Source organism: Cnephaeus nilssonii (assembly GCF_951640355.1).
Source record: "Cnephaeus nilssonii genome assembly, chromosome: 12".
Classification (NCBI taxonomy): domain Eukaryota; kingdom Metazoa; phylum Chordata; class Mammalia; order Chiroptera; family Vespertilionidae; genus Cnephaeus; species Cnephaeus nilssonii.
In genome coordinates this window covers 40,096,943-40,601,913 of record NC_137083.1, presented here as the reverse complement: position 1 = coordinate 40,601,913, position 504,971 = coordinate 40,096,943, and the positions used below count along the sequence as shown (strand labels likewise).

Here is a 504,971-nt window from a genome sequence, read left to right as displayed (position 1 = left end):
CCCCTTCTCTCTCCTAAGCTCCAAGGGCCCTCTCCTTTGCCTCGGTAACTTGTTCCCTGAGTCCATTTCTTCTAAGACTCACTTCCATCTCTGTGACTTTCTAAATAAATTTTCTCCTATAGTTTGAGTCTGGGCTCTGCATTATTTCTTAGTCAGAACTCAAGCACTGAGGTGGCTGAACCCAGGTCCAGTTTGACTCTACTCATCTAACACCTGGTCCAGTCATTGCTGCCAACATTACCATTTGGGGAAGCTGGGTAAAGAGCTCACAACATCTCTCTGTTTTATTTCTTAAAACTGAATGTAGAGGTGCTTTAGGAGCCTGGAGTAGCGGAAGCCTGCCAGCGGCCTCTTGCCTCAGGAGCCACCCAGGCCAGAGGAGCAAGCTTGCCTGGTATCCTCGGCTCTTGTGAAGATGGTGGAGTAGGTGGAAGCTACACTCACCTCCTCCCAGGATAAAACTGGAAGTACAACTAAAATATAGAGCAATCAACCCGAGTAACCAACTGAAGACTAGCTGAAGAGAAGTTTTATAACCAAGGATTTACAAAAGAAGCCACATCAAGACTGGTAAGAAGGGTGGAGACGTGAAAAGGGCTGGCCCCACTCCCACATGGCAGCTGAGGTTCTGGATGGATATCTGAGCTGCGGGGAAGTTCCCCCTGATAAGTGTGGGGTCTCAAGCCCAAGCTAGGTTCTCCAGCCCAGAGTATCAGAGCCTGGAAGAGGTGCCCACATAACGTCTGGCTATGAAAAGCAGTGGGCAGGAAAGACAGTAGTCCGCTAAAAACTCAGGCACCTTCTTAAAGGGCCAACACGCAAAATTTCATTTGCAGTCACTTACCCTGGGCTCCAGTGGAGGGAGGGCAGGCTAGAGTTGTAGGTTTTTTGTAGAGTCTTTAGGGTTTTTTCTATGTACAATATCTCATCACCAGCAAATAATGACAGTTTTACTTCCTCCTTTCCAATTAGGATGCCTTTGTTTTTCTTGTTGTCTGATCGCTGTGGCGAGGACTTCTAGTACCATGTTGAATAAGAGTGGTGAAAGCAAACATCCTATCTTTTTCCTGCTCATAAGGGAAACACTTTTAGTTTTTGCCCATGGAGTATGATGTTGTGTCATATTAGGCCTTTATTATGTTGAGGTGTGTTTCTTCTATTCCCACTTTGCCGAGAGTTTTTATTATAAATGGGTGCTGGATTTTGTCCAATGCTTTTTCTGTATCTATTGATATGATAATGTGATTTTTATCCTTCATTTTGTTTATGTGATGTATCACATTTATTGATGTGTGAATATTGTACCAGCCTTGCATCTCTGGAATAAATCCCACTTGGTCGTGGTGTGTATGATCTTTTTACTGTATTGCTGGATCCGACTTGCCAATATTTTGTTGAGGATTTTAGTATTTATGTTCATCATAGATATTGGCCAGTAATTTTTTTCTTTGTTATGTCTTTATCTGGTTTTGGAATTAGGATAATGCTGGTCTCGTAAAAACAGCTTGGAAGTCTTCCCTCCTCTTTTTTTTTTTCTTCCCTCCTCTTGAAAATTTTGGAATAGTTCAAAAAGGATAGGTGCTAGTTTTTCTTTGAATCTTTGGTAAAACTCGCCTATGAAGCCATCTGGTCCAGAACTTTTGTTTGCTGGGAGGTTTTTTGTTTGTTTGTTTGTTTATTGCTGCTTCAAGTTCATCAGTCATTATCGGCCTATTCAGGTTTTCTGATTCTTCCTGACTGAAGTTTGGAAGAGTGTACGTTTCCAGGAATTTGTCCATTTCACCCAGGTTGTCCAGTTTGTTGGCACATAGTTGTTCATTCATGTTGTCTTCTTTAAGTAATATGAATAATATTGGTCTTCAGGCAGCTTCTCAATTTATAACTCAATGCAGAACATGGTCCTGTTATATAGCCATTATAATTTTTAAATGTTCACAACCTTTATCCCAAACTGCCTGCTTGTTGATGTAAGAATATCCAAACCTGTAGAGAATTTTTATAAGAATTTATTTGAGCAAAACTGGCGCATCGCCAAGAAGTAATATCTTAAATGCTTCAGAGAATTACAGTTTTGCAGCTTTTTAATTTTAAAATACTGTAATTCACATATTTATTTATTTTATTTTTTAAAATATATTTTTGCCCTGCTGGTGTGGCTCAGTGGTTGAGTGTCAACCCAGGAATCAAGAGGTTGCTGGTTCGATTCCCGGCCAGGGCACATGCCTGGGTTGCAGGCTCGATTCCCAGTGGGGAGCATGCAGGAGGCAGCCAATCGATGCCATTCCTCTCTCATCGATGTTTCTATCTCTCTCTCTCCCTCTCTAAAAATCAATACAACATATTTAAATATATATTTTTTTGTTTATTTCAGACAGGAAGGGAGAGGGAGAGAGAGATAGAAACATCCTGCACATCTCCCACTGGGAATCGAGCCTGCAACCCAGGCATGTGCCCTGATTGTGATCTCCTGATTCATAGGTCCATGCTCAACCACTGAGCTATGACAGCTGACTTAATTGACTTTTTTAGAGAGAGAGAGGAAGGGAGAGGGAGAGAGAGATAGAAACATCATCTCTGGTTAAAATGTTTTAGGCCTCTAAGAATTATCTAAGTATGTATGCATTATTTATTTATGCCACAAAGAAGGTACATTTATGGAGTATATTACTAGTAGGGATAGTTTAATTATGAAAATTCCATATAAATGTAAGAATTCAGGGAAATTAACTAATAAGAAATCCCAAACTTTAAACCTGTAAATGTGGCCAACTTTTTGGTATAAAGTCATGGCAAATGTTTCATGTAAAGTCTTTGCTGCCCACTGATAGGATAAATATCCCTAACTAGCCAAATGAGTCATTGCTCTCAACTTGTATGGCACTTTAGGAATTCACATCTTGTCTTTAAGCTTTACTTCTAGTTGAATTATTACTGCTATTAATAACTTCCTATTATTATTATTATTATTTTTTTTAAATATATTTTATTGATTTTTTTACAGAGAGGAAGGGAGAGGGATAGAGAGCTAGAGACATCGATGAGAGAGAATCTTCGACCAGCTGCCTCCTGCACACCCCCTACCAGGGATGTGCCCGCAGCCAATGTACATGCCCTTGACCGGAATCGAACCTGGGACCTTTCAGTCCACAGACCGACGCTCTATCCATTGAGCCAAACCGGTTTTGGCGATAACTTCCTATTATTGACACTTACTATGTGTTAAACACTGTGCTCATCCCTGTCACATATTATCTTTATTCTTTACAAAACCACCAAAGCCCCATGAGGCAAGTATTATCAGTCTCATGTGACCACGGAGGAGATTAAGACCTAGAAAGATTCAGTTACTTGTCCACAGTCACTACTAGGGAGTAGCAGAGCTGGGATGGGAAATCAGTTGGCCTTCTACAAAGACCAGGTTTCTGACACAGTGTTGAATTCAATACAATTGTTTAAATGACACTTTCCTCCTAATTTTAATTTTACCTATCATTTTATTATGAATATATTTGTGCTATGGACTTATTAAATAAGTAGTTAATGCAGGATAGACTTAAAAATGAACAGAGCAACAACTACTTACAGGAACTCATCTGAATTTATTTACCCTTTTTAAAAAATATTTTTATTGATTTTTAGAGAGAGAGGAACGGACAGGGAGAGAGAGAGAGAGAGACCACCACTGGAGATGGAGCCTGAAACCCAGGCAAGTGCCCAGACCAGAATGGAACCGGCCAACCTTTTAGTGCACAGGACGACACCCACCCAACCAACTGAGCCACACTGGGCAGGGCTTATTTACCCTCTTTGACAAAAAATTTGAGCTTAACTGCTAAATAAAAATGTTATCAGAGATTTGGTTTTTAAAAACCTTTTTAAAAACTGAGTCCACGACCCTGGGTCTGGGAGAGGCCACGGGCCCCTGGGTCCGGGTGAGGCCATGCGCCCCTGGGTCCGGGGGAAGCTGGATCCCGGGTCCAGGTGAGGCCGAGTGTCCCTGGATCCGGGTGAGGCTGGGTCCCAGGTCCGGGTGAAGCCACGCGCCCCTGGGTCCGGGTGAGGCCGCGCAACCCTGGGTCCGAGTGAGGCCACATGCCCCTGGGTCTGGGAGAGGCCACGCGCCCCTAGGTCCGGGTGATGCTAGATCCCGGGTCCGGGTGAGGCCGTGTGCCCCTGGATCCGGGTGAGGCTGGGTCCGGGGTCCGGGTGAGGCCACGCGACCCTGGGTCTGGGAGAGGCCACGCGCCCCTGGGTCTGGGTGAGGCCACGCGCCCCTGGGTCCGGGTGAAGCTGGATCCCGGGTCCGGGTGAGGCCGTGTGCCCCTGGATCCGGGTGAGGCTGGGTCCCGGGTCCGGGTGAAGCCACGCGCCCCTGGGTCCAGGTGAGGCCGCGCACCCCCTGGGTCCGGGTGAGGCCACATGCCCCTGGGTCTGGGTGAAGCCGTGCCCCTGGGTCCGGCCGAGACCAAACCTGAGGGAGTCGGACCTGCATTACCACCATTTGTCCACCATCCAGAGCTGAGGGGTCAGTGCCGACATGTACACATAAGGAACTGGTGGACATTGATATTGGGTCTCAAAAGAACTGTTGGTCCAGAAAGAAACTCACTACAGACTGATTCATTTACCTGTCAGCATAACTATTATTGCTCGTCTCACATTCAGTTCTTATAAGTATATCTCTAGTGACACATGATTACGCTCATCTAGGGGAAATGATGAACAACATAGACTGATGAACAAGAACAGAACCAGAAACAAGGAGGCATCGATCGGACTATTGGGCCTCAGAGGGAGGATAGGGGAGGGTGGGGGGAGGGGGGAGAGATCAACCAAAGGTCTTGTGTGCATGCATATGAGCCTAACCAATGGTTAAGTTCAACAGGGGGTTGGGGCATCCGTGGGGAGGGGTGTGGGATGGGAATGGGGGGATGAGGACAAATATGTGACACCTTAATCAATAAAGAAATTAAAAAAAAAAAAAAAACTGAGTCCAGCTGGTGTGGCTCAGTTGGTTGAGCATTGGCCCCAGGAAGTTGCTGGTTTGATTCCTGATCAGGGCACAATTCTGGGGTTTCAGGCTCCATCCCCAGTGTGTAGGGGGGGCATGCAGGAGGCGGCCGAACCATGTTTCTCTCTCATCAATGTTTCTATCTCTTCTCCTTTCCTCTCTCTCTCAAATCAGTAAAGACATTTAAGCCACTTTGAAATGCCCTAAGGTAAAAAAATAATAGGTAAACATTTTTATCAGTTGAAAGTGTTTGTATTCAATTTTATTGATTAAAAAACCTTAAGTTAAGTCAATAAAAGCCAAGTGGATTCTTTTTTTTTTTTAATATATTTTATTCATTTTTTACAGAGAGGAAGGGAGAGGGATAGAGAGCTAGAAACATCGATGAGAGAGAAACATCTACCAGCTGCCTCCTGCACACCCCCCACCGGGGATGTGCCCGCAACCAATGCACATGCCCTTAACCAGAATCGAACCTGGGACCTTTCAGTCCGCAGACCGACGCTCTATCCACTGAGCCAAACCGGTCCTGGCCAAGTGGATTCTTTTTTTTTTTTTTTTATAGAGAGAGTTAGAATCTTCGATGAGAGAGAAACATCGATCAGCTGCCTCCTGCATGCCCCCCACTGGGGATGTGCCTGCAACCATGGTATGTGCCCTTGACCGGAATCGAACCTGGGACCTTTCAGTCCGCAGGCTGACGCTCTATCCACTGTGCCAAACCGGTTTCGGCCAAGTGGATTCTTTAAGCTGCAGAAATATAAGGCTCTCTGTGATATGGATCCTTTAGAAGACTTTTCTTATCTCTTACATTAATTTCTTATCTCTGTTACATTAAACAAATATTTACTGGGGCCCCACAGTTGCAGAGTCACAACCAATATGTTTGAAATACATAATAAAGAATAGATTTTTGTTTAGGAGCTGACAAATAGAAGCAGGATAAAGTGAATAATTAGTAGATAAATTATTAGTAGTGTCAAAAAAATAAAAGCTCTTTAAAATGGAGTTGGAGCTGCCATCCTAGTGAAACTGCCTTGCATGTCTTATGCCTCAACTCTTTGGAATGTTAAGACACCTTCGGACTGGGCCAACATTGTATCCCAAAGAATTGTTTACAAAGATTATGAGAAAGCAGATATGACTACTAGATTGATAACAACCAGACTGAATAAAAACATTTTTTGGAATAAACATCACTATGTCATCTGCACCAATAAAAATACCTTCCTTCTATTGTTGTAATCGCTCCCCTTCCCTTTCTCATAAATATTCTTTGCCTTCATCTCCTAATTGGAACACTATTTGGGCTTCTGCCTGAATCAGTGCTTCCACAGTATCTCTCTCTCTCTCTCTCTCTCTCTCTCTCTCTCTCTCTCAAATAAATGCTAGTTACCTCTCACACTTTTTTGCCCTCACTTTGAAAGGCCTTGTATTTTTAGGTTAACAGTAGGATAAAGAACATAGAAAAATAGATTATTAATATTAATTGCTCAGAATGTGATATAGAATTAGGAGTTGTGCTAGTAATAAATGTTGAAAAGCCAAACCAGAGAACAGAGCCTGAAATTTGTTCCCCCCTCCCCCTCCCTCAATTCAGAATTTGTTCTCAAAGACCCAAAAGACCTCTTTAACCAGGGCTCTTTAACCAGGGGCCCTTTATTTGTTTCCTAGGGCTGCTGTAACAAACCGGGTGGCTTAAAACAACAGAAATGTATTCCCTCCTAGGTCTAGGGGCTACAAGTCCAAAGTCAAAGCGTCAGCAGGTCCATGTAGCCTGTGAGGGCTCTAGTGAAGGGTCCTTCCTTGCCTCTTTCTAGTTTCTGGATGCTGCCCCACAACCCTTGGCATTGATTGGCTTGTTATGCTCTAGTTCAATCTCTGCCTTCGTTGTCACATGGCCTTTTCTCCAATAAAATATTGATCCCGCCGAAACCGGTTTGGCTCAGTGGATAGAGCATCGGCCCGCGGACTGAGGGGTCCCGGGTTCGATTCTGTTCAAGGGCATGTACCTTGGTTGCGGGCACATCCCTAGTGGGGGGTGTGCAGGAGGCAGCTGATCGATGTTTCTCTCTCATCGATGTTTCTAACTCTCTATCCCTCTCCCTTCCTCTCTGTAAAAAATCAATAAAATATATTTAAAAAGATATTGATCCCATAATTTATGTAATAGTTGTATAAAAATAAGTAAAGGTCACATTGAGAGTAATCTGTTCAAATGTTGTTTATTGATGGGATGCAATCTCAAAAAATGTTCGACTATCAGGTTGGGTGTTAAAATACACATCCCCTAAATAGAACTTACTGAACAAGGTTGGGTTGGGACCTGATATATTGCATTTGAAGCTAAACAATATGTGCTTCTAATTAAAGTGTGGGAGTCTGAGCCAGGGATGGTAAACTCAAATTGCTTACAGGAGCCAGGAAAATGATGCTGATGGTGATAATGATGATTACAAGCATATACAAATATATAGCCCTTACTGTGTGCTCAGCACTCTTCTAAGCACTTGAAATATTTTTGACTCATTTAATCCTCTCAATGACTCATTGCTCATTGACATAGATACTGTTATAATCCCCATTTTATAGATGAGGAAATTGTGGCACAGAGATAATGAATTACTTGTTCAAGGGCGCAAAGTAGTCTATATAGGATTCAAACCAGAGCAACCTGGCTCTCCTATCTATTCTTACCGAATGTCACTGTCTGAAGCAAGCCTTGTGAGGTTCTGGCAAACCAGAGAATGTGTGTGTTGCTTGTGGGAATGAGGTTCCAATGTGGTCAGATCTTATGCCCTTAACAGAAGGTGAATATCTGAATTCATTTACATAAAAACTTTGCATGTAGATAAAATAACTTTATGGATATTAGTCCGCTCAGTATACATTTTACTTATCTTCTATTTAGAAAGCGAAAACCGTATTTTCCAGTTCCCTTGGCAGCTAGAATTCTGGCTGTGAATCAGGTTCTGCCAACTAGATGCAGCAGAGAGAGGGAAAAGGTGGAAGAAAGATGGAAACCATTTTCTCATCACTGCGAAGGCTGCAGTGGTGAGTGCTTACAGTGGAGGCTCAAGTCTCATCGTCAGTGTTGTGAGAGGCGGTTGTGGCAGCTTCCTAATCTTTGAATTGCAGCTACAGGGATGTGCCATTGAACCAAGTCCAGTGGCAGCCACTGACATCTGCTCTCCAGCCCTTTCAATGACTTTCCAAGCATCTCATATTCTGTGTTAAATCCCTTTATGTTTGCTATACTTAGAGGGGTTTCTATTTTTTTTTTTTATCCTCACAAGAGGATATGTGTTTTTTTCTACCAATTGATTTTTTTTTTTTTTGAGAGAGAGAGAGAGAGATTGAGAGAGAGAAACATCAGTGTGAGAAACATCAATCGGTTGCCTCCTGTATGCACCCCCAACTGGGATCCATCGGGAATCAAACTGGCAACCTACTGGTGCATGGGTTAGCGCTCAGCCACTGAGCCACACCACACGCTCTCTTTTTTAAGGGCAAAGAAATCTTCCCCCAAAGCCCTCTAGAGGCGGACCCTTCATGTCTCAGTAAGAACTGGGTCACATGCTTTCCCTGAGGGACCACCATGATTGGGGGGCTCTAGAGGCCAGTTTACTAGGTAGTCTCGTCAATTTTCGTATTTTCCTTTTCATTCTCATTCTCTCAGGAGTGGACCGTGGAGTCTTCCAGAGGCCACATGATATGGCATAGCAATGGATTGACTGTAGATGTAGATATGAGAGGCTGTCTTCTATTAAGTCTGAGATTAGAGAGTTGGAGAGTTGCAAAAAAAATGTAAAACAGTACCACTTTTCTAATATTTTATTTTGGAAAACATATTTTTTTATTACAATATGTTATTTCAAGTAACATATAGTGGGTATACTGTTATTTTTAAATACATAAATATTTTCTGGTTTTAATTTCTAATATGAGTAGTGATAGATAACACAAATGGTTGAAGTTCTCAACCATTTTTAAGAGTATCAAGAGACCCTGGAACTTTGGAAACTACTGGCTTAGAGTAGAGCAGTCAAAATGTCCTCAAATCGTGGAGGGACGGTGGACACAGAAACAAAGAATAGAGCCCTGCCGGCCTGGAGGCAAGGAAAATGGTTTCCGGGTAGGTGTCCAGTGATGTCTGCAGCTGGAGGGAGTTGTTGGGATCTGGTACGGGACAAAGGAGAGGAATTGTAAGGGTGGCTCAAGGGAAATAGGGCCAAGGAAAGCACGTTTTTTCTTCCTTTAGGGCCAAGGAAAGCACGTTTCTAGAAGGCTGTGATTCGCAGCGAGAAGTCTGAAGCAGGGGATGGGAAAGTCTGGCTCTAGTGTTAGGCGCTTGGGATAATGGTAGTGAGGAAGGCTGGGTATTAGGAGACTAGCTACCCACTGAGAAACATTATCATCTTGCAACGTAAGTGTGAAACTGTTTTTACCTGTTTTCCCTGGCTTATACATTGACATTTTTAAAAGCCTTAAGTTTATATAATTGAACAAAACAATCGAGGGGGAAAACTGCTTAGAGGACAGTTTTACTTTGGGTTTAAGATGAAGAAGTGAAGGAGCATGTTCTTAGACCCTGTAGGGTCTAAGAGAATCCTAAGCAAGTCTCCGGAAAGCTGCTGAGGCTAACAGGAAAACAAAACAAAAAGTAGAAGTCCTAACTTCTGTCCAGGGTGCTGCTAGTGAGGGAGGCTCCGCACCTCATTGGAAGTGAAGGTGCAGGGTGATGCTCTGTGACTGCAGCTTGTCAGCACAGAGCTACCTTGTTCATACTTGGTGAAAACACTGATCTGTTCTTCAGACCTTATCCCACTAAAAATACTCGTAGTCAGCATTTTTTGTTTTGTACATCTCAGCATAACTAATTTTCTGGACACCTCCAGCATCATTTTCTCCGCTAAATTGATGTTAATGCTTGCCAGGAACTATTAGCAGATAAGTTTGATCTCAGGATATTCAGTTTATTTGTTTTTAGGAAACTTAGATACCTCATTTCCAGCAGTATTATATGTGTATATATAGAAATGCATGTGCCGAAACCGGTTTGGCTCGGTGGATAGAGCGTCGGCCTGAGGACTCAAGGGTCCCAGGTTCAATTCCGGTCAAGGGCATGTACCTTGGTTGCGGGCACATCCCCAATAGGGGGTGTGCAAGAGGCAGCTGATCGATGTTTCTCTCTCATCGATGTTTCTAACTCTCTATCCCTCTCTCTTCCTCTCTGTAAAAAATCAATAAAAAATATATTTAAAAAAAAGAAAAAAGAAAAAAGAAATGCATGAGTGTCAACTCAGTTTTCTCCTTGGAACTTGGGGTTGGGTTATCAGAGCTTTGATTCCCTCCAGAAATTGTTGCTGCAGCTGGAGAGTCTGCCTACTGATGTGGCTATTACCAGCACTCCCAGCTTCAGATACCAGTTGCAAGTGCTGGAGAGACCACTCATGCTTTTGGCTGTCTATAAAATAGGGGTTCCCAAACCCCCTCTCAGATTTGATAATTTGCTAAGACAGCTCACAGAACTCAGGAAGGCATCTTATTAGTTACTATAAAGGATACAGTTCAGTAACAGCCAAATAGAAGAGATGCATAGGGCGAAGTATTGGGTGGTGAGGCCCTCAAAGCTCCCATGCCCTGTCTGGCACCCCAACCCCCCAGCACCTTGATGCTTCACCGGTCTGGATGTTCCAGCCTGTTCAAGGGCTTTTATAGGGCTCAACCTCCAGCAGGTCAGGGGTAAGGCTTCAAGTTCCCACCTTCTCATTACTTGGTCTTTCTGGTCACCAGCCTCATATTGACGATATACAGGGGCCCTACCCTAAATGGGTCAGCTATGATCTAAAGGGGCTTATTTTGAATAACAAAACACACTCTATTACTCAGGTAATTCCAAAGGTTTTAGAAGCTCTGGGCCAAGAACTGGGAAATATAGGCCAAATATACCTCTTGTTATACCTCAGGGACATATACCCTAACCCAGTGGTTGGCAAACTCATTAGTCAACAGAGCCAAATATCAACAGTACAACGATTGGAATTTCTTTTGAGAGCCAAATTTTTTAAACTTAAACTTCTTCTAACGCCACTTCTTCAAAATAGACTCGCCCAGGCCGTGGTATTTTGTGGAAGAGCCACACTCAAGGGGCCAAAGAGCCGCATGTGGCTCGTGAGCCGCAGTTTGCCGACCAGGGCCCTAACCTATTTCACAGGGTGGTTTAATCCTCACTGGAGGATACGTTTTTATTGATTTGAGAGAGAGAGAGAAAGGGATAGACAGATAGATAAATAGATAGAGGGAGACATTGATCAATTGCCTCCTGGTGCTTCAAATGGGATCAAACCTGCAACCTGACTGGGAATTGAACCTGGTGCTTCAAATGGGATCAAACCAATTCCCTGACTGGGAATTGAACCCACAACTTTTCGGTATATGGGATGATGCTCCAAACAACTGAGCCACACTGGACAGGGCTCTCAGGGTGTTTTTTTGTTTCGTTTGTTTTTAATATTGATTTGGACTCCGGCCAGGTGGCTTAGAGTATCGTCCTGTATACCACAAAGGCTGAAGGTTCAATTCCAGGTCAGGGTACATACCTATGTTTTGGGTTTGATTTTCAGTCATATCTAGGTTGTGGGTTCAATCCCAGTTGAGATACCAGGAGGCAACCGATTGATGTTTCTCTCTCACATGGATGTATCTCTCTCCTCTGTCTCCCTCTCCCTTCTTCTCTCTAAAATCGGCTAACATATCCTCAGGTGGGAATTTAAAAAAATAGATTTGTGCCCTGACAGGTGTGGTTCAGTGGTTGGAGTGTCAGCCCCAGCCCCGAAGGGTCGTGGGTTCGATACCCGGTCAAGGGCACATATCTGGGTTGCAGGTTCGGCCCCTGGCTCCAGTCAGATCCGGTGCACATGCCGGAGACAGCCAATTGATGTGTCTCTCTCACATCAATGTTTCTATCCCCTACCCCACTCTCTCTGAAGATCAATGGAAAAATATACGCAGGTGAGGATTAACAACAACAAAACATAGATTTGGGCCCTGGCTCGGTAGGTTAGTTGGTTAGAGCATCATCCCCATACGCCACATTTTTGGGTTCAATCTATGGTTGATGTGCCAGACACAAGGCTGCCCTAGTCCATAAGCAAACCCTCTGCCACTATCGTGTTGGATCTATTCCTGTATCGATTCATTTAAGTGGACTATGAGGAGAGAAATCAGTCTTGCAGGGTAATAGGAGCAACCTATGGACACTAAGGCCTGTTTATTCACAGCTGCCCCGTGGAATGTATGCTGGGTTACTGAGTATCTCCCAGGTAGGACTGACCCAACTTACATTACCATTTCACATTAGTTCAAAAGAAGAGATTTAAACATTTTATTCTTATTATTTATTCAACATCACCTACTATGTGCCAGGTACTGATAGAGGATCTAAGGACACAAAGTATGTCCTCAAGCAACAGAGTCTAGTTTTCTTTAACATTGCAACATAAACACTTAAAAGTAGAGGTAACATTACAGTAGTGTAATGTAATAGTGACTTTACCCTACATTTTAAAAGTTCTGAGAATCAGGTGTGAGATCCTGGGAATACCTTAAAATCAATGTAATTATTGTTACAGCCACTCTGGGAAGCTTTTTGGCAGTATCTGCTAAAAGTGAACACACACATACCCTATAACTTAGCCATTGCTTTATTAGGTATATAATATTCACCAAAAGGCCTGAACAAGAACATTCATAGCAGCACTAGTCATAATAGCCCAAACTGAAGACAACCCAATCACCCACTACTGGTAGAATCATGTATCTATTACAGTCTAGAGCAGTGGTTCTCAACCTTTCTAATGCCGTGACCCTTTAATACAGTTCCTCATGTTGTGGTGACCCCCAACCATAACATTATTTTCGTTGCTACTTCATAACTGTAATTTTTGTTACTGTAGAGCCTAAGCTAGCGGTTCTCAACCTGTGAGAACCGCTGCTGTAGAGCCCAAGACCATCGGAAAACACAGATATTTACATTACGATTCATAACAGTAGCAATGTTACAGTTATGAAGTAGCAACAAAAATAATTTTATATTTGGGGGTCACCACAACATGAGGAACTGTATTAAAGGGTCACGGCATTAGAAAGGTTGAGAACCACTGGTCTAGAGAGAAACATAATTTTTTGCTTTTTTAGTGCTGTTAGATCGGTTACTAAGCAAGCACATATACAGAGCCTCGTTTGGTTGAATAGGTATTAGAGAACTAAAAAAGGGTCAAGGAGACACTGAGGTAACAGTGATAATAGGAATCAGCGCCCATCTCTAGGCCTGGGGAATGAAGTAAAGAAGTGGGTTTATGAGACCTCAGAAGTGTAGAGGAGGGAGGTAGGTCCCATATGTCTGAGGAGTGGTACTGCCTGGCATTGCTTATCCTTTTAAGGGGACACCTGAGGCTGGTTTGAGCAGCACTGTAAAACCTGAGACTGGAACAAACTGCTGCTGTAAAGGGCCTATGCTGAAGTGATGGTTCCCTGCCAGCAGGAACAAGTCCCTTCTCACTTCCCCAGCCTTCAGGTCTCTGTCTAGTGCCCCCAACTGGCAGAAGGAATTGGAGAAATGTTAGCTGGGTCACACAGCTCCCTCATTATAAAGCTGAGAATAAAAGTGTAAATTTGGGGTTAAGAGACAATAGTTTAATAAATGGAACCAGTGGGTTAAAATAAAGTGGTATTTTAATACAATGGGATACTATTCAACAAGTAAAAACATTACTACATTCAGCACCTCGCTCAGTCTCACTAATGTTGAGCAAAAGTAGCCAGATGCAAGAGTCCCTAGTGTATGATTCCATTCCCATAGAACTCAAAGCCATGAAGCACTAATCAGCTGAGTTAGAATAGGAGTTACTTTGTGGGAGTAGTGACTGAGGATGGACCAGGTGGGGCTTTTGAGATACTGATAAGATATAATATTTTATTTATCTATTTACTTATTTATTTATTTTTAAAATATATTTTTATTGCCGAAACTGGTTTGGCTCAGTGGATAGAGCGTCAGCCTGTGGACTGAAGGGTCCCAGGTTCGATTCCGGTCAAGGGCATGTACCTTGGTTGCGGGCACATCCCCAGTAGGAGGTGTGCAGGGGGCAGCTGATTGATGTTTCTCTCTCATCGATGTTTCTAACTCTCTATCCCTCTCCCTTCCTCTCTGTAAAAAAATCAATAAAATATATTAAAAAAATAAAATAAAAAATATTTTTATTGATTTCAGAGAGGAAGGGAGAGGGAGAGAGAGAGAGAATCATCAGTGATGAGAGAGAATCATTGATTGGCTGCCTCTTGAACAACCCCTACTGGGGATCAAGCCTGCAACCCAGGCATATGCCCTGACCGTGACCTTCTGGTTCATAGGTCAATGCTCAACCACTGAGCTATGCTGGCCGGGCAAGGTTTAATATTTTAAAACACAGCTGTCTTTCCTTTATTATTGTATCCTGATGACTTATGCATGTTTCTATATAAATATTATGTAACAATAAAAAAGTTAAAAAATAAATACAATTAAACTCTTTAATAAAGATTATAAGGCTGATTTTAAATGGTAAAGTATATTTTAAGGCCTATACCTACCTGGAAGTTACAAATATACATTTTTGAAGAGCTGATCTGAGTTATGCTAGAACAGAATACATGTGGAACTGTGAGCAAAATTGTATTCAGTGGCATTTAGTACATTTATAGTGTCACCACCATGACCTCTATCTAGCTCCAAAACATTTTCCTAACTACAAAATAAAACTCTATGCCCATTAAGCAGTTGCTCCTCACTTCTTTCCCCTGACATTGCCCACCAGCAATTTGCTTTCTATGGATTTGCTTATTCTGGATGTTTCATATAAGTAGACTCCTACAATATGTGGCCTGGCTTCTTTCACGTGGCACAATGTTTATTTTTAAGTATTGATTTTTTAGAGAGAGAGAGAGAGAAGTGCCGTTGCGAAGACCCCCGCCTCACTTTTGCTGCGTCGGGATGAGCTCCCGGAAAGGTGGGTGGCTCGTGGCGAGAGAGAGAGAGAGAAAGAGAGAGAGAGAGAGAGAGAGAGAGAGAGAGAGAGAGAGAAAGAGAAAGAGAGAGAGAGATCCATTATTCCACCTATCTATGTGTTCACTGATTGACTCTTGTATGTGCCCTGACTGTGATGAATCAAACCTGCAACCTTGCACATTAAGATGACACCCCAACCAACGGATCTACCTGGCCAGGGTCATCACTTGGCATATTTTTGAGGTTCATCTACATTGTAGCTTGTATCAGTACATCATTCCTTTTTATGGCTGAAAAATATTTCATTGTATGTCTCTATCATTCATGCATTCATGGATATTTGGGTTGCTTCTAACCTTTTGATTACTGTAATTCATGATACTCCAGAAATTTGTGTACAATGACTTGTCTGAGTACCTGTTTTCAATTCTTTTGGATATATACCTGGGAGTGGAATTGCTGATAATTCTATTTAGCTTCCTGAGGAATCTGAAACTATTTTTCCACAGTGATTTTCCAAAGTGATTGCACCATTTTACATTCCCGCAATATATGAGGATCCCAATATCTCTACATCCTTGCCATCACTTATTTTCCATTAAAAACATTATAGTCATCCTAGAAGATGTGAAGTGGTATTTCATGTGGTTGTACTTTGCATTTCTCTAACGATGTTGAGCATATTGTCATGCCCTTGTTGGCCATTTATATATTTTCTTTGGAGAAATGTCTATTTCTTGAGTCTCTTGTCCATTTTTTTTTAACACAGGCTACTTTTTAAATACAAAGGAAAAAAGGTACCTTCACCATGAAATGATTAAATGTAACATCACCGATAATGAACAAACTGACATGATTTCCGTCCTGACATCCTGACACAATGTAGCAAGAAAAACACAGTATCACCTACATGTGTAGTGTACCTGATACAATTATTTAACTTGAATCTAATGGGGAACAAACTGAGGAACATTCTGCAAAACAGTAGAATTGGATTTTTCAAAATAGTTGATGTTATAATAGAAAAAAACAAAACTAATAATTATTCTAGACTAAAGGAGTTTTAAAATACATGACAACTAAATGCAATGCATGATCCTTGATTGTATCCTGACTTGGAAAAAAAAGTCAGCTAAAAGGAACATTTTGAAAATTTGAATATGGCCTCAGTATATTATAGATAATAGTATTGTATTAATATTAAATTTTCTTGGAGTGATAATGGAATGCTGATTATGTAGGAGAACCTTTGTTCTTAGTAGATACTTATTGAAATACAATATTTAGGGATAAAAGGTAATAATGTCTGCAAAAAACTAAAATGATTTAGTAAAAACAACCTCTCATCCCTACATTTACACAGGGAAAGCAAATGTGATGAAATGTTAACATTTTGTGAATAGGGGGTTAACATATTTTTCTTGTAATTTTTCTGTATTTTTGAAAATAAAATGTTGAGAAAGTAAAAATCTCTTCAAGTCTAATTAGTGCTTTCTGACATGTTGGACTTAGCACCTTTAGAATAAAGACTAGCTACTTTGATCAGTTAATACAGTTGTGTAACCAAAGTGAGAGTAAATGGTCAGGATGACTATCTTTCAAAAATATTATAGTTATTTAAAGAAACAAGGGAACACTGCAGTTAACATTTAGTCCTACTATCAACTTGATTCATATTTTTATTAGGAAGTGTGATATGTGAAAAGAGTTTGGGGTCAGGTAGGCCTAAATTTGAATCATAGCCGGGTAAACTGTTTAACCTCTTTAGGACTCAGTTTCTTTCCTTCTTCTTCTTCTTCTTCTTCTTCTTTTTTTTAAATATACTTTTTATTGATTTCAGAGAGGAAGGGAGAGGGAGAGAGAGAGAGAGAAACATGATGAGAGAGAATCACTGGTCACCAGGAATCGAACCATGATCTCCTGGTTCACAGGTCCACGCTCAACCATGGAGCCAAGACAGCCAGGCAGGACTCAGTTTCTTCACTGTCAGATGGAGAAAATAACTACTTGTTGGTATTGATAGTTGTTCACAGGTAGTCAATTCATTGAATTCGGGTGCAAAAAGCTTCATTCTACTTTCCAGGCTATTTGCAACTTTTCCTTTCTTTAAATTCAAGCCATCTTGTGGGATATAGGTAATGGTGAGATTCTGAGAGGACTTCTCCAAGGTCACACAGCTGGTGAAGGACCCAGGTCTCCTGGCTCCTGGACCGGTGACCTTTCCACACCCGCCGGAGAGGAAGGAGCGGCGCTCATGGGGATGCAAGGATGTAGAGGAGCCAAGGGGGAGAAGAGGCCGCGCGAGGAGCCGTGGTGTGAGACCCGCGGAGGCGCGGGCCAAGGCCAGGCGCATGGAGAGGCGGGCGGCGCCCCCGGCCGGGGTGCGTAGGGGTGAGGCAGTGGCTGGAGGGAGGGTCGCGCGGGCCGGGTCCCCGGGAGCGGCTGGAAGCTGCGGGGGCGCAGGCGGCGGAGGCCCGGCCGCGGGCTGGGGCGGGGAGGCCGAGGCCAGAGCGGCGGGGGTCGGGGTCGGGGCCGGGAGGGAGGGGGGGAGCCGTCGCTTCTGCACAGGTGGGGCGGGCAGGTGGGTGCGCGGCGTGCGGGAGTCGACCGCTGCCGGGGTCTGGACCCCACCGGGCCGGTGGGGGCGGGGCCGGCCGGGGGCGGGTCTTGCTGGGACCCCGCGGGAGCGGCGGCGGCGCAGGCGCGGTTCCCGCCTCCTCCCGGCCGGCGGAGCGAGTGGAGGCTGCAGCCCGGCTTTGCTCCGGCGTCGCCACCGTCGCCGCCGTCGCGAAGACCCCGCCGCCCCGCGTCCGCTGCGTCGGGATGAGCTCCCGGAAAGGTGGGTGGCCCGCGGCGAGCCCTCCTCCCGGCCACGCGGCCCCGCAGGCCGGCCGGCCCGACCGTTAATGTGTGTCTCCTCTTTCCCCAGTGCTGGCCATTCAGGCCCGAAAGCGGAGGCCGAAAAGAGAGAAACATCCGAAAAAGTGAGTCCACCCTGGGTCCCCGCCCTGGCCCGGCCCGGGGCCGCTCGGGACCCCGCCGGGGAAGTTGCCCGAATTCCCGGGCCGGCGGGCGGGCTGGTCCCCAGGGACCCGGCGCTCGCCGCCTGCGCGCCGGGCGGGCGGGCGGCCGGGGGGAGGGGCGGCTTTCGGGGGAGGGGCGCGCGCGAGCCCGCGGCCAGCCGGCCAGCTCTCCCCGGCCCCCCGGCCCCCCGAGCTCCCGGGCCCCCCGTCGCCGTGGCGGTCGGGGCGGCGGCGAGGAGGCGCGGGGCGTGCGCGCCGCCCCTGCGCGCTGGGCTGGCCCTGGGGTCGCGGGCCCTTTCTGGGAGGGGCGCCGGCTCCGGGCTCCCGCACGCCTGGTGCGGGGTGAGGCTGCCTCGCCGCTCTCACCTGGACGCGCGGGGGTCCGAGAGGAAGAGGGGGCCCCCGAGCGTGCGGGAGACGGGAGGGAGTGTGTGTGCGTGTGTCCGCGTCGCCGCCCCGTGCTCCCCGGCTCCTGCCTCCCGGCTTTTCTGCGGAAAACCGGAGCCGGTGGGCTAGAGACTCGCCTCGGGCGTGGACCTGGCGCCAGTTCAGCGCCGAGACCCGTGCGTTCGGGCTCTCGGGTTCGTATTGGAAACTTTGTGTTCGGGCCGAGCGTGCCTGCCGCGCGGGACCGGTGGGCGTGTGCGCTGGCGGCCCCGGCGCGGCTCCCGGCCTCCCGGTGCCCGGAGCCGATGCGCAGGGGAGTGACATTGATAAAACGTGCCAGCGGCCGGCCACCCCCTTCCAGCCTGGCCGCGAAGCCTTTCCTGGAGAGCTGCTCCGAGACCGCAGAGCGCCACCACCTTTCTCTTTTTTATTTTTTCTTAATTAAAAAAAAAAAAAAATCTGCCAGCGTTCTGCACACCTCCTCCTAGATTTGGGACTTTGCTTGTTCCCTTGGTACTGTGGGGAGTGATAGTCCACGATCCCCTTTAAATAAAATCACAAAGGATCTGTCGGTTGTTTCCTTTCGGGGGCTACCCCCGCCCCCCATTTCTAATTTCTAGGCTTTCTTCTGTCCTGTTCACCTTGGTCTCTGCCTAGGGAATTTCATACTCACTGGTGGCATCTATGAAAACTGCCTCAGACATAGTATATCATGACAAGGTTTTTACTCGTTCAAAATGGAATACAATTTGTAATTAAGTTCATGATTTCACAAAATGTGATATCGACATAATGCTTTCCTTAAAAAACGGGGGGGGGGGGAAGGGAATGGAATATTTGGTAGTTTTAGATTTTTTTTTTAAAAAAAATTAATGCTAGCTTTCAAGTCAATCAGAACCTCAAATTTGGTATTTCCTTTGGTGAACAATGTGAAAGTTTAAACAGTAAGGAGAACGGTAATGTTTAGGATCCTGAGTATTGGGTTTTAATCACAGCTTTTATTTCCCCAAAGTCCATTATGTTCAGAAATGTGAAAAGGAATTGAAAAAAGCATGCCCTGGGGTTGGGGGGTGGCTCTGAATGTGTGTGTTTCAGTAGATACATATATTTATGTATTTACATGTATATATGCAAATATAAGTGTTATATGTGTATTTTATATATATATATATGCATACATGTGAAAAAGCAGTTTGCTAAGTAAGGAAGTGTATGTTTCATATTTTCATACTAAAGAGTATGACTTTCCTAATGGCCAGGAGCCTTTTTTGGTGTACTTCAGTTTGGATTTATGTGATACGTTTATAAAGAATTAGCATACATCCACAATATTCAACTTTTACTCCCACAGGTTAATCAGTCAGTTTCTTCCACTGTCTATTGTATTTATGAGTTAAGATTTGAGGACAAAACCCCCCAGCCAGCTCTAACTGGTTTGGCTCAGTGGATAGAGCATTGGCCTGCGGACTGAATGGTCCCAGGTTGGATCCTGGTCAAGGGCATGTACCTTGGTTGCAGGTACAATCCTGGTGGGGGGTGTGCAGGAGGCAGCTGATCAATGTTTCCAACTCTATCCCTCTCCCTTCCTCTTTGTAAAAAATCAATAGAATATATTAAAAGATATATATATACACACACACACACACACACACACACACACACACACACATATATATATATATAAATAAAAGACAAAATAACTCCAAAATGTTTAAAAACAAACAAAAAAACCCCAGCCAATGCCTAAAAGAACTGGTTGATCTGCAGGTAATTAGCAAGAGTAGATCAGCCCAGTTACATAAAGCAATGTCATTTTTTTTTTAAAAAATATATCTTTATTGATTTCAGAGAGGAAGGAGAGGGAGAGAGAGATAGAAACATCAATGATGAGAGAATCATTGATTAGCTGCCTCCTGCATGTCCCCCACTGGGGATCGAACTCGCAACCCGGGCATGTGCCCTTGGTCAGAATCGAACCTGGGACCCCTCAGTCCGCAGGCCCAGTCATTTTTAACTTAATTCTTTGGTTCAAGACATTATTTTAAAGGAATGCTTCATATAATTTATTTCTGCATGTATTCAACAGTATTTACATGCCTTTCCTAGGAGGTGGTGATAGAGCTTTGAGTAAGATGAACAAAGCTCCACTTCTGTGGAGGTTTGGGGAGACCCCCAAAGAAGATGCCAAATAAAAATGCCAATTTCAGATAGTGCTAAGGCATAGGGAGAAGATGAAGATGGGGTGCCTTAAGTAATAGTGATGACATTTGAACACTACAGTCACTGTGCTGATGACTTTACCTGTATTTATTCCTTGTGATAACCCTATCAGGTAGACATTGTTATCGCCATTTACAGACAAGGAAATGGGGACACTGCATGAGTAAGTAACATGCTCAGCTGCTAAGTTGAATCAAGGCAACCTGGGACTAGAGTCCACACACAGCTGTTTGAGGAGGTGACATTTGAACCAAAGCTAGACTTAGGAGGAGAAGGTGGGAGTGTGGCAGAGGCCCTAGGGAGGACTGGGCTAGGAATGTTGGAGGGACCCAAAGGTCAGGTGGCTGGGGTGCTATTGAAGAAGATGGTGAGGGGGGGGGGCTGGCCTTTTAAAAATGTTTACAAAAGATTTTCATTGATTGGCTGCCTCCAGCACTCCCCCTGCCCAGGTTTGAGCCTGCAACATGGGCATGTGCCCTGACTGGGAATTAAACTGACCATCTTTCAGTGGCCAGGGCTCGAGAATATGTTTTTATTGATTTTAGAGGGAGAGGGAGAGGATTGTGGGGGAGGGGTGGAGAGAGAGAGAGAGAGAGAGAGAGAGAGAGAGAGAGAGAAGTGAGAGACATGTGAGAGAGATATGTGAGAGAGAAACATTGATTGGTTGCCTCCTGTTGCTCCCTGGCTGAGGATTGAACCCACAACCCAGGTAATGTGCTCTGACTGGGAATTACACTCGAAACTTTTTGGTGTATAGGACAACACTCGAACCAACTCAGCCACTTGGTCAGGGTGGGTCGGGCCTTATGGCCACTGGGAGAATGGATTGTGTAGGGGCAGGCAGGGGAAAAGTAGAAAAGAGGAGCTGGCCAATTAGTTTGTGGGGAGACCATGGTGACTTGGATCAGGGTGCATTGAGTGGCCCTGGAGGGAAGAGGTGGTGGAAGGGGCTTCAGGTGCCACTGGGACAGTGAATCACAGATGCAACAATTTAGGAATGCTGTGGTACAAGCTGATAGTTTATTAAGTAAGCCTCAACTGTTCTATAGTATCAACTCAAGATCACAAGCCAGTGAGTTTGAAATACCTCCCTCGGAAGGTAATCACTTATTTTTGACTTATTGTTTTGTAAACACATTTGTTTATTCAACAAACATTTGTGCTATCAGCAATGCAGTTCAGTACAACAAACACATATGAAGCAGATAAGCTATTGCACATACCTAGTGCTAGGCAGTGTGTTGGATGCTAGGAAGATTAAGATAAGCAAAACTGTACTAACTGGCAAGTAGGAGAGATTGCCTGGTCGACAAACTTGCAGGTCAGTGTGATGAGTACTGTAAGACTTAGGTACAGTGATGCTTTTTTTAAAAAAAATATATATCTTATTGATTTTTTACAGAGAGGAAGGGAGAGGGATAGAGAGCTAGAAACATCAATGAGAGAGAAACATTGATCAGCTGCTTCCTGCACCCCCCCCACTGGGGATGCACCTGCAACCAAGGTACGCGCCCTTGACTGGAATCGAACCTGGGACCCTTCAGTCCGCAGGCCGACGCTCTATCCACTGAGCCAAACCGGTTTCAGCAGTGATGCTTTGATTGGAAAGGGAAGGCTTTAGAAAGAGACCTTGTTTGATTTTAGCATTAGTCTTATTTTAATAAAATAGCTTTATTATTTTATTTTTTTCTCTTTTGTTGAAATACAAAATGGTTTTAAAAATCATGTTGAACTGGCACATTTCCTTTAGGAAGTATATATACAAGGGCTGGAGACTCCTTGAGATTTCTAATTTGAATTGCCTGGAAAGAGGTAAAAATATCTGGACAGATACATATATACCAGAGGTCCGGTGCACGAGAATTCATTCACAGGTGGGGTCCCTCGGCCTGGGCGGGGATCGGGGCCGATCGAGGCTGGCTGTCCAGGGGGAGGGATGGTGGGAGGTTGGCTGGCCACGGGAGGTTGGCTGTGGGAGTGCACTGACCACAACGGGGGCAGCTCCTGTGTTTGAGTGTCTGCCCCCTGGTGGTCATTGCGTGTCATAGCTACCATCTGGTGGTCCGGTAATCTGATTGTAACGGGTGCTTAGGCTTTTATATATATAGATGTATTTTTGTAAGAGAACGTTTACTGGGTAAATTACAGAGTTAGAGAACGTAATTCCTAGAAGAAAAGGCCTTAGCAAACTAGAGGTTAAGGAAGGAAAGGCCCTTGGAGCTTGGGAGTGAGGAAGCTAACGGTAACGTGCCTGGGCCAGGAGAAGAGGGGGGAGGGGGGAAGAGAAAGGGAAAGGCAGGGGCGTGCTCTCTGCACTGGGTCCTCAATCCTAAGGGTTTTAAGGGTGGAGATTTTGGGGAAGGTCTCAGGGAAGATGTTAAAAGAATATTCAGTAGTTTTCCAGCTGTGTCCATTCAGGGTTGTGGTCTCCACTGATTGGCCAGCACCAGGGCTGGGATCATTATTCCATGCAGCTAAGGCTGGTCCTGAGGCTGGTTTTGTTGCTTATCTGGGCCTGGAGCTGAAATACAACTGAGGCCTAGATGTTATCTCTAGGGAGGAAAGATCAGAGGGGCCAAACCTCATGACCTGTGATATGCTAGGGGAGGAAAAGTCACCCTGGGGGCAAGGTCCCACCCTACAGTTGATTGACCATTGCTAGGCACCTGGGGCTTTCTCTCCTTGTGACCTTCTGTACCTGGCCCATCCTCCATCCTCTGCTCTTGTCTAACTGCCTGAGGATATTTTTATTGATTTTTAGAGAGAGAGGAAGGAAGAGAGAGAGAAAAAAAAAACATCGATGTTTGGGCCAAACATTGAATATGGATCAGCTGCCTCCTGCAACCCCTCACTGGGGATTGAGCCTGTAATCTGGGCATATGCCCTGACCTGGAATCAGCTTGCAATCTTTTGGTGCACAGTACAACGCCTAACCAACTGAGCTATACCTGCCAGGCCAGACAAAGAATATCCTATATTATAATAGGCTAATATGCAAATCGACCAAACAGTGGAACAACTGGTCGCTATGACATGCACTGACCACCAGGGGGCAGACGCTCAACACAGGAACTGCCCCCTGGTGCTCAGTGTGCTCCCACAGGGAGAGCGCTGCTCAGCCAGAAGCCGGGCTCATGTCTGGCGAGCGCAGTAGGGCTAAGGATGTCCAACTGCCAGCTTAGGCCCAGGAACAGGCCTAAACCATCAGTCGGACATCCCCTGAGGGCTCCCGGATTGCGAGAGGGCGCAGGCCAGGCTGAGGGACACCCCCCTCCGAGGGCACGAATTTTGTGCACCGGGCCTCTAGTTTAAACATAATGTATGAGTTGTGTGATGAAGAGAGAACCACTTGGACTTCTCTTAAGAAACATTTTATGGGGTTGAGAAGCAGAAAGCAACAAAGTCTTTCTTATGGACTCCATTCCTCCTTTAGGTCCTCTGGAGATTGCAGAGCTGTCTTGAGGCCCCTGGAAAGTCACCCACAGCTTTCCACTGTTATTGCACCTCTATAGGCCTGGTTGATAATGACCTTAGGTTTATCCTTAAGGTGGCAGCAGTTTTTATTGTTGAAAATGTAGAATGTGGTGTCATAAGACACATGTGATTTTTCTTTTTTTAAAAATTTTTTATTGATTTTTTTTACAGAGAGCAAGGGAGAGGGATAGAGAGTTAGAAACATCGATGAGAAACATTGATCTGCTGCCTCCTGCACATCCCCTACTGGGGATGTGCCCACAACCAAGGTACATGCCCTTGACCGGAATCGAACCTGGGACCCTTGAGTCCGAAGGCCGACGCTCTATCCACTGAGCCAAACCGGTTAGGGCAGACACATCTGATTTTTCATCATTAGGCTGAGTCCCACAGATTTTATCCCAGATGCCATGAGACACGAACACCAAGAATGTGCTATCTGAGCACTTGTGCTCTGAGCTGGTAGCACTAACTTCAGTCTTGATGTGGCTTCATCTGTAAATCCTTGGTTATAAGACCTCTGTTTAGCTAGTTTTCATTTGGTTATTCAGGTTGATTGTTCTATAATTTAGTTGTAATTCCAGATTGATCCTGGGAGGAGGTGTGTGTAAGCTCTATCTACTCCTCTGCTTTCTTGGATCTCCCTCTTTTTAAATTTAATTTTATTTATTGATTTGAGAGAGAGAGAGAGAGAGAGAGAGAAAAAAACAATTGATTTGTTGTTCCACTTACTCATGCATTCATTGGTTGATTCTTGTATATGCCCTGACCAGGGATCCAACTTGAAACCTTGGCGTATCAGGACAATGCTCTAACCAACTGAGTAACCTGGTCAGGGCTCCTTCTTTTTTAATTAGCATGTATGACAGTTTCAGTTGCTCCACATCTGTCACACTTGAGACCCTCTAGTGTGTAGGCCGATGCTCTAACTACTGAGCTATGTGGGCCAGAGCCCATTTTCATCTGTTTATTGGTCATTTGAATTTACTATTTGTGAAGTGCCCATTTAAAAAACATACTGGGTTGTAAGTCTTTTCTTATAGTTATGATAATTTTATTGACATATAGTTTACAGACCATACAATTCATCCACGTAAATTGTACAATTCAATAGTTTTTAGTAGCTTCACAGAGTTCTGTTAAACTACATCTTGGAGAGCCAGTAAGGATTTGCCAAATAAATAGAGAGGGCAGGGTGAGGGCCTTCCAGGCAGAAGCAGCACTGCAGTGGAGGTGTAAAATGGCAGGCTTTTTATTCCTGGAGGTCAAGTAGGCAGGTAAGGTTAGGATGCCTGGTGTGGTGAGCAGTGAATGGGACAGTGAGGAAGTCTTCAGGGCCTGGGAACTGTTAAGAGGCAGATTGAGGCTTTTAGAAAAGGTTACTAGCTACTGTGTGGAGAGCTTAGAAGCCAGATCATTAGGAGGCTTCATGAGAATGATGGTTACTAAGGGAGTAGAAATCACAGGATTTAGTTTCCAATTTCATGGGGGAGTAGAGTGGAAAGGGTGTATGATGGATCCCAGATTTCTGATTTAGCTAGACTTGTGGAGTGTGTTGCCATCATTCCTGAAGATAGGGAATGCAGAGCAGGATTGGGAAAAGCTAATGATCTTTGGTCAGGCCATTGGAGGTGTTTTGTGGCTGCCAGTTAGTGATATCAGTCAGTGTTTGTAGCTGAAGCATCTGCTCTGACCTGGAATCGAACCAGCAACCTTTTGGTGCCCGGGACGATGTCCAACCAACTGAGTTACACTGGCCAGGGCATGTTATACACTTTATACAATTTTATTTGTCACATACCCCAATAAAATGGAAAAAAAGTTAATCAAAATCTTGAAATTGCAGTATCTGAGTAATTGGGGATTCACTACTGTCTTCTCTGCTTTGTCTGTTTATAAAAATAAAGTTTTAAAACATGTTAATAATGCTTTTTGAATCAGTTAATAGTTTTCCAGAGCACATGATATGTTTTTTAAAAGCTATTTCCCCCCAGTTTTATTTTATTTTATTTTTTAAATAAATCTTTATTGTTCAGATTATTACAGTTGTTCCTCTTTTTTCCCCCATAGCTCCCCTTCACCCGGTTCCCACCTGACCCTCTGCCCTTAACACCCCCTCTCCCCGTCATCATCCATAGGTGTATGATTTTTGTCCAGTCTCTTCCCGCACCCCCACATCCTCCCCCCCGCCCCGAGAATTGTCAGTCCACTCCCTTTCTATGCCCCTGATTCTATTATATTCACCAGTTTATTCTGTTCATCAGATTTTTTATTCACTTGATTTTTAGATTCACTTGTTGATAGATATGTATTTGTTGTTCATAATTTTTATCTTTACCATTTTCTTCTTCTTAAAGAATACCTTTCAGCATACTATCTAATAAAAGAGTAATATGCAAATTGACAATCACTCCAACACACAAGATGGCTGCCCCCATGTGGACACAAGATGGCCAGCATGGGAGGGCAGTTGGGAGGGACCAGGCCTGCAAGGGAGGGCAGTTGGGGGCGATCAAGCCTGCAGGGCAGGGCAGTTAGGGGTGACCAGGGCGGCAGAGGAGGGCAGTTGGGGGCGATCGGGCTTACAGGGAAGGGCAGTTGTGGGGGGGACCCAGCCCTGCAGGGGAGAGCAGTTAGGGGGGGTGACCAGGCCTGCATGGGAGGGCAGTTGGGGGGGGGAACCAGTCCTGCAGGGGAGGGCAGTTGGGGGTGACCAGGCCTGCAGGGGAGGGCAGTTGGGGGTGACTAGGCTGCAGAGGAGGGCAATTAAAGGCAATCAGGCTGGCAGGGGAGCAGTTGGGCATCAATCAGTCTGGCAGGGGCGTGGTTAGGGGGTGATGAGGCTGGCAGGCAGAAGCGGTTAGGGGCAATCAGGAAGGCAGGCAGGCGAGCAGTTGGGAGCCAGCAGTCCTGGATTGTGAGATGGCAGTCGGACATTCCTGGAGGGGTCCCAGATTGGAGAGAGTGCAGGCTGGGCTGAGGGACATCCCCCACCCCGCCGTGCACGAATTTCTTGCACCGGGCCTCTAGTTTCATATAATACTGGTTTGGTGGTGATGAACTCCTTTAGCTTTTTCTTATCTGTGAAGCTCTTTATCTGATCTTCAATTCTGAATGATAGCTTTGCTGTGTAGAGTAAACTTGGTTGTAGGTTCTTGCTATTCATCACTTTGAATATTTCTTACCACTCCCGTCTGGCCTGCATAGTTTCTGTTGAGAAATCAGCTGACAATCGTATGGGTACTCCCTTGTAGGTAATTAACTGTTTTTCTCTTGCTGCTTTTAATATTCTCTCTTTGTCTTTTGCCCTTGGCATTTTAATTATGATGTGTGTTGGTGTGGTCCTCTTTGGATTCATTTTGTTTGGGGTTCTGTGCGCTTCCTGGACTTGTACTTCTTTCACCAGGTGGGGGAAGTTTTCTGTCATTATTTCTTCAAATAGGTTTTCAGTATCTTGCTCTCTCTCTTCTTCTGGCACCCCCATAATTTGGAAGTTGGTACACTTGAAGTTGTCCTAGAGGCTCCTTACACTGTTTTCATATTTTTGGATTCTTTTTTCTTTTTTCTTTTCCGGTTGGGTGTTTTTTGCTTCTTTGTATTTCAAATCTTTGACTTGATTCTTGCGTTTTTCTAGTCTGCTGTTGGATCTCTGTATATTATTCTTTATTTCAGTCAGTGTATGCTTAATTTCTAATTGGTCCTTTTTCATATCCTTGAGGGTCTCGCTAAATTTATCGGCGGTTTCTAGAAAATTCTTGAAAAACCTTATAACCGTAGTTTTGAACTTCATATCCAGTAGTTTGCTTTCCTCCATTTCTTTCATATGTGACCTGTTTCTTTGTCTCCGCATTTTGGCTGCTTCCCTGAGTTGATAGAGTGGCTTTGTGTGCTAGGTGTCCTATAGGGCCCAGTGGCTCAGCTTCCCCAGTTACCTGAGGTGGACTCTCTTGGTGTACCCCTTTGTGGGCTATGTGCACAGTCTTGTAGTTAAGCCTTGATTGTTGTTGGTATCACTGGGAGTAATTGACCTCCAGGCCAATTGGCTGTGAGAATCAGCTGTGTCTACAATGGGAGAACTTCTGTTCTGGAGACACCCTTATGGGGCAGAACTTGCTTCAGTGGGGCTTTGGTGCTCACTGAGTCTGTCCCCTGAGTGTGTCCCTTATGGATCTGAGGAGTTGTAATCTGGATGGTCCCACTCTGACCATTGGGTACACTGGTTCTTTGGATCTCTAAGGAGATGCTAATTTAGCCTCTGCCTGAGGCTACCAAGCAGCAGCTACGGAGAGATCTGCAGATTCCTCTTCTTTGTTTGGGGTTTGGAGGTGCCCAGATGAGGCCCAGTTGTGAAGCAGTGCAAGCTGCTGTGGAGTCTTGGGCCTTCTTTTGGATGTTCTGGGTCTCTCTGACCCAGCTGCAGTTTGTTAGGTAATTTTAGATTGCAAAGGGCCAAGCCATTCATATGCAAAAGCCTCTGTACACAGCTTGGGTGGGGCGGGGTCTCAGGGCATTGATAGGGCGGAGCAAACAGCAATGGCTTCCCATCAGCCCTGCCCTAAGAGTCCCCGGGTCTCAGTGTCCCGTGGTAATTGCTGCAAGCACCTCTGAGAAGCTGCCCTCGAGTTCCACTCGATGCCAGACAGTCCAGTCCCCCCCCTTCCCCCCCCCGCCCCTGTATGAGTCTGGGTCCCCAGAGTTTCGCCTGGAACTGGAGTTCAGAGCAGTCGGGAGCTTGTGTCTCCCGATTGAGAAAGCCAGCCGCGTCCTCAGTTGCCAGCCCTTTCCGCGTGCATGCGCCTCCGTACCTCTGCACTTTACTTCCGCAGCTCCTCTGAGTCTCAGTGTGCTTTTCTCTTTTCTTCTAGTTGTAGAATTTCCACTCAGCCAGCCTTCCTGTGGTTCTGGATGATGTCCGTTATGTCTTTTAGTTGTAGTTTTGAAGTGGTTGTGCGAGGCAGCAATTTCAGGTATTTACCTATGCCGCATCTTGGTTTCTCCTTCCCCCAGTTTTATTGAGAAAAAATTGACATCACTGTATAAGTTTAAGATATACAGCATGATGGTTTGATTTACATATACTGTGAAATGATTACCACAGTAGGTTTAATTAAAATTTGTCATGCTATATAGATACTGTAAAAGAAAAAAGAAAGAAAATTTCTCCTTGTGATGAGAACTCTTAGGATCTATCTACTACTCTCTTAACAACTTTCCTATGAATCATACAGCAGTATATGTCATGTACATTACATCTCTAGCTTGTTCCTTTTGACCACGTCCTCCAATTTCCCCTCCCCCATCTCTGGTAACCACGAATCTGATCTCTTTAAGAATTTAATTAAAAAAATTTTTTTTATTGATTACGGTGTTACATATGTGTCCTTATTCCCCCATTACCCTCCCATTCCCCCCATGCCCTCACCCCCCTGTTGTCTGCGTCCATTGGTTATGCTTATATGCATGCATACAAATCTTTTGGTTGATCTCTCCCCCTTACCCCCACCCTCCCCTACCTTCCCTCTGAGGTTTGATGGTCTGATCGATGTTTCTCTGTCTCTGGATCTATTTTTGTTCATCAGTTTATGTTGTTCATTATATTTCATAAATGAGTGAGATCATGTGATATTTACCTTCCTCAGAATTTAATTTTTAAGAACAATTTTGAATTTATGGAAAAGCTGTGAAGATAGTACAGAGAGAATACATGATATTTATTTTAATCTAAACTGAGATGCTTTATTTTTGAATCTATATTTGATATTTTTTCCAAGCTATAACTAATAGTTTGCAAAAACAATAGGACATTACCCCCACTTGTTACATGGAATTACATTTATTATCACAATTTAATGATTTACTTTAAAAAAATATTTTTATTGAATTCAGAGAGTAAGGGAGAGGGAGAGAGAGAGAAACTTCAATGATAAGAATCATTGATTGGGTGCCTCTTGCACGCCCCCTGCTGGGGATTGAGCTCACAACTAGGGCATGTGCCCTTGATTGGAATTGAACCTGGGACCCTTTGGTCCGAAGGATGACTATCCACTGAGCCAAATCAGCTAGGGCTTTACTTACTTTTTAAAGTAATTTTTTAAAAAATATTTTATTGATTTATTACAGAGAGGAAGGGAGAGGGATAGAAAGCTAGAAACATCGATGAGAGAGAAACATTGACCAGCTGCCTCCTGCACACTCCCCTACCGGGGATGTGCCCGCAACCAATGTACATGCCCTTGACCGGAATCGAACCTGGGACCCTTCAGTCCGCAGGCCGACACTCTATCCACTGAGCCAAACCGGTTTCGGCTAAAGTAATTTTTAAAATATATTTTTATTGATTTCAGAGAGGAAGGGAGTGGGAGAGAGAGATAGAAACATCAGTGATGAGAGAGAATCATTGATCGGCTGCCTCCTGCATGCCCCACCCTGGGGATCAAGCGTGCAACCCGGGCATGTGCCCTGACTGGGAATCGAACCGTGACCTCCTGGTTCATAGGTCGACACTCAACCACTGAGACACGCCAGCCGGGCTAAAGCAATTAACAAAAAAGGCTCTGTGTACAGCCTTAATGAGGTCATACCTTGAGGAATAATCCCATAAATGTGTTGGATTAATTTTCCTCCTTTGAAATTGATTTAGTTGGCTTGAAGTCTAATTAGTATTGACTTCAGACAGTTCCTGCAAACAGTTCTCAGTCAATGAAGAACATTTCATCCCTTCTTCCTTCTTTTCTCAGTCTGACCAGGACTTCTCTGGGCCATGCTCCTCTAGGAATGTTCTTTTTCTTTCACATCACATAGGTCACATTTCTGACCATCTGCCATTAGAACTAGCTTTATGTGATTATTCATTTCCTCTTGTCTTAAATAATTTTTTTGCCTTATGTTAAAAATAAGATAATTGAGAGATCAGACTATCATAATAAAAACTTTGTGAGGGTTAGAATATAAGGAAATGACTCCGTTTTTGAGGGATAATTTTGGAAAAGACTATAGCTTATATTTAGGCATATATGATCTTTTATATTTTTTTCTTAGCCTTACTAGATAAATCCTGCAAAATGTACGTATATGTAATGTTTTGCCTCCGATATTTGAATTCAGTTCCACATTGAATATCTTTGCAGTCAAACTGCTTTGCTAATAAGTTTAAAATTAATAATTGGCTTATTAACTCCAGAGTACATTTATTTCAGTTATCTCTTGTATAAATTATTAATGTAAATATTTTCAGGCATTATAATTCTCAAGTCAGGGTCTTAGAATGTGGGACTTAAAAGGATAGGGATAGAAGGGAAAATTAGGATGAGGTTGTAAAATGCTTTAAACTTAGATATGTTGTAACACAAGACTTTTATTCACCTTAGCTGAGCATAGAGTGTAGATGCCTGCATCCCCAGGACTACTGAAATTTAGTACATGTGACCCTGGACAGATTGTGTGAACTCTGCAGTTTTACTAGGCAGAGTATGAGAGGGAGTAAAAAGAGACTTCATCTCGGGTACCATTATAACCTCAGTGAGCAAAAGTTTAATTGAGATATAAAAGATGGACAGTCCACTTAGAAGAGATTCCTGGCTCTCTGGTACTGTCATTGCTTTGCCAGCTAGCTACTGCAGCCACTTATCTACAGATTTTATCCTATTATTTTTATTTCTAGAATATCCCATTGGAAGTTTTTTTTTGGGGAGGCATGGTATATTTTATCATAAAATAGGGTATAACTGAATATTAATTGCAGCAGCATTAATGTAAGGTTGACTACATCTTTCACAGAGGACATGTATAGCACAAGGCTGTGGTTCTGAAAATGCAATAAAATGGCAGGGACTTGAGCGAGCACCTAGAAAGTGTTTTTCACCCTTACTTTGTAGTAGCAGAATGGTTTTAAAATAAAATTTTACATAATCTCTGTTGTATGTAAAGTGGAAAAGCGGCTCCATTCTGGGAGAATTGGCAGTTGAGGGCTTGGCCCTTCCCCTCACCCGTCCTAAGTTCTCTCAAGGCAGCTTCTTGGGATACAACTTAAAATTCTTTAGGCCTTTATTTATCCATCAGTGGAGAAATTTCAGTCAAAGAGAAATGAAGGCCTGCCCTGGATGGTGTGTCTCAGTTGGTTGAGTGTTGTCCTGTGCACCAAAAGTCGCTGGTTCGATTCCTGGTCAGGGCACATGCCCAGGTTGTGGGTTCCATCCCGTTGGGGTGTTTCGGAGGTAATCGGTAGATGTTTCTCTCTCACATTGATACTTATCTATTTCCCTTCCTTTCTCTAAAATCAATAAAAACATATTAAAAAAACAGAGAGAAATGAGGGCCTGAAGAAGTAAAGCTACTTGATTAAAGTCACTTATCTGTTTAGTGCCTGAGCCAATTTAGAGTGCTGGCTTAGAGTCCTGGATTCTGATTCAGTCTTTGAAACTACCATTTAATCTGCAGAAAGATAAGCCATTCTGGGCCTGATGCAGAAGATAAAATTTATAGCCCCCTGCCGGAAACAAATCAGTTTCACTAAAAGAGAGATGTTGACAGGAAGCCAGGAAGCCTGGTCAACAACCTTAATTGCTCTAACCACTCACCCTTTAATTGAGACATTGTTAGCTGAAGCAGCCTCCACCTTTGTTTGTTCCACGTAAGTTTCTGTTATTTCCTGCCTAAGAGCTACATGTAAATTTCTGTTATTCTTGCCTAAGATGTTTTTCCCCAAAACCTCAATAAAAGGGATGACAGGGCCAGAGCAGTGAGTAGTTCTCCCACTAGAGGTGGACTACTGCCTGGCCCCCCATTTCGCCAAATTGAATTTTGTCAAGTCTCCTTTCATTTGTGTGCGGCCCTTCTTCAGAACTCGAACCCTGAACTGGAACCCTGAACCATGCAGGACGTGAAAGGGATTTCTACAGCCCCCAAAGAACATTTTTATTTCAGAGAGGAAGGGAGGAGAGAAAGAAACATCAATGATGAGAGAGACTCATTGATCGGCTGCCTCCTGCACGTCCCCCACTGGGGATTGAGCCTGCAACCCGGGCATGTACCCCCAACGGGAATCGAACCTGGGACCCTTCAGTCTGCAGACATGCTCTAGCCACTGAGCCAAGCCCAGCCAGGGCAAGAATCTTATTTTATTTTTTAAAGAACCTTATTTTTTTAATTCTTCCCTTTACTGTCAAAAGAAAAAAGTGAAACCTTAGCCATTTTGGCTCAGTGGATAGAGCGTCGGCCTGTGGACTGAATGGTCCTAGGTTCAATTCTGGTCAAGGACACCTGCCCAGGTTATGGGCTCCATCCCCAGTAAGGGGCATGCAGGAGGCTACTGATCAATGATTCTCTCTCATCATTGATGTTTCTATCCCTTTACCTTCCTCTCTGAAATCAATAAAAATATATTAAGAAAAAAAGTGAAAATATATTATTCTGTTTCTCTGAATGGAGACTACTCTTTTTTTTAAAAAAATATTTTTATTGATTTTTTACAGAGAGGAAGGGAGAGGGATAGAGATTTAGAAACATCGATGAGAGAGACACATCAATCAGCTGCCTCCTGCACGCCCCCCACTGGGGATGTGCCTGCAACCAAGGTACATGCCCTTGACTGGAATCGAACCTGGGACCCTTGAGTCCGCAGGGCGACGCTCTATCCACTGAGCCAAAACGGTTAGGGCTGGAGACTACTCTTTTTTTTTTTTTTTTTTAATATATTTTATTGATTTTTTACAGAGAGGAAGGGAGAGGGATAGAGAGCTAGAAACATCGACCAGCTGCCTCTTGCACACCCCCCACGGGGGATGTGCCCGCAACCAATGCACATGCCCTTGACCGGAATCGAACCTGGGACCTTCCAGTCCACAGACCGACGCTCTATCCATTGAGCCAAACCGGTTTCGGCATGGAGACTACTCTTAACATGTCACATGGTCTGGACTATTTTATCATGTGCATATATGGTAAGAGTGGGATAGAAGTTGCGTTATGTAGAAAGTTTTGGCATACAGTAAGACAGTTTACAAACAAGATGTAACTGTTTTGTCTTCGCTTTATAAAAACTTACACACACACACACACACACACACATTTTTTTAGTTGCTATACGGCTAAGGCTTTCAATTTCCTTTACATAGTTACCAGCACCCTATAGGTATAACAGTAATAGCAGAACTGTTCTCCTCTTTCCCTTAGCTCCACTGACGCCTGCTGCTTGCAGTGTCTGCGATCAAATTAAGGGACATTCGAGGATTAAGTTTACCTTTTAGAGGATCTTAGGCTTTGTAACTTTACACTTTTAAAGTTTGAATTCTGTTACTTTGTGTGGGCAAAGGCTATTTTATTTTTTGAACTTACAAGAGAAGATGTAATAGTTTCCCATCTTTCTGAAGTCTGATTATCTTTGAATATTCTTTGGTAAGGCTGATTGATATTGCTCTTAGAGGCTGCTGACCAGGGTTCAAGTTTTTTATTTTTGTGTGTGTGTGTTAATCCTCACCTGAGGATACTTTTCCATTGATTTTTAGGAAGAGTAGAAGAGAGAGGGAAAGACAGAGAGAAACAGCGATGTGAGAGAAACACGTCTATTGGTTGCCTCTTGCATGAGGACCCGACCAGGGCCCAGGCCGGGGATGGAGTCTGCAACCAAGGTACGGGTTCTTGATGAGAATCGAACTCAAGACCCTTTGGTCCGCTCTGTCCACTGAGCCAAACTGGCTATGGCAGGGTTCAAGTTTTGAAGGCATCACTTTTATCAGTGGTGTTGGATAAGTTATTTAATTTTTCTCAATCTCGATTTCTTCATCTTAAAATAGAACTAATAGTATTTACCTCTCAGAAAGTGAGGATTAAATGAGGTAATACTTATCCTCTGGTGTGGCACATAACAAACACTCTTTAAGTGGCAGCTATTAGTTATTCTCTGATGTTTCAGTTGTATTTTAGGAATTTTTATAATAGGAAAACAGGAAAGCAATGGGTTTTTTTTTAAAATAAATCTTTATTGTTCAGATTATTACAATTGTTTCTCCTTTTTCCCCCCCATAGCTCCCCACCACCCGGTTCCCACCTCCCTCTGCCCTTACCTCCCCCTCCCCCGTTGTCCTTATCCATAGGTGTATGATTTTTGTCCAGTCTCTTCCCGTATCCCCCACACAGACACCCCTTTCCCCCTGAGAATTATCAATCCACTCCCATTCTATGCCTCTGATTCTATTATGTTCACCAGTTTATTCTGTTCCTCAGATTTTTAATTCACTTGATTTTTAGGATCACTTGTTGATAGATATGTATTTGTTGTTCATAATTTTTATCTTTACTTTTTTCATCTTTTTAAAGAATACCTTTCAGCATTTCATATAATACTGGTTTGGTGGTGATGAACTCCTTTAGCTTTTTCTTATCTTGTGAAGCTCTTTATCTGCCCTTCAATTCTGAATGATAACTTTGCTGGGTAGAGTAGTCTTGGTTGTAGGTTCTTGCTATTCATCACTTTGAATATTTCTTGCCATTCCCGTCTGGCCTGCATAGTTTCTGTTGAGAAATCAGCTGACAGTCGTATGGGTGCTCCCTTGTAGGTAACTAACTGTTTTTCTCTTGCTGCTTGTAAGATTCTCTCTTTGTCTTTTGCCCTTGGCATTTTAATTATGATGTGTCTTGGTGTGGTCCTCTTTGGATTCCTCTTGTTTGGGGTTCTGTGCGCTTCCTGAACTTGTAAGTCTATTTCTTTCACCAGGTGGGGGAAGTTTTCTGTCATTATTCTTCAAATAGGTTTTCAGTATCTTGCTCTCTCTTCTTCTGGCACCCCCAAAATTCGGATATTGGTACGCTTAAAGCCGTCCCAGAGGCTCCTTACGCTATCCTCACACTTTTGGATTCTTCTTTCTTTCTGCCTCTCTGTTTGGGTGTTTTTTTCTTCCTCATATTCCAGATCTTTGGTTTGACTCTTCGGGTACGGTGGTCTACAGTTGAGTGTCTGTATATTCTTTATTTCAGACATTGTATGCATAATTTCTGACTGGTCCTTTTCCATTTTTTTTGGTATTCTCATTAAGGTCCTTAAAGGTCTCTTCAAGTTTCTCAGCTGTTTTTAGAAGATTCTTGAGTAACCTTATAAATGTGGTTCTGAACACTGTGTCGTCCATTAGTTTGCTTTCCTCCATCTCTCCTACTCGTGACATACTTTGGTGTCTCCTCATTTTGGCTGCCTCCCTGTGTTAATGGAGTGGCTTTGTGTGGTCAGTGACCTATAGGGGCCGGTAGCTCAGCTTCCCCAATCACTCTAGGTGGTCGCTCTTGGTACACCCCTTTATGGGCTGAGTGGAAAGTCTTGGTGTAGTTAAAAGCCTTGATTGCTGTTGGTACGCTGGGAGGAATTGACCTCCAGGCCAATTGGCTGTGAGGACCTGCTGTGTCTATAACGGAAGAATTGCTGTGCTGGAGACACAGTAGGGCTTTGGTGCTCACTGAGTCTGCCTCTTGAATGTGTCCCTTATGCGAGTGGTTGAAATCTGGTGTCGTCCACACCGACCACTAGATACCCTAGTGTCTGGATCTCCAATAGGGTGCAGGTCTGAGGCCTCCCAGCAGGAGCTACAGCAAGAGCTACAGTTTTCTCCTCTTTGCTTGGGCGGTTTTGGAGCAGTCTGACTGGAGCTGCAGTTAATTTGGTTGAGCTGCCACAGAACAGGCCATTTATATGTAAAAGCCACTGTGTGGAGCCTGGGCGGGTTTGTAGAATGTGCGGGGTGGGGTCTCAGGGCGGGGCGGGTCTCAGGGTGTCAATAGCCTGGGGCGTGGCCAACGGCCATGGCTGCCTTCAGCTGTCTCTGCCTTTCCGGGTTTCCAAGTCCCTGTGTCCCGTGCTCCAGCGCAGCAAACCCTGATTGCTGGGCGCACCTCTGCAGAAAAGTCACTCTCACTCTCCGACTGATGGCCGAGAGTCCAGCTTCTCCCCGTAGGCTTCTGGGTCCCCCGCGTGTCCCCAGAAACTGGAGTTCAGAGTGATTGGGAGTTTGTCTCCCTTCGGTTTGAAGAAAAGCCGCGCGCCCAGTTGCCCGCCGCCAGCCCGCTTTGCACGCGCCTCCGTACCTCAGCTCTCCAGCGTTTGCGCTCCCTTCTCTTCTTAGTTGTAAATCTACCACTCAGCCAGCTTTCCTGTGGTTCTGGGTGGTAGATGTTTTGTTTTTTAGTTGTATTTTTGAAATTGTTGTGCGAGGCGGCAGTTTAGTTGTTTAACTTTGCCGCCATCTTGGTTCCTCCCCCCCAGCAATGGATTTTTGATAAGAATTTCTCAAACATCTAAACGTGCCTTTGTTTACTTTGGCCAGCATAGATCTTTTTTTTCCTCAGTAACTTCTGTAAGTTATTTATAGGAGATCTGTTTTCTAAGCATAGATCCTAAAGTGAATTAGAAATTACCTTCAGATCTAGAAATCATGCTGGAGATATTCATTGGTGATAGCAGATGATCTCTATTAGGTCTGTAATTTGGAACTAGAATAAAGGGACAGGGAGGAGACTAGGATGCAATAAAAGGAATGGGTGATCACAGCTGTAGTTTTTTAAATTTACTTTTTATTTTTCAAACATGTTTAGGCGGAGTCTAAGAGGGATATAAACATTTGATATCCCTTATTGGACAAAATAAATGTATTTAGGGCACGATTGAAAAATCACTTTTTGTAAAGGCAATTCTGGCTTCCTCTTAGCTTATATTAAGAACTCAAAAGAGATATTTTCTCATGAAAAGATTCCTTAATAGATTGAGTTGGGAACTTTGACTAATAAAGGAATAAGGTGGCTCGCAGGCCTGAGCCAGAGTGATAGGGTAGGAAATGCTTTGCAGCACTACTGGTCTCAGAGACCTCCCTTTCCCATACTTTGCCTCTCATGTTTTCTACAAGACCAAAGAAATCCCTCTTAAAGTAGGGATCCATGACTCTATACCTGAAGTTTTAAATATTTTGTAAATAAGTCTCCTTCCTTCTTTTTGATACAGATGCAGTCTTACGTCTTACTATGAAAAAGCAAGTGTGGGTTGAACATGCCTTGATTTTATGCTGTGTATATATGACATTGAGCTATATAAAACTAGAGGCCCTCGACCTGGCCTGCAGGGCTCGGGCTAAAACTGATCTCTGGGTCCAGGGTGCGGGTGAAGCAGATTCTGGCTGACAGGGCCCCAGCAGCAACCTAACACATAGCCGATTCCACAAGGAATCTGGCTCCCTCCTCTACTGGTCGGAGTGTCTGTCCCCTGGTGGTCATTGCACATCATAGCTACCGGGCTAACAGTCAGATGGTTGTTTAGGCATATATATATATATATAGATAGGCTTTTTTTTTCTCCTTTAAAAGTTAAATTCCATCAAATTTCACGTGCTTCATCTAATACAAATAAGAGCTGATATAGTAACTAATGTTCTAGATGCTTAATGTGCATTTATCATCTTTAATTCTCAAAACAACCCTTGAATTGGGCTTTTTATATTTTCAGTTGTTTGAAATCTTACTGGAAAGAGGCCTCTGTTTTTATATGGGGATTATCTCCTATCTGTTTTTGGTTCACATCATTGGGGTCCTTCCCTGTTTCCTCACCTCCAGGGGTGGAGCCTAGCCTAGTTCAGATAGTACTTTCTTGTGTGGGCTACATAGATTTCACCAGAGCTAATCCCAGGTCTTTTGCTTGAGGTTCTGGAAGAGGCTTTTGCTTCTCCTATTGGCTTGACTGTGAAGATGTGAAATGGAGTTACCAAAGCCATTTTGTCACTACACAGATCCTGAAAATGAACAGAGAACCGAGCCTAGCCAAGAAATAGAGAAAACAGTCTTGATGATGATGATGTTCAAACCTTGACTGTGCCAAAACAAGGGCTACATACATGCTGGACTTTTTTTTTTTTTTTAATATATTTTATTGATTTTTTACAGAGAGGAAGGTAGAGGGATAGAGAGTTAGAAACATCGATGAGAGAGAAACATCGATCAGCTGCCTCCTGCACACCCCCTACTGGGGATGTGCCCGCAACCAAGGTACATGCCCTTGACCGGAATTGAACCTGGGACCCTTCAGTCTGCAGGCCGACGCTCTATCCACTGAGCCAAACCGGTTTCAGCTGCTGGACTTTTGAAGTTATTTGTGTAAACCAGATTGAGTTGAATTTTCTATTACTTAAAACTGAAAGAGCAGCATTAATCATAATGGCCAAGTGGAAACAACCCAAATGCCCATCAACTCATTACGAGATAAACTGAACATAGTATATCCACATATTGGAATATTATTCAGCAACAAAAGGGATGAAGTCCTGTTACATAGTACAGCATAGGTGTACCTTGAAAACATTGTGCTAGAATAGGCAAATCCATAGGGATGGAAAGTAGAGTAGTGGCACCTAGGGCTGGGGAGAGGGGAAATGGGAGGTAATTGTTGATTAATAATGAGTTTCGTTTTGGGATGGTGCAAATATTCTAAAATTGTGGTGATGGTTGCACAACTCTGTGAATATACTAAAAGTTAATGAGTTGTATATTTAAAAAAAATATTTTTATTGATTTCAGAGAGGAAGGGAGAGGGAGAGATAGAAACATCAGTGATGAGAGAGAATCATTGATCAGCTGCCTCCTGCATGCTCCAGATTGGGGATTGAGCCCACAATCTGGGCATGTGCTCTGACCAGGAATCGAACCATGATCTCCTGGTTCATAGGTCAATGCTCAATCACTGAGCCACTCTGGCCGGGAGAGTTGTATACTTTAAATAGATGAATTATATCTGAGCCACTCTGGCTGGGCGAGCTGTATACTTTAAATAGGTGAATTATATCTGACTAAAGCTGTTATTAAAAAAAAACCAAAACGGAAAGAATTCTAACAGATAACACTTCTTATTTTACAGATGAGAAACAGGCACTGAAATTTTGTCTTATTTTTTTTATTATATTAGTGTTTTTATTGATTTGAGAGAGAGAGAGAGAGAGAGGAGAAAGGGGAAAGAGAGAGATGGACAGAGAGAGAGAGAGAAAGAGAAACATCGATTTGTTGTTCCATTTATTTATACATTCATTGGTTGATTCTTGTATGTGCCTTGACCGGGGATTGAACTGGCAACGTTGGAGTCACAGAAATTTTAAACAGTAGCCCATTGTTGAGAGCTGGTAGGTTGCAGAGCTGGGATTCATAACCAACTGTCTAACTATCAAGTCCAAGCTTTACAGCTGTGCTTTAACTGCCTTTTTCAAAGATGAATAAGACTCATTTTTATGGAACTTTGGAGTTGGGAGTTCCTTAGTGGTGATGGTTGATTAGCAATTGCTTAATCTAACCCCTTAATTTTAGTGATGAGAACATTGAACCTCAGATAATGCAATGACTTACTCAAGATTGCCAAGTTAATTAGTGGCAGCTAGGGATTTATGATTTACTCAGAGAGGCAAGTAAACAACTAACAGTGATAGAAAGTGGAAGGGGTTGAAAGCAAATAGAAGTACAGGCATTGTGCTGTGTAAAATAAGGGAAGGATCGGTTATTCTGATGACTAACCAGTGGAATTTTTGTAGAGATTGTAACATTCTGAGGGAATAACTGGGGAACAGGTGTGAGTGTTAGGGAGAGAGTGAGATGTCCCGAATGTCTCAGTGTACATGTGGATTGTAGCAGGATGCAGAAGGTGATTTGAGTGGAAAAATCATGAGATACCATCAAGGTAATGTTAGGGAATTCTAGCGTTGGGGACCATTGAAGGTGTGCTTTTTTAAAATCCTCACCCGAGCGTATGTTTTCGTTGATTTTTTTTTTAGAGAGCGAAAAGGAGAAGGGGGAGAGAGAGATAAACATCAATGTGAGAGAAACATCCATTGGTTGCCTCCCATACGTGCCCCAACTGGAGATCTAACCCACAACCTAGGTATGTGCCCTGACTGCGAATTGAACCTGAAATCTTTTGGTGTATGGGATGACATTCCAACCAACTGAGGCACCTGGTCGGGGCCCACTGAAGACTTTTGAGGAGCAGAGTAGCACGATCACCTGCTTGAGAAAGATAAGGGGCAGCTATGTGAAGGGGAGATTGAGGTGGGGACAGAGATTGAAGATTTGGAGATAAATTTTAGCATTTTGTCACAGTGATCCAGGTGTGAGAGGATGGGTGATTGTGTTAGGAATGGAAAGGAGGGGATGGATATGTGAGTCTGCACAGTTGGAATCATTAGGACTTGGCAGGTGACTAGAAGCATGTAATCCTGGCACCCGGCACAGTGCAGAATACATTTGTTGAAAGCAGAAAGGGGAGGATTTAATATGACTTTGGACAGCTTATTCTCTGACTTTGAAGGTTTTAGTCTGTTAATGACCATAGGAGAAGAAGCAGGGTTGGGTATAGGAAGAAGGGGGGGGGGGGAGTAAGAGTAAGAGGGGGAGGCAAAACATTCAGATTTTGTTGAATTTGAGATACTTAGTGAGACACTCATATGGGCTGTTGAGCTGGCAAATCAGGGTCTGTGACTCAGATGAGAGGGAGAGTCTGTTATACATTTAGGAGATCTACTAACAGGTGATTATTAAAGTTATGAGAACTAAGAGATAAGGAAGGACTAAGGAGAAAACTTTGAGGTTAACCTACATTTTGAAGGGGCAAGGGGAGTAGCAGCAGTAGCAGACCTGGAAGAGAAACATATTACTAGTTTATTCTCTGAAAGCAAAGAAGGGGGGAGGACATTTTTTTTTTTAATATATTTCATTGCTTTCTTAACAGAGAAGAAGGGAGAGGGATTGAGAGTTAGAAACATCGATGAGTGAGAAACATCGATCAGCTGCCTCTTGCACACCTCCCACTGGGATTGTGCCCGCAACCAAGGTACATGCCCTTGACCGGAATCGAACCTGTGACCTGTCAGTCTGCAGGTTGACACTCTATCCACTGAGCCAAACCGGTTAGGGCGGAGGACAGTTTTAGGTTAGTGTTCTGTGCTGCAGAGTTTGAGTAAATGAAGTAAGTGGAGAAGTTAAAAAGACTTGGACAACTTAGGTGGGTAATGGAATGCCCACTATTAAGAATTGGGAATTTTTAAAGCATGGTTATATGTCTGGGGTATGCTGCTGATGAAGAGCAGATTAAAAAAATAAGGTAACAGTGAACATTTATTGAACCTTCACTGCCTGTGAGGCATCATGCCAAGTTCTGGACACGTTCTTCCATTTAATCCCAATAGTGACTCTGAGAGGTAAGGGAAATGGAGAGAGTGTTGTAAAATGTGGAGGATACTTAAAATGGATTATCTGTCATATTATAGATGACAAAAGTGAATCTGAGAAATCGCTCCTTAGTCCAGCTTTTAAGGTGATCTGCAGAGCCTATAGTCTTTAATGTTAATTTTGATGGCATAGTGGATTAATGTCTAGGGCAGGCATCCTCAAATTACAGCCCGCGGGCCACATGCGGGTGTTTTTGCCATTTTGTTTTTTTAGTTCAAAATAAGATATGTGCAGTGTGCATAGGAATTTGTTCATAGTTTTTTTTAAAAACTATAGTCCGGCCCTCCAACAGTCTGAGGGACAGTGAACTGGCCCCCTGTTTAAAAAGTTTGAGGACCCCTGGTCTAGGGTGTGCACTTTAAATATTTTACAGTTTTATTTGTCAGTTATATCTCATCAAGCTAAAAAACCCCCATAGTGGCTTAATACAACGAACATTCTGATACATGGTTTCTGAGGTTTAGGAATGAATTGGGAAGCAGTGCACCTGGGTGGTTCTGGCTCAGGGCTCAGTCATTTGAGGCTGCAGGAGCCACTTCAAGCTGGCTGACTTACCTGGCGGTTGGCAGGAGGCCCTACTTCCTCATCCTGTGGACCTCTGCTGGAGTGTCCTCGCAACACGCAGCTGGCTTCATCCAGAGGGACGATCCCAGAGAGCAGGGTGGAAGCTGCAGTGCTTTTTATGACCTGTTCTGGGAAGCCTCACACCTGTCACTTCTGCCACATTTTATTAGTTAAAATGAGTTACTGAGGAGAGAGCTTAGGTTCTGCCCTTTGAAGAGAAACATATTAAATCATTTTGTGAACATGCATTTAAAACCACTACACAAGTCATACACAAGTCAGGAGGAAAAGCACTGGTTGAGGAAAAGACGGGGGTTCCAGACCCAGCTCTGCTGCTTGCTCTCTAAGAGACACGGAGGAGGAACTTTATCCTCCCAACCTCTGTTTTGTCTAGGAACATAGGAGTCTTGAAACTGCAGCTTACTTTAAAAAAAAAAAAATATTTTATTGATTTTTTACAGAGAGGAAGGGAGAGGGATAGAGAGTTAGAAACATCAATCAGCTGCCTCCTGCACACCTCCCACTGGGGACGTGCCCGCAACCAAGGCACATGCCCCTGACCAGAATCGAACCCGGGACCCTTCAGTCCGCAGGCTGACGCTCCATCGACTGAGCCAAACCGGCCAGGGCGAAACTGTAGCTTACTTCACAGTGAGTTATGATAACCCCACTGATGGGCTCGTAAACGTTAAAGTGGCATGAGCTTTGGTGACAGATGCAGCCTCTTGTCCCAGTCCTACTGCTTAATAGCTGTGTAATCTTGAGCATGTTTTTTTTTTAACCACATCTGTGCCTCACTTTCCTTATTTGTAATATAGGATTCAAGTGTCTCATGGGGTTATTGTGATGATTAAATAAGAATTTTTGTGATTATCCTAATATATAAAAAGCCAGGGTCTGTCACTACCTAAATGACCTGACGGACAGCTGAACACCAGGCTAGGGTCCCAGCCAGCGCAGCGGGTGTGCGTCCTGGGTCCCAGCCGGCGTGGCGGGAGTCAGTCCTGGGTCCCAGCCGGCGCGGCGGGAGTCAGTCCTGGGTCCCAGCCGGCGCGGCGGGAGTCAGTCCTGGGTCCCGGCCGCCCAAGGCGGCAGGAGGGAGCTGTGGGCCCCGGTCGCCCGTGGCGCGGCGGTGGGAGGGAGCTATGGGAACGGAGCCATGCTGCCATGGGACTGGCCTCTTGGTCCCTCCCCCTGGCCCGCAGGCCCGGGGAACCAGAGCCATGCTGCTATGGGACTGGACCCTACCCTAGGGGTCCCGGATTGTGAGAGTGTGCAGGCTGGGCTGAGAGATGACCCCCCCGCCCTGAGTGCACGAATTTTTGTGCACCAGGCCTCTAGTTTAGCATAATACTTGCACTTATTAGGCCAGGCAGTACTTAATAAATAGTAACTTTAAGCCTCTTTTTTTCCTGATAGTATTCTTTCTGTTATTTTTTTTCTTGAGCTTTGGCCAGTACTTGGCCCTAGACTTTCACATGGATATTTATGTTGGGTTCCTGATTATATAGGGAAGAGTTGATTATATTTTATTTATTTATTTATTTATTTATTTATTTATTTATTTATTTATGAGAGAGAGAAGGGGGGAGAAAGACACAGACACATTGATTTGTTCTACTTATTTATACATTCATTGGTATATATGATTCTTGTATGTGCCCTGACAGGCGATTGAACCTGCACGCTTGGCATAGTGGAATGATGCTCTAACCAACTGAACTGAGTACCAGCCAGGGCATATTTTAATGCTAATGTCATGCTCAACATGTGCTCCCCCCACCCCCCATTATTTTATATGGTTTTGGCAAGCTCAAGTATGTTTCTTTATTTTTTTTTTCTGTATTTTTAAAAATCCTCACCTGAGGATATATTTTTATTTGAGAGAGGGAGAGAGAGAAACATCGATGTGAGAGTGATACATTGATATGCTGCCTCCTGCACACCCCCTACTGGGGATCAAGCCTGCAACCTGGGCATGTGCCCTTGACTGGAATTGAACCCGGGGCCCTTCGGTCCCCAGGCCAGTGCTCTATCCACTGAGCTAAACCAGCTAGGGCAAAAACCTTTTGTTTTTAAAAATATATCACCTGATGATTGTACAGAATTAGTTTGGTTAGAAAATATTTCAAACTATTCTGTACCAAATAGTAACATTAAATTTGTCAAGCAGTTATAGTTTCATTACTATTAATACACTAGAGGCCCGATGCATGAAACTTTGTGCAAGAGTAGCCTTCCTTCTCCTGGCTGCCGGCACTGGAAGGATGTCCGTAATGACATCCGGAAGGAAGTCCGGTCTAATTAGCATATTACCCTTTTATTATTTGTATGGAATAATTTGAAAATGTTTTAGTTTTACTTTTTCTAAACTTAGTTTTCAAGGAAAATTTTCAATTGTGATGTAATTTGATAGGTGTGGAAAGAGTTTAGTTGTCCATGGCAGGCAATAATTGAATGATACTGTATCATATACAGACAGTCCTCAGGTTATGTCGGACTCGACATACATCGTTTTGTGGTTACGTCGCTATCTCCCATTTATTTATATAAAAAAAAAGTTCCATCATTTTGACGTATGTACATATGTGCTCTATGTTTTTTTTTCCTTTTTTCTTTTAATATCACTATTCGCCCTTTCTCTATAATAGAAGTGTCAGAGATGATGTGCTCTATGTTTTTTATTATTTATCTACCACAAGTAAAGATCAGGAATTGTTATCTTTTTAAATTTTTTTTTACTGTTTCACTTCATTACTGCTGTGTATGTGCTCCATGTGAGTGACGTAGGTGCTTATGTAGGTGGGTTCTGACTTTTGGCGAAATCGTGTTATGTTGTTCCGAAGGAACGGATCTCCGATGTAACTTGAGGACCTACTGTATTGTTCAACTTGTTTACTCTGAATAAGCATAAACTCAGCTTACCGCTCTTACTAATCACCCCAGTACTTTTTCTTGAGATAGCCATTGTATTTTGGTGTGCAGCTGCTGATCTTATGCTTATTTCTCATTTTGTCACAAAGAATTTTAAAGAGATGTATGTTTAAGGGTGGAGATTAGTAAAAATAATTTTTACTTCATTTAGGACATTCTTAAGTGGAAAGGGCTATTTTTAATGGTGAAGAATACCATTTTCTCCCTCTTCCTCTCTTTTACCCACCCCTTCCTCTCACAATCAAATAAACATATCCTCAGGCAAGCATTTAAAAACCCTGAAACAAACTACTCTTTAAAAAAACAAAACAAGCCCTAGCTTGTTTGACTCAGTGGATAGAGTGTCAGCCTGCGGACTAAAGGGTCCTGGGTGTGATTCAGGTCAAGGGACATGCCCAGATTGCATTCTGGATCCCCAGTTGGGGGGGCTAGGGGGAGGAGCTTGCAGGAGGCAGCCAATCAATGATTCTCTCTCATCATTGATGTTTCTATCTCTCTCTCCCTTCCTCTGAAATCAATAAAAATATATTAAAAAACAAAAAACAAAACAAAACAAAAATCAAATGTTATATATATAGAATTTTTTTGGATTCTGTTTTGTAAAAAGATGTAAATATTCTAAGTTCTGTAATCCCAATATTCTGGAAAACTGGCACATATAAATATTTGAATTGTGAAGAAAAACAGAACAGCATTCTAAAAGTATTTTATTTTATTTTTTAATTTAATAAATATTTATTCAGATTATTACAATTGTTCCTCTTTCCCCCCCCCCCCCCCCATAGCTCCCCTCCACCAGGTTCCTGCCCCACCCTCTGCCCTTACCTCCCCCCCCACTGTCCTCATCCATAGGTGTACGCTTTTGGTCCAGTCTCTTCCCGCACCCCCCACTCCCCTTTTCCCCCGAGAATTGTCAGTCCACTCCCTTTCTATGCCCCTGATTCTATTATATTCACCAGTTAATACTGTTCATCAGATTTTTTATTCCCTTGGTTTTTAGATTCACTTGTTGATAGATACGTATTTGTTGTTCATAATTTTTATCTTTTTCTTCTTCTTCTTCTTCCTCCTCTTAAAGCAATGATGGGCAACCTTTTGAGCTTGGTGTGTCAAATTTCGCCAAAAAACTGAGCATAACTCGGATAGTGTGTCACTTTGAGGAAAAAACATTATTTCGCAAATGTTTCATCTTCAGGAGCAGCAAATGTTTCATCCTCGGCATGCGGCCGCCTCAGCGGCCACGTGTCATCAAAAATGGCTACACGTGTCAGTGCTGACACGTGTGTCATAGGTTCGCCATCACTGTCTTAACCTTTTGCACTCGGATGTCGAGTGTGACTCGACACAGTTAGCATTAGAATAAAGGAATCGAGAAAAAAGCAAGCGAGTGCAAAGGGCTAAAGAATACCTTTCAGCATTTCATATAATTCTGTTTGGTGGTGATGAATTCCTTTAGCTTTTTCTTACCTGTGAAGCTCTTTATCTGCTCTTCAATTCTGAATGGTAGCTTTGCTGGGTAGAGTAATCTTGTTTGTAGTTTCTTGCTATTCATCACTTTGAATATTTCTTGCCATTCCCGTCTGGCCTGCATAGTTTCTGTTGAGAAATCAGCTGACAATCGTATGGGTGCTCCCTTGTAGGTAACTGTTTTTCTCTTGCTGCTTTTAATATTCTCTCTTTGTCTTTTTTTCTTGGCTTTTTAATTATGATATGCCTTGGTGTGGTGCTCTTTGGATTTCTTTTGTTTGGGGTTCTGTGCGCTTCCTGGACTTGTAAGTCTATTTCTTTCACCAGGTGGGTGAAGTTTTCAGTCACTATTTCTTCAAATAGGTTTTCAGTATCTTGCTCTCTCTCTTCTCTGGCACCCCCATAATTCTTTTTTTTTTTTTTTAATATTTTATTGATTTTTTTTACAGAGAGGAAGGGAGAGGGGTAGAGAGTTAGAAACATCGATGAGAGAGAAACATCAATCAGCTGCCTCCTGCACACCCCCTACTGGGGATGTGCCCGCAACCAAGGTACATGCCCTTGACTGGAATCGAACCTGGGACCCTTCAGTCCGCAGGTCAACGCTCTACCCACTGAGCCAGACCAGCTAGGGCTGGCACCCCCATAATTCTGATGTTGGTACGCTTGAAGTTGTCCCAGAGGCTCCTTACACTATCTTCATATTTTTGGATTCTTTTTTCTTTTTGCTTTTCCGGAGGAGTGTTTTTTGCTTCTTTGTATTCCAAATCTTTGACTTGATTCTTACGATCCTCTAGTCTGCTTTTAGGTCTCTGTATAATATTTTTTATTTCAGTCAGTGTATGCTTAATTTCTAGTTGATCCTTTTTCATATCCTCGAGGGTCTCATTAACTTTATCGGCCTTTTCTAGGAAGTTCTTGAAAAACCTTATAACCGAGGTTTTGAACTCTATATCCAGTCTTTTGCTTTTCTCCATTTCCTTCATTTGTGACCTGCCTCTTTGTCTCCACATTTTAGCTGCTTCCCTGAGTTGATGGAGTGGCTTTGTGTGCTAGGTGTCCTAGCAGGGCCTAGTGGCTCAGCCTCCCCAGTTACCTGAGGTGGACACACTTGGTGTGCCACTTTGTGGGCTGTGTGTGCAGTCTTGTAGTTAAGCCTAGATTGTTGTTAGTATCACTGGGGGGAGTTGACCTCCAGGCCAATTGGCTGTGAGAATCAGCTGTGTCTCTGCTGGGAGAGCTTCTGTGCTCAGCTTGGATGGGGCGGAGTCTCAGGGTGGAGCAGACAGCCTTGGTTTCCCATCAGCCCCGCCCTAAGAGGCCCCTGTGTCTCAGTGTCCCACGGCAATGGCTGCACGCACCTCTGAGAGAAGGCTGCCCTCGAGTTTCGCCCGCTGCCAGACAGTCCAGTTTCTCCCCGAATGAGTCTGGGTACACAAAGTGTTACCCGGAACTGGAGTTCAGTACAGTTGGGAGGTTTTGTTTCCCTCCTGAACGAGAAAGCTAGCCGCGCGCTTGCTGCCCGCCCTCTCTGCGTGCCGCGAGTAAGCCAGCCACGTATTCAGCCACCCGCCCGGGTCTCCGCACCTCTGTCCTCCATAGCTCCTCTGAGTCTCAGTGTCCTTTTCTCTTTCCTTCTAGTTGTAGAATTTCCACTCTGCCAGCTTTCCGTTGGTTCTGGACGATGTCCACTCTGTCTTCCAGTTGCAGTTTTGAAACTGTTGTGCAAGGCAGCAGTATAGGTGTTTACCTATGCAGCCATCTTGGTTTCTCTCTGAAAGTATTTTAATTAAATATTTGTTTCTCACTAATTACGATATTTTAGTTTTAAAGGAGTTATACTACGTGTACCTGTTAATAATGGCAGATTTTATAATCAAAGAAAACACGATAATTTTAAGAGAAACATCAAAAGTGCTTTATTCAAAGTAATGTCCATCGCTAGCTACACATTTCCCCATCTTTCAAGTAATTTGTGGATACCATCCCAATAGAACTTTTCTTGTTTTGAGGCAAACCATTCAGAGACCCAATTTTCCACTTCTTCGTATGTTTTGAAGTGCTGCTCAGAAAGTGTGTGTGCCATCGATCAGAACAAGTGGTAATCTGAAGGAGCAAGGTTTGGTGAATACAGCGGGTGGGTTAATACTTCCCAGGCAAGATCTTTTAACGTGTCTTTAACTGGTTTTGAAGTGTGTGATGGTGCGTTATCATGAAGCAAAATTACTTTGCCATGTCTTCTGGCACATTCTGGTTGTTTCACGATTAAAGCGTGGTTCAAATTGATTATTTGTTGTTGGTAGCGATCAGTATTAATGGTTTCACCTGGTTTTAGAAGCCCATAATACACCACACCTTCCCGATCCCACCAAACACAGAACATGGTCTTCTTTCCGAAGCGATTTGGCCTTGAAGTCTATGTTGATGGTTGACCTGGATCAACCCTTGATTTTATGCGTTGGGGATTCTCAAAATAAATCCACTTTTCATTGCCAGTCACAATTCGATGCAAAAAAAGACTTTCTTTCGTGCCACTGAAGCAACATTTTACTGATGACTTTTTGGTTTTCCATTTGTCTTTCGTTCAGTTGATGTGGCACCCATTTTCCATCCTTTAAAATCTTTCCCTTTGCTTGTAAACAATCGGAAATTGTTTAATCTTTCTGCAAATTGTTTTTGAATTTGACACACATCTTCATCCAATAATGTTTGTAATTGTTGGTCTTCAAACTTTTTCAGTTGACCTGGACGTTCTTTTCTTTCACATCAAAATCATCACTTTTAAAGCGTTTAAACCAGCGTTCACAAGTATCTTGAGATGGAGCATGTTCACCATAAGCTTCCCGAAGTATTCAAGAACATTTTTCTTCAAGATAAAGTAATAAATTAAAACTTCCTGCAAATGCTCTTTTTTGGCACGAAATTCGACATTTTTATTTATTTTATTTAAAAAAAAATATATTTTATTGATTTATTACAGTGAGGAAGAGAGAGGGATAGAGAGTTAGAAACATCGATGAGAGAGAAACATTGACCAGCTGCCTCTTGCACACCCCCTACTGGGGATGTGCCTGCAACCAAGGTACATGCCCTTGACCGGAATCGAACCTGGGACCCTTGAGTCCAAAGGCCGACGCTCTATCCACTGAGCCAAACCGGTCAGGGCAATTCGACATTTATAAGTGTAAAAATATCTATGATGTTAACACCTTCAGCAAATTTGACATGAAGTTTTGAAGCTTGTTGTCAATACAACAAAATAGCATACATATCAAATCGCATATATATCAACATATATGTAACTCCATCTATTGAAAAAAATTCTCTTTATTAACCGGTACACCTAGTATACTAATGAAAATTTTATGTAGGATCTTGTTAAAAGTAAAAATATCATTAATTCATGATGTAGTTTTAAAAACTTCTCCAAAGCTGCATTTATCAAAGTAGTGTAGTAAAATTTTAATGAAGGGCATTAATAAGATTTCCAACTGTTTTATGTTAACTGTAGTAAATATTAGATTTGAGATGATAATGTGCAAATATGATTTTAACCAGTAGGTGGCAACAAATCAATATCTGAATTTATTTTTAAGAACATTTCAGGAAAAATAGTATAAGTCATAAACAAGGTACATTTGATTTCTTCCAAAAATAAACATTTTGTGTTGATGTCCTTTAGATATGCTTCTTAACTTGAAAAGTTGATAGATTTTATTTTTATGATCTTTATAGTTCATTTTAAAGCTATAATTTAGTTTTGATAGTTGGATGACTAATTTGTAGTTGTAGTTAAAAACTGAGTGATTTGGTTTATTACAAATAATCATTATTTGGGGAATTATTTTTTTGCCTTGTTTTATTATAAGTTTAATAATCATCTGATTAATAAGTAGTAGTATTTAACTTAATGAAAATAAACTAATACTTAAAAAAATACCCAAACCCTGGGTGGTGTGGCTCAGTTGGTTGGTGCATCATCTGGTACACTGAAAGGTCGAGGGTTTGATACCCGGTCAGGGCACATACCCAGGCTGTACTTGTGACCCTCGTCAAGGTGAGAGCAGGAGGCAACTGATGGATGTTTCACTCTTAAATTGGTGTTTCTCTTTCTCTCTCTCTCTCTCTCTCTCTCTCTCTCTCTCTCCCTCTCCCTCTCCCTCTCCCTCTCCCTCTCCCTCTCCCTCTCCCTCTCCCTCTCTCTCTAAAGTAAAAAAAAAGCAAACGAACCAGAAACTTTGTAGCACCATATGGTAGAAAAAATTGGGAAAAGTCACCATTTGCAAATGTGCTTTATGTGGGTATGTTGTAATGTTATAAATGCATTAGAGCCCTTGGTATTTATTTATTTTTATTTAAAAAAATATTGCTTTCAGAGAGGAAGGGAGAGGGAGAGAGATAGAAACATCAATGATGAGACAGAATCATTGATTGGCTGTCTCCTGCACGCACCCTACTGGGGATCGAGCCCACAGCCTGGGCATGTGCCCTTGACTGGAATCAAACCTGGGACCCTTCAGTCCACAAGCTGACGCTCTATCCACTGAGTCAAACCGGCCAGGGCGCCATTGGTATTTATGTCAACTGGACAACTTTATCCCAGAAAGTTTGATAAATGATAAAAAAATAATACTCTTTGTAAAAGTTTTCCTGTGCCACATATTGTTGATAGACGTTTATGTCTTCCTTTCCTGCTTTCTTTCCCCCCCCTGCCTCCTCCCTCCTTCCAGGGTTTAATTTTCCCTAAGCTTCCTGGTTCAGAATCTTCTCTAAGTCTGCCTCAGTCCAGGAGGACTTCTTAAAATGCCTACTCTTCTTTTTCTTCTCTCTCTCTCTCACTATCAGAACTATTTTATTAATGCATGAGATTTTATTTTCTTTACCTTTTCAGATCTATTTGTATTTTAGAAAGAGATTTATTGTAAGGCGAGTGAATAAATTAGATGACTAGGCAGTGTGACATGATGAAATATGTAAAGAATCAGGCACTGTGGGAGAAAAAAATTTTGAAGGGGGTGGTTGAAATTGGGGAGCAGTCCATCCTGTAAATTAGTATGTAGACTCACACCTGTGCTTGGCACCCTAAGTTATTCCTGCTTTTGTTGTTAATACATTTTACTACTGGGTTGCAGATTAATTTGAAGACCCTCCTACCCCCCTCCTAATTCTCCTGTCCTGTACTTAACCATTTTGTATGATGTTGGGATTTATGAGCCAAGAGAGTCATTTGTATGACTTGGAAGTCTGATAATCTGCATTTCTGATGTCTTCTGGAAGAAACTCATAAGCTCAGCTAATCCAAATTTTGTACCTCTTACCTTTCATTTGCTCAGTAATATTGGGCACCTAGTATAACTGCCCATTGCTAGGCACTGGGATATTGTGATGAGCAAGCCAACGTGGGCCTCACCCTCCATCATCTTGTAATGTAGTTGGGGAGTCAGGTATGTAACATATAATTATACATCTACAAGTGATGGGATAAGAATTGAGAGCTACAGGCAGGGTGAAGATCAGGGTACATTTCTTGGAGGTCAAGATGTTGAGCAGAGATGCAACATCAGAAAACTATGGCAATGGTTGAAAGACTTCTGTAAAGGATCAGATAGTAAATATTAAAAAAAAAATTTATTGATTTTTTTTTACAGAGAGGAAGGGAGAAAGATAGTTAGAAACATCGTTGAGAGAGAAACATCGATCAGCTGCCTCCTGCACATCCCCTACTGGGGATGTGCCCGCAACCAAGGTACATGCCCTTGACCGGAATTGAACCTGGGACCCTTCAGTCCGCAGGCGGATGCTCTATCCACCAAGCCAAACCGGCTAGGGCCAGATAGTAAATATTTTTGACTTCTCTGGCCACGTGAACTCTTTCGCAATTATGAACTTGTAACCCTGCCATTGTAGTGCAGAAACAGCCATGGACAATAAATAAATGGATTAGTGTGACTGTTTCAACAGACTTCATTTATGTACACTGAACTTTGAATTACTTATAATTTTCAGGTGTCATGAAATATTCTTTTGATTTTTTTCTCCCATCTATTTAAAAACAAACATTTTAGCCCATATATTATTTTTTTATTTTAAAAATATTTTTATTGATTTCAGAGAGGAAGGGAGAGGAAGAGAGAGAGAGAAACATCAATGATGAGAGAGAATCATTGATCGGCTGCCTCCTGCACACCCCACACTGGGGATTGAGCCCACAACCCAGGCATGTGCCCTGACTGGGAATTGAACTGTGACCCCTGATTCATAGGCTGATGCTCAACCACTGAGCCCCACCGCCTGGGCTTAGCCCATATTTTATAACAAAAACAGATGGTTGGTTGTAGTTTGCTAAATCATGGAATTTGGGGTTAAAATTCCCATTATCAAGCGTCTTTTGCTTGAACTCTTTTTTTTTTTTAGTTTTAACTCTTTATATAAAACTAGGGGCCCAGTGCACAAATTCGTGCACCTTGAAAGGAACTGTGGTCCGTGAGGCTGCAGTGGGCACAGGGGGCGGGTCTTGGCCCATCCTCCACGCCCCTGCCTGGCCCCTCCCGCTGTGGACCCTGGTCCCTATCTGCTGGCAGCCCCGCTCCCATGCACTGACAGTGCTGGCCCCGCTTGCACCCACTGATGGTGAGGAGTGATTGCGGCCAGTGCCAGCAGTCTGTGTAAGCAGCGGCTGCTGCCCTGATCATCCCTCAGGAGCAGGGGGCGGTGGAGAAGCCCTCAGGGGCGATCGGGGCTGGCAGCCGCCACTTGCACCCACTGATGGTGCTCAATGATCAGGGCCGGCCCTGGGCCCCGGCAGCGGGTGCAAGCGGCGGCTCTGGTGCCAGCAGCTGGTGTGAGTGCCCGACAGGACCGTGGCGTGAGGGTGCAAAGAATTTTCAGTAACCACCAGAGGCTCGCCCCGATGACAGTGACCGGTGCCTCACCTTGGTCTGGTGCCCCTGCTCACCTGCTCCACCATTCCACCGCAGCCGATGCCTGCTATGTTCTGCGCTCTGCTACCTGTTGCCGACGCCTACCATATTCCACACGTGCCCCCTGGTGGTCAGTGCACATTATAGCAACCGGTTGTTTGGTTGTTCGGCCGTTCAGTCTATTTACACACACACACACACACACACACACACACACGCAGTATATATAGCTGTCATGTAATAGACCTGTAGTAGGTGCATTATGCTTTCAGTAAGATAGATAAAATTATAGTATTTCTGTACCTCTAGCTGTGCTTTTGAAGCATTCCAGTAATTCTGGAAATTGAAAGGAAAGGATGTTGGGGATTATGAGGGTGTGCATATACAGAGGGCCTTGCATGGTATAATTAATAGCACTTAGAAGGCCTGAGTTCCAGTCATGATCTTGTCAATCATTGGCTATGTGTCACATTGGGCAAATCATTGCACTGTTCTGGAGCCTTGTGTGTCTGTGAAAAAGAGAAGGTAAACCTAACATAGATACTGCTCAGAATTACTGCAAGTAATGGTATACTTTAAAGCACCATGTAAAGTGTCAATGGTAAAATCTTAAAATTACACAGCCATTTGTTTTATCTCTACATATATCATATTGGTGTAGGATGTTTTTGTGATTAATTGGTTTTGTGTCACCAAGATGAGTTCTTGAAGAATTCAGCCATCATGCAGACATTCAGTGTCTACTCTGTGCTAGGTACTATTCTAGCTTTGAGGATGCAGTCATAAACAACCAATTGTTCTGCTCTTACAGGTTTTAAATAAGTACAAATTATGATATTAGTGCCATAAAGAAGATAAAGGCAAGGGGATAGCAGGGGCAAGAGGATGTTGGGTGAGGAAGAGACTGGGGAAAAGCTTCTAAGGAAATAATGTTTGAACAGAGACCTTGTGGATTTGGGGAAGTGGGAGACTTTCAAAGAGATGGAACACAAAATGTGAAGAAGAAGACCCTGAGGTGAGGAAAAGTTTATTATGTTTGAAAACCAGAATCAAAGGCCAGCAAGTATAGATTGGATCATACTTGTCCCCTACAAGAGAGGTAGGGGGACAGATCTGTAGGACCTAGTGGACCATTGGAAAGAGTTTGGATTTTTTTTCCTGCAATCCTCACCTGAGGATATGTTTATTGATTTTAGAGAGAGAGGGGGAGAGAGAGAGACAGACAGAGAGAGAGAGAGAGAGACAGAGAGAGGGAGGGAGGTACCTCCCGTATGCTCCCCGACTGGGGATCGAACTGGAAACCTAGGTATGTGCCCTGACTGGAAATTGAACTTGCAGCCTTTTGGTGTACGGGTCTACACTCCAATCAGCTGAGCCACCCGGCTAGGGCAGAGTTTGAATTTTATGCTGAGAAAGATTAAAAAGCTATTGGAGTATTTTGAGCAAAGGAGTGAAATAATCTATGCTCATTTAAAAGTGATTACTCTTCCTTTTCCCCTCTTTGTGAACAACCTGTCCTAAAACCAGTAGGTGGAGCAGAGCAAGGTTGGCACTCACAGTGTGGGGAGAGGTTGTGGGATTGTCATTTCCAGAGTGGAATATGAGAGCTTGAGTAGGAGGGGAGGGTGGCCTGTGACAGAGTGTCTATGTTATGGGTAGGGGCACAGCAGCTGTCTTAGGAGTCAGAGCCCAAGAAGGGTGAAGACAGGCTCTTTCTGACAAGGTGACCTGGTGTGGGAAGTTAAAAGTTCATTCAGGGTGAATAGACTGTCTAGAGGGGAGAGCAGGTGCATGGGGAGTCAGAGCCCAGGCTGTCCCCACCATACAGAAGGGGTGTACAGAAGTGGGGTGTAAGGATTCAATCGTAGTAATCTATCTTTTAAAATTAGTTTTACAGAGGGAGGGCCTAGAGGGATAGAGAGGTAGAAACATCAATGATGAGAGAGAATCATTGATAGGCTGCCTCCTGCACGCCCCCACCTGGGGATCAAGCCCGCAACCTGAGCATGTGCCTGACTGGGAATCGAACCCTGACCTGGTTCATATAGGTTGATGTTCAACCACTGAGCACACTGGCTAGGCTAATCTAAATTTTTTTTATCTTGATGATCTTGTAGTTAACTAGACCATTCTTGTTTTTAGCCCTTGGAGATGATGATGCAACAGATTGGCAACTAATTCTCAGGTAATTTTTGGGGAAAAAGTTCCTTGTACTGTAATTTCTGCAATTTTTGTTGTTTCAAAACTGAAAAGAGACATTGTCACTCTGGCTACTGTATGGGGAATGCGTTGTATAGTGGCGGGAATGAAGGCGAGCAGACCAGGGAGGACGTTGCTGCAGCAGTCTAGTAGTCTCAGTGGAGTGTGAAGGTGGTTTGGATAGGTGGTTTGCCCGGAGGAGGTGAGGGTGATCAGATTGGGGACTTATTTTGAAGGTATTGTAGACTGAATTTACTGATGGGGTATGAGATAAGGAAGAACTAGGGAAAGATGATGCCATTAATAATACCGTGAATTAATAAAAAAAAATAGGGCTTGTCAAAACTCCCAGTTTCTAGTCTTAGTTCACCCCTTGAGATGGTGTGTGAACTTAACTTCTGTCTTGACATTTCTGGCTCTTGGTTGCTTCATGTGGACAGCATAGTGTAGAATCTTTACAGTGGGACCAACATGCTACTTGAGCCGTACCAGGTCTTACTTTTAGCAAGGCATGTGATAGACTCTGGAGACGCTTTGTTGAAGAGCTGGAGAAATGTTCATGTAATTGCATACTTTAGCACCTGTCTCCAAAAGTATGAGCTAATCACTAACTACCAGAGAGCTCGTTAGTGGTGAGAGAAAATACTTTGTCTTCATTGACTTGGATGAAGACATAGATCACTTGATTATCACTTTAGTATCTGTAGGGATGTTGACAGTTGCCCTTTTGGGGAAGATACAGATGGGATTTGCAAGTCTCATTTGAATGGAACCACCTTTAAGTAATTTTTACTGATGAATAGCTTCAGTTAACTTCCTAATTAATATATCTACTTCAATGTACAATCATAGTAGTGGAATTATTGGGTACTAGTTGGTAATAGATATGAAAACTACAGGCATGATGTCTGATGGATGTACCCTGTAAATGTCAGAAGCATTCTTCCCCAGTCAACGGGTACACCAGCCTTGCTTATTCATGCTGCACATTGATTAGTTTTTCAGTTAGGAATTGTTTGGTCAAAGTACTTTTAAGGAAGGACAGTATGAATCCTTCAAAAAATTTGTATCTATTGTGCATACTTTGAGTTGGCATTTCTTATCTTCAGAAAAGCTTTTTTAGATGAAGTTTTCAGCTGGTTAGCTTGGCTCCACTAAGTGAAAGGTGTGCGTGATGTGTCCTCAAATCATTAGTATAGTGTTAAAGATATAGCTATATAATATTGTACACACTATAGACATATTTCTACTTTTTGGAAATTAATGTACAATTTTCAGCTTTGTCCTTAAAATATTCACTCTAAAGGCAAGAAACACTGTTCCCCAAAATTCTGTGTTATTATATAACATATTGTACACGTTGTTGTTGAGTAAGTTACATTATAACTGAGAAGAAAGACTTCATTGTTCTTAACATTCTGAACAGTGCCAGTATTATATTTTACTAGAGGCCCAGTGCATGATTAAATCATGCACGTGTAGGGTCCCCTAGGCCTAACCTGCCATCCAGGCCATATCCACTGCCCCGCAAAGCCTAGCACGCTCCGCGGACACTGCTAGCAGCCTGCTCCCCGCTTTTGATGGCAGGGGGTCCACTGGTGCTGGAGCGGACACACAGCTCCCCGTTTTGGATCGCGGGGGAGCTGGCTGTCTGTCCGCTGGTGCCGGAGCAGACAGCCAGCTCCCCGCTTTTGATGGTCCTCAGCAGGACGTGGGCTTGCTGCCCCAGAGGCCCCTTCTGTGCCGCAGCATAACGACGCGAGCTCAGCGTTCCGCTGGCCTAATCGGCCACCCCGAGTCCCGCCCCCTGTGCCTCCCGCTGGCCCAATCGTGGGTAATTTACATATTACCCTTTTATTATGTAGGATTTGCATTAAGACTCAGTCCTTGAAAAAGTAATAGACTGTTTGCAATGTTTCAAATGTGAAATATAGTTAGGTGTTTCAGAGAAATTTCAGTGCAATTGTGCCTTGTGGTTTGAAGTTTGAAACTTACAGGAGGAAGTTGTTTCTAATGCCTGACATTTTCTAATGTTGGTGGTGGTAATGCAGACTTCAGTATTTGTCACTGTTTGTGTTCACAGAAGGCTTCACCTTCATTTGTTTTTAAAATTTTGTTAAAGGGAGTTTTAGTATATCCTTTTCTCGAGTGTATTTTTCCCACTAGCATAAAATTTCAGTCTTTATGTAAATAATATGTAAATGCACATTCTTAATGTTTCTTTTCATAGGTCATTTTTAACCCCATGTTTTTTCTCTAGCTGTATTCAGGCTAAGCCAAAGAGACCTAAGGTGTTGAGAGGGGACCACTGAGCTGGGAAGAGCATACCTGGCTGAAATGGAGATGTATAGCATAGCAAATGAGACATCTGTGCAAACTTACAAACAAAAAAAAAAAGACATTATTACAACATGAATCACTTTAAGGTGAACTGTTTATTGGCAATTAGTACATTCACAATGTTGTGCAGCCACCAGTTCTGTCTGTTTCCAAAATATTTTATCACTCCAAAAAGAAAGTCTTTATCCATTAAACAGTTGCTTCCCATTGCCCCTCCAACCCCTGGCGGTACACTACCAATCTGCATTTTGTCTCTGGATTTGCCTATTCTGGATATTTTATATAGTGGAATCGCACAATATGTAACCTTTTGTATCTGGCTGCTTTTCACTTTGCATGTTTCTGAGGTTTATCCAGTTATAGTATGAATCAGTACTTCATTCTTTTTTAAAAATAGTATTTATTTTGATCTATTTTTTAAATATATATTTTTATTGATTTCAGAGAGGAAGGAAGGAGAGAAAGATAGAAACATCAATAATGAGAGAAAATCAGTTGCCTCCTACATGCCCCCTATTGGGGATTGATCTGAAAACCTGGGCATGTGCTCCCACCTGGAATCTCAAACCATGACTTCCTGGTTCAGAGGTCGATTCTCAACCACAACCACTGAGCAGCACCGGCCAGGCCTTCGTTCTTTTTATGGCTGAATAATAAAGCACCAATTTGTTTATTCACTAATCCATTGATGGCTATTTGGATTGTTTTCACCTTTTGGCTATTGTGAATAGTGCTTATGTGAACGTGAATATGTATTTGTTCAAGTACCAGTTTTGGGCTGAGTCATACTGTAATGCTACATTTAACTTTTTGGGAACCACCAAACTGTTTTCCCCCAGGCAACATCATTTGATACTCCTTCCAGCAATGCATGAGGGTTTCTCCACATTTTTGCCAACACTTGTTTCCTTTTTCTTTTCTTTTCTTTTTTTTAATATATATTTCTTTTTTTATTAATTTCAGAGAGGAAGGGAGAAGGAGAAAGAGACAGAAACATCAGTGATGAGAGAGATTCATTGATCGGCTGCCTCCTGCACGCCCCCCACTGGAGATCGAGCCCGCAACCCAGGCATGTGCCCTTGGCCAGAATCGAACCTGGGACCCCTCAGTCTGCAGGCTCATGCTCTATCCACTGAGCCAAGCCGGCCAGGGCACTTATTTCCTTTTTCTTCTCTTTAAAATTGTAAAAATTGAAGTTCAATTGCTTTGTTTTTTCTTTTGTTGCGCAGGCTTTTCTTTGTATTATTCAAGAACCTGTTGCCAGATTTAAGGATCTTTACCCCTAGGTTTTATTCTTATAGCTTCATGGCTTTAGCTCTTATATTTAGGTTATCCATTTTGAGGTAATCTACACTAATAAAAGAGAAAGATGCAAATTGACCATACATTCACAATGCCCATCAGCCAATCAGGAGTGAGTATGCAAATTAACCCAACAAAGATGGTGGGTTAATTTGCATACACAGGCGCTGAGCGGCCAGGGGCGGTCCACACCGCCCCAGCCGCTTTGGGCCTCTGGACAGCATGGGAAGGTAGAAAGGCAGCTCCCGGCCGGAGCGAAGGCAGAAAGGCGGCTCTGGCCGGAGTGAAGGCTGTGCCGGCAGCCAGGGGAAGGAAGGCCCATTCTTGCACGAATCTTCATGCATCGGGCCTCTAGTTTTTATATAATAAATGAAGTATCATTACCAACTCTTTATTTTTTATTTTTATTTAAAAAAAATATATTTTATTGATTTTTTACAGAGAGGAAGGGAGAGGGTTAGAGAGTTAGAAACATCGATCAGCTGCATCCTGCACACTCCCTACTGGGGATGTGCCCGCAACCACAGTACATGCCCTCGACTGGAATCGAACCTGAGACCCTTGAGTCTGCAGGCCGACGCTCTATCCACTGAGCCAAACCAACTCTTTACCAACTCTTTAACTCGAGCTCAAGAAAACTTGACTCTCTAGCCTCAGTAGTCTTACAAAACCTGTAGATTTACTTATGTCCAGTCACAGAGAAACCTGTCTTTACTTATAAGAAGAATGTTGCACCCTAGCCGATTTGGCTCAGTGGCTAGAGCTTCAGCCTGCGGACTGAAGGGTCCTGGGTTCCGTTCCGGTCAAGCCTGGTTGTGAGCTTGATCCCCGTTGGGAGGTGTGCAGGAGGCAGCCAATCAATGATTCTCTCATATCATTAATGTTTCTATATCTCTCTCCCTCTCCCTTTCTCTCTGAAATAAATTAAAATACATTAAAAAAAAGAAGAAGAATGTTGCTTTTATGTCAGTTCTTACAAGTTCAAGAAAAACGTTATAAACCTATGAACAAAGGCTCATAATCTTCAAGAGAAATCCCAGCTCCCATGGTTTTTACAAGATCCTGGTCCTATTCCTAGGACCTCTCCTATCCATCCTTCTGCTATTAATCTTTGGCCCTTGCATTTTGCAATGTTTAGATAAGTTCATTTCTTCTAGATCACACTTCCAAACCAAATTAATGGTAATACAAGGATGAATACCAATCACAACAGAATTGCACATTAGGCCAACGTCCCTCCTCAGCTGGAAGTAGTTGCAGAAGAGACCTCTAGCCATTAACCCATAAAGAAATCTCTCTCTCTAAAAAGCCAGCCACCGTAATGCCATAACGACCTTAACGACCGGTCGCTGTGACGCCCACTGTGGCCAGCGAACCGGCCCGATCAGGTACATATGTCTCCTTTTTTCCCCATTGACCCAAAGCTCTCTATGTGGTTAGCTGAGGCTGATCCCTGGCCAGCATTGCAGCTTTTTATTTTTATTCCTCTGCTCAAACCTGCTCTTTTCCCATTCTTTCCAGTTACTGTTCTCAAAAATATCCTTTAATAACTACTGCCCACTACTGGACTCTCCCACCCCGATCAAGGGTGGGACCGGCTGGCCAAACACCCCCCTCCCCTCCTCCCTGACCAGCCCCGCCCCCGATGGGCCCCCACCACTCTGATCGGCCTGCAGCTCCTCCCCCTGGCTGTACACACCCCTGATCCCCCCCCCCCAAATAGGGGGCAGATCCAGCAGCCAACCTCCTGCAGCCCCTCTCCCGCCCCGGCCCCACCCCAGATCGCGCCCCCCCCCCCCCCACTTTGATCAGGGGCAGGGCCGCTGGCCAACCACCCATGGCCACTTGCCCATTCATGGGTGGGGCTGGCCAGCCCACTGCCCACAGCCCCTCTCCATGGCCTGCCCCACTCCCAATCGGCCACCCAACCCCAATCAGAGGCGGGGCCTGCCAGTCAGTCTCCCGCCATCTCCTCCTCCCAACAGGCCCAGCCCCAATCCGCCCTGATTGGGGCCAGCCTAGCTGGACTGGCCGGACCCCACCCATGCATGAATTCGTGAACTGGGCCTGTAGTATGATTATAAAATATCTAGGGGAAAATGAATCAGGTAGAATACATGTTCCCCAAAATTGCTCCGAGTCAAGCCTTACCAGAACAAATTGCTCCATTGAGTTAAGTCCTCCCAGAACTGTGGCAGTTGTCAATAGGTAGCTGTAAAACAGTTGTCCAGGAACTACCCTGATTTCTTTCAAGTTTGTTTTCAGATCTAAAGCCAAGACACCAACCACAGAGACAAACTCAAACCTGGTTGGGAAAGTACCTTCCTGCATCCCATAATGTCTTGCATAATCCCAGAATGCCTCTTTTTATTGATGCGTACTCAAACTTCAGGGGGACCCCAGTGTTCCTAAAAAGGAAAAAGCCAGCCAACCTACACTGTGATTGGTTAATCCCAGCAATTTCTATGTTCCCAAGAATTACAAACTCCTTAGCCGCCAAAACCGGTTTGGCTCAGTGGATGGAGCATCGGCCCCTGACCGAAATACTGATAAATTTGCTTTGTATTGTTTAACAAACATTTTGCATATATAATTTTTTTCGTTTACAAATTATTAAATTGGCAAAATTTTTATGTTAGAGGAATTAAGGAAATCACAATGAGAGGTTCTGAGCAAAAATGAATGTTTGCTTCCAAGGTTTGTTCTTATACCTTGTTAGGGACATATGTGGGTGTTTGTGTGATTGTGAGAGAAAGAGAGAATGTGTGTGTGTATATGTGTGTGTGTATGTATTGCTTTTACTCTTTTGAAATTAATTTGCTTTATAAATACAGCAAAACCAACCTATAGACAACACTGCAGCTCAAAAGAAAATATAACTAAAGATTTGATGGACTGGATTACTAGAAAAAGACCCCTGATTATTTGGAAAAATAACTCTAAAATTAAAAAGCAGCCTATGCTACACCCCTCCCTCCCTCCTCTCCTGGATTAAATGTAAGAGTGGGTGTTTAAAGTAAAAACTAAAGCTTGTGAATCATTCATATGTTTCTTAAATAAGTATTCCACATTCAAGAATGTAGAATAGAGGAGAGGAAGGTAATTTTAAGCCTTAGTAATTTTGCTAATGAATGTTTTAGAAAAGTTCAGAAAGCCATAAATACCTGGAGGCTGTTGTACTTAAGCCCCTATTTTCTGAGTGAATAATGTTTAATAGTAGGTAATTCTATTTTGATTGTAACTCTTTGCTTATTGAAAAGGACATTCATTTGCAGTAATTAAAAATTGTGAGTCTTAAGTTATTAGCATGTGTAGAATTTTAAAATAGTATAATATATTAGTAACATTTTCACAGAAATTAGTGATGTAAAGGGTGATATTGTGAACATTTTTTTTAACTGTGACTGCCAGTCAATTTTGAAATATTGAGTAAATTAAGCAGTTTTTTATGACAGATTTCATTTTCACTCTTTTGGATTTGTGTTTATTTTAATTTGGTTGTGACTCTGGATCCTTGGTTTACTTAAAAATATTTCCTGGGTTTTGTTTTAAAACATGAATTGTACTCATGCATACAGGTTAATGTTTTATAAGTTGGCTTATAATAATTTGATTTGTGGCTGTCTTTGGAGTACAGCACATAGTTAAAAACTAGACACACAAAGTACTGAAACTTCACTGCTCTCCAGTGCCAGGATTTGTTATTTTATTTTTATTTTTTGTTAATCCTCACCTGAGGGTATTTTTTCCATTGGTTTTTAGAGAGAGTGGAAGGTAGGGAAGAGGGGGGAGAGAAAAAAAACACACAAAACATCGACGTGAGAGACACATATCAATTGGTTGCCTCTAGCATGCATCCCCACCGGGTTGGTTATGGAACCTGGTATGTGCCCTTGTCCAGGAATCAAACCCATGACCTTTTGGTGTGTGGGCTGAGGCTCTAACCACTGAGCAACACCAGCCAGAGTTGTGGGTTCGATTCCCGGTCAAGGGCATGTACTTGGGTTGCAAGTTCAATCGATCCCCGGTCCTGGTCAGGGCACATGGGAGGCAGCCAGTCGATGTGTCTCTCTCACATTGATATTTCTCTCTCACATTGATGTTTTTCCCTTCCTCTCTCTCTCTAAAACCAACTAAAAAATATTTAAAAATTTATTGGGGTAACATTGCTTAATAAAATTATAGGTTTCAGGTGTACAGTTCTATAATACATCATCTGTACATTGCATTGAGTGTTTACTGCCCAAAGTCAAATCTCCTTTTTATCACCATACTAGAGGCCCAGCGCATGAAATTTGTGCAAGTGGGGTGGGGGGAGGTCCCTCAGCCCGGCCTGCAACAACGCCAGTGTCCCGCCTGCCCACCCTCCTTCACTCCGTGGGCCGGGGCGCACGGGACGCTGGGGCTGATCACTGGGGCGCCGCCGCCCCAGCATCCCGTGCGCCCCGGCCTGCCTCTGGCCAGAGACCCGCTCACCTGCCCTCCCTCCCTCCCTCTGCAGGTTGGGGCATGTGGGACGCTAGGGCTGGTCACTGGGGCGATGCCGCCAGCTTCCAGCGCCCCAGCCACTATGGGCGCTGGCATCTTTGTGATGGTGTGATGGTTAATTTGCATATTACCCTTTTATTAGATAGGATATTTGACTTCCCCCTCTACCTTCTACTACTTTCCCCCACCCTTCTTCCCCTGGTAACCATACTGTTGTCTGTGTCTATGAGTTTTTGTTTGTTTGTCTTGCTTGTTCATTTGTTGCTTTCAGATTTATATCCTGCATGAGTGATATCATATGGTTCTTTTTCCATCTGACTTATTTTGCTTAGCATGATATTCTCAAGATACATTCATGCTGTTGCAAATGGCAGTATTTCATCTATCAAAGGACACTTTGGTTGTTTCCATGTCTTGGCTACTGTAAATAATGCTGCAGTGAACATGGGGGTACATATATCTTTATGAATAAATGTTTTCAGTATTTTCAGGCAGATACTCAGAAGAGGAGTTTTTGGGTCATATGGTAACTCTATTCTTAATTTTTTGAGGAACCTCCATATTGTTTTCCATAGTGGCTGTACCAGTTTACATTCCCACCAGCAGTGAATGAGAGTTTCTTTTTCTCCACAACCTCTCCAACACTTGTTATTACTTGTCTTGTTGATAACAGCCATTATTACAGGCATGAGGTGGTAACTCATTGTTTTGTTTTTTTAATTTATCTTTATTGTTGAAAGTATAGCTGTCCCCTTTTTCTCCCCATTGACCCTCTCCACCTTGCACCTCTCCCTCCCCCCTAGGCCTTCCCCACACTATTGTCTGCGTTCACGGGTTATACATATATGCGTATAATTTCTTTGATTAATCTCTTCCCCCCACCCCCAGCATCTTTTTATGTATCTGTTGGCCACTTGTATATCTTCTTGGGAGAAGTGTCTGTTCAGGTCCTCTGCCCATTTTTTAACTGGGTTGTTTGTTTTGTTGTTGTTCTCAGTACTCTTTTAGACTCTTAAAAATTATTGAGAAGACCAAAGAACTTTTTTATGTGGTTTATATCTATTAATATTGTATTAGAAATTAAAATAGAGAAACTTAAAAAATGTTAATCAAGTCATTTAAGAGAACAATGGTAAATCCATTGCATGTTAACATAAGTAGCAGCTTTTTAAATAAAAAAAGTATATTTTTCAAAACAAAATTAGAGGAATGGCTTGAATTTATATTTTTTGTAAATCTTAATTAATGTCTGGCTTAATCAAGCTAAATTCTTATATATGCTCTGTCTTCAGTCTGTTGCAATATGTTATTTTGGCTGAATTATGTGAAAAACTTATTTTTTTTGTTTAACTGCAAAAAAAAAAAATCCTTAAACCCATCCTGTGTCCTTGCATCAGCTGTGTTCTTTAAAGCAACAGCTTCATTTCATTCATTTTGAGAATATGTCTGCCAGATACCAAGTTGGAATAACCATGGCTTGTCTGTCAGTCAAATAAGAAAGGTGTTCTCTGGAAAAACATAGTTCTGCTCACAGCTAAAACAACTGTACATGTGTTTTTCCTTGAGACATACAGGGGTGGGCAAAGTAGGTTCACAGTTGTGAGTACATGAAACAGTTTATCCTTGTATTATTATTTATTAATTATTGTATTATTTACCATAAGGACAACTGTAAACTTACTTTGCCCACCTCTGTATATACATTGTATGCAGCAGAAGTGCTTCTTATTTTATCAGATGGAATGTATACTCAGGGCTGATAGTTAATAAAATTATGTTTTACTGCTTTATCAAGAATACTCTTTTAAGTGAAACCGGCATTATCTTAACTGCAAGTCCTTGTCAATACTGCTAGTTTAGTTTGGGCCACTACCTTGGTTGGTGTTAAGGTATCAGCACCTTCACCCACCATTACTTCCACATTGTTAGTGCAAATGTCAACACAGTGAAAAAGGCAAATAAAGCCTTTGAAAATAGTTTTGATGTTTTGAGATTTGTGAATCATACTTTGAATTGCTGGGCGGGATGGACACTCCCACTATTTAATTGCTGCTCGAGCTCTTCTCTCCCCCGCCCCCCCAGGGGAAAATTAAATCAGAGTCTAATTTTCAGATAAAATGGAGGAGAGGGAACAAATGTTTAAGACTTTCCTATTATTCATTCTCATTTAAGCCTCATGACTGCCATGTGAACTCGTTAATTGTCGTCCTTTATTTACAAACAAGATAAATAGATCCTATGATGTTAAATAGCTTGCCTAAGGTAAGAGAACTGGTAAAGAGTGACTTCTGGGCTGGAACTAAAATCTGCATGAAGTCAAAGTCCAGATGCTCTTCCCTTAGCCACACTTGCTTCCAGATGGATGTAACATCCTGAAATGAGGAGTCTAATCCAAAGGTCAGGTTAACTTTTGCCCTGTCCTTGTATAGCCTTTGTCATTGCAGCAATTTCTTCCTTATCTTGTCACTAACCTTTTGCTATCCTATCTAATAAAGAGGGAATATGCTGATTGACCATCACTCCATCACAAAAGATGGCTGCACCCACAGCTGAGGCCAAGTTCCCATAAGGAGCCTTAATGAGCAATCAGCAGGGACCTGAGGCTATGTCCTCCCCCGCCCCCGTAGGGCTTGACAGGGGACCTCAGGCCACGTCCCCCACCCAGCGGGGCTTGACAGGGGATCTCAGGCCGTGTCTCCCACCTGGCGGGGCTTGATGGAGGACCTCAAGGCACGTCCCCCGCCCCAGTCTGGGCTGGGGGAACCTCAGGCCATGCCCCCCGTCCTGGCGCCGGGCCAGGGGACCTGAGGCTACGCCCCCTGCCCAGCAGGGCTTGACAAGCGTGGGACTGGCCAGGTCTGGATCTAGCCCAATGGGGGTGGCTGGACGGGTCTGGGTCTCACGTGGTTTTGAGATTCATGTGGGTGGGCGGGGACTTGACTCTGGGTCCCGTGGTGAGCCCCAGACTCTGACAGGAGAAAGGTTTTCAGATACATTTTACTAATTTTCTTTCATCTCTGACACTTCTATTATAGAGAAAGGGCAAATAGCAATATTAAATTATTTCCTCTAATTAATCCCCTTTTAATGTGCACGAATTTTGTGCACCAGGTCACTAGTTAAGAATAATAGGAGCCCTAGCCGGTTTGGCTCGGTGGATAGAGCGTTGGCCTGTGGACTGAAGGGTCCCAGGTTCGATTCCAGTCAAGGGCACATGCATGGGTTGTGGGCTGGATCAATCAATAAAATATATATATATAAAAGAATAATAGGAATCTTGCCCAGGCTGGTGTTTTCAGTGGTTAGAACGTTGGCCTGCCCACTAAAGGGTTTTGGGTTCGATTCCCAGTCAAGGGCACGTACCTGGGTTGTGGGTTTACTCTGCACCCCCAGTTGGGACACGTGTGGGAAGCAACCAGTTGATTCATCTCTCTCACTTCGATGTTTCTCACCCCGCCCTTGTGAAAAGCATTGGAAAAAAATCCTCAGGTGAGGATTAACAAAACAAAAAAGTAATAAACAAAAAGGAATCTTGCCCTGGCCAGTGTGGCTCACTTGGTTGGTGTGGCTCAGTTGGAGCATTATTGTCTCATGCACCAGAATTCCAGGTCAGGGCACATACCCAGGTTGTGGGTTCAATCTCTGGTTAGAGCGCATTTAAGAGGCAACCAATCAATGTTATTTCTATCACATCAGTGTCTCTCTCTTACTCTCTCTCCCTCTCCTCCCAACCCCCCTTCCCTCTTTATCTCCTTTCCTCCTTCTCTAAAAATCAATTTAAAAAAGTAAAAGAAAAATAGGTATCTTGATTAGAAAGATGGTCATGGAAACAACTGATATTTTCTTGATCTTGGATTTCATTTGTGAAATTGGAATAAGGTCAAGGACTGAAAATATTGCCAAAGCTATCAGTCAGGGACCTAGTTTATTTGGTGGGCTCTCTGGTTTTTAGGATTTTTTTACTAGTTTGCTGTTGAAATGCTTAGTTGATTTAATATAGACTCTATGTGAACTAGTTAATTGTTGTCTTTTATTATAGAGGGTAAGTAGTACACGTGAATAAATACTGTGCTTTACCTAGTCCTTAAGAGTGTCTTGATTTAGTAGTAGACTACCTAAATTAATGCTGCTTCCCAAGCCTTTTTTTGTTTGCTTAAATCCTCACCTGAGGATGTGTTTTGGAAAAAAATTGATTTGAGAGAGAGAGAAACAGAGAGAAACAGAAAGAAACATCTATCTGTTGCCTCCTGTACGAACCCAGACTGGGGATTGAATCCACAACCTAGGTATGTACTCTGACTGAGAGTCGAACTTGCACCCTTTTTGGTGTGTATTGGACCACACTCCCATCAACTGAGCCATCCAGCCAGGGCTCCCAGGCTTTTTTGAACAGTAATTTAAGAGGTAGTTTGTGCTGCTTAAAGAACTCTTTCCCTTCAAGTTAAAAGGCACTTTTTTAAAAAATGTTTTATTGATTTTTTACAGAGAGGAAGGGAGAGGGATAGAGAGTTAGAAACATCGATCAGCTGCCTCCTGCACCCCCCCCCCCCCACTGGGGACGTGCCCGCAACCAAGGCACACGCCCCTGACCGGAATCGAACCCGGGACCCTCCAGTCCAAAGGCCGACGCTCTATCCACTGAGCCAAACCGGTCAGGGCAAAAGGCACATTTTTAAGGTTACCTAAAAGATGTCTTTTTATTCAGTGCACCTTTTTGCTTTGTGTAAAAAAGGCTCAGAGTTTCAGGATATCAAATAAGTAATTTCAGAAAATGTTTAGTGACTCATAGCCATAATTTGAACATGGGTTAGAATGAAAACAGTCTCTTATGTAGTATATTAGAATCATGCCAAATACAGTTAACCTTGATAAATCATTTGTGTTCACTGAGAATATCTCTAAACTTGCCAAAGGGATGAATATTTAGAATGACATAATACTGCAAGGGACTTTAGGGAACATCTAGTCAAGTAGTTTTAGAACTTTAAAATGGCAGGACCTTTTCTTTAATTGAAAATAGTATCCAGGAGTCCAGTATTTAAAGCATAAAAGGCTAATGAATGGTTGAAATGAGAGTTGTGGATCTGGACTTCCCGATTCCTTGGTAGGTTCTGTTTGCCATTGCTATGAGCCCTGGGTTAATAGGAATAAACAGCATTAACATGTATTGCATGTTCATTCTGGGCCAAGTACTAAAACACTTTACATGCATGATTTCAGTTTGAAAAACACTCAAGTAGTTCAGCTTGTGAATTTTATCTCTGAAGAAACAGGCCCAAGAGCGCTTTAAATGAGTTGCCCAGGGTTTTGGTAGGATTAATGTTATTAAAATCCTTTTAGTCAGTTTAGTTAATGGCATGTGTGGTGTGTTATTTTTCCAGGTGCAAAAGAAATACATGTTCATTGCAAGAAAATGTGAATTTACAAAGGAGTATAAAGGGAAAAACACAACTTCACTAATTGGGGATTGATAATATTTTGGTGTTGATTTTTCTAGTTTCCTTTATACATCTTTATTAGAAAACTAGTGGCCTGTTGCAGGAAGATTCCTGCAATAGGGCTTCCTGCGCTCTACCCAGCCCCGCCTACTTCCCTTCCTTCTCGGCCACCCGCTTGCTTGCTTCTCTGCAGCTTCGCTCCCTTCTGCAGCGCTTGGCTTCTTTCCACACTGTCTTGATATGCAAATTAATGACCATCATGGTTGAGTTAATTTGCATACTCACCCTGATTGGCTGGTGGGCGTGGCTTGGGCATAGCAAAGGTGTGGTCAATTTGCATATTACTCTTTTATTAGGTAGGATTGACATATCCTATTTTGTTAGGAGTCTTTTTTTAAGGTTCCCAATATATTCAAAAGTGTATTCCATTTTTCCTCAATATTCTTTTTATTTTATTATATTGATTTTTTTACAGAGAGGAAGGAAGAGGGATAGAGAGTTTAGAAACATTGATGAGAGAGAAACATCAATCATCTGCCTCCTGCACACCCCCAACTGGGGATGTGCCTGCAACCAAGGTACATGCCCTTGATAGGAATCGAACCTGGGACCCTTGAGTCCGAAGGCTGACGCTCTATCCACTGAGCCAAATCGGTTAGGGCTTCCTCAATATTCTTTGTGAGAATGATTATTTGGTGAAATCTTACTGAATTTAAATAGTTTATTTAATGTTTCACATTGTTGGACATTTATGATTGTTTTCAGGTTTTTTTATTTAAAAAAAATAAATATTTTTATTGAATTTAGAGAGGAAGGGAGAGGGAGATAGAAACATCAATCATAAGAGAGAATCATTGATCGGCTGCCTCCTGCACACCCCCTATTGGGGATCGAGTCAGCATCCCAGGCATGTGCCCTGGACGGAGTCAAACCCGGAATCAAACCCAGGACCCTTCAGTCCATAGGCTGAGCCCTCTATCCACTGAGCCAAACCAGCTAGGGCTCAGGTTTTCTTTTTCTGTTTCATTTAATGCTGTAATAAACACTTAATGAGCATAAAATTTCTGGAACATGAACTTCTAGATTTCACATTACTGGATCAACAGTTATTAAAAATATATGTATTTAATTGATTTCAGAGAAGAAGGGAGAGGGAGAGAGAGATAGAAACATCAATCATGAGAGAATCACTGATTGGCTGCCTCCTGCATGCCCCCTACTGGGGATTAAGTCGGCAACCTGGGCATGTGCCCTTGATCAGAATCGAACCCAGGACCCTTCAGTCCGCAGGCTGACGCTCTATCGACTGAGCCAAACTGGCTAGTGCTAAAGTATATTTTGAAACATTTTTAAATTGATCTTTGGAAGGTTTTGCCAGTTTATACTTTCCCAAGTCATGTTATTAAACTCTTGGGAGTTTTGGACAGTGCAGTTAAAACAAGTAAGTCATTATTTTAATTTACTTTTGTTTGACTATAAGTAGCTCAAACTTTGCCCCTTTATATTTATTAGCTGTTTCAATTTTTTTTTCTTTTCATTTATAAATACCTAGTTTCTTTACTTTGCCTGTTTGGGTATTTGCATTATTTTTCTTTTTTTAAATTTTCTTTTTTTTTTTTTAATAACAAGAGTTCAAGAAACACATTTACATGACTCGCCACTCTGCACCTCCTCCCATACCCACAGTCCCTGTTTCACATGTCACTTTTTACTCAGGTTTTAAAAAGTTTTAAATTTTTGGCAGAAAGAAAGAATGTTTAACTTTCTTATCTTTCAGTGAGTATAATGTCTGATCATCTCTTTTGTGATGTTATCGGCCACTGATGACCATTGCCCTACAGCCGTCAATTCATTATGTGTTCCAAAATGTTGTTACTGTAATTTTATCATTTCTTCTTCTTTTTTTAATTCATTTCCTGGCATATTTTGTAGAGAAGCTTCCCCATATCAACTTTTTGGGTACTTCAGGTGCAGTTTGTGTAGGAAAGTCAGTGTACGTGCTTGATTCTTTTATTTAGTGGATTTTGTAGTTAATGTACTAACTTCTTCCATAGTGACTTAAAAGTTACTTAGGGATTTAAACATCTTTGTGCTATTGTATTTACAGATGCATTGTAGTTACAGTTTCATCTGTGGCCAGCAGTATTTCCTCCGACAACTGCTAATAATAAGTGACAGGGCTGCGTGCACTGTCGGACCTCAGCTCATGCACATGCACTCTGTGGAACTGAGCCCTGTATCCTCAGGAGCCTAGAAGAGAGGGGAGGCTCACTGAAGATTTCTGGGGAGTCTTTTTAAAAATATATATATATATTTTGTTGATTTTTTTACAGAGAGGAAGGGAGAGGGATAGAGAGTTAGAAACATCGATGAGAGATAAACATCGATCAGCTGCCCCCTGCACACCCCCCACTGGAATCGAACCCGGGACCCTTCAGTCTGTAGGCCGACGCTCTATCCACTTAGCCAAACCAGTTAGGGCTCTGGGGAGTATTGTTAATTACTTTGTTATTGGTCAGCACAACAAATATTTGATTAACTGTTTATTCAATGTGCTTAGGGATACAGTAGTTACCATGAATAAGTAATTTTAGATAAATGCTCTAGAGAAAACAAAACAGGGTGATATGGTAGGTGTGGTGAAGGTACTAACTAGGCATCAAAGAACAGAATAGTTTGTACCTGACGTCTCTGTAAGATAAAAATCTTGCCTTTGGATTATGGACCAAAAACAAACCATGGAAGCATCAAGTGGGCCTAAGTTACCTACCTGAGTTTGTGGGTAGAGAAGGAACTATCTCCTGAAAGAGGAGCTCAGATATGGGCTTAATACTTTAAGATGGAATTAAGTTTATTAAGATTTGGCAGACTGTGTACATGTGATAATAATGCTGTGTTCAAATGGCAGCCTATCCTACAGTGACAACTGCAGGAAAAGATACTTCTTGCTGTGAAGTAAAAGGTTTCAAATTTTCAATCCCAGGGTTTGTAGTCTTTGAAGAAGCAGCCCCTCCCGCTTTCTTCCTTGAGGTGAGGGCTGTAGAACTTACTGGGGGTGAGAAAGGAGCATGGTGTGGTACCTTTTTTTGGGGGAAGAAAAATACCTTTTTTATCATTTGATGGAAACGTCACTTGTCTTGCCATGTCTGTCTCTCTAACCATGGAGAGCTGAAATTCCTTCTTAGAAGTAGCGTGGACCCAGATTCATGCTATTGATTATAATATACATTTCTAAAAGCTCACCATCATCGGCATTTTGGGTAGTGCCTGAGTCAGTGGACTAGGGCTCAATACATATTTTAATAAAATTACTTTAACCCTGCCAAAGTGGATTTTGAAGTTCACAGCTTTAGCCCTCCCCTCCCCTGGCTTCCTCTCCCTTGCCCTCCCCTCCCGATGATATTTTTCTATTGATTTTTACAGAGAGTGGAAGAGAGAGGGAAAGACAGAGAGAAATATCGATGTGAGAGAAACATATCGATTGGTTGCCTCCTGCACATACCCTGACCAGGGAGGAGACTGCAACTGAGGTATGTGCCCTTGACCAGAATCGAACCCAGGACCCTTCGGTCCATAGGCTGACACACTTTCCAATGAGCAAAACCGGCTAGGGCTAGTCTTTCCCTCTTCATTGGCTTTTTCCCCTGTTCCTGTCGTCTCATTTAAAAGGAAAACTAAACCCAAGAATCTTTGTTTCCTTCCTGCCTTATACCCTGTAGTGACTGACTACTCTCACTCCCTTCCTTGTCTTGACAAAGATAATCAGATGGATACCTTTTGGGGGATGGGGTCTACTATTGTTTGCTATATAATTGTGCTATATTTTTTCCTTTTTATTGAATTTATTGGGATGACACTGGTTAGTAAGATTATACAGGTTTCAGGTGCACAATTCTACTACATACCATCTGTACACTGTATTGTGTTTACCACCCCAAGTCAGGTCTCCTCCCGTCACTATTTATTCCCCATATCTTCTCCAACCATCCCCTTCCCTGAAATCACTGCACTGATGTCCGACTCCATGAGTTTATTTTATTATTATTTTTTTTAATAAAAAATAGCTGCCAGCCTGGTCTCTATGAGTCTGTCACTATTTTGCTTGTTAGTTTATTTTGTTCATTAGATTCTACATCTGAGTGAAATCACATGGTACTAGTCTTTCTCTGACTGGCTTATTTCACATAGCTCTCCAGGTCCACCCATGCTATCACAAAGTGTAAGATTTCCTTCTTTTTTTTATGGCTGGGTAGTATTTCATTGTGTAAATGTACCACAGCTTTTTAATTCACTCACCTACAGATGGGCAGGCAATTGGGCTGTTTCCAAATCTTGGCTGTCGTATATAATAAAAGCCTAATATGCTAAGTGTCTTGTCGTCCATTCAACCAATCAAAGCATAATATGCTAATGATATGCTAAGGCTGCTCAACCGCTTGCTATGATGTGCACTGACCACCAGGGGGCAGATGCTTTGACCAGTAGGTTAGCTTGCTGCTGGGGTTTGGCCGATCAGGACTGAGCAAGATGGGCCGGACATGCTCTGGAGCCCTCCCACGGTCCCTCCCTGGCTGCCCAACCTCTCACGTCCCTCCCCGGCCCTGATCGTGCACCGGTGGGGTCCCTCGGCCAGGCCTGCACCCTCTTGTAATCCAGGACCTTTAGGGGGGGGATGTTGAAGAGCCGGTTTTAGCCCGATCCTGCAGGCCAGACCGAGGGACCCCATTGGTGCACGAATTTGTGCACCAGGCCTCTAGTTGTAAATAACAATGCAATGAACATAGGAGTGCATATATTTTTTCGAATAAGTGTTCCGGGTTTCTTTGGGTAAATTCCCAGAAGGATTTGACTACCTGTTTTTCAGTTCTTTTGGTGTATACCTAGGGGTGAAATTTTTGGGTCATGGGACAGTTCTATGTTTAACTTTCTGAGGAATTGCCAAACTGTGTTTTGCAGTTACTAAACCATTTTGCACTCCCACTAGCAATATACCAGGGTTCTAGTTTCTCCACATCTTTTATAACACTTATTTTTTTATATTTTTGATGATAGCCAGCCTAATGGGTGTGAAAGGAGTGTCTTGTGGTTTTTATTTGTATTCTCCTAATGACTAATGATGTTAAACATCATTTCATGTGCTTATTGGCTATTTTTATATCTTTGGAGAACTGTCTTTTCAAGTCCCTTACTCATCTTTTATTTAGGTTATTTGTCTTTTTGTCGAGTTGTAAGAGTTCTTTATATATTCTCGATAGTAAACCCTTATCAGATATGATTTGTGAATATTTTTTCTCATTCTATAGATTGTCTTTTTACTTTCTTGATAATGTCCTTTGATGGGTAAAATAGCTCTTTACTTTTATTAAAGCTACTAAAGTCAGCTCGAGCAGTTAAGGCGGGCCATACCCCATGCAGAGCCAAGCCCCTTCCACAGTGTGGGTTCTCTAGTGGAAAAGAGTAGAGGTGTCTCTCTTTCTGGCCTGTGCTATATGAAAAGGCTGAAGCAGTTGACTCAAATATTGTGTATTTGTGAAACGTGTGTTTGCTTCTTATTTATTTTGTTTTTAAATATATTTTATTGATTTTTACAGAGAGGGAGGGAGAGGGATAGAGAGTTAGAAATATCGATGAGAGAGAAACATTGATCAGCTGCCTCCTGCACAACCCCTACTGGGGATCGAGCCTGCAACCAAGGTACATACATGTCTTTGACTGGAATCGAACCCAGGACCCTTCAGTTCACGGGCTGACGCTCTGTCCACTAAGCCAAACTGGTTAGGGCATGTTTGGCTTTTTAAAATTGAGACACAACTTAGTTGTTTATGTTCTATTTTATTTCACATAAGGTTTGTGGAGACTTACGATAAACTAGAGGCTCGATGCACGAAATTTGTGTGTGTGTGTGTGTGTGTGTGTGTGTGTGTGTGTGTGTGTGTGAGTGTGAGAGAGAGAGAGATCCCTCAGCCTCGCCTGTGCCCTCTCGCAATCCTGGAGCCCTCTCTCCTAACCATCCACCTGCTTGCTCCTTACCACTTGGCTCACCGCTCCTTAGAGCTGCACGGAGGTGGGAGAGGCTCCTGTCACCACCACTGCACTCGCCAGCTGTGAGCCCGGCTTCTGGCTGAGGTGGTGCTCCAGCTGTGGGAGTGCACTGACCACCAGGGGGCAGCTCCTGAGTTGAGCGTCTGCCCCCTGGTGGTCAGTGCGTGTCACAATGACCAGTTGTTCTGCCTTTCGGTCAATTTGCATATTAGGGTTTTATTATATAGGACTAGAGGCCCGGTGCACGAGATTCATGCACTGGGCTGGCGAGGGGGCGGGGGGTTCCCCCAGCCCAGTCTGCACCTTCTCGTAGTCTGGGGCTCCCAGTGGGCAGTCGGACATCCTTAGCGTTGCTGCCACTGCCGCTGTGCTCTCCAGCTGTGAGCCCTTGCCAGCTGTGAGCCTGGCTTCTGGCTGAGCTGCTCCCTCTGTGGGAGTGCACTGACCACCAGGGGCAGCTCCTGTGTTGAGCGTTTTCCCCCTGGTGGTCAGTGCATGTCATAGTGTCATAGCCACTGGTACTTCTGCCATTAGGTCGATTTGAATATTAGCCTTTTATTAGATAGGATGTGCCAAGATGGAGAAATCTAAGGAGATAAAAATTCGTATCCCTTAATTCGTATCAAGGGAACGTAAGTAGAATGAAGACTGCGGAGGAGAATACCATTGGATATTCCTAGGTGGAAAGGAAGTGTATAGCAGTTATTGTAGGATTATGGGTGATAGAACATTTTCTTTCTTGTTTATGACTATTTTCATGTTTTACATTTAACATATTTCACTTTAGTAAAGAGAACACTTGACTACAATATTAGTACAATTTTGAATGCATTTGTCACACTTGCCCCTTTCTTCACACTGATGCATGACCCATTCTCTTTTTTAAAAATTATATATATATATTTAATATTTTTATTGATTTCAGAGAGGAAGGGGGGGGAGAGAGAGGAGAGAGAGAGAGAGAGAGAGAGAGAGGAGAGAAACATCAATGATGAGAGATGTACATCCCCCGTCGGGGATTGAGTCCAAAACCTGTGCATGTGCCCTGACTGGGCATCGAACCGTGACCTTCTGGTTCAGAGGTCGACGCTCAACCACTGAGCCATGCCTGGCCAGGCCATTCTCCTGGTTTTGTCTGCTATTTGCATTTGTGTTCAGTCTGTTCCTCTTCCCTGAATTTCACTTAGTTCAGCTGCTCCCATCCCCATCCTATCCTATACTTTCCAGATCTTAGACCTGGCAGGGCACCTTTCAGCCTCCTCTCCCCAGCCTTACACTTTGCATTATTTGTTCTCTCAGCTGCAGCCTGGCCTTTTGCATTTTCCTTTCTGTTTGGCTCATTCCTAATAGGACTTATCCCAGATATATCTCCAGGGGAAAGACCTTGGCATTCTTTGTGGCCTCTCCCGGCCAGTGTTCATGGCATTATGTTTGTGCTTTTCTCCTTCACTGGGTGTCTTCATGCCCAGCAGAGCATGTAATCAGATTGGCACCAATACCTGTCTGTTAAATGAATAATAAAGATCTATATTATCATGAGTTGCAAACTGGTGGGTGTGGGGTGAATTACACCTATGGATGTGTTCATGTGTCTCACCAAGCTTGGCATTTCACATAAAAAAATCCCTACTCCTATATTCTGAAAAAAGGAGACTATCTGGCCACTCTGCATCCACATTCTTTCACTGTGGCTGTTAACTGGACCTGAGCTGCGGCTGTTGCCCCTTTAGATCGTTTGTCATAGCTCCACCCCTCTCCTCTTACAGGAAACCTGTACTCATGTTACCCGCTGTCCCCTTGAGACATGTAGGATAAGATGCCCCATTTAGAGGGAGGGTGGAGTGCATACCCTACAACCAGATCTTTCTCTGGTTGGTCTTTTGGTAGGAGGTCGGCAGCCGACAGTTTGAGTTGTGTTTTCTGGCATGTTTCTGCAGTTCTGTCTTTCTGTGAGGCTGTTTGAGGTTAGAGCCTTAAACTTTCATACATATACAACGAAAACATACACAAAGTGCCAATGAGTGGAATTTCCACTTAGCAGAATGTCTTGACTGTCATAATGGTGCAGGCTCAAATAAAATGAAATGTTTAGTTACGGGAAAGCTTATCGTTCTAAAGTTCCTAAATTCATTTTTACATTTTTTGACATATAATCTGTATATTGATGTCTGTGTGTTTTTGGTGAAAATAAACTTTTTGTACCTCCAGCAAATATTTATGGACTTGCCTGTAGAAATCTAATTAGTTTATGAAATTAAAATGGAATTTTAAGGCATTTAAATACATTGTGTCTTGTTTTGACTATATGCAAAATATGTGGCCATATTTTTTGAGCCATGCCATAATTCCTATTATTTCCAAGGGGGACTGATCACAAGCCCCAAAGCAAAGCACAGTAGCTACAGGAAATGAAGGGTTTTCAGCAGGGCAATATGGGATCAGTTTTTTTTTTTTTTTAAATCTCACCTGAGGATATGTTTTCATTTTATTTTTAGAGAGAGAGGAAGGGGGGCAGATAGAGAGAGAGAGAGAGAGAGAGAGAGAGAGAGAGAGAGAGGTGAGAGAGCATCGACTGGTTGCGTCCTGTACGTGCCCCGTGCCCTGACTGGGGATCAAACCTACAGCCTAGGTATGTGCCCTGAATGGGGATCGAACCCGCACCTTTGGTGTATGGGAGGATTCTGCAACCAAGTGAACCAAGGAGGCTGGGTAGGTATAAGTTTTTTGTTTTCAAAATGACTCTGCCTCAGTGTGGATTGAGGGTTAGAGAAGTGAGAGACAATAGGAGCCAAGATGTTGAGGGCTTTCATTAGAATGAATGATTAGGGAGGGAGACATTTTCCCTGTTTGTTTTTGATGATGTTATAAGTCATCTAACTTAGGTTAATTATGAAACTACTTTTCAGATGAAAATGAGTGACTACTGGGAATACTGTGGTGGATAATAAGCTGCTGTGCAGATTGAGTAAAGGAAATGGTAAGATAGATACTGTCAAGTTTCTATGTAGAAAAATAATTTTTTGGTTGAATAAGCAGAAACTCTTGATTACTGTTTTCTCTGCTCTGATACGTTCAAGATACAGATTTCAGGTGCTTTGGGCTCCACAGAAGTGGTCCTGCTAATCTATATATATAAAAGCCTAAGTGACCCTTACGGCAGAACGACCGGAACGACTGGTTGCTATGACACGCACTGAGCAGGCAGGCAGGCAGGCAGTCAAGCGAGCAGTTAGAGGAGAGTGGTCCCATATTGTGAGAGGGATATTTGACTGCCAGATGTCCGACTGCAGGGATCGGGCCTAAACCAGCAGTTGGACATCCCCCGAAGGGTCCCGGATCACGAGAAGGCACAGGCCAGGCTGAGGGACGCCCCTCCCATGCAGGAATTTCGTGCACTGGTCCTCTAGTAGGAAATAGTTATACCAGCTATCAAACTGAGACTAGCCTGGTGGTTAAAAACAAGAGATCATTGTCTGGGTTTCAGTATGAGATTCACCACTTCCCCTTTCCATGCTTCAGTTTTGTCAGCTGTACCTGGGAATCGTAGAACCTTTAAAGGGTTGCATAGAGTAGATAAATTATTATATGTAATGTTTACAATAATGTCTGGTATTTATTTAGATTTTTAGAGAGAGAGGAAGGGAAAGGGGGAAAGAGAGAGAAAGAACCATCGATGTGAGAGAGAAACATTGAACAGTTGCCTCCTGTACTTGCCCCGATTGGGGATCAAACTCGCAACCTTTTGTAGTACAGGACAACACTCCAGCCAGTCGAGTCAGGACTAATGTCTGGTGTTTAGTAAGTACTTTGCACGCATTGCTTCTGCTATTACTACTTTAATTAATGGAGAGACTCATAAGAATTCTTAGTGAAATTTCTGTTATCTTATGTTTAATTGTTTTAAGTAGAAAACTTCAAAAACAGAAGGATACCGTTTAGCTTCACATCACAATGAGAATTTTGCATTATAGTTTTTTAGGTGATCATCCAAATGAAAATTAAATTCCAGTCTGCACAGTTACATGAAAGTTAATACATGTCTACCATTCCTTAAGCTAAGCCCCTGCCCCTGTTGGTTGTCCTAAATAGAAGTTCTCATATACAGTACTTTCCATATAAACTGTATGAACATTTTTACACATAAAGAGTCAGCCTGGGTTTTCTAGAGCTCTCCGAGAACATGAATGCTTGAGAGGTGAAATGGGAGAAGGGAGAGCAAAAGAAATGTTAAGGTGCCATCTCAGTCTGTTTCACAGTTGGTTCTTGGCAAAAGGAGGGCAGGGTTTGTTTGTAGTGTACTTTTTATTCCCTTTGGTGCAGAATTTTCTATGAAAACAGTATCATAAGCTGTTATGATCTCCAGGTAGAGCAACAAAAGCCCTAACCCCAGACTTCCAACTTTGGGACCTGTTTGACCTATTCGGGTGATAAGGCGACAACTGCAGCAGTACAGCTATTGGCTATTAGTATGGCCTTCCTTGGCCAAGCACGTTAAAGCACTTCTGCATGTATTATCAAGTGTCCTTTTGCACTGCAGTCTTAGGAGCTATTCTGTTTTGAAGGTGATGGTTGGGGGTAGTAAGTAATTTGAATTTCAGGGACTGTCATTTAGGTCTAGGCAGTTAGCCAGAACCCATACTTTTACTCATCATGGTATATCCCACGTTATTGTTAGATTATTATTTTGATTATAAACAATAGAGTATATATTCTGATTATAAAATGTATATTTATAGTCAAATGTAGGGAAATTCAGAAATTGTAGGAAGAAGAAAAAAAACTCATAGTCTTACTACTTATACCACTTTGAATATAAATTTATCTGGATTCTGTATTATATCTTATATTTAATGAAGACTTCTGGAAGGCCCTGTGCTGGGTCATTCATAGAGATATACCTTGTTACTTTTTCTCAAGGATTCTTTTTTTCCCGTGTAAAGGTAGAATATAAAAAGTCAGATTTAATTAATACCTGGGAAAAACAGGAGCGAGTAAAAAGTACGTCAGTTGCCAAGTGGATGGCACTGCCAGCGAGTGCTGTAAAGGGCAGGTAGGAGGCTCTCTCACCTGCTTTTCCTCGGTGTCTATCAGAGTCTTAGGGCTTCGATTTAGCAGACTAAGTTCTGGAGTAAACCACTTACTTATAATACATTGGTTCTATATGTCCTTTTTTGGTCTATTATTTATCTTTTTTGAAAGATCATGGAATTATTTTTTTAACAATAAGGCTTTCTTATTACATGAAGAAAAGCCTCTTTGTATCCAACATGGCAGATGGAACGACATTCTACTTCTAAAATTTTCGGTAGAAAAATAGCTCTATTAAAATAGCACTAAATGAATTAGTTTAATTGACTACACATACATACTTCCACCCTTTTTGGGGGAGATATGGTTAAGTCTCCCTCTAAGGTAGTTATCTGTTTGCCATTATACAATTTTACCCTTAAATGAAAACCTTTGAGCTGAGGCCTTTGTGTTTCTGGGCTATGTTCCGTTGCACCTGTCAGTCCCAGTCTCTTTCTTCATTGAGTAGAGTGTAAAACAAGAGGGAAATGATTGTATTTCCTTTTCAGAAGTAAGGTGATTTGAGACCGAACGTAAATGTGAGTTTGCACTTTCATAATCAAGTTATAAGTTTCTGTTCAAATGTTGCTGTTTTCAGTATTGTAATCGTATCTTCCCCTTCCTGGTATTTTCTTTTACATAAATGCTCCTGATAGTGTTTTAGTTCTGAGATATTTATGACATTTGTTCCTCGTTTTCTCCTTAAAAGTTATTCTCTACTTAAGTTAGAGATGTATACAACACTAAAATGGATTGTAGATAGCCTGGCTGGTCTGGCTCAGTGGTTGAGCATCGGCCTATTAACCAGGAGGTCAAGGAATCCACCAGGTCAGGGCACATGCACGCCCCCTACTGGGGTTTGAGCCCACAACTCCGCCTTGTGTCCTGGCCGGAATTGAACTGCAACCTCCTGGTTCATAGGTTGTCGCTCAACCACTGAGCCACACTGGCCAGGCTAGCTCTCTGCTTTCTTACTTTCTGTCTAAAAGCAGGACATAAGTTTTTTCCTTTCACATGCCTGGAAGAGGAGAATGACTCTTATCTGAATAAAAAAACCTACTAAGCAATTGCTCTTCACTATACATATCGAAGTCACCTTCTCACAAATTCTTCCCACCCACAGAAGCACTAAACCCCTTTTCCTTTGGTTAGCCGTTTGTCCATACTTTTCACCTTTTGTTAAGATGGTATGTAAGCCCAACATTGTTACTTATCCCAGTTTTCCTGTGTATATGCATGTTGTATGTGTGAGTAAACTTTTTTTTCCTTCTGTTAATCTGTCTTGATCAGTTTGATTTGCAGGCCCCAGTCACTGAACCTAAGAGGGTAAATGAGTTTTTCTTTTCTGCAGTGTAGATAATCTTTTTTGTAATTTGACACCCACTCTCCCCCAAATTACACAAAAGACAATTAAAATAACACAAGAATAAGGAAGAGGGCATAGTTTATCTGCAAGAATCTTTATTTCTCTGAATAAGCTAAGTATTAATTCTTTTTCATGATTTTATGTATACTGCTATACTGTGATAAAGTAATAGGCAGCAGGATTTTTTGTAATTTATATTCTATCCATCTACAGTTTTAGAATCCCAGGGAACATAGAAATCCAATAAAGCAGGTACTTGACCCAAAGCATTTTGAGCAATAGTTATTTATTGCCGTAGTCTAGACACTTGTAGGGTCTATACTGGAGTGATACTTTGTATTTTTCAGTTGGGTCAGGGATTTTCTTTAGGTATGTGGTGGTAGTTTGGTTTTAAAATATTATACTTTCTGATTTGTCTTTAGGAAGGCTTTTAGTTTTTCTTTTAGAAAGGAGGTGGTCTAGTCTTTGAGGATCTGTAGGCAACATATAGCAATTAGTAATAGTAAGCTGGGGCCAGGGAGGCCCCAGGTGCCCAGAGTGGATTGCTCTATATGTCATTAGTCTCAGGATTCCTATTGTAACAATACTAAAATGAAAAGTTAGATAAAATATTTTGGTTCTTTAGTTTGTCAGTTTTTCTACTATTAGTCATCTAACTAAGGGTTAGGATATTACTTAATGAGAAATGAAGGGTTAAGACAAAACTCAGGCTCAAGTTTTTGGGCAAGACATTTTTATTTACTTTATTATGCATGCATATCCTGCCTTGCTCCAAAAATAATTTAAGGTGGCACTTCTTTGCAGTTTTTGTAGTCTCAGTAAAGACTTCTTTATGAATACACTTGTCAGTCTCAAGTAGAAATGAATCTGGCATTTAAATAGTGTGTATTTACTCCAACAATGCTGCCATTGTACCTCAAGGTCTTTACACCTTTAGGGTTTGAATATGTTCACTGGTCATAAATTTTTGTCCTTTGATGTTAAAATCAATTTTTGGCATTGGCCGATAGTCATTGAGTGCCAGGTCTGGTGAATAACCTGGATAGGCAAGCTAGGTTGTTAGAGCTTTTGGTTTATTGTGTTTGACTCATGGACTATGAGCCAGAATGTTTTCACTGATGATGAAACCAGTTTCTGAGCCACAGTTAACTCCTTGTTACATCTGGCTGACTGGAACAATGGGTCCAATTGACTCTTGGTCTTTGTGGGATACTCCTACGGTAGCAGTGCCATTGAAATAAAATAAACAAGTTAACATTGTCCTCACTTGTGATTTTGATATGGATGTTTTCTTGGGTTTGTACTGCAAAGTTTTCCATTGCAAATTTCATGTTTTCAGGTCACAATGAAAACTTTCATCATTAGCTCTACTAATTTTCTCAAAAATGTTACTTTTTTAGCTATTCATGAAAGACCCAAAACAGAGAGCAGGTTCTTACTGGTCTTTATCAGTTAGTGAAAATGTTTGGAACAATCGTCACGAACTTTTCATATATTTCTTTGCCACTTCCTCTTAACCACCCACTCCCTGCCAGCTTTTCTTGTGGCCTGATTTTCCTGCATAATCATTCAATTGATGAATCAAATTATTATTTGACAGCACTTTATAGATGAGGAGACAGACTTATGGAAGATGAGACAATTAAGGAATCAGATCCGAAGGAGTCAGTTTAAATCTCAATTTTCTGGCTCTAAGTTTGAAGATTTTTTTTAGTACATAGTTCTGTAATCAGTCATACTTTATTTACAAATTTTATGTAGTAATGTGCAAACTAAGAGCTCCCCCTCTTTATTTCCATTATATTTCACTTGTGTATTTAATACCACAAAATTAAATGTTAAACTTTTCTGAATACGATCATTTAAAATTTTACATAGACATGGTGCTTAAACATGCATTCATCTCAACCGATTGTATTTTGACCTTGAAAATAGTTGTTGCTCTTGAAAGAGTTATAGCACATTCTTCCTGTGCCTGCTCCTTTGTTTTCATAAACGATGCCTGAAAACTTAGTTACATTTTATAGTCACATTTCTGTTTGTGTTGAAACATTAACTTGTCCTAGTCATGATGTAAGATGTAACTATAAAAGTCACATTTAAAAGTTTACAATTAGTTTTTATTCTAATATTTTTGTCTCTTAAATTAATTTTTACATTTAAGTTAGGTTGAAACACAGAGTTTCTCTTATTTCTTTCTTTTTAAAAATTATGTTTTTATTGATTTTTAGAGAGAGAGGAAAGAAGAGAGGCGTAGAGAGAGAGAGAGAGAGAGAGAGAGAGAGAGAAACATCAATTGGTTGCCTCCCACACATGCTTCACTAGGGATCAAGCCCAAAACCTCCTGGGTATGTGCCCTGACCTGGAATCAAACTGGTGACCTTTCGGTGCCTGGAATGACATTCAGCCAACTGAGCCACACTGACCAGGACTTTTCTTTATGATGGTACCGTCATACACCTGGTGGCTTGAAGAAGTGATGATTTTAACTTTGAAAGTATTTTAGATATGTATAAATGTTTGTGTAGTATTCTAAGATTTATTCAGATGGGAGTAGCTTAAGTTATCTGCTACTGAGTTCATTCCTTGGGGAATGTGATATAGGCTTTCCTTGGAAGTGTGAGTGTTGGAGAGGAGTGGATCCCTGCACCTCCTCCAGCTCTTCACATAGAGGATTCTCCCCAAACACTACATTATTCTACACTGTGGATACTTAAAAAAATATCCCCTTTTTGTGGGCTAGGTATTCCACTTATAACTCTAGAGCAAACAGAAATTGTACTCTGAGGAGAGTTCCAGGAATTGTTATATCTTGTGGGAAAGGGGTTGGTCCAGACCACAAGTTTCCTATGGCCCATCACTGCCTGTTGATACGCAAGCGTTTACTGAGCTCCAAGTTCTTATTAGCAAGTCTCACAATAAACTCTCTGCCACACACAAACGCTTAAAAGCTCAGTGGAAATAAATATTAATATGAAGGATTGCCTGATGAGCTTGCAACTCATTCATCCTGCCATATTCTGAAAGTTATGAATATATTAAGCTAAGCCAGTGGTCGGCAAACTCATTAGTCAACAGAGCCAAATGATCAACAGTACAACGATTGAAATTTCTTTTGAGAGCCAAATTTTTTAAACTTAAAACTTCTTCTAACGCCACTTCTTCAAAATAGACTCGCCCAGGCCGTGGCATTTTGTAGAAGAGCCTCACTCAAGGGGCCAAAGAGCTGTATGTGGCTTGCGAGCCGCAGTTTGCTGACCACGGAGCTAAGCCATTTAGGTGACTCACATTCTTGGAAAACATTATATCAAAATGGGTTATACTTCTTGTAGGATGAGGGGACCATTATATCTCTCCTGTGCCATGGTACAGTATAATAAAAGTTTAAAAAGCTCCTCTTTATGGTAATCAACATGTGCTAATTTTTCTTAACGAGAAATAAATATGTTAGCTGTAGTGTTTTTTTTTTAGGTTTCAAGTTTTGGGGTCGGCCTTAAAAATTGAGGAAATAAAGGGTAATATCAGAAAGAAACATTAAGATTTAGTTAAATAGAAAAAATATAGAATATCATGGCACCAAATCTCAAATTTTAAAGGTCAAAAACAGGCTTAACAGGTTTCAGCATCTTTCCCACAGTTTACAAAGCTAACAGGCTTGGGATTGGATCCAGGCTTTAGGACTCGCAGTCCAGTGCTGGGTGCCATATCTTTTACTCTCCTTGAAGTTTTAGGATTTCGGAGATTGTTGAGAGAAGACGTGAAAGGAGGAATGAGAGCCAGAGGAGAATGGTGTGTGTCAGACGCTACAGAATTTAGGAAGAATGATAACTGAGAATTACCCATTAATCTTTGTAGCAACCTTCATTGAGTGCCTGCTGAATGAAGGGCATTGTGTTTGAGGAGGACCTTGCCATCAAGGGCTGTGGCAGGTAGAAGGAAAGAAAAGATGGATCTTTGCAAATATAGAAGTGATGGACAGGATCAGATAACCTCTGAGGTCTCCTTCAACTCTAAAAATCTGTGATTCTTTAGCAAACTACCAGTCACCAGACTATCTCCCGGGGTAGAAACTGTGGGAATATGTTTTGGGTTGTGGGCAGAGGGATAGGTGAGGTTTTGTTCAAAGTTAGGGATATGATAGAAGAAAGTGGTAGTGTTTGAGTTAAGGAGTTGTAAATAACAAATGTGAAGCTTTGCTGTGATGAATATAGAGTTTCATCCAGACAGCAGTTGACTTAACAAGTTCATTATCCTTCATACTTAATTTCTGAAAAGTTAGCTCACCAATGTATTTTTTTTCAAAAATGTTAATAAACTGTGAAATTCTTAAAATAGAAGTTTTATCCTGAATCCTATTTGTGAGCTATATGGGAAATATTTCATTTAAAAATTATGTAGGTGGAAAAAATGTTCTTCAAACCATTGAGACAGGATGAAGCCTTTAGTTGAAATGAAGAGTTATGGGACCTTGAACTTTACTTGGGAAATATCCGGCTTTCCTACAGGAACCCTCTTATCAGTCTTAAGAATAGGAAAGGGAGACTGTGAGGACATGAGTGTAGTAGCCCCACCTCTATCCGGGCCCTGCTGAATGAAGGCCGTTAAAGGGACAAGGGCCCCTGTTCCCACGGGAGAAGTCCTGTCCTTGGGCAGCCAGTCCAATTAGGGCAAGAAGCAGCCCTGTTACAGACTGATGCTGGATGTAGGGATTTGCTGATGATTAAGTTCCAGTGGCACTGTGGTAGGGTCTCTGAGGGTCAGGGGAGGGGCTGGGGAATTAGGGCAAATGAGTGGTATTGGTGATACAGAAGGTGGGTAAGCTGTTCAAGCTGAAAGGTACTGTTGCTGGTTCTCTTGGCGAGAGATGAGTGTGATGGAGGCCAGGTGAAGGCCTCCAGGAGAAAACAGGCTATGTTGGGGATGGGCCTGTGCCTCCTCTCTCCTGCCGGGCTGGCATGGAGCGAGGTGGCCAAGGGCCGCCTCTTCTAGGCTGGGAGTTGGCAGCTTATCCCGAGCACAGTACCCTAAAGGCCGTTATATTGCAGTGTAATGGATTGAGTTTTGTTCTTACTTGTTTAGTGGGCTTTTAGCTTTTTCGTTCCCTGAAACATTCTGCCAAAAATGCTAGCGTGCAAAAGTGTCTTCCATGAATATAAAGTGGTCAAAAAGAGTCTCCCCTCCCTTATTTCCTAAACAGCCTTATGTTTTCACATCTTTGTATATTGCTGTGGTATTTCCTCTTCCTAGAATGTTATTATTCCCTGGCTGGGTAACTGTTGCTCAGAGTAACTACCACAGTAACTACCACCCCTCCTCGCTGTTAGCTGCTGAGTCCCTTCTCCTGCCATTACACTGGACTGACTGACTTCGTTTTTACACTGTTCAGCTTGTATTAGTGAGTTGAGTATGTTGCTGTTTCCTGTATTAGTCTATGTACTTTTATTTACGTTTACATCCCTAGGCCAAATATAGGGGCTCAAAGAATGCCCAGCCTTTTCTAGGAGTGCACAGCCAAGGACTGTGTTGTGTGCGTTCAGGGAACATTTTTTAACTCTGTGTGCCTCTGTTTTTCTTATCAAAGAACAAGGGGCGATAATGACAATATTGACTCCATGAGGGTTTTGGATTAAATGAGTTAATAAATGGAAAGCCTCCATAGCAGGTAGCATACAGTGAGCTCAATGTCTGTGTTAGTGGCTATTACTATTATTCTGCACCAGTGAATAGCTTCACAAGCCTTCCTTACATGTTTACATACAAGAATGACTATGATGTGCTTCTCTTTTGGCTTCCTGAGACTAGATTTTTTTTACTTCTTGTAATGGCACTGGACTTACATATTTATTTCCTCTTTCTTGTTTCCCTGTAATTCCTCTGTCTTATATTTATTGCGTGTTTGATTTTTAGTAAATATACTTGATACATGTGGAATTAGTCTTTTGAAGACTCACAAACTAATTGGAAATAATTTGTTACAACATACCCTCTTTTATGTTTAGAAGTACAAAACTGTTTCATTGACTTAAGAAATATGAGACAAAACTAAATGTGTCTCAAATTAGAAGTGGGGTGGGGTGGGGTGGTTATAAATTGAGATTTGGAATCCTTGGTAAATTTAGAGGACTGAATGCTCTAAATAAGAAAAACGGTCAACTTGTTTGCTCTCTGTGTATTATGATACTTTTGTGAAATTGTTTCTTTTATACAGGGAAGTGCTCTCAGCACAAAGCTTACTGTGCTCGATAGAATATTTTGAAGATGCTTGTTAAAAAGCACTTGTGGAATGGTTGGCAGAAATGACTGTGAGGTATTGAGTGTTCTTGTCATCTTCAGATTCATTCTTTAGTAAGAAAAAATAAGATTTGTCTTTTAAGCCTGATGTTCTTGACTTTTCTCCTTGTGTGGTTAAATTGGGTATTGTTCCTTAGAAGTGATTTACTAGCAGTGTTTACCTGTATACTAGAGGCCTGGTGCACGAATTCGGGCCTGGCCTGTGGGATCGGGCCAAAACTGGCTCTCCGATCCCCCCCCAGGGGTCCTGGGTTGCAAGAAGGCACAGGCCAGGCCGAGGGGCCCCACCCGTGCACTATTGGGGCCAGGGAGAGACGCAGGAGGTTGGCCAGTCAGGAAGGGACCATGGGAGGGCTCCAGGGCTGGTCTGGCCTGTCTTGCTCAGTCCTGATCGGCCCGATGCCAGCAGCAAGCTAACCTACCGGTCAGAGTGTCTACCCCCTGGTGGTCAGTGCACATCATAGTGACTGGCTGACCAGTTGACTCTCTGCCCCCTGATGGTCAGTGCACATCATAGGAAGTGGTTGAGTGGCCTTAGCATATCATTAGCATATTACACTTTGATTGGTTGAATGGACAACCAGACACTTAGCATATCAGGCTTTTATTATATAGGATAGTGAGAATTTGAGGTAATTTTTGCAGTCTCTCACTACTTTAGGAAGGCTCCTTCACCTTAGAACCTGAACTGTAACTCCCATTTCTTCTTCTTTTTTTAAAAAAAATAAATCTTTATTGTTCAGATTATTACAGGTGTTCCTCTTCCCCCCCCCATAGCTCCCCTCCACCTGATTCCCCACCCCACCCCATGCCCTTACCCCCCCCCCTGCCACTGTCTTCATCCATAGGTGTAAGATTTTTGTCCAATCTCTTCCTGCACCCCTCACACCCCCTTCCCCCTGAGAATTGTCAGTCCACTCCCTTTCTATGTCCCTGATTCTATTATATTCACCAGTCCATTCTGTTCTTCAATTTTTTATTCACTTGATTTTTAGATTCACTTGTTGGTAGGTATGTATTTATTGTCATTTTGTTGTTCATAATTTTTATCTTTACCTTTTTCTTCTTCCTCTTCTTAAAGAATACCCTTCAGCATTTCATATAATCCTGATTTGGTGGTGATCAACTCCTTTAGCTTTTTCTTGTCTGTGAAGCTCTTTATCTGGCCTTCAATTCTGAATGTTAGCTTTGCTGGGTAGAGTAATCTTGGTTGTAGGTTCTTGCTGTTCATCACTTTGAATATTTCTTGCCACTCCCTTCTGGCCTGCATAGTTTCTGTTGAGAAATCAGCTGACAGTCGTATGGGTACTCCCTTGAGGGTAACTGTTTTTCTCTTGCTGCTTTCAAGATTCTCTCTTTGTCTTTTGCCCTTGGCATTTTAATTATGATGTGTCTTGGTGTGGTCCTCTTTGGATTCCTCTTGTTTGGGGTTCTGTGTGCTTCCTGGACTTGTAAGTCTATTTCTTTCACCAGGTAGGGAAAGTTTTCTGTCATTATTTCTTCTTATAGGTTTTCAATATTTTACTCTGTCTCTTCTTCTGGCACCCCAATAATTCGGATGTTGGTACGCTTAAAGTTGTCCCAGAGGCTCCTTACACTATCTTCATATTTTTGGATTCTTTTTTCTTTTTGTTTTTTTCTGGTTGGGTGTTTTTTGTTTCCTCATATTTCAGATCCTTGGTTTGATTCTTGGGGTCCTTTGATCTACAGTTGAATTTCTGTATATTCTTTATTTCAGACAGTGTATGCTTAATTTCTGACTGGTCCTTTTCCATTTTTTGGCATTCTCATTAAGGTTCTTGAAGGTCTCACTAAGCTCCTTGGAGGTCTCATCAAGTTTCTCGGTGGTTTTTAGAAGATTCTTGAGTAACCTTATAAATGTGGTTTTGAACTCTATGTCCAGTAGTTTGCTTTCCTCCATTTCTTTCATTCATGACATGTTTCTTTGTCTCCGCATTTTGCTGCTTCTCTGTGTTGATGGAGTGGTTTTCTGTGGTAGGTGACCTATAGGGCCCAGTGGTTCAGCCTCCCCTATCACCTGAGGTGGACACTTTTTTTTTTTTTAAATATATTTTATTGATTTATTACAGTGAGGAAGAGAGAGGGATAGAAAGTTAGAAACATCGACCAGCTGCCTCTTGCACACCCCCCACTGGGGATGTGCCCGCAACCAAGGTACATGCCCTTGACCGGAATCGAACCTGGGACCCCTCAGTCCGCAGGCTGACGCTCTATCCACTGAGCCAAACCGGTTTCAGCATGAGGTGGACACTCTTGGTGTACCCCTTTGTGGGCTGAGTGCAAAGTCTTAGTGTAGTTAAGCCTTGATTGCTGTTGGTACACTGGGAGGAATTGACCTCCAGGCCAATTGGCTGTGAGGACCCGCTGTGTCTATAATGGAAGAACTGCTGTGCTGGAGACACTCTTATGGGGCAGGACTTGTTTCAGTGGGGCTTTGGTGCTCACTGAGTCCGCCTCTTGAATGTGTCACTTATGGATGTGAGTAGTTGAAATCTGGTGTCGTCACACACTGATCACTAGATACACTAGCTTCTGGATCTCCAATGGGGTGCAGGTCAGCTACTGTCTGAGGCCACCCAGCAGGATCTACAGCGAGAACTACAGTTTTCTCCTCTTTGCTTGGGGTTTGGAGGTTTTGGAGCTGTCTGACCAGAGCTGCAGTTTGTTAGGTTAAGCTGCGATAGGGCAGGCCATTTATATGCAAAAGCCGCTGTGTGGAGCTTGGGTGGGTTTGTAGATTGTGCGGGTCGGGTTTGTAGATTGTGCGGAGTCACTAGGCTAGGGTGTGGCAAACAGCGATGGCTGCCAGTCAGCCGTCTCTGTGTCTCCGAGTTTCCCCATCCCCGCGTCTCGCGCCCCAGCGTAGTAAACAATGATTGCTGTGCACACCTCTGCAAGAAAGCCACCCTCACTTTCCTACCCGATGGCAGACAGTCCAGTTTCTCCCCGTAGGAGTTTGGTTCCCCAGCGTCTCCCCAGAAACTGGAGTTCAGAGTAATCGGGAGCTTGTCTCCCTTCGGGTTGAAAAAAAGCAGCACATCCAGTTGCCCACCTCCAGCCCGATTTGCGCGCCTCCGTACCTCAGCTTTTCAGCACTTGTGCACGTCTCAATGCTCTTTTCTCTTTCCTTCTAGTTGTAGAACTTCCACTTAGCCAGCTTTTCCATGGTTCTGGGTGATAGACGTTTTGCCTTTTAGTTGTAGTTTTGAAATTGTTGTTCAATCCTCCCATTTCTTCTTCCCACAGCCCCTGGTAAACTCTGTTCTGTTTTCTGTCTTTATCAACTTGTTTAGATTAGGTACTTCATATAAGTGGGATTAGACAATATTTATCCTTTTGTGTCTGGCTTATTTCACATAGCATGTTTTCAAGGTTCATCCATGTTGTAGCATGTGTCAGAATTTCATTCTTTTTTACAGCTGAATAATACCTCATAAATATAATAATATAATTTAATAATATATTTAGCTCAGTATATAAAATATAGTAGCCTATAAAGATATAATCTGTATGAAAATATTAATGAAATATTTTTCATTCTAATTTTGTTCTAGCCATGTCTCTGGAGTGCCCGTTTCAAGTGCTAAGGAGCTGAATATGACTAGTGACTACTGTACTGGACAGTGTAGGTCTGGAATTAGGGAAGAATTATTTAAGATTATTATCAGCACTAAGTTTTTTAAAAAGTAATAATTTGCTGAAAGACAAAACTATAGTCATCAGCCATAGTAAGAAGGAATTTAAAAATGGACAAAGATACAAGAATAGCATTTCTCTTGTTTTAAACTTCACAAGCAATAGGAGCTTCAGAGGAAGAAAATTTCAGTATGAATATCTTTTCACCACAATCTCTGATGAGAAGACCTCAGGAACTCCCTTAAAAAAAAAAGATTTTAAAATTGATTTTTAGAGCGTGAGGAAGGAAGAGGGAGAGAGAAACATTGATTTGAAAGATGTGAGAGCATAACATTGATCGGCTGCCTCCTGCTCCCCCCATGGGGGATCGAGTCTGCAACCCCGGCATGTGCCCTGACCCGGAATTGAACTGTGACCTGGTTCATAGGTTGATGATCAACTACTGAGCAACACCAGCTGGGCAGGACTAGAACTCTATATATAAACCTTGATGTAAGACTCATAAACATTAAGTGCTATAGTTTAAGGAAAACTTTCTGTATAGTGTAGGAAACTACCTGTTTATAGTTTCCTTAGCTGGTTAGAATGAGTCAATTGGTTGTGCTCAATATAGAGACATATGGCTAAGGGACAAACAGAAAACTAATACCAAGCAAAAAACAGTCCTAATCTGGAGCCCTTTGTGCAGAAGCAGACCTTCAGCTACCGTTCAGAGGCCCTGAGAAAATCGAAGTAGCCAAGAAACTTCATATTACGCTTACATTACTTTCTATTCAAGTGTGAATGGTTGAGACCAGTCATCTTTCAACTGTCATGAACACATACATGACTGCCCAGAACCACTCATTCCTTGAAGTCCTGGTAGCTGAGGTTTACCTGTATTTCAGAGGAGGTAATGAAGAGACCATGTGGTGAGAGTATTAGAAATCATGTTAGCATAAATAGTGTTCCATTTTTGCCCTGGCATCTCTCTCAATTATTCTTCTGGTTTAAAAAATATATTTTAAAATTATGAAATATATTGTGTTCACAGTGCATGAAATATGAATGTAAGTTTAAGAATAATACAATGGAACTCTCTCACTCAATAAATAGAATATCAGTCCAATCCTCCACCATGTTCTTGTAGTCTCAGTCCAAATTTTAGGTAGTTAGTTTTAGAAAAAGAAAACGTTGGGTACTTCAGATGAGTTAAAGGCTTGTATATTTCAGTATAAATCGAGGGACCATTTTGTTACTAAAATAGGTAATAAGATATGACTGGAAGGGAGTTTTTTTTTTTTTAAGCAAGACTAGAATTTCTGAAAGCTCTGATTTCTTGAGCCATTTTATACTTACCTCTTTATTGGTGTGGTTCTTTTGTGGGAAGTGTTTCTTGCTATGTAATTGTCCTGGCATTTGATGCTAGCTTCTTTAAAAATTAAAAAAAAAAATTGATTTAAGAGAGAGGGAGGGAGAGAAACACTGATTTGTTGTTTTACTTATATATGGATTCATTGGTTGATTCTTTTTAAGTGATTTAAACACATTTTTATTTATTGACTTTTTTTTAGAGAGACAGAGAGGGGAGGGAAGAAGGGAGGGAAGGGAAGAAAGAAAGAGAGAGAGAGACAGAGAGACAGAGAGACCGCCCTGTTGTTACACGTATTTATGTATTATTCATTGGTCGCTTCTTGTATGTGCCCTGACCAGAGATCAAACCCATAACCTTGGCATATCAGGATGGCACTCTTAACAAACTGAGTTACTCGACAGGGCTGATTCTAGCTTCTTGTGTACATGTCTTTCTCCTCTGTAGAGTCTAACGAAAGAACCCTAATATTCTGATGGCACGCACTATTTACAAAATGTAGTTTTTATCTTAAACTCCATCTATGGGATTCTCTTTCTACAGCATTTGCCTATCTTTATTAAGCACACTCCATCCATTAGTTGAGACTTGATCACTTTTGGGCTGCTAAATTAATACCTATAGGTGTTTTTTTTCAAGTCCACCAATTTATTTCAACTATTTTATTTTGTTTTAAGAGCCTACCCATAATGCAATTGGAAGGGGCTGACTGAATTTAGTTTTTAAAGCTAGTTTTAAATGCCAATTTTACAACCTCCATGACATTCCCTTTCTTATGATATAACAGTGTCAGAAGAACTTAGCTATTCCTTTTTTCCCTTTTTCTGTATAACCCTCTCAAAATTCCAACAGAACATTGCATTGACCTTGATTAAACTGTGAATTTTATTTGAAAGTGAAAATTGGCATTTTTTTGAGGCTATTTATAAAATAGTGTGATGGCAGTCTTTTTGCAGAGTGTCCATTTGAAAGCTGCTTAACCACAAAAGGGATTTGTTTTAAATGGAGTGTCCTTTGTTAACACTGAACTTTATTTAAGAAAATTACGTTTAATTACACAAGTAACACTTATAAAAAATACTAGAGGCCCGGTGCACGAAATCGTGCACTGGTGGGGTTCCTCGGCATGGCCTGGGGGGATTGGGCCAAAACTGGCAGTCCAACGCCGCCTGCCACTCCTGCCTGCAGCTCCTGCTCATCCTGGCACCGCTGCGTCTGCCACGGGCTTACACCCAGTCAGTCCTGATTGGGAGAGGCAGTGCTCCGCTCGCCAGCAGTGAGCCCTGCATCTGGTGCCCTGCATCTGGTGCCCATCTGGGCCCAGCAGTGAGTCCTGCCCTGGTGCCCCGGGGGTGGGGTGGGTTGGGACACGATCGGCCCTCTGAGTGGGCGGTGGGACGCCCTTGCCGGCGTGGGATCTGGATCCGTCCTGCTGACATTTGCACCAGTTGCTGGGAGCCACCTGGCGGCTGCTTTTATATCCTTTTTTTATTGCTGAGCTTCTAGGGAGGGGAAGCGACTGCGGTGCCCGAGGCCAACTTCCAGGAGGCCAGCGGCGTTGTCGGGATCATGCTGGTGGCACTGGTCCGTCGGTGCCTGGCCCGTTCTCCAGAGATTGGACCTGCGGGACTACTGAGGGAGGGAGTGGCTGCCGCCGGGCTGGTGGGCCGCCGGGGCGGGTGGGTCAGCTGAGCAGCACTCCCGCTGTTGGAGCGCACTGACCACCAGGGGGCAGCTCCTGCATTGAGCACCTGCCCCCTGGTGGTCAGTATGCGTCATAGCGACTGGTCGACTGGTCATTCGGTCGCTTAGGTATATATATATGCATATAAAGGTAAAATCCCCCCTGACTACCATTCTTCATTCCATGCCCTATCTCCAGAAATAAGGAAGACCTCTTTCCAGTTATTTTGTTTTTTTTTTTTTCTCCCCAACTTTATTTTTTACTAATGTGTGTGTGTGTGTGTGTGTGTGTGTGTATATGTGTGTATATATATGTGTATATATATATATATATATATATATATATATACACACCTATGAAAGTGTATATAACAAAAATAGTATATTGTGTGGATAATGCAAGTTGTAGTTTTTTCTTAGTTTTGGAGATCAGTCAGAATATGTAGATAGATCTACCTCATTCTTTTCAAATGCTGTGTATTATGAATTACCATAGTGGATTTAACCATTGGGTTATCCATTATTTGCTGTTGCATACAGCATTATGATGAGCATCTTGGTGTGATTCTCTTAGGACCCATGTGAATGTTTTTCTGGCTTAGATTTGGAAGAAGAGGAATTACTGGATTGTAAGTATCTAGTATTCCCTATATTGAAATAAATAAATGGAATATTATTTGGCATGATTGTCTAATTAATTGTGCTTGTGAACTGAATTATGTGTTTGAAATATTGTCGTTTTAGTTATAGTTAAGGTGACCAGACGTCCCGCTTTTGGCGGGACAGTCCCGATTTTTAACAATTTGTCCCACGTCCCGTGGCATTTTAAAAAAGTCCCGATTTTTGGAAAGAATGCACGACAAGCTAGGGAACGGCTGGAGAACGGGAAGGGAATATACGGTTTTCGGTGGCCATGTGGCTATTTAGCCAGGATATGAGTTTTATATTATTTTTGTTAATTTTATAATGTTAAACTTTAATAATAACAAATAATTGTTGAGAACTGATTATCGAGAACTGCTTATCAAAGTTCGCATTGTTGATCAGTTGTTAGAATTCGACCACCATTGTTTGGACTTAATAATGAACAATGGCATTTTTTGGGATTGGCAACGACGAAAACATTTTGTAACTGTCTCTCAGACGATACACATCGTACTGCGTGCTAGTAAGCTAGTTAAACAAGTGATGTCATTACAAATCAGCTATTCAGATAATTTAGGTAAGTAATTTATTTATTTATTTCATAAATACATAAATTTTCTTGAATTTAGCAGACAGTACTCGTATTATTTATATTTTATAGTGGCGGCAAAAAGTCTAGCGCCAGCCTTGAAAGTGACACTTACGACTTACGTTACGGCAAATTCATGACCTTTTAAACAACGACAGCAATCTACTAAAAAAAATTCACTCAAATGAGAAATATGCCAAAGAATAAAATAATACTATACATAATTTTTTATTATATTTGTAAATTGTACTTACGTTGAAATTTAAAAAAATATATTACAATACTATTTTTGCATCCTATGAAAATTTTTGTTGGTCCATATAGATCAAATTTTTAATCAAGACCCCCCCCCTCCCCCCCCGGGTCATTGTTGTCCCGTTTTACCAATGTTAAGATCTGGTCACCTTAGTTATAGTGTCATTTTAGTTATATTGGGAGGACAGGGGCCAAGTGTAAAACCAGTGATTCTCAATACTGGCTTGTACATCAGAATGACCTCTGGGACTTTTTACGCATTATCACCTCAAGATAGTGATTTAGTATGTCTGTGAATCAGTACAAATGGCCCTTGGTAGGAAGATGAAAATTAAATACAGGAGACACATCTTGAGGTTTTCTTAGCATGCCCAAATTGCTCAGTACCAGTCTGGCACCCAACTTATTCTGTAAAATGTAGTCAGATATAGCAGAATAATTTCATTTTCTCTAGACCCTTAATGTAAGTTAATGATTTTTTTTAAAGTTAATGACTTTTGATTCCTCTCCTCCCCCAAGAACTCAGCACAGGGTATAGGTATAATAAATATTTGTTTTAAGGTTGATAGAGAGGAAGAAAGATATTTTTAGGGGGAGGGGACAGCAATATTATAAACATGAAGTCTGAATAGGACTGAATTTGTAGGATTGTATTATAATTTTTATTACTATTGATATAAATGAGTGTTTAAGTTATTTATTTGAGAAATAACTTAAACCTGGCCAGAGCTATGGGTGACTGATTTAGAATGCTCTCAAATTATTGGAAAAATTTGAGAGCATTCTAAATCAGTCACCCATAGCTCTGGCCAGGTAGCTCAGTTGTTTTAGAGCATCATCTCCAAATGCCAAGGTTGTAGGTTCATTTGATCCCTGGTCAGGGCACATACAAGAATCAACCAGTGAATGCATAAATAAGTGGAACAACAAATCAGTGTTTATCTCTATCTCCCAACCCCTCTCTTAAAAAAAAAAAAAAGAAAAGAACATTAAATCAGACATGCATAGATCATAATGGTTGAGGGCTTAGACCCTATGCATAGGCTGTCTGAGTTCAGTTTCCCCTGTTACCGTAGTGGTTCTATGAATCATGGCAAGTGGTGTAGCCTTTCTGTACCTCAGTTTTCCTGTCTGTAAAATGGTGATAATAATAGTTTTTATCTTATAGGGACATGGGAATATTAAGAGAGTTATTATTATATATAAAGCAAATAGAAGAGTGCCTGACACATTGTAATTGGTATGAAATGTTAGCTGTTATCGTTATTGTTGTTGCTATTTATTACAAATAGAATTATTATTATTCCTAATCTCTTAATCTTTAGGTATTATTTCATGCTTAAAATGTTTTCTAAGTGACCAGAAACCAGCAACTTAATGCATGTCTAAAGATGATATGGATAAAGAACTTGTGCTCTGGAGTATTGATTCAAGATCACTTTGATATAACAAAGAAAGCTAAGATCTTTTTTGTATGTCCTTGCTATGTTTAAGGCCTTGTATGTTGATTGTTGCATATTATTATTTTTTGATTGTTGCATATTAAAATGGAGAACTAGTTCACATTTCATGTTTATGTAATTGGTGGGAAAATTCACAGACAGCAAGACAAGAATAAAGTAGCTTCAGTCTGTTTTGCTAAAGTGTTTGCTGTACTTCATAACATTTTGTAAAGCAACAAAGCCTTGAAAGTAGACTACTGTTGCTTGCTGCTGTTAGAGATTTTTATAGAAATAAGGGATGACTGATGCTTGAAATGAGACTTTTAGGATTTGTAAATGAAAGAAGTGATAATTGGCAAAGTTCCTGAGAGGATAAATACTGTGTGGGTGTACAGACACAAAATGAATTGTGGAGAATTGATGAGCCTTATAAATAGCTTCATGAAGTTTAATATTTCCTTCTCAGCATGATATAACATTTAAAAAATTTGCTTTTAAATTGCATTCACCTGCTGAATCTCTTATTTCAGCTTTGGCTGTATAGTTGCTCATATTTCTACTCTGTAAACCAGGACTTGTGTGGCATGTAGATGCTCCAGGAACAGGCCCTGCCAGTATCTCTGGCTCCTTTTCTGTTGGTATCTACCTCATTCCTGCCAGTCACCAAAACAGCTTGGGTGGCCCACATGATAGGGTTCTCTATAATGTGTGCCATTTTCCTGTTTGGATTGGACATTTCTTCACTTGGCAAAGTCCTCCTAACCCTTGTAACCAAGCCCAAATGCTTTCAATAACCATTTCCTTTCCCCAGATGGACTGATTACTTCTTCCTTGCAGGCTTTGCAGCATAGCTGTGGAGGTAGGCTTTGGAAGCTAGACTGCCTGGGTTCTCGCCCTAGCTCTGGAATCTTTTTTATTTTTTAATGGAAATAAAAATCACTTAAGTCACCATTTTAACCATTTTAAAGTATACAGTTCAGTGGCTTTTAGCATATTTATAATGTTGTAAAAACATCACCATTATCAGTTCCTGAACATTTTCATTACCCTAAAAGGAAACAAATATTTTCATCACCCAAGAGCTGCCAGACTTTTTTCCAAAGCAGTGGTACCATTTGACATTTCCACCAGCAATGCATGAAGGTTCAAAATCCTCCATATCCCTGGCAGCACTTGTTAATATACTTTGGATTATAGCCATCCTGATAGGTAAAAAGTGGTATTTCATTGTTTGGATTTGCATTTCCCTAATCTATATATATAAAACCCTAATATGCAAATAGACCGAACGGTGGAACAACTGAAAAACCGGTTGCTATGCTGCGCGCAGACCACCAGGGGGTACGCACGGAACATGGCAGGTGTTGGCAGCAGGTGGCAGGGTGTGGAACATGGTGGGCGCTGGCTGTGGCAGGATGGTGGAGCAGGTGAGCGGGATGCTGTCATCAGGGCGAGCCTCTGGTGGTTACTGAAAATTTTTTGCTCCCGCATGCCGCAGTCCCTGACGCTCGCACATGCTGCCAGCACCGGCCCCGCTTGCACCCGTGGCCGGTGCCAGAGCTGCCATTTGCACCTGCTGCCAGTGCCAGAACCACTGCTCACACCCGCTGCTGGCACTCAGAGCCAGCCCTGATAGCTCGGTGCCATTAGCGGGTGCAAGTGGCAGCTTCCGGCCCCAATTGCCCCTCAGGGCTTCTCCTCCTCCCCCTGCTCCTGAGGGGTGATCGGGGCAGCAGCCGCTGCCCACACTCGCTGACGGTGCCGGCCCCCTTCACACCCGCTGCTGGTGCCGGCCCCAATCGCTCTGTGTCATCAGAGGGTGCGAGCCGGGCTGCTGGCAGACAGGGGACCGGGGGCTGTGGTGTGTGGGGCCGGGCGGGGGTGTGGAGGATGGGCTGAGACCCTCCCCTGTGCCCACCGCAGCCTCGCGGCCCACAGTTCCTTTCAAGGTGCACGAATTCGTGCACTGGGCCCCTAGTAACAAATAATATTGAGTAAAGTTTTATGTGCAGGAGTATCTTTACATGGCCATTTGTATTTCTTTGGGGAAATATCTATTTAAATCCTTTGCCCATTTTTAAATTGGGTTGTTGGATGTTTTAATTAAGTTGTAAAAGTTCTTTATATACTCTGGATGCTAGTCCTTTATCAGATGGTTTTTCAAATATTTACTCCCATCCTGTGATTTGTTTTTTTTCTTGACAGTATCTTTTAATGCGCAAAAGTTTTAAATTCTTATGATGTTCAGTTTATCTATTCTTTTGTTCCTTGTGCTTTTGGTTTTATATTTAAGAAACTCTAGTTTAATCCAAAATCATAAAGATTTACAGCCATATTTCCTTTCAAGAGTTATAATTTTAACCTTTATAGTTAGGTTTTTGATCCATTTGGGTTAATTTTTGTATATGGTGTTTGTTTGCACATGAATGTTTATGTAGTTATTTAGCACCATATTTTGAAGAGACCGGTCTTTTCTCATTGAATGGCTTTGGCACGCAGTTGAAAATCAGTTGATTGAATTGTGAGGGTTTATTTATGGACTCGAATTCTATTCTGTTGATCTGTATGTCTGTCCTTACGCCAGTTCCACACGGTTTTGGTAACTAGCTTTGTAGAAGTTTTGAAATTGAGATGTGTGAGTCCTCCAACTTTGTTCTTTTGTTTTGGCTACTCAGGGTCCCTTGCATTTCCATATGAATTTTAGGACAGTTTGCCCATTTCTACAAAAAAGGCAGTTTAATTTTGACAGGGATTGTATGAATCTGTAGATCAGTGTTTTTGTGTTTTTTTTTTTTTGGGGGGGAAGTATTGCCATACTAATTATAGTAAATCTTCCAATCCATAAGCACAGATGTCTTTCCATTTATTTAGCTCTTTAATTTCTTGCAATTGTGTAAGTCTCTCACCTTGGTTAAATTTATTCCTAACCCAATAAATTTATTCCTATTTTACTTTACTTTTAAAAAAATGTGATTGTAAATGGAATTGTTTAGCAATGGAACCTTGAGCAAATTTCTTAAACTTTCAAATCTTCAGTTTCCGCACATGTAAAATGGAAATTACATGCCCATTTTATCCAGTTGTGGAGATTAAATGAACTCATTCATTTAAAGGGCTTAAATAAGCCTTATGGTTCAAGCTAAATGTTAAATGTGAACTCTCTGAGGGAAGGAATTTTATCTTACATGTTTTTGTGACACTCTTCCCCCTGCTCAGGTACCTAGCTTAGTACCTGTTAGACTGAGGGAATGTGGAAGGGCAGAAAAATTGGACTATATCATATCAGTTTCAGTCCTTCAGTTTGAAAGTTAATGTGGAGTGGGAATTAGGGACATTAATTCCTCTTTTTTTTAAGAAATATATTTTATTGATTTTTTTCCAGAGAGGAAGGGAGAGAGATAGAGAGTTAGAAACATCGATGAGAGAGAAACATCAATCAGCTGCCTCCTGCACACTCCCTATATGTGCCTGCAACCAAGGTACATGCCCTTGACCGGAATCGAACCTGGGACCCTTGAGTCCGCAGGCCAATGTTCTATCCACTGAGCCAAACCAGTTAGGGCCATTAATTCCTCTTTATACCCACATATTTTGATATGGATTGTTATACGTGTAAATAAGCCTTGCACAATAATTTTGCCACCTTTTAACATACTGAAGTTTCTTTTAAGATGGTTGAGTGGTGGGCCTTGGTTTACTAAATGGAAAAGAGGCATTCATTCATTGCCTAGGTGAACTTAGTCTTTTATATGCCAAAATTATAAATGAAATTAAAACATCTTAATTCATGAAATTGTCAGTCACAATAGTAGAGAGCGAAGTATTTCAGTTTATATTAACATCTAGTATGAAAAATCATCTTAAGTTAGAATTGTAAAAATACTTCCCTTTGCTGAATATTCTGTGATGTGATTTCTAAAATTCATATATTGTTTCAGAAAAATATACAAGTGACATTTATTTCGTAAGTGTAAAACAGAGATAGCTTTAAAATTTGGCCTCCTGACGAGCAGAGCATTGGATCTCACCCCGAGTGTAACAGCAGCTCGGTTATCTAAGAACTTGTGTCACTTTGCTGTCCTCCCCCACAGTCTGGGTAAGAGCGCCTTTGTTCTGTTCAGTGGCTGGATTAACTATTAATGACACTCTGCTGTGGTGAGAAACCTGTACACAGTTTTCAGGGATTAGTTTCATTACATTTCATTGCTAATAGAGGGCAGTGATGTGAGGCTAATGAAATTAGGAACTTATTTAAACATTCGTATTTTCATACTTCAATGCATTTTTGTATTTAGTTGTTTCTGAACTTTTTCAACATCAAAATAAGAAAACGATGGTAATACTGTATGATGAACTGTAAAGTTTTCACATGCTCCCTATGGTGATAGGATGGGTGATCTGGAGTCTTGGGCCTAAGCAACTGTCTCTTTTTTTCTCTGCCTTCTTGCTGGCTGGCTTACAGCGGGGTGGGTGAGGACGGGAGTACCAATTTGAGGGGAATGACCCACTTTTTGCTAGAATTTGAGAATCAATAACAAACTTTTTTTTTTTTTTTTTAAAGACTAGTTTTTGTGATTTTTAGCGAGAGAGGAAAGGAGAGAAACATCGATGTGAGAGCAAAACATTAATTGGCTGCCTCCTGCATGCCCCCCACTGTGGGTGGAGCCTACAACCTGGGCCTGGGCCCTGACCTGGGAACCAAACTGGTAACCCTGTGCTGCACAGTACGACGCCCAACCAATTTAGTCAGACCGGCCGAGGCAACAAAACTTTTTTTTTAAACTAGTATTTCTTTTGGGTAATAAATTGCATTCAGAATAATGGTTTAAAAGGTGACAGAAGGTAAACATTTCCTATAGTAAATGAACTTCGTGAAAAGTGGCAGCCACAGCTACCTGGAAAGCTCTAAACCAGAAACATAAGCAGCCTGAAGTGACCTCTTCCTCCTCCAATCCCCCACCCCACCTCCGCCCCATTGTAGACTTTGGCGTGAACACATTGTAGTCGCCTGGCACTCTACCGTATTCAGGAACATAAGTAGTTCTGTTTTGGAATTACGGCAGGAGGAAATATGATACTGGGAAAAGACTACTCTTAAGCAAGGGGGAGTGAAATTGAGATTTTTATCTGGGAATATAAAATTAGATTCTGGAACTAAGCTTAAGTTGTAATTGAAAAATATGTACTGTGAGTTTTAGAATGAACAAAGAATGAATCATGTTGATTGTTTTTGACATACATTTTTTATACTAATTATATGATTGGATAATTTTTAAGTAATAATGCAATTGTAATGAAGGACATTTTTGCAGACCATTTAAGAGTATTCCCTCCCATTTTCTTTGATAATAAAATAATTATCATTTTTGAGACACTTAGCGTATTGTTCTCATTGATTATTCTCATTAGTTACTAACTTCTCTAATGCCTTCTATATCCTCATTTGTCAGTGGGTTTACTTGAGATTCAAACTTTCTTTAGTATCTTCCATCAGCTTTATCAAATGTTGCATCTTATTTTTTTTAAAATATATTTTATTGATTTTTTTACAGAGAGGAAGGGAGAGGGATAGAGAGTTAGAAACATCGATCAGCTGCCTCCTGCACACCTCCTACTGGGGATGTGCCCACAACCAAGGTACATGCCCTTAACTGGAATCGAACCTGGACCTTTCAGTCTGCAGGCCGACGCTCTATCCACTGAGCCAAACTGGTTAGGGCTGCATCTTTTTTTTAATCCTCACCCGAGGATAAACTTATTGATTTGAGAGAGAGAGAAAGAGAGAGAGAGAGAGAGAGAGAGAGAGAGAGAGAGAGAGAGAGAGAGAGAGAGAGACTACAAAGGTAGTTATCAAAACTGTGTGGAACTGGCATAAGGGCAGACATACAGATCAGAGAGAGAGATCAATTGGTTGCCTCCCATCCTTCCTCTCTCCAGAATCAATAAAACATATCCTTGAATGAGGATTAACATAGAGTATAATGAGAATAAAAAGGTGTCCTGAAGGTAGATTGGATAGAAAAGAATTACTGGGGAAATCCTAGTGAATTGATTTTTCTTTCTTGGTATATAAGGTAATGAATAAGAAGAGTTACCAGCCATTTATTTTAATTAAGAAAGCCAATTAAGACCTAACGGGTTTGGCTCAGTGGATAGAGCGTCGGCCTGCAGACTGAAGGGTCCCAGGTTCGATTCCGGTCAAGCGCATGTACCTTGGTTGTGGGCACATCCCCAGTAGGGGGTGTGCAGGAGGCAGCTGATCGATGTTTCTCTCTCATCGATGTTTTTTTTTTTTTTTAAATATATTTTATTGATTTTTTTACAAGAGGAAGGGAGAGGGATAGAGAGTTAGAAACATCAGTGAGAGAGAAACATCGATCAGCTGCCTCCTGCACGCCCCCCCACTGGGGATGTGCCCGCAACCAAGATACATACCCTTGACCGGAATCGAACCTAGGACCCCTCAGTCTGCAGGCCGACGCTCTATCCACTGAGCCAAACCGGTTAGGGCTCTCGTTAATGTTTCTAACTCTCTGTCCCTCTCCCTCTCCATTCCTCTCTGTAAAAAAATCAATCAAAATATATTTTAAAAAAGCCAATTAATAGTTATGAGTTTAATTTATTGGAGATAGGAGAAAATAGCATTTAAGAAACTGATTTAAAAGAAGGCTGAAATGTTTTGCTTGGATTGCTAGGTCCTTGGAAATTTAGGTATAGGTCTCAGAGACAGTAATCTTTTGGAGAAGGTAATGTTATTGCCACCAGTTTATTTTTCTCCTTTATATTTCTTCTTTATAAATTCATGTAGTTCATCTCGGTGATGGCGTGTATCATTTCAGCTCTGCAGTTGTTTGAATCTCTGATTAACTGTACCTGGAAATATACTATATTTAAGGACACTAACTCAGCTAGGTTGTAACTTTAACACTGGCTAGACTAGAATAGGCTAAGATGACCATAGAAGTAGCAACAAATAAGTGTGAATTGAAATGAAAATTCAGCTATCAGTCCTTAAGGAAGCTATGGTTTCAATGGGGAGTCAAATAAGTAACATATATATTTTAGTAGTTCTGTAATGTCTTGTCCATAGAGAGGCAGAGGAGGAAAACTGTTTTTGGTCTGGGAATATGTCAGGGAGGAGGTGTAACAGTTGAGGTGAGATTAGAAAATTGAGTTGGGTGTGCAAGGGAAACAAACTGGACATAGCATTCTAGGGAGAGGAAACTGAGTAAGAAAAGACTTGGTGATGTGTTTGGGGAATCACAGAGTAGAGCTCAGCATTTCCAGAGCATAAAATATAATAAAAAGGAGAATGGTGGTAAAAGTGTCCCAAGTGAGACAAGGGGATCAATCCTGGTTCCTTCAAAAATATCGGGCTTGGAGGGGCAATGCTGCTGCTGCTCACTGAGATGAGCACAAAAGGAGGCATTAGATTGAGAAGTTGGTGAAGTTAGTGTTAGACGTAGCGTTTGAGGCATGTAGGGACCATCTAGGTGAACATGTCTAGTGGGGTCGAAGGATATATAGTTCTGGGGTGCAGAGGAGACTATTGGGCTAGAAATTCAGATTTGGTCATCTCGGCCCTTATGGTTGTGAGTTTCAAGGGTATAGATAGAAGAGTCAGTGAGTCAAAAGAGGGTCATGCAAGAATCACCAACATTTTAAGGTCTGGTGAAAAGAGATAATTCAGCAAAGGACCCAGCGTTAGTAGGAGAATCATAAAAACATAAAAAAAACCACAAAACCATAAAAAAATCCTTATGTTATTTTGTACTATTATTTAGAAATTAAAGCAAAATAATGATTAAAAATCAAGTTAACCATAATTTAAAATATGCTCACTCAAATTACACTTGCTTATTTTCTTTGTGAAATAAGGAAATGTGGCCTCTTTTGGTACTCATTGGCCTGAATGTATAAATGGAGATAGTGGATGTTTGAATAAATATATATTTACAAGGTTGTAAATACTGCTGCTTTGGAAGGACTGAGGAGTGCTGGTGAAGAGTAATTGAGAATTGTGAGGGTATGGTGGGGTATAAGGTTTTAAAATGTGACCATGAAAAGCATACTGGAAGTCTTTATCAATTTATAGACAAAATAAATTCTGGAAGGTTCCAATATTTACATGTAAAATAAAATGACAAAGCATATTAGAGGACAGTATGATGACAATTCTAAAAACTTTGGTGTGGCGAAAGTCTTAACAGGAAGACATAATTCATAAAGGGGAAGATTAGTGGACTTAATTGCAGAAAAATAAAGTATAGGGTCCTGGATACTGTGAATAAAATAGAAAACAACCAGCTAACTTTGGGGAAATATTTGCAGTGTGTGTAAGAGCATACTACATGTGGTCATGATGTAGATGACTCAAGTGATCAGAGGTTCAGGAGACTACGAGGAACTGCTGAGGAGGCCATTGTCCTTAGCCAAGGATTTTTGGAAGTCACACCAACATGGACATCAAAGTCTCTGAGGGTTATGGAGGAATTGTGGTGGAGTGAAACTCAGTGGCATAGCTTTTGGAGTTCTTAAAGAGACATCTAGGAGTAATCAGACCCATGGGTGGTATTGATAAGGCATCCTATATAATAAAAGGCTAATATGCAAATCGACCCAACGGTGGAATGACTGGTCGCTATGCTGCGCACTGACCACCAGGGGGCATACCCTCAACACAGGAGGAGTGCTGCTCAGCCAGAAGCTGGGCTCATGGCTGGCAAGCATAGCAGCTGTGGTAGGAGCCTCTCCCGCCTCCGTGGCTGTGCTAAGGATGTCTGACTGCTGGCTTAGGCCCGCTCCCCATGGGGAGCGGGCCTAAGCCATCATTTGGACATCCCCCAAGGGCTCCTGGACTGCAAGAGGGCGCAGGCTGGGCTGAGGGACCCCCCCTGAGTGCAAAATTTTCGTGCACCGGGAGTCTAGTTGAGTAGATAGTAACGTAGATGGAATACATGGGCCTCAAAGGATATGATATTAACACAATATTTGTGAACATTCTTGAACCTTTCAATCCTTCTGGAGCTATAAACAAATCTGAAGGTTTGATGAAAATGTGAAAATGATTTTGGAAGCCTTTTCATGTGTTACTTGAAACCATTTGGTTTGGAGATTCCAAAGTCACCAGTCAGAAAATGGTTTAGAGCTTTAACTTTTCTTTCTAACATTACAAGATGGGTATAAACTTCATTTGAGCTGTGTAGTTTAATCTTGGGGTTTTTCAGGTTCAGTGCACAGCTTTTATATAGATACCCTGAAGTGTGAACTTTTGTCTTTTTGCAATGAAGAATTGCCACCATGAAGACATTCCAGTGTAATCTCATTTCTGAAGTGGCTACGTGATTAACTGGGAATACTTCTCTAGATAGGGAGACTGAGATATGGGTTAAAGTTAAATTTCCACATATAATAACAATCTAGTGATAAAAAGGTAGATGTTGAGGCTTGGTAGTAAGAGAGAGAGGGTGGATTAAAACTTATGGGAAGGCTATTTAAAATGGGACACACCTACTATACCTCATTAACACATCCAACAAATATTTAGGATGACTGTCCTCTGCTAGGCACTACCTGCCTAGGAATAGGCACAGAGGGCTTATGTGCCAAGCGACTTTCATGGATTATTTCATTAAATCCTCACAACAGCCCCTCACATAGGAATTATCACCCCATTTTACAGGAGAGGAGATAGAGGCTTAGAGTTTTGAGTAATTTTCCCAAGGTCATATGGCAATTAAAATGATGGAGGTACCTGCTTTTGAATCCAAGGCTACTTAGTGGCAGAGCCTGATTGAGCACTTAAACACTGGGCTCTTTTTAAACTGGAAGGCGGGACATCACTGAGCATTCACTATGGTATTAGGTGCCAGGTTTTGTAACACACATAAGAATCCTCAAGGTAAGTTTCATTATCATCATCTCGGTTTACCCCAGTACTGTGTGCTCTCCCCAGTGATTAGCCGGTCTGGCTACAGCCTGTGGTAGATTCTGTTCTTTCGTTAGACATTCATGCCAGTTTACTAGTGCTCATTGGGCGAAGTTGTAAGCTTAAGCAATTTAGAAAAATCCTTATTGTAACAATATGGAGAGGACATTCCTGTACAGGTCCATTGTATTTTATGCAACTAATTTTTATTCCTTTTTCCATTATATTTTTTCGTATTTCTTTGGTTTCTATAGTCAAGATTTGTAAAAATTAAAACTTGTTTTACACTTAAAAAATAAAAACAACAACCCCAAACTAGTGAAGTATATTTTGAAATCCTGAGACTGCCTAAAGCATTTCAGTGGCACTGAGTTTTATTTTTGATGTGTGGACTTTTAGTTAGGAATAGGAAAACCCATTTACAAAAAAGAAAAAAAACAAGTTTACATGTGAAATAGTCTGGGTAATAAGACCATGTCAGTTTTATTCATGTAAAATTATGAGCATTAGGTTAATCATTAATATTTTAGTGGAAATGTGTTAGTTTGCCTTCTCTTTTCCCTCTTTTTTCTTTTTTTTTTTAACCTCTTTTTCAATTTTAGTCTGTTATCTTTTTTACCAAATCAGTATCAGGCAGTTACTGTTTAATTGAATTGAATTGGCGCGTACATTCCTGTTTGTGATGGCATTGTCAGGCCTTTCCTAAAAGGAGAAGTAGATTATGTGCTAGGTAACTGGGTGTTGCTGTTCACTTGTGCTGTATGTTCTGCGAAGGAGGAGGGGAAAATTAAGGTGTAAAATACAAGTCTTTCTCTAAAGGAGTAGGGAGTACATACTAAATATATCTTGAATTAAGACAACCAGGAAATTATAACTGGTTAAAAAATTTCAATCTATAAATTGGGGTTCTGGTTTACTATTTAATTCTTAAGTGACAAAAATGATTCACTGAGCCATATTTTTCAGGGCTGGTGAAATAGAAGTAGCCAAGGGTTTTATATCTGTTCATTGCAGCCTGTAACTTTATTACCCAGGCTTCTCAAATGATCTAGTATGTTGGATCTAGTTGTTAGCACTTCTTGTTTGTATTTTAATTTGTTGCCTTTAAAATCTTCTTGTAGGGCCAGGCTAGTTCTACCTTAAAAAAACCCAACACACCCCTCTACTTAAAAGAAATGGTACTTCCTGCTTTCATAAACAGTCATGTGCATAGTTTAGCAAGGCCTGATGCCTCTGGAGCGTTTTCCCTTTATAGCACCATTGAATCCCAGTCCTAGCAGAAGTGCTGCGAATCTTGTGGCCTCATTTTGAACAAAAGGGATTAGAGAAGAAAAATCTCTTGATATAAGGCTTGAAAGCAAGGGCAGGCAATCTTGGTTGTGAATATTTTCTGATTTTTCCAGAAATCAAGCAGAAGATTGAGCTGCTGATGTCAGTTAACTCTGAGAAGTCGTCCTCTTCAGAAAGGTACAGCTACATCTCTTGCATGAACAATTACTGGTGTAGCATTGCTAAGAAACAAACCAGGACATTTTCTTTTCTTGTTAAGTTTGCTATATAACGTGTTGTGCTGCATGCTGGTCGTTGTGCTGTATTGAAGATGTGTATTTGGGCAGGCTGTTCTGCTTTTACAAAGGGTAATTGATTTAAAAAAAAAATAGTGAAGCCTAATCAGCTGCAGCATGCACACCATAACACAGCAGACCACGGGTTCCTGTGTGACAGCTGTTGAAGGCTTTAAAAATAATTTACTTAGCTAAAAAACAAACAAATTGTGCTTGCTTTAAGGAAATGATAGCATTAGATTTTCTTCCTATATTTTGACGTTGCTGTAACACAAAATTACCGACACTATTTATCTATAAGATCTAGGTTAAAAACATTTGACGTTGGTTGTAATAAACATTTTATTATGTGAAAAGGGAGTGCCATTTGTAAATAGCTTAGGAATTGCAAACCCCCAGATTAGTCACATTCTGAGAGAGAGATATGATGCTTCTTCAAGTCTGTGCTAGGAAATGGAACAGTCACTGCATGCAGTAATGGTTCATGCCTGCAGGTAAGGACAAAATGACTCAAGTATTTTTAAAGCAATTATTTTATATGTCAATCAGATTATTGTACCTGTAAGGCGATATTTCCTTAAAATGGCTATTTACTTAATACATAGAAGTAAAGGTATTTTTATCTCAAGTCAAAAATGAGGCTGTAGTTGCCTATTTTGCTATGTAAATATTGTGTTCACTTCTGTTTACCAAAATTTTGTATACTATATAATGTTTTAAATTGGGGTTCTTGGGTGTATACCTTGATGCTTACCTTTCTCTTGACAACCTAATAATAGTTTATACCTAATGTTGATATTTTTGGTGTGTTGGTTTTTCTTTTCTGTGGTTTTCAGGGTTATCTTTTTTGTTCATAGATGTAATATTTAGGAAAACATGATGGAGAAATAATTTGGTAGTAAGTAATGATATAGGAAAAACACTGGGAAAAAATATGTGAAGACCCTAACATGGTAAAAGGGATTTAATTAAAGTACACTAGTGTATGGAGGACATGATCCGATGACAAAATGATGACGTTAAATCGATTTATTAGTATAATTAGGTGAAAGTCTCCTGGCTATAATTCAGGGCATTGCAAATATGGAAGATGTTACTGCTTTCTTTAGAGATTGAAAATAGAAAAATTTAGGCACATTTGGTTTATTTTTATATAGCTTCTAACTTCTGGTTTGGGCTAGTCATCTGTTTTTAAGCATTCTGTTTGCTGAGATGAAAATAATCTTCAGCCTTGTGAATGTTCTGCCAGTAAAATGGTGGTGATGGGAAGGGGAGAGGGTGGTGGTGTAAATAGTGAACGGTCTGGGTGCCAACTGTAACCTTTGAGTTTTGTTACTAAGAAGAGCATTCTTAATGAGATGACAGCAATAATTATGTTGGCTTTTTGAGAAGCATGAATTCTCTATTGATAAGTTGAGGGTTGAACAGAATGGACTCAAATTGTTGAGAAATTAGGAATGGGTGAGGTTTTTAATGGTTAAAATACATTTTATAAGGGAAGATTCTAAAATATTTTGGTGATCATATTTACTTGTTTATTTTATTATTATTTTTAATTTTTTACCTAAGCACCTGTGGTTAAATTTGATGGAAAGGGAGGATGCATGTAGCCATTATCTTAAAGTTCAGAAATCAGCTGCCGTGCTTATAACAACTTTATACAGAGTTTTACCAGAGCTTGCTTGTTTTGTTTGTTATTCTTGCTTTGCTTGATATTTCAGATATTTGACACATAATATTTTTAAGATATGCTGACTTAATGGGTGATAAATGTGGTTTATGGTCAGCCAACACTTTGCAAACATAGAAATTGTTTTACTAATATAAATATATATTAAAAATAGAAGTCACTCTTTTTCTTCCCCTATTTTTAAAGTCATACAATGATGAATAGTCAAAGTCTTTTTAATTTGTTTGGAAGAACTTGAAAAACACGAATCCCATGTTAAAAAGAAAATTATGGCCTAGTAACACTATATTCTGCCCAGGAGTTTAATAGCTTGTAGTGCCATGTAGCAATACCATCACATTCTTTAATTCCTTGTTTACCAGTTACCTAAAATTTAAAAGTCTTTGACTAGTGTTTTAAAAAAGTTACTTGCTTGAGGCATGACTCGAGTCGTAAAGACATTTGGAATTTACGGATGGTCAGTATTGCCATGTATTTATTAGTGGGAAGGATGAAGAAGGAAACCCAGTCTTCTTTCTTTAAAGAGAGGAAAGCTACTTGTTTGTAAGGAACCAAGTTATCATTTGCCACAATGGATTTTGCTCACTGTGTGCAGTACAGAGTGATCTTTGATATTTCAGGGAACCAAGTGGAGAAACAATACTTCTAACAACAGTTATGTGATGTTCCTAATAATTTTTCCATGTCTTATATGTGACCCCCTTAATGGGAATGTCTAGTTTTATAACAGCTAGTATTCATTGAATTATTGTTTTTTCTAGGCAATTTTGTGAAAAGCAACACAACAAAAAAGAAATAACTTATTTTTGTAGACTCTTAAGTATCTTTCATTGAAAAATACAAATATGATCTGAAGTAATGTGATAATGGAATTTTGAAGGTTTTTATGGGGGGCCTACATTAAAAAATGTTAAAATAACACTTTTCAATGCCACCATGAAATTTAAAATTATATATTTACCTTTAACAGAATAGTGGAGGTCCCAACGAATGTCATTTTGTAGGGGAGGCATGGAGTACTAATGTTCTGTTTAGAATGGCTGACTCATAGGACAAAAGCCAATGGAAGAACAAAAGGTTACTTTTTTATGGTTTTATATTTTGGAGAGAAATGAAAATCTCAACTTAAGCATTTTTAAAATTAGGGGCAGAGAATATTATTGAATTAATTAAAACAATATGATGCCTGATTTGTATGTTATTGCCAGGTAAGAGAAAGGCATATCTGTTTCAAGAGAGTATCCTTCTTACAGATTTTAAGAGTAAATTTTACTATTAGTGTTTCGTTTTTAATTGAGTGCCTGTTGAATGAAGGACTGTATTCATCTTAAATATAGTAGGGACAGAGCCATGCACAGTTTTATTTCCTCATCTACCCCATTTAATGTAAAAAAAGTGTATGTATTTATTTGATACCAAAACTGGGTTTTCAAGTTTTGTTCTTTTCCAATCTAGAACACTCCTGGGATTTGGAAATTTATGGGGAAGAGGAATAGTAATAATAATAATAGCTAGAAAAAAGATTTTAATAACTTATTAAACATTTTTTTATTTAAAAAACTTTGCTATTTTAAAAATTTTTATTTATTGATTTGAGTGAGAGAAACATCAATTTGCTGTTTTGCTTATTTATACATTCGTTGGTTGATTTTTTTTAAGACATATTTTTATTGATTTCAGAGAGGTAGAGAGACATAGAAACATTAATGAGAGAATCATTGATTGGTTGCCTCCTGCATGCCCCCTACTGGGGATCGAGCTCGTTACCTGGGCATGTGGTTTGATCGGGAATTGGACCATGACCTCCTGGTTAATAGGTCTATGCTTAACCACTGATACACACCAGCTGGGTGGGTTGATTCTTTTATGTGCTCTGACCAGCGATCAAATTCGCAACCCTGGCAGATGGGGACAATGCTCTAACCAACTGAACTATCCAGCCAGAGCCTTATTGAACATTTTTTTTTTTTTGAGGGAGGGGGAGGGAGGGGGAGGGAGGGGGAGGGGAGGGGAGAGCAGAGCAGAGCGTGTCCTCCTTATTGAACATTTTTTGAATTCCAGTTCTATGTGAGAGCTAGCGCACACATTTTGCCCACGCCGGGTGGCTCAGCTGGTTGAAGCATTGTCCCGTACATCAAGAGGTTTCGGGTTCAATCCCCGCTCTGCGTGTGTATAGGAGGCAACTGATTGATGTCTGTCTGTCTGTCTCAAAATCAATAAACATATCCTTGGGTGAGGATTTAAAAAAAAAAAAAGGCTGTTGGAAGGATTCAGACAAATCATCTCAGAAAGATCCTGAGTGAACAGAAAGCACTTTGCTGTACTATAATTATTGTCAGACTGTATTGCTACTAGTATTTCTTCAGTTAACTCATTGAGCAAAATGGACAACTCTCTTTTTATAAAAAACATTTTTTATTGATTTCAGAGAGGAAGGGAGGGAAAGAGAGATAGAAACATCAATGATGAGAGAGAATCATTGATCGGCTGCCTCCTGCAAACCCCACAGTGGGGATCGAGCTGGTAACCCGAGCAGTTGCCCTGACCAGGAATTGAACTGTGACCTCCTGGTTCACCAGAATTGAACTGTGACTTCCTGGTTCATAGGTTGATGCTCAACCCCTGAGCCACACTGGCTGGGCCAAAATTGGATAACTTTTAATATAGAAGTGGTGAGCCCAGAGTGCACAGAACCACGATTCCCAGCCCATCTAGACTGACTGCAGAGAGGGCTGAGCAGTTTGTGAGGTGAGGGTCTTGAGAAGCTGAAAATCTACATTCACATTGAGCATTGCCTGCACCTGCTATGGTTTTATGTAAGTGTATATGGATGTTTTTGTAATTAATAAACTTCACAGTCAAAAGTTAACTAAATATTAGTGTCTACAAGGTTTGCATTTTCTCAGGGAACAGATACTAAAAGGATCACTTCTTGTTGTGTGTTAGTTTTTGACTTTTTTTTTTGTGTTAAAAAGGGTCCATATATTGGAACAAATAAGAAATGATAGCCTCGGTAATTAGCATCCCACATAGCTATCACATATTTGAATTGACAAATTGCTAGCTACCTTTTTTAGGAGACAGGAGAAAGGGAGAGAGGGAGAAAGTATAAAAATATTTATGCTGTGCCCTATATTAACAATGCTGTATAATTGGGGTTGGTGTGAAGTAATAAAGATTGTATGTTGTCCCTCCCCCAATATAAGGATATATGAAACACGTAAAGAACCCATGCTATTTTTGCATGTGTATTTTAATTCTTTTTCTTATTTTGGATCCTCTTAAGTGAAGAGAAAAAGGGCGTATGATAATAATGCGTGGTTGCAGAAAGCAAAAGCCTGGAAGAATAAGGAGAAAATAAAAATTAGGGCTGGGAGATGAAGAGAGAAGGAAATAAAGGATATTCAGTGGAAGAGGATGTAGGACTAAGGTGTCTTTTATTTGCTCTTACGTTGAATGTGCTTTCCTCCATATCTCTATGGTGAACTAAGTAGTCTTGGGAAGAGTCAGATTTTATAGAAGGGTCTCGATTGTACTCTTCCCCTCCCCATTCCAGCTTGAAGGGTAGGACAGTTACTGATAATGGTTTTTACCTTTTCCAACCCCCCACTCTGCCTCTGTTGGCTTTATTTCTTAGTTTGTAGGATAACGTATTTGAGTTGTATGTATTTTTCCTGAGTGGTGAGATGACAGTGGCTGATTATGTTGTCTTCCCTCCTTATGCTTTCTCTTTTTTAAATTTAACTTTTAGTAATCTTGTTATTGAATATACTAGAGGCCCAGTACACAAAATTCGTGCACAGGTAGGGTCCCTAGCGGCTGCCGTGGGGGCCTCCCTCCCCTGGCTGTCGGCCAGGGCCTGCCTTCCTTCTTTCATTCCAAGCTGCCCCTTGGTGGTCAATGCACATCATAGTGAGCCATCGAATTCCCGGTCTCTCGGTCGAACTCTCGAGGGGACACTTTGCATATTAGCCTTTTATATATATAGATATGGGAAAGTGCACAGATAATATAAATCATTATGAGATCCAACTTACTGATTTTTTTTTTTCTTTTTTAGCAGTTTGTATTCTATGTGTACCTAAGAAATCTTTGCCAAGCCCAAAATCACTAAGGTTTTCTGCTAGGTTTACTTATAGGAGTTTTTGGCTCTTTCTATTTAAGTATGCGATTCATTTTGGGTTTTAAAGTAAAGATTGTGATTATTTCCACAAATGACTTCTTGAGTTTTGTCTGTTTTTGAACATTATATATAAACTATTCGTGCACTTGGGGCGGAGGTCCCTCAGCCCGGCCTGTGCCCTCTCGCAGTCCGGGAGCCCTTGGGGGATGTCTGACTGACGGCTTAGGCCCGGGGAGCTGGCCTAAGCCATCAGTCGGACATCCTTAGCGCTGCTGTGGAGGCCGGAGAGGTTCCTGCCACCGCCGCTGCTCTTGCTAGCTGTGAGCCCAGCTTCTGGCTGAGGGGCACTCCCCCTGTGGGAGAGCACTGACCACAAGAGGGCAGCTCCTGCATTGAGTGTCTGCCCCCTGGTGGTCAGTGCACGTCATAGTGACTGGTCATTCTGCCGTTTGGTCGATTTGCATATTAGCCTTTTATTATATAGGATAGGATAAAAACCCTTTGTATACTCTCTTGCTCTGTCTTCTTCCTTAATTACCTATGTGGGATTCATCCATGTTTTTGTGTGTAGGTGTAGTTGATTTAGTCTCATTGCCATATTCATGATATGAATATATCTCATTTTGTTTTCCATTCTACTTTTGATAAGCATGTGGAATGTTTGCCATTTGTGGCTATTAGAAACAGTGCTGCTAGGAGCATTTATATACATGTCTTTTGGTGAATAGACTTATACGTGTATATTCTAGGAGTGCAACTGCTGAGATTTTGTGGACATTGCATTGCCACTTTTCCAACACGAACGTGCAAATCTACACTCCCACCAGCTGTACTCCGGGTCCTTGCCAATTTGCCACCCCTGTATTCTCTCTCTCTCTTCCCTTCTCCCCTCTCCGTTACCTTGTTCCCTCCTTTTTTTTCTTTCTCTCTTTTAGCATCGGCTGGATGCCAATGTGACCGAGAAGTGGAACCTTTTTGAGGAGGATTAGAAGCAGACAGGGGCCTATTTCTGGGCACTGACTTTCATGAAGGAGATCAGAATTAGAAGTTTAGACCAAACAGGAACCATAGGGTGTAGTCCTCTGGGACCCTTGATTCCGCAGGTCGACGCTTTGTCCACTGAGCCAAACCGTTAGGGCTGATGTGGTTTTTTCTTTTTAATATATTTTATTGATTTTTTACAGAGAGGAAGGGAGAGGGATAGAGAGCTAGAAACATCGATGAGAGAGAAACATCGACCAGCTGCCTCCTGCACACCCCCCACCGGGGATGTGCCCACAACCAAGGTACATGCCCTTGACCGGAATCGAACCCGGGGCCTCTCAGTCCGCAGGCCGACGCTCTATCCACTGAGCCAAACCGGTTTCGGCCTGATGTGGTTTTAATAGCAAAAATATTTCTTCAGTTAAACCTGTTAGGAGGTTATCATGTAAAACATAAAAGAAAGCTTGGGTTGGGAAGCGGTAAGTAACCAGAGCCTCAACTCTTGGTACTCAGCCATCCACCCTGGAGAGCTCCTTCAAGAGCTCAGTCCTCTTTATTCAAAAGCCCTTGAGGTAGGGAGGCCACCTGAGGTGTAAGCAAGAAATTATGACTTTTCTGACAAGTTCCAAGGATTAAGTTTTATATTGTTCATAGTCTCTAAAAATTTTTGTATTATATACCTAAATAAAAGTGTAGTGTTATCTTTTATTTTTTGCTTAAAAACCAGATAATTATTTGAGCTTCCTTCCTGTTGATCATTATTTATTTGGTATAGATTCAGGAGTTTCTCAATTATTTTATGTGTTATCTATTTAATTTTTGGTTATGTTTTCTGATTCCTCTTTGGTGGGTTGCCACATGATAGCTAGAGCAAACTTTTCAGAACACAGATCTGATCAGGAGGCTGCTCTGCTGTGAAAGCCCTTCAGCTGTCTTCCCATTATTCTTGGCATAAAGGTAAACTCCATATCTGTGACAGTGAGCACCCAAACTCCCAGCTCAGCCTCAGTCCTCTGACTTTTGGTCATGTCTCTTCTACCTTGTTGTTTTGCTGCTGACATCCTCTCATCACAAGGAAGCCTGCCTAGGTCAAATTACGCCTATTATAAGCCCTTACAAAAACCTCTCCATTGTAGCATTTGTCACAGCTGCTGTTTGACAGTGGGGAGTATCAATGACATTTGGTTCACTTACCGGTTTACTTACTATTAGCCCTAACTTAGGATTTTAAATATAGAAGTGCTTTCATCACAAAATATTTTTATTTTATTACCATTATTTGTTTTTGCTAATCTTTACCTGAGGACATTTTTTCTGTTGATTTTTAGAGAGAGTGGAAGGGGGGGAGAGAAAGGGAATAGGGGGAAGGAGGAGAGAGAGAGAGAGAGAGAGAGAGAGAGAGAGAGAGAGAGAGAGAGAGAGAAAGAGAGAAAGAGAAGAAGAGAGAGAAGAAGAGAGCGCGCGAGCGAGCTTGCCTCCTGCATACACCCCGACTGGGGCTAGAGATTGAACCTACAAACTAGATATGTGCCTTAGACTGGGAATTGATCCTGCAACTCTTTCTTTGGTGTGCGGGCCAACACTCTAACCACTGAGAAACACCAGCCAGGGCAAAATGTTTTTCTATTATCATTTGAAGCTTACAAATTATGAAATTTGTGGTAAGACTTTTTGGTAGTAGGGAATCATCTATTGTTATGATATTGGCATCGGTTAATAAATCATAGCTAAGTGTAATCATAGTCTATGTACATAAAATTGTATGTAGTCAATTATAGTCATAAGTGAATTTAACTGTTATAAGGTGTTAAGGTTACAAATCTTAGGGTTTTTTTTGTCACCATAAAAATGCACAGTTCGTTATTACATGTATTTTTTACATTAGTTTTAATGTAAGATGGAAATTAAAGTAAATTTGAACACTTTCGGTCTCTGTGCTAAACTAGTGGTGCCATTCCATAGCCATTTATTCCCCAAATGTCAGTATTTTATATATCTATCACCTTGATGCTTTTGGTTATGGTTGCATTCCATCCTCCGCTGTTATTTACTTAATATCATGCTTTTTTGTTTACTTTTAATTGTGGTAAAATATATATAACATAAACTTTAATAATGCCTTCAAAATTTTTCTCAATTGTAGTTGACATTTAATATATTAATTTCAGGTGTACAGCATAGTGGTTAGATATTTATATAATTTATGAAGTGATTCTACACCCCCAAAAAGTCAGTTCCCCTCCTCATAATGCCTTGTAAAAGTTAATTTTCCTTAAAATGAATATTTGTATCTCTACCAGAACCGAAGAATTAGTATCATTTGCCTTAAAAAACAATTACTATTAAATCCTGTCTAGATTCTGTTGCCTGATAAAAGCTTCAGCCTTGAGCCATATGCTCCTCTGTTTACAAGGGAAATTAAATTGGCAAGTTTCATAAAGGATCTTAAGAATGTGTTAGCATCAAAGTTAGACCTGTTCTTTGATGTACTCAATGGAAAGAACCTTGGGAAAGAAGTAACTTTCTCATTATGTGATTCATTGTAATTCATTTCCAAGCCCCAAGTACAACCTAAGATCATTTTGTATACCAGCAATGGCACTTTCTTTTTTTCAGTTGGGGGACCCCCCTCGCCCCTCCTCCCCCTTACCACAAATGGTAGATCAGGGAAGTTTTGAACAAATGTGAGCAGGTAGGTATAACAATGTCTACAATAAACACACACACATTCATTCTCTCTCTCTCCTTTTAACAGTTATATTGCAGATTTCCTTTGTAGCAGAGTTTTTATCTCCTAGTTGCTGGAAGGAGTTAACACTAATTTTAGTGTAGATTACATCTGTCGTCCATCCATCCTACATTTATCAGCAGTTGCTATGTGCTAGCCACTCATTGATTTGGAAATTGGGGAACAACAAAGGCAGCAAAAAAGTGTAGGATCTTTGCTGGATGGCTTACCCCTGATATTACTTGACCAGTTTCTTGGGTATGAGTGCTGAGGTGCTGTATCATTGGCACTCTACAGTGGGAGGCCCTTGGCACTCCTTGAAAGAACTACACATAATTAGTAAGTTGCATTTTGGGGAACTTTCATGGAGACTAGAGCTGTGGTGAAAGGGTTACAAGCACAGTTGCCTACCAGAGGCCACTGTAAATGAGTGGTGTGGGCCAGGCAGAGACTCTAGAAACCTGGAGTCTCTCCATCCAAAGAGGTGGCTGCTGATCAGCTCTTGCTGTTTACTGCTGTGTCAAATACAGGCCAAGTTTTGCCAGCTCTTGTGATTTCTGGAGCTAGAGAAGTTTTGTTGTTTTTATGTCAGCTCTCTCTTATTTTACTAGTAAACTAGAGGCCTGGTGCACGGATTCGTGCACCGGTGGGCTCCCTTGGCGTGGCCTGCACGGATTGGGCGAAACTGGAAGTCCAACGCCGCCTGCCTCTCTTGCTCATCCTGGCCCCACTGTGCCTCCACCGCTGCGGTCTCCAGGCTGTGGCGGCCAACCATGAGCCCTGCAGCTGGTACCCGCTGTGGGAGCGCACTGACCACCACAGGGTAGCTCCTACGTTGAGCGCCTGCCCCCTGGTGGTCAGTGTGCGTCATAGCAACTGATTTACCAGTTGTTCTGTCGTTTGGTTGCTTAGGCTTTTATATATGTAGGTGACGGTGCAAATTAAACCAAAACAAAAAGTCATATGAGCCTTAAAAAAAAAAAAAAGAGTATCTGCTATCTAAATTCAGCTCATGGTAAACATTTCCCACTATACTGTAGCACATTGACTCACAATTCATAAGACACAATCCTGTGCAGACTTATTATAAAGGAATTTTAAATCCTAAGAGTACTAAGCATTATCTCTAGATTGAAGGTATACAAATCAAAGTTTATCATGCTAAAGAGTGTGTCTCTGGGTTTTTGTGACATTTCGGATATGCAGAAACACTAGTGATGACTGCTCTAATAACCACATGCTCAGATACCAAAAGTTAGTAAGTTATCAATCGTGTGGAATAGAAAGGGCCCCCCAAAAGATACTCATTTCTCAGACTGGGAAGTTGTTATTTTTATTTATTTATTATATGAATATTTATTAAGTATCCACTGTGGTAGAACTTCAACTTTAATAAATAATCTGAAAATAACAGAGGTGGAACAGTGTTCTCTTTGCACAACTGCCACCTTGTCCTTTTTCTCCTAAACCCTTCTTTATCCACCTTTCTTCCCCTCACCCTCCTTTACATACCTCTCCATAAAAATTTATTTGAGTCTAGTTAGAATATCTACAATGCAATAGAAAAAGTGTCAGAGAAAATGCGGGCCAGGGTAGAAGGCTATGATGGAGGACAGCCACGTGCACACCCAGAGCTGCATTTGCCTTGCAGCTCCTAAGAGTGACTGACAAATTTGGCTTTTAGTTTTCTGACAGCCAAACTAAAGGGAAAAAGTAACATTGCTCTTACTATCTATAAGGAGAAAGCACACTAGTTTCTGTAGGAGACTCAAACCTTCTAAGCTCTAACTTAATTATGGTTATTTAACAACCTTTTTTCACATTTCTCAGAAGATGTGTTAATTTTAGAAAATTCAGATTAAGAGAAAATAAAAAACAGCATGCTTTTATCATGAAAGGCCAGTCATTACTATTACTTTTTTGTTTTAGTGTACGTAGATATATAAAAATGGAGCAGATTATACTGTAACATCATCACCAAAGAAAACTCAGTATCGTACTGAGAAATTATTTTAGAATTGGTTTTTTACACTTAACATTTGCAATTTTTAAATTAAATAATCTATAGCGTCATTTTAAAAATAGTATAATTTTTAAAGGCTGAATAGGAATGAGTCCATGCTATGGATAGATGTACCATAATTTTATGTAATGAATCTTGGTTTTAGACATGGAATCACTTGTAAAGACAACTTGTAAGGCTTTTGATAAGGGTGTTAAATTGCCTCCAGAATGGTACAGTTTTACACTCTCACTGGCGGTATATAAAGGACCCTTTTCCTTGCACCCTCAGTTGGGATTCTCAAAATAGTCTCTTTTTGATTGTTGTAAAGATGACACAACAATATGCTAGACAATGTTGACTTTATTAGTTCCTCTGTTCCTTAGCTTTTCCCTCTAATAAAGCCAGATGTCATTGTGGTACCTTCATTGTTTCATTGATTATGTATTAATGACAGCGAAGTCAATGCAATCAACTTTAACAAGATACAAGACACAGTAGATTCTGGTCTTCAGTCAAGCATTTATGAACTGCCTAAGGTGTACTTAGTGTTTATACTAATGAATCTTAATTTTATAAGGGATTTCAAGAAGTTATATGATCCAAACTTTTCACACCAGACAGATGACAAAACATTCAACATAGATGGCTGGTTTCCTTTTTTACTAAAGATGTGCAGGAATTAGTATTCTCCAACCTTCCTTGTTAAACCAGAGCCTTGTGGATGTTCAGTAAGTATTGACTGACTTTATTGCAAAATTTAATCATCTTTTTAGTCAAGATCCTCCTTTTGGCAAAATATATTTTTCTTGCTGGATTTTGAGTCTTTTTTAGGGCATGGTGGCAGAGGGTTGTGTGCTTTGTACATAGCAGGACTGGAATATTAAGTCCAAACCCTCAGGTTAGCATTGCAAGCTGAGGAAACAGCATGTAAGAGAGTGAAATTCCGTAAGGCTAGGAAAAGAGGTTGATGAAAGGTTGGGAAAATAGGTGAAAAAGAGATGTGCCCTGGTAAGGTTTTGAACTTTATGCTGAAAATTTCCAAGAGCCACTGAAAGGTTGTAGCAAGGGAGATGTTATGCCCATGTTTAGAACATGCACATGCTCCTGTGGGTATGAAGGAAGGTCTTTCAGGAAAGCCTTAACCAACTGCATTTTCCCCTCTAGAATGAATGGGTTGCAATACACGCTGCGGAGTTCGTGGTAGAATGTTACTCACTTGCTCTGGAAATGGGTGGAAAAATTATGGCAGTATTTCTTTACCAGTTGAATGGCAGAGGGCAGATGGATTCCTTGGTGCTGTATTAAACTTTGAAGTAGATTACCAAGATAGGCTGTGAAATGTATTTCTCTCCCAGACTTTAAAAAAGAGCGTGGTCCCTTATTTATTTGGATGGGTAGAGATGCTCCTTTCTAAAGACAGGTGGTTGGCTTATTGAGCCTTAAGTATTTTTTAAAAATATATTTTTATTTATTTCAGAAGGAAGGGAGCGGGAGAGATAGAAACATCAATGATGAGAGAGAATCATTGATTGGCTGCTTCCTGCATGCCCCCTACTGGGGATCGAGCCTGCAACCCAGGCATGTGCCCTTGACCAGAATCGAACTGGGGACCCTTCAGTCCTAGGCCGACGCTCTATCCACTGAGCTAAACCTGTTCGGGCTACCTTATGTATTTTTTTAATGTTACATATGCATAATCATGACAGGATTCCCCATTTATAGTTAATAATTTGAAATGTTTGTCTCAAAGTTTCCTATAAAATTTGTGACAAGTCTTTGCTCGAATATATAAAGTATTACTTCTATAAATTGTTTAAAATTTAGGCCAGTGCTGTACCATAGACTTTCTGCAGTGATCTGGAAGGGTCTATAATATAGACAGCCTACTGAGCATTGGAAATCTGGCTACATGACTGAAGAGCTACATTTAAACTTAAGATTTAATTGTAATTTAAAATTAAAAAACCATGGAACCTTTTTAAATAGAAGAATGCCTTTGCACAGTTATTTTAATCTTTTTTTTATTTACAAAAGAGTATGGTTTTGTTTTTTTAAAATGTTTTTATTGAGGGGGGAGAGAGAGAGAGAGATATCAATTGGTTGCTTCCCACATGCACCCCGACAGGACTGAACCCAAATCCCGGGCCATGCCCTGACTGGGAATTGAACTGGTGACCTTTTGGTGCATGGCACAATGCTCAGCCACTGAACCACACCAGCCAGGGCGAGTATTGTTTCCTTTATTGTTCTTTGTCTTTCCTGAGCTCCACCTATTTCACTTAAAAATTATTTTTCTCTTCCTGTGCTGACAATATTATACTGTATGAGTAAAACACCTTATTTCCTTTGTTTTAACTCATATTGGGAAATTTGAAGGGAATTGTATTCTGTAGTTATTTGTCCTTTGATAAAGTTGTTAGTTCTCCCCTTTAAGGGAGAGGAATACTGCCATCACATCACTTAATGAATTTTAAATCTTTTTAATGTTCTACTAATTTAACAGCATCTATTAATTGTAAAAACAATTTAGTTTTTAAATTTTTGGTTTTTTTTAGTATATGTGCTGCCGAAGCGAGCACTAAATTTTTGGTTTTAAAGGAAAAGAGAAAATGATATAGACAAATTTCTAATGTATTGTATATGATAAAAAAAATAAAGATAGTAGCTAAATTACATATAGTTTATGGTATTCAACACATGCGCGCGCGCGCGTACACACACACTCACACACACACACACACGATTATTCTCACTTTGTTCTTTTCATCTTCCTATTTTAGTCAGAGCACACAGACACACAAAATCCAAATGCTGACTTGAAACTCAGTTCTTGTCCCCTCACCCACCCTGTTTTTGTTTTTCCTGACAAAGTTTACTAATAATTATTGTTATACTCTTTGGACCCAGAATCAAAAGAACACCTTGTTCTTGGGGCTAGGATAATCCTTAGCCTGCTGAAGGAGCCTCTTCAATGTAAGGCTGAACAAGGTTCACAGTTATGTTGAATTCTGTTATATTTATTTATTGAAAGGGAAGTCTGATGGAATTAAACAGAATTGAGAAAGAAAAGTTTTGTTGTTTAACTCAATCGTTTTCATTTTCTTAAGAGATTAAAAAATGCTTCCCTTTATTTTATTCTTACTGGGTATTCAATTATAATTTGACAGTCTGTTTGAATAAATGAAAGACTTTTTTAGAAGAATCCTTGGCTGACTGTTCCTATATAATAAAAGCCTAATATGCTAAATGTCTGGTCGTCCATTTGTTCATTCAACCAATCAAAGTGTAATATGCTAATGATATGTTAAGTTTGCTCAACCACTCGCTATGATGTGCATTGACCACCAGGGGACAGACAGTCGACCCATCGACCAGTCGCTATGATGTGCATGGACCACCAGGGGGCAGATGCTCCAACCGGTAGGTTAGCTTGCTGTTGGGTTCTGGCTGATAGGGACTGAGCGAGATGGGCTGGACCTGCCTTGGAGCCCTCCCGTGGTCCCTCCCCAGCTGGCCAACCTCCTGTATCTCTCCCCGGTCCCAGTCGTGTACCGGTGGGGTCCCTCTGCCTGGCCTGTGCCCTCTTGCAATCTGGGACGCCTCAGGGGATGTCGGAAAGCTGGTTTCAGCCCAATCCTGCAGGCCAGGCTGAGGGACCTCACTTGTGCACGAATTCGTGCACTGGGCCTCTAGTGATATAATAAACACCTTGGTCTGTTGAATGTGATTTCCTCCTCAGTTTAGGACTCATTTTTTCCCTGGGCTTTTGTAGTTGGACCAAGAGAGTGTATTTATTTACTGCTGTGGTGATATCTTGGTACGCATCCATTTCAAAATAGATGCAAGAGTTTATTTCAAAGTAAACAAGTCAAGAAATTGTGTTTTGGTGTAATGAGTTGTGCATTGCCTGGTGGTTCATCCTTACTTCTAGTCCCTTCACTGCTATGTACCCATGCTTCGCTCGGAGTTGCTATAAAATATTTAACAGCTAGTGACAAAAATTGAACTGTATCATAGTAGTAAAATTTACCTGTTGTTCAACCACCCAATTGTTTAATGAAGTCAGATTTTATAGAGAACATTAAAAAGGTCTTCTGATTCTTAGGATAAGATTATTATAACGGATCTGTTTGTAGAAATACTTTTATAAAGTCTTATTTTTCTTAAATTTGACTTGAGAGAGAGGAAAAAAGGGGACAGGAAGGAGGAGAGAGAGAGAGAGAGAGAGAGATTGGCTGCTCCGACTGGGGATTGAACCCGTAATCTGGGCATGTGCTCTGACAAGGAATTGAACCCTCTACCCTTTGGTTCAACATAACTGAGCTTGTTCACACCAAAGGGACAACGCTCCAAACAACTGAGCTACACTGGCCAGGACTGTAGAAATACTTTTAGATTAATGTGAATCAAGCATTTCCCAAGAAATTTATTTAAAATTTAATGTTTTAAAAGTGTATCTTCTAAAGTTAATTTTTTCTAAAGATGAGGTTCTGTCTGGCGACCTGATTTGATTGGGTATTTTTTATAGTTTTGACCTTTAAAATTCCCACTAAGGGTTCAGTGGCACCACGCCTTGCAACTGGTATATCTCCAAATGTGACTGACATTGTATTCCCCAGCGAGGCCAGCATAGCCAGCCTCTCCCCAGTGATGCAGCACATCAGTGTTTTTCTTTTTTTTCTTTTTTCTCTTTTCTTTGATTTAAGGGCATGTGATAACAAAATAATGTCTATTTAACACTAGAAAAACATTTGCTCAACTTTATGGTGATGCCTTAAAAAAGCACATGGGCAGCAAAAGATTATATAAAGAAATAGAAGATTTACGTCTTGTTTCATACCATTTAGCTTTTAACTAGTTTTTTTGAATAGGCATATGTAGATAAAAACATCACAGCAAGACTGGAATTTGAAGGTCCAGTTTGCCCCCCACCCTTGTTTATTCATGATGAAAACTGATACCCCAAATAGTGGAGTGATTCATCTAAAGTTCCAGATAGGATTGAAATTTAGAGTGTTGGAGCATTGGTTTGACCAGCTTTCTTTCTCTTTAAGAAAACCAAGAATGGTTACTTTAAGTTATACTGGTATTGTTCTTTTGGCACTGCTCTAGCCAGAGCATAGAAGAAATGCCTTTTGTTTTACAGCATATTATCCTGTTCACTACTAGTTTAGTTTTTTAAAAACCATTGCTGGTGTATAGGATAGATGGTTCTATTCCCACTTCATGGGTAAGAAAAACAGTATGTGTATGATTTTACAGTGACACATACCTGTTACTGGTCAAGATATGCTGAAAGCCATGTTTTGCAGCTCCTACTGCCGTGCCTCAGGTTCTGGATACCAAAAGATGTCGAGTGTTTTCACGTACAAGGTGTCCTGAGTCAGGCTGCATGCATTTAGTGGGTCTGTGCTCTTCAGGTCTTCCTCCAGTAACTTCAAGGTGTAAGCGTCAAGAAGGCAAAGAGATGAGGAATGCCAGCCTTGGCCTTGAAACAGAGTAAATATAACTAGCACACAAGGACAAAATTCACATTTTTTGTTCTCTTACACCCTTTTCATTCTTAATTTTAAAAAATGTTTTTATTGATTTCAAAGAGGAAGGGAGAGGTAGAGAGAGATCAAATCATCATTTATGAGAGGTAATTACTGATTGGCTGCCCTCCTGCACCCCCCCGCCCCCCCTGGGGATCAACCAGCAATCTGAGCATGTGCCTTGATCGGGAATTGAACCGTGACCTCCTGGTTCCTCAGTGATGCTCAACCACTGAGCCACACCGGGCCGACTCTTATACCCTTTTCTTGCCCATCTTGATTTAGCATAAAGATTTTTAATCCCAAATCTCTATTTGAAGAGAACTATGCAATTTCTTTGGCAAGAGGACCAGTGTTTAAATATAAATGTGACTCTGATCCCCTGGGATCACAGTATCTACTTCCTTTAAGTAGCAGCAGCCTTTTCAGGAGATGTTAAAAAAGGTCAAAAGCACAGTCAATTCAGATACTAAGAATTAAACTTCTTCATTTTAGTTACTGTTTAATACATTTTGTTAGTTAAAAACTTTGAACAATTAAACGAGAGGCCAACAAAAAGTTTAGCTTTTTTTGTGTGTATGGCACTTAAGTGATTTTTATAGCTGTGTAGACATTAATGACACTGATATCAGTGATGTAGCTAAGAAAGATTTTCAGCCCTGACCGGTTTTTCTTCAGTGGCTAGAGCATCGGCCCGAACACCTAAGAGTCTAGGGTTCGATTCCCAGTCAAGGGCATGTACCTGGGTTGGGGGTTTGCTCTCCACTCCCAGTTGGTTGCATGCAGGAGGCTACCAGTCAATGTGTCTCTCTCACATTGATGTTTCTTTCTCCCTCCCTCCCTCCCTCCCTCTCTCCCCCTCCCTCCTTTCTCTGAATAACAATGGTGAAAATATCCTCCAATGAGGATTACCCCCCCCCCAAAAAAAAAAGGGTTTTCATCATTTACTCCATATCATTTCCTCTTCTTTCCTCATTTTTCATGAATGCCTAATGTTCACTGAGTCCAGAGCCTTTTTCAAGTATTCTTTCAGTTACTCCTCATAGCAATATCATCTTTGTTTTACAGATGGATTAGAGATAAGTTACCCAAAGTCATAGAGCTCATCAGTTTAAAAAGTGTCTCCTTTTACAACACAATGTATTCACTTCATCTGTAGAGAAAAATGGTTAATGGAAGGAAGAAAGACTTTGGTGATATAAAATAAAAGAAACATTTGTTAGCATGCCCCCTTGTGCTATGGTTATGAGCTCATGGAGACATGGTTTTGATTCCTACTTCACATGATATTGCAGGTACCTGGGCTTCTGTTTGCTCTACAAAACACACTGAATTTGAAAGCCTATAAGAGAGGCATAGTCCCACTCCAGTAGAACCAAGACACAACAATTATTGCTATGCATCTTAATGCTGCACGCTCACCTAGCTGATTATTTTTTTTTAAAAGATATTTTTTATATATATTTTATTGATTTTTTTACAGAGAGGAAGGGAGAGGGATAGAGAGCTAGAAACATCGATGAGAGAGAAACATCGACCAGCTGCCTCCTGCACACCCCCTACCGGGGATGTGCCCGCAACCAAGGTACATGCCCTTGACCGGAATCGAACCTGGGAACCCTCAGTCCGCAGACCGACGCTCCATCCACTGAGCCAAACCGGTTTCGGCACCTAGCTGATTCTTGATGGCATTTGAGCTGCAAACCATTCACATACAGGGAATAACTTCCTTTATCTGGAAATGTCCCTCATCAGCAAATGGCACTTAGGTGCAGTCAGTCTCTTTTCTCCTGATAGTCCTAGGCACATGAAATAGGACTTCACTTATTACCAATTGAAATTGGTAAAATTTATAAATTTTTACAGTATTAAGGTATCTGGCACTGAAATGCATAGGTATGGTTAATACAAAAGGTTTCTGTTTTTGTTAGGAAACAAGTTGGGATCTAAAATAAACTGAAAGTGATCCTTCAGTTTCTTTGTCTTTCTTTTATCCACATATCAGCCCCTCCTCAGGGCCTCTCTCCTAGGTCTGCTGCTCTTCTCCATGGTGTTGAATATCATTTGTGTGCTGACGACTCCCAAAATTCTATCTCCAACTCTCCATTCTGAGCTACAGATTATCCAGCTGCCTAAATGTCCATTGAGACCTTAAATTTAACCTGCCCTAAACCAAGCTCATTATCTCCTTTAGTCTTCCTGACTGTGCTAATGGAAGGGTTATATGGCCACTGTGTCCAGTGGCTAGTTATAGTAGAGGGTGGGAGAGAGAATAAGTAATTCCTTTGGTTTGTGGCTATCCTTAGGGACTCTGGGCCAAGGACAAAAATTACTCATGTATAACCTGCCTCTGTGGATCTAAATAGGCATCTTAAATATCTTCAAAAGGAAGTAGAAGGTAACAGGAAACTTTGTGAGGTCTCTATAAGGATAGAAAGAAGTTCCCTTATCTAAGTCTAGCAAATAAGTGAGGATTTTTGCTGATGTGTATTTGTAACCTTCAAGTTTTCTTTTGCTGTAGCTACTGGATCCACTGCCATCGGCCAGACTTGTTTATTTTACTTCTTCCCATGCAGGCTCTGTAACAGTGGGCCCCACCATACCTGGGAATGACCCTTCTGCCTCTAAGGGCCAATCTGCTTATTTAAATTTTACAAAGTGAATGTTTAAAACTCTATAGACCCAAAGACTCAGCATTACCTATCTCATTTTTCCTCTCAGTTCTCATCTACTTGATCCCTAGGTCCTATTGATGATGCCTTTTTAGAAGTCCTTCCCAAACCTGCCTGCTCTCATCTGAATTTGTTGTACTGCTTTTATTCTGCCATTCCTTACCTGCAGCCTCCAGTACTGCTCAGCCTCTTTCCTGACTGCCACTAACCTCTCCCCTTTGCCCTTTGTACCATCTCCAGGAACACTTTCGTAAAAGAGCCTCATTAGTGTAGCTAAGAAGGTTTTCCACAGTCTGGAGCTCCTAATCTGGAGCTCCAACTGATCCACCATTGTGGGTCCTATCAACCTTTTTTATCTTCATGACAGACTCTTCACTCTGCTTGGACCTTACTATCTCAGTAAGGGCCCAGCCTACACCCTCTCCAATCTGGGACCCCTTGAGGGATGTCCAACTGCCCGTTTAGGCCCGATCCCGGTAGGATCGGGCCTAAATGCGCAATCGGACATCCCTCTCACATTCCAGGACTGCTGGCTCCCAACTGCTCACCTGCCTGCCTTCCTGATTGCCCCTAACCGCTTCTGCCTGCCAGCCTCATCACCCCTAACCACTCCTTTGCCAGCCTGATTGATGCCTAACTGCTCCCCTGCCAGCCTGTTTGCCCCTAACTGCCCTCCCCTGCAGGCCTGGTCACCCCTAACTGCCCTCCCCTGCAGGCCTGGGTCGTCCCCCCCCCCCCCCAACTGCCCTTCCCTGCAGGCCCGATCGCCCCCAACGTCCCTCCTCTGCCAGCCTGGTCACCCCTAATTGCCCTCCCCTGCAGGCTTGATTGCCCCCAACTGCCCTCCCTTGCAGGCCTGGTCCCTCCCAACTGCCCTCCCCTGCTGGCCATCTTGTGGTGGCCATCTTGTGTCCATATGGGGGCAGCCATATTGTGTGTTGGAGTGATGGTCAATTTAGATAGGATACTGAGAAGCTGCCTGTCACCCACTAGACCATATAGTAGATACAAATGTTTATTTGAATAAAGGCTTTTTGTTCTTTCCCAATTGGTGAGGAAATTTTCTTTAAGAAAAAGTTATGTCTTGCCCAGCGGTGTGGCTCTGTGGTTGAGCATTGACCTATGAGCAGGAGGTCATGGTTCGATTCCCAGTCAAGGCACATGCCTGATTGTGGGCTCCATCCCTAGTAGGGGTGTGCAGGAGGCAGCTGATCAATGATTCTCTCTCATCATTGAAGTTTCTACCTCTCCCTTTCCCTTCCTCTCTGAAATCAACAAAAATATATTAACCTTTTGCACTCGGATGTCGAGTGTGACTCGACACGGTTAGCATTAGAATAAAGGAATTGAGAAAAAAGCAAGCGAGTGCAAAGGGTTAAAAAAAGAAAAATTACATCTATTTGAGAGAAGAGAGAAGAGTGAGAAACATAAATCGGTTGGCTCCCATACACACCCTGACCAGGGATTGAACCCACAACTTGGGTATGTGTCCTGATGGGAATTGAACCCGTCACCTTCTGGTGTATTGGATGATGCTCCAGCCATCCGAGCCACACTGGCCAGGGCTATTTGTCTTATTAGAATATATTGGGCAGCATCTTCTTTCACTCTCTTCTGAAAAGTTTTGCCAAATGATTATTTTTGTACCTGTTTTATCCAACCTGCTTGGGATAAGAAACCTTAAAGGACTCCCATTGCTTTCATTGGGGTCTCCAGCAGCTTCTTTTTTGGTAGTACTGTGTCCTTCTAGAAATACCTACCTGATGTTTGAATTGCCTGTGAGCCATGAGCCCTTGGGCCTTGGAGGCACACACAGCTAATTAATGGCAGAGTTGGGACTTTGGTTTAGGCTACCTGTTTGTCTAGTGCTCTTTCCCTTGCATCTGAGTGATGCCAGCAGCTGGAATATTAGGCAAAACTCCCTAGATTGGGTTGAGAAAATTTTGTTTATACCAGTTCTCTCATTTAATTTTAGGTAGTCTGTTGAACTGCAGGTATTTATTAATGTGCTGTAATCTAGAGATAATATATTCTTTGTAATTAAAATTGAAAACTTTGTATCTTTCATCAAATTTAGAGTGTATTAAAATTCTTAACTTCGTTCACAGCCCTAAATTCACCATTTATTACTTAAGGTTGTTTCACAAGTGGCTTTAGGACTTTAATTTTAATATTGCCATTTTTGTTCCTCTGTCAGGTTTCTAAACTGTAAAATGAGTCATCTAGACTTGGCGAATTAAGATTAGAATGTAAAGATGTCCAGGATTTTTTGAGCCTTAGCCATACTTTCTATCGGAATCAGTAAAATACTAAAGTAGAATTACATATTTGAAGTGCTACTTCCTTGGCACGCTTTAAGACTTCATAGCTTTCTGTCCTTATATTAAATTTATAGTTATAGTCAAGCCAAGGTTACTTTTAAGGATAGGAGTTCCAGTTTGCCTGAGACTTATTAGTGAGCCCAGTTGGTTGTTTAGCTGTTCACTTGGCTGCTGCAGACCAGTCTTCTTCCTCTCTTGAGTGTATTTGAGCTAAAAATAGATGATTCATTTTGGGTTGTCAAAAGTATAAGCTCTGGACTGTTTTTGTTGCTTGTTTCAGATTGACTTTGTGTGTGTGCCTGTGAGTAGATCTTTGTGTTTACAGCAGAACCTAATGGTTACTTTGCTTTGCATACTGTGGGGTTTTTATCTACCACTCCCTACCCCCTTGTCCAATAAATTTCCAGCACTTCTGCACATGCAGGCAAAGGAAGAGTGGGTGTGTGTACATCAGATAACGGAGAGCTCTAAAATGAAAGGGTCATTCAAGATCATTTTGTTCATTTTATAGATGGAATGTCAGACCTGGAAATGTTGCTTGTCATCAATCAGCTGATAATGACACAATATGGAAATGACAGTGGGAAAGATTTAATTTTTTATTTTAAAAATATACCAAACTTGATTTGGTGTTTGGGTTTGGAGTAAGATTATGCAGAGTATGACAGATTGTTGACAGTGGTCCTGATGACCATTTCCTGGGGGCAGATTTTCTTTTTTTAAAAAAATTTAATAAATCTTTATTGTTCAGATTATTACAATTGTTTCTCCTTTTCCCCCACATATCTCCCCTCCACCCAGTTCCCACTCCACCCTCTGCCCTTACCTCCCCCCCCCCCCACTGTCCTCATCCATAGGTATACGATTTTTGTCCAGTCTCTTCCCGTACCCCCCCACACCCCTTTCACCCCTGAGAATTATCAATCCCCTCCCATTCTATGTGCCTGATTCTATTATATTCACCAGTTTATTTTGTTCCTTGGATTTTTAATTCACTTGATTTTTATATTCACTTGTTGATAGATATGTAATTTTTATCTTTACTTTTTTCTTCTTCCTCTTATTAAAGAATACCTTTCAGCATTTCATATAATACTGGTTTGGTGGTGATGAACTCCTTTAGCTTTTTTTTTTTTTTATCTATGAAGCTCTTTATATGACCTTCAATTCTGAATGATAACTTTGCTGGGTAGAGTAATCTTGGTTGTAGGTTCTTGTTATTCATCACTTTGAATATTTCTTGCCACTCCCGTCTGGCCTGCATAGTTTCTGTTGAGAAATCAGCTGACAATCGTATGGGTGCTCCCTTGTAGGTAACTAACTGTTTTTCTCTTGCTGCTTTTAATATTATCTCTTTATCTTTTGCCCTTGGCATTTTAATTACCATGTGTCTTGGTGTGGTCCTCTTTGGATTCCTTTTGTTTGGGGTTCTGTGTGCTTTCTGGACTTGTAAGTCTATTTCTTTCACCAGGTGGGGGAAGTTTTCTGTCATTATTTCTTCAAATAGGTTTTCAGTATCTTGCTCTCTCTCTTCTTCTGGCACCCTCATAATTCTGATGTTGGTACGCTTCAAGTTGTCCCAGAGGCTTCTTACTATCTTCATCTTTTTGGATTTTTTTTTTCTTTTTTCTTTTCCGGTTGGGTGTTTTTTGCTTCTTTGTATTTCAAATCTTTGACTTGATTCTTGCGTTTCTCTAGTCTGCTGTTGGGTCTCTGTACAATATTTTTTATTTCAGTCAGTGTATGTTTAATTTCTAGTTGGTCCTTTTTCATATCCTCAAGGGTCTCGTTAAATTTATCGGCCTTTTCTAGGAAATTCTTGAAAAACCTTATAACCGTGGTTTTGAACTCTATATCCATTCGTTTGTTTTCCTCCATTTCTTTCGTTTGTCATCTGTTTCCTTGTCTCCTCATTTTGCTGCTTCCCTGAGTTGGTAGGGTGGCTTTGTGTGCTAGGTGTCCTATATGGTCCAATGGGTCAGCCTCTCAGTTACCTGAGGTGGACACTCTTGGTGCACCCCTTTGTGGACTGTGTGTACAGCCTTGTTGTAGTTAAGTCTTGGTTGTTGTGGTGTCACTGGGAAAAATTGACCTCCAGGCCAATAGGCTGTGAGAACCCGCTGTGTCTATAATGGAAGAATTGCTGTGCTGGAGACACGCTTATGGGGTAGGACTTGTTTCAGTGGGGCTTTGGTGCTCACTGAGTCTGCCTCTTGAATGTGTCACTTATGGATATGAGTAGTTGAAATCTGGTGTTGTCTCACACAGATACACTAGCTTCTGGATCTCCAATGGGGTGCAGGACAGCTACTGTCTGAGGCCACCCAGCAGGAGCTACAGCGAGAACTACAGTTTTCTCCTCTTTTGCTTGGGGTTTGGAGGTTTTGGAGTTGTCTGACCAGAGCTGCAGTTTGTTTGGTTAAGCTGCGATAGGGCAGGCCATTTATATGCAAAAGCCGCTGTGTGGAGCTTGGGTGGGTTTGTAGATTGTGCGGGTCGGGGTCTCAGGGAGTCACTAGGCTAGGGCGTGGCAAACAGCGATGGCTGCCAGTTAGCCTTCTCTGTGTCTCTAAGTTTCCACGTCCCCGCGTCTCACACCCCAGCGCAGTAAACAATGATTGCTGGGTGCACCTCTGCAAGAAAGTCACCCTCACTTTCTGACCTGATGGGAGATAGTCCAGCTTCTCCCCGTAGGAGTTTGGGTCCCCAGCATCTCCCCAGAAACTGGAGTTCAGAGTAATCGGGAGTTAGTCTCCCTTCGGGTTGAAAAAAAGCAGCACATCTAATCGCCCGCCACCAGCCCGATTCGCGCGCCTCCATACCTCAGCTTTTCAGCACTTGTGCACGTCTCAATGCTCTTTTCTCTTTCCTTCTAGTTGTAGAACTTCCACTCAGCCAGCTTTCCTGTGGTTCTGGGTGATAGACGTTTTGTCTTTTAGTTGTAGTTTTGAAATCGTTGTGTGAGGCAGCAGTTTAGGTGTTTACCTATGCCGCCATCTTGGTTTCTCTCCAGATTTCCTTTTAATATTTTCCAGCTTTTCCACTTAACTGTTTGAAAGGGATCATAGAAGGAGTGACTGAAAATAATGTAAATCCTTGAGAGGTTGTTTGGTTGGGAGAGCTGATGGGAGGGTGTGAAGGGTAACAAAAGATCATGTCTAACTTGATCTTCATCCTGTACTGAATCACTGTTTCCTACAAAGGAAGAGGTCATCTTGTGATGATAGATTTATCTTCTATATATATAAAAGGGTAAGCGACCGTTGCATCCGAAACAACCAAACAGACGACCGATCAGGCTGTGTGGGGTGACCAGGCTGGCAGGGGGGTTAGTGAGGGATGACCAAACGACTGAGCAGCAGGCTGTGTGGGTCAACCAGGCCGACAGGGGTGACCAGGCCAGCGGGGGGGGGGGGGGGCAGTAAGGGGCGACCAGGCTGGCGGGGAGGCAGTTAGGGGTGACCAAGCTGGCAGGGGTGGGGCAGTTGAGGGCAACCACGCCAGCGTGGGGGGCAGTTAGGGGCTATCTGGCAGGCAGGCAGGTGAACAGTTAAGAGCCAGTGGTCCCGGATTGTGGGAGGGATGTCTGACTGCCAGTTTAGGCCCAATCCCCAGGATCTGGCCCAAATCGACAGTCGGACATTCCCCAAGGGGTCCCGGGTTGGAGAGGGGGCAGGTTGGGCTGAGGGGAACATTCCCCCCGTTCACGAATTTTGTGCACTGGCCTCTAGTAGAAATATAGAATGGAAAGCAGCATGATATATTGAAAAGAATATATATATGGATTTTGGAGCCATGTACCAGAAGCTAAATTGTGACAAGCTACCTGCTTGTTTAAGTCTTAATTTTCCTAATCTTTAAAATAAAAGTGATAATGCTGACCTCACAGGGAGTGTTGAGGATTTAAGGAGATAAAGTATGTAAAATGTATGTTCAGGAGGTGGTGGGTGGTACTGTTTTGTGACAGGGAATTTGGCACAGAGAAATGATCACATGCTTTGGAATCAGACCAGATTTTTTAATGAGCTGGATCACTCAATTGCTTTGTTTACCTTGGACAAGTAGGCAGTCTTGTCTGCACCCTAGTTTCTGTATCTGTATGAAGCAAATATATAATAATGCATACAAGATGGGTAATCATGAGATTTAACTGAGGTAATGTACATAAAGTTTTTAAGACAAGATAACCATTCAATAAATGACCTAGGTAGATGCTGCAGAGAACGAATGTCTAAATGTAGCCCAACAGTCCTGTTTGTACCCCAGTTTGTCATTATCTAATTTTGGTATCAGAATTAGAGTTGTTTAGAAGCAAAATTGCAAAAAGAAGTTTGCATCCCTTCCTTACCTACCATGTCTTCTTAAAAGGTTAATTTCTTTTGTATTCTGACACCATTTTTGTATTTTCACTTAGAATTTTTACATCTCTTTGCCTTTAAACTCTTCCAGTTTGGCAAAAAGGCAAACACACAAAATGATAATAAAAATTCCAGGCTGTGAACTGAAATTGTATTGACAAAGGTTACTTTAATTAAGTATCTGAAGCACTTTGGTAAATATATATGTATGGTTAAAAATATTCAATAAATATTTTGGTAAATATCAGGTGAATATTTTTATTTGTGGCAATTAAAGGCCTACAGTAAACAAATCAAGAGCATATTTAAAAAACAACACATGGGAAAAATACATTTCCAAAAACTTTTTCAAAGTAGTATTTTTTCTCACTGCCCAGAAATCTTTCCATTTTCAGAGATAAGTGGGGTTCAAAGGTCAGCTGTTAGTTCACCCTATACTTTCTGAAACTATATCTCTGTTTTGGCTTTTAAAGTTAAAAAAGTTTTTTTTTCCCTCTCTCCCTCCCTCCCTCCCTCCCTCCCTCCCTCCCTCTCTGCCTGTTTGTAATTTCTGTCCAGGATTTATACGTAGAGAACTTTATAAACAATGATTTTTTATACCCTTCCTTTATTCATGGGACTCAGTGTAAAGAAATGTCTTAAAATACGATCATTCCATACTGTTTCCAGATACAATTATTTCACTGTCCTTTCATAAAAGGATAAAAATAAAGTTTATAGGGTATTTGCTTTTGACCTTTTTAGGTTGCGCTCAATGTATTTGATCTAGAGATTGAATTTAGTGTACTATAGCTGAAATGCCATCTGTAGAGCTGGGGAATGTGAGCAGGATTCATCTTCAAAAAAGAATACTACTATTTTTAAAAAAATTTTTTTGAGAAAGAGGTGAGGAGATAAAGAACAGTTGGTGACTAAGGCAAAAAGCAAGATCCTAGTTTAAAAGATGGAGAAAATATTAATCTCAAGGAACTCTGACTTTCTTATTCTTATCACCATGTATCATACATTTAAATCTGTACCGTAATTTTCATAATTTAAAGGTTTTTCTGATGTTGCTTTATATAGTAGAGTGCTATTCCTAAATCTGCTTCCAATTAGATTTTGTTAGATACAGTTTTAATTATTGCTCTCTTCCCATCACATGTTCTCTAATCCTAAGAGTATATTTGAAACGATATATAGGGGTGGACAAAAATAGGCTGACAGAGGTTAGTATGTGAAACGGTTTATTCTTGTATTATTTATTAATTATTGTGTTATTTCTTTATATTATAACTCTAAGACTACTTTTGTTCACCTCTGTATTTTGATATTCAGGCTATTTTTCCTCTCCAACTTGTTTAAGGGCTCTGGCTCACTTATAGGTGGAAAACCCAAAGAATATATTATTTTGGGGGGTAAAGAATGACATACTGCTTCAGTGTGCCTTGATAATTCAGGAAAAAAGTCATTTGTTCTATGCGTGTTTACCTCCTGTGCAAAGAAAAATTATATCAACATTTTTTTCTAACTTCAGAAGGAAGAAGTGATATCTACATTTTGTACTTGCTGTTGCTAATTAACCCTTTGCACTCGCTTGCTTTTTTCTCGATTCCTTTATTCTACTCGGAATTTAATTTTTTAAATACCCCAGATTTTACAAAGCGCGGCAGTAGAATAAAAAACTGGAGTTTCTTTTCATACAAACTTATTTATTTGGATTTTTTTTATATTTCAAATTATTGATACATTCAAAGAGTATAAAAAGAGCTGCTACCAATGCTAACTGTGTCGAGTCACACTCAACATCAAGTGCAAAAGGTTCAAGTGCAAATTTTTTGTTTAGAAATTTTTTATTAAAATTTTGGATTGGTTTATCTTCTTGTTCCCCCTTTTGCCAACTGATAAAAATAAATCATACTAGGTAAGAATTTAAATCCATAGGCTCTTCTGATGAACAGCAGTATTTCTAAAGTAGGGGTTCCTAACCTTTTGGCTTGTCTTTGCCTGGTATAGCCCCAATTTACATATTTTCTTGGCTTACTTATTTAAAAAAATATTTTTATTGATTTCAGAGAGGAAGAGAGAGAGAGAGAGAGAGAGAGAGAGAGAGAGAGAGAGAGAAAGAGAAAGAGAGAGAGAGAGAGAGAGAGAGGGAGGGAGGGAGGGAGAGAGAGAAACATCAATGATGAGAGAGAAGCATTGATTGGCTGCCTCCCGCATGCCCCACATGGGATCAGCCTGGAACCCAGACATGTGGCCTGACCAGGAATTGAACTGTGACCTCCTGATTCATAGGTTGACGCTCAGCCACTGAGCCATGCAGGCCACGCCTCTTGACTTACTTATTAATAGGAGAGGGAGGGAAAGAAGCCTTTTCACTCCCGGAAGTGTATTGGTGGATGACTTAGGTGGTCACTCTGGCTTAATGGCTTCATAGATATTCAGTGTGGTTATTGTGTCCATGCTTTTTTCTCTGGGGTCAAATGTTCATTTTGGCAGAATGCTTGGAAGGGTGTGCTCTAAAATGATTTTGATTGTTTCTGTCTGGGTGGTGGGATTATAAATGATGTTATTTTCTTCATTGTACTTAACCTCTGTTTTCTAACATTTTACTTAATGAAATGATTTTGTTATTAAAACTAAATCAAAACAACTAAGTTTTCAAAAATTGTTTAATTTTAACAAAAATATAGACTACAATGATGAAGCCTATCAATCAGGCTTCTGCATTCCAAGCAGTACACACTGACTGTGACTCCTTTAACTAGAAATAAACTTCATTGGAGTGACTGCAGTAGGTGGTGGGACAACAGAAAAGGTGGGGGACAGGTGGAGAGGCAGAGGCCACTGTCATGCTGCTGGAACAGTCTTGGGACATTGTGGCTTCTGGAAGCGCCCTAACACTGTAGCCAGGGCCCCCTCCCACTATGAGTTTGCTGCCTGGTACCTTGAGTGACTCCTTCAGAGTGGGAGTCATCCAAAGTGAGCCTTGGCTGTGGGCCTGGGCCTTGGTCTCCCATGAGCAGGGACAGACCACATCTCCATTTCAGGATGCTTTATGCTTTATTACCATCTGCTTACAACTAAGGGATGAGAAAAATAATGATGGTCTAGTTATTTTGATAGCCACCTATTAGGAAATTGGACAAGGCAAGCAGTGCCTTTAAAGGGAACCTGCTTTGACTTAAAAATGATGTTAATTGCCACAAGTTAGAATCCCAAAGAATATTGCTTTGCTGTTGTTTACCCAGCACAATTCAGCCATTGCTTAGAACCTCTTGTCATTTGTCTGGTTGGGGGAATAGTTACTGACAGAGGGGTTGATTTAGCTATGTGCCTTGCCTTTAACTCTGGGTTATTTTGCTCATAAGCTATGTCAAACGGAATAATACTGTAGCTTTTTTAATGCTTTAATTGTCAGAATGTGCTGCTGTTGTTATTGGCTGTTAACATTTAAATGCTTTTCCCTAAATCAGTCCAAGACTTTAAAGTTTGTAATGAATAGTATACCAAGCAGTCAAAATAGAAATATCTTGGTAGGTTGCTCTTGGTGTGCTTTCTTAGGTTCTTCAGGTGTAACTTGCAGCCTTAATACAGCATCTGCGGGTCTCACATAGACACCACCTGTGACAACTCTTTACTTCAGTCAAGGAAGTCTAGTTTTTTTTTTTTTTTATATCACTAATATATATATTAGTGATTTCTCACAGAGAGGAAGCAAGAGGGATAGAGAGTTAGAAACATCAATGAGAGAGAAACATCGATCAGTTGCCTCCTGCACACTCCCCACTGGGATGTGCCCGCAACCAAGGTACATGCCCTTGACCGGAATCGAACCTGGGACCCTTGAGTCCGCAGGCCGACACTTTAGCCACTGAGCCAAACCGGTTAGGGCAAGGAAGTCTAGTTTTTAAACATAGATGAAGGTTACAGCAAAAGTTTGTGGCCACTTTTAAGTCAGTTTGCATTTTTCTAGTCAGAAGTTGAATGAGATTTAAGGAGTATATTTAGAGTTCATTTCAGAGATGAAAACTATTTTTGGGCCCTATGATAATTCATCATTTCAGATGGTTTGCTCCTCAGAATGCTTAGTTGCTTTAGCAAGGGAGATTTGTTTGAGGAAGAATATTTGCACAGTCCTAATAGATGGATTATCAAGATTAGAACATTTAAATGATCCAAGTAAAGGTATAAGTATGCTTTCCAGGATGTGTTGAGCAGATTGCATGGGTTAGTAGATCTTTTAATAGTAGACTGGCAATAGGGAGTGGGAATATGTAGGATGTTATGACAAATAATATTTGTTAGATTTTTATTCTCCTTTACATTTTAGAATTAAAAACGATATTATCAGCCTACAGAATGGCATTTCAGAAAGTTACAAATGTGATCAAATGCATACAATAATTTGTTTTTGTTTTTTTCTGAGAGTTGCTGCTGTTGCTGAAATATCTTGGGTTTCTGGTAGTCTCTTAGAAAGCTGATGGTGCATGGCATTCTGGTGGCTGTCCCATCAGGCCCAGGACCCATCTTGGCACAAAGCTGACTTCATGGTATCACCTGCTATAATTTAAAGTGAATCTTGAAACCATTGTCTATCTCATCAGAGACATTATGTCATCTTTTGTATCTTGCAGCACTGTGTGAAACAGTGTTCCCAAACTGCTGTTTGATTCTATCTCTACATGTGTGGAGGTGGTACATTTGGTGGTTTTCATTTATTTATAGTTTCTTAATAAAAACTTAAAGCGATTCATCTTAATTGGCTTAAATTTGGTATTTTACACCTGGTACCCATAAAATCTTTTCTTGGCTCCTGTTGTTGAAGTGTTCTGGTTTGCTCTCATCTCCTTCCCTTCTCTCTGCAACCAACCTACAGATCATTATTGTAAGCAGTGTCATGTCAGGCTTATGTGTCAAAAATTTTGGATTTATAATTTTGGACCTGTTGTTTACTAGCCATGGAGGCTGGATCTCTTATACTGTCCTAAAGTCCTCATGTATAAAATGGAAGTAAAGCGTGCTTTCCCTCTTACAGTAACACTGTATAATAATGATACTGTTTTTTAGTGAATTAGCCACCTGCAAATTATAATGCACACCATTATTTTATTTACCACTAAGAAAGACAATTCACTGCCTATTAAACTATGAAACACCATTGATTGCAAGATGCATCCTGCTATTCGGAATTATACATGTGAAAAGTATACCTATTAGAATATATGAAATACGTTATATGTGAAAGCTCCATTGTCCATATTGCTGTCAGAGTGATATATTAAGAACCACAAATCTTGTAATATCATTTCCCTGCTTGAAATTTCTCAGTGACTTCCCGTAGCCTGAGAATAAAATCCAAACCCTTAACATGATGAACAAGGTCTAGAATAATCTGGACCAAAGTGAGGTCTCTGGACCAGCAACATCACCACCACCTGGAAACATTTTAAAGAATGCCAATTCTCAGACTCTACCTTATTCCATGGGATCAGAAACTTGGGGATGGATCCCAGGAGTCGGTGCTTTAACAAGCTCTTTGGGAGATTATGATACACAGCAAATTTGAGAGTCACTGATCTAGGTAAGACCTATTTTATCCCTCCCCCACCCTGTGTATATAGAAGTTAATATAGAGGTACTGTGATTACTGGAATATAAGGTGAGCACTCTCCTCCCTAAGAAATATCCACCAGAGAAAAGCATGTAAATATCTCTCATCTTAGAGGCAGCTATTTCAATGGCTTTATTTTGAATAGCCAAGAATTCTTTGTGATTACATATTGTAAATTAACATGATTTTCCATCAGTGTTTAGTTTCAGATATTTTCACAATTCACTAGTGGAAGTAATACGAAAGGCAAAGGCATTTTAACACCAATTTTGTAATTATGTTTACCAGATTGGATGTGCGCGTGAAACCAGTGCATGTAAAATCTAATGGAAAAACTAAATTATAGTAGTTCTTTTTTAACAGTTCCAGTTGCAGTATCATGTATACTTAAATAAAAAGGATAACTTAAACAGCCTAGAAATAAAGATGATATATTTTAGAAAACTGACTTTAGACTAAAGAAGTGACTTTACTGATGAGTACAGTGTAAAAAGATGCGTGTGAATCATTTGAATAAACTTTTTTCACGAGGTGGAGAAAAACAGTCTTTCTAAATAATATTCAATAGCATGGATTTAAATATGTACTTACATTGAAAATTAAATATTATAGCCCAGCCAGCATGGCTCAAAGGTTGAGCATCAACTTATGAACTAGAAGGTCACAGTTTGATTCCCAGTCAGTGCACATACCCAGATTGCGGGCTCGATCTCCAGTGTGGGATTTGCAGGAGGCAGTCAATCAATGATTCTCTCTCATCATTGATGATTCTCTCCCTCCCTCTTCCTTTATGAAATCAATAAGAACATATCTATCTATCTATCTATCTATCTATCTAAAAGCCTAAATGACCGAACGACTGGTTGCTATGATGTGCACTGACCACCAGGGGGAAGACACTCAATGCAGGAGCTGCCCCCTGGTGGTTAGTGCACTCCCACAGCCAACCTCCCATAGCCAGCCAACCTTCTGCGGTCCCTCCCCCTGGTCAGCTGGCCGGATTGGTACTGGACGAGAAGGCCCTGATTGCCGGCCAGGCCAAGGGACCCCACCTGTGCATGGATTCGTGCACCGGGCCTCTAGTAGATATATAAAAAGAAAATTAAATATTATAACTAAACGTTTGACTGTCTCATCTCTATACCTAAAAGTTCATGAATTGTTAGATAGTATTTGTAGTTTCCAAAAACTGTATTGTCATCTCTGTCTTTTTTTCTCCTTGTGAGGTTCTTGTGTTCTGTGAAACTATTATTACCATACTCTCCCCAGGTCTGCCAGGCCTGTTGTCTTTCCCACATTTTATTTCTGCCTTCTAAAGCACCTGGTGCATACTACATCAGTGCACCTCTTTTCATTGCTTTGGTGCTTATTTCTTCTAGCGTATAAGTTATTTTAAGTCTCTTTAGGATAATGCATAACTAAATGTAATGAGCATAGGCTTTGTAGACAGTCTTGGTTTAAAAGATGACTTATCTATTATTTAGTTTTCTAACCTGAGGAAAGTTACTTAATCTTAGTCTCCAGAAATTTAAGGTAATTATTAGTTTGTAGTTTATATTATGTATTGAATGAAGTGACATATAGTAAGCATCAATAAAACTTACTATTCAATCTTGTCTCAGCACATTATAGGGATCCAGATATATTTCTTAAGTGAGATAGAGGGGTTTTTCTTTAATTTGACCTCATTATCTCTAGATGGGTCAAAAAGCAATCGCAATAGCAGGTTAATAATGCGGATTTTTTTCAATAGATGTAGTTACACATATGTTGATATATGTGCGATTTGATATGTATACTGTTTTGTTGTATTGACAACAAGTTTCAAAACTTCATATGTCAAATTTTCTGAAGGTGTTAACATCATAGGTATTTTTACGCTTAAAAATGTCGAATTTCATGCCAAAGAAAGAGCACTTGTGGGAAGTTTTAATACATTACTTTATCTTGAAGAAAAGTGCTGCTGAAAGTTATCGTATACTTCAGGAAGCTTATGGTGAACATGCTCCATCTCAAGATACTTGTGAATGCTGGTTTAAACGCTTTAAAAGTGATGATTTTGATGTGAAAGACAAAGAACGTCCAGGTCAACCGAAAAAGTTTGAAGTCCAACAATTACAAGCATTATTGGATGAAGATGCGTGTCAAACTCAAAAACAAGTTGCAGAAAGATTAAACGTTGCTCAGCAAACAATTTCCGATTGTTTACAAGCAATGGGAAGGATTTTAAAGGAAGGAAAATGGATGCCGCATCAACCAAAAGAAAGACAAATGGAAAACCTAAAAGTCACCAGTAAAATGTTGCTTCAGTGGCACCAAAGGAAGTCTTTTTTGCATCGAATTGTGACTAACAATGAAAAGTGGATTTATTTTGAGAATCCCAAACGCACAAAATCAAGGGTTGATCCAGGTCAACCATCAACATTGACTGCAAGGCCAAATGGCTTTGTAAAGAAGACAATGCTCTGTGTTTGGTGGGATCAGGAAGGTGTGGTGTATTATGAGCTTCTAAAACCAGGTGAAACCATTAATACTGATCGCTACCAACAACAAATAATCAATTTGAACCACACTTTGATCGTGAAACGACCAGAATGTGCCAGAAGACACGGCAAAGTAATTTTGCTTCATGATAACGCATCACCACACATTTCAAAACCAGTTAAAGACACGTTAAAAGATCTTGCCTGGGAAGTATTAACCCACCCGCTGTATTCACCAAACCTTGCTCCTTCAGATTACCACTTGTTCTGATCGATGGCACACGCACTTTCTGAGCAGCACTTCAAAATGTACAAAGAAGTGGAAAATTGGGTTTCTGAATGGTTTGCCTCAAAACAAGAAAAGTTCTATTGGGACAGTATCCGCAAATTACCTGAAAGTTGGGGAAATGTGTAGCTAGCGATGGACATTACTTTGAATAAAGCACTGTTGATGTTTCTCTTGAAATTATCATGTTTTCTTTGATTACAAAATCCACATTATTAACCGGTACACCTGGCAGTCCTAGCCACTTTGGTTCAGTGGGTAGAACATCGGCCTGCAGACCAAAGGATCCCAGGTTCGATTCCGGTCAAGGATCTGCCTGTACCTTGGTTGCATGCCCCTCCCTCGCCCGGGCCCTGGTCGGGGCTCTTGCAGGAGACAAGCAATTGATGTATTTCACTCACGTTGATATTTCTTCTCTCTGTCTTTCCCTCTCTCTAAAAATCAATAGAAAAATACCCTTGGGTGAGGATTAAAAAGAAAAAGAAAAAAAAAGCAATAGTAATCCATAGATTAATATTAGCATATGTTTCAAAATCTTTCTTACTAATATATTTGCATTGCTTCAAATAATAATTGTTTAATTCTAACCTTCAAAAAAATCACTCATAATTGCACACGCAGTTTTGTATGTTTTGTAGTCTTTTTCTTCCCTTTTCTCTTTTTATATAACTGAGTTTATCTTATTTTTACTGGAATAGAAAAATGTTAATGTGAATCTTTTAAAATAGGGACCTAAATTTCACATCAGTACAGAAAAATGTTTAACTGGGCCATTTCTTGAAATAAAAATAATTATACATTGTTAAAATAAAATTAATTTTATCTTACCAGTATGTTGAACAAAATTTATCATTGTTGCATCTGTAATACAGTTCATAAAATGAACAAAGAATATCCCACTCCCACCTCCCAATATATTTTCCACTTCATATATTAATCATATATTAATTTTATAGGAATTAATAAGAGAGCCTTATTTTTGTAAAGGTAGTTGAGAGCTTCATCTCTTTTTCCAGTGATCTCCCTAAATCTTTAACATACAAGTTGTGTTCTTTGGAAGGTCTCTTAATGCAGTATGTTTGTTGATCTTGTCTTCTGTAGTTGTTAGTTGGTCTTCTAGTTTCTTGTCAGTAGCTTTGCCGGTTTTTAAAGTAAAAATCTATTTTATATCAACATGAAATCTCACATATGTTTAATTTTATAGAATTGTATCTGTATTCTGTTGTCAAGTGCTTAATTTTAGTGAAAGACTAATTAATTGATCTCTTCCTCTATTAAACATGTTTGTTTTTTTCCAAGTAGAGAAAGATACTTGAATAGGATTTAGTTTTATGACTGCTCAGTTCATTCATGAATATTTTTGTGTTACTTATTTCCTTTTTGCAACCTCATGATGTCAGAGACTTTTGATTACAAGTATTTGAATAATAATCTTGTATTCAGTTTTTATATTGCCATTTGCTTTAATGTTGTACTTCAAACTTTAAAATTAATTAAAAAATCTTATTTTTAAATGAATTTGAGAAAGTTGGATTCATAGGATCCTATAATACATTTTGTTATATAAAAATGATTCTTGATAGTTGTATACGTTTTTAAATTAACTTTTTAAATCCTCACTCAAAGATATGTTTATTTACTTTTATATTAAGAGAGAGAGAGAAGCATAGATGTGAAAGAGAAACATTGATTGGTTGCCTCTCTTGTGTCCCAACTGGGGACCAAACCTGAAACCTAGGTATGTGCTCTGAATGGGAATCGAACCTGCAAGGTTTCGTTGCATGGGATGTCACTCCAACCATCTGAGCCACACCAGCCAGGGCTGTTGTATATATATATTATTAACTGAAAAATGTTTGGATTGTTTTCCATGGGTAAATTCCTAAGGATGGCAAGGTAGGACCATTTTAAAGTTTATTTGTTTGTTTTTTTAAGAACCAAAATGAATTTATTTACAAAATTTCTTACTTGACCAGTGAAGAACCAAGAAAAAATATACCAAGAAACAATCACCTATGACCCCACAAATAGTTTTTAAGCCAGTTCATACAACACAACCAGAGCAGCTCCTGATAATTAGGCTTAAAAAAAGAAGTCCTTCTGCATGTCCTTCAATTGAATAAGAACATACCTCTAACCACAGGGATCTGTATAAGTAGCATCATGGTACTTGTAGACTCAGTTGAGTCACAGTTTCAGTGTTACTCCCTTCCTACCTTACATAGATTTTCACAATGTTTCTTGATTCCTTTGTTGGCTTCTTTTTCTTTCTCTCCTCCTTTTTTGGTTTTCTCTTTTCTCTCCTTTGTTGGCTCCTTTCTCTTCTTTGTCTTGAACACTGGTGTAAATTACTTTGTTATGGCCTTACTGGTTCAGAGCAATTTCAATGACAAAAAAATTGTATTCTGGGGGCTCTTTAGCTGATACTGATTTTAGTTCTTCTGGGTCCAATACATTTGTCCTGAGTTTCTCAAAATTTTTCTGAAATTCAGAATAGGTTTGGTCATCCACTTTGGTGAGTTTCAGGAATTGTGGGTCAACTGATGAAATCAGCTTGTAGTAGACTTCAGCATGCTGCATTGCTCTCACGGCCCATGCCATCTCAATATCAGGGTCATTACCATAAGACTCAGCTGGGAGAGAAAGAGCATGTGCCACTGATACCAGTTCCCCAGAAACCGGCTTTTCACTTCCACCAGTCGCCTCCATGTTGCAGCTAACAAAGTGCCCATTTTTAAGGTTTTTGATACGTATTTCCCAGTTATTTTATCAATTTACATTTATCAACAGCAGGAACATGCCCCTTTCAGTACACCTTTATGTGTGTGGTTGTTTTTAAAACTGGAAAAAATGTGAAAAGTTAAGGCATTTCCCTTTTATGGGGGAAAAATTCACTTCATGTAAACCTGTGCTCCTACAGTCATTGTGCTTGAGTGTGCCAAGTCAGTCCTTCTCAAAACACATGGTTTTGCCATTTCCTGTTCCCCATTTACTGTTACTTGGTACTCCCATGGATTTCAGGGGTAATATTTTTTTAAATGAAAGAAAAAATATTTCTTTACTTGGCCTCTTAGAACTGCTTTGTATCAGTACAGGACATTGCATTTTCTGTATAACTGCCTACAATAAAGTATACTATAGTTACTTAAATTTTACCTTCTCTCCTCCACCAAATGCACAACACGGGCGAGGGTACTATATTTTTAGTGCCTTTAATAATTTTACCCCATTGATGCAAAAAACATGGAACAATAACTACATTAAAATTTTAAAGTTTGTCCTTAACAATATGTTCTGTACTTAAAAAGAACTGTTTGGAGTTCAACTAATGGGAATAAAGATTCTAGATAAAAATTTTCCTTTAACTAGTAAAGGTTTTTTTTGCTATGTGGTATGTAGTGTTTGTTTTGGCAGCAAGTGAGGTGAGGATATAAAAATGAATTCAAAGGAAAGGTGGGTAAGGGGGGGTGGGGTAAGGAGAATTAATTGTAACTTAAGGCTTATTAACACTTTTATCAAATGTTTCTTTTATTTTCCTTGATATAATTCTGGTTCTCCCAGTTGCCAGGTATAGTTCAAATGGGCTTCAGTGTTCTTTTTCATAAAATGGAGGATAATAATAAAAATAATATCCACCATAGAGCTGTAAGGAGGATCAAATGCGTGAACGTATGTAAAGTGATCAGGACAATGCCTAGCAGTTTAATCTCTGTTATGATTACACTTAATACTTTAAAAATAAACTTAGTTTGGTGCAACCAACTTACCTGTTTTTCCTTTGATTGCTTGAGCTTTGGTTGTCAGATTCAGTGAAATCATGAAACTGCCAAGACCAATGTTATAAAGCTTTTTCCATGTTTTCTACTAGGTTTTATAGTTTCATGTCTTACATTTCAACTTTACTTCATTTTGAGTTGATTTTTTTGGTAAGAGTTGATATAAGCGTTCAATTTTATTTCTTTGCAAGTAGATAGCCAGTTTTCCCAAGACTATTTGTTGAAGAGACTGTCCTTTATTTTATAGTAACGTAACTTCTGTTTTATTATTATATTGGTGGTTTGGCCACAGGAGTTTATGTTTTTTCTAGTACCTGTCTGAAATAGAAAGTGGAAAAATAGGTGAACATGGTTATTTCCTTGCAGATGTCTATGAATTTAATCATCGATAGATAGATAGGTCAATTGTTTGAGGACTCCTGAGGGCACAGAAAAGTGAACCTGAATGGGAGATGAAGAACATCTGTGATGTGTAATGGGTGCTATTTTGAGGCACAGTTAATTTGGTTTTGGAATTTGTAGGGATAGTTGCAATGTTGAAAGAGAAAAATTTTGAACATTGTGAAGGGACCATAGGATCTTTGGGGTTGTTGAGCAATCAGAGAGGATGAGTCTTAATTGTTTAAAATTCATAATGAAGTCTTTCCATAAACCATTTATATTTTATGTATGAACTTGGAGCCCAAAGGAGGAAAAAGAGGAAAGCAAAAAGGACTGTACATCTCTAATGGCCGTTCAACCAGTAAAACTCATCAAACTCACACTGAAATTTTAAATTGTGTATCAGTGCTATAATCTGTAAACCTGGTGTCTTTGTATCTTGAAATTTCCCTGGATGAGGTTGCAAAGTTTATAGGGATGCTTTTCTTTGGGCACTCTGAGGGGAGAACTACTGAGGTATCATCCTCTAATTCAGGGACTTGGGTTTTGGGGAATATAAGCCCCTATCCCCTGATAAAGCTTTGGGATAGTGCCCAGTCAAGCTTGGGCTCTAATCCTTCTTGATTCTCATTCTCATTCTCATTCTCATTCTCATTCTCATTCTCATTCTCATTCTCATTCTCATTCTCATTCTTATTCTTATTCTCTCTCTCTCTCTCTCTCTCTCTCTCTCTCTCTCTCTCTCAGAGAGTATATACTTAGAAGTGGAATTGCAGAGTCACATGGTAATTTTATTTTTAAATAAAATTTGCATTCGGATGTCGAGTGTGACTCAACACGGTTAGCATCGGTAGCAGCTTGAGAAAAAAGCAAGCGAGTGCAAAGGGTTAAACTTTTGTAGAAACTTCAATATTGTTTTCCTAAGCGGCTGCACCCTTTTACATTCCCAACCACAATGTAAGAGATTTCCAGTTTTTCCACATCCTTGCCAACACTTTTTAATTATCTTTTGTTATTATTGTTATTACTAGAAGCCTGGTGCACAAAATTCATGCATTGGGGATGGGAAGTGGGGGGTCCCTCAGCCTGGCCTGTGCCTCTCCCAATCCGGACCTCTCACTCCTTACTGCTCGCTGCTCCTTACCACTCAAACCTGCTGCTCCCTAGTGTTGCCGTGGAGGCGGAAGAGGCTCCCACCACCACCGCTGTGCTCGCCAGCTGTGAACCCGGCTTCTACCCCTGAGTGGCGCTACCCCTGTGGGAGCGCACAGACCACCGGGGGGCAGCTTCTGCGTTGAGCGTCTGCCCCCTGGTGGTTAGTACGCATCATAGTGACCGGTGGTTCTGGTTGTTCCGCCATAATGGTTGCTTAGGCTTTTATTATATAGATGAATACCTATCCTATTAGGTGTCATACTTTAGAGTGGCGTTGAGGGGGGAGTCTGGTGGCCGCTATCTACTTGAGAGGTGGCGGCTGATTGGGAAGCCCTGCCGTGCTCCATCCAGGAGAGGACACAGATGGGACAGACTCTTGATTTCAAATATGAGTCTTAAATAGAAAGTTACTACAGCATATGATCCAGACTACTGGTTGGCAGGTCTCTGTAGCTTGGTTTTAATTAAAAAGCGTTTTTCTCTTCAAAGGTAGAACAAAGAAAGCTGCTAAAATTGTCTTAATAAAGTACAGTTGGTTGTCTGTATCCATGGGTTCCACATCTTTGGATTCAACCAACTGCTGATCAAAAATACTTGGGAAGCCCTAGCTGGTTTGGCTCAGTGCATAGAGCGTCGGCCTGCAGACTGAAGGGTCACGGGCTTGATTCCAGTCAAGGGCATGTACCTGGGTTGCAGGTTCCTCCCCAGAGCCCCTGCCCTGGTCGGAGCTCGTGCAGGAGGCAACCAGTCCATGTGTCTCTCTCACACCAATGTTTCTCTCTGTCTTTCCCTCTCTCTCTTCCACTCTTCCTAAAAATCAATGAAAAAATATCCCCCGGTGAGGATTAACAACAACAAAATAATAATAATAATAATAATAATAATAATAATAATAATAATACAAAAATACTTAATCAAGTTATATTGTTATATGACTTATGTAGTTCTGTCTACAATGATTGTGTCTGTACTGAACATATACATACTTTTTTTCTTGTCATTCCCTAAAAAATACAGTTAACAACTGTTTACATAGCATTTATATCATGAAGGTATTAGAAATAATTTGAAGTATATGAGAGGATGTGCATAGGTTATATGCAAATACTACACCACCTATAATAATAAAAGCGTAATATGCTAGTTAGACAGGACGACCTTCCAGATGAAGCCGGGGCTGCGAGGGAAGCCCAGGTCCTGGGTGCCAGAGGGAAACCAGTGCCGGCAGCTGGGGGAAAGAAGGCCTACTCTTGCACGAATTTCGTGCATCAGGCCTCTAGTTTTATATAATGGACTTGAGCATCTGGGGATTTTGGTATCTGTGGGTTCCTGGAACCCATCCCTCTCAGATACCAGATACCTAAGGACCCCGTTCCTATTCGAATAATAATGGAACTACTTGAAATGATGATGATAGAGAATTGAATTTGCCTCATAACACAATTTATAAATGTTGGCAGCACCTTTAGATGTACCATTAGGTATTGGTTGTTGTTTTTTCCTTTTATGAGTTAGCTTTCTCAAAAATTACAATAATTTTTAAAGTAATACCACCATTTCCTAGGTCTATAATTTAAACTTCTTTTTTAGTTACAGCTGGTTTCAGGAAACCAGCTTTGCGTTTATTCTTTTATTACTTTGTTGTCCTCCTTTTCACATGAAAGAAATTTGATAAAACCCAAAGTTGACAATTCCAACTGACACCATAAACATAAATCATTTTCTTTAAGAACATGCTGGACATGCAGCTGCTAGTGGAATGAAAACCTAATTTGCTTCTCTATATCCGTCTTTATATGTTGGAGCTGTTGCTTAAAAATCTTGAAAGAGGGAACATGTTAGTAGTCATTAATGCAAACAAGCATGGCTGTCCTGTGTTTCATCATTGGAGATTCTGTCCCCTTATTTCTAAATCAGTATAGTGCTCACCACAATGCATGGCACATAGTTGGTTTCCAATAAATATTTGTTGAGTGAAAGTACTTTACCAACATACTGAATATTTGAATCCTTTACAGTTTTTAGTACTTATGAATGTCAGTTACTACTTTGTGAAGATAAAACATCACTCTTAGAAGAGATTTTTGTACATTTAATTTAATTTTTATTGAATTTTGCAAAGAGAGCGAGAGAGAGAAACATCATTGTGAGAGCAAAACATCAACTGGCTTCCTCCTGCATGCCCCCTACCAGGGATCGAGCCCCAAAACCTGGGCATGTGCCCTGACCAGGAATTGGACCAACAACCTTTCAGTGCGCAGGACAACGCCCAAATAACTGACCTGCACCAGCCAGGGCTTAGAAGCATATTTTTATGTAGAATAAGAAAACAGACAATGTTTCTCTGTGTGCAGGATTAAATTAAGTGGTTTGGAATGCTCCTTAAAGCAGTTTATGTGATGGCATGAGCTTTGTTTGTGTTGAACCCTTCACTCACCAGGCATTTTTATAAAATACTGATGGGATTTCCAGAAAAAGCTTTTTACTTTTTAAAATTCACATATATGCTCTGGCCAGTGGTGATCAGTGGTTAGAGCACTGAAGGATCAAAGGTTTGATTCCTGGTCAAGGGCACATACCTGGGTTGCAGGTTTGATTCCTGCCCCAGTCCAGATGCATTCAGGTGGCAACCAATCGCTGTATCTCCCTCACATCGATGTCTCTCTCTCTCTCTTCACCCCTCCCTCCTTCCTTTTCTCCCTTCCACTTTTTCTAAATATCAATGGGGAAAAAATTTAGGTGAGGATTAACACAACAGCAACAAAAATTCAAAAAATATTTCACTTATACATTATCCAGAATTATAAGGTAAATTATTGTGTTTGACATTTAATTTATTTTTAAAAATTAAGGTTAGAAAAGGATTTAGTGACTATGCCTTTAAAATAAAAAAAGTGATTTCATATATAGGAGTGGCAAAAGTAGGGTTACAGTTATAATACAAATAATACAATAATTAGTAAATAATAATACAAGAATAAACTTGTATATACTCACAACTGTAAACCTACTTTTGCCCACCCTTGTATTTAAAGAAAATAGTTAAATGTTTGAATGTTAGCTGTCTTCTTTACGTTACAGATTAAATATCTGTTTAGCAGGAACTAAGTTTTCCAGAGTTCTTTTGTTCTTCATTTCAACTATCTAAAACATAGGCAGGAGTAAGAATACAGAGTTTTGAAATTTTGTAGTGTGCAAGGCACCGAACCAGGAATTGGGTGGTGTGGAGGAAGTGGTAAAGCCTGTAGGTGGGAGAGGAGAATGTGTATGCTGTTAATCAAAACACACAGGGACTGCAGGAAGTGCTGTAGCCACTATCTGTGGAGGACAGACACTTCAGAGGGACAAAGAGTATAACTTGGCAAGATAAAGAGTAAGGAGGCATGGCTTTTATCAGGCAGAAGAGCAAGGTTGAGCTGAGATGGGAGACAAATTCAGGCAGGGAGGTATAGCAGGGAAGCATTGAAGGACAGGCTTCAGTTCTGTATTCTGCCTGGGTTATGGAATGTGGACGGAGAGCCTGTGACCGGCCAGCACGTTAGAAGCCTCTTCAGAAGAAGCTTTTTCATTTTTGCGGATGTTACAGAAGGATCTGGAAGGCGATGGCAAAGATTAACTGTTGTAGTTTATTTATTGTTTTAAACTGAAGAGATTCACAGATTATTTATTTATGTATGTATTTATTTATTTCTTTGAATTACTGCCTTTGAGCCTATTCTGGGCAGGTGGAGGCAGGTTGTAAAGTCACCTTTTCTGGACTGAGAGGCCCTGGGCTGCCAGGTGCCCTGGGCGGTCTCTGTGTAGTCAGTGGTATGCCCACCACTTTATCCTATACCTGGGTTATTTTCCCCAAAAGATAATTGCATTAATAGTGAAAATTTCTTATATGTAATTTGTGCCTTTAAAAATTAAAGTTCTTATTTGAATAAATGTGAAAGCATTTAGATAGTCTGGCTCATAGTAAGAACTAGAGTTGAACTGGCTTTTTCCACCAGTGCAGTTATAAACTTCCCTGTTCTGATTTCAGATTCATTCCAACAAAATACTCCATGAGGTTAGGGGTTACATCAATCTTGTTCATGATGAAACAAACACAGAACTATGTAAGAGGTGGGAGCAAGGTTATAGTTGCACACAAGTGCAAATATTTTGGAAGTGTGTGTTTTTAAAAAATATATATATTTCTTTATTGATTTCAGAGAGGAAGGGAGAAGGAGAGAGAGATAGAAACATCAATGATGAGAATCATTGATGGGCCGCCTCCTGCACACCCACTACTGGGGACCGAGCCCGCAACCCAGGCAAGTGCCCCCGGCCAGAATCAAACCCGGGACCCTTCAGTCCGCAGGCCGACGCTCTATCCACTGAGCCAAGCCAGCCAGGGTTGGAAGTGTGTTTTAAAATTCAGTTATTATTGATTCAATTCAGTACTTAACACCAGCATGCTCTTTTTTAAAAATGTAACCAGTGATGGGAAACTTACAAGGGACATGTGGAATAACAGGGTTTTAAAGAGTTAGCAATACCCAGAATAGTTACTGAAGTAGGTAACTAAGAAAATAGTCATTTTTAAGCTTTTAATTTTGCTGTTAAAAAACTACTGTCTGCTGTACCCTGGCTGCGGGCACATCCCCAGTAGGGAGTGTGCAGGAGGCAGCTGATCGATGTTTCTGTTTCATGGATGTTTCTAACTCTCTATCCCTCTCCCTTCCTCTCTGTAAAAAATCAATAAAATATATTAAAAAAACTACTGTCTGCTTACTTTGTCTTCAGTTATTGTTTGATCAAATCTTTAGATTTTAAATTTCATACTTAACTCATTATAGTGAATTTATTAATTTTATAGAAAGGTATTAGTAAACTTGTGAATCACAGTAAAGAAAGGATCCTTTCTTTGTTGTTGGGATGTTCCTAGTAGAGAGCGTGCAAGAAACCATCTTAAGCAGTTAAACTACTAATAAAGGGTAACTGGCACAGATTTTTGTACAGCAAACTGGCAAGATGTTGGCTTTTAAAAACAATCTTCACCTGAGGAAATGCTTATTGACTTTTATCTTTTTAAGAAAGGGAATGGGGAAAGGGAAAAAACAAGTGGGGATTGAAACCTCAACCTTTTGCTTTTCTGGACAATGCTCCTACCAACTGAGCCACTGGCCAGGGCTTATGCTTGGTTTTTAAATGTGTATAATCTTTGACCTGCTAATTTATTCCTGAGACTGTGTTCCAAGAAAATAATTTGTAAAATACAGGCAAAGATGTGTGACTGAAGATGTTTTTCATAATATTATCTGCACTCTCCCAAGACTGAAAAAGAATGGTTAATTTTGGTAGTTCTGAATGAAGTCATCTTTGTCTATTAAAATGATACTTAGAACCTGGCCAGCATGGCTCAGTGGTTGAGTGTTGACTTTTGTACCAGAAGGTCTCGGTTCGATTCAAGGTCAGGGCACATGCCCAGGTTGTGGGCTGGATCCCCAGTAGGGGGCGTGCAGGAGGCAGCCAATTATTGATTCTCTCTCATTATTGATGTTTTTACCTCTCTCTTCCTCTCCAAAATCCATAAAATATATTTAAAAATTATAAAATGATACTTAGTTCTTTATCTCAAATTATGTAAGATATACCTGGGTAAAAATTGTGAGTAAACACATAGAGATAAAATGATATGTCTCTGGACACTAGGACTGTAAGCAATTATTATTTTTTTTTGGTACAACTTCTTTTAACTGTCCTTTATTTTTATTATATACTAGAGCCCCGGCACACGAAATTCGTATGCGGGTACGGTCCCTAGGCCTCGCCTGCAATCAGGGCCATCTTCCCCGGCTGCCCGCAGCTGGCCGTGCCCCTTACCGCCACCCACCCCTGGTTCCCCGTTCACCATCGGCAATCGGAGCCTGCCGGCCGGGGAAACAGACCAAGAGGTAGTCAATGCGCCTCATAGTGACTGGTTGAGCGGTCGTTCTGGTCATCTGCCATTAGGGTCAATTTACATATTACCCTTCTATTATGTATGAATTTATTGATTTCAGAGAGGAAGGGAGAGGGAGAGAGAGATAGAAACATCAATGATGAGAGCGAATCATTGATTGGCTGCTTTCTATACGCCCCTCCCTGGAGATCGAGCCCGCAATCTGGGCATGCGCCCTGACTGGGAATCGCACCGTAACCTCCTGGTTCATAGGTTGATGCTCAACCACTGAGCCACACGGGCTGGGCTTACTTGACTTTTAAATAAGGTATTATGTGGAATAAGAATAGTATATATTTAATAATATATACATAGTATAAGATATGTATTATGTAATAATGCATAATTCTGTGGTTTCTTAAACCTCTTTCCATGATTTGGAGTAATATGCTAATTTACTGAAAGTTTCTATGTAACCTTACTTGGCCTCACTCTTCCTCAAAACTGTTTCTCATCTCAATACCTTACTGTACCCTCTGTGTCTCATGTCTCCAAAATGTCCAGTTTTCACCTCAGGGAAGATGCACTCTGGCTGCACTGGGGGCCGGGTGTATGGAGAGGGAGCCCTGGCTCCGTCCAGATGAGCTCTGTGTGTTCAGCAGCATCCCCATCCCCACCCCTGACACCTCCCCAGCCTTTGGCTGTGCTGCTGAGGGTCTGGAGTTCCAGGGTGGACAGTTTCTGGTCAGGGTCTTATTTCTGTGATCATTGAGCTGCTTATGTTCTTCCTAGTTGTTGTCTCCTCCATTCACTTTGTTTTATAAATATTGTTGAATTTCTTGTTCCTTGATTTTAACTTTCCAATCATCTTTGAAGTAGGTGACTGGAACAGACTGTGATTAGTGTAATAACTTTTTAAAAGAAACATACATTTATTAACGTGGAGATCTTAATCCAGAAATCTTTTGGAGCATTAAAAGTTCTAATTTGTATCTGTGTTTCTTTGCCTTTGTCTGTTGTATCTGCCTTTCTTAGTTATATTTAAATCATAACCACACTTTAGCATATTTCTGGATGTCTTCTTTTAGAGCTGGTACTGACTCCCTTCTTACAGCCTTGATTCTTAACCATGTGTGTGTATCAATCTCCTAGTGCCATGTGCCCAAGCTACATTCCAGATCTACTGAGTCAGAATCTCATGTTGTTGTTTAAAAAAAAAAAGCTTCTATATGATTACAATATATAGTCCTTTTTAAGAACTGTTGTGTCATGGCTTCTAAAATTTAAATTTTCCATGGCATTTTGTATCCTGCCAGAAACAAATTCCAAATTTTTCATTCAAGGGTGTACAAATCTGGTCCCAACCTTTTTTTCCTGGTATTTCTGCCAATATTCTCCTGATCTACCTTGTATAGGTCAGCAACACTGGACAAGCCCTTTCCAGCTGCCATGCCTGTGCTCATTCATTCAGTTCCTCTTGCTTCAAAAGCCCTTTCCCAGATAGAACTTTTTCTTACTCATAGATTAACCTCAGTTGTCCCTTTCTCTAAGCAAGCATTTCTTGGAACTCAATTAGTCAGAGAGAACATTTCCGCCTTTCTGCGTGTTTTTTTCTTGTCATTGTATCCCGTTGTCTTATAACAGTGCCAGAAACTGTATACCTATAATAAATGTTGAGTTAATTAAGGAAGTAATGTTTTCAAGCTACTGTCTGCCTTGTTTTCTATCATTTGCATACCTCTCTGATCTAATCTGTTGGACCCCTGGTTCCATGAATGAAGACCCATATTTTACTCATTTTAGCAATTAAAATAGTGTTTGGTAAACACTATCTCTGTACTTGGGTTCTGAAGCAGAATTTGGAACTGTAGGGTAGAATCATAAAATTTATGACACAAAGAAAGGAGAGAATGTGAGTCTCTGAGTTCTCTTGTACAGAAATTGGTGGGATACTCAGCCTGGTAGATTACTTTGGTCCCTGGCCCTGCCAGAGAGATGGACTTGGTATTTCAGGACAGTCTTAAGTTGGCAGATAAACTTGCTCTGACAGTATTGTGTCATCTGTGAATGAAAGAGTAATTTGCAGTATTGTGTTTCATGGGTGCTAGTCTCAGCACCAACATAGGCTTTGAATTTCTCTTCCACCTTAGGTAAGGCTCTTTTTATATTCTGTTCTAAAGCTTTTGTTTTATCACCTGTTCAGTACTGCCCTTGAAAGGTAGTATGTAGTTTAAAACTAGGCCATAAAGATCAGGACTGAATTTTTCATGTGTTATATTATCAATGATTTGAGGAGGGGTTTTTAAAAAAAAATATTTTATTGATTTTTTACAGAGAGGAAGGGAGAGGGATAGAAAGCCAGAAATATCGATGAGAGAGAAACATCTATCAGCTGCCCCCTGCACACCCTCTACTGGGGACATGCCTGCAACCAAGGCACATGCCCCTGACCGGAATCGAACCTGGGACCCCTCAGTCCGCAGGCCGACACTCTATCCACTGAGCCAAACCGGTCAGGGCTGCAGGGTTTTATATTTGATAGTTAAAAGTATTGGACCTTAACCAATTGGAGTATGATGACAGCATGTATTAAGAACAGCTCACAGGGGAAAACTCACTAGTGGCTATAATGGTCTTTTTTTGAGTTAGATTTATTAACTTATAATTTACATAAATAAAAATTCACCAATTTTAAGTATACAATTCCATGAGTTGTGACTACACATACCTGGTGTAACCACAATCACAAGGTAACATTTGATCAGCACCCAAAGTTCCCTTATAGTCAGTACCCTCCGCCCACTCCTTAGCACCTGGCAACCATTGATCATTCCATCACTGTAGTTTTGCCGTTTTTTTCCTTTTAAAGTTTTCATTTATTTTAGAGAGAGAGGAAGGGAGGAGGTGGGGGGGAGAGAGAGAGAGAGAGAGAGAGAGAAAGAAACATTGATGAGAGAAATATCAATGAAAGAGAGAAATATCGATTCATTGCCTTCCATATGCACCCTGATCGGGGACCGAACCCGAAACCTGGGCATGTGCTCTCTGACTGGGAATTGAATTGGTGACCTTTCTGTGCATAGGATGATGCTCAACCCACTGGGCCACACCAGCCAGGGCAGCTTTGCCTTTTTTAAATGGACACATATACTGTGTAGACATTTGTGTTTGACTTCTTTTACTCAGCACAATGCTTTTGCCTTCATTCATATTGTATTTATTATTTGTTTTCTTGTTATTGTTGAATAGTTAATACATTGTTTAACTACAGTTTATCCTTTTTACCATAATTTTTTTGGAAAGCTTGAAACTGGCACATTGTCTAAAGATTTTTTCGACACCTAATATGTGAGCTCTACATGATCATGATTTTTCTTGTTTTAAAAGCTTGTTAAAGTCAAATAAAGATTTCATTTAAGGACTTGTATGTAATGGTTATAGTGGTTACATGTGCATGTAGAGTCATTTCTCAGTATCGGGGGATTGGTTCCAGGACCCCGTGGATACCAAAATCTGAGGATGCTCAAGTCTCTTATATGTAAAACTAGAGGCCAGGTGCACGAAATTTGTGCACGTGGGGGAGGGGCAGGGCTGTGGGCGGGGGGTCCCTCAGCCCGGCCTGAGCCCTCTCGCAGTCCGAGACCCCTTGCTCCTTACTGCCCACCTCCTTGCTGCTCCTTACCATTCGGCTCGCTGTTTCTTAGTGCTGCCGTGGAGGTGGGAATGGTTTCCGCCACAGCCACTGTGCTCACCACCTGTGAGCTCAGCTTCTGGCTGAGTGGCGCTCCCACAGGGGGAGCGCACTGACCACCAGGGGGCAGCTCCTGCGTTGAGCGTCTGCCCCCTGGTGGTCAGTGCGCATCATAGTGACTGGTCGTTCTGCCTTTTGGTTGATTTACATATTAGAGTTTTATTATGTAGGATAGGATGGTATACAACAATGCATATAATAGTAATGTTTCTTAAAGCATAGGCTTTGGACTCCTGCATGAGAATCTCCTGGGGTGCTTATCAAACATGCAGATTCTGGGCCTTCTCTCAGGCTTAGTGAATCACACTCTATGATCGGAGAAGTCTGAAGTAGATACAAGCCCCACAGAGGAGTCCTCTCATGTCAGTGGGTGTGCTTCCTAAATGTTTCTTTTTCAAACTCACCTCCATTGTCTGCCGTCTACCACCTACCCTGCTCTCCACTGAGTGCTAGTGCAGCCGGAGACTTAGTCCCATGGGAATGTTGGGTCTCAGAAGTATTTCACTGCTTCCAATTGCTGTCTAGTAGGGCAAGCTTCCTTCTGGCTCTCCACTCTGTAGGTGTGTGAGTTTGAACATGTTATTCACCCCTGTTCCTCATTATCCTCATCTGTGAAAACGGGGTCAACAATAGTACTTACCTCACAGTTGTCTGAGGAGCTGAGTTAATATGAGTAGAGTGCTCAGAATAGTACTTATATTGAAGAGTTTGCTTTTACAAATATTGTTATTTTAAATAGTGTATTTATTGCCAGCTGGAGCTACTCATGCAGTGTTTGTTCTGATTTACTTATGTTGACCAGTTTGTTATGAATCACCATTTTCTCTTATAATTTAGACCTTAATCATTTTCTGTCTTCCTGAAATATAGAAGTTTATAAAGAAACATTTATAAAAAAGTTTATAAGAAATTCAGAAGAAGTTTGTGAATGGTAAACTTAAGTTTTTGTTGGTTTTAAAGTATTTTTATTTGCTTAATGTATATGTATTTTCCTTAGCCAGATACATAGCTGAGAGTATCAGTTATAGGTCCTCAGTACTATAGTGATTTTAAACTCCAATTGTTCGACTTTCATTCTTTCTTTTGAGAGGCCCAGTGATAGTGGAATTGTCATTCTTGTATAGAAAAATCCGGTTGTTCCCCCTCCAATCCCCTGTTTTTTCTATTTACTTTGGAGTTCTTCAGTTTTACTGTACTGAGTATTTCTCTTTATCTGGCATATTTCATGATCTCAGAATTTGAGACACATGTTTTTCATCAATTCTTGGCAGTTCTTGGCTATAGTAAATCTCATTCTCTACTTCAGTTCTCAATCTTTTTCTTTTCATATTTTCACCTCTTTATCCTTCTGTGCTGCATCCTAGATGATTTCTTCAGATCAGTCTTACAGTCTCTTATTTGTTGTCTAATCAACACATTTTAAGTCTTTTTTTTCTTGCTCAGGCTTCAGTTTTCATTTCTATCAAAATTATCATATTTATTTTATAGTCTATATTTCATAATACTAGTACCTTTACTGACTGCCTACCACATACATATCACACTCTTGAGTTTTACTAGAGGCCCAAAGAAGTTGTCACTGGCTGGAGTTTTCATGGATTTTTAACCGATATTTTTGCTGCTTATTAATTTCTTGGGACTTGCTCAGAGGGTGAAGTTTCCTTGTTTATTTGGTGATATGAAAAAACATGGTTAAATCACATTTGCCTGCTCTCAACTGCTTAGATTCCCAAGGAGCTCTGATTGAGAGTGTATTTCTCCTAAGAGGGTTTGCTTTTACTTCTTCCAGGATCTGTGGGTTGGAAGTGGCCCAGAAACACTTAAATTAATTTCTTGGCTTGCCGGGGCCGGGGGGGGGGGGGGGGGGGGGAAGTTCTCATTATTATATGTAAAACCATAATAAATTCAAATGCTAACTCTGCTTGAGGGGAAGCTTGATTTAGAAAATTCTTAGGGCAGATTTCCCCTTCTTCTCCATCTGAGGTACAAGTCTGACTCCCTGGTTGGCCCTGGGTGTCTGGTGCCTTAGTGGAGCCTGTCCTTGGACACCAATTCACTTACTTGGACTCTGACCTGCTCTCATCTTACTCTTGAGCTCACCCTCATTGGGATTGGATTTGGTGCTTCCAGAATCTTTCTCATTTCCTTAGAAAATGTTTTCCTAATGTCTCTGCAGGTAGCCACCAATCTCTGAAAATAGCCATTCTTAAAAGAATAATACTAATGTGTTTCAGCTTCTTTGAAAAACTATGTACACAAGTCGTATAATAAGGTGGGCATTAGTGCTCATTGAAACAACAATCTCAAAAAAATTAAGCTGTTTAAAATTTAAGAATATGGCCCTAGCTGGTTTGGCTCAGTGGATAGAGTGTCGGCCTGCATACCAAAGGGTCCCGGGTTCGATTCTGGTCAAGGGCATGTACCTCCGTTGCAGGCTGCTCCCCGGCCCAAGCTCTGACCGGGGTTTGTGCAGGAGGCAACCAATTGATGTGTTTCTCTCACGTCAATGTTTCTCTTTGTCTTTCCTCTCTTCCACTCTCCCTAAAAACTAATGGGAAAATATCCTCAGGTAAGGATTAACAACAACAAAAATAATCAGTTAAAAAATAAAATAAAATTTAAGAATATGGATGAATGAAATTTGAAAGTTTCAAAGAGGCAGAATATGTTGCAGAGGAATAATAAATCTTCAGGTGACCAAAACTCTGTGCCAGCAATTACAAGTTTTGTTAAGATTGGAACAGTTTTGTTGTGTAACACCCTTTGTGTGAAACCCTAGTTCACAAGAAATTCTTTGAAGACTGGGCTTAACTTTGGGCTTGTCAAAAAAAGACCTCGTTAGAACAAGTCATACATTATTAGAGAAATTTTATTAAGCAATCTACTTTCTTGTTAAGTTTTTAAAAATCCATATTAGATATACTTTTCTTCAAAGATGTTTAACAGCAGTACCACCCATGTTGTCATATTGCCTTATGGGAAATAGGTGATAATGAACATAGAGATCCTTGTGAAACTTAAATTTCTTAGCTAAAATAGGTGGGTTTAGAAACAGAGGGTTGGGAGTTAGGAATGATGTTGACACTCAGAAGGCCAGAGAGAGCCAGAGGTCTATCCGTATTATGTGTGATCTATTATGGTATACTCATTAGTCATAACTGGAGCCCTGAGGAAACAGATTCATTGTAACCACACCAGGATGGAAAGATGAGGATTAACCTTTATTGACTGCCTACCACGTGCACATCATACTCTTGAGTTTTACTAGAGGCCCAAAGAAGTTGTCACTGGCTGGAGTTTTCATGGATTTTTAAGCGACGGAACTAGTATTCAAACCTAACTAATAGCCTTTCTACTAGAAATTTGCATGTTGTTTGTATTTTGACTTTTATTCTAGCTCTCTAGTCCCAAAAATAGAGTTAGGTGTGTCTTGTTATATCCTAGGCCAGCGATTTTCAACCAGTGTGTCCCAAGAATTTTAAAAAAGATTCAGTACCTGACTATTTAGTGAGGGGCACTGACCTCTTTTCTCTTAGATCAGTGGTCGGCAAACTGCAGCTTTCGAGCCACATGTGGCTCTTTGGCCCCTTGAGTGTGGCTCTTCCACAAAATACCACGTGCGGGTGCTCACATACAGTGCGATTGAAACTTAGTGGCCCATGCGCAGAAGTCGGTTTTCGGCTCTCAAAAGAAATTTCAGTCGTTGTACTGTTGATATTTGGCTCTGTTGACTAATGAGTTTGCCGACCACTGCCTTAGATTGTCATACCAAAAAATGACAACAGCCCTAGCCCGTTTGGCTCAGTGGTTGGAGTGTTGGCCCACAGACTGAAGGGTTGTGGGTTTGATTCCTGCGACCCTTCAGTCTGTGGGTTTGTGTGGGAGGCAACCAATCAATGTGTCTCTCACATTGATGTTTCTCTCTCTGTCTCTCCCCCTCCCTTCTGCTCTCTAAAAGTCAATGGGGAAAAAATATCCCTGGGTTAATATTAACAAAACAAAAGAAAATAAAACAAAAAGACAACAGAACAGTAGGTGCCCAGTGTGAATGAATCAAAAATTATATCTAATTTTTTGTCAGATCAGCAAAAATTATATTTTTTGGTCTGCTGCAGAATTTTAGTAGTTTGTTTGCCATGAGATGAAAAAAATTGAAAATTGCGGTCCTAGACAGTTTACTTTGTTGTTGTTTAGTAAATTCTCCCTAGGTGCTGTGGGAGATGGGGTTTGGGGGTTATAGATAGGAGCCACTTTCCCAGCAGGTATTTTCTCTCATTTTCCTTTTCTGTCTTTAGAAATTAAGTTATTTCAGTACTCATACACATGGTACTAAATTTAAAAAGTATGATCACCAGTCATTGAGTTTGTTTTCCTGAAGAGCGCTATTATTGTCAGTTTTCTTACTGCTCCCTAGAGATACACTATGAACATGATGCACATGTTTTGTGTGTCTGTAAAACAAATGATACGTGCCATACACAAATGCTCTGTGTCTTTGTATTCATTGGTGGTATATCCTTTATATTAATACATAGAGAACGGCCTCTTTTGTGTAACAACTTTATTGACAAAAAATCCAATTTCGTATAATTTGCCCATTTAAATGTACAATTCACAGGTTTTTTTTCAGTATACTTACATAGTTGTGCAGCCCTCACCAACTACCTAATTTTAGAATATTTTCATGACCTGCAAAAGGAATTCTGTACACCCGAATAGTCACCTCCATTTCTTCCCACCCTCTTAGCTATAAGCATCTATTAATCAGCTTTTTGCCTATTCTGGGAATTATATAGTGTAATAGAATCATATAGTATGATCTTTAGTGGCTTCTTTGATTTACCATAATATTTTCAAGGATCATCCATGTTGTAGCATCTGTCAGTACTTCATTACTTTTTATTTTTATTTTCATTGTTGAGTAATATTCCGTAATATGGATTGGCCACCTTTTTATTTATATACTAGAGGCCCGGTGCACAGCTTCGTGCACTGGTGGGGTCCTTTGGCCTGGCCTGCAGGGGTCAGGCCAAAACCAGCCCGGCGCACGGATTTGTCCAAGGCGTGTCCGGCCTGTCTCACCCAGTCCTGATGGGGGTCAGCTGGCTGGGGAGGGACCACGGGAAGTTAGCCAGCAGGGGAGGGACCGTGGAGAGCTCCAGGGCGTGTCCGGCCATCTCGCCCAGTCCCCATCAGCTGGACCCAGCAGCAAGCTAACCTACCAGTCAGAGCGTCTGCCCCCTGGTGGTCAGCGAGCATCATAGTGACTGGTTGAACGGTGGAACAAATGGTCGGACACTTAGCATATTAGGCTTTTATTATATAGGACTAGTAGCCTGGTGCATGGATTCATGCACATTGAAAGGAAATTAACTAGAAGAAATATATTAATGTCACTATTCACTCTTTCTTTATAATAGAAGTGTCAGAGATGAAAGAAAATTAGTAAAATGTATATGGAAATAATATATAAATTGATTAATAAATAATAACATGGCCCTAACTGGTTTGGCTCAGTGGATAGAGCATCGGCCTGCGGACTGAAGGGTTCCAGGTTCAATTCTGGTTAAGGGCATGTACCTTGGTTGTGGGCACATCCCCCGTGGGGGTGTGCAGGAGGCAGCTGATCGATGTTTCTCTCTCATCTCATCGATGTTCCTGGCTCTATCCCTCTCCCTTCCTCTCTGTAAAAATCAATAAAATATGTTAAAAATAAATAAATAATAACATGATATAACAACAACAAAGACATGATATAAAAACAACAAAAACACGATAGAAATACAACAAAAACATGATATAAAAACAACTGATAAAAACATGACTGATAAATTGATTAAACTTATTCTAATATCTCCCTGTATACCACACATTAAGAGAAAAACACTTTTGCCCTGGCCGGCTTGGCTCAGTGGATAGAGCGTCGGCCTGCGGACTGAAGGGTCCCAGGTTCGATTCCAGCCAGGGGCACATGCCTAGGTTGCGGGCTCGATCCCCAGTGGGGGGCATGCAGGAGGGGGCCGACCGGTGGTTCTCTCACATCACTGATGTTTCTCTCTCTCTCTCTCTCTCTCTCTCTCTCTCTCTCCTTCTCCCTTCCTCTCTGAAATCAATAAAGAAATTTAAAAAAAAAAAAAGAGTAAAAACACTTTTAGAGTGCTTGACTAATTTCCTTTGTGATGAAGTATTTACCATTTTAATGTCACATGCTCTTCGAACTTGAGAGAAAGCAACATATAACTGACCATGTCCGAAAACGGGTTCAGGTAGGAATATTCCTACTCTGTCTAAAGTTTGTCCTTGTGATTTATTAATAGTCATTGCAAATGCTGGCATCACAGGAAACTGTCTTCGAATTAATTTAAATGTGAGGCCAGTGTCAGACGGGGACAAATCAGTTCTTGGAATCAGAACAACCTCTCCCTTCCACAGATCCTGTTAATACTTCAGCTTCGATTATGTTAGGTTGCAGTCTTTTGATAATAAATCTAGTACCATTACAAAGACCCCATTTACTATTAAGATTTCTCAGTAGCATGATGATTGCACCTACTTCAATTTTAACTTATGACATGGCATTCCAGAAGGAGTAATACTATTAAGAAATTTGATGGGAGCTTTATATGTATCACGCATGTGCGAGTCAACGTTTATTTTTCAATTGCCAGTGTGCATCATATGTACTGGTCGATTGGTCGGACAGTCAGATGTACGTATGGTTGGTCTCTTAGCCTTTTATATATATGGATTCCTTAGTTAATGGGCATTTGGATTGTTTCTACTTTTGGCTATTATGGCTAAATGCTATGAACATTTATGTACAAGTTTTTATTTTGGTATATGTTTTCATTTCTCTTGGTTATAGATTTTATAGTGGAATTGTTGGTAACTGTTTAACCCTTTGAGACACTATCTCAAGTTTTCCAAAATGATTGCACAATTTTTCTTTTTCATAAGCAGTGTATAAGCATTCTAATTTTTCCATGTCCTTGCCAAAACTTACCTGTCTTTTTTATTATTGCCATCCTAGTGGGTGTGAAGTGGTATCTCATTATGGTTTTGATATTTTATTTTTCTGATGGCTAATGGTGTACATCTTTTCTGGTATATATAGTTTTAGCTTTTAACATTTAGGTCTGTGAACTATAAATTTATGTGTATGGTCTTAATTAAGAGTCCAGTTTTATTCTTCTGTATGTGGATATTAAGTTGTACCATTACCATTTGTTGAAAACACTATTCTTTTCCCACTGAATGGCCTTGGCACCATTGTAAAAAAAATCTGTTGACGGTAGTGTGTGTGAGCATTTATTTCTGGATCTTCAATTCCCATTGATCTGTATACCCATCCTTATGCAGTACCACATTGTCTTGATTACTGTAACTTTGTAGTAAGTTTTGAAGTCAGGAAGTGTGAGTTTTCCAATTTTTTTCTTTTTCAAGATTGTTTTGGCAATTCTGGGCCTTTGCATTTCCACACGAATTTTAGGAATGGCTTGTCTTTTTCTCTAAAGAAGCCACAGGTATTTTGATAGGTAGTGAATTGAATCTGTAAGTCACTTTGGGACATACTATCTTTTTTTGTTGTTGATGTTAATCCTCACCAGAGGATATTTTTCCTTTGATTTTTTGGGAGAGTGGAAGAGAGAGGGAAAGACAGAAACATTGATGTGAGAGAAACACATCATCGATTGGTTGCCTCCTGCACAAGCCCCTGTTTATAATTTTACAACTTACTTTAAAACTTGCAATAGTGAGCTGTATAGAAAAATGTTTGAAAGTCTTCAGTTAATCTTATTTATTTTTAAAAGTAATGGTATACTCGAATAGGTTAATGCTGCTAAAATATAGCCCTGAGCAGTGCTATCCAATAGAACTTTCTGTGATTATAAAAATGAACTGTGTCTGCACTGCTCATACCATAGCCACCAGCTGCCTGTGGCTGTTGAGCACTTGAAATGAGGCTACAGTGACTGAAGAACTGAATTTTAAGTTTTATTTAGTTTTAATTAATTTGGCCAGTGGTCACTGTATCATATAATTATATAATTATAGTTGCTTTTAGATTTGAAATTTGTGGAGGTTTACAGAAGCCTGGTCCAGAGGGGTACATTTTGCATTATTTCCGGAGGAGCATGAGGCAATCATTAGTGGTTATAGGAAGTTTCATCAACATAGACGTCTCAGTAATTAGTTCTTTTTTTGTGCAGTATAACCTGCACCCATCTGTCTTCTGATAGCCTACAAACAGAGCTTTTAGATAGATAGAAACACATATGGTCCTTAGTTTGCTAGATCTTTGTTTTATGGCCAAAGCATCTTTAAAAGAATTTTTATTTACTTATTGATTTCAGAGAGAAAGAGGAAGAGAGAAAGAAAAAGGGTTTTTGTGGTTCCACTTATTTATGCATTCATTGATTGATTCTTGTATGTGCCCTGACTAGGGATTGAACCTGCAACTGTGGTGTATCGGTACGATGTTCAAACCAACTGAGCTACTTGGGGTAGGCACTAGTTCTTTTTATATGTATATCTCATCCTAACGTAAAAGGTTGGCTTACATGAGGTTTTATACATGTATTTCTCTAAAACCTGTATTTGAAATTCATGAATTGATATTGGTGTTTATCATATGAATCATTGCCTGTGCAGCTTAAGCCCGCAGTCTAGATTTTGTTGGTGGCTTGAATAACCTTGTACTTTGGCTCTGAAGGAGGCTCTGCCCTTGGCCCTTTCATTCCTCATTTCTCCTGGGCACTCAAACATGATTGGAAAGGCTAACAGCTGCTTGCATATGACCGTGCTTGTATTTGCAGCCCAAACCTTTATTTTTCAGCTATGGTATTTCTACACTGCTGGGCGTGCCACATCCTCCTCAAACTCAGATCAGCTTAAAACAGAAGTTATGTTTTCTCTGAAAACCCTTCCTCCTCCTCTTGCTTTTGTTCTCTGTCCTAATTAATGATAACACTATATCACTACCACAAATCTAGAAGACAAGCACCCACCTCCAGCAAATGAACTACCAGGCTCTGAGTTCAGGCTTTTATCTCCTTCCTAGCCTCCTCACTAGCTTCCCTGCTTCTGGCTTATTTATATCCTTTCTACACGTTCTGCACAACAGTTTCATATGTTCTTTACAGAAATCAAGTCTAGTCCTAAAATGGCATTTCAGTAGCTTCTGCTTGCCTTCAGGATAGAGCCCAAACTCCTTGAAACTGTGGGTCATTCCTTTGTGAACTGACTGCTGCTGAATGTCTTACTGTCTCCAGGCATCAGGCAATTGGAGGCCTTCATGCTTCTGGTCACCTTGTTTCCTGGGCTTTGTGTTTACTGGCATTTCTGTCCTCTTTACATCTCTTGGTGCTGTGCTCTTTTGTGCCCTGGTCCACTTCCGGGTATTTAAGTAGACACTATTCTGAGTGTTTGTGAAGTCAGTGGGTGTCATTTTCATGCCTTAGAGCTCTTTAGTTTAAACTTTTCTGTCGATCTTTCTTTCTCCCTTTGAGTAGTAGTAACATTTGCTGCTGGGTCTCCATAACTATTTTATAAAGTACTAGGGGCCCAGTGCACGAATTCATGCACCTTGAAAGGGAACTGGTGGCTGCGAAGCTGTGGTGGGCACAGGGGCGGGTCTCAGCCCCTCCTGCGTGTCCCCACCTAGCCCTTCCCGCCACGGCGTCCGGTCCCCTGTCTGCCGCAGCCCTACTCCCGCTGTTGCTGCTTCCACATGCTGATGGCACTGGCTCCACTCACATCCACTGATGGCATGGAGCGATTGAGGCTGGTGCCAGCAGCAGATGAGAGCGGGGCCGGCGCCTTCAGTGTATTCGAGCAGTGGCTGCTGCCCTGATCGCCTCTCAGGAGCAGGGGGAGGTGGATAAGCCCTTAAGGGTGATCGGGTGCGAGCGGGGCCGGTGCCGGCAGCAGGTGTGAGCGCCGGGTGGGGCCACGGCATGTGGGAGCAAAGAATTTTCAGTAACTACCAGAGACTCACCCCTATGACAGCGACCGGTGCCCCGCCTTGGTCTGGTGCCCCCACTCACCTGCTCCACCATCCTGCTGCAGCCATGCCAGCAGTGTTCCGCGCATGCCCCCTGGTTGACAGTGCACGCCAATATCGACCGTTTGTTTGGTTGTTCCGCCGTTCGGTCTATTTGCATATTAGCCTCTTATTATATAGGAGGATTAACAGTACCAATGGTATAAGATATAGCCATGTCATATATGTGTTGTTAGGAGAGTAAGCTGTCAGCTCCTTTATTGTCTGAAATGTAGATCAGTTGGGAAGCATGTCTGGTTTAGTTACATCTTCACTAACTTTTAATTGGCTATGTTCCATATTCTAAAAAACAATGCAGTTTTAGAAACTAGGAAAGTCTAAAATTCCTGTCATTCTGTTGGAATTTGGGGAATACTTAAAAAAAATTTTTTTTTTACCTTCTTGTGCCCAAAAGAGATTTGTGTCTCAATCCTGATTACCTAGCTTCTTAATTCCTCTGGCCAATTCAGTTATTAAAAACCCAAACCGAGATCTCACTGCTGAGGCCAGAATCTGCTAATTTAACACAAACTACTGTTTTACTTACTTAGAACTTGATATCTGTATTTATTTTCTATTGCTGCGTAATAAATTACCACACATTTAGCAGGTTAAACCAGTACCCATTATTTCACAGTTGTGTGGGTCAGAAATTAGGGCTGCACAGCGTGGCTATTTATTAACTAGATAGAAATGAAGCTGATGCTGGATGCTACAGTTCTCATTTAGGGCTCAAAGCTGTCTTCCAAGATCACTTGTCATCGACAGATCTAATTTCTTTCATGAAAGTCCTTGCTATCCAGCCCTGGCCTGGTAGCTCAGTTGGTTAGACCATTGTCCCATACACCAAGGTTGTGGGTTCCATCTTCGGTAAGGGCACATAAAAGAAGCAACCAATGAATGCGTAAATAAGGGGAACAACAAATTTACTTTATTTCTTTTTCTCCCTCCTCTCCTTCCTTTCTCCCTTCCTCTCTCTATCAAATCAATAAATACATTAAAAAAAGAAAAAGAAAAAAGAAAGTCCTTGCTATCCTTAGCTATTGTCTGGGGCCCGTTCCCACTCCTAGAACCAACTTGCTATGTGGCCCTAATGAGCGGGCAGTTCACACATGGATGTTTGCTTTCATCCAGGCCAGCTGGAGCACATGTCTTTGACTTCTGTCACCAGTCTGAGAAAACCCTCTATTTTTAAAAGGTTCATGTGGTTAGGTCAGGCTCACCCAGTGTAGCTGCCCTTTTGCCATATAACAGTATAATTATGAGAGTGATATGACATTCACAGGGTCTGGTCTACCCACACTAAGAAGAACAGGGAGTTAATTATACAGGGCGAAGATCATTAGGGTTCATTTTAGAATTCTGCCTACTGCAAGCAGACACTTCACATTTAGGTTTGATTTACACAAAATTTGGAAATTCTCTTTTCATTAGAGAGAAATGCAATAAATCATTATGGCTTTTTCCTCCCTAGCTGCATGGCTGTACCTAGTGTTAGAGCAAGCCTTTTCAGATAAGCTATTTTGAGAGGAAATATATATTAATTAATTGATTCTATCCTTAAGTAGAAATGCCAAGATTATATATTTCTCAGGTTAACAGTTACCACCAAGAGTGGGGGAAGGAGGGAGGGAGAGAGGGAGAAAGAGAGTGAGTTCTAGATGAGGTGGTGGACATGTGGAAGAAATAAAAAGAAATTAGTTTATATGAATGTCCCTAGAATACTACCTGAAGTGATTCATTTGGAACTCCTTTTCTTTTATTTTTGGTTAAATATTAATTGAATGAATGAATTTCTTGTGTCATTGCCATTTAGGCTGTTAATAAAGGAAAGTACTTTTTCCCCTGCTAAATGTGAAGTTTACGTGTCCCTTTCTCTGCTTGAAAGAAATAGCAGTGGGAAGGGAATCAGAACTCCCATTGGACTGCCATGACAATTTAGAGCCGATGATGCATGCATTTTGTTAGGGCTGTTTAGGTTTTCCTCCCTTTTTTGATAGAGTAAATGTATACCAGAGATACAGTATGAAGTAGATAAGAATGATAAAATAATCTTAGTAATATATATTTAAAGAAAAATATTTTGTGGCCTTTTTTAAATTGCAATTTTATGCTAGCCTGATTTGGGGTATTGATTAGTTGTGTTTTATGGGGGATAAAATAAATATAGGTCTTTGTGAAAAATATAAACAACTAGTTGGAATTTCGCTTTCTAAATTTTTCATTCCAGTAGCTGAGGTGGTATATTTCTTGTTACCTGAGAATATGTTCCCAAACTTGTGCCTTGTATAAACTTTGGTCAATTAGTTTGTCAGTCTATTTTTTACAGAACTACATACTATTTTCACTGTGAATATGGTTGAGGCAGTTGTAAAGGAGACTCTGTGCATATAGATTTCTTAAATCTAAATGTAGATATTGCTATTTTTTTCTTGGAAACATACACTTTATAAAGGTATAAAGTGGACATTAAAATAACACAGTTGTATAGGCTTTTGCTTTTTAAAAACAGCCTTTTGAGGTATAATCCACCTACCATACAACTTGCATGTTTAAAGTGTACAATGCTTTTTTTAGTATGTTCATGATGTTTTGTAACCTTCACCACATTAGAACATTTTAATCTCTCTTAAAGAAACTCTGTACCTATTAATAGACACTTCCCGTTTCTCTCCTTTTTCCCCATACCCCCAGCCCTAAGCAAGCACTGAGTTATTCTGTTTCTATAAATTTGCCTATTCTGAACATCTTCTATAATAAAGAGCTATTATGCAAATAGTCATCACGCTATCATGCCGTAACTGCTCAGACACTCAACACTGGGGAGAGAGGAATGGGGACCAGCCAGGCACAAATGAGCTCGCGGGGACCAGCCAGGCTGCAGCCCGGGAGACAAGCTGCCCACCCCGCGGTCCCAGGCGCCAGCGGCTGCGCCTGCACCTGGGCCTGTGGCCTGGGAGAGGAACAAGCTGCCCACCTCGCGATCCCGGGCACCAGCGGCTGGGACTGCGGCCCAGGAGAAGGATAAGCCACCCACCCTGCGGTCCTGGGCTCTTGCGTCTGCACCTGCAGCCCGGGAGAGGGACAAGCCGCCCGCCCCACAGTCCCGTGTGCCTGCGGCTGTGGCCCAGGTGAAGTAGCCCACCCACGGTCCTCTGCGGCTGCGGCTGGCCTGGGCGAAGCCGGCCTGGGTCCTGGGTGCCTGCGGCCGGCCAGAGGGAGGGAAGCCCAGGTCCCGGATGCCTGCGGCCGGCCGGAGGAGCGAATTCTGGGTCCCAGGTGTGGGGCAAGGTAGAGGCGGTTAGGGGCGATCAGGCCAGCAGAGGAGCAATTAGGGGCGATCAGGCAGGCAGGCAGAGGGGTTAGGGGCAATCAGGCAGACAGGCAGGCAGGCGAGCGGTTAGGAGCCAGTGGTCCCGGATTACAAGAGGCAGTCGGACATCCTCTGAGGGTTCCCGGATTGGAGTGGTGCAGGCCGGGCTGAGGCCACCCCCCGCACGAATTTTGTGCACCAGACCTCTAGTCGATAATAATAAAAGCATAATAAGCTAATTAGACCGGACATACTTCCAGATGAAGCTGGGGCTGTGAGGGAAGCCCGGGTCCCGGGTGCCTACCAGCAGTCAGAGGGAAGCATGGGTCCCTGGTGCTAGAGGGAAGCTGGTGCCGGCAGCCAGGGGAAGGAAGGCCTACTCTTGCACGAATTTCAGCATTGGGCCTCTAGTTTCAATATAAAATGGAATCATATATTGTGGTCTTTTATGACTGGCATTTTCACTTAGTCTAATGTTTTCAAGGGTGATCCATGTTGTAACATGGATCAGTACTTCATTCCTTTTTATTGCCGAATAATAATGCTTTGCAAGGATATACCACTTTTATGTATCAGTTGATGCACATTTGGGTTGTTTCTGCTTTATGTCTGTTATGAATAATGTTGTTATGAATATTTTTGAACAATATTTTGTGAGGACATAAGGGGTAGCAAAGGTAGGTTTACAGTTGTTTGTACGAAAAAGAGACAACACTAAAAGATGAATGATAAGTAAGGATACAAAATAATAAGACAAATAATACAATAATATAATAATAATACAAGAATAAACTGTGTTTCGTATACTCACAACTATAAACCTACTTTTGCCCACCCTGTATGTTTTCACTTCTTTTGGGTATACTATCTAATAATAGACAAATATGCAAATGGACCATACCTCCGACACGCCCACAAGGCACGCCCACCATCCAATCAGAGGGAGTATGCAAATTAACCCAAACCAAGATGGCTACAGCCACAGAGAGCAAGGTTTCCTAGGTAACAGAGGAAGCCAAGCTTTCCGCCTGCCCTGGCGAGGCCTAAGCCTCCACTCAAGCTACAAAGTTTCAATTATAGAAGGTAAACAAATTCAAACAAATGGCGGCAGAATGGAGCTTGAGAGAGCAGGCCAGGGTTGCTCCCGGCAACAGGGGAAGCAAAGCTTTCCACACACCCTGGCTGGGCCCACCCGCTTAAGGCAACAAAGTTTCAATTATAACCCCAACACAAATGGCTACCAGCCTTGAAGGGAGCCCCAGGCTTGGCTCTGCTCCAGGCTACAAAGTTTCAATTGTAGAAGGAAAATAAATTCCAGATACCAGTGCCTCCGCTTGCATTGCCAGGGGGCGTTGCCGGCCTGCAAACCACCACAGGCCCCTCGCTCAGGCTGCCCCACACCCCAAGGGAACCCCCACCTGATCCGGGACACCCTTCAGGGCAAACCAGCTGGCCCCCACCCCTGTACCAGGCCTTTATCCTATCTAATAAAAGAGTAATATACAGATTGATCATCACTGCAACACACAATATAGCTGCCCCCATGTGGTCAAAGATCCTGCCCCCATGTGGACACAAGATGGCCACCACAAGATGGCCAGCAGGAGAGGGCAGTTGGGAGGCACCCGGCCTGCAAGGGAGGGCAGTTGAGAAGGACCAGGCCTGCAAGGGAGGGCAGTTGTAGGTGATCAACCCTGCAGGAGAGGGCAGTTAGGGGTGACCAGGCCGGCAGAGGAGGGAAGTTGGGGGCAAACAGACTGGCAGCAGAGTGGTTAGGGGGTGATCAGGCTGGCAGGCAGAAGCGGTTAGGGGCAATCAGGAAGGCAGGCAGGCAAGCAGTTGGGAGCCAGCAGTCCTGGATTGTGAGAGGGATGTCCGACTAAACGGGCAGTTGGACATCCCTCAAGGGGTCCCAGATTGGAGAGGGTACAGGCTGGACTGAGGGACAACCCCACTCCGTGCAAGAATTTCGTGCACTAGGCCTCTAGTATACCTAGAAGTGGAATTGGGTCATATGGTAACTATAAATTCAAACTTTTTAGGAACTGCAAGATATTCCAAAAGAGTAGTGTCACATTAAACCTTGCTGTGACGTATGAGGGTTCCAACTTCTTCATCCTTGACAGTGGTGTCTCATCACTGATTTCCATTTCCCAAATGACTGATGATATTGAACATCTTTTCATGTGCTTATTGGTCATTTGTATATCTTCTTTGGAGAAATGTCTATTTTAGTCCTTTTAAAAATTTTAAATGGGTTTGTTTTTTATTGTTGTAAGAGTTCTTTTTATATTCTAGATACAAGTCCCTTATAAGTTGTATGATTTGCAGATATTTTCTTCCATTCTGTGGGCTGTCTTTACTTTCTTTTTAAAAAAAATATTTTTATTGATTTCAGGGAGGAAGGGAGATTGAGAGAGAAATAGAAACATCAGTGATGAGAGAGAAGCATTGATTGGCTGCCCCCCACTTGGGATCAGACCCACAAACTGGGTATGTGCCCTGACTGGGAATTGAACCATGACCTCCTAGTTCACAGGAGGTAATGTTTTCAAGGGTGATCCACACAGGCCAGGATGTCTTTCTTGATGATGCCCTTTGAAGCACAAAAGTTCATAATTTTGATCAAATCTAGTTTTGTTTCTTTATTTTTAATTTTTATATTTTTAAATATATCTTTATTGATGTCAGAAAGGAAGTCAAAGGGAGGGAGAAATAAAAACATCAATGATGAGAGAGAGAATCATTGATCCTCTGCCGCGTGCATGCCCCCTACTGGGGATCAAGCCCACAACCCAGGCATGTTCCCTGAACAGGAATCGAACCATGACCTCCTGGTTCATGGATCAACCCTCAACCACTGAGCCAAGCTGGCTGGACTAGTTTATACCTTTTTAAATTGCTCATGCTTTTAGTGTCATAGCTACCATTGTCTAACCTGTAAAGTGATGAAAATTTACTTATGTGTTTTTTTTTCCTGCAAGGTTTATAGTTTCTGTTCCTTTATTTAGGTCTTGAACTAATTTTGAATCATTATGTGTGTGTGCTTAGTTGGTTGGAGCATGGACCTGATGAGCCAAGGTTGCAGGTGTCAACCAGTGAATGTGTGGATGGGTGGAGCAGGAGGTCAATGTTTGTTTCTCTCTCTCTCTCTCTTCCTCCCCCTCCTTCTCTCTCCCCCTCCCCCTTCTCTCTCAGGTCAATAAATATATTTAAAAAAAACCAATTCAGTGGATATAGATATAGATATAGATATATGGTAGGGTTACAACTTTAGTTTTTTGCATACTGATATGCATTTTTCCCAGTACAGTTGAAAAGATTAGTCTTTCACCATTTAATTGTGTTGGCACCTTGTAAAAAATATTTGTGGGTTCTCCTGCTATGATGTCTTAAATGCTTTTAGTAATTCTTACATAAGATAACTTCTTAAAGATTGATTAAATATATTTTATAAGTACGTACTTGGTAAGATAACCTGTCATCTCTTGGTTTTTAAACGGTTGAGATTTAATCAGGCTTTGAAGTACTATAGAAGCTCCCAGAAACCACTTTGAAGAAGCCAGCCTTAAAGATGGTGTGGCATTGTTCTCTCGCATACATCTTCCCTAATACAGATTTACTTGCGTTTCTCCTGTGCGGTAGGCAGTAACAAGGATGGATGGGATGAACAAAAATCGGTGATTGGGATTATAACATTTGACATTACATTGTATTGAATCTTACTAGGATGAATTGAGTGATTTGAGAGTTGACGATAACTGATGTGAAGCAGATTAGGAGCAGAAGCCTTGGAAAAAATCATCATCACTGGTGTGACCAGGTGTCTCCGATTTCTAAGGCCAAGCTTTTCCTTTGGTATCAGTGGATCTGAAGGGGTTAGAGTAGTGCTATCCAGAAGTATAGTGTGAGCCTCCAGAGTGTTCTAGTAGCCACATTAATAAAAGTAAAAAGAATCAGGTGAATTAAAATTTAACAAGATATTCTATTATATCTAGAACATTATTTTAACACTAGTAGCCCGTTTGCACGAAGATTCATGCAATAGACCTTCATTCACCTGGCTGCCTGCACCAGTTTTCTGCCGGCACCGGGGACCCAGGCCTTGGCTGTGGCCACCGCCTTCTGCCTTTTTCAGGGTCGGGGCTTGGCCCCGGGCGGTGGCCTTGGGCTCAGCGGCACCCAGCATCCCTGCTACCGATCGCAGGAGCCGACCCCCAGTGGTTTCCTGCGATCCGTGCAGGCTCCCCACTGGTGCCCAAGGCCGGGAAAGCCTCGGGCTCCGCCACACCCCAACGTCCCTGCAACGGTTTCCTGGTGGGCGTGGTTGGTGGGCGTGGCTTGGGCGTAGCGAAGGTGCGGTCAATTTGCTTATTTGTCTATTATAAGGTAAGATAATACATATGAAATTATTAATAATTTTGCATTTTTTCTTAGAAATTCAATACACATTTTATAGTCAGAGACTATCTCAGTTGGGACTAGCCACATTTCAATTGCTCAGTACCCACATGTGGCCAGTGGCTACTGTATTGGACAGCACAGTTCTAGATGTTTTGATATAATAACCAGTTGAAATATTGCATCAGCATTACTCACCTTCCTGTGCACTTCAAGGTACCCTGACTCATCCCTTTGACTTGATACATGAGGCTTTGGGGGGAGCTTTTTCCTGACTGTTCAATGTGGCCCTCACTGGTGGGAAAAGTGCCTGCTCGCTGAGACAAGAGGGTCTGGGAATTTTGTTAAGCAACACGGGCAACTCACTAAATGGGTAAAGAATAATATTACTTTACTAATCCTCACATGAGGATTTTTTTCCATTGCTTTTCAGAGAGAGGGGAGGGTGGGAGGGAGGGAAGGAGAGAGAGAGAGAGAGAGAGGGGGGGGGAGAGAGAGAGAGAGAGACATCGATGTGAAAGAGACATATTGACTGGTTGTCTCCAGCATGCACCCCAACCCAGGGCAAGGAGGGAATCTGAAACCCAGGTACTTGCCCTTGACCTGGAATGGAACCTGAGACCCTTTGGTGTGGAGCCGACACTAACCATTGAGCAATAACCAGCCAGGGCCTACTTTTACATCGATGTTTCCCTTTCTCTCTCCTTCTCTCTGTTTCTGTCTCCAAAAAATCAGTAAGAACATATTTTTTAAAAACCTACAAATAGAAAACACTACTAGTGTGCTGGTTCTCAAATGGGCATGATTTTGCCCGGGTGAATTGGTCAGTGCTGGGACACATTTTTGATGGTGACAACTGGGGGGTGGGGTGTGTGTGCTACTGATGTGGGATGCTGATAGCATCTTACAGTGTACGAAACAGCCCCATAATGATGAAGTATGTGGCCCACATGTCGGTAGTGTTGAGCAAATATGCCCCACACTGGTAGGTAGAGCAAGGCCCTTCAGTTCTGCTTTCATTAGTTGTTACATGGTTTCTGCAGAGAATATAACATGTTTTCTTATTTTAAATTTAGAGTCTCTTCATCTTTTCATATAAAATTTTTTAGGACGAAATAGCCAGCCTTCAGAGTATTTCTGGCAGTCCGTTTGTCAGGTAGATAGATTCTGCCCACACCCCTGAAGGCCTGAAGGATATGTCTTCCCTCCTCTTCCCTCCGGGGAAGCGGGAAAGCTGTTGCTGGTCCTCTCCTGCTTCCCCTTCTCCAGGCCTCTCTCTTGCCTGGATGTTCTACGTTCAGTTAAGGGCATGTCTGCTAAAAAGAGAACAAGGATTTGCAAGGCTGCTAGAATGATGATTGTACTTCTTCTACAAGGTCTGCTGGAATTTGTGGTTGTGTTCTGGCAGTGATTTGGGTGTTTGGCTGTGATTATTCCTTTTCATTTCTCCATCACTGGTTCAGGAGAGAAGGAGGGAGGGAAGAAGGGAGGGAGGGAGATTTTTACATTCATTAGTTGCTTCTTGTATGTGCCCTGATTGATGCTCTAATCAACTGAGTTACCTGGCCAGGCTGGCTTATAAATATTTTTTTGTTAGTATCTAGTCATACTTACCAGTATTGCCTTTAAGGTTACTAATCTTCATCCCACCCCTTCCTCATGACTGCTGGTGCCTCTGCTGCCTTCCCCCCTCCACCCCCACGTTGCCTGTGGCAGTTTGAGTTTTTGGTGGCAAGCCACATAAATGAACTGCAGCTAATTTAGGCTAAAGGCACTATAGTAAGGGCTATTTAGAGACTTTTAGATTGGCAAGAATTTAGAGGTACACCTTAGAAAGGGGCAGCGGTCAGGGCAACTCCTCTGTTCTTGCCTCTTCCTACCAGCCAGGTATAAACTTGCACCCTGTGACAGTCGACCTTCTCAAGGTTCCAGGGCTCAGGAGTGAACTTTGGTTCTGTGCCCTGGGCTGTGTACTACAGTGAGGACCTGAACCAGCCTTCCATTGTCCAGGGAGTAGCAGTGTCTCAAGATGAAAGGGAGCATGAGTATTGTCAGGCCAAAAAAATAGCAGTTGTCTACCCATCAGTGCCTAGGGCAGTGATGGCGAACCTATGACAACCGTGTCAGCACTGACACGCGTAGCCATTTTTGATGACAAGGGGCCGCTGAGGCGGCCGCGGATGAAACATTTGCTGCTCCTGAGGATGAAACATTTGCGAAATGTTTTTTCCTCAAAGTGACACACTACCCGAGTTATACTCAGTTTTTTGGTGAAATTTGACACACCAAGCTCAAAAGGTTGCCCATCACTGGCCTAGGGAGTTCCCCTTGCTCCCCATTTCACCCTACTGAAATGGCTTCTGGGAACACATCTGTCAGCCTATCCCTCTATCCCCACACAGCTGTGGCCACCTCAGGGAGAGCAGTGGTGGTCCTATTGTTAGGGCAGCTTGCAGCTTACATGACAGATGTGCTTCTGGCATCCAGGTTGAGACTTCAGGTTCACATTTTCCCATTGGTACATGGTTAGAAATAGCAGTTAAATTTTATAGTAACTGAAAGCTTGATTTCATAGAATTGCTTTATGAATGCTTTCCTTTTACCATAAATAAATGTATTTAATATGTCCTTGAGTTATCCTAGATATCTGAATGTTTACAGCTCTAACCTCTCAAGCTTTCGTGTGTGTGTGTGTGTGTGTGTGTGTATTATAGGCTTGGCTATTTTTTGTAAAACAGTATACTATACGTCATTTAGGTTTTTTTTGTGACAGAACCAGTTAGTACAGACTGTATTTGTATTTTATTGATAGTGGGCGTTTTTTTTATTTAAATAAATCTTTATTGTTCAGACTATTACAATTGTTTCTCCTTTTTTCCCCCCAGATCTCCCCATCACCCGGTTCCCTCCCCCAACCCCCGTTGTCCTTATCCATAGGTGTATGATTTTTGTCCAGTCTCTTCCCATACCCCCCACACAGACACCCCTTTCCCCCTGAGAATTATCAATCCACTCCCATTCTATGCCTCTGGTTCTATTATGTTGACCAGTTTATTCTGTTCCTCAGATTTTGAATTCACTTGATTTTTAGAATCACTTGTTGATAGATATTTGTTGTTCATAATTTTTATCTTTACTTTTTTCTTCTTTTTTCTCTTTTTAAAGAATACCTTTCAGCATTTCATATAATACTGGTTTGGTGGTGATGAACTCCTTTAGCTTTTTCTTATCTGTGAAGCTCTTTATCTGCCCTTCAATTCTGAATGATAACTTTGCTGGGTAGAGTAGTCTTGGTTGTAGGTTATTGCTATTCATCACTTTGAATATTTCTTGCCATTCCCGTCTGGCCTGCATAGTTTCTGTTGAGAAATCAGCTGACAGTCGTATGGGTGCTCCCTTGTAGGTAACTAACTGTTTTTCTCTTGCTGCTTGTAAGATTCTCTCTTTGTCTTTTGCCCTTGGCATTTTAATTATGATGTGTCTTGGTGTGGTCCTCTTTGGATTCCTCTTATTTGGGGTTCTGTGCACTTCCTGAACTTGTATGTCTATTTCTTTCACCAGGTGGGGGAAGTTTTCTGTCATTATTTCTTCAAATAGGTTTTTAGTATCTTGCTCTCTCTCTTCTGGCACCCCAAAAATTCGGATATTGGTACGCTTAAAGCCATCCTGGAGGCTCCTTATGCTATCCTCACACTTTTGGATTCTTATTCTTCTTTTTTCTTTCTTTTTTTTTTTTTTTTTGGATTCTTCTTTCTTTCCGCCTCTCTGGTTGGGTGTTTTTTTCTTCCTCATATTCCAGATCTTTGGTTTGACTCTTCGGGTGCGGTGGTCTACTCTGTATATTCTTTATTTCAGACAGTGTATGCATAATTTCTGACTGGTCCTTTTCCATTTTTTTGGTATTCTCATTAAGGTCCTTGAAGGTCTCTTCAAGTTTCTCAGCGGTTTTTAGAAGATTCTTGAGTAACCTTATAAATATGGTTCTGAACACTGTGTCGTCCATTAGTTTGCTTTCATCTATCTCTCCTACTTGTGACATACTGCCATGTCTCCACATTTTGGCTGCCTCTGTGTTGATGGAGTGGCTTTGTGTGGTCGGTGATCTATAGGGGCTGGTAGCTCAGCTTCCCCAATCACCCTAGGTGGTCGCTCTTGGTACTCCCCTTTGTGGGCTGAGTGGAAAGTCTTGATGTAGTTAAAAGCCCTGATTGCTGTTGGTACACTGGGAGGAATTGACCTCCGGTCCAATTGGTTGTGAGGGCCTGCTGTGTCTATAACAGAAGAATTGCTGTGCTGGAGACACAGTAGGGCTTTGGTGCTCACTGAGTCTGCCTCTTGAATGTGTCCCTTATGAGAGTGGTTGAGGTCTGGTGTCGTCCACACCAACAGAAAAGTCACTCTCACTCTCCGACTGATGGCTGAGAGTCCCGTAGGTGTCTGGGTCCCCGACGTGTCCCCAGAAACTGGAGTTCAGAGTGGTTGGGATTGTTGGTATCACTGGCGGGAGTTGATCTCCAAGCCAGTTGGCTGTGAGGATCAGCAGTGTCTCTGCTGGGAGAGCTTCTGTGCTCAGCTTGGATGGGGCGGAGTCTCAGAGTGGCGCAGACAAGCTTTGGTTTCCCGTCTGCTCCGCCCTTAGAGGGGCGGTTTCTCCGTGCCCGAATTAATGGCTGCGCGCCTCTGAGAGAAGGCAGCTTTCGAGCCTCTCCCGCTGCCTAACAGACCAGTTTCTCCCCAGCTGGGGCTGGATTTCGGTGCAGACCGGAGGTTTTGTTTTTCTCCCGAACCAGAAATCCAGTCACTGGGAGGGCTGTGCTTAGCTTGGATGGGGCGGAGTCTCAGGGTGGCGCAGACAAACTTGGTTTCCGTCCGCGCTGCCCTAAGAGGGCAGGTTTCTCCGTGCCCGAATTAATGGCTGCGCGCCTCTGAGAGAAGGCAGCTTTTGAGCCTCGTCCGCTGCCAAACAGACCAGTTTCTCCCCGACCGCAGCTGGATTTCAGTGCAGTCGTGAGGTTTTGTTTTTCTCCCAAACGAGAAAGCTAGCCACGCAGCATCTGCTGCCCTCCCTCTCCAAGCCAGCCGCGTATTCAGCCGCCCGCCCTTTCCGCACTCACGGATCTCCGCACCTCCACAGCTCCTGAGGCTCAGTGTCCCCCTCTCTTTTTTTCTCTAGTTGAAGGTTTTCCACTCTGCCAGCTTTCCGGTGGTTCTGGACGGTGTGCGCTCTGTTTTCCAGTTGTAGTTTCAAAATTGTTATGGTAGGCAACAGTTAGGTGTTTACCTTATGCCGCCATCTTGGTTTCTCGGGCGTTTTCTTTAATTTCCAGTTTGGGCAGTGTTCTTGATAAACAAGGTTGATAGATAACTGAATTCCTTAATGAAAATAACCATATATCAGTCTATTTTAGTCACTTAAAAAATACACTTTTATTGATTCTAGAGAGGAAGGGAGAGGAAGAGAGAGATAGAAACATCAATGATGTGAGAGAATCATTGATTGGCTGCCTCCTGAACACCCCTACTTGGGATCTAGCCCGCAACCTGGGCATGTGCCCTGACCGGAATGGAACCGTGACCTCCTGGTTCATAGGTTGATTCTCAACCACTGAGCCAAGTAGGCCAGGTTATTTTAGTCACCTTTTGTGAGTTATCCAGGATATCTAACCATACTCCTACTATTTCTGTGGGAAAAGAAACTCTGATTTTAAAATAATGGAAAATAAGCCCCTTTATAAGTTCAGGACTACTTTCACATGTCTTTTTATAATCTCTGTGGGATGTGTTTGTATATAATGGGGAGGTACTCTTTTATTTCACTCATATTTTATAATAACGTCATGAATTAAAAAATACTAAAGCTCTGGGTGAAAATGTGCCTTCAAGAATATGCCTTGGCTATTAAGGGTAGTCTTCCCTCCTGGCCTGTTGAAACATTACTTGAATTCAGTTAAAATGGATGCAGTGACATTACTCATCATTTCTTTTAAGTGTATGACAAGTTCTATTTTTTTCCATATTAAGAAACTTTCAAGAGTATCCACAATGCAAGATTTACTTCTAAGTAAGTACGGATTTTCCTTCTGCTGTTTCAGGCCGGAGCCTCAACAGAAAGCTCCCTTAGTTCCTCCACCACCACCGCCACCGCCACCGCCACCTCTGCCAGACCCCACGCCTCCAGAGCCAGAGGAGGAGATCCTGGGTTCAGACGATGAGGAGCAGGAGGACCCCGCAGACTACTGCAAAGGTGCTGTGCTTGCCTTCCCACTGAGCCATCACATAATTTGTTTTGGGGAATGGACAAGGGGGGGTTAATGATGCAGATTGCTTGATCTTTATTAAATTAGCCTCTTAGTGTCATTATTGTTTTGAATTCTTAGATCATTAAATATAGAATGATCCGAGAAAATGTAAGCAATAGCAGAAGGAAAATTGTAAGAGATAGAAAATATACATAATATGTACATACATAATCTGGGTATGTTCAGGAGGATTGGAATGTGGTCAGAGGATTAAAGATAGTATAAAGCAGGACAATTAAATATAAAAGCATAGTACTTATCCAAGAAGAACTTAGAAAGTAGAAGGTACCAGGCTCCTGAGGGGAGCCAATGTAATTGTTGTTTACTGCATTTGGCTTTAACTTTTCTGGCTGCTAAGACTAACAAGGAACTGCTCCTTTGTCTGTATAGCATTGAATTACATAGTAGTCATTTTCTGTGGAAAGAAAGCTTGCCCATTTGTTTATACAAACAGACTGTTTCCTGGCATTGTATTCAATGAAAAAGACATTCTGTAGGTTCTGCCATTGTGTGACATAGTGGGTTATGTTTTCAGCTATGTTTTCACAGAAGACATAAAAATTATTCTGTTGGAGTGCTCTTGTTGTGAGGATTCATAAAGACCAAGAGCATATAGTTAAGCTCCTACAAGGCAAGCATGTTGTGTGGCGAAAATTGAGAACAGTATGATCCAGACTAAATACTCTGTGTAGACAGGACTCTTGAGAGTCCATGAGGAAGGGAAGTTGTTGTGTCCATTCAGCTGCCTCTTTGTTATTTAACTACTCTTTATTATTTAACTAGTCCTTTGGACTTTAATTCGCTCTAGTAGAAAATTATCACTATCTGGAATTCTGAGCTTCTAAACAGTCGATGAGACATTTATTTACTACAGATTAAGGAAAATGAAGTCATATTCTGTACAGCATAAGATTAGATGGCAGAAGATGCACACATTCAAGCCATAAAGCACTAATGAATCTTTGACTTTCTAATATGTTAGTATGAATCTATTTAGTGATTCCAGGCCATTTGTGTGTTGGTTAAGGAACAATGTACTTTTTAGATACCTGTTAAGAGGGAGAGAAAGTTACTGTTCTGCTTTGAACATTTAAGAACTAATCTTCCACTCAACCTCATTGTTCCACAGGTGTGGGTTTCTACACACAGAACCATTGTTGTCCTTAGAAAAGCGATTGCAGATCGTTAGCATTTGTATAAGTAGTGATTATGACCTTAAAGGTCTATACCATCTAATATGGAAAAGAAGGCATTGAGGTGAAAAGATGTTTCCTGTTAATCTTCATTTCTTGGTTCCAAAATTAAGTTGTTTGAAGACATTTGTCTTTTTTTAAAATTTATTGATTAAGGCATCACATATTTGTCCTCATCCCCCCATTCCCATCCCACACCCCTCCCCACACATGCCCCCACCCCCCTGTTGTCCTTAACCGCTGGTTAGGCTCATATGCTTGCACACAAGTCCTTTGGTTGATCTCTCCCCTTTACCCCCACCCTCCCCTACCCTCCCTCTGAGGCCCGACAGTCTAATCCATGCCTCCTTGTTTCTGGGTCTGTTCTTGTTCATCAGTCTATGTTGTTCATTATTTCCCCTAGATGAGTGAGATCATGTGCTATTAATAAATACACTTATAAGAACCGAAAATGAGACAAGCAATAATGGTTATGGTGACAGGCAAATGAATCAGTCTGTAGTGAGTTTCTTTCTGGGCCAAGAGTTCTTTTGAGACCCAATTTCAATGTCCAACAGTTCCTTATGTGTACATGTCAGCATTGACATTTCAGTTCTGGTTGGTGGAAAAATGGTGGTAATGCAGGTCTGACTCTCTGGTTTGGTCCTGGGCAATCTGCAGTGATGCACAGCTGCTAACTGCTAGTATGGGAAGGCCACGTTAGCGTCTTCCATCTCTGGACTGCTTCTCTTCTGTCTTCATGGCTGGAGTAGTCCTGTCGATTCCTCTCTGTTGCTGGAATCCACATGGTCTCGGAGTTGTTTTCTGAAAATATACAAACATATTCTCAACCAAAAGTTAATAAAGGAATATTTTCTATAAATTTGACTTGGGATCCTATTTCATTTTTTGCCCAAATGATTTTCCTCTGGCTTGTTTTGACACCTTGTGTGTTTTTCATGGGTGTCTTGCTTTTAGCCTTATAATTAATTTTCTAAAGTATTAATTTTCTAGATGTAATTTACTTACAGGATATTTTTCCTTACATGATATTCTTCTACTATCCCGCCCTTTTTTGATTTAAATGTTAGGAGGCTTTTGAAAATTTTATAATGTAGTCTTAATGGCTTTTAAATTTTAATTTTTTGGACTATAATATTACTGTTTTAGGTTCATTACTTGGTGTGCAATTTTATCATGAGATGAAGTACCAATCAAAATTTTAGTTAACACATTAGGAACACCTTTTTGTCCTGTACAATTAATTTTTCTAGAATATTTGCTTTTTTCAACTAGCCAATTTAAATTTGCCTGAAAACTTGACTACTATTTTACTGTCAAATTTATTACTCTAACAATAATCTTATTTTACCCTGTAAATATTAGTGGAAGGGATTATTTGCCTTCTTGAGTAGGTCCTGAGCATTCTTGGTGGTAAGCTGGATTTAGATATCATAAACCCACTTCCCCACACCATGGGTACAAGACAACTCAAACAATTCTTGTTGGAGTGAGAGGGCAGCTGCTGTCGGCCAAGTCTCTGTCGGTCTCCTGAGTCCTGATCTGAGCTGGGCATGGGAAGCACGAAGCAGCCATGGGGTCAGGAGACCTCCCTCAGAAGGGGCTAGGGTTCAGGCCCCAAGACAGTTGTCTTTTGATTTTGCTGCTTATGCAAAGCATTAGGGTGGCCTGTTGTAACTGTTTGTTATCTTAAGCACAAAGGCTTCACCATGTTGGAATGAGTACTGTTTGCTTCACAACCTGGTGGGAGATGAGTCAGGAGATGTAACTAGTACTCTGATCCTTTACCACCTCTGCAAATCAGCCCTGTGGATGCTCCAGACCGAAATACAGGGCTATGAATGAAGGATTCCACAATCAGACTGATTCTAGGTAACGTTCACTGAACTGTAAACATCTTGAGAGTATTAAAGTCACCCTCAGTAAGGCATGTTAGAGATGGTAAGGTTCTCTTCTTACACCGTCTCTCACACATTCACGCTTCTCCCTAATTTTGTGACTAACTTGTTCCTCTAATCAACATTACAGGCAACAGATTCCATTCTCTGAATTTTGTGGTATCTATCCTATATAATAAAAGGGTAATATGCAAATTGACCGAACGGCCGAATGACCAGTAGCTATGATGCACCTGACCACCAGGGGGCAGGTGCTCAACACTGGAGCTGCCCCTTGGTGGTCAGTGTGCTCCCACAGGGGGAGCGCCACTCAGCCAGAAGCCCAGAAGCTGGGCTCATGGCTGGCAAGTGCAGCCCACTCCCCGGGCCTAAGCCATCAGTCGGACATCCCCCGAGGGCTCCCGGAGTGTGAGAGGGCGCAGGCTGGGCTGAGGGGACCCCTGCCACACCCCCGACCCCGAGTGCACGAATCTCGTGCAGCGGGCCTCTAGTATCCTATCTAATAAGGATGGAATATGCTAATTGACTGCCAAGCCCTCAAAGATGGCGGCGCCCACAGCCACAAGATGGGCACCCAGTTCCTTCAGCCCTGTTGGGGCAGCAGGCATGCGGCATGGCCGGGTCCGGCTGCTCTGCGCACCTGCCTCTGGAGTCCCCAGTCCCATCAGCCCCCCAGCTGCCCAGGGCCGGCCCCAGGTGCAGGCAAGCCTCGGATGGCAGCTGCCCAGCCACCCATGGCTGCCCGAGGCTCAGGTGACCAGGGCCGGCCAAGGCTTGCGCTGCCAGTAGTGGCAGAAGCAGAGGTGTGATGGGGGCATTGCCTTCCCCTGATTACCGGGTTGCCTCCCGCCCCTGAGGGCTCCTGGACTGTGAGAGGGGGCAGGCCGGGCTGAGGAACCCCCACTCCAGTGCATGAATTTTCATGCACTGGGCCTCTAGTATATATATAAAAGGCTAATGTGCTAAGTGTCCAACCATCTGACTGGTTGCTATGACACGCACTGACCACCAAGATGCTCAACACAGGAGCTGCTGAGCTGCAGTGACTTGGCAGCGGCGGTGACGCACCCTGAAACCAGAGAGGAAGGAACCCGGTTTCTCGCGGGGCTGTGCGATTCCACCTTCGGCCGTGGGTTATGCTGTTGCTGGGCTACTGTTGGTCCCGAATCTGGTTTACTGCACACTTGCGTTTGTGTTCCACAGCCTGTATGACAGCAACTTTGCAGAGTGCCCTCTCGCACTCCGGGACCACACGGGGGGATGTCAGAGAGCCGGTTTCGGCTCTGTCCCCGTTGGCCAGGCTGAGGGTCCCCACCTGCCATAAGGACCCTGCTCACTCCGCAGAGGCCCTTCAAGTGGCCAGCTGGGGAGGGACCTCGGGAGGTTGGCTCCAGGGCATGTCCAGCCTGTCTCACCCAGTCCCGCCCCACCGGCCACCTTTCCTTTCAGTGTGCACAAATCTGTGCACCAGGTCACTAGTAGACCATAATAGTTTGTCTAAGATAATGAACATAAATGCATTCAAGGAGTCCATGGAATTGGGAATGTCTGGTACGAGAACTGTGGCCATCTTCCTCCTCCCCAATAGAATAGGTAACTTTCCCCCCTGAAACCAGTTGAGTTTAAGTTACCAACATGATGCTCTGTCACTCCTGAGTACTTCAGTATATTTTGCCTACAATCAAGTACATTCTCCTTTGTAATCCCAATACAACCATCAAGATCAGGAAGTTAGCATTGATATATTTCAACCATTTAATCCTCAGACTCTATTCAGGTTTTGCCAGTTGCCCTATATTGTCCTTGATACGAAACAGAACCCTTGGAAAGTCTCTCTTTTTTGTTGTTGTTGTTTCTTTAATCAGTTCCTAAGTCTTTTCTTGACTGTCACAACTGACATTTTTGAACATTGTAGGCCAAGTTATTATTTTGTATAATGTTTCTCAGTTTGGTATATAAAAAACTCTTTTCAGGTAGTGTATGGTTTTGATTTATACTATTACAGTTAATGTCAGTCACTCGTTTTAGATGGTTTCTGCTGGATATCTCCACCCTAAAATTACTCTTTCCCCTGGTAATTAATGAGAATTTTTCCACGAGTTACTTTGAGACTGTTAATATCCTCTCATCAACAAGTTTACTTTCTTCTTTCTCTCCTTCTATCTCATTCTTCTGGTCCATCTCTCTGTCTTTCTGTCTATCTCAGATGGACTCTTTCATGGATTCCCCCTAGTCCCCCCAATGAGTTATAATCAGTTATTTTCCTTTTCCTTATTTGGCTTGATGTGTAGATTCCCCCCAATTTGGCCATTAGGAATCCCTTCAAGTTGGTTCTGTATCTTTTTGAAATGTCCATAATGTTGTTTGAACACTATTACTTTTAAATACAATCTTGAATTTTCCCAATTCCAGCCCTGGAATCAGATCTTTTCCCAAAGAACCCCTTTTAGTAGAGAATAATGTGTGTGTGTGTGTGTGTGTGTGTGTGTGTGTGTGTGTATAAAAGCCTAAGTGACCATCGCAACCAAAACAACTGAACGGATGACTGAACAGGCTGCGTGGGGCGACCAGGCCGGCAGGGGGGTTAGTGAGGGCCGACCAAATGACTGAGCAGCAGGTTGCGTGGGGGAACCAGGCCGGCAGGGGGGGCAGTGAGGGGCGACCAGGCTGGCAGAGGGGGACAGTGAGGGGCAACCAGGCTACCAGGGAGGGGACAGTGAGGGGCAACCAGGCTGCCGGGGAGGGGACAGTAAGGGGTGATCAGGCAGGCAGGCAGGTGAGCAGTTAGGAGCCAGTGGTCCTGGATTGTGAGAGGGATGTCTGTCCGAGGGGTCCCAGATTGGAGAGGGTGCAGGCTGGGCTGAGGGGACCTCCCCCCTCCCCCTCCCCCCCCTCCACACACACGAATTTCGTGCGCCGGGCTTCTAGTATTTAGTGTAATACTAAATGCAAAGCATTAGGGTGGCCTGTGGGAACTGTTTGTTGTCTTAGGCACAAATTACATGTGGTTATTACTATTGGGGTGTCATTGCTTCCAGATCTCTTAGGGTGAGGGATACACACACCATTTATGTTTATATGTATTTTTCTATATTTATTTTGTTTTTATTTATGTGTATATTAAAATCCATGAGCTTAATCTGACATCTCAAATTCTACTCTAATACCAGAGGATTCAGCCCAGTTTTCTCCCTTTCAGTATTTGTAGTTTCTTTCTTTGACAGTAAGTGACTAAGCTCTCATTTTCCTCATTATGTTTACTGATTGGATTAGTTTCTTTGTATATAATGAGCCACCTGTTGCTGCCACTGCCATGTTGGGCATCTTCCCCTTTCCACCTCACCAAGCTGTGCTCAGACATACTTTGTTGCTTGGCCCTGTTTAATGGCTGTAGACTGAATTGTTCAGGAAAGGGGAAGGGGCGGGATGGCTTTCACAGTTTAGGGGTGTGTTTTACTTGTCTCTTGAGATGTCTTACCTGTCTTGCCTGTCACTTTATCTGGTCTCCTTGACCTCATTTCTGGAGAACCTTTGCCCCACCAGCCACTTCTCAGTACTCCCAAAGTAAAAAACAACAAAACACACCATTTCTTTTTTAAAAATATATTTTTATTGATTTCAGAGAGGAAGGGAGAGGGATAGAGAGGTAGAAAGAAACATCAGTGATGAGAGAGAATGCCTCCTGCATGCCCCGCACTGGGGATTGAGCCTGCAACCCAGGCATGTGCTCTGACTGGGAATCAAACGGGTGACCTCTTGTTTCCTGGGTAAATGCTCAACCGCTGAGCCATGCCGGCCAGGCCACACCATATTTTATCTCTTTAAAAAAGAAATATTTGTTTATCATGGGAAATATAGGTATGTTGGGGGCGGAGGATGGAATCCCAGGCCCACCAGTAGCTGCAGAAAGCACTTGGGGCACTGCCACCTGAATCATCTGTGACCAACTAATTGCATTTAATTTTTTACCTCTTTATCTTTACACGTCTCTTCCCTTCAAAACTTGTGAAACCTCAGGCATTTTAACAAAAAGGCCACTGTTTAGAGTTCTAATATTGCTAAAGGTTGTTTGTTGCTTCTTTCTACTTGCCTTGGCTTACCCTTTGGCGTGGAACTCTTCCTTTCTTCATAGCCAGCTAGTTCTGCCCATCTTCTTTTTGGCTCTCCCACTGAATCCAGGAGGATTAAGGACTTTGGCGTCTAAGAGAACTGGGTTCAAAACTGGCTCCCAACTCTGTATCCTTGGACTAGTTCCTTGCCCTCTGGGCTTTAGTTGCTTCATCTATGATGTAACCTCTTTAATGTAATGTACAATAACATCCTACCACCTAAGATTTTATGAAGAATAAAATAAGACAAATATGTAAGTTTGTGGCATACTACCTGACGCATAGAAAATTTTTAAGGAATAGGAAGTTTACTTTTTTCTGTGTTGTTTTTGTTCCATTCTCCTCTCAGCTTTGTTCCCATCTGTACTTTGATGCTTGCTTTCTTCATGGTCTAACTGCCTCGCTTGTGATGGGTTTGTTTCCCGAGCCTCTGCAAGAGAAAGCGCTGTCAGCATTGCTTTTCTCCCTTCTTGTGTTATTTCCTTAGAATGGCCTTCTTTAACCCCTAATCCCACGTGAAGTGGGCTCCTCCCTTTATCACTCAAATTAGTATCTACCACAACACCCCATGTATAATTATATATTTTTGTGTTCATTAGTGATTTCTGCCCCAGTCTGAAAGATTCCCCGTGGTCACGGGCTGTGTATTTTGTTAACCCCACTGCATTTGAACTATCCACAGTGCAATAAGTGTTTTTCACGGGGTGAAAGAATTGTCTCTAGAAGTAAGCCACAAATGAGGGATGGGCAGCGCTGATCCTGCCTGTGTGTCTGGAGGGCATGTCAGGTGAGGAGGTTGATATGCCATGAAGAACACAAATCAGAATACAGATCCTTTGTTTCTGCCTTAAAATCATCCATAATGCTCCAGATTTCTAATATATTATACATGTTTAAGTGGACTATAGTTATTTCTTTCAAAATTTAGGTACATCTTCTTCAAAACATAACATAAGCAGTATAAATGTTCGCACACTGACTGTCTGAATTTTAGCAACTCAAAATGTAATGTTCTCTTTGGCCTTGTCTTTAGAATCTCTGACTTATTACTATTTTATAGCTTACTTTTTTTATTTTTAAGAAAAAGTAATACACCTTTGCAAGGTTGTCTACGCAACATTGTCATGCCCCTCACGTGTTTTATGTAGTCTTTAGTGTCAGTTCTTTTTGATCCGAAACAGATAACCTTTATTTATTCATAATTATTTCCCTTAAAACCACTGCTGATGTACACATACTTAATTTACTATGTTGCATGTATTTTTAAAATTAATTGGCTTAATTTGTCTTCCTTGAAGCCTTAAGAAGAAACTTTATGTGAACAAAGTTATAGATGCTCTTGAATTAATAAGGCCTCATTACATTTCTTTCATGGAGACTGAGGAGATTCTGACCCCTGTTGGTGGTCAGAATTGCTTTTGCCTCGGGTATTGATGGATTAGTTTTAGTTAGCATGACAGTTGAACTCTTTGAGGCTTTACTGTGTGTGAAGCCTTGGAAGTTACCAAAGGAGTTAGAAAGGTAACTGAGAAACAGTCCCTACTTTCTGGGCGCTCCTGGCCTCATGACTTTGCCACTAGCATATGAACTACTTAATGGCAGAGCCTTTCCCCCCTGGATCTAGTACCTGGATAGGACAGACAGTCTGCAGCCTCTTGAATGGTGACTGAATGAATAGACTGGATTAAGAAATTATTTAAAGATATTGCTACCACAAATGTCTGCGATTTTGCTGCCTATGGCTTCTTCTAAGACCGATACAGCTCCTAGGGCAACGGAAACTAAGGAGAAAATAAACAAATGGGACTACATCAAAATAAAAAGCTTCTGCACAGCAAAAAGAAACCATCAACAAAACAACAAGAGAGCCCTCTCAGTGGGAGGACATATTTGCCAATGCTATCTCAGATAATGGTTTAATCTCCAAAATTTATAGGGAATTCATGCAATTTAACAAAAGGAAGATAAATAATTCTACCAAAAAATGGGCAAAGGACCTAGATAGATGCTTTTCCAAGAGGACATACAAAAGGCCAAGAGACACATGAAAACATGCTCAAAGTCACTAATCATCCAAGAGATGCAAATCAGAACGACAATGAGGTACCATCTCACACCTGTCAGAATGGCTATCATCAACAAATCAACAAATGACAAGTGCTGGAGAGGATGCAGAGAAAAAGGTTCCTCTTGCACTGCTGGTGGGAATGCAGACTGGTGCAGCCACTGTGGAAAACAGTATGGCGTTTCCTCAAAAAATTAAAAATGGAACTGCCATTTGACCCAGTAATCCCACTTCTAGGAATATATACCAAGAAATCAGAAACACCAATCAGGAAGGATATATGCACACCTATGTTCATAGCAGCACAATTTACAATAGCTAAGATTTGGAAACAGCCTAGGTGCCCGTCAGCAGATGACTGGATCAGAAAACTGTGGTACATCTACACAATGGAATACTATGCTGCCATAAAAAAGAAGGAATTCTTACCATTTGCAACAGCATGCATGGAATTGGAGAGCATTATGCTAAGCGAAATAAGCTAGTCAGAGAAACATAAATATCATATGATCTCACTCACTTGTGGAATATAATGAACGTCATAAACTGATGAACAAAAATAGATACAGAGACAAAGAATCATCGATCAGACCGTCAAACTTCAGAGGGAAGGAAGGGGAGGGAGGATGGATAAGAGATCAACCAAAGGACTTGTATGCATGCATATAAGCATAACCAATGGACACAGACACGAGGGGGGATGAGAGCATGTGCTTGGGGGTGGGAGAGGCCAGGGGGAAGTCATTGGGGGGGAAAAGGAGACATGTACTACTATTTGTAATACTTTAAACATTAAAAGAAGAAATTACTTAAATATTCCCCTTTTACCTCTATTGTGTGGTTAATTAACTATAAGAGTAAAAAAGAGGAAATTTGTGAGGGCTTAAGAGGAATGAGGTTGTATTTGGTCAGAGGTAAAAGAAAAGACTTCATAGAAAATATAATGAGGGCCTTGCTAGTTAAGATTAATTGGAACTTGGCTAAATCCTGGAGACAGGGAAAGGGGTCTCTGAGCAGCTCTAAGTGCTTTTGTTTACCTAACAACTGGGCTAGCTAAAAGCTGATGATGGATCAGGTTAAAGAGTAGTTTGGGAGCATCATAAAGAAGACAGATATGAAGATAAATTAAAGCATCACTTAGTAATATACATTTTAAAAAACATGCTCGAAGGAAAACAACAGTTTAATAGACTAGATTTTCTGCACACTCATCATTTAACATTTCAGTGCAAATAGTTTTTTCTTTACATTCTGTGTGATTTCTCTTTCTTACTTCGTTGCTCTATGCACAAGGTTGAAAGAAATGATAAGGTGGACATCCTTGTCTTGTTTCTGATCGTACAGTAAATGTGTAGATTTTTAAAAGATGTCTTTACCAGGTTGTTATGGGTCACAGATTTAAATGTACAGCTAAAAGTATAAAGCTTATACAAAGAAAAACATAGGAAAATATCTTCACAACATTGGAGAAGGGGAAGATTTCTTAGAGAGTATACAAGAAGTATTAACTATAAAATGAGAAAATTAATAAATTGGACTTCATAAGAAAAACTTTGCTATTTAAAAGACTTTTTTGGCTGCATTTTTTGTTTATAAATATTGAGTCAGCTTTACCTTGACAGGAGCAATTATATACTCTTGGGGTTTATGGTATTTAAATTTTTATCAAAGCATTGCATTCATGTATCTTAGAAATTACCACTTTAACAGTGCTGGTGACAAAAAGCAGTTAAAAGACATTTTAAAAAATTAAAAGACCACTTCAGACTAGGAGACAATACTTGCGATATGTATAGCTGAAAGAACATTACTGGCAGAGAACATCAGGAAACTTTGTGAGGTTTTGGAGAAATGTTATTTTGTATTGATTAGAGCAGCGGTTGCCAACCTTTCGAACACCATGGACCACCAGTGGTCCGTGAACCACTGGTTGGTGACCGCTGGTTTAGAGTATATACATTTGTCAAATATCAGGGAATTGTGTACATAAGATACCTGATTTTCATTCTGTGTAAATTTTACTGCAGTTTAAAAAATTGTAGTGGCTACTCCTTGCCAGTGTGGCTCAGTTAGTTGAGCGAGCACTGAAAGGTTGCCAGTTTTATTCCAGGTCAGGGCACATGCCCAGGTTGTGTGCTAGATCCCCAGTAGGGGGCATGCAGGAGGCAGCTGATCGCTGTTTCTCTTTCCATTTCCCTTCCTCTCTGTCTCTAAATTCAATTAAAAAAAAAAAAAAAAATATATATATATATATATATATATATATATATATATATGCAGTAGGTAGTTATATCTAGATTATGGGATTTCTATAATGTGTGTATACTTTTATCTCTTTGTCTTGTTTTTCCTGTTTTCTCTGTTGAGCACATACTTCTTTGTAAATAATAAAAAAGAAAAAAGAAAAACTTAGCAGTGAGGAAACACTAGATTTTGAACAGGGAAGTGATTTATTTAAGAAAGATTCATTTGTGAATCTTGAATGATTGGCGTTGGAGATAATATAGATATAGATATAGATATAGATATAGATATAGATATAGATATAGATGTACATAGATAGGAGAAGAGGACAAAGTAAACAGCATCAGAGAGGTAGCATCCTTATTATTTGACAAACAATTGAATATAGAGAGCGACAATGAAAAACTTAAGTCTTGAACCCTGGGGTGCCTAGAAGAAGAGTAGTGATGTCTTCTGTGCATCTTTTTTTAAAAAATAGAGTTTGAATTTTGAAACTGATAATCATTTCTTCTTTGTTTTGGATATTGTTCGGCTACTAAATGTGCAACTCACCTCAAACAAGTGAACAATAACTTACAGCACTGCATTGTTCGTCCTAACTTCCCACAACATTGTTCCATTTTATTTTTGCTGGGCTACTTTTTCCTTTTGCCCCAATTTCCTTCTAATTTTGAATATTGTATTGTGGTTGTATAAACTGCCTCAATTCCTTATTGGAAAGAAATTGATTTGGCACTATTAACAGGAACAGTGAAATCACAGTTGGTCTGGGGAAATTTTGATGAGTTTGATTTTATTTATTAGAGTTTAAAGAAAATGGTGACAATATGAAAAAGGCAACTAGAAATATGAATCTGGGGCTCAGAAGAGAGGACAAGCAAGAATTTAACATTGCTCCAAAAGGTCTAGTCTCTGCCCAAATAACCTCCTTGGTAGTAATCTCTAAGTCTTTGAAATGTCCTGCCTTTAAGTGTCCTTTTAAAAAAAATTTTTTTTTTATTGATTTCAGAGAGGAAAGGAGAGGGAGAGAGAGATAGAAACATCAGTGATGAGAGAGAATCATTGATCGGCTGTCTCCTGCATGCCTCCCAATGGGGATCAAGCTTGCAACCCAGGCATGTACCCTGACTGGGAATCGAACCGTGACCTCCAGGTTCATAGGTCGACGCTTAACCACTGAGCCACGCTGGCCGGGCATAAGTGTCTTTTTTAACCTAAGGGGGCCATGCCAGATAGTCTAATAATGAGATTTGTGGTAGGGGCTTTTGGAGGGTGTGTGGACCGAAGTCAGCCACATTGCCAATCCACCGTGTTACATAATGGAGCCCCAATAAAATCTGGACTACAAGGCTGGGGTGAGCTTCTCTGGTTGGCAGTACTCTGTATGCACTGTCATATATCATTGCCTAGAGGAATTGACAGTCCTTACCTCACCTGGGAGAGGATAACTGTATGTTCCACATTTGGGACCCTCCTGGTTCTGCGTTGCATCTCTTCCCTTGACTAATTTTTATCTGTAATTCTCATGCTATAATAAACTGTAACCATGAGTATAACAGCCTTCAGTGAGCTCTCACAAATTATTAATGATTGAAACTGAGCATGATGTTCAGAACCCCCAAACTTGTAGTTGGTGGTCAGCAGTGAGGGTAGTTCCGGGGACTCCAACTCTTTTAAGCCACAATTATGTTGACTTTTGTTATAATAACCAGACCTGTTTACTAATGAATACCAGTATCCGTTTTTATACTTGTTGTGCAATGAGAATCTGAGACTCAAGACAAATCATTTGCCTGAAACTGCTTATGGAGCAGGCTCTTCAAGCAGCTCAAATATGATGCTTTCTCTTAGCATTCCTCTCTGATATGAAATCATACGGCTTTCTCCCCGCCAAAGGAATGCCCAAGTCTGAACCAAGTGTGCATCCTGGATCATCTGCCTGGCTGAGCAGAGGTTAACCTCCTTTTTGGAACTCCAACCTCATCAGAGGCTGAGTTAGTTTGGGATTCATATAACCTATGTGGTAGGTCAATAAATCATAAAAATACTCATCCTCACTTAGTACCAACTTGGTTACTAGCATCTTCCATTTAAAGGCTTACGTTTGAAACTTTACATATTTAATACAACATTGTTTAGCACCAAAACAGAGGACATGTTCCATGCTATTTTATTTGTTCATCTAAAATTTTTAAATATTGCAGTTCTGTCACAAGTGGGTCTTATGGACTCTTCCTGAACCATACACAAGTATTACAGATTTGATAGGAAACAAATCATAGATAAGGGGTATTAAGTGAATAAAAGAGATGCAGAGAGGCTGTTCAGTGACCAGACTTTGAGAAATTTAATGGAATACAAGAGGAGAAAGAACAAGTTGAAAGAAACAGACCCAGCAGTCAGGGACACAGTCCCTGCAGCCACCCCACAGACCTCCCTTCTCCACTTTTCCCTGCAATCTATGTTTTTTGTTTGATTGTTTACATTTTTAAGTCATTTTTATCTTTCAATTGCAGTTGACATACATTACTATGTTAGTTTCAGGTGCACACCCCAGTGACTAGACATTATATAACTTACTAAGTGATCGTCCCAATAAATCTTAAACCCATCTGACATCATATGTACTTATTAGAATATTATTGATTATATTCCCTGTGCTGTAATAAAGAAGTTTCAGATTTTATTAAGAGTCTTTTTTTTTTTTTTAAACCTGGGCTGGGATGGGGGGATGGGGTCTATTTATATTGACTAGGAAGCAGTAATTGAAAACTTGCTGTTTTCCCCCTCATACAGTTTTTTATTATTGATTATGTGAAAGTCACCCCTTGTACAGCTCACTGGTTTTTAGTATATTCACAGAACTGTGCAACTATTACCACAGAGTATTTTTATTAACTGTCTCGCCCCCCCCGAAACAACAACAACAACAATACATGTTCATTAGCAGTCAGTCCCCATTTCCCCCTCATCCCAGTCCCTGGCAAACACCAACATACTTTCTGTCTCTATGGATTTGCTTATTCTGGACATTCTATATAGCTAGAATCATATAATATGAAGTCTTTTGTGGGTGAGTTCTTAGCACATTTTCATATTGTCTTGCAGCATGTATTAGTATTGAAACCTTTTTATACTGAGTAAATTGCTATGGGTGGATATATCACATTTTATATTTTATTTATTTATCAAACGATGTACATTTGGGTTGTTTCCACTTTTGGCTATTATGAATGTGCTACTTATGAACATTTGTATATGAGTTTTTGAGTGGGCCTATGTTTTCATTTTTCTTGGGTGTTATACCTAGGAATGGAATTGTTAGGTTGTATTGTGACTCCATGTTTAACTTCCGGAGGAACTATTTTCCCAAAGCAGCCACATCATTGTATATTCCATCGTCTATATGTGAAGGTTGCCAATTTCTCAAACTTCTTACCAACACTTACTCTCTTTTATTTTAGCCATCCTAGTGATATCTCATTGTGGTTTTGACTTCCCAAATGATTATTGATGTTGAGTATCTTTTAAAATGCTTATTGGCCTTTTACATATCTTTTTTGGAGTTGCTGTTTGTGGTATACATGTATGTGCATACACACACATGCACACACACACAGACTCACATGCTCTTATTGCTGAGGCTGTGGTTCATGATAACACATGTTGTTTTACTTATGAGGTTCCATGAGAGAGAGTTTTCCTCAACTCTCAGTACCTGGAAAAGCTGGACTGCTCCTAATTTGTTATTAATCTTCTTAATACTGTGACTGCTGGGTGCCACTATTTCCTTGTTGGTATAGTTTGAGATGGGTAAACTATTGGAGGTTTCCTAATGACCCATCAGTTGGGGCCAGTCATGAGAATATCAAGGTGTACTTGAGAAAGCATAATCGATTATTTGGTAAAATTTAGCAATGAAATGAAAACTGTACCTTGAGGAGAGTCAGAGATGGATAAGGGAGAGTTGATGTTAGGACAGGATACCTGAGCTTATTTCTAGGCAGAAGGGAAGAAATCTGATGAGAGTTTGAAGGACTAGCAAGAAAGGAATTAAATGAGTGGGTTTTGGAGATATTGGGCTAGTCTTGGAAATATTGAGATCACATCTTTTTTAGAGAACGATGGAGATTTTGCAAAGATGTTGTGGTAGGTGGAATAAGGATTGTTTGGTTATTATTGTTGCATAATGAATTATCCCAAAACTTAGAAGCCTTAAGCCAACTTTTTATTTTGCCTATGATTTTGTGGATCAGGCATTTAGGAAGGGCAAAGTTTGGATGTTTTACCTATGCCTCATGATATCTATGGCCTCCACTGAGACCTCTCAAAGGCTTGAGGTGCCTCAGTGTCTGGGGACTAGCATGATCTGAAAGCTCACGCACATGTCTGGCCCTAGATTAGAAGGGCTGGAAGAGTAGGACTGCCAACTGCAGGCCCTCCTTACAGCTGTGCTGCTTTACTGCGTGGCGTCCTCAGAGTCAGAGCCCCAAAGTGGAAGCTTTGTTGCCTTTTACAACCTAGCCTCGGAAATCACAGTCGCTTCCACTACATCCTGCTGGTTCGAAGCACAGCAGAAGCCCACCACATCTACAAGGATCAGTGCAGTCCATTTTTCAGTAGTAGGAATTCAGGCTTCTAGGAAAGCAAGTGGTTTGGAAGATACAACAGTTGCGACCTTCTTTGGAGAATACAGTCTGTCAGAAGAATGTCACAAGAAATTAATAGAAAGATGTTGCAGACTCCAAGAATATTTAGGTATGTTTAATTTTTTGGTGTAATTATGTCACCGCTTTTCCTATTAAAAGTAATTACCTGTAATACTCTTTTTGGCTGGCATAGATTATGTAAGCCCTAAGCCCAAAGTCCACTAGCTATATCTAAATTGCTTTGTTGGGTGCCTAACATAGGACTATGCACAAGTCGGTACATGAGTTAGACTTTCTGATGATGATTTTACTGGAAAGCTGTAATTACTCTTGGATTGTAAAACTAGGTGGGGCTTTAGAATGAGGCTCAAAAGTCAGTTTTAATTTCCATATATATGTAGGAGACCTTTACTTACTGCATTTGTAGTCATTTATCTCTAAGACCTGTGATCTTTTTTATTTCTTTAGAATAATTGAGAATTGGATTATTGACGGTGGTAGTATTTTTCATTTTATTATGTACCATACCTGGGAACGTGCCTGTAGTTGTGTGGTTGAGTAAGACATTGCTATGTGCTGTGATACACCTTAGTACCCTCTTGATCCCATGGGAGTCTAAAATAACAATAGGTCTTGACTTCTTGAAATAAGTTGATCTTTCAGTTATATTTTTATGTCTGAGTGTGTATAATTATGACCTTTGGTTTTAAGTAGCCAGTGAACTTCTTTCAGAGTTCTTTTACTTTAGATACTAAGAGAATTTTTTTTTAGTTATAAAAGAGATCTCAATATTTTTCAAGTGTCTTCTGATTTCTGAATTTTCCATGTACCCAACTAAGACTTTTCTCATTCTAAGATCAATTGTTTCCCAAGTTTATAATTTAATATATTGTACTTTTACTTATCCAGAATATATAAGAATTAGGAAATGAGTTCCAGCCCTAGCTGGTTTGGCTCAGTGGGTAGAACATCAGCCTCCGGACTGAAGGGTCCCGGGTTCGATTCCAGTCAAGGCACATGCCCTGGTTGAGGGCTTGATCCCCAGTTGGGGGCATGCAGGAGGCAGCAGGTCAATGATTACCTCTTATAATTGATGTTTCTATCTCTCCCTCTCCCCTTCCTCTCTGAAATCAATTAAAAAAAATCTTTGAGTACAAATGAACACTGTCCAAGTTCATATACTGAAGCTCATGTTTACTATGGAGAGAACCCCTATTTAGGATCTTAGATAATGTCTATTTACTCTTTCCTTGCTCACAAAGCAAGTAGAAGGCTTAAAAAAAAAGAAAAAGAAAAAGAGCATGTTCTCCCTCTTAGAGGCCACCTGTGCCTTTCCCTTCCCTCTCTTCTTCCCCCACAGGCATCTCCTAAACTCCAAGGGTCCCCACAAGACTTGTAACCAGGGGAGCAATGGGCAGCAGCAGCTTGTCTGGGCTTACCCCCTGAACCTGTCTTCAAGGCTCCCTTTTCTCTGACTTTCCGGTGAGCTGAAGCAGCCCCACTTTGGCTCACTTCTGTCACTGTGACTGTTTGTGAGCCAAAGCAGCCCGCCTAGGCTCTCTCCTGTTGCATCTTCTGTCCTAAGCCCTTCCTTGTTTCACCGTCCCCAGCTTTAAAGCTGAGTCAAATATGTTTGTATTCATTCAAACTGACCTTCATTTCTAAAGGTCATATATATCAGCGGTCTCCAACTGGTGGTCCATGAGGTCCGAAAGGTTGGTGACTGCTGATGTTTATAACTAACTATCATACCTAATAAAATGGTAATATGCAAATTACCATCACTCTGCTACGCCCACGATTGGGCCAGCGGGAGACACAGGGGGCGGGACTCGGGGTGGCTGGGGTGGTGATTAGGCCGGCAGGACGCTGAGCTCGCGTTGCCAGCTTCTGCGCCATGGCTGTGCTGCAGCACAGACGGGCCTCTGGGGCAGCGAGCCTGCGTTTTGGAGGTTTGGAGGCGGCGCAGGTGGGCGGGCGGCGCGGCTCCCAGGGGAGGAGTCTGGTGGCAGTTGGGCCGCAGGAGCGCGCAGCAGTGTCCTGGTGTCCCAGTGTCCGCAGAGGACACGGGTTTCCACGAATGCAGAGGAGGCGGCGGCGGCGGCGGCCCCAGCATTCCTGGGTGAGAGGCGAAGGCAAGACCCCGGCCTGCGCTCCGGCCGCAGGAAGACCATGCCCCCGCCCCGCCTCGCCCTAGGGGCCCAGGGACTTCGGAGCTGCCGGCCACACCGGGTCCCGACCAGTGGACAGACAGCCTACACGTGCATGATTAAATCATGCACTGGGCCTCTAGTTATATATATGAAGCCCTGAGGGAATACTTTCTCATTAGCCCACTGAGAAACCTGTAAAAAAAAAAGTTCATACAATTAAAATCAATGCAGAGGCATAGATATAAAGACTGATTTTAGCCCTGGCTGATGTAGCTCAGTTGGTTGGAGCATCATCCTATACACAGAAGGGTCTCATTAATGTTTCTCTCTCGCAGATCAACAAAAATATATCCTTAGGTAATGATTAAAAAAAAAAAAAGACTGATTTCATTAACAGACAAAATTAAACCTCTGGAATATTTATTCTGCAGTGTACTATTAAGTAGGAATATTAATTAGACAACCAAATGGACTTTAAACAATTTCTGTTTAGTTTCAATAGACTGCATTTTTTTTTCAGTTTAAAGGTAAAATTTTTATAACAACATATTTTAATGGAGCAATGGTCTAGATTCTTCTATCAAAGATACACTGAAGGAGCAAAATGGCACTGCGTACCTAAGAAACAATGGAAAGTGTTGGTAATGGATACAAAATGGGTACATTATCTATCTTAGTTGTGAATTCTGAGATTTGTAGGGTATTAGTATGTTCAAAATAATTTCAGTGAAATTGGACTTTTAGTTGTTGGTGTGTATGTATGAGAAAACTTGTGACCCTGGTCACAGAGTCAAGTACATCGAGACTTGGTCTCCTGAAAACAGCCTCTAGCCACTTCTGATCTGATGTTAACCTCTGTGCATTTTAAGGACTTCACTGCATACCCCCACCCTCACCCCCGCCCCAGGTGCATTGAAACTGCTGTGTTCTCAAGCATTCTCACTAAATTGAGAAATTATTCAGGTCAGTGATGGCGAACCTATGACACGCGTGTCAGCACTGACACGCGTAGCCATTTCTGATGACACGCGGCCGCATGCCGAGGATGAAACATTTGCTGCTCCTGAGGATGAAACATTTGCAACTAGAGTCTTGGAGTTAGTTTTTTCCTCAAAGTGACACACTATCCGAGTTATGCTCAGTTTTTTGGTGAAGTTTGACACACCAAGCTCAAAAGGTTGCCCATCACTGTTAGAAATTAGGCTTTTAGATTCTGGCTCACCCCATAGAGTACTGTTACTTGAATTTCTACTGTGGGCTCAGTCATTCTTGAGGGAATCTTCTAGAAAAGTAGGAATGTCACCATCAGTATATTTTAGAAAAATTTTGCTGTAGCTATAAAATTATAGTACTATGATGACACAAAACCTGGATTATTGATTATAAGGCAGAAGAAGTCCTTTATTTTTATTTGATTTTTGTTTAGAATCAGATTCCATCTTTGTAAATGTATGGAGCTATCAATGTACTTTAATCTCTTAAATGTTGGTGGATCCCATGAATGCTGTGTTCAGTATTTGATAAATATTCATCTTCTTACCAGCTTGCCTTAAGTACCACACATTTTAATTTTTCAGTACAATAAAAGTATAACTGTTCTACTGTGCAATTCTCTTAGCAGTGTTTTTATATGATACTAGAGGCCTGGTGCATGAAAATTCGTGCACTTGGGGGTGGTCCCTCAGCCCAGCCTACACCCTCTCGGGGGATGTCCACCTGCCGGCTTAGGCCTGATCCCCCGAGGAGCTGCCCCCTCGTGTCAGTCAGACATTCATCTGGCAGCCGGGAGCCCTCGGGGGATGTCTGACTGCTGCTGAGGAGTTGGGAGAGGCTCCCGTCACTGCCACTGTGCTTGCAGCCGTCAACCCAGCTGGTGGCTGAGCGGAGCTCACCCTGTGGGAGCATACTGACCACCAGGGGGCAGCTCCTGTGTTGAGCGTTTGCCCCCTGGTGCTCAGTGCACGTCATAGTGACCGGTTGTTCCGATGGTTCCAACATTAGGGTCCATTTGCATATTACCCTTTTATTATGTAGGATTACTTGGGATGCATTTAGATTATTCACTTTTTCCCAATCTGGTCATGAGAAATTAAGGGAAATTGTCTTAGGGATATACTGTATTGTTAAAACTTTTTCACAATTCACAGTGATAGTCTAAACTTGAAACTCTCCAGGCTCCTCACAGTTTGATCCCAATGTGCTACTGTTCTTGTTTTCTTTCTTATCATCAAACCGAACTCTATATTTTACTGTAAACATGCCTTCTCACTATTATAATTTTCCTCATATTATATCTCTTCTTCCTTCTTCCCCCCCCCCCCCCTGTTTTTCTGTTAGAGTTAACTCAGATTAATTTTAGCCCACATTTTACACTAGTAAAGCCTTTTCCACTTCTCCCTCACATCCCACTACGGAATAGAGAACCACATACCTCACATTCATTTCTGTCTCTCGTGTCATGTTATTGTGCTTTCTCGTATATTTGTTGCGATTCAGGTCTATATGCTAGGAATACTGTCCCTCTCAAAGTGTTTATAATCTCCTGGGAAAGAGAAATGAGAATATGAATAATTAAAATACATTGTATTGTGTTGTGTAACAGAACATAAGGAGGCATTATGGAAGTGTGTAAGAGAAGCAAGGGAAAGGAGGCAGGCTCCTTCTCAGCCAAGAAAATCAGGAAATGCTTTCCAAGAGGGAGCCTTGTTTGAGCTTGTATATTGTGAGGGATTAGTACTGTTATTTGTATCCCAGCACTGTACATACTCGAGACATTTTACAAATAAATACATAGAATACAATAGACAAATGGATGAGGAAAATATATAGTAGAAATAATTAAGTAAAATCAGGTTAAGGTTAATACATACAGATTTAGTAATAAAGATATGTACAAATTGGGAGTGTTGCAAATTTGCCTCTGGGTTTCTTAGTCATCAAAGCAAGGAAGGAAATGCAGTGATTTTAAGACTTACTGTTTTTATAAGATGATAACAAACCAGCCACTCTAAACAAGACTGTATTTTCCTGATGCCAAAGATAAATTCTTCACAAACCAAGACTTTTCTGAGATTTTTAACTTTCTTGCAAGCCAATAAGTTAGTTGGCCACAGTTTCATGGATGCTTAGACGTGAGACTCCTGGGTCAAAGACGAAGGACTTGATTACTCACAGCACCACAAGCAGCCTGGGCTTCATGTTCATACTGGTTTCCCTTGCCCTCCAAGTCCAACAAGAGCCACGTGGAGGCAGGCCCAGGTGGGTGCTTTGCACACCATGGGTTTGTGTCGTAGCTAAGGAACTCTAAACATAGGAAATTCTAATCCTTTATGAACCAAACCCGCCCACTTTTGTTCACCAGGGAGATGTTTATTATACTGGACAGCAGACCAGCCTGTTCTCTTCTCTAGAGGGTGATAGTATGTCTATTTTCCAAGGCGATTCACTTTAGAAACCTTTGAAAGATCATTTGTAACAAAGGCCATCAATGTCTCTGTTCAGAAGATTTGCAGAAGTATGGTGGGTTCTGGGTCAGGTTCTCTCATGAGGTTACAGTCAAGCTGTCAGCTTGGGCTGCAGTCATCTGAAGGCCCGACTGGACCCAAAGGATCTGCCTTCCTGCTCATACAGGTGGTTGTGGGTTCCATCCCTCACTGCTGTTCACTAGACCTTTCAGCTCCTTGCCACAAGGGCCTCTCCATAGAACGGACTGCTCACAGCAAGGCAGCTGGCTTATCAGAGAGAGCACCCAAGATAGAAGCCAGTCTTTATAACCAGTCTTTGTATGACTTGGGAAGTGACATTAAATTTGAATGTTGAAAAGTCTCAATTCTCTTATTTTAATGTTTGGCTAAATCATTGATAAAGACAAGTTAATTTCTCTTCATTGACATTTGACAACTGTAAATCATTATCACATTTGTAATATCAAAAACCTTTTGTTAATTGGGCTATCCTGATGAATTAGATTACACTTTGGGACAGTTTTCCTGTTTTAAATAGGAATAGCCAGTACCCTGAACCCTGGCCTGCTGACCCTTTTTAATCACAGTAGGCTTGGTAATGACAGAAGAAGAGTAAACATGTATGTGGGCACTCAATATGTGTCCAGGTGTGGTTCTGAGTGAGGTAGGTGCAAGTACCCAGAGAGATAAAGTAATTTGCTCAATGTCTGATAGCTAGTAAATGCCAATGCTACGATTTAAATCAGCATTCCTGAATTTAAGTACAAATCTGCATAAGAAATTGGCAGTTGGCAAAAGCTTGAAATTATCTGTTGGCCTTTATTAACATTTCAAATATGTAAGGTTTCTCAATCTATGAACTTAAATCTCTGTAGCCCTCCTGCAAAAATCATTTTTGCATCCATGATATTTATCTTATGTTCAAGTGATTTTTGTTGTTTCTCCTTAGATTCTAGATAGTGGGAACCCTGTCTTCTGGAGCATTTCCCTTTGCTCTGGTTTTCCCCTTAGAGCTCTCTTACTCGTTAGTGTTACAGGAACATTGGATGTAGTAGAGATTAATTTACATGTAAGAATTTTCAATGACAATTTTTCTGACTGACTACTTTTAACCATCCTGCCTCCAAGCCTCAGTGCCCTAGAGTTTAATAGTTATGTCTGGGGATTCATTATTGCTAATTTTTTTTCAGTGGATTATAGGGCTTTTTCCCCTGCTTCCTTTTTGTATTTAGTATTGTTAATGTTTCTACTGGGGTGTATGTGATTTAAATTGCACTTCAAATTACTAATAATGAGAATAGTGTATTCTTAGATTTCAACATTTTTATTTGATATCTACAAACATTTTTCACAACTCGAGATGTGGTTGTCAAGTTTTAGGAAGTATCTAACCTAATAATAGACAAATATGCAAATTGACCGCACCTTCGCTATGCCCAAACCACGCCCACCAGCCAATCAGGACGAATATGCAAATTATCCCAACAAAGATGGCGGCTAATTTGCATATCGCGACAGCGTAGAAAGAAGCCAAGAGCTGCAGAAGGGAGCAAAGCTGCAGAGAAGCAAGCAAGCCGGGGGGGAGCAGAAGGGAGGAGCGGAGGCGGGGCCGGGGGAGAAGGAAGTTGAGCAGGCGGGGCCGGGGGAGAAGGGGCAGGGCCGGGGGAGAAGGGAGAAGGGAGGAGCGGAGGTGGGACCAGGGGAGAAGGGAGGAGCGGAGGCGGGGCCAGGGGCGAAGGAAGGAGAGCGGGCTGGCGGAGAAGTTAGAAAAGCAGGGGGGCTGGGGGAGAAGGGAGGAGCGGAGGCGGGGCCGGGGGAGAAGGGAGGAGCGGAGGCGGGGCCGGGGGAGAAGGGAAGAGCGGAGGCGGGGCCGGGGGAGAAGGGAAAAGCAGGCGGGCTGGCGGAGAAGTTAGAAAAGCAGGGGGGCTGGCGGAGATCGCGGGGCGGGGGACAAGGGAGGAGAGCAGACAGGGTGGGGTAGAGTGCAGCAGGAAACCCTATTGCAGGATTTTTCCTGCAACAGGAACGCTAGTATATGATAAAATTTTAAATCTACAACATATCCTCATATATGTTTGTAACCTAAACTATGGTTACTAAAGACTGGTTGTAAAATTTTGTTTATGAAGGCCAATTACAATAGGTTCTTGTGAATCATTGACAGTCAAACCATTTTCAACTTAGGCCAGTGATGGCGAACCTATGACACGCGTGTCAGCACTGACACGCGTAGCCATTTCTGATGACATGCGGCCGCATGCCGGGGATGAAACATTTGCTGCTCCTGAGGATGAAACATTTGCAAAATAATGTTTTTTCCTCAAAGTGACACACTACCCGAGTTATGCTCAGTTTTTTGGCGAAGTTTGACACACCAAGCTCAAAAGGTTGCCCATCACTGACTTAGGCAATACTTTAGCTATCTTCTTCTTTTTTTAAAAAAAAATCTTCACCTGAGGACATGTTCATTGATTTTTTAGAGAGAATGGAGGGGAAAGGGGAGAAAGAGAGATCAATGTGAGAAAGAAACATCCATCTGTGGCCTCTCACACATGCTCTGACCGACTAGGGCTAGATTGAGTCCGCGACCTAGGCATGTGCCCTGACAGGGAAATTAACCCAGAATCTTTCCATGTATGACATGCTGCTCCAACAAACTGAGCCACCTCTCTCCTCCCCGCCCCCTCTCTCACCTCCCCATAGGTATGCTTACTTGGTTCAGTTCTATTTGTTCAAAAGTCTCTTCCAATTTAACTGCCTTTGCACCTTTTAATGAAATCAGTGCTTTATATTTTTACCTGGCTGTCCCTGAGTTATATCCTTTTACAATAAATCGGTGCTCTACTGAGTAAGATGTTTCTCTGAGTTCTGGGAGCCACTTTATCAAACTATTGAAATCTGACGAGAGTCATGGGAACCACTGATTTAGGTCTCTGAGCTAATTGAATATGATGTGAGTTATAGAAGTATTCTCTCTTTTTCTGTCTCTTTTCTATCATTTTTTTCTCCCTCTCTTCTCCCCTCCCCCTCTCTCACCTCCCCATAGGTATGCCCACTTGGTTCAGTTCCATTTGTTCAAAAGTCTCTTCTTTTCCAATTTAACTGCCTTTGCACCTTTTAATGAAATTAGTGCTTTATATTTTTACCAGAGGCCTGGTGCACGAAATTTGTACACTTCGGGGGGGTAGGGGGCCGGTGTCCTTCAGCCCTGCCTGCATCCTCTCCAATCTGGCACATCCCTCTCACAATCTGGGACTGCTGACTCCCAACCACTCACCTCCCTGCCAGCCTGATCACCCCCTAACCACTCCCCTGCCTGCCCGATTGCCCCCAACTGCCCTCCCCTGCCGGCTCGGTCGCCCCCAACTGCCCTCCCCTGCTGGCCTAGTAACTCCCAACTGCCCTCCCCTGCCGCCCCAGTCGCCCCCACCTGCCCTCCTATGCCAGCCTGGTCGCCCCCGTCTGCCCTCCCCTGCTGGCCTGATCACCCATAACTACCCTCCCCTGCTGGCCATCTTGTGGTGGCCATCTTTGACCACATGGGGGCGGCCATCTTGTGCGAGGGCGTGGGGGTCAATTTTCATATTACCTCTTTATTATATAGGATGTGAGCATTCAAATTAGTTGTCACTTTCTACAACAAACCCTGTTGGAGTTTTGACTGAAATTATACTGAATCTAAAAGTCAGTTTGGGGAGAGTTGGCATCTGAACAATATTGAGATTTCTAACCCATGAACTCCATTTATTTAGGTTTTCTTTAATTTTCTTTAGCAGTGTTTTTGCAAGTTTTCAATGTTCAGGTTATTGTCATTTTTTGGTCAGATTTATCCCTAAGTATTTCATATTTTGTATGCTATTTTTAAGATTTCAATTTCCCACTCTTTATTGCTGGTATGTAGAACTACAATTGGTTTTTATATCTTGAGCTAATATTTTGTTACCTGTCTTTACTTATTAGTTTAAGTAGGTTTTTTCTTTTCTTTTGCAGATTGCTTCAGCTTTCCCTTGCAGACAGTCCTGTTGTCTGTGAATAACAATAGTTTTATTTCTTCCTTTCCAGTCTGGATTCTATTTATTTTTTTGCCTGATTATACTGCCCAGAACTTTTTTTTTTTCCTGATTTTTTTTTATTGAGGTATTATATGTGTACATATCTTACCATTCCCCCCCCACCCCCCACCCATACATGCCCTCACCCCCCAGAGTTTTGCGTCCATTGTTAATGCTTATATGCATGCATACAAGTCCTTCGTTTGATTTCTTATCTCCCCCACCTCTCCCTAACTTTCCCCCTGTAATTTGAAAGTCTGTTTGTTGCTTTACTGTCTCTGTATCTATCTTTTTGTTCATCAGTTTATAATGTTCTTTATTATCCATAAATGAGTGAGATCATGTGGTATTTTTCTTTCATTGACTGGCTTATTTCACTTAGTATAATATTCTCCAATTCCATCCAGGTTGCTGCAAATGATGAGAATTCCTTCTTTTTTATGGCAGCATAGTATTCCATTGTGTAGATGTACCACAGTTTTCTGATCCAGTCATCTGCTGATGGGCACCTAGGCTGTTTCCAAATCTTAGCTATTGTAAATTGTGCTGCTATGAACATAGGGGTGCATATATCCTTTCTGATTGGTGTTTCTAGTTTCTTTGGATATATTCCCAGGAGTGGGATTACTGGGTCAAATGGGAGTTCCATTTTCAGTTTTTTGAGGAAACTCCATACTGTTTTCCACAGTGGCTGCACCAGTCTGCATTCCCACCAGCAGTGCACGAGGGTTCCTTTTTCTCCAATCCTCGCCAACACTTGTCGTTTGTTGATTTGTTGATGATAGCCATTCTGACAGGTGTGAGATGGTACCTCATTGTTGTTTTGATTTGCATCTCTCGGATAATAAGTGACTTTGAGCATGTTTTCATGTGTCTCTTGGCCTTCCTTCTGTCTTCTTTTGAAAATATTCTGTTTAGGTCCGTTGCCCATTTTTTAATTGGATCATTTATCTTCCTTTTATTAAGTTGCATAAGCTGCCTGTATATGTTGGAGATTAAACCTTTATCAGTGATAGCATTTGCAAATATGTTCTCCCATGCAGTGGGCTTTCTTGTTGTTTTGTTGATGGTTTCTTTTGCTGTAAAAAAGCTTTTTATTTTGATGTAGTCCCATTTGTTAATTTTCTCTTTAGCTTCCATTGCCCTAGGGGCAGTGTCATTGAAGAAGTTCTTTTGGCATATGTCTGAGATTTTGTTGCCTGTGGATTCCTCTAGTATTTTTATGGTTTCCCGTCTTATGTTTAAGTCCTGTATCCATTTTGAGTTTATTTTTGTGTATGGTGTAAGTTGGTGATCTAGTTTCATTTTTGTGGATGTGTGTGTCCAATTTTCCCAACACCATTTATTGAAGAGACTGTCTTGACTCCATTGTATGTTCATGCCTCCTTTGTCAAATATTAATTGAGCATAGTGGTTTGGGTCGATATCTGGATTCTCTATTCTGTTCCATTGATCTATATGTCTGTTCTTGTGCCAGTACCAGCTGTTTTGAGAACAGTGGCTTTGTAATACAGCTTGAAACAGAACTTTTAAGTTCAGTGTTAAATATAAGTAGTGAGAGCAGACATCCTTATCTTGTTCCTGATCTTGTGTGTGTGTGTGTGTGGGGGGGGGGTATTCAGTCTTTTGTAAGTCTGATGTTACCTGTAGGTTTTTCATAAGTCTTTTTCCATTTCTGTTTTGTTGACAGTTTTGAACAAGAGTGTATGTAGGCTATGGACTAATGCTGTTTCTATTTATTGAGCTTATCATATGGTTTAAAATTTTTTTTATTTTCAATGACAGTTGACATTCAGTATTACACTAATTTTAGGGGTATAGCATAGTAGCTAGAAATTTTATATGGTTTTCCAGTTTTAGTGTGTTAATTATGGTGAATCAATCCATTGAGTTGTGAATATTAAGTCAAAGTTTTCATTTCTGGAATAGACCTCACTTGGTCATGAAGTTTTATTTCTTTTATATGTTGTTTAAATTAGATTTGATGAAATTTTGTCTAAGTTTTAGTATCTACATCATGTGGAAAATTGGTCTATAGCTTTCTTAAAATGTCTTTGCCAGGTTTTGGAGTAAAAAGTAATGCTGACTTCATAGCATGAGTATGGAGTATTTCCTCCTCTTTAGTTTTCAGGAAGAATGTTACTATCCCCCTCGACGCCCCCAATAAATGTTTGGGAGCCCCTGCCCAGTATTGCTTAGTTGCTTGGGTGTTGTCCCATGCACCAAAAGGTTGCCAGTTCAATTCCCAGTCAGGGCATATGCCTGAGTTATGGGCTTCATCCCCAGTAGGGGGCATGCAGGAGACAGCTGATCAATGATGAGCGATAATCTCTCTCATCATTGATGTTTTTATTTCTCTCTCCCTCTCCCTTCCTCTCTGAAATTAAAAAAAAATTTTTTTAAATAGTATAGGTAGAACTTTACAGTTTTCTTGGGTGTGCTGGAGGACTAGGAGTTGGAAAAGAAGCCAGGACAGTGAACTTAATGACTACCTAACAGTCCATTCTTGTTCTCTCTTGTTTGTAATGCAATCTAATGTTTATTTTTTAAGAATAAAAGGAAAACATAGGTAATAAAACATCAACTAAACCCCTAAGTCATCGTATTCATCCATCTCTCTCTCTCTCTCTCTCTGAAAGACATATCCCTGGGTGAAAATAAAAGAAGGAAGTAGGTATCATTATTTCCTAAGTACTTTGTGCTGTGAAATGTTACTAGTTCTTTGAAGAAATGGTTTCATTAACAGATATGTCTGGAATTGGAAGCATGCTCTCCTCTCAGAGGCTCCCACTGTGTGTTAAGTGGCTCTGAGAACCACTTTGGTCAAGAAATCTGCTTTGCTTAAGTTCTTTCTCAATCCCAAACGGAACTTCTCCTTTCTTTCTTTCCCCTCCTCTGCTTCCCCTGTGGAATACCTGCAACATATTTTAGTTCATTTCATTATTTTTTCAATCTTCACCTGAGGATATGTTTTTATTGATTTTTAGAGAGAGAAATGGAGAGAGAGGGGGAGAAAAAAACATTGATGTGAGAGAGGAAAACTATTGGTTGCCTCCCCCACAAGCCCTGCTTGGAAATTGAACCTGTAACCTTTTGGTGTATGGGATGATGCTCCAAGCAACCGAGCCCCGGCTAGGGCTATTTTAGTTTCACTGAACTTGGTTTTGAGAATAAAGTGCCTAGGAGAGTGTCCCTAATTCATACTTGAAAATGATAGTTTTGTTTTCTTCCCTCTTAGTGTTAGTTTTAATGGTTTAAAAACTGTAGTGTAAATTCAGAGCCTATTTTAATTTTAGTTTAACTTTCTAAGAAAGTAAGCCATTTTTTTCTTTCAGTTTTATTGAGATACTATTGGCCCAGTGCACGAATTCATGCACAGGTGGAGTCCCTCAGCCTGGCTGGTGATTGGGGCTGATTGGGGCTGTCTCAACCAGTCCCAATTGGGGCTGATGGGGGCCAGCCGGCCAGGGAGGGACCGAGGGAGGGCTCCAGGGTGTGTCCGGCCCTCTCGCCCAGTCCCAATCGGCTGGACCCCAGCAGCAAGCTAACCTACTGGTCGGAGCGTCTGCCCCCTGGTGGTCAGTGCACATCATAGCGAGTGGTTGAGCGGCCTTAGCATATCATTAGCATATTATGCTTTGATTGGTTGAATGGATGACCAGACACTTAGCATATTAGGCTTTTATTATATAGGACTCCTTGTTAGTGTATGCAGACTTATGCAGAATACACAGCCTTTATTTTGGTGAATTATATTGTACTGACCTAACAAGATTGGTGTTTAACTTATAAGGTTGTTTGGAAATGTCAGGAGCTAGTATGCATATTATTTATGCCTAGGCTGAAATATAAATCCTGAAGTAAGTGTTATGAAGTGCTGGGTGGTTCGTTGCCTTTCTAATTAACTTAGTAGAAAGGCAAAGAGCACTTTTCTTTTAATGAAACATTCTTGAAAAATGTTATACTATTAAACATACTTTAATCTGATTTTATTATTTACAGCTTTCTTTAATGGTATCAAGAACTGACAAAGGAAGAGATGATATTCTGTTACTATTTTTCTGAAATTATTATTATTTTTTTAAATAAAAGGTGGCTATCATCCAGTGAAAATTGGAGACCTTTTCAATGGCCGGTATCATGTTATTAGGAAGCTAGGATGGGGACACTTCTCTACTGTCTGGCTGTGCTGGGATATGCAGTAAGTATTCTTTGTCATTTGTGTTCTTGATTCCTGGCGTATTCGTCATCTTGATTTTATTACAAGCTGTGGCTGAGGGGCACAGCTGCTTCTGCTGTGCAGTGTAAAGTGCTTAGTGCAGGTCTGCCCTGCCCTAGCTAGACATTTCCCCCTCTGTTTGAAGTTCATTTTCCTGTTATCTTAAAATATTAACTTTTCTCTGCTTTTATATCTGAGGCTTATTCATTGAAATTACAGTAGGATCATCTTTCCCCAAAAAATTTATCCATACCAAGATACCCCACAGCCTATTTACATATAAATTAACATATAGACCTTCCAAATCAGTGGTTTCTGATTCCTTTTTAAAGCTATGACCTATAGCATGAAACGCCATGCAACCCAATATAAATATGCATGTGGGTGGCTTTTTTTTTTGTGTGTGTGTGTGTATGTGAAGTGAAACTAGTGTTACAAGATAATACTCTCTTTATATGACATATGATGAAATTTTCTAGTTTACCTCATTTTATGAGGGAAAAACAAACAATTATAAGGGATTATTCTGCTGCTGAAATTGTTGACCCACAATTTGAAAAACACTGTTTTAAAGGAAAGCTTATTAAAACTTTCTATTTAGCCCTAACCCATTTGGCTCAGTGGATAGAGCGTTGGCCTGCGGACTGAAAGGTCCCAGGTTTGATTCCGGTCAAGGGCATATACCTTGGTTGCGGGCACATCCCCAGTAGGAGGTGTGCAGGAGGCAGCTGATAAATGTTTCTCTCTCATCGATGTTTCTAACTCTCTATCCCTCTCCCTACCTCTCTGTAAAAAATCAATAAAAAATATTTTTAAAAAATTTCTATTTATTGGGTAAATTTCATTTTAATGATCACTTCTGCTTATAATATTTTTTAAATTTGCGTTTTCCAAAGGGGGAAAAGATTTGTTGCAATGAAAGTTGTAAAAAGTGCTCAGCATTATACGGAGACAGCCTTGGATGAAATAAAATTGCTCAAATGTGTAAGTACAGCAAAAACTTGAATAATAGAAGACAGATTAATAACTTAAAATTTTACAAAGGGATTTTTCTGGGTTTTACTAAATTAAAATTGATTTTATGTTTTATAAGTTAAAATACTGAATCTTTTGTTTTAAAAAATACATCACTTATGTTAAAACCATTTTGTTTGATATAATGGAAATTATTTTTGGTCTTAAACATTTCTGTTCTTGACTTACTTTTCTTTCCATAGGTTCGAGAAAGTGATCCCAGTGACCCAAATAAAGACATGGTAGTACAGCTAATTGATGACTTCAAGATTTCAGGCATGAATGGCATCCGTATCCTTTCTGACACTTCTGTGCTCCCTAATGGCTGAATTATACTGTAGTCTTTCTTTTTGATTTTGAAAAATTGGGATGTATAAGCCCGCATAAACTCGTGCTTGCTCTGCTTTGTGATTTTCCACATAAAGCCTTTCATATAACCCCAGAGTGTTGGAAAGTGATATGTCGAGTGCTCTGCAAGAGCTTTCGGGGGTTTTGGTGTAGTAACATCTTATAAAATTATTTTACATCACTTGACTTGATTTTTGCATGGAATTATTAATTTTTTTAAATAATTCTAGTGAAGTTTATTTTTACAGTGTTAGGTGGAAGCGTATACCAGCATTTCTTTTTGCTTGAAACTTTAAAAAATTCCATACACAAGGGCTAGGTATCCTTCAGTAGTGGCAAAGAATTCAATGAGGCAATAGAAGGAAAAATGCTCTGCTAATGTTAACATAGCAAAGTCACACCTGATCCTGCATAGTATCATCTTTCTGCCAGGTAAATATGGAAATATGTTGGTTTTGTTTAGTTTAGTTTGTCGTCTTTGGAAAAGTCTGGAGAAAGTCAAGTTGTTACCAGATAGGGGACCGGCCTGGAGCAGGTCTGCCTCGGGCCGACCTGTAGTGTGTGGGTTCTTGATTTCCTTCAGGAAAGATTTCACAACACAAGTGTGAGTGATTTTGAGAAGACAGTTATTAAAGCTGGGGACAGTGAAACAAGGAAGGGCTTAGCATAGGAGAAGCAACAGGAGAGCCTGGGCGGGGCTGCATTGGCTCCCTGGAAACATAATAGGAAAGAAATGAGCCTAGGTGGGGTGGCGTTGGCTCACTGGAAAGTCAGAGCAAACAGGGCCTAGGAAACAGGTTCAGGAGGTTAGCCCAGGACAGCTGCTGCTCCCCTGGTTGCAAGTCTCATGACCTTTAGACTTTAGAAGATGCACACTGTGGGGGAAGAAAGGCATAAGCCTGCTCCTGGGAGGTAGAGCGAGGCCTGGGTCCTTTGTCTTGAGTGTGTTAAAGGCTGGGTGTTTAGGGGAAGTCTTAGGAGGCTCTCAATACATTAGCCAGTTTTATGCTGATGCGCCAGAATTACATTTATCCCCTTCCTCTGTCCTTGAGTGTGGTTGGCAAATGGCACCATTTGGATTTCTGCTTTCAGTGCCCCTAAGTAGGGTGATTTAAGCTGTTACCCTCTCGTGGGGAGAAGTGTAAGCTGTTTACTTTTAAATGTCCTTTGTTAGGGAAATTAGGATTTGCTATTTACTAGATGGCCATGTAACTACCTGTCTCAGTTCCCCTATTCCACTTGTCCTGGTTTACTAGCCTGTCTCAGAGTGACACATTTTCTGTACTTGTTGGTAAATCTGACATAGGCCAGTCCATGATGGAAAGAGAACCTCCACTGTTTTTCTTCAAGAACATTTATAATGTAAAGTTTCCAACTTGGGTAAAATTAGAGAGTGTACTACAGTTAATTTCTATACATCTCTCACCCAAATTCAAGAATTAACTGGCTACAGTTGCTTTATTTATTTACCCTTTATCTCTTGCCGAATTATTTTAAAACAAATCCTAGAAGTCATGTTCTTTTACCTCTACAAATGTCAGTTTACATATTTGAAACATACAGACTTAAAAAGATCACAAAGCTCATCCAATAAAATAAAAATAATTTCTTGGTATCATGTCATACTTGATACACATTTTCTTTATAATGGAAAAAGGATTTGTTTGAATCACTTTTCAACAAATAAGGTTATTTTCTCCTAAATATCTTCTCTTCCTCTTAAGTCTGTATCAACTTGCTTTAATTGTTTAAAGATCAAATCATTCAACTACTTTTTAAAATTATCGTTGAAATAGTATACAGAGTATTTGCTTTCTCAAGAAGAAATTATCTTGCTGGAAATTAGTGATTTTTGAAAGATGAAAGTTTCTTAATCAGCTATAAGGTTAGTTGCTTTGGAAGCCTTTGTTTTAATTCTAGGTCCTATTGGAAAGGAAATGTGTCTAGCAAAAAGACAGAGCAAAGGCATCTTATTACTTCCCTTTCTCTTTTGAATGTATCAGTTTTGACTGGGCTACTGGTACGTTTGCATTCTTGTTAGTTTTGAGGGTTCTTGGGAGGAGGTGATTGGGGGTTGTGGAAAGGAGGATGATCCTTTCCACATTGGTAGAGGGCATTGGTACAGGGCAACCTCAGAGGATCGTTGACAGCAGAGTAATCGAAGACTTGTAGGTCAGAGCTGATAGCACAAATGCAGAGAAGAAATAATACCTTTAGTATCCAGAATGCTCTTTCCATATTTTCATATTGGATTCTCTTAGATAGCCCTTCGTTAGCCTGAGGCAGGTGATACAGCCATTACTCCCCCTCCCCCAGTATCTGAGGTTTTCTTTTTGCAGTTTTAGGTACCTGCAGTGTGAAAATATTAAATGGAAAATTGCAGAAGTAATTCATAGTTCTAAATGGTGCACCAGTCTGAATAGCATGATGAAGTTACGCCTTCCTGCTCTGTTTCACCTAGGACTTGAATCATCCCTTTGTCTAGCATATCCATTCTGTATACACTACTTGCCCCTTAGTCACTTAGTAGCTGTCTCACCTATCACATTAACTGTTTTGGTATCTCAGCACTTGTGTTCAAGTAACCCATATAGTAGCCATTCGCCTCGATTCATCACATCATGTTGGCATCGTATTGTCTCATCATCACAAGAAGAAGGTGGTTGAGTGTATCACATTAAGATATTTTGAGAGAGACCAGATTTGCATAACATTTACGACAGTATATTCTTATACTTATTCTGTTTTATCATTAGTTATTGTTTATCTCTTACTGTACCTAATTTGTAAGTTAAGCATCATGGGTATACTGTATATGTACATACTAGTGACCCGGTGCATGGATTCGTGCACATTGAAAGGTAATTAATTAGAAGGTGGCGGGTGGGGTTGGACTGGGTGATAGGGGCTGTACGTGGCCTGGAGCCAACCTCCCGAGTTCCCTTCCCAGCCGGCCACCCCTGGGGTGGCATTGTGGCTTGAAGGGCGTCTGCAGAGTGAGCGGGGTCCCTCCAGCAGGTGGAGTCCCTTGGCCTGGCCTGTGGGGATGAGGCCAAAATTGGCTCTCCTACATCCCCTGAGGGATCTTGGAGTGCGAGAGGGCACTCTGCAAAGTTGCTGTCACACAGGGTGTGGAATGCAAACGCAGGTGTGCAGTAAACCAGATTTGGGGCCAACAATGCCCCAGCAACAGCATAACCCACGGCCGAAGGTGGAATTGTGCGGCCCTGCAAGGAATCAAACTCCCTCCTCTCTGGTTTTGGGGTGCATCACCCGAGAACTGCCGTTGCCAAGTCACTGCAGCTCGGCAGCTCCTGCATTGAGCGTCTGCCCCCTGGTGATGAGTGTGCGTCATAGCTACCAGTCGATGCACACTTAGCATATTAGCCTTTTATATATATAGAATATATAGATAGGGAAAATCATAGGATATGTAGGGTTTGGTACTGTATGCGGTTTCAAGCATCCGCTAGGTGTCTTGAAACATATCTCCTCAGATAAAAGGAACTGCTGTGTCTTTATTTCTCAGGGTTCAGGAATATTTGGGCACTTGCTCAGTACCCTGTGACTGATAAGTGCCAGGGTGTGTCAAGAGCCAGGGTTCTCCTTCCCCATCTTTGGCTATTTCCTTTTTATCATCTTTGGAGCAGATCCAACATTTTGATATTTGTTCTGCTCAAGCTCCAGAAGCTTGAGGACAAAATTAAATCTCAGCTTAAATTCCAGAATGACATCCTGTTCATGCACTCACTAAGTTTTCATTTCTTAGGGAAGCACTCCCCTCATACTCTGTATTTTTGAGGGTTTTATACAGGCATACCTCAGAGATACTGCTGATTCAGTTCGAGATCACCATGTAATCTTTTTGTTGGTGGAGGAAGAGTCTTGCCTTCAATTTGTAAAAAAGTGCAACATCTGTGAAGTGCAATAATTCAGATCTGCCTGTATTTCCTCTAGAGCGGATTTGGAGGTACTAGCAAGTACCCTTGATTGCTAATGCCACCTCTCTGTTTCTCTCAGTATTGTTTCTGCTAATTACTGAGTGCATTTTCCCTCGTGATAGATAGGAAGGTAGAGCTGGTCCTGACTTGCTTCTGTTCTCCAAGTGACTGATGGCTTATGGGCGGGCAGGGCAGCCCCTCCTGCATCAGATATGCATGGCAGTTCCTGAGACAGCTGGCAGGAAGATGGTTTCTTTGGAGAAACCAGTTGATTTGTAGGTAAATGGAGTTTTTAAAAAATACTACATATACATTCTAGTGACTATTTTTACTGTTAAATGGTAAGAAATCATAGTTTAGATTTGTCAGTGATGTATAAATCATTATGTAGAGATCTGGGCTTTGGCTCTGTGTGTTCATAAGTTCAGTTTTTGATTTTTTTGTAATATGCCTGGGAAACTTGTTTTACATTATCTACACATAAATCTGTAGCTCACATGTTCTCCAACACTAGAAAATTTTTTCTTAATATTTAAAGCAGTAGTTATTGTGATGATGTGGTAGATGCAGATATTGTAAAATATATTAAATCAATAACCTATCTATAGGCCTCCAGAGATGAATAAAGTATTCGCAGATCGTTTCAGAGTCATTTTAAATCTTCCAGTAGGAATGACATAAATATATTTATATGATAGGCCATAGTTCTGGAGTGTTGATGTTTGACTAGAATTTCTGTTTTCATTATTATAGGTTGGTCTTAATGCCGTGTCTTATATTGTGATCATATATTCTTTAAAACTGCCTACAATATTAAAATTGATCTATTACACAGTGGAAGATATTGAAGGAAAAGATGAAATGTCTTCACTGAGTTCGTTTAATTTCTATTTTATAAAGTGTTTTATGTAACCCATGAAATAGAAATTTAGGCAAGCAGACAGGACAGTTAAGACAGGGGAGTTCTTTACTTTTTTTCTTGTTAATTTCTCTTAAGGTTCTAGTCTTGCTCATTTTCATTAAGGCTGATCATCAAAGAGAAGTGTGCTGAAACGAGTGAGAGCACAGGTAAGTGTGGGATTGAGTCCTGACACCGCCACCTTTGGACTGTAACGTGGGATAGTTCTTTAACTGAGGTTTGCTCTCCTCGTTTCTGTGTGGGGATACGTATATTATTTCCTAAGGTTGTTACAGGTACATATTAATAATCTGTGGCACTTAAAAAGTAGCGTATTTTCCGGCATATAAGACGACTGGGCGTATAGAAGATTTTCCTGGGTTAAAAAGTCGCTTTATACGTCGGAAAATACGGTACTTAGTAAGTGTTCCATCATTTTATTTAGGTGAGAAATAGGAAAGGTCCACTTTGGGTATTATTGATAGTACTAGAGGCCTGGTGCATAAAATTCATGCACTTAAGGTGGGGTGGTCCCTCAGCCCGGCCTGTGCCCTCTCGCAGTCCAGGGGCCCTCGGGGGATGTCTGACTGACGGCTTAGCATTGCTACGGAGGCAGGAGAGGCTCCCACCACCGCTACTGTGTTCGCCAGCTGTGAGCCTGGCTCAGGGCTTCTGGCTGAGCGGTGCTCCCCCTGTGGGAGTGCAGTGACCACCAGGGGGCAGCTCTTGCATCGAGTGTCTGCCCCCTGGTGGTCAGTGCGCGTCATAGCAAATAGTCGTTCTGCCCGTCGATGTGCATATTAGCCTTTAATTATATAGGATTGGTGCATGTTATGAAGAAAGAAACGTTTCATCATGTGCCACAATGCTGCTGCATTTAGTAATTGCATCACTTCAGGAAATGTGTCCACAAGTGATCCTTAACCATGTCCCAGATGTCTGCATGGTCTTCGAAGTGCTTGGCCACCATCTCCTCAAATGGATCATCAAGTCCAACTATCAAGGCCTTCCTTTACGTTGTGTGAAGAGTATCATTCGACAGGTGAGGCTTATGAGGGCAGCCCCCACCCCCTAATACCTAACTGGCTAGGCTTTCAACATAAATTACTATTTTGTTTTGTTCTTTAAAAACGCATAAACATATACATACAAGTTTCTTGATATATAATTTTTGTTTTTAAAGTGTATGCATATGTTACAGTGTATAACAACTTGAACATCTTAAATCAGTTTTATATTTAATGTTATGCCATTCTGTTTGTTAAGGGAGCAATATGTAAATATCAGGTATACATTTCTTTGGGCATATTTGTCTTTTTAAGGTAATGATAATGGTATAGTGAAAATTTGTTTAATATTATTATTATAAAATGTCCCACTTTGTTCCTTAGAAAATAATTCAAAAGAAATAATTTGTGTTTATTTGCTGTTTTTAGGTATTAGATGAAGGGTAAATGAACGATATAAGGAATGTTTGTTATATAGGTAGTATTGTATTAGATTTATGCTTTGTTCAGTTGCCTGGACAAAAGAAAATGGGTCTGGGTCTGGTTTGGTGATCATGTGCTAGCAATTATTTATAAAATGAAAATATACATACATGAAAGATCTCTTTCTGATTAGAAATGTTTACCAGATTTCATTTTCTGCATGGAATATATTTCTCTGTATTCTGCTTATTCCCTTACAGCCTAAATTAGGAATGTTGCAGATATGACATATTCTGGGTTACCGATTCTGGTAGAATAGATAATGACTGTGGGTACGTCTTCACTTCAGAGTAATTTATGTATCAAGGAGGTTATTTGGTTTTCCTGCGACGAAGACTGAGTGCTTGGGAGCCTGTCCCTTTCCCCCAGATCCAGATCTTGAACTAGATTTGCCTAAGGGTTCCAGACCTGAAATATAGGCTATGGTCCAGAATTCTTTTTTTTTTTTTAAATTTGATACATACATTATCCATGAGACCATCAGTACATTCAAGATAATGAACATCCTCCCCAAATTTCTTCATATCTTCATACTCCTTTGTTATCCCTCTTCGTTTTCTATACCCTGTCCTCAGGCTTTCTGTCACTATGGATTAGTTTACATTTTCTGAAATTTTATATAAATGAAATCAAATGTTATATACCATTTGTTTGTCAGGCTATTTTCTTTTTTTTAAAATTACTTTATTGATTAAGGTATCACATATTTGTCATCAACCCCCTCCCCCCGCAGAATTCTTAAATAGGAAATAATCAGGGAATTGAAGAATTGTACATCCTAGAGATTGGGGCTGAGAAAGAACCTTCCTACCAGTTTGCATACATGCAAATCAGTAGGTTCTAAACCCATTTTATAAAAAATTTGATGTTTATAATTGTTAGATTTTTCCTTTGAAATTGTTTGTAGTTAACTTAGTTTATTCAGCCTGTGTATTTATCTCTTCATTTATCTTCATCCTTTTATGGTGCAAATTGACAGCTCATCTTCTAATATTATAGACTTGCCCAGCCGCCATGGCTTAGGGGTTGAGCATTGACCTATGAACCAGGAGGTCATGGTTTGATTCCCGGTCAGGGCACATGCTCAAGTTGCGGACTTGATCCCCAGTGTGGGACGTGCAGGAGGCAGCCCATCAATGATCCTCTCTCATCATTGCTGTTTCTGTCTGTCTCTCCTTCTCCCATCCTTTCTGAAATCAATAAAAAATATTTTAAAAATATATTATAGATGTTATTTGAGGAAAGGGATTGGTAAGAGAAGGGCTTTCTGTAGTGGCTTACACAACAAGATACTATATTTTTACATAGTATCATGTTAGGTATGCATATGTACCTAGTATGGGATTCTGGCTAGCTTTTATTTAATAATATATTTGTTCTCTTTTAGGCTTTAGATAGTAGCATTTTAACTCATTATTTTAACATGGTTAATTTCTCATGTGAAAAGATAATGCTTTTCTTTAGAAGATAGACGATGAGGGGGAAAATTAATACGTTCATTGGAGTTATTTGATTCCCAAATGCTGCTTCAGTATTTATATCTTAATTATCTCTGCTAAATCCTGAAAATATAAAATGACTTACATATTATAACAAACAGTAAATAATTTCAGAAATACCATTTTGCCTGTATTTTATACAGGTTCTGTCATTCCCTTGAACCCCACACTTTCAAAGATATAGGCTGTTGCCATTGTTAACTTACCATGTCAATACTCAGGCTTGGCCATGTAAGAAAGGGCATTAGCAGATGAACAATTGACATTTATTTTGTATTCCAGAATGGGAAAACAAAACCTAGCCTTTCTTAGCAAGTAACAGAGTCTGTAAATCTAAAGATGAAATCTGGCATTTTAATTGAACTTTAATGCATACTTGATGATTGAAGAAATGATTTACTGAGTGTATTATCCTTCTGTTATTCACATACACTGTGCTTTGGAAATTAGAGAGCTCTTGTGTTTTATTGTTCTAGGAAAATTTCAATATGAAATTCTGATTTTATATGGTCTGCACTTTGTTCTTTTAGGCTTTGTGGGTAGAAGTTTTGTTTTAGTGTGAAACCCATCTTTAAGTTTATTTAAGAAAAACTAGAGGCCCGGTGCATGAAAATCATGCGGGGGTGGGGGGTGGTGTTGGTGGTGTCCCTCAACCCGGCCTGCACCCTCTCCAATCTGGGACATCCCTCTCACAATCCGGGACCGCTGGCTCCTAACTGCTCACCTGCCTGCCTAACTGCTCACCTGCTCCTAACTGCTCACCTGATTGCCCCTAACTGCTTCTGCCTGCCAGCCTGATTGCCCCCTAACTGCTCCCTTGCCAGCCTGATCACCCACAAATGCCCTCCCCTGCCAGCCTGATTGCCCACAACTGCCTTCCCTTGCCGCGACCTGCCTCCTACTCCGGGACCTGCCTCCTCCGTGTGAGGCGGCGGAGACGCCGGAACCAGCCTCCTCCGCGCCATATAGAGCCGCGGGACCCCAAGGCCTCATTGCGCAGAGTGGCCGCCGGGCCCGACCTCCACTGTGCGTGCAGCCATCTTGTGGCGATGTTGCGTGAGGGCATGACACCACCTAGGCTTTTATTATATAGGATGTTATCATGGAATCTGGATTTTTTTTCTCCCCTAAGCTTTTAACTTTTAAAAATAATAGACTATTATATATCCTAGTTAATAGCCTATGTACCTGAGTTTCCCTTCATCCCTCCTACTCAGCATATGAGTTTAGTATTTTTGACTCCTAAATAGTACTGGGAAGATCCTTTATTAACAGGCCTGCATAGTTACATCCCTCCCCGAACAAGACAAGGCAGGGCCAGCTTTCTAATATTCGTGCCATGTGTCCTCCTTCGCCTTCGTGTTCAGGCATAGCTGACCTCGTTTCAGTCATCCCTGTGGCTCTGCCACTTGCCATTCTTCACCAGTCACCTGGCCTTTGGTCTCTCCTGTGCTGTATCTTTTGCTCTTTGTGTCCTTTCCATTCCTGTGCCACCATCATCAGTTCACAGGCTTCTCTCCGCTCTCTCAGAGTCCAGACCATCTTCCCTATTCCAGTTTGTTCTCCTTTCCATTAGCAGTTACGTCTCTAAGTAAAACTTTAACAATTTATATCCTATCTAATAAAGAGGGAATATGCTAATTGACTGCCACACCCTCAAAGATGGCGGCGCCCATAGCCACAAGATGGCGGTGCCTAGTCCCCTCAGCCCCACTCGGGTGGCAGCTGCGTGGCACGGCCGGGCCCGCCCCGCCCCGCCCCCAGGCGGGTCTGGCCACTCTGTGTGCCTGCCTCTGGAGTCCCCCAGTCCCCTTAGCCCCACAGCCACACAGGGCTGGCCCGAGGCGCAAGCAAGCCTTGGATGTTGGCTGCCCAGCCACCCAGGGCGGGCCCGAGGCGCAGGCAAGCCTCAGATGGAGGCTGCCCAGCCACTCAGGGTCGCCCGAGGCTCAGGTAACCAGGGCCGGCTGAGGCTTGCGCTGCCGGCAGTGGCAGCAGCAGAGGTGTGATGGGGGCATTGCCTTCTCCTAGTCGCCGGGTCACCTCCCGCCACTGAGGGCTCCTGGACTGTGAAACGGGGCAGGCCGGGTTCAGGGACCCCCCCCCCCTCCAGTGCATGAGTTTTCATGCACCGGGCCTCTAGTTTCCATATAAACCTCTAGTGTTTTTCCATTGCTTATTGTCCAAAGCTTAACATTGTTGACTTTCATGAAGCAATAGATCGAGTGATAAAGAGCTTGGGTTTTGGCGACAGTTATACCTTAGTTTAGCTAAAGGACTTTGGCCAACTTAATTAACTCAGGCCACAATTTCATCATAAATAAATGGGAATAATAAGGGTACCTTTCTTATTAGATTAGAGGGATACTGCTATCAATAAATACAAATATTTACTCAGTGCTTACTGTGTGCCAGGCAAAATTCTAAGTACTTTGCAAATTTTAATTCATTGAATCCTCATAGTAACTCTATGAAATAGGTATTTTTACTCTCCTGATTTTATATAAGTGCAGCTGAGGCATAGAAAGGTGAAAGAACTTGCCCGTAGTCAGGAAGTAACTTAAGAAGGATTAAGTGGTCTAGTAGGAATTCAAACCCAGATAGTCTAGGTTGGAGCTCATGCTTTTACTGGTTTGCCGAGCAGCAGGTAATAACTTTGGAATTGTACTGGGCTTATGTCCAATAAGAGTTAAATCACTGTTCTTCTTTCTTCTGCCATCTGATGTCAGCCCATATTTCCCCCTTACAAACCCTGATTCACCTCTTATGTCCTGGCAGGTAAATTTTTGTCAATTAATCTTTTATATAGGTAATATACATAACTGTTCTAAAATATGTTTTTCAGGTACCCACTTTCCCTCGTGGAGTCAACCAAGTTACTAATTTCTTAAGAATCTCTAAAGATGTCCCAAAGCATTTATAAATACTTGCTCATTTACCAGGTTTTTTATTCATAAATTTTTACTAGTTTTCTTTGATAGGTATTTTAGAGTGTCCTTGCCTTGCTGTTTTGTGTTTGTTTTTTTAAATATATTTTATTGAGCTTTAACAGAGAGGAAGGGAGAGGGATAGAGAGTTAGAAACATCGATCAGCTGCCTCCTGCACACCCCCTACTGGGGATGTGCCTACAACCAAGGCACATGCCCTTGACCAGAATCGAACCTGGGACCCCTCAGTCCACAGGCCTACGCTCTATCCACTGAGCCACACCGGTCAGGGCAGCCTTGCTGTTTTTTAACTTCACATCTTTGATCTTCCTTTTGTCTTGGGCTGCTGAAAAGACCCTGCTTTCTTTTGTACCCATGTTTTAGCTAAAGACTCAACCAAAATACCTCTTCTGTGATGAAGGCTTATCATACTCCCCCAGTTAATAGTGGTGTGTTCTCCCCCCTCAAGATGCTTGTGGCCTGCATTTGGTTCTTTCCTAATGCTTGCAGGGTCTTATAAGCCAAAGTTTCTCAACCCTGGCACAGGGTTGATATTTTGGACTGGATAAGTCTTTATTGTAGGGACCCGTCCTATGACTTGTAGGGTGTTTAGCAGCATTTCTGGCCTCTACCCACCTCCAGTTTTGACAATTAAAAATTACTCTGGCCCTAGCTGGTTTGGCTCAGTGAGTAGAGTGTCTGCCTGTGCACTGAAAGGTCCCGGGTTTGATTCACATGCCCTGGTTGCTGTCTTGCTTCCAGTACGGGGTGTGCATGAGGCAGCTGATCAATGTTTCTCTCTCATCATTGATGTTTCTCTCTCTCCCTCTCCCTTCCTCTCTGAAATCAATAAAAAAATATATTTTTAAAAATTACTCCAAACTTTATCACATATCCTCTAGAGATTCCCCCTCACTGAGAACCCCTAGAATAGAGGAAAGTACAATGGGTACATGCCTTGACTTAATTTCAAATTCTAACTTTGGCACTTAACTGTTTGGTGACCTGGATCAAATTCCTTAGCCTCTGTGAGTATGTTTCCTCATTTGTGAAATCGGGATGATGATACATAATTTGTGGCTTTGTTGTGGAGATGAATTCTGAGGGGCAAGGAAGTGAGAAAGCATCCAGCATTGTGAGCAGACCTCGAGTCTCCCATCTGCACTGTGAGCATCGTGCAGGTACAGGTCATGTATCCATGTCACATTTTCTCGCCGCTTCCTTCATGTAGTAGGTGATCAAGAAATGTCTTTTCTGAAGAAGTATATGTTCCTCTTAATCTGACTTTGTGATTTGACTGACCTATGATTTGACAGGCTTGAAGGTAAATGTTAACACTTTCTAAAAGTAATGACAATCACATTTCCAGTGTTTCCTATACTTACACTATTATCAGTCCTTTGATCAGGTCTCAGCTGTCCTCACTCACCCATGGTGACCTAGTGCCCAGTCAGAGAAGGGCATCTGGTTGCCTGTGGTGAGGATGCTAGTGCTGCTGCAGGGCACCCCCCCTCCCCGCAGGCTGCTTCTCTCGCCTCAGGAGTCGAGTCTTGTGGTTGTCTGTTTGACCCACAGCTTTCATTTCTCTTTTTTTCTTTTTAAGTCGGTTTTATTGAGGTCTATTTTATGTCTAACTTTTATTTCTGAAACTGAAAGAAGAATAATGGTGCTTGTTGGCAGTATTTGTTATTTGTGGTACAGTTTTCTTTAAATGTCTTACTGTTCTTTAAACATAGCTTTGACTTTCTTATGTAATTGAAAGGGTGGCTGACATCTCACATTTTTAAACTTTCTGGTTTAATTTACTGCCCATTACAGAAACCTGGCAAAGAAGGACTACTTGCCATTAAATGAAGGTTGTTAAGAGCAAGACCCGAATTTTGGTGACTTTTCTAACTGCTAGTTTTTCCAGTATTTTAGCAAAGTCACCAGATTTTTAAATTCTTCTATTTTGTCATCATTATTGTCGCTAACATTGATTATGTTCTTTTAGGCTCTCACTGTTGTAAGTCCTCTTTATTTGTATGATGCTGTCTAGTCCTCATCACAGCCTTAGGAGGTCAGGGCAGTTGTTATGTCCACTCTACAGATGGCCTTTCACAGATAGGATAAAAACTTCCCCAGGCCCCATAGTTACCCAGCGGGCACCAAGGTCCGAATCCAGGTGGTGTAACCTCTGCTTCCATGCTCAACTGCAGGGTATGAAATGTCTGCATAGAAAGATTTGGGAGCATTTCAAATTGTAGCATGTCTTTATGGAAGGTGTGCATTCAGGTCTCTATTTGTAGTAAGTGGTCTGTTTTTATTTTTTTGCCTTAATAGAGCTGACAATTAGATTGTTTAACCCTTTGCACTCGCTTGCTTTTTTCTCGATTCCTTTATTCTAATGCTAACCGTGTCGAGTCACACTTGACATCTGAGTGCAAAAGGTTAAAAGTACAGCCATTGGGTTTTATTTAACAGGTAATTTATAATTTCTAATATGTGCTGCAATATATGTAAGGGGACTTTAAATGCAGTACTTTTCAAACCTGCCTCTGGGGTGGCGATCTCATGGGCATGCCGGGGTGGGGCCTTGTTGGCAGGCTGACTCAGCAGTCCCTGAGCCACACTATCTACACTTAGTATTTATTTACCATTTTAATTATTTTACTTCTCCTAGTCATCAGTGCATTCATTATGGTCAAGCCAGTATCGTTGAATTTTAGCTCAGAAGATTAATTTTAAATTGGTAAACATTGATATCTTGGAATTGTTTGGTGTGGTGGTACACCTGGTTCTGTACTAACTTGGAATTCTCAAAATGTTGGGTCCTCAACTCAGAAATATGGTGACATATTTCCAGGTAGTAAAGCCTCTTTCCCAGCTCATTACTCTGTGCGTCTAAATGCAGGGCACAGAGGATTTACCTTTTGTCCTGACTGTATTCACAAGTACAACTGCTGGATTTTCTCATCAATTCTCACTAGTCACTGTTTGAAAGAGCAAGGAGCAGGGACCTATTTCAGTCCAAGGTGGATAAGGACAATGTCTACTGAGACTGGTTTGAGTATCCAGTTCTTTTCCCATACTTCTCCATTCTGCTTATTGTCATGCTTATCAGAAGCAGTTTGTAGGCTTTGCCTCATATCTGTCTTAGTGAGGAGGAAAAAGCCAGTAGGAGTGTTAGTTACCTAGTAAGAGAGATTCTGGGCTAGAGAGAATCCCTTTGGTGTCACCTCCACACTTACAACAAGTCTGTCCCAGGGAAGTGCTCTAGCTCAGGGCCAGCCCGCTCCGCTCTGCCAGCTCGTCTGGCTGTGGTGGTTTCCCTTGGAGCTGCATTAGCAGGGCATTACCCACCGAGGGGGAGGCAGGCGAAGTCTCCATACCCTGTGTCCTTTGTTCAGGTGGGAAGGAAGAAAGTCCCCGAGTTGTGACCGGAGTCATAAAATAATTTGGAAAATTGTTCTCATTCTGTTTCTCTCTTTTAAAATCATTTCTTATTTTTCAGTTACAGTTGACATACACATTATAATAGTTTCAGGTGTACATCCTGGTGATTAGACATACAACTTTGTAAGGGATCATCCTGATATTGTACCCATCTGATACCACACAGTTATTAGAATATTATTGACTATATTCTGTCTGCTGTACTTTACATCCCCATGACTCTTATGCAACAACCAATTTATAATTCTTAATTCCTTCACCTTTTTCACTCATCCCCAAAACCCCCTCGCCCCCCCCATCTGTTTGGCAACCACCAAAATATTCTGTGTATTTATGAGTCTGTTTCTGTTCTGTTCATTTTGTTTTTTATATTTAACTAGAGGCCCGGTGCACGAAATTCGTGCATTGGGGGGGCGTGTCCCTCAGCCCAGCCTGCACCTTCTCCAATCTGGGACCCCTCTCACAATCCAGGACTGCTGGCTCTCAACCACTTGCTTGCCTGCCTGATTGCCCCTAACTGCTTCTGCCTGCCCTCCTGATCGCCCCCTAATCACTCCCCTGCCAGCCTGATCGACACCTAACTGCTCCCCTGCCAGCCCGATTGCCCCCACTGTCCTCCCTTGCAGGCCTGGTTGCCCCCAACTGCCTTCCCCTGCTGGCTCAGTCACCCCTAACTGCCCTCCCTTGCCAGCCTGGTCACCCCAACTGCCTTACCCTGCTGGCCTGGTCCCCCCCCAACTGCCCTCCCCTGCAGTCCTGGTTGCCCCCAACTGTCCTCCTCTGCCAGCCCAGTCACCCCTAACTGCCCTCCCCTGCAGGCCTGATCACCCCCAACTGCCCTCCCTGGTAGGCCTGGTCCCTCCCAACTGCCCTCCCCTGCTGGCCTGATTGCCCACAACTGCCCTCCCCTGCTGGCCATCTTGTGGTGGCCATCTTGTGTCCACATGGGGGCAGCCATCTTTGACTATATGGGGGCAGCCATCTTGTGTGTTGGAGTGATGGTCAGTTTGCATTTTACTCTTTTATTAGATAGGATTGTCAAGAGATATGTATTTATTAACATTTTGTTGTTCATATTTTTATGTGTTTTTCTTCTTTTTTTTAATCCTCATCTGAGGACATGCTGGATCTGGGGCCACCTGGCACGAGCAATCTGCAGATTGCTGCTACTTGTGCTGGGCTTGGAAGTACTCAGGAGAGGCCAGACTGCCAACTAAGACGGGCTGCTGCTAGTGTTGGGCCTGGCCAGGCCACTTAGCAAGAGGTATGGGGTACACCAGGTCAGATGTTGTTTGTTTCAGAGATTTTTAGGAAAGTCTAAAGCATGAGGCAAGAGAGGTCATTTATGTGGAAAAGCCACTGGGATGTGCTTGGGATGGGCCCACAAGTTGTGTCACAGAAAAGGAACAATGGGCCTTTGCCAGCACTTCTGTCTGAGAGAAAGCTGCCCCTGACCCACCTCCAGCTGTTGCCCTGATGCTACAGAATTCAGTTCCTCCCTGTATGTCTCTAGTGCCTTTCAAGCTGCTGCTCCAGCTCTGGAGCCCAGAGTGAGTGACTCTGAGTAAGTCTGTGAGCAGGCCCTTTAAGAGGAACTGCCTGGGACTCCAGCAGCCATGTCTTCCCTCAGCCTCAATGCCCACTGGTTTTTACAGCCTGAAGTTATAGGGCCTTCTCCTCCTGGCCCTGGAACCCTGGCCTGGGAGACCTGGTGTGAGGCTGGGACCCCTCGCTCCTCAGGGGGGACCTCCACAGCTGAGGTATCCCATCCAATGTTTATCTATGGGAGTGTGGGACCTGCCTGTTCCACATCTCTGCCCCTCCTACCAGTCTCAGTGTAGCTTCTTTAATTTCATAGTTGTAGGATTTCCATTCAGCTAGATTTCAGATGGTTCTGAATGATGGTTCTGTAGTTCAGTTATAATTTTGATGTGGTTGTGGCAGGAGGTGAGTACCGTGTTTACCTACACTGTCATCTTGACCGGTAGTCTTCATTCTGTTTCTCTTTGCAGTTTAGGATTTTGGGGACAGCATCAGTCTGGGTGGTGCATGCACAGGGCCAGGAAGATGCCTTTGAGAGAAGTCTTCACATTACTATCAACTTACTCCTATTTCCAGCAAGCCATAGTGGATAGGAGCAGATTTATGTTGCTAACGCCAGTAACAGATGAGCTCTGACATGGTTCATAGGTGGGTAGAAAAAAACGTTAGAGGCAGTCTTGACCAAACCCCTTATTTTACAGCTGAACTTGAGAGAAGGGAATTGCTCTGAGCCGTGGGTAGTTCCTGACCGAGAACTGGGGCTTCTCTTGCTCTCAGCTCTGGGCTCTGCCTTCACTTCTGTGCTGCTGCTGACCTGTGTGCCTGACTCCTGTGGAGCAAACTGGCCCGTGCTCCAGGAGGGTGTGTGGGCTCCCTTAGTGGATGCAGCCCTGTCCCTGGCCCATCTGTGGTTAGATGGAGCTCAGCTTTCAAAGCAGCCCAAGGATCTGTGCAGCCTCTGCTGCCTCCTGCTGCTGAGGCCAAGTATGTGTGGTTTTTTAGGCAAGAGAGAAACTTAAGTTTTGACAAATGAAGGCAACAGAGGGGAAATTATTAAAGGCTCCTTTTAACTATTTTTCAGAATTTGCAAGGGGAGATCTGTCCTTGAGCATGAAGCTTGCTTCATAGAGTTTTGTTTTTTTGTGTGGTTTTTTTTTTTTTTTTTTTCATCATCATAGCAATTCTGCATAAATGGTTGTAAGATTTGCCATTATTGTTGGATTCTGGATGCTGGGGTGCTTTATTGCTTTAAACCTCAGTGGCTGAGAACAGAAATGACATTTTTTGAAAATAAAACTATTCTTCTTAGCTTACAGCTGAAGGTTTTAAAAAATAGTAATCTAGAATTAAAAGAAACTGCAGAATCAGATTTTGTAACTTTATTACCACAGAGAATATCAAGTAGAGCCCATTCATGTTAGCTATGGGAGAATCGAGACTGGAGAAGTTTAAGAAATGACTTAGTCAAGTTATAGTTATTTAGTCAATAATTCAAGTCTTCTGGCTTAGTTCAGTTATATCACTTATTTTGAGCTTCCTGTAAACTAGACCTTGTTTTTATGATTTCCACAGATTATTTCTAATTCTCACCATATTTCTAACAGATATATTCCTCCCTTTTACAGATATGAAAATGGAAGCTCAGACAGCTTCGTCTCTTAACCATTTCCTTTCCTTTAATGACTTACATAATCTTAATTAACTTACTTAATTTGTTCCAATGGTGAAGTCTTTTGCTTATTTTCATAGTCAGATGTTACAAACTATGCTTCTTAATGAAAGTTAACCCAGTTGTGTGCAATAGCAACATTTGAAAAATCTGGACTCTTAAATTCTTGCTGAGAACACTTTGCTCATCTGGATAGCCTCATTGTCATGGGGAACTCATATGAACATATTTGGATACTGAATCTCATGAACTCGTACCTGTGTAGCTTCCCACGTGGTGAAACAGTCTGAGAATGTGAATGACCTAAGGTAGGAAGGTAAAAGCTATTTGAGGATGAGATGGTGGTGAAAAGATCTTTTAGGAAAAGTGTTGACATTTACTGGTACTATTACTACGAACTCGTCCACATACTAAATTGTGTTTGTTGTGCCCATGATTCAACTTGGTTTCTTCATGGCCAACCCCTCTTTCCCCTGGCATGAAGCAGTAAGCTCTCTGATAACATGAGGCCTGCGTAAGCCCATGAAGCCAGGGGACTTTGTTTATTGCTATGTATCAAACACGTAGTATAGTGTGTGGCTACAAAAGAGGGGGTAAGATTAGATGAGGGATTTTCATCCTGTTTGAGAGACAGGTCTTTCTGTTTTCTCTTTTTGAAATCTCTGTACCCTCACTTCCTGATGCTGTGTTGTCTGCTAAGGTCATTTAGCCAAATACTCAAGGTAGACAGAAGTGTTGGGTTTTTGCTGTGAACTTTCCAGAGTTGGGTGATATTATATATCTTCCGCTTATCTTTTCCCCCACTTGTCTATTTTGGACAAGACCCCTAAATGATTTAAAATGGTTTAATAATATTTATTAAATGTTAATATTTATTGAGCATATTGAATTTCTAATTTATAGGAACATGATCTGTATTTTAAAAATAATTGCTTATGGAAATAATTGAAAAAATTCCTCTCCAGTGGAAGTAAGTCCAGAAAAACTTTGACCTCCTTTCCTGCAGTATTAAAAATATATGCACATCATTAGTCATCAGTGAGATATACCCTTCCTATCCACTACAGTCACTGAAATGAAAAAGACAGAGAAAGCGCTGGCCATGAGGAAGACATCAGAACCCTCACGCGTGGCCACTGGGAATGGAAAGTGGTATAGCCACTGTATAAAACAGTTTGGCAGTTTATCAAAGGGCTGAACATAGAGTTACCTTATGATCCAACAGTTGCACTCCTAGGTATATACCCAAGAAAAATAAAAGCATATATCCACACAGAAACATGTATGTGAATGTTCATGACAATTTTATTTATAGCAGTCCAAAAGTGGAAAAACCCCAAATGTCCATCGAGTGAATGGCTAGACAAAATGTGGTATATCTAGTGGAACATTGTTTAACAATGAAAAGGAATGATGAAGCATTGATACATGCTGTATATGGATGAACCACTTACAAAAGACCACCATGTATGATTTCACTTATATATAAAACTAGAGGTCCGGTGCACAAAATTTGTGCATTTGGGGGAGGGGGGAGGGGAGGTGTCCCTCAGCCCAGCCTGTACCCTCTCCAATCTGGGACCCCTTGGGGGATGTCCAAATGCAAGCCGGCAGTTGGACATCACTCTCACAATCCGGGACTGCTGCCTCCCAACCGCTCGCCTGCCTGATTGCCCCTAACTGCTTCTGCCTGCCAGACTGATCACCCCCTAACCACTCCCCTGCCAGCCTGATCGACGCCTAACTGCTCCCCTGCTGGCCCTATCGCCCCCAACTGCTCTCCCCTGCCAGCCCGATCGCCCCCAACTACCCTCCCCTGCCGGCCCAGTTGCCCCAGCTGCCCTCCCCTGCTGGCCTGCTCACCCACAACTACCCTCCCATGCTGGCCATCTTGTGGTGGCCATCTTTGACCACATAGGGGTGGCCATCTTGTGCAAGGGTGTGAGGGTCAATTTGCATATTACCTCTTTATTATATAGGATGTCCAGAATAAGATAGAAAGCAAGTTAGTGGTTGATTAACGCTGGAGGAGTTTGGAGGGGATGGAGAATGACTGCCAATGAGTATAGTGTTTCTTTTTGGGTAATGAAAGTGTTCTAAATTAGATAGTGGCTATGGTTGCACATCTAAATACCATTGAGTTATACACTTTTAAGGGTGAATTGTTTGGTATCTAAATTACATTTCAATAAAGTTATTATAAAAGTATATATAGCCCTGGCCGGTGTGGCTCCCAGGCACCGAAAGGCCGGTTCGATTCCTAATCTGGGCACATGCCTGGCTTTCGGGCTTGATCCCTGGTGGGGGGCATGCAGGAGGCAGCCAATTAATGGCTCGCTCTCACATTAATGTTTCTCTCTTTCTCCCTCTCCCTTCCTCTCTCTTTAAAAATCAGTCTTTTTTAAAAATGCATATATAGATGTATATATAGATGCATTTGTTTCCATGAGCATAAATTATCCCCAGAATGATACACTTTGGTTGCTTGTGGGGAAGAACTGGGTGGGAGGAGATTTTTACTAAATATCCTTTTTTGTCTTTTGAATTTTTGTGTCTTGTGATAATATTACCTATTTTACAAATAAATGTTGACTAATAAAGGTATAAATAACTTATCTCCTCTCTTAATTTTGTTGTGATCAGGTACTTCAGGGGTTAGATTATCTACACAGTAAATGCAAGATCATTCATACTGACATAAAGCCAGAAAACATCTTGATGTGTGTGGATGATGCGTACGTGCGAAGAATGGCAGCCGAGGCCACGGAGTGGCAGAAAGCGGGTGCTCCTCCTCCTTCAGGGTCTGCAGGTGAGGGGCCGAGCCAGCTTTGTCTCAGTCAGTTCAGGAACATTGAGAGCCTGCAAAGCTGCACATTGAAGGCAGCTGAGGCAGCTGTGTACATATTAGGAACTTTCGTAAGAACCTGATGGATAGAAATAACTAGACTTTTTTTCTTAAGAAGGAAGATGCTTCAAATTACACTTTCACATTTGAATTCTTAACTTTGTTCTCCCTTAAAAGGTCATTTCAATTCTTACCTTTTCACATTTCCTTCTGTTGCCCACTTCTCTGCAGAAGAATGTATAGGAGCAGGTCTCAGAGTTTTTTCTAGCTTCAGGCTTGTTAGCATGCCTCCTAGTCTCCAGTTAGCACAGTTACATCAGTCAGAGTCTACCTAGTGGATTTGGAATCAGTTATAGACCCCAGGGACGGGGGAAAGACCAAGTGACTTGAGTATTGGCATATCAAGTTTAATTTCTATTTTTCCCTGACTATAAAGGTGGCAGTGAGGGGTTGACTGTTCTCTCACCCTCTCCTCACAGTGTGTGTGCTCCATGCTGTCAGGCAGGCGAGCAGACTCAGGGCTGCAGCCCTGTGACTGACGGGGGCTCTTGGGAGATGCAGCGCCTCTGAATTTTCTACCATCGGTGTTTTTCTATATCATGGAGCCTTTTTTTTATTTATTATTGTTTAAAGTATTACATAAGTAGTACATATATCTCCTTTTTTCCCCCATTGACCTTCCCCCAGCCTCCCCTACCCCCTGTCGCATGCCCTCATCCCACTCCCCCAGTGTCTTGTGTCCATTGGTTGTGCTTATATGCATGCATACAAGTCCTTCGGTTGATCTCTTTCCCCCCTCCCCAACACTCCCCAGCCTTCCCACTGTGATTTGACAGTCTGTTTGTTGCTTTACTGCCTCTGTATCTATCTTTTTGTTCATCAGGTTATAATGTTCTTTATTTTCCATAAATGAGTGAGATCATGTGGTATTTTTCTTTCATTGCCTGGCTTACTTCACTTAACATAATGCTCTCCAGGTCCATCCATGCTGCTGCAAATGGTAAAAGTTACTTCATTTTAATAGCAGCGTAGTATTCCATTGTGTAGATGTACCATAGTTTTCTAATCCACTCATCTGCTGATGGGCATTTAGGCTGTTTCCAAATCTTAGCTATGGTGAATTGTGCTGCTATGAACATAGGGGTGCATATATCCTTTCTGATTGGTGCTATCATGGAGCCTTTTAGTCAGTCAAGCTTTTGAGGCTGGCGAGGTCTGATCATTTGATTTGTAGAATATTTGCTGCAATATTTGATTTACTTTAGTTGTACAAACTTGCTAAATAATTTTCAAACAAATGTACATCTCATCTAAATTGTTTCATTGTTTATAAAACAAGTTAGTTCAATGACTTCATTTGTGAACCCTTCTCCATTCTTAAGTTATTAGTCAGTGCTTTTGGATGGACTATTTCTGAAATGAATGGTTATTTCATTTCATTTTATTTATTATTTTTTAAATGGTTATTTAATTTTAGATAAGAGAAATGGCTCCATATTGAACAGCTATTGCTATGATTTTAAAGAACCAATCATTCATTTGAGTTTGATAAACATTCTTTAGATCTCTTTGATTCAGAAGCTCTAGTATTTAAGTTGTTGAAGTTGGATAGCCATTAAAAGGCAGTAATTATTTCATTTTACAATTCAAATAAGGATATGTATCAATTTCCCTCTAAACAGTCGTTTTTGTTTTGTTTTGTTTTGTTTTAGTGAGTACGGCTCCACAGCAAAAACCTGTAAGTACTATTCTTAAAAGCCACTGCTCATTACTAACTTTTCACAGTGTAACAGTAGTTTGTTTCTTTCTGCAACAATTTTTCATGTAAGGGTTGGTTGAGGGAATTGGTGATCTATTGTTTTGGTTCCTTTCTCAATCACAGATGTCCTAATATATACTAATGTAATACACAGGTATGTTTATAAATGCTGTGTATCCTTGCATATATAAGACTTAAACTGTTTTGGTAAGCGGAACTGAATTTTAGTCTTAGAAATAGTTAGAGTGGTTCCAAGTTTGATCTTCATTTTCCTCGCGTGCTTTCTGGAGTGCTGTTGCCGAGCTTGGTGAAATGTGAGGTGATAGAAATAGAGTTTGGAGTGTGATTATTCTGAAAACACTTTACCTTATTTCTCATTGGCTTCCAAGTTACCTGTTTTTCTAATGCAGCTCTAAATTTTTTTCCCTAGCTAGTAGTTAAATATGAGAGCGGTTGTCTTTTTTGTGGTCCTGTGAAAACACTAAGTTCAGTCAAATGAAGCAGGCTGCCTAGAAATAAACCCTGCCCAGCAGCCCTGACCCCAGCTGGGTCCAGGGGACGATTGAATGTCTCTGTCTCGTCACCTACAGATTTTAGAGCTTTGAAAGGAAATGCCCAGGAATTGAGGGTGCTGCCACAGCCCTCAGTTTGGAATGGAAGTCCCAGTAGAAGAGGGAGTGGTAATAATTGCGCCACCTGGCCTGCCGAGGCGGTAAGCCGTGCTGTTCCCCATAGTTCCCCACGGCTCGAGCAGCTCGCTTTGATCTGTGAAAACTGGAGGCTCTCATGGCTAGTAGTTGCCAAGTTAGATGCCTATCATTGGAGGCGCTTTTCTCTTTTCTCCTCTACTTCATGGGCTCATCTCCCATATTCATGCAGTCTTGGTGTTGATAACAGCTCAGTGTGTGAGACCCAAACACAAACAGTGCTGTTGACCACCTGTGAATGAAACACCTGTTTTGGCAGGCCTTTCTTTTTTGGCAGGCAAGTTGGTAAGGCAGTAGGGAGAGGGGACTTTGTTACTTTGTATACAGGCAGCAGCACATAAAACTAGCAGGAGGTGCTTCTTGTTATCTCAGCATATTCAGTACTTCTCAGAGTTTGAATGGAAAAGACTTAATTGGATTTAAACTATATCCCTCTGAGGGTTAGGACCCATTATTTGATATTACATTGTTTCCTTTTTTTCTGGTTTGACTGTAACCCTAGCCACCATGTCTGGGCATGTGATTTTAATTGAATACGACCTGAAAAAAGCAGACTTTGTTGGTATTTGCTATACTGCCAGCATTTATACTATTGCATAGTGCTTTCAAAAGAAGCAAACTGACCTGTGGTATTTTCTTACCATGCCGTAGATAGGAAAAATTTCTAAAAACAAAAAGAAAAAACTGAAAAAGAAGCAGAAAAGGCAGGCTGAGTTACTGGAAAAGCGCCTGCAGGAAATAGAAGAATTGGAGCGCGAAGCCGAAAGGAAAATAATAGAAGAAAATGTCACATCAGCTGTACCTTCTAATGAGCAAGATGATGAATACCGCCCAGAGGTGAAACTAAAAGCAGCAGCGCTAGAGGAGGCTGCTGAGGGAGAGCCTGCGCTTGACAATGGTCAGTCGCCTCGGAAGAAGGGGCTGCAGAGAGGGCCCAGGGCTTCACTGATAGGGACCCTCCCCCGGGTCACCACAAAGGGGGCCGTGCTGCTTCAGATGCGAGGAGGGTTCTTTAACTCCTTACTCAGGAAGATGGGGAACTGTCTGGTAATTCATTTGTAAAATGGATGCCAGAAATAGGTTAATATTCTCACAAGTTTTTTAAAACATGGGAAATATTTGAGAAACTCCATGTCTCTATCACGCTGACGATTGTCTTTTATTTTGTAATTAACCTTTTACCTAATAGTACTGTACCCACAAACCTTCCCTGAGGGTTACACAGGAGACCGTAGAAATGGAAATGCAACTATTAGATCGTTTCCCCCAGGAGCTAACTCTTTCTAATAAGAGAAGGCCAGTTACTTAATAAATGCAAATTAAGATTTCGGAAACCTGAGGATATTACCCTGAGAGCCAAGCGCTGTTTGCTATGTAGTGCATAAGTTAAGCACATTTAGAGTTATCTCTTGTTGGAGATTAGTACCTAGTGCCATTGTGGTAAGGAGGTAACAAGTTCTAATTCTCCACTCATCATCCTTTTAAGGTGAAGCTGAGGACCAGGAAGAGAAAGAAGATGCTGAGAAAGAAAACATTGAGAAGGATGAAGACGATGGTGAACAGGAGCTCGAGAACATAGACCCCACGTGGATAGAATCACCCAAAACCAATGGCCACATTGGGAACGGCCCGTTCCTGCTGGAGCAGCAGCTGGATGATGAAGACGATGATGAAGAAGATTGCCCAAACCCTGAGGAGTATAACCTCGATGAGCCAAACGCAGAAAGTGATTACACGTACAGCAGCTCCTATGAACAATTCAATGGTGAATTGCCAAATGGACGACATAAAATTCCCAAGTCACAGTTTCCAGAGTTTTCCACATCATTGTCCTCTGGGCCCTTAGAACCTGTGGCTTGTGGCTCTGCACTTTCCGACGGATCCCCGCTTACTGAGCAGGAGGAAAGCAGCCCATCCCACGACAGGAGCAGGACGGTTTCGGCCTCCAGCACTGGAGATTTGCCAAAAAGTAAGTGTCCCTCCCCATCAGGTACCTGCCTCAGTGGTCTGAGTCACCCTTGGCAAAGGAGGGAATTGGCTGGAGGTGGGAAACCCATGTCTGTGTGCCGTAACCACTTCCATTTTATCTGTGTACTCGTGGGTAATTAATGTAACATAAAGTATATTCTGTGCCACTTTCTCTTGCTCTCTACGGCTCAGATCCATTTCTGAGCTTGTCTCATTCTCTCTATATTTAGTGACATTGTCTAAGAACCTTCCAAGTTTAAGAACTTATACCTGTAGCTTTCTAGAATGTGTAGTTTAATTTATAATTTGTGCTTCCATCTGTAATATTTAGTTTTTGGTTTGGTTTGTTTCTATTCAAAGAGGTAGGTGCCTGTTCTTTGTCTGATTGAGAAGGGGTGTCTTTCTTTTGATACTTGTTCCTGATTATAGGACTTGGTTGTTGCCATTTTAAAGGCAGTGGCAAGGATTTAAATGTGATGACGACCTATATCAAACCTTACTTGGGAGTGAATGACACATGACACATCTCTGCCGTGACCTGCCAAGGGATTTCAGTAAGCAAACCCTGGGCACCATGGCTGGTTTCCATTCTGGCCTCACAAACCTCCTCTGCTCCCTCTGCTGACCAGTGTTTGACACACAGACAATCCGTGGGTGAGCCAGCCTGCAGATAGCCCCGCCAGGTCTGCAGCCCTTCCATTTCAGCAAGGGGAAAGGCCTGCCGAGCCGCCTTGTAAACACATTCTGACCCTGTTTACCTTTACTCTGAGCAGAACTTCTGAAAGGTGCTTACAAGACACTTCACCTGGGATGTGGGTTCATCTAAGGAAGAGCTGACCTCTGCGTGTCTCACTCTCAGGCTCCTACCACACTGCTGTGCCTGCTGGGCACTAAGTGTAGCATAGCTCTCCCCTTGTTTTCAAGACACAGTAACAAGCACCTGTGTGCACAGGCATGTTCACTCCTGCTTCTGTCCCTTCGCTTGTGCTTCCTGCTGGCCTGGAATGTTTCCTTCTGTTTATCCATTGTCCATGCTTTTGGCAAACTTTGGTTGTTTGGTCAGGTAGCAGCTCAAACACAAGTCCTCTGTCCCCCGCCGGCCTGATCCCTTTCCCCTCTTTCCCTTAAGTGCATGGTCATTGTTCATCGCCATTATCTTTCTCTTCACTAGGATGTAAAATCTCTTTGAAAGTGCTATGTATTTTTCTCTTTATATCCTCAGCATCTAACTTGATGCTAAGATAAACATTTGTTGAGTAATGAACAAACAAATCAGTGATATTTGGTTACATTCTTCTACTCTTTCCTTTCTCCCACTTTTTTCCACTCACAATCAGAATTTTAGTCTGTCCAACACGCATTCCATTCCCAGCACCCTGTCTGTTGCATGAGGCAGGGAGAAATAGGAGGTCTGTGTTTTTCCCCATTGATCTTTTAGAGAGAGTGGAAGAGAGGGAAACACATCGATTGGTTGCTTCCTGCACAGGCCCCTACCAGGGCCCAGGCTGGGGAGGAGCAAGCAACCAAGGTACGTGCTCTTGACCAGAATCGAACTGGGGACCCTTCGGTCTACAGGCTGACGCTCTATCCACCGAGCCAAACCGGCGAGGGCGAAGTTCTTATTTTTTGAGCCCAGTCTCTTCTTACCAAACAGACCTTTAGAATATTGTCAAATTCTAGGGACATAGCAGGGACAGGATCTCCTCATCCAGTCATGTGATGGGAGGTACTCCGTTTTGGTTTTCAGCTTGGTTGTTTCATAACCATGGGCCAGCACCCCCGCCCCCTCCCCCCATGGGAGGTGTTTCCTGCAAGAAAGGGGTGTGATCTAGAGGCTGGTGGGTGCCACTTAGTACTTCATGAATAGGAGGCAAGAGAAACAAGCTTTATTTAGAATTTGTTTAGATCCTTTTTATTACAGCAGCGTAGTTGAAGAAGAGGCCAGGCCAGAGTGAGAAGTCTGATGGAAGACGTACATACCAGCTGAAGAATTGGACTTTCTCCTGGAGTAATGTGGTAGCCTAGAAGGTTGAGGAGAGGAGGCAGGATTCCTCTTGGGTTGTTCGCTGCTAGATCCATAGATTAGACCAGTGATGGCGAACCTATGACACGCGTGTCAGCACTGACACGCGTAGCCATTTTTGATGACATGCGGCCGCTGAGGCGGCCACATGCCGAGGATGAAACACTTGCTGCTCCTGAGGATGAAACATTTGCGAAATAATGTTTTTTCCTCAAAGTGACACACTACCCGAGTTATGCTCAGTTTTTTGGCGAAGTTTGACACACCAAGCTCAAAAGGTTGCCCATCACTGGTCTAGACCCTGGCTCATCACAGCCGAGGGGCGGAGCCCTGGGGCAGAGTGGTTGTGTCGGCTTTCCCTGCAAGTAGGTTGGTATATTTTGGATCCTTCCCCTCTCACCTAATAGTGACCATGTCACTGTCAGTCCTGCCTAGGCTGCTGTAATTAACACAGGCTCCCTCCCTGCCATCTCACTTTGCTCTCACTCCCTAGCCATTCTCTGGAGAGCAGTCCAAAGAGAGAGCTTGTTAAAGCTCATCCCATCCACCGAGCATGCCCCAGAGGCACAGCTCTAACGCTTACAGCTCCATGCAGTCTCCTCCCTGGCTGCTCCCTCCCTGTCATTTCCCCCGCATCCCCTGGGTCTACTTCCTGTGCTCATTCTGCACCTCCCACACTAGCTTTGTTCTGAAGTTTCTCAGAAGTACCAGCGGGTTTGTTGGTGCCTGTTTGCATTCCACCTCCCTTGCCTAGAGCTTCTCCCTTCCCAGACTCCCTTTCCTCAGGCCTCTCCTCAGACCGCCTCTGAACACCCTCCATTATCTAGCTCCTGTCTTTGCCTTTCTTTTCTTCACAGCATATAGAGCCACCTGACATGGTGTGTGACTCATTTTATTTACTTTATTGCCCATACTCCCAGCCAGTACATGAGTTACCTAATTTGGGGTGTGGTGGATGAACCTCATTTGTCTTGTTTATGCTGTTTCCTGTGCCAAGACAGCACCTGGAACAGATAATGGGTCAGGTTTGGACACTAAATCTCCTAGTTTTGCTCCTTGCATTTGGTACTGAATCTGCATATCGAGAGGGCATTCATGCCTCCCATGTACAGATATTTTAAACTAAAGTATCAATGTGGTTTTGCCCAGTGGTTATAGCATCGACCCGTGGACTGAAGGGTCTCAGGTTCAAATCCCGGATTCCCAGTCAAGGGCATGTACCTTGGGTACAGGTTCCCCAGCCCCAGACCAGGGCATGTGCAGGAGGCAACCAATTGATGTGTCTCTCTCACATCGATGTTTCTCTCTCTCCCTCCCTCCCTTCCAATCTCTCTAGAAATCAATGGAGAAGATGTCCTTGCGTGAGGATTTAAAATGAATGAATGAATGAATGAATGAATGATATAAGTGTCAATCTGGACCTAGAATAGAGCCTTGCAGCTCAGTGATGGCAGCTGTTTTGTCACTCAGCGGCCCCCCTGGCTGTCATCTTATTAGTTTCTAGGATGGTTTCAGGTGGAGGGAACACAGTGTCACCCTGAGACCAGTTTATCAGGAATGGCTTCAGGGCCACTGCCCTTCCCGAACTGACATCTTCCCACCCCTCTCTGCCCACTCTCCACTCTCTCCTCGGTAATAGTAAAATGGGTGTGACTGTGCAGCAAGCATGATTGTACTTGTGTTTGAATGACTTAATGTTGAGCATAATTCTCTCCAGGTCCATCCATGCTGTTGCAGATGGTAAGAGTTCTTTCTTTTTTACAGCAGCGTAGTATTCCATTGTGTAGATGTTCAAATTACTTTTTTACTGTTAGAGTCAGGTACTCAGAAGAAAGTTCTCTTTTACCTTCTCTGTGTTTTTATGCAATTACATGTTTAAGGTAAATTCCATAGTGCCGTTTGTGAGGTGGTCATGGTCTACGCACCTGAGCCAGGGGATGAACGCATGTCCCTGGAGCAGGCCCTTCCCCCGCCACGGGCAAGGGGAGCCCCTGGGTCTACAGGCCAGACACTGCCCGCCTCCTGTGCGCAGTCTGTGCGTGCATGTGTGTGCGGGTGCGGGGAGGGTGGTCCCTTCCTCTCCCTCCTTTTCCCTGAGTCTCAAACAGCTTCAGCCATTTGCCAGAGTCTTAGAACTTGTAGGTGTTGGAACTTAGATTTTTCTCCAGTTCTGCAGACCCCAGATTTCGGTCTCCTGCCTGCTGCCTCTCCTGACTGAAGGCCACAAGGATTCGCCCGCCTTCACATGCTGCCCGTGCACCCCTCAGGGCAGCATTTGTATGTTTCTCCTGGAACTGTCTTTTCCACCCCTTCTCTGTTCGGAGTGTACATTGTGCCTTTTTGTGTACATTGTGGGCTGCTTTCCTTCTTATTTCTGAGTTTCCTGTGTTTCTTCTTAGCTCAGATCTGGCCTTTGATGGGGCCCATGGTGATCAGCCTTTTTATAAAGAGGAAAGTGGGCATTGGGCAGTCAGCAGGAAGGGAACATGTGAGTCTGCCCGCCCCATTGGTCCACAGCCTGAGGAATGGGTCTTGAGGATTAAACCATTAACCAGAGCTCTCTCCACATCCTCCGGCCCCTCCTGCGGGGCTGTGTCGGTGTTCTGGGGGCCGGGCACCTCGCCTGCCCACTGCCCTGGGAACCATGAGCACGGCCGGCCTTGCTGCCCTGGGTGCCGCGGCGTCAGTGCCTCCTTCAGGGCCATGGCTTCCTGGCACAGATGCACCCACAGGAGGTTTGGTTCATTGGGCAGTGCCCAGCTTTGCCTGAGCAAAGGGTGCTTAATGTTCTGTTTAGTCTGTAAAAACCACTTCAGAATTCTAAAGTGAAAGCCACGGCTGTACCTCATCCTTTCCAGAAACCTGAGCTTGTAGGTAGTTGAGGTTTGCTGAAGATGCTGACTGAACTCCAGGGTTTGCTGTCTGGACCTCGATTCCAGGTTACTTTCGTGGTCAGTGGCCCCGTGGTTACCTGCGTGACGCAGGCGTGTCCGGACTTGTCTGAGATGCTCTTCTGTCCCGGGAGCCCTGAGGAGCCTGGCATTGTGCCGCCCATTGAGGTTCTCAGGGTCACCCTGGGGCTGAGAGGGGCTGATTATTTGGCAAGACTAGCGTGAAGGACCTCAGAGGTTTGCCTTACAAACCAGGTCTTCTCAGGAAATCTCTCTTCTGGAATATTCCTTGTCCAAGGCTAACCAGGCTGACGAGTCCTGGCCTTTAATCTGTTTGTTAACCATCATCTAACATCCCAAGCAGAGGGAGGGGGGGGTGCAGGTACAAGGACACGGCGCCCTTCGGGGTGGCGCTCTGTGCTGCTGTGCTCTGCAGCAATGCACAGACGGGCCAGGTGAGAGCACCAGGGACTGTGCCCTCACAGGTGAGCAGCCAGGGACAGGCCGGAGGGAGCCGCGCAGGGCTGGTCCGAGGGGCGAAGGAATCCCAGGCAAAGGAGAAAGGGCGGGGCAGTGCCCATGGGGTCTCGGGCAGCCTAGTTTGTTCCTTTTTGTGAAATGTTTTCCAGAGATAGAGACCACAAATGTTAAATTCTGTTGAGTTCAGCTTACAGGGTTCCAGGCCCAAGTGACCATCCTATCACTTTTCTGGAAAAAGAGGCTCTGTGCCCAGCAGACGTGTGTGCACACTGCCAACCACTCCCCGCACTAACTGTCCTGCTGTTTGCTCATGCCAGCCAAAACCCGGGCAGCGGACTTACTGGTGAATCCCCTGGACCCACGGAACGCCGATAAGATTAGAGTTAAAATTGCTGATCTGGGAAATGCTTGTTGGGTGGTAAGTAGAACTTTCTTTCTAAAACATTTTGGTCATGGTCATGTAGAAGACATGCTGTTTTCTTCTTAATGTGTCCTCCCTGCTAATGCAGTCTGTTCCTTTCAGCATAAACACTTCACCGAGGACATCCAGACACGGCAGTACAGATCCATAGAGGTGTTGATAGGAGCAGGGTACAGCACACCTGCTGACATTTGGAGCACGGCGTGTATGGTAAGAACGGCGTGGCCACTTGCTTCCTGTAGAGGCTTACCACCTGGGTGCCCGTGATGGGCAGGGTCTCGCTGGTGCTGCCGTCCGCAGGAGGTTGTCCACTGTGGGCGGGGGAGGGGGAGGTTGCTGCCTTAAGTGTCGTAAGAATTGGAAGAACTCTTCTCGGGCACGTCCTGGGCTCCGTCTGGGTTGGGTCTGTCTTGTGAGAGAGGTGTGTCCTCTCAAGACCCTGGGCAGCCACCCCAGAGAACCAGACCCTCCTCTGTGGTGGCAGTGACTTCAGCTAATTCCTCTGGCGGCTGAGAGCTTGCAGGTTGTCTGCAGCTTCATGCTTCACTCACACTGTGGCCCAGGGGATGATTGTCTGAGCGTGGAGGCCCCTGGCAGACCTTACTGGAGAGGAAGGTCACCCATCCACCAGTGTTTGTCTCTCTTTTTCTGTAAAGTCAGATCTAGAGAATGTCCTGGCTTCTTGTTCTGGGCTGTCCAGCTGCTTCGGAGACAGCAGTAGCTGTGCAGGCTCCTGGGACCGGGTCTTCCGGGGAGGACACGGTGGTGTTTTCCTCGGGCCTCAGGAGTCTCCTCTTACCCCCCGTGTCCTGTCCTTTTCCACGGCCGCTTTTGTGCATCAGGAGTTGAGTGGTGTCTGAGCTCTCCCCAGGCTCCATCCTTCTTGTTCCTTACGTGTGAACTGGTGAACGTGCGTCATCCATAAGCCGGTTTCGGTTTCTCTCTCCTGGACAGGTCCGCACCTTCCTCCTCGTGGTTGTACCTGGTAGTCCTGTGTAGGAAACGGAGTGTGTGTGTTGATTAGAGTGGTGGTTCATGCTTTCCTTATTTCATATCTGCGCCCCCCCCCACCCCCCCAAATTCTCCTCTGACATTGAAATGCAAGGGCATGTGTGCAAAGCTAGGCACTTGTCTCATTGAAAAAATGCTGAATAATTAAATTTACTGTTATTCAAAGGTGAATGTAACAGTTGAGTTTTTGGATTATTTGTCCTTGATGCTGCAGCAAAAGCATTGTTAATAGCACTAAAACGATATGAAAAAAAGTAGATGTTTCAGATTAGCATGATCTGAGGCAACAGATATGGCAAACAGAACTGAAACTGTGCCTTTCTATTCCCACGTGGCTCTGATGGATAATTCCAGATAATTCTGAAAATTGAGTTTCTCAGTAAGTATCAAAAACTAAAGCATTGCTGTGACTGGGTATGGAAAAGAATGGTTAAAAGAGTTGGTGGAAATGTGGTGGTTCCTTTGAAGCTCGAGCCTGCTGGGGAGAGGAATTAGATGCTCTGTGTGGCTCCGGAGGGCAGGTGGGGGCACGGGGGTGGGGGGAGTTGTGGGGAGCTGGGGCAGGAGAGGGAGGCTTTGAACAGTGGGAGCTGCGGGGGAAGATGTCAGGCCTTGCTTGTCCCAGCAGCACAGAAGGGGCCACATCAGGGTCGCCCTCAATAGACTCCGAGAACTTTTTCAACTCTGATATCCTGTGCTTCTAATTTTGGATGTTAAAGGTTGGTGATATAACAAGAAAAATAGGACAGGATCACAGATATAGTTGAATAATGGTGGAGCAGGCAGTACAGGCCATGCCAGGGTATCTGTCTTCCCTCCATTAGAGAAGAATTGGTCCGTCCACTGCTGCAAACAGTGGCCTCAACCTTAGCCTCTCCTGGGGAAGAGCATTCACTCGTCTCCTTCCAGCAGCTCTCTCTATTAATGTAATAAATTAAAATACACTCCCTCAGTGCTTCTAGGGCCACTTAGGAGGGCTTAAAAATTGTGCCAACAGGGTGATTTTTCTGGGAGGTGCCGTCTTCATTCCCCACCCTACCCCTTGTCCCCGAAGGTTGTGACTGAGAGCTCCCTTTTGTTCTAAGTAGAGAACCTGGTAAAGATGAGGCACTGTTTCCACATCCCTACCCTGTTAGCAAAGTTTAAAAACATAACAGAGTATTACATTCATAATTCCCAGCCGCAGTGAAGCCCCAGAGGAGGAGAAGCCCAGAGTCCTCTGGGTGTTAGTGGCACCAAGCCCTACGGAGACTGCCGTGGGGATGGCGCTCCTGCACGTGGCCGCGCCATCCTGCTCGTGAGCCCTCAGGAAAGGACAGCACGGTGAGGCCCAGCAGCTGGGGTAGATCAGGCGTAAGTGATGGACCTGTCGCACTGTACGGGTCGAGGCGTGGCTCTGCTCTGGTCGGAGCCCCTGAATAGGTAGCTTTCTGTGGACTCCATGGGGAGTCTGAGTCTGTGCTCTAGAGACAGGAAAAGCCCGTCCAACAGGTTTCACCAGACTTCTTTAGCACTGGTCACGTGGCAGAACTCAGGTGTCCTTACCTGTTCAGAATGGGGCACTTCGGCATGAGAGGGCGTTTCAGGAAAGAGATCTCCCCAGAATCTGAGAACAGAGGTTGGTCCAAGGGAGGCCCTCTGAGGCATCAGGCCAAGTACAGAGGAAGAATCCCAAGTTCCCAGTGATTGAAAATAAATAAGTATGAAGGTTGTAGTGGGAGTAACTTAATGAGTGGAAGGCAGAAGCCTCATGGTTTCATAGCCGGCAGGTAAGGAAGTCGCAAAGTCCAGACGTCAATGTTTTCTTGGTCGTATGTATTTGCCCTGTTGTGTCCTGTTTGTTAAAATCTCATCACTCTCCAGAGAACCAGGACCAGATAACATGAGGAACCCCTCTTCCTTTTCTCTTGTGAACCATTTCATCGATAGGCTTCTTTGACTTAAGGATTTCCTTGGAAATATGTGGGTACTATCAAGCAGTCATCTTTCAAAGAACACTCAGCGGATATACCTTAGTGTTAGGCTGCACGCAGTGCATACAGCTAGGTTGAACTGTTTTTGAAAGTTAATTAGAAAAGTGAGGACCGAAGGGAGGGCCATGAGCAGCTGGCACTCTCCTTGGAGCTCCCATCTGCAGGCTCGTGGGTCTTTCCTGTGAGGGCTCCACCGTTCCCTCTGGGCTTGTACAGTATTGAGTTGATTGTGTCCTAGTCTTCCCCCGAGTAAGGCCATTCAGTGTGAAATCCAGTTGTTCCTCTTGGGACTTGAGGCCAAAGGTGAGGTTTTGTGCCCTGACCTGGGATTGGTTGTTTACTGGCTGGAGAGGAGAAGCCCTGTCCGCGGGCACTGCAGCGCTGGGGCAGCACGCACTCCAGGTCCTGCTCAGACCCAGAGCTCGTTCAGGCAGGGACCCCAAGTTCATGAACTAGCAGTCCCGGGCTGAGTGTGCCAAACTGTGGTTTGTTTTGAGTGCCGGGAGAGATGCCCCAGCCGCAGGCTGACAGGTCTTCCCCAGGGCGCCTTCCCCAGGGTGTGGGCATCCCAGAAGATGGGTCAGTGCAGTGGCAGCTCATTGAGGGGGGAGTGGGGAGGGCAGTGCCTTGAGACGGGTGGGAGTTGTGCCACAGTCAGATCCACAGCGCCTTTCAGAACAGCACAAGCTAACACAGAGTAGAAGTTAGTATGGAAAAAAACAAAAATGGGATTTAGCTTATCCTGTTTTGTTTTTAAAACATGGGTATTTGATCAGCAGAGCAATAGTAGTTGCTGTCTTTATATATTATTACCACATTATTAAACTCATAGTCCTGAGATTGTGTGTGTGTGTGTGTGTGTGTGTGTGTGTGCACGAACCTGGTGGAAATGGGAACAGGTGGCCTCCTCCACACAGGTGTGCTAGGGACACACAGTGGCCACCCAGGCAGCCCGCTCTCCTTGCCCTCCTCGGAGGGCTGCACAAGGATTAGGTTCCTCCCAGCCCCAGGCACAGGGTAGAGGGACTTCTTAGGTTCTAGGTGTTCCTTTGGTTGAGTCAGAAATGAATGACATGATGAGGAGATGTTGAAAATAGCCCCCTTAGTTACTAAGACATGAAGGTCTTTGCTTCAGGAGAGTGGCAGCATCCAGGGGCCAGGTTAGCCTGCTGGTTGAGGGCAGGCCCTGGAGGCAGAGAGACCCCTCAGCCTGGATCGAGTCCTCCTCCTCCCACTAGAGGCCGAGCACAGTGTTCTGGCCAGCCCTCCGCACAGCTTGTAGTTGCAAGGGCATGTCTGTCTGCTTCCAGCAGAATAAGGTCAGCGCACAGCCCTTCGGTCTTCCAGCAAAGGAGATGCAAGATTACTTCTGGAGCTTTTTTGAACTTTTTGGAAGGGAGAAAAAATGTGGTGTTGAGGCCTTTTAGGAGGCTTTTTGGTTTGATTGAGATCCTTATAAAATGTAGGTCTCTTGTACAAGGAGGGAAACTTGGGGCCAGTCTCTGAAGTGCTTAGTCTGTCATCTGTTGTGTTCTAGGCATTTGAGCTGGCGACGGGAGATTATTTGTTTGAGCCGCATTCTGGAGAGGACTATTCCAGAGACGAAGGTGAGTATTGCTGCCTGCCCGTACCTCAGTGTGGGGCTCCTGCCTGAGGGTCCTGAAGTTCTGGAGAGTGTTACATCTTGTTCTGAAATAGAGCTATGTATTGGTTTTTGAACACCAAGTTCAGATGATTTTTTTTTTTAATCTTGAAGCCCCTTCAGTGACGGGGAATGGGCAGAGCCTCCTGGAGAGCCCTCCCTCCTGCTGCCCACAGGCCCCGGCCCAGCCGCCGGGGAGGACAGGCTGTACAGAGCCCGGGCCTCTGAGTTCCTTTTGCCCACTGATCCGCTGCTTGTTTTCCTCTCCTGTTTGGGAGCTGAGCTGAAACCCAGGGAATTTGTGCTTGAACCCCATCTGTGAACCGGGCCATCTCTATGCTGAGTTGCTTGCGATGCTGGGTGGCCTGGGATGTGCTGGTATCCATCACCGTTAATGCTCCAGATGGTGCCTGAGGCCTGCCAGTCCCAGAGGCCTCTGCATGGGTGTGCTGCAAACATTGTTGATTTGAATCTATTTCTGAGTTTTTACTAATTTCAGTTTCTCCCTCTTTTACCCCCTCCTTCCCTTTGCCCCGCCCATTCCCATACCCTTTTTTCTCTCCTTTGTAGACCACATAGCCCACATCATAGAGCTGCTGGGCAGTATCCCAAGGCACTTTGCTCTGTCTGGAAAATACTCTCGGGAATTCTTCAATCGCAGAGGTAGTACCTCTTCTTTTTGAAAAGTGCCACGATGCAGACAGAAACGGAATAGCAGCTACTGGTTTCAGCATTCATGGTGACTCAGGCATTTCTCCTAAATTTATAAAGCAGCCGGCAGAATTCGGTGCCGGTTTAAGAGCTGAGAGGAAAACTGCACGTGGGCCAGTGCTGCACCACCTGTGCGTCAGCTCCTCCGAGGGTCCTGGGCCCGGTGCCTGCACCAGCCGCACGGCGGAGCCAGTGCTTTTGCTGCTCAGGTGCTCGGTTTCTGTCTGCGGGTGGTGGTCACGTCTGCATGCAGTGTGCTGATTAAACTGTCGTGTGTTTCTGTTTTGCTGGTAATGTTTCCCAATGCAGATCACATAGCATTGATCATTGAACTGCTGGGGAAAATCCCTCGACAATTCGCTATGTTGGGGAAATACTCCAAGGAGTTTTTCACCAGAAAAGGTAACGGTACTTATGCAACACTAATTTCAGCATAATCCTCTCCCAAAAGGAGAAATTATGCTTTTGCATTTGGGCATTGGAGAAAAACCTGGACTTTCACAGCTGGGGAATTCTACTGAAGAAAGCTCCCAAGAAATAAACCTGAGTGAACCATCTGATCCTGTGGAGTAAGAATTTTGTAAGAGACAACCTTCCTAAAATCTTTTATCTCCTTCACACCTCTTCTCTCCTGCTCTGAGTACCAATCTGTGTATTAAAGTATTTATAAGAGGAGTTAAGTAAACGTTAGAAACCAGCTAAACTTACCTTTACGTTTTCCGTGCTGTGCATGGAGCTGGAGCGTTCCTGCACTGGAGCAGCGGCGGCCCAGAGCCTTGCCTTAGTGACCCCCACTGCTGTCCGCTTTGATCTGTCTGAGGTGTGTCTGCAGTGGGTACAGGCCTGTGATATCCATTGAGCTCAATTCCTGCAAATCCGCTCCTGTTCTCCCATTGTAGGACCTCACACCTGTATTATAAGTGATTTTACTTTAATATTATTGTTCTTATTGATCCTTCCTTGGCATGGCCTTGAACAGCTGTTTCTTTGCCCTGTATAGTCAGTCCCCTTATTAGTGATCAATTTTCAAAAATCCCAGGGAATTATTTTTAAAGAGCCCCTTCCCAGTGCTTTAGTCTTTTGTGTGAGTATAGTTAGTCCTCTTAATTCATGATTTTTCAGCTTAATTTTTTTATTGTTGTTAGAACCTTTAAAATTGATGTGACCAGAACATGGAGTTAAAGAAATTCCTGAAAATCCCAGATACTCTCTGTCCCCTGCCCTAACCTGACTTGTTGCACCAATTTGACATTTTATTTTCCTATGAGATAAAGGAATTCTTGTAGAGTAGTTACCCCTATTTTTTGTTGTTAATTCTCACCCAAGGATATTTTCCCATTGTTTTTTAGAAAGAGTGGATGGGAAGGGAGAGACAGAGGGAGAAACATTGATGTGAGAGAGGTACATTGATTGGTTGCCTCCCGCAAGCGCCCTGATTAGGGCCGGGGATCGGGGATCGAGCCTGCAACCAAGGTACATGTCCTTGACTGGAATTGAACCCGGGACCCTTCAGTCCGCAGGCTGACCCTCTATCCACTGAGCCAAACCAGCTAGGCTAGAGTAGTTATCCTTTATTATACACTTGGGTGATGTTCAGCTCACCATCCCTGTTTTGTCCTGTAGGTTTTATTTCCCTGTTAAATATACAGGAGAACTGAGAACTAACCATGGGAAGATGTTCATCTGCTCCACTTCCTGGAGCACATTGACCACAACGGAGCTTTTCTGGGATCACCCAGTGGGCAACCTGTGATATGTGAAACTAGATGCAGTTATTTTTTTACTACCTTTTTAAGGCTTACCACAGGAAAAAGAATTGTCAGGGAAAATGATTTATCAGACAACCGGTATTCATTTTGGTTCTGAGACTCTGGTCTTCAAGTCTGGGCCACAAGAATGAGAGAGAAAGTTCCCCTGTCCACCCGCAGGCTCACAGCCAGGCCTCTGAGCAGCCTGAGGCCACCTGTGCTCTGGGTGGTGCTGCCCTGAGGCGCCAGGCACCACACTTGCTGAAGACCAGCCCAGCAGCTGCTGCGGGCCTGCACCCTCTCCTCACCTTGTGGGCTGCCTTCAGAAGGCAGGCTGAGGAGGGCTGCCTAGTGAACTGATGTCGGATGGTGGTGGGTTTCAGCTCAGAGCTCCCTCCCTGTTCAAGGGCCCTTCAATGCTGGAAGCTGGCTTTCAGGTTGGCCTTTGCATCAGCACCCCGGCACCTGGGATGCTCCTGGTCTGTGCCCATTCCTGCCTGTGCACAGACAAGTGTAAAGTTCTCCATTGTCATGGCATGTGCTTTAGGGCTTGGCTTGCATATGCGGTTCTTTTTGAGGTGCTTGTTTAAAGGTGACCTGCAGAGTTGAAATGCATTTAGCATTCTTGGTGTAAAAACTCATGCTTGTCCCAGGATTTGCCTTCATAGTCCCCATATGTGGTGTAAAAACTCATAATTCTGGAATATTATAATTTTATGGACAGAATAACATATTTCCCTTCACAAATCACTTAATATTTAAGAGACATAATGGAAGTACTTCACTTTTTTTTCCTAAAAAGTAACCTGATAATCTGGGACTGTCGGACACAGTCCCAGTCCCAAAGCCTTCACTCCGGAGGAGCCCTCCCACAGGCCTTTCCGCGGCTCTCTGTGGCTCTGTCAGGTGACTGCCCTGGGCTGCTGAGGCAGCCGGTGGCAGGGCGCCCCTCTAGTAAGTAGCCTCGCTGCTCTCCTGTTTGCACACATATGTGTGAGAGCTGATGATGATAGGCTTGAAGGGAGAAAGGCTTAAAAAATGAAGACCATCACCATGAAGTGTCATTAAGTGCCTACTGGCAAAATTTGTTTCAGCAAAACATACCTTGGTATATTTTCCTAAGAGAAAAAATTGTCAAGGCAAAAAAATTCTATAACTTATGTGGGAGCCACTTACGTATTTTATTTTTATAGTAAGTGGTGGCGGTGCAGGTGCTGTTTCTTGTGTGTTATTTGCAGGGCTGGAGCTGTACGGGGACTGGAGGCCTGACTCCTCCGATGAGCCTGTACTTACCATTTCTGCCAGGGGTAGATCTCCACGTTTGGGAGCTGAGGGTCTGTTTTTAACCTTTGTCAGCTGGTTATAAGACAGCATTTCTTATCATTGAGTTAAATGTAAGAATGTGTACATGTAATCATAGGGCATGGGCGAGTTTATTTCATGTTTTTGTTATTGTAGTTTTTTGGCATCATGTATTTTTTCCCACCTATCTACATATTCTTTTTAGAGGCAATTCAGTATTCTGTTATATTGCAACATTATTCTGTCTTCAGTGCCTACTGGTGTTTAGGATTATTCTGCATGTTTTCCTGCTATAGGCAGCATATTTGCACATACAATTTTTTATGTGCGATTTACCTGGTCGTATGTTAGATATTTTAGGCTGTTTGGGAATATTTTTATCAGTTTGTGGTACTAGTTAGGTCTGAATAGTTTTCACAGCCTTTAAGCACTGAATTGTTTTCATCACTGTTATGCAGACTTTAAGTCATCTTTGGGGTAATCCATATTTTCCCTAAAGAGTGTACATACTTTCATGCCTCTTGATGGATTTTTGTTCCTGTAAAAACTAGGATCCTCGGGACTACATGTCTCGGTTGTTCTGGGCAGACAGTGCCTCTGGGTAGTTTCATTCATTCCAAACCTGGAAAGTATTTCTTCTAAGTCAGAATAGATGAGTGTAAATAGAGTCCGTCCCCCCGTTACCAGAGAGCTTGTCTTAGCCTGTTATGTGTGAGCTTTCTCCCCTTGCTTGGATGAGATCAGCAGTCACTATAGAATCAATAGAGCTGCATTATGGAAAATACAGAAAAAACACACACACAATCTTATTACAATGCTGGTATGGGGGGCACATGTTTTATATCCTTATGGGCACTTTGAAGATCACTCTTGTGATCAACGTGCAGAACTTAGTTTTCACGTTCATTCTTTTACTACCAAACATTTTACCATATAATTCCATGTTATTAAGTAGTATTAAATAATACTCATCAAGTAGGTATACCAAGGTTGTTGTTTTTAAGCACTATTCTCCTATTACTGAGCATTTGAAATATTGCAAGTATATATACTTTTGCAGTATGCATATTTGGGAGGTGTGTGTGCCAGGGTTTATTTTCTTAGGCTGGTCCCTAAAACTGGAATTTTGGTTTAAAGGAGATGAACATTCATGATTGCTCAGACTTTGTATGAGGGTGGCAGGCCCACTTCCCCTGTATCAATAGACCTGCCCTGCAGACTGGAAGCTCCACTCCATCCCCAGTCCTCACGAGAGAGCCAGAAGCTGTAAGAACAGATTTTTTAAAAAATATATTTTTATGGATTTGAAAGAGAAAGGGAGAGGGAGAGAGAGAGAAACATCAGTGATAAGAGCAAATCATTGATCGGCTACCTCCTGCATGCCCCCCACTGGGGATCGAGCCTGCAACCCAGGCATGTGCCCCCACTGGGAATCGAACTGTCACCTCCTGGTTCATAGGTCGACGCTCAGCCACTGAGCCATGCTGGCTGTGCTAGATGTTTTTATTCAGAATTCTGTGCGCAATCATGATTACAACTCTGTAGACATAGCAGCTCATAACAATGTACATTGAAAGAGTATAGACTCGAAGAAAAGGTCCCTGTGGTGGGATTACAGTCACTTCTGTGTTTATAATTTTTTAAAAATATAGTTTATTGATTTTTTTTTTTTTACAGCGAGGAAAGGAGAGTTATAGAGAGTTAGAAACATTGATGAGAGAGAAACAACGATCAGCTGCCTCCTGCACATCCCCTACTGGGGATGTGCCCACAACCAAGGTGTACATGCCCTTGACCGGAATCGAACCTGGGACCCTTCAGTCCACAGGCTGATGCTCCATCCTCTGAGCCAAACCAGTTAGGGCTGTGTTTATAATTTTTTGAAATGTTCTTTTATTTTCTTTATTATTAAAGAAAGAGGAAGAGTGTTTCTAAATGGAGTTGAATAAGTGGGTGAAACAGACAAAGCCTTCTAAGGCCTCTGTAAGCACAAAACTGGATGTCTGTTAATGCATATCATTGATAAAATTCACTGCGTTGGTTAAACTGTGAAAGGGGAGAAATTGGCCCTGGCATGAGGTGTGCCCATAGGGTGCCCTCAGGACTCTGGCTTGCTGTGGGCCCGAGAGGGTGTGGGGTGGAGTTTAGCTTGTCTGTGTGCTTGGACAGGCGCCCATGGAGGCCTCTCTACGGGCAGGGGTGGCTATCTGTGAAGATTTCTAACAGGTAGAGAAAACGAGTTAATCATAATGAAAGTTTTCCTAGGGCAGTTTGGCTTAAAGATAACTTTTTCTCCTATTATGAAAAAGGCGTTTACAGTTACTGCCCATTTACTAGCTTATTAGTCATTCTGTTATGTCCACGGGGCTGCTTGAGTTATACTGCAGCCAGCACAGTTTGAAAAGAATAACTTCAAGGTTTATAAATGGATGCCCTGATATCTTAGATTTTACAACAAGTGTGTAGAAAGGAATGGTATTTGATACATGTTGGCATCTAGAGCTGTGCTGCCTCGTAGAGTAGCCACAAGCTACTTACATTTAAACACATTAAAGCTGAAGTTCCTTAGCCACATGACCACATTTCAAGTGCTCAGAAGCCACAGCCAGCCTGCAGCTGTCCACTGGAGTGCAGATGAAGTTCCTCGCTACCATCACAGGACGTTCTCTTGAATAGCACTGTTCTAAAGAGAAAGATGCCTTTTTCTTTTGCGTGGTAACATGCGATATAGTGGCCCATGGAGTTTAAATAGTATATATCTTAAAGCTTTTTCTAAGCAAATTTGCAAGTTGCAAAAAATACCAAATGGGAGTGGGAGTACCTCCATCAGTTTTGCAAATGGAAACCTCTTGGGCACACTCACCAGGCCCTCCTCATTTAAAGAAACCTAGAATCATGTGAACGAACTAGTCCCTGTTAAATTAATGCCTATTTACATTGGCCAAGCTTACTTGTAGATGACACGCTCATGTACATGTAATGATTATTCTTGAGGAGAAAAGCTGGCCTCTTCGTTGTTGCATAGTGTTAAGCAGGTAGGTGTCTGCTTCATTGGAAAGAGCCCGCCTAGACCAACAGTAGGAAATGCACACTTGGAGCTTTCCTGACATGTCCGGTTTCCCCTGCAGGAGAACTGCGGCACATCACCAAGCTGAAGCCCTGGAGCCTCTTTGATGTACTTGTGGAAAAGTATGGGTGGCCCCATGAAGATGCTGCACAGTTTACAGATTTCCTGATTCCGATGTTAGAAATGGTTCCAGAAAAACGAGCCTCAGCTGGCGAATGCCTTCGGCATCCTTGGCTGAATTCTTAGCAGATTCTACAAATATAGCATTCTGAGCTAGCAAATGTTTTCCAGTACATTGGACCTAAACGGTGACTCTCATTCTTTTAACAGGATTACAAGTGAGCTGGCTTCATCCTCAGACCTTTATTTTGCTTTGAGGTACTGTTGTTTGACATTTTGCTTTTGTGCACTGTGATCCTGGGGAAGGGTAGTCTTTTATCTTCAGCTTAGTAGCTTACTGACCCACTTTCTTCTGGAAACAATACCACGTCTCTAAGCATTGTTTCTTGTGTGACATTCAAATGTCAGTTTGTTTTTTGAAAGAAAAATACTTTCCCCCTTGTGTTTTGGCAGGTTTTGTAACTATTTATGAAGAAATATTTTAGCTGAATACTATATAATTTACAATCTTAAGAAATTATCAAGTTGGAACCAAGAAATAGCAAGGAAATGTACAATTTTATCTTCTGGCAAAGGGACGTCATTCCTGTATTATAGTGTATGTAAATGCACCCTGTAAATGTTAATTTCCATTAAATATAGGATGGGAACTCCAATTTCAGAAAAGTTACCAGGTCTTGAGTGCTTTGTAGCCTAAGTTGCATGTAGTGGACTTAGCTCCAGGGAGTTGTACAAACTTCATTCCATAACAGTCCTTTTTCTGTGGATTTTAAACAGAGTGGCTCTGGGTTATGTCATTGCCTATATGGCACCTAAAGAGAGAAAAAAACATACTTCCCATTCTAAAGTACGTTTTATAGTTTAGCATTCCTTTTCCTATTTTTGCATATTTTAAAAGTACTTTTAAGAAAAAAGCAGCAATTACCCTTTTAAAATGTGATGGCCTGGTACCATGTGGTGTTGCCTCCTCCAAACACTGTAAGTTAAAGTCTACGTAGATTAAACTGGACAAGAGAAACATGTTCAGTGTGTGAAATGAAAAATATATATTTTTGGAAAATTTTGCTCGTGTTTGTCTAGAACCAAGGTATGGTATATGCAATTTGCAGTGTAATGGGCAGAATATGAACAACTCAGAGGTAACAGTGATCACGTTCATTCTGTAGGCACTTTTATGTGTGACTACAAGTTTTACTAGTTTTATTGTCTTTTTGTGCATTGAAGTTGAGAAAATGATTTTCCCTTTGCAGGTTGCACACAGTTTTGTTTATCATTTCCTTAAAATTGTAGAATCCGGGACACAAACCATAGTAGGCAATACAATTTTAGGATGTAATATATGAGGTCTATTTAGCCTCTTTTAGAAGTCAGTGGATTGAATGCCAGTTTTTTTTTTTTTTAATTTTACATTTAAGGTGCCTCCTTTTTCTTGACTTTGTCTATTAACATTTATCCATATGCCTTTGCAATAACTAGATTGTGAAAAGAGAACAAGTGTTGTAACAATAATCCATTGTTTGAGGTGCTTGCAGTTGTTTTAAAAATTAAAGTGTTTTTGGGTTTTTTTTTCCCCCCAGACAACGCCTTGGTCATTGGCCTATATTTGAATCCACAGAATGAACAAACATTTGCCATCCTTTTAGTGTAGTGTACCCAAAACTAAAGTAAATATCAACATTCCTAATGTAGTTCTATAACATGAATTAAGGTTTTATACAAGGAAGTCACTCATTGTTTTGTAAGGGTACAGAATATGGATTTAGAGAAGATGCTGCAGTATGGATTTAATACCTAGGATCTCAATGATCCCTTTTCATTTATGTTTAATGAAAAACATTACTTATACTTTGAGTATTACAAATTCTCTTTTTCAACAGTGTTCACTGTGAGGGAAAAATACATATAATCCTCTTTGGAGTGAGCATTATGTCACCTATTACTGTGAGGTGGAACATCCTGTTCATTTATGAAATGTGCTTGTACGTTTTTCTAATGAGGCTATAGGTTATCAGATAGGTTCTATGACATGGTGGCTGTAGACCAGCGATGCTATCCAACATTACCATAGGAACCATAATTTTTATCAGGGCTATAGCACACTTGAATGAAATTTATCTAATGCAGTTTTGGCTGTTAGAAAATTAACTAGTTTATGAATTTTGGAAGGATCTGTCCCTCATGATAAAATAGTCCACCTAGTTTACAATGTAAAAAACAATTATTCTTGCCCTGGCCAGGTGGCTCAGTTGGTTGGAGCGTTGTCCTGTACACCAAAAGGTTGCAGGTTTGATTCCTGGTCAGGGCACATACCTAGGTGTGGGTTTGATCCCCAGTCAGGGCACATACAGGAAGTAACAGATGGATGTTTCCCTCTCGCATCAATGTTTCTCTCTCTCCCTCCCTTCCCCTCTCTCTCTGAAATCAGTGGAAACACATCTTCTAGTGAAGATTTTTAAAAAATGAAACAATTGCTCTATAAAGAATATACATTTGTTTTAGGTATAGCGTGGTTTTTAGCAGATTCTTGGTGACTTAATGATAATGCATATAAGCTAAAGAACTGCCGGTAATGCAAAACACTATAGCCAGTGATTTTAGTTGAATGTTCTATCTTTCCCTCTAGTCCATATAAAGTCTTCATGGAAAAATGACAAGCAGTGGATTATAGCAGATTCAGAAGCTGGCTGTCTGGAAATTAGAACTTCCCAAAGGCAGAGAAAAGGTCAATATAAGAGCTTCAAAAAAGCATACATTTTTAAAGGTGAAAACTGATTTACTAACTTGCTTCTTCCTTTACCTGGATCATCTGTATCTAGTTAACATAACTACTGGTTTCTGCTGGGGTAGAGAGCTTCAGTTTATATCTACAGTTGAAATTAATTCCTAAATTTCATCTTTTTCTTCCATTAATTTTTTTAACTTTAATGAAATTTTGGTAAAGTATTTTGAGACTGTATGCATCCTTCATTATCAAATCAAATAATTATATAAGATTCTGCAGTTAACAGAAAAAGTTCTATATACATTATTTATTGAGTAGGCAATCCATGAGGAATTAAAAATCCTTTAAAGAGATGAAGCTGTTTCACTATGCTTAGTTTAACTTTGTTCTAGTGTTTGAAACTGTCTGGTTGGATAATGTGAAGCCATTTCTTCTTGGACAAGTGTTTCTTTTGGTAAAGTAGAATTTTGTTCGATAAAGGCAAGGGTGGTAAAGTTGACCCAAGTTCTCCTAAAGCTTGAAGCTGGTTAGGATTGATCTCTAAACACAGCTGTGTTAATGTACTATCATTAGCTATTTTCAAAAGGAAATGGAAATTAAAAGTGTATAACATGACTTACAGTATTGACAAATCTTAGTCATTTTAGTCTGTTCATGTTTTTCTTCAATGCACAGAATTTGTATACTGTGCCAAATTATGTCAAGTAATTGGATGAGGAAAGAAGTGTTGACAAATAGTGTCATTACTATTGGTTGTACTTAATTAATCTCCTGAAAGGTAGAGAACAAAAGAAGAAGCATTTTTTATTTTTCCAAAATAACTAGCATTTTATATTTCTGCAGTAAAATGTTCACTTTGAGAGAACTAAGAATAATGCCTTTTTCCTTTAAATTTTGTACACCCCCCAAAAATTTTAATTTCCTATTTTCTAAAATTCCAAAACAAGACAGTAAATGTTAAATTAAGGTTTTTCAAACAATTCTGATTAATCAACAGGACATTTCAGTCTTGTTTTTAAAATGTACAAGTTAGATGTTCCTGTGTGTTTAGGCAAATACTCAATATTGTGAAACAGTTGTAAATTATAGTCTACTAGAGGCCTAGTGCATGCCATTAGTGCACTGGGAGAGAGGGTTCCTCAGTCCCCGGCCTGCGCCCTCTTGTAGTCTGGGACCCCTCGGGGAGCCGGCCTAAGCCATCAGTCGGACATCCTTAGCGCTGCCATGGAGGCGGGTAGAGGCGCTCGCCAGCCGTGAGCCCGGCTTCTGGCTGAGCAGTGCTCCCTCTGTGGGAGCGCACTGACCATCAGGGGGGCAGCTCTTGTGTTGAGCGTCTGCCCCCTGGTGGTCAGTGCACGTCATAGCGACTGGTCATTCGGTGTTTGGTTGATTTGCATATTAGCCTTTTATTATATAGGATAAGGGTATCTGTGCAACGGTATGGGTTCAGTCTGTGTGAGGTCAGATATAGTGTACAGAGCATTTACATAACCTAGTTTCCTGTCGCTCCTGCTCCTGAACACTGACCAGCAGAAGCATTACAGGAACAACCCTCACTGCTTCTTGACGCTTGCTGCAGTCCACCTGAGGTAGTAGTTGCTAAGGAAAATGGAAGGCTCCTTATTAACTATATAAAAATAAATAAAACCTTTGTAAAAGCACTTGCTTAAACAGACCCCAATCTCAGAAGTCGTACAGGACAATTTGGTAAAACTGACATAATTGTGATTTATTAACATGAATTAAAATGCCCAACCAGTGCTTCAATGTGACAGTATATTTAAAATAAAAAAGAAATTAAAGGCCATATACTGTACTACTTTCACAAAGATCACACAGTTTTGCAAAGACTTGTAATATGTACAATGCTATATATCAAATGAGAAAAGCTGTAAGCAATTATATATGCAAAAGAAATGCAGTATTTACAGTTTGTCAGGAGACATTAAAAATCATCTATACATTAAATTACATTTTGCTTGCAAATAACCAATAAAACAAAATGAGCCATGTCCACATCAAACTATAAAAATCTGTATTGCATTTTTATATCTAAGATGCACTCACAGAACTGCTGACGGAAAAAAAAAGAAAATCCTCGTAGTGCCATTGCTTAGCTCTGTATTTAATGCCTATGTATAAAATAATATAGAAAACATTCACTAAATGAATTTAACTGCAACAATAAAATTTAAAGATTATGTAGCATTAACTCTGCCAGAAAAACAGCTGGAATGTTCCACTTACAAAACAAAGGTAACTAATACTGGCTTAATAGCACATTTTTAAAGGAATTTTTGAAAAGCAAAAATGGGAACGATACAATGAAGAGCACTGGTGTTTTTTTGTTTGTTTTTTAATACAAAGTTTCATGTACAAGCTTTAAAAAGTACCTTAACAGGTACATATGAAATATACAGTTTATCTTACAGAACATTTAAAAAAATGTTTTGGGAGTCCATTTTAATGCCACCCTGAACCATGGTAATTGTTCTGAAATGTTGGTGGCACCTGTGCTCTGTGAATTGGAATCTGTCCAGGCACTGGAGATGCCTGCTGAGGTCCTTGAACCCCGTGTGGCAGAGCCACAGAGCCAGGATGAGGACAGAACCCTGAAGCAGGTGTTGGAATACTGTTTGGTCCTTGGGGCTGGAGATGAGGACCTGCGACTGGTAATGGACAATGTGGCCCTGTTCCAGAAGGCTGGTGTTGGGCTCCCGGTCCCAGAGCGGTGTGATGTGTAGCTTGTGAGGGATATGGTGGTACAGCTGGATGAGCACTTGAAGGAAAAAGTGGAGGTCCTTGATGAGGTGGATGGTGTAAGGCTTGAGCTGATGTGTTGTGATGCCCAGAAGCCAAAACACTGGAAGGTGGAGGAGGTGGTGGTGGTGGTGGGGGTGCTGAATTTACAACATGCTGGTGTTGTGCTTGTAGACCTTGGAGTCCTGTGGAAGGATGGGGCGGTGGATGGTGATGAGGGGCAGGACCAGGAGGTGGAGGGGGTGGTGGCAAATGGTGTCCAACAGTTTGAGCATGAATATGTGACCCAGGGGTGACAGCGTGAACAGGTCCTACTACATGTGCCACAGAGTGTTGCTGATGGGAACTTGGCTGTTGTACAAGATGTGGTCCTGGAGCAGGTGGTGGTGGAGGAGGGGGTGGGACGACAGTAGCAGAAGTTGGATGATGAATAGTAGGGTTCTGAGAAGGCAAAAAATGCCCTGGAGTAACATGGTGTCCTGGAACTGTTTGCTGGCTTGTGGTGCCAGGAAGTGCTTGATTTGGTCCTGATGTAAACACAGTTTGCTGGGAAAGACTACCTTTAAGCTGATTATAATTCTGAAAGTTTGCAGAGGGCTGCTGGTTTTGATAATAAGACGAAGAAGGAGGCGGAGGGGGTGGAGGGGGTGGTGCCGCACTGTTCAGACTTTGTTGGTTAAACTGACTGTATGTTGCCGAAGATTGTCCTGAGGGTGTCTGTGTAAATAACGCTCCAGGAGGTGCTTGCTGAGTACTGGCCTGAAGGTTCTGTGCTGCTGGGTAAAAGTTTCTCTGAGGTTCTCGCTGAGGTGTTCCAACTTGAGGTGACTGTGAGTGGTGAGGCCTGTAGGGAGACCCTAACTGCTGTGAAGGAGGCTTTGGTGAAAGATAGCCATGCTGGACAGGCGTGTGAGGCGTCGACGACTTGGGAGGATTTTCTATGTGAGGTGATGGAGGACAGTGTAACTTCACTGGTGCAGGAGGCAGCTTTTGTGAAAGTTGCTCAGATGAGTTACGACCAAGTGGCTGAGGCGGAGGATTCTTTGAAAGTGCTTGGGGGTTATTTAATAGCTGTTTTTGTTGGAGTTCTGTTTTCAGGTGAACACCATTCTCAGCTTCTGACACACTACCTGTTGCCTCCCACTGGGAATCTGGTTTTGTGAGTATTTTCCCATGTTGTTGAACAGGAATTATAGGTACTGGTGAGTTCGGCTATGAAAAGAAAAAGAAATCATATAAACTATAAATATAAGAAACACACACACACACACACACACATATATAGGCTTGCTATATTGGTATTTAATGCTATTTAAATATCTAATGCTATTTAAAAAAGAGGTAGGGAATAACATTGGTTTGAGGACTCAATTTTAAACTGAATCCCTTCAATTAATTTTTATTGAAGACAAGTTAAGGAAATAATGATCTTTAAACTTAATCTGCTTTTCCCCTAAGGCTTAGGGCCTAAGCAATGAAACCTGTTTTTTAGCCCCATTCTGAAAGAACTCTAATCACACTTAGCAAGTTACAATTCCATGATTGAAATTTCTACACCCAACCTAATGATAAATAGGTTTGGGTAAATAAAGTTGCTCCCCCAAAACCATTCTGGTTGTAACACCTTTTACATTGCTCAAATATAAATAATCCAAAACTACTTAAATAATAAGGCCAAAGAAAAAGGAAATCAATTTCAGATTCCTCATTTTTAGTTTCCAAAGTTACTGCCACGTTAGATTATCACATCTATGAATTCCCTAGATACCAACAGAATAGGGGTGGAACTCTTAGAGAAAATGTAAGCTACTGTAGTGCATTTAGCACATTAGACAGTTTGGTCAAATTTTGACAGGAAAATTGTACAAAAATCAAAACGTATTTGATATAGCAGAAAAATCTCTGTGCACATCACCATGCACTTTTTTGAATGGCCATGTTCGAAGGTCAACATTATTACCTTGCTCATTTTTGAAGGGCTTTTACAAGCATTTTGAGAAGTATCTGGGGATGGACATTCATTTGTAGTCATGGGTTCTAGATTTTCAGGATCAGGATCTATAATGCAGAAGAAACATATAGTAAGTGCAAAATTCCACTATATATGTTGCCTTTTACTAACCTTCCAAAGTAATGTGCATTCTACTATTCAAACCAAGTTTTTATAAAGGCTCTTTTCTCTCTGATTTAAAAAGGTATGATAGGTCATCTGCTTACTGACCTTCCATAAGTTCACTGAAAGAAGGGACTGGGCCCTTGGGTTGCAACTGGGGAATGTGATTTGAATGAGATGGAGGTGAAGACGGAACATGACTCGGTGAACATGGGACACATGGTGATTCTCCCCCTAGAGATGAAGCAGAAGCAGACCCAAAGAGAACATTAGAACTGCAAAGAACAAGGGGTGCAGAGTGATTAGCTGACTCCACTTTTTGGCAAAGGAACAAGCTCACTTACCAATATCTTTATCTTTTCGGTGATCACTGAGAAGTAAAGCTCTCTGGTAACTCCTTTCTCTCACCTGCTCCACTGAAGTTGAGGCAGTCCTTTCAAATAAAATCATATCATCAATTCAAAGAAGCTACTGCTAGCCAGATTTTTCTTTGTCCCTTAATGGTCAAATATGTCCTCTCAGAGCAAGTCTTAGATCTTTTGGGAAACCACTTTGGTATTAAGCTTTGGAAACAGCTTTTTTTTTCTTTCTTTCTTTCCTTTCTTTTCCTGACAGCTTTCAAAACAAATATTTTTATCCTCATCTCTTTGACATACTCAATTGGACTCCATTCCTTTGTCTTAAGCAGTTTCTTGGTGAAAATGAGGGGGCAGTTGGAGGGTCGTGTATTAACATTCAGAATGTCACTTCAGATTACCAAAGGTACCAAACACACCCTTTACAATTTACCTTGTGTCCAGATTGTAAGGTTAGCAGGAAGCTCTCTGGGGCAAGGGGACCAAGGAGCAATGTCAATGTGGCCTGCCCTTTGCCAAGACCCATCCTATTTCCAGCTGCTTATCCTACTGAATAGTTGATGATTCTTTCCAGGTAACTGGTAAAGAAATTGGAGGATGTTGGCTATGATAGAGGTTCTTTGGAGAGGAATATTTATGTGAAAACTATCAAGGAGTAACCACAATGGACCTTTAACAACACAGGCAAATATATAGCTGGTTTACAACTCATTAGCACAGAGGATCTTTCAAAAGTTATGTCCACAAACCTCTATCGCTTAGCCTTGGGAGAACAACAAAAAGGAAGACAGTTCATTAACAAAACCTTGTTCTTACCAGGATAGCAGACTTCAATTCTTTACAAATAACAAAGACTATTTTCATTATAAGGTATACTACTTGTAGTTATAAAGTTACTATAATTAGGTTTTTAAACAGGCTTACCATTGAACTGGCTCATTCTTCTCGGTGGCAGAAACTTCCTTAACAGGACAGTTATTGCTGGTTTCTTCCGAAGAAGCATTATAACCTGTAGCTGGTGTTGGTAAAGGTAGGCCAGCAGTGCTTTCTACCGACTCCCCGTTTTCACTCCTGTTGCCACACCCATCACCATTATTGCTCAAGTTTCCACTTGCATGAAGAGATACACTAACCAGTGGGAAGTGTTCTGTTTTAGAGCCACTTTTCCTCGCTTCACGTTGTCTTTTACGGTATTCTAATAAAGAAACCTTAAGAAAGGTAAGGAAAAGCAAATCTTTTATTCTTGTTTTATATGTCAGAGTCCATCTATTCTTTTTTTCTAAAGAGAATTACTATATTTATATTAGGAAAATTATGTAAAATAATTTGATTCTGAACAAATAATAATAATTACCAAATGCCTACTATATACTAGGCATTGTATTTAATGATTTACATACATTATCTCATTTAATCCTCACAACAACCCTATGAAATAGGTATATTAACATCCCCATTTTACAGATGAGGAAATTGAGTAACTCACTCACTCAAGGTCACACAGCTGGTGAGTGTTGGAGCCGGGATTCGAACCTAGGTCTTACTTGAAAGCCCGTGCTCTTTCCACTATACTACATTGCTTCCCACAAAGTTGCCAACTGGATTCTGTTATAAAAATTAAAAGCACACATCACTAAAATTCTTTGACTTATAAAGCAATAAGCCTATTAACAAATATAGTAAGTGTTGTAGTTTCTCCCATTCCTCTGAAATAAGGCATTCTAATTGTCTTGCTATGTATGCCAAATGAATAATGGTGGTAAATCAGATAATTTATTATTTATATAATACTTTTCAAAATACAAATACTGAGGAAAGAGGCATTTCTATGTAAGGCTACCTATTCTTTATAAAATAAGGATAGTACCAAATATACAACTTTGTTTTTTTGGTTGGGAAGTGGTTATTTTTAAAAGTTACTCTTTTGGTGAAAATAATCATCTCGAGGTTTTAATCTCTGAAACCATGCTTCTTATAAGAATTTTCTCTATTATGACTAGAGTGTTTTACTTCTCTGTCAACATTTTCTAATTAACTTGGCATTTACAAAAGGTTTGAAAATGTACATATCAAATATTCAACTTGAATAGTTATATGAATGCCTTACATATAATACATACTATACCTACTAATTACCCTCAGGAGTATGAAAAAAACACTATTAAAAGTTCTATAAATCTTTAAAATTGTAACCTTTTTCTTTTGTGGTGGATTCTGGGGTGTGCAACTTCCGTCGATCAAATTGTCATTAATAGTCCGTCCGAAACCAGATACAAGCCCATCTTCTGAAGTGCAAAACACAGGTGTTTTCATAAACATGCCTCTAGTATCATCCTGCATCAGGCATTTTGACTCACTTATTCGGAAGCCTCCTCCAACCTCCAACTGATGAGAGGGTGTCAGGTCCCTCAAGTTAGAGTTTACTGAGAAGTTAACACCTGTTCTGTCAGGACTCTTTACCCAGGAAGAATATATTGTGCCCCGTCCAGAGTGAGTACATTCCAGTTGGCTGTTAGAATCAGTCCTGTCATGTGTAGGTGTTTCCATGCTTTTATGCAAGGCAGTTTGCTCGACAGCATCGAGTCCCAGGTGAAGGTCTGCGGCAGAGTCCTTTTCTCCAGGGCACTGCCTGTTGATTTCATTCCTACTCCTAGGGCTTGTATAACCAATAGTCTTTATTTCTTGCAGACCCAGTTCAGTTAAATTAGAATTTCTAAAAGGCCCCAATGTTAACATGGTTGAAGATCTTTCATATCCCTGTTTAAAGAATAAAAACAAAATTACACAACCACATCTTGAGACTAATTTTTAAGTCTACTAGTAATTCTTAAAGCAAAATAATGATACTAGGAAAAAGTCACCAATTTAAATAACCTTTTTGAATATCTGAATAATCCCTTACCTCTTGACTGTAAGTGCGTCTCTTAATTTCTGGAGAACTTTCTGGGGAAGAAATATTCTATATAAAAAAATAATTAGAATTGAAAATTAAAATATATAAATCCATGGTATTTATAGAAATGAAAACTTAAAATGAGAAACTAATTACACAGAGTTTGGTTTTAAACTCTTTTTTGTTTTATTTCCATTTCTCATATAAGATCATTTGCTTTAAGGTCAATCTGATATATAGTCATTTAGTATGACTCATAAAAATGAAGGTTATGCTCATTTAAATAAAAAGTTCCAATTTACATAAATGCATGTTCCAAATTTTCTTTTAGTTTCTTAAAAACTTCTAATTTCAGTAAACCAGTTACTAAAGGGGGGAAAAGAAAAAGCTATTAAAGTAACGCCATCCCCATGAGGGTTTTCGTTGTTGTTGTTTTTTTGCATTTAAATTTCTCACCTCAAAGTGCATGGTATTTCCTGGTGTGCCAGGAGTTACTGGAGTAACTGGTGAATATATGGGCTTATAACCATTTCTACAAGCTTCATCATCTGATTTTATTCGTGGAGGAGTGGCAAATGATGGGTCCGTAGAAGTAATATCTATGTGAGTTGGTGTAGCATATGGTGAAGGAGTAGGTGTGGAGGTTTCTGAGTAAGCAGAATCTAGCAACTGATAAAGTCTTCGTTTTTTTAGTGGTGTCGTTAAATCTGTTGGGTGAAACAATTTATAAGAAATTTTACTGCTGGTATTTGATACAAAGCTTGAAACATCGACTACTACTAATGATGAATTTAATCCCCAAACAATTTCAGAGTTTTTATAGATATTACTAATATAAAGCAATCTCTCTCCATTCTACCCCACCCCACCAAACTTAATTTCACTATTAGCATTCATTATCTTGCCAAAAGGCTTACAGACCTAGGGCTCTGGAAGAAACCTTAGAAGTAGATATGTTAATTTAACTGAATTGTAAGAGCCCTTTTGAATCTGTTTGAAGAGCAGCCAACCCAAAAGCAAAAAATTCAACCATTCGCACCAACGTGGCACTGCAAATTAAGGTTTTCATGTCTATCTTCATCTAAAAGGTTGGAGGACAGAAATGAGAAATTATATATAACAAAGTACTTCTTTTGTAAAGCATGTCATAATAAGTAGAATATTACTTTGTTATATAAAGTTATACACATCTGTCCATATTTTTCACGTTAAAACAGTACTGAAAGAAATACCTGGAAGGGAACAGCTTTCATTTAATAGTAGAGGACTTTTATTTTCACCATTGATTAGTGGACTTCTGGATCTTTCTTGACAGGGTAAAATAAATCTATGTAAAATTGTTGAGTTTTCTTCTTCTAGAGCTTGTTTCAACCATCGCTGAAATACATCAAACAATAAATGAACAGAAATCAGTTTGTCGCTGTTTATGTAGCCTATAAATGTAGAGCTGATTCCAAAAGCATTTCACTACCAGGAATGGTAGTAAGCAATGAGATTGACATTTGGCTCATCCTAGATTTTTATATCCAGAAAAAGTTTACCTTCTTGCATGAGCCAGAAATGTTTTCAGTAGGTTCTTTTCTCCTCCTTTTTTCTGAAAGGAATGGTGAAGTGAATCTAATATAGTGCTTAGGAGTAGAGTACACATGGGGGCTGTAAGTGAGACCTGGCAAAGAATTTAGTTGTGTAGCTAACACTTCAGGATCTGTGGTTATGCGCAGAGGCCTTTCTGAAAGGCTATCTGAAGGTTTTCCTGTCTTCTCATTCTTCTCACTTAACCATTCATTGACCAAGTGCTAGAGAAAAGAAAAATTTCGATCACTATATATGCAATTACAGATTCTCCTATAGAACATTCTAAGACCCAATTCGTAATTGATGTATTACCTAAAATGATAAATTGAATAATTCAAACATATATGATGTCCCCCCAAAAATCATTAAGTCATTCTACATTTCCTTGGTTATCACTAGTCTTACGTCTAATTTTTTTACACAATAATACTTTGTAAAAAACACACAATAACTTTTGTAAAATAATAAAATCTAGGAGACTTCAGGACGATCTTATAAACACAAACATTAAATAAATTCAGGTTACTGCTTCTGTCCTAGGTATAAAATGTTTATTTTGTTAGAAAAATCTGATTGGGGCAGTGCTTTTCTACCCTGGCTGTTCAATATCTTCAGATGAGACCAGTGCAGGTACATTTAAAAAAAAAAGCTGTCAGCATTGACAATCACTATTGATTTAAGATGTTTGGCATTTGACCAGGATTTTAAATAAATTTATAGCACTGCAATCATTTAGTCAAGTAATAACAATAAAAGCATAATATGCTAATTAGACCGGACAGCTGAACAGACCTTCCGGATGAAGCCGTCATCGTCGGGGCTGCTAGGGCTGAGGCAGGCCACCGAGGCTGCGAGGGCCAAGCCCCTTGCACGAATTTGGTGCATCGGGCCTCTAGTAACTAATAAGCAGGGATGATGTCATATTTGTAATCAAGAAAATAGCTTCTTTTTTAAACATGAGTTTTCCCTTTAATCAAAATTACAAAGAAAGAGTTGTGATTATCTCTTTTGTCCTTCCAAAGTGGGCAAAAATAACTACTCCTTCTTGAGGCAATGGCTTGTTTGCTCAAGATCTCACAAATTTCAAATTAAACAGAACTGTGTTTAGATCTTATCTCTAACTAACCCTCTGATTCTCCATTAAAGTATTCTCCAGGGTCAGTCCTAGATATTTACTAAGTATACTTCTCATGGTTTCACAGTACTGGCAAACTACTGAATGTGTTAAGAACAAAGACAAGATAAATTAAATTTCAAAGCATTTTAAAAATATATTTTTATTGAGTTCAGAGAGGAAGGAAGAGGGAGAGCGACAGAAACATCACTGAGAGAGAGAGTCATTGATTGGCTGCCTCCTGCACGCCTCCCAATGGGGACCTAGCACCCAATCTGGGCATGTGCCCTGACCGGGAATCGAAACCTCGACCTCAAGTTTCAAAGTATTTTGGCGTAGAAGTTATGGAAGTATACGTTTATGATCTGCCCCCTCCCCAAATTGCCTAAAGATTACTACTTTGGGATCTCTGCTCCATCCAGTCTGCTGTACTATATTCAAAAGTGGGAGGAAAGTCCTAACCAATTTCACTCAGTGGTTAGAGCATCCATGCGCTGACTTAAGGGTCATGGGTTCGATTCTGGTCAAGGGCATGTACCTCAGTTGCAGGTTCCATTCCTGGCCCTGGTCAGGGCATGTGTGGGATGTTTCTCTCCTCACCTCCCCCCTTCCACTCTCTCTAAAAATCAATGGGAAAAAATATGATGCTCGGGGAAAGATTAACAACAAAAAAAGTGAGAGAAAAACAGAAACTTCATTAAGGATGTTCTGTTATTTCTGAATTCAGATGGGTTTATCTCAGTGAATAGTTTCCCATACTGCTTCATTAAATTTAATGGCAGGTTTTCAAAGATTTTTATTAACTGATCTAAAACTATCCTTATGAATTTTCACACATTCTATGGAAATCCACAATTTCATCACATTTAATTCTTATAATCGGCCTATAATGTGGAATTCATAAAAAAAAAAAAATACGAAGACCAAAGAAAAAATAACATCTTAAAACCAGTTATTTTTCTTAAGTGTAAACTTTGGTTAGGCAAATTATTTAAAGAAATCCTGAATCACAATACTAAAAGTAGATCTTGATAGACTCAATTGTTATTGTATTCATACCAATAACCATTTATATCGACTAATTTTATAGTCTTGTAATTCTCCTTTTTTAGCTAAAAAGTATAAAAACTAGCAAATATAAAAACTATGCCTCTTATTCTGTTTCTTATGAGATGTTATAGGCTGAATTTTAAAAACAAGTATATTTCACGTAAGACAGGAAGCTGTTTCTTACATTCATTAACAGCCATACCTTCTTTGTTTTGGGGTACTTTGTAGGACATTTATTAAGTGCTGGAACTTCAGATTCAGTAATTATTTCTGTTAGTGCAGTTTCAGTTTCTGGCTCTACTGCAGGTACAGTATTTTCAATGTCATTTTGTTGTGAAGTAACTTCTATATCAGGAGAAGATGGCTGGATATCTGAACACATGCTGACAGTTCTGTGTCTCCGACGCTGCTGTCCAATGTGAGTCCTACTGCGAGAAAAACTTTTTCGCTGTTTAGTTCTATTCACTTTGGCAGGGGTTGGCTTGCTAGCAGTTTCTTCTTTTGCTTGTTCCTAATTCAAAATACAACAGAATAGAACTTTTAATACTATGTTTACATAAGTGAGAAGTTGAAATCTAATAGCGCTAATCTACTTCAGAAGCTAACTTCCCCAAATTTCTTTATGAATTTCAATATGTACAAACTGACATAAAACATTTTTTACTAAAAAACAAAACAAGTAGAATCTTTATCTCAAGTCTAAATTCTTATAGGACTTGAGAAATGCTATTGAAAGGCTAATATCAGACATTAAAAATTCTTTATAAATGTAATTAAATCAGGTTTAATCATTATAAAGAGTTTAACGGTGAAATATAACTGGACCTGAATAAGAATACCTGAATAACTTCAGCATCACTGACAATCTGTGTATCTTTACATTCTGTTTTAACTTCAGTTTTGGCTGTGCTGATCCTTTCCAAAGCTTGTTCTCTTCTTTTCTCTCTTTTTTCCAGTCGGGCAAAAGCTTGCAGAATTGCTTCCATTTTCCTTTCTTCTCTTGTCTATGAAATTTAAATTTTAAATGACATAAATATCACTGCTCTAAAGTACAATTCAAAAGTCCAAATGTTCATGGCAAATTATATATATTTAATTATTTATTGATTGATTTCAGAGAGGAAGTGGGGGGAGAGAGAGAGATCAATGATGATAGAGAATCATTGATTGGCTGCCTCCTGCACGCCCCCTAATGGGGATCAAGCCTGCAACCCGGGCATGTGCCCTTGACTGGAATCGAACCTGGGACCCTTCAATCCCCAGGCCAACGCTCTATCCACTGAGCCAAACCAGCTAGGGCATCATGGCAAATTTAGAAAACAATTTTTATGATGCTGTTAGCAAAAACACTTATACTGATGGTAGGTAATGGGGGAACACATTTATATTCATTCGAGACCTTTCAGAATCACAAACATCTCGGTAAGCTCTGACATTACAAATAGATTTCATGAAAGGGACACTTGGATGATTATGGGTAAAGCAAAACAAAACCAAAAGGCTCAAAAAATAAACTATATTTTGCTTTAACAAAATAAAAATATTTTTTCTCAATAATAGAAAAGTCAGCCTTTTGAAATACGAATCAAAGTTCTATGATGAAAAGGTTAAATTCATCTAACCGTAAGGAGTGAATATGTTACTGACATGGTAGCAGGATATCGTGTGGTGTGGTCGTGGGTTCAAATTGTGACTCTACCAGTCACTTACTATCTCCGTGACCCTAGACAACTTAACCTTTAGAGCCTCTTATAAAATGTAATAATACTTACACTTCACCAAATCATTACTGATTTCAAATAGAAAATAGCTGTTAAGTCTTTTTTAGCAGTAATTGGAAAATGGTAGGCATTCCATGAGTGTTAATACTACTTCTACTTTGGCTCCTCTGCCCTCCATTATAGTTCTTATATGGCATTCCTCTACCTTCTGCTCTTCCTGTCTTACCCTGACAGTTCAAGGCAGGGACTGTGGAACAGCAATAGTTCCTGTGAGCATGAATTCTTTTTGGAGAGAGAACATTAAAACCAAGGCCCAGAGCCTTGGCCAGTGGGTCTGGCAAATGCTTCAGCTTTCAAGGAAGTACATCCATCAACTGTTCATTTCCCCAAATCAAAGAACCAGGCCATGAGGCTCAGATCCGTTTGTGTTTCCTCCTCTATTGCCATCGATGTGGGCGGGGAGAAAGATCAGAAACTCAGGGTCTGGCTGAATGGTCTTTTCAGTTGGAACTTTAGTTCCAGTAATAAGCAAAGATTCAAGCATCAAACACCTACAATCTGGAACCTACTGCTTACTCTTTCCTGTATTTGTTCCCTTACTGAATATAACAAAGGAAGAAAAAAAGTAATATGTCAACAGAATTCCTCAGAGAATACTTATACGTTTCTAAGTAGTTAAATGGTCATACTGCAAACGTATCACTCTCACAATATGTGTTATCCTCACCCTCTTTATTTTACAGGTAAGGAACAGGTCCAAAAAGGTAAGATTGCTTGTTCATAGGTACATATCTGCATCTTTTTACTAGAAGTGGGAATTTTAAAGCTGAATTATTTCCTTAGATAATTCATCCCTGGTCTTTTAAAATCACTTTTATCTTATGTCTCTCTATAAAACCTTTGGTCTCCATATTTCAGGGCTTTTCTAAAACCCTAAATTTAGAAATCTGGAGCAACAGGAAAATATAATTTTCGTAATTGCTTCACCTGTTCAATGGGGATGGGTGGGGAAGGAAAGGGTAATTATTATTATTATTGTGTTTATTACTTTAAATTTAAAAAAATGTGGGTAAAGTACATTCTTTGAGAAGAAAAACTTAAACTTGCCTTAACAAGGATTGTTTTATATTAAAAATAATTACCCAGAAGCCAGGCACCCAATGAAGATACATTCTATATCATGATTATAGAGGATTTTCTAAAATGAATATGAATTTATGCCTAAAGAAGTTTTCTTTGACATAGTCCAATATTCACTTATTTAGGATATGGTGAGTGTGAGGGTCAGAGATAAAATTATTTCATGTAAAGACTAAATTCATGCAATTAAAAACTGAACTCCCTTATAAATAATACAACTACTTGATAGTCAAAGCAAAATCCTTTATTTAGAGATGACTAGTAATCTTTTTGAGCTGTTCAGTATCTTAAAAAATAATCTAGTCCTTTGCTGCTTAAGAAATCTAAGCCCAGCCTGGCTGGTGTGGCCAGTGGTTGAACATCGACACATGAACCAAGAGATCCCTAGTTTGATTGCAGGTCAGGGCACATGCCCAGGTTTCAGGCTTGATCCCCAAGAAGGGGCTGCAGGAGGGCAGCCAATCGATATTTCTCGCTCATCGTAGTTTCTGTCTATCCCTCTCCCTTCCTCTTTCTCTAAAAAAAATCAATAAAAACATTAAAAAGAAAAAGACAGAAATCCAAACACAGGTATATTAAGTTGACTCGCTGAAAGGCAGTACTGTAATTATTATCCAAGTTTCCTACTTCCTGATTCACTCTTTACAATTAACAACCACTGGTATTCTGCATAAAACATAACTGCTCCCACATTTACTACATCTATTAAATATCTTAATAGCTTTAACCCAGTTTCATCTTAAAACACAAATGTTGAAAATGTACAGTATCTGATATTCTACATGAGAAAAAATGAGTGCAGATCTACTTTTATTTTAAATTAGGTTCATGTCATTCAGCTTTTATATTCACCACTACATCTAATGCATTCTTTGATACATTAACCAGCTATGCAGTATCTATTTAAAGAATGAAAATTTACTAGCCATGTGAAAAATAACAATTTTGTGTATAACTTGAAGCAATGACAGCTGTTTAGGGGATTAGAGAAATTGAGTCCTAATGAAATCCAGCAGACTGTCCATAGATTTTAACATCTGTGCTTGATGTAGTTTAGATCATACTTGTCACATAAGGCTACTACTAAGACATGCATTCCTATAACCATGACTCATTACAGGCCTATGTCTCTCCAAACCTCAAAGTCATAATAATCTGTGAGCTAGACAATTGATAGACTGATATATAATTAGAATCAGATAGGGTTGCCTTTCAGGAATATTACATTATTTCTTGACACACTGTTAATGCTGGAGTGCCGGGTGCTAAGCTAAACTATGAGGGATCTCGGATGAGATCTACCTAGATAGCTTTTATGACATATTAGAGCAGCGGTCGCCAACCGGTGGTCCGCGGACCACTGATGGTCTGTGAGGCCCAAAAGGTTGGCGACACCTGTACTAGAAGCCTGGTGCGTGAATTTGTGCACAGGTGGGGTTCCTTGGCCTGTCTGGCGATCAGAGCCGATTGGGGCCCACCGGCCAGAGGGAGGCACCGCAGGAGGTTGGCTGTGGGAGCGCACTGACCACCAGGGGGCACTCCTGCATTGAGCATCTGCCCCTGGTGGTCAGTGCGTGTCATAGCTACAAGCCAGTGGTCAGGTCATTGGGTCGTAAAGGTCGCTTAGGCTTTTATATAGTTTCTAGGTATACAAAAGCAAATATAGAGTATGTAATTTCCCATAAGCAAAAGAAATGCTGCTTAATGTCTCCATAGAATTTTATCACTCGAAAATTTTGAGAATTTTTATTTCAGCTTTATGCTTCAATGTAAAAATACACTGATATCATATAATTTTATATTTGGAAGAGACTATGGAGATCTTGTCTAAGCCTCCTATTCAAAAATGTGGGAAACCTAATGTCCATATAGTTCAAAGTTACATAATAAAAAACATGAATTAAAATTTTATGTAATATTGCAACTAAAAAAATACACTTCACTGAGTAAACTGTTATTATTTATCCCAATTAGAGATATTGGGTCATTTAAATTGAGTAAATATAAGCTTATAAACTGTAGATGCTCCATCATAGTAGCTTTTGAGGGAAATTTGCTAATCTAGAGCTTGTGATTTAATTTTTTACCTTGCTATCAGGTAGGAAGAGGCTTTTCTTAGAAACAAAACAAAGAAAATCTTGCCTTTCAAAGGAAAAGGGAAGGGTAGGGCCAATCTGCCACTCTACAGCTTTGACTTAGAGAAATTAAAATATTCCTTACTGCTCTAGCTGGTTTGGCTCAGTGAATAGAGCATTGGCCTGCGGACTGAAGTGTCCTGGGTTCGATTCTGGTCAAGGCACATGCCAGGTCGTGGGCTCGATCCCCAGTAGGGGATGTGCAGAAGGCGGCCGATCAATGATTCTCTGCCATCATTTATGTTTCTATGTCTCTCTCTCCCTCTCCCTTCCTCTCTGAAATCAATAAATACATATTTTAGGGGGAAAAATTCCCTACTCAAGTAACTTACCCTTTTGAATAGGAATTAGAAATTATTAAAATTTATTACTTTAAAAAAATAGGTAAGATTGGTTACCAATAAAATAATTCCAAAATAGCAAGTATGGCTCGTGGTGGAATCAACATTTCTTCTCTACCACACGACAATTTAGTTTAACCTTATGCACTGTTTTCTACTTGATTTTCACATATTATTTCCTACAAGCTATCATCCAAAAGGACCTTTGCCTTCTTTTTTTTAAGTGACTAAGAATTGTGTATACAAAGCACGTGTCACTGTTATTTGAAGGCATATAACTTGAAGTATTTAAACAAGCTTTTAGAAATCTTTATTACAGGACAGCTAAAGCTAAATGTCCTCATTTTGTTTGAACCTGTAAAAATGAACAGGTTTCCTTTTGCTCTTCAATACTTTAGAAACATAATTCCTAAACTATGAGAGAAAAAAGGACTTTAGAAAATTAAAATTAGCAATCAACATCAATTTAATCATGCTACAAGGAGAGAAAAGTGAGGTGGATAGTATGTCATCAGATAATTTTGCCGGCAACAAATTCACTCTCTCTAATTTTACTATTTAAATTTCTTTTGCATCTTCTGATCTTCTTAAGTCACTTTCTAGAGGTATTAGTAACAGCATGGAATCTGTATAGTGTTTTCTCTGTATTCCATGGAATAAAAATCTGGGATGTCAAAGATGTCACCACAAAATAGTTGCAAGGGTGTACAAGTTTAGGAAATGCTAACAGTTTTGTTTTGTTTTCAAATCCTCACCTGAGGATCTGTTTTTATTGATTTTCAAAAGAGGAAAGGAGAGAAAGAAACATCAGTGTGAGAAACATTGATTGGTTGCCTCCTGTACATGCCCTGAACAGGGGATGGAACCCACATCTTGGTATGTGCCCTGACCAGGATTTGAACCCGCAACCTTTTTGGGTGTACGGGACAATGCTCCAACCGAGCCTTGTGGCCACGGCTAACAATTTATTGAGTTTTTAAACACACCATGTATACTGGGAATCTCAAAGTTTGGGACATGGTATGTGGTTTACTAAACTCAAGTGGCCACAGAGCTCTTTTTTTTCAAAAAACATCTTTTACTTTAAAAATGTATTTTTATTGATTACTGAGAGGATGGGAGAGATATAGATATGGACATCAATGATGAGAGAGAATCATTGATTGGATGCCTCCTGCATGCCCCACACTGGGGATCAAGCCTGCAACATGGGCATATGCCCTGACCATCAAACCCTGACTTCCTGGTTCGTAGGTTGACACTCAACCACTGAGCCACGCTGGCCAGGCCTTCACAAAACATCTTAAATATGAGTTCTGTGGAATAATTTTATGTGAAGGATGAGGGCTGAAAGAATAATGAGGGATCCTGTATCCTGGCAAGGTCTTCAGGGCACAACGTGAGCTATAAGGAAGCCTTACTTATTTCATACTCATGAACCTATATCTTTCCTCAAATGCTTGCCATAAAACACTTAGTAGGCTCATCTGTTGATCATCATCTGCTTTTATAAAAGCCAGGTCTTCCCCTCCCCACCTCAGGAGCTGGGTCTATGACAATGAGATTCTTGCTCTTCCATACTTTATATCTTAATGATATATAATTCACGATTATCCTAGCTGCTTGACAATTCAAGACTCTCACACCTAGGTGACTATCCTTTCATACCCCTTTTGTTTCTGCAATTTCTATCCCCCTGAACCATCTTCCAGGGACTCCAGTTAAATCTGACTATAATAGGCCATCCAAATATTAACAAGACTATATACTTCCAAGATAGTCTTTTCATAAGATTATGAGAAATTACTTTGAAATAAAGATTTTAATTAAAGATATCATATTAGAGATATTTAATATATTAAAAATACTATAAAGGAGGTTATTTTCGCCCTGACCAGTTTGGCTCAGTGGATAGAGCGTTGGCCAGCGGACTGAAGGGTCCAAGGTTCGATTCCGGTCAAGGGCATGTACCTTGGTTGCGGGCACATCCCCAGTAGGAGGTGTGCAGGAGGCAGCTGATGGATGTTTCCCTCTCATTGATGTTTCTAACTATCCCTCTCCCTTCCTCTCTGTAAAAAATCAATAAAATATATATATATTTTTTAAAAAAGGTTATTTTCATGAATTTTAAATGGGGAAGGGGACAAGCCTCCTTTTTAATTTAAATCTTTCAATGGTTTTGTATTTTAATTGGTCACTTGTTAATTCCAACAAAATAAGGTGACCTTCCCAATATCTAATTCCCTTCTGGCACACTCTACCTCTGACAAGGTTATAGCCACTAACCTCACCTCACAGCAACTGTCGTGTACCTGGGGGAGTCTGCTCAGTAGTGCCCTGGTTTGGACTTAGGTGAGTATAAACAGTCTACTGTGTTTCAATTGCCATAACTTAACTGGGCTGACTGTAAAAATCTCCCAAATCGATCCCAACCTACTGCCTAAGAAGTACTTCTCACGAGTTAAAAAGGAAATGTCCAATACATCTATTCAGTTCCATACCACTTAGCCACAAGTTTGATTTTATAAGCAGGTAACAACTTTTTAGGGGAGGGAGGGGAGAGACAAAATATAATGGAGGAAAAGGGAAAATGTTAATGAAAGAACAGCTTTCTACTCAGGCCACATAGTAAGATTTCAATAAACTTTCTTGAGATCATCAACCTTATCTCCCTTCCCCCTAAAATAATCAGCCTATAATCATCCTATATAATAAAAGGCTAATATGCAAATCGACCAAACAGCAGACAGACCAGTCGCTATGATGCGCACTGACCACCAGGGGACAGATGCTCAACCCAGGAGCTGCCCCGTGGTGGTCAGTGTGCTCCCACAGTGTGCGCAGCTCAGCCAGAAGCTGGGCTCACAGCTGGTGAGCACAGTGGTGGTGGCGGGAGCCTCTCGCGCTTCTGCAGCAGTGCTAAGGACCCCTCGGGGGGATGTCCTAAGCCGGCAGTTGGACATCCCCCGAGAGGTCCCAGACTGCAAGAGGGACGCCCCCCCACCCCCCACGAAGGTCATGCACCGGGCCTCTAGTACCTTAATGTGATTTACCATTTATCACATTTATAACTATGTCCAGGCTCTCTCCCCTGGAGAAATAACCATCCATTCAATTCCATACAATTTAGCTATAAGCTAATCTGCACTTTATACCCTACTCATAAGGTCCATCATGAATACTACCTAGTTCATGAAATGGTGTCTGATCCCCCCAGCTGTAAGCTATATTTCTAGCTCCTTTACCACACTTCTTGCTGCATTACAATTGTTTTTGTAAATGCCCATTAAGGCAGAGACATTGTCTTTCATTCTCTTTCATTCTCACCAAAAAGATCAAGCCAGCAATGAAAATACATAAATCCCCTGGTGCAATTTTTAGAGACTGGGCAAAATGCTAAATATTAGGTTACATATAAAACTGCCATCTGTGTAGGTAAAAAATGGTCACATCAATTTCACATGGTTCAAGCTATACTTCAAAAGGATGGGCTTTAGCATATTTGAATTTGGAAACTACGTGGTATTTATCTGGGAGGAGAATATGACTGACTCCTTTTTATGTCCCAAACTCATGAACACACATGAAAACTAGTATTTCCTATTGTATTCATAAGGGTAAAGTCTGACCTGTCACAGAAGAAAATCTAAATCAGTTTGACATAAGTTCCTCAGGAGTTAACTTTATCTTTCCAACTACTGATGTTAACATAACCAAAATAATGGAAGGAGTAGAAAAATAAATGCTAATTAGTATTTAAACTTTTCAAAACCAACCGTTTTGTCCTCACAAATACTAATATTTTGGCAGTGGGAAATAACCATACCGATTAGAAACAGCAACACTGCAATTGACTTTGGGGATTTTAAAATATTTCATGTCCCTTTAAAATATCAGACCAATTCTAAACATTTAAGCTTTTCCCATTTTTCCACGTTATTCCTATGAAAAATAACCCAGTTGCACAACAGATGTTAAAATGAATATGCTAAAATTGATATAAAAATGAAGTATTCTTATATATTAATATAGCATGCTAATAGGCAAAATCAGTACCAAAAATGGATTCGTAAGTAAGCCTTTTTGTCTGTTTATCCAAAGTTCTACCATGTTCAACATCAGCAAAAAGATCTATTTTCTTCTGGGTCAGAAAATGAGGATGTTCTAAGTACCATTACCTCTCTCAGCTTTGGTAGAAGGAGATATTTTTAAAGTAGCCCATAGTCATATAAACTTAGAATGCAATCTGAATAAAATTATTGTATGGGCACAGAACAAACCTCCAGGTTTTTTTTTTATTTCCTTTTTTTTTTAAAGCAGTTGCAATAAAGGTCCTCCTGCCAGACACATGCCTCATACAAAAACCAGTAATACCCTAAATTGGCATTCTAAAAGTTTCCGCAGAATTACTGCAAATACAAAGCTGTGGCAATTGTGGAATCAACAGTCCAATATGAAAATCTAGTTAAGAAAGGGTAATCTGGGTAGGTACAGGTAATTTAGAACCTTGCAAAAGGTTTAATATTGATTCTTTTAGGTAAAGGAAGAACTTTTTTAAAAAAAACCAAAATATTTTCTCGTATATTTTTCTTCTATCTCTCGCTGAAATTCTGAGGCTATGAAAGAGCTCTGCATTGCTTTCACAATTTTGAAGATCAATAATGAATCAATACTAGAGAAATGATCAAGGCAATGAAACAAACAGACTTACATTGAGTAGGCCTACAATTCCAAAGACCTGAGTTTCCATGGAATATACCGTGTAAATCAGTAAAACAGGAAATAAGGGAGCATATGAAATAAAAGGGACCACAGAAAACCCACACTGAGATCTTTAGTTGTGTAAAGTCATTTTCAAATCTTAGGGCACACTATATAATAATACTTTGTGGCCTAAATATTGTATCAATTGCTAATTTAGCATGGATGGTAAAACTAAATCTTGTTCTAGATTTTATACAGATACTAGAGGCCCGGTGCACGACATTCGTGCACTGGGGGGGGGGGGCGGTAAGTCCCCTCATGCTGTTGCTTGCCAGCCATGAGCTAGCTTCTGGCTGAGCGGTGCTCCCCCTGTGGGAGCGCACTGACCACCAGGGGGCAGCTCTTGCGTTGAGCATCTGCCCCCTGGTGGTCAGTGCGTGTCATAAAGACCAGTTGTTCCGCCGTTCAGTCTATTTGCATATTAGCCTTTTATTATATAGGATTATATAGGATTTACAAATATAGTACAAGGAATATAAATATCAAACATTTTATTGAAAGCTGTACAAGATACAGAAATAGTAGCTACCAAACAGTAGTGGTTTTTGTTTTCATAAGCCATTTATTTGATGCTATTATAAGCTTTAAAATTCCATTTTTGTTTTACATTAAATTATGAAGAGAAAGGATACATTTAACTAATGAAAGACATTTTGCAACAGTAATTCTGGCATTAAAATTTATTAATAGTCCTCAGCTTCAAAAGCGTTTAAAAAATAATTTCTTAAATATCATACATTCTAAAATGTCTAATGAACATACAGTAAAAATACAAAAGATTAGTGGAAGTAACCTGAATGGTAATGACAAAGCCAAACAAATGCTCAGTGGCACATGGTGTTTGCTAACTTCAAACAAAGAACAGGGTAAAAACCCTCCTAAAGGCAGCAACAATTACTATGAGAAGATCAGCTATCACTAAGCCCAAGTGACAGCAAGAAGCAGCTACTAGCTTCCCAACTTACCATCTTCCTTTTCCTTTCTGCAATCTGTTCCTCTGATTCCATTTCTACTTCATTGCTAATGGGAGTTTTTTCTTCTATATCATCAATAAAATCTGGTTCCTGAGAGATGGAAAGAACTGCTTTATGAAAATTACTACTCCACATATAATAGGGGCACTGAGCTATTTTAAATGTTTTCAACTACAATGAATTCAACATAAACATTACAAGCCTACTTAAGTCCATTTCAAAAATTTAAAACTGGTTTCCTAATTCAAGAAACTTTCCAAAATCAATTTTGCTAAAGATCTAGTGAATAGTGTTCTTATCCATAGAGCCTACAAGGTTAATATGGTAGGATAGCCTTATGTTTATATTCTTCCCAAAACATAAACATAAATTATTTCACAAAAACCCAGTGCCTACAAATACCAAGTGCTCAAAAAATTTTTAATTTGAAACTTATGAAAAATTATTTCTAGAAGATAGGGTATTGGAAATGACTAAAATGTTAATTTTTATGATTAAATGGTCCTTCCTAATTTCCATTTGTTTAGAGGACATACAATAAAGTGTTTCCTGGAAGGGCAGAAGTATCTTGTGTTTTTAAGAATTTCCCCTCAAAAATATTGTCTGCCACCCATATATAATTGATTTAATTATGTCCCAAATATTAAAGGAAATTTTACAGTTTAAGACTTTGAATAAGCACACTTACTATGAATACAAGGAAAGTGCAAAATGGAGTAATTGTTAAAATTACCCAGCCTTAGAAAAATCTTATATTTCTGCCAAGATTTGCTGGGTGAGTAGTTTCTTTGTAGTTTAACAAATATTGTACAAATTCTAGCAGAACCTGTATTTTATGTGTATAAGAACTTCATTAAATAACAGAATGGACTTAACTTAGAAATTTTACATAAAACAAAAAAAAGAGGCTAAAATATGACAAATTACTTTTCTTTGTTAACTTATTTCATTAAGAAGCAACACACAAAGTTCAGTACCTGATTATTTGATACTGACAGTCTCAGTGGAGAAAGCTTTCTCTGTTTAGTTTCTGGGCTCTTCATTTTATTTGTTGTTCCTTCACAATCCAAAGTAATATTCTGATTTTGCGTATCTTTTTCTTTTGAAATATCCTTTTCTTTTTTTCCTTTTTTCCTTCTTGTCTCATAACCACTGTTGATGTTTTCCGTGGACTCAGAACTACGTTTTAGAACAGGGCACTCTGGATTTTCTTTGAGGCATGCGCAATCCACCTTGTACTTACTGGAAAAATAACCAGTTAAATAGTTATTCAAGACATTTTAAAAAACCTGTAAAATTTTATAATTCATTTTAAGCTGCAACTCCATAAAATTGTATGCTATTACTAATTATAAGTAATCCTTACTTTTCACTAATTTGTATTCCTAGTAACTATCACAAAGAAATTTTATTTTCTTATAAGAACAATGTAATAAAAGTTGATTTCTAGGCTTCAATCACAAGGATAAATAAGTAATGGTTTACAGAAAAAAAAAAACTCCAATAAAAATTTTTTTAAGTATAAGGATACTGTGGCTCACATTAAGACAAAAATGTATTTATTTCAGAGGTTGCAAAGTGTTATAACAAATACCCTAAATTTGACCTAAGTAAAAAAAAAATGCTAGGTATAATAAATATCAAACCTTAATTAGTTCTCTTATACTTTACAAAATGGTTTCAATAACCAGGTTTCTTTAAAAAACTACATTGGAAAAACTTCAAGTAGTGCTTCCTTTTGCCCTTACGTGTTCCCTCTTTCAAATAGAAGCTTGAAAAATAACTACTATCTTTCATCTTCACAGTAGTGGTAATTATTTCTCTCATTTTACAGATGAGATTAAACTCAAGAGAGAAACAGTATCTTGTCCAAAGTCACACAATTAATAAGTGGTAGGGATGGTATCCAGATTCAGGTCTATAGGAGTCCAAAGCCCACATTTTGCATCTCAATATTTCATAATGCTCTGATCTCTTTATCACCAAGATTTAGTTCATTTCTAGGATAAATGTCCAAACGTAGGTTAAATAATAATAGAAGCTTACCACGTTGAATGTTTTAAGTAGATTCAAAATTTGTTCAAAATAAAAATAATATGCTAAGTTTCTAATACTCCTATTCATTCACTTTTAACACCAGCATAAAGGCACAGGTCAAACTGCTTAACTGCCTAATTCTCTGAATCGGGTAGAATTCAAATATTAATGGTCTACCTCCTACCTCTCCAAATCAGGTTTAATAGAAACTAGCTTGAAACTCTTTCTAAATGTCTTCTTTGATTTCAGGGTAACAGAATTCCCTATAATAATGATGGCAACACTAAAGCGTATTAAGTAATTATTTTGTGCAAGGAACTGTTTTAAACACATACTAACTCATTGAATCTTCAAAAAATTTGTTAGGAGAGTATTATTATTCTCATAGTATACATGAAGTACTGAGGCACTAAGAGATTAAGAAACTGGTCCAAGGTTATATAGCTAAATAAGCGATCCAGCTAGGATTGGAAACCAGTCAGATTATAAAAAGCTTATATTCTTAACCACTGTGGGATAGTGTTTCTTAAAGTAATGAGCAAAGAGCCATTTTTGCAGTATTTTCCACTGTCTCAGGAGAAAGGGCCAAAAAGGAAACATGTAAAGTATCATGATAAATCTGACTCAACAATCAAATAGAAATGAATACTAAAGTAAGAGGGTTTTCACTGACAAAAACCAAAATGACCATTAACCCTTTGCACTCGCTTGCTTTTTTCTCGAGCTGCTACCGATGCTAACCGTGTCAAGTCACACTTGACATCCGAGTGCAAAAGGTTAAAAACTTCTGCATTTCAATAGGGTACCACAAAAAATTATAAAAAGTAAAATACAGAATAGGAGGAAATGAACTGAAATACTTATAACAACCTTCTCCCTTCAAAAAAGTCAGTAAGAAAAAGACTACCCAGCAGAAAAAATGAATAAATGATTAGGCAATTAATAAGAAAGCCAAAATCACAAACATATTAAAAGATCCTTGGGTCCATAAAACAATTAAGGATAATGTAATCTATAAAAATAAAAGCATAATATGCTAATCTGGACGAAGCCAGGGCTGCGAGGGAAGCCTGGGTCCCGGGTGCCTGGATCTCGGGTGCCAGAGGGAAGCCAGTGCTGGCAGCCAGAGGAAGGAAGGCCTTACTCCTACATGAATTTCATGCATCGGGCCTCTAGTTAAAATATAAAAGGATGCCATTTCACATGGATTAGCATCCATTTTTAAAAACGTGTGGTATACACACACACACTGGATTAACACACAGTAATAAAAAAGAATGAAATTTTGCCATTGGCAACAGCATGGATGGACCTAAAGGATATTACACTAAGTGAAATAAATCAGAGAGAAAGATAAGTAAAGTGGAGCAAGGAAGTAAAACGGAATACAAACTGGTTATTCATCTATGTTTAATATAAACTGAGGCTGTACACATTCTACAACACAGCAATTCTACCCCTAGGTCCCTACCATGGAGAGAACATGTACACATGAAGACATGCTCATAAAGTCATAAGAGCATTTTTTTTGTAACTCTACCAATAGTGGAATGAATAAATACCATCAACAGTGAAAATAAATGAACTAGAACTACACATAACAGAATTGAATCTCAAAAAGTAATGACTGAAAAAAGATGGAATGCAAAAATCATACAGATTCTAATTTACATGTTATTTAAAAATATACAAAATAGTAGATCCTATTTAGAGACAAAGGAGGCAAGAATATAAAATGGAAAAATGAAAGTCTCTTCCATAAGTGCTGTTGGGAAAACTGGACCACTCTCTTATCTCATATACAAAAATAAACTCAAGAGAAACCAAGATGGCGGCATAGGTAAACACCTAAACTGCTGCCTCGCACAACAATTTCAAAACTACAACTAAAAGACAAAACGGACATCATCCAGAACCACAGGAAGGCTGGCTGAGTGGAAATGCTACAACTAGAAGGAAAGAGAAAAGCACACTGAGACTCAGAGGAGCTGCAGAAGGCAGAGGTACGGAGGCGTGCGTGGAGAGGGCTGGCAACTGAGTACGCAGCTGGCTTTCTCAATCGGGAGGGAGACAAAAGCTCCCGACAGCTCGGAACTCCAGTTCTGGGCGAGACTCTGGGGACCCAGACTCATACGGGGAGAAACTGGACTGTCTGGCAGCGGGCAAAACTCGAGGGCAGCTTTCTCTCAGAGGTGCTTGCAGCGATTACCGTGGGACACTGAGACCCAGGGGCCTCTTAGGACAGGGCTGACGGAAAGCCATTGCTGTCTGCTCCGCCCTGAGACTCCACCCCTGCCAAGCTGAGCATAGAGGCTTTTGCAAGTTTTGTCTCATAAGGGTGTCTCCAGCACAGAAGTTCTTCCAGCATAGACACAGCTCATCCTCACAGCCAATTGGCCTAGAGGTCAAATCCTCCCAGTGATACCAACAACAATCAAGGCTTAACCACAACAAGACTGTACACAGCCCACAAAGGGGTGCACCAAGAGTGTCCACCTCAGGTAACTGGGGAGGCTGAGCCACTGGGCCCTATAGGACACCTAGCACACAAAGCCACTCTATCAACTCAGGGAAGCAGCCAAAATGCAGAGACAAATAAACAGGTCACAAATGAAAGAAATGGAGGAAAGCAAACGACTGGATATAGAGTTCAAAACCATGGTTATAAGTTTTTACAAGAATTTTCTAGAAAAGGCTGATAAATTTAGTGAGACCCTCGAGGATATGAAAAAGGACCAACTAGAAATTAAGCATACACTGACTGAAATAAAAAATAATATACAGAGATCCAACAGCAGACTAGAGGATTGCAAGAATCAAGTCAAAGATTTGAAATACAAAGAAGCAAAAAACACCCAACCGGGAAAGCAAAAAGAAAAAAGAATAAAAAAATATGAAGATAGTGTAAGGAGCCTCTAGGACAACTTCAAGTGTACCAACATCAGAATTATGGGGGTGCCAGAAGAAGAGAGAGAGCAAGATACTGAAAACCTATTTGAAAAATAATGACCGAAAACTTCCCCCACCTGGGAAAGAAATAGACTTACAAGTCCAGGAAGCGCAGAGAACCCCAAACAAAAGGAATCCAAAGAGGACCACACCAAGACACATCATAATTAAAATGCCAAGAGCAAAAGACAAAGAATATTACAAACAGCAAGAGAAAAAGAGTTAGTTACCTACAAGGGAGCACCCATACGACTGTCAGCGGATTTCTCAACAGAAACTGTGCAGGCCAGACGGGAGTGGCAAGAAATATTCAAAGTGATGAATAGCAAGAACCTACAACCAAGATTACTCTACCCAGCAAAGCTATCATTCAGGATTGAAGGTCAGATAAAGAGCTTCACAGATAAGAAAAAGCTAAAGGAGTTCATCACCACCAAACCAGTATTATATGAAATGCTGAAAGGTATTCTTTAAGAAGAGGAAGAAGAAGAAAAAAAATCAAAAATCTGATGAACAGAATAAACTGGTGAATATAATAGAATCAGGGGCATGGAAAGGGAGTGGACTGACAATTCTCAGGGGGAAAGGGGTGTAGGGGGTGTGGGAAGAGACTGGACAAAAATCATACACCTATGAAGCAGTGATCACGGACAACAGGGGGATGGGGGCATGCGTGTGGGGGGGTTTGGGATGGGAATGGGGGGGGGGATTGATGACAAATATGTGATACCTTAATCAATAAAGTAATTAAAGAAAAATCATACACCTATGGATGAGGACAGTGGCGGGGGGGAGGTAAGGGCAGAGGGTGGGGTGGGAACTGGGTGGAGGGGAGCTATGGGGGGAAAAAAGAGGAACAACTGTAATAATCTGAACAAAAATAAACTCAAAATGGATTAAGATTTAAATTAATGTAATCCCTGAAATCACAAAACTTCTGAAAACAGAGGTTGTAAACTATCTGACATCAGTCTGAGTATTATCTTTTTGGATATGTCCCCTTGCGTAAGTGAAACAAAAGCAAAATAAACAAAGGGGACATCATCAAATTAAAAAGCTTCTACACAGTGAAGGAAACCATCAACAAAACATAAAGACAACCTACAAGATATTTGCAAATGACATACCTGATAAGGGGCTTATATCCAAAATACATAAAGAACTCATAAAACACAGTAACAAGAAAATAAACAATCCAATCAAAAATCGGCAGTGGACGCGAGAAGACATTTCTCCAAAGAAAGAAGATATACAGATGGCCAACAGACATGAAAAGATGCTCAACATCACTAATCATAAGTGAAATGCAAATCAAAACCACAATGAGATAACACCAGTCAGAATGGCTGCTATCAAAGTCAACAAATAATGTGTTGGGGAAGATGTGTAGGAAAGAAGGACCCTTTTGCACTGTTGGTGGAGCTGCAAACTGGTGCAGCAACTTTGGAAAACAGTATGGAAATCCCTCAAAAAATCTAAAAATAGATCTACCATAACTATCATAAACACACTTCTGAGTATTTATCAGAGGAAAATGAAAACACTAATTTGAAAAGATACATGCATCCCTATGTTCACTGCAGCAATTACAATAGCCAAGTTATGAAAACAACCTAGGTGTCCAATGATAGATGAATGTATAAAAAAGATGTGGTATACACACACACACACACACACACACACACACACACACACACTGGATTAACTCACAGTAATAAAAAAGAATGAAATTTTGCCATTGGCAACAGCATGGATGGACCTAAAGGATATTACACTAAGTGAAATAAATCAGAGAGAAAGACAAATACTCTATGGTTTCACTATGTGGAATCTAAAAAAACGAACAAACGAAGCAAAAACAGACTCATAAATAGAGACCAAAAGGGATGGTTCACAGAGGAGAAGGAGAGTAGAGGGATAGATGAAAAAGGTGAAGGAATATAGAAATATATTTGATATTTGCATGATGAGATATTAAAAGAATTAGTGGGTAATTAGGTTGTAAGGTATAAAAATGTAGAATCACTACATCAAACAACTGAAACTAATATAACTGATATAAAATTGTATACCAATTAAACAAAAAATAGAAGGGAAAAATTCTTACATAAACAAGGTCAGTGTTGTAGTTAAAAAAAAGGGAAAGTTAAGTATATTTTACTACCTTTTACAGAATAATAAAACAACTGCATATTTAAAAAAAAACAAGGTCAGTGTTATATAGCTGAATCAGGATTACTAGTCATAATTACTATTAGCATTTTCATTACAACAGTAATTAAGGAATGTCTGGAAAAGAACTAAGCAGCTTTGCTGTAATGGAAGCTGATACCAAAATGCTTGTAAATAAAAATAAAAAGTTGTGGACATTAAGGAAATGTGTTGAAACAACAGATCTTATTTACAGATTTGAACTTACCAATTCCCATAGTCAAAATCAAAGGCAATAGTAATTTCAGTTCCCTTTGGAATATTTTGTATAGAATAAATGTAAAGATGTATGGTTCCATCTTCAATTTCATGCCTCACCTATTAGTTAAAAGAATTTTATATTTCTATAGATTATTTTTTACCTTTAGAAGCATCTCACCCTACCATTTTGAAAACTATTCAAAGTAATCCCCAAATACAACATGGAAAATAATGGCATTAATTATAAGACTTGTAACTATAATCAGTGGTTATCAACTGGGAAAGTGATACATCAATGCAAGTTTGATGCAAACTCTACAGCCCACCATGTAGTATTAAAAAGAAAATACTGTATTTTATCAGTTTTACAATGCATATTTTTTCACCTTTTAGCATCTCTGAAATAGGGACTGGCATCTTTAACTTGATGAAATGCAGTAATGGTACAGTTAACACTGTACTTTTTCTATGACAGACACTGTTCTAGGTACTTTACATAACTACTTTAGTTCTCATAACACCTTTTTACAGATAAAACTGAAGCACAAAATTATAAATCTAGTTAGTCAAAGAGAAGACATGAATCTAGTAAGTCTGGCTTCAAAACTTACATTCTTAACTGTAACATTATATAACAATAAAATTAAAAATTTTATTTTTCCATGTAAAACAACAAAACCAGAAATACACTCAACATTAAAACAGTTTTATTGTAGCACATATAAAATCTATTTTAGCTTTCAGCGTTGTCATCTACCTTGATCAAATTAGAACATATATTTGACCCATATATACAGTTTCTTCTAGGATAAACAGAATCTAATATTTCCTCTTACAAGAAACATCACAATTTCTTCAATGTGCAAAGTTATTTTTAAGACCTCAAAGCCAGTATCTCCTAAATTTTCACAATGGAAAGGTGCTCGAGTATAAAATACATCAACAGTTAAAAAGTGCTTTTAGGCTACCAGACTTCAGTGGTTAATACTCAAATTCCACATACCCCTCCAACCCCTGTCTCCCAAAAGGATCTCTATAAGCTTACCTCTGCATTGGGTGTACAAGAACGTCTGATGAACCGAGCCTCATTCCCAAATGTCCTTGCATCAACACACATTTCTAGCCCATGAAATTTAGAATAGAATAAAACAAAAGGGTATGGTCTACAAAGAAAGAAATGCATTATAAACCATTAGCATTTTGAGTTTAAGAAACTTCTAAAAGACTTACAGTAAGTAGTGAAATCAAGAAATTGAATATAAAAAAGCTTGATACCAAAACCTACTCTTAACCACTAGGCTAGTTCATGCTAATAAGGTTTTTACCTGTTCCTATAACCTTATATAAGTCAAAGATAATTAATAGGATGTGGAAATTCAAATTTACAAAGATAAAAAGGGAGTAATTATTACCTTTACAGAAGGACTTATAATTGGATGCCTTTAAAGTCCCTAACTCCTTGTGCATTTAAGTGTTTGAATTATAGCTCTGTTTTAGTCAAATTTGCTATATAAAAGGGAATGATTCACATATATCTTTTCTATTTTAAATAAAAACTCATTATAAACTAGAAATATTTTTAATAATAGCATATAGACTGAGAATGTTCTCTCTCTAGAGTTACACACATACTTCTAGACTTCAGGGAAGCAATGGCTGTGATAGGAACACATCAATTTCCTCCCAAAATCACAAACCCTAGAAGAGGCCTTCCAAAGCCATTCCATACCTAGAAAAGTGGGAGTTGAAAATGGTGGCAATAATATAAGATCAAATCTATCATCTAATAAAGAGGAAGAGGTTTTGCTTGTGATAGGCACCAATGGTCTTTTCAGGTTCTAACAATTATAACGAATTAGGAAAGGTGTTGGATGGAAATTACCTTATAATCTCAGGTAATCGAGTTTTTAATTAATATCCACCTATATTGCTATAGTTTATCTTTAAAGTAGATTGTTTTAGTGTCAGCAAGATAAAAATGGGTAAGAGACAGGAATATATCTGCATTTTTATATTTTATTATAGTTCAAAATTATTAGTCACTGTTCAACTACACTACTGTTTTAAATACTAAAATGATCACTTAGGAAAACAAAATACATATAAACACAGCATCTTGGTTAAAAATAGCAAAAAATTCAATACAGAACAATAGAAAACTAATATGGGAAAATAAATGCATATACCTCTTAAAGAAATATCCATTTGCTTCAAATTGTTCTCTTAGCATAAATTTTCCTCTATATTCAATTATAAGTGCATCAGGAGGCAAATCTTTTGCAGATTTCAGAATTTTCTTATTTTTTTGTATATGGCTCTGAAATCAGAGAAATGTTGAGATTAATTAAACCTTAATGTTTTTAGTCTAACAACTTTAAGATATAGAGTAGAAAAAATAAGGTTTCTGTTTTATAACATTTTGGCAAATGATATATTTACCTCTACAGGAGGCTTGAAGAGCGAATTATTGGTATTCAAATTTGATTTATTTATCTCTTTTTTGTCATTTCCATTGCCTAATCTCAGAGCTAATCTTTGTGCCTCCCTCTGAACACCCTCGCTATACTGGTTATTATTTGCCTCTTCATATCGATCCATCCATGCTTTGATTTTTGTCTCCCATCCAAAATTTGAACCATCAGATGAAGGATCAATCTCTGGAGCTGAACCCTAAAATCACAGCAAACTAAGCATTACTATCTGGACTTCAAATATTTATACATACGCACACAAAATCAATGACTATATAAGATATAAACTAGACATTAATGTTAGGCTTTCTAAGTTGGTCCTAGTAAAAAGAGCACCATAAATGAGCAGTTTACTACATTTTTATACTGCATGCCACACAAATATGAGTTGGAAAATTGAAGGAAGCTAAGTCAGAATAGTAGAAATTCAAGTTTCACCATCACTACTGTAGTCAAATGAAGGCTATCAATAAAATTGCAACTACCCAAAGGTTTGGAGTCATTGTCAACTAATGTTTAAAAAAAGCAGATGAAATTTTTTGTTTTAGAAACTGCAAATATCTACTCTGTACTCACAGCTCTATTTAACCAGATAAATGGGATTATTATGTAAACTACACATACTGCACATTAAGTATAAACATTTTATATACATTAAAATTTTAACACTTTATAACAAAAATATTCTTGATATCTTAATTAGTGTAATTCCAATTGTCCACATAATAAATGTGACGTGAGAATAGAATGTGAAATACCCAAATGGTTCATAGCCTAAATTCAAGGGTCATAATGAGGGCAAGAACTTTCAAGCTTAAGTGCTTGCTCCTCTATAGCCCCTATTAAAACCTGTAAGATAAGAATTCTAAATGCCAAGTAATAAAAAGTTACCACCTCTCTTCTTAATGTTACAAAAAAAAATAATAATAAAGGAGATATTTTTTCACTGGAATGCAATTTATATAAAGGCACAATTACCATTCATTTAAAAATGTATTAAAACCTGAACTCCTGCCCGACCGGTGTGGCTCAGTGATTGAGCATCAACCTGTGAACTAGGTCAGGGTTCCATTCCCAGTCAGGGCACATGCCCGAGTTGTGGCCTCAATCCCCAGCAGGGGGCGTACAGGAGGCAGCCTATCAATTATTCTCTCTCATCATTGATGTTTCTAGCCCTCCCTACCTTCCTCTCTCTGAAATCAATAAAAACTTTTTTTAAAATTTCCTGAACTCCTACAATTTTTATTTGCAATCTTAGGATGAAAATCAATTAATGCAGATAACAAGAACAAATATTTTACCTTATCATTAGAATAATTCAAATTTATTAACAAATTTAATGTGAAATTTCAATTTAGTTGTAAATGCTGTTCATTGTTTTCTTTCTACAACATTAAACTTTGATAAAAGATTTTGTCTATATGTAAAATCTAACAGAACTGAAATATTAATATCATATATAGATTTAATAAAAATCCTTATATATCCTGTTAAGACATGTAAATGTGTACTGTGTACAGAAACACTAAAATTTACCATCAGTGAATCTTCCCTATACTTGTCCACAATAAAACAAACTACAGTTGAACTGTGAACACAGGTTTGAACTGCATGGGTCCATTTATATGTGGATTTTTTTTTTTTCAATAACTACCTGTATTATTTTCCATCTGTGGTTGGGAGTCCACGGATACAGAGGCCTGGCTATATGCATTTATCTAAACCATTTTATACGGGGGACTTGATATCTGGGGGGGTTGGGGAGGGGTTACTGGAACCAAGCCTCCTTGGATATCAAATGATAAGTTTTGGGGAGTCAAAAGTTATACTTGAAATTTTAACTGTGCAGGGGGTTGATATCCCTAACCCTGGCACTGTTCAAGGGTCAAATGTATATAGTAAGTTGTTCAACTATTTGATTGGGATAGGTTTATTTCACTAATTGATATTTTATATACTTACATATTCTACATTATAATGACTACTTGATAAAGAACAGATTTTTATACAAATGAGACACTACATATTAAGGCTTTCCTCAGTTTTCAAATTTTTCTTTGTTTTGCATCTTCCCCTCCCCATCCCCCTCAGAAAACACTCTATACTGAGTTGGTATATCTTTAATACAGCTCTTCTGTATCTCTTGAATCTTATAAACACTACAGAATTACTTATTAGAGTTGTCATGATCTTAAAGAGATATCTTCAAGTTAAGAAAAAGATATCTTTAAAAATGCACAGACTCACTACTTCACATAATAAATGAAAATATTTCAGTTAAGTAAAACATGCTCCTTCCTCATTAGACCTCCTATTAAACTGATTAGATAAATTGGAAAGAAAGGAAAATAGCTGGAGTATCTATCAATTGTACCAACAGCTTAATCCAAAATCTTTTTCAGACCTCCTTTTTCTGTGTCAGAGAAAATACCATAAATCCAGATTTAACATACTACAGTTGAACTGTGAACAACAGTATAAAATTCCAACTTCAGTCCTAGCCGGTTTGGCTCAGTGGATAGAGCGTCGGCCTGCGGACTGAAGGGTCCCAGGTTCGATTTCGGTCAGGGGCATGTACCTTGGTTGCGGGCACATCCCCAGTGGGGAGTGTGTAGAAGGCAGCTGACCGATGTTTCTCTCTCATGGATGTTTCTAACTCTCTATCTCTCTCCCTTCCTCTCTGTAAAAAATAAAATATATATATATTTTTTAAATTCCAACTTCAATATATAAAGAACATTTTGTGAAACTTTGGACTTATTAACATTTTTGAGAAGAATTACAAAAGTTCATAAGAATAATAATTGGACAACTGCTTATCCTCCAGTAATGCAAAATTAATGAATAATTATTATTGAATAATAAATTATAATTATTCTTGAATAATGAATAATTATTATACTACATGAACAACAGATATACTATAACATGCTCCCCACATCCTATTTCAACATTTGACAACTTGGAAAACCCATTATCCTTTACTGCCTAATTTAAAAAGCTATAGTAACACTGTATAGCTGACCTCTATGATCCAACACAAACCTATCTCTTAGGGGGAGGCAGAGCTGGGGAGCCTTGCTTCTCTCAGCAATCTTGGCATCTACAAAATTGAGGATTTATTCTAATTAATTCAAGGTACAAGTGACTAGTTTGTACTATTATTAATATGGTGGATCTATGGTGATTTTATAGTATTTTATAATAACTGATGACTAAATCACTAGAATCCCAACTATGCAAAGGAGTAAAATTTCAAATTCCAAATGTGATTTTGCATACAACAGTCTAGTATATTAACACCAAGTGTACTAGAGACATGGAATGCAATAGTAACTGAAATTCTGTTTTCTTGACATTTTACTATTAGAAATTGTTCATATATTTCCTCCTTTTGGCTATTTTAACAATGTTAATAAACTCTAAGAATGGCATATTTATCCAATTAGAATTCCCTATGGCCCAACTTCTGATAAAGATAATAAGCAATGAAATGACACACAGTGAAGAAAGCATGAAGATTATGAACAAACAACAACTTAGTAAACTCCCGAATAATTGACAGTTGCTAATAAGGGCTTACATTTAACATATTTACCTTAACTCTTGATGACTTCCTAGATCCTTCACGAAAGGCCTGAAATAAAATGGAATTCTGAGTTTTGAATATAATTAATATTTAAGAATCAATCGGTTCAATGAAGTCTCATAATAACAAAAAGTTTGGTATAACCACCAGAACTAGAGAAATGTTTAAGTAAAAAAACTCATCTATTAGAAAAGAACATAAAAAATATATATGATACAATGCTAAGAAAAAGTCTAAATTTTCTGTGTGATCAATATTACAATAATGGAAAAGTATTTGATAAAAATTGGAAGGATATAAAAAATATTATAGTAATGCCTGTAAAATTCAGCTCCCGCCACTCTCTATCTTACTCATCTAAAAAAATGAAAAACTTACTTTTTTACATTTTGAAATGTTTTGTTCTTTCTCCCCACTTTTTTTCCTTCTTTTATCATTAACCTTAGAAACTCTTGAAGTAGTTAAAGTAATAGATGTTGGGGTATGCTGAAATGCAGTATACAATTCCACAGGAACCTCATCACCACTCTCAGTTGCACTGGTATCACCATCTTCAAGGCAAAATAAAAATTACTGCGTGTGTAATACTTCTATTTCAAACAATAAAACAGCATTCCACACAAGAAACTATTATATATCTATTTTTCTGAAGAATAAACATTTTCTTCACTTCTTCACTTATATTAAGACTAGGGGCCCAGTGCACGAAGATTCGTGCACGGGGGGGTTGGGGGGGTGGTTGGGTCCCTCAGCCCAACCTGCACCCTCTCCAATCTGGGAGCCCTCAGGGGAGCCCTCTCCAATCCGGGAGTTTCTGTCTGTCTTTGCAATCATATGAGCGAATTGTCTGAGACCCCAACCCAGTTTGGTTTGTTGCTCACAGAATAATAGAGGCTTTTTTTTTTTTTCTTCATTGGTGGAGATTTCCTGGAAGTTTTAGGATATCTTCCCTTTAATTTTTCCTAGACCAGTGATGGGCAACCTTTTGAGCGTGGTGTGTCAAACTTTGCCAAAAAACTGAGCATAACTCGGGTAGTGTGTCACTTTGAGGAAAAAACATTATTTCGCAAATGTTTCATCCTCGGCATGTGGCCGCCTAAGCGGCCGCGTGTCATCAGAAATGGCTAAGCGTGTCAGTGCTGACACGCGTGTCATAGGTTTGCCATCAGTGTCCTAGACACTCTGATTTTACTTATGTCTCTCACCTTTGCTTTCCCCCTCCATCCCCCACTGCAACAGTAACTTGCACCAGGCTCACTTTGCTCTAGTGTCTAGGAGATCCGTCTGCCACCAGAACTATGATTCCCAGCATTCCTGGTGCTCCCCATGCTCTGGGCTTCTACTTCTGGTCCTGAGGCTGCCACCAGAACTACTATTCCCAGAATTCCTGGTGCTCCCCGTGCTCTTGGTTTTCACTTCCTGCTCTGTCTCTGTCCCACAGCCTCCCGCTCTGCCAAGTTCCCCAAGCCGCTCCACTCTCCGCTGGTTCTCCCACTCTGCTCTCCGCCTGGCGCCTATGTATGCAAATTAACCCGCCATCTTTGGCGGGTTAATTTGCATACTCACTCCTGATTGCCTGGTGGTTGTCACGGAGGTCAATTTATATGTTTCTCTTTTCTTATATAGGATACATTTAAATGCAAGTTTTGGCCTGGCTGAAGTGGTTCAGTGGTTCAGCATCGACCTATGAATCAGGTGGTCACAGTTCGATTCCCAGTCAGGGCACATGCCAGAGTTGCAGGCTAGTGCGGGGCATGCAGAAGGCAGCCGATCAATGATTCTCTCTCATCATTGGTGTTTCTATCTCTCTCCCCCTACCTTCCTCTCTGAAATCAATAAAAATATATTTTAACAACAACAAAAATGCAAACTATGAATGTCAGTTCTCATACTTAGGCTAGAAAGGATAAAAAAGTTTGACAACACACTCAGATGGTGTGACTGTGGGAAACACGCAGTTGCATACATTGCCAAAGGAAATTCAAAATTCCCTGCAAAGTGTGGCCAAATCTAGCAAAATTCTACATGCACTTAGCCTTTCACCCAACACTCCCTTTTCTAGGGATCCATCCAAAGATAAAATGGCAAAAGCACACAAAAACATAGCAAGAGCCCTAGCTGGTTTGGCTCAGTGGATAGAGCGTCTGCCTGTGTACTGAAAGGTCCCAGGTTTGATTCTGGTCAAGGGCACATGCCTGGGTTGCAGGCTCAATCCCCAGTAAGGGGTGTACAGGAGGCAGCTGGTCAATGATTATTTCTCATCATTGATGTTTCTATCTCTCCCTCACCCGTCCTCTTTGAAATCAATAAAAATAAAAAAAATAAACAAAACAAAAACATATGCAACAGAGATTCACTGAAAGTACTATCCTATCTAATAAAAGAGCAATATGCAAATTGACCATACCTCCACTACGCCCACCAGCCAATCAGGAGCAAGTATGCAAATTAACCCAACCAAGATGGCTGCGGCCATGGAGCAAGCAGGAGGCTTGGGTTTCCCTGGCAATGGAGAAAGCCAAGCTTCCTGTCCACTCTGGCCGGCCCTGGACTCCACTCAAGGCTACAAAGTTTCAATTATAGAAGATAAATAAATCCCAACAAAAATGGCGGCAGCCACGGAGCTGGAGAGAGTAAGAGGCTTGGGTTGCCCCCGGCGATGGAGGAAACCAAGCTTCCTGGCCTACCTTGGCCTCTGTTGAAGGCTACAAAGTGTCAATTATAGAAGATAAATAAATCCCAACAAAATGGTGGCAGCCATGGAGCTGGAGAGAGCAGGAGGCTTGAGTTTCCCCTGGCAATGGAGGAAGCCAAGTTTTCCACCCGCCCTGGCCTCCGCTGAAGGCTACAAAGTTTCAATTATAGAAGATAAATCCCAGATACCAGGGCCTCCACTTGGGTTGCCGGGGGGCATGGCTGGGGTGCAAACCACCCCACGCCCCAAGGGAACCCACACCCTGATCAGGGACACCCTTCAGGGCAAACCAGCCGGCTCCCACCCATGCACCAGGCCTCTATCCTATCTAATAAAAGAGTAATATGCAAATTGACTGTCACTCCAACACAAGATGGCTGCCCCCATGTAGACACAAGATGGCCGCCATGAGATGGCCAGCAGGGGAGAGCAGTTGGGAGGGACCAGGTCTGCAAGGGAGGGCAGTTGTGGGCGATCAGGCCGCAGGGGAGGGCAGTTGGGAGGGATCAGGCCTGAAAGGGAGGGCAGTTGGGGGCAATCAAGCCTGCAGGGGAGGGCAGTTAGGGGTGACCAGACCGGCAGAGGAGAGAAGTTGGGGGAGACCGAGCCTGCAGGGAAGGGCAGTTGGGGGGGACCCAGGCCTGCAGGGGAGGGCAGTTGGGGGGGACCAGGCCTGCAGGGGAGGGCAGTTAGGGGTGACCAGGCCTGCAGGGGAGGGCAGTTGGGAGGGATCAGGCCTGAAAGGGAGGGCAGTTGGGGGCAATCAAGCCTGCAGGGGAGGGCAGTTAGGGGTGACCAGACCGGCAGAGGAGAGAAGTTGGGGGAGACCGAGCCTGCAGGGAAAGGCAGTTGGGGGGGACCCAGGCCTGCAGGGGAGGGCAGTTGGGGGGGACCGGGCCTGCAGGGGAGGGCAGTTAGGGGTGACCAGGCCTGCAGGGGAGGGCAGTTAGGGGTGACCAGACCTGCAGGGGAGGGCAGTTAGGGGCAATCAGGCTGGCAGGGGAGCAGTTAGGCATCAATCAGGCTGGCAGGGGAGTGATTAGGGGGTGATCAGGCTGGCAGGCAGAAGTGGTTAGGGGCAATCAGGAAGGCAGGCAGGCGAGCAGTTGGGAGCCAGCAGTCCTGGATTGGAGAGGGTGCAGGCTGGGCTGAGGGACACGGACACACACACACACACACACACACACCCGGTGGTGCACGAATTTCGTGCACCTGGCCTCTAGTTTGTAATAAAAACAAAGTAAAACAAAAAATGAAAATAACTCAAAAGTCCATGAAACAGGAATAGTTCAATAAACTATCATTATTCAAAACCAGCTGTATTGATATCAGCATGTTTTAAGCCAAAATGAAAGTTGTAGCAATGTTATACTTCTAAATTCTGTTCCTAAAAATGAAAGAAACACTATTCCAAATAATAAACTAATGAATCCACATCTTTTCAAAGAACAAACATATTTAACTTCTTTAAACCAATAGGTTACCTATGTATTTTCCTATACAATTTAAATTTATTTTCCTCTAGTTTCCATATTTCCTACATTCTTATTCTATAATCTGTAAAAAAGAATATTTAAACATCTGTATCTGAAATTTTAAATTATATACAATCAACATTTAGCAGTAAGATATTTCCATCCGATTAAAAATATGCAGGCCAGTTATTTTCTCAACCATACTAATCCTTAGTATAGATCTTTTTCACCCACCTGACAAATTTTCCCTTTTTCGCCGTTGTAGTAGCACTGCTCTCTCTTTATCCAAACTCCTACATTTAAAATATTAGCATGATTATTATTTATCAAACTTTCATAAATTTAAATATAAAGCAGATTTGTTTTAAATGTGACAAACTTACAATTTCTCTAATGTTCTCACTGAAAATCCAACAGTATAAAATACATGTACTGCCCCTTGCCTCACATTAGATTTCATCTAGCATCATTAGCATTATATGCCCGTTTAGTGACTATAATTGCACTAAGAAAATCATTTTTTTTAATGTAGGAAACTAGTACATCTTTTTTAAAGAAATTTTAATTGAATATTTAAAGCAAAGAGTCTGAAAAAGAATGTTAACATGTGTAACAAAAGTTATAAATTTCTTAAAAGAAATGAATGACACTAAATTAGTCTATTTGCATTATCCCATTTGCCTAAAATTACTTCCACTTTTGAAATAATGAACACTAAACATTTAATTAAGTAAAATATAAACTTCCTTCAGCCTCCACTCATGAAGTACATTACATCATCAGTAGTAATTGTTTTACTTTATTTCCCCCTATATTTTACTGTCTAACTCAGTGGTCGGCAAACCGCGGCTCGCGAGCCACATGCGGCTCTTTGGCCCCTTGAATGTGGCTCGGAGTTAGAACCACTTCTTCAAAATAGACACGCCCAGGCCGAAAACCGACTTCTGTGCATGGGCCACGAAGTTTCAATCGCACGTGGTATTTTGTGGAAGAGCCACACTCAAGGGGCCAAAGAGCCGCATGTGGCTCTCGAGCCGCGGTTTGCCGACCACTGGTCTAACTTATTAGTCTAGAGGTCAAATAACACTAGATAGTATTTTGAAATGGGAGAATAAGGGCTCTAGACCGAAATGCCTACAACTTAGTAATAGACTTGCCTTAATGTCTACTAGAATATGCAACAATCCTATAGCACCAATGATAACTATCTTAATCATCACAGAATGATGGCAGTTACTGCTCAATTGACTGTTTTCCCTAAAGGTCAGTTTTTAATCAACTCTTATTAAAATAACAGTTAACAACAGCTACTTATCCCATAAAAAAATAGCCCTAGCCAGTTTGGCTCATATATGATAATTGCTTTGTGGTTATGGTTATTTTTAAAAATTATTTTATGTACGTATACATAAATACATATATCTTAAAATACATAAGTATACATATGAATAAAATAATATATCTTGGATTTACATTAAAATAGTATGTGAAGGGGAGAAGAAATAGATGGCAAAATAAATGAAAAAAGGTTATTAATAATTGTTGAAGCAGGGTGGTGGAAATATGTGGATTCAGTATACTATTTATTTTTATATAGGTTTGAAATGTCCTAATAAAAAGATTTTTTAAAAACATACAAAAGGACCAGTAGGTGTGGCTCGGCAGTTGAGGGTCAACCTATGAACCGGAGGTCATGGTTCGATTCCTGGTCAGGGCACATGCCTGGGTTACAACTAGATCCCCAGGAGGGACTTGCAGGAGGCAGCCAATCAATGATTCTCTCTCATCATTGATGTTTCTATCTGAAATCAATAAAAATTAATATATAAAAAAATACGAAAGAACAAAAAAGAAAAAAGAGAGAACTCATGGACATGGACAACAGTGTGGTAATTTCAGAGGGAGGATGGTAGGTGGAGGTGAAAGAAGATATAAGGGGGATAAGTGGTGATAGAAAAAAAAAAAGAAAAAAAAACCTACAAAGAGATATCACTTCACACCTGTTTGAATGGCTATTATCAATAAATCAACAAACTAGTGCTGGGGTGGATGTGGAAAAAAGGGAACCCTAGTGCACATACAATGACACACAAAAACACCCCAAAAAAGAAATGGGAGAAAAACACATTACTGCAAACCTACAAAATTCTGTAACTGAGGCAATGTCCTCCTAGTAACTCTTTAACAGAGTGCATTCCAGTGAAAAAACATGGCATTACATAGAAGATGCACTATTATTTCATGCATTATTAAAAAAGTAAAAATGCTACTAACTATAACATTATCAATAGATTCTTCCTGATTTTAGGATTGTCAGAATACAAAAACAAAAAAACAACCCATTTTTATTCATACATAAATTTCTACTAACTAAAGATTATCTCAGTAAAATTATGGGCAATCTTATTGGTATGCACAACTTACCGAGGCTGACAACGTTCACATAGATATGTGTCAGGAATATGCTGCCTATCAATCCCCATGCAGTCAATATGTTGCCAAACACTTAAAAAAAAAAAAAAAGCAAAAAGCAGAACATATAAAGTATTTTTAAAATCATCCTTAAATTAAGATTTGATATTCCATTTAACTATCACTTAAGTGCCTACTTTGCATTTAATATACTAAAAAGTGCTGTGAGGAATTCATAGAAATATGTCCTCAGGGAGATAAAACTTTGAGATGTAAAAACAAGAGGACAAATACATTATATATAATATAAATTTATAAAGCAAATAAAATTTTAAACTGCAAAACATATACATTATAAATATTATTAGAAATCACAAAGTAGAGAGGTCCACACTACTTGGAGTTAATGGGAAAAGCACCCTGGAAAACAATGAACTTGAATAGAACCTTGTTTAGGTCTTTAGGAAGAAAAGATTAGTTACTATAGCAATGTTTTCTTCAAGTAGGCAGATATGAGGAGCAATAGTCAGAAAGTGGTTAATATCTATGAAGAGGAATATTCATTTTGAAAGAAAAGACTAAACATGGATTAGTAATGTATAGTCAGATTATATAGGACTTGGAATGTCAGGATATGTGTAAATTTTTTCTAATGGCAACAGATAACAACTAGAGGTGCTATGGTGGTATAAACTGTTAATTCAAACAAGTAAAGAAATTGAAAGCAAAACAAAAACAAAAAAAACACACACACACAAATAAGAGGCTTTTCCAAAATTCCAGACCTGAGTTAAAGGAGGACAGAACTAGAATGATGGCAGAGAAGATGAAGTTAAAGAATCCAGAAAACATTCCATGAGGACAGAGATTAAACCGACTGTGTTCTCTATTTTTAATGGAATACATGGACCAGCTTGAGGCAAACTTTTCAATTTGTGACTTTAATTGGTCTAAAGTTGACATATTTGCCTATTTCTAAAAACAGTCATATCTTTATATAATAACTAGAGGCCCAGTGCATGAAAATTCGTGCACTCAGGGGGGGTCCCTAGGCCTGGCCTGAGATCAGGGCCTATCGGGACTTCCCTTCCCCGGGCTGCAGGCAGCTGGCCCCACCCCTGCCACTGCTTGCCATCTGTGCAGCACTGCCCCCTCCTCCCCTGCTACCGGTGGCTTCCCTCTGCAGGCGACAGGCTGGGGTGCAATGGCTTGGCTGGCCTGGGCCTCCCTTTCTTTGCTGGGGGGCAGGGCCAGCCCTGTGAAGGGCCGTCTGCCTACCTGATTGCCCCTAACCACTCGCCTACCTACCTGGTCGCCCCTAATTACTCGGCCTGCCTGCCTGATTGCTCCTAACAGCTTGCTTAGGGGTGGGGCCAGCCCGGTGAGGGGCTGTCTGCCTACATGATCACCCCTCACTGCTGGCCTGCCTACCTGATCTCCCCTAACCGCTGTTCTGCCTACCTGATCATCCCTAATCACTCTGCCTGCCTGCCTGATTGCCCCTATCTGCTTGCTTGGGGGCGGGGCCAGCACTGACTTCCAGTTGGTCAGCCTCAGGTCGTTATGACCCAGGGTTTTTATATATCAGGATTAGCTACTTCTAATATATAAAACTATGAAATTAACAACTATCGTACTGTTCTTCACTTAACCGAAAATCTTGAGACAAGAACTAGTAGAAGGTGGAAGGCAATGGAATATATGCCTATGTATATCAAAGATGTGGGGGCGGGGGGAGTAAAACAAAACAAAACAAAACAAAACAAAACAAAACAAAACAAATAAAACAAAACACAAAGGCATGCCTGGCCTGTGTGTCTCAGTGGTTGAGTATCGAGTTATGAAACAGGAGGTCATAGTTTGATTCCTGGTCAGGGCACATGCCCAGGTTGCGGACTCAATCCCCAGTGGGGGGCATGCAGGAGGCAGCCTATCAATGATTCTCTCTCATCATTGATGTTTATATCCCTCTTTCCCTCTCCCTTCCACTCTGAAATAAGATATATATATATTAAAAAGGCAGAGCACCCTAAAAGGAGGGTTAGAATAACAAATTAAGTTAAATTTGGGGGATAAGCAATGATGTCATGCAGAAAACAGAACTAGAAAATAAATAAATGATCAGAGCTCTAGATGTCAAATTTGAAAGAGATGAGAATGAGCAGTGAGTATATGAAAATATACAGAGGCAATAAAAAACAAGAATAAAAAAGAAATGCAGTACACTATAAGTTAAGCAGTAAAAAAATAGAATGATAAAAAAAAGATTCATAACAAAGACAGCAGTTGCTGAGAAGCAAATACCTTGAGTTAATACAAAAACTGTGAACTGTTCCTTCAAGATTTTGTAGATAGGTATAAATCCTAAGGACTATTTCATTATTTTCTAATAGGGATTATTCTATATTCTATATAGATCAATGTAATTAAATCAAAAGAAAAACACTGTTTAGATTATGCATTAAAATAAAAACACTGCAAATGGTATGTAATTTATCACAGACAAAATCAGCTAAAAGAAAGCTATTTTATATTATTGGTTAAAATATGAATTGAAAGATATTCTAATAAGTAGCTAATAAAAATAATGAGGATAACAAGTTATCATTAAGGTTATTTTTTAATTCTTTAAATTTGCCTCATGAATAAATTTACTGGAGTGATTGCTCATGGTACTGATATGTGTCACAGGTAATAAGAATTTATTTTTAAATTTGAAAACGTTTTTATTAATGTTTTTATGAGTATTAACTCAAGTATTAAAATTACAATTTTCCATAAAAATATCAAATTTCACATTCCACTTAAGACTACCTTTTTTCCCCTTTTGGCAAAGGTAAATCAACTTTTTGAAATATAACCCTAACTGCATGTTTATATAACAATAACATCCAAACCTTAATCACTTAATCTAATAAATGGTAACAATATTACAAAATAATGCAAAGTAATTTACATTTGGCTCTAGGATGCATATTTATACTCACACTGGACTATTTCAAATCAAATAACAAAGCTATGACATAAGCACCAGACCCAGGGAATTCTGTAAAACTATCAAGCTTTCTAACCCACTACAGTGCACTGCTTGAATACTTTGATTCCCACACTATGCAGGGGATGGACTCAGTAACTTTCAGGCTGAAATCCTACTGTTCCCTCTCCATCCTCCCCAACTCCCTCCCACCAGGAAAAAAAAGAAAGAAAGAAAGAAAGGAAAAAGAAAACAAAGCCCCACTTTCTGTCCCAATCACACCTTCTCTAGGGGAAGAGGCCTTTCTTGGTGGTTGAACCAGGGTTGGGGGAGGGGAGACTGTGGTTCTGGTTCAAGGAGACTCCAGAGTGCTGCAAGGTTCAAGTCAAAAGGAGGTGAGAGAGTCAGGTCAAACAAACATCAATCAAAATGTATAATTTCCCCCAAATTGGAAAAATCACAGTTGACTATACAGCACAAATAATTCCAAAAGAAATATACAGGACTCAATTCTCTCCTCATTTCTATCTTGTCTACTACTTTATGTTTTTATATTACTATTAAAAGAGTGACAAGAAAGATGTGATCCTATATGAATAATGATCAAAACTGATTGCCTAATACTCAATTAATAATGAGGAGTTCTGATCAACTTTAAGATAGATTTTCCCCATAGGGGCTTTTTTCTAGGAGCAAAACAGACTGCACTGATAATAGCAGAAGTCTCACTTTAAAACGCATTCATAATTCCCTCAAAAGTGACTTTATCTTTTCCAACATTAACAATCAAGGTAGCAACAGTCAACAAAAATAAACTAATGGTGTGAAATATTTTACCTGCATTTGTCACAACAGATCATGTATCCATCATCATGTGTAAAACCGCATATGCACCTGGTTACATCAGTACCATAACTTCCATCCTCAGATGTGCTGATTGTAGTAGCACTGGAAGTTTCATCAAAATTAGGAGTGGTAAATATGCCTACTTCATTTTTGCTAATAAGAACTGACGGAGGAGGTGAGGCCGGAGGTGTTGGAGGAGGTCGAGCACCATAATTATGGTCCTGGATTATTGAACACAAATACAGCACAACATAATTTCAATAATAATATGAACTAATAAGCAAGTTAAAATTCAATCCTTAATTTGAATATTCAAGAGATATGAAAATGGCCCATTTCTTTCTTAATATCTCTAAAACAATGACTTGGTGAAGCTAAATATTAAACCACAGTAGTGAGTGAAAATGTCAATCTACAACCTTGATCACCTTCACAATGATTTCCCTCAAACTCTACCCCCTCATCCCCCATATCAGAAGGTATCTTCACAGTCCTATTGGTTACATAGCTTCTTCACCTTCAAGATAAAATCAGGTGCAAGATGTGAGAACAGAAGTAAAAAGAACTCAGGAATGTAGAGGCTAAAGAATAACAAAACAACTAAAAAAGACATATTATCCCTATAAAGTATTAATAGAAGATTTTTCTAAAATTGGGTATTTTTTATTCTGTCCAAACAGTAAAAATCTTTCATAATTGTACCTCAATAATATCACAAATGTGTCCAGTTCTGCAACTGTTCTGATCTAAGCTCTGCCCCTTACTAGCTATGTAACACCGAATAAGTTAAATCAGATAAGCTTTCATTTTCTTAGCTATGAAACAGAGATGAAAATTACTCCTTATCTCATGAGGTTGTTTTTGAAGATTAAATTAGATATATGTAAAAATACCAGAGTCTGGCACATAAGTGCTCAATAAATAGTAAATATATAATTTACTATATAAATTATTATATAATTTAGAATTAACAGTAGATAGTACAATTTTACCTAGTCTTTTTTTTCCTATTTTTATTTTATTTTTTCCATCACCATTTATCCCTTCTATGCTCTCTTCCACCTCCACCCCCACAACCACCACACTGTTGTTGTCCATGTCCATGAGTTCTCTCTTTTTTTTTCTCAATCTTTTCACCACTCCCAACAGCCCCCCCTCCTCCACCCCACCAAGGCTGTCTGTCTGCTCTCTCTGAGTCTGTCTCTAGTTTGCTTGGTGGTTCAGTTTATTCATTAAATTACCATATGAGTGAAATCCTATGGTACTTTTCTTTCTCTGACTGGCTTATTTCACTTACATAATGTTCTCCATTATGCTAACAGTAGATAGTACAATTCTACCTATAGTCTTTTTATAAAGAAGGAATGTGCCCTAGCTGGTTTGGCTCAGTGGATAGAGCGTTGGCCCTTGGACTGAAGGGTCCCAGGTTCAAATCCGGGCAAGGGCACGTACCTCAGTTGCAGGCTCAATCCCCAGCCCTGGTCTGGGTGAGTCCGGGAGGCAATCAATCGATGTCTCTCTTTCACATCGATGCTTCTCTCTCTCTCTCTGTCTCTCCCCATCCCTTTACTCTCTCTAAAAATCGATGAAAAAATATCATCAGATTAACAAAACAAAAAGAAAAGAAAAAGAATGTATTTTAACACCAAGCTATTAATAGCATAAAATACAAAATAATAATAGTAATAATACTACTTCTAAAGAATTCCTCTTATAGAATTTTAACTCCTTGAATAAATATAGTTAGATCAATGAAATATTAAGCTATTAATTATGTCCCTAACTGTTTAGATAGTATAAAACAAGTATGCTTTTCAAGTATTCAGTTTTAAGTACAATGCCACACACATCTACTTTCAAGCTCTAGATATAATAGCCTTCAAAAAACACACACACACACACAACACACACACACAAATACCCTTCTAAAGAAATGCTTGACACTTACCGCATAGGGCAAACCAATGTAACTGTGTGAATGATGCGAGCTGCTGGTATATAACTGGTGGGGATAACTGTTGGATTTCTCAACTACCACAGGGCTAGCTTCTACGGATTCTGGTCTGGAGGGGAAAAAGTTGTATCAAAGAGAATTCCATTCATTTTTTTTTTTCCTTTTAAGCAATTTAAAATTATAAGCACTTAGTTTATTGGCTATACAAATAAAATGTCTTGTTGTAACTGAGAGTCATTATTTATTTTGCCATTGCCAATAAAATGTCTTTTTGAGTAGATAGACACCCTGTGGATAAGATATATCCTATCTAGATTCCATATCATAATAAAACTTTTGTTTAATTAAAAAAAATGGTCCTGTCTGCTGCTGTGGCTCAGTGGTTGGGCATCGACCTATGAACCAGGAGGTCATGGTTTGATTCCCAGTTAGGGCACATGCCTGAGTTGCGGATGTCCAGTGTGGGGGGAGGCAGGTGGTCAATGATTCTCTCTCATCATTGATGTTTCTGTCTCTCTCCCCCTCTCCCTTCCTCTCTGAAATCAATAAAAATATATATATTTTTAAAAATTACATAGAAGGAAGAAGTAGAGTTTTAGCAATTCCTGATCTACATTACTATTATTAATGCAACATGTAGGAATTATGGCCAGAGTAGAAAGATTAACTTTTTTATTTTTATTTTTTAAGCAGCAGAACATGCGAAGATTTATTTACAAGGAAAGGAAATCCACTCTGATGTAATGTGATTGGCAGCTTGGCAAGCTGAAGTGGAGCCATGTGACTCTTATTTGGGAGTTCAGAGGGTGACACCCCTGCCTACCGCCCTGGGCAGGAGCACAGCCCCCTCCTCAGGTCCCACACACACCTCCTCACACTGCCAGGCTGCCCGGGGTGCTGGGGGGCTGGTCAGACCACATCCTGGGGGTCCTGTCCCCCCTCCGTCATGTGGGCCTGTTTGCTGGTTTGGGTTTGTCATGTCTCCCATGTACCCTCCAGGTCCAGCGGCCTCTCCTAGCCCCTGTCTATCTGACACCCTAACAATCCTAATGTTAATCCTGAAAAGAAATCTTACAAATCTAGAGAGTGGTGATGTTGGCAAGGTCAACGCAGTGGAGAAATTTCCAGATTAACTCTTAAGGATTTAGATTAAACTCTGAATATATTTCTAATGAATACTGCCAAAACTTTTATATTTTGGAGTTAGAAATAAAAAATAAAGCTTTCAGTACAAGCATGTAAACAAATCACAAATACTTTGCATAACCTCATGATTCAAATTAAAGCTGCAGCACTGATAAACTGGCAATGTTAAAAAGGCAGAAATACTTTATCAGGATCCTCATTTCTTGATCATGGTATCTCCCCTGCCAGGTAAGTATAAGATCCTCATTTCTAATGACACTTCTTACTAAAAGTAATTTTTAAAAAATTAACAAATTGAGCATCGAGTTATGAACCAGGAGGTCACGGTTCGATTCTAACCAGGGCACATGCTTGGGTTTCGGGACCCATCCCCAGTGGGGGACATGCAGGAAGTAGCCGATCAATGATTCTCTCTCTCATCATTGATGTTTCTATTTCTCTCTCTCTCCCTCCCCCTCTGAAATCAATAAAAATATATATTAAAAAACACTTAATGTGTTGATGAATTGTTGGACAACAGATATACATAGAAGAGTTCTTAAAAAGCCCCATGATGATAGATATCCTCAAAGCTCTGCACTGCCAGAACACAATAAATCTGAAAACAATGTTGTGACCAATACCCAAAGTCAAACATCCTTTGATCCAGTAACACCGTCTTCGGAAATTTATCCCAAGAAAGTAATCCCACTATTAAAGACTCGCAGAATTGAGATGTTCATTGAAATACTATTCATAAAACTAGATATAAGAGCAGAAATCATTCAAATGTCCAATCAATAGAAAACAAATCTGAGCAAACCTACCATATGTTTACATATGTGTAACAGGTCAAGAGAAACTCATACTAATAAAAATCACTCTATTAAAGCCAAATAAGTTTCCCTCAAAACCTCCTGAAATATTATCACAAACCCTTAATAAATTTTTAATGACACAACTAGAGATAATATGCAATAATAATTTTTGTCAATAGTTGCTATAGTGCTCTATTTAGCCAATTTATGTATATTCACATAAATACTGACTTAGCATACTGGTATAACGTTTATCATCAAGTAAGAATCTGCAACCCCTAAGAGATAATGGATTTAGGCAAGAGATAACTATGTGAAAGGTTTGAAAGCTGATGAATAGGATAAGGTTGACAACAGCCTGTTGATCACTTATCACTACCAAGTTAGACAACCAAGTTTATTATGTGCCTCTGCTAATGCTATGCAATAGAAATTACAAAGTCCCACATAGAAAATACCATGCTAAAAAGAAAAATGAGAGAAAAGAGGGGGGGGGGTGGAATTTGAGGCTAATCACATCTCTAGTTCTAAATGCCAGGTAGAATATTACATGATATCAAATTCAGAATGTTGAAACTTCTAAAGGCCAAATGACCAGTTTCTTCAACAGGCTATATATATTGTAAGGGAAAACAAATTTAAAAGTTTGTCACAGATGAAAAGAGATTCAAGAGACATTTCAATCAAATACAATGTGTGGATCTTGTTTGGATCCCAATTTGAACACAATTACAAAAAGACATTTTTGAGACAAGTGAGGGAAAACTGAAGATGAACTGGTATTTAAGGGTATTTTATATTAAGGAAATATTCTTAATTGTTATAATATTGAGATAATAGTATTGTGGGTTTTTTTTAAAAAGCCCGTTAGTGATGTACATTGAAGAATATATAGGTAAAAAGATGTGAGGATTTGCTTTAAAATACTTTAAATAAAACTGTAGGATAGCCCTAACCGGTTTGGCTCAGTGGATAGAGCATTAGCCTGCGGATTGAAGGGTCCCAGGTTCGATTCCGGTCAAGGGCATGTACCTTGGTTGCGGGCACATCCCCAATAGGGGATGTGCAGGAGGCAGCTGATTGATGTTTCTCTCTCATGGATGTTTCTAACTCTCTATCCCTCTCCCTTCCTCTCTGTAAAAAATCAATAAAATATATTTAAAAAAACACCACAACAAACAAACAAACAAAAAAACCCTGCAGGATAGAAGAAACAAGGTTGGCAAAACTGTGAATAATTAGCTAAAGCTGAGTAATGGCCACTTGGGATAGATAATTATACTGTTCTCCCTAATGCTGTATGTAGTTTTGTATTTCTGTACTAAAAAATGTTTTTAAGTTCCCCAAGTTATTTTTAAATCTTACATTTAATATATTTTACACAATGGGTACCTGGAGGAATGGTATACTATCTCTTTTCCTCCCAACTCAGGAAGATGTCTTCAGCATTTCTATTTCTAAACATCTATTTGTGGAATCTCTCTTAACCCTTTAATTTCAACATGTTTCTCAAGGCTTAATTCAAAGTGCTCTTTAAGGAGCACTTTCCTGATTGCTTCAACTCATCATCTATAATAATCTATAATAATAAAGGCATAATATGCTAATTAGACTGGACATCCTTCCGGATGACCTTCCGGACAAAGCCGGGGCTGTGAGGGAAGCCCGGGTCCTGGGTGCCGGAGGGAAGCCGGTGCTGGCAGCCAGGGGAAGAAGGCCTCCTCTTGCAAGAATTTCGTGTATTGGGCCTCTAGTAATTTTATAAAGCCTACTAGAGGCCCGGTGCACGAAATTTGTGCACGGGGGTGTGTGTGTGTGGGGGTCCCTCAGCCCAGCCTGCACCCTCTCCAATCTGGGACCCCTCGAGGGATGTTCGACTGCCCGTTTACAGGGATCGGGCCCTGGGGGTGTGGCCAGCCTGGGTGAGGGGCTGAGGGCTGTTTGCAGGCTGGCCACACCCCCTTCAGGGTGGGTGTTCCCACTGGGGTGCCTGGCCAGTCTGGGTGAGGGCTGAGGCTGTTTGCAGGCTGGCCAAGCCCCCCAACGAGGACCCTCACCCCATGGGAGTGGCCAGCCTGGGTGAGGAGCTGGGGGCTCTTTTCAGGCTGGCCACGCCCCCCGGCAATCCAGGCTCCCAGCCCCTTTTTTTCTTTTCTTTTCTTTTCTTTTTCAGCACCTCCTTGAGCAGAGGCCAGGGCCAGCTGGAAGCAGATATCTGGGATTTATTTATCTTCTATAATTGAAACTTTGTAGCCTTGAGCAGAGGCCAGGGCAGGCGGGAAGCTTGGCTTCCTCCATCACCGAGGGCAACCCAAGCCTCCTACTCGCTCCAGCTCCATGGTGGCCACCATCTTAGTTGGGTTAATTTGCATACTCACTCCTGATTGGCTGGTGGGTATAGCAGAGTAATGGTTAATTTGCATGTTTCTCTTTTATTAGTGTAGATGGGTTCCTATAGCACTTATTTACTGTATTGTTGGGTTTTTTTAAATATTTTATTGCTTTTTTACAGAGAGGAAGGTAGAGGGATAGAGAGTTAGAAACATCGATGAGAGAAACATTGATCAGTTCCCTCCTGCACAGCCCCTACTGGGATATGCCTGCAACCAAGGTACATGCCCTTGACTGGAATCGAACCTGGGACCTTTCAGTCCGCAGGCCGATGCTCTATCCACTCAGCCAAACCAGTTAGGGTCTGTATTGTTAATGTAGTACTTTTTATGTAATATTTTTGTATGCTGCCCACCACCTTCTCACATGCATTTATTTTCTCTCCCAAACTCCATCAAAATTAACACGTTTTCTTCAGTAGAAAGAATACAGAATTGGGACTTACATGTCTAAGGCTGGCCATTCAATGGGTATTTCTTAATTTGAGTTTCTTATTTGTAAAGTGGAAATAAATATACCCATACTTCACCTTCTTTCCAGCAATATGAATGAAGCTCAAATGATACAAAGAATGTGAAAAAGAATTTTCTCAACTATTATGCATTATACAGATGTGTAACACTACTTATTTGTTCAGAAATACCCAAATGTAACTCTGACTATTCAGTCTGAAGTTGCTTTTAAATTATTTTAAAAACTTAACTCTACAATAATTCAAACTTCTAATAAAGTGGTTCTAAGCATTCTTGGCCCAGTAGCTCAGTTAGAGCATTGTCCCGATACATCAAGGATTCGGGTTCAATCCCCAGTCAGGGCACATACTAGACTCGACCAATGAATGTATGAATAAGTGAAACAACAAATCTCTCACTCTCCATTCCTCTCTCTCTCTCAACAAGTGGTTCCAAATATGAGTCTAGCTAGACATATTCTAAATAAATAAATTTGTAAGATGTCAAAACATTGTTAATATTTAAATCATTTAATTAAGCTATAAATATGTAATATGTACTAAACTTATAAAGTTTATTTATTTTTATTTTTTTAATATGTTTTTAATGATTTCAGAGAGAAAGGGAGAGGGAGAGAGATATAGAAACATCAATGATGAAAGAGAATCATCGATCGGCTGCCTCCTGCATGTCCCCTACTGGGGATTGAGCCCGCAACCTGGGCATGTGCCCTTGACTGGAATAGAAATGGGGACCCTTCAGTCCGCAGGCTGACGCTCCATCCACTGAGCCAAACCAGCCAGGGCAAGTTTGTTTGTTTAAGTATACACCCATAACTCCCAAAATTATGTTGAAATAGATGCCTTGAAATAAAATGGTTCCTTTGTAATTCTTTTGTAAAGCAGATTTTTTAAATATATTTTCTTAAAGTTGAGTACATACATACATCTGAATTTTTCACATACTAGAACAATAAACTTTACATCAAGAAATATAATCTGTCCCTGACCGGTTTGGCTAAGTGAATAAAGCGTTGGGCCGTGAACTGAAAGGTCCCGGGTTCGATTCCAGTCGAGGGCATGTACCTTGGTTGCAGGCTCGATCCCCAGTAGGGGGCGTGCAGGAGGCAGCTGATCGATGTTTCTCATCGATGTTTCTAACTCTCTATCCCTCTCCCTTCCTTTCTGTAAAAAGTCAATAAAAATAAAAATAAAAGAAATACAATCTGTAATCATAAACCTGCAATGTTGATATAATAATGTTTTTAAATTCTAGGTTGGTGATTCAGGACATTAAATTAATCAGGAAAATAAAATAAGTTTTATTGTTACACTGTACATTTATGTATCATTAACCTAACAGGTATACAGAGCAATATGCATACATCACTTTTCTATACATTACTTTCCTCTTTTATTGACATTATAAACTCCAGGAGACAAGGATCTATTACTGCAGAAAAGGTTATTTACTATAAGCAAAATAGAATATAGATAGAAAATGGTGTAACATAATGGGATTAATGTTCTAGTTTTAGTTCCAATTTCTGCTTAAACCAATCATAATTTCAATACAAAAACTAATAAGCAATGAATCACTGTCATTGGCAGAAGAAAAATTATAAATGCTTAAATAGTTTTTAAATTAACAATTTTAAAGTTTCTGATTTCAAAGATTTTTAAAAGGGCTATATAAAGATATATTTAGCCTTACGCATGTCAATGAAAAATCCACACAATTTTATGGAATACTTAATACTATATATATGTATGTAAGGTTTACATATATTAACAAGATCTGACACAATGCATTAGTTTCATTGTTCACACAGTCTAATAGCCAACATGTTGAACCAAAAAGTAGTATGTGAGCTCCTTGGAGAGAAGTGACTATTTTACTCAAAACCTCTGTAAAGGGCCCAGCTGGTGTGGCTCTTAGTGATTGAGTGTTGACCCATGCATCAAGAATCAAACCTGGTCAGGGCACATATCTGGGTTCGGGCTCAATCTCCAGTGAGGTCTATGCAGAAGGCAACCAATTGATGTTTCTCTCTCATCAATGTTCCTATCTAACTCTCTTCCTTCCTATCTCTCTAAAAATAAATAAAAACATATTTTAAAAAAAATCTTTGTAAAGGAACACAAAGTTCATCCCTACACTTTGTTTCCATCTATAAATGCCATTCACATAATTTGTCTCAGTTTTTTTGGTGGATTTAACTTACAGTCAAAGGAGTACACAAACTATAACTCAATAAATAGTTCTATGATAATGTTCACTACATGTTTAAGGTACCTTCTTAGATGCTGGAGAGAATAAAAAAACATATAAAACATATTCATATCCCTCGAAGAGATTCTGATCTTGGAAGGAACAGTAAGTTAGCAAAAAGAGACGGGTATACAAAAACCACCAACAGGATAATGCCATGAAAAAGGTATAGGTAAATGATTAACAAAACCCTTTCCTCTTGCCCTGGCCAGGTGGCTCAATTGATTGGAGCATCGTTCTGTGCACCAAAAGGCTTTGGGTTTGATCCCCAGTTGGGGCAGGTATGGGAGGCAACCATTCAATGTTTCTCTTTCACGTTGATGTTTCTCTCTCCCTTTCCTTCTCTCTAAAAATCAATCAAAACATATCCTCAAGTGAAAATTTAAAAAACAAAAAACCTTTCCTCTTCAGCATGAGACTTTTTAAAAAATATATTTTTTTAATTGATTTCAGAGAGGAAGAGAGAGGGAGGGAGGGAGGGAGGGAGGGGGAGGGGGAGGGGGAGGGGGGTGAGAGAGAGAGAGAGAGAGAGAGAGAGAATGAATGATGAGAAATAACCATTGATTGGCTGCCTGCTGCATGCCCCCTACTAGGGATTGAGACTGCAACCTGGGCATGTGCCCTTGACCAGAATCAAACCTGGGACCCTTCAGTCTACAGGCTGATGTTTTATCCACTGAACCAAACTGGCTAGGGTGAGACTTTGATAATTAGTTAACTTTCTACCTCTGTTCACTAAAAAAACCTGATAATGTAATTTGCTGTATTGCTAGGTACATTAATAAAAATAGCCCTTGATTGGTAAATTAATTGTAACTGGACTGGAAAAACTATAAATACTTGATGTAGATGCCACAGAACAGAACTTCCCCAAGATGCAGTAATTCCTAACTGGCACGTCCCTTGAAAGAACCTAGAAGTCTATGCTTATGGCAAGAAATATTGGCTACTGAGGGACATGAGACTTCAAAATCAGGAGACTCTCACACTAGTCCAATGTGGATCTTGTCTCCTTGTACCTGACTAGTCACCTTAGAAGCCAAAGAAAATAGTTCCTGGATGGCGGACTGTATTCCTACATGGTCTCACATAGAGAGCAACATCTGCTATTAATCTCTGACAAGTTGTGGCTCTTGTCCTACATACCATGTAGACTAGTGCCAAGTATGGTTTATGATAGTTTTGTAAGTCTGAAATGTTTGGTTGAATCTAGAAAGACCTCCTTGAAGGAGTTGAAAAAGGTCAGATTTTAGGATCTAGATTCTAGGGGGTTCAAGAGAAGGATACATCTAACTTGAGTAACAGGAAAGATAAGAAATAACATTATGAGGTTTTGTTAAAGGTGAGAATGCTTCTGAAAGATATATAGGACTTTGAATATTTGAATTTTATACCAGGAGTATCTTCTACTGAAAAAAAAATTAATTAAAAAACCAGTAATGATGGAGAAAGACAATATCCATGCATATGCAAAAAGACAGAAAAAAATGGCATGGGGAGTCTTCAAGAACCATAAGAAGTCAGTTAGACTTCAGGGTAGTGTTTATTTAGCTGTTTTTAAAAAAATTAAGTAATATACAAAACCCTATAATAGAGAGAAGGAGATTTTTCTTTGTAGATTTGGAAACATTATGTTAAAGTAGGACGTTAGGTGTTCTGTGTACCAAAACCATTGAATACAAATTCAAGAACTTGCACACAAATTACATGGCAGTATTCCATATGAAGTGACGGTTATCCAGGATGACTCTGAACATAAATGTTTTCTAGCTCAAAATTAAAATAGCAAAAATTTTTAACTTCCTATTACTCAGAGCCCTTTGGGGACTACATCATAGATCTCAGTTTGACTTGCACTGATTAAACCAACATAATAAAGAGCCTAATGTTTGCCAGGGACTATGAGATATAAAGACACTGTCTCTGTCTTTAAAAAACTTACAATTATACAGTTTTCATTCATTCCATAAACATTTGAGCACACATTAAGTAGAAGACACTAACATGCTGGAAATTAAAATATAAAGACGTGAAAGAAGTGGCTCTTCTCAAGAAAATTATGTATGGGGGGAAAAAAACAAGTATATCAATGATTATAGTAGTGCCATCAGAGGTAGGCACAGGGGCTCTTCATAATAGTCATATTTTTTTAAAAAAATTTATTTTTTAGAGAGAGAGGAAGGGAGAGGGAGAGAATAGAAACATCAATGAAAGAGAAACTATCAATCAAATGACTCCTGCACACACCTACTGAGGACTGATCAAGCCCACAACATGGGCATGTGCCCTCACCAGGAATCGAACCCCAACCTCTTGGTGCATGGGACCACACCCAACCAACTGAGCCACACCAGCTGGATAGTAGTCTCCCAGACTTCTTCCCCTTTCTCCATTTACAAACAAGTTACCTTTGCTCAGTTCTTTGCTCTACTGAAAAGCTTAGTACTCTGAATAGTTTCAAAGTGATCCTTATGAGTGTATGGTGGCCAGGGTACAAACTGGTTACCTTTGTACCTAAGAAGGGATTATTAAAATGTGCAACTTGCTATACAACTAATAATTTTGTAAATTTATCCTTAAGTTCCTTCCACTTGATCTTAGACAAAAGGCCAAGAACAATCCTTAAGTTCCTTTCATTATCAAGTATAGGACCAACCCACCTTGATGATTTATCTACATTAATTTTTATTAGGTATAGAACAGTGCCCATTAACCACTCTTAGATGCATCTGACACTGAGTTGCTTTCAATGATCATGTGGAAATGAAAAACTAAACTATTTTATTACTAAAAGAAGACTTAACTCTTGGTAATCTCTGAATCTATTAATTATACTACCAACAGGAAGCTCCCAATAATTCTTTGGCAACCTTCCTTCTTATAATGTTTGGTAAAGTTTAAAAAACTTTAAAAAACCTTACCAAACTAGTGTCATTTGCCAAATATGCTTCAAGTTATCTTTTCATCCACTGAATTTCTAGTTATTAAATGATAGGCCAAACTTCTTTGAATCTACTTTTCCCCTTAATAGACTATTCTGAATTTTGAAAGACATTTTATTTGATTGTTTTCTTTATAACAGAATCTTTTATTTGGCTCTTTAGCCACACAAAGCTTGAATCAGCTTCAAGTGCCTATTTTTCACATTACCATACCATATAGCACATTACCATAGAGCAGGGGTCCTCAAACTTTTTAAACAGGGGCCAGTTCACTGTCCCTCAGACCGTTGGAGGGCCAGACTATAGTTTAAAAAAAAACTATGAACAAATTCCTATGCACACTGCACATATCTTATTTTGAAGTAAAAAAACAAAACGGCAAAAACACCCGCATGTGGCCCGCGGGCCGTAGTTTGAGGATGCCTGCCATAGAGCTTCCAAAAAGGATCTTTACATAGACTCTAGAGTTGAGAAAACCATATTTTAAACTTACTTTTTAACTATATGATCTGGGAAATTTCATTTCAGATAAAGAGAGTGTGATTTAAAATATCCTAGTCAAAATATAATCACTTAAAAAAATACCACCACTTGTTTTTTTTATGAGAAAGCTGATTTTTAAAAAAATATTTTTTAAATTGATTATAGAGAAAGGAAGGGAAAGGGATAAAGAGATAGAAACCATCAATGAGATGGATCAGCTGCTTCCTGCATGCCCCCTACTGGGGATCGAGCCTGAAATCCGGGCATGTGTCCTGACCGGGAATCGAACCCCGTGACCTCTTGGTTCATGGTTCGATGCTCAGTCCACTGAGTCATACCAGTTGGGCATTAAACTTCTTATATTGAAGAATTTTATATCCCTCCTATTTCTACATTGTCCTAATGTAGTCTATCATGGTCAGTACATAGTCAGTTACTCAGATAACGTATGTTTAAGATTGAGAGGCATACACCACTTAGTAAACTAATGGAAGTGTATTGTGAACCACAGGGTTTGTCAATGAAGCAGATCAGATTCTGATTTTGACGGGCAGCCAACCAATGAAACAGACACACTTGCATAGTTGGAAATAGAGGATGACGATATAACTGATGTGTTCCAGCAGCAGATAGGAGTTGTCTACTAAAAAGAGAACCTGCTACTTTACTCCAGAACTCTGTTCTTCCAGACCAAGATATTCTCAATTAGAAAACTGCAATTTGATTCCACCACATTCTGACTACTACAGTATAGTGTTTTCAATTCTTTCATTTTTCCCTTTCTCTTGCCTTTATTGTACATAAAGTAACTGATGTAGGTGCACAAACATTTGCATTTTTGAAAACTAAATGGCCAATGGTATATTTTGATCTACATCTAATGGAGATGAATGGGGAAAAATACTTGTTCTGTAAATGAGTATTTAGTGGCATACTCATTCAGCTCTTATCTTTATATTCCAGGAAGATATTTTGCTCTTACTGGTTAACAACATAAAAATCCTTGCATACCTGTGTGATTGGAGAATTTTAATGTTTTTCTTTTTTTTAAAATCTTTATTGTTGAAAGTATTACATATGGCCCCCTTGTTCCCCCATTGACCCCTTCTAGTCCACCCTGACCCTGCTCCACAGACATTCACCACACACACTATTGTTTGTGTCCATAGATTATGCATATTTGCAAACAAGTTCTTTGGTTAATCTCTTACCACCCACCCACCCACACCTGCCTTCCCTCTGAGATTTGAGTCTGTAAAACCAAGGTCAATCTTATAACTTCTTTGTATACAGCTGTTATACGTAGGCCAATCTGTCTTTCAGTAGGGATTAAATTACTCTAAAAGAAATGAATCCTAGATAGTTTCCCCTTCAAGTCAAGCTTCTTATCCTATCTAATAAAAGAGTAATATGAAATTGACCATCACTCCAACACACAAGATGGCTGCCCCTATGTAGTCAAAGATCCTGCCCCCATGTGGACACAAGATGGCCACCACAAGATGGCCAGCAAGGGAGGGCAGTTGGGAGGGACCAGGCCTGCAAGGGAGGGCAGTTGTGGGTGATCAGGCCAGCAGGGGAGGGTAGTTGGGAGGGACCAGGTCTGCAAGGAAGGGTAGTTGGGGGCAATCAAGCCTGCAGGGGAGGGCAGTTAGGGGTGACCAGGCTAGCAGAGGAGGAAAGTTGGGGGCAAACAGGCTGGCAGGGGAGCAGTTAGACATCAATCAGGCTGGCAGGGGAGTGGTTAGGGGTGATCAGGCTGGCAGGCAGAAGTGGTTGGGGCAATCAGGAAGGCAGGCAGGCGAGCAGTTGGGAGCCAGCAGTCCTGGATTGTGAGAGGGATGTCTGACTGCCCACCGGGATCGGATTTAAACGGGCAGTCGAACATCCCTCGAGGGGTCCCAGATTGGAGAGGGTGCAGGCTGGGCTGAGGGACACACACACACACACACACACCGTGCACGAATTTCGTGCACCGGGACTCTAGTTGTTTAAATAAACTTCTTATTTAATAAACAAAAAAGAATGACACCTTAGGGTTTTGGCTTATGCAACTGGATAGAGATGGAGTTATTTAAAGAAAAAGATGAGCCTGGAGGAAAAAACAACAAAACAAATCCAGATATGGGGGAAAATCAAGCAAAAAAATAAGAGTGTGGCCAGTTAAGTGTAGTACTCAGAAAGCCAACAGTTAAATCTTTCTATTAGGAGAAAGTGGTTATTTACATCAAATTCTGAGAAATCTATATAAATTATAAAAGACTACCAATTACTATGACAACATGAGTATAGTGGTGTTGTGCAGCCTGATGTTGAGTGCAAACAACTCTTTCAGGGAGCTTGCTGATAAGAGGAACAGAGAAATGAAAGAATAAATAAAAGGGACAGGAGTTTTGTTTTAACATATTTATGTGATGGGAATGATCTAATATACAGAGAAACTGAAGATACTTCATCAGGCAAGAGTGAAGTATCAAGATCTTGAAAAGGTGAGAGGGGATGAGATCCAGAGGGCAAGTTTAAGAACAGGATTCCAAGAAAAAAGTGTTGTTTTCCATTTTACAAGAGGAAAAACAATATGAATATAAATACAAGATTTTAGATATGGAGTTGTGTCACCAGCACCTAAAAACAGTAGCTGGTATATAATAAGCCCTCAATAAATATTTCTAATAAGTAAGAAATTCTTATCAAGTTGTTGTTACAATTGTAGCTATTTTTAAAATTTGTTTTGTTGTTGTTAATCCTTACCTGAGGATATTTTTCCACTGATTTTTAGAGAAAGTGGAAGGGAGGAGAGAGAAACATCCATGTGATCCATTAGTTGCCTCCCGCACTGGGATCAAGCCTGCAACCAAGGTATGTGCTCTTGACCAGAATCGAACCCAGGACCCGTCACCCCGAGGGCTGATGCTTTATCCACTGAGCCAAACTGGCTAAGGCTGTTGCTATAATTTTAAAGCAAGTCATACCACTGAACTAGTAGTACTTGCTTTATTATGCCAATGAAATCAGAGAAAAATGGTATTCTTTATTAGAAGCTGTACCTCCTCAAGATTCACTCTCTCTAAACAAGAGGTCAGCAAACTAGGATCCCCGAGCCAAACCCAGCCTGTTGCCTAACTTTGTAAATAAAGTTTTAATGCAGTGGTTCTCAACCTTCCTAATGCCGTGACCCTTTAATACAGTTCCTCATGTTGTGGTGACCCCCAACCATAAAATTATTTTCGTTGCTACTTCATAACTATAATTTTGCTACTATTATGAATCTTAATGTAAATATCTACGTTTTCCGATGGTCTTAGGCGACCCTGCTAGCGGTTCTCAACCTGTGGATCACGACCCACAAGTTGAGAACTGCTGCTGTAGACCCTAAGACCATCGGAAAACACAGATATTTACATTACGATTCATTAACAGTAGCAAAATTATAGTTATGAAGTAGCAATGAAAATTATTTTATGGCCCTAACTGGTTTGGATCAGTGGATAGAGCGTGGGCCTGCAGACTCAAGGGTCCCAGGTTCGATTCCCGTCAAGGGCGTGTACCTTGGCTGCGGGCACATCTCCAGTAGGAGGTGTGCAGGAGGCAAATGATTGATGTTTCTCTCCCATCGATGTTTCTGACTCTCTATCTCTCTCCCTTTCTCTCTGTAAAAAATCAATAAAATATATTTTAAAAAATTTTAAAAAAGAAAATAATTTTATGGTTGGGGGTCACCACAACATGAGGAACTGTATTAAAGGGTCGCGGCATTAGGAAGGTTTAGAACCACTGTTTTAATGGAACACAGTCATGCCCATTCATTTGTACATACTGTCTGACTTTCCACTACAACAGAGCTGAGTAGCTGCAACAGAAACCATATTGTTCCAAGTCTTACATATTTACTCTGGAAACAGTAGTGATGACTGCACAACACTGATAGTACTTGACACTGAATTGTATACTTAAAAATAGTTAAACTGGTAAGTTTTATGTTATGTATATTTTACTACAATGAAAAGAAAAAGAAAACCACTAAAGCCAAATGTGGGAAGAGTCAATAGTATCAAATCCTGCTAAGAAAACAAGCAATATAAGGCCTGAAAACTATGCATTAACTCCAATGTGATAGCATGGTTAAAGTAAAAGCCAAATTATATGCAGCACATGGAAGAATAAAAGGAAGAACAATGAAAGAATTCAAACATCTGAATAGGTCTACAATTTAGACAGTGTCCAAGGAATTATAGGAAAGAGAGGCACAGATAATACTGACAAGGTCAAGATGTAATCCAAATTAGTCATTCTCAGGCCCTTCCTCTGATCCCTTGAGGTGATGTTGGGGGTCTGGAGAAGGTGATATGATGTTGCAAAGATTTGGTAAGTAGCGCAGGTAGAACAAAGATGTGGTAGGACTGCTTTGCATCTGGTCCCAAGGGAGTGTTCAGGGTATGGTTTCTTTTCCTCAGACTGGAAGTAGATTTGTTCTGGCCTAGAACAGGTGGTAGTATATCTGTTCCTGCTGGGTCTAGATCGGTATAGTGTGAGAGCAGTTTCTGAACCCCCAACAATGATGTCATGATGCTAGGGGTGGAGGGTCGGCTGCTAAGTCCTGCTTGGTGTAGGATAGAGTAGGACAGGAACTACTCAGGAAACAGAATCTTTGCTGCTCCAAAGTGATGTTCAGGCACTGCCCTTGAAGGTATTTTAAAGATCATGTTGTCCAACCTCCAGTTTTACAGACAAGGAGATAACTGATCTAAGTGTCACAAAATCTAGTTTCAAGCCCTAACTCTAATACTACTAACTCACTGTGTATCCTTGGGACCTGCCATATAAACCCTCTAAGTCACATGGTGTTATAATAGTAAAGAAAACACTAAAGCCCAGATCTCTTAAGTTGGTCTAGCACTTTTCCCACCAAATTGTCCCCATTATTTCTGTAAAATTGACTAGAGTGCTATTTATGCCTGTGGATTAGCGACTTGATGAGGTAAATAGCTTTACCTCATTTTTGTATTATAAAATGGTAGTATGTGTTACTTTATTAGAAAGTTACACAAAGCCTTTGAGTTCTGGTAATCCTGAAAATATGCCATTTAATTTTCATTACTTCACAAACTTAACAAATATGGAGAGCATTTTTGGTCATTAAAATTTTTATGCAATATTTCCATTCTTAAAAATGAAAATAAGCTATTTTCAAATGTGTTTTAATTCTAAATTACTGTCAAGAACTTAGAAGACAAAACAACTACCATTCTGTTTACAGTAATCTACATAATGTTGCCACGTTTTTCTGGACCACTTTACAAATTTTAAATCTTATTTGTTTATATCAAAACTGGAGGCCCGGTGCATGAAATTCGTGCATTCAGGGAGTCCCTCAGCCCAGCCTGCGCCCTACTGCAGTCCGGGAGCCCTCGGGGGATGTCTGACTGATGGCTTAGGCCCGCTCCCTGTGGGGAGCGGGCCTAAGCCATCAGGACATCCTTAGCGCTGCTGTGGAGGCGGGAGAAGCTCCCGCCACTGCCACTGTGCTCGCCAGTAGTGAGCCCGGCTCATGGCTTCTGGCTGAGCAGCACTTCCCCTGTGGGAGCGCACTGACCACCAAGGGGCAGCTCCTATGTTAAGCGTCTGCCCCCTGGTGGTCAGTGCACATCATAGCGACTGGTCATGCCGCCATTCGTTTGATTTGCATATTAGCCTTTTATTATATAGGAGGATATCCCATTTTCTTTAAAAAGCCATCAGAAATTATCATCCAAGCCATATTATACATTCTTAGTGCAGACATTTAAGTTAGGTGAACTGAATTTAAGATTTAAAAAAAGAGAAGTGCTAATCATTAAATTAAGAGTAGCATTTAGAGAAAAATAAATTTATAGAATAATTAAGCTCTGATACCTCAGAAATTGGACTTTTATAATTCGTTCTTCCTCATCAAAAACTTAATTTCTTCCCTGTAATAAACCTTCAAAATATAGTTGAATTTTAATAAGAAGTTTATACCAGTATTTTAGGTAAAACCTCTAATTTTACTTTTAATATTAAAACATTCAATAACACACACTTGGGTATCAGTAATGGCACATGGATAAACTGGCTCCCTAAATGTTATAATAATGGGTGTAAAAGGTCTCCATATGCTCCTTCAGATTTGTGATCAAAACTTTCCATTTCTTTCATCCTTGTTATGATCTATTATTTTTCAAAGACATAATAAAATTAGATACATTACAATAGTATACAAGAAAATTTTTTAAATGGAGAACGGGTTTTGTGTAACAATTGTCCTCATTTTATCACATGTGGTATTTTGCTTCATTTTACTCATCTTTAACAAAACCTGGCTCTTTTGACCTATGTGGCAGCATGGATCTAGACTAAGCAACCCTGGGTTCAAACCTAACTCTAGTTTTTATTAATTATGTAGTCTTAGGTAAATTTGTTAATCTCCTTGAGCTGCATTTCTTTTGTAAAATGGGAATCATGCCTGCCTGAATTTTTGCTGGGATGGTTAAGAGATAAGTGAAAGTGCTTCTGAATTAAGATAAGCAAATCAACACTTGAAGAGTAGCAGAAAGTATTAGTTTCTTGATAGTGATTAAATGTAAAGCAACCATAAGCAAAAATGTTGAGCACTAGTGAAAAATCTATAATAAAAGCATAATATGCAAATCAACTAAACGGCTGAACAGTGGAACGACTGTCCAGACAACCTCTGGAAGAAGCTGGGGCTGCAAGGGCCAAGGCAGCCGGGGCTGCGAGGGCTGAGGCAGCCAGGGCTGTGAAGGCCTACCCTTGCATGAATTTCGTGCATCAGGCCTCTAGTGAATAAATAAAAAGCTACTGAAAACATTTCATTACATGCCAAACATTTCAGTACCTTCAATAATATAAATTCAGGCTAATAGTGCCCAACCAATTCAACAAATTAATAAATTCTGTCAACAGGTGGCTCTAGTGACACTGAAATTACTACCAAATACTATAGCAAAATACAGATGGTAAAAATGTAATCTCAGAAATTGGGAGTCAAAAAGAATCACATTAATACTTCAATCCAAACCCTCTTTTATTTTTTTTTAATTAAAAATTTGGAGGGTGACATTGGTTAATAAAATTATATGTTTCAGGTATATAATTCTACAACACATCATCTGCATATTGTATTTTGTGTTTACCACCCCAAGTTGAATCTCCTTCCATCACCACTTTTCTCTTCTTTACCCTCTTCTACTTCCCTCCACCCCCTCCTTCTCTGTGGCAATCACTATACTGTTGTCTGTATCCATTATTTTAATGCCTCCACCCATCTCCCCAGTCTCCATTCCCTGCCCTGTGACCACTGTCAGTCTGTTCTCTGTATCCATAAGTCTATCTCCACTTTGTTAGTTTACTTTGTTCATTAGATTGCACATACAGGTGAAATCATATGGTACTTGTCTTTCTCTAACTGGTTTATTTCGTTTTAACATAATAATTTCCAGGTCCATTTGTGTTAAATTTTAAATCAGTTTAATTTATTAGTGATATACTATATTTTAACTGTACAATCTTTTCTCTTTAAAGTAACTAACATATCCTATATAATAAAAGCCTAATATGCAAACTGGCCGAACAGCGGAATGATCGGTGGAATGACTGGTCGCTATGACATGCACTGATCACGAGGGGGCAGACGCTCAACACAGGAGCTGCCCCTAGCCTGCAGGCCCCAGGCCAGCCAAGGCAGGTGCCAGAGGGCACCCCCAACAATTGCCCAGCTTGTCGTCCTGCAGAGGGAGGCAACTGGCGGCAGCAGGGCGATCAGGGGGCTTTGCCCCACAGAGGGAGGCTACTGGTGGCAGCAGGGCGATCAGGGGTAGGGCCAGCCAATGAGCGGGCCGGCACCACCCCGCTGCCAGTTGGCGGGGCCGGCAAGTGGGCAATGCCAGGCTGGCCAAGGCGGGTGCCAGTGGGGTCCCCCTAATTGCTGCGCTGGTTGCCCCACAGATTGGCCCTGATCGCCAGCCAGGCCTAGAGACCCTACCCATGCATGAATTTTATGCACCAGGCCTCTAGTAATTAATAACAGTATATAACCACCTGAGTACAATAAAATGTAATTCTCTTTTTAAAAAACATCTTATTTTGAAAAAATTAAGTAGCTTCACACTAGGTAAACAAAGAAATGTACAGGGAAGTCCCATACACCCTTCTTTGAGCAGACTGTATCTTACACAACTATAATATCTTTTGATTATGTATTTGAAATTGAAAGGAAGCAACATGTTAATTATATCAAATGTTCTTATGAAAATAGTTCCAAAAGCTTTGTTTCTGTGGGAAGGGAAAAAATGTGATTTAAGACTCTTTTTAAGCTTCCAGGTTTTATACTAAAGAAAAGAGAATTCAAAAATTTGAAAATCAAACCAAAAAACACACTAATGGTTGTCCCATAACAAAAACTGGCACCAGCTATACTTTCTGTGTCCACTGAGTGGGAGAAACTATGCCCAAGTGATACATACCTGTATGCGGAGTAAAAAAAATTTTTCCCTAAAATAATTACTTCAAAGACTGTCATTCTATCATTACCTAGAAACTGATAATTTTTCCATAATAAAAATGGCCGTATTTATACCAGAAAAGATTTGGCTCCATAACATAAATCATACTTATATTCTATACATTATAAATGTATTTAGTAAAGAACATAGGCAGGAAGCTATCCTCGACATTGCTCTTTCAATGTATTATTCATTCTCTTTTAATTGTATAATTATGTGGTTTTCATAATTTCATCATGAATTGCCTTATAGTACCCATATTAGACATTCAAACAAGGCACAGATAAATGTACCTCACATTGTATACTAGAAAAATCCCTATCTAGCATATAAGTAATATTTCATAAATTATATCTTGTATTAATTGCTTAAAAGACCATTGAATTATTTTTAATAAGTCAGGAATCTTTTATTATTACCAATAAATGCCTATAACTATTATCAAATATGGATTTGCATCTCAAAGATAGATGTTTACATTAAGATAGACTAGTACTTTAGACTTGGAACCTCTTGCCTCTCAAGCCCTGCTTCTAGGTTCTTTCCTTTCTCAGTAGTATCCCTATTGGGGCAGCAATTAACTGTTACAAGAGTGCCTTGTTTGGGAATCTATTATTTTACAACAAAAGTAACTCATACATTTTAGTACCAAAAAAACCATAATGGTTCTTAAAAACTATATTACAATAATCATACAGTTAAGTGGACTGTATAGTCTATTATAAGAATATTAGAGAGCATCTGTCTTTTCCAATGGCAGAAGGAGTGGTAAAAATACTTCTAGGTCACTTGAAATGCCAGCAAAGGAACAGTAAATTCTTTTCATCCTTTCCATTCACCAGTTCTAGCAGCCCTAAAATAAATTTCCTTAAAACTTAAATTCCATTAACTTCCACTTTCTGGTCAAAAAGAGTCCCATTCAGCAACTATGTATTGAATCAGAGAACGAACATATGAATCTTTCCATGCTTCAGCTTCCAACACTGTCACTTGAACCCCTTGCAATTCCCCCCCAAAAATAACCACTCAATATTCACAGCAATAACTTAGTATTAAAGTGGCTGGTTATTAAAAAAAAACAACCAAAATAAAACAAAATCTGTCCACACAACCACCTAGACCAAATAGTCTGGAGGCAAGGTAAGAACCTTTCACTGAATCCATCAGAAATGGCTCCCATAAAAGCAAAAAATGTCAAAATAAACAGCAGGAAACACTCCCTTTTTCTTATTTAAAAAGAACTTAAATTTTGATTTTTACTCAACTTAAAAAAAACACCCATGTTTAAATGGATATTAAAGATTCAAATTTAAAACTAAATTATATTCCAATATAAACATGACAAATCTTACAATCTAAACAAACAATAACCAATTATATATTGATTCTTGATGTCAACAATTAGCAAATGGAAAATACAAAAAGAATTAGAAAAAGATACATCATTTTGATTCAAAAGTTACTTATAAAAGTAATTTTAGTTAAAGGGATTTTTGCCTTTACCTTCTGATATTTTATTTTAGACAAGAGTTTAAAGTGAGAAAAATATAAATGCAAATCAAGCACTGCTTGGTTGTGCTAAAATAATTGTATGAAATATTTTGCCTATCCAAAAATCTTTAAATACTTACTCTGAGCCTGCAGCCATTTCCAAGTATGACGTTTCTGCTGTATCAACCCCCAATGGGATCACTATGCTCATGACGTTCGCCTCTGATAAATTCGATTACTATGGAGTCCTATGCATTGGTATCCAAAACACTGGGGCATGCCAGCCACAGTGCTCATTGCAAACATCTAAGTGCATCCACAAACCCTGTTTAAAAGAAAAGAGAACAAAAAATTAAGAATCCTCTTCCTAGTCCTAGCAACAGCCACATTTTAACAATTAACAGTAAATAAAACACATGAGGAAAGCATTCTTTATTAAAATATTGATACAAATTAGAATTTGCTCAGGGAGTCAATTTCATTTATTTTTCTGGAATTAAGCTATGTGATTGTGATCAAAAGAAAGTTTCTGCGTCATAATCTTCCTTAGGAAATGAACTTAGAATGCCAAAAGAAGGATTACTACTTATATTCCTTAGTGAAGAACCAACAAATATTATTCATTTTAAAAGACAAATGGAATTTCTTACAGCACTTAGTATCCAAAAACAAGTCTTCTTGTTCAGTGTGATCTAACAATAAACTAACAAATATTGAATATTCACTATGGACTAAGCAGCATCTAAGCTTTTACATGGATGATCTATTTAATCCCCACAATGCTGAGATACTAGTAGGAATCTCCACTTTACCACTAAGGGACACAACAGCAAAAAAGGTTAAATAACTTAATCAAGTTTGCTCAGTTTAAGAGATAAAACCAGGATTCTAATCAATTCCACTCTCTATATATGTATATAAAGGAAAGCTATTTTATTTGTAATAAAATCAACTGTTTTACAGTGGTTGATATTTTCCATACTACAGAAATACATGTACATTGAGGGGGTTGGGTTCTCCATGTTTTTACAGATCACTAGTAGAGAAAACTAATATTCTTGAAGTGTGTCTTTTTAAACAAATTTACCATAGTAACAAAAATATATTCAGTTTCAACATCAATCTTTTAAATCTAAACTCACTATATAACACCTGCTATATATATTGTTTGTGGAATATCTACTCAAAATTTTTTCAGCAGTGACAACTCAGGAACAAAACAGATAGAGATAATCCTATAAACAGAAAAAGATCAACAGTCAAAACTGTCCGTGTCATGTTATACCTGAAATAATGAAAAGCAGTTTCTTCAAGTAGTAATTCTTATGTTCATCTTTAATTTTTTACAAATAAGCTTGAGAATAACTACTCAGGGTTAATTCCTATTTAAAAGATGATGGAGTTTTGTGGGCTCACACCTTATGGGGGAAAATACCAAAATAGGGAAATAAGGTGATAATGGTGGTTTCAATTCTCCAGAAAGGCTAGTCTTTATTTTTAAACTAGGGAAGAGCTAATAAATTACAAGTTATAATAAAAATCCTATATAATAAAAGGCTAATATGCAAATTGCCCCCTTGGGAGTTCGACTGCTCACTATGATGTGCACTGACCACCAGGGGGCAGCATGGAATGAAGAAATCCTAGCTGACAGCCGGGGGACGGAAGGCCCTGATCGCTTGGCCAGGCCTAGGGACTCTACCCGTGCCCGAATTTCCTGTACTGGGCCTCTAGTATACAATAACAGGCAGTTGTACCTAAAAGTTTAAAATGTAAGCACTAAACCTAAGCATCAGGTTCCTTGTTTATAAAATGGGGATTTATTAGTGTTTCTGTGAAGAAAAGAAATAATGAATGCAAAGCACTTCATACACTGCATTAAACACATTTAGCAATCAGTAAGTGATAGCCACATAAGAAAAGTTGCTCTTATATCATCACACACAAAGAAAAGTGTGGATAGAAACTCTAGTTCCCATTTAAAGAGAATCTTCTAATAATTTTTGAAAATAAAGTAATTACGGTTCTCTACTTGCCATGTTTTTTATGGCTTGATTCATCAAATTAAAATTGTCCTTTAGCCCTAGCTAGTTTGGTCAGTGGATAAAGTGTTGGCCTGCAGACTAAAGGGTCCCAGGTTCAATTCCGGTTAAGGGCACATGCCCGGATTGCGGGCTCGATCCCCAGTGTGGGGCGTGCAGGAGGCAGCCAATCAATGATTCTCTCTCATCATTGATGTTTCTCTATCTCTCACCCTCCCTCCCTCCCTCTCTGAAATCAATAAAAAAAAATTTTTTTTTTAAATAAATAGTCCTTTAAAAACAAAGCAGAGGAGAAAAAGGAAAAATGTCCTACCTTCTTTTCTGCACCTGTCACCATATTAGAGTTACTTCATAAAAGCCATATTTATTAACCTGCACAAAGCTATAAAATTTCCAAATGACAAAATATAAGCAATATACAAAACTGTAAGTTTATTCTATTCAATTGTCATTCTATATATCTTTAAAATGCTGGAAACTTGGACCTAATAACAGATAACAATTATAATTTAAAAAATGTATTTTCTTCCTCTTGGTAGCAACTAGTTGGTAGATGTTTTCTTTTACTTATCTTTATGTTAAATTAATAGGAAATCTTATATTTTAGATAGGTGCTGTTAAATATCTAGTTGCTTTTTTAAAAAACCAGAGGTATACCCAGCCGGTGTGGCTCAGTGGTTGAGCATCAACCTATGAACCAAGAGGTCACCAGTTTGATTCCCGGTCAGGGCACATACCCGGGTTGGGGGCTCAATTCCCGATTGATGTTTCTCTCTCATCAGTGTTTCTATGCCTCTCCCTTCCTCTCTCTCTAAATAAAATCAATAAAAACATTAAAGCCAGACAAAAAATGGGAAGCAGAAATCTAATCATTGTGTATTCTTTTAGGTAACTGAATATTTCCAACCTAAAAGAATTTTTGAGTATGTACTTAGTAGCACACCCTATTTTATATAAGTATACAATCCTCAATAAACACTACATTTAAGCTGTTTTTAAACATCAGTAAAGAGTTTGTCATAAGCCTATTTCAGACAATAGCTTATATTTGTGTGAGTACTGCCTGTCTCTCAAGCCCTCGTGCAGTTTTTGGAACATAAAAGCTATTCTACAAAATATTGGTGAATGAATTAGAGCACCTGGGGTAAAACTGCAGCTCTGGCCTCATTAATCAAATGAATTACCAACCTATACAATTAAGTGCTACAAAAACAATTATATGACACCTTCTCCAGAAAAGCATCTCTCTAAAAACACAGAAGCTCATCCCCATGACAAAGACACATCACCACATCTGAAACAGAATCACAGACTCTGAGTTTGATTCAATAGAGAAGAACTCAGTAATTTGCTCACAAGAAGTCAGAAGACAAGAGGTCATATCTACTGAGACCCTAAGTTGGCAAATAACTTCACTATATCAAAAACTCTATACCCAGGAAATTCACAGTTTAAAAATCCAGTTGATACTTAATAAAATCATAAATTCATTAGAATCAAATAATTGTGCCTTAAAAAAATAAGAGGAAACCAATGTAGTAAGCAGAAAAGATGTGAGCTTATAACACTGTCTGTATAACTAGAGGAACAACAATTAGCACAAAGCTTTCACATCTTATATGTGAATAAAAAAAACCTAGTTATCCAACTGGCAAGTAAAATATATACAAAATACACTGAGAATAAATGACAACCTTTACAAAAATAATATAAAAGGAAATACCATGAGATGTCTGGTAAATCTGAGGTCCAAGAAAGAATAAATGTCTTCACAAAACCTGCTATCCAGAATAGACCTAGAAACCAAGTGAACATAGGAATATTAAGCTGTTTTTAAATGGCATAAAATTATAGGTACTTTTGTCAAACATGGCACCTAAAACCAAAGGGACTCACACAAATATAGCAGCTAATTCTTAAGGAAATAAATTTATTCTTTACTTTTTTATACTTATAAATGTAAACACAAGTAAAAGCAACAATTAAAGCTAGAAAACAAACCAAACTAAAAGCAAACTGGGGAAATACAATATTAAAAACAGATTTAGCCAAAACAATGCAACAATACCAAAATAAACAAAACCCTAAAGTAGGAAAAACAAGATAAAAAGCAAGGAAAAGCCATTAAATTAGAAAACACTCTTATCAAAAAAAACTGGATGACTAAAGCTGCTTTTAAGACTATATTAAAAAGTTCAGAAAACAAAAAGTACTACTGAAAAGATGAATATGATACTCAAAGGCAGACAGGATGAAAATACGAGGAAATTTTTCCTCCAACATTACAAATACAAGTGCCCCATCTAAAATAATCTCTTTGAGGAAAGGGTTATTATCACCTTTCTGTCCTTTATAAGCACGTTACACAATGTTTATATTTTTGACATGTATCACTAAGAGAATAAAGAGATGAATTTTGGGCTGAAATTACTAATAGAAATGAATTAAAGAAACTTGAAAGAAATTGTAAGGGACCACAAACCAGAGATTTCATTATAAACTAGTGGCCCAACGCACAAAATTCATACATGGGTAGGGTACCTAGCGATCAGGGCCAATGTGTGGGGCAACCCGTGGAGCGACTGGGGGCCCCCGCCTTGGTGGCCTGGTGCCACCCACTCGCCAGCCCAGCCACCACCACTGCCGGTTGCCTCCCTCTGCGGGGCAACCAGCGGGGCAATAGGGGGGCCCCCACTGGCAACCACCTTGGCTGGCCTGGGACCTGAGGGCTGGGGGCAGATCCTGCATTGAGCATCTGCCCCCTGGTGGTCAGTGTGCGTCATAGCAATGGGTCGTTCCACTGGTCATTCCACCATTTGGTTGATTTGCATATTAGGCTTTTATTATATAGGAGGATTAGAAATTACACTGCCCCCATATTCATTTAAGATTTTTTATTTCTAGCAGTTGACTAAAAGTATAATAAAAATAATACTGATTGATCAAGACCTGTTACCAAGTTACTACCTATGAAACTATGGGCAGGTCATTTCACTATTCTAGGCTTCAACTCAAATGGAGGTAGGTTAGGTTGATAATCTTACAGTTTAAATCTTAGTCCAAGTACATTAACAGATTATTCCTGATCATTGAAACAACAGAACAAACATCAGATTCTAAAACGCTTTAAAAAAATTAACAGAATGAATTAGGTATTTCTCCAACTGGGTTAGTATTAGTATCAGACAGTGCTCCATGAGCACTTACCTGATTGATACTCAAACCTCAACTGAGGTTATAACTGTTTTAACAAATATTGATTGCTTACAATGCTTAATCCTTACAAAGAGCCTATATTGTACGTATATTTATTATCCCCATTTTATAGATAAGGCAGAGGGGTTCAACTTGTCCCAAGTTCCATAGCTAATAAATAGTAGAATCAGGATTTGCTCTCTAGCAGTCTGATTTCAGAGCCTACACATTATGTTTGTCTGAAATTAAAAATTTCCAGATAATTAGTCAAATATAATTAGTTAAATAAATAATCTAGAATTTACACTTAAGGGGGGAAATTGACAACTGTCTCTCTCAAAAAGAGAAATTTAATAAATATGTAAGAGTCTCACTCCAGAACATCTGGCACACTAAATGAGAGAACATTATCAAAACCCACCTTGTTCCTTTCCCAAACCTGGTCTACTTATAAACATGAATCCATTTCACAACAATGCATTTAAACACTACCAAAGTAGAGATGCATGGGTTTAAAGGCTAAAATTTGTGCTTAAAATATTTCAGGGATGGTGCAAAGCACATAATAAAAGGATAGAGATATTCAAATTCCTCAATCTTTTCACAAACAAACAGATACCTCACTAGTGAACTGAAAGCAACCCATATATTAAGGGAACCACGCTCCAAATCTGAGAGTACCATGCATGCATAAGTATATTCAATTCCTTATAAATAGAACTATTTGTTAAGCAAAAACTACCTATCTACCCAGTTACGTTTTAACTTGGAAAAAAAAATTTAACTTGGGTCTCCCTTAAATAACCATTTGGTTCCTGGAAACAAAGAAATTCACCAATTCAACTTACACTACTATTTTCATAGCAAATAAAATCTCTAGAAAAATCTGTCTTCTTGTAGTCAAGGTTAATGTTGGTGGACCTACTTGAAAAATGGAAACCTATATATAAAATTAAATGTTCAAAAAGCACATTTTCATGCACTAAAAGAGAATTTCACAGTGTCACTATCATGTTCAGTACAATTCCACCCAACTATACCATAATGATGAAGAATGTTGATGGTGGGCAGGGCTGTGCCTGTATGGGGAGGAGGTATTTGGGAGCTCTGTACTCTCCATTCAATTCTAAAGTGAATCTAAAATTGCTCTAAAAAATAAAGTCCATTAATTAAAAAAAATACATGTATGAATATAATATAGTGATCTATTTGTTTGGCATTATTTAAGGGGGATACCATTTTATTTTTTTTTTATAATCCTCACCTGAGGAAATTTTTCCATTGATTTTTTTGAGAGTGGAAGAGAGAGGCAAAGACAGAGAAATATTGATGTGAGAGAAACACATAGATTGGTTGCCTCCTACATACACCCTGACCAGGGCCCGGGTGGGGAGGAGCCTGCAATCAAGGTATTGGCTGGAATCGAACCTGGGACCCTTCTGTCTGCAGGCCGACACTCTATCTACAGAGCTAGTGCAGTACCATTCTTTCTACCAGATTTTTTGTGAAGGTATTCTAAACGCCAATTCTGCAACTAGCTAAAGTACTTGTATACTCCATCACCACTCCTTGACAGCCTCAAATTAAAATATTTAATTTCAATACTATCCAGTTTTTTTAATGCACCACTGCTATTTTTTAAACATATTTTTATTGAGTTCAGAGAGGAAGGGAGAGGGAGAGAGAGATAGAAACATCAATGATGAGAGAGAATCATGATCGACTGTCTCCTGCATGCCACACATTGGAGATCAAGCCTGCAACCCAGGTACATGCCCTGATCGGGAATTGAATGGTGTCCTCCTGGTTCATAGGTCCACACTCAACCACTGAGCCACGCTGGACCGGGCCCATTGCTATTATTTTTTATTAGTATCTCTCATGCCCCAAAATGTTGGAGATCACTAACCTCTGGTGTAAAATCTAGTAAAATGTGGCCTTTTATACAAGGGGCAATTCAGTGGTTGAAATCTGGTTAGATCAGAGTCTACAGGTATAAATGTACAATATATTTTTCCTACACACATAAAACTGTTCTTAGAATGAGTTTCCTCTTTGTTCATACCAGAGAATAAAACTAACAAAAGTGATTTCATTTTAAAACAGTTACCTATTCCCTTTTTTCACTTGCCATATGGCCCACAATTATATATCTTATAATGTATTGTTCCATATACAAATGCAGAAGAAAAAGAATTTTCAAACTTATAATAATCACATAAAATTTACTTTTATGTAAAAAAAATCGTGAGCACTGTAAAGCATAATACCACACATTTCAATGGGTTCTAAAATTTCAGGTAAAAAATACTGTTATTGCCCTGTCTGGTTTGGCACAGTGGATAAAGCGTCAGCCTGTGGACTGGAGGGTCGAGTTCAAGTCCGGTCAATAGCACATGCCTGGTTGTGGGCTTGATCCCCAGTAGGGGGCGTGCAGGAGGAAGCCAATCAATGATTCTCTCATCACTGATGTTTCTCTTCCTTCCTCTCTGAAATCAATAAAAATGTATTTTTTTAAAAAAAATACTGTTATCTACATGAGTAACTTTTAAATTGTGCTCTCAGCATCCTGGGAGAGTTGGGGATTGAGATAGTAGGAGAAAACAGAGTCAGAAAAGTTAACAAAAGAAAATAAGAGACAGCATGTTCTTTATTTTTTTTTAATATATTTTTATTGATTTCAGAGAGAGGGAGAGGGAGAGATAGAAACATCAATGATGAGAGAGAATCACTGATAGGCTGCCTCCTGCACGCCCCCTACGGGGATCGAGCCAGCAACCTGGGCATGTGCCCTTGACCGGAATCGAAACCAGGACCCGTCAGTCCACAGGCTGACGCTCTATCCACTGAGCCAAACCAGCCAGGGCAACAACATGTTCTAAAAGGAAAATTCTGAAGCTGCATATTCTATGTGGTAACTACCAAATAAGAAAATAACATTAAATGGAACACTACTTAGCAACATAAAAGGAACAAACTACTGACAGATGTAACACCTTGGATAAATCTCAAAGAAATTATGCTGAGTAGGAAACAAAAAAACCCCACTCCCCAAAGGTCACATACTGTATAATTCCATTTATATAACATTCTTGAATGACAAATTATAAAGAAGAACAGATTAGTATAAGAGGGCAACACCAGGGATCCTTGTGGTGATGAAACTATTCTGTATGCTAATTATGGTGGTGGATACAGGAACCTACAGGTGATACACACACACACACACACACACACGTGTAAAAGTTAAAATGGGGACACCTGAACAAAAATGTGTGGATTGTATCAATTTCAATATTTTGGTCATGAGAGCAAAATAGAAACAGCGGCATGGATTCATGGTACAGTCTGACAATTGTCAGAGAGGGGGGGGAGTTGGGAGGCTAGAAGAAAAAAGGTAGAGATTAAAGAAAAAAAGCACATACATATATATATAACACATAGACACATATTCCCTCTAGTAATAGCCAGAGGAAAAGGGGTTGCAGGTAGGTGGAGGTGAGCAAAGGGAGGATAAATGGGGACAGAAAGAGACTTTGCTTTGGGAGATAGGCGCATGATGCAGTGTGTAGATGATGTTTTATTGAGTTGTATCCTTGAAAACTATATGGTTTTGTGAAGCAATGTCACCCCAATAAATTCTATAAAAAATAAAAAAACAAAATATCTGGGCAAAGAAAAAAAATATTCTAGTCATGAAACTGTATTACAGTTTTACAAGATGCTATCATCATTGAGGAAAACTGGGTAAAGGATACACAGAATTTCTCTGTATTATTTCTTACAACTGCATGTGAATCTATAATTACTTCAAAAATAAACACTTAATTTTATAAATTGCATTAAAATGGTGACCTTCAAATTTTGAGTATTGACAGAAACTTTCCTACAGATCAAACTGTACACAGAAATCTAAGCATCTATTTTGTTCTAGAAGGAAAAAAAATTGTTTTAATATCCTACAGTTTTCTCAATGATTGCTAGTGTCAACTTGATGAGTTGTGTTAAGGAGGCCACAGCCAGGTATAATGAGAGAAGGCCACAAGTAATGTCTGCTAATGGGCACAGTAGGCATTTGTTCCTCATATTTGCTATGACATATTTTTCTGTCTGTGGTTAAACAGGGTTGTAAGGGTATGTTCCTGCTTGCGTATCAGTATATCATCCAGATACCAGTTAAGTTGCATGAAAACCCTAAGGCTTTCTGGAGAATAGTTTGAAACATCACAGGCTAAAAGAAAATAATTACTGACTCAACATGTGATGTAAGAAATTAATTTCATTGGTAAATTCCATTTGTCCAAAGGAAGAAAATAATACTCTTCCAAAAAGTAGTGTTGAAGTCTGTTGTAATTAAAAATCAAACATAATAACAAAGCTCCTGCATTTCTTTTAATCATACATATAGATACATAAATTATTTTATTGATTTTTTTTAGAGAGAGAAAGGGAGAGAGAGAGATAGAAACATCAATAAGAAACATCAATCGGCTGCCTCCTGCATGCCCCCTACTGGGGATGGAACCCACAGCACACAACCGGAACACATAGACTGGAAAATGAACCAGTGGGAGCGACACTCAAACCACTGAGCCACACCAGGCAGGCATCGCATATATATTTTATATACTAGTAGACTATTAAATTGGTTCATTCTTGTTTTTATTTTTTGTTTTGTTAATCCTCACCTGAGGATATGTTTTTCCTATTGATTTTTAGAGAGAGTGGGAGAGAGGGGGAGAGATAGAGAAAGAGAACCGTCGATTGGTTGCCTACCACCAGTGCCCACTGGGCCTTAGTCCTCAGGCCAATGCTCTATCCACTGAACAAAACCAGCTAGGGCTTGCTTTATTTATTTTTTTAGCATTCAAATAAGTATTCCATCAGATAAGGCATCCTTTTTGACTAAAACAAAGTTGGCAATATTTTATTCAATAATTCTTTATTCTAATCTCAAATAAAATAATGCATTCATTCTCCAGAATTAAAGATTTCTTCAATCACTATTTTTTTTTTTTTTTAGAGAGGGAAGGAGAGTGATAGAGAGATAAACATTGATGAGAGACAAACATCCATTGGCTGGTCCTGCACACCCCCTACTGGGGATCAGCCTGCAACCCACGCAACCTCTTGGTTCATGAGTCGATGCTCAACCACTGAGCAACACCGGCCAGGCATATCACTATTTTGAATCATTTCTTTTAGAATAGAGCCTGGCTTGTATGGCTCAGTTGGTTGAGCATCATCCCAAGCATCCAGAGATCTCAGGTTCCATTCTGGGTCAGGGCACATGACTGGGTTACAGGGTCCATCCTCCAGTAGGGGTGGTGTAGGAGGCAGCCAATGTTTCTCACACTAATGCTTCTCTCTCCCTAAAATCAATAAAAACACATTTTAAATAATAAAAATAATGGGCATCAACTCCAATTAACAGGAATTGAACAAACCTTTCTGATCCATCTACATTTTATCTCAGACCTAGTCTACCAGAATAATTCCCTAAGTGGTCTTTCTCCCTATTTGCACTTGACCTTTAAACTAGTGGTTCTCAAACATAGATCGACGAACTGCTACTTTTCATATATCTGGGGTTGGCAGTTGAAAATGACATTTTCCTGCCTCAGGTAGTTTGGTTCAGTGGATAGAACACCAGTCTGCAGATTGAAGGATCCCAGGTTCGATTCCAGACAAGGGCACATGCCTGGGTTTCGGGCTTGATTCCCAGTAGGGGGCATGCAAGAGGCAGCCAATCAATGATTCTCTCTCATCATTGATGTTTCTATCTCTTTCCTTCTGCCTTCCTCTCTGAATAGATATTAAAAAAAGAAAATGATATATTCCTAAGCCTCACCCCAGAGATACTGATTTAGTAGGTCTGGGCTGTGACCCAGATGTCTTATCTCAAAAAAAAGGAGGGGGGAAAGTGAGGGAGAACATTCACTCCAGTGCTCTATTCTAGAACAACTACTTAAACATTAAACAAAATATACTTCAAAACCCACTAGTTTCCTAATTTTGACCTCTTCAAAAAAGCATAGTAGCTCACAGTACTAACAGTCAAGTTCCTAATCTTGGAACTTATCAGGTTACCTTATTCCATACTAATATTCCAATATATAAATTATGCCAGTCTCTTTCCTATTGTTGGCATATCCTTGCTCATCCCCTTCCAATTTTCTAAAGTTATTTTTCTTTGTTTATATCCATCCCACCAAATAAGTATCTTATTAAATCTTCAAGGATCACTTAAATACAAATGCTTCCTTGAAGCCTTCTCAACTTCCCAACTTAAACATCTCTGCCACAAAACTAGTTTTTGAGGTCTCTAGTAGATCAACCTCCTGAGGACTGTTTCCTCATCTATAAACAAAAATCTGACCAGGTTAACTAAAAAAACCTGTTCTAGCTATAAAACTTATCCACACCACTAATCTCTTCCCTTTGTAACCTCCTAAAAAATGTATTATATTTTTTAACCACTGGTTTATATTTTTGACACATTTTGAATCAGCTGTTAGATACATAACTTGCACAATTAAATCATCTATTTCACCCTACAGCAAGCACTAAGATAGTTTACATATTAGCCCATAGTGGCTAAGATACCACTTAACAAAACAATACAAAACACCTGCCACTGAAGAATGTTAGTGATCGATTTCCTTCTGGAAACTTTTTTGTTTTTTTCTTATTGTTTCTCTTTCCCTTATGATGCTAAAATGTGGTTGGTCCTCAAGGCACAATCCTCCCCAATATTACTCTCCATCCATCTTGTGTGTGGGTTTTTTTTAAAATCCTCATCCAAGGATATGTTTTTTATTAACTTGAGAGGAAGGGAGAGTGAGGGGGTAAAGAGGAGAGGAGGGGAGAGGAGGAGAGGGGAGGGGAGGGGAGGGAGAAATATCAATGTGAGAGAGAAATATCACATTGGTTGCCTTCCTTACTCACCCCTCCCACCCCTCCCCGCCCCAGAGCCCCAGACTGGAGATGGAACCTGCAACCTAGGTATGTGCCCTAAAATCAAACTTCAAACTGAATCTTTTCCACACTACTTCTTCCATTCCATTTCTTATTTGGACCCCTTTAGTACCCCAGTTCTTTTTTTAATCCTACTTTTTATCTAGTCTCCTATTACCGTATTTTCTGGCGTATAAGACGACTGGGCATATAGAAGATTTTCCTGGGTTAAAAAGTCGTCTTATACGCCGGAAAATACAGTATATTTCGTTATCCAATCTTCTGTGCCTTCCCAAGTGTTTAAGATCCATTCTTCCTCAGTTTCCATGGCCCCCACTATCATCTTCGTCATCTGAATAATTTCTAAAAAACAATAACCCTTCCAGTTTATCACCATTAAGTTCTGAGTACCTTGTCTCCAAACATTATAAGAAATCTTGAGTGTTATTTAAGCACCACCACCCAATTATGGCAACTATTTTATTATTTCACATTTATTGAGCATATACTATGTGTTGGATACTGCTCTAAGTGCTAGGGAATGAGCTAAAGAAATTAAGTTGCTTGTAAAGCATTTAAATGAGCTAGGCCTTAGCAGTGGTCGGCAAACTCATTAGTCAACAGAGCCAAATATCAACAGTACAACGGTTGAAATTTCTTTTGAGAGCCAAATTTTTTAAACTTAAACTTCTTCTAACGCCACTTCTTCAAAACAGACTCACCCAGGCCATGGTATTTTGTGGAAGAGCCACACTCAAGGGGCCAAAGAGCCGCATGTGGCTCTCGAGCCGCAGTTTGCCGACCACGGAGCTAGGGCAATCTAATTAATCAAGGGTGCAGTAGTCTTCTTAAGCAACCGCCTTTGATTAATGAGTTTTGTATTGTTATTACCTTGCCTAAAATTAAGTCTTTTTTTTTTTTTAAATAAGGATGTTTATTAAGGACATTTCTAGCCCACAGTTAAGGATCATACTCTGCTCTATAATCCAATGTCAGACCTCATCCCCACTCAATGTAAATGACGTTAGGGAGGCCGGGCCACAGGTAGATTCTATTAATCCCACAGTAAGGGGTCCCTCCCATAGTCAGGTAATCCTTTGATTAAAACATTCCTCTATACCCTGCCTCTAATTCCTTCTTACTTTCTAAGACCCTGGGTCAAAGGGCTAGTCCCATAATGTGTGAGTAACAAGGTAGATTTAGTCTTTTATAAGGATCAATAGAAAGCTATGATGGTTTTCAGATGACTTGGATTTGAATTCTTGAGCAGTCACTCCTTTGCTATGTGATCCGAAGTCTCTCTAGGCCTCTCCTGAAAAAATGGGTAAAATATCTACCACCCAGAGTTTCTGTTTAGACTGAATAAAATATGTAAGTACATAAACATACTGTAGATATTTACTTATGACAGTTGTCTTGCCTCTTAAAAAACGTATAATATGTTTTTACTGATTTTTAGAGAGTAAGGGAAAGAGCTAGAAACATTGATCAGCTGCCTCCTGCACTCGCCCTACTGGGGATTGGGCCTGCAAACCAGGCATATGCCCTGATTAGGAATCAAACCAATAACCTCTTGGTTCATGAGTCGATGCTCTCAACCACTGAGCTACACCGATTGGACTGTCTTGCCTCTTAGAATTAAAGGCATGAAGTTGTTATTCAACCCAATCGTAATTTAATCAATTCTAATCACAATACTGTTGATCACTAAGGCCACTCAAATGGTGAAAAAACGGCAGCTCTATTACTGTTCTGAATAGTTATCTTAATATTCCACACATATTTAAAATATTTACTATAAAAATCTTAAGTCTAAAATAAGAGTGCTTTAATACCTAAGTATTCAACAACCCACAAAATCAGGAAAAGATCACAGCGATTAAAACAACACACAAATACTTTCAATGTTTAAACCATTTACTTCTACAGCATTTTCCCCAGTCCTTTAATTACAAGACTTACAGTATTCAAAGATCCACTTCTTCCTCTTTATATATTAATATAAATAGAAAAACAAAAACCTGGAAGTTTATTAACTTATTATGCATCTTGTTCAAAACAGGCTTTAAAGTAGCCTATCTTGCACAAGGCATATAATCACTGAGAAAATTTACAATAAAGGGAAAAATAAAATGTCAAGAATGAAGTTAGTAATTACAACGAGTGCTATAAGTGACCGGTATATTTGTTATGAGATGAGCTACACCCTCTTTCACTTTCAAACTTCATTTAAAGAACTTTCTATGAAGAGGTTATATGTTAATAGAAAATAATCAACATGTACTGAGCTAACTGGCCACTCTTATTAAATACTTTCCCCCAAATCCTTAAGGAACCATTTACTTTAGGAGGTAAGAGGTGTAAACTTTCAATTGCCTGTAAGTGATAAGTTTAGGCTGTATTAGAAGAAATTTCTTTTTAAATATCAACCGTCACTCTAGATTAAATTTAAACAATAAATATCACAGTATCTCAGATTTGTATTCTGAAAGTAATTACACAAAGAACTTTTGTCTTTTGGTACAATCATGCCATTTCCATAATACCTTGGAATTCCAAGTTAAAATTACCAGTTTTAACTTAGAATTCAAAATCAAGCAATTACTGCATTACTGTATAACTAATAGGTTACTACTAACATATAGCAACTAGATTATAATACACCAAACAATTATAGGCTAAAATTTAAAAACTACAAACTGATCTATATATATAAAAGCCCAGCAACCTGAACAGCAGAACGACCAGAATGACCGGTAGCTATGATGTGCACTGCAGTAGCTGACCAGCCTGATCAGGGCCCCAATCGGCACTCCCCGCCTCCGGCCAGCTGTGTCCCTGATCAGCTCCCAACACCCTAATCAGGGGCAGGACCAGCCAGCCAACCTCCCACATCCCATCCCCTCCCCTCTCCCCTGCCAGCCCAGCCCGATCAGCCCCAATCGGGGCAGGCTGGCCGGATCCCACCTGTACATGATTTTGTGCACCAGGCCTCTAGTTTAGAGATATTAGCCAACACGGTCATCAGTTACTTCACTTAGGAAGTATGTGCAAAATCAGCAAGCCAAAATTAGTAGCTACCATGATACTTTCACATAGAGGGCATTTAACTATTTGCCAGTAAATGGATCTAGTTTATATTATTAGCGTTAGAATGGTCTGAAAGAAGAGAACAATTTAAATCTCAGAAGATAACAAAAGTTATTAAACCTTGACATTTGAATGTATCTGTTAGATTCCAGATAAAACCTGTCATTACATCTAGATATGGTCCCCACTGGACAAACCACGGTCAGATTCTACAAAAGAATTTTTAGATTCCCAAAATACTAAATGAAAAAAGGAAGTTACAGAATATCATATGATCCATCCCCTTTTAGTTAAAAAAAAAAAATAGAAATTTACATATTAAAAAATAGGGACTAGGAATCTGAGTTCATCAAACAGTTAACAAAAAATCATAAAAAATTATGATTTTTGGTTTTAGAGTATTTCAAGGCAGACAATCAATTAGACACTTGTGGAGTAATGTGAATGGAGGCTTCCTTCCAGATTTTTATTATTTTTCCCCATAATCTTTTAGCTATCTTACCCATACCTAACTTTAAAAAAAAAAACAAAAAAAAAACAAGACACCATTTATTGTTTGTCTTACCCATACCTACCTTTTTAAAAACAAACAAACAAAAACAGTCACCATTTATTAAGTGCCAGGGCTAGATACTTTACCTAATATCATGAATCACAATATCCCTACACTGCCATCCTGACCAGAAGCTTACAGATACTTAAAAACAACAATTTTCTTCAGCAATTAATTTATTTAGTTTCCCAAAGCATTTAACTTCATTTTCATTTAAACAATTCTCTCTTCACACTCATACCATTGTGGTTTATGTAATATCTAATTAAATAATATAAACACAATATAAGTACAATAGGATAAATCAATTTAGGAACAATCTTATGACCTTTTTTCTTTTTTAAAAAATTTCTTTATTGATTAAGGTATCACATATTCACCCTCATCCCCCCATTCCCATCCCACACCCCTCCCCCCGTATGCAATCATGTGACTTTTATAAGCATTCTATTCAACAGTGGGAGCAGCAATAATAGTTTGCATCATTCAACATGCAATGGGCATTAGTGGGTTTTTTTTTAAATCTTAGAGCCAGGCATCAAACCCAAAATCTAGGTATGTACCCTGACCGGGAATCGAACCCGCTCCAACCAACTGAGCCACACTAGCCAGGGCAGGCATTATTAGTATTTTTAAAAGAAAGAATATTTAGTCCGGCCAGCATGGCTCAGAGGTTGAGCGGCAACCTATGAAACAGATCATGGTTTGATTCCGTCAGGGCACATAGCCCAGGTTGCAGGCTTGATCCCTAGAGTGGGGCACTCTCATAGTTGATGCTTCTATCTCTCTCCCCCTTCCTCTCTGAAATCAATTTAAAAAAATGTATTTTCTTAAAGGAATATTAATCCTGTAGTTTGGTTAAATGACGGGTAAGGAACTTCTACAGTATCTACATAAAGCACTATAGGAAAAATATATAAATACTATAAATAGAGATCACCTCAGTGTTAGGGTCACCGAAGGAGGTACGCACAAAGCCAAAAGTGGTAAGAATTTTAAGTTTATTATATCATCTAGAAAACTAGATGGGCTGAGCCCCAAAATGGCGCCAGCACCAGGGATGAGAAGGTTTTTGGGAAACTCTCTGGGCTGTCTGGATCCTGGGAAAATCCAGAAGGGAAATATAATGGTCTTAGCAAGTGGAATGTGGTCTAAGCGAAAGGGAATGTTGTTGCAAAATGATCTAAAGGTCAGTTTCTCAGGGTAGTAGGGGGTATCGATTAAATTATGTGATCAGACCTAACACAAAGCATCTGAGAAACATTAGGGATGAGAATCAGAGACTTTTTTTTTCAGAAACAACTAGAGCTCTATGAATTTCACACAAATTAACTAGTTGAATTTTCAAAACTACTCCATAAGGTAGACTCTATTATCTCCATTTTGTAGATCAAAAAACTAAGGCACATAAAGGTAAGTAACTTGCCCCAGGTCACACAGCAGTGCAACCTGGTTTGAGTGCAGTCAAACCAAAGCACTGTGGTCCTACAGTTTCTCTTAAGCTCTTTGCAATACTGCCTCTAAAGAAGTACTGTTTGAGTTTTTTAGTAAGTTCTTGTAATTACTTCCATAATCTTAAAAAATGGGGGGGGGGGGGGGGGCAGGATTATCATGTCCCAGTATGTCACTTCCTGAAGCAGATTTTTCAGTAGTTTTCCCAGAGTCCATACTCTTATCCTAGCATTCATGGCTCACCACAACTTGATCCAATTTGTATTGCTATAATTCCAATCCAAGACTTTTAACCAAACAGCACATGCGTTGTGGAAACCAGTACATCAGATCATCTTAAACTGGGATGTACAGAAGCACTAAATATATATGGTCTATCACATGATATTGCACAAAAACCAGTGTTTCTTTTATTCAGAGAATCCAAAAATAGTGTCTCAAGAGGGGAGTCAACATGGCTTCTTAGAAAAGTATAAAGCACCAACTATCAGTACCTAAAGTTTAATCCTCAATCAACCACTTTTTAACTATATTGAGTTTAATCCTCAATCAACCACTTTTTAAAAATATCTCTCCACAAGTTACTTAACAACCTTGGGAAATTTATTTAACCTCCCTGGGGCTTAATCTACTTGTAGCATAAAAGAGCTGGAACAGTATAAAAATCAGCTGAGACTAAAATACCAATTCAAGACCCCACTAGATGTGATTATTATGTAGGTGTGGAAGGGGGACCCAAGAATGTTCATTTTTAATAAGCATTCCATGTAAATAAAACATGTCCCACAATGAGAAATATTTAATTAAAAGATCTCAAAAGCCCTGGCTGATATGGCTCAGTTGGTTGAACACCATCCCATGCACCAAAAGATTGCTGGTTCAATTCCCAGTCAGGCCACACACCCAGGTTGCAGTTTCGATCCCCAGTTGGGGTGCATACGGGAGCAACTGGCTGATGTTTCTCTATCACACTAATGTATCTCTCTCTAAAATCAATAAAAACATTTTTTTGGGGGAAAAAATCTCATAAATCAATTCTGACTCTAGTTTCTCCATTTCACTTAACAGGGTGCTACTTTCCATGTCCAAAACACAAGTTCTGGCATAAAAAGAAAATTCTCTACTTCGTCATGGGATTTGTTTTTGCACCTTTCACCCAATACGAAGAAGAAGAAGAAGAAGAAGAAGAAGAGGAGGAGGAGGAAGAAGAAGAAGAAGAAGAGGAGGAAGAGGAAGAAGAAGAAGAAGGAGAAGAAGAAGGAGAAGAAGGAGAAGAAGGAGAAGAAAGAAGGAAGAAGAAAGAAGGAAGAAGAAAGAAGGAAGAAGAAAGAAGAAGAAAGAAGGAAGAAGAAAGAAGGAAGAAGAAAGAAGGAAGAAGGAAGAAGGAAGAAGGAAGAAGGAAGAAGGAAGAAGGAAGAAGGAAGAAGAAAGAAGAAGAAGAAAGAAGAAGAAGAAGAAGAAGAAGAAGAAGAAGAAGAAGAAGAAGAAGAAGAAGAAGAAACAATGGATGAGATTTGGCAGTCCTACAAACTGAACTTGCATTCTCTTAAGACAGATACAGTTGATTCAACTAAGTTTTATTTTTTAAAATATATTTTTATTTATTTCAGAGAGGGAGGGAGAAATAGAAACATCAATGATGAGAGAGAATCATTGATTGCAGGCTTTCTGAGCTTTTCTCCAATGGGTATGTATTTCTTTATATACAAGTTCCAATAAACATACAATGCTTTGTCCTAACTAAGAGTTATAGATATTTGATGCTCTGCTGTATTCAATGTACCACCTTAACAACCCCTTTTTAAAAAGTAATGTCTTGCATATATATTAAAAAACAAAAACAAAAAACCTGTCTCGCCCTAGCCGGTTTAGTTCAGTGGATAGAGTGTCAGCCCTCGGACAGAAGCGTCCTGGGTTCGATTTCGGTCAAGGGCATGTACCAGGGTTGCAGGCTTGAACCCCGCCCCTGGTCAGAGTGTGTGCAGGAGACAACAAATTGATGTGTCTCTTTCATATTGCTGTTTCTCTCTATTTCTCCCCCTCCTTTCCACTCTCTCTATAAAAAATAAAAATAAAAAAAAGATCAGGTGAGGATTAGCAAAAACAAACAAAAAACACCTGTCTCAATCATTTCAGAAAAATGTATTTTATTTCAAAAAAATTATCTGAAGATTTTAATGGAGGAAGGGGAATATCACCAGAATTAAAATACTTACTTTCAGCTTTGTCTAAAAAGTCAAACTACTAGCATTAGCAGCAATTCATAAATCTAAACAAGTGTAACTCAGGGCTCATTTAGCAGTAATTCTGAAAACTAAATGAGGAATTAGAACCACATCATTAAAAAAATAATTTAACAATCTAAATACTTAATTTCTGTGTTTTGGATTTCAAATAAGACCAGCATTCAAGAACCTATTCTAAATCGCATTTGTGTAGGAAGCTATGCAGAAATACTATTTGATGCTATCTAAATTATCAATACTTTCCCCCCTCAAATTTTCTTTTATTTGTGATTACAAAAGTGACCCACATGCATTACAGAAAAAAACAGAAGAGAAAAGCAAGTACAACTTCCACAATCCCAATTACCTGGAAAGAAACCACTGCAAAAACCTTGTTGTATTCACAATCACCATAGCAAAAATTTATTCAGGAAAGAAGCATCAATATATGCCAAGTCTCAGAGAGGACAGTCAGATGAGGAACAGAATATTTACACAATTTCAAAATATCTCTCCACAAGTTACTTAACAATGACAAAATGACAAACACTAACTATACAATTGAGAAACTACTTAACACCTTAACTAAGCAATCAAAATAAACTTCCTGGTAAGGCGTTAAAAAAAAAAAAAAAGGCATCAAGTGTCTCCAGATGATAGAAAAACACATATTACTTATTTAGTATTCCAGCCAAAAATGAAAAACTGAATCTAATCATGAAGAAATCTTAAACAAACCCAAAATGAGGGGCATTGTATATATAACTAATGTGCCAATGTCACAAAAGATAAAGACTGAGGAACTCTTCCAGATTAAAGGAGACTAGAGACCTGAGAATTAAATACAATCTGTGATTCTGGAGTGGCTAGTGTATCAGAAAAAAAAAAAAAAAAAAAAAAGCTAATAAAGAGCATTATTGGGACAACTGATGAAAACAGACTATGGACAATATTAAAATGTTGTAGTTTAAATACTACATCAATGCTAAATTTCCTGAATTTAACCACTCTGGTTACCTAAAAAAAAAGATATTTGTTCTTAGGAAATTAATACAGTATTTAAGGATTGTAAGAGGGCATGATATGTACAATCTACTCTCAAATGGAAAATTTACATATATATATATATATATATACATACATATACACATATATATGAGAGAGAATAATAAAGCAAATGTGACAAAATGTTAAAAATCAGATCTATAAGGGTATAAAGAAGTTTTGTACTATTCATGTAACTTTTCTATAAGTTTGAAATTATATTTTCAAACTTATAGAAAAGTTACATGAATAGTACAAAACTAGTACAAAAATAGTACAAAAATTATACTAGTCCTTTATATTTTGCCAGTCAAAAAAAAAACAAAAAACTGGGTTATTTTAAAAGCATTCCTCAACACACACACACACACACACACACACACACACACACACACACACACTAGAGGCCCAATGCATGAAAATTCGTGCAAGAGTAGGCCTTCCTTCCCCTGGTTTCCAGCACCAGCTTTCCTCAGGCACCTGGAACCCAGGCTTCCCTCCTCTGGCTGCTGGCAGGAACCCGGGACCCAGGCTGGCTTCCTTCCGGCCGCCCGAAAGCACCCGGGACCTGGGCTTGCTTCCCCAGGCCCCAGCTTAGGAAGGACATCTGGAAGACGTCCGGTCTAATTAGCATATTACCCTTTTATTATTACAGATTCATTCATTGGTTTGATTCCAATTAGTTTTGGAGGCCCTCTCAAGTACATCTGTGAAAAAAAGGCAATTGTTTTCAGATGAATTGGAAGTGTCCCTCTCTTGCTTTCCATCCAAGGAAACTTCCCACCCTACACACACACACACACCATAAATACTTACCCTACCCCATTCAGTCACAGCTAATTAGAAGGATCAAGGTGGAGAATAGTGGCTCTCTGACCCCTTCTCAATTCCTGTGAGGCCCAATTGTACTTTCTTTAAATAAGTTCTGTGAGAATTCCCTATAGCTTTATAACAAATCTTTTATTTAAGCTAGTTGGGGCTGATTTCTTTTACTTATAGCCAAACAAACCCTGAAACAACAGGCTTTTGAAAAGTAGAAATAAATGGTGCAAGACAAATAATTAAATTAATCTTTTGTCTGTGCTTCAAAAATATTGTTTTTTGTATTGGGGGGGATAAATGGTGATGGAAGGAGACTAGACTTTGGGTGATGAACACACAATACAATATACAGATGATGTGTTATAAAACCGTACACTTGAAACCTATATAAATTTTATTAACCAGTCACCCCAATAAATTCAAAAATATTGTTTTAGTGGGGGCTTAATGGTAAGATGTAACAAGGCTGTGTCAATTCAACCAATTATACACCTTCCTTTAAAGAGAAGCAGAAAAGCAAACATGGAACAATCTTATTTTCTGGAGAAGAGTATGTAGCAGACTAAATCAGACCATCCCCCCTCTCCCCCAACCTCAATTAATTTATGGCTGCCGAAGCACAGTCCCACCAGTCACATCAAGAATCTTCCTATCTTTTGACACACTATTGAAAAGGAAATGGGTTTTCAAATTCTGTATTCTGTCTTTCTTTAAATAACATATAAAGCAGGATAAAAGAAATTCAAGAGGTCTCTCTCAAAAGTAGAAACTACTAAATTTCATTATTACTTTGAAGTAGGAAAAACAATATTAATAGATTTTATCTTTCTCATATATAGTCTCCTGATATGTGAACTTCTGAAAAAACAAAACTGTGTGGTTTTTTTTCCTGATAATTATCCTAAGTGATAATGGTTAATTCTTTTAACCAACCATTCCTCATTTTTTTGCTAAAAACCATTATTGATACTAGGCTTTACCTTACCCTTAGACCAACAGTGAAAAAAAATGGAAATCAAGGAAAATTGTTTCTCTTTAAGTAAAAAATGTCTTAAATATCCTTTGAAAACAAGTCAACATAGATTAAAATTTTTTAAAATTTTCTGGTCTCGCCATGACCGGTTTGGCTCAGTAGATAGAGCATCGGCCTGCGGACTGAAGGGTCCTGGTTTCGATTCCAGTCAAGGGCATGTACCTTGGTTGTGGGCACATCCCCAGTAGGGGGTGTGCAGGAGGCAGCTGATCAATGTTTCTCTCTCATCGATGTTTCTAACTCTCTATCCCTCTCCCTTCCTCTCTGTAAAAAATCAATAAAATGTTTGTTTTTTTAAAATTTTCTGGTCTCAGATAAAATGTTAGATAACATAATTACGTGAACTTACTTTAAAATTACCTTATAGATACTACAAACCAAAACTAACTCAATCCCACCAATATATTACTTTGCTTTCTGCCACAGGCTCAGACCTTAAATGCTGCAACCACATTGGCTATAACACAGGTGTGATTACTCAATTTAATCTTTCTCAATAACAAACTTCAGGACCAAGAATATTTATTACTTTGGATTAACTCTAAATTGAGCAATCATCTAATAGTTGCTAGAAAATTATCTCTCTTCTTCAGTTGTTTAGAATAAAGAAAGCTGCATAATAACTTGTTTCTCATGTTGATCTTTATGCAGGTCCTTTCTCAAAACAAGATTTCATATTTGAGACAGTTTTAAAATGCAAAAATAAATATTTTAATTAAAAGTAATCTGTGACTGACCTGTTACATTCAAAATGACCAACATCACAAACAGTTTAGGTAAATAACCAAATCAGATTTTTGATAAAGCTGTAAAATTCACCTAAAATACAAAAATGGCTTTCCTAAACCGTCTAAAAATAAATTTGATTTATGAGCTGTCCATGAGGAAAAAACAACTGATTTCATATTAAGTGAAACACAGGACTACTGTTCTCTTGACTCTAAGTAAAAAGCATATGTTACCAATGATTAATAAAAACTTCTCATTCTTAAAAGACACAAATAAATCACATTAGCCTGAGTCAACAACATTTGAATTATAAATGCAGCACTTAGCAAAAAGGTTCACAATAACAAACAAAAAAATTTCTTTTGGTTAAGTCCTACCTCTTTATAAAATACGAATTGTTTGATTGCAATAGCAAAAATTTTAGTTAAATACTGTCTACTTCAAATTTAATGCACTTAAAAACAATTTTCAACCACAAATATTACTCTTCCATATTAAATAAATATTTAGGTAATACAAAATATTATCTTTCACTACTAAAAAAACACACGAGACTCCTCTCAACATGTATACATTGGAAAAGAGACAGTAAAAAAAAAGACAGTGAGCCACTCCAATATCAACCCAGCCTAAAAGCTAGCTAACTTTTATACAGCAACATCTCAAATAGTATCTATACAAATAAAAAGGTAATATGCTAATTAGACCAGGAAACCTTCCGGGAGACCTACCGGATGTCCTTCTGGACAAAGCCATGGTGGCAGGCAGAGGCAGAGGCGGTTAGGGGCGATCAGGCCAGAAGGGGAGGGCAGTTGGGGGCGAGCAGGCTGGCGGGGGGGGGGGGGGGGGGGCGCAGTTGGGGGCAATCAGGCCTAAACCCGAAGTTGGACATCCCCCAAGGGGTCCCAGATTGGAGAGGGTGTAGGCCGGGCTGAGGGACACTACCCGCCCCCCATGCATGAATTTCATGCACTGGGCCACTAGTCCTTTATATTTTGCCAGTCAAAACACAAAAATAATTTTATCTTAAAATAAAAGTAATTCTGTATTCAACATTAAAAAGTAAGTCTCACTGGATACAAGTATTTAACACTTATTCTAACATATGATATGAAACAGTTCCCTGATCACTATGAATATTTGAGATGTAAATGTGTTCACTTAAACAAAAGCTTTAAATTCAACAAATAATTGGCGCCTACCATCTGCTAAGAATAAATCCTTTGATGATAAAAGCTATTATACGCTATTAAATTTTTTAAAAATAAATGTAGCGTCTTTTAAGAAAATTCCATTCTAATATTTCTTAAGAAGTTTTTAATAGCTCTTCAAAGTCCAATTGGTTTTATACAACATTTTAAACACACAATGGTAGTACACATTAAAATCCCAGTAGTAACTTCCAGAAAAGCTGAATTGTTAGGATTTATATAACATACTTTTAAAAATAAAACCATAAGTTTAAAGGTCTGATGCATGAAAATAGGTACTTTATTCTTAGAAATAAAATACCAATTTAAGAAGTTATCATTTTGCTAAGACCACTAAGGTATGGATTAAGGGAAATAATTTTTCCTAACTTATTAATTGGCTTTTTTCCTCACTTCCTCATTTTTAGATCCAAGAAGTCTTAGAATTTACTGTGGTATATATGGTAAGAATTCGCTGGCTGGAAGCTGTGAGGAAGACAAGCCAAAATTGTAAGAGAGTTATCAGAGACCTAAGGAGTTGAAGGGAAATGAAGAAGCCCCATAAAAAGGTTCTAAACTTAAATTCAGATCAAAGGGATTCTATAACTCACACTGACAACAAAAGGGAAGTATGATCAAAATGTAGTCTCTAAAAATAAAATTTGCTCTCCAATTACATTATGATTTTCTACAAACCCAGTTAAACAGATAAACAACTAATCCCTCAAACTCAGCTATCCTAAGAACAAAGACCATTTGACTAGTTTTCCCCCAAGGGACCAAGTGTTTCAAAACTCTGGAAACAAAAATTATGCCTAACCTTTTAAAAATTTGCCTCGACAATCCCAACTTAAAACTTAGTCAACTGGGATGTACAGCAATAAAAAACAAACACTGATAGCCATGTTATTTATAAAGTAACCACTTAAAATAAAGTGTAATATACTTAAAAAAAAAAAAAGCCAGTCTGGTTTTATAGGAACCAAAACATATCAAAACAAAAAGAAGCAAACAAACAAAACCCAAAGCAATGAAGCAGGCCAGTATGAGGAAAACTATTCGAGTGAAGGCAGCTTTTTTTATAGTAATTTCTAACTTGATATTGTTTGTTTGAAGCTAAATTAAGTCCACATGCTTTATGTGTCTAGACCTGACCAAGGTCACTATCAAGAAAAACCTGGGTATAGACAATGTTTCCTCCTATGGCTACATAAACCAAATCTCCCTAAGAGTATACTGATTTCCTACATTAGATAGTAATTTAAAAGTACCAACTTAACCACCGTTATTAATCACTTAGTCTTTCAAACAAATGCACAATCTTTACACAGGAGTTAAGGATCTGTACTTATATGATCACTCAGCATATTACAAACCCCTCCACAAACTCTCCCACTACCCATCAACATTTCACTTTACAGTACGATAAAATATTTCAGAGACTCTAAGTAAGGATAATTGCTCAGTCTTCCATGATGAAACTCCGTGTCAGTTATTTTTACAATAATTTTGTAGAATAGAAACTTATCAATCTAGTTCAAATATGAACTTTATGATTCTCTTATTCCGTTGTATATATTTAGAGCAAAATTTACAATAGAATAAGAGAATCATAAAAGCGTATATATTCTCCAACCTTTTTAAGTACTGCTGGATTAAAAGGCACTCATCTTTCAGTTGCTTCTCAATTAGAATGGTCATTAAATGCCATTAATTGCCCACTCATATCTCACTGCTTAATTCAGGCCAAAAAAATTGACCTCCCACTATAGAGATGAAATCATCATTCACACTTTAAAAAAATACAGCTAAATTACACCACTTCATTTTCTGCATCAATCTATAAGATTCTGAAATTAGCACAAAGTGGATTCAAGACCCTGTTATGGTGTGGCTTTCATTTAAAGTCTATTAGGAGTGACTAAATTTCACATCCTATTACAGATAAATGGGCACATTGGGGGCAGGGGGATCATGAACTAAAACCATACTTTTTTATCTACAAATTATGATAGTGTGCCATAAGACAATATTAAAAGGCAGCAAAGCATGGAGCTTCACTTTATTAAATAAAATACACAATTACCTTAGAAAATTCTTAAGGAATTCTTAAATATATGGGGGAAATGGATGCAAAATTTAATAGTGAGAAAAACAAGCATCTCCACACCCTGTGAAGTAACAGGTTTGGGCTTGTTTGTACAGCTCCCTAAAAATTAATCTGAGAGTACAAAAACCATAATTCACAAAATTGGTAAAGACTTGGATGGGAAACATTTCACTCTAGATTAAAACATCTAGTCATACAAACCAGATCGCACTTATTAAACATTTTAATTTACTTTAGCATACTGACTGAAAGATGCTTGGATTAAACCGAGCAAAAACTATTATTTGTCCCGAAAGATTTTTTTTTTAATGTGTAAAAGAGTACCTAGCTTCACTAGTGAAATTTCTAAGGCTACTACCTGAGTGTTATTTTTTTCCAAAGTGGTGTCTGTCACTTTATTTGCCTCTCAGGAAAAACCAATAAAATCAATCAACTAAAACACAGCATTGTAATTTGCAGTAAAGTCCACATATTTTTGTTAACAGTTTAAGGAAGAAAAAAGCCCAGTCTTTCCATGTAAACATAATAAGCCTGTAATATGCTGCAGACAAACGCACTGCATGGGGTGTGGAGGACCCGAGCTGATTAGATTACCACAACATCAGCCTGGGGCCGCCATTTTTAGAATCTGTAAAGGACAAAAGAGGGAAATTTCACTTTTTACTTCCCATCTCGGAAATTAAAGGGGAAAACGGACTATTTTCCAATTAGGTATTGATGTCTCCAGCCTAGAGCTGAATGCACCTCACTTAATTCTGCCCCCAAGGTTTCCAGACCTCCAAATACCTCACATTTATTCACATCTCCAAAAAGGGGGCAAACAGGAAAAACGGGGTTGACTCTAACGCCAACTCTGGCCCTTTCTCTTTGCATTCAAATTGTATCATTTTTAAGGCAGTGTAGCAAGAACGGATCTCCACGGAACTAAGGCCAGGGGAAGAGAGCCCTCGGATTGTTGTTTCTCTCCCTCCTCCCCCGTTTAGCACAGTGAACCGTTTGTTTCTCCTCTGTGTCCGCTGCCAGTGTTTGTGCCAATCCCTTTGGTCAAAATAAGCTTTTCTGAAATGTGCCATACTGTGGGTCCTAAGCCTCCGGTACAGTAAAGGGCAGCGATAATGCCCGCGAAGTGGGGGAGGAGGCAGAAGGCTGGGGACTGGGGTGACCACCTCAGGGGCGGGTTTACCTTCCCCCGGGGAGGCTGAGAGGCTGCCTCCTCCTCCCACAAAGGGAGACGGAGACCCAGGCCGTTCGCTTACCAACCCTTTGCTATGGACGGTACAATTATCCCGGAGGCTGCCGGGGAAGAAATGGAAGAAAATGAGGCCTAGGACTGTCAGCACCTGAACAAGATGCAGTGGAGGGAAGGGAGGGCTGGCAGCTCCGGGGACCCCTTCGACCAAACCCTTCTAACAGCCACAAGCCCCCCTCCCCACCCCAGCAGCCCTAACCTGCCCAGGAGGAGGGCACCCCTCCCCTAACTCCCGCTCTCCAGGGGGGTTAACTGCCAGTTTCCCCTTCCCCAGCCCTAAAACCCGCCATAATGCTCCCTGCCCAGGGACAGGGGAGAGAGAGGGTGAATTCTATTCCAAAAAGCAACGTCTGGCCCCAACCAAGATTACCAGGGAGTCAACGTCTCCTCCCCCGCCCCCCACCCAAGGATGAAGATGAGGGGACCCCCTGTCCCCCTTGGAAACACACGTCCCTCCACCCCGCAAGCCCCCTGGACTCCCAAAGAGACGACAGGCACTGACCTGTGATGCTCACACACCAGACACCCGAACCCCGTTATTGGTTCGACCCCCGAAGGAGCCTCTCCACACCTTCACGATCAGACGACCCCCCGACAGCAGCCACTGCGGACGCAGGACCCGGCTCCGCACACCCCCTCCCCAAACAGCAGCGCGCAGCCTCTTCAGCAACCGAGGAACAGGGGAGGGGGCACTCCGTCCGTCAGCGGGAACGCGGAGGCGACGGCGAGGCTGCTCCGAGTGTCTGTGGCCCCTCTGCTGCCGCTCCCGAACTCAGGCACGGTTTCCGACTGGGCCCCCTGCGCTCGCTCAGTGTCACTGCCTCTTGCTCTGGGAAAATGGCGGACACGGCGGCGGCGGCGGCGGCCGCGGCGGCGGCGGCGGCGGCGGCGTCCGCGGCGTCCAGTGCACGGGGCTTGCCCGCCCCGCTCCGCAGGGGCAGAGGGGGAGGGGACGAGGCTGCCCGCCGCCATTTTGCTTGTGGGCTGCCACCCTCCGCTGTTGCCTCTCCAGAGGCTCCAAAACCGGCACCTGGAGGCCGAGAGGGGAACAGAATCTCCGTCTTTCCCACAAAAAGATGCATTCAACAATTCACTTGGAGGTTTGGGGGAAGTTTCGGTATCTGGTGGGATTGATTCTTTACCCCTTTTCCCCCCCGAGTAGCCCTCGAGTCTGGATAACGGTGAGCTTGGGCACGCCACGACGGGATGGAAGCCTGAGGCCCGTAGGCCCTGGGGACGACCACCTCCTCCCATCACCCTCCTAAGTCGGTGCACTTTCTCCCACTCTGTCCCGGCCTTCCGCTCCCCCCACCCCAGGCTGGCCTCCAGGCGCTAGGTGAACTCGGGGTGTAAAATGACACCCACTGGGGGCTGAGGCGGCTCCAGTGCGCAGGCTCTGGGCACAGGATAAAAGCGGAGCTGGCGAGTCCAGCGCCGTCTCGATGGAGGAGCGAGAAACGGAAGAGATCGGGGGGAGCAGTAAGAAAAATACAGCCGCCATCAGCGCCGCCTCCCTGCCACCGTGTATCGGGGTAAAAAGCTGTCGTTGCTGTCGGTGCAGTTGCTGTCGCTGCCTCCTCCTTCTCTTAGCCCCGGGGAAGGATCTCCCCGCCGAGGGACCATGCGGGGAAGGGAGCGGGAGCTCCTGTCTGTGGCGGTGACTCAATGGGGGAGGGGCAGACGGTTATCTCGAAGAAAAAAAGGACAAGGCCAGAGAAGAAAACATGGGTCCCCCCCCCCGCACCCCCCTAAAATGGCACGGTGATTCCCGCTCTTGTTTTCGGGGTCTTTCCCCGAAATGGCGGTTTCCGTCTAGTCCTTGCCTCCCAGCGACCCGAACGTCTGGGTAAACCGGGTGGGGAGAGGCCGAGGCGGCCCATGCAGCCAATCAGTGCTTGATGTGTTCCGTCCGGCGCGCTGTGATTGGCTGGCGATGACTTCATGTTGCAGCAGCGGGTGGGGCCAGAGCCCTGAGGGAGGCTGTTGTGAAGGCAGAGTGGGAGAAGTGACGGTGGTGTTCGTTGCTGCCGCGCCGATGTGGAACCCAAGCAGTGGCGAAGGGACTCTCAAGGCTCTTCCCTGACATTTTCTCCTGTCCCTGCGCGAGGTGAGGGCCCCGGCTCGGCCTCTGCGGAACTTTGGGGCGCTGGCGCGGACGAGGAGACACAATTGCTCCCATGACTTTTGTAACTGCGTCAGGGCAAGATGGCGCTGGGCCTCCTTGGGGCGCGGGGGGAGAGGCACGTCCTCCGCCGTCGCAGCGCATGTGACTGGGCTGCATTCCTGTGGGGTTTGGCCGGGACCCAGGCTGGGGCGGGGAGGGGAAAGGGCTGGGGCGGAGGAGACTGGCGCGGTTGGCTTTGGCGACCTGAAGAGGAAGAGATGACTGTTTGAGTGCTTCCCCTCCCCCAGACCGCTTACCAGCTGCGGCCGCGGGGGGCCGGGACGGACACTCCTGACGGGGTGTGACGGCTGTCGGTGGAGGAGGTTTGGCGCCCTGTTTTGTTATCTGCCGGTCTCCTTGCAAAGCCTACTTAACCTAAGGTGGCAGGTCCCTATTGTGGACATTTGAATCAACTGTGAGCCCTTGGAGCCACTAGACTTCTGGGCCACAAAGGCAAGGAGTGTCAATTATTTTCTGAGAAAAAGTTTTTCAGACCGAATAAAAAGTAGTCCCTAAATTTGGAAGCAGGTATAAATAACACCCAGGAACACTTTTAATTTTATAAAAGTTACCCAAAAAAAGAGGAATATATCTGAATTTTGAGGGCCCTTTTCAAACTTTCTGTACCTCCCATCTGTACTTTTCCCTGTCTGTATCTTCTACAAGAATGTGCAATGTTATCAGTGGATTTGCTTTTCTGTTTAAATTGAAGCATGATCAGTAATACAGAATAAAATCTGCTAGTGTAATCTGAAGTTTTAAGGCTGCTTTCAATACTTGTATGTTGTCTTTCTGTCTCCCTCTTACGTATAGTTTTTTTAAATAAAATTATAATCACTTGGTAAATATTAAGATTCCTGCACCATTATGAAACATTAAAGCCTTCTTTAAACCACTTTTGTGGAGGTGTGGATTTAGTTTTAGTTTCTGAAACCTTGCTAGGTGAAGATCTCCAGCAATTTAAAAATTCTTAAGGTTTAAATTGGCATAGCAATAAGAAAGACTCACTTTTTATTATTATTATTATTATTATTATTATTATTATTATTATTCCCACTTGGCCAAACTAGTATAGTAGCCATTATCTAAACTAGTGAAGATTTAAAGACTTCTTCCCATGAAGTCAACTGAGAATTGGGAGTTATTCTTGGAATACATGTGCACGGGAAATCTGGCTTGCTTTTTGAGGGAACCACCTCTATTTGATGCCGGGGGAAATGTTTGCTGAACCTGAAAAGATACGTTTAACCTGCATCTGAGGTTGTGCTGCTTCCTTTAGTCTTACTTGTAGACTTGGTAGTTTGGAAACAAGATTTATGTTTTTAATTAATTTGCGTATACATAAATCCTTACTAGTTGTTGTGCCTTTTTTTAGTGAATGTGAATGAACTGAATGTGAAAGACAGAAAAGCCAATGATTAATTGTAAATATTAAGTAGTACAAAGATTTTAAAGTACAAAGCTTTTTTGTTTTCACTCCGAAAATAAAATGGGTATTTTGCCTATTAGGACTCACAAATAGCTTCAAGGGTCTATTTGTTATGTATAGGTTGTCTCCATCATAAAAGTTACCATCATAGCAACTTTTATTCTCGCTTAGAAAATAGGAGTAAGCATGAAGTCAGTCGATTTTAAGGTAATTTTTAGAATGTTCCTAGTTTTTTGTGCCTTAATAAGGAAAAGAGGTGGTTTATCAAGCTAATGGAAACAAATCCTTGATTTGTACTTCTGGTAAGCATGTATCCTTATTGTTCCTACTCACCCAATTCATGAGCCTCATGAACCCTAGTTTTTCTTTACGTTTCTGAAATTTTAAATACTATTTGCAATTACTTACTGTATTTGACTACCTTTTGCACTTTATGTTCTCTGGGCAATTTCATTTGTGCCTATTCCCTAATAATTCCCACACTTTTGTCTCAAAGCTGCAGGTGGAATGTTATGGTTTACAAGGGGCCACAGGTTACTTGACCTCATATAAAAACACTAAGCTTAGTACTTGATTCCTAAGAACTTTCTTCACCCATTCTCTTAAAAAAAAATTATTTCACCTCTCATCCTACATTTCATTATCTAAGTCATACCCCAACCTTTCTTTCCCTATTTCTGTTAAAATCTAACTGGGTTCATATAGCAGACATCCCCTGATGGGCTAAACTGAACAGCATCTCGAAATAGTTGTGCTATTTCATACCTTCATATCTTTGTTCACAACTCCCTGAAGTGTGCCTCTTCCCGCTCCTGGTTAATACAACTTGAGCCTTTGCCTCTGAAACTTCCAAATACCTATTCCCAAGTAAAATGAGCCATTCTTTACATTGGTGACCCAGCCCAATTTGTACATGCTTTTTTAGATATTAACACTTTTTTATTATACAATACAGTGTAAAATACTTTAATTTAAAAAAACAACACATTTTTGACCACTAAAATTTGGAGAAGAGATGAAAGGTTAGGATTGCTTTGAAGCAAGGTTTCATCCTCTTATAAGATGGGTGGGGAAACAGGTCCAGCTGATGGGACAGATGGTTCTGCGCCGCCCCCCTCCACCCCCCCCCCCCCCAAATGGAAAGAAAAAAACTGGCCTTATCGCTGCTTGGCCTTTTGGCTGAGATCGAGTAGTATCTGTTCTTATCTATTTAATATCTGATATGTCCTCTGAGGACAATATATTAAATGTATTTTTGGAGCAGGGAGATGGAATGAGTTTGCTTCATCCACTCCGTGCATTGACCTGGTATTGCAGTACTTCTGGGAACAGTGCACTCAAAAAACCCCACAAAACTGGCCTTAGTTTTAGTCAATATCCTTATTTCTCAAATCTAGAGGACATTTTAACCTATAAACTTACAACAGTATCTAAAACCAGTGATCATTTGAGTTTATAATTATTTGATGTGTTCAGGGTTTATCAAGGTATGTAGTATTGCTTGCTCTGATACTGAGGACCCAATTTGTTGTGCCCTTGAGTTTAATTATTTTTGTCACTTGCTGTCAGTTTTAAGTGCCAGTGTGCCAGCCTTTAGTAGCTATATGTGTTTTATGTGTCATGAGGTTGGCATTCCAGTAACAGGGCTTATGAAAATTGTATGTGAAATGAAATTTTGCAAATATGAGCTTTATAGCATAAACATTGATGACCCTTTTGTCTACTCTTAATGCTTTTGGGGGTATTTTTCAGTAGTCATTGTCTATTTATCTTCACATTTGTTGAAACTCAAGTTCAAAGTAAGAAAATATTCTGAATTACCTGTGACTTTAACTGGATTTTGTTTTTATATGAAACTAGAGGCCTGATGCACAAAATTTGTGCAAGGGGCTTGGCCCTCACAGCCCCGGCTTTGTCCAGAAGGTCTTCTGGAAGGTTGTTCGGCTGTCCGGTCCAATTAGCATATTACGCTTTTATTATTATATATTTTCTTCTGCCCCACCCTTACCCCTGACTTTAGTGTCCTCTAAGTGCAGAATGAAAAGATTTATATCTGAGAATTGTTTGAACTTTAATGTATATCAAATATACCTTAAAATATTAGGGTAAAACAACATACAAGCCTGATAAATTTAACTTTCTGAAAAATGAGTGAAATGCTATCTCTTCATCAGTAAGGGGTTACTTATGTTAACACTAAACCTGAAATCCATATTTACAAATAGTAGTAAAAAAAAAACTGTTAAGGGCTGTGGATACCTTGAATCAACTTGAATTATTATTCTTAAAAAGCCCTGCCCTGGCCGACTTGGCTCAGTGGATAGAGCGTCAGCCTTCGGACTGAAGGGTCCCGGGTTCAATTCTGGCCAAGGGCACATGCCTGGGTTGTGGGGTCGATCCCCAGTGGGGGGCATGCAGGAGGCAGCCTATCAGTAATTCTCTCTCATCATTGATGTTTCTCTCTCCTTCTCTCTTCCTCTCTGAAATCAATAAAGAAATATATTTTAAAAAAAAGAAAGAAAGAAAGAAAAAGCCCTAGCCCAAGCATGTCAAGCCCACGGACTGCATGCCTCATTTATTTGGCCTGTGTTAGCCTTTGAGTTTGACATGCTTGCCCTAGCCGGTTTGGCTCAGTGCATTGAGTGTTGGCCCACAGATTGAAGGGTCCCAAGTTCAATTTTGGTCAAGGGCATGTATCTGCAGATTCAATCCCCAGCCCTGATCTGTCGGGATGGATGTGTGAGGCACCCAATTGATGTGTTTCTCTCCCCTTTCCTTCCATTCTCTCTTTAAAAAAAAAAAAAAGGAAAAATACCCTTGGGTGAGGATTAACAACAACAAAAAACACACACAAAGAAAACGGACAGCACATTTTAGACCTAGGAAAAGGACTGGTTCGTTCCCTTTGTTGTTTTTTTTAGATAGCTAAATTATATGCTGGTACATACTTAACTGAGTCTGATTAGCCATAGTAAGATGAGTAATATTGTTTTTATTTTTTTAGTAATATTTTATTCATAACTATTCTAAGGAATACCTTTTACTAGATTATTCTCTAATGCACAAAAATGAGAGGTAGCATAAGTCCTTTTTTTAAATTATTAAATGATTCTCTTTCTCCTTAGAAAGTAAATTAGTGTAATCAATTCCAAAAATTATGGAAACCATGCACTTAACTCTCTCAAACCAGATTGCTTCTATCACCAATAACTTGATTTCCTAAGGGGCAAAGTAACACAAATGCTTTGTGAGTACATGAGGTGGTTTAACTCTGAATTCGGGGAAATTGCTACTAATTTGTTAAATACTTGAATAATTATAGCAAGGTTAGAACTTAGCAACTAAACTCCTAGTAGGAATTTATAAACCTCTCCATCACATACTTTCCACACATTATGCCCAATGCCTGGCTCCTAATGTCTTTCTGATAAACTTGAATGTTGTTAGGTAAAGAGAGAAAGAACCTGTTCCTTCAGTTTAGTCTAATCCTTCGTATTAAGTTTTTAATGAAAGAAGGCTATGCTAAGGTAACAGCTCATTCTTGAAGAAAACTTATTCTGGATAAGCAAGAAATGCCAAATTATTTTTTCTCATTCTGTACAATAGTAGAAACCTGAAAAGTTAGCAAAAAATATTCACTCTTCTCAGGTTTGTGTGATAACAATGGTATGGTATTATCTAGGCATCTCTCCTGTGTCCTAAACACAACTTATCTAACCACATCTCTGCAAGACTTTCTAGCTACTTTGTTTTTATTGCCATGCTCTCACTTTATGGCCAGTTAAAGGGCAAATGGGAGTAAAAGGATAAGAGGGTATATCAAATGATTGATTGAAAAAAATACTTTAGAAAATTAAATGGCTGTGAGAAAAGATATTCTACCAATAACATCTGAAGTCAAGGGTTCACTTGTGCCAGCTTTGGATTTTCTAAGTGTCTAAAAGTTAACTAGCTCCCTTTTTCCACAAACTCAGCCTTTTGTGTCAATGTTGGTATTCCTAGAAAATAAGACTATATGCAATTATTTCCCTTTATAACATTTTGTCAAAGTTCTGTATTTTTATGTGTTCCAGATGGGATGGTCTTATATGACCTATAACATTTGATTACTTAGAATATTCCTTCTTAAAACTCCTTGGTTTATATGCTAAATACCTTTTGCTGGTTTCCTCCCATTTTCATTTATTGCTTTCTTCTGCTTTTAGTTTGGTAGTTCTCAGTGTTATGTCCCCAACCACCTTTTCACCAATTGCATTAATCAATTCCCACCCCTTTACCTATTGATGACTCCAGAATTTATAATCTCTGAACTCAAATAGAACTATTAAATATGGGTACTTCAAAATAAATTCAAAACAACTTTTCTCTCTAAACTTTTCTCCTTGTATTTCCTTTTTTGGTTAATAGTTTTAACCTTCTAGCTTATTCATGTGATCAAACATCTTTTCAAAACAATCTTTTATGCTTAAAAGACTTAATTCACCAGAGATTTGAAGATAAAGTCCAAACACTCTATAACATGCAAGGTTTTTCATCTAACCCCTCCTTATGAACCTCATGGACACCACTGAAATTAAAATGACCTAAGTTTGAATATTTGCTCTTTCATTTCAAGTGAGACCTTAGGTAGCTTGCTTTCTGGGCCTCAGTTTCATAACCCATAGAATAGGTAAAATATTGACTGTTTCATCATTGTGATTAGGGATTAAATGAGAAATAAAAGCTCTAGGAGCATTGTTGATTTGTAGTAAACTCAATTATCATTATCTTCTGAAAATGAGACGTTTGTTATTTCTGTACCTTTCACAGTCATGTTCATGTTACTCTTTTCTATTAGCCCAGTGATGGCGAACCTCTGACACGCGTGTCAATGCCATTTCTGATGACACGCGGCCACTGAGGCGGCCACATGCCGAGGATGAAACATTTATGTTATTTAAACTATAAATATTGCGAAATAATGTTTTTTCCTCAAAGTGACACACTACCCGAGTTATGCTCAGTTTTATGGCGAAGTTTGACACACCAAGCTCAAAAGGTTGCCCATCACTGTATTAGCCTGTGAGATGTTGATAACTAACGTGCAAAGTTCCTGGCATATTAGTAGGCACTCAGTTTTTGTTGGGCAAACAGATAATCTGATTTGATGCCAGGTGTGTGAAAATTTTGCTGTAGTTTATGGTAATGATAGCAAGTCAGTTGGATATATAATTTGATGCAAATATTTTGGTTGATTCTATCATATTATAAAACTGGGTATTTTTTAAAAATACCTTTCACCAGTATTGTTAGCCCCCAAATTAGTTTCTGTCCATCATGTTCCTCTTTTTTTCCTCCAATATGTGTGCCTGCCTTTTACTGTGTGAGGGAAAACTGGACTCTATTCTGTTAGTTTATAATGTAGCTTGGGGTTAAGCCATGTGGGTATAATTATTCGGCCAGGAACCCCAGTTCACAGGTTCCTGTGTTTTACAGTGGAATAGAATTTTTAGACTAGGAGGCAAAATATTTGTGGATTTCAGTGAAGGGGTAGGGGCAGTGAAGTACTTGCAGTAAGCATGGCTTTATGTCCAAAGGCATAGAACAGGAATATAATTTTTTATTGAATTTATTGGGGTGACACTGGTTAATAAAATTATATAGATTTCAGGTATACAGTTCTACAGTACACCATCTTGTATTGTTTGTTTACTACCCCATGTCGAGCCTCCTTCCATCACCATTTTTCCCCTCTTTACCATCTTCCCCTACTCCCTCTTCCCTCTGGCAGTCTGTGACTGCTATAGAAAGTTCCAGTGATGCCCTAGCTCGTTTGGCTCAGTGGATAGAGATAAGCCTGTGGGAAGGGTCCTGGGTTCAATTTTGGTCAAGGGCACATGCCTGGGTTGCAAGCTTCATCCCCAGTGTGGGGCAGCTGATCAATGATTCTCTTTCATTATTGATGTTTCTATCTCTTCCTCTCCCTTCCTCTTTCTGAAATCAATTTTTTTTCTTTTTTAAGTTAAAAAACCGTGAAGTCATGTTCCCTAGAATAAATGTTACATCCTATCTAATAAAGAGGGAATATGCTAATTGACCACCACTCCATCACAAAGATGGCTGCACCCACAGCTGAGGTCAAGTTCCCATAAGGAGCCTTAATGAGCAATCAGCAGGGACCTGAGGCTATGCCCTCCCCCACCCCCGTGGAGCTTGACAGGGGACCTCAGGCCATGTCCCCCACCGGGCAGGGCTTGACGGGGGACCTCAAGGTGTGCTTCCCGTCCTGGTGCTGGGCTAGGGGACCTCAGGCTGCTCCCCCCATACCAGCACCAGGCTGGGGGACCTCAGGCTGCGCCCCCCACCAGGTGGGGCTTGACAGGGGACTTCAGGCTGTGCCCCCCACCCCAGCACCGGGCCAAGGGACCTGAGGCTACGTCCCCTGCCTGGCGGGGCTTGACAAGGGTGGGACTGGCCGGGTCTGGATCTAGCCCAATGGGGGGGCGGGCCAGCCGGGTCTGGGTCTCACGGGATTTTGAGGTACATGTGGGTGGGCGGGGACTTGACTCTGGCTCCCATGGTATGCCCCAGACTGACAGGAGGAAGGTTTTCATATACATTTTACTAATTTTCTTTTATCTCTGACACTTCTATTATAGAGAAAGGGCAAATAGCAATATTAAATTATTTCCTCTAATTAATCCCTTTTTAATGTGCATGAATTTCGTGCACAGGGCCACTAGTTTGTAAATAAACTGCAAGTTTTTCCATGCCATACATTTTTATGAAATAACTATAATTCATGTGAAAATTAAAATATTTTAAGATATGAAATGAAGGGGCCAGATTACAAAATCAAGTTATGGAGTGAGGCTAAGAGAGATAAGAGAACAGCTAAGTATTCATTTGTAGGGTTTAAATTTAGTTCTTTGAAAAAGAATTCTCAGTGAAAGGGGTTTCTTCATAACTGTCATAAAACTTGATATTTTAGAACTCACTAATTATGGCCAAACCAATGAACTTTTTAAAACTTGGGGCTCTAGAATATTCAGGATATTGACCCTTTTTGTTTGAAGGAGTAAGAAGAGTTTTGATATCACAGGCTATTTGGACTTAAAGCTATGAAAATTTGAAAGTAGTTTCATCATTTAAGGTTTAATTTTTCATGCCCTTTCCAGCCTCTCCCTCTCATTGACAGAACTTAACTTCCTTGATTGCTCTTTCTGTTGTTAACTACACATCAAGGAGGCATTGGGTACCGGAAGGCTTTGAGCTGTTCGGAAGAAAAGTACTCATAAGAGCAGGGTAATTATTAATTGTAATAAACAGTTTTTGTCAAGGGTGCATGTGTAACTCCCATATATATTAGTAGCAGGCAGCAACTAGATAGATATCTTTGCAACAAGCGGGTTATATATGTTCCTTCTAAATCGAGGTCTGCTTCATAAATTAGGTCTGGAGTCTTATCAGGAACCTTTATAACAGAATGGTTAAGATGGGAAAAGCTCACATTCTGTATCCCTGGAATACAGAGCCATTGTTTGAAGATAGGATAACTTCAAAAATAAAGGACAAATCAAACAGGATATAAGTCAACAAGGTATAGTAATTATGAAACTTTTCTGGGTCTTTTGGTAAGAATGTAGTAATCCAGTATATTATGAGTAACAAGCTAAAAAGAGTTGGTAGGGCTTTAGAGCTAATCAAATCCATTGGTTCCCATACTTTGGGAGTTCTTGTATGAATCAAATTATAAGAAATATGGAAACCAATATAGTTGCTAGTTTTAGTTCTCTAAATAGCAACATTATACCTAACACTTGGTTTTTAAAATGGTTAACAGCAAATAAGGACATAGGCAAGTCCATAAATACAGTACTTAAATTATTTTCAAATAATTATTTCAAAGCATTACATATTACAAAGAAATGGTAAAAATATGAAAATAATATTACAATTTTGTGGGACTTTTGTACAGTGTATTTCTATAGAAATTGGTCAAAGAAATAAAGTAGAATGCTTTCACTGGTTCTCTCTGGGTTTGCATGTAGACTTACAGAAAGATTTTCTACAGTAAGTATGTATATTACCAGAGAGCAGTCCCCCTCCCAACCCCCAACCCCGCCCAAGATGTTCTAGTTTGCAGTGATATGGGGAAAATGCTTGTAAATTAACTAAAAATGGAATACAAACTATCTTTTAACACCCATGTCCATTATGTTCCTAAGTAATGTCCATTCTAACTTTGTTTCGTGGTCTACTTCCCCTCCTGTTCATCACCACTGCCTCTACTTTAGTTCAGGCAGTTGCCTTAAAAATTATATATATAATATATACATATATAGTGATATCCTGGCTTATTCTAGCTTTAATCTTACTCCTAATCCATCGGTCATCCTTCAATGTGATTTTATTAACATGGGAATCTTACCTTGAAATGCTTTAATGGAGTGCATGCTCCTTAAGATGGCATACTGGCCTTCTGTAATCTGGTTCCTGTCTTTTTCCAGTGAAAGATTCAGATAGTCCTTCTTGCTTCCACCCATACTATTACTGCGTTCAGTTCCTGAAACTTACAATGTGATCTCTGACCTTTCTTTTGTAAAATCATCTCTACATGGAATACCTCCCCTTCTCCCCCTTGAGAAGGCATATCCTTCAGTTCAAGTGTTTTCCTCTATGAAGTTTCCCCTGGTGCTCTTCTAAGAAGTCCATTGTTCTTTATAGTTCCATAAACCTTTTCCCGAGCTCTATTATAGCACTTAACTGCAGTTTATTTATAACTATATAGAATCTCACCCTACTGGAATATGAGCTCCTGAAGGCCAGTGTTTAACTTGCATTGTCTCCCTCAGATGAATGCATAGTTCTTGCATTAACACCTAGCACAGCCTGGCCGGTGTGGCTCAGTTGGTTACACATTGTCCCATGCACCTAAAGGATGCTAGTTCGATTCCCGGACAGAGTACGTGCCCGGGTTTTGGGCTTGATCTCCGGTAGGGTGTGTGCAGGAGGCAGTTGATCAATGTTCTATTCTCGCATTGATGTTTCTCTCTCTCCCTCTCCCTCTTAAAGTCAATTTAAAAATTTTTTAAAAACACACCTACAACATAGTGCTCAAGTAAATGTTTAAATTAAGTAGGTCTCTTCACTCTTTGGTGTAAGTATAAATCTGCAAAATAGCTACTAAAATTGTGAACGGGGTTAGAGATGTATTTTTGTAGTTAAAAGTTAGGAAACCTAAAATTACTAATGATGTGTGCAGAAGAGCAAAACCACCCTTATTCTAGAAAAAAATAATATGAAGAAAATAATTGGACATCTGTTCTTAGGTTTCATCCCTCACAATTGTCTTGAAAGACTTACAATGCGCCGAAACCGGTTTGGCTCAGTGGATAGAGCGTTGGCTTGCGGACTCAAGGGTCCCAGGTTCGATTTCGGTCAAGGGCATGTACCTTGGTTGCGGGCACATCCCCAGTGGGGGGTGTGCAAGAGGCAGCTGTTCAATGTTTCTCTCTCATCGATGTTTCTAACTCTCTATCCCTCTCTCTTCCTCTCTGTAAAAAAAAAAAAAAAAGACTTACAATGCCCAGTGAAACATATCCTGGTACTTGGTCCATTGCAAATAAAAGCTTCCCTTCAAAAGGTGTTAAATTGTTTTGAACAAAGTGAAAAGTCCTATCCATCTTCTGATGTTTGTTTATAGATTCTTATTTTTCAGGTTTAACCTGCCTTTTCAATGTATAATAGTAATTTTTATTACTATTATTATGTATTTTATTTCAATGTATAATAGTAAAAGCATAACTATAAACATAATTACACTAGAGAGGAGGACTTTCCCATAGCTAATTTTTCTAAACAGTTGAACAACCCTATTAATAGGATGGAAGTTCAGGGCTAGGTGCTTATCTCTGTACGGAAAATTATTTAGCTTCAATTTTGAATGGTTTATAATCAACAGATTATTTTAATATCCATTTTTATAAAATTGAATCCATTAATGTGCTAACCAATTCACACGGACAACACAAGCAATTATATATTCTTTGGGAAGGTTTGGCGCACTAAGTTAAAAATCACTAAGATTTGCAACATTAAATGATATATTCTGTTATACAGATACTAACAAATGTCTTTTTCTAAGTATTAGTTGAAGGTACTTACATAAAGAACTAATAGAAATATAATGTGTTTGTTTTTCAAGCCAGAACTTGGTTGGTCATCCATTTCTAACAACTTAAATTTTAATTGAAGGCAAATTTCTTATGCCTAGAGTCATAGCTACCAACTAATTTTTTTTTAATCCACTTTTTAAAATTAGTTTCTCTACTATAGGCATGTGGTTCAAAGTCAGTGGTTCCCAAGCCAGTTTGATCACCATAATTATCTGGGAAGCTCATTAAACTAAACATTCCTAGCCTCCACACCCACAGTTCCCCAAAACAAGATGTAGCTATCATCATTCATTATTTTCTAAAAATGTAGCAATTCCTGAAGACCCATATGCTGAACTACTTAGTGTGGCCCAGGAATCTGCATTTTGACAAGCCTCTCATACTCAGGTACTTTTCATGAATACGCTACTTTAAAAACATGGTATCAGGCATTTCACTAAAATGTCTATAATAGAGCCACAGTGCAAAGACAGTACTTTTTCATTTCTTTTTTTGGGCAATGTTACTGTAATATTTTATCTCTCCAACCTTAGAGGCTTGGCGGTACTATTGCCATGAACCATTTCTTCTTGGAGATTTCATCAGAACAGTAAAATGGTTTTCTAGAAATTTGGGATATTCTGGAGTTGTCTAAATTTGTTGTGAAAAAGAAGCCTTATTTCTAAACTCATCCCCACTCAATATATCTGAACATCTTAAAAGGGGAGGAGCTATCAACTGTTAAACAACAGTGACATTTCATTCTATTTTTTTTTAAATATATATTTTATTGATATTTTACAGAGAGGAAGGGAGAAGGATAGAGAGTTAGAAACATCAATCAGCTGCCTCCTGCACACCTTCTACAGGGGATGTGCCTGCAACCAAAGTACATGCCCTTAACCGGAATCGAACCTGGGACCTTTCAGTCTGCAGGCTGAAGCTCTATCCACTGAGCCAAACCAGTTAGGGCCATCCTAATTTTTTAAAGTATATTTTTATTTATTTCAGAGAGGAAGGAAAAGGGAGAGGGATAGAAATATCAATGAAGACAAAATCATTGATCAGCTGCCTCTTGCACGGCCCCCACCTCCCACCCTCGGGGATTGAGCCCACAACCCGGGTATGTGCCCTGACCGGGAATTGAACCATGGCCAGGCCATCCTACTGATTTTACAACTGATTATTCTAAGATGTTTAGACAATGTGATCTTTTATAAGATTACCGTTTTCTCTTAAAGGTGAAACCAGTAACTTTAAATCCTAGAAGTACAACTCAGGAGTAGAAAGAAGCATCACTTCATTTAGAATTAGTAACTTAAGAGTAAATCTTAAGAAATTTAGGTGTCATGAGCTAGGACTTGAAAGATCCACTTCAATATAAAATATTCTAGTTCTAATGCCAGAAAATATAGTATTCTACGAATTCCACATACATATTTTGGTTTCATGTTCACCAGGCAATTTTATTAATATAATTAAACTTACTATAGTCAACCTCCTTGGAGGTAATATACTACTGGCCAAGAAGATATGTCTTTTCTTCATAATGGGATGACTTTTTTTTTTTTTTTAACACACCTGTGTCTCAACTTGGTTACTGTGCCTTTAGCCTTGAGAGACATCTACTTGCTTATTAATAACAAAGTTAGGTGTCTTATTGGGAGGTCACCTCATAAGTTATATAAATGTCTAGCCACAATGCTATACACCTGAAACTAATATAATATTGAATGTCAACTGTAATTTTAAAAATTTCTAAAAACAAAAATACATCATTCAGCAAAACATTTTTTAAAAGTCAGGTGTCTTGATCCTTATGTTTGAAATCCCCACCTTTGATTGGTAAGTATGCATTCTTTTGATTTTTAAGTTATTTACGAAAGCTAAATATAAAGAACTACAAATTAGTTCAGCAAGTCAATAATAACCAAAGTATGTGGATATATATGGGAAATTCAGTATAAAAAACTCAATTTAATCAAGCTGGTAATAAACTGATTTTGTGGGTGGGCATGATTGTTTCTGAGAATACTGACATATCTTTTAGTCTTGAATAACTCCCACAATGGTCACTATATTATCTAGAAGATATTAACCAGGAATAGGAAATGTACAATTTAATTTCCCCTAGATCAAGGTTACGTCCCACCGGGTCTTTCCCTGCTGATAACTGCTTAGCTAGTGGCCTTCGCTGTGTTTTACTTGTTACTAGGTATAGACAGTGGGAATCTCCTTCATTCATAGGAAACCAAAGTAGTGCATTAGCGTAGCCATTAGCTATGGTGTTTTATAACCTAAAAGGCACAAAGACAACACAATTGCATTTAAGATTATACAGGAGTTGGCAAAAGTAGGTTTATAGTTGTGAGCACATAAAACAATTTATCCTTGTATTTACTTGTTTTATTATTGTTATTTTGTATCCTTACTTATTTCTCTCTTAGGTAATGATGGCTGGTAATTTAACCAATGACCAACGAAAATGGATACTTAAACAATACTGGAAGACGGAGAATGCTGAAAAGGTTCGACAGAAATGGGCTGAAGAATTTGATACACCTTCTCCAAGTAGACAAACAATTTATAGAATACGTGATAAATTTGATGAAACTGGGTCCATCTGTAATGCTCCAAAAAGTGGTCGACCAGTCAGTATTACCACCCAGGAAAATGAAATATTAGTGAGTCAGGCATTTACAGAGAGCCCCAAAAAATCAAAACAACGAGCTTCTGTTGAATTGGGCATTTCTTGTAGATCTTTGAGTCGTATTATGCAACGTTTAGGTTTGAAAATGTATCGGCCAAGATTGCTTCATGGGTTACTAGAGGATGATCCAGATCGTCGTTTACAATTCTGTGAAGTGGTTCTAAATGAAGAAAGACAAGGCAATGGCATCATTGATAAAATTACATGGTCCGATGAAGCTCATTTTAAACTTTCAGGTGCTGTAAATCGGCACAACTGTGTCTACTATTCAAGAGAAAATCCCCATGTAATGATAGAAGGACAGTTGAATCAGCCAGGGATTACAGTTTGGGCAGGTCTTTCCTGTAAAGGAGTACTTGGACCTATTTTTTTCCATACAACTGTTACACACGACCTGTATCTCAGCATGCTAAGGGACACAGTTTTGCCACAATTACAGAGACAGCATGATAATGATGATTTCTTCTTTCAACAAGACGAAGCTCTTCCACACTGTGCTGTAACAGTACGTGAGTTTCTTGATGAACAATTACCCAACAGGTGGATAGGTCGACGAGGGCCAGTGGAATGGCCACCACGATCACCAGACCTCACTCCAATGGACTTCTTCTTTTGGGGTGTTGTCAAAGATAAAGTCTTTTCACGAAAACCACGTACTGTGGATGATATGATTCGTTGCATAAGAGAAGCATGTCAAGAAATTGATGACAATAAAGAACTCTGTGTCAAAGTGTGCTCAAATATAGCAAGTCGACTACAAGAATGTGTAAATAATGAAGGCCGGCAATTTGAGCACTTACGAGATTATACCTAAGTGCATTGTGACATTCTTTTGAGTTAATAAAGCTATTGTAATAATAACCTGCATGTTTTACATATGAACAGCTGTAAACCTACTTTTGCCTACCCTGTATGGATAAGAATTGTGAGATGGGAAGAAATTTTATTCATGGCTGTAGGAACAAATGAGGTGTGGCATTTAGTCCCACATTCCATTGTGTTAATCATTCTTACTATTCAAAGAGGCACTGAGGAGTAATTTACAAGTGACTGCAGTTATAAATAAGATGGTATATAAGCACCCAACAGCAGAGATAAGCCTTCCGTTTTTGTTATTTATCAATCATTTTGTTTCTATTACCCCTAGAGACTCAATAATCACTATTCCTAGAACCAGAGTTTACCCAAAGGTAAATCTTGAAACTAGATGTTATCTGTAAGCTATCACAGAGGTCGATCTTGCTCCATTCAGCATAAGCTTAACAAACAGTGGAGACTGATAGAATTTAGGATCAGCCAAAAAACCAAGGTTTTTCCCTCTATATGCACACATTAGTTTTCCCAACAAGTAACTGGCCTCTGTTTAAATAGCCAGCATTATTGAGGTAGTTGGTTTGCATTTTTGGACAGCCTTTTTTTTCTCCTCAGTCTCTAGAACAGAATACAATATCCTAAATTTATTTTGTCCCACAAAACATGAAGGATTGGGTGGCTAGGTGACCAACAGCATTTGGAATTGCTCATTCCATAAGCAAACTAAGTAAACAAAAAGCTGTTTAAGAAACAAATGGCAACTAGTAAGAGCCTGTTGATCATCAAGGGATCCAATAGTATACAGAAAAGAAAGAAGCCAGTTTAACCAGGGGGTCAAAAATACAAATATTCCGAACTGGCTAATGAGCAGGCAAATAATTAAATACAATTAGTATAGGTCTTTATAACCTGTATCTTCATGACATACATATAGGAAGAAAATGTAATTAAAGAAGATACATCATAAGAACTAACAAATACTAAGTTTTATTTAGTGCATCTCTAGTATGTGTTTTAATATCACTATTACCTACTGAGTACTAGGGAAGTTGGTTGTACAACATTCTCTGAAATAAGTTGGCAATATTATTATAAAGAGAAACAAACTTGTAGCTTCAATCGTGAGCCAAATCCTCTGTCATGCTCAATATTCAAAAGGAATAAACTAATAGGATAAATAACATCAATAAATGGAAAGAGATTATTTGCCTCCTCACTGGGAAACTTAACCCTCAAAGATGGGACTACTAAGTCAAAAATTTTAATGCAATAGGATCACAAATTATGAATACTTGTTATTACTTGACTAATAAAGTTGATCAGACATAAGATTTTCAAGATTATTGACTCTTCAATAAGGTGTTAGCATTTTATAAATTATCAAACCTGTATTAAACTTAAAAATTGGTCATCTACGCATTTACATCCCATGGGCAAAACTCATGCGAAAACTTAAAAACAAGGCTGTATACTTAATCATGTTCCCCCAAAAGAATTTACTTTGTGGGGCATTAGTAAGTAAATGTGTATTTTACTGACAGTTTCACAGGAGAGACTGCATAGGGAGTTTACATTGCAAAAATACCTTTTTGTTTACAAAATCCCATGCATTTATCTTTTAAGATTTTTTTTTTTGTAAAAGAAACACGAGATCAACCCTCTCAAGTTTTAAAGTTTACAGTACATATTGTTCCTCCTAAGGTTATGTTTCTCACTTTCAACATCTATTTGTTGTGCCACTTATGCATTCATTGGTTGCTTCTTGGTGCCCTGATCAGGGACCAAACCCGCAACCTTGGTGTATTAGGATGACTAACCAACTGAGCTACCCAGCCAGGACCTAGACAAGTATCTTCATACTTGTTAGGGAGTGGCAAATAATCGGATTCTATGTTCTACCATATGGCACTGGTTCTTGGTGCAAGGTCCCACTAAGTCTTATATAAGAACTCTAGCTGCTTGTCACAGAGGCACATAGCCTCTGTCTAACATCTTTGGGAAACATCTCACTGTATTTAGCCAACAAATTTGACCAGGTATTTGCCAAAGTGTGACTGCAGTACAGTTTTTTTAATAACTTGATTCAGATCCTGAGCCTGCAAAGGTTCTATTTGCCAACTCCCAACACTTTTACCTCAGCCTAGGCCTTTAGTCAACATTAACCAAGACAACAGAGAATTGTAAGTTTTAATCATAAATAAAGCATTTGTGAAACGTTTTTCTCCATCCTACACATTTCATTTGGTTGTGATGCTCCTTTATAACACAAGAGGACTTCAAGAATTTCAAAGCAAATGTATGATTTTGCACAAATTATTCAATTTGGTCTCTTGTTATACCTCCATAGATATTTTCCATCTGATTCTACAAAATCTTTTAAGTTGCAAGGATAACCTGGGACCAACCAAAGAAAGCTTTATGTATTTGTCTCTAAGCCAGTGGTCCTTAAAATGTGGGTCTTGGGTCAAACTACCAAGTCAAAATCAACTCAATCCTATATGTGTGTTTGAAAAGGTAACTACTATTATCAAATAATGTTCCTTTTTTGAGATACTGAAACTGCAATGAAGAGACTGTCTCTGCTTTTAAAATATAAGAAATGAGACCATAACATTAGATTCCTCATTTATGGGATATTTTATGAAAACCAGTTCAATATTTTAACAAGCCTTTAGGAATGCAAATTTTATAGGGCATAGTATGAACAACTGTAAGGAGAGGATTTGAACAATCACGGATTTTTTTTTTTTTTTTTTTTTTAGGGAGCTATGACTTTACAAGGCAATCCTACAGGGAAAGGAAGGGGAGAGAACTATTTTGAGCTGCACACAATAATTGCATCACACCTGAGATTTGTTAGTCCCTTTCCTCTATTCCTATTGAATAGGAAAACTACATGCTTAAAGGCAACCATATAAGTAAGATATTTCATTGTAGGGTATCAGAGAATAGCACTTTCAAAGATTAGTTTTGCGGGGAGGGGACTTACCTGGTCAAATGAATTAAGGGGATTAACAATTTTTTTTTATCTAAAAAGGAAGTTACCTATCTGTATAAATGGGTTTAACAAAAAACTAATACTGTTAGCCCTGGCTGGTGTGGCTCTGTCTAGCATTGTCTCATGCACCAAATAATCACCAGTTAGATTCCCACTCAGAGTACATATAGAGATTTCCAGTCCGATCCTTGGTTGGGGTGCGTGTGGGAGGCAACCAATCAGTTTCTCTCCCTCTCTCTAAAAAATCAAAAATATTAAGAAAAAAACTAACATTGCTATCCAAATAACAATTTGTTGATAGGCTTTAAAATGTTTTTTAGCAAGTTACATTAGTATCCTGTGAACCCCGTCACAACTGGAAACTAGTTAAGGGGGTTCTTTGTACATAAGGAACACAGCTTTAAAAAACAAGTGTGGATTAAGGTAGTGATTGGTCAGAATCCCTCCTTTTCTGATGGTTAATGGAACCAAATTATTTGCAATAAAGAGCCAACATCTGATTCCCAAAAGAAGATGGAAAATATGGACAGGCAACATGACAGCTTAATTTCTGGAGTAGACCTTTGAAGTAGGACTTATATAATGAGTGTACTTTTTCCTAGGACACACTTTACTAGCCAAAACAAACTTTGGTTGTTTCAAGCTACCAGAAAATAAGCTTAAATGACCAACCAAAGAAAGCTTTATATATTTGTCTCTAAGCAAGCGGTTTGCTTACAGAGATGCTTCCCTCAGCCCCAAATACGCAGAGATTCTAAACTACTTTTGTGCCACGGACCTTCTGACAGCCCCATAAAGCAGGCGTCCTCAAACTACGGCCCGCAGGCCACATGCTGGTGTTTTTGCTTTTTTACTTCAAAATAAGATATGTGCAGTGTGCATAGGAATTTGTTCATAGTTTTTTTTTTAAACTATAGTCCGGCCCTCCAACGGTCTGAGGGACAGTGACCTGGCCCCCTGTTTAAAAAGTTTGAGGGACCCCTGCCATAAAGCCTATTTGTAAATCCCTTGTCAATGTTTGGACGTGTATTTTCTAGTGCATACACAAGTCAATTCTATCTATGGACTCCTAGTTAGGAATCACTTGACAAAAGTGTTAAAGTTTTGATAGAAGATTCAGTAATGAGGCCTGTGACTAATGGTATATGTGTATCGGCGTATGTTGTGTTGTATGTGTATCAGCGTATGTTGTGTTGTTCTCGCTTCCAGCTACAACGACCCCCTACTCTCAACTGACCTTGAAACTTGCTCACTTAAACGTGGCTGCGGCGAGAAGCCAGCACTGAGGAATCTCACTCTAGTAAGAGCACTAAGAGAACGTGAGCCCTCTTTGAACAGTCTGACCAATTAAGAGGGGCGTTTTAGCCGAAACCGGTTTGGCTCAGTCGATAGAGCGTCGGCCTGTGGACTCAAAGGTCCCGGGTTCGATGCCGGTCAAGGGCATGTACCTTGGTTGTGGGCACATCCCCAGTAGGGAGTGTGCAAGAGGCAGCTGATCAATGTTTCTAACTCTCTATCCCTCTTCCTCTCTGTAAAAAATCAATAAAATATATTTTTTTAAAAAAAGAGGGGCGTTTTACACTTTTGCGGAAATAGGCCCTTTTATTGTCTATGATAAGTCAAAACTATGGACACAACCAAGATCCCGTTAAGGGCCCACCAGCCACTTTACACTTAAGGAGAAAGCTCTTCGCTGCGACCTCCCTCGCGCTCTCGGTGCGGCGGTATTTTGCCCTCGTGAACTCGACCCGGCTGCCCCAACACCCGCCGCGGGCCGGGAAGAAAAGCTGCGGGGGCCGCGCAGCAGGCCGCCCGGCGCGCTGAAGGGCGTAACCCGGGCCGCTTCCTGCGTCACAAGGGGAGACGCCCTCCCGCGGGGTGGGGCAGGCGCGCCCATTCCGCCGCGGCCCACGCCGGAGAGCGGCCACCCCCGCCAGGGGCCAGAAGCCTCTTGTGCCGGCGGCCGGGAGAGCCGCGGGTCAGCGGAGGGCAGAGACGGGCCGGGAGGGATGCGCCGCGGGAGCTGCCAACCTGGCCGTTTCGTCTCAGGAGGAACCCCGAAACGCACTTCCTCCGTGGCGGGGCGCCTGGGCGGCGAGGGGACGCTCTGCCCGCCCACTTCCGCCCAGCGCGTCCCGAGGCCCCCTGGGCCCAGGGCGTTAGCTTTTTTGTTGTTTAGGGCCTGACTCATTTCATCTCACCCGCTCCTCGTTTTCTCCCCAAATAGCAGAATGCCACTCCCAACTGCCTCCGACCGCGAGACACTCCGCTCACACTCGGAGCCTGGCGTAGCCGCCATCTTCCGGAAACGCCGGCAACGCCCGGAAGTCCATTGTCCTGCAGGCCCGGAGGAAAGGACGGCTCCGTGTTCGGGAGGCTCTGCGAGGGGCCTGCCTTGGGACTGACCTGTATTTGAATTCTGACTCCCCAACCCCTTAACAGCTGTGTCCAAATTGAAAACGTTAATCTCTCTTGAGCCTCTTTGTTAAAATGGATCAAATGAGGTAAGCCATGCAGAGCCCTTAAAAAATACTTGGCACAGCATAGTATCTAGCATAAAGGTTAAGTAAGAGTAAAGAAAAAGCTATGTGGATTTATTGAGCACCTGTTTGCTCCTTGCCATGTTGTGTTGGGTTAGGAAAGTGTTTTTGATTCTCCATCCCCATGGGAATGGCCTTCTCCCACCTAATTGAGCTGCTGTTTGTCTGATGTCTCTTGAGCATGTTTTCCATCTCCCAGGCTCCTAGTTCCTAAGGAATTTTATGCTTTTATTGAACTTGACCCCTCTTTTTTTTTTTTTTTTTGCAGAACTTTGTACTGGATGAGTATTCTGTTGGGATGATGGGCAAGCCCAAGTTATGTGCAATTTTATTTCATAGGGAATGAAGAGGTAGACTAGCCTCTTCCCAGGTTCATTTTAGGTTGCCATAATGACAGGAGGCCATAATGCTTCCCCAAAACTTGCCCCCTACAGTTTGGAATCAGGCAGAGACAGGTCTTATAATTTTGGTTTTTTAGTTGCACTGATGACTGTAGTACTTGCCTGTACTTCTTGTGATAATGTATAAGGGGATGAAAAAGAAACATACCACGAAAGAGATTATCTTTCACTGAAAAATGGACAAGCTCATCACTTATAAATCTTATAAACTCATGACTGACTGACTCTTTCATGCTCCCCTGAGTCTTGAGATGTTGAGGAATAAGAACTTTTTCTTTCCAGACTGAGTTTTTAACCTAAGTTTCAGTTGATCTCTACAATCCCTGCAGGACTCTTAAATTCTTGCCCCTTCAGGCACAGTTTAACTGAGATTGGATGATACCAGCAAACACAATTCCCACTGTGCAGTGAAATTATCTGATTCCCAATCCAGTTGAAGATCTGGAGTCCCTTATACTTTACAACGGTTACCTTTTATGTCAGTACTAGATGTCCGGTGCACAAAATTCGTACATGGATAGGGTCCCTAGGCATGGCTGGCTATTGGGGCCTTCCAGCTGCTGGCCGGGGCCGTCCTTCATTCCACGCTGCCTCCTGGTGGTCAGTGCATGTCACAGTGAGTGATCAAACTCCTGGTCGAACTCCTGAGGGGACAATTTGCATAGTAGCCTTTTATATATATAGAAGATACTACAATTAAAAAAAAGGGAAATGGGAGGATATTTAATGACATAAAAAGATGAGCATCATATGCTTTAATATATAGTGTAAGAAATGTATCAAAATGTTAATTTCCTCTTTGTTTTTAAAATGTTCTACAATGATGAAATATTGCTCATGTAGTAGTGGGAAAAATAAAAACTATTTTGTAAACTATCATTGTGACTGATTTCCACAAAATCTCAAAAAGATGGATATTCTGTTAGCTAAGTCCTCAGTTTTCATAAAGGAAAAAAAATAAGTAATAGTTTGATAAATCAAGAAATAGAATCAAACATTGTTTAGAAAGCTAGAGTTACCTATAAAAGTTGTTCCCTCTTGAATTTAAGGTTGAGGATAGGGTCACGTTTCTATTCATTTTAAACTCTTGGGTATGAGTTTTTCCTTTTAAAAATATATGCATAGCCCTAGCCGGTTTGGCTTAGTGCATAGATTGTTGGCCTGCGGACTGAAGGGTCCCAGGTTCGATTCTGGTCGGGGGGCACATGCCTGGGTTGTGGGCTCGGTCCCCAGTAGGGGGCATGCAGGAGGCAGCCAATTAATGATTCCCTGTCGTCATTGATGTTTCTATCTCTTCCTCTCTGAAATCAATAAAAATATATTTTTTAAATAAAAATATATGCATATGTTTTATTTTGCTAAATAAATTTTAAAAAATAAAATATACCTCAGTGCAATTTTTAAAAATGTATTTCATCCAGGTTACCCTACTCTGACCAGATTACTCTACCCTCCCTTTCCCTTTGCCACTCAGCAGGCAGAGCAAAGAGAAATTAAACACCTATCTGAAAGGCTCTTTGAATAACACTCAGTATAAAGTAGAGACTAATTATGAATTACTCAATATAAAGCATGATTTTCTTTTTTTTTATTTTAAATTGAGGGAATAGAAATGTAGCCTCTTAATTATAAACTGCGTCATACACTTTTTGGGAGGGCCCTTTGGCTTGAATCCATTACTAATTATATGTCTTGTATCACTGGGAACTGCATTATCGTTTGTCTTTTTAAGTCACAGGTTGTGTATGTGGCACCCTCTAGTGTATTATTTTTTAACAACAAAAGCATAATTTATCTTCACAGAGCTGTTAACTAGAAGAGGATAAAATGTAAAACTCAGTCCACCTTCCCAGTGCTTCTTTTCTTGACATCCAAAGTGCTTCTTTTCTTGGCATCCTCTCTGCACCTGCCCATGACACTAGGCTGTGACCTTGCACTAGTTCCTTAATCTCTAAGCTTCTATTTCCTCATCTGTAAAATGAGGGTGATGAATATGTGAACTGTATTGTATTCCTCTTAGGATTAAATGAACGAATTAATACATACAATGTAGATACTCTGCATACACTAGGAGCTCAATAATTGGTAGCTGTTTTCTGTACATATAATATATATGTATAATCTCCCGTCAATAACCATTTATCGAGCTTCTAGTATATGCTTGGACACTGCTAGGTATTTTACAAGCACTATCTATCACAATCGAGTAAGACAGAGGGTATTATCCCCATGTTCCAGAGGAGAAAATTGCACTAGGTAACCCAGATAAGTGTCAGAGCCAGGCCTCCAACCTTAGTTAGCCTCTAGAGCCCATGGCCTCAGCACTGTATCAGAAACATTTGCCAAAGAGAATTTTGAACTATGCAGCCTTCAGAAGTGCAAAGAGAATCTTACAACTCCCTTCAGGAGCTAAGCCAGCAGTTCTGAGGTTTCCTCCTTTGCAAGAAAGCCCACCTATCTAGCCCTCTTCCGTTAACTTGGCACCTTGCAGTTTTTAAAGGTTGGCCTGCAGGGCATCTCATTTTCTCTTCCAGAAAAACTTGCACTCATCATCTACTGAACCTCCAAGCTGGGGCATCGAGTTCTTTTCTGGCAGCTGATATTTACTCCTCAGGGGATATACTGCAAAGCCCAAGCCTTGTATCTGGGAACACTGAGATCTGGCAGTGCAAGCACATAAAAGAAATCTTGATGGGGGAGGGTGTTCACAGCTGGCTATCCTAGTCACAGTGCACTGGGCAGTGAACTCTCCCACTGGAAGCTGTACCACAAAACCAAAGGCACTGTCTTGGCCTCCAAAACCACACTCAGCAGGCCTTCCGTCTGCTGGGCCTTCCCAACACATGTTCATTCACTATGCCAACCATGGGGTCTCCTAATTGCTTCTCCTTTCTTTCAATCTTTCTCCCCCACCCCCAACTCAACTTTGTCCTTAAAAGCTTCTTTCAGGTTCACACCTTAACCTCATTGTAGGATCCCAGTGAATGACAAGGCTTGTGTGGGTAGAAGATTATAAATCGAAGCTGAAGACACAGGCAATAGGGCAGGGGCCACCTAGAGGATGGAAGGGCCACAACTTGAAAACAAATGAATCTCTTTCATCACAGTGGGATTTTTCTTGTTTTTCTAAAGCCTGCTGCTCCAGTAGAGCACTTGACCAGAAGCTCTGGTTTCTGGGATTTTTTAGAAAGATTAAGCACTAACAACAGAGTTGCCCATATATGTGTCCTCTTCAAGAGTTTCAACAAAACTTGGGGGCCTGGAGAAGTTCTGTTATTTCAATGAGCCTCAGTTTCTCCCCTTAGCAAAATAGGTTTCACTTTTTTCTTAGGAGAAATGGACTTTTGTTTTATTTTATACTAGAGGCCTGGTGCATGAAATTCGTGCACTGGGGGGGGGGGGGAGGGTGGTCCCTCAACCTGGTCATTGATTTTTTTAAAGAGAGTGGAAGGGATGGAGTGGGGGGAGAAACATCGATGTGATTGGTTGCCTCCCACATGCACCATGACTGGGGCTGGGGATCGAACCTGCAACCCCGATGTGTGTCCTTGGCCAGGAATAGAACATGCAACTCTTCAGTGCTCAGGCCAACGCACCAATCACTGAGCCATCCAGCCAGGGGGAATGATGGTAGGATTTTGATGTCTTTCCTGATAGACTTGTCTGATATAAATGTAGACATGAATAACACTGAATTACAGGGTGGTAATTTACATTACAGCATGGTGGTAATGATAAATGATCTATATTATTGGATCCGGTGAGGTGGGGAGAGGACTTGAAGTCTAACCTGTCCTATAGTTGAAAGAAAATAGAAATTGGGAGATTTGGATTTTAGTTCCACTTCTTCTTTTTTTTTTTTTTTTTTATTGATTTTTTACAGAGAGGAAGGGAGAGAGAGAGTTAGAAACATCGATAAGAGAGAAACATCAATCAGCTGCCTCCTGCACACCCCCCTACTGGGGATGTGCCCGAAACCAAGGTACATGCCCTTGATTGGAATTGAACCTGGGACCCTTGGGTTCGAAGGCCGACGCTCTATCCACTGAGCCAAACCGGTTAGGGCTAGTTCCACTTCTTAATTGACCCTTATGTGACCCCAGTAAATAACAAATACTTAAGTGTTTCCATTTGTCCACCATAAAATGGAAATTAATTATATTTTATTTTCTCAATCCTCATCAAATAGTTTTGAAAATCAAGTATTCCTTCCAGTATTCCTTCAAATACCCTTGGGTGCCCTTTATGTGGCAAGCATGAAGAACAACACAGACACGTTCCCTGCTCCCATGGAGTAGAATCTAATGGGGGATGCATATCAACATGTTTTGAGGCATACTAGCTGGGATACATATGTCAAGGATTACTATCACGATGTTCTTTGGCTCTTCATACCTCTTGCCAAGGCCAGAGTGGGAGAGGAGGTAGGAGATAAAAAGACCAGATGGGAGGATGTGGTCTGCCATTTTACTCTCCCCTCTTCCCTCTAAACTGAATCAGCCCTAACTCGACTACTATGTTAATCAGCAGTTTCTGGTTTTATCTAGTCTCTTCTACTTGCCCCACCCTGTGACAGGGAAGTGGGAAAATAGAGATTTGCAGAAGTTGGTAAAAACTAATGTCAGAAGGCAGAGTTCCATTTCTAGATCCAAGAAAAACTTCCTGTTTTGTTAAGACCCTTCTTAGGAGCCGAAACTAGCTTATTCAAATGAAAACCACAGTGAATAATTTCACTAATTTGTACCATATGTTTAGCAAGCTTAAAACCCCAAGAGAAGGTTGGTGAATAAGAAGAGAAACCATCGGAAGGGAACTGTCACATATCAAACCCCAGCTGCCCAGGGCTCTTCGTCACTCCCTCAGTTGCCACACCCTGCAGGAACTGTAGCAACTGATGGAGTGAATGGAATAATTTTGGGGGCACACGAGGCAAAGGCAACCTGGCAAAGCCTCTGTGGCTTGTTCAAGGACTGCATAACTCAGATGGCTCATTCTTTTTCCAGATGGACTTTCCTTTTGTACAAAAACATCTAGAAAAGCAGTTGTATTCGCCTAGGCTATGCTGCAGTAACAAATTAAACCCAGAATCTTGGCTTAACACAATAAAAGTTTGTTCTTGCTTTCATTTTGTGACTGATGCAGGTTGATGGTGGAGTGGGAGATGGAGATAAGGGAATCCTTCTCAAGAACCCTGGTTGTTAGGTTGTTAGGCTCTGACATCCTGACATCTTAGGTCTCCACCATCCTGGCAGTAAAGGAAGAGAATGCATGGAGAATCCACACCTGCTCGTCTATGCTTCAGCTTGGAAGTGACACGTGTTCACTTCTGCTCGTTGGTCAGACAGAACAAACTACAGAGGACTGGGATTGATAGGGAAATAAATAGATATTTGGTGAGCAATAAATGCCTCTGCCATACAACACTTTAATGTTAAGTGCATGCTACAACTTGTAAGAGCAGCTCAGAATCCCAGACCATGAAAAGATAATTTGAATCCAGATCTGCTGGGGTGTCCCCTCTAAGGTCTTTCTTATCAATTTCCTGAGTGTCTTAACAGGCAGCTCTCAAGTCAAAAATGGCCCACCCATTTAAGGTGGTTTCTACATAAGTGTTTTACCAACCTCATTATTTATTTATGTGCCTAATTAGCTAGTTCACAGAAACTAGCCTCTCCACAGGGCCTCACAATATGTTGCTGGGGAACTGACATAACTGGGTGTTCCTGACAGACTTGCCTAATACAAATGTAGACATAAATAACATAGAAGTTCAGGGAGGTAACTTATATTACATCATGGTAAATCAATCATTGAATCAAAGCTCAGTTTTTAAAAATCATGGAATTTTAAGCTGTTCACATTTAATTCTACATAAATGACAACATAAAACTGGAGGATTGTTCTCTGAAGGATTGTTGACCAAAAGTGTTCAAAATGTGATTCCCACCTCCTCTTGCAGATGACTCATGTCTGACTCCTGTCCAATGTTTTTATGCTAAGGGAGCACGGTGAATGGTCTGTATTCACCATCATTAATAAATATACATACAAGGAAGATGGAGTTCTCTGAAGTGAACTTGTAAACCCTTCCCAGGAGGTGAGAGAGGGGTCACTTTCAAAATGATAGTTGTTTAGGACTTGAGATTCACTGCCTTCCCCCTTGCTCCTTGCTCAGGGACATTCTGCCATCCCCAAAAAGGCAGGAGAGAAGCAAGGGAACTACAGCTCAGTTCAGGCAGACTGACTTCACAGGGCGGTTCTCAGTCATTTTGTTTTGCTTGGCCTGCTTTGGAGCTGTTGGGGGACATATGAGGTTCTCCAACTACTAGTCCCTTTCCAGACCTGATTTCCCCTTGGAATGACACATTATCCTCCCTTCTCATGTGGCCATTGTAAATTCCTGCCTGGGGAGCAGCAATTGCTTTGAATTACTATTTGAATAAACCAGTATGAGATTAACAAGGCCTTATTGTTCTGCAATCCTTTACTGAAACTGGCTATAGTAATTCTTGTTGACATTATATTTCCCTGCCTAGCATTTGACTATGCAAAAGAATACTTTTCCACACTTTAATTGGTCATTTTTAGTTGCATGTAATGAAACCTTTTTTTTTTATCATTTTACCAACACTGAATAGGAAGAAATACTATCAGGTTTGAAAAAACTGAAAAGCTTACTTTTTTTTCCCTTTCCCTCTTTTTGATATCTCTACAATAATTCCACATCTTAAAAATGTGCCCCAAATATTAGTTCATGATTGCTGGATACACATGCAAATACACACACAATTTAGGATTTTCTCCTTTATATTATTTATATATTCTGTTTTAAAAATAGAACTCAGGAGCCCTGGCTGGCTTAGCTTGGTGACTGGAGCATTAACCTGAGGACCGAAGGGTTACAGGTTTGATTCCTAGTCAAGGGCATATACCTCCGTTGCAGGTTCCCCAGCCTTGGTAAGGGCACATGCAAGAGACAACCAATCGATGTGTCTCTCTCACATAGATGTTTCTCTCTCTCTCTCTCTTTCTCTCTCTCTCTCCTCCCCCCCCCCCCCCCACCTCTTCCACTCTCTCTGGAAATCAATAGAAAAAATATACTCGGGTGAGGATTAAAAAAAATAAAATAGACCTCAGGAGCACAGAATAAAATCAATTATCATCCCTGGGTGTGCCACTACTCTCATCATTGGTCTGGAAATGCTATGTTCTCTGACCAAGGATCAAACCCAAAACCTTGGCTTATCCAGATGATGCTCCAACTGAGTTACCCAGCCAGAGCTCCCATTCACTTTTTAATCATCTGCAAGTAAAACTCCATAACCAAGAATAAACCTACCAATATTTATCTCCTAACCAAAATTATTTCTAGTCAAATCAAGAGGGAATCTTTTTTTTTTTTTTTTTAGAGGAATTGGAAAGGGAGAGATAGAAACATCAATGATGAGCAAGAGTCATTGATCAGCTGCCTCCTGCACACCCCATACTGGGGACTGAGCCTGCAACCCAGGCATGTGCCCTGACTGGGAATTGAACCCTAACTTGCTGGTTTATAGGTCAATACTCAACCACTGAGCCATGTCGGCTGGGCAAGAGGGAATCTCTTTATAATAGCAAAGTCTAAAGGTAGGACTAATAAAAACCTTGAGACCAATACATTGTTTACTGGTTGAATAGACTTTTATAAAAGCTTCTGATTCAGTGGGCCTGCTTGCTCTTCCTTTATGATCCCCCATCTGTGGTGGAACTGCCACCAAGATGCAGATTTTCATGAAAACCCTTGTAGGGAAGACGATCACTCTCAAGGATACAATAGGAAATGTGAAGACTAAGATCCAGGATAAGGAAGGCATTTCTTCTGATCAGCAAAGACTGATCTCTGCTGGCAAGCAATGGGAAAATGGATGTACTTGGTCTGACTATAACATTCAAAGAGTCCACTCATCATCTTGTGTTGAGCCTTTGTGGTAGTGCTAAGCAAAGGAAGAAGAAGTCTTACACCACCGCCAAAAGAATAAGCATAAAAGGAATTAAGCTGGCTGTCCTGAAATACTACAAAGTAGATGAGAATGGCAAAATCAGTCACCTTGGTCAGAAATGCCCTTCAAATGAACCTGGTGCTGGAGTTTTATGGCCAGCCCCTTTAATAGACAGTATGGCATTCTGTGGCAAATGTTGTCTGACCAAACTGGAGGAAAAGTAATTGTATATGGGTTAATAAAAGAAATGAACTGGGAAAAAAAAAAAGCTTCTGATTCAGCAAATGTGAAACCAATAAATTAGAGCTATAATGGAGTCTTTTCTAGCTAGTTTTAGGCCAGTTAGAAAAGATCTGTCTTCATGATCTTTAAATCAAATAAAGATCATGAAGACAGAAAGCTAACTTGAAACCAAAATAAGAGATCATTTTGTATTCTATTATAACAGATAATAAAATTAAATCTATGTACTACTGAATAAAAATGTAATTTATAATTTTTTAAAATATAGTTTTATTGATTTCAGAGGGGAAGGGAGAGGGGGAGAGAGTTAGAAACATCATTGATGAGAATCATTCATCAGCTACTCCTGCACGCCCCCTACTGGGTATTGAACCATCAATCCAGGCATGTGCCTTGACCAGAATCGAACCTGGGACCCTTCAGTCCACAGGCCAACGCTCTATCCACTGAGCCAAACCGGGTAGGACAAGTTATAATCTATACTAATAAAAGGGTAATATGGTAATTAGAGGGGATGTCTTCCAGACGTCCATCTGGACAAAGCCACAGTGGCTGCAAAGCCCGGGGCTCAGGCAGCCATGAGCCCTGGTGGCTGCGAGGCCTGGGGCTCAGGCAGCCGTGAGCCTCGGTGGCGGTCAGGCCAGTGCTCAGGCCTCACAGCCATGGCAGCCGGCAGTGGCGGCAGCAGCAGGGTGATGCGTGCAGCGCCTTCCCCCAATCGGTTCTGTCGCCTCCTGCAGATGGAGGGCAGCCATCAGTAGGACATCCCCTGAGGGCTCCTAGTCTGTGAGCGGGGACAGGCCGGGCTGAGGGACCCCCACCCCAGTGCATGAATTTTTGTGCACCGGGCCTCTAGTTATTTATATAAAACTTTAAGGTCCACATAACTATCACTCCAAAAACAATAGCTTAAAAGCACAATATTTTTAAAACAGGCTTTGATGAAATATACTAAGAAATTATCTTTAACCATTTCTCCCCAAACCATATTCTCATATCTTATACATAAGTTGAAGTTTTTGTGCCAGAGAGAGTTGGAAGATATTTCAGATAGAATTATGTAATCCAAAATATGATAACTTATTTTTTAAGAATCATTAGATGATGACTATGAAAAAACACACACCCAAGTCTACAGTCCACATTGAATGGATTTTAATCTATAAAGACATGAACCAGCTTCTCCTATTTTTGAAAACAGAGACTTCTTTAAAGCATTTCTTCTTAGAAAACATAAAAAGAAATGGTTGTTGCTGCTGTTAATCATTTTATTATCAAGAAGATGAGATAGAGCTAATTCCTTTAGAAAACTTGTTTCAAAGCTGAGGTGTAGATGAAATCATATGGCACACAACTGAAATAGACCTTATGTACAAGAAAACTCAATAAGCTCAACAAAGTTAGGGCCAAAAACATGTGACTTGTAGAGGAGTTAGTAGATATTTTAAACTGTACCATAGGAGATGTTAAAGTAAATTAAGACATCAAAATTACAACTAAACTACAAAATAACCATCACTCAGAACCACCTGAAATTTGGCTGAGTGGAGGTCCTACAACTAGGAAATTAAAGAAGCCACATCGAAACTGGTAGGAAAAGTGGAGATTCAGAACAGGCTGGTTTCATACTCACATGTGGCAGATAAAAATTGGGAGGGATATCTTGGTTGCAGAGATACCCCTTGAAGAGCAAGGAGTCCCAACCTCACACCAGGTTCTCCATCCCACGGTTCCAGTGCCAGAAAGAGAAGTCCCTAAAACTTCTGGCTGTGAAAACCAGTGGGATTGAGACTGAGGGAAATGGAGGCTGCTGGAGTCCCAGGCAGTTCCTCTTAAAGGGCCTGCATACGAACTAACTGTGACTCCCCTACCCCTCTGAGCTCCAGCACTGGGAAGCAGCTTAAAAGGCATCAGAGACATACGAGGAAGAATTGAACTATCTGGCTTCAGGGCAAGGGCTGAAGGAGCAGCTTTCTCCCTGACAGAAGTGCTGGCAGAGGCCATTGTTCCTTTGATGAACCCTCCCATCAAAGAGCCACCAGGTGGCTGTATCTGAGACTCCATCAACCTGGCTCACACTCTTCACCTGGTGATTTCCTGAGGCCCCACCCCACCCAACTTTCAGGCCCATCCAATCTGTTTCCATATGAATGGCCTGTCTGGGCTCATGCTTCAGACTTTCCTAAAATCTTTTAAACAAGCCACATCTGGCCTTAGCATGTACCTCTCACTAAGTGGCCCCAGTCCCAGCAATAGCAACTGCTGGCCTTGTATCACAGCTTAGCCTGGCCTGGGCACCTCCAAGCCCAGCACAATTAGCAGCCATCTGCAGTGGCTTTGTAGCTCCTGCCAGGTGGCCCTGGGCAGGACAGAGGCAGCAGCTGACATTGGCCTGCACCTCCCAGGAGGCCCCAGAGCCAGCATTCCCAGTGGACAGCTTCAGATCATTTTACTGTATCACCACCAAACCACCTACACAAGCAGCACACTCAAGGGGCAGACTCAGCGGGCACCAAAGCCTTGCTGAAGTAAATCCTGCTCTTTAAAAAGTGAAATAAAATGATGGTTATTTTGTAGGTTAGTTGTAATTTTGGGGTAGGGCATGTGCCAATAGCAACTGACTCAACTATAAACCCTGGCTGGTGTTTGTCAGTGGTTAGAGCATTAGCTTCCATACCAAAGGGTCATTGGTTCAATTCCCGGTCAAGGGCATGTACCTTGATTGCAGGCTTGATCGCCAGCCCCTGTCAGGGTGTATGTGGGAGGCAACCAGTTGATGTGTCATTTTCACAATATTTCCCCCCACTTCTCTCACTCTCCACTCTCCCTCTCCCTCCCTCCCTTCCATTCTCTCTAAAAATCAATGTAAAAAATATCCTTGGGTGAGGATTAACAACAACAAAAGACTCATCGACAAGAGGTGAATATACACAGCCCACACTGGGAGGAAGAGTATACCTTGAGTTAGGGTGATCGGGGAGGCTGTGGCACTGAACCCTACAGAACACCTACTATATTAGACAACTCTACCAAGCCTGAGAGATGTAGCAGCCCTACCTAATACATAGAAACAAACACAAGGAGGTTGCCAAAATGAGACAAAGAAACATGGCCCAAATGAAAGAACAGAACAAAACTCCAGAAAAAAGAACTAAACAAAATGGAAACAAGCAATCTACTAGATGCAGAGTTCAAAACACTCAGTGAACTTAGTGAGAACCTCAACAGCATTAAAAAGGGCCAGTCAGAAATGAAGGATACACTAACTGAAATGAAGAATAATTTACAGGGAATCAACAGTAGAGTAGATGAAGCCAAGAATCAAATCAGCAATTTGGAATATAAGGAAGCATAAAACACCCAGTCAAGACAGTAAAAAGAAAAACAGAATTCAAATAAATGACGATAGTGTAAGGAACCTCAGGGACAACTTTAAGTGTACCAACATTCACATCATGGGGGTACTGGAAGGAGAAGAGAGACAGCAAGAAATTGAAAACCTATTTGAAAAAAAGTAATAACCGAAGGTGAAGGAAATAGACATACTAGTCCAGGAAGCCCAGAGAGTCCCAAAACAAGATGAACCCAAAGAGGCCCATACCAAGACATATCATAATTAAAAAGCAAAAGCTTAAAGACAAAGAAAGAATCTTCAAAGCAGCAAGAGAAAAGCAGTTAGTTATCTACAAGGGAGCTCCTAAAAGACTGTCAGCTGATTACTCAACAAAAACATTTTAGGCCAGCAGGGATTGGCAAGAAATATTCGGTGATGAAAAGCAAGGATCTATAACCAAGATTACTCTACCAGCAAAGCTACCAATTAGAACTGAAGGACAGAAAAGAGCTCCCTATCCAACAAAAAGCTAAAGGAGTTCACCACCACCAAACCAACATTACATGAAATGCTAAAGGGTCTTCTTGAAGAAGAAGGGAAAAAAAAAAAAAGATAAAAAATATGAACAACAAAATAGCAATAAACACATATCTATCAGCAATTGAATCTTAAAAAATAAAAAACAAGCATGTAGAACAGATACAGACTCATAGATACAGATAACATTGTGATGGTTGACAGATGGGAGATGGTTGGGGGATGGGTAAAAAAGGTGAGGAGATTAAAATGTACAAATTGGTTGTTACAGAATAGTCATGGGGATGTAAAGTACAGCATAGGTAATATAGTCAACAATAGTCTAATAACTATGTATGATGTCAGATGGGTGCAAGATTCACGGGATGGTCACTTAATAAGTTATGCAATGCCTAATCACTGGGGTGTACACCTGAAACTAATATAATAATGTATGTCAACTGTAATTGGAAAATATAAATGATTTTAAAATGGGGAAAATATAAATAACATAAAGTAAATTAAAATATTATGAGCAGGTGAAAACACTAGAAATTTAGAAAAACTTCCATTTATCCCAGATGTTTAACTCCCTCCCGCCCCTGTTATGTTAGTAGTGCATGACTACAAACAAATGAGCAAGAAAAAAAAATGACAGGAAATTTGAAGTATAAACTTCCAGACTTCTGGTAACACAGTTCATAACAGGGTTTAAGTGTATTCAGGGTTGCTTCTAAATTAAAAAGGAAAAAAAAAAATCCCAACTTGAGCCTAAAATATTTCATATTTGGTAAACTACTTGGGGAAATTCCACTGAGTCTGCAGGCCAAGTAATTTTATTTATTCTTATACTCCAGCCTTTCCATTTTGTTTTGCTTCAGCAGTTGTTAAAAAACTGGTTAGAGCAGAGAACTGGGATAGACCCAGGAACTCTCTTTCCCAAGCACAAACTACATGTATATACTAGGCAGGTAAGAAGAGTCTTTCTCTTCCAAGCTCAGACCTTTATCATGAGGAATGTTCTCCTTACTCCTATCTCCCTCAAATTGCCATGTAGCGACCACTCGCCTTCCTGGAAACCAGATAATTATATTGCTGGGAGCTCGGTTCTGAGTTCTGGAGTCACTGGTGGCTATGATTAGTGGGGTCAGTAATGATATCTTGGTTTACAGTGGAGCTCTGAGAGCCCATGAGGTCTCCTACTTCACTGTTTTCCTCTCCTTTCTTCCTCTATTTGATATCCAACCTGCAGTGACCTAGATCATTATACTGCCCTTGTGTCTCAGCTTCCCTCATTAGAACTGAAGAGCTGTCCCTTAGTTAGCTGAGGTTCAATTACCCTGTCTTGCTCTTTGCTAGCTATATGCCTTCCTATCCACCCCTCCAAAGCCCCTACTGGCTGTGACTCTACTGGGAATACGTCAGTTGTTTAAGCGTAATGACTCCTTCATGACTTTATTCCACCATCTAGACACAGTCATTCTCCAGCTTACTTTGCTCCCTGAAGATACTAATAATTGCCTGAATCAAATCCAAGCTTGCCTTATGTACTAAGCCCCCCACCCCCACCTCCACTGATTACCTTTTCTAGAGCCAGCCTAGCTGTCCAAGTTAGTCGCCCTGTCTCCCTCTTCCTATCAGCTGACACTGCTAAAATGTTGATGATGGTAAGAGTAAGTTAACAGCTTAGTCTATCTTCAACTAGGTGTCCTACAACTCAGTTCAATTCTGATACTATCCACCTGCACATAGCATGAGATCCCACAGATTAAGGCTTCAGTCCTACAAGAATGCCCTCCCTCACCATCCACACACATACAACTTCAGATGCCATCTTAGGTACAGGTTGTCACCTGTGATTCTGAGCACCTGGCTATAGATTGGAGGTTTCAACAACTATACTCCTTGGGTTCGATTAATTTGCTAGAGTGGCTCACAGAACTCAAGAGAAACACTTTACTTACTAGATTATGTAACTCAGAAACAGCCAGATGCATAGGGCAAGGTAACAGTAAAAGGTGTGAAGCTTTCACACCCTCTCTGAGGATGCCACTCTCCACTAATCTCTACCTGTTTACCAATCTGGAAGCTCTATAAAAACCTGTCCTTTTGATGCAGGCTTCAATACTTAAGCCTGATTGACTAAATCATTGGCCATTGAACTCAATCTCCAGTGGCTTTTCCATTCCCTTGAGTCAAGGGGTTGAGACTGAAATTGGAACCCTTTAACTACAGGGTTGGTTCTCCTGGCAACCAGCCCCCATCCTTTAGGTAGGGTTCAAAAGTCACTTCATTAACTTAACCAGAAACACCTGTATCAATCTCATCATTCATCACTTAGGGGGTTCCAAGGTTTTAGGAACTCTGTGTAAGGATCAGGGACAAAGACAAAATATATATTTCTTTTTTTAAAAATATATTTTATTGATTTTTTACAGAGAGGAAAGGAGAGGGACAGAGAGCTAGAAACATCGATGAGAGAGAAACATCGACCAGCTGCCTCCTGCACACCCCCTACCGGGGATGTGCCCGCAACCATTGTACATGCCCTTGACCGGAATCGAACCCGGGACCTTTCAGTCCGCAGACCGACGCTCTATCCACTGAGCCAAACCGGTTTTGGCAAAATATATATTTCTTATTATAAATCATAATATCACACCAGGTAAAATACTCTTAACCACAGGCCTGGTGTTCTCAAAATTCACTTTGCCTCTACATCGTTCTGAGTGTGTTTGTCGTGCAGAGCACCCTCTGGCTGTACAGAATCTTAACTATGCTGTCTCTCAGTAGCCCTTGGACACCATCCTTTGAAAACGACCTCTCCTATCTATGCTTCCACTAATTCAGTTTGGAAGCCAGAAAAAATGTTCATAGGTGTAGTCTCATATCATAATCTAATTTACACCACAAGGCAAGAGCAAGTTCATGTTAAGAATAGCAGCCTTAGCCCTGGCCTGTTTGACTCGGTGGATAGAGCGTTGGCCTGCGGACTGAAGGGTCCCAGGTTCGATTCTGGTCAAGGGCATGTACCTTGGTTGCGGGCACATCCCCATTTGGGGGATGTGCAGGAAGCAGCTGATTGATGTTTCTAACTCTCTATCCCTCTCCCTTCCTCTCTGTAAAAAAATCAATAAAATATATTAAAAAAAAGAATAGCAACTTTAATTGAATATTTACTATACACCAAAGCCTAGTCTGAGTAAGCACTTCAAATGTATTAACTTAATCACACAATAACCCTATGCAGTAGGTGCTTTATCATCCTCATTTTATAAATTAGGAAACTGTACTTTGCCCAAGATGCCACAGTGAGGAGGCAGAACCAGGATCTGGATGAGGCTGTCTACTTCTAGCATCCATACTCCTAACCCCTGCACCAGACTGGCTTTCAGGGGAAATGGGAAATGGACGTTTATGAAGACACCTAGAAAGACACAAGAATATGAAATGTTTGTTTCATAAGAAGAGCAAGGATCGGTTATCATAGACATCGGTACTCCCAGGTTCAAGGCTTACCTACCAACTGACAGGGGCCATGTATGTCCTTCATAGCCTGCAATTAACTTTTCAGAGCTGTTCACTTTGCTCTAGGAGACTGTTATCCAGCCAGTCTGGGCTATTCTCAGAGTGCTTTATAGTCCCTGAGTTTAAAGTTCAAAGCAGATAAAGGTGCACAGAAACATAGAAAAAGAACCAAATAAAACTACCAGCAAAATAAAAGTTTGGCAACTTCCAAATCTTGTTGTGTAACTCCTTGCTTGAGAAGAAATGCTTAAAAGTCAACAAAAGGAGGAAAAAACAGGATGTTTAAAAGCACTTTTATTGTGTTTTTAGACTATTTCTGCCAAAAGCAACATACCTCATCCATATAATCTACATGATTTTGGGTTTGCTGGAAATTTTGTGGGATTTTTGGGGGTGAAACTATAATTCCCACCAAGTTCATTTTCAGAAAGAATGTCCCAGAAATGAACACATATACAGAGAGAGAGCCTCCTAGGTGGAAACAATGGCCCTGCAACCCCTACAGGGGTGAGGCATCCCGTAAAACTTTGGCCCACAGATTGGCATTTACCCTGGGTCTCTTTAGTTGTACTCACAGTGTTGCGGGTCTCCTTCTGAAGGTCTCTGTCCCATGGGCTTGGAATGCAAAATGACACAAGATCATGAAGTTGTGGAAGGACTCGTTCCCTTCTATACTCCAAGATATACTTGGTAGGAGCAGATAGAAGATTCAAGGAGAAAGGGAAACATTATTTTGCACTATCCAATAGAAAGGTTTTTCAAGTACTTAAGCACCACTCTTCGAAATTAAAAGCATTACAAAGGAGTTGCATTATTACTGAAAAACTTCCATTTATTTAGTGGTGGGCTTTTTTAATGTTTTGAAAACATCGATTTATTTTTTGTTGACCAGATTTCTTTTTTCCCCCTTTGCTGAATCTCCCCATTTGAACAGATAAGTCATTCTTTGCTCATACCTAAGGATGGGACTTGAGAGCAAAAAGCACAGAATTTTGGAGTTTCAAAAGCCTGGCCAATGGTTCTTAAAGTGCACCCTCAGATCAGCAACATCAGCATCACCTGAGCATCACCTGGGTACTTGTTAGAAAGACAAATTCTTGGGTCCCACCCCAAGACCTACTGCATCAGCAATTCTGAGGATGAAGCCCAGCAGTCTGTTTTAACAAGCTCTCCAGGTGATTGAGATACAGGCAACACTTGAAAACCGTTGGTGTAGGACAGTGGTCGGCAAACTCATTAGTCAACAGAACCAAATATCAACAGTACAACGATTGAAATTTCTTTTGAGAGCCAAGTTTTTTAAACTTAAACTTCTTCTAACGCCACTTCTTCAAAATAGACTCACCCAGGCCATGGTATTTTGTGGAAGAGCCACACTCAAGGGGCCAAAGAGCCGCATGTGGCTTGCGAGCCGCAGTTTGCTGACCACGGGTGTAGGGCCTTTAGTGGACTGGAGAAGATAGGCAACAGTTTTCAGAGGAAACATTAAGAGTAACAGCAAAGCTTTCCAGACTGAGAAAGTATTTCCCAGTCTGAGGGATCAGGGCAATAGAAGGGAAGTGATGAGAGAGAGGTGGTGGGGCCAGGAGGGGAGAATGGGGTTTGAGTGCCAGCCTGCATCTAAGTAAGCCCTATATTTTGCCTGTGCCAAGGGCTATGCGAGTTGCCTTCTGGCAGGTCTCTCATGAGGACTTACACTTGGCAGCAACCAGGCTTTCTTTCTCTATTGCCTGACAGGCAGGGGAAATTGTTTATTCTCTGTCCTCTCTATTCATATGGACAATCCCTCCTTGCAACATCCTGAAATGCTCATCAGCCTTTAAGAAGGTAGGTGGGGCCCTGGGGGTGGCATGGGGGATAGGAAAGGGAAAGGACTTGCTTTTGGGTGGGGCTGAACAGGATTACCCCTGAGACAGGGAAGGATAACACCCGGGTCCTCAGTAAGTGCTCCAGTGATGCCTGAGCTTTGAGCAGCAGTTTCAGTGAGAGAGACCATGCGTCTCCCTTCCCTTTCCTGCACATTTATGTAAATCTCAGATTATTTCCTAGGCCCCTGAGAAGATGCCGGCTTGCCTTCTCTGATAGCCCACACCTGGCCAAAGAGGAATGAAGAAAACAAATCACTCAGTTTAATCAATTAACCTGTCAGACGAACAAAGGTTCGAATAAAGGAAAAACTTGGGACATGGTCATGACTGTATATACAAAAACTTGGAACATGCTCAAAACTTACAATGTTTTATAATCTTGTGTTTCCCCATCTGCATTTTAATCCTGAAGGTAGAGAATGTGTATTTTCCTTTTGTGCTGTCATTCACTGTGCCTGGGGAAAGGCCACTCAGTCATTTAGGCTGGTGGTTTGAAGCAGGGAAGGCACACAGCAATATAAGGGGGAAGAGACAAAATTTCAACAAATTAAAAAATCAGCTTGCAAGAAGTCAATAGTTAATTGTAGCATCTTTGAAATCTACTCCAAGACTCAGAAGTATTTTATAAATTAATCCCATGAAATGCACATTTTAGCGAATTAAAGCAAAGCCACAATTTATGAGGAATTTATATTCTAATAAACATTTCTCTTGGATGGGTGCAAAGCTGTTAAATAAAGTTAAAAGACCAGGGAAGAAAATACAAAAGTCCTGTGTTGAAGAAGAGTTTTCTCATTCTGGGAAGGAAAAAAAAAGTTAAAACACCAGAAATTCATGCTGCTTTCTAAGATGCTTCAGCCAAAAAAAATAATTCAGGTCTGGGCTGGATTAACTCAGATGTCTACAAAATAGTGAATGTGTTCAGATGTGGGAGATTATGAGAAGTGGAAGAACGAGTATCTGCTCAAGGAGAGAAGGTTTGGTGCCATAACCCAGAATGAAGAGGTTTGTCACCAATCAGTCTTTGAACTAAAAGAAAAATGCAAGATAAATTCAAAACCGAAAGTAGAAAATAGAAATTGGGGATTGGAAATACTGACCTTATAAAATGTAATGTTTAAGTTGACCCTCCCCCCAGGTGTGGCCACCTCTAATGGACTGGCCATTTCTCAGTCAGTGGTTCTCATCTGGAATGCTCCAGAGAATGACCAGGAGCATTTAAAAAGTCAGAAGCTCGGGGGCTGGAGAGGGTCAATGGGGGAGAAAAGGGGACAATCCACATTAAGGATTTTTTTTTAAAAGTCAGAAGCTATGGGTGAGGCCACGCGCCCCTGGGTCCGGGGGAAGCTAGATCCCCGGTCCGGGTGAGGCCATGTGCCCCTGGATCTGGGTGAAGCCATGCCCCTGGGTCCGGCCGAGACCCAACCAGAGGGAATCGAACCTGCATTACCACCATTTGTTCACCATCCAGAGCAGAGGGGTCAATGCCGACATGTACACATAAGGAACTGGTGGACATTGATATTGGGTCTCAAAAGAACTGTTGGTCCAGAAAGAAACTCACTACAGACTGATTCATTTGACTGTCAGCATAACTATTATTGCTCATCTCACATTCAGTTCATATAAGTATATCTCTAGTGACACATGATCTCGCTCATCTAGGGGAAATGATGAACAACATAGACTGATGAACAAGAACAGAACCAGAAACAAGGAGGCATCGATCGGACTATCGGGCCTCAGAGGGAGGATAGGGGAGGGTGGGAGGAGGGGGGAGAGATCAACCAAAGGACTTGTGTGCATGCATATGAGCCTAACCAGTGGTTAAGTTCAACAGGGGGTCGGGGCATCCGTGGGGAGGGGTGTGGGATGGGAATGGGGGGATGAGGACAAATATGTGACACCTTAATCAATAAAGAAATTAAAAGGAAAAAAAAAGTCAGAAGCTAGGGTAAGGTTTCTGATACGGAATTATTGTTTTAAAGTTCAACAGTTGATTCTGATGCACTTGGGTCTGTGGCCCATACCTTGAAGATTCACTGAAGTAGACCATTGCTATGGATTGTGCCCTCCTGAAATCCATATGTTAAAGCCCTAACCTACAATGTGATGATATTTGGAGATAGAGCCCTTAAGAGATCATTGGGTTTAGGTGATATCATGAGGATGGGGCCCTCAAGTGGGGATTAGAGAAAAGACACCAAGGTACTCTCTCTCCCCATGTGAGGACACAGCCAGAAGGCTGCTATCTAGGAGCAAGGAAGAGAGCTGTCATCAGCAACTGAGTCAGCTGACACCTTGATCTTGGACTTCCCAGAACTGTGGAAACCAATGTCTGTTGTTTAAGCCACCCAGTCATGGTATTTTGTTATAGCAGCCTGAGCCGACAAAGACAACCATGAAGTAGAAACATGAAGTTGAGAAAGTTGCAGCCATCCTAGCACATAGAGTTTTTCAAATAGTGGAGGTCATATTTTGTACAAAAGTTCAAACTTGTATCATGCTAGGCTATGGTTTAGGTGTTGAGTAAAGCATCTTAGTCATTGTTGGGTGGGAATGGATTCCGCAAAAATAAACTCTTTGTTGAAACTTTGCCCTAGATACACTGCCTATTCCTTTTTTGTGATACTTGGGATTTTTTTCTCCTTTTACTTCATTTGTGTACTGTATATGCTTTCTTTAACACTAGACCATGAGCTTCAAGGGGCAATACCATGACTGATCCATTTCTGTAGCCTTATGATTATTCTGACAAAAAAAATCTGTGTATCATTTTATCTATATACTTCAGCATCTATATCTTTTAATATACCAGTGACCACAACAACATTATCAAACTTAAAAAGATTAACTTTAATTTTAATACCATCAAATATTTAGTAAGCATCCTAATTTTTTCCAATTGTACCATAAATAATAATTTTGTTTTGAACTGTCTAAATCAGGGTCCAAACGAAGCCCACATGTCAAGTTTTGCTTGGTTGATCTGTCTCACAAGTCTTTTAACCTCAAATTTCCCTTCTTTTTTTTTCTTCTTGCAACATTTTTGTTGTTGAAAAAACCATTTTTCCTGCAGACATTTCTACATTCTGGATTTTTCTGATTGAATTTCTGTGGAGTTATGTTCCTCTAACATGTTTTTTAACCCTGCACTGGTAGGTAGAATTATATACTGTATTTAAAGGTTTGATAATATTCAGACTCCCCCCCTTTTTTTTGGAGGGGGGGAAATGCGCCTCTGACTGGTTACTTACTGTTGCATGACAAATTATTGCCTAACAACACCTTAAACAACTTTTTAATTTGCTCATGGTTATTATTATTTTTTATGTTTTTTTAAAATTGATTTCAGAGAGGAAGGGAGAGGGAGAGAGATAGAAACATCAACGATGAGAGAGAATCATTGATTGGCTGCCTCCTGCATACCCCCTACTGGGGATTGAGCCCACAACCTGGGCATGTGCCCTGACCGGAGTCAAACCCAGGACCCTTCAGTCTGCAGACCAATGCTCTATCCACTGAGCCAAACTGGCTAGGGCTGCTCATGATTATTAAAAAATATATATTTTTATTGATTTCAGAGAAGAAGGGAGAGAGAGATAGAAATATCAATGAATAAAGAGAATCATTCATTGGCTGCCTCCTGCATCCCCCCATTGGGGATTGAGCCAGCAACCGGGCATGTGCCCTGATTGGGAATTGAACTGTGATCTCCTGGTTCATAGGTCAATGCTCAACCACTGAGCCACACTGGTCGAGTTGCTCATGATTTTATTGGTCAGGAATTTGGGAAGGGAAACAGGTATGGCTTATCTGTGCTCCATGGTATCTGGGGCCTTGCCTGCGCCTAAGACTCTCTCTTTCTCTCTCTCTCTCTCTCTCTCTCTCTCTCTCTCTCTCTCTCTCTCTCACACACACACACACACACACACACACACACATACACACACGCTCCAATACCAATATACTACTGCAACATAGAATATAGTTTTAAATTTCTTCACACATTGTTATGGGTTGAATTGTGTCCCTCAAATTAATATGCTAAAATACCTCAGAATGTGACTATATTTGGACATAGTCTTCAAAGAGGTAATTAAGGTTAAATGAGGTCATTAGGGTGGGTTCTAATCTTTTATGACTGGTGTCCTTATAAGAAGAGGCAATTATGACACAGCCATGCCCAGAGAAAAGACAACGTGAAGACCCAGGGAGAAGATAGCCGTCTACATGCCAAGGAGAGAGGCCTTGGAAGAACCCAACCAACCCTGCTGACCCTTTGATCTTAGACTTCTGGTCTCCAGAACTGTGAGGAAAGAAATTTCTGTTGTGTAAGCACCCAGTCTATGGCACTTTGTTATAGCAGCCCTAGCAAATTAATATACAGTTCCCGCTTCTGTTATAATATATCCTAGTAGGGGTAAGTCAGTTCAAGGAAGAATGTCATTTTCTTCCCAAGGGGAACACCAAACTAAGTTTCCCCTCTTTTTATGGACAATGAGGGGGAAAGGGGTCTAGATTGTGGATCAGTGGAAGCCATTGCTGTAATTCTAATGGAGCCTTTCCTTTACATGCCTCTTCTAAATCAACTATGTCTCAGTTTTAATTTTGCTCTAGACTCCCAAGTTCTTTTTATAACAGCAATAGTCACCATTGAATATTTACTATGTTCCAGGCATCCTGCTAAGTTCTTTACACTTAAATCCTGTAGTCCTCCCCATTATAGGGTAGGTACTATTATTAATGCAGAGGAAGATACTGAGGCTTAGGGAGCTCAAGTAACATGCTGGGGGTCACACATTTGCTATAAGGGCAGACACAATTAGAGAAGTCACACTGGTGAAGGAGAAGTAGTCTCTGGTGTTATTGACAGGCTATAGCCAGAATCGTAATAGTAACAGCTAACTTACATTGAGCACTTATTATTGTGCTAAGTGCTAAGTGCATTACACGTATTTATTAGAGTGAAAAAAAATCGTCACCACATAGAAGATTTCTGACTTCTCCCTCCTCCATGACTCACTCCTCCCCAGGAGTGGGGAGGGACAAGAGGCTGGGAGGAGGAGGAGGAGGAGCAACTTTTCAGTAGTGAGTATGGGAGTGGGAACCCAGAAACATTGCCCAGCCCCTCTGCTTCTCCTCTTAGCAGCAGCCTCCTCTCATGCTATTGGCTCTGTTCTCCCAAGATGCATGGTTTCCAGGGACAGTTTCCAACTGGGAGGCCTGCCCTAGCTCGCGTAGTTACCCTGTTTAATTCTGGGGTTCACTTACCCACAAATAAAAACCACTGACTCCAATAAAAAATTATTTAGTGATAAAGTTGATATTCTGATCCCATTTGTTGCCCATCCCTTAATTACTCAGAACTCTATGAGGGCGAGTGGATCCAACTTTCCTGCTGGCCTGAGAGGCGTGGAGGGTTGCGATGTCCGAGAAAAAGCAGCTAGTAGACTTGGGTCTCCTGGAGGAGGATGACGAGTACGAGGAGTTCCCTGCGAAGACGGGACTGGTTTAGATGAAGATTAAGATGCACGTGTCTGGGATGATGACAATGTAGAGGATGACTTCTCCAATCAGTTACCAGCTGAACTAGAGAAACATGGTTATAAGATGGAGACCTCATAGTATGCAGAGGAAGTGTTGAAGCAACGTAAAGTTGAACTATTTACTAAATTCTAGGGCACAGAATCGAGGATGGATAAACATTCAAAATGTTTATTAAAAAAAAAAATCACAAAACTTGCCCTAGCTGGTTTGGCTCAGTGGATAGAGCGTCGGCCTGCCGACTGAAGGGTCCCAGGTTCAATTCTGGTCAAGGGCACATGCTCGGGTTGTGGGCTCCGTCCCCAGTAGGGGGCGTGCAGGAGGCAGCCAATCAATGATTCTCTCTCATCATTGATGTTTCTATCTCTCCCTCTCCCCTCCTCTCTGAAATCAATATATATATATATATATATATATATATATATATATATATATATATATATATATATTTATATATATTAAAAAAACAACTCTATGAGGGTTGAGGGGTACCTTTTATTATATCCACTTGAATCCCAAAACTATTAACTCATTGAAGCCTAATACGAATTCCATTAGAAAAGTATTCTCCTCCTCCCAGATGAGAAAACTGGTAGTTCTCATGTGGCCACTCCGTTGAAGGATAAATATTTGCTCTCGGTTCAGGGTCAGATGAAATTAAAGCACTAAGGGTATTTGCAAACTTAAAGCCATACAAACAAAAGGCCATAGGGTGGTGGTTCCGGCTTTGACATTCACTGGCAGCAGAACCTCGATCAAGTACCTTCCGACTTCTGGTTCCTTTCTCAGTCAAGTGAGGATTGGCTGTTTATTCCTGTTCTAAGGTTCTGTAACTGTGAATCCATGATGACTAGCCATTGACTGTTTCCCCTGGCTTCCCTTTCGTCATTGAGGGCTTTTGATGCTGACTTTTCCTCTGATTGACCAAGGCCCAGTCCCTGGGGGACCCAGGGTGTTTGAAACTCCTGGTTGTTTGATGGGCTCTGCCTTCTGAAGTTTGCCGCTCTGTTGCCTTTGGTTGCCACAGCAACATAACATGCCCACGCTTCCCTTTCTGAGAGTGATAACTGCTGATCGGCTGTCAGACTGTTATCCACTGGGTTCCACCCAGGCCCAGCTGCTCTGCAGCTTTTCCTTGCTTCCCCACAAGGGCCAGCTGACAGGGGAAGAAGCCCCCAGTTATTCCTAGGGAGCTGTGGGGGCTCAAGTAAAATCATGCAGATACTTTCCTGGGAAAAGTGCACAGGTCAGCAGTAGGAAGAGAAATCTTAAGAGATGCAGGCTCAGTAGTAAGAGCCTGATACAGAACAGCGAGTTCAGCCATTGCAAAGCCTGTCCTTTGATTGATACCATGGAATTGAGTTTAGTCACCAGGTTATGGGGTTGATGGAGACCTTGTGGCAGGCTTTCACTAGAAGTTTCATCTGATTCTGAAACCAGAACAAAGCAAAATAGCAAAGAACAGGAAATGGAAAAAACAGTTTGTGTAGTGGAAACTCCCTTTTGTTCACCTGCATTCTTCCAAAATAGCAGTCAAAGGAGCCCAGATACCTACCCTTCTGGGGAGTATCCCCAGATGGTGCATCTCCTAGAAGGAGGTTGTCAATATACTTGATACCCCAGTTTTTTTTCTTTTTCTTTATTCTTGAAAGTATTACATAACTCCTTTTTTCCCCTATTGACCGCTCCCCACCAGCTCCCGCCCCCCAGCACAGGCCCTCACCCGCTACTGTCTGGGTCCATTGGTTATGCTTATATGCATGCATACAAGTCCTTTGGTTGATCTCTTACCCACCATGCTCCCACCCTCCCCTGGATACCCCAGTTCTTTTGAAGAATGTTCTCAAGGTATCATTTAGGGAAGGAAGTTGAGGTTGTGTTTCCCCACCTCCAAGACAAGATAGCTCACTCTCTTTTGCATTTTCTGAAAAAGGAAACTGCAGTGGAGCCAGGAAGTAAGGACAGAGCAGGGCCAGGATCTGAACCGGTGCTAGAGACCCCTGCACATACGAGAGCTGGGACAGCTCCTCCGTAAGGAGGGACAGAGATGGGTGTTGGCTTTGGACGAGGAGGACAAGAGGGCTAAAACAAGTACAGGTTTTGAAAGTGCAAAAGGATGGGCATGTCAGTGTGTACCAGAGGGAAAAGGGCCAGCAGCCAGGATAAGAAAGACTCCTGTCCTTCTGACCCTTGCCCTCACAAGACTGGCTATCACTCACAACCGGCAGACACTTCCTCACTTAGGTGGGGGCGGGTGGTTGTGGCCCTTGGTGGCATTGTTCCCAGAATGAAAAATGTGGGTGTTGGCAACCATTTCAAAGACCTTGAATTGTTCAGAAACCTTTTCCCTCTGATCACCAGACCAGAGTCCAAAGGCCTTTCAAGGCCCCTGGAAACTTTGGAACAATAGACTTGGCCCCCTGCCTATCTGTTTGCATGGCTTTCTGAAAAATGTAAGTGGGCCCCCAGCTAGCTGTGCTCCAGACCAATCACCATCCTACCAACTTCCTTCAAGGTGATGCTCACAAGTTAACGTTGGTGCTAAAGTGAGCACCAGTTAGGACATTCTACTCTTTTTTTTTTTTTTAAAAAAATATTTTTTATTGACTTTTTACAGAGAGGAAGAGAGAGGGATAGAGAGTTAGAAACATTGATGAGAGAGAAACATCGATCAGCTGCCTCTTGCACACCCCCTACTGGGGATGTGCCCGCAACCAAGGTACATGCGCTTGACCGGAATGGAACCTGGGACCCTTGAGTCCGCAGGCCGACGCTCTATCCACTGAGCCAAACCGGTTTTGGCAGGACACTCTACTCTTGGAAGGCAAACTAGAATTAGGTGAGTGAAGTACTTGTTCCAGCACAAAATGAAAGGGGGTGCCAAAAAACTCAGTAAACACAATAAAAATGTTTTAATGCAATCTTTAACATTTTGTTTACTGTGGATTATTTTTGCATTAATTTTGATTTATGAAACAATGATATAAAAATATTGTTTATCTTGACTACTGAATTTTTGGTGCCTCCTTAAAGTCTGCATCCAATGTGAGTGCCTCACTTGAGAAATGGTGTTGTTTGCAAACATTCAGAAATAGGAGACATGAAAAAGGCCCCTGAGGATTAACCAGGAGGCGAGGGTCCTCCAGAAGGTGGGGGAAGGACAGCCCAGATAACCCAGGCCATGTTTCGTCTACACATTGACATTTTGGGTGGAGATGTGAGAAAAGTCAGGTTTGCCACAGGCTCCAGATACCCAACAGTCCCACCAGGGAATGCAGCTGAAAAGCTACCTCCCAGAGCCCCAGTCTGCCCACCTGAAATCTTGCACAGGGAGGCTGGGGAGTGCGCTAGCAGTAAGCTATTGCCTACTTGGTGTTCTCTTAAAAGGATTAGAAAGGCTCCTTTTCCCTAAGGGTCACAGCGGGTATGCCATCAGCGGAGTGGTCAATCCTTTGGCTCTTGAAATCATTCTGGTTTTAAAGAACCTTCCATTAAAATACAACCATCTCTGTGGGAAACCATTATCAGCAGAGATCTTACATAGCAGAGACCTACCCATTAATTAATTAATTAGTTAATTAATTACTTAGCTAATTAATTCAGCAAACATTTAGTGAGTACCACACACCAGGTAAGAGTAGGATCGACCCTGCCTAGTTTAATGGGAATGAAAGATAGAAACGTCAGCTTAGTGGACTAAGATCCGGATAAAGAATAGGGCAGAATGTTGGAAGGTCCCCTCATTCAATTTAGATTTCCTTCCAAGCAGATCTGCAACTGAGGAAGAGCAAGACTCGGGGTAGGCTCCTGCTTGGGGTTACTAGAAAGAGGGGAAGAAAGAGAGCTCTCAAAACACTCCTCACCCGTGTCTCAGATTTGCCGGGGGCAATGCAGGACTGGAGAAGGAAGCCAGCTATCTGCTTTGATTCAAGGACGTCCTGTTGCACAACCCCAGGGGTGCCATTCTCATGGAATACAATGTAGGCTCAATGCCATCGGACAGGATTTGGAGGGTTCTGTCCTGGCACAGTGAAGACCATCTCTGAGAGAGGGGGAGTTTGCCCTGAAGGTCTGTGGCTATGCATCTTGGGGGCCTGTGCACACGGAATACTGACCCTAGTGGGGTGGCGTGGGAAGAGGAGCCCAGATGGCCCACACCTCTGGGATTTCTGCTCAGGGCTGGCCTGACATGTGGGAGTCTGTTTGGCTTGGTGGCTCTGCCCAGCTCCTCCTGTGAGAAAGGGGCTGTGACCCCAGCGGGGGAGCCTCCCTGGGAGAGCAAAACCACGTGTGCTGTCTTTGATGTGTTTCCCAGGGCAGGTGGTTCGAGAGCTAATCATTGATGTAGCAACCTGGGAAATGACAAGAAAGGGGAGGAGAGGAATGTTCCTGGATCCTGAGCCCTCTCACTCTCTTTATAAATGATTAACATAGAAGCATTTATTCAGCGCTTTTAAACACATCATTCTATTTGCTTTTCATGACAACTCTGTTATTACCATTTTCCAGCTGAGGAAATTGAATCCTGAGAGGTGACATAACTTCCGTATAACAGTCAGTAAATGGAAAAGTTAGGACCCTGACCATGACATCGGTTCCTCTTTCCCTGTGCTGAAATGAGAATAGCAGCACCCAAAGGGTTGTGCTAAGGATTAGGTCTGATGCTGTGTTCAGAGCAGTTCCGAGAGCAGTGCTAGCCAAGAGAAATATAAATGGGAGACTCATGTGTAATTGAAACCAGTCACCTATTAAGAACAATAAAAGAAAGAAGTGAAATTAACCTTAGTAATACAATCTATTCCACACAATGTATACAAAGACTATCCATTTATTATATAAGCAATATTTTAAAATAGTTTTCATATTTTAAAAATATTAATGAGATATTTTATATTCTTTTTTTTAATACTAAGTCTTCAAAGTCCTGTGTGTATTTTGTATTTACTACATATCTCAGTTTGGATTAGCACCTTTCAGGTGTCCAGTAACCCCAGTGGCCAGTGGCTGCTGTCCAGGCTATGTAGGTTTAGAGTGCTTAGGCAAAGCCCCCGGGCAGGAGGGTTCACTATTACAGTGGTGGTTGTTCCATGGCCCTGGGTCCCAGGCAAGTGGCTCCTCCTGAGCTCATTGCTTGTTCACACCCTCATGCTTTCCTCTTGTTTTTCCCTGCCTACCGCCTTCACCACAGGAGGTTATGGGGCTGACTGCAAGGAGGCAGAAGCTCTGGCTTGCTTCCCACCAGCAGCCAGCCTTAATGTGACGCTCCTTAGTTTTTCTGTCTGCTAATGGTGAGCCCTTACACTTCGCCAACCTAATTATATGGACTCAATCTTAATGTAATTAGCATGTCTGTTGGGGCTCCCCAGAGGTGGGAGGACATATTTTGGGTAAGGAAGGTTCAGAAAACACCCCTCTGAGTCAAGAGGAAAGGCATTGCCACATCCTAGCTCCCCTGCTGAAGAGGAGGGAGGCGCCAGGAGCCACAATGGAAGGTGGTAATTAGGGAGGAGTCTCCAGGACCCCAGCAAGGAGTCTCTGAAGAGCTTATGAGGTTTTCCCAATGGTTTTTTTTTTTTTTTCAATTTCAAGAGTTTGGCTGGGAGCACCTGGAGCCTGGAAGGAGGGTCTGCCCTTCAGTGGGAATTGCCTGTTCCTTCCCACCTCCCCACCCCCAACCCAAACCCCACCCCCATCCCTACTGCCACCCTCCCGTGCCCAAATGCAGAAGCAAAACACTCTCTTCAAAGAGCTATGTCAGGAGGGCTAACCAGCCATTTCTGCTCAGCTGCTGGCTCAGGCTAATTGCTGCCAGGCTATGCTACTTCCCTGCCCAGAGCTTCTCCAAGCCTTGGCTTTGCCCTCCCCATGTTTCTCAGGAACCCAGCTGTATTGCTGGGGCTGCCCAACAAAGCACCACAACTGCATGGCTTGGAACAACAGAAATGTATTGTCTCACAGTCTGGGGGCTAGAAGTCAGAAATCCAGGTGTGAGCAGGGTTCATTTCTTCTAAGATCTGTGAGGGAAAGATCTATTCCAGGCCTTTCTCCTAGCTTCTGGTATCATCTGGAGTTTCTTGGCTTGCAAATCATGTACTTTCTGTGTCTGTGCATCATTTTCACTTTGTATTTCTGTCTCTGGGCCCACAAGTCCCTTTTTATAAGGACTTCAGGCAAGTTGGATTATTTAACTTGATTACCTTGCTAAAGACCCTATCCTATATAATAAAAGGGTAATATGCAAATTGACTGAACAGCGGAATGACCGGTCTCTATGATGCGCAATGACCACCAGGGGACAGATGCTCAACGCAGGAGCTGCCCCCTGGTGGTCAGCCACAAGCCAGGCTGACAGCTGAGGAGTACAGCGGCCCGCCTCCGCAGCAGCGCTAAGGATATCTGACTGGGCCTAAGCCATCAGTTGGACACCCCTCAAGGGCTCCTGGACTGCAAAAGGGCGCAGGCCGGGCTAGAGAAACCCCTCCCCCCAGTGCATGAATGTCGTGCACCTGGCCTCTAGTGTTCAAATAAGGTCACATGCTGAGGAACAGGGGGTTAGGACTCAAGTATGTGAACTTTGGTGGGACACAATTCAACCCATCACAGCCTAAGCTCCCTTGGCAGGTTTTAGGTATTTGCTCTCATGCCTGATAATCCAGGAGGTGGTTGAGACTCAGCCTTCTAGGGCCAGTGACCGCGTCTTCAAGTGTACAGTGTATCCGATGGAGCTGCCAGCGTAATTACCGGTGATTACCAAGCCGGCTCACATAAACTCAGAATTTCCTGAGGCTGCAGGCAATACAATGACCAGCAAAAGTCAGCCCCCACCTTTCAGGAAATGTAATCCAACAGGAGAGATAAAACATTAACCAGATAATAAAATACTGGGCCTGAAAGGTACAAATAATAAAGCCGTAGAAGAGGGAATGCTTTCTTTCGGTTGAGAGATTAAGTGAAAGATTCATGCAGATTTGCTTTGAATGGTCCTTCAGATCCCAGAGGTAAAGATGAGAAAGGTTAGGCATTTCCAGGGGTTAGGGTCAGGGTTAGGGTAAGGGAAAGGTGAGCATTCCAGGGAAGACTAGGTCACTTGGCTAGTTCGGGAGATGGCGGGAGGCAGGAGAATGAGAAAAAAGTGGGCAAGCAGGAAAAAACCTAATTGTGATAGGCTTCCCCCACCAGGCCATGGGGACACATGGAGAATTGTCTAGCAGGAGAACAACATAAGCAAATCATTAGGAATACTAATTTTGTTGGTAAGAATGAGCTGGGCAGCGTTAAGGGGGTGGGTGGGGAAGATGAGGACAAATAGGAGGCTTTGGTAGTTGTTCAAAGGTGAGGGAAAGACCTGAGTTAGGGCAGCTGCTATTGAAATAGAGAGGAAGGGGGAGTGGGAAAGTATTCGGGAAGAAAGAGCCCACAGAACTGACAACAGCCTCGGTGTGAAAGGAGAGGAAAGAGAAGACAAACACGGTTTCAGGTTTTCGAGTCTGGGCAGCTGGGAGGGTGGGTGCTATTAAGAGCAGGGAACGGGGAAGTGCGGGGTGTGGCTGCGCAGTCCCGGCACTCCCTGCAGAGGAGAGGCTGGGTCCTCGCCTTCCTCCCACCTCCCTTCGAGGGCCGAGCGCAGGCGTGGCCTCCCCTGACTCCTACCTCGTTTCTTTTTTCCTCAGAAGCTGTATCTTGATCATTTAAGGCACATGGCTGTTTCAAGGGTGTTCTTGATGTCGCAGCGAAGAAACGAGAAAAGCGAGAGACCTGAGAGCGGCGTCATGGAGACCAGCAAAAGGGAAGCAATCGCAATGGTGTAAAATGTATTTCTGAAAACGCAATCTCAGACAAAGCTGAGATTTACACCCCAGCCACCTCTGACAATAGCATCCCTCCTTTCGGGGCAAAAGAGATACCTATATTTAGTCCTTGGTTCTCTCACTCTGACATGCATGAAACACAACTTCCGTCTCCTATGAAAGCCTCTCCTCTCCTCCGTGTGAAGGCTCTGGGCATGTGAGCGTTGTGTTCCCTACTGGGCAACTCTTCCTCCCTATCCTGTCCCAGGCCTCTCTCACGGCAGGAGCTTTGTAACCCTCTGTGAGCCAGTTCCAGGGCCTGTTGTCTAATCAGGCAGAAACTCTGATGTGGGCGAGGTGATTTCACCAGTATATTAATAATTGGGAAGTGACCATCACTAATAAAGCACAATATGCCAGAAACAAAATTTAGCTGAAGCTATCTTCTTTGTGATCTGTTATCTCCGAGGGTTGAGGAGGCAATCCGAGTAAGAGAAGGTGCTTTGATCCCTCCAACACATGTTTCTGGACAGGGCTCACACAGGAAAACCTCTGGAAATGGCCTGAGGTCTAGTGTGAGGGAACACAATGTAGAAATGCAGAGAGTCAGGTTGGAGTGGGATGGTGAGTCCTAGGAGGCTGTGATATCGCCTCCTCTAGTCTCATCGTCTGCCACTTCATAAAATAATTTAAATTCCACCAGAAACAATCCAAATGCACAACACTGCGTCATTGGCTTAAACCATTATCTTTTATCCATATACTGAAACACACTGCAACTATCAAAAGGCAGTGGTAGAAGTGGCTCTATTGATGTGGACAGATGTTTGTGATCTATTGTTGATATCTAGTTTTTTTGTGTGTGTGCTTAAAAAGCATATATATATATATTAAAGGTTGAAAGTGTTATGGGTAACTTTTCTCTCTCCTTTTTATTTTCTTCAATAAAAAGTATATGACTTGTGAAAATTTAAATTTAATAATTTTTTTTTATTTTTTAAAATTGAGGTGACTTTGGTGAATAACGTTATATAAGTTTCAGCTACACAACATTGTAATTTGATGTCTATATACACTATAGCATGCTCAGCACTAAAAGTCTAGGTTTCCATCCATGACCATATACTATTTAGGGGAATGCAAACCGAAACCACAATGAGATATCACCTCCAGCCTGTTACAATGGCTATTATAAAAAAGACACCAAACTAATAGAATATTGAATGTCAACTGTAGTTGGAAAAAAGTTTTGAAGGCAAAAAGCAACAAGTGAATAAAATTATTTAACAATAACAGAGGCCCTCAGAAATATTTCCTTGGTGTTTAGTTGGAGAGTGGCATCAGATGACTGTCAAAGTCGGCTTCGGTCCTCCCCACCCCTCTCTTCACTGCTCTCCACCACAAAGCTGCTGTCAGCTCTTCTGAGCCCTGGGAGGATGGGGCTGTGATAAGCATCACTGCCTTCATTAGGGGAGGGCGGGGACCTTAGGCAGGTTGAGTAGCTCTTGCTCTGAAATCCCCAGTTAATGGAATGCTGTAGGAGATAGAAATTGGCCTTCCTTTTTCTCTCCTTCTGTTTTCCAGCTGCCAGCTGCTCCTCTCATGAATAGGTTTTCTTCTGGTTCCAATCCCATGACTTTGCTTTCCAACTGCTATTGTACCCAGGCCAGCTGGTTGGCAGGGCTGGTTTTTAGGGGTAGAGAGTCTTTCAGGCACACAGGGGTTAAGCATCAAAAACAAAGTAGAAGGTCGCCAGGAAATCAGGGGGCAGGGGCAAGGGTGATGAAGGTGGGCCTCCTTGTATTGCTGGTCAGTCTGCTAGTCAGTGGCACCACACTGGGGTCCCGTAAGTGGGCAGTGCATTGTTCTGAACTTGAGTGCAATATTCCTGCAGCAAAACTCTCAGGGCCAAAAGAATGTCCATCCAAATGTTCCTCAGACAGCTATGCAGATTTTTGCCACTGCTTGGAAGGGTTAAAATGACTCATAGGCACCTGCTCAGCCCTGCATCGCCCTCCAAGGGGTGTCACGGCTGCAGGGGAGCGGCCTCTTGAGGCAGTTTCCACAGTGAGGAGAGCCCAGAACCATCGTGCAGCCTTAGAAAGCTGTTCGGTTGCAGGACTGCTTCGTGAGCAGTGTTTTCACACGGGGAGATGGGGAACGGGAGCCCTGAGAACACCCAGGCTCCCCAGAACCAGGGCTGCAACCTCTGACTTATTCTTGGCTCCTCTGCTTTTGCCTCTGCTAAGGATAAAAGCATTCTGACATGCCTAATCCAGGGGTACAGCCAGGAAATATGGAGCAGTGGTTACAAACGCTGCCCAGGACCTTGAGCTAATTGCTTACTAGTAATTTCTCTGAGCTTCAGTTTCTTCCGACGTAATAGGAAATACTCATTGTATATGCTTTGAAGTTGTGAAATAATAGAAAGAATTTAGAGGATGGTGCTGGGAACATACTTAGCAAGCATGTAACAACTAGTATGGGCAGGACAGCATCCTTCTTACCAGAACTGAGGGCAGCCTGTGCTGGAGCTTGTTTGGAGGACCTTTGGGTGCCAAGCATTCACTTGTTAGCTGCTGGATGATGGAGAGTTTCCAGAGAGGGCTGGGTGGTAACGAGGGTAATGCTATGTACCAACAAGGATGAAGTTACTTAAATATTTAACAATCAAGTATGGCAGCATACCAGCTGAATATAAATTGCCATGTTACGTGTTAAGTATGAATTCTTATTAGTATAAATGAGTGTTTGCTACAGGGCTTTTATGGCTAGATTTTATCTTCCCCAACACATACACATGCACATACACATGTATACACAAGTATGCACATGCACACACCCCTTCTTACTTTTTAAGAGGAAAACCAGAAAGCACTCAGGAAAGGTAAAGGACCAGCAGGTGTCAGACTGGATTGCAGCTGTTTGGATGCGCTGTCTCTGGGACCCGGCGGTGTGTGTGCCAACAGCCTGCTCAGGACAGTGGCTTTCTGATGAGTCAAAGCTCTGTTTGCTGGGTTGACGGGGCCTCACGGTCATGCTCTGCCCAGTGTGGATTCTGCAGTTCCCAGATTGCAGTGACAGGGGCACAAGGCTGGGGGGGGGGGTGATATAGGTAAAGACCTCTGGGCTTGGTGGCAAATCAATGAGCTCCGTATTAGTTTGCTAAGGCTGCCTTAACAAAGTACTGCAGACTGGGTGGTTTAAGCCACAGAAATTAATTTTCTCAATTCATTCTGGAGACTAGAAGTTCGAGATCAAGGCATTAGCAGCGTTGGTTCCTTCTGAGGGCCTCTCTTTTTAGCTTATAAATGGCCGTCCTATCCCCGTGTCTTCATAACTTCCCTGTGTGTGTCTGTGTCCAAATTCCTCTTCTTATAAGGATAGCAGTCAGATTGGATTAGGGCCCATCCTAATGACCTCATTTTAGACCTCATCTCCAAATACGGTTAAATTGTGAGGAACAGGGGGAAGGGGGTGTTTAAGACTTCATCATATGAATTTTGGGGCACACATAAATTCAGTCCATATCCATAACAAGCTCGTTCCTCCCAGCCTGGTGTGCTCCGTGTTGTCTGCAGGCTTTTCTCTCTGGCACATGTAGGGTACACACTCCTCTGAGATTTCCCGGTGTCTTCCTTTTCTCACTTCTTATTGTGAAAATATTCAAACACGTGGTAGAATATATGCCAACCCATCTATCCCTCACCTAAGTTCAATACCAGTTAGTACTTTGTCAAATGTCATTCATTTACGTGTGTGTGTGTGTTTGGCACCATTTCAAAGTTACCTCTAAATATTTCAGGAAACATCTTCAAATATAAATGAATAAACAAAAGGACCTTTTTAAAAAAACTTAGCCATAAAACTATTATCATACCTAACAATAATCGCTCCATGTTGAAATTTCTTAGACTATCACCACAATGGTTTCCTTCACTAAGATTCATGCATTGAAAATGGCTATGTTACTTCAGCACCTTGTATTGTTAATTTTAAAAACTCCCCCCTACTTTAATTTTTCATGATATTGACTTTAAAAAAATGTTTTTTATTGATTTCAGAGGGGAAGGGACAGGGAGAGAGAGAGATAGAAACATCAATAAGGAGAGAGAATCATTGATTGGCTGCCTCTTGCACGGCCCCTATTGGGGATTGAGCCCACAACTGGGTGTGTACCCTGACCGGGAATTGAACCAGCAACTTCTTGGTGTGGGATGACGCCCAACCAACTGAGCCACACCAGCCAGAGCAGGGAAGGGACTTTTTTGATTTTGTTTTTCTCCGCCTCCTTTTACAGGTAAGATGACTTATTCTGAGTATAAAGTGTAGAAGAGCAGGTTTTTAGTTCTCCATTTGCTGAGGGTCTTATGGATTTCCAGTCCTTGCTGGGGTGTAGAGCCACAGCTGTTTCCGGATCTGGCTGATCTTTTGCTTCACTGGTTCATTTCAGCTGTTTCTCAGTGTCAATCAAGAGGCATCGAAGTTGTTCTACCCACAAATGAACATGGGAATCATATGTTCTTTTCTGATATTTCCCTTCTTTTAAAACATAACCGTGACTTACCAGGCCTGGATGGCCACAGAAGGAAAGAAGGGCCTCGGTTGGAGTTAAAGAGCCATTGTCACGCAAGCCCTGGTATCTTTCCAGGATTGTCTCTTTGTCCTCCCTCCAAGTGTCAGGAGGTAACACAAAAAGATGCCTGTGTGTGTGTGTGTGTGTGTGTGTGTGTGTGTGTGTGTGTGTTTATAGGGGTGGGGGACTCTGAGGCTGTGGGGCCTCTTTTATTTTAATTAATTAATTAATTCATTATTTTTTGTGGGGCTTCTTTTAAGTCCTTGTGCAACCTGCATAGGATCCTGTCCCCGCAGTGCCCAGGGCTGCTCAGCCAGCATTTGGGAGTAATGGGGAAGGGGAACGTGTGGCCTGGGCTCAGGCCCTACCTGTCTTCTTTTATTGTGGTAAAGTACATGTAACATACACTTTACCATTTTAAGTGTATGATTCAGAGGCATTAAGTATTTCACATTGTTGTGCAGTCACCAGCACTATTTCATATCCAGCACTTTTTCATCATCCCTAACTGAAGGGCATAGAAGAAGCAACAGGAGACCCTAGGCTGGGCTGCTTTGGCTCACTGGAAAGTCAGAGAAAATGGAACCTTGGGGACAAGTTCAGGGGGTTAGCCCAGGACGGTCTGCCGCTGCCCAGTTCTCCCCTGGTTGCAAGTCTCATGGGGTCCCTTAAAGGTTAGGGGAAGGAAAGGGAGAAGGGAATGGTACAGGGCATGCTCCCTGGAGGGAGAGCACCACATTCTACAAGTTTTTTTAAAAAAATGTTTTTATTGATTTTAGAGAAAGAGGAAGGGAGAGGGGGGGAGAGAGAGAGAAAAAAAAAACATCGCTCGGCTACCTCCTGCATGCCCCCTACTGGGGACCAAACCCCAAACCTGGGCATGTGCCTTGGCTGGGAATCGAACTGGTGACCTTTTGGTGCATGGGACAATACTCAACCAACTGAGCCACACTGGCCAGGGCTACAATGTTTTTAAGGATAACCCTGTGGACCTACAGAAATTATAGGTTGCTGAAACTTGCAATAAAATGTACCACTAGATGGCAGTATAAATAAAGTTTTAAAAATCTAACAGCTTTCTAAATTTGCATGCAGGTATCTCCTGCTTTAACAAAGTTCGCATTAGGCCACTTTGATTTTACAGAAGACCTACATTAGTACCTGTTTTCGCTAACTGAAAGAAAGAAATCCGAAGAGGATCTTTGCTTTAACGAAAAAGGTGAAAAGGGAAAATAGGGTTCAGCATTTGTTTTTCAGCGAGTCCTCACAGAGACAGTGCACATCAGAGCAGCAGGAGTAGCCCAGCCGAGCTCCTCCCAGGGACTACACTCAGCATCTCAGCACCAAGCCCCATAGCTTTGAACTGTGTCTGTGAGCATCTGTGCTTAAAAAATTTTAAATGTATTTATTGATTTGAGAGAGAGAGAGAGAGATCAATTTGTTGTTCCACTTACTTATGCATTCATTGGTTGATTCATGTATGTGCCCTGACCCGGGATCCAACCCAAAACCTTGGCATATCGGGAGGACTTTCTAACTAACTGAGCCACCTGGCAGGTGCCAACATGTGTACTTTATCTTGATTTATTTTGTGCATTGTTAGCAAGATATGTCCTAAGGTAACTGCTTTGTTTTATGCCGTTTCAGCTTACAAAGGTTTCATAGGAAGGCTCTACTTTTGAATAGCGGGAGCAAATTTGTAGTAAATTAAGCTCTAGGAAAGCACCTTTGTTATTTTTCATCACTTCATCATGTGGTCAGGGCCTCTGTTATTGAACCTAAAATGGGTTTCAATCACCTAGAAGAGAATTCACAAGCTTTTCAAGGTCAAAAGACCTGAAAAGTATAAAGGTTTTTTTATAGGAAAAGCTGCTTCAAACATTTTAGAAATTCCACCTTAGGAGGAAGCCAAAGATTTAAGTAAATGTTGAAACTTGGGAAGCTGTATCAGCAAGACAACATCACACCCTCTTACTTCCAGGATTCTTTCAATTCATTATCTTGGTTTGGCTAAGAATCAGCCTTTAGTCCATAATTGCAAATATAGCTGCCAATTTAGTCCTTGGGGAAGTTTCTTTCAGTTAATGTCAGAGAAAAAGCCAGTATTTAAGTGATTTGGGGACCTGGGATTAACCCACAGGTTGGTTTGACAACTGAGGCCTATGACCTTGTTGTTGAGATAATGAAATAGCTTTCCCCCATTAGAAGGGAATTCCCAGCTTTTTCTTTGAGAGAGTGAGTGGCAGGCAGTCAGAGGTGAGGGAAATGCATTTCCTCATCTCAGTTCACCAAGATTTGGCTCTCACAGGATGAATTTTAATGATCGAACGGGTATCCTGCCCAGGAGAGAGAATTAATGTTTTATTTTAGAGAAGGCTGTGCATGTGTACCTGGATGCTAAATGTTCTCAAAATAGAAAACTGACTTAGAAATAGATTCTTTCTTTTACTTTAGCTATCATATGCAAATTATTAGTTTCTTCTAGAAGGATCACCGGAAACCAGCCAGCATCAAAGAAATGGAATCCAGCTAATCCCTCCAAGAAAATGACATTTTAGAACTTGACTTTTGAAAGGCAAACACAGGCTGACTCCTGCCCACAGACTACCAAGAACCCAAGTGCATCTGAAAACCATTCTCAAAGTACAGAGTTAGGACATCTATGGCTAAGATAATCCTCTGCCACCTTAGGGGCAAATCATTTAGCCTCTCTGAGCCTCAGGTTGCTTATTTGTTAAATGGGCATAATAATACTTCACAGGACAAACAAAATATTGGATGTGAAAGCACTTGTAAGCTATATGTTGATATCCAAATATTGGTTATTTTATCATGTCTGCCCACCTAACCCCATTGTTACCTCGCCTGCCTCTAATAATATAGACTGGGAACTGAGCATCATTGTTGCTCTCTTGCCCCACACAGTCAGTCTTCACGCTTAGTGTCCAACTGGAAAAGTCTCCTCAGTGGCCTTTCTGCTTCTAAATTAGCCTGGCTTGACTCTGTCCTGCTCACAGCTGAAGCAATAATCATGTCAAAATCATACTTTGATCATATCTTTCCTTTGTTCAAAACCTTTCAATGATTTCCCATTGCCTGCAGAAATAAGTCCAAACTTAAAGGAGCTGGAATTAAAAACCTTTAGCCACTGAGCAACACTGACCTGGTCTCCTATCTAAATAACATCAGTGAGAGGGCCACATAGCCGTCAAAAGGTGTTAGTGCTGCCCTACCAGGGTGGTTCATTGGTGAGGCATGGACCTACGAAACAGGGGGTCATGGTTCAATTCCCAGTCTGGGCACATGTCTGTGTTGTGGGCTCCGTTCCCAGTGTGGGGCGTGCAGGAGGCAGCCGATCAATTATTCTTTCTCATCATTGATGTTTCTATCTCTCTCTCCCTCTTCCTTCCTCTCTGAAATCAATAATAATAATAATAAAAAGGTATTAGTGCTGACCAATGCTAGATTGGAGGATAGGTTATGTAGCCACATGGGTTTGCCAAAAATTTTTGATTCCCATTCCCCAAATCTTGGCTTTGAGAAAGTCCATTTGAGACTTGCCTTCCTCTCTGTGATCATTTTAAGTGGATCTTACCCAGCTTCCTACACATTCTAGCCTCCCTAAGGGTTCCTGTGTTTACTCTCCTGTCCTGTAGCCTGTTCTGACATGATATTTAGTGACTTTTTGAGAGTATGCCACACCAGCCAGGTCAATAGTCTCCCAAATTTACTCACCTCTTTCCATCTCCACTCTGACTATTCTAGTTTAAGCCACCACCTTCTCTCACCTTGACTACTGCAGTAGTCTTCCCCCAATCTCCCTGCTTTTCTCATAGTTGTCCATTTTCTTTTTAAATAGCAAGTTAATTTTATTTTATCTTATTTCATTGGGCAATATTATATATATATATATAATTTAGGAAGCATGAAACAAATGAACCTATGAACCCTCCACTCAACAAAGATCTGGAACTATTGAAGTTGCTTGTACACTTTTCCTTGTTACAATCCCTCCCCACTCCCTAGAAGTAGTCACTATCTTGAGATTTGTTTTTATAATTCCTTTCCTCCTATCTTTTTAACAAATTAAATTTATTGGGGGTTACATTGGTTAATAAGATTATATACGTTTCAGGTGTACAATTCTATAATACATCATCTGTGTGTTGTATTGTGTATTCACAACCCCAAGTCATACCCTTTGCTTCTATCTTTATAGTATTACCATATAGGTATTTATCACTAAACATTATATAGTTTAGTTTTGCTTGCTTTTGAGATTTACAAATGAAGCAACAGTGAATCTGCTGCAACACCCCCCGCCCCAACATTATATTTATAACATAATCATTTATGTTGGTGTTTGTAAATTAGGTTTATTCATTTTCATGCTTATAGTAGTATTAAATTAACCAAAAGTAAAGTGTGTATAATCTATTATTTATTTACCTATTCTCTGTTGATATTTGTGTTTTTCATTTTTGTGCATGTGTTTTGGTACTCATGTGCAAGAGTTTTTCCAGCATATATGCTTAGGAATAGAATTGATGAATTTAGTGTATGCTAATGTTCAATTTTACAAGATAATGCCAAATTGTTTTTCAAAGTGATCATACTAATTTTCATTCTTACTGATAGTATTAAAAAATTCCATTTCTGCACAACCATACCAATGCTTAATATTTTTAGACTTTTATTCATACCAGTATAATGGGTAATATTATCATTGTGCAATTAACTGACATTTTTTTTTTATTACTAATGAAGTTGAGTATCTTTTCATGTTTGTCATTTGTGTTTCCTTTTCTGTTAAATTCTGTACATAACTTTTGCCCATTTTTCCCTTTTTGGCTCTTAAGAAATTGGTTTTTAAGAGTTTATTATAGGAGATCCAAGATGGCGGCATAGATAAACATCTGGGCTGCTGCTGTCCACAACAATTTCCAAAACTACAACTAAAAGACAGAACGTCTATCACCCAGAACCATGGGAAAGCTGGCTGAGTGGAACCTCTACAACTAGACCGAAAGAGACGGGCGCAATCAGGGCACAAACGCTGAAAAAACTGAGATACAGGGGAGCGCATGGGTGATACGAGCTGGCGAGCTGCTGGCAGAGCCCAGCTGGAGGCGGGCGTTGCTTTCTTCAATCCGAAGAGAGACAAGCCCCCAATCTATCTGAAATCCAGTTTCAGGGGAAAGACAGGGCTGTCTGCCATTGGGTCGGAGTGAGGGTGGCTTATTAGCAGAGCTGCGTGGAGGTAGAATTGTTGGCTGCGCCGGGGCGCGAGACGGCGGGGACGCGGTTGGAGGCGGCTCATTGCCAGTCATTGCTGTTTGCCACGCCCTAGCCTAGTGACGCCCTGAGACTCTGCCCCGCACAATCTACAAACACACCCAAGCTCCTAGCAGCGGCTTTTGCATATGAATGGCCTTCTCTATTGCAGTTTAAACTAGTAAACTTGCAACCCGGTACAGACAGCTCCAAGGCCTCCAAGTTCCAAGCAGGGAGGAGAGGACGGCAGTTCTCGCTGTAGCTCCTGCAGGGTAGCCTCAGACAGCAGCTGAACTGCACCCCATTGGAGATTCAGAAGCCAATGCACCTAGTGGTCAGTGTGAGGCACCAGATTTCAACTCCTCACATCCATAAGTGACACATTTGGGAGGCGGACTCAGTGAGCACCAAAGCCCCACTCAAACAAGCCCTGTACCACAAGCGTGTCTCCAGCGCAGCAGTGCTTCCATTATAGACACAGCAGGTCCTCACAGCCAATTGGCCTGGAGGTCAATTCCTCCCAGTGTACCAACAGCAATCAAGGCTTTTAACTACACCAAGACTTTCCACTCAGCCCACAAAGGGGTGTACCAAGAGCGACCACCTAGGGTGATTGGGGAAGCTGAGCTGCCAGCCCCTATAGGTCACTGACCACACAAAGCCACTCCATCAACACAGGGAGGCAGCCAAAATGTGGAGACACCGAAGTATGTCACGAATAGAAGAGATAGAGGAAAGTAAACTAATGGACAACACAGTGTTCAGAACCACATTTATAAGGTTACTCAAGAATCTTCTAAAAACCGCTGAGAAACTTGAAGAGACCTTCAAGGACCTTAATGATAATACCAAAAATATGGAAAAGGACCAGTCAGAAATTATGCATACACTGTCTGAAATAAAGAATATACAGAAACTCAACTGTAGATCACTGTACCCGAAGAGTCAAACCAAAGATCTGGAATATGAGGAAGCAAAAAACACCCAATTAGAGAGGCTGAAAGAAAGAAGAATCCAAAAGTGTGAGGATAGCATAAGGAGCCTCTGGGATGGCTTTAAGCGTACCAATATCCGAATTTTTGGGGTGCCAGAAGAAGAGAGAAAGCAAGATACTGAAAACCTATTTGAAGAAATAATGACAGAAAACTTCCCCCACCTGGTGAAAGAAATAGACTTACAAGTTCAGGAAGCGCACAGAACCCCAAACAAGAGGAATCCAAAGAGGACCACACGAAGACACATCATAATTAAAATGCTAAGGGCAAAAGACAAAGATAGAATCTTGAAAGCAGCAAGAGAAAAACAGTTAGTTACCTACAAGGGAGTACCCATACGACTGTCAGCTGATTTTTCAACAGAAACTATGCAGGCCAGAAGGGAGTGGCAAGAAATATTCAAAGTGATGAACAGCAAGAACCTACAAGCAAGATTACTCTACCCAGCAAAGCTATCATTCAGAATTGAAGGTCAGACTAAGAGCTTCACAGACAAGAAAAAGCTAAAGGAGTTCATCACCACCAAACCAGGATTACATGAAATGCTGAAGGGTATTCTTTAAGAAGAGGAAGAAGAAAAAAAAGGTAAAGGTAAAAATTATGAACAACAAAAAGACATCAAATACATACCTACCAACAAGTGAATCTAAAAATCAAGTGAATAAAAAATCTGAAGAACAGAATGGACTGGTGAATATAATAGAATCAGGGACATAGAAAGGGAGGGGACGGACAATTATCAGGGGGAAGGGAGCCTCAGGGGTGCAGGAAGAGATTGGACAAAAATCTTACACCTATGGATGAAGACAGTGGCGGGGGGTAAGGGCATGGGGTGGGGTGGGGAATCAGGTGGAGGGGAGCTATGGCGGGGGGGGGGAGAGGAACACCTGTAATAATCTGAACGATAAAGATTTATTTTAAAAAAAAGAGTTTATTATATTACTTTGTATTGTTATCCTTTACCAGTAATATATTTAGCATTTACCTTCTCCCAATTTGTGGCTTTTAGTTTTTTTTATAGAATATTTTGATGAACAGAAATTTTTTAATTTGAGTCTAGTTGAATTGATCAATTATTTCCTTTATGATATTGTTTTGCTCAATAAGTCCTTTCCTTTTCTGAGATTATCTATATTTTCTTCTAAAATTTAAAATTCTGCCTTTCACAGTTAAGTCTTTAATTCATTTGGAATAGGTTTTTGTGTACAACATGAGTTAGATATTTAATTTCCTTTTTTTCCCCCCAAGTAGATAACCGTGAAGAACTGTGAAGAGTCTGAGAATTTATCCTACTTGCAAACTAAGAAGCTAGCCTGCCAGTCTATGGATGCTGGCAGAACACGAGACTCCCAGGTCAGCACAGCGAGCAGCAAGCTGCTGTTGGTTCCCTTGCCACATTCTCAGAGACCTCTGAGAAGAGGTCTGCCTGGCACCTGCATTGCACTGGGTTGCATTACAGGAGAGGAACACTGAGCTAAGGGACCCTGAGTCTTTTATAATGAGCAATGAGCCAGTCTGATCTTTGCCCCAGAGGGACACATTATCTTTATTACAGAACAATGAACAAACCTACTCTTGGCTCTGGAGGGAGAGCTTGTCTCTCTTTTCCCAGGCTGCTTGCTACCTAAAGAGTCTTGAAAACAGCCTGGAGTAGAGGCAGTGTTTCTGCTTGTAAGATGTTCAGAAACAGAAGAGGCTCAGACTTTGTTGACCTTATTTGGCGAGATCTATGTTAGAGATGCTTCCTCCTGACAAGATGTGTGTTTGTGCTGCCAGCGACCGGGCTCTAGCAAGCTGTTTAATTTTTTTTTAAATATGTAATTTGTTTGACCATATGGAGCATGTAAGATTGAATTCCAGACTTTAGGGGACCAGATCCATGGGTTAAAAATTTCAGGGGTGACTATTCCTCTTTTTCTTTATTTTATTTCCCCTCCATCTAGAGCCAGTGTGGAGGTAAGAGTTCTTGATACACTTCTTTTGTCGCTAGCATGAGTATCTTTCCTGGGTCACCCTGGTCTGAGGTTATGGCTCTCTTCAAGTGTCCAGGTTTAGGGTGGGATTCTCAAATGTAGCGCATCCGGTTCCAAGTCTCCCATTCCCTACTCTATATGGATATACCTTCAGGCACTCCCAGTTTTTGCATTTGCTTACACTTCACACTCAGTTTTCAGTTTACTCTTCTTTTTTCTTTTTTATGCCTTTGGGATTTCTCTGATTTTGCTGCAAGCTAAGTTGTGTATTAAAAAAACAAGCTCACTGTAATTATCCAAGGCCTAGTAGTATTGTATAAGGAAGGCTTTTTAGAATATCTAGTTCATACTGCTACAAGCAGAAGCCAAGAGTAATCTTTTAAAAATGTAAAATAATTTGCACGGCTCTTCTCTTAAGGCTCTCAAATGGCTTTTTCTCACACTTAAAAAATGTACCAACTGTCTTGGCCTCCAAAGCAGAGAGCTTGTTCACATCCCCTGCCTCTGTGCCTGGCTGCTCCTCAAGTGTGGTGATCTTATTCCTGCGTTAGAGCCTTTACACTGGTGCTCCATGTGTGGCATGTTCGTCCCCGCTTCTTCACCTGGCTGGCTCATTCTTCTCATTCTCATTTATGCCACCTTTTCATAGCAGCCTTCCTTGATTAGCCTTCCCGTTTTTTCCATTATCACCATTTTAATTCTGTCCAAGGTACCTAGTGTGTATTAGCTGACACTTGCCTGTTCATTGTCTCTTTTCCTACTAGAACCCAAGACCTTGTTTAGGTTCAAGGGACCTTGCTTATCTGGTTTACCACTATCTTCTCAGGGTTTAGAATAGTACCTGGAGATGTGAAAAAGATGGCGACCGGCAGGAAGGTAGGGAGAGAGAGAGTGTGAGTGAGGAACCCATAGAGGAGAGTGTAGATGTGTGTGGTGTGTGTGTGTGTGTATGAGATAGGGTCAGTTAGATTCTGCAGGTCTTCCAAGGGGCTCCCGAACAGGGCAGCCCTAGACGGCGGAGCCCTGCGCACAAAGCGGACACTTCTCAGCGGCTGGTGCGGACGCAGAGACCACGCCATCTTGGGAAACAGAGCTGCGGGAGACTCGGATCCTGGCTTCCGACACAAACCAGGACCCTGCAGCCACTGGGGACAGAGAACTGCTATCACAGCTTCAGACAAACAAACAAGAATCCAGACTTCCCGGCAGATTTCCGTGAGTCAAAGAGCCTATCCCCCTCCTCGCAGGCGCTGATAGCGCCATAGTAACTGATAGACCCGCCCCTCCCCCAAGCTGCTGAGCGCCCACAGCGCGCAGAAAGCGCCATAGTAACTGATAGACGCGCCCCTCGCACAAGCTGCTCACAGGCGCGCACAGACAGCGCCATAGTAACTGATAGATCCGCCCCTGGCCCAAGCTGCCGAGCTTTGCTCAGGGACGCGCTCCCTCTTAGGGAATTTGGCGCGCGCTCGCGCACGGGACAGAAGCAGCTCCCCGTCGGGGAAATCTGTCAGTGCGCACAGAGGGCTCCCCTTCGGGGAATTTGGGGGAATTTGGCTCGCAGGGCACAGCTCCCCCTTCGGAGATTCTTAAAAGCGTGCACAGAGGGGCTTCCCTTTGGGGAATTTGGCGCGCAGGACGGACTCCGCCCCCCTTCTGGGACTTTGGGAGAGTGCACTGAGCCGGCTCACCTTCAGGTTTTTAAGAATGTGCGCTCTAGCCGGTTTGGCTCAGTAGAGAGAGCACACACAGGACGCAGCCCCACTTCAGGGAATTTGGCACGCCGGACACAGCTGCCTGGGATCCCTGACTCACAGCGCATTCACACTAAGAGCCAGCGACCCCAATTGTTGGTGCGTGCACACACAGGGACCCTGATTCTCAACGAGAAACCGCACAAGGCAACAGAGACTTTGACACTCGAGTCTTGGTGCAGACACAGGGAAACTCTGACTCCTGGCACATGCTAAGGATCTCATTCTCGGCACATACCAACAGTGTGGTGCAGACAGGGCCCCTGATTCTAAATGTGCACACGAGACCACACGGAACACTGGGGACACTGATCCTGGGCAAGTTTGGTTACCACCAACCAAAGACAGTCACACGTCCTAGTGTCAGAGCACTTCAGTGAAACTAGGGTGGAGCGAAGTCCCCACAGCACACGGCCCAGGTCCACGCAAACAGAAGCTTGAGCTTTCTGGTAATAGCCAGAATGGGGAAACGAAATAACTCACAGAGGAAAGAAAATGTGGAGTCGCCAAGAAAGGAAATTAGTGAAAATGAAGCTTGCAACATGACCGAAAAGGAATTCAGAGTAATGGTCATGGAATTTATACATCGGATGGATGAGAAAATCAACAACTTATGCAAGAATCAGGAAGAAATGAAAAGTGATATAGCTACAATCAAAAACACCATGGAAAGTTTCAACAGTAGACTACAAGAAGCAGAGGACCGAATTAGTGAGTTAGAAGATCAGGTACAGAAACAAGCTCAAGCTGAACAGCAATTGGAGAAAAAAATTAAAAAGCAGGAGGAAAGCCTAAGGGAGCTTAGGGACAACATGAAACGAAGTAACATGCGTATAATAGGGCTGCCAGAAGGACAAGAAGAGCAGCAGGGATTAGAAAATCTATTTGAAGAAATAATGACAGAAAACTTCCCGGATATGGGAAAGATAAAAGTTACGCAAGTAAAGAGAGTCCCAAGCAGGATCAACCCCAAAAGACCCACACCAAGACATGTCATAATTTCAATGGCAAATATAAATGATAAAGAGAGAATCCTAAAGGCGGCAAGAGAGAGACAGAGAGTTACCTACAAAGGAACACCCATCAGATTGTCAAATGATTACTCATCAGAAACACAACAAGCTAGAAGTGAATGGAAGGAGGTATACAAAGTGTTGCAAAGCAAAGGACTGAATCCAAGAATACTATATCCAGCAAGACTATCAATCAAAATTGAAGGGGAAATCAGGAGCTTTGCAGACAAAAAAAGCCTCAGGGAGTTTATCACCACCAAACCAGCAATGCAAGAATTGCTAAAGGGAATACTGTAAAAAGAAGAAATAAACAGGTAAGAAGGAATACAGACACAAAAATAGATATGACTGCAAACAAATACCTTTCAGTAATAACTTTAAATGTAAACGGACTAAATGCTCCAATCAAAAGACATCGAGTAGCTGAATGGATAAAAAAACACGACCCATATATATGCTGTCTACAAGAGACCCACCTCAGAACAAGAGACTCACACAGATTGAAAGTGAAGGGATGGAAAAATATCTTTCAGGCAAATGGAAATGAAAAAAAAGCTGGGGTAGCAATACTTATATCTGACAAAATAGACCTCAAAGTAAATGCCATAACAAGAGATAAGGAAGGCCACTTCATAATACTAAAGGGAGAAATCCAACAAGAAGAAATAATTCTGGTAAACATATACGCTCCCAATATAGGAGCACCCAAATACATAAAAAAACTCCTGGAGGATATCAAGGGAGAGATTAATAGCAACACAATCATAGTAGGAGACTTTAATACCCCACTATCACCACTGGACAAATCCTCTAAACAAAAAATCAGCAAAGAAACAGCAATCCTAAATGACTCACTAGACCAGATGGAATTAATTGACATCTTCAGAACATTTCACCCCAAAGCCACAGAATATACATTCTTCTCAAGTGCACATGGGTCATTTTCAAAGATAGACCATATGCTGGGTCACAGGCAAAGTCTCTTCAAATTCAAGAAGATAGAAATTATATCAAGCATCTTCTCAGATCACAGTGGCATAAAACTGGAAATCAACTACAATAAAAACAATCCAAAGAAATCAAACACATGGAGACTAAACAGCATGCTATTAAACAAGGACTGGGTCACCAGAGAGATCAAGGAAGAAATAAAAAACATCATGGCAACAAATGACAATGAAAACACAACAATCCAAAATCTATGGGACACAGCGAAAGCAGTCTTGAGAGGGAAGTTCATAGCTCTACAGGCCTATTGCAAAAAACAAGAAACAATGGTAATAAATTACTTAACCCTACAACTCAAAGAGCTAGAAAAAGAGCAGCAAGAAAAGCCCAGTGTAATCAGAAGGAAGGAAATAACAAAGATCAGAGCGGAGATAAATGACATAGAGACCAAAGAAACAATACATAAGATCAACAAAACCAAGAGCTGGTTCTTTGAAAGGATAAACAAGATTGATGGACCTCTAGCCAGGCTCACCAAGAAGCAAAGAGAGAGGACCCAAATAAACAAAATCAGAAATGAAAGAGGTGAAATAACAACAGACCCCGCTGAGATACAAAGGATTGTTACAAAATACTACGAACAACTCTATTCCAACAAACTGGACAATCTGGAGGAAATGGACATATTCCTAGAAAAATATAACCTTCCAAAAATCAATCAAGAAGAATCTAAACAGCTCAATAGGCCAATAACTATGGACGAAATTGAAGCAGTCATCAAAAAGCTTCCAGCAAACAAAAGCCCGGGGCCTGATGGCTTCACAGGAGAGTTTTACCAAACATTCAAGGAAGAACTAAAACCTATCCTCCTCAGACTATTCCAAAAAATTCAAGTGGAAGGAACACTTCCAAGCTCCTTCTATGAAGCCAGCATCACCCTAATACCAAAACCAGATAAAGACAACACAATGAAAGAGAATTACAGACCAATATCCCTCATGAACATAGATGCCAAAATCCTCAACAAAATTCTAGCAAATAGGCTCCAGCAGTACATCAGAAAGATCATACACCATGATCAAGTAGGATTTATCCCAGGAATGCAAGGATGGTACAATATCCGCAAATCAATAAACGTGATACATCACATAAACAAATTGAAAGATAAAAATCACATAGTCATATCAATTGATGCAGAAAAAGCATTTGACAAAATCCAACACCCTTTCTTGATAAAAGCTCTCAACAAGGTGGGAATAGATGGCTCATACCTCAACATAATAAAAGCTATATATGATAAACCCACAGCAAACATCATACTCAATGGACAAAAACTAAAGACATTTCCCCTAAGAACAGGAACAAGACAGGGATGCCCACTCTCACCACTCCTGTTTGACATAGTACTGGAAGTATTAGCCATTGCAATTAGACAAGAAGAAGAAATAAAAGGCATCCAGATTGGAAAAGAACAAGTAAAGCTGTCTTTATTTGCAGACGACATGATATTGTACATAAAAAATCCGAAAGACTCCGTCAAAAAACTCATAGACTTAATAAATGAATTCGGCAATGTAGCAGGATACAAAATTAACGCCAAGAAATCTATGGCCTTTCTATACACCAATAGTGAACTTACAGACAGAGAGACTAAAAAGGCAATCCCATTTACCATCGCACCAAAAAAATTAAGATACCTAGGAATAAACTTAACTAAGGAGGTAAAAGACCTATACACGGAAAACTACAGGACACTGAAAAAAGAGATAGAGGAAGACGTAAACAGATGGAAGAACATACCATGTTCATGGATTGGTAGAATCAACATCATTAAAATGTCCATACTACCCAAAGCAATCTATAGATTCAATGCACTCCCCATTAAAATACCAACGGCATATTTCACAGACCTTGAAAGAACTCTCCAAAAATTCATCTGGAATAAAAAAAGACCCCGAATAGCCACAGCAATCCTGAGGAAGAAGAATAAAGTAGGAGGGATCTCAATACCAGATTTCAAGCTGTATTACAAAGCCACTGTTCTCAAAACAGCCTGGTACTGGCACAAGAACAGACATATAGATCAATGGAACAGAATAGAGAATCCAGATATTGACCCAAACCACTATGCTCAATTAATATTTGACAAAGGAGGCATGAACATACAATGGAATAAAGACAGTCTCTTCAATAAATGGTGTTGGGAAAATTGGACAGATACATGCAAAAAAATGAAGCTTGATCACCAACTTACGCCATACACAAAAATAAACTCAAAATGGATACAGGACTTAAACATAAGACGGGAAACCATAAAAATACTAGAGCAATCCACAGGCAGCAAAATGTCAGACATATGCCAAAAGAAATTCTTCACTGACACTGCCCCTAGGGCAATGGAAGCTAAAGAGAAAATTAACAAATGGGACTACATCAAAATAAAAAGCTTTTTCACAGCAAAAGAAACCATCAACAAAACAACAAGAAGGCCCACTGCATGGGAGAACATATTTGCAAATGGCATCACTGATAAAGGTTTAACCTCCAACATCTACAGGCAGCTTATACAACTTAATAAAAGGAAGATAAATGATCCAATAAAAAAATGGGCAACAGACCTAAATAGAATCTTTTCAAAAGAAGACAGAAGGAAGGCCAAGAGACACATGAAAACATGCTCAACGTCACTAATTATCCGAGAGATGCAAATCAAAACAACAATGCGGTACCATCTTACACCTGTCAGAATGGCTATCATCAACAAATCAACAAACGACAAGTGTTGGCGAGGATGCGGAGAAAAAGGAACCCTCGTGCACTGCTGGTGGGAATGCAGATTGGTGCAGCCACTGTGGAGAACAGTATGGAGTTTCCTCAAAAAACTGAAAATGGAACTCCCATTTGACCCAGTAATCCCACTCCTGGGAATATATCCGAAGAAACTAGAAACACCAATCAGAAAGGATATATGCACCCCTATGTTCATAGCAGCACAATTCACCATAGCTAAGATTTGGAAACAGCCTAGGTGCCCGTCAGCAGATGACTGGATCAGAAAACTGTGGTACATCTACACAATGGAATACTATGCTGCCATAAAAAAGAAGGAATTCTCATCATTTGCAGCAACCTGGATGGAATTGGAGAACATTATGTTAAGTGAAATAAGTCAGTCAATGAAAGAAAAATACCACATGATCTCACTCATTTATGGATAATAAAGAACATTATAAACTTGAACAAAAAGATAGATACAGAGACAGTAAAGCATCAAACAGACTGTCAAATTACAAGGGGAAGGTTAGGGAGAGGTGGGGGAGATAAGAGATCAATCAAAGGACTTGTATGCATGCATATAAGCATAACCAATGGATGCAAAACTCTGGGGGGTGGGGGCATATATGGGAGTGGGGTGTGGGGAGGGCAATGGTAAGATATGTACACATATAATGCCTTAATAAAAAAATTGAAAAAAAAAAAAAAAAAAAAAAAGAATAGTACCTGGCACACAGTAGGGACTCAATACTTGTTTGCTGAGTGACTAGAACTGAACATTGATTACTTAGCCTCTTTAGACAGGACCTAGGTTCTCCAGTGCCCACTACTTCCTATTATGTCCCCAACCCAGCCTGCTTTGCTTTGTTGTTATTTACCAATCTGGCTCCATAGGCATTTAAGTTTTTAATCCCTGATAATAAATGTCACTCTAATTATCTTCAGCATTTTGAGAGCAGAGGCTGTGTTTTATGTCTTTTTCTTTTCTTTTTTTCTGACTTCAATGCCTTGCATATGGTAGGAGGGGAAGGAATTAACAGTCATTGAATATCTCCTACCTGTCAAGCACAACACCACCACTATAATTTATATCCTCAAAACACCACTATGGGGCCAGGTATTATTACTTATGTCCATTTTATAGATGAGGACACTGAGACTTAGAGTTGTTCAGAGTCATATAGTAAATGAAAGAACCCACCCAACAACACATACTCAGGATGAACTGTTGTCAAAGGGTTGCTCATGTCTGAGGAACAGGCGACTGCTTTCAATTTGCAAAGTAAAGATAGAGCAATTAATTCAGTATTTCAGGTCAAGCTGTACTTGGATAGCCTGGCTTTTTACTTATCAATTTTATTCCAGTGAGAATATGAAGATTTAGCTTGAGGTATGTCTGTCTATATTTGGCTAGAAGAGGTTTTGGAGATGCCAATCATGTCTTCTAAGGGTCCTCTATATCTAATAAATGTCTGTTGGTAGCACATATTATGTAATCTGACAACAAAATTTTTTGAAGATACCTATTTCAGTCAATTCATCACCTGTGGGTGATCACTTTGTAAGTTATATAAATGTCTAATCAGGGGATTGTATACCTGAAACAAATATAATATTGTACATCAACTGTATTGAAAAAGAAAAAAAAAAAGAAATAAATGACAAATTCAGTAAAAAAAATCATCACCTGCCCCTGGATTACAGGACAAAGACAGACACTGAATGCACTGAATGTGTGCCATGCAGCCAAGCAATCTTTAAAATAACAAAATCTTATTTTTATTTTATTTTTTTACAGAAATTCAGGTATTCCAACAAATTTCTTTACATTTCCTGGACCTTAAAAAATTACACACAACTTTTGGACGCAATACAACGGAACAGAATGAGAAAGGGAGTCACTTTATTTTTAAAAAAAGATAAAAACATACTTCTTATACGTAACATTTAGTGACTTACACGTGTATTACCTATGTACAAATGGTACATCATCAATGACTGATCTTCAGAGCACTGTGGTATGTATGCTAAATTACACTTAGGTTTTATGGAAAAAAACTTTAAAAAAACATTTGCATATGGATAGAAAACACTTTTTCAATTTTGTAAACACCACTATTAGTGATGTGAAACTCCCAACGGAATCTGTAATTTACATGGGTTAGAGAGAGCCAATACCTTTTATTTTATTGCAGACAATGTAGAGAGGTACTTCCCTTTAAATAAAAGATGAATTCTTGAAAAGTTGTGTGTAATTAAGTTTATTAAGTAGGGTTTTTTGAATGCACTGGGAGAGCTAATAGTTAAAAGTAACTCCAAGAATGGCTACTTTACAGATTAAAAAGTATTCCCTAAATTTAGTTCTTTAGAAAATCCATATCTTTGTGAATTGGGTTTCACTGATTTGAGCATACTTGTAACATACTCTTAGCCATTTGAAACATAATATTGTTTATGGTGAAAAGATGTCTACTGCCAGAAATATTTGTCAAAAATACGGGTGTGGCCCTAATAGAGAGAAGAGAAATCAGTTGTGACTTGTATCACTTCTTGTATTATCCTCCTTTGCTGCTTCAGTGACATATGCCAATTTTATCTTAATTTTGAGTCTAAAAATGAAGGCATGTTTTCTGCTCAGGTACAGAACATGGTTTGGCTAACACTGATTATCCCTGCATGTACATTTTAGCTTGTGATTATTCTCAAGCAATTGACTACTTCATTACTAAATATTTTTCTGTTGTTGCATATTGGCAGGCTACATGGTGAGGGTGCTGGTGGGGGAAACCTGGGAGCAAAAAATTGTTGAAGACAACTGATCAGTTGTAACTACCTTCAGATGCCAACCAACTAAAAAAGAAAATTGAGTATTTTTGAAACCAATGTTAGTAAACAAAAAGGCAATTGACTCCTACCAAGTTTCTTTGATCTGTATAAGTATACACTCATTTATTTCTAAGGCTATTAAATTATTATTTATTTATTTAGTACCACTTACTATCATTTAGAAATAGGTTTAATGGAATGATTCATTTGTTTTTAAAACAAAATGATTGTGTCAGTAAGGGAAAGAAAGGAGATGGGTTTCTCATGACATGTGTGGTAAAGAAATAGAAAAAAAAAGAGGAGATATTTCATATGCCTATTTAGAAAGTATGTTAAATTCCTATGGATATACTAGGGAGAATTAGAAAAAGTATTTATCTGATAGCAGCCTCTATATTATATGTGAGCATTGAAGGTGAAAATGAGCTTTCTACATTTTTCAGAGTTCCTTGATGCTGTTTCCTGAAAGGTGGGAAATTTATGTTTCTCGGGAACCTGTGATGTGGATGTACTTCCTGTAATATACAGGTTGATGGAGTCAGAGTATACGTCAGAAACACTTTTCTCAGTAATAACTCGTACAGACATTAAACTGAACACAGACTTGATATAAACTCTGAAGCATTACATCTCTTAACTGAGTGATTGTACCTAATTACACAGTGGAATAAATGAACAGCAGAGATGGGGGAGCCAAAGGTCATGGCCCCTGTGAAGATATTCAGAGGCATTTTCTAAGACGCTTCCTCAATAAATGATGCTTGATTAGTCTCTTGGCTGCTGAGATAGAAATACTTTAGGATTGACTGCCTTTTTAAATATAATGTTAAAAGAGTAAAGCTTTTTGTTTTCAGTTTGATTAAAAAATGACAGTTTACAAACCTCAGTACATATATATTTTACATGTTAATTCTAGCACGTTTATATTCCTCTTTCTTGAAATATTTCCTGAATATGATTTCTTATGAATGTAATTTCTTGTGAATGTTATCTGATCTTATACAATGATAGTTTCCTATGAGCTGGTGTTTAATCCATAATAACATCTCCTTTTAGAAAATCACTCCCATCTCTGATCTGATTTGACAAAGTGGGTGTTTCACTCTTGTTCATATCCATCTCCATATCCAGTCTCTCCCAAGTGTCTTCTTTCTTGATGTTGATGTACAAAAGCTGTTATTCGATTTGTTTAGCTTGTGCTCATTCTAGAGAATATTGGCTTAGCAGAACTGCAGGTGGGAGGTGGGGAAGAGAAAGAGAAAAGAAAAAAGAAAAAGAGCATCATTTTTTAGCAAGATTTTTGTGCATATTTATCACAGAAAAACCACACTAACAAATGGTTCAAATGCATTTGTCATCAAAGAAGACTGAAGAAGTTTCTGTTCATTAAACAAACAGCATCGTCTTCTAGCAAGCACCTTCCTCTTCCTCCTATAGTCCAGACATGTGTATTCCCTCCACCTGGGTGAGGATTACAGGCTGCTTTGAAGAAGCAAGGAAAAATGGAAAATGATCTCAAGCATCACCGATTTTTTTTTGCCTGACATAAAAAAATGTCTCATTTGAGCGTTTTCCTTTTTCCTCCAGGTTTTATTTATTTATCACACAATCAACATGATATATTGTTGAGGAAAGAAATAATTACAAAGATAAATCATTCACAATCGAATCACATTGAGATACCAATGATTTTATTTCCATTCCTTATCTAAGTGTGCACTTATTTTATATAGCTGCAATCATAGTATAGATGACACTGTTAACATTATATTTAAAATAATTTTCTACATTTCCACTCTCTGCATCATCAGCATCAATTTTTGATGGCTGCATAATATTCTATTCCATTCTCATTTCTTTTCATTGCATGATCAATCTTCCATTCTCACTATTTCACCATTGTCAGATATGTAGGTAGTTTCATTTTTCAAAAAATTATTGTCAATAATGAATATCTTTGCATATAAAGTTCTATTTTTTGTTCTTTTCATTCTTTCAATTTTTAAAATTTTTAATCCTCATATGAAAGTATATTTTTTATTTTATTTTAGAGAGGGAGGAATAAATAGATAGATAGATAGATAGATAGAAACATTGATCAGTTGCTTCCCATAAGTGACCTGACTAGGGATTGAACCCTCAGCATGGGTATGCGTCCTGACCAGAATTGAACCTACTACCTTTTGTCATTGGATGACACTCCAACCAAGTGGGACAAAGGGAAATGGAACCTTGGAAGCTCAGGGTTTGATTCCAAAGAAATAAAGCTTTCTATAATACCTCATTCTCCTATGTGATTCTCAGAAAATTCTTCTTCTTGTGACATTGCAAGAAGACCACTCCCACCAGCAACTGGTGAGGACAAAGAGGGCTCCCCACCGATAACACTACCAGTCTAAATGTGGTTTCTTCTTTAAATTCCTAGTTGTAGGGCTTCTATTCAGCTAGATTTCAGGTGGTTCTCAGTGATGGTTGTTCAGTAGTTTAGTTGTAATTTTGATATGTTTGTGGTAGGATGCAAGTACTGAGTTTACCTACACTGCCATCTTTTTTTTAAAAATATATTTTATTGATTTTTTACAGAGAGGAAGGGAGAGGTATAGAGAGCTAGAAACATCGATGAGAGAGAAACATCGACCAGCTGCCTCCTGCACAACCCCCACCGGGGCTGTGCCCGCAACCCATGTACATGCCCTTGACCGGAATCGAACCTGGGACCTTTCAGTCCGCAGACCGACGCTCTATCCACTGAGCCAAACCGGTCTCGGCTACACTGCCATCTTGACTGGAAGTCCTCAACCTTTCCTTCTTCTTCTTTTCTTTTTAATATTTTCATTGATTTCAGAGAGGAAAGAAGAGGGAGAGAGAGAAACATCAATGATGAGACAGAATTATTGATAGGCTGCCTCCTGCACGCTCCTGGGGATTGAGCCCGCAACCCGGGCATGTACCCTTGACTGGATTCAAACCCGGGGCCCTTTAGTCCGCAGGCTAATTCTCTATCCACTGAACCAAACCAGCAAGGGCAACCCTTCCGTCTTAAAGCTCTCTACATTGTTCAATTGTTAACATTGGAACTATACTGCCCACACATCAGGCCAGTCTTGGGCAGGGAGCTGAGGAGTGAATGGAAAAATAAGAGAGTGAAGTCAGTGAACCAGGCCTGGATTGGGTGAGGTCAGTGAGGCTCCAGGGTACAAGATTTAAGAAGGCGTTCGCTCTCAGGGTTGTGCAAATGTAGGGTGAGTGCCTTCTTAGAAATATCAGGGGGAACACTTTGTCTAGGTATCTCACTGGCCTCATCCTAGTCCCAGTCCTGCTGGTGCGCACAGGATGCTCATCACAAAGCCTCCTAGGAATGTTTGATTGAGTTTGAGTTACTTAGACACTGCTACCACTGTGGTATTTTTGTTTCCTAGTGCATAACACCACTATGCAATAGGAGCTCCAAGGTATGTGAGAATTCTGCAGACCAAGCCGGGCTAAAAATAACCAGCATATTTGTTCCAGCAGTGATCAGAACACAAACACTCCCCACACAATCTCAGGAAAACACTTTGCTGTGGAAAGTAGAATTAGAATGCTACTACAATTACTTAAATGGCATGCACAATGAAGAATTCTCCACCTGAAGGCTTGGAAAAGACTAGCCCTTCAAGTGAAACCAATAGGTGAAAGAGGACAAAAGACAGGGTTTTCCTCTGCAGATGTTACCATTACTCCTCCAGTCTAATGACGATGAGACACAAAGGCAGTTTGAGACTCTAGTGGGAGCATTAGTGTGGTTACACTGTGATATTCACTTTGTAAAACATTCTGCTTCCCGCCCCCTCCCCCCCCCCCCAAATTTTAGCTTAACATTTCCCATGCACCATGGATATTGCATAGCTCAGGGGAGGCAATTTAAAAGATGTCATATTCTTCCATGTTTGTTCAGAGCAGGACGAAATGAAAAGTCATTTGGTGATGTTTTAGATCTTTGTTCAATCAGGTTTGTCCTTGTAACACGTCATGGGCTGTGACTTGCCTATGTTCCAATTCCATGGGGATCTTTGCAAATCCTTTTGAAGCTGACATTTGAACCACTGTGCATGAGAGCAGCATTTGCAATGGCCACATTGTCTTGACTATGTAAATGGTTTGTTGTTGAATTTTCTATGTGTTTGCAGACTTTGAAAGGTCTCCTGGGTCAGCTTCTGCTGGTTGTTTCTATCTGACCTATTCAGTTAGGGCCTGGAGACCCCAATGTCATGATAGCTGGGAGGCAGGTACGGTCTCAGGGAAAAAAACATTTAGTGGGAATATCAGGCTTTTAGCAGAATGGCTTACAAGATCTTTGTTGTGGAAGTAAAATAAATAAGTCAGAGAAAGACAAATACCACATGATTTCACTTATTTGTGTAATCTAAAGAATACTATAAATGAACAAACGAAACAGAAACAGACCCATAACATACAGAGAATAGACTGATAGTTGTCATTGGGGAGAAGGCTTGAGAGACTGGGTGAAAAAAGTGAAGAAATTGAGAAGTACATATTAGCATGCACAAAATAGCCACTGTACAGCATAGAAAATATGGTCAATAATATTGTATTAACTATGTATAGTGTCAGGTGGGTACTGGCAATATTGAGGGCAACACTTTGTAAAGTATATGATTGTCTAACCACTATGCTGTACACCTGAAACCAATACAAAATAATACTGAATGTAAATTGTAATTGAAAAAAAAATTAAAAATGAGTATAGGAAGAATTCCAGGCCATTATTTTTTCTCATTAGCTATATAGGCTTAGTCATTTTATCCCATTCTCTTGTTTCAGACTGCACCCACCTCTCACAGGGCCTTCTGACACCCTTTATCTCTGGGAGATTGAATACAGTGCCCTGGAAATAATATGTCCTCAGGTGCTTTAGACATGATGTGCCCTACAGTGGGTGTGGCAGATTAAAGATGGCTGCAGATTCTTTTCCATTCTTCCCATTTCAGGTAGGGTCTATGTTCCCTACCTGCGTGCTAAGAGTATAGGCAGTTTATTTTTTATTGTGGTAAAAATCACATAAAATAAGATTTACCATCTTAACCATTTTTAAAAATATATATTTTTATTGATTTCAGAGAGGAAGGGAGAGGGAGAGACAGAAACATCAATGATGAGAGAGAGTCATTGATCGGCTGCCTCCTGCATGCCACCATTGGGGATTGAGCCCGCAACCTGGGCATGTGCCCTGACCTGGAATTGAACCATGACCTCCTGGTTCATAGGTCGATGCTCAACCACTGAGCCACACCGGCCGGGCAAAAAGTCCTCTTTCTGTTTGATTTGTTGTTTAGGGGGCTCAACCACTGAGCAACGCTGGCCAAGCTGATCTTCTCCATTTTTAAGTGTACAGTTCAGTAGTAGTAAGTATATTTACATTGTTGTGGAACTGATCTCCAGAACTTTTCCATCTTGCAAGTCTGAAACTCTACAGTGACTAAACAACACTCCTCCTTCCCCCCTCCCTCATCCCTTAGTACCCCCCATTTTGCTTTTTCTTTCTATGAATTTGATGACTTTAGATAGTCCTATAGGTGGAATCATACAGTGTCTTTTTATGACTGGCATATTTCACTTAGCATATAACATCCTCAAAGTTCATTCATGTAGCATGTAACAAGATTCTTTTTTTTCCAGACTGAATAATATTCCATTGAATAGCTATAACATTTTATTTATCCAGTCATCTATTAATGAACACTTGGGTTGCTTCTACCTCTTTCTTAGCTCCGTGGTTGGCAAACTGTGGCTCGTGAGCCACATGCGGCTCTTTGGCTCCTTGAGTGTGGCTCTTCCACAAAATACCACAACCTGGGTGAGTCTATTTTGAAGAAGTGGCGTTAGAAGTTTAAGTTTAAAAAATTTGACTCTCAAAAGAAATTTCAATCGTTGTACTGTTGATATTTGGCTCTGTTGACTAATGAGTTTGCCGACCGACCATTGTCTTAGCTGTTGTGAGTAGTACTGCTATGAACATAGGTGTGCAAATATCTCTTTGAGATCCTGCTTTCATTCTTTGGGATAGATATGCAGAAGTGGAATTGCTGGATCATATAGTAGTTTCATGTCCATAATGTTTTCTATTGCACCATTTTTATACTAACACTAACAGTGCACAAGGGTTCCGATTTCTTCACATCTCTCCACCACTTGTTATTTTCTTTGTTTGTTTGTTTGTTTGTTTGTTTGTTTAAATAGTAGCCATTCTAATGAGTATGAGATCTTTCTACAAGACTTTTTATAGAAAAATTCGGAGAAACCAAGATGGTGGCATAGGTAAACACCTGAACTTGCTGCCTCGCACAACCACTTCAAAACTACAATTAAAAGATAAAACGGACATCATCCAGAACCACAGGGAGGCTGGCTGAGTGGAAATTCTACAACTAGAAGGAAAGAGAAAAGCACACTGAGACTCAGAGGAGGTGCAGAAGTAAAGTGCGGAGGTACGCAGGGGCGCGCGCGGAACGGGGCTCACAACTGAGGACGAGGTTGTCTTTTTCAATTGGGCAGGAGACACAAGTTCCCGACTGCTCTGAACTCCAGTTCCAGGTGAGACTCTGGGTACCCAGACTCATACAGGGGGAAACTGGGCTGTCTGGCATAGGGTTGGAACACAGGGTGGCTTTCTATCAGAGGTGCTCGCAGGGATTACCGCAGGACACTGAGACCCTGGGGCCTTTTAGGGCAGGGCTGACTGTCAGCCATTGCTGTTTGCTCCACCCTGTTGATTCCCTGAGACCCCACCCCAGCTGTGCGCAGAGGCTTTTGCATATGAATGGCCTTGCCCTTTGCAATCTAAAATTACCTAACAAACTGCAGCTGGGTCAGAGAGACCCAGAACATCCAAAAGAAGGCCCAAGATGCCACAGCAGCTTGCATTGCTTCACAGCTGGGCCTCATCTGGTCACCTCCAAACCCCAAACAAAGAAGAGGAATCTGAAGATCTCTCCATTGCTCCTGCTGGGTGGCCTCAGGCAGAGGCTAAATTTGCACCTCCTTGGAGATCCAAGAGCCAGTGTACCCAGTGGTCAGAGTAGGACCATCCAGATTACAATTCCTCAGATCCATAAGGGACACACTCAGGGGGCTGACTCAGTGAGCACCAAAGCCCTGCTGAAGCAAATCTTGCCCCATAAGGGTGTCTCCAGCACAGAAGTTCTCCCATCACAGGCACAGTTGATCCTCACAGCCAATTGGCCTGGAGGTTAATTCCCCCCAGTGATACCAACAACAATCAAGGCTTAACTACAACAAGACTGTGCACACAGCCCACAAAGGGGTGCACCAAGAGTGTCTACCTCGAGTAACTGGGGAGGCTGAGCCACTGGGCCCTATAGGACACCTAGCACACAAAGCCACTCTATCAACCCAGGGAAGCAGCCAAAATGCGGAGACAAAGAAATAGGTCACAAATGAAAGAAATGGAGGATATAGAGTTCAAAACCACGGTTATAAGGTTTTTCATGAATTTTCTAGAAACCGTCAATAAATTTAGTGAGACCCTTGAGGATATGAAAAAGGACCAACTAGAAATTAAGCATACACTCACTGAAATAAAGAATAATATACAGAGATCCAACAGCAGACTAGAGCAGTGGTTGGCAAACCACGGCTCGTGAGCCACATGCGTCTCTTTGGCCCTTTGAGTGTGGCTCTTCCACGAAATACCATGTACCCTAATTAAGTTAATAATAATGTACCTACCTATACAGTTTACGTTTAAAAAGTTTGGCTCTCAAAAGAAATTTCAATCGTTGTACTGTTGATATTTGGCTCTGTTGACTAATGAGTTTGCCGACCACTGAACTAGAGGATTGCAAGAATCAAGTCAAAGATTTGAAATATGAAGAAATAAAAAACACCCAACCGGAAAAGCAAAAAGAAAAAAGAATCCAAAAATATGAAGATAGTGTAAGGAGCCGCTGGGACAACTTCAAGCGTACCAACATCAGAATTATGGGGGTGCCAGAAGAAGAGAGAGAACAAGATATTGAAAACCTATTTGAAGAAATAATGACAGAAAACTTCCCCTACCTGGTGAAAGAAATAGACTTACAAGTCCAGGAAGCGCACAGAACGCCAAACAAAAGGAATCCAAAGAGGACCACACCAAGACACATCATAATTAAAATGCCAAGAGCAAAAGACAAAGGGAGAACATTAAAAACAGCAAGAGAAAAACAGTTAGTTACCTACAAGGGAGTACCTATATGATTGTCAGCTGATTTCTCAACAGAAACTATGCAGGCCAGAAGGGAGTGGCAAGAAATATTCAAAGTGATGAATAGCAAGAACCTACAACCAAGATTACACTACCCAGCAAAGCTATCATTCAGAATTGAAGGTCAGATAAAGAGCTTCACAGATAAGAAAAAGCTAAAGGAGTTCATCACTGCCAATCCAGTATTATATGAAATGCTGAAGGGTATTCTTTAAGAAGAGGAGGAAGAAGAAAAAGGTAAAGATAAAAATTATGAACATCAAATACATATCTATCAACAAGTGAATCTAAAAATCAAGTGAATAAAAAATCTGATGAACAGAATAAATTGGTGAATATAATAGAATCAGTGGCATAGAAAGGGAGTGGACTGACAATTCTCGGGGGGAAAGGGGTGTGGGGGGTGTGGGAAGAGACTGGACAAAAATTGTACACCTATGGATGAGGACAGTGGGGGGGGGTAAGGGCAGAGGGTGGGGTGGGAACCAAGTGGAGGGGAGCTATGGGGGGAAAAAAGAGGAACAATTGTAATAAACTGAACAATAAAGATTTATTAAACATAAAAAAAAGAAAAGACTTTTTATAAGGTTACTAGAGGCCTGGTGCATGAATTCGTGCACAGGTAGGGTCACTCAGCCTGGCTGGCGATCAGGGCCTATCGGGGGGCTGGCTGGCTGGGGGGAGGGGCCCTGGGAGATTGGCTTGCTGGTCCCCCAGATTGGGGCCCGGGGGGAGGGACTGCGGGATGTTGGCTGGTGTGTGTGGGGGAGGGGCCACAGGAGGTTGGCTGTGGGACCACACTGACCACCAGGGGGCAGCTCCTGCATCGAGCTTCTGCCCCTTGGTGGTCAGTGCACATCATAGCAACTGGTCGACTGGTGGTTCCAGTCATTCGGTTGGAACAGTTGCTTAGGCTTTTATATATATATATATACTAGTGGCCCGGTGCACGGATTTGTGCACATTGAAAGGAAGTGGGACAGTGCTTCCTCCTCTCTGGTTTTGGGGTGTGTCACCAGAGAACTGCTGCTGTGAAGTCACCGCAGCTCGACAGCTCCTGCATTGAGCGTCTGCCCCCTGGTGGTCAGTGCACATCATATGTACTGGCTGGTTGGACGGTCAGATGGTCACTTAGCCATATATATATATATATATATATATATATATATATCACTAAGTTTTGGAATAGTTTGCTATGCAATAATAGTAACTGGAACAGAGGGCAAACGCCCTTTCTCCCACTGTGGTTAGAATTGCTGTATTAAATATACTGTAATGACATGTGCTGGACAGTAGGCACAATGCTGGCTCACAGGTCAGAAAGTGTGCCTCCATCGTTGCCTCTTTTTTTTTTTTTTCCTTCCTGACACACAATTTCTAGAGGAGCAATACTTGAACCCCCAACCTTCACTTACTAGTCTGAACATCTCTCTTTGGGCAATCATTGGTTTATTTATCCCTCAATGTGGTTTAACTGCAGGGGGTTTGGATCTGTGCTGAAAATAAACGCATGCTCACAACACACCTTTGGGCTGAATTAAGGTCTAACACTGATTTTGGTTGCAGATTGATTAATGTGAGCTTTATAGGTGATTTGAGGGTCTGAATTTATTGTAGTTGTTTGTTGTGGAATTGGCCAGTGGGTTGATGAAAATTAGGATGCATTTCCATTGCTCATCTTTACTTGTGTGCCACCCTTCCGCTCAGTCCCGTCAGCATACTCTCGGCCTGACTACGTGCTGCACGAAGACAGCTGCATAGGAAGCTACTCCTGTCCCCAGCCCATCTATATTCTCTAATGCCTTCTTACCCTAACCAGAGAGGCAATACCAGCACTTCCTTCTGGGTATTATAAATTAGTTTGTATCCAAATTCTTAGCTGGACCTGAGCTAATGGGTGTGACTGTGTCTGCTTGGTGGCATCTATAATTTCAGTGCTGGCTGCTGAGGCAGAGGGATGAAGAGTGGAGAGAAAGAAGGACCAACTGTTTTAATCATAGGCTCTTTTCAGGTAAAACCAGTGACCACGTTTACATTTTTTAGAACTGAAAGCAAGATAACAGAATAGAAATAAATTACTTCCAAAGACTTCCACCACCCTGTCACAGTTTATTTTGGCTTCTTTCTATCACATTGCGGTTTATCTGCCTCATAACACTACTTACAATCTGTAACTATCTCATGTATTTTCTTGTTTTCTGTTCCTCTCCCCCATCAGAATGTGAGCTCCAGGCCACTGGGACCTCCTCTGCTTCACTCACAGAGCACCCCCCAGCTCCTAGATCTATGACAGGCGATCAGAAAGAGAAACACTCCTTTTCCCAGTACGCCACTAGACCCGTGGTTGGCAAACTGCGGCTTGTGAGCCACATGCGGCTCTTTGGCCCCTTGAGTGTGGCTCGTCCACAAAATACCACGGCCTGGGCGAGTCTATTTTGAAGAAGTAGCATTAGAAGAAGTTTAAAAAAATTGGCTCTCAAAAGAAATTTCAATCGTTGTACTGTTGATATTTGGCTCTGTTGACTAATGAGTTTGCCTACCACTGTCCTAAACAAAGGAGTTTGCTCTCTTGGCCTGGTTGGTTGCTCTTGGTTTGCTCTTGCTCTCTTGGGGCTCTTGTAGCAGGGGGCTCAATCTCTTGGCTCCCCTGTATTCTCCCACACACAATGGACTAACGGACTGCAACTAGCTTATTACTGTGCTGGAGCCAGCTCCACTATGGAATGGAAACTTTGGACACTGCCTGTGCTTCTAGCTCGGCTGAATCCCCAGTTACACCTCTTCCAGGACTGGATTAAAGGAAGAGACTTTGGAAATGCAGAGATGTAATTCCACACAAATAAAAATCACTCATCCTCCTGTGTGAGTCTCAGAAAATTCTTTTTCTCTAGATATCATAAGGATCCCAATATGTGCCGCGCCAGCACGGCCAAGGGTGAACCTGAGTGGGGTCGGCTGAAAGGCTTAGAAAAGACTGACAAGAGAATGAAAGCTGGGTCTCGGTGGGACGCTGCTTCTCTGAGACACAGCGACCGCGCCCACAAGCTGTGTCTTTATTTTATAGCAGATGCCACGAGGCAAAGTAAGGGCATGGTCAAGATGTTTACAACATTCTCCTGGGTTTCGATCCTACTCAATTACATGCACCTGATCAAGCTTTGTTTACTTGCAGCCTATATCACTTAGGCATGTGGGGCCACGTGTTCGGACCATAGGTTCAAGCTTACAACTACAGCTGTTGGCTATAACTGTGCTAGGAGGGCTCTGCCCTCCAAGCTGGGACTTGCACGTGGCCATGAGAGGACTGTGCCCTCTCATTAGTACAAGGCTTGAACCTGTCCGAACGCTGTAGCTGCTCTCCACACCAGTACATATTATTAGGATTAATACATCAGCACTAACATTCTGATTATTGCAGAAATGTGTGGATGGTCTTTCTCCATTGCTAGTGGGAGTGGTCCATGTGACTACCCACCATATGGTTTACTATGAAACCCCTATAAAAAAAGAGCCTACCCTGGGAGGTGGGGTGGATCTCTTCTCAGCCAGTCACTTCTGGGGGCAAGCAGTTGCTTTGCCCGTTCATGTAAGTTTCTCCTATTAAAGCTCTTAGGAATTTGGATAGAGATGTGTCAATTCTTCAAAATCAATCCTGAATTTAGACTTTTGGGTCTTTTCCCCAACAGCATTTAAGACTCATCCGCCCTGAGGAGAGACACAGAGGAGATGAAATAGAGTAGACTCGAGGAAAGCAGTTTCTGAAATCTCCCTGTGAAGTTTTTCCTATTTTGACAAATAAAATAAGAAATCCATATTGTGCCCTAGCTGGTTTGGCTTAGTGGATAGAGCATTGGCCTGCGGACTAAAGGGTCCCAGGTTTGATTCCAGTAAGGGGCACATGTCCGGGTTGTGGGCTCCATCCCCAATAGGGGGCGTGCAGGAGGCAGCCAGTCAATGATTCCCTCTCATCGTTGATATTTCTATCTCTCTCTCTCCCTATCCCTTCCTCTCTGAAATTAATAAAACTATATTTTAAAAAAGAGAAATCCATATAGTTTCTTATTGCTTATTTTGAATACACATTTCAAATAACTCTCCAGGGTTTTGTAGGCACCAAAGATGACATCCAAGTGCTGGAAATACAATTTCATTTGAGAAAAGCCTTTGGCTGGAAGGAGAAGGTAAGGTGCCAACAGACTTAACCCTGGGGGAAGATTGTTGTTTTATGGATGTGGTCATACATCAGTCAAATCATGTCCCTAGTAAGGGCATTTCCGGAAAGCTTAGAAATCAGCTGAGGTCCTGGTTCCCCGTAAACCTATTGGCTGGGATTTTAAGGTTTTTCTGTAATGATAATAGCAACCTTTCCTGAATACTAACTGTATGCCAGACATTGTGCTAAGTACTCTATATACATCATGCTGTGCAACCCTCACAAATACCCCAAAGTGGCAGGTAATATCATTAATTCTTTTCACCAATGAGAAAACAAATCCAAGGATTATGACTTGAGTAGTATCTGTAAGGACAACAAATTGTAAAGGCAAACAAAATCTGGCTCCACTGTTTTCTTGAGCATTCTACTCTCCTAGGCAAGTCTGAGTATTGAGATACAGTCTTCTTGCCTGTCACGCTATTCTAGTCCTTTCTCTGCTCTGCACAGATGAGACTGGGGTCTCACTTACTATCTGGTTGTGAGCTTGAAGCCCAATGAATGGTATTTAATGAATGTTTGTAAAAATGCTCTGAATATACTATGATAACAACAGAACAAAGTTATACAAATAATATTGTTTATTAGGGTAAAAAAAAGGAAACTTAATGCCTTAAATAAATTGAATAAAGAAATTTCATACAGCCACTTAAAATGAATGCAGATCTGTATAAAATGAGTGGCATCCATGACATAGTAAATGAAAAAAGCAGGTTATTAAATAGCATGTAGAGTGTGAACCCATTGTTGAAAATGAAATATATTCATATATACATAGAAAAAACATGGATGGATCTACCTCATAATAAGCAATTGAACTCTGAATAACAGATTTAGAAGGTTACTTTCTGTATTACTTGATTTCTTTTTTTTTCTTTTCTCTTCTTTCCCAGTGAAATGAACATACATTAGTTTAATAATTAGAAGAAATGTGCTATTATCATTTTGAAAATTAAGTGCCTTGGAAAGAAACTGAAATTAAACATTCTACCATCTTTAATATCTTCATGGATTTGTGTTTGTATCTCTGCAATTGTGATTAGGAGATGGTCTGAAGACTGAGCATACCAAAGGGATATCCCTGTGGGTATTTCTAAGCATACCTTTTACCACCTGCATATATACTTAATGCATTCCTTAATATATCACACCCTACACTCTAGTTGAATGAATCAACACTGAAAAGTGAGATTGACAAGCAAAATATTGCAAAAGATGAACAGTTTCATAAGGACTGGAAGAAGTCATAACAATGAAAAACAACAACTTCCAATTTCTTCTTCTTAGATTTGGATTAACTTATGTTCAAGGTAATTCAATGGATCCTAGAATCAAGGCAGAGCAGGGCAGGGGCTAAGTCACTGTGAGCAAAGTCCCCAAAAGGTGTTTCCCATCAGCGTGTCTACACCATATCTCTCTTCTTCACCATCGTTGCCTTTGGTGGCTGTCACAGATAGGAGGGCTGAATGATGCTTCCCCAGAGCACACACCATTGCTTATTCACTGTAATAGGACTTTCTTCCACAGATACAGAACAGATTACTGGTCCTTAGACAGGTTTCCCAGCTTCCAACCTGCCTTTGATGATTTTAACCATGATTCAGGGGAATTGCTTTTGGTCAATACAAGACGATGCCAATTCAGGGACCATTCAAAACAGACCGTTAATTTAGCAATTGGATGTCTCTGATACGAGAGGAAAGTTGGGATGCAAGTAGGCAAGGCACCCAGATTAGCAGGAAGGCTGAACAGCTTTGTCCTGACAGCTGCAATACGTGCCTCAGTAGCCATGTGACAAATAGAAATGATCTAGCATTGCATATTAAAAGAAAATTAAACAAACATTCAGTGATCACCTACTCTGGTCCTCAGCAGGCAGGGTGTGAGGCAAACAGGGGCCCTGCTGGTGACCCTCTGTGTTCTCATCCCCCTGAGAGGCAGAGAAGCACCGGCAGCACCCCCATAGGCCTTCTTGGGAGCCACATTCAACCTCGATGTCAGGTAAACAAACAAAGAACAAAACACAAAGGCGGTCCTCAACCTAAACCTGGTTGGCTGCTGAAGGTGTTTTGGCAGAGCCTGGCTTCCCTGTTGTTCCTTCCGTAACCCCTGGCCTGAATTCCTTTCCTTCCTGCTAGCCACTTATTCCAGCTCTGGCACAAAGGCTTTACCAGGCAAGTGTTTAGATCCCACGGAGGGGGAGGGACTGACTGTCCATTCTAAAGGGACAAACACAGTCAATTTAGGGGCTTAATTTCAGCCCCTACATGTGAACATCAAGCCAGGAGCTTTGGAGCAAGGCTTTTGGACAATTTTTTTTTTCTTCCTGAGATCCATAGGAAGCTGAAATCGGGGGAAGAGAGGGATGGAGAACAAATTAAAAAGATGAGCAGGTCTAACGGCCTGGGGACTACTTAGCCCGTTCCTTAGAGTTTTGGTCTGCTCTGCAGGGGTGGGGCAGAGGAAAGCTTTCAGCACTATTCTGCTGAGCTGTAAAATATCCTCTTAGATGTTTCCCTATCCCAAAGACTGAGAGAAGAGAGAAGGGAAGAACACCTCTAGGATATATAATTAGAATTGCTCCTTAGTAGAAAAAAACTGATTAAACTTACAAAATTTTGAGATGGGTACAATATACCACGTAGAGAGTGTAGCAGCTTGAGTTTTAATTTTTTATTTTATCAAGGCAAAATGTGCATATTGTTAAAAAAAAAATTAAACTATAGTCTTGGCCAGGTAGCTCAGTTGGTTAGAGTGTCGTCCTAATATGCCAAGATTTTGGGTTCGATACCTGGTCAGAATCAACTGATGAATGCATGACTAGGTGGAACAACAAATTGATGTCTCTCTCTCTTTCTCTCCCTTCCTCCCTCTCTCTAAAACAAACGAACAAACAAACAAACAAACCCCAAAACCGTGTAAGTGATCTTGTGATGAAAAGAGCCGCCTCACTTCATTCCTTCTCATACCCACTCAGTCTTACTCCCTGGAGACAATTTTTTAATAGTTTCCCGTTTTATTACAGTAGCTACTTCAATAGTCAAAGTAATATGTTATATTCTCTTATTTATTAATTCATAAGTTTTAGACACTATCTCTTGCATCTCCTCTAGAAAAGTGAGGATTTGCCTCCCTCCCTTATTCATCTTTCTCTCCCAGCTTTGTGGATGCCGTTTATGGAGAAATGGCTGTCAGCACAACAAGCTTTGTCATGAAAAGAGAAAATACTATGGATTTCTCTCATTTAAGATGCAGAAAGAGAGTGACAAACAGATTTTCCCATTCATAGTTACATGTTGAGAGCAATAAGCTGATTTTTTTTTTTTATCCTCACCTGAGGATATTTTTTCTATTGTTTTTCAGAGAGAGTGGAAGGGAGGAAGGGGAAGAGAAAAAGAGAGAGAGACACATCATCGATTGGTTGCCTCTCCCCAACCAGGGGCAGGGAAGGAACCTGAAACCCAGGTACATGCCTTTGACTGGAAATGGAACCAGAACCACTGAGCAACACCAGGCAGAGTGCAAGCTGCTTTGTGAAGCTACACATCAGGCTTCCCTTCCCTGGACCTCTGAGTCCCAGGGAGGCCTGACAGGGTTTTAATGTGATTTCTGGAATGTGTTTAACTTTCAGAGAGAAATCAGCTTAGCCCCTGGGAGAATGCCATGAATATAATTTCACAATAGAAAAGCTTCCTATTGCCTAATCTCATTTGCTCTGTTTTATGTACAGTAAGTGGGCAAAAGCAGAGTTTGTGATTTGGTAATTGTGAATATATAATTTTTGAGGGCTTAGACTGTGAAATAAAGAAAAGGTTTTCTATGTGTGCAAAGAGGAGGTCCAGAACTCCAGAAATGACTTCTTATTGAAATAGGGAATGAAATGGGAACATGCCTTATCTTTGAATAGCCACCATGAAATACCACAAGGGAGGGGAAAAAAGAGGAACCATCGATTCCATTCTATGTTATAATTCTCCTAGTAAATAAGAGTTACTTATTTATTTTTTTATATATGTTTTTATTGATTTCAGAGAGGAAGGTAGAGGGAGAGAGAGAGAGATAGAAACATCAATGCTGAGAGAGAATCATTGATTGGCTGCCTCCTGCACGCCCCACACTGGGGATCGAGCCCGCAACCTGGGCATGTGCCCTTGACTGGAATTAAACCCGTGACCCTTGAGTCCACAGGCTGATGCTCTATCCACTGAGCCAAACTGGCTAGGGGAATAAATAAGATCTTTGATGTAACCTTGAAACCACCTGCCAGTAGCCATCCTTACTTAATATTCCTACTTTTGCTTAGTTTTACTTCAATTCAACAAATGTCAATGGTGCATATATGATGTACCAGGCACTGTTCTACGCACTAGGGATACAGTGGTGGACAAAAGAGAGTAAGTCCTGCTCTCATAGAGCTTATATTTGAATGGGGAAATAGATAATAAACAAATAGTTATTTTTTTAAAAAGTTTTAAGTGCTATGCAAAAAAAAAAAAAAAAAAAGAAAGAAAGAAAAGAAGGAATCTGTGTAAGAGGAGAGTTCCTAATTTGGTGGTCAGGGATGGTTTCTCAGTATGAAGCGAGGGATCATGCTATCCGGGGACTCTCCATCTTCCGGGAGGAGGCATTAGCAAAGAAACAGCAGGGAAGCCAGGGTAGCTGGAGATAGGAGTGTCAGGACAGAAAAAAAGACCTTTATTTTCCCTTGCTGTAGCCTTCCACAATTTATGAGAAGCACCTGGTAATTAAACCCCAAGATTGTTAGCTCCTCTGATTCAAACAGCCCCTCTGTTCAAACTGCAAGACAAGTTACTCTCAATGCTACATCCTTGCATACCTCTCCTCCCTGCTATTTTTACAACTCAGGAATAATTGGTAGAAAGTTCCCTTCCCTGCTCTCCTTCAAACAAGCCTCTTTTGAACTCGTCATAACTTTTGCTCTAAGGATGTTTTATAGGCTTTGGAAAAATACTGATAAGACATCTATCTCCCTAGGACACCCGCCTGGAATTGTGTCCTGAAGAACTAACAAACTACAACCCCCCTGATGTCTGCTCAATTTCAGCTCCCATAACCCCCTTCCTCCCTTGTCACCTAGCAACAGCAGCCATTGTCCTTTAAAAGAGCAGGCCTCAGTTTATTTCTTGCCCTTGTATTGATTAGCAATGCACCATCAGGGAAAGTACAAATAAACTTTATCTCTGCATCTATCTCTTTGTTGGGAGCACAGGTCCTCGGCCGCCGCCAGGTATTAGACGAAGAGATAGGATGTTGTAGGCATATAAAGGAAGACTATTGTAGCCCGAGTAACCATTGCTACTACAGGAGCCATCAACTAAGTAGTTCTGCAAAGTAGCCCCACAAAAGTAGCCCTGTAAAAGCAGCCGCATAAAGTGGCCCAGCCCACCTGGCTGGTCAGTGGCAACTTATATACACGCTCAATCAGAAGCGGCCTCGTGCCAATCAGTGATACATGCTCAATCATAAGAGGCCTCGTGTCAATCAATCAGTGACACACGCTCAATCAGAAGAGGCCTCGTGCCAATCAGTGACACACGCTCAAACAGAAGAGGCCTCGTGCCAATCAGTGATACATGCTCAAACAGAAGAGGCCTCGTGCCAATCAGTGACACACGCTCAAACAGAAGAGGCCTCGTGTCAATCAGTGACACACACTCAAACAGAAGAGGCCTCGTGCCAATCAGTGATACACGCTCAATCAGAAGAGGCCTCGTGCCAATCAATCAGTGACACATGCTCAAACAGAAGCAGCCTTGTGCCAATCAATCAGTGACACACGCTCAAACAGAAGAGGCCTCGTGTCAATCAATCAGTGACACACGCTCAAACAGAAGAGGCCTCGTGCCAATCAGTGACACACGCTCAAACAGAAGAGGCCTCGTGCCAATCAGTGACACACGCTCAATCAGAAGCGGCCTCATGTCAATCAGTGACACATGCTCAAACAGAAGCGGCCTCGTGCCAATCAGTGACACACGCTCAATCAGAAGAGGCCTCGTGCCAATCAGTGACACACGCTCAATCAGAAGCGGCCTCATGTCAATCAGTGACACATGCTCAAACAGAAGCAGCCTCGTGACACACGCTCAAACAGAAGAGGCCTCGTGTCAATCAATCAGTGACACACGCTCAAACAGAAGAGGCCTCGTGCCAATCAGTGACACACGCTCAAACAGAAGCGGCCTCATGTCAATCAGTGACACACGCTCAAACAGAAGAGGCCTCGTGCCAATCAGTGACACACGCTCAAACAGAAGCGGCCTCGTGCCAATCAGTGACACATGCTCAAACAGAAGAGGCCTCGTGCCAATCAGTGACACACGCTCAATCAGAAGCGGCCTCATGTCAATCAGTGACACATGCTCAAACAGAAGCGGCCTCGTGCCAATCAGTGACACACGCTCAATCAGAAGAGGCCTCGTGCCAATCAGTGACACACGCTCAATCAGAAGCGGCCTCGTGCCAATCAGTGACACACGCTCAAACAGAAGAGGCCTCGTGCCAATCAGTGACACACGCTCAAACAGAAGCGGCCTCGTGCCAATCAGTGACACACGCTCAATCAGAAGCGGCCTCATGTCAATCAGTGACACATGCTCAAACAGAAGCAGCCTCGTGACACACGCTCAAACAGAAGAGGCCTCGTGTCAATCAATCAGTGACACACGCTCAAACAGAAGAGGCCTCGTGCCAATCAGTGACACACGCTCAAACAGAAGAGGCCTCGTGCCAATCAGTGATACATGCTCAAACAGAAGAGGCCTCGTGCCAATCAGTGACACACGCTCAAACAGAAGAGGCCTCGTGTCAATCAGTGACACACACTCAAACAGAAGAGGCCTCGTGCCAATCAGTGATACACGCTCAATCAGAAGAGGCCTCGTGCCAATCAATCAGTGACACATGCTCAAACAGAAGCAGCCTTGTGCCAATCAATCAGTGACACACGCTCAAACAGAAGAGGCCTCGTGTCAATCAATCAGTGACACACGCTCAAACAGAAGAGGCCTCGTGCCAATCAGTGACACACGCTCAAACAGAAGAGGCCTCGTGCCAATCAGTGACACACGCTCAATCAGAAGCGGCCTCATGTCAATCAGTGACACATGCTCAAACAGAAGCGGCCTCGTGCCAATCAGTGACACACGCTCAATCAGAAGAGGCCTCGTGCCAATCAGTGACACACGCTCAATCAGAAGCGGCCTCATGTCAATCAGTGACACATGCTCAAACAGAAGCAGCCTCGTGACACACGCTCAAACAGAAGAGGCCTCGTGTCAATCAATCAGTGACACACGCTCAAACAGAAGAGGCCTCGTGCCAATCAGTGACACACGCTCAAACAGAAGCGGCCTCATGTCAATCAGTGACACACGCTCAAACAGAAGAGGCCTCGTGCCAATCAGTGACACACGCTCAAACAGAAGCGGCCTCGTGCCAATCAGTGACACATGCTCAAACAGAAGAGGCCTCGTGCCAATCAGTGACACACGCTCAATCAGAAGCGGCCTCATGTCAATCAGTGACACATGCTCAAACAGAAGCGGCCTCGTGCCAATCAGTGACACACGCTCAATCAGAAGAGGCCTCGTGCCAATCAGTGACACACGCTCAATCAGAAGCGGCCTCGTGCCAATCAGTGACACACGCTCAAACAGAAGAGGCCTCGTGCCAATCAGTGACACACGCTCAAACAGAAGCGGCCTCGTGCCAATCAGTGACACACGCTCAAACAGAAGCGGCCTCATGTCAATCAGTGACACACGCTCAAACAGAAGCGGCCTCATGTCAATCAGTGACACACGCTCAAACAGAAGCGGCCTCGTGCCAATCAGTGACACATGCTCAAACAGAAGCGGCCTCATGTCAATCAGTGACACACGCTCAAACAGAAGCGGCCTCATGTCAATCAGTGACACACGCTCAAACAGAAGAGGCCTCGTGCCAATTCGTGATGCTCGTGCTACGTTAACATAAACAGGTTACATCCTTGTCTGCAGGCATGCATATGGCAAATTGCCTTGATCATCTGGTGTACTCTGATTAGAGTTCCCACACTCTTATTTTAGTTATGAATTATTTCACAGCCTGCATCACGTCCCCCCGCACCCCTGCAAAAAGAAACCCCAACAAGGAGAAAGGTCAACAATGGTAGGGCAAGTCCTGAACCATGGTGTTTTGATTTTTTATTATGCAGTTGGAAGCCATTGAAGGGGAGGGAGGTGATGTGAATTATGTAATAAAAGGTTCAGCTATGGCTGTATAGGGCAGTGAGATTGTGGGGGTAAGAGTGGAAGCAGCGGGTAGGAGACAATGAAGGCGTCTGGATGAGAGGTGATGTATCTCATACAAGGCTGGTAGTACTGGAGGTGATGAAAGGCAGTCAGATTCAAATGTGTTCTTAAGGCAGAGCCAGCAGGATTTGGTGATCGGTTGGATGACACAGAGAGAGAGAGGGTGGGGAGAGAGACTCGTGGACGCCTCTGAAGTTTGTGATCCGTTTGGGTGAATGGGGTGCTACTTCACTGGGGGAGAAACATATTATTTTGGAGGGAAATCAGGTTAGGTTTGTACATGTTAAAGTTTGAGCTGCCTTTTAGATGTCTAGGGGATGAGATAGCGTAGGCAGTTAGACATAAGTGTCTTCAGTGCAAGGGAGAGGTTGGAGCTGGAGAGGCATATTGAGTCATCAGTTGTACAGCTGGTATAGAAAACTGTGCAATCAGCCCTGGCTGCTTTGGCTCAGTGACTAAAGTGTCGGCCTTCGGACTGAAGGGCCCCGGGTTTGAATCTGGTGAAGGGCACATGCCCAGGTTGCAGTCTTGATCCCCAGTAGGGGGTGTGCAGGAAGCAGCTGATCAATGATTCTCTCTTATTGATGTTTCTTTCTTTCTTTTTTTTAAAAAAATATATTTTATTGATTTTTTTACAGAGAGGAAGGAAGAGGGATAGTTAGAAACATCGATGAGAGAGAAACAGCAATCAGCTGCCTCCTGCACACCTCCTACTCAGGATGTGCCCGCAACCAAGGTGCGTGCCCTTGACCAGAATCGAACCTGGGACCTTCAGTCCGAAGGCCGATGCTCTATCCACTGAGCCAAACTGGTTAGGGCTCATTGATGTTTCTATCTCTCCCTACCTCTCCCTTCCTCTGTGAAATCAATAAAATTATATTAAAAACAAACAAACAACTAAAACTGTGCAATCAGAAGAATTCACTAAGGGCTGTAAAAGGGGAGGGGGAAGCCCAAGGGCTGGGCCTGTGCCATACTTAGTCTCAGTAGAGGGAGAAGTGGTCTGTCTGGCAGCAGCAAAGAAGAGTTAAGGGGCTACTCTCCCTTGTATATGCATATTAAAAAATGAAACTGCATAACAAATAAAATAGAAGTCACCATTGTGACGGTCTTTGGGATAGAGTGGAAGGAGAGCAGTTGGGCCATTTTCCCATCAGTCCATTCTGCACTTGGACAAGCTAGGAGCACAGAATGTTATGGGGGTGGGGATATTTGAGAGGCTTTTCCTTCCTTCCTATCACTCCTTTGCTAACCTTTCCTAAATTTCCCATTCTTCCTCCTTTGCCTTCTACTTCTCTCCTCTCCCCTAGGCAGCAGGGTTGGGCTGAATTTCAGATGGTTGGGGCAGGAGGAATGATCTGTCTGCTAAGTCACACCCTCTTCCTTTGATGGGTATATAAAGGCTTCCCCCGAGGCCCTGGTCACAGGGAAGGTCATTTTTCTTTAAACACCCATCCCACACATTTCACTAATTGGAAATTCATCAAGGTTTGCAAAGTGTCAGAATGTAAATTCTCCTAAAAGGGGAGTTTATTTGTTCTTCACAGTTCAGTGTGAATTACTTTAACCAGATAATCAGCTAATTTCCCTCCTATCAGCTGATTGAAATAAATTTCTCCATTATATCCTCTCTCCACTAAAAACAAAACAAAACAAAAAACAACTCACTAAAACTCGGCAGAGATTCTCAAGCTTTATCATGCATAAATTCACGTAGGAAACTCATTAAAATGCAGATTCCTAGGTTCCCTTCCCAGAACTTCCAACTTCGTAAGTCCGGACGGTTCTGATGCAGGTGGCTTGTGAACCACACTGGGAACATACTGGGATAGAGAGGACTGGCCAGAACTTGGGAGTCACAGGGTATTTCTGTGGAGAACATGCTTGGCACAAGACCAGAAGAAAGGCCTTTGGCTGACAGTGAATCAGGAGGCCTCACGGTGTTCCTGATAAAGGAGAGAGGAAGCGGGAAGAGATTGCAGAGTAGAAGGGAATGGAAGGAAGCTAATACCGTCTCTGTGCTGTTGTTAGCAGCTGAACCCACATGACCACTTCCAGGGTGTGCTGAGAAACCGAGCACCAGACATTGTCTCTTTAATTCTTTTTAAAAACACATTTTTATTGACTTCAGAGAGAGGAAAGGGGAGGGAAAGAAATAAGAGAGAAGCATTGATCGGCTGCCTCCTGCACCTCCCCCCCCCCCCTCCCCCCCCCCCGCCACTCTGGGGATCTAGCCGGCAACTTGGGCATGTGCCCTGACCTGGAATCCAACAGTGACCTCCTGGTTCATAGGTTGAGGCTCAACCACTGAGCCACGCTGGCCGGGCTCATCTAATTCTTACCACCTGCCTCTGATGGAAGCAATTTATTATAACCCCTATTTTCAGATTAAAGTGGGAGCGCCAGATCCGGAACCCTTGTCTGGGTGACTCCAAATGCACGTGCTCAACCACTGTGTTGCACTGTTGAACAGAAGCTCAGAGGTGGGACAGGCTGATTCAGTGCCCCCTGGTGGCTGCTAACCTGATGGGCTTGAGAAACCACAGGGAGAACAACCGATAAACGGTCAGCTTCTGATGACAGATACTACATACTCAAATGATTCTTAAAACACCTCGCCTCTTCCCTGATAAAACACGCAAGTCCTTTACTTCCAGTATCTATTTCCAGGGAACGCGCGTTTGAGCTATGCCCCTCATCTTCTGCCTCAGCGACACATGGCACACTAATTTACAAAGTATAAACCACAGCTTTTAAACCTGTTAGATCACAGCTGCGCCCACCTTCCCTCCAATCATTTAGGCTCAGAGAACCGGCTTCATTTTCAGTAATCAGCAAGGAAAAGCTCCCGGATTCTTTACTCTACAGTACTAGGTCTGCTTCTATTTTTAACAGCCTGTCTGCCCAAGCACTAGTGGGCTAAAAATAGACTTACTTGTAATACAATTCATCATGCACTCAGCTGCCAGGAGGAAGCTTAATCTAAGCTTCATCCAAGATGAAATGCCTTTGAGAAAACACAGTATCTAATGTCGCCATGTATTAATATCATTTTTTAAGAGTCCTGGAAATGAACCTTTTGCTATAGACCTGGGGAACGAGAGAACTTGAGTCAGAAGGTTGCGAAAAGAGGTTTCCGGAAAACTATCTTGCCATAGTTTTGGCCACGGTTATAAAATGCATAAGGAGCTCTTTTTCTTAATTTCAAACTCCTGTGGTCCCGCTTTGCTTTTTCAATCTTAATTCTCTGCTTCAACTTGATTTAGGTGAACTGGGTCATCTTGTAAAACTGGAGTTGCCATATTTAGCAAGTAGAAATATAGGATGCCTAGTTAAAGTTGAGATAAACATTGAATGGTTTATTCGTATAAGTATGTCCCCAATATTGCATGCTTTGCCTAGGATTTTCCTGGTTTTACCCCTGAGAGTTGTGTGTTTAGGAACGCCTCCAGTCCCAGGAAATGAGGGCAGTTAGTTATTCTAAATACAACTTAAACCATTCCCCATCTAGAAGATTTATGATGCAATAACCTATGGGAGAGAAACATTTAAATAAAATAATAGTATTATTGAGATGTAATTTGCATACTATAAAATAGTGTAAAATTCATGGATTTTTAGCATATTAATAGAGTTGTGCTACCAGAATATTTTCATCACCATAAAAACCCAAACTTCTCTATTCTCCCCTCCTGGAAATACTAATTTACATTCTGTCTCTCTGGATTTGCCTATTCACGACATTTCATATACAGTGTGTGGCCAGATTATTATGATCTCTGAATGCATAATAATCTGGCCACTCAGTGTATATCCTATATAATAAAAGGCTAATATGCAAATTGTTCCCTCGACCAGGAGTTCGACCAGCAGGCAGGCAGGCCAGCCAACCACCCATGTCCCCTCCCCCTGGCCAGGCTGGCCAGATCCCACCCACGCACGAATTCATGCACCGGGCCTCTAATATAAATATATATATTTATACATTTTTGTGTAAGTTTTTGTGTGAAGATATATTTTCATTTCTCTTGAGTATATACCAAGGAGTAGAATTGCTGGGTTATATGGTAACTCTATCTTTTTTAGAGAGAAATATTGATGTGAGAGAGACACATCAATTGGTTGCCTCCCATATACATGTACCCCGACGGGGACTCAGGTATCTCACCTGCAACCCAGGTAGGTGCCATTGACCTGGACCATGACCTTTGATGCTCCAACCGGTGCCCTAACCACTGAGCAACAGCAGCCAGGGCAAAAATGATTATTGTTTACAACCCTCTTTACATTTTTTTGGAGATGACATTTCTGACTTTCAGAAATTAATGTAAAATCAAGAAACAAGATCCCATATGAACTCTGGACAGCTGATCAGCTTTACCTATGGTGCTTTGTCTTTAAACAGTGTGACAGTACAGTATTTCAGACACATATGTAAGACCGTTTCCTAAACATTAGGATGTATGAAAGAAGCAGAAATAAATAATTTTTCTAAAACAACCTAACTTTTTTTTTTTGCCTATTTTTTAATTGGGTCACTTGTCTTTTTATTGTTGAGTTTTAAGAGTTCTTTATATATTTTGGAAATAAGTCCCTTATCAGGTATATAATTTGCAAATATTTTTCCCATTCTGTGGATTGTCTAAGAAAGCTCTTTTGAATCCAGTTGTTCTGCAAATGTTAAAACAAATGATTCTAGGGAGAATGGGAAGGGAAAAGTTTTGTAAATACAGAGGGTGTTCCTCTATTTCTAGCCTTTGGTGCCTGTGGGACACACAGTGATGACTGGTAAATATCTGAAATAAAGATTGGCCAAAACACCAATCAGAAAGAATGTATTCACCCCTATGTTCATAGCAACACAATTTACAATAGCTAAGATCTGGAAACAGCCCAAGTGCCCACCAGTAGATGAGTGGATAGAAAAGCTGTGGTACATTTATACCATGGAATACTATGCAGCAATAAAAAAGAAGACTCTCTTACCCTTTGAGACAGCATGGAGGGACCTGGAGAGTATCAAGCTAAGTGCAATAAGTCAGTCTGAGAAAGACAAATATCACATGATTTCACTCGTATGTGGAATCTAATTAACAAAATAAACTGATGGAGTGGATCCAGAGACATGGAACCATGGAACAGAGTGCAGCATCTCAGACAGAAGGTGAGGGAGGGAGGGTGAGTGGGTGGGAAGTAATCAACCAAAGACCTTGTATGCATATAAGCATAACCCATGGATGCAGACAGTGGGGAGGTGAGGGCCTGGGGCAGGGGATGGGGGTGGGCTGGAGGGGATCAATGGAGGAAAAGAGGGGACATATTAATACTTTCAATAATAAAGATTTAAAGAAAAAGATTGAATCAGTAGCTGACTAAACTGGGGATCCTCCTACCTCTCTTTATTGTGGGTATGGAGTTGTGATGTTTTTACTTATCATGTAATTTAAAGAATTCTTTAAGGTTTTTTGAGGTCTGAAAAAAAATCTCCATCTGCTACCTACAGGCAACATTTCCATCACCATTAAACATGCATAAGGCTTGGAAGGTCTAGGTTAAAATGAGCTATATTATCTGGGATAATCTAAGGGCTATTATCAGTCAGATGATATTTTACCATGAGTCAGTTCCCCCAGATGGGTTCTCATGACTTGTCAGGACCCAGGAATAGTCAAATTTGAAAGACTCAGGCCAGGGAATGCAGAGCTGGCTTAGGTCTGGTGGGCTGGAGGGAGGGCGACCAACGGTGTGATGATCTGGGGGTGCACTTGCAGGAGGCACTGATGAGGGAGTCAAAGAAAGGACCATGGAAGAGCATCAGAGACAAATTTTGACTGCACAATTGTGCCTGGGCCTGCCCAGCATATGGGTAATGAGCATTTCACCTTATAAACAGAGATGAGCATTCATGTAAAATTATTCTCTGCAAGAACCATTGAACTACAGGGGTTTAATGTGGGACTAGGGGCAATGAATGGCACTGAATTAACATGTTTGTATCGTGACCCTGAGAGCCTCTTGAAACCCAACTCATTTGAACTTAAGAAAGAATTACCTTGGTGTAAAAAGGCTTCCTCTTAGGCACTAAAATGTTGTCAGCAGAAAGAGACTCTTAAGTTGTTGTTTTAAAATATATTCTTATTGATTTCAGAGAGGAAGGGAGAGGGAGAGAGAGATAGAAACATCAATGAGAGAGAATCATTGATGGGCTGCCTCCTGCACGCCCCCTACTGGGGATCGAGCCCACAACCTGGGCATGTGCCCTGACTGGGAATCGACCGTGACCTCCTGGTTCATAGGTTGATACTCAACCACTGAGTCATACAGGCTGGGCAGCAGGCAGACACTCTTGAAAAATTTCTCCCATCTCTTTTTATATAAGTCAAATATTAATTAAAGCAAACAAATTAGATTGCAATTATGTGCAATTGTGAATTGTGGTATTAAGAGCAAATGCTCTTCAGTACAGTTAATTGGCATCAATTGTGATTTGTCCAAATTAATTTAATATCCAGAGTGAGGTTAATATTTTGAATATTCTAATAATAAAGAGAATTAGAGCAATGAGATTAGAGCAGCTGCCAGCTACATCTGGATGGCATTTCTATGGGGTCCTATCACATTTCCGGGCTCACCTCCTGCTCCTCAACATCAGTGTTCACGTTAGTGAGGGAACACCCCAGGCCAGTTTCCATTGGAAATCTCCAAATGCTGGCTTACCTGCTCACCCATCCTCCTCCCCTCCCATTGTCCTCCAAAAGCACTTAGATTTTACATTCTGAGGACAATCAGGACTAGGTTTGTAAAATGGGTGTAACTAAGCGTCTTGCCAGGGGCCTTGCATCCCATTCTGAGATCCTGCTCTGTGAAGGCCAACAGTGTGCAAAGGCAGTTTGTATCTGAAATCCGTTAGTATCTGAAATCCCTTTGGAAATACACAGAAAAGTAAGTAAAATGTATGTGTGAGTGTAGGAGCACATTCATATATTGTTAAAAATCAGGATTTAAAAAGTTGATATATGGTTTCATTTTTTTTCCTTAGTAGGATTGTCTGCCACTGTTTTTCTTTTAAAATAATCTTAATAACAACAAATTTGACACATTCCTTTGAGGAAGATGAGTTGAAAACCAAAAAATGTGACAGACAATTACACACACACACACACACACACACACACACACACACTTTCTTTGTCTTCTTTTAAAAAGGTTAAGCAGCCCACTGCTGCAACCTGCGATGGCTAATAAAGGGATCAAAACCCCCTTGTCAAGTATTTGGGGCCAATTAGGCTGTCACTCAGTCAAATGCTGTTATCTGCTCCAGTTCCACATTGAACTGGAGACCTGGGACCTTTCAGGACTGATACATCCACTTTGTCTGCAGAGTGCCTGCCTCTTCCTCACTGAGGTGAGGAAAAGACATCACAGTTGAGACCCTATCTTCTCTTTGGAACGTGTTTGAGGATGCTATACCTTGTTCACACAGGTAGCCTTTGGGTTCTCCAGACACCCAGATCCTACACTGCAGTTTGTTTGTGTCTGCCTCGGCTGGGCATCTGGAGGAAGTCAGAGTCCACGAGAAAACTACTGTGGACGAAAGGAGCCACATGCTAACCTGACAAGCTCAGGGGAGGCCTGCGTGGCGGTCTTGCAAACTCAGAGACCTGGAATAACCACAAAGGATGGTTTGAAAATTAAATATTTAACTACAAACAGGTTATAGTGGGCAGTCATTCCTAGGCTGCTATCTTCCCTGACAAAGATCAACTTGGATCTTCTTTACTGAGCCCATTTGCCTTTTTGCCTCTAAGATAACATATCTGTGAGATGTCTGGGTAACTTGTAACTTCCTTCTTTTGCTGGAGCCCCTGGGGCACAACCAAATGTGGTAGGCGCCAGGACAGATGCCTCAAATTCCTTCATTATCCTGTTAATTGTTCCTGTACCCACCTAAGCATGTGTCCATCATTTTACTTTTTGTCCAATCCCAGGGGTTTCCCACCGTTTGACTTTATCCAATGAATTTCATGTAGCCCACCTATGTCCCTCCTTTGATGGCAATGCATAAATACAGATGTAACCCACCATTCTTCGGAGCATAATCTCAACTCATTGAGGTTCTGCTTCCCGGCATATGTCGACAGTTTGGCTCAAATAAACTCACTAAAATTCTTTACAGGTTTCAATGGTTTTTTCGTTAACATTACTTGGCGTAGTCGTGGCAGGATTCCAAAGAAAACTCACCCAGGATCATCCTATGGACTTGGACTTGGAGCTAGGATCCAGCAAAGGGCCCGTTGAGCCCACCGGTTCTCCGCCCATTGGGTGAACGTGGGTGAGTCGTCTCTTGGATCCAGGACCTTCCCTCGCTTTGGTAGAGGGTCTGACTTTATTTGAGCTGTTTTAAAATCCTCGAGGTGGAACCAGGGTTGACAGAACCCCAGGTTAAGGGTTGGCAGAACCCAGGCTAAGGCGGGACTGGAGGAAAAAAATGGGTGGCTGGTTTTGATTTTGGCTTTTCAATTGGAATTGCTGAGAGTCTGAGCAAAAATAACCTTCGCCGTATAAATGAGCTGAACTCATTCAGCTCCGAAGATAAAGGGGCAACATTTTCTTTATTTTTAAAGAATAGTCCGATTCTGAGGTGTTCTTAGATGACTAAGAATTTTGTGGAAGTGTCAGAAATGCAGGAGCCCCATCTGGAAGTTCCGACACAACTGCTAAATGGCTTTTCTAGGGGGCCACCATAAGGTTTGGTCTGCCCAGGCCCCAAAACTTTTTTTGTGGTTTTAGACAGCCGGGAGAGAAACTGAGACCACATTTGACCTACTACATAACATATCTAAAGTTTGCTCAGACTACAGATATCCAAAAATAAAAAATTTAACATGGGAAATTGTGCCTCCAAGGCTAGAAACTCCCAAGACCCCAGCCCTCATTTAATACTCCTGATAAGAAGCCTTTACTTGCAAGTACTTAACAGAAATGAGAAAATTTAACTAGAAAATATTAACTGAGGAATGGCTAGAAAAAAAGAAAGAAAAAAAATGCAGTTTGTTTGGGGTACCTATGTTAATATTTTGCATGCAGGAAAAAAAAAATGCCGGCTCTGAAATTAAAGTGAATGAGTATATGGGAAGCGTATCTTGATTTGGAAACTATAAGCTTCTAAGAAAAAATTTTCTTCCAATAAGATGGAAATTAATAAAAAAGATTTTCAGAGACTGTTTCAGAACTATTCTGAAGTTAACAAATGTCTACAGCCATTTTTGAATAGTCCTTTGGGAATGTACTGAAATTCTAGAGAGAGGCAGTTCCCGAACCGGGGACAAAAGACACTGCTTTGGTAATTTTAATGCTAGACATTCTCTGGTGTAAATTCTTAGTGTGTTTTCTGCGCGCCTGTATAAGAGTGTTGATGTTTTTGTGTCTCTTTGTTGTTGTTTAATTTGTTGAAAGAAGAGGCAACTCCCGCTTTGGGGAAGCCTAGTTGTGTGTGGTGGGGTTGAAGGCGTGAGAGAGATTGCAAGAACGTCCCAGCAGCTGCCAAGAATTCTTATTAATCTTGGGGGCTCTTCTTGCTCTCCCTCTCAGGGTTCAGCCTCCAGAAACAGCTAGTGAGATTTCTGTCTGTTTGTCTGAAAATATAATTGTGGCTGTCTATCTTTTAGGGATTTGGTTTGCTCTTTCCTTATTTGTTGTGAGAATAAACAAATCATCTTCTCTGTCAAAGAATAGTTTAGACAGCCTCCATTTTGGACTGTGACTTGGCAGCCGCCATGTTGGCCGCATGGCTTGCTGCTCCCCTTGAAAGAGCAAGGGCCAACCCCTCCCTTTGAATTAGCCAATCGGGAAAGACCGTGTGCCTGAGCTCCAATCAAGAGCAAGGACAGGTCACATGCATCTTTAAGGCACTCTGCTTCAGAAAGAAACTTGCAGAGATTCTCAGAGCTAAGTTCAAACAGGAAACTTTAGGAGGGTAGCATGTGTCCAGTCAGGGACACTGGCAAGCCAAGAGTCATGATTCCCTGTGGGGGCGTCTGCCAGTGATACTCTGGGTATTTGCGTTTCACATATTGGGAGTTTATGTATTATTTTCAATGCTCAATACACTGCTTGCAATAAGCCATGTGCCTCATTTTAAACTCTTACATATTATTCTTTATATGTTGAAATTATAATTGAATCTAAAGGTATACAAATTTTATATTATTCTCTATGTCATTTTACAGGGATTATTACTTACCAAGAAGTTGTTGTCTTGGAATGTTGTATTTTATAGAAAAGCAAAGTTTTTATCAAATCTATAACCATGCCACTTTTAAATTTTTGTCATTTGTGGACAGCTTTATTCTGATGCATTTGTAGGTATATATGTCTAGAAAAATCCATGAAAAGGACTCGGATTTACTCTAACTTGCAGGCTTCTAAGCAGGTCATATTTTGAACTGGATGAAGATTTATAAAACTTCAAGGAATAAATAAACAAAAACAACTATGGGACTAAATGAATTGAAGATAATTATTCTTATGATTCTATTTAAAATATTGTTGACTCTTAAATCTCTTGTTTCCTGAATATAGGGAAAAGTAAAGAGCAGACATTCTGCATTATAGGAACTAACAAATTGGTAACAGATTCATTTCACAGTGTGCTCCCGGGAGACGAAGCGTTCAAAGATCATGGCTTACAACCAGGAGATTTGCTGTCTTGGAAAAGACACCAAATAAAAAACTCTCCAACCTCATTGGAGGGGACCTTACCAGGTATTACTAACTAACCCATGTGCAGCTAAGCTTAAAGGAGTTAACTCATGGATTCACATTTCTCATTTAAAAAAGGCATCTGACTGTGAATGGACATCTACTCCCATCTCTGACACCATCTCCGTCTGCAGCGGAGATCACAGACTTTTCAAGGACGAGAAGTCGCTGACCACGGAGGCAGACAGCTATCCCAAGATGACGTCAACAAGGCCTGTATACTCACAAACTGATAGCTTGTTTTTATATCATCTGATTGATACTGATATTGATTGAATGTACATAAAATGATTTTCATATTATTATTATCCTTATGGTTCCCTAGTGGAAACAATGTCTACCTCCCCAGACCTCTTCCTTTATTAGATATGAAAAATTTAACTTAGATACCTGCTAACCTTTCCTACCTACTACACAATGATGTTCTGGTTATCAGGTATGATAGTGAAATTAATGCCTTGTTAGCCACACATTGGTCTTCTGCTATCAATCTAAGCTTTGGTTGTTGTTGTTGTTGTTTTCTGGCTCTATCTATTATAAAGAACCCACCTTAGGCAAATACCTCCAAGAATATCTCCCTGATAATTCCACTGTTAGAATTGTATATGGATGTAATCTGGATGAATATTGTATGGCTATAGAGATGGGTGATGAATAACTAAGAAAAATACCTGGATATGATGGCCAAAGGCTTGCAGCAGCCTGTCCTATCTGTCATAGCATATCTTGTCCTCAGTCTCACCAGCCATGTTCTTGTGGCTGGATGTCTGTGAAGCAAGAAAGAAATCAATGGGTCCCTATTTCAGAAATTATTGGCATTACTTGGTGGGTAGATATGCCTGTAACTACCCCACCATCCTTGCGTCCTGGACGCTTATGGGAAGCCCTATGAATACTCAAACTCTAGCTCATTTGGGGGTCACCTCTACCCATTTAACTATGGCATGGGAAACTCAACATTTTTGGGCTCCACTCAGTATACCCTAACTGCTCCCAAGCCATAGCTACCCAATGGCAACAACATTCCTGGTGGATCCAACAACATTGGTCCCCCTAAAAGAAGCAAAAGGGGAATACTTGGAGCAGTAGGGGCTGGCCTTGGTATCCGGGACAAGCTGAAGTTGTATGTAGCTAATGAAGAATGTCATTCATTAGAAAAAGATTTTTATCTCAAATAGGTCACATAGAGGGAATGCTATTTCTGGAAGAAGGAAAAACAGTGGGAAGCAGCATGGAAAGATAATAAAGCCTTAGTTTAATGGATAGAACAGGCTCGACAGACTAAAAACTCATGCCCAAACCCAACAATGGGAACATGCTTGTGCCCTAATTCAACTGGGCCTGTTGTCTATGCTAATGCAAGGAATCTGAAGTGGCTATGAAACAATGGCCAACTATAATGGCTGCAGAAGCCCAGGCCAGACACTTATGGGACTCATATGGTTCCCCAGGCATTTGGAAAATTTTAAATGGGAAATGTGATCTACAATATTGTGTTTTTTAAAAGCCCAGGTGCGAGTTAAATCCTAAGCTTAAAATTCCCAGTGGTTCAACTGGCTGGCGTAAGGACTATCCTCTATAGTACTAGAATACTTCCAATGGGAAGTAGATGGGCCATATTTAAAATAATAAACAATGTGAACCCATCTCACTGTCTGTGAAAATTGGAAAAGTGAATGGTTATGCCCTCAATCCATATGGAATACTGAATTCACCCAGTCCTGGCTTACTGTATCTACCCCCATGAATAACAACATATGGTATATGGGAAAGGGGCGTTTTTGCTGGGAAGGGTTAAAAAACTCTTCTGTTATAATAAGTGATTTTTACTGTAATAACACCAAGTTTACTTTAAATAATACTAGAATATGGTGTAATACTGAAATTATAGGCAGAATGACTTTGCCTGATGTTCATAAAATCTGTGATAATATTGATACTGAAAAACCAATGTATTGGGAAATTGAACTCCTCCCCATGAAGCCATTTTTATGGAAACTAATTGGCCAGAAGAAAATTAGAGCTTCTAGATAATGAAATAGTAGAGTCTTAATTCATTTGGCCAAACATATCATAAGGTACAAATGACAGTGGATGAAGGAGGAAAGCATAATTAGCTTAATAAAAGATTATGATAATACATGTAAAGGGTTTTTCGGTTGGCTGGGATGCTTGTTCCCCTTAGAATTTTCCTTGTCTAGTATTAGACATTTTCTGTTCTTAATCAGTGTTATTGGTTTACTATTGTTACTTTTGTTCTTGATATGTAAATGTTATATTAGATGCAGAAAAGCAAAACGTAAGACAAACAGCAAAAGACTCGGATCATGGTGGCTCAAAATTAGAAATGATCCAGAATACTTTTTAACAAGGACATATAGGATCTGACTGCCTCCCATTTACCTGCCTTTTTTAAAATATATAATTCGACCTTAAATGCCATCTAAGGTTATGGTCTTGCCCCATCCCCAGTGGTCCACCTGTTCAGCAAGACATGCTGACACTGAGACATCCTAGGAATGAGCCTTCCTAGCACCGTGGGACTCCATTATCCAACCAAAAGGTTGGTCATCAATGCATCCTTTGGATTGATTTATGACCAAAAGGGGAATGTGTGGACGAAAGGAGCCACATGCTAACCTGACAAGCTCAGGGGAGGCCTGCGTGGCGGTCTTGCAAACTCAGAGACCTGGAATAACCACAAAGGATGGTTTGAAAATTAAATATTTAACTACAAACAGGTTATAGTGGGCAGTCATTCCTAGGCTGCTATCTTCCCTGACAAAGATCAACTTGGATCTTCTTTACTGAGCCCATTTGCCTTTTTGCCTCTAAGATAACATATCTGTGAGATGTCTGGGTAACTTGTAACTTCCTTCTTTTGCTGGAGCCCCTGGGGCACAACCAAATGTGGTAGGCGCCAGGACAGATGCCTCAAATTCCTTCATTATCCTGTTAATTGTTCCTGTACCCACCTAAGCATGTGTCCATCATTTTACTTTTTGTCCAATCCCAGGGGTTTCCCACCGTTTGACTTTATCCAATGAATTTCATGTAGCCCACCTATGTCCCTCCTTTGATGGCAATGCATAAATACAGATGTAACCCACCATTCTTCGGAGCATAATCTCAACTCATTGAGGTTCTGCTTCCCGGCATATGTCGACAGTTTGGCTCAAATAAACTCACTAAAATTCTTTACAGGTTTCAATGGTTTTTTCGTTAACACTACCCAGAGCATCTTTCCTCAATACATAAACTGAAAGTTGAAAACTCCACTGAGTCTGTTTCTTGGACCTGTGACAGTAGCGGCAAGAACATCAGCTTTACCACGTATCTGCCATTGCCACGCATGAGACAGGCTCTGTGCCAAGAGCCTTCTATTATTTTCATTGTGAGACAGGTATCACTATTCTCATTTTACAAGGACAAGTGGGCTTGGAGAGCACAGGTAACTTGCTTGTGGTCACAAGGTTGGTAAGTGTCAGCGGTGTGATTTGTACTGGACACCAAACTCCATGCTCTTAGCTACTGGACTATGTTGCTTCTTGGTATTCAGTGCTGTCTCCTGCACAGATCTTTTACACAGAGGGGGCTCCACAAAAGTTTGTTACTAAGTGAAGGAGAAGGAGAAGGAGAAGGAGAAGGAGAAGGAGAAGGAGAAGGAGAAGGAGAAGAAGAAGAAGAAGAAGAAGAAGAAGAAGAAGAAGAAGAAGAAGAAGAAGAAGAAGAAGTAGAAGAAGAAGAAGAAGAAGAAGAAGAAGAAGAAGAAGAAGAAGAAGAAGAAGAAGAAGAAGAAGAAGAAGAAGAAAAAGAGCAGCAGCTAACAGTTATATGCTGCTAACTTTGTGCCAGGCAATGATCTAGGTACTTTATGAACATATACATCACAATATATACATCCAAGAGGTAGGCACTATTATCATCCCCATTTTATGGCTGGAAAAGGGGCAGTGTGACGAGGATACATAACCTGTCCAAGGCCCTATAGCTAGCAGATGGTGGACCTGGGATTTTACCATAAGCACTTGGACAACTCCAGAGTCTGTGATCTTGAACACTGCCCACACTACCCCTCTTGAATAAACATAAGCACATTCGAAGAGTGATGGTGAGAGTTGTTTTTTTTAGAACTGATTTTAGAGAGAGGGAGGAAGGGAGAGAAATGTCCATGTGAGTGACACATTGATTGGTGCTCCCCTACAATGGATCCTGCAACCCAGGCAGTGCCCTGACCGGGAATCAGTGCGCGCCCAACCAACTGAACCACACTGGCCAGTTGTTTTGTTTGTAAAGGATTCTGTTGGTGTCAGGGTGGTTATCCTGGGTGAGGAAACTATTCTTGGAAGCTTTTCTGACCCCTGGGGACCTGCTCAACTCCTTCTTCCTCTGTGTTCCAGGAGCAATCAGTACTTCACCATTGCTTTTCTTGTCTATCTCTCTTTGGCATGTAGTAGGTGATTCAATACATGTTAGGTGAATAATTAGCTAAATGACACCCTACCCACCACTTCTTGACTGGGCAAGAAATCAGCTGAGAGGGGAAAGGGGAAGTTGAGAAATGATTTTGGAGGTGAGAAGGAGAATGATAAAGGCTGGGAAAAATGATGAAGATGGGACTGTGGGAAAAAGAATCAGGCTAAAACTAAGCATAATCCTAAGTTAAAAAAGGAGATATTTTTCCCTCCCAAGAAATTCATATGTCTGCATCAGGATGATAACCGGTCAGCAAAATATGAGAGTCTTCTTTTGTGGGCTGTTTGCCTATCATGCATGACTGATCCCAATTTTATGGAATTCAGTGCCTAATTCCCCCAGGGATGAAATAGAGTGAGGAACATGGCAGAAGGAGGAGAAAATGGGCTTTGTAATCAGAGAGAAATGGGTTTAAATCCTGACCCCGCCAGTGGCTCGCTCTGTGAGTAGTCTGTGCTGTCACCTCTCCAATGAGGACAATGAATCCTACCCTTAGTGTTGTGGTAGAACTAAATGATGGTAATCAAAGGGAAGTGCCAGGCGTGCAGTAAGCATTCAGGAAATGTCAGTTGCCTTGCTGGCTGTACCCTGCCATCCTGACCACAAGCTACCCTCAGGCAACTCAGGACTTTTGCCAAGCAGATCCCAACAGAAAAGGGGCTAATATAAGACCCTAAAACCAGCACTTGTATTATGGATAGCCTTTGATGTCACTGAAACAAACGGAGGTTTTAACTATATTGCTTTATTTGCTCTTTAAAAATGGAGACAGGAGAGTCCATTCTGTTTGGCCAGAATGAAATTCAATACACCCATAAGAAGAAATCGAAATGTTTCCAACCAGAAGATCAACCTCTACCCATCATTTCTGCATTGTTAACTTTATAGGATTTTGAGATGAAGAGAGATAAGTCAAATGGAGGTCAAGGAAAACAACACAAAATATAACCTGGAATCAATAACACAGAACCGTTTCTATCGCTAATTTCTTTTCGGGGTTGGGATGGTGGGTGGGGGGTGGGGGTCGGTCAGGGGCTCTAATTAGAAAAAACCCACTAAGCCAGATATGCAGGGCACTTAACAAAGCATCATTCCAGCTCTGTGTAACTAGGCTACACTGTCTACATCTGAGAGAGCATATGGTTGACAGACACCCAATTTCTCAGCTACACAACATCTTCCCACACATGTTCTCATGGGACTGGGCACTCCACGCACCTGGGCTGTTGTCCCAGCTCTGATCCAGGCCAGGGGTGTGTGTATGTGCGTGTGCGCGCGTGTGTGTGCATGTGTGTGCGTGTGTGTGTGTGTGTGTGTGTGTGACAGGTTTACTGCTTTGACTCTCCTATAATGAGTTTTATCTATCTGGTTGTTGTGAGGGCCAATGAGAGATGTAGATAAAACTCCTTGAAAAGCTGGCCCCAGGGTATATCAGGTCCACATCTGTTCCATTTTGGGCTCTGCAGGGGCTCTGGGCAGTTGTATCTGGTACCCAATCAGGGACATGGGACTCAGGCAAGACCAGCAGTTCCTACATAGGCAGCCAGGGAGCCATGACCTGCCCTTCTCCAAATCACAGAGGCCAAAGCATCAAGCCTTCTGCTGCCTTGCGCGCCCCGTGAGCCCTGCATGAGTCAGAGAAAGCCAAGAATAAATGCAGCTCTATCAATGTGTGACCATAGCTAATTGCTTATCAACTCAGAACCTCATTTTCTAATCTGAGCAATAAAATGGAGATTATCACCTGCCTGAATGGCAAACAGGGAAGACCAGAGGTTGTGTTTTAACTTGCCTGGCACCTGGAGGTGGCAATAGGTGGTAGTTCCTTTCAAGTCCACCCCTAAAGTTCATTTTCAGCTCATTTCACCTGCATTAAAGTTCAAGGAGAGGGGATTCCAAACAGTCCTGGTCTGCAACTCTCACAAAAGGTGAGGGGCAGGTTCTTCTGGCTGGCAGACTGTATGGCATTTTGGGGAAGTTGTATTTGAGGTTTAAGCTCGAAGGAGTGAAACTGGGAGAGTATTTTCTACCTCAGTTCGCGTCCTTTTACTCCTTAATAGTTGAAAACAAATCGCTGGAAGACAACAGGAGAGGCAGTGCTTAGTCATGTGCCTGAGCGAGTTCTATCCAGCTGCCTGTCAGGAACTGGCGGCACCATGAATGCAAGTCACAATGCTGTCAAGACCGATTGTCAGCCCAGCCCTACCGCCTGCTGATCTAGTCCTTCCTCAAAGTCCAAGAATTCCCTTTCCTCAGTCAGCAGCGTCCGACCCTAGCACTCACTGTGGGCCTTGATGAAAAGAACAACCTCCAGATACCTGCCAATCAGAAGCCTGCCTGACAGAAATGTTACTCAGGGAGATGGTCTCAAAGGGAAGGACTCTCTCCTCTTCCCTCAGGTTCTCTCAGGTCCACCTGTGACACTGTTAGAACACCAGGAACTTTATGCCTGGACCGTTATCTTAACTCCTCCTAGAATGACCTTCATGGAGATGTATTCCAATGCTATGCCCACATTTCAAGAAACCACCATGGAGAACTCTCATTTTTATTAGTTATAAAACTGTTGTCAAGGACACTGTCCATTATGTCACTCAGTGTCTTACGTACAAGGAAGCTTCCTCCACAAGAAACCTATCATAGAGTGTTTGTTTCTCCCCGAGGAACATTTTCCCTTTTTTCCTCTGAGAAAATAGTATGTTGCTTCTTTCCCAATAATGAGAATTGTGTAACTTCTGCCAAGAAGCTCAGAATCCAATTCAATGCTCAGCCACAGCCACTTGAGTACCTTTTTAAATTAGCATATTTGAATTGAGCTCCATTCACTGGTTCTGATTTTCTCTTTCTCTTTTATTAAGAATATAGGTATTTTTTGTATATATGTCCTTTATTATAAATTACATATGTGCATATATACTATACACACCAGATATTCTTTATTATAAGTGGAATCAGATCATTTTTTTTGGAGATGCAACTTTCTGCCTGGATGATGACAATGCTTGCGATCCATTAGTTTACTCAAAGGGTTCATCTTCAAATAACCTTTTTAGCATCACTATATCTGGGATATCTCACAAATCTAATGAATCTGGGTTAGAGCCTTGGACCCTCTGTGATCTTTGAAAAGTCATTTAATCTCTTAAGCCTCAGTATAATACTACTGGCCCAGTTTACCTAATAAAGTGCTATAGGGATGAAGTAAAACAATGAATGCCCTATGAATTGAAGCTCTTTGAAAAGGTAAAAGAGTGGCTAAAAAATTTCCCATTTACAGCTCAGCATTGCTTCTTGAGAAAAATGCAACTGGGAGGACTGAGGAAAAAGACTAAAGTTTATGAAGCACTTTGGTTGATGTTTTCCGATTGTCCTTCCAGATCCATTCTCCACCCACTTCTATGCCCCAGGGGGCTGACCCTTAGACTGCATCAATGGGGCTATTTTGCCCTATGGCTTCAGTTGATCGCAGATCGGCAGGAGACTGGTGGGGTATTTTCTCTCTTAACAGGCTACAGGTCCAATGGCAGTAGTCTACTGAAGGCCACAGGTCCTGTGATGTGGCCTCTCCCAGAGCCAGTTACAGAGACAGCTACACCTACACCTACATTTCTCTCCAGCTTTTGGTAATCACTCCCTATGTAATGGCTCCCTCTGTTGCTAACCTGGGGCGGTTTCATCATCCCTACTGGTTCTCCTTAGTCCTGCCCACATCTCTGTCAATAGTTGCTTCACTAAACTCTCCTATATTACCCTGATTGAGGGCACAACCTGTTTCCTCTTGGGGTTTGGTTGTGCCCCTAGAGGCACAACCCTCACAAAAACTCCTTGAGGTAGATGAGATTGCTCATTTTGTAGATGAGAAAAAGATATGGTTAAATAATTTCCCAAGGTCATATACATTGTAAGTTATAGAGCTAGGTATCAAACCCAGATCAGTCTCATGTCCTTTCTATCTGTCTTATGTTCTCTTAGACGGGTGAAGTATTTTTGATACTACATTAGGACCTTCAGCAAAATGCTAATGGTAGTGGTGGTAGAGGCATCTTCTCTTGTTCCTGACTTTAAAGGGAGGACTTTCCATGTTTCATAGTCCCCACCCCACTCCCCGCCATGGCTATACTAGTAAGAATGAACATTGGCTTTTTTACTCTAATATGTTATGTAGTGAGTTCTAGGCACATAATTAAGGACCTGGTGGTGGCAGAGATTTGAAGAGAGGAAGCTGGAATTTCCATCTCCATCTCCACTGAATTTGGAAATCTCCCCTCTTTATACTACCTCCTCAAAAGTCCTTTCCCTGATCTGCAGCTCAGAGAGTTGGATAGTTCTTCATTGGCCTGGGTTGAATCATTGTCTTCTAGTGCCTCCTACTGGTGCTGTATTATATGGAGCTACAAAGAACCTGTCTAGTTTCTCTTCTTCTAGAACAGTGATGGCGAACCTATGACACACGTGTCAGCACTGACACGCATAGCCATTTCTGATGACACGCGGCCGCATGTCGAGGATGAAACATTTACTGCTCCTGAGGATGAAACATTTGCGACTAGAGTCTTGGAGTTAGTTTTTTTCCTCAAAGTGACACACTACCCGAGTTATGCTCAGTTTTTTGGCGAAGTTTGACACACCAAGCTCAAAAGGTTGCCACTCACTGTTCTAGAATCTAGATAGACCTTAGGGCATGACCATATGACCCATTTTAGATACATTCATGGTCCCAATTGCTCTTTTTTCAATGCCCACCAAGTTTCCTATAGCCTTGCTTTGAATGTGGTTCCAAGAGCTAAAATCATTGCTGTACGCATCAATCAAACACTGGTAAATTGAGGAACTCCTTCTTTACTTTAGATATTTTATCTTTGACAGCCTGAGATTCCATTAGCTTTTTTTTCACAATATTTCTGCCCAATAACCTTGCCACTTAACTAAATTCCCTGTGTCTTTCCTCTCAATATCTCCTGATTTACGACCTCTCTGATTGTGTGGTTGAGTGTTTAGAACCATGGTCAGTTTCTTGCATTGACCTTTGTTAAATTTCATTCTGCTATATTTAACCTGCAAAAGTCTTTGGGATTCATTTGTTTTCCAACTATACAATGCATCACAAATTTGATAAACTTGAATTCCCCCATATGAGTGAGTCATTGTTGAGAATGTCAAAGAGGACAGGGTTGAGGATAAAGCCCTGAGGTCTGCCAATTTTAGGTGCTAATAGGCAGTCACATCTATCATGCAAATAGAAATTTGGAAATGGAGCTTTGGTGAAAAATATAGACTGAAGACTTAGATTTGAAAATCATGGACATTTGGGAGAGGTGAGAGGGAAAATAATTGAAATGGATAATTTAGAGAAGAGAGATAATAGAGAGAGGAGAGATGACAAAGGACAGAAATTTGGAAGGGGAAGAGAAGCTACAGAAGGCAGTGAAGGGGGATCAGAGATATAGGATGGGAACCAAGAGAGTCTGGGGTCATGGTAGCCAAGGGAGATAGTGCAAAGGAGAAAGGTTGAGTATGGTTGCAGAGAAGGTGTGAGAAAAAGGTCATTTAGTGTGTGTGTGTGTGTGTGTGTGTGTGTGTGTGTGTGTCTGGGGGATGGTGGTGGAAGGATTAGAAACAAGATTAAATCCCAATCTAGCTCTGAATGGTGATACTGGTAACTTTTTTTTTACTTAACCAATGTGGTGAGTAAACATCATTATTTATACGTTTTTGAATGCAGGAAATACTCATAATAATTTTTTTCAAAAGTGAATAGATAGTGTGGAAGTAGAAGTATGGGGAACAGATTATTTTAGAAAGTAATTGATAGACTATAGACTCTGGAGGGACTATAGGGGAGGGTATTAAGAACTCAGGAGGCACAATAGCAACTCAAGTGTCCATTGATGGATGAATGGATAAACAAAATGTATATACCGACAATGGATTAATACTGAGCCTTAAAAAAGGAGGACATTCTGACACATGCTCCAACATGGATGAATCTTGAGGGGAGTATGCTAAGTGAAATAAACCAGTTACAAAAAGACAAATACTGTATGATTCCACTTATATGAGGTATATAGAGTAGTCAAATTCATAGAGACAGAAAGTAGAATGGCGGTTTCCAGGGTTTGGGGGACAGGAGGCTGGGGAGTTATTTAAAAAAAATAAAACAACTCAGGAAGAAAAGTAGGTTCTGGGACAGAAACAGAAATGAGGTGAAGGAATAAAAATAAGTGAAAAAAAGGAAAGACTTGAGGTGGACAAAAAGGAACTTGAAGTTGTCATTGGATGAGCTTCATCTCAGCAGAGGGTCTGGTGGGGTCCACTGAGGTTGGAGGGGTGTTGCAGGCTTGAGCAAAGAGAACAAGGTTTGGAGCCACTTCTGGAAGGCATATGTGTGGGACCAACAAGAAATGAATGAAGAAGGTGCCACGTGGCAAGGTATGCTCAGTGCAGGTTACCCGTATCAGGGTGTAGTAGATGCATCACCATGTTTGAGTCTTTCTCCAGCTATCTAGAAATATAAATGGAGAAAGCAGAAGGGTGTTGGTGGTGATCCTGGACTCAGGGTTCTCAAGGTGGGGTGGTGAGAAGCAGCTTGAGGTGTTGACAAAATCTGGGCAGGGCAGGACATACTACTCTCTGTCTATATTTATGTTTGGGAGCGGTGTGGGGGGGCGTGTCTCTGGAGATAGCTCTGCTTTTGAGGACCAAATTGTGAGGGGGCAGGGAGGCCAGTGGTTGTCATTTGCTGTAAGATCTGAGCCTGCCCCAGGTCCCACAGCTTGAAACTGAGCCCTTAGGGCTGTGTTGTGCCTAGGAACACCTGTATAGTAAGGAAGGCTGAAGAAAATTCTTACAGATTGGTTGGGGTGAAGGAAATCTGCAATGCTAGCTTCCAGGGCAAGTCTAAAGGGTCTTCAAGACATTTTTACACAATTTTCATATTGACAGTGAGATATTCTAGTTTGTATTCAGCCTTCATAGCAGGAAGTAGCCTGGGACCCAGCTAGACTTGGGCAACTTATTTTTAACGAGACTTTAACTGCCACAGAAACTTCTATGTAGTAATGATTGCAAACCACATGTCCTATTTCTCTCCTGTAGAATCTTCAGCTATAACCCTCCTGGTAGCTCTTGTGCATAGCTTTGCTCTTTATTGTTAGGGATTACATTGAGGAGGCCAGTTTTGAGAGCTCAGGAAATTTTACCAGCATTTGGGAAGGAGGAAAAAGGCTGACGTTAACACACTGAAAGGTGTTACAAATTATAATTCTCCAGACTGCATGACAAAGAGGGTTCAGTTCCAAACTTACTGGCCCCAGGAGTGGCTGTGCTTGAATAAGAACAAATAAACTGGAAGTTATTTGGACATCCAAATAATGCAAGGCAGTTGGAAACTACTTCTCCAGGGGGAATTTCAGAAAGGCAGGCCAGGCAGTCTAATGGCTTCAAGATTACTCAAGGAAATTGGGGGTTCTACGTTTTAATTCTGACTTTCTTTTTTATAAAAATCCTCACTCAAGAATATTTTTCCCCATTGATTTTTTTAGAGAGAGTGGAGGGGAGGAAGGGAAGGGAGGATGTGAGAGAGACACATTGATCCACATGTGCCCCGACCAGAGCCAGGGATCGAGCCTGCAACCTACGTATGTGCCCCTGACCCGGAATCAAACCTGCAACCCTTCATTCTGTGGGCTGACACTCCAACCACTGAGCCAAACTGACCAGGGCTAATTGTGGACATTCTGTATGATTGAATGTCTTAGTGATTGGGAGCTTCTTTTTTAAAATGAAATTTATTGATTTGAGAGAGAGGGAGAAGCATTGATTTATTGTTCCACTTATTTGTGCATTTACTGGTTGCTTCTTGCATGTGCCCTGACCGGGGATGAACCAGAAAACTTGGCATACTGGGAGGACGGATGCTCGAACCAACTGAGCTACCAGGCCAGGGCAGTAATTGGGAGCTTCTTGAGGCACACATTTATTTACCTTGTATCCCCACAGACTGGCATATATGTGTGCTTCATGGATTTATAGAAAACAGATCACCATTGGAATAGAAATTAGGTGGACAAGAGAGTACAAATATTCACAGTTGATAGCTTCACCTCCTGGAAAAGGAAACGACTGTGCTGGTTGGAATATTGTTGAATAAGAGCCTGCAGACGGCTGGGAGTGAATCCCCACTCCACTACTCACAAGCCGAATAGCCTCTCTGAGCTACAGGGTCCTCATCTGTAAAATGGTGACAATATACTAGTACTCATATCTACTTCACAGATTATTGTATGGATGAAATAAGATAACACAGGCAAAGCCCCAGCATATAGAAAAATTATAATAATGCAAGGAAGTGGGAGTCTTTTAGCTGTTATTATTACCTTTCTTCTAATTCTTTCAAAGATTCACTTCTCAGCCTTCTCTTGCAGCTCCAGTCTTTTCTAAGTATAGCAAACGTGCAGGTGTCACTGTGCATAGAGAAGCTGTGAAGATCTGTTAACTTACAAAAGTGAGCACAGTGCCCAAGTCTTGGACAGCTCAGGACACACTTACTGAAACAATGAATGCTGAAAGAAATTTGCTCTCAACCTCTAGGAATTACAAAACATACCAATTAGTTTTACCAAGCAAGTGACCTAAAGATTCTCACATGCGCAATTATTGGATTTTGAAAACATGAGTCACCAACATTAATGAAAGTGTCTAGAAGTCAGTAGTTCCCAACTTTTACTGCATAAGAGCCTCCTAATTAACTAAAAAATCCCCAAAGAGTCAGAATTGGTAGATCTGGAAAGAGTACAGGCAACAGCATTTTAAGCTCATCTCCGGGATAGTTCTGATGCAACACTTTAGGGCAGCCTGAAGGCCTCCATTGAGAAAACTCAGGGGTTACTTAAAAATGTGATGGGTGGGAGGAGGAACCAAGATGGCAGCAAGGTTAAACAACTAAACTGCCGCCTCACACAACAATTTCAAAAATACAACTAAAAGACAAAACGTCTACCACCCAGAACCATGGGAAAGCTGGCTGAGTGGAAAATTTACAACTAAGAAGAGAAAGGAGCACAAACGCTGAAAAGCTGAGGTGAATGTTACATGATGCTGTAATGGTTCATCTGGTAGTAGGAGAAAAAAGAGAATGAAAAAGCAAGCCTACAAATTCGAGACAAGCTCTGTCTGATGACACTCCTGATGGGATGCCTCCATTGCATAACCAGGGGAGGAAAGTAAAGATTCCTGAAGTGTGGACCACACTACGCAGTGGAATGCAGGAGCATGAGAACCTCGCACTCCCACCACTGGCCAAGAAGCACTCTTTGGAATATTATTACAATATTCTACAATGTTGACCATCCACTCACTCTGAGGCTGGCTGTGCTGTATGTAAAGGCATGTTTCCTTTCATTTATTTGGATTCCACTAGTCATTCATTTCTATCAGTACTAAGGCTTCTGGCAAGGCCAGTTCATGTCATATGTTAGCAATTTGTAAAGACAGACGACAGATAGACATGTCTATTCTTGGCTACTGGTTTTCGTTATGGACACAATCTACAATCTGTGCAAGAACACAGACAATGACAAAAAAAAAAAAGATGTGTGTTTTGAACATGCTTTTTCCTTATTAGAAAACTGAAAATGGCATGACCCAAAGTGTTCCATTTTCTTTGAGCTACTTGTCATACCTGGCAGGTCAAATAGAGACTTCTTTATGAACAGAATAAAAATGGAAATTATGGTTGTAGCTAACATGCTAGTTCTACTGATGAATCAATACCTACAGGTCTTGCCCAGCCAGTGTTGCTCAGTGATCGACCTATGAACCAGAAGGTCACGGTTTGATTCCCAGAGTACATACTTGAATTGCAGGCTTGATCCCCAGTAGGGGGCTGTGCAGGAGATAGCCAATCAGTGATTCTCATCACTGATGTTTCTACCTTTCCCTCTCCCTTTCTCTCTGAAATCAATTAAAAAAAAATATATATATACATATATATGTCTTATTCTTACCTAAAAAAAAAAATGTGATGTGTGCCCATCTAAATGCAAGAATCTCTTCGTTCTTTTACTCGTAGGTTTCCTTCTTTTCCCTCCAGTGGGTAAAATAATAGGATTGAAATTACTGTCAGTCACAGACTGAGCTGGGAGAATCTGGGCTCAAGTAAGTTCTGGTGTACCACATGGACATGCTTAAAGGATTTGCCATAAAGATCTAGTTATTTGGGCACACTATATGCCTGAAAATCATCTGGAAGGATTGTTAATCTAATAGTCTATCTATTTGTCAGTCTGATATTTCAGGAGGATTGTATTTTCTCCTTCAGGATTAAAGGAAAAAATATTCCTTCAGCAGTGCCACTAGAAATAATTCAAAATCTAAAAAGCTTTAATGCAAATTACAAGAATATGACTTGTAGTCACACTCCACGTACAAGAGGAACCTGTATAGATCAGCACCTAAAGTATATGAATGGGAAATAAATGGTAGGTCTTTGTGTCTGCAGGGGAGAAGTTTCTGTGTAGTTCTATGATTTTTCTCAGAAATTAAACTCCCCCAGAATCTGGCCTCTGCATTTAACCTCCAGTTAAGGTCATCAGTCTGTTCCACCATGACATGGTGCTACATGGCATCACTCTCCCTTCCCCACTAATCTGTTGTTGTAAATGTTGCCTTGAAAGGGTCTTAAGATTCAATTATTAATCAGAACCAATTTAACAGGCTGTTGATGCCAGGAATGAATTTTTCTCAATTTGCAAAGCTGGGATAAGCTGATCAAGAGAATAGTATAATTTCATAGGAAGTAGATTAAGCTTCCCACGCCTGCCTAAAGAGCTTACTGAGGCTCACAAAGGTGAAGAAAAAGGTGTGTATGGGTGGCTACATTATGAGCCCATGAAGAGTAACTTTGAGGAATTTGTAAACCATAGTAACCTCAGTTTAGATAAAGTTTCCTTAACCTGGAAGGGTCAAGTTGCTATCTTCTCTTTTTAAAATCTCATTTAAAGTGTAGCTCGGACAAATTTTATGAAGAGAAATGGTGCTACAGAAATGATAATTTCTGCACTTAAATCTGCTTTATTCCCTGTTTTCATACTAGAGCTATGAGGAGCTACAAGCTTATTTTCTTTTAAGGTGCAAGACTTCAAACAGGAGGGTGATAAATGACCTAAGTTATTTGTAATATGTGGGAAATATAGACAATCTGTGTTGAGTGTAAGAAGCTGTGTTCTTTTTTAAAAAATTTATTGGGGTGACATTGGTTAATAAAATTACATAGGTTTCAGGTGTACAAGTCTATAATACATCATATGTATATTATATTGTGTGTTTACCACCTCAAGCCAAGTCTCCTACCATCACCACTTATTTCCCCCCCCTTTCCCTTCTACTACCTCCCCCCAACCCCTTTTCCCTCACCATAATGTTGTCTGTGTCTAGGAGTTTTTTCCCTTTGTTTAATCCCTTTACCTTTTTCAGCCAGCCCCCAACACCCCTCTCCTCTGACAGCTGTTAGTCTTGTTGTCTGTATCTATGAGTATGTTTTTTATTTTGTTTGTAAGTTTATTTTATTCATTAGATTCCACATTTAAGTGAAATCATGTGGTACTTGTTTTTCTCTGACTGGCTTATTTCACTGAGCATAATACTCTCCAGGTTCATCCATTCTGTTGCAAAATGTAAGGCCTCCTTTTTAAAAATTTTTTTTTAGCTGAGTAGTATTCCATTGTGTAAATGTACCACTCCCCACCCCCCCACCCCCCATTTTTAAATTCACTCATCCAATAGCCAAGATTTGGAAGCAGCACTTGGGGATGCTTCCGAATCTTAGCTATTAGAAATAACGTTGTAATGAACATATATTCCTTCAAATTAATGTTTTGGGTTTCTTTGGATATATTCCTAGAAATGGAATTGCTGGGTCATAAGGCAATTCTATTTAAAACTTAAAAAAAAATCCTTGCCCAAGGATATGTTTTTATTGATTTTTAGAGAGAGATGAAGGGAGGAAGGGTAGAGAGAGAAAAAAAATTTATGTGAAAGAGAAACATTGATTGATTGTCTCCTATACATGTCCTGATGACCAAGGATCAAACCTGCAATCTGGGTATGTTCTCTGGGAATCAAACCCCTGACTTTTTGGTGCATAGATGAATCTCCAACCAACTGAGCCACACCAGCCAGGGATACCCTATGTCTTTTGATTGGAGAATTTAAGCCATTTACATTTAAAATGATTCTTGATAGGTACGTATTTATTGCAATTTTATTCTTTTAATCACGTTTTTCTTCTTTTTTCTTAAAGAAGTCACTTTAACATTTCTTGTAACACTGGTTTGATGATAACAAACTCCTTTAGCTTTTTCTTTTCTGGGAAGCTCTTTATTTCTACTTCAAGTTTAAATGCTAGCCTTCCTGAGTAAAGTAGTCTTGGTTGTAGGTTCTTGCTTTTCATCATTTTGAATATTTCATGCCAATTCCTTCTGACTTGAAATGTTTCTATTGAGAAATCAGCTGACAGTATTATGAAAACTCCATTGTATGTAACTAACTGTCTTTCTCTTGTGGCTTTTAAGATTCTCTCTTTGTCTTTAACCTTTTCTATTTTAATTATAATGTATGCTTCTTTGGGTTCATCTTGTTTGGGATTCTCTGTGCTTCATGGACTTGTATGTCTTTTTCCTCCACTAGATTAGGGAATTTTTCAGTCATTATTTCTTCAAATGGGTTCTCAATTCCTTGTTATCTCTCATCTCCTTCTGGTACCCCTATGATGTGGATGTTATTATGCTTCATGTTGTCCCAAAGGTTTCTTAAACTATCTCATTAAAAAAAATTCTTTTTTCCTTTTGCTGTTCTGATTGGCTGTTTTCTTGTACCTTATTTTCCAAATCTTTGATTTGAACTTCTGCTTCATCCAACCAATTTACTGCTTATTCTTTCTGGTGTATTCTTCATTTCAGCTATTGCATTCTTCATTTCTGACTGGTTATTTTTATGGTTTCTAAGTCCTTTTTGATGCTGTTGTCTTTCTTAATTAGTTCCTTCTGATCCTTATAACCATTTTTTGAACTCTATTTCTGATAAATTGCTCTGTTTAATTTTGCTCCTTTTCTAGAGATTTTTTCCTGTTCTTTCATTTGGGGCATGTTTCTTTGTCTTCTTATTTTGGCTTCCTCTTTGGGTTTGTTTCTATTTATAATGGAGATCTGCTATGCTCCAGTCTTAGTAGGGTGGCCTTATGTAGTAGGTGACTTGTGGGACCCAGGGGCACAGTCTCCTTGGTTACCTGAGCTGGGTGCTCCAGGAATGCCCTCTGTGTGGGTTATATGAGCCCTCCTGTTGTAATTGAGCCTTGATTGCTATTGGACCATTTATGTGTGGATCAACCCTCAGGATGGCTGACTGTGAGGATCAGCCCTGACCACAGTGTTTGAGCTGCTGTGCACGTGCTGACTACATGAATAGGAATTTGCCTTAGAAGGATCTGGTGCCTGTTGAGATCTCCTTTGGATGGGCCACTTGTGAAGCTAATTGGATTCTGCTCTGATGTTGTCTGATATGGGCCACTTGTGGGTCTGGGGCCTCTTGGGACGAGCTCTGGTGCAGGTCAATGTCAGATGCTGTCTATGACTGGCACTGGGAAACCTGTTTGGAGCTACAAAGTGATCCCCAGTTTGTGGCTGCCTCTGCTGGGCCTGGGTGCATGAGAAGGATCAAGCTGCACACCAAGGATGTCTTACACCAGCACTGAGCCCAGGGGAAGGTCAGTAAAAGTCTGAAGGCACCCCAAGATCTGCCTCCATCTGTTGGCTGCTTGTTAGGCTCAGTCACTGAAACAGCATCTGACGATACTTGAGTTACATGAGGTAAGTTCTCAGTGAGTCACCAGGTAGGGGCAAGTGGTGTTCACCAGATTGATACAGGTTCAATCTCAGTGCCAGTGCTGGGTCTGAGGTCACTCAGCTAATGTCCCAGTATATGCCAAGTCTAGCTGTCACCTGCTGGGTGTTTGTGCACCTTTGTGGTGGGGCAAGGTCTTAGGGAGTTGTCATGGTGAGGCCAGCAGAGTTTATCAGGTCCAAACAGACCAAGATTTGGCCGTGTGAAAGGAGGGCTCTTCACTGGTTGGGCATGCAAGGGAAAATGGCCCCATCTTAGAGCTACATAACTCAATTTGTCCAAGATTCTGCCAGGAGCCTGATCTCAGCAGTGTGGGGCCACCAGGAGGTAGGAGGATGGATCTCCTATGATGGGGAGGTGCCAGTCAGGCTTGGGGTAAGGTAGGGTGAGTAGCTCTTGACTCAGAACTACACAACTTAGCCTGTCCTGGATTCTTCCAAGACCTTGGCAGGGTGGAGCCACCTGGAGTTGGGTGGTAGGGGTAATGGAAGTCCTGAGAGTGGGGCTAGCAGATCTCTCATGAGGGGGAGGCTCCAGTCAGGTTAATGGGAGAGTGGGGGGAATGGCCCCTAAATGCTACACAACTTAGTCACTGATACCCCCTGAACTCTGCCTAGACTTCTACACCCTGGACTATGCTGCTGACTCCTCAGTAGGGCCCAAGCTCCAAAGGGTGGGGCTACAGAGAGTTCAGAGAGTGGGGCTATTGCATTTCCCCAGGCTGGTGCCATAAGGAGGGGATTGCTCCATCCAAGAAAGATGGTGTCTGTGGTGTGGGAGAGGGACTCAGCACAGGTATCATGGCAGCTGTCCCTTTTAATTCTCTCCTCAAAGCCACAAACCTCAGTCTCTCCTCACACAGCCGCACCCTCTCTCTGCTGGAGCCCAAGGTGAGTGGCTGTGAATGAGATTTTGTGCATTGGCCATTTAAGAGGCCAATGTATCTCTAGCAGTCTGCTGTATCTCTCTGGTGGACAGAATTCCTGCTGATTTTCACAGTCAGATGTTATATGGGCACCTCTTCCCAGCTCTGGTGCTATGGGCTGGGGATCCCAGCTTGGTGTTGAGACCCCACACTTCTCAGGGGGAACATCACACACAGCTGAGATATCCCTCTGGAAACTCAGCCACCACCTGTGGGGGCGGGGCCAGCCCTTTTCATGTCTCCACCCTTTCTACCAATCTCCATGTGGCTTCTTCTGTAAATCCTTGGTTATAAGACTTCTCTGCAGCTAGTCTTCAGTTGATCATTCAGGTTGACTGTTCTATAATTTAGTTGTGATTTCACTTTGGTCCTGGGAGGAGGTGAGTGTACCTTCAACCTACTCCACTGCCATCTTGGCTCTCTCTAAGAAGCTGTGATTTTGAATAGGGTCTCATAATCGATGAACTGACCACATCACAGAACTCTCACTCTACCCTGTGCATATTCGAGGTCACCTAGGAATGAGGTGGGTGCTCATATAAATGCATGAATCTCTTTGCCTTTTCATTACTTAGGTGTTTTTTTTCCCCTCCCGTGGATGAATAGGTACTAAGATTGAAAGTAGCCTCAGCTATGTCCTAGCTGGTTTGGCTCAGTGGATAGAGCGTCGGCCTGTGGACTGAAGGGTCCTGGGTTTGATTCTGGTCAGGGGCACATGCCTGGGTTGTGGGCTCGATCCTCAGTGGGGGGTGTGCAGGAGGCAGCTGATCAATAATTCTCTTTTATCATTGATGTTTCTATCTATCTCTCTCCCTTCCTCTGTGAAATCAATAAAAATATATTTAAAATAAGTAGCCTCAGCCATAGATTGGGAATATCCCCCACAAGATTAGAATTTCACCCCCACCATCAGGGGAGATTGTGTGGTGCAGGCAGAATCAGCTGCATAATATGCAGGCCCAGTACTAGCTGAAAATTATCCCAAAACCAGGAGAAAGTGCCATTAAAGGTACTAAAATACAAAGCTTTCCCCTTTTTTCTTGTGGTCTCTCTCCTGCTTTGTCATGGCATTTGTTTTTATTCTTTTTTTGTTGTTGTTATTGTGGTAAAATACACATAACATAAAATTGCCATCTTAACCTTTTTACATTACACATTACAGGTACATCTTGCACATTTTTAAGTGTGCAGTTCAGCTTATTAAATATATTAATATTTAAAGATACCAGTCGTGGTGTCTTTTATTTGATATCTAATGCCATTCTAAGTAAATTAAAAATGTAAATTATTAGCATGAATTTTATCGTTCATTTGTGCAATGCCAGTTTTAAATGCAAAGGTCAGAGCATTTAACTCATTTGTGCAATCATCGAAATCATACTTCATATTTTGTCCCTGGAGGATGCCTCAAGCTGGCTAGAAAAGACAAACACAAGCAGCCTCATAAAGGTTGGAAGAAGGACAAGAAGGTTCCGCAGGCGCAGACTGGGCTCAAGGGAGTTGGCTGTAGCACTCCATCTGGCACAGGGATATTCAGGACCGTCACAGGTGCCAAGGAGACCCACCTTGTGTGCCTACTCAGGCCTGCTGGCTGCTGGGATCTCCTCACATCCAGGCCCTGGATTGACATGTTGTTCCCTGGCTTGGGATAGGCCCTGGGGAATCTCCCTTCCCAGGTGGTTTCCCCAAACGCAAGGAGGACAGATGACACTCCCCACTCATTACTGCAACGTCTGTATCTGGATCAGGAATGAGCAGTCAGTGCATCCCTCATTGAAGCTTCCTGACATCCACCAGGCACAGTGCCAGTCCTGGGTGGGATGGCAACTGCTATGCTGAATCCCAAGAGGCAGCAGGATAGGTGCAGCTAACTGTGACCTTCCCCACCTACACTCAGGCCCTTGAGGGCAGTAGTTACTGGATGGGCACAGGGAGGGGAGGCCAGGCAGGGCTCAGGTTCTAGAGGGCAGGAGAGTGAGCTGAGAACCCACCCTCCACCCCCTGGGGAAGCTGGGGACATGGGTTGGGGTTGGGAGAGGGAGGATGGAAGTGGAGGCAGCAGGAAGCAGGACATCCTGTGCTGTCTCCAGGCTTCCCCAACACACTGCATGCTCCAATGCTCCACTGTCCCATCAGACGTCATGCATAAGACACAGTGTCAAGTCTGGGGTTGCAGAACATTAAGCTCCAACCACGGGGGTTCTGCTGAGCTCAGATCCCCTGTGGGACTACATGGGCCTTGGTGCAGGAGCCAAGAACAAGTAGGGGAGGGGAGAGGAGAGCCCGTGCTTCCGGGGAGCAAGGCCAGCCCTGCCTATCCTTGGCTCCTCAATAGGGTTTTGACATTTTGATGTGAGAGGCAATTGTTCTCCTTTCAGGATTGCCCTCACTTCTCCCCGCTCCTCTCTTTCCTGCCCACTCAGGATTTTAAGCAATGTGGATCTTCCTCTGATGTTCTCCCCTTTCTTGTTTCCCTCTGTCTGAGTGCGAGGAGATGGGAGCTCTGTCTTTTAATTGCGCTTCACGGTAAATTAAGGTGGTGTTCCCTGCCTGGCAGGATGCATGTGGCTGCAGCCGTGAATGCTTGCGAGTCTCTTTGCGCTCCTGGGTGGGGGTGTCTGCTTCTCAGGATCGTGTGAGGCCCAAAAGGAAGAAAGGAGAGGGAGGAAAGCTGGAGAAAAATCACAGAAGCTTAGGGACAGTCGGAAAGAAAGCATGGGAAAATGGGTAAGGGGAAGAAGATGGAAGGCAGTGGGGTAAACAAGGGAGAAGGGAAGGAAGGGAGGGAGCCAGCTTTTTGCTTGCTCTATCCACATGATTTGAAAGAATAGAGGCTTCACCTGATAAAACTGTTGTCCCAAGCAGACAGTGTCTGCGCAAGCTGGTGCCTGAACAATGACTGAGAATCCCAGGTGGCAGTAAGAAGTGTCAGCGCCAAGTCTCTTGCTCTGTTCCTGTCAGATCTTTGAAAACGTGACTCAGCGTTTTAGTCTTCTCAGAGCACACCCCAAGGAACCCGAGCCCCACAGAGGCGTGGGTGCTCTGAAGAGAACTGGAGGGGTGGGGTGGGTAGGCGGGGAAGTTAAATGGGCCAGAAGAGCAATGGAAAATCCCTTCTGGAGCTCCCAGTAGGACCCAGAGTTGCACTGAGGAGAGTTAGGACTTTTCATTTACAAAAATGAACTCTATTTTTTTCAGGGGTAAAAGCAGAGGCCATATGAGTGAAGTTTATGCGCCATCTGATGGCCTCGCACACAGCTGCGTGCCCGGGCCTGGCTCAGCACCCCAGACGCCAGCCTCACAAGAAGCCCCAGGTTCCCTGCACTTTCTGTCCTCTCAGTCATTATCTCTTTCCAGAGGAGGATTTCACTTTTGGATTATGATGCAGACTCCACTGCGATTTTCCTCACCGTGGCAGCAAACACCGATTTGTCAAGGGAACAGTATGACCCCTTAAAGACCTGGAGTGTTCTGATACACGTCCTGAAACCTCTTTCATGACTGGAGAGAAATGAGAACAATACTTACATCTAATTCGAGAGAGGAAACTAAACTGTGCTTGCAAAGATGGCCCCGCTCTTTCTAGAGCCAGATTTCTCAAAGTGGTGATGGGTGGGCCTCCCACATCAAAATAACATGGAACGATGGGTTAAAAATCAGATTTCTGCATCCCCACTGCAGAACTACTAAATCTCTGTGGGTGAGGGGTCAGTACCTACATTTTAAAGAAGCTGAGAGTTCGTGCCCCTGTGTACACTGACAGTTGTGAATCCACGCCTGGGGCGGTGGTTTTCAAACTTGACTGAGCCTTGGAAGCACCGGGAGGGTTTGTAGAACACAGATGGCTGGGCCCCACTTTGAGAGCTTCTGATTCAGTGGGTCTGTGGCAGGGCCTACGAATCTGCATTTCTAATAGGTTCCTGGGCGATGATCATGCTGCTGGTTTGGGGACCACACTTTGAGAACCACTGGGTTAAAGCAATGACAACAATTCAGCCTTGTGTCCGTCAGGTGTAAGCTGTTACTGAGGGTCAGAGTGTGGGAGGCAGTGGTGTTGGAGGGCTTATTTCCTCCCTCGTCAGGAGGCAAATGTCTGGAAGAGCAGTGCAGGCCACTGGCCCCAGAGCCAGGCCCCTAGGCAGGGCCCTAAGAGAGCAAATGGTGTGTGTGTGTGTGTGCCAAGTAACCAGGCTTCTGGTAGCTGGAGCTCTGGACTCCCAGGAGCTCAGTTTGGTTTCAGATAAAAATGGGGTTATAGGTCTGTTCTATAACCTAGACAAGAAGGATTGGCTAAATCTAGAACTTCGAGTAGATCCCTGAACTAAGCAGGAATAATTGAAAGCATAAAAGAAGGCAGAGTTCTCATTACCATGAATAACCATGGATAACCCAGCAGAAATCTACCTAATAGAAGAGTAACATGCTAATTGACCTTACCTTTGTGACGACCACCAGCCAATCAGGAGTGGTTATGCAAATTAACCAACCAAACAGCGACACCTACTGACCAATCAGGAGTGAGTATACAAATTAACCCAACAAAGATGGTGGGTTAATTTGAATACGCAGGCACTGAGTGGCCAGGGGCAGGGTGGGACGCCTGCGTCGTCGCCATGGCAATGACGCAGGTGTTCCACACCACCCCAGCTGCTCCGGGCCTCTGGGCAGCATGGAAAGGCGGAAAGGCAGCTCTGGGCCTGAGCAGAAAGGCCAGATTGAAGGCAGTGCTGGCAGCCAGAGGAAGGAAGTCCCATTCTTACACGAATCTTCGTGCATCGGGCCTCTAGTAATCTATGATAAGCCAGGCATGTTTTTGGGGGTGGGGCACTATATTCACATACTTCAGGCCACCAATCCTCTGGGGATATTTCAGTGGTCTCAGGACACAGATGCTTCCTTTCTTCTATCTAGAAAGTATTTCAGACTGAGGCCTCCATAGACCACTGTGGCGTGCTTGGCTGTGTGGTTTGGGGGCTGCCCACAATAGGTATCTTTGGTTCCTCCCCTGTCCTCAGATGCCTGCAGTTTCCAATATGGCCACTAGAGGTCTCAAGAGGACAATGATTATCCTAGGAACCGGACAGGAAGGACCTGGAAGAAGCTGGAAAAGGCCCCCCCTCTTTCTAAAATATTATTATTGTTATTAGTGATTTCAGAGAGGAAGGGTGAGGGAGAAATAGAAACATCAATGATGAGAGAGAATCGTTGATCGGCTGCCTCCTGCATGACCCCTACTGGGGATCTAGCCTGCAACCTGGGCATGAGCCCTGACCAGGAATCCAACCAAGACCTCCTGGTTCATAGGTCGATGCTCAACCACTGAGACACACCAACGCCGGGCGAAAAGTCCTCTTTCTGTTTGATTTGTTGTTAGGATCATCCCCATTTGCACAGCCCGACTATAACTTTTTTCATAATCCTATAATGGGGAATGAATGCTGCTGGGAGGAAATGGTGTGAAAAACAGACCAAGGTTAGGAGCAAACTTAGCATTGTGTACTTTTGAAATCAGCTGTTCTCAAATACATATCACACACGAAGAGCCTGGGGTCCAGAGAGGCACAGTAACTTTCCCAAGATCACCCAGATATTTCGTGACAGAGTCAGGACTGGGACCCAAGTCCTTTCTTGGGATGTAGGCTCCTTAACTTAAAAAAACCTCTCCTGGCTGTGTATGTGGGTTTTCAACCAGAGAGAAAGGAGCTGTGTCAATACACTGATAAGATGCTGAGATGGAAAGAGGAGAACTGAGTTTTAATCCAGTTTCTGCCCGATTTTGGACGGGTTAATTTCCCCTCTCGAGACCGCAGTGATTTTGCATGAACCAAGGGGTTTGGAGTGAAGGATCCATCTCTTCAGCCCCAGAATTCTGTGCTTGTTCAGGGTTGGGGGCTCAACACCACAGGGGGCTGAGTAGTGCTCCGTTACATCTTGTGAGAGCCCCTTCAATTTTAAATTCTTATCATCTCTGACAATTTGCAAAGTTTCCTCCCAACAAATTCCCATTCAACACACACTTGAAACCTTGAGATTGAAAATAAGAAGCAGTTACCACCCTGAAATCATAGTCAGGTGGGGGAGGCATAGTAAGGTAGGATCTTATTTTAAAGGTTCCAGGTTTCCTCTTTGTCAGGCACAAATTTCTCCTCCCCAAGTTATTTATCTATAAATCTAGTTTTTCACATATTGAATCACTCAAAGTAGAAACAGAGTTCATATAGATTCAAGGAACACCAAAACAGATTGTGGCTGTGTGTGTGTGAGTGTGTATGTGTGTGTGTCTGTGTGTACAATGAAGGGCCAATAGGGCCCATATCTGATTTAATAATCCTTCATAATCTCAGGTTTGCTCAATATATGTGTGTTTACCACATGTATACTTACAGAGAAAATAATAAATGTAAGCCCTGTTTCTTGGCACCATGGTACTTGTTTTCACATGGCATCCACTCCGACCGAGACTCACAGAGCAGTAACCTGTGGAGGCTGGTGGCCCAGAAGAGCACCGCATGGCTGAGGCTCACTATGGGTGACCATGGCCTAGACCAGTGGTCGGCAAACTCATTAGTCATCAGAGCCAAATATCAACAGTACAACGATTGAAATTTCTTTTGAGAGCCGAAAACTGACTTCTGCGCTTGGGCCATGAAGTTTCAATCGCACTGTACGTGCACGCCCGCACGTGGTATTTTGTGGAAGAGCCACACTCAAGGATCCAAAGAGCCGCATATGGCTCGCGAGCCGCGGCTTGCCGACCACTGGCCTAGACAGAGAGGCCTCCCCAGGCTTCTGCACGGTGGAGTAGTATGTTGCAGTGAGAACATAGACACGTGATTAGAATCCTAAAAGCTGACAATCTGAGGGCTCGTTGTCAGAGAACAATACCCAAAAGCATCCCCAGGGGCCCCCAGCTCCTTCCTGGGGAGGTGCCAGGCTGACAGCTGCAGGTGCACTGGCTCCTGCCCATGTGCCGAGGATTGTAGGGAGAGAAGCACAAATATAAACTCAGGGACAAAGATATCAGGTCTAGGGCTTAAAAGCGACGGTTCATGCGGCCCAAGCACCAAGCGGCGGAAGCAGGAATCCGAGCACACGGAGAGGACATGCGGGAACGTAGGCAGAAGCGCACAGAACACAGGTGGGCCCACGGGAGCCATGCTCACACTTACATGGTGTGGTCTCACACTACCTTAGTTTGCTTTAAGCATTTCCATCATCTGAGAGTTTGGGAGGGAAAAACAGAACAGTTAAAGGTAAAACACATTAGGAGCTCGCACTTTACTCTTAAAAGTTAAAAATAATGTCATTCCTGGCCATGCCATTCATAGAGAGATAATTCACAGTGATGAAGAAAAAGCACAGTTCTGAGAGTCAGACTATGGTGTCATATCTTGGCTCTGCCACTTGCTAGCTGTGTGACTCTAGGCAAGTATCTTTCTGTGCTTCAGTTTCCTCATCTGTTAAATGGGTCTGATAGTATTGCTCAACTCATAAGGTGCAATGAGGGTGGAATGAATTAAGACTACATGAACTACTTGGAATAGTCCTATTCAATACCAATCATTATCTAATCTCATTGTTGTTATTGTTACTTTATCTTTGGCTTCCTCAGGCGATACCATCCACAATAGACGATAAAACATGTTCTACAGAAAGCCAAGGCTCGGAGAGAATTGTAGATGCTCAATAAGAAAAATAATAGAAGAAATCCAAAGGTCTGGAGAAAAGCACAAAGTTAAAACTGCATGGGGTGAGCAATATTTCCATGTGTTGTTATAATTCTTGAGGGGATCATTTCAAATACCAAAGCAATTCGAAGTAGCTTTAAAATAAATCTTCACCTGAAGGTATGTTTATTGATTTGAGAGAGAGAGAGAGAGAGAGAAAGAGAGAGAGAGAGAGAGAGAGAGAGAGAGAGAGAGAGAGAGAGAGACTAATGAAAGAGAGGAACATTGACTTGTTGCTTCCTGTACGTGCCCTGACCAGGGATCAAACCTGCAACCTTGGCATATTAGGATGACGTTCCAACCAACTGAGCTGGGCTGAAGTAGCTTTTTAAGAAAAATGAATACAGTTTGCTCTCCATATCCTCGGTTTTGCATCTATAGATTCAACCAATTGTGGATCAAAAATATTTTTTTTGGGGAAAAAAAATCAATTCCAGAAATTTCAAATCAAATCAAATCAAATCGATAGCATAAACACAGATCAACGAGACCCCAAGGCCTGGTCCACGTTGGACAAGTCAAGGCTATGTACACATCATCAACCCTTCGGATTGACAGCGTCTTCATTTGCTAACTGGCTTCCACCCAGTGCCTCATACAGATAACTGCTAAAAGGTTCCTGTGCAAGGACGGGGTGGGTCTTGATTACCAGGTGGTTGACCAAGTCATGCAGGAGGACGGACTTCTCTCCCCCATTCTTTCCCTGAGCCATTCTGTCAGCTTTGACCTCATGTGGCAGGATATTGCAGTGAAGCCTGAAAGAATGGGATCTAAGCCTTAAAAGAACCTGCAAGTAAAGATGACCAGGGCTGAGCCTGCCTTTCGAATCACCCCATGTCCCTGGCTGGCCAGTGCCAGTGCCAGGCAATTCTTCACTTTCCCTCAGAGTGAATCTGCCCCTCACCTTGTAGTAGTGCATCTACACATGTAGATGGGCCAACGGAGATAGGCCTTGTTGAAACACATGTGGCTTTCCAGAAAACCCAGGTTAATGGGCTGTCCTCTCTTCTGACCAGGGACACCCACTTCCTTCCCTCAAATCTGATTTTATGGCCTCTTGCTTCCTGCTTCCCATCTGGACCTCTTCTTACTTCTCTCCCTTGGTTGTTACCTGACTGTGGCATTTCTTATTCATCGCTGGCCCCAGAAAGTTCCAGGACAGAAGCTCAAGGCCTCTCCTCTGTCGCTCTGTCTCCTCATGCCATTTCTCAGCTTCTCAAAGGCATGGGGGCTGGGGTTGGCCCTCTTGGGGATGTGAACATTTGGATGAAGCAATTTGCTTATTCAAGTTGGAAAGTCAGGTACTAAAAGCATCATTTCACATGAAAAATAGAAGCAACATTGAAATATAGAAGGAAGAATGACAAGGAACATCGGCGTTGGTTTAGTAGCCTAGCCTAACTGACCTTTGTCAGAAAATGTGTGTCGGCTGCCTCCCAAGGTAGGCACTCATCCCTGCAGAAACTGCAGTGGTGCTTAGCTTCCTGCTCTTTGCATCCTCCCACTAGGCAGGGCATGTGTTTGTACATCTGTGGTGCCCAAGCACTGGTTGCTGTGCTCTGAGAAGGCCTCTGCTTAGAGCAGAGTTTAGATCTGGGTAATATTCTCAGGTGTAAATATACCCTAGAGTTAAATTCTTCAGCTGCCAGCTGGGCTGCAGGATCCTAAAGGCTAGGCATGGGTTTTTCTTTCTTGGGCAGCCTCTTACTATATCAAGTACAGCAGGAGGGGGTCAGAGCTGCCAGTGGTCGCAGCTTCATTTGTCTGGCAGGAAAGCTGGCTTTTTAAAGACACAGTCTTGTATCTTAGATCCCAATCACAGTAGCTATTTCAAGGACATAGATTATGGTGCTTGGGCTCTGGAACACAGAGACACCTTGATCTGTTCAACATTTTTTTTTAAAGGGATGCTATTTATGGCATCAGAATGTTGCTCCAGCAAGAGTGCAAATGGGAGAGGATAGTTGGAGAAGCAAAGGGATTTCCAACCAGAAAAAGTACTGTAATGAATTGATGTTTGTAGAAGAGAAGACATTTAAACAGAATTATTAAGCAATTAGCCAAATTATAACTAGGATGGGAAATACAAGGTGATTTCAAAGGGCATCATTTCAAATAAGTAATTCTCTTGCTTTGGAGGGCTGTCATTCCACACTGTGAAGAAGGTCATTAGTTTCACGGAAGTGATGAAGGCAGTCACATTTTTCTTGTTGATGGGACAAGCCATCCCATGTCTCCTGGAGGGTCAATGAGTCCTTCAGGCCAGAGGACCACATTTGGAGGGCTGAGCCCTTGACGCAGTGGAGGCAGCCATGGCATTCTCACCCTGTACAGTGTGAGTTTTATTAAAGAGTCCAATGGCAGTAGCTTCGAAGTTCTGCTCTGGGTCCCAGGGCCCAATTCTCTCCCAATCTGCACAGATATCCCCAGGTGCAAGTTGTCAGTGGGTAGCCCATGTAGGAAAAAGGGCAATCCACAGCAACCATTTGAGTATTTTGGTGTTCTGTGCTCTGTTTTAGCGACACAGTCAGGTTTCAAGGCAAACCTCTCCTGGATTCCTCTGACCACAGGTATCACATTCCAATCAAGGCTGAGGCAATGGGACATACTTTATGTGCATCTTTCCATAGATTGGGAGAGGACTCCTTAGAGAAAAGGAATAGCCTTATCCCACTTGGTGGTTCTATGCACACGTGTGTGCAGCCTGTTTTTCTCTTTGCTATAGATGCAGACAGGTCTTGTACCATTGCGGTGCATACTGGCCCCTTTGTTCAGAGGGCTCGCTAAGTATATGAGCCACTCTTAGTGGTAGATCAACTAACAGGCTGAGAGTCTACTCATTAAATAATTTCATCAATACTCAAAACATAAAAACAGACCTAGTCTTTATGTTTCCATTTGATTTACTCACACTTGAGTGAACAGCTGTCTCATTTATCCAAAACTTTACAAAAGCACCCCAAATGTCCCATGGAGGAAGTATTTCTTTTATTGGGTGATTTTTCACTAAGCCCTGGGAGTTTGGGTTCTATGGTTTAATTTCCCACTTCCTTGTGGTAGTGGATAATAGGTGGAATGCAGAGTGTTGACTGATTTTTCCTTCAAAATGCATCACCTCCTGGGCCTTCAGAGCTCCATGGCGAAGAGTAAGCAATGAAAAGAACATAAATGAAATAAAATCCTAGTGAAAATTATTTTTAGTTGAGAGGCCTTTCAAAGAATAAATATATGTTGGTACTGTAATTTATTGTTAGAATCAAATAAATCTAGGCTGGAGGTGACCTTGGCAATTAATTATCCAGTCCACTGCTTCATTTTATGGATCAGGACACAAGGATCTGAGAAGACAAGAGACACAGCCTGATGGAGGCAGTCAGGGTTAGTGGTAGGTCTCCTGACTCATGATCCAGTACTACCCCACCACGCTGTTTCCATTTTAAATACAGGAATGAAGCTTTCTAAGCAATGACTCACATTAGGAATATGAGTAACGTGCCCAGCCTGCCACCTGAGTGAGAAAGGTTTAATCTCTTCATAAGCAAGCTAAGGGCAATGTTAGCAATCGGCTTGAACTTCTTCAATAAGATAAAGATCAAAGGATGTGTGTGGCCTACCTTTAGGCCACTGATTCCAAAATTTGAATAAATTACAGAACTCTTTATTAAGAAAATAATCCTCTCAGACCTATGATAAATTTTATTAACCAGCATTTGAGAAACATTTACTGCAGAAAGCTAAAATCTCATCCATTGAACATGATTTTCAATTGAGAAATCTCACTGAAAAAAGACAAGTTTTATCTCTAGAATTGGCAAAATGAAAGCAAAGCACCAATCTTAAATGTTCTTATTAAACTCAAAGACCCCCATGTCCCCACAAGAAAATGCCCTTAAAATCCAATTTGAGAAACACTGTCCTAGCTCAGATGGAGTCTCTGCTCTCTTCTCTGGGCCCATCGAAGAACTTCTTCAGCTTATATCCCCTCCTGCCTTTGCTCCTTCCGTAGCTATGTCTTTTGTATTGAATGGATTTTTTTTTAGTTCATTCACATTTTTATAGTGAAGCCTGTGTGTAATGTATTCCCATGACCTTATCACCCTAGTTGTCTCTGAATCCTGAGTCACTGTGATTTCACTAATATTTGCTTCAGATGAGAAATTTCAGCACAATCCTGCCCTAGTGATATGGTACTTTTAATGAAAACGCTAGTTTTCTAGAACAAAAGAGAAAGGTTTCCAATCTGTCATCTAGGCAGCTTCAGCCGATGTCTAGACTTCAGGAATGAAGTTCCATCAGTTAAAATGCACTTTATACACCTCAGCTGGCCTTGTACGGTAGTTAAGTTCCCTGTTTTACAATCTTACGAATTTAACATTGTCATCCTGTCCTTCTGGGGTGGCAGGTAGCTAAAACCACATTTAGATTCTCCTCTGAGGGGGAATTCTCTCTCCCTGACAGTCTCTCACCACTCCGTGTCTCACAGACCACGAAGAATTTGCCAGGGAGCTCCCTTGGGAATGTCTCTTTCCTGCCTACCTGCTCTATTCTACTCTTGGGTCAGAGTTCTCCTTTTCGTGAAGAATTCTTTCCCCAGTGGAAATGTAAGTGGGCTAGAATTTCTTTTTGGCTCTTACAGTGTTATCTTTGTTTTGGATTTTACGGAAAGTGTTTTTTAAAAAAGATTGCAATGGGTCCTACTTCTACATTATTTTGGTTAAAAAATAAAGAAGAAAGGATGCTTCTCTATACTTGCACGTTGCAATATGGTAGGTACTAGCCACATATGACTTTAAATTTAAATTAATTAAAATGAAATACAATAAAATTTTTAGTTTCCCAGTCTCATTAGCCACATCGTGCTCAAAAGCCACGTGTGTCTGGGATACTGTATTGGGCAGAGCAGATGTAGAACATTTCTGTCATTGTTCTGTGGGCAGTGTTGCTCTAGGACATTTATTATGCTTTAATAAAATTCTAACACACGCTGTGCACTATGCTTTAGAAGTTAGATTTGGAAAAAAGATACAATGAAACATAAATATGCAAGTCATCTTCAGTTAAAAGCCATCTGGAAAGTGCTGAGAACAATTATTTGATAAACAATACTGTTGGAAGTCGGGTGTCTTTATGTTAAAGCCAGAAACACATCAACACCTCATCAAATAATTTAGATTATAAGAAGATCAGCCTTTATTTAATGACAAGATAGAATGGGCTTTCATTAAAGCGGCGATTCTTCTCAATGGAGCTGTGTATGTGGGGTCGGGAGTGGTTGAAATGCCTGGGGAACCGTGTCAGAAACACCTGGGAACTTGCATCCAACTAGACATTTCCTCCCCTACCCAGGCAGGATTAGAATGCACTGGGGGAGGGGAAGTGCTGCAGGTGGAACTCCTGTGATTTGAAAAAGCTCCTCATGAGGTTCTCATGTGTTTTCTCCACCTCCATCCCTCTAGGTGGAAACCATTGCTCCAAAAAATGGCTAAACCGGTTGGGAGACAAGCCTAGTTTCAGAATGTCAAGGACCATTTATGTAAGTTAAGTACCTAAGAGTTTATATAGGTTGTATTAGTCAGGGGTCTCTAGAGAGGCAGAGTCAATAGGATATATAGATATAAAATGTACTGACTACTACATACATATGATTTATTATAAGAATTGACCCATGTAATTACGGAGGCTGAGAAGTCCCATGATCTGCTACCTGTAAGCTGGAGAACCAGGAAAGTCAGTGGTGTAATTCAGTCCAAGGCCAAAAGCCTGAGAACCAGGGGAGCTGATGGCATTAAGTTCCAGTCTGAGTCCAAATACCCTAAAATCTGGGGGCTGATGGTGTAAGTCCTAGTCTGAATCCTAAGGCCTGAGAGCCAGGAGCTCTGATGGCCAAAGGCAGGAGGAAATGGATGTCCCAACTCAAGCAAGAGAGCAAATTGACCCTTTCTCCAACTTTGTATTCTATTCAAGCCCTCACAGATTGGATGACATCCACCTGCATTAGTAAGGGTGATTTATTTTTACTGATTCAAATGCTAATCTCTTCCATAAATGCCCTCACAGACACACCCAGAAATAATGTTTTACCAGCTATCTGGGCATCCCTGAGCCCAGTCAAGTTGATTCATAAAATTAACCATCACATAGGTTAAGTTCTGTTACTGGGGCTGGTCTCATGGACAATTCCACACAAAGTCTAAGTAGAATGAGCACGCCTTCTGGTTAACAAGGCTATATTGCTTCTCCAAAACAGCATCACTAAATATTGAAGGCAAGTTAGCAGAGCATAAAACATTTATTCATTCAAGAATCACTTATGGAGCATCTAATAATGTCTGTCAAACACCTGATATATATTGTGGAATATGGTGAAATAAGTAAGTGACGGCACTGGAGTGTGGCAGCTGAATTTCTGCATGGTCCCTGGAGTCAACCTGGGTTTAAATCTTGTATGCTCTAGCCGTTCTCAAATTACTTAACTTCTCGAAGCTTCAGTTTCTTATATTAAATTTTTTAAACTATAGCATAATTATTATTAGTTGGTAATCCTTATCTGAGGATATTTTTCCATTAATTTTTAGAGAGAGTGGGAGGGGGGAGAGAAACATAGATGTGTTCTCATATCAATTGGTTGCCTCCCACATGTGCCCCAATGAAGGTGGGGGATTGAGCCTGAAAGGTATGTGCCCTTGACTGGGATCAAACCTGGGACTCTTCATTCTCCAGGCCGATGCTCTATCTACTAAGCCAAACCAGCTAGGGCTAACCACAGCATTATTAAAGATTATATAGTTTAGTGAGGAAGAAAAGTCACTTCATCTGTAATCCTCCTCACTGTAGAGATGGCTGGTTCAACTGATAATGACATGATGCTAAAGAAGTCAGAAGTATAGGTTTAACCCCTCTATGGTTCAATCAGCTGTGGGGTAGACCAGATGCCCCTGCCTTAGCCCTGCTGTCTCACAACTGTGGGCCACTAGGAAATCCGGATGATGGTATCTGTACAATCAAATGTGAGAGTTGAGAATGATCCAAGATGGAATCAGTCCAATTTCCTTTCTTCAGAGATGAGCAGACTTCAGAGTCAAAATACTTTGCCAAACTTTAAAAACAACACATTGGTGGCAGAGGTGAGGTCAGAACCTGGGGTTCCTGATTCCAGGCCCAGTGTTTGTTGTACACACATTGACAGTTTCCTAATGGAACAAAAATCTTCATCAGCATGAAATATTAGGAAAGATGCTTATTTTACTCTCATTGGGATTATTTCCAAATACATTTGCATGAGTTCCAGAACCCAGACACCACACTGGGTGCAATTTCCATTTGTTCTCAGAGGTAAATGGACATTCTATGAGACATAGCTCCTAGAAGGGACTCTATGTAGACTCACACTCTGTAACAGTCACGTGTTCTTGGGATTTAGTTTGCGGTACATCTCAAAAATTAACCTGACTCATCTCTGCTCAGCAGGGGTAGGTCACACCTTATCTGGCATCTGGGCTTGCATCTTGCTCGTTCTTGCCCAGCCCACTGATGTCTAATAGGTATAAACAGGTGATTTCTGGAAACAAATGATGCTACAAAATATTTAAGGTCAAGAGGCAAAAGCACTGGTGATAGCCCAGGGCATCCAGGACACACACACACACACACACACACACACACACACACACTCACTCACACACAGATGAGGTTTCAGAAGGAGCTTGAGACTGGACCCTGATGAAATCCAGAGACAAAAAAGTCCTCCTGAGGATTTAGTTATTCGGGTCTGACCTTTGCATCAAGCAGAAATACTGAACAGAAAGATCCTAAGACAAGGTGATGAGCCATGACAGGGAAAGAGCTTTCTGAGACAGATGAAAGAGTACTCTAAATGAGAAATAACAGAGTAAAAGAAATGCTTTAGGACTCAATTTGCTAGGTTAAATATGTCTTACAGGAATAGTACTCCGTGACACATTTGTACAGAGTGAAGATTGGTTATGAAGACAATCCTCTCCTCAGATGTATGTATTCAAGCCCTGTGATGAGTCACTGAATATGCAGCTGGGAGAAAACTTTGGTCCTTTATAGTTACCCATTTTCTTTGTCTTCTATGGGGGAATGTAATGCCATGGGTATTAATATTGCCAATACAATGATGGACAACACAACCAACTTTAGATTTTCCACCAAAAAGGGCCAATGACAACGGTCTGCATGTAAAGCACAAGATATTCAAGTCTATCTTCTGTGCCAAGCTCTTTTACTGGAGCGGAAAATAACAAAGAACAATGCTGATTTCTGTAAGTTTCATTCCATTTCAAAGTTTTCTCACTGTTCCAGCTTGACCTTCATCCGTACACATGGAAATGCCAAAGACAGAAAAACAGAAGAGGAAGGGGGCTGAAAATTTTTACATAGTACACACGTCATTAGTCCCCAAATAACTGAAGGGCTAATCACGGAGAGGGATGAGAGTGTCTACTGTATTGACATGCATTTCCTATGCCTCTTAGTCCATTTCCATGACATCCTTTAAGGCGGGTATTCCTAATCCTCCTTTTACAGAACAGAGCAGTGAGTACAAGTGAGTCTCTTCCCCAAAGTCACCTCATTAGACAGCATTAGTGCAGATTCATCAGGAACTCAAATTGGGGTCTAGCTGCTCTGAGCACTACACTCTCCCTAGTATCCCGGTGAGTCGTACAGCATTCTGAAGCATCTTCTGATGTAAGGTGTTCTATGAGATGTTACCTTATTAATCTTCACAATTTTTTTGTAATGCAGGAAAATCCCCTCTATCTCTTTATTTTTCAAATGAGAAAACTGCTGCAGGGAGGCTCTCAGAGAGTCTGGAAATCTTATTGGGGTGTCTGGTGATTTGGTATAAGTCGGGTACAGGCAGGGGGAGGGCGCTCTGGGGGAGGGGAGCTGCAGTGCATGGCCCTCAGTGTTTCTGATACAGAGACCTGCTTACACATAGGTTGATACACAGCTCCAGGCTCTAAATGTTGCTGCTTGCTTGGTCTTTTAACTTTTCTTGTTTGTGTTTCATTCAAAAGTAACAAACCCAGTACAGGAAAGTTTTGAGAGCATGGCTACTCTCTCTCCAAAGCTCTCTTTACGGAAGTTGGAACTGCCTGCATTGAATTTTCTATCAATCAGTGGAACAAAAAACTGCGCCCACTGCACCTTCATCAAAACTCTTTCTGGTTGATTTCAGCATCACCATTATGCATGGATAATATATTTTAAAAACGAAGAATAAAAGTGCAGCTTGATGGCATACTACTCTAAGATAACTTGTCTTGGATAAGAATGTAATTAAAATCATATGGTCATATGGTAAAATGGCCAGTTTCCAGCTATAAATATAAGTTATAGGAGAAAAGTTACAAAAAGAATAATTTTTTTATACTTTCCAGTCTCTCTCCAATGTAGAGTCACCTTGTCATTTGTTGTCCAATCGGGTCACTTTGAGAGTGAAAGTGGGTGCTATGAGTAATGACGACAGGCCAGCAGGTGTAAACCAGGAATGCCCTCGGTAAACCAGGATGGATACCCAATGTATCCAAAGGGAAGCCACTTTTTCTTCTGTATATACCATTAGACTTCATATTATAGAAAGGAAAAACCAACCTCTACCATGTTTAAGACACTATTATTTGGGTTTTCTTATTCACAGACTTAATCCTGAAGCACGCATTATTTCATTTAATCCCTTCATGGATGATAGGCCTTATCACACCCATTTTATAGGTAGAAAAATGGAGTCTAATTTATCTAAAGACACACAGGTAGAAAGTGGTAGAGCTAAGATTTAATCCTGGGTCAGTCCCGGGTCCGGGTGAGGCCGCGCCCCTGGGTCTGGGAGAGGCCACGTGCCCCTGCGTCCAGGTGAGGCCACGAGCCCCAGGGCCCGGGTGATGCTGGGTCCCAGGTCCGGGTGAGGCCGTGCGCCCCTGAGTCCGGGTGAGGCCGCGCCCCTGGGTCCGGGCGAGACCAAACCAGAGGGAGTCGGACCTGCATTACCACCATTTGTTCACCATCTAGAGCTGAAAAGTCAGTGCCGACATGTACACATAAGGAACTGGTGGACATTGAAATTGGGTCTCAAAAGAACTGTTGGTCCAGAAAGAAACTCACTACAGACTGATTCATTTGCCTGTCAGCATAACTATTATTGCTCGTCTCACATTTGGTTCTTATAAGTATATTTCTAGTAACACATGATCTCACTCATCTAGGGGAAATGATGAACAACATAGACCGATGAACAAGAACAGACCCAAAAACAAGGAGGCATCAATCAGACTGTTGGGCCTCAGAGGGAGGGTAGGGGAGGGAGGGGGTAGGGGGGAGAGATCAACCAAAGGACTTGTGTGCATGCATACGAGCCTAACCAATGGTTAAGGACAACAGGGGGGTGGGGGCATCCGTGGGGAGGGGTGTGGGATGGGAATGGGGGGATGAGGACAAATATGTGACACCTTAATCAATAAAGAAATTAAAAAAAATATCCTGGGTCAATCTGACTCCAAGTCCATCATATTTCCATGTTGCTGCTCTTCTCACAGAGCAGCTAATGTGTGATAGCAAATTCTATACCAATCAGTTGCATGGATATCTCTAAATATGTGCCAGTTCATCAGGCTCCCTGTTGCTATGCTTGATCCGGGCTGACCCATGAGTGGGGAAGTGAAGCGATCATTTGTATCCTTCTGACCTCAGTTCTAGTTCCTTCTAAAACCCTTGCATGTTAACACATTTCCCACCTCTCTCTCTCTCTCTCCCCCACTCACACATACCAGCTTGAATGGATAATCAAGGTTAAGTGCTGTTCTGTCTTGAGTTATTGGACCCACTGTTTCCAGTGGCCACTCTGTGTGTCTACACAATCTGAGCCACATGAGCATGAGTAATTCAAAGAAGGCAAGTCACAAGCTGGAGCCCTGTGTGTTTCAAGCCTTTAAATCTTGTTTGAATAGTTTATTAGCCATATTTCTTTTTCTTTCTCTCCCAGCTTAGTGGCCACATCAGCAAATGTGGAGGTTGATTTACAGCTTGTACTTTGTGCACTCCCTGAAGTGAAGCGAAAAATTGAAAGGCTTATGTCAAGCTCATTCATTCACAGACACATGTGAGATCAAATTAATTTTGAAGCACTTATGGGCTATTTAATGTTTCCGAATTTTGCTTTACAAATCTATAGTGATCTTTATGGCGTAATATATATTTCAAGCCAAAGCAGGCTTGGAAAGACAATTTTTCATCTAAAACATTCTGGGATGAAATATGTCACAGGATGAGAAATTAATCTCAGAAACCCAAAACTGCTTAATAAATATAATGACCTGGGCATAATCAATGAACAGGGCTCAGAGTCAAAGAATGTTGTAGCTGAAATGGCTGAGAGATCATCTGGTCCAGTCATCTCATTTCAGAGATGGAAAAACTGAGACCTAGAGCAGTTAAGTGGTTGTCATGGGCCACACAGCTGGTTAGAGCAGGACAAGGCCTAGAACTTCCAAACTTTTCATTCAGATGAAGGATACTTACATAATTAAAATGTTTTGGAATAGAAACTTTTTGAATGAACTCATCTTCTTTCTCTGAATTTACTTATTAGTCTGGGGAGCTGTTGATAACAGTCTCCACATCCTGGAGAACCCTCCCATGTCCTATAGCCTCATTATTTTTATTATTTATTTATTTATTTAGGCCTCATTATTTTTGTGCATTGCATATTGTTATGGACTGCAATCTTTCTGTTGGATTTCTTTCTGATCATTTCCTCATGTAGATTGTGAAGTTCTGGAGGCCTGGGATTCCGTGTTACTTTGGTTTTGTATCCCTTGCAGGATGTATGTCCAAACAAGTCATATAGTAGACACTCAACAAGCACTTCTTGGTAGAATGAACAATGAAAACAGAGCAATCTATGGGTATCAGTCCATCATCCTTTAAAATTATATATTTACTTTTATCCTCCCATCAATGTCCTTTCTCTCTGAAGATCACAGCTATTTTGAACCTCTATTCCATTTGGGATTCCCTGATGCTGATACAGCTTACCTGGTCTTAGGGGTGGACACAGAGGAGTCTGCTAATGGCCCACTGCCAGCCCATATGGTGCCTTTATGTGAATTAGAAGAAGTCACTCCTTCTACTCTAGGCCAGTGGTTATCAACTAGGAGAAATTTTGGATCCTGGGGAATATCTGGCAATAACTGAAGATATTTTGGTTTATTACAACTGAGAGGAGCTACTGGCTTAGAGTGGGTAGAGGCTAGAGCTACTGGCTTAGAGTGGGCTGCTAAACATCCTACAATGAACAGAATAGTCCTCACCCCACAAAAAATTAGCTGGTCTAACATGACAATAGTGGTGAGATTGAAAAACCCTGCAGTAGAAGGAATACTTTCAAAATTACACTAGGATAAAATGTCAGAACTTTTTATTTTTTTTACCTGATAAATTAGCTTGTTTTTTTTTAAGAAAAAGAATTTTAAAAAAATTTATATTCTCTATTATTTAAAGTATTAAATATGTTTCATCGCCACCCCCCCCCATTGACCTCTCCCTGGCCACTCCCACCCCCCCAGCACATGCCCTCACCCCCCTACTGTCTGTGTCCATTGTTATGCTTATGTGCATGCATACAAGTCCTTTGGTTGATCTGTTACCCTCCCCCTAGCCCATCCCTGCCTTCCCTCTGAGGTTGGATGGTCAGTTCGATGCTTCTATGTCTCAATCTATTTTTTTTATCAGTTTATATTGTTCGTTATATTCCAAAAATGAGTGAGATCATGTAATATTTATCTTTCTCTAACTGGCTTATTTTGCTAAGCATAATGCTCTCCAGGTCCATCCATGCTGTTGCTAATGGTAAGAGTGCCTTCTTTTTTATGGCAGTGTAGTATTCCATTGTGTAGATGTACCACAGGTGTTTTTTTTTAATGTTCTTTAACTTTATTTTTATTTATTTTTTTATTGTTTAAAGTATTACATATGTCTCCTTTTTCCCGGATTGATCCCCCCATCCACTCCCACTCCCAAGGGCAAGCCCCACTGCCCCAGTGTCTGTGTCCATTGGTTATGCTAATATGCATGCATACAAGTCCTTTGGTTGATCTCTAACCCCCCTCCTCCCTGCCCCCTGTCTCTGGATCTATTTTTGTTCACCAGTTTATGTTGTTCATTATATCCCACATATGAATGAGATCATGTGATATTTATCTTTCTCCAACTGGCTTATTTCACTTAGCATAATGCTTTCCAGTTCCATCCATGCTGTTGCAAGTGGTAAAAGTTCCTTCTTTTTTATAGCAGCATAGTATTCCATTGTGTAGATGTACCACTGTTTTTTAATCCACTCATCTGCTGATGAGCACTT

At 41.1% G+C, this 504,971-nt stretch overlaps 2 protein-coding genes and 2 pseudogenes across 11 annotated transcripts; 2 read left to right on the top strand and 2 right to left on the bottom strand.

Moving 5' to 3' along the window:
- Window positions 1-17,776: 17,776 nt before the first annotated feature.
- On the top strand, window positions 17,777-261,502 carry SRPK2 (SRSF protein kinase 2). 5 transcript variants are annotated; one of them, XM_079785845.1, is made up of 17 exons: window positions 17,777-17,898; window positions 17,989-18,043; window positions 183,527-183,678; window positions 213,653-213,761; window positions 214,676-214,763; window positions 214,997-215,084; window positions 220,916-221,022; window positions 235,187-235,352; window positions 237,101-237,126; window positions 238,506-238,752; window positions 239,341-239,823; window positions 245,534-245,634; window positions 245,740-245,847; window positions 250,159-250,228; window positions 250,834-250,926; window positions 251,284-251,376; window positions 257,153-261,502. In XM_079785845.1, the coding sequence occupies exons 1-17, from the start codon at window positions 17,883-17,885 to the stop codon at window positions 257,335-257,337; spliced, it is 2,187 nt and encodes a 728-aa protein (XP_079641971.1). In that variant the 5' UTR covers window positions 17,777-17,882; the 3' UTR covers window positions 257,338-261,502. The 5 variants fall into 5 exon arrangements, with proteins under 5 accessions (XP_079641971.1, XP_079641967.1, XP_079641970.1 ...); XM_079785844.1 differs by lacking the exon at window positions 17,777-17,898 and adding an exon at window positions 109,763-109,826 and having other exon boundaries at window positions 17,993-18,043; XM_079785841.1 differs by lacking the exon at window positions 251,284-251,376.
- Window positions 146,325-148,109, bottom strand: LOC307108460 (protein PBDC1-like; annotated as a pseudogene). The gene has a single exon. The product of its transcript is annotated as a protein PBDC1-like (transcript).
- Window positions 261,503-261,636: 134 nt separating the features above from the next.
- Window positions 261,637-357,729, bottom strand: KMT2E (lysine methyltransferase 2E (inactive)). 4 transcript variants are annotated; one of them, XM_079785837.1, is made up of 27 exons: window positions 357,390-357,727; window positions 332,962-333,034; window positions 329,337-329,521; window positions 308,678-308,792; window positions 306,721-306,950; window positions 302,922-303,002; window positions 300,732-300,790; window positions 296,706-296,878; window positions 296,337-296,375; window positions 292,707-292,937; window positions 292,454-292,584; window positions 291,313-291,430; window positions 290,275-290,384; window positions 283,847-284,111; window positions 282,861-282,959; window positions 272,634-272,798; window positions 271,997-272,305; window positions 269,597-269,851; window positions 269,288-269,432; window positions 268,512-268,762; window positions 268,065-268,121; window positions 267,356-267,919; window positions 266,087-266,370; window positions 265,151-265,239; window positions 264,915-265,040; window positions 264,654-264,751; window positions 261,637-263,905 (listed from the first exon to the last, which is right to left on the bottom strand). In XM_079785837.1, the coding sequence occupies exons 3-27, from the start codon at window positions 329,405-329,407 to the stop codon at window positions 262,397-262,399; spliced, it is 5,574 nt and encodes a 1,857-aa protein (XP_079641963.1). In that variant the 5' UTR covers window positions 329,408-329,521; window positions 332,962-333,034; window positions 357,390-357,727; the 3' UTR covers window positions 261,637-262,396. The 4 variants fall into 4 exon arrangements, with proteins under 4 accessions (XP_079641963.1, XP_079641965.1, XP_079641964.1 ...); XM_079785839.1 differs by lacking the exon at window positions 264,915-265,040 and having other exon boundaries at window positions 357,390-357,729; XM_079785838.1 differs by lacking the exon at window positions 332,962-333,034.
- A 45,245-nt stretch (window positions 357,730-402,974) lies between these two features.
- Window positions 402,975-403,222, top strand: LOC307108445 (26S proteasome complex subunit SEM1-like; annotated as a pseudogene). Its single transcript has one exon. The product of its transcript is annotated as a 26S proteasome complex subunit SEM1-like (transcript).
- The last annotated feature ends 101,749 nt before the right edge of the window (window positions 403,223-504,971 follow it).

Bases quoted from the DNA above. Each gene is read 5' to 3' on its own strand.
- SRPK2 (XM_079785845.1), top strand. The intron at 245,635-245,739 runs GTAAGTAGAACT...TGTTCCTTTCAG, and splicing joins TGGGAAATGCTTGTTGGGTG to CATAAACACTTCACCGAGGA. The intron at 250,229-250,833 runs GTGAGTATTGCT...TCTCCTTTGTAG, and splicing joins GGACTATTCCAGAGACGAAG to ACCACATAGCCCACATCATA.
- KMT2E (XM_079785837.1), bottom strand. From the start codon at position 329,407: ATGAGCATAGTGATCCCATTGGGGGTTGATACAGCAGAAACGTCATAC. The intron at 296,879-300,731 runs GTGGGTGAAAAA...TTTGCCTTGAAG, and splicing joins AAAAAGGGAAAATTTGTCAG to ATGGTGATACCAGTGCAACT. The intron at 290,385-291,312 runs GTAAGCTTATAG...TTTAACTAATAG, and splicing joins CTTGTACACCCAATGCAGAG to GTGAGGCATGAAATTGAAGA.